This window comes from Peromyscus maniculatus, chromosome 14, assembly GCF_049852395.1.
Source record: "Peromyscus maniculatus bairdii isolate BWxNUB_F1_BW_parent chromosome 14, HU_Pman_BW_mat_3.1, whole genome shotgun sequence".
NCBI lineage: Eukaryota > Metazoa > Chordata > Mammalia > Rodentia > Cricetidae > Peromyscus > Peromyscus maniculatus.
The window spans coordinates 25,873,931-26,450,646 of record NC_134865.1 but is presented as its reverse complement, the minus strand read 5'-3'; the positions used below and the strand labels follow the sequence as shown (position 1 = coordinate 26,450,646).

Sequence of the window (576,716 nt, the reverse complement as noted above, 5' to 3'; positions counted from 1 at the left end):
AAGATAAGCTGTGGGTACCATCAAAATTGATAAAGGTTCAATTTGAATAAGAGAGACCTCTTAATTAGAGGAGGTGATAGTTCATCAACCAGCATGAACATCCAATTTAAACTAACTTATACCAGTAATACATGCCTTTTCATTTAATCAGATAATAACTTGCCAAAAAGGGACATTCCCAAAATTAGGGGAAAGGTTTTTGTATTTGTCTTTTAGGAGAATGAAGGTTAAGGAATCTGAAGAACACTGGACAAATGAGACAACTGAAGAAAAGGGACAAATCATCTATCCCAGGAAACAGAGTGAAATGGCGTATGGGCATATCATCTAAAAAATTTTATAAGTCTTCCTAAATGTTTGTTTCTGCTCTTCTCTAAAGAAATTTAACACTATTAGTCTTCTCATAGTCCCAATTCAATAAGAATTTAAAGCTGACTTTGGAGTTGGAGAATCTCTCTCTCCTTCTTTAAACTCAAGCATGTTTTAAAAAAAAAAAATGCTAACTCCCTGTATCATGCCAGAAGAAAAGAGCCATCTTCTGCTATGGGACAGGAGCAAAACCAAATTAATTAAGGTACTATTCTATTACTAATCTCAACTCTTTGATTCTATTCTGATTCTTTAAACTTTTCTTAAAGTATGGATATTATATCAAAATTTACAAGATCAAGATAGATAGATAGATAGATAGATAGATAGATAGATAGATAGATAGATAGATAGATAGATATACACTTTAAACATTGTTAAGATATGAATGGTCATAACTAGAGTACATAGTTAGAGTACTAACTAATTCTAGGGGAAAAAAAGGCTTCAATTGGCTGCATATTCTTTGTGTTCGAGGCTCTTATCAGTTTTCTGCAGGAAATCACAGCCAGGCCCAACATCAACTGAAGTCTCCAGGAAGAAGATGGGGCCCCACAATAACAACAATTCCATGTGGACAATAATAACATCACTAAGCTGACAAACATCATCTACAGATCAGCTTTGAACTACAAAGTGCTCAGAGCAATTTTGAGAGGGCTAGCAGAGATGATCCAGTCTCAAAGACTACTTGAATAAGGACTTGAGATAAACCCTGAACTTTGGCATTATACACAGACTGGATAACAAAGGTTATAGTTACCTTTCCTAGAATTTGACAATTAACCTAAAATTTTTCTTTCAGGATAAAAATAACTTCGCCCATACCCAGCAGGAAGCAATTTTAAGAATACGACTCCCACGTTCCCAAAGAGGTAGTATGGGGCAGGTGGTTTTTTGGTCTTTTTAATGGGTTTTGGGTCTAGTATAATTTTCATTGTTTAGGGAGGTTGATTACAAGTTGTTGTCAAGGGTTAGGAAAAGGGCTAAGCAAAGGAGATTAGATTTAAAGTTCTTGTTTTAAAAAAAAGAAAGAAAGAAAAAGACAATTACTAGTTTTAAATACTTTACATTGGATTGGATTGTTTTATATTGTATACAAATTATATATATTGAAATTGATATTGTTAGAAAATGCTATATGTATATTTCTAATTGTATTTATACTGTTCATTTAACAATGTAATGCAATTTTCCCATCCTTGAATGTTATTATTACCAACTATTAGGATATAAAGAAATGAAAGTTAGTAGTTAGACATTATAATAGAACTTGTAGTCATATTAGGTATGTTTTCAAGATTGAGCAGATATATTTTAGATAGACAGATCATCTTCAAACCCTTCAGAGATCTACAGAATATGGCATTTAAAATGTTTTAATAACAGAATTTTTTTCTTTTTTGTTATGACTATGAGACATGTAGGCTCCTGGCAGTACCAATCTACTTAAGAGAAAATATGGGCATTGAAGAAACTGTATATGGAATTAACTTTCATTGTGGCAAAAGTTAGCCACTGGACAACAAAGTATCCTCGAATCAACTGCTGACAGACAGGACACGAAACAAAGGACTACGGATTCTTGCCAAAAACAAGTGTGGTTATGGCTTTATCAAAAGGCATCTTCTGAGGTCAGGACAATATGGCACCATCCCTGAAGTGGCCTTCGCAATCCAGAAAAGGTACAGTGCCCTTTTCTTCAAAGGCAGCTGAACAGGCAGTGGGCCGATGGCTTCTGATGTGTAGTGGAACAGCAGCTGAAACAGTTGTTCTTTAAGAGTAATTAAGCTCACGCCTCTCAATAGTAGACTGGCATTTAATAGAGGGATGTAAAGAAGAATGGAATGCTGAGATGAAGCCACATATACACAGCCAAGAACAATGGACAGCTGAATTTAAAAAAAAATCAACAATTTCCAGAATTTAAAATCCTGAATCATGACAGGACACTAGTGGAATTCAGGTGTTTCTGGTACATGGACTGCTCTCACCCAATGTGAGGTCGAACTATTGACCTTGTGCACATCCTACTTCACAAATCAGTCTGTCAGATACACTAAGCCTATAGGCTGAAGATGATGCTCCAACACTGTAGAGAAACCTCAGGTGACTGCGTAGGCAGCTGGTTGTTTCTGTCAACTCACAATTTTTTTTTTTTGGAAGCTGCTTATATGCACTTCCTATTTTTATTTTTTATTAGGTAATATTATTTTCCTTCTTGGATCTCTGAGGGAGTTGAAGATTAGTTAGTTATAGTTGAAGATTAATTAGGATAGAAAGTGAATTAGATACATTTTGGACTTACCAAAATAGGATAGATAATGGAATTATTTTCTCTGAATTTGTCAAATACAAATGGACTAGACATTGTTTAGGTATTTATTACTTGTATATATTGTATATAGTTATTGTTCTTTTGTATAGTTTTTCTTATGTTAGTTATAACCTTTTTTCTTTTTTCTTTTCATTAAAATAGAAAAGGGGAAAAATAGTGATATTTTATTTGTACTAAAATGTGATTAGTATCTTAATAAATAAAGTTGCCCAGGGGTCAGAGCTATTAGAGCCATAGCAAAAGCTGGGCAGTGGTGGTGCATGCCTTTAATCCCAGTACTTGGTAGGCAGAGCTAGGCAGATCTCTGTGTGTTCAAGGATACAGCCAGCTTTGGAGATGCACGCCTTTAATCTCAATATCACCCATAAAAGACCTGGAGGTCTGTACACACAGGCAATGACGAGGCAGTCATGTGTTTGGGTTTACAACCAATGAGAAGGCAGAACAGAAAGTCTATATAAAGACAAAAACACAGGAAGTATCTCTCTTGGCTGAAGAGGCTAGCTGCAGCAGATGGGTAAGGCTCTTAGCTCTGATCTCTTGGCTTTCTTCTTTGCATTTGTTCTGTGTTTATTATTTAATAAGACGGTTGGTTACATCTACAAATTATATATTATATTGTGGAAATTTATGGTATGTGAGATCTCTCACTAAAATTGTTTTAAAGGCAGAAAGAGGAGGAGGAAGAAGAAGAGGAGGGGGAGAAGGCAGAGGAAGAAGGGAGGAGGAAGGGGAGGATTTGAAAAAGGAAGAGGGGGAGGAGAGGAAGAAAAAAAGGAGGAGATAGACATGAGTATCAAGAAGACCCATGTCCAGAGTCAAGTTTCATGGTACATTCCTGCAATCCAAGCACTTAGGAGAAGATGGCAGGAGGATCAGGAATTCATTAACAGTCTCGGCTATTTAAAATATGGTCATTCGATATTTCCTTCAAAATGCAAAATATTAAATAATAAATTCAAATTTATAGACCAGGTGATTTCTGTCAACCTACACAATAAAGAACCAGACAATAGACCAGACTGGGCCAAACATCCATACTCTGAAACTGCTGGTATAAAATAGTATTGATTAATTGATAGCAGATAGAGAATATTCATTGTAACTAGATGATCATTAATACTCCATGTCATACTCATCAAGACCCAAATATCACCATATGGATCTTCACATTTACTGTGGAAGAGGAAAAGATATGTGTGAATGAATTCTCACTGGCTCTTAATGCAGTGTTCGAATGTGTAAAATATTTCATTGTATAAACAAAATTGCATGAATCCGCTTAACCTCAAAAGAAGTGAAAGAATAGAATTCTATTATGTGCCTGAAATATGGAGAATTTAAAATTGCCCCAAATTATGTTTCCTGACAATTAAAATTTTCTACTCTTAGGCTAGTATCCTATTGAATATCTCACATAAATGACATTATAAATTTATAAGGATTCTCACTGCATAATGAGAAAATATCTATTAATTATTGTCTTAGTTGGGATTTTTATTGCTGTGAAGAGATACCATGAACACAGAAACTCTTATAAATAAAAATATTTAATTGGGATGGCTTGCTATAGTTTTAGAGGTTCAGTTCATTATCATCATGGCTGGGAGCATAGCAGCATGCAGGCAGACATGTTACTGGAGTAGCTGAGAGTAGTACATCTTGCAGGCAACAGAAAGCTGACTGAGACACAGTATCATGAGAATAGGAAAACTTCAAAGCCTGACACCATAGTGACACACTTCCTCCAACAAGGCCATAACCACTCCAACAAAGCCACAACTTCTAATAGTGCCACTCCATATGAGATTATGGGGGCCAATTACATTCAAACTACCACAATTATGAAAGCTAAATCATCATACTTTATTTAAATCATTTCATATACATAGCAGCCCAAATGAACATGGATCAATGAAAGTAAATTATCATATCAGTACACATGACCTAAAAATAAATTAATTATAAATACAAAAAAAGAAATTGAAAAAGAGTATATATCCTGTAAAGCATTTCTATATGTTACAAGAAACAAGTGGGAACATAAAGAAATGAACACATATGTAACTGGAAGTTTTCCTGTGTCCCACCTATCCCGTAGCAGCTTATAAAATAATCACTCAGAGGCTTAATATTAATTACAAACTGTTCAGTCTATGGATCAGGCTTCTTGCTAGCTAGCTCTTTCATCTTAAATTAACCCATTTCTATCACTTTATGTTTTGCCACAGGGTTGTGGCGTTATCAGTCTGTTGACATGTTGCTCCTTGGTTGGCAGGCTGGCATCTGCTCTGACTCTGCCCTTCTCTCTCTATCTCTTCCCACTTGGTCCTTAACCTGCCTTACCATTTGCCAAAGCAGCTTTATTTATTAACTAATGGGAGCAATACATATTCACAACATGAAGAAAAACCATCCCACAGCACACATATTAACTTTAAGACAAGAATTATTGGTAAGGATATTTGAAAACTGAGGAACTTTCTTAATAGTTCTAAGGATATTTTGTTTTATTAAAATACCAGAAATGCCTGTGAGATGGATCAGGAAGTTAATGCTCTGGCCACTGAATCTGATGACGTGAGTTCAGTCCCTGGGATCCATGTGATGGGAAGCCAGAATTGACTCCTATCTGTGCTTAATACCCAAGGTCATTTTAGCAGCTATCTGTTCTCGCCCTATATTGTGTCCTTCTTTCTCTCCTCCCCACTCTCTTCCTATTCTTTCCCTTGTATTTTCCTCTCCTACAGAAGTCTGGCCCAGTTTGCAGGGTCCCTGTGCCTCAGCTTCCTGAAAGACAAGATTGCTGATGACATATTTACCTCTCTCTCTCTTCAGTCTACCTTTTGCCCCAAATCTCTAATTTCCCCAACTATTTATGCCTACTGCACCCCTTCTGTGTTGCCCTTCTCTACTTTATCATACTGCTACTAATCAGCAGTCTCACTGCTATTTCTTCTTTCTTTTTTCTCTTTTATTTCCATTTATATGTACAATAACTACTATATAAATACACACAGTGCTACCAGCATCCACTTAATGAGGTATCTGGTGTATAATCCACTATTACTCTATTTCACAATGAGTCTACCTCTGGATAGTTGCTATTGTTGATGATTATAGCTAGAGATAGAGCCTGGACCTTATACAGCAGCCTTACCAAGAAGACACTTCAACCCTACTATACCTAGCCCCTCCTAAACACTGAAAACACTTCCAACTAAAAGAAGAATGATTTAAATTTTTGTTTGTTTGTTTGTTTGTTTGTTTCAATCAGCTGGGCATAGTGGCAGATGTCTTTAATCCCAGTACTCAGGAAGCAGTGGCAGGCAGATCTCTGTGGATTTGAGGTCAACTTCATCTACATAGCAAGTTCCAGGTCCGCCAAGCTATATAGGGAGACTCTATTTTTTTAAAGAAGTCAAAAAATTAATTTCTGATTTTCAAACCCCAATGCAAAACACAAGTAACATAAGCCAAGACAATATGCCTCCTCCAAAATGGCAGAGTAAGTGAAACTCAATGACTTAGATGGAATTCTAGACCAAAAATTCAAAAGAATGATGATAACTATGTTTGAAAGGATGAAACAGGATATGAACAAATCCCAGAATTCCAAGCGAACACAAACAGCTAAATAAAGAGGCCATTGCAAAACATAAAAATAAAATTCAATAAAGAGGTAGAAATATTGAAGAAAGTCCAAACTGAAATGATCCTGGAAATGAAAAAATAAAATAAAATCAAAAAAAAAAATCAAATAAAAAGCTCAGTGGAAAACCTCCCCAAATGAATGGACCATGAGCTTGAAAAAAAAATATAGAAGAATCAGTACATTCAGTCAAGGGCAACAATAAATTTTAAAAAAAGAAACAAGTTGTGTAGCTGGGTCTGTTTGAGGGGCCTCTGGCAGTGTGATCAGGATCTATCCCTGGTGCATGCGCCAGCTTTCTGGAGCCCATTACCTATGGTCAGACACCTTGCTCACCCCTGATAAAGTGGGGAGAGGCTTGGCCCTGCCTCAGCTGAATGTGCCAAGCTTAGCTGTCACCCCATGGGAGAACTTACCCTGTCATAGAAGGGGATGTGGGGGTGGGGGAGGAGCAGGAAGAGGCATGAGACAGGGATCTGTGGTTGGTATGTAAAATAAATGGAAAAAAAGAAACAAAAAAGTCCCAGGACCTATAAGCTGGCCTAGGGCATCAAAACAGTTACTGCCAAACTTGAAAATTTCAGTTCAAACCCCCAAACCCACATGGCATAAGGAAATATTTTAAATATAATCAAAACAGAAAATTTCCTAGCTCTATGGAAAGAGGGAACCATTACCCAGAAAGAAAATAACCACCATATAGGCAGGACTAGAAAAAAATTGTGATGGTATATATTACACTTAAATACTTATAAAGAACAACAACCCAAAAAAAGTACATTTGAGAGATGCAATAGAGAAACACCAAGTCATAGGATGGCGGGCCCATCAGACTAACAACTGATCTCCCAACAGAAACACTGAAAGCCAGAAGGGCATGGGAAAGTGTAGCTCAAATTCTAAAAGATGACAGCTGCTAAGCCAGGCCACTATAGCTGGGAGAAAAAAAAGGTTTTATCAAAACTAATGAAATAAAAACATTTCTCAATAAGATCACACTAAATGAGTTTATGACCATTAAGCCAATGCAAAGAAGACACTGAAAGAAATTCATTGTACTAAAGAGAAAAACACATTTAAGGGGCTACAAAGCAATATTTTAAATATAGTAAACAAATAAGGATTACAAAACTAAAAACCACCACAAAATCACAAAATGGCAAGACTTAGTATACACCTTCAACAATAACTCTGAATTTTAGGAATCTCAATTCTCCAATCAAAAAAACACAGACTAGAAGATTGGACTAAAACTATGATTCATTAATTTTCTGCCTCCAAGAAACACTTTGCCTTCAAAGATAGACACTATCTTAAGACACAAGGCTGGGAAAAAAAATATTCCAAATAAATGGAACTAGGAAACAAGTTAATGTCTCTATATTCTGATATGAGGCAAAATAAACATCAAACTAAATGTAGTCAGAAAGGATAAATAAGGTCACTTCGTATTGATTAAGGGAATAATCCATCATGAGGCCATTAAAATTCTAAACAATATTCACCAAACATAGATGTACTCAATTTCATAAAATAAGTACAATTAAATATAAAACCACAGATTAACCCCAACATAATAATTGTGGATGATTTCAATACCTTACTCTCACAAATTGATGAGTCATCCTGATTTTTAAAAAGTAACAGATAAACATAGAAATTAAATGACATTATTGATTAAAGGGATATCCACACAACATTTCATCCAAACAGTGCAGAATAGATCTTCTTCTCAACAAACCATGGGACTTTCTATAAATAGATCATATATTAACACACAAAAGAAGTTTCAACAAATACAGAAAAATTGAAATAACTTCTTGTGTTCTATATGACCACAGTAGAATAAAACTAGAAATTAACAATATGAGGAACCACAAAAGATTTACAAACTCATGAAAATTGAAAAGTATACTATTAAACAAGGAAGAAGGAAATAAAAAAATGGGTGAAAATGAAAATACAATATAACAAAATGTATGAGATGCAATTGAAGTAGTCTGCTGCTAAAATACTTATATTTAACAAATTTAAAATGTCTCAAATAAATAACTTCATTGAGTTCCTTCAGGTTGTAGAGAAAAGAACCAAGCCAAGCCAAAGAGTGCCGGAAATAGATAGATAGATATATATATAGGTAGATAGATAGATAGATGATAGATAGATAGATAGATAGATAGATAGATAGATAGATAGATGATAGATAGATAGATAGATAGATAATCAGAGCAGAAATTAAGAAAATAGAAACAAACATAAAGCAACAAAAAGAAACAATGAAACTAAGAATTGGCCCTTTGAAAAGAGAAACAAGATCGACAAACCCTTAACCAAACCATAAAGAGAGAAGATACAAATTAATAACCTTAGAGATGAAAAGGGAGATTCAAGAAGGCCTTGCAACTGAGTTCAGTCCCTGTCTTAGGGTTTCTATTGCTGTGAAAAGATACCATGACAACAGCAACTCTTATAAAGGAAACCATTTAATTGGGGCTTATAGTTCAGAGGTTCAGTCCACTATCATTAGGGTGGGACATGGCAGTGTGCAGGCAGACATGGTGCTAGAGGTGTAGCTGAGAGTTCTGCATCTTGTGCAGGCAACAGGAAGTGGTCTGAGACACTGGGTGTAGCTTGATATTATATGAGACCTCAAAGCCTGCCTCCACAGTGACACACTTCCTCCAACAAGACTACACCTCCTCCAGCAAGTTGCACCTCCTAATAGTGCCACTCCCTTTGGGGGCCATCTTATTTCCAACCACCACAGTCCCCCACATGGTTAAAGCAGAGAACCAACTCTTGGATGTTGTCCTCTGATCTCCACATGTACACTGTGACAAGTGTATGACATGCACATAAGCATAGGACCTTCTGAATAAGACTCTTATTACTCAGAAAATAAACAATTGACAAATAAAACATCATGAAATTAAAAAGTTTTTATACCACAAAGACAACTATCAATCAAATGAATAGACAGACCAAAGAAAATCTCTACAAGCTATGCTTCTGAAGATTAATATCTACAATATACAAAGAAATCAAAGAAATAAACATCAAGAAACAAATAACCTAATAAAAATGACAATGGAAATCAACAAAGAATTCTCAAAAGAAAAAATGCAAATAGCTAATAAATATTTTTGCAAGTCTTCAACATCAGGGAAATGCAAATTAAAACTAATTTGAGACTCTATCTCACTCTAACAAGAATGGCTGTCATCAAGAAAAAAAAAGCAAACACTGTTAAGGATGTGGAGGATGGGAACCCATATTTACAGTGGGGTATAAATTGGCACAGCTACTATGGACATAAGTATGGAAGGTTTCTCAAAAGCTAAAAATAAAACTATTATGCCATCCAATTATACCATTCTTTGGTGCATTCACAAAGAACTCCATATCCTCCCAGAGAAACCTTTACACATCCATCTTCATGGCTGCTCTTTTCACAAACACTAGGAAATGAAATCAGCCTAGACAGGCCCAGAAAAACAAATGCCACATGTTGATGCCCATATGCAGATCTTAGCTTCAGATTCTTTGGTTGTATATTTAATTTGTAGTGTTTATAGAAAGGCCAGAAGCCTAGAAACAGACTGGGCATGGGTAAGAGAGGGAGGCTGGTAGAATACATGTGATAGGAAAGCATAAAGGAAGAATACAGGAGTATAGAGGAATATGTGGGGATCAAATCAGAATATGAGGCAACAAAACAAAAGTTATATTACAAAGCTATATGGAAAACCTCCTGTTTTGTAAGCTAATTTTTAAAAAACATTTTCAAGTGAGTTTGAAGAGAGGTATTCTGCATGGGTGGATAATGCTGCCCAAGAAACTATAGGTTATTAAATAAAAATTCAGCATCAAGTGTGGGGTACCTCCTTATGAGTTATTGGTCGGAGAGACCCTAGAGGCCACCAAAACAATATAGAAGATTGTCATGGTTCATGGTTACCCACCAAAACCTGATGAGAACCAAGAAATCCTACACTTTGGTTGCAGGACATATTAAAATCAAACTGGAACTGAACTGTAAGTTTCCTCCCAGCTGGCTAGTTTTCATGGTGCCAGATGGAACGGTGTAAGACTAGGAGAGAGAAGTCATCAATAGTCGAATCCAGATAGGAACCTTGCAAGATGCAGTGCCAGCCTGCCAGTCAGGATGTGCCCACTGAAGCAATAATGGCATGACTATGATGAGGATAACCACATTCTGATTGGATTTTAGGCCCATTCCTCAGGAGAGATCCATATCTGGTACTGTAAACTAGTTAAAACCCATGGCTGGGGAGATCATAGATTTTAGGAGGAGCTTATTACTGTTATTTTGCTAAGTAGTCACCATGTCTAACTGCCTTCTAGATATTTATGTTTGTACCTATAAATTAGTTTTGGTGTCTGCCTTAAAGAAAGATGTTTTTGTTTACAGGGGCAATGGTCAATACAGATACTAGTTAAATTACTAAAAGTAAGTGAGTGTTGAGTGCTCTGCCCTAAGCAGAGCATCCATGTTACTGCCTTCAAGGCTCAGGGCTAATTGTAGAAAAGGTGGGGAGAAGAATGTAAGAGACAGAGGATGAGAAAGATCACTGTGAAATCCTATATTCTGGACATGACTATTTTATCTATGAACTCACAACAGCAGTGACCATGCATGAAAAATGTGCACAAGATTTTGCCCATCAACATTCCATCAAGGATGAAGGGTTCCCCAGACACTATCACTCACTGATGAGCAGTCACCAAATAATAGTTGTGGGGGAGGCAAGCCATATTTGCTAGTGGTATAATTGATGGTAAGTTTTTCTTGCTCAAGTAAATAACCCCAGCTAAAACTTGTGGAAGAAAACCTTATTAAATACAGTGGACAACAGAGAGAGAGAGAGAGAGGGAGAGAGAGAGAGAGAGAGAGAGAGAGAGAGAGAGAGAGAGAGAGAGAGAGACAGAGAGACAGAGAGACAGAGAGAGAGAGAGAGAGAGAGAGAGAGAGAGAGAGAGAGAGAGGGAGGGAGGGAGGGAGGGAGGGAGGGAGGGAGGAAGAGGAAGAGGAAGAGGAAGAGACATGGAAGCTGGGACGACATGCATGTTCAGAAGGAGGAGGAAGAAGAAGGGGTTCACTGGGATGTAACAGTAGATAAGAGAAGATAATGGGATGAGGATATGATCGTAGCTCATTATGTACATACCTGTACATGAAATTATGAAAGGTTTTTAATTTTTAAAATGGCTGTGTCTCCTGCATTGTTAAAACTCCCATAAAATAGAAAGTAGAAAGATGGAGAGAGGGTGGAGAAAAAACATGGGAATTTTACAATGGAAAAAGAGTCCATGTGACCCATCCTACTCCTGAAACTAAATTTGCCTTGAGTGAATAATTTCAGTACTGAGATTCAGCTTCCTCCTCCCTAACAGATTCAGTCGAATACCATATGATCCCAGGGAGATCCATTGCACTTTACACTTAGAGAAACAGTATCATTCAGGAATTAAAATATTCAATTTCTGTCTAATACAGTGAATAAATTAGAAGAATAAAAATCCAGGACCCCAATTCAGCATGAAGGTCAAAGGCATGCATCATTCATCAGGATGGCTTCTGTGCTCAAGGCAGATGTGGTGGGAGGGGAATAAGGATTAGCTAGGAAGATGCTGGCCTTCAGATTTCCACTTGTAACAAGCAAGATCCAGCATCCAAACCTTCTTTCATGAAAACCTGAAAAATGGTGAGAGAAAAATCAAAGAACTTTTTACGATTCCAGAACTACATAAGAACGCCTAGGAGAGGGACTGGGAGGTGGTTCGCCTAGCAAAGCATTTGCTGCACAAACATGAGAACCTGCGTTCCAATTCCCAACACCCACATAAAAGCAGACACAGTGTCACACAGCGATAATCTCTGCACTGGGGAGATAGAGACAGGCTCTCGAGGACTTGCTGGCCAGACGGTCTAGCCAAACAGATAACCTCCAGGTTCAGCGACTCTGCCACAAAAAGTGCAGTGGAAAATGATTGAAGAAGACATTCTATGCCAAGCTCTAGCCTCCTCTTACACATGTACATACATGGATGTGTACACACACACACACACACACACACACACACACACACACACACACTCAAACTGCAGTTATTTCTATCACCTGTTCCTTCTTATCATCATTCCCTAAAGCACTTCAGCTGCTGCTCTGTACATGTATGTGTGACTGTGTGTCTCTGTCTCTATGTGATTGGTGTGTGTGTGTGTGTGTGTGTGTGTGTGTGTGTGTGTGTGTGTGTGTGCAGGTGCATGCACACATATGTATGCATGCGGAGGCCAGGGGAGGACATTAGGTGCCCTTTTGGTTCTCCACTGACTCCGAAGTTCCCTTTCATTTTCTGGCTAGACTTATTAGGCAGTTAGCTCTGGAAAGCGGCCGACGTCTGCTCCCCAAAGCGGAAGTAACCTGCATGCCCAGCCATGCCAGGCTTCTACATGAGGGCTGAGAGTTCAAACTCAGGTCCTCTTGCTTGCAAAGCAAGCACTCACCCCCTTAGCCATCTCTCCAGCCCCACCTCAGCAACATCCTGCAGACAACAAACATAACGACTTCCGAACTCAGTCTGGCCCTTCAGCTATTAAGTGGAATTGGGATTCTTCAATCTAATTCCCTCGAGCTATCCATAACATACCATTCAAGAGCTGTGGCAGAGGGATGAAGGTAGCATCCGGGCCTTCAGCATAAAGAGGCTTCCTTGTCAGGCAGATTGTCACTGCTTTGAGTAAAACTTTCTTTGGAATTACAGATGAACATTATCAGACGAAAGTTTTCTAAGCAATCCAGCCACCTCTACTTTTCACATTTGATATGATGTCATTACAAACTAAGATCTTTCCATTAAAGTGTCAAGAGTCAGATTTATATAACAGATATAAAAATAAAAGCTGCACGCTGAGGCAAGGAACGCTAATGGAGGTTATGTGCATGCATTAAGGAGAAAATGCACCTCTGAGTGTTGTTTGTATAAAAGGCGATGTGTAAGTTTGAGCTTGCATTTCCTCAGACATTATTTAAAAGTGTCTACATTACTGCTGTGCTAGAAACATTTCTCACATTTTAATTATGTTGTGAAACATGCTGATTTCAATCAACATGTTGGGGATGATTTTATAGTCTGTGTGCCAGAGAGAACTCCCATTCACCAGCGTCCAGACCTTTATTCATATGATAGTAAGTATATTTAGTTCCTACTATGTGCGAGGATGTGAATTAAACCAAAGGGATTTACACACTAATCTATCTCAGTTTCACATGCATTGAGGATGTCCCTTTATGCTGTCAGTCTGACACAGGATGAAATTTTCTGAGTGGCAGAGAGAAGCAGTGAACTAGTAAAGGGAGAAAATCAGAGACCAGATCGTTAAAGACCCATGTTTCAACCACACAGAACCTTGAAAGGTGTGCCATATTTTCAATCTTAAGACATATGGGGATCAGATTTTCATTTGTGAAAGATATGTGGGTCATGATTGGGAAGAAAATAACACCGGACAAGTAGAGGCAAGAAAAGAAGCACTCTGTCTGTGGACTTATTGAAATCTAAGTATGGGGAAAGTTTACAAGGTACATGGCCATAATCTGATAACCAGAGGAACTGGAGGTGAGAGACTAATAGCAAGGACACATCACCCCCCTTGGCTTTGCCTCCTAGACAAGAAATGGTACTGCTCGCCGGGCGGTGGTGGCGCACGCCTTTAATCCCAGCACTCGGGAGGCAGAGCCAGGCGGATCTCTGTGAGTTCGAGGCCAGCCTGGGCTACCAAGTGAGCTCCAGGAAAGGCGCAAAGCTACGCAGAGAAACCCTGTCTCGAAAAACCAAAAAAAAAAAAAAAAAAAAAAAGAAATGGTACTGCTCACTACAAGAAAGAGCAGGAAAGAAAAATGGAAGTAGGCTTGCAAGAACAAGCTAAGGCTGAAGTGCCTGTGAGCAAACTGTGTGCGTGTGTCTAGAACACCTCAGGAAATGTGTCCACAACTCAGAAACTATATAAAGGGGGAAGAGGAGGCCCTCAGTGTAGATGAGCTTCTACCAAAAGTGACTATAATTGAAGAGATTAATGATAACAACAACCCTCCGTAGCATGAATCTTAAAGAGTCTTTATTAATAAAAGAAAACCTGAGGCCAGTTATTGGGGTGAACTCTGGAAGATCAGAGAACCGGGACAAGCCACAGCTACCTCACCTTGCCGGATCCTCATCTGGTCTTGTTTCCTCAGACAGGAGGCCTCTGAGTCCTCATCCAGAATGGGTCTCAGCTGAACTGCTGCTCAAAAGCTTAACCAGGCCAAATGCTTCTAGTTTCTGGTCTCTACACCTTATATACCTTTCTGCTTTCTACCACCACTCCCTGGGATTAAAAGCTCGTTTTCTTGGATTAAAGGCATGTGTCACCATGCTCACCATGCTTGGCTGTATCCTTGAACACATGGATTTCTGCCTCTGAAATGCTAGGATTAAAGGCGTGTGCTACCACTGCCTATCCTCTATGTTTAATATTGTGGCTGTTCTGTCTCTGACCCCAGATAAGTTTATTAGCATGCACAATATTTCGGGGAACACAATACCACAACCCTCCCTTGGTCTAGGATCTTCAGAGATTCTAACATCAGCAAATGTCCAAATCCTATATGCAAAATGCCACAGTATATTTTACTGCCAAATGACCCATGCACATCCTCCCACATAGGTTAAATCATCTTTGGATAACTTACAGCTCCTCATACCATGTAAGAGCTGCACAAGTCATGGTTGTACTGTCTAAGGAATCCAGACAAGAGGGAAAGTAAAACTGTACATGTTCAGTACACGTTCACAACAAACCATTTTTAAAAGCCTTTCACCTCAGTCAGCTGAATCAGTGTGGGGACCGTGGACACATAAGGCTAATACTTGAAAGAATTTCCTATGCAGACCCTGTTCCCAGGCCTTCACATACGCGAACACTTCTCTTCTTTACAGACACCCAATGACATGGGCAGCATCACTCTCCTCGTTTATCAGCCTGTAAGACTAAAGCGCTGGAGGGTTAAGCCATGTTCCTGAGGTCACATGCAGCCAGTCAGTGTCGGGGCTGGGTTGTGAAGGCAATGAAAGGACTCTGGTCTGAACTCTTATACCTCCCAAGTACACACAAGGGAGGACGGCGGTGAAGCACACAGTTGGCAACAACAGAGAGCAGAATCAAAAAAAACAAATCTGCTGAAGAACATTGAGAAGGGGAACATCAAGGGAAGAACCAACTTTGGGAATGAGAGAATGTCAGGGGTGTAAAACAGAAAAGATGGCCTTAGATAATATCATCCAAGCACACAGGAACAGAAATGAACAAAAGAAAACCAAATAAAACATGTTTGTGAATGAGTAAAAAATACTGAAAATGGTTCGGTTGAAATTATGAAAGGCGTCTGTCCACACTCACTACCTAGAGAAGAGAAAGCCAGGTAATGAGTAGCAATTTCAAAGCACAAGTTCCGCATGTTCTTTTTTGAACTGTTACCAGCACTGTGGGCCAGAAAACTTGTTCTGCGGGTTCACCTGGCCCATGAGCCACAGAGAGACTTCTGGGGGCCCTAGTAGCCAGGATCCTCCCCCTGACTAGGTCAGCACTAACTGTGCAGCAGCTGCCGAGACAGCGAGACAGCGGAGAGCGAACAGAACTAAGCAAGTGTTACCACCCATCCAAGAGAAAGCCACAAGCCAATCAAAACTAACCACACAAAAACCCTTGAGTCCTTTGGATACGTCCACTGATGCTGTTAAATAGCTGTAAACGTAGGCGCATAGTGCATATTCCGGAAGTAAGTTACCAAGCATCCCTAAATCTAATCTCCCATCTCAAAAGAAAAAACCATGAGGCCAAGCTTTACAATTCCTGCCCTTTTCTCATTTTCCACTGGGGAAACACATTAAAACATCATACTCAGAAAAGTTAGGAGTTGCTATCTCATCTCTTTGGCTCCACTTCCATTTTGATGGCAACATGTCTCCCTCTTGTGGATTTGCAGGATAATTCTACCCGGAAGAGTTCTCTCCGATTCCACACCCTCACTTCATCACTAGGCTGCCTTTCAAAACTGTGAGTCTCAATAATCGGTAGCATATTCTACTGTATCCACTGACTAACCAAATACCATACTACATACCCTGGTAACATGTGGGTCCCTCTCCCAGAAGGAAATAGCTCCTAGCAAACTATAATTGTACAACCAATACTTGTTAAAGCTATTATGAAGAACATGGAGACCAGGCACTGAATATGCAGACCTAGTTCCTGTAAAACATTGTGACTCAAAAGAGAAGTTCAGGCCGGGCGGTGGTGGCGCACGCCTTTAATCCCAGCACTCGGGAGGCAGAGCCAGGCGGATCTCTGTGAGTTAGGGGCCAGCCTGGGCTACCAAGTGAGTTCCAGAAAAGGCGCAAAGCTACACAGAGAAACCCTGTCTCGAAAAACCAGAGAGAGAGAGAGAGAGAGAGAGAGAGAGAGAGAGAGAGAGAGAGAGAGAGAGAGAGAGAAGTTCAAATAGCCTGGTTACCACTGTGTGTCAGTTGTTCTGGGGAGAGAGATCACCCCAGACAAAGACAGTTGCACAGGCAGACCTGAGCAACAGTGACAATGAACTCCAAATGCCTACCTCCAGAAGGCTGTTGTCCCTGTGAAGTATGTCCCAGTCCTGTGATATGAAAAGGATATTTTCTCCTCCTTGCACAACAGTCCACTCAGTATAGGCATCCAGTTCTTTCACTCTTCACAGAGAAACCCCTCCAGATAGATACACTCCTGGCTCCTTGTGCTTTGGCCTCAGTATATTACAATGTCTATGCTTAACTTTCATTTGTTTCTCTTGCTAAAGAAAAGATTCATTGCCTCACAGTCTTGGCCAGTTCACCATTTTTCTTAGCTCTATTCTCCCCTGCCTCTTTTCCCTTCACCTTCAGTTCTGCTCAGTCCAGTACTTCTTTGATCCAATAACACCTATTTATATCAAGATAGAGCCTACAAAAAAAATCTGATGAAGGGTAAAAGGAAACCACACATCAGGGAGGATCCAATAGGCATACAGGAAGGAGACCATACCATGTACATTACAAGTCACATCATAGACTCATTCAGCTGAGAAGCCTTCCTGAAGGCCAACCTCAGTAGCCTTAAATAGCATTCAACTTCCTTGACCTTGCTGTAATGTTTGACATTATTGGCCATGTCTTTGCCCAGAAATAATAACATACTTACATCTTACACTAAACATGGATTCTCTCCTGGCAGCTCTCTTTTCCTATGAAAATATATGTCCCTTCATATCACTTTTCTTTGCTCTTCCTGACTCTGCTGTTCTCAACCTACAGCTCTTCCAGTTCTTGACCAGCTCCAGTCTTGACAGTCTCTTTGACACCTACCTGTCTCTCCAGCACTCAAGCTTCACCTATGACTCCCTTTGCCTCTCTCCTAAAGAAAACAAAAGGAAGCATGACTTCCTGGTTGGCACTGACAATCTATTGTGGGTCCAATGGCACAGCCTGGATATATAGCCAACAGACAGAAGAATTCTGTGATTTAGGCACTCTTCTCTCACCTACATTGTTCAGCTTCTAGCTACCTAAATCCTACATTGAGCACCATGATATCCATCCCTTCCCTCCTCAGTTCCACTAACATCCTTCCTAGACTACCATCAACCTTCCCAGTAGGCTTGTCAGCTTGTGTATACTGCCATTCCCCTGGTTCTTGTCCTTAACCTTCCCTCTGTGGAGGCCCATAAAGGTTTCCTAGAGAGATCTGAACTTGCTTTACCCAGCAGAGCTGCATTAGAGGATTGTTTGGCCATGTGCGTGGTTACCAGGTGTTTGGAAGGGTCTGCACTTGGATATGCAGTATGCTTTGTTCTAGCAAGGAGAGGTCTTTTTGCCCTGCCCCTTGGCATTCCTTTAAAAAGCCCTTTAGAGGTGACAGAAGGGACCGATGGATAACATTAATTTTTAAAGGATAAACCAAATCCATCACATTACAAGCATCTTGAAGTTTGTATTACTCTTTTACCTTCAGATATATTTGAATATTTTTATGATCTTAGTATGCCCTGGAAAACTTGAGTGAAGGTGTCATAATTAGGGGAATTTTTCTGTCTTCTTTCCAGAAGTTTCCACTCCTTCTGTTTCTGTTTAGAAAGGAGTAAGCCTCCCACAAAGGGATAAGCTTTCCATAATCAAGTTAGTTTGTAAAAGTGTCTTTATAATTAGCATGTGTTTTTTGTTTACTTGAGTATATACTTTGAAATGACTATTTTCTTCTGGAAATCAAAATAGTCTCTTGAAAGTTTTATTATTAAACATCTGTTAGGAGAGAGTTTTGATCCAGGAAAAGGGCTTGGTGCAGTTGAGATTGCTGTGATCACCTTAGAGTCATTTCAAAAATAATATTCCATTTTTATTATCCTCTACTACTTTACGGGGAGGCGTGGCAGCTCTGGAGATTACTGTGTATGTTTCCAAGCTCAGTAGGGACCTGGGCCAGAGCTGAGTTAAGCTCTGTGCCCCCTTCTGCCAGAGACTAGTAGTCAAATACAGGCAACTTTCTTCTTGGTAGCTTCCAACCTAAGTCAGAATGTGCTTGATGGAAAGTATGTCTCCATGATGGGTAAGGAAGATCAATCAAGGAAGATGACCTAAGATAGGCACAGTATATATTAGGGGACGGGGGAAGAGCTTTTTTATAACAAGAAGGGGGAATTGTGGAGGCCCACAAACGTTTCCTAGTGAAATCTGAGCTTGCTTTACCCAGCAGAGCTGCATTAGAGGATTGCTTGAACATGTGAGTGGTTACCAGGTATTTGGAAGAGTCTGCACTTGGATGTGCAGTATGCTTTGATCTAGCAAGGGGAGGTCATTTACCCTGCCTCCTTGGCATTCCTTTAAAAAGCCCTTTAGAAGAGACAGAAGGGGCTGGTGAATAAGGATCCAGGCCCTCCTGTGCTATCCTATGTTTTTATCTGTCTCTCTCCCCTCTATGCTTCTATCTAAATATTTCTCACTTCTGCCTCCTCAGGAGTACCCTGGGGTAAAAGTGGGGATGGGTCTCTTACACTCCTCACACACTTTTTCCTCTTCCCTGTACTTATGCTTGACACTGAATCTGGAGAAAGTTTTTGTAATCTCTATCTTGATCCTTTATGCTTCATATTCTTTGCTAAGGGATTTATTTTAAGAACCTTAGATGGGATAGGACTCCTGCAAAGAAAGTGTTTTCCAGGCATGGCAGCACCTTATACACATGAACTCACAAAAGCATGAGTCTATAAGGTCTATGACTGCATGAGACCATCACAAAGTCAAAGGAGTCAAAATTCCAGCATGGATGTAGGATGGGCTCATGAAGCCCTGCCCCTAGGAGAGAAACTATTGGCAGTTGATGGCTGCTAGGGGAGGGAGAATAAGTTTTCTCCAGGAATGTGACACTTGATAGCTTACTTATGCTCAGAGAGTGGATAACCCTAAACTCATGTGCATACTGGAAGCACTAATGAGACTCAGTTAAAAATAAAAAGGCATGAAATTTGGAACATGATGTGGTGGGTTGGGTCTGGGAAGAGTTGGAGAAAAAAATAGGAGATAAATATAATCAAAATACATTTATACATGTATGAAATTCTCAAAGAATAAACTCTACAATATAATATTTAAAAAGTGTTTGCTTTTGTAAAGCTCTCAGCAAAATTGAGAGAATACAGAGAAAGATATCCCATGTCTCCTCACCATACATATTCACAGCTAACCACTATCAACATCCCCCATCAGAGAAGGACATTTAGTGCAATGAATAAACTCATAATTGACATAACATTATCACCCAAAGTCCATAGTTTTCGTGAGAGTTTATTCCTAATGCCCTATAGTCTGATAAGGTTTTTGAACAAATTTATAATGAAACATTTATCATATTTCAGCTGTTTCATTTTTCCCATTCCATCCATATTTTAAGAGATTAAGTTTTGGAAGTGAGTGAATAAATAAATATTAGTATACAAACACGGAAATAATCATTAAGTTGGTTGTGAAAGAATAAAATATTCATAACAATTATTAAGCTGAAAGCTGTATTTTCCAGGTGTGAAACAAGAACTATTTAGAAACTCCTTGGTTTCCATCTGTATCTTTAGATTTTTCCAGACCCATCATCAATCCACAGATCTCCCTTGGCTCTGAAAAGATGGCCAAGTGCTAACTTCCAGAACTTGTAAATAAGTTGGGTTACATTACAAGAATTAGGATGTAACGCTAATAAGGTAGCCTTAGAAGATTGTTCTCATGAGCCATGAGAAGTTTCAAAGTGGAACAGGGAGATAAAAAGCTGGTTCACCCCAAAGTTGCTGATACCAGTGAAGCCCAAGCTGGCCCTCTGACCTCCAGAACTGTGAGTTGTGCTGTTTTACCCCACCAAGTCTGTGACAATTTGTGACCGCAGCAAGAAAAAACTAATACAGCCACTTTTACTTATTTGATATGATTTTTTTTAATAGTGGCAGTCTTCTTGGCAATTTGAAATGATATATTAGAAGTAATTTAAAAACCAAATGACTGTAATCTATGAATACCACAAATGTGATTAATATCATGAGTGTGAGTAATGAATATCATGAGTGTAATTTTAAAAAAATAAAAAACAAATGACTGATAAATTTCTGACATTGGTTTATCTTATATTGACTAAAATTTTCTACATAGCTTTAGCTAAAATGGAAATCATTATATACCAGACCCTATGCATTGACTCCCCTGTATCATTTAACTATATGGCTCTTTTGGCTGACATCACACTGCAAACTACTAAGTTAGAAAGTCAAATTTTGTGATTTTTAAAACTCTGTTCATTTAGTCAAATATAAAAAAATGTAAATTACTACATGTGATATATTTTAATTTGTTAACAATTTTTAATGTGTAAGTTCTCTGTGATAAGTTACAAATATGTGAACCAAAGTTATATTAAGTAATTGCAATTGAAAGGCTTACTGGTGCAAAAATCCCTTAATCTTAGCCTGGTCTACAAAGTGAGTTCCAGGACACCCATGGCTGTTACACAAAGAAACCCTGCCTTGAAAGCTAATAATTATAATTATAATTATAATAAACAATAATCCTGCAATCTACTTTCTCCAGCTAATAAAAACTACATTGTACACTTCAATCAACTATGACTTCCACCTGAAAGATGAAATGACACATTACCAATGTATGTCCATCCTTGCATGCAGATTGCTCTGTTTTGTTTTGTCTCTAGTTGATATTTACAAGAAATAAAAAGGTAAGTAAGCAGCCAAGGTATCTATAGTTCTCTTTCAAAATATAGGATGTTATTGATTAACTAAAACGCATCCCACTTTTAAATGCAGCACAGTGGAGCCTCAGACTCTTCATAGTTCAATCGCTTTGATATCCCATCTCAGAGGACCACAAGCACCAAGAAACCACATGGCTTGTTATCGTTCCACAGATTGACTTTCCTAGAATTGGGATTCACAAGGGTGTTTATACTATTTCCTGGCAGCCCCTAAGCATAATATTATCACAGAAGGTTAGAGAAAATTTCTATGGAGATTCAGAGCTGACTGCATAGCCATGCCTGTCAGTCACTCTCTAGAAGCCAATTAGGGAAAGTACTCAAATGTAACACTTTAACAACATAAATTAAAATGGACAAAAAGTTAAATTCTGTCATGAAATTCACCATAGTAAGTGAAGTCGCTGTGAAAATGTACCTTATAAAAATAAGTTATATTTCTGTCCCAACTGTCATACAAAATTTTCTAATTGAAACCGCCAGTGACCTCACTCGATATTTCTAGGCTTCAGTTTGAGAGAAGGGGGTCTTTGTACTAAGAGGTATGTAAATTAATCTGCTCCAAGGGTTCTAGTCTTCAGAGTCTTGCAAAAACTTGAGGCAAAGTTTCTTAAGTACAAGGATGGACAACTTTCTTGAAAATGTTTCCCCTGTGAAATTGACCCATTTACAACAAAATCCATTGCTGCAGTAGGATCAGAGCAGAGAGAAGCAGGTACACAGCCCTGATTTATTCTTTTCATATTTAATAGTGTGGGCATTTTTTAAATCATGTCTAAAAGTTCTTTGAGGCCAGGGACAGTGCTCTGCTCAAAGTAATACTTATAAAATAAAGAAATAAAAAATGATGACAGGTAAATTGTGCTGGTTCTGCAGCTGTCATACATTCATGTTCTCACCATGTGCTTTTTAATTTCTTGCTTTTAATGTGATTACTAAATACTTAGCTACTCACTCATGGCTTTAATGATATATTCAGAAAAGTCACTATGATGACAAAAGTCTCATGTTCTAAAACTAAAGGCCTTGAAATCAAGTTGCCATGGTCACCTGCTCATGCTGGTTGATTCTGACATTAGGTACCACCTCCTCAGCATCTTTATGCCCTGGCCAAAAGACTTTCAAGCACAGAGATCGTGTCCATCCTGTCTTTGACATGAATAAGGTGGTTCCCAAATTTATGTGCTATAAATAGAATCCCATCCTCAACCTTCACTCTGCCAACTCTCGTGATTTACCCGTCTTGACCTTTGGACATACTTTTTTTTCTTAATTCAGATTTGCTGATTGTCTCAAGAAGCTCAGCTGCCCTCACAGTCCCATCTATGCTTTCTTCCCCAGATTCTCACTGTGTAACTCTGTTTCATTTGAAATCCTGAAACACCTCCAATGGGCCATGGAATCAGCAACATCCCCTTCACTTCAGTTTGATCTTCATCTCCAAAAGGACGGGTTTTCTTTCATGTCCTCGGGCTGTCTACCCTGCACAGTTGGGCCACTCTTCCTCCCATGCCTTTACTTCTCATCAGACTTCAGGATTTCATTCATTTTCCACTTGAACATTCCCTCCAACACACTGGAGCTCATCTGTTCTAATGTTAAGTCCACCCAATTCAGACACCCTCAGTGGCAGTTTCTACACATGCAGAATATCAAGAATCTCATTCCACCTCAGCTCCTCTTTTCCTCCCAGCACTTCCATCATCCAACTTCTGACCAGTATCTTTAGCTAATTCTCACATCAGATTCATATGTCACCTTCTTACATCAAAATCTAAATCTCATCATCTCCATTCCACATAAATGTCAGTTCCCTTTATTTCTGTCCTCTGGCACAATCCTGGCAAAGCCCTGTAACAGCTAAGTCAAACTCTCCACCTTCTCTGTCCTGTCATCCATGAAGTCAAACATATATAAATGTTTTTGTATATACTGTTGTCTTGCCCTATCTCGATATTATTATTCTTAATCTCAGAGTTTTAGTGGCTCCCAGAGAATGGGCTGTATAACTCTGTATAATTTTCTCACTACCCTGAAAACACTTTTAATCTCTTCTTTTACCTCAAAATTCAAGTTCCTCATCTTCACTCCCAGTGAATGACTTTGCTTCCTGTGTCTCTGAGAAAATAGTTCTAGAAACTGCAGTCACCACCACTCTACACACGGTGCCTCAAGGTTCCCCTGCTCTGCAGAGGCAGGGAGCTGATGCCTTCACCTGGAGCCACCTCCTTCGCTTGAGCACAGGGCTCCTTAATCTCTCCTCAGGTAAGTTGTATTGCTTAAGAACATCTCCTCTTTCTCTTTCTTCATTTGCTTTCTTTACTATCTTCTGTTAGGCTCAGAGTCATCAGTTAGTCAAAATATCTATTGCCACAGTCACCTTCTGGTTGCTAAATGGCATCTCAATCCTTCCCTGCATGACAAGCGGTTATTTTCTTTGGCTGATCTCCTGTGGTGGTGGTATTGTGTTTCCCAAAATATTGTGCACCCTAATAAACTGATCTGGGGTCAGAGAATAGAACAGCCACTAGATAGACATAGAGGCCAGAAAATGGTGGCACTCACACCTTTAATCCTAGCATTCTGAAGGCAGAGATCCAGATGGATCTCTGTGAGTTCAAAGCCACACTAGAAACAGCCAAGCATGGTGACTTACGCCTTTAATCCCAGGAAGTAATGGAAGGAGGCAGAAAGGTATTTAAGGCATGAAGACGAGGAACTATAGCCTGGTTAAGCTTTCAGGCTTTCGAGAAGCAGTTCAGCTGAGATCCATTTGGATAAGGACACAGAGGCTTCCAGTCTGAGGAAACAGGATCAGCTGAGGAATTGCGTGGTTAGGAAGCTGTAGCTTGTTCTGCTTCTCTGATCTTCCAGCACTCACCCCAATACCCAGCTTCAGGTTTGATTTTATTAATAAGACCTTTTGAGATTCCTGCTACAATCTCCTGCTCCATGAAAGACTTTCCTCCAGGACCCCCTAACCTTCTGGTTTTTCTCTTGGTCATAAGCCACTGTCCAGTTTCCCTTGGTAGCTAAGATCACTCTTTCTCGCCGTCAGGATACCCTCACAGTCAAGGCCCTGGACTGTCCCTGGATCTCTCTTCTGTCTCCACCCTCTTCCTTGATGATGTATCCGTTTAAGGCTTTTGGCTCCAGTCTATATTTTCATCCCTGATCTCTTCCATAAACTGCTCTCAAATCAGCAACTGCATTAGTCATGCTTCTGCTTTTATAAAACAGTGGAGCAAGCAAATCACAGGCTTGCTGGGTTATAACAACAAACAGTTACTGCTCCTTGTTTATCTTCGAATTTGCAGTGGCATCTTTGCCTCAGGCTCCAGGTACCTGCTCAGGTCTGCTCCGAGTCTCCCTCGTTCCTGCATTTCTTCAAGGGAAGGCTCTTCTCATGGCAGAGACTAAAGTCTTCAAAGGGGCTGCTTTAATTCTTGCTAAACCAGCTCCAGGCTCAGTAGAGTTGGCACGCTATGGCTTCTACCCACATTTAACTAATTTATGCTAGTATTATGGCCCAGTCGTGAGTGAGAAATAGAAGCAGATTCCATCTAAGAAAAACCACAGCAAGGATGAAAGAGGAGGGGTATTATGAATAAACCATGCAATCTGTCACACCAGCTCTCAGTTTACAACCTCATTAGACATCCAGTAAAAATCTCTAATTTTGCCTGAACTGACTTAAATTCAAAATCGGCTTCTTTATCAATTTTTCTCACATCTGCAAAGCATAATTTCATCATTGAAGCCATCACTGACTCTTTCTTTTCTACATTCAAGATATCATGGACTGCTCCTTCTAAATGTGTCCAAAATGGCCCCATTTCCATCACCCCCATTGGTGCCACTTGGTTCAGATCACCACCATCTCTTTTTCAGAGTATAATAATGTTCTCCTCCTAACCAGTCCCCATGCTGCTACCCTCAACACTCGAAATGTAGACTCCAGATGACAACCAGAACGGCACATTAAAACAGATGAGGTCGAATCACTCCTCCGCTTAATTCCCATCTGTGCCTTCATCACTCTGGCCTCCTCTCCATGTTTCATTCAAATGTCACTCTCTGAGTGAGGCCTATTTGATGTTCTAAATAAACACGGTGGTGGGAACCCACACATGCACTGATCCCACACTATGTGTGTATTGATAGAGTAAATTTCTGGTATAATATGAAGGTACTAATGAAAATTGCCTCACAGGTATAACCTTGAAATTTATTAGCAGGATTATGAAGTTCATCTCCTGACTTTGGAAGAGGTAGACACTTCTCTGACCCATGATATTGGACTAATCCTTGTAATTCTTTCTTGTGTGAGGAGTATCATGAATGAAGATGATTTGAATGTGCTGTCATGGCTTTGCTTGACCACCTGTAGTTCTGTCATCCCCCTTGTAAAGAGTATCACTGAAGATTGACTCTCCTGAAAGAGTCATGTGACTCAAATTTGCATCAACCTGTGCAGAGGGAGTATACAAGCCCAGCCAGGCCCCGCCTGAGCTGAACTACATACAAGCTCATTGAGGTAAAAAATGCTTGTTACCTAAAGACAATAGATGTTTGAGGTTGCTCTTGTGCGGCATTATCATGGTAAAAAACTGGAAATGCCCTCATATGTCTAACAAACACTATCTAATATGATTGCTACACTTATTCATTATGTCACCAGATCACTACAGACTTTCAGCATTTATTACCCAGACATTTATCTCCTTTTTTCATTCACACCTCCCTCTAACCCTTCCAACAAATGTACATCTTGACCATATTTACATCTTAGCAGGGTGTTGCTAAATGTCACTTATAAGCCAGGCATGGTGGCTTACAACTCTAATCTTGGAACTCAGGAGGCTGAAACAGGAGCTACAAAGTAAGACCCTGCCTCAAAAACAGTTGAGGGGACATGGGAGGAGTTACAGAGGAGAGAGGGAACAGTGAAAATGATGTAAGTCTAGTACTCATAGATGCAATTTTCAATTCCTTTTACTTTAATTAAAACAAACAAACCAAAAATCAGTCATCCATTCCTTTATTAAGTAGTAAACTTTACCAGTAATTAGGATGACAGCTGAGTCCCTTCAATAAGTGACAAGTAAATCAAGTTGGTGTCACAGATCTGTTCTTTCAGCTTCCTGGAAGAATAAAAGCAAGATGATCACTTGAGCGCTCTAGTTCAAGGCTATCTGGACAACATAGAAAGACTCCCATTTCGAAACTAGATTAGTGCATTCAGGGGCAAGGAAAGAGCTGGGCTGAGTTGGAGTAGAAAATGTGAAACCTTTTGAGGAGCACTTTTGGCTCACTCTGTTGAGACTTCTTCCTTCCTGTCCCTTCCGACTACATATCAAAATAATTTACCCTATGGATGAATTTATGAGTTTATGTCAGTTCTCTCAGAAATTAACAGTGCCAAATGTGGTGGAACAAGCTTGTAATCTCTTCTTTCCAAAGGCTGAAGTACAAAGACCCAAAATTTGAGGCAGGACTACACAGTAAGTTCCAGGCCAGCTGGAGATACATCAAAGAACTCTGTCTTGACAAAACAACAGCAAAAACAATTTGGTACTGGCTATTATGAATAATGCTGCTATGAACACAATTGAGCATGTGTTCCTGTGGTATGATTACCTGGAAACAACCTAAATGCCCCTCAACTGAAGAATGGATTAAGAAAATATGGTACATATACACAATAGAGTACTACCTGGCAGAGAAAAACAATGACATAATGAAATTTGCAGGCTAATGGATGGAACTAGAAGATATCATCCTGAGTGAGGTAACCCAGACTCAGAAAGACAAACATGATATGTACCCACTCATAAGTGGATACTAGATGTAAAGCAAAGGATAACCAGACAACAACCCACAACTCCAGAGAAGCTAGCTAACAAGGAAGACCCAAAGAGGGACACATGGATCTCCCTGGGAAGGGGAAATAGATGAAATCTCCATGAGATGAGGGGAGGGCAATGGAGGGTAGGGGATGGGGAATGAGAACATAAGGGAATGGGATGGTTGAACTGGAACAGGGATGGAGAAATGAATGAAGGAGATACCATGATAGAGAGAGATATCATGGGGATAGAGTGAAATCCAATGCTAGGGAAGTTGCCAGGAGTTCCCAAGGATGACCCCAGCTTGGACTACTAGAAATAGTGGAGAGGGTACCTGAACTCAACAGGCTTACCTTAGTGACCAGATTGGTGAATATCCTAACTGTCATCACAGAGCTTTTCTCCAATGACTGATGGAAGCAGATGCAGAGATCCACAGTCAAACACCAGGCAGAGCTCCAGGAGTCCAGTCAAAGAGAAAGAAAAAGACTGTATGAGCAAGTGTATCAGGATCACAATGGGAAAACCTGCAGAGACGACCAAACCAAACTAGTGGGGACTCATGAAAGTTGGATCAATGACTGTAGAGCCTACATGGAACTGGACTAGGCCCTCTGCATGGCAAGACAATTGTGTAGATTGATCAGCTTGGGGGGCCCCCTGGTGGTAGGATCAAATCCATCCCTGGTGCATGAGAGGACATTTTGGAGCCCACTACCTATGATGGGACACCTTGTGCAGCCTTGAGGCAGGGGGAAGGGCTTAGACTTGCCTCTACTGGATGTGCCTCCCCATGGTAGGCCTTGCCTTCTTGTGGGGAGGAGTAGGGGTGGGGTGGGAGGGGATGCTAGGGGGCAGGAGGAGGGAAGTGGTGTGCAAAATGAAAAAGGTTTCTTAATTTAAAAAAAAAAAACAATTTGGTAATTTTCTGTAGCACACTTAACTGTTACAAACCTGGTAGTTTCATTCACAAATTTTGAAAGTGAAACTTCCTAGCAGAACATGTTAATTGAAATCCCAGTACTCAGGAGGCTGAGGCAGGAAGATTGGAAATTTGAGGTAAATATGGGTTATTTAATAAGAGTGTCTCAAAACACAAAATCCTAAAACACCGCCTAGATGTTTAGCAGGAACTCTCAAGAATTTTTCAGAATTCCTATAACCATGCCCCTCTAACCAATGAACTCCCACTTCTTCCAATCCTATGCCATCCCTTCAGGACAGGCTGAGTTGTACTAGTACAAAACAGAGAAACCAACCATCTATCTCAGCTCTCCTTGCACATCTGCCACATGTGCCTGGTAGCTAGTGGGCATCGCCGAGGTACATGGTCTTCGGCCTCCCCTTCATGCTTAGCATGTACATTTACCTTATGGATTCTAGTTTAAACTCATTCACTGATCTGTCTGTGTTGACTAACGAATATAAGCTTTCCTTCTGTTCATTGCATAATCTCCATCAATGCAATAGATGTCAATTTTTCATATTAATTTACTTCCCCATATCCCCAAAATACCATGTATGCAAGAACTCCAAAACTAAGACAGCAACTCACCAATGACACATGTTAATTTCTTTACATGGCCCATACCATAGAGTCCAAGAAAAAAGTTTAAAACCAGTGTGAATTTGGCATATGAAATTTTCCCACCTTATAAACATTGGAAGAATTATAATATTTAGCTCTTCTCTTTATTATATCCCTATTTGAAACAAAAGTACGACATTTTATTTATTAACTTTTTAGGATACAAATCCATGGCCTTTCTCTCTGCTAATTGGAACAATTTCAATATGGCATCACATATGCAAGTTAGCATGCAACTTCTAACATTCCAATGCTCCTGCTGCACCAACAGACATCAAGTAGTTTCCAAAAGAATATTGCTTCGAGACAATGATCCTAATAAGAAGACCTGTCTGAGGACAAAAGTCCCTTCCCTTCACTGTCATTTAGAAGCACTAAATTAGAGCAGCTCCTCCTGAAATAAAAAGAATAACCCCACAGTTAACCATCCCAGAGTTATCAGGGAATTTCCTGCTTTAAAGCAGAATTATTCTTCAGGGTAGAAATACTAGTCTGGACCATTAGCTCTGACAATGAAAAGCTTCTAATTCTTCCACAGTTGAAAAGTTACTTGAGATGTCAAGAGATCCACAAATCACAGTGATCTTAAACTTAGAGAACTAGACTGTGTAGTTGAGTAGGCCCTATGGCAAAATGATGTTCATATCCTCTGTACAGGTGGTCAGAAGAACCCAAAAGTAGAATGAGTAAAGGAATGGTCCTTACCTAGTAGCAGTCAGAGAGAACAGTAATGACTCTCAAGTTGCTTATCTTTAGTACTTTTCTCATTAAAACCAGAAAAAATTAGAAAAGCACTCAGAAGTTAAAATCAACTATACCACAGCTGGAGACTAGATTCAGTAATTAAGAACATTTGCTACTCTTCCAGAGGCCCCTGAGTGTGGTTCCCAGCACCCATAGTGACTCACAACCACTTGTAATTCCAGTTTCAGACATCCAACACCCTTTTCTGGCTTCTGTGGGCACTTACATACACTTGGTGCTCTCTCTCTCTCTCTCTCTCTCTCTCTCTCTCTCTCTCTCTCTCTCTCTCTCTCTCTCACACACACACACACACACACACACACACACACACACACACACACAAGGTTTTAAAACAGATCTTTAAAAATCAATGAGTTTCCTGATTAATATCTGGGAGCCTGGTTCTAAGCTTACACTGTGACTTTATATTTACTTTTTTGAGAAGCAAGTAAAGTCTCTGTATTGCAAAAATGGAAGTTTTTATAGAACACTTTGCTGTAAATATTTTCTTTCCATTTCTGCACATTCTAATAAAGATTTTTCATGACTACAGTGAATTTCAACTCACCACACTAGAACTTACTCAACAAATGCCCATTTTGAAGCATCTAGGTTGCTTTCTTTATACAAGTAATAGGTACTAGCCATGCTGCTAAATATATCTTTCTGCACATCTCTGATCATTTCCACCAAACAGGTTCCTCAAAGATGAGTTGCTGAGTCATAAGATAAGTGCGTTAAGATTTTCTTCTATACTTATTCAAAACATTGCCCAGAAAGATAAAACCAAATAAAAATCCACTGTCCATGGATAAGATGGACACTGGAAATAGAATCCTAATTCCCACTCATTAATTCTGTACACAGCACAAGAGCTATTACCTCTTACAAGGCCAGAGGTTGAGAAATCTTAATTCACACTAAAAAGTGAAAACCAATGTTTTCAAATGGTGTCTACTTATAAATGCTTCTAACATCAGTAGATAATTCACACAGAGATTCTGGTAGCAAATGCCACTTTGCCCTCAAGAATGAGAATTTTAATCCAGGTATGATGCCACACACCTTTAGCCCCAGCTCTGGGAGGCAGAGTTGGGTTGATCTCTGTGAATTCTAAGCCAGTCTGGTCTACATGGAAAGGTTCCAGGCCAGCCACAGCTATATATAGTAAGACCCCCAACTCATCAGTAAGGAATGAGAATTCTGAGCAACAGCCAAAGGACAGCCCCTCTAGCTTGGTCTAGATACTTCCTGGCTGGACAGTGCTTGTCCTTCGCACCCAGTATCACTGAGGTCCTATGCATGTCTGGGATGTGGGGAGATGACTGCTCATACCATACATGGTTAACAGAGTGTAGACCCAATCAGCTACAAAGGTCAGAAAGATACAAGGAGGTAACGGTGACAACTTCATACAATTTAGAAGGCATGGAGTCCATAGCAAACTGAAGGGTGCCTGTGCTGCTCAAGGAATCCCACATTTCACTTTATCAAACCATTTCTGAGAATCCAACAAAACACATTAAAGGTAAATTTTCATTCCCAGACCTCAGGGTTGCAAACCTGTGCTTGTTTTTCCCCCATTTGTACATTATGCTCAGTTTCAATTAATAAAATTGTTAGAGAGTGCCTTGAGGAACCGCCACTAGAGGATTTCTGTGGATGCTTGCCAATTGCACACATTTATGGGGAGTATTCAGACCATACTTGTGACTCTCCCTTTCCATACTGAAATGAGGTATCTGAGAGGGAGTCCCTGTGTTGTCTGCTCTGCTTCTCTGCAGCAATCAGTGCTATCCCCCCCGGGCATGAGAAAAGTTGTAGATTGCATTTCTTAAATAGAAGAAAAAATTAGTTATCTACTGAATCTTTACCAAACTCAGGTCAACTGCCACCATCTTAGCAGCCCTGGGGATATTTAACTGTTTTGCCCACAGACATGTACAAAGAGGGTCTGCCCTTATGGATGAAGCCACTCACCCTCCAAGAAATTAAGCAAATTAACCAAAGTAACATGGTGCTCTTTACTTTGGGATAATACAAAAACCCTCTAGTCACCAACTACAGATTTTAGGTTGGTACAAATTCATAGATACAGAACTGAATCATAGGTCCCCCCAAATCTATAGTCAGGGAAGAGAAGGGGGGTGGAAAGAAAATGCAACTGAAAGCCCTTATAAGCTGGATTCCAAGTTGGCAAGGCCAAACTCTCAAGAGAGTAGAACTCTATTTAAGCCTAATGTTTGGGGGGCGGTGAATTTATTGAACTCCTGTGCTGAAGCAGTCTCTAGAGAGCTGTTTGTTCAGAGGAGGCATATTAATCCATTAAGTCAATGCTTTAACATTAGCAATCACACTGCCTACATTAGCTTCAGTGACCGAAGTGACTTGACCCATTTGAATAAAATAACCTTCGGCATGAGCAATATAAAAATAAATACCTGAACATGAAATTCCACTTGCTGCGTGTGTTACACCTGCTAAGTTATGTTCCTAGCCTAAGCTTTTCCATGACTCTGAAACATTACAAAACCTCCCATACATCTGATCTAAGAAAGACTGCAACAAAAGGCCAGCACCCACCTGGATAAAAGAAAAGTTTTATGAGTATATTTAAAGGGAAATTTTTTTAAAGATGACTTGTGACTGTATAGCTCTCCAAAACAATAATTAAATGAAATAATGTCTTAATTATAATTAGAAAATATTGGCGAGCACTAAAATGTGACTAAACCACTTACAGTTTCAACCAAGTTTATATCCTAAATATATTTATATCCAATATTCACTAAATCTCAATAAATGATTTATGGCAGATGTTAAGTGTATCAGAGTAACAGGATCATGCAAAGAAGCTAGCAAATTGCATCATACTAATAGCATAAGGCAAAACAAATGTGTGTGATTAACAGTGACAGTCTGCAAGAACAGCTTGAAGCAATTTAATGACAGAGCACCCAAAAGGAGCAGAAAAAAAGAAGTGACTTTCACCAGGTGAATAGAAGGAACTTTAAAATTGGAACTGTTACAAGATGCTACTTAAAATGAGCTACAGGATAAGAATGAAAGAAGACCTATTTTATTCTCAAAAAGCCTATTCTGTCAAGGTTGTTGAAGAACCAATTATTCTTAGGAGTTCGTCAAATAAATGCCTCAGAGCCTGTCTGAAACTAAAAAATTACATACAAGCATTTAGCATGTATTAGTTTGACCCTGTGAGCTGACCTCATTCATGAGATTTCAACAAAGTTGTTGAAAAATGCTTCAACATACCAGCACACCTTAATTGAACATGGCACATATTATAGCAGAGGGTATAATGTGTGAGATTGCATGGAAACAAGAGTGAAAAAGAAATTAATTTAATACTGTTCTCTATTCCCATGACATTCCAGAATTTAACAAGGATTCACAAGCCACAAAACCACCCAATTCCAGTTGCACTCACCCAAATCCTCCCCAAGTCACACAACTACATGCCCACTTGTTTTGCTTTAATTATTTATGAGCATGGCTTTTATCTGGAATAGTTGTCACCTGTTAATTGTTATATTAATAATAGGAAATTAAAATGCAACGCTGAAGCAGATGGCTTCTTTTCTACTCTACCTCAGTCTCTTCATCTTTTTGAAAATTCTCCTAAAAGCCAAAACCATTCATCAGTTGGATGTGTTTTACAATATGTTAGTTATTACTCAAACGGGGGTTGTTGATGAACGCGTCTCTTACTCAGACACAATTGTTCTGATCTGGAAAGAGTTCACAACATGTTTGAAAAATCAGCATTTGCCTAAATATAAATATTTTCCTTGTTCCATTAGAATGAAAGTTTGTGCCTTACAACATTGCATTTTTTGGCATCATCTTAATTGTAAATATGGTGAATAATTATTTGATGTTCGGTGAAAATGAAGATCACACTTTTACATCAATTTACATAAAGGGAAAGCATCTCTCTAGTGTGAATTCTCTGAGCTTTGTAACTACATGACCATTATTTTTTATCTCCATTCAGTGGTTCCATCTGACCTTCCATGCCTCCTTGACATAATAGACTCTATGATTTTATTTAGGGCTCCAAACACTTTGTTAATTCAGCCATCCTCATTCATGTGCATACTGAAGACTAAAAGCTGATAAAGCCCTAAATATTTTTCATATGTTTATTGTGCATTTGTGCTTTTTCTCCAGAGAACTAGCTGTTGAATCTCTTTACCCACTTGCTGATTGATTTGGGGGATGAGGAATTTCAGCTTTTGAGCTCTTTATACAGTCTAGATGTCAACCTCCCATCAAATGTATAGCTGTGAAACGTTTCCTCTTTTGTGAAATCTGTCCCTTCACCACTCTATTCATTATTTCCTTTACTTTGCTGAAGCTTCTCAATTTCATACAACTCTGTTTTACAATTCTAGGTATTATTTCCTAGGATGTCGGAGTCCTTTTCAGAAAGTCCTCACCTATGTCTATACATTGAAGTATTTTACTTGTATTGTTCTCTACCAGCTTTCAGAATTTGAGATCATACCTGAATGTCACAGATCCATTTTGAGATGATTTTTGTGCAGGGTGAGAGATAAGGATCTAGTTTCATTCATTCATCCATACCCACTTTCCCCAGCACAGTTCATTGAAAGGGCTGTATGCTTTTTAATGTGTGTTTATGAAACCATTATCAAAAATTAAATGACTGTAGCTATATTGATTTATTTGTGCCCTATATTCTACTCCATTTGTCTATGGGGCTGGTTTTGTTGTGGTACTATGGTGTTTTTGTTAGTATGAGTCTCCAGTACAGCTGGAAATAGGGAGTGACTATACCTCCAATATTGCTTTTTGCTCATATATGCCATGGCTAAAGGAGGTCCTTTTTTAATGAAACTCAGAATTGTTTTTCTTTTTTTTTTTTTTTTTTTTTTTTTTTGGTTTTTCGAGACAGGGTTTCTCTGCGTAGCTTTGCGCCTTTCCTGGAGCTCACTTGGTAGCCCAGGCTGGCCTCGAACTCACAGAGATCCGCCTGGCTCTGCCTCCCGAGTGCTGGGATTAAAGGCGTGCGCCACCACCGCCCGGCTCAGAATTGTTTTTCTACTTCTAAAAAGCATCAGTGGAATTTTATAGGAATGTCATTGAATTACTCACTCTTGGTATAATAACCATTTTCACAGTATTAACTGTGAAATCACAATTTCACAATCCATGGGTCTTCCTTAATTTCTTTCTTCGTTATTTTAACATTTTAATTATAGAAGTTTCTTTATCTCTAAAAGATTAAAATTGTGATAGTTTACTTTATTTCACATATTATTTACTTACTAATAGACCAAGATATATAAAGAAAGAAATTATTACATCCTGGTTCCTCAAACCCTAAAATATTTCTCAACTGCAAATAATTTAGAAAATAGAAAAATTCTTTATAAATTTGTGGAAGGAAAAATAATAGTAAGAATAACCTTTAAAAAGATAAATGCTCTGGAAGCTGTGCACAGTTGTGCATGCCTATTCTTCATCACTTGGTTGGAGAGAGCGACATAGGCAGGAGAACACATGAAACTTTGAGACTATTCTTGCCTATATAGCAAGCTCCAGACAAGGTAAAGCTACATAGACAGATCCTGTCTCAAAAAAATGAAATAAAATAAATCCCTTCGATTGATCTTTTCACAATGTATAAATGTGTCCCAGCACCACACTTCACCCCATAAAGACACACAGGCGCTGGGGCCAGACAGATGGCTCCGGAGTTGGGTGTTTGCTGTTTGCACATAACTCCATTTCACTTCTGAGCACCCATATCAGGTGACTCACAATCAACTATAATTCCAGATCCAGGGATGTCCTCAGCACACAGTTGGCATACACACAGACAAACATATGCACATGCACATAAATACAAATAAAATAAATTTGAAAGTTCCAGAGCTACTGGACTGGTGAGATGGATCAGCAGTCAGTGGTGCTGCTTGCCAAGCCTGATGACCTGAATTTGATCCACAGAACCTACCTGGAGAAAGAGAACAGAGAATCAACTCCTGCAAGTTGTCCCCTGACCTCTGCGTTCTAGACACGGTGTGTATGTGCATATGTTCACATACACAGCATACACACACACACACACACACACACACACAAATGTAAAAACATTTACATAAGCAATAATTTCATCAATTAAAATGAGTAACTGTAATAACTGAGGATTTTTTTTTATTAATGTTAGTCCCTATGACATTCCTAAAATAGCTTACTAAGAAAAACTGAATAAAGTGAAACTTTCAGAGAGAAATTGTCCCCTAAGACTATGATTGGCTGGGTTCTGGTCCTGCAATCCTCAGTCCTGACACTCAAGTCACTGGCCCCCTTCTGGCAAGTCCAGTCTGTACTCAGACTTTGACCCAGCTCTGACTCTGTGAAAGTGAACTAAGAAATACCACATAAAGTAGGACATGGTAACACATCTGTAGTCCCACTACCACTTGGAAGGCTGAGAAGGGAGGAGGGAGAATTTGAGACCAGCCTGTCTATAGTGAGACTGTCTCAAAATAGGTATCAAGCCATTATTATTTTTCACAGTAAGGTCCTGATTCTAATAGAATTCTTGATGTCTTTTCCACATTAGGTGGTAGCAAGAAGGACAATAGGAAACTCCCAATCACAGGACAGGATGAAAGTCAGAGACACAGTGGTGAGCACATATAAGAAGTTTAAAGAAAGTATGCCTATGAAGGTGACTCGAAAACCAAGAGTATAAAGACTAGCCAGCATACAATGAAAGACAAGTCATCATGGTGTAAGGGTGTTTGGCAATGCCAGCTGTGTGACATGTGTGCTGGGATCCAAACTTCAGTCCTGCACAAAAGCACCAAATACTTTTAGCCAGAGAGCATCCCACAAGCCCCAATAACTGTGTATCTTTAAGGGGTAAAGTGTTATACTGTAGTTTATACCCCATCAATTCAAGATATATATTTATAATTTTTACTTGTTTTTTTTTTGAAACAGCGTCTTTCTATGTGGCTCTAGATGTTCAAGGACTACATCAGGATGGTTGAAATTTTCATTGATCATATGATGATGTGAAGCAGAAGATGAGGCTATTCTGTGGTAATGGTAACCTGACATGATCTGTACATATTTTTAAAATTCCACTCTAGGGGGCTGAAGAGATGGTGCAGTGGTTAAGAGCACTTGACTGCTCTTCCAGAGGTCCTGAGTTCAATTCCCAGCAACTACAAGGTGGCTCACAACCATCTGTAATGAGATCAGATTCCTCCTTCTGGTGTACATGAAGACAGAGCACTCATATACATAAAATAAATGAATAAATAAATAAATCTTTAAAAAACAGTTCCACTCTATAGTCAGTCTGAAAGGTTGGAAATGAATAAGGCTGAAGGTAGTAAAAACACATACACACACACACACACAAAAAAAAAAAAACAATGACGTGGTATAGTGACTAGGGCATTGGAACTGAAAACTATTTGAAAGATAGTCAGAATACAGAAGTGATAAGATAGGAGAACAATAGGCCATTGAGTCTAGGTAGAAGATTCCAGGTGGTATTCTTAGATATCCCTGGGCCTGACTTGGCTGAGGACATGGATACTGGTTCCATTTACAAATATGAGAAAACTCAGAAGAAATATCAGACCTTCAAATTAAGACACTATTTTAAGACTCCATTAAACCAGACAGAAACACCCAGACTAAATCAAAGAAAATAAATCCATTTAGTTACACTGGCTTATAATTCTTTTCCCCTCCCGCTCCACCAAGCCCAGCATAGTCCAGTCCTCACAAACTGCAAACTTCTGGCCTCAAACTCATGACCATCCTGCCTCTGCCTCCAGACCACTAGGATTGTTAGCATAAGCTGTCAGGCCTGGCTCTATTCCCAGATTTGAGAAATAACTAGAAGCACACTGCCAAATCTCACTGAGGGGAAATCACAGGTGCTAAGAAGTTTTTAGAAGTTAGCATCACTAGTAAATGTTCCTCTACTTTTTTCCCTTTTTTGTAAAAATTGAAGATTTCTCAATATCTGGCCTATAAAGAGGTAGAAGAATCTCTCTTGTCACTACCATGTACAGATTAAACTGACAAGAGCCTATGGTGCCATTTCTAGTGAATATTTTCATACCCTGATGGTGGATTGTCTCTTGTTACTACCTTTCTGTGCAATGCTTTAGCAGAGTACATTGGAAGATGTAAAATATTATTTTCTGTGGCTCAGCAATTCTTCTAGGAATTTGTTCCATGGAAACGATCAGATGTGCGTGTAGATTTATGCACAAGGTTACCTAGCATCCTACTATTCTAACAGTGAAAAATCCAAGGGTGACCCAACGGGATTGGTTAGCAAGGAACCAAAGTAGCTGTTGTCGCACTAACACAGATTTCCCATTCTAGTGGATTGATGTGATCTGTAGGTTCCCACTTTCTCTTTATCTCTCCTATACTACTCCCCTAACAGATTCTAATCTTGTCTTCAGGATTCCTTGTCTATTTCATGTTTAGTCTGGGCCTGCCTGCTCCAGCACAACTCTACACTCTATCCCTTGCCTCTCCACTCTTCATCCGGTCTCCACAACTCTGTTCCAAGTCAAGTACATATAAAAGTAGAGAAGTCAAACTTATTGTGTGTTCTGTACTCTTCAAGATGGAGAAGTTGACCTTAGCACTAATCACCCGTATCTCATTTCTTATGCTCATAAAGATGGGATTCTAAATATGGGCATTTCCAAGAAAGAAAAGAAGAATGACATAGCAATAAGTCAGATAAATAAACTGGAAAGAGTTTGTTTGTGTTCCTTGTTTATCTGGCCCATCATTCCATGCTACAGCTGGGTCTTTAAAGAAAATACTAATTTACAAGCAAGTGCCTAGCAATTCAGTGCCAAAGAATTTGTTTCTATTGAAATGTTTCTTTGGCACGTTTTCACTGATATATAAATAGAGTAAGAAAGCTTCGACCACATTGGAATAAGAAAAACACCTGAAGCTTTATCAATCAAGCCAAAATCTTTTTACAAATTGCAGCTGAGTGTTTTGATTGTGACAGTTAATCTTGGGTGTCAATTTATGAAGAAAGAATCTCAAGTGAGAAACTGCTTTTATCAGATTGGCCTATGGGCATGTCTGTGGGGCATTATCTTGATTGCTAATTGATGAAAGGGTGCCCAGCTCACTGTAGGCAATGCCATCCCAGAGCAGGTAGGGCTGTGCTACATAAGAATGGTAGCTGAATGGGAGCCTGGGAGCAAGCCAGTAATACGTAGAGTACTTCTATCCCTCTGTAGTTTCTGCTTCCAGCTCCTGCCTTAATTTTCTGTTTTGGGCTCCCCAAGTAATGTACTGTAACCTGTACACCAAATAAGCCAATGTCTCCCCAAGTTGCTTTTGGTCCTGGTGTTCATCACAGCAACAGAAAAGCAAACTAGTACAGTATCCAAAGTAGCACCAATTATTCAAATCTGTTTATGTTATTTAAATTAGCCACTTCCCAAACAAAAAAATCCTTAACCTGGGGAATTATTGAGTGAAATGGGTTTAAAGTGAAATGCATTTTACCTCAACTAGTGTCTGCACCAAGAGAGAAACAGACACAGTGAGCTGTCCTGGCATCACTTTGGTGCCCTGGGATCTCCCTTGTTTACTGGTGAGCCCTTCTCTGGTAAGAACAGTGAACAGGCTGGAATGGCTTTCATGGCTCATTCTTACAGGTCTAATTTGACCCTGAATTTTAAGGAGAGGCAAAACTTGGCAGAGCCATTTTGTCATTGCTAGTCTAGTTCACACTACAGAAAGGAAACATCAATTTTGCCATTTCAAAAGAGGAGTATTTAAGGATATCTGTGTTCCTCTGCTCAGAAAATACACTACACCGATTTTCCAACTGCCTGTCTCAAATCAGAATCAAAGCCATTTTCACTAGAAAATAAATCCTACTATATACGAATGTCCATATAAACACACAAACATACCTAACAGTGATTTACAGTCTTTGGACATGAATATACTTACTGTACCAAACTGAAGTTAATTAACCAAGATATAAAGGAGAGTCTCCTTTTTAATGATGTCCTTTTAAAAAACAAAAACTCTGAATTTCAATTCATATAATAAAAAAAATTAGCCTAGGACAGAACCTCTATGGACTCTGGAATAAGTCCAGTTGTTAATAAAGGGCTCCCATTCTTTTGCTTGTGTTCAGACACTGCTCTGGTTAATTTAACGCCAGCAGTGTTTGCCACCTGGAAGAGTGAGAAAATGAGTTCTTCTCAGAGTGTCCCTTGGAAAGTAGTAGTTCACATCCCATACTCAATAGGAAGTGACACTTAATTTGGCAGACACTAGTGTGGGGACTGAGGAGAATGAAACTGTCCAGGTAACGTAAGATGCACCATTGAGCTAAGTCAGAGTGAAATTCGATGGGTCACAGTGTCATAAGCAACCTAAGCCAGGGGCAGAGGTGGGGTTGGGACAAGGGGGATTTTGAGGAAACTAAGGAGATTTGTGTTTTGATGGGTTGCAATTTTTCTTTCTCTAACGCTGCTTTTCTGTGAAGTGACTTTGACATATCTGACATCTTCATTTCAGACACTAAGTAAAAAACAAACTTTAAACACACACACATTGTCACATATATCTGCCAGATGCCTGTCATCTTCCCTGAATCAGGTAAATCCGGGTAAAGCAATGGTAGGATAATGTTTTTATGTCTCTCTCTTTTCATCAGTGTGTGCTAAAATCTGAAGCCTGAGTAAGTCAACAAAATTGAGAACAAAATTAAAAGAGTCATCCTTTGAGAGATTCAAGTTTATGTTAATTAACAAAGCTGATGTACTTAGCCTTCAGTTGAGTTACCCAGGAAGAGTTCTTTGAAATGAGCTGTTCTGGTATAGAAGATACAGTTCTTAAGACAAACAGAATTGTGTGTGTGTGTGTGTGTGTGTGTGTGTGTGTGTGTGTGTGTGTGTGTGTGTTTGTCTGTGTGTGTGTGTGTGTGTGTGTGTGTGTGTGTGTGTGTGTGTGTGTGTTTATGGAATTACTAAATAGACTTGCACAGTAAGAGATATGTGGTCCAGAAAACCAGTAGCTGTTCTGTCTGGAAAGCTGTATGCCTCAGCAGTCCCAATCAGATACTGAAAGCTCAGACATTCTCTGTAGAGTCACTGAAATTTAGTCCACAGTGGAAAGCCAAAGGACCCAGAGTGGGAGGACGGTGGAGGATGACAGTACCAAGGACAGAGACACTTTCTCTGAAGAAGTTAAAGCAGCCACATCCATGCTGCTTTTTCATTGGATAGCTTTATGTCAGAGCTACGCACTGGAAAATGTCACCCACTTTGAAGATTGTCAGGGCCCAGTGTTAGGGTTCAGCCTCAACCTATCAAAGGGCCCCTTGAAGGGGGAAGTGAGGAATTGAGAAATACTAGACAGGAAATATAGAAGTAGATGAAGAAAAAAGATAGACACAGGATAACTTCAGAAGGGCCCTGGGTCAATACCCAATAGCCTTGAGTTTATTTCTAATGGGCTTTTTATATAATAGCAAGGAGAGAGGCAAAAGATCTTCCTCTTTCAAGATCAAAGTACAAGGTACAACCAAGTGTAGACCCTTCAAAACACCTGGTAACCATGCCCCACGACAAAGCATCTTGTGATTAGGCCTTGAAGTATAAAGACACTCGGTAACCATGCCTTTGCACCCTATTATACAGCCTTGGAGAGCATCATAAACCCTGACTCTCTGACCTTGAGTCAAACCACAAGTTGGAATCTTTGTGGGCTCCCACAGAAGATAGATCTTATCCTCTCAGTTAATTATCTCTGGAAATGTCCTCAAAGATATATACATGCCCAGAATGATGTGTCTGTAAGGTGATTCTAAATTTTGTCCAGTTGTCCCTAAATCTTCTCAAGAAGCTAAATCACTACAGCCTTGGCCTCATCTTCAGATAATCTGGTGACATGGAGCAGGACTGGTAATTCTCCAGTGACAGTCCTAAGAGGGAGGTGCCAGAAGATGAGAAAGATAAAGAAAGAAGCTGGAGAAGATAAAAGCTGGACATCTAACACAGATGTTTTCTTATGCCAATCGGGTTTATTAAGAAGTACAGCATCGTATATTCTATTTGCAGGGTGCAGGGGGACAGCCAAGGTCTACAGAGAGATAAGTCATACATTGCTGACAAAGAGAAGATGAGATACTTCAGACACAGATTCTTAACATTGATAACCACAATCCAAAGGGAAGAACAGGTCCCCAAAAACCACAACCTTTACTCCTTCAAGGCACTGGCTCCAGCCCTAGACTAGCCTTTTCAAGACCACTCTTGAACAAGGATACAGAACTAAAGTTCCCTTTGTCCTTTCATCGGGGCCTCTGAGAAAGTCTTGGATCAGTCTGGTTCCTCACAACCCAGATGCTACATGTTGCTATAAATGCAAGCAAAATAAGGGGATGATCTGCATAAAGCTCAGAAAATGGGAGTTGCAGAATAATTGTTTCTTAGAACTTATGTGGAGAGCTGGAATATAGATGACATGAGTCACTAGACACATGTATCTGGTGGCAGGTGTGATTCTCTACATTCTGTTATAACCCATAAGAAAGCTCCTTCAAAGGCACTCAAGGTCCCCATATGTTCACATTGCCTCACAGTTTCTTAGTTAACAACTGGGATGCCAAGGAAGTTTAATAATGGAAAGGCTTACCTTAGATGTGGTTTTCTAGTGATGAAAAATGCAAGTCTCCAAGAAATGCGAATGCTAGAATTTGCTGATTGTATAAACCATAAGGAAGTCAATCCTCAGAAGCACATCATTCTTTTGTGAACTCATAACCTCCAGTCTCTTAAAGCTTTAACCAAATATTTCACAGAGAACTATAGAAAGGAAGGATGGCTGGGCTTATGGTTTCAGAGGACTGCAGTACTCCCCTACCCCCCACCTCTGCCTATGGTGACAGAAGCAAGAAGAATATGTTTGCATAATGGTGAACCAGGAAGCATAGAGTGACCAGAGTCGGTATCAATGGCATAAACTACAAAGACCCACCCTTACTGACCTACTTCTGCCAACTAGACCCCGCCTCATAAAGGCTTCGCAGCTCTCCCAAACAGGCTGGCAGCTGGATAATAAGCACTCACAGCGTGAGGCTGCCGGAGATATTTCAGGTTTAAGCCATAACAGTGTGGCATTAAGAATGCTAATATGAACTCTGGGCTTTCAGTGATAATGATGTGTCACTGTAGGTTCATCCATCGTAACAAATGTTATTATCTCTGGTGGCGAATGCTGATACCAGAGGAGCTGCACATGTCACTAGGCAGGAGCTACACAGCAACTCTCCTTCCTGTTTATTCATGCCTTGAACACAAACTTCTCAGAAACCTAAAAAAATCATTTTAAAAAGAAGAGCAATGGAGAATTCAAAGCATACCATTATAGCTAGAGTTTTCCTGCCTTGCCCACAGTCAGGACAAATCTTTGTCACCCACCAGTCCCACAGCCACTCAGACCCAACCAAGTAAACACAGAGACTTATATTGCTTACAAACTGTATAGCTGTAGTAGGCTTCTTGCTAACTGTTCTTACATCTTAAATTAACCCATTTCTATAAATCTATACCTTGTCACATGGCTCGTGGCTTACCGGCATCTTCACATGTGGCTTGTCATGGTGGCGGCTGGCAGTGTCTCTGACTCAGCCTTCTACTTCCAGAGTTCTTTTCCTCCTTGTCCTGCCTATACTTCCTCCTGCCTGACACTGCCAATCAGTGTTTTATTTACTAACCAATCAGAGCAACACATTTGCCATACAGAACATCCCACAGCATACCGTTGAGATTAAAAGAGACCACGGTTTAAATCCTGATAGTACCCATCATAGGCAGCTCGTTTATCCTCCTCTCTACACATCAGCATCTTTATGTATAAAACGGGGATCCTAGTATGTTACCATTGTGAGTAGAAATGAAACAATTGGGGTAAACCATGTAGCATAGTGCCCAGTATACAGTAACTCTGCCCAAAGTGAACCCTATGGGGTTAGACCCTAAATTAGGCAGTGTTCTCTAGAGAAACAAAACCAGGGAATACACATGATACACTCATAAAAGTAGATTTACTAGAATAGTTTACACAATAGGAGATGCAGAGTCTAGCAACAGTCACATACACACAAGAGAAGCTGAGACAGGGGCAGATTACTGGCTTTCAGTCCCCCCTGGAGTCTTTCATCAGCAAAGGATTGCAGCAGCAACAGCAGCAGTAGCAGCAGCAGCCACAAAGATTGATGCACTGACCAATAAGAAGTGAAGGCGAGCAGGGAAGCAAAATGGCTTTTCTTTCTCAGACCTCTTTATACATGGACCAGAATGTGCCACCCTCCCTGGGAGTGGGTCTTCTCCACAGGTAATTCTTATTAGAAATGCCCCTATAGACTCATCTAGAGGTATGTCTCTTAGTTGATTCCAGGTTGCATCAAGTTGATAATCAAGATTAACCATCACAGACCAGTTTCAGACATTACTTTTCATGCCAAAAAGTAAAAATTTTAGTCTGAGTACTCAAACTCAGTGAGGTACATAGAGATAAGCCCAAGAGATAGATGGCCACAAGAACAAGGTATTGGAAAGACACAGCATTCCCAGGCAGTAACTTGTTATGGTTAAAAAAAAAATTGTAAAGCACATTGGCTCAATCAAGTTTTCTTAATGATACAATTGATACAAACTTAATTATTTTGAATCTGAACTTAAGTCATTGTCATCTCCTTGACTAAAATTCTGAGACTTCTCTGCCATTAAAAAAAAATTACAGATGGTTATGGTTATTAGCCACCATGTGGTGCTCTGAATTGAACCCAGGTCCTCTACAAAAGTGATACATGCTCTTCAACACCCTTAATCATGGAGCCATCTCTGCAGTGCTGGGACTTGACTTTTGTTGTTGTTGTTTTTTCAAATCCATCAGTTCAATGTCTTTGAATAGAGTGTTTAATCCACTCGCATTCAAGCTAGTTTTTGATGAAGTGTGTGCCTTCTTTCTGAGTTGTGATTGTGATTCCTTTCTCTCTCGTATAGTCTTCTTGTAGGTGATCAGTATGGTATGTTTTGCTTCCTTGCTTAATATTTTTGTTTGTATATTATGTTTTTTTCATTATGGTTACCAAGAGGATTCCAAAATTTACCTTTAGATTAAAACAAGCTATTTTGAAATGATAGCAAATTAGCTTGATCATGAAGATAATAGAACAAGTAAAAAAATGTATGATAAGAAAACTCAACATTCATATTCCATTGCTCACCATATTTTGAATTTGGGAGAATCTCCTTTTATATCTTTCTATACTTGCTGTTTTTGTACATAAAGGTATGTATAGCATGCATGTGTGTCCTTGTTTGTATGAATGTAAGTACCTGTATGTGAGTGCACAGGCATGTGAGGACCTGTTGTCTTCCCCAATCAGTTTCCAGCTTATATTAATGTGGTGATATTGTGTCCCCCAATATATTGTGCACCTTAATAAACTTATCTGGGGTCAGAGAACAGAAAAGATGCTAGATAGACATAGAGGCCAGAAAATGGTGGCACACACACCTTTAATCCTAGCATTCTGGAGGCAGAGATCCATTCGGATCTCTGTGAGTTCAAAGCCACACTGGAAACAGCCAAACATGGTGACACATACCTTTAATCCCAGGAAGTGATGGCAGGAAACAGAAAGGTATATAAGGCATGGAAACCAGGAACTAGAGTCTGTTAAGCTTTCAGGCTTTTGAGCAGCAGTTCAGCTGAGATCCATTTGGATGAGGACACAGAGGCTTCCAATTTGAGGAAAGGAGATCAGCTGAGGAAGTGGTAAGGTGAGGTTAGCTGTGGTTTATTCTGCTTCGCTGACCTTTCAGAATTCACCCCAATACCTGGCTCCAGTTATTTTATTTATGAGACCATTTAGCAATTCGTCTTACATACTAAGTCAGGTTCTCTTGCTGAACAGGAAGCTAGTCTGGCTAGCCAACTCAGAGTATTCCCTGTCTCCACTTCCCAGATATTAGGACTACAGATGTCCTGGCTACAATCATCTAGCTTTTACATGGGCTCTGGGCATTCAAACTCCACTCCTCATGCTTGCAGAAAAGTGATGTGCCCACTGAGCCAGCTCCCCAGCCCCACTGCCTGTTTCATAGCTCATGAATGCAGTACCTTTTTAATGTTTTTGTCCTCATGGTGAAATATTAATGGCTTATGCACCATGCTTAATGTTGTACTCAGAGTCCCCCAAAGACCACCAAGAGACCAAATCCAATGCAAAAGCAAAGAGTCTTTTCACTGTTTTGAGTTGTCGGGCCTCTCCATCCATCTGATGCAGCAACAGAGCAGGAGAGACCCTGAATAGCAATCAAGCAGGGTTTATATAATGGTTAGGGTAAGGGATCTGGGGGATTTCCAACTCTATATAGTTACAGGCTCAGGATTGGTGCTTACTTCAGGTTAGAGATGCTTGGTCGGAACTGATTGGAGAATTGCAGCTGCAAGGAAATTGCCATATCCTCTAGCAATCTATGTTATTGTATCTATTTTGCCAGCAGGTCCATTTCTTCTGATAGTTAGACATCCCATTTTTATCTGCAGGAAACTCATTCCCTCTGGCAGCTGTGGTATACAATCTATAACAGCAGAAAACATGCCACAGGTGCTTTGTTTAATATGCCAGTTACATTATATCATATCCTTTAGGTTATGGCAAGAAATGTCTGATGTTCAGCTTCTAATTGTCTGGGTCTAGGGGCGAAGGGGCAGCATATTCTCTAGTGGGTTTTTTAGCACAGTTTGTCCAAGGGCCTGCTGCCCCCATCTGACCCTTCTCTAAGATGGCTGCAACCCTGGCATCCTCTCACTTACAATAACAGAGCATTCTTAAATTTCTTTGTATAATTATTTTTATCACTGAGTTTTATACCATACCATGCCTTCTTCTTACTTTTAGTTTATAAGTTCCATACTTATTCAGCCAACTGATTTTAACAAAGGTGCTAGGAACAGACAGTGAAGAAAACAGCAACTTTTTGTTAAATGGTGCCAGCAAATTGAGCACAAAATAAAACCACTTGCCATGTGTCTCACAGTACACAAAAACCAAAGCAAAGTGGATGTAAAACCTGAAACTCTGAAATCACTACAAGAAAACATTAAGACATTAGTGTGGGCAATTACATTTCTGATAGAACCCCAAAGGTGCAGTCAATAAATATAAATATACAAGTGGGATTTCTCAAAGGAGCAAAGGAAGTGTCAACAGAATTAAGAGACAGCCTAAAAAATGGGAGAAAGGCATTGCAAACTACTCCTCCAACAAAAAATTACAATCCAGAATATGTAATTATAAAATGGGCTGGCTAGCATAATCTTTATCAGAGAGGCTTCACTCAGCAACTGATGGAAACAGATGCAGAGACCCACAGCCAAACATCAGGCAGAATTTGGGGAATGCTGCAGAAGAGGGAGAGATGGGATTGTAGGAGCCAGACAGGTCAAGGACACCACAAGAAAACAAACAGAATCAACTAACCTGGGCTCATAGGAGCTCACAGAGACCGAACCAACAACCAGGAAGCCTGCATGGATCTAACTTAGATTCTCTACATAGATGTTATGGTTTTGTAGCTTGATCTTGTGAGACTCCCAGCAGTGCGAGTGGGTGGTGTGTGCTTCTCTTTTACCAGCTTCTGGAACCCTTTTCCTCCCACTGGTTGCCTTGTCCAGCTTTAATACAAGGGGAGATGCCTAGTCTTATTGCACCTTGATATGTCATGTTTTGTTGATATACACTGGAAGGCAGGCCCTTTTCTGAAGGGAAAAGGAGGAGGAGTGGATGGGGAGAGGACTGGGAGGAGAGGAAAGATGAGAACCTGTGGTCACATTATAATATATGGGAGAAGAATAAATAAAAGAAATAAAATAAAATGGACAGAAGAACTAGACACTTCTCAAAACAAGACACACAGATGGCCAACAAGTCTATGAAAACAGTCTCAATAATCATCAGAGTAGTATAATCAAAGGCAGAATGAGGTAAGCAAAGATCTTCCTCCTGGTAGAATGCCTATCATCAAAAGGTAAGTTCTAGCCAGATGCAGTGACTTATGCCTATCATTCCAACACTCCACATGCTGAGTTTGAATATCAAAAGTCCAAGGCCATTCTGGGCTATATGGTGAGATCTTGTCTCAAAAATATAGATAGATAGATAGATAGATAGATAGATAGATAGATAGATAGATAGATAGATAGATAGATAGATAGATAGATAGATAGATGGATGGAGAGAATAGATAGATGATAGATGAATAAATAAACAGATAAATAAATAAATAAATTACTGCTATAATTAACAAGGCAATTCCACGTAGTTTATCTGGTAATTAAAAGAGGTTTATTTCAGGGTTAACTTACAACCAACAAGGTGTCAATTACAAGATCCAGGAGAGATGAAGTACAGTCCAGCATAGTTCTCTGGGGAACTCTGGCTTGGTCTGCAAATCCAGCCTCCAGGACCACGAGGAGCTAAGGGAGTGAACACTTATAGCACATACTCATCTCTGGTCTTCTTAAGGGGTCCCTCTTGACCACACCCCAGGGGCAGGATGTAAGCAGGTGTACACTAGGGTCAGTGTTTCGAGGTCAAAGCTGGAACAGCTACCCACTCCACCAAATAGACAAATTCTATTGGTATGAGGGTTAATATCAATTTTCAACCTACCTGGATACCTTGCCTATCTGACAAGCCTCTGGGCACACCTGTCAGAGATAATACCTAGATTAGGTTCACCATTGGTGGTATCAGTCCACAGACTGAAGTCCCAGACTAAACTAAAAGGAGAACATGAGCTGAACACAAATGTTCATCTCCCTTTACTTCCTGGCTGTAGATGAAGTGTGGCTACCACCTCCAGTCCCTGCCACCTTGGCTTCCCTGCTATGGTGGGCTGTGCCCTGGAACTAGGAACCAAAGTCAACCCGCCCCTCCTTGAGTTGTTTAGTCAGGTGTGTCATCACAGACATAAGACAAGTTCGATTCCACAGCAGTCTTGTGCTTGCTGCCCTGTTCCCCATCCTATGCCCAGCAAACAGAGTCAGACACCATGACATGTTACTCAGGGGTGGGGTGTGCATGGTAAAGTGAGCTCCCTTAGCCATGTAGGCTTATCGTAACTAAACTGGGTTGCATCTGGATCTCACAACCAGATTAGCCCACAGTCTCGGGAAGTTTAGTGCGCCCCTGCCTCTTCCCAAGTCTGGGACTGATGAGACAAAATCGTTAAGTCTGTTCTACTGACCCAGGGATCTCCACGCTTGGAGTGAGAGCCAACCTAGAGGCTCCATCTATGAACTTTGGATTGAGAGCAGAGGCTTCAGCTTCTGTGAACTACGGCTCTCACTGGACCAAACACTGGGTTAGTACCACCATGTTAGTACTGCCATGTTTTCCAGGGGCCATGTTCCCCAGCACCAGCAGCACCACCTGAGAGTTTGGCATGGTGGTCGGGGCGGTGGGACATTTCCCAACACTAGGTTTCAACACAGTAAGCCTGGTGTTGGTTTCACTCTGTGGCCTGGACTTAATTCTCTCACCCTCCTACAATGATGAGTAATTGTGTATGTTGAGCTGCTTGGAATTGGAGCAAGGGCAATGTGGATAACTCCCTGTTGTTTTCTTCAACGGGACTGTTTGTTTTCTTACGTTAGAAGCAGACAGCACAATCTCTGCCTGATTTCCTTAGTGCTTGTGACTATGCTTTGGAGCATGAACAGCTTTCCCACATCTTGTGCCTGTACGGAGACCATCACCACGTTATGATACTGTTAACTGTAAGTAATATATACTACAGCACAGTACTTACATTCAGCTCCCTGTCACTTAATCACCCAGCATTACCAACACTTTCCACAAGCTTTCACTAAAGTCCGTCAACAGCTCTGCGCTGCTGTTGACAATGTTTTTAATCTTCCTTTTAGTTGTGTACAAGCACTCTGAAGCAGATGGGGGACATAGGTGTCCTATTATAGAAAACAGTCTAGACTGCCTCTTGCTCTGGATCAAATTTACCACAAAAAGCCTCAAAGCTCCCTAACATTTTAGCATGAGATGACTAAAATATATACATAAAGTGATCATACACCTTGTTAATTTTGTGTGTATGAATTTATATGTTTTTGAAAGAAACAGGAATCAAAGAAAAAGAAAACTGTATCTTTTTTGTTATTGTCTAAATTATTTTTCTTTTGGCAACTAAAAGAGATTTCTGCAGTAAAAATAAGAAGTGATGTTTCCAGACCTCACAATCCAGCAGTCGCCACCACTGACTCACAAAAAAAGAAGCCATTGAATAAGCACTTTGGTGACAGGATGGGGGGTGGGGTACTTTCTTAAACAAGAGCAACTAAGACTGGAACAGCTTTGCAGTTTGAATATGTACTTCCTATAAACCCATATTTAGACCTGTCTAGAACCCAGAGTAAGTGTCTTGTGACTTTTCTTGTTGCTATGATAAAATACCAACTTAAGATTAAAACTTAAGGTTTAATTCAAGGTTAAAGGGTTGATTTTGGCTCAAACTTTGAGGATTAAAAAAAATCTATCATCATGGTGGGAAAATCCTGACTACAGGAGTTTGAAGCAGCTCATCACATTCCATCCATGGTCAGGAACCATAGAAAAATGAATATTGGTGCTCAGATGACTTTCTCCTGTTGGCACAGTCTCTAGCAGCCCATCTAGGGAATGGTGCCACTCATTGTGGGAAGGTCTTCCAACCTCAATTAACCTAATCAGTGTAATCACTCACAGGCATGCCCACAGACTCCTTTTGGTTGATTATATTCCTCCAAATTGACATTTGAGATTAACCAGCACAAAAGGGAGAATTCATCTGCATTTTGTCCCATAGGAACTAGAGATGCAAACAGGTATCTGCAGCAGTTTGCCCAAGCTGGATCCCTTCTCCTACCTGCCTTTATCATACTTTCCTTAATTCCAAAGTATTTTTGGATAGTGTATTAGTCTATTAAGGTCAGCATTGGAAAATATCAGAGCCCAAGTAGCTTAAGCCACAAAAATTTTCTCCCCATTTTGGAGACTAGAGGTTGAAAACCAGGGTGCCATCAGGACTGGTTTCTGCTGAGGCCTCTCTGCCTGATTTACAAGTGGCAGTCATAGCTTCACATGGCTTTACCTCAATTTTGATGTATTTCTCCCTCTTCAAGTAGGGACACTAGCTCTATTAGACTAAGTACCCACACTCTGGTCCCACTTTAGCCTCAGTTAGCTGCTTTCCTGCCCTTAGACACATTGTAGATTGGGGCCTCAACATGGATACAATTCATTATAATACATGAAGCCATTACATGGTAGACTCTGAACTTGGGCTAGAAGTATAGTAACAAACAAAAAACCATGGTTTCTGACTCATGAGACTTACCATGTACCCAGAAGAGAAAGCATGGACTACATTCATACTTCCACTATATATCAAAAGCACTTTAGTAAAAAAAAAATTTATTTTTAATATACTTACAAAGGATAAACTTTAGACTACTTTGTATCTAATTCATTTGTCTTTAAATTTGTAAATAATCGGTAAGTAAAATTTTCTTGGAAGTCCTTTCAAACACAGGACGGGGGTGGGGTCCTCTTGAAGGCAGAAGGACTAGGCCAAGATTCATCCAGGACAGCTATGAAGAGCAAGAAGTGTTGTGAATTTCATAGGGGTGTACTGTTGCCTCCTCCTCTTGTCTATGTGATGCTTAACGAAACTCCATTTTATGCTAGGCATCCATCTTGGTACCCATTAGCTGTTCGTCTCTGATTCCAGTCCCTGGAAGATAAGTTCTCAGTAACCCTGACTCAGTGACCCCCACCCAGAAATGTACAACCATGATCATCTAGTTGTCATGATATGACTAATTGCCTTTTTTGGCTTCTTTAACTTGCTTGTACAGATACCTTAACCACTTAAACTTGGCAGATCAAACCAGTTTTTGCTTGCTTGAATAGATATTGAAGGTCTTCCTGTGGTTTTCCACTTAAAAACCCTTCCCCATGCTCCTCCTCAGCAATATCAAACTTGTCTCAGGGATTATTCATCCTGATAGCAGCTAATCAATAAATCTTTTCATTATAATTTGATTGAGTCTATGGTCTTTTGCCAGGGTAACAAACTTCATGGCATTTGGAGGCCCCAGCAAGATTCCTAGAAAACCCTGGACTCAGGGATCAGGGATAGCCCCAGAGGGAGCAAGTCCAAAGTGAACTTGATAGGTCCCAGGGAACCTGGGCTTCAAACTGCCCCAAATCTGCAAATTAAAAGCAAAATGAAAGTAAGACTTGTAGGACAACATGCTTCTGATACTTGGACCATCATTGAGTTGTTCTGTTCTGTTTCAGAGTCCACACATTTATAGAGGCAAAAGGTGAGATCAGACAGAATCATAGAACCAGTCTCTGGGGCAGAATGGATGATGCCCTATTCTCCTTCTGGTTTTGCAGTATGAATGAAAATGGCTACCACATATCTGAGTTCATCTGGTCTTCCCTGATAGTGTTGTTGTACTGTCTTTCTCCATTGCTCTCTGTTGTCTACTGAATTTGTGGTTTCAAGCTTAGTTGCAGAGATGGGAGTCAGACTCAGCACAGCCAAACTGCACCTGAGCTGCAAGCTACATTTTCAGGATGCTCCTGGCTGCCTCCAAGCTAACTCTTCACTGGAGCCTGCTCCGTCTGTCCCTCTCATTAGCTCACAGAAGCATGCTGTTAAAGTCCCACAAGTACACCAGGTACCTCCTATGTGCAATCCTTTCCCCCTCTTCTGCTTCTGAAGGATGTCACTTTTTTTTTCCTGCTTGTTCTACCTCCCAGTATCTCTGGGATCTCAGCGCCTATCGCTGACTGCCACTACTCCCTGAGCTGCTAGGCAGGGGCAATGTGAGCACTCCCAGGGCCCCCCTCTTTTGCTCCCTATGGCTTGCTGCACTACTGCAGCTGAGCTGCACCCAGAATTTCTTATCTCTATGCCCTTTCATGCTTCGCTCGCGCTGGTATCTCCCTTTGATCACTGAATTCAGTTTTGCAGGAATTCAGATGTCTCTGGAGTGTGGATGATATTGCTATTAAAAAGTTGCCTCTGGAATTGGGGAATGGTCCCCTTCTCCTGACCCAAGCATTTTCATTCAAAAACTTTCTCTCTCCCAAAACTTTGTTCAAGGTCAAAAGGCCTTCTGATTCTAGGACAAGAAAGAAAAAAAAGGTACTATGTGCTTTAAAACTGTTAAAATATAAACTTTCTGTATCTTAAAATTTGTAAGCTTGTTAAATATGGTTAAAAATTTGTAAAGAAAACAAAAACAATCTGATGCCAACATTTTCTGAGTTCCTGTAGACATCTGTTGTATACAATTTTCTGGTTAAGGGCCTCTAGGTTAAAGATACTTAAATTATTCTGCAACTTAATGACTTTATATATAGATATATATCCCTATTAAGCTTTTCAAGTTGTCTGCCCACATCTACAGACACAAACTGGTTATAAAATAAATTCTCTGTCTAAAATCTCTCAGTAATAACTGGAGGTGTTCCTGTTTAAAATTATCAGAGTTGGACTTGTTAAAAGTCCTTCAAAAGAGGAGATAGGCAAGGTCACTAGACCTTCACCTAAGCATTCAGCCACTCTTCCCAGCTGGTTGTATGTGATTAGGTCCTATTTGCATGAGGCCTCAACATTTTCTGGATACACTAGAGAATACAGGCTAAAAACTAAAAATAAAGACAGGGCTCAAATATGCAACAATGGGAAAGCTGCTGTATTTACTGGCTAAAGGCTCCAGATATCATCTAACACTGTAAGAAAAAAATTTTACAACAAATGATAAATTTATTTGTTGCTGTTATGTCTCATGTTTTTTAAATATTTTAATCAAAAAGTATTCATATAAAATTAAGATAGCTAAATGTAATCGCAGATGTCTAGCTCTTTGACTTCTTCTTTCTTCCTTGGTTCTTATTTATAAAAAAATGTTCCCCTAGTCAAGGTCATGAATATTCAAAACTCTTGCTGAAATGTAAATTTCTTTCTCTCAGGATCTGTAGGACCATTGTGGGGGTAGGGAGGCTCTAAAATTAAAAGCAAAAAAAGTTAGTTTAAAACTTACAACAACAAAAAAAGGGCTGGAGAGATGGCTCAGAGGGTAAGAGCACCTGTTGCTCTTCCAGAAGACCTGAGTTCAATTCCCAGCACCCATGTGGCAGCTCACAACTGTCTATGGCTCCAGTTCCAGGGGATCTGGCACCCTCACACAGACGTACATGTAGGTAAAACACCAATGCATATAAAATACAGAAATTATTTTTTTTAAAAAGCTAATATTAAAAAGCTTAATTTGCCACTACATGCTTATATGTAACTTTAAATCAACTCTTGTTATCTCACTTTTAGACTAAGAAGGCAACAATGGGTTTCCAAGGTATTTTGGATCAATTTTAAATCAGGATAGATTTTTATATGATGATTTTTGTCTTAGAACTTTTACATAAAAATACTACATATGTTTAATAAATAAAATATATTTTATAAATAAGGTTCATCAATTCCTAAGGTCTACTCAGATAACAATAACTGACTAAAAGATACATGTATAGCCTCTTTGTCTTTGCTGAATTGATTAAGCTTTAGCTATTTGGGTAAACTGAGTCATACAAGAAACTGTGGAATTCTGTAATGGTGCAAAATAAAAGGATAAAAATCTTAGTAAAATAATGAAAAAATAAGGTTCCAATCACTCTGTGGGCTAATCATGGTAAGTATAAATGTAATTAATTTTCAGGTTTAATTAGCTTTCTGTGTATGTTCTCAAGGTTAACCCTGAAGCAAATCACTAAAAACAAAGTTTGTTTAAAATCAAGTACACTTAATAAATTAAATACTGGCCCTCGTGGGGTTGGGGATTTAGCTCAGTGGTAGAGTGCTTGCCTAGCAAGTGCAAGGCCCTCCCTGGGTTCAGTCCTCAGCTCTGGAAAAAAAAAATATTGGCCCTCAGACTCCTAAGAGTTCTGCCAATGGTGACATTTAAAGTGTTTAATTAAAGAAAGTTTCCCATAATATACAAAACTGTCAGCTCCTAGAAGCAGCCCTAATGTCTCCTCCAAAGGAGAAGGCACAAACAACTCCTCCTGAATTATGGTAACACTAGACACTAGCAGAGAATTGCCACTCTTTTTTTTTCCCCAGATCTGGAAGTTACTAATAGATGTTTTTCAATTCAGGACAAAAGAACACTTGCTTTGAAAAAAAGTTTTCCACTAAGTTCCTTAATTTTATCTTCTATTTCTAGTTCGTATTTGTCCCATCAGATTTCCAAGAAGCTGAAGACTGCAAACTTCTCCAAACATACCAGCCTCAGGTAAACCTTTGAAACTAGCAGATCCTGGCCGTGCTAAAAGCCAACATGAACCAGATGCTTCTGACAAAATTTCCTAACAGCTAGAGCCCCAGCTTCAGATGAGGATTCCTGAAAGCTCCAAAGCTACCTGTACTTCCTTAGCCCCAGGTGGTCCACCAGAACCTAGACATCAAACCAGATGGACCCTGTCTTTCCCCAGGCTTTTTAACAGGCATTCCAGCCTTGGTAAGCTTGACAGCAACATCCTATTTCAGCTGGGAAGCAGTTACAGAAGAGACTACATCAGCACTTATCATTAACAAAAGACTGGAACATTAGGTCCAGAGGAAACTAGTTTCCCTCTGCCAAAAGGAGCTACTTCTCTCTCTGGCAAAAGGACAAACAGCTATTTATGATGCCTATTCCTCGCATAGGAGAGCTTATGCTGGCCTCCAGTTTCCCTCAGTAATACAAGCACCGGTTAAAATCAGAGAGTTACGAAAAGGGTTACTCAAGATGGTGTAGATGTAACCAACCGTCTTATTAAATAAGAAACACAGAAACAATGTAAAAGAGAAAGCCGAGAGGTCAGAGCTCAGAGCTAAAATCTCACCCTTCCTCCTGCTGTCCCAGCTTCGCGAAAAGAGACCTACTTCCTCTCGGTTCGTATTTTTAAAGTATGTTGTTCTGCCTTCTCATTGGTTGTAAACCCAAACACATGACTGCCTCGTCACTGTCTGAATGTACAGCCCCCTAGGTCTTAAAGGCATATGTCTCCAATGCTGGCTGTATCCCTGAACACACAGAGATCTTATGGGATTAAAGGCGTGTGCCACCACCGCCACACTCTTGCTATGGCTCTAATAGCTCTGACCCTGAACACACAGATATCTATGGGATTAAAGGCGTGTGCCACCACCGCCACACTCTTGCTATGGCTCTAATAGCTCTGACCCCCAGACAACTTTATTTATTAACATACAATCAAATTAATATTTCAGTACAAATCAAAATAATATTTCAATACAATTAGATTACCACCACAAGATGGGGGCTGGGATCTGATTAGATGGCTAAATTAAGATATCAACCTTTAGCCCTACATAAATATGACTCAATGATTTGATTCATATGATCCAGAGCCAGTTGAGAACGTGATGGCTAAAGAAACCCCATTTTATGCTAGACATCCATCTTAGTACCCACTAGACAGTTGTGTCTGACTCCAGTCCCTGAAAGGTAAGTTCTTAGTAACCCTGACTCAGTGACCACCTACACACACACACACACACACACACACACACACACACACACACACACCTAGAAACATACAGCTGTAACCATCTACTTGTCATGATAGGACTGTCTTTTTGGCTTCTGTAACTTGCTCATCCAAAGATTGTTTGGAGTAACCTTAACCACTTAGACTTGGCCAATCAGACCAGTTTTTGCTTGCTTGAGTAGATACTGAAGGTCTTCTTGCAGTTTTCCACTTTATAAATCCTTCCCCATACCCCTTCCTTTATGGCAATATCAAATTTGGCTCATAGATTGTTCCTCCTGCTAGCAGCTAATCAATAAATCTTCTCATTATAGTTGGACTGAGTGTATTGTCTTTTCCTAGGGGTCACACACTCCATAACATCTAGACTACTCAAAAGCTGAAAAGCTTGTCCTCTCCCAAGTACCACATATCATGAAGGAACCATGTTTTCATCTCTGCTGTTGAACGACAGCAAAGGGCAAGTGTTTTCAGAAATGTTTCAAAAAGAACAAAAGAGACATAAAGCCAACAGCATCCAGCCCTCGGATCTGTGATGCTGTGTCACCTTCCTACAGTGCAAATGGAGGCTTATAAAATGAAAAATGTGAGAGAAGTGGAAAAAGAAAGCGCCAAGACCTTTTGTTTAATGAAATGCAAATGAAGCAGTTACTAGGTCACCAAGCACCATGTATGCTAATTCTACAGTGTTCCTTGAATCTGTTCTTCTCGTCCCAGATGGAGGAAGCTTTATATTGAGAGAGATTTAATATCAGCTCTGAGTTGGGCAAATCTAGCTTCTGCTCTGACTCCACTCCCTGCTTACTAGTTTTATAAGCTTGAGAAAAATACCTAGTGTCTCTGAGCCCAGGTTATCTCCCCTGCAAAAGTCAGAACAATGCTGGCTGTCTCAGGTTCAAGAGAGCAGGGTTATCTCAGAATCTTATAAATTATTTTATAGGGTGTAATAAAGATAAGTACATGAAAAAGAAGATACAGGAAGAAAAGAGAACCTCCTCAGTTCCCATTCAGTTAGCCAGGACAATGGTGATGATGCTCTGATGTCCATCGACTCAGACTCACCACTCAAAACCAAGCATTCACTAGATTTGTCCTAATGAATCTGTCAACACAGTGACAGGCTCCTTCTTCCTCAGATTCCTGTTTTCTGTCCACTTCAATATGTCCTACACAACTGCCTTCTCCTACTGTCCATGTAGTGACTCCTGCTAACTGCCTGCTTTATCACTCTCTTTCCTTTACCTTTCCTGTGGATGTTTCTCTTCTTTGCTACTCCACTACTCACTGCATCCTGCTTGTTTCTTTCATCATTAAGGTGCCCAAGAGGAAGACTCAGACAGAATTACTGCCTCAGAAGTAATTAGGACAGAACCTGAGGCGCAGTTCTTATAGACCACATACCATCAGCCTGTGGATGGCTGCCTGGGAAACTTGTGATCTTCCTCAATCAGCTCAACTCTAGACAAAGGGGGACACATCTGCAGATGAAACTTTAAAGAAGGAGCGGCTCACAAGCAAGCCTTCAGAGGCTCCTTAGCTAGGATGATGTAACTTACACCATGACCTATCCAATAAAGTTACGTGTGAGGATAAGACAAGATGGATGGCTGCTTGCCCAGTGCCTGACACAAGACAAATGGTCAGAAATCTTAACCCTGCCCTTTTTTTGTACCCATTCTTACTACCTTATCACAACCCAGATTCTCTCTAACAACCACATTGGCTTGCCTTGCATCTTCTTATTTCTGGTCTTGTCTACTCAAATCTATCTCTCCTCTACTATCATTATTTGTAGACATATAGTTATTTAACAGAAATGTGGAGGCCCACAAAGGGTTCCTAGAGATCTGAGCTTGCTTTACCCAGCAGAGCTGCATTAGAGGATTGCTGGACCACGTGTGTCGTTACCAGGTGTTTGGAAGGGTCTGCACTTGGATGTGCAGTATGCTTTGATCTAGCAAAGGCAGGTCTTTTGCCCTGCCCCTTGGCATTCCTTTAAAAGGCCCTCTAGAAGAGATGGAAGGGGCTGGTGAATAAGGATCCATGCCCGTGTTTCTATCTGTTCCTCTCCCCTCCATCTTTCTATCTAAATATTTCTCACTTCTCCGCAAGAGTACCCTGGGGTAAAAGTGGGAGTGGTCTCCCATACATAAATTAAGTTGTTGCTGTGTGCTAGACACTTTGCTTAGATGACAGAAAAACAGAAATTAGTGAAGTATTTATTCTATTCTTAAGGGACTCAAAGAACAGTGGAAATCCAACCACCATAAATATAATACTATAAAGGGATCATTTTATAGAAAAGACAAACAGATTAACTAATTCTTCCCTGATCTGTGAAAAAGGAGGAATCTGGTAAGTCTAAAGGAATGTAAATGATCAGAAAATGCTGAGAAAGTTTATTTTACAGACAAGACCAGGTCAGGAAGAATTTATAGTTCTCATACAAGGAATTGGGGCACTGTAAATGGGAAAATCAAAACACTACTTTTAGGTTAGTTTAAATTATTCTTTTTTAAAAAAAAAAAAAAGTGCTCCATAGATCACTGTTGAAAACTTGCTGTGTTAAGTAATCAATGACCCAGATTTTTTACAATAGAACTTTTTAGAGTTTCTAAAATGCAAACATGCATTGTAAGTCTCTAAGAATTGGGTGCTACAGCATTTGGTATAAGACTTACCATTCAGCTTTTTATCACTACAGCAATGTTCCTGACATGGAGTACAAACAGGGAGAAAAAGTTTGCTTGAGCTCATAGTTTGGAGAGAATAGGGATGCTCAGTTCTGACAAGGGCTCTATGGCAAATGGCAGATTATGGAAGAATAAGCCACCCAAAATCTAAAGACCTCTCACTAGGCCTCATCTTATAAAGGCTGCACTACCTCCCAAATAGCAGCACCCTGAGTATCAAGCCTTTAATCACAGCAGACCCTGGCAGCAGACTCAGACCAGATCCAACCTGTCTCGATTACTTTCCTATTTCTGTGAAGAAACACCATGGCCAAGACAACTTACAAAACATTCAAAGTGGGGCTTGCTTACAGTATCAAAGGGTGAGTATATGACCATCATGGAAGGGAGTATGGCGGCAGGCAAATAGGCATGGTGCTAGAGCAGTAGCTGAGAGATTGTATGTTGAAACAACAAACACAAAACAGAGGGAGGGAGGAAGGGAAGGAGGGAGGGAGGGAGGGAGGGAGGGAGGGAGAGAGAGAGAGAGAGAGAGAGAGAGAGAGAGAGAGAGAGAGAGAGAGATGGTGTGGGCTTTTGAAACTTCACAGTGATACTGCCAGGGTCACATCTCCAACAGGGTGACAAGACTATACCTCTTCCAACCTCACCAAACACTGCTTCCACCAACTGGGAACCAAGCATTCAAACATAGGAGCCTATGGCAGCCATTCTCATACAAACCATCACACAACCGACAGCACAGGACGTTTTCCAAACTTACGTGACCTGGGACTTCCTTTTCCACAGTACATCTGAGATTGTTATTTGACATCTAAAGCACGAAGCTATTGTCCAGAGAAGTCATTGAGGGGTGTCAGCAGAAGTGTAATGGGAACAACATGCACATGTAGGTCCCTATGTCCTCTGGAACACAATGTAACTCTGCGCCACACTTCCAGCTTGGCCCCCTCTTTACCTTTATTAGCCTACCCCTGACTCCTTCTCTTCACACTTATGCACTACAGACAGTCTGGATGTGTGTGTGTGCTTGTGTCTCTTGCTTCTGAGCTCTTCAACAATCTCTTTGGGAATCTTTGTCACTCATTCATATTTTATGGCACATCCAAAAATACGGAAGCAGATTAGGATTGAGATCACTGGCCACTGTTTGCCAGAACCACCCAAACGTATGCTCCATGTTTTCCCTTTCCTGACAATACTTTCTCTACATTTTCAGATAAAACTTTTCCTTACCTATCTTTCCTATTCTCTCTCATGCTCTCCCCCTGCTCGTGCTCTCTCTCTCTCTCTCTCTCTCTCTCTCTCTCTCTCTCTCTCTCTCTCTCTCTCTCTCTCACACACACACACACACACACACACACACACACACACACACACACACACACGCATGCAGCAGAAGTTTCCAAAGCTTTTCTCACCCTACACAAATGTGCAGGGAAAAAAATTAGCTTCTTTATTTTGTCTGTAACAATTTAATTTTCCTCATTAGCACCCACCTGCTGAGGGTAATAAGAACTGAGTTCACTCCTCTCGTGTAAATGAATCTAATTCTCTTTGGAGACTGCTGTCTTTTTTTTTTTTTTTTAATAAATGTCTACTCTCTCTCCTTTTCTTCCCCAAAAGGACAGCTAGATCTAATCATGTTTTCTGTGTCCTCCCAAGCAGGAAAAAGAGGCCTCGGATTTACAATCTTAATCTATGCTTTTCTCTGGGCTGGCAATCATAGCTGTAACTAAGTCAACTGGCTGAGCGTCTTTCTGCTTCACCTGGATAGAAATCATGAAGAGACTAGACATTCTTCAAATGTTGCTCTTCAGGAACTTCCATTGTTCTCAGTGTCTGACAGTGAGCTGCCATTGAGCAGCAGGTGGAAGCATATTTAATGTCACAGATTTTGTGCCAGCCTCACAACCATTGATCCTATAAGTGCCACAGTTCCCCATGTAGCCTTTGGATATCAAGACCCTTAGCCTTACAAGTGTTATAGCCCCCTGTGCAGGCCTAAGGTATCAGGATCCTTAGCTTGACAAGTGTCACAGTCCCCTGTAGAAGCCTTGAATATCAATATCCTATGTCCTTGGCAGTGACCACAGTTAAGGCTTACTTGGGCACTAAGAACCTTGACTTTGGAAGTTTGAAGCTCTCTGGAAATTTCCTGGTTAACCAGAAATTTCAGTTTTTCTTCTCTGGCTCCTTATAGCCTTCTCTGATCCAAGTACTAACCTGATTAGTTTCCAGGATTAGATGAGGCCTGGTGTGTTCAGGGTGGTATGGCTGTAGACTCTTTATAGCCTTCTAGCAGCTCCCCCTGCCTCTCTCTCTCTCCTCTTCCATTTCTCTTCTCCCTGCCCTGTCTAGAACTGTTCTGTTCTTCCTTCCATTGTTAGTGGCCAGTCCAGGACGATTCTATGTACCTGCCTCTGTTAGGACAGCATTCAGGATCTAGAACACCATGAAGGATGTTCAGGATTTGGGCACCTGGGAGCAAAGGGTATCAATGCAGATATTTCCTCCCACTGGAGGGATCTCTTGGGTGAATGCCATCATTTTCCCCCGGCCAAACATACCCCACAACCTCAGCAGCTCCTACAGGCACAAGCACCACCTGAACCAATTGGAAGAACAGCAGCCTCCCCATGAACAGCCCCCTCCAACAACATCAGCAGACCCTATAGGCACAAGTGCCACCATACCAGCTGGAAGAACAGGCACATGCAAAACCTACACCAGTTGGAAGAACAGACTCCAAACCACAGGCACAACCCACACCAGTTGGAAGAACAGACACCATAGGCACAAGTAAAGCCCATACTAGCCAGAAGAACTGGACAATACACCAAACCCCCATAAACCTCAGCTGAGACAACCCTACTTGACCTGACAACTAGCCAATCACCAGAACCCTTGACCATTCAGGCCAAAAAATGATAAAGGAAACAAGCAATAAAGGAACAAAAGAGACAGGCCTGGCAGCAGCCAGCAGAGACAGACAGGCCTGGTGGCAGCCCACAAAGATACACAGGCACAGCGGCAGTGACAGGCAGAGGCAGGTAGGCCTGGCGGCAGTGGCGGCTGGCAGAGACATACACAAAAATAGAAAACCAAGAAGAAATGGACAATTTTCTGGATAAATACCACATACCAAAATTAAATCAAGACCAGATAAACCATTTAAATAGACCAATAACCCCTAAAGAAATAGAAACAGTCATCAAAAGTCTCCCAACCAAAAAAAAGCCCAGGACCAGATGGTTTCAGTGCAGAATTCTACCAGACTTTCAAAGAAGAACTAATACCAATATTCTTCAAAGTGTTCCACACAATAGAAACAGAAGGAAAACTACCAAACTCTTTTTATGAGGCTACAATTACCCTGATACCCAAACCACACAAAGATGCAACAAAGAAAAGGAACTACAGACCAATCTCCCTCATGAACATTGATGCAAAAATACTCAACAAAATATTGGCAAACCGAATCCAAGAATACATCAAAACAATTATCCATCAAGACAAGTAGGATTCATGCCAGGGATGCAAGGATGGTTCAACATACGAAAATCAGTCAATGTAATGCACCATATAAACAAACTGAAAGAAAAAAAAACACATGATCATCTCATTAGATGCTGAAAAAGCCTTTGACAAAATCCAACACCCCTTCATGATAAAGGTCTTAGAAAGATCAGGAATACAAGGAACATTTCTAAACATAATAAAGGCAATTTATAGCAAGCCAACAGCAGACATCAAATTAAATAGAGAGAAACTCAAAGCAATACCACTAAATTCAGGAAGACAAGGCTGTCCACTCTCCCCATATTTATTCAATATAGTACTAGAAGTTCTAGCTAGAGCAATAAGACAACAAAAGGAGATCAAAGGGATACAAATTGACAAGGAAGAAGTCAAAGTTTCACTATTTGCATATGATATGATAATATATATATATATATCCCCAAGAACTCCACCAGGGAACTCCTAAGGTGATAAACTCCTTCAGTAAAGTGGCAGGATACAAGATCAATCAGAAAAATCAGTAGTCCTCCTATACACAAATGATAAAAGGGCTAAGAAAGAAGTCAAAGAAACATCACCCTTTACAACAGCCACAAATAATATAAAATACCTTGGGATAACACTAACTAAACAAGTGAAGGACTTTTTTGATAAGAACTTTAAATCTCTAAAGAAAGAAATTGAAGAAGATATCAGAAAATGGAAGGATCTCCCATGCTCATGGATAGGTAGGATTAACATAGTAAAAATGGCAATCTTACCAAAAGCAATCTACAGATTCAATGCAATCCCCATCAAAATCCCAACACAATTCTTCACAGACTTGGAAAGAAAAATACTCAACTTCATATGGAAAAACAAAAGACCCGGGGAAAAAAGCTAAAAGAATCCTATACAATAAAGCAACCTTTGGAGGCATCACCATCCCTGACCTCAAACTCTACTATAGAGCTATCGTAATAAAAACAGGTTGGTACTGGTACAAAAACCGACACATGGACCAATGGAATCGAATTGAAGACCCTGACATTAATCCATGCACGTAGGAACACCTGGTTTTTGACAAAGAAGCCAAAACTATACAATGGAAAAAAAGTATCTTCAACAAATGGTGCTGGCATAACTGGATGTCAATAAGTAAAAGATTACAAAGAGATCCATATCTGTCACCATGCAATAAACTCAAGTCCAAGTGGGTCAAAGACTCAAACATAAATCCAGTCACACTAAACTTAATAGAAAAGAAAGTAGGAAGCACTCTTGAATGCATTGGCACTGGAGACCATTTCCTAAATAAAACACCAACAGCACAGACCCTGAGCACAACAATTAATAAATGGAACCTCTCGAAATTGAGAAGCTTCTGCAGGGCAAAAGGCACAGTCAATAAGACAAAAAGACAGCCAACAGAATGGGAAAAGATCTTCACCAACCCCACATCTGACAGAGGATTGATTTCCATAGTATATAAAGAGCTCAAGAAACTAGACATCAAAATACTAAACACTCCAATTAAAAAATGGGCTAAAGAGCTAAACAGAGAATTCACCAAACAAATGGATGAAAGACATTTAAAGAAATGCTCAACATCCTTAATCATCAGAGAAATGCAAATCAAAATGACTCTGAGATACCACCTTACACCTGTCAGAATGGCTACGATCAAAAACACCAATGACAGTCAATGCTGGAGAGGATGTGGAGCAAAGGAACACTCCTCCACTGTTGGTGGAAATGTAAGCTTGTACAACCACTGTGGAAATCAGTATGGTGGTTTCTCAGAAAATTGGGAATCGAACTACCTCAAGACCCAGCCATCCCACTCTTGGGCATATACCCAAGGAATGCTGATTCATACCATAAAGATACATGCTCAGCTATGTTCATAGCAGCACTATTTGTAATAGCCAGAACCTGGAAACAACCTAGATGCCCATCAACGGAAGAATGGATGAAAAAAATGTGGTACATATACACAATGGAGTACTACTCAGCAGAGAAAAACAACAAAAGCATGAAATTTGCAGGCAAATGGATGGAACTAGAAAAAATCATCCTGAGTGAGGTAACCCAAACCCAGAAAGACAGTCATGGTTTGTACTCACTCATAAGTGGATTCTAGATATAAAATAAAGAACAATCAGACTACAACCCATAGAACCATGGAGGCTATAAATATAGCATGGAGGTTCCTAGGACGACTGTGGCTTATAATAAATTTGGGTTTTGGGTTTTACTCAATTACTGAGCAAGCCTCAATGAAACATCTCACTATTAAGATAAGAATACATACTCTATCAAGATGATAATAGAAAAATAAATTAATTATTTTTAAACAATAAAAAAGTGGGAATATATCGGGGGGTGGGGTGGGGTGGGAAGGGAGAGAACAATGGAATCTGTGGCTGATATGTAAAATTAAATTTAATAAATAAATTTAAAAATGAAAAAAAAGAATAAGTTCAGCAGTTTCATATGTAAAACAGCTCTTTCTGCATATTAAGAGTAAGTAACCATATTAAGAAGTTCTGGCCGGGCAGTGGTGGCACACGCCTTTAATACCAGCACTCAGGAGGCAGAGGCAGGTGGATCTCTGTGAGTTCGAGGCCATCCTGGGCTACAGAGTGAGTTCCAGGAAAGGAGCAAAGCTACATAGAGAAACCCTGTCTCCAAAAACCAAAAATAAACAAATAAAAGAAGTTCTGAAAAACCTAATAATACCATAAGAATAGCATATAATTATGACCTTTGAACAGAATCATAAGGACTTTAAGCCACTTTATTCAAATTTCCTGATTTATAACCTGCCTTTCCTGATTTATTTGCATCAGTATAGAATGTAGGGGCTCCACATATTGGTGTCCCCTGTACAATATGAGGAAGGACCCGATCGGTTCTTTTTATGAATTCAAGTCTCTTGCTTTTGGGATATTAGTTGTTGATCTCTCCCAAAAAGTTACTACAAGCTCTTAGCCAATGTTCATTTTCTGTCAATAAAGAGGAAATTTCAGCATTAGTAAAAGGTACTATAATTTCTGTTGGGCCCATCCCTGTCAACTGACAAAAATCTCAATTTTCCTTTTAGAATCAGTTCAGAAAACTTTTCTACATTAAGTCTTTAATTTTTTGTTCTGTTTATGTGGCAAAAAATATCCATTCCAGATCATTATCTTCTCTCTGCACAAGAATTCCAGTAGGAGAATGGGTAGAAGGTAGAATACCTAGGATATAATCAAGTTCTGATCCAAGCGATCCACATGTGCATCTTGGAATTTTTTTCTCTACTAGAGCCAAATTTTTTTCAGATTCAGCTGATAATTTTCTTGGACAATTTAAGTCCTGGTCACTTTGTAAGGTTTGAAATAAATTACGTAGTTCTTGAGTTATTAATTCAATTGTGGGCCATAGCCAATTAATGTCTACCAGTAATTTTTGAAGGTCATTAAGAGTCCACAATTAATATCTCCTGATTTGTACCTTGTGTAGTTGAATTTTTTATAAACCAATTTTTTATCATAGGTAATTAATAGAATCTCCTCTTTGTCTTATTTTCAGGAGCAATTTGTAATCCTCAGTAAGGCAACATTTTCTTTACTTCCTCAAACATTTCTCCTAAGTTATCTAGGTTCGAATCAGCAAGTAAGGTATCATCCATATAGTGATAAATTATGGAATGAGGAAATTGTTCATGAATTATTTCTAAGAGCTGTTGTACAAAATACTGGCATACAATAGGGCTGTTTAACATCCCTTGTGGGAGAATTTTTTAATGAGACATTTTAATGGGCTGAAAATTATTATAAGTAGGCACCATGAAGGTAAATTTTTCTTGTCCTGTTCTTGTAAAGGAATAGTAAAGAAACAGTCCTTTAAATCAATAACTATAATAGACCATCTTTTAGGTTAGAGAAGGCAGGGGAGTTCCAAGTTGTAGAGAGCACATCAGCTGAATTACTTTATTTATGGCTCTCAAATCTGTTAGCAATCTCCATTTCCAGATTTTTTTAATGACAAATATAGGAGAATTCTAAGGACTTGTCATTTCTTCAATATGTTGAGCATTTAGCTGTTCCTGTTCCAGCTATTCCAATGCCTGTAATTTTCTGATGTCAGAGGCCATTGTTCTAACCAGACAGCTTTATTAGTTAGCCATTTTAAAGATAGGACTGTTGGCACCTTTGAGAGGGCACCAGCTACTGAGTCCTGTTTATGTACAACTTGAACAGTATGTGACTGCTCTAGAGAATACCTTTTAATATTTCTCTCAGAAGCATTCTCTACTTTATGGTTTGTTTCTGTCATTGGAAGAATTATTGGTGCTTTCCTCTGTTGTAATAAATCACGTGCCCATAAGTTCATAGCTATTTTGGCCACATATGGTTTTAATTTTCCTCTCTATCCTTCAGGTCATATGCATTTGATCCATCCTCTGCTTTTTTTTAACCTGAGGTGAAGTTCTGATCCCTCGAAGCCAAGTGTTTACCTCCTGAAATGGCTAATTTGGATGACAAGAGCTTGGTGCAATTAGGTTTACATCTGCCCCTATGTCTACAAGACCTTCAGATTTAATGTTATTTATCAGTGTTGTTAACTTTAGTCCTTGATCACTTATTGAAGTTTACCAAAGTATTTGTTTTATCATCTAAAGTTGTCCTGTCATTCAGAGCAGTATGGTTTTTTACAATAGGCATTAGGTCCTTTAATTTCTCTGTGGAGGAGTTTCCCCCATGGTGACAAGGAATGATTGAACCAAATTTAACATAGGGGCCTGAAAGAGCCTCCCAAATGTGTTTCCTGATGGTAAATGGTTGCCTTGCCAGTCCCTTGTTGATCTGAACTCAGTGGTCCAATGTCAGCCTTTGCTGTATCATCTGTATACTCCAGAATGTTGGGGCCTTCTGTTCATGTTATCTCTAGAAAATACATTTTTGTAGGAATTCCCTGCCTACAATTCCTTTTTATAAGACCTTGTTTACCACAATTAAAACATTTGACATTTTTATTTTTCTTCAGCCTTTGGAAATCACCTCTCCTATCTAAGAATCATTATGGTTATGAGATTCAATATTGACTATGTATTGGATCCATTCCTCTATGGATAAGATATGTAATGACCTTATCTTTAAAGGCCCAATTACCCTTTTGCATTGTGAATTAGCATTTTCAAAAGCCAAAATTTCAATTAATATTGGTCTAACTTCTGGATCTGATATAATTCTATTTACAGCTAAAGTCAGTCTTTGCAAAAATTCTGTGAAGGCTTCTCTTAGGCCTTGTATAACTTTAGTAAATGGCTCAGTCCTCTTTCCTGATTCTTGAATTTTGTCACAGGGATTTAAAGCTGCTGTATGACACAGGAAGAAGATGTGCTCATCAAATGTAATGTCTTTCCACCTCAGCATAACAGCCCTTACCAAGGATTTGATCTTGAGAAATTTCATAACCTCTAACCCTACCTTGCTATTAGATTGCCTTAGCTTCATCTCTTCACTAACTCTTCCACTGTAACTGAGGACTATGTTTCAATACTGCTGTAACTAAATCTTTCCAGGCTTGTGGAATAACTATTCCAAATGGACTGTGAATTCAACACCTGCCTCACAATGGTGAATGCATAACATATGAAACTATTGCTTCCTTAAATCTCTTTAAATGTAACATTTCTATAGACTCCCATTTAACTTCTGTATAGCCTTGGGGATATCTGTAATCTGGTAGTCTTTCTTGAATGGTAATTGGACAAATTAAGGTTTGTTTTTTTTAAATCTTGGGCCACTCCTCTCTAATTTCATAGTGTAACGGTGAGGTTGTTTCTCCTCTAAATTCTTCTGTCTGTGGCTGAGTGTTTTTATTATCTGTTTTAATAAAATTTTCTAAGGCTTGTAATTTATCAGTAAAAATGGTATTCTCTTCTTTAGTAATTATTTCTAGGGTTTGTATATTATCATATCATATTCTTTTGAATAGTAAGTTTTTCTAAGATTTGCATATTACCAGTCACCTTCTTGTTCTCTTCATCAGTAAATATTTCTAAAGCTTTTATCTTGTCAGTCAAGTTTGTATTATTCTTAGTAATTATTTGTAAGGCTTGTATAATATCAGTAGTAGCCTTTTTTGAGACTTGTATCTTATCAGTCAATTTTTCATATTTGGCACAGTTATTAAACCATTTTTAAAGATAAAATTACCAGACTGACAATAACTATGACTGAGATTGAATTGATCCCAGCTAAGTGGTTTATCTCCTCAGTTAGCTTTTCTAGCATCCCATCCATAGTAGCAGTGAGCAGGATCATAATTCCCTGCATCATATTCTCAACCATTGGTCTGAGAAATGTTTTAAGATTATCCTTTCCCTTTATTCTTTTACCTTCTTTTTTTATTTTGGCCTGGTTTACCATTTAAAAGTTCCCAAGTGACTTACCATAGTTCTGATCCTCAGGGAATTGAGTTGTGTAGATGTAGTGATGATGTTTGACCAGCAGGTGGAGCTGATGCTCAGATGGCTGGGGCTTGGGAAGGTATTCAGATGTAATGACATTGTTTGACCAGCAGGTGGAGGAAGCGCAGCACCAAGGCAGCAGTTGGGAGGTCCAGGAGCAGGAAAGCTATACTGACCCAGTGCTCTAGGAGCTGACTGCCCTTTGGCTGGTGTCTACCCATGGTGACCTCATTGGGGAGGTCCCACCAGGGCTAGCCTCCAACCTGGTGCCTGTGAGTGCCAGGCAGAATTGGCTCGGGAGGCACAGTGATGAAAGGCATAACTTTCTTGCCTGCCATCAGTGACTTGGCAACAGTGGCTGTGAAGTTCCGAATCCTGAGCAGAAGCAGAGTTCAAGGCCAGCTGAGCTGCAGGGACTAGCAGCCAGAGAGGGTTTGGAAAATCCCGAAACACAGGGAAGCAGGCCAAAGAGGTGGAAAGATGTGTACTCTCCACCAGACCATAGAACAGTGTGGCAGGTGGACACACTTGGACCACAGAACGGTCACTGTGCCTGAACACACTTTTGCGTTTTTAGCAATGCCTGATGTTGAGTGCCAGATGATAAAGAATGATAAAAGATTACTTTACCATTCATTATCAAGCAAAATCCATGCACAAATATCACAAGACAAATGGGGAATCAGAAATGAATCACCAGCTGCCACCTGCACTTTGCAGAGGCAGCTGCAGCTCATTCCTTGTTCAAAGGGGTCCATGCACCCACCCACTCTACCATTTCTTTCAATCACATTCATCACCAATGAAAGCTCTACCTCTTGGACCAAAATGCTTCTCTCAATTGTCTAGCAGACTGGGTAACAGAATTCCTGTAACATAGTCATTAGGGAAGTGCAAATCAAATTGACTATGAGATACCATCTTGCACCTGTCAGAATGGCTAAGATCAAAAACACTGATGGCAGCTTATATGGGAGAGGATGTGGAGTAAGGGGAACACTCCTCCATTGCTAGTGGGAGTGCAAACTCATATAGCCACTTTGGAAATCAGTATGGCAGTTTCCCAGAAAATTAGGAATCAATTTACCTCATGACCCAGCAGTACCACTCTTGGGCATATACCCAAAGTTTGATCAATCATACCACAGGGGCACATGATCAACTATGTTCATAGCAGCATTATTCGTAATAACCAGAACCTGGAAACAATCTAGAAGCCCCTCAACCAAAGAATGGATAAAGAAAATGTAGTACAGTTACAAAATGGAGTATTACTCAGTGGTTTAAAAAAAAGTGACATCATGAAATTTGCAGTCAAATGGATGGAACTAAATCATCCTGAGTGAGGAAACCCAGACCCAGAACAACAAACATGTTATTTACTCAATCACAAATGGATACTAGATGTAAAGCAAAGTATAACCAGGCTACAATCCACAACCCCAGAGAAGCTAGGTAACAAGGAGGACCCTAAGAGGGACATGCATGGATCATCCTGGGAAAGGGAAATAGATGAGATCTCCTGGGTAAACTGGGGGGAGGGGTAGAGGGGAGGGGGTGGGGGATTAGAAGAGATCAGGATGGCTGAGTTAGGGGAGGGATGGAGAGGGAGAGCAATGAAAGAGATATCTTGATAGAAGGGTCCATGACAGGGTTAGGGAGAAACCTAGTGCCAGGGAAACTCCCAGGAATTCACAAGGATGACCCCAGCTAATACTCCTAGCAATAGTAGAGAGGTTGCCTGAACTAGCCTTCTCCTGTAATCAGATTGGTGACTACCCTAATTGTTATCATAAAACCTTTATCCAGTAACTGATGGAAGCAAATGCAGAGATCCACAGCCAAGCACTGGGCTGAGCTCTGGGAGTTCAGTTGAAGAGAGGGAGGAAGGATTATATGAGCGAGGGAGGTTAAGATCATGATGGGGAAACCCACAGAGACAGCTGACCTGAACTTGTGGGAGCTCACGGACTCTAGACCAACAGCTAGAGAGCCTGCTTGGGACCAACCTAGGCTCTCTGCATGTGGATGACAGTTGAGTAGCTTGGTCTGTTTGTGGGACTCCTAGCAATGGGACCGGGATCTGTTCCTGGTGCATGAGCTGGCTTTTTGGAACCTATTCCCTATGGTGGGATGCCTCACTCAGCCTTGATGCAGAGGAGAGGGACTTGGTTCTGTGTCAACTTGATTGCTATGCTTTGTTGACTCCCATGGGAGGCCTGCCCCTTTCTGAGGACTGGATGTGGGGTTAGAAAAAAGTTGAAGGGAGCAAATAGGAGGAGGAAGTATAGGCAGGATTTCTGGGGAGAGAAAGGAAGAGGAGGAGGAATCTAGGCACACAGGAAACTCCGAGAGACACAAAGAGGAAACAGGAAGTGTAAGATGCAAGTGAGATAATGCCATGTGATAGAATGTAGATTAACAAAACTGGTTAATTTAAGTTATAAGAGCTAATGAGGAACAAGCCTAAGCTGTAGGCCAAGCTTTCATAATTAATAAGTCTCCATGTCATTATCTGAAAGCTGGCTGGTGGGACAAAGAAAGACTTGTTACAAGAGTTAGCCAGTGAGATGGTGGAGCACAGGTGTATGAGAACAGGAGAATGTAGACAGTGCAGGATTAGAAAATTTCTCTTAGGACTTATCCTCCATAAAGGGAACAGGACTATACTGTGCAAATAAAGTAAGTATTTCTAAGGATCACATTAAACTCGTTTGTAAGTACAAAGCTATCCAAATGGTTTCCCATTGATAGACTCTTTTTTTTTTTTTTTTTTTTTTTTTTTTTTTTTTTTTTTTTTTTTTTTTTTTTGGTTTTTCGAGACAGGGTTTCTCTGTGTAGCTTTGTGCCTTTCCTAGAACTCACTTGGTAGCCCAGGCTGGCCTCGAACTCACAGAGATCCGCCTGGCTCTGCCTCCCGAGTGCTGGGATTAAAGGCGTGCGCCACCACCGCCCGGCTTAATGATAGACTCTTTTAAATAGGTTGAGAACAAAGAAAATTAAAGACCAGCATTGGTAGGCCGATCACATGTGTTGCTTCCTCTGTGTCGTCTTTATTGCTCCCTGGGCGGAAGTTGGACGCCAGCTTCCTGATCATTTCCCATTAGCAGAATGTATTGTTTGCTGTTGGAGAGAAGAAAGAGAATGCAGACAGTGGTTAGTGTGTAGCCAGCGCTTGGATGGAGAGGTGTTGTTGCCTGTGGGAGAAGTGGATTAGGTTTCACTCAGCCGTATGTCAAGGGAAGATGGAAGCTTTATCATTTTCCTTCTTAGAAGTAAACACTCTGAAAATCTTGCTCCTTAAAAAGAACACTTTACATCTAACACAGAGTCAGGAGTTCATTGGTTTATTTCTTTTATTTCTCTTAAGTAAAGCTTCCCCCTGAAGGATGCTGTGCCATGTAAGTAGGTAGTCAAGCATGAACTACTCCATCACACCAAATACTTTCGCCTTTCCTCTGCAAGGTATTGAAAGGCTCATTTAATCCAATGACTCAATTGGAACCTTTATAATGCATTTTATATGACACACAATTTGTCTAGGTTTTAAAATGCGTTGGAAGAATACCTTTGTACATTTCAATGACCCTGAGAGCATCCCAGTTACTTTAGATTATATGGATATTGTGCTACAACTTGCCTGCTTAACTATAAACTTTTATCTCCAATTAACTTATGCTTATGATCTATTTAAAGCCTCAGAGAAGGTGGCAGGAAGTGGGGAGGAGCCACAGTGAGACAATGGCTCCTTCCTACAGTAAGGCTGCTCTCAATCAGTTTATAGGTCTCAAAGGGCAAGGAGACCCACAAAAGCTGCACAAAGCAAAGGGTCCTGCTTTTATTTGGCCTCCACTGAGCCTGGGTGGGTACAATCTAGCAAATCAAACTAAAAAATAGAAATATTCCAGGTAAGCAAGGCAACAAAGTGAAGAGAGTAGACAATGCTTCCCACATGCAGCAAACACTAGCTCCATGGTCTCACCGAAACAAGATCAAAAACTCCCAACCACAGAGGGTCATTCATTAGCACAGATGTAGACAGATGCAGAAATACAGTCCTAGAGCATGTACCAGTATGTGTATGGCATGGGTGTGAAAAGACAAGAAATAGCCAATATATCCAATACTCAGATAGCTGAGGTCAGCTTCATGTGAGGCCGCAGAAACAGAAGGAGATAAGGTGCAACTTCCCAAAGTAAGCTGTGTGCACAGCCTATTCAGGAACGAGGTGCCTTTCCCTTAGTGTTGCTACCATGTGAGCCTCTCTTTCTTAAGAAAAACATATCCTCTTGATGAGGTAGACATTCGTAATATGCTAAGTTATACAGTAATCTAATTAGCACCTGGTGCCGTGAATTGGCCTTCCAAATAGATGTTAGCCTCCACTGAGGGCTTATTTTGGACAGTCTGAATAATACCACTTGGAAGTACAATGGTTCACTACCTTTCTTGTAAGACACATCATGGATTCCCCTTTGTGGTCAAGTGGCACTTTGAATCCTAGACTATTTCTTAAGATTTCCGTAAAGAGGATATCCAGGAAGTTTTGTGCCATCAGCAAGTTCCCAGGAAATGAATGATTACTCAAGCTGGAACCTCAGATAAAACATCAGCATTACCAGGGACTACATAAAACCAACCAGGGTCTAGGCTCCTTCCTACATAAACATGCTTTTCAGATGTTTTCTAGGAGGATCTAAGGTATAGCCAGGATTGTCCAGCTGAAGACATCACATTAAAAACACCAAACAGAAGCAGCACAAAGTAGAACACAATCCCAGTACGTTACAGAGCGGCACTGTTGCGACTGCAACTGGATCCTGACAAAACATGCTCGGTTACTTCTGCTAACGCTGAAACCTAGCTGTGAGGCAAACATAAACAAAGATAGAATAAACGGATCGTTGCTGTGTTGAATCAATTGAGTTTGTCCTGACTATACATGTGCATGACTGGCACAATTCAGGAACTGTCTGTAACTTCTTTGATCTACAGACAGGTTTATGCTATGGCAAGAAATCAGAATCCACAACAGCTTAAGGCTTAAGAGTCTTAGTTTCCACTCACATGTGTCACAGGTAGACTTTGTTCTTAGATCAGTACCCATTTGCAAGCAACATCCCAAATAAGAGGCATGGCTGGGAAAGAGCATGACTCACCATGTGCTAGCTTCTGAGTCTCCCACAGTCCTTAACAAACCTGCTGGAACTGGCTAGGTCATGTGCATACTCCATAGCTGAGCTTAATTTTTTAAAGATTTTTTTTTTAAATATTGGTTTATGTCTGTTAGTTTGTTTGGTTTGCCATGGTGATTACTCCATACAATCTACCATGGGCATGCCTCAGAATCTCCCACCAAGAAATACTTCTCATACTACATATTCATCGAAATTGCCATGGGCCACATGGGCTTGCAGACCACCACTACCATGACCTGGGAATAATCACAGTACAACTGATGCCACCCTGGCTTCTCATTCCCTGGAAGTCCTCCACAACAATCATTTTTGCTTTAATGTAGACCTTGTCATTGTTTTCAACTCTCCTATAAATGTCCAGCATTCTAACAAGCTTCTCTCAATTGACAAACTCCTGCACATCAAGAAAGAGGTAGATCCCATGGAAGATTGTCTCATGCTGACTATAACCTTGCAGGTTGGGCCAATTACCCATTCAATCCATAAACAACTAACTCTACTCACTTTCTGGCCAGAGTTGTTTGTTGTTTCTTCTTCTTCTTCTTCTTCTTCTTCTTCTTCTTCTTCTTCTTCTTCTTCTTCTTCTTCTTCTTCTTCTTCTTCTTCTTCAGAACTGGTGATAGTTCTCTTGACTATCTACTTTGTGAATGCACCATGAGAGTAAGATTAGTCTCCAGCCATCCTTTTACTCTGTATGACCCCCTATCTCCCTTCTTAGAGATCAGGACACATGAAGAGATACCACATGTGGAGACAATGTCTCAGGAAGCACTGTAATACTGCACCCTACAATCTGATCTCAAACCTTGACTCTCTCACCTTCTAGTGGGGGAACCTTGGGCAGGTCTTTCAATCTCTATATCCAAGCCTTTCCTTTCTGTAAAAAGAGGATAATAATAGTACCATTCTCACAGAATTGTGGTGGATATTATACATTTTTCTGTGTGTAAAGTCTTAGAAGATACCCTTGTATCAAAGAACAATCAGCCTGGTTTTCCCGAGCCTTAAGGGCTCTGAGAAGGCACATATTATATTCTAAACCTAGAAAAATCCCAGGCAAAGTATCCACCCCTAAAGGAATGGGTGGCACACTCAAGCTCTACCAAAATAACACTCCCTTCCTTAAGTTGCTTTTGTGTGGCATTTTGTTACAGTATGATGATAAGTAACTGATAAATTATGCTTCCAATTCATCTTACTTTCCAAACCTAAACCAAGTCAGTAAGCAGAGTGCCTTCTAAACCAAAATTTAGTATGTTTCTGGGGTCCCTTGTTTTTCCAAAGACACCCACCAAAAATAGAGACCCAAGTCATCTGTAACCCTTTGTCCTCCCTGTTTGGACACTGGAATCAGAGACTCACATCTCCTTGCTATTTACTCCTTTTATTCCTAAGTTCTGGTTGCTAGAAATGGGGCTCTCCTCTCATTAGTGAATTATAATCAAGACTAAGTTTGCATGTGCTAAACGTACAGCTCCCTCACAGATGGCCACTTGGACGGTAGATTTCCACAGCCACATGAAGATTAAGATACACATTTCTCATTCTGACATTAGGATAAAACACCCACATAAGTTAGCTTTTAAAAAATCCTTTGGTGGGCTGGAAAGATTGCTCAGGGTTAAGAGCACTGACTGCTCTTCCAGAGGACCCAGGTTCAATTCTCAGCAGACACATAACAGCTCACAACTGTCTGTAACTCCAGTTCCAGGGGACTCTACCCTCATGGCAAAAACGCCAAGAGACATAAAATAAAAAATAAATTAAGAAAAGAATATTTTTTTAAAAGCCCTTTGGTTTTAGCATTATTAAATGTGTTCACATTATATCTGTTCACTTTGCTGTGAACTCTTGGCACCAAGTGCATTATCAGAAACAGTAGACATGATTCTCAGTCCTCTTTTATCTCAGAGCAGTTTCCCATGAGTACCAACCACTCAACTGTCTTGAAGGGAAAAAGGGGGGGTGGGGGTCTCAGCCAGAAAGTTAAATTATGAAAGAATTTTTTTTTAGAGAAGAAAAAAAAAGTTAGGTTTGCTGATTTAAGAGGCACTTGGTGAGCTTTCAGACCTCAATTAAGGCTGTGATTTGAGAAAAAGAAAATGAATTTTCCAAGCAATTAGGTGGTAATAGATCTAATGGCTTTGGAGGGAAAGGAATGGGTATATTTAACTTTGACAAGTGGCTGCCATGCATGTGTTATATAACCTCTTTTGATAAGTATTTTTGCTCCACAGACCAAAATACCTTTTTTAATTATCTGAAAATGTCTTTTTCAGGGCATTAGAAAGAGTAACAACCACAAAGGAGAAAGGCATTCTGCCCTACTGAGTCAACAGCATCCGTTTCCCTGAAAACATCTCATGCTAATTTCATAATACTCATTTTTTAAAGGTCCAAAAATATGTGCCTAACAATAAAGCATATCATCTCAGAAGGATATTTTACAAGAAAATGTGTCAGCTTTCATAAACTTCCACAGGGGACCCTTTTCCTTTTGAAAGAGAAAAAAAAACTGACATTGGAAACACAGTGGAATTTGGACATGAAAAGACTTTTTAGCAGCCTGAGGATGCGACACAATCCACAATATTCATGTATTTCATATGAAAGTCATGCCCTGTCTATAGCTCATTCATGGGACAAAAGAGCAAAGCCTAGTTACAGTAATACAGCACAGGTATTCCAAATTCATGGAGACTTATGTTCTTCATTTACATCTTTAAAGGACAGGCTAAGATTGGTTCATCTAAAAATAGACTTGATTTCCATAGGGGGAAACAATTTTTAAGTGTTGTCTGTGCACAGTGTACAATTTGCATGATTATTTAACTCTATCTCCCTAGTAGCCCCAGTTCTTCACATTGCCCCAACGTGTGCTTCAAACCTTGCAAGGGAAGAAATCCTCTATTTACCTGTTCCGTATGAGTGAGAAATCAATTCTCTGACTTCTGTTGCCTTTGGCCCTGGTCTCCCAGAAGCCAGCCTTCTACCCACAGGATGAGAAAACTAATTAGCTTTGAGAGCTGAGGGTGTAGCTAGGGTCCTTACCTCATATATATGAAGCCTTTTCCTTTGGGGTGACTAAGTATCCCAACCTACTTAACTGAGTGAGGATTACCTGCAAAAGGGAATCAAAACTTGAACAAGTGGTGATTCGACTGGAAACTTAGCTATAAAATTTAAAAAATAAAATAAAAACAGAAGCTGGATGACCATATTTCTAGAATTTAACTGCCCGTGGAGTAAGGATTGAAGAAACATCTTCAACTAATCAATGAATAAAGAGTAGAACAAGCTGTGTGATACATCACTCTCAACTGTTCCAATGAGAAATATTGATTTCTGAAGCCAGATCATTCCCGAAGTCGTCTACAGAGTATACTCAGAGGACACAAACAACAGGTCACTTTTCTTGCCCATCCAGCTAAGGAGTTTGTTGTTGTCTGTCATTTGGGGTAACAATGTTAGTACTCAAGAAGTAGAAACTCTCTCAGCCTCCACCAACAGAGGATGCCAGAGGCTATAACGATGAAGAGCTTGCACCAGCTCAGGAACCCTGGAACAAGAGAGCACCTCAGAATCAGACAGGAGAAAGCCATCTCAGGCCATATAACGCTGAGCTAAAAGCTAATTACTAGCAACAGCTGACATGTGCTAAACATAAACATTTGTCAAGAATTGCTCTCAATGAATCTTGACAACAGTCTTTGAGGTGGGCTCTCTTCTTGTTTCCAGTAATCCCCATTCTGAGAGCCAGGGAGGAGGAAACAGACTCAGAGAGGAAGTGGTAGGACAGCAATTAATATCTGCCATCTGACCTCGGGGTCTGTGCTTTCTCCAGAACCCATAGAGGGCACTGGCTAGAAGTAAGGGTACCACCAAAAGAGAAAGCAAAAAGGAAAGCTGCAAGAGGGAGCAAATGGAGAAGTACTCAGAGGTAGAGTACTACAGCCTCGGTAAGCGGGTGGGTGGGTGAGGACATCTTTAATAGCCTGTGCTCGGCAGCTACCACCCGTTTGTCTTTCTGCATCTGGAGTTATACACAGTACCAGGCAGGTAACTAGAGATGTAGAAACAGCTGTCTCAAACAGTGTGGATGATCACAAGCAAATTCTGCAAGGTAAATAGGCTTTTGTTTTTCACTTTCTCACTTAAAAATCATTTGGAAATCTGGTTTTTTTTTAAGTCTCTTGAGAAGAGTTTATCAATACATGTAATATTGGGTTATTTATCTGAGGGCCTCCAAACATTTCATAAACATTCTCATCATGGCCTTTCTGAAGGAAGTCTTGTTATTAGTGTCCTGGAGCTGGGTGTTAGAGTACTACAGAAAAATCTAGAATCTTCCTCTAGTCCAGTAGGTTTTGTGAAAGTCCACATAGGTAGGGAGAAAACAACGACCATTTAGAAACTGGAATTGTACAGACTATATTTTAGAGATTTCATACACTCCGGAACATCTGTTGCATGAGTGAGTTGCTTGTGAAGTAGGGAACTAGGGTCCACCATATTGCTGTGCCTGCGTTGATTTGTTAAGTAACTAGACCATGTGTCATATAAAGTCTTATATTCATTATGCCATTGGTAAATAGCCAACTTTAATATTCAGTATCTTTAAACAGTTGTCATTTTATATTGTCCCCAATGAATCTATGCCTTTAAGCTTATACTTGCTGTATTTCTAAAAGAGTGGTTTATAAAGAACGCCATATAAGCCGGGCGGTGGTGGCGCACGCCTTTAATCCCAGCACTCGGGAGGCAGAGGCAGGCGGATCTCTGTCAGTTCGAGGCCAGCCTGGGCTACCAAGTGAGTTCCAGGAAAGGCGCAAAGCTACACAGAGAAACCCTGTCTCGAAAAACCCAAAAAAAAAAAAAAAAAAAAAAAAGAACGCCATATGACCAGTTAAACTGATACTGTGGAAATGATTATCCTTAATAATTGCCCCTAAAGCACTGCATATTTACAATAGCTTGTGTGTGTGTGTGTGTGTGTGTGTGTGTGTGTGTGTGTGTGTGTGTTTGTATTGATGATGATGATGTTTACTGGTTGTCTTTCTCAGTGAATTTTAGGTGAATGTGAATTTTCAGCTTACTCCAGGGGGCAAAAGGAAATCACATCACACTGCTACTGTTTAACCTCTCAACTCAGGACCAAAATAGAAGTCAGATGCTTACACTGAGAACAGTGATAGCCAATCGTTCTCTCATTGAGGTAGATGCCAAAGAAATGTAAACAATGAACCAATTTCCATTTAACGGATGCTGATATGTACATAGTTTGATGGTTATCAACTTGGTTGGGCCTTAGTGTGCATTAGTGTGCCCAGATATTTTGAGTAAATGTTTATTCTGGTGACAACTATAGGGATGGATTTGGGATTAAATTACCATATAAATAAGTGGACTGAGTAAAACCAGTTGCCCTCCCTATTACATGTAGGTAGCTCTCATCCAATGAGTTGAAGTTAGCAATTTTTAAATTTTATTTTTATTTTATGTGCATTGGTGTTTTGCCTGCATGTGTGTCTGTTTGAGAGTGTCAGATCTTACAGACAATTGTTAGCTGCCATGTGGGTGCTGGGAATTGAACTTGAGTCTTCTGGAAGAGCAGTCAGTGCTTTTAACCACTGAACCATCTCTCTAGGCCCCTATGAGTTGATTTTTAATGGAATCAAAGACTGATCTCCCTTCTATGCATAAGAGGGAACACCTGCTTGAAGCCTGGGCTGAGGTGTCCACTTTTTCTTGCCCTTACACTTAATATTAAACATCGCTTCTTTGTTTTTGTTTTGAAGATGGAACTTCAATTGGCTTTCTTGGATCTGACCCAAATGATGTTGGTTCTATCTCTCTGAAGAACCATGAGTTATATGCATGGCTTGAGTAATTTAGAACAGTGCCTTCCCTGATCTTCATTTTTCAACATTTCTTGGAAGAATTACTCCCAGTAGCACAGGATTTGAAAGATCTTGGTGTATCTGCCTTTGGTTGTTGACCATTGAGTTCTTATGGGTTGTACACTCTACACTGCTCCAGCTCAATGGGGAAGTAGAGTCCAGCACAGGAGCCACATCCCACGATGTACCTGTGACAGTGAGCTTGCAAAGCTACAGTGCACACACATAAACCAACATGAAAAACTAGTGTGCTCTAAGCTGTAAGACAATAGTCAGGTCAAATTCTAATAAATCCAATTGCAAAGCTATGAAAAGAAGTCATTCTTCTTTTCAAACAAGAGCCACCTAGTTTCAAACAACATTTTCCCAGCCCAAGCTCCACCTTAACAAATAAGGAACACTCATCATAATTTTCTGGGTGTTGCCACCATGAGCTGCATAAACTCGAAGAAAACAGTGGTTCTCAAGAGGTGTACCCGTCCGTAGCATCAAGGTCACCGTTGGACTTACTTGAAATCTGTATCTCAGCTCTTCCTCCAAACCTACAGAATCAGAAAGTCTAACACTAGGGCCCACCTGTCTGTGTTTACACAACTTCTTCAGAAGGATTTTGATGCTCATAAAAGAAGCTGCTGCCTCGGGTCGATGTGATAGGAAATGTCTCCTAAGAGAATCTTGGGTTAGACGTGATAAAAAGTAGATTTTCTCTCCTGATAAAAGGCTCAGGAAGCAAGACTAGTGCTTTGGGTTAAACATTTCCCTCTTGAAATAAGTCTGCTATACACATAGCCAAGCATAAGCAAGATTTTGAACCGATCTCTTTTCTACTTATTACAACCTCTGAAATAATTACTTCCCTGCCAGCCAGCCAGTCAATCTGACAAAACATAACCAACCCTAAATGCTTAAGATTCCATGTTATCATTCAAAATAAAATACAGCGTTATTTCCCTTCACTAACAGTTATTATTCCTTGAGTTTGTCTGCTTTATAAACTACATATTTAGTTTGAAGTCAAAATTTACAAGAAATTTGCCAACTATAAAGCAGTGAAAATTAGTGTGATGCAGAGTCACAAGGATTACTGGATTTTAGTTGACTCTTTCTATAATTTTCTTATTGCTTGCTTCAAAATATGTTTTTCTTTTCATAAATACGTTTTACCTACGCCTTTTCATTAGGATCTATTTCAAACTCCTTTGGTGCTTTACTGCCACCTTGTGGTGAAAATAGAACTCACGCCTTCAAACAACCAAAGTTTCACATCCAATGAAGAGTTTGAACAGAAATCGACAGTTGCTTGATAGTCTACCAAGTCATTCCAACACAGGGATTTTTGAAATAACCAGTGGATGATAGAATTTCTTCCTTTTTATACAAATATGTCACACTCTCTAGATCCAGGCAAGAATAGCCGATGAGAGTAGCCGTTTTTGTTTGTTTGTTTGTTTTCAACATTCAACTATTCATTATTTTCCTTAGGATGCCTGACAATAGAAATTAAATACAGCAAAAAAATGCAACTGCTACTATTAAATATAGGGTTGGTGATAGTTACACAGAAGAATTTGTGGTTACATTTCCACCATTTATTTTCTAACTACTGTGATAGTTCACAAAATAAATGGCACTAGGGAAAAGGCCCAGTTTAATCAAATTTTCATTATAAAATCTAAAACTTATAGCTCTAAATTGACTTCTCACTGGACCCAAATTAAGTGTCACCATGGTGATAAATTTTAGTCATTCATCAGAACGTACTTTGGGTTGTATTACTAGGTTATAAATGTGATGTCAAGGCCCGAAGCCTAAAAATATAAAACCCTCGTAAAGAAAAAAAATATAGGAGAGATGACAATTTCAACAACCAATTTGGCATTTTCAATATGTCAAGTTTTCCTCCTATCTATCATCTGTATAATAATTTCAGGAATATTGGTTATTCGTGTGGGTCCAATGATACCATGTTAGAACCATGTCTGATCAATCCAGACACCTGGGGGCAATAATTGACTTGGTCTTCAAGAAATCCTATTTTCCTTTATCTGAGATTATTAAGCAGTAGCATTTATCCAATGTTTGCTATATGGACCATGACAAACTAATAGGGACTGAGAATCTGTCTTGTCCTTCAAGATCAACCTCAAATGCCCGTGTCTCGAAAGCCAAATACAATGGATTCCTCTTCCTCATTGATAGCATGGTGCTTGATTCCTAGAACAAGGAATCTTTGTGTATCTTTGGAGCCTCTCTTGGAACTCACTCTGTAGCCCAGGCTGGCCTCAAACTCACAGACATCCGCCTGCCTCTGCCTCCCGAGTGCTGGGATTAAAGGCGTGTGCCACCACCACCTGTCAAGAAACCATATCTTAATAATTTATGATCTCCAACTTCTAACATAGTACCTATCCCATAGGTCCCCCAAGAAATGTTTGCCAAATAAATTGAATAAATTAAGGAGAGTGGTAGTATGTAAAAAGTTGAACACATAAAAATCACTTCCAATCAGTTTATACTTTATCTAAAACTGCTCCTGAGTGAATTTGTTTTCTCATCTTAAACTCTCCGTGTATAGTGCTTGATTTGCCTCTTTGTAGCGTTACAAAAAGGAAAGACCACGCTTACACAGCTCCTGTGGTAAAGGAGTGCTGGGTGATCTGTGAGCTCAATGCCCTTTGAATCAGCTTTCCAGTGGATCCGTCCCAAACCCTTCCCAGAAGGCACAGAACATGCTGTGCAGCCAAATGAAGCTTGGCCCCTTTTTTGACATTATTTTCCCTTCTCTGTGATAACTTGGAAATGCTCAAAGCAAGGCTGGATGTGGGCAGAATCAGGAAGTAGTTGATGTATGGGGTTCCTTTAGGATAATAAAGAAAACCTCCATGGTCCCAGGATATTTTTCTTACCCGGTAGTAATAAAAAAAATTCCAACTTCAACATTAGGGAAACATAATTCAGCACATAAAAGGGGAAAACATGGTTTGGCAAGTAAGAATAAGATGGTGAGGGGTTGCAGGGTAGTGGCACAATAACACCAAGTCAGATCCCTTGAGTCTCCAAGCTGCCAGTGCTGGTAGAGGGACTCATGGTATTCTTGGAATTGGATGAGGAACTTCAGATGCTGTGTGCTTTTGTTGTGTGATAGAAGTAGCAGTTCTAATGGAGAGCATCTCAGGCCAGAAAAAATAAATCACAAAACCACAGCAGCAGAGTCAGAAATCTTGGTATCGGCATGAACTTAGGGATTCAACCAAGACACAGTCATGGGGACACCTATCAGTAAGATTCTGAAAAGGCAAAGAAACCAGTATTTTTAATACAAAATTTTAACAATTATTTGAGCATTTCATACATGCATACAAATGTATTTTGATCATATTCACTTCTCCTAGATCCAGGTCCCCACTTTCCAACCCCTCCCAACTTCATATCCTCTTTTTTATTAAACAAATTTGTTTCACCTTTTTATTCATGCATACAGGATTTTACTGCGTATATGTATGTGCACCACATGCATACCTAAGGCCCTAAGAATTCAGAAGAAGACATCAGATCCCCTGATATTGGAACTGTGAATGGTTATGAGGCATCAAATGAATGCTGGGAACTGAACCTGGGTCTTCTACAAGACCAACAAGTGCTCTTAACTGCTGGACCATCTCTCCAGCCCATCTGCCCTTTAATAACCCAATCAGTCCAATTTGTGCTGCCTATATGTTCATGGGCATGTGACCATCTACTGGAGTGTGGTTGGCCTGCCAGGGACCATACATACTTTTAAAGAAAACTGAGTCTCCCTTTCAGAGAAACCATCAACTGTCAATAACTCCTCAGTTAGGGTTTGGGGCTCATAAGCTCCTCCCTTCCACCATGCTAGAATGTTGATTGGCTTGATCTTTCACAGGCCTTCAATAAGCAACCATAGCTGCTTTGAGTTCATGAACATAGTAGTCCAGAAGACACTGAGGAACCAACATTTTATAGTAACATATATTTGCATGGAGTAATTTTCAAAATTACTGACTGTAGTTATTTTAAGCAATCTCCTAAAATTAACTATAGCTCTACTTCTCAACTATAATGCCACAGGGATCCTTAGATTTCTGCAGGCTCTACGTGGTTTCATCTGATCACATTTTTCAAAGGCCATTGAGGTGCAATAGACCAAAGCCTACAAATGTCCAGGGGCAGGAGCCACAAGAAATAACCTAGATCCCTTGTCCAACAGGCCTCAGTTTACCCTCGGAAGGAAACTAGCTCTTTGAAGCTGAGGTAACAGCAGCACATTCTAGGAAAACCATAGTGGCTGGGTATGTGTCATGGGTTCTTCTGACCTCATTCATAGATGAAGTTTATCTGCTAAATTGTACAGATCTATCGAGTCGGCCTCCTTCTCTTCCTACATGGGGAAGTTAAGGCAGCTCTGAAGGGGCACAAAGTAAGGAAAGCATATGTGTGGGTTTGAATCCCAAAACCACCTTTTATTCAGTGCATTGCCTTGGGGAGGATATTAAGCTCTCTGCAGCTTAGTTTCCTCATCTGTTCATGTAGACGAGAGTTTGTTATAAATATTTAATGGCTTAAATAGGTAAAGTGCTTTATAACACTGTCAGGTACATGGTACATCCTACCATTAAATGGTTCCTCAAGATCTGGAAATGAGTTTGCTAATGACAAGTTCCTGTCAGTTTGCTCAATTAGAAATGATAGAGGAGTCAGAAGTACAGCCATGTGTGCACATTCACCTACTTCAGAACGCGTCCTCTGGTGCAGAGGAGACTCGTTTACACAGATATGTAATGAGAACCTTATTCTATCTGTAAAGAGGGGCATGAATGCCTTTGTCAGTGTCTCATAATGAGGCAGCTCGGAGTTTGAAACCCCAAAAGGGAATTCTTGCCTTCCAGAGCTGCTGTAATACCTTGCAATCCCGATAGAATTGGCTCTCTGCTTTCACTCAGATTGAGGCTTTACATGTTGTTTCTCCAGTCAGGTATCTTTATTCAGAATTATTTGCCCTGGACGTGTGCGAGTTTGCTCCTCTCGGCTGAATCATGTTTTGTTAGAATTTTTTCTCCCTGACAGATCTCCAAGTTCCCTTAAGCCTTTGTAAACCATCTCAGTTGGTAGGTGCTACATTGTGATCCTCACGGGCATGCTGGTACATCTTTCCCTTTCAGGGAGCTTTTAACACTTACAGCCAAGCTTTTCTGGGTCTCTTCCTTCAATCCTACATTCCTTTCACTGGACCATGCCATTGGCTTGTTCTCCCCACCCTCTCTCCTTCCCTCCCTCCCCACCTCCCCCTTTCCTTCTTTCTCCCTCCCTCTCCTCCCTTCTCTTCCTCTTTCCCCCTTTCTCTCTTTCTCTCTCTCACCCTCTTGCCCCGCCCCACATCCTCCCCCTAAATCTGTTATTCCAAGAGTACTTCCTTTCTTGGTGTATTCATTGAAGTAGATATTGAGATGAGAGCACTAGTTTTATAAACTGCACCTACAGGCTCATCTGCTCTTGTTGTGTGCTTTTTCTTCTTTTGCTTAGTGTCTCAGGTAACCAGATTTACCCTGCTGCTTATGTTGACTCCCTGTTGTTCTTGCGATATGTGACATCTGTTAGTGTACAGTACTTAAGTCATATGCACTGCAGCCAGACAGCTACCAGATACAACAATTAAAGGCATAAATAACACACACCTGCATGAGTTCTTGCCCACATAGTAACACAACTTGCCACCTTATAGATACACTCTCTGGCATTGCAAATAGCCATCTTCATTCTGAGGAGTTTAATTTCCCTTCCTGTGGTGATTTTGGGGGGGGAAACTTTTTTATGTAATTGTCTGTATTTGGGGGGACATGTGAGTGATGATGTTTTGTACTCTTCTAGAATTGAACATTCAGGAAAGGGAGGCATTCCCCCTGCTATTTCCTTATTGCAGCAATAGCCTTCCTACTTGAATAGTTTTTACAGCATCAGGTATGACTCATTGGCAAACCTTGCTGATATAAAATTCATATGGCTGTGTGCTTCCTCCTGAAGGTAGTGATTTGCATTTCTGTGGAGGTTTGAAAGAACAGGAGAGGTTTAATATCTGTTATTATTATTTCCTGACTACCTAGAGCACTCACAATGAGGTATAAGAGAGAAAGGTCAGCTCTTTAAAACGAGTGTGTAACTAGGTCCGAGTCACTAGATGCATCTAGGTGGCACTTTAATTAGCACCTTCTAGGGTCCAAGGACTCTAGAAAGCTTTCCAATGTCTACTCCCAGCTGTGGAAGCTGTCACTTCACAGACTCACGAGATGAGAAGGCTGCCAGAAAACAGCTGTGGATTCTTTCTGTTTCACTGTGAAACACACTGGCTAATTCCATCTCAGCCTTGTTTGTGGTGCAGCTTGAGATGAGAAGACTTCATGGATCCCACAGACATCTGCTGGTTCCATGCAAATGTTTTACATGCTGATTTCCCCTCAGGACAACAGTAAAGAAGGATGGGATGATCCGAATTCAGGGATGAAGGAATGGTGCCTCTGTGAATCATACAATAAAGGATGGATTCAACGGATCACTGAGGGAGAACCCTGCAGGGTTCCTGTAATGGTGAAGTCAGGCTGGAGCCCTCGAGGCATAGATAATAAAACTAATCATCAAAAAGAGAACAAAGCAACTGTTTTCCTTTTGCCAAAACAAAAACATAACTTCACTACTAACAGTATTATGTTTATTTAGGACATTTTACATTTTTCTCTGAAAATCTTTCAAATATTTCTAAACAGCGGAAGATGAGGTCACTGTGTTGTCTATTTATTTACTTTGAGAGATGAATATTCAAGTTAAATAGACCATGTATAAACTACACTTTCTAAATAACACCCTGGATTTTAATATGAGATACAAAAAAAAAAAGAACAAACTTTTCTAACTAAGCTATGTCACCACAGGAAAAGTGGAGCAAAGAAAACGCAGATATCTAAATGTTCAATGGCAGAAAAGTGGTTCGGTTCTGGACTATCAATATGGTAAAATTAGTAGATGACCATGCGAGTATGCTTTTAAGTCAATTTCATAATCTGGAAAAACAGTCGCTATATAATATTAACTGAAGGAATTATAACACTAAGTAATATCTCAACGTGATTTTTTTAATAGTGAATATGTGCCACTGTCTGTACACTTTGTAAAATTCAAAGAAACACATCAGCTATCTATAACTTATCTCCTAATGTCAGCTCTAAAGAAACTGTGGACACATGGCTACCTGTGGTGCCTTATTGGCATACAAACATATGCTGGTCTCCAGGCTCTCTCAATATCACAACTATGTGTGGCTCTTCTCAGCTCTTCTTACCCCGCCCCCTACCCTAAATTTCTCCCGCTCGTGGGCTTCCTTCCCTTCACCCAGCTTCTCATTCCTGTATAACCCTACTGTTTCAGCTATTTCTCTTCATCTCTCTGTCTCTTTTTGTCTCTGTTTCTCTCTCTATCTCTCTGTGTCTCTGTCTCTGTCTAGTCCAGTCTGCTGGCCATGTTCAGTTTGCTACTTTCTCTGCTCTACACACTTCCAGATCCCTCTGCCTGTACTTTTTCTCATATCTACAACAAAAACTTTCCCCACAACCACACCTTGGAGCTGTCATATCTTCAGTTTATACACTAATAGGAGGGTTAGTGAGGATTTTAGTTTCTATATTTTTCTTTTTCAAACATTGTTTATTTTTCTATGTATGAGTGTTTGCCTGTATGTATGTACATGCACCACATGAATGTCTGCTGACTGCCAAAGCCAGAAAAGGACATCAGATTTGTTGGAACTTGAGTTACAGATGGTTGTGAGTCACCATATGGATGCTGGAAATTGAACCAAGGTCCTCTGCAAGAGTAATACATGCTGTTACCTGCTGAAACATCTTTCCAGTCTCCCTTTTTTAATTCAACCATTCCAAGCTGAATGTGTTTTAATGCTGAAATTAGAAAAAAAAAATTCAAGTACCTAAGCTATGAAGAGATAATGCAACAAAACAATTGTTAATTTGTGTAATATAAATTTGCAATTTGGTAGTATTTCATCATTCTGAAAAGTATTTTCCACGAGGATCTTGAAAGCACTCAAAGCTACCATAATAGAAATATACCTCACAATATATTTTGGACAAGGGATATAGATTATATAACCCTTTTTAGTTGTTTCTATAAATTAATGTATTTTAAAATATCTCTTTTTTTCCATTTTATAGTTTGTGTTGGAAACCAAAATCAGCTTGTTCACAGAGATTTGTTTTGTTTTGTTTGCAGGATAGTGATAGCCTCTGATGGTTAAAAGCTGGCATTTGGTCTCTTGGCCACAAACTGCCTCACTAGATGTTTGATGAAGACAAATTTCAGATGAAGTTTTTTTTTTTAACTTTGTATTGATTCTTGGTGGATTTCACATCATGCAACCCAATGAATCAGAGACAAACCCTTACCAGCAGGTAGTTACAAACACAGTAATGATCTTTTCTATTTCAAAGAAGTAGAGATTCTCTGTTCCTTTAGGCACTGCAACCAACCTTGAATGAAAAACATCTTCATAGGAGTATGTGACAGGTCACCATAGGATTTGGTGGCCCTACTTGGAAAGGAATGATGAGGTTTTGCTTCATACCACACAGAACACAAAGGAACCCTTGGCCTCCAGTGCAAGGTGCCAGGGACAGTGGCAGACTTACTTAGACACTTGCTTGCTTCCTAGTCCTCAAGGGCAAGAGAGCCTGCGCAGTACTGCAAGACACTTCACTGGCTTTACTAAGGGTAAAAGATTTCCAACATACATTATGGGAACAAAACAAACAATTGGTGTGATTTCAGTAGTTCTAGAGTGTGGTTTTCAAGCCACCTCTGCCATGTTTATCTTCTCTGAGGCTTGTGAAAGGTTAACTGATCAATACTATGCTGCTGATTAAAGGTGGAACATAATTGTTTAAAAATATTTTTAAAAGGTGACGAAGTATTTTGTAAGAAATTATAATCTATATAACAATATGTGATTTTTAGTCTGAAAATAATCAGCAAGTTATTACTAGCATATCTCTAAAAGAAGGAAATTGAAAGGGGGACATTTTTCTTCATACTTCTATGTCACTGGAAGAGTCTACAAAGGCAAATACTCTGTAATGTATACTTACACCAATAAAACTTTAAAGGATAACATAAATAATAAGTAGAAGTCTATTTGAATTAAACATGTGCCTGTACCCACCTCCAGCAGCACAGAACAGTGGCAGAGGGTGGGGGACTGCATGGGGTGCTGGATGAAGGAGGCCTATCCTCCTACGGCAAAGTTTGCTGGATATTTTGGAAATTCTAAGGCATTAAGTAACTTAAATGATAAGCAACTTGAAATAGATTTTGAAAACAGTTTCCCTCAGGCATTCCTTTTGCCTGGCCCAGCTCCCCTGTTTTCCAACCCCCATCTCAATACCTCTTCGATGACATTTCTGCTTTCTCTATTGTTAGAGGATTTTTAATTGGAATTTTCAGTGAGTTGTGTCCTATGTCAATATTGTCTACTAATACTTGTTATGAATTAGGTTATCAAAGCATCAGGAATCATCATCAAACAGTTACCTGTAAGCACAAAAGGATAGTTTTCCACGGGTTGTGCATGGGTGCATTGAAGTAATAATGCATGAAGAAGTACTCTGAAACTCAGAGATAAACCAAAACAGGGGTACCGTGAACCCAGGGGCAGCCAGGCCCTCATCATTCCTCTAGGAGCTCTGAAAAAGACTGTCTTAAATGACTACTAGGGGGCATAGAATGAGAAGTCAGAACATCAACAGCAATTAATTAAAGTTCATAGTTGTATTCCTTCCCAGGAGAGCTAGAGATGTATATTTAACCACAGACAGGGCCATGTCCCTAAGATTTTTCTGCCAATGACATACTGTAGCTAAAAGTTTTCCTGTGTCCCGCCGAGTCAGAACAAATCTCTCTCATCCACCAGTCCCACAGCCACTTGGACCCAAATAAACACACACAAGCTAATACTATTTTTAAACTATGGCCATACCAGGCTTCTTGTTATCTAGTTCTTATATCTTAAATTAACCCATTTCTATAAATCTATACTTTGCCATGTGGCTTGTGGCTTATTGGTATGTTTACATCTTGCTTCTTTTAGCAGCAGCTAGCAGTATCTCTCCTGCTCTGCCTTCTTCCTTCCTCTATCTCTCTTTAGAATGTCCCGCCTAACCTTATTCTGCCTCACCATTGGCCAAACAGCTTGATTTATCAAACCAATCAGAGCAACACATTTTCACAGCATACAGAATGACATCACCCATCAACATACATCTGTTGGCTCATTTGCATAGAGCAAAAAAGCTGAAGCTACAGTTTATGTTTATGATAAATGGAAATTTGGAAGGCATTTGCTATATCCTGCCTTTTGCTTACTTAGGCACTGGCCAAATACAAAAGATGTTCCCGGAATTTGCTTAGACAACATGGAACATAAGGGTAGGAGTGAGAAGGGGGCAGTAAGTGTGAAATATGGCCATTTCCATTGCAATCCTGGAACCATCATCATTTTAAATTGTGAACTGCAGTTGTTGCACACCAAGGAGCAGGAGCCTTTCCCAATCTGAAGGCATTGGCAGGAGGCTTCGTTTGTCAGGGAAGGAAAATGCATAATTCAAAATGAAAGTCACCTGGCCTGAGAATGTAAAACAAATGAAACAAAACTTCACCCTTTGATTTGGGGCCAGGGAACCACTCTTAACCCTCCAGTTAAAGCAAGTTTTCCTCATCACTTCTCACGTGCTCCTCAAGGCATCGCACATCTAATACAGGAAGAGAGTTAGGAGAGGGTGGTCACTGGACATTGTCAGGGGAGGTTTTATGTTTTGATTGCTTCTTGTGTATTCTGTGGTGGGCTTCTAAAATGTATCTCTCTTCCCACTCTCCCTGCCTTGCTTTCTCTGCCAGATCCCAGGCTCTGTAAAAGGACAGATTTCATTCGATACCTTGTGCCTTAGTGAGTACAAAGCACTCCAGCAGGCCAGCTGGCTTCTCTCTCCTGACATTCTCAGCTACTTCTTTTCTGCGATTTCTGCCCTAACCCCACTCCTCACAAACCTCAAGTCTAATCTAGGCAGCTACCACATGATAATGAGTTACCCATTCATCCGTTCTCCCATCTTTTTGACAAATATTCATTTACAGCCTGTGATGCATAAGATATTTGAGAAGGAAGAAAACCCGCTCTACCATGCACCCTTCTATGGTCCATATTTCTAAGAAATTCCAAAAGCTCTGCCCCTAAAGCAACCATACACTGTAGCTATTATCTGGATAGATACATAAAGAGAAAGTATTCCACAGAAATTACAAATCTATTCTAACAATGCTCAGTGATTGCTGGCTGGATGCTACCCTCTTCCCTTAGAGCTAAGTAAAATGAACTAGCAGAGCAAATAGAATCTGGTGCCCATGGCAACCTGCACTACTGCTTTGAACTTGTCAATCTACCACAAGGAAATCACATTAATGGGATGTTTTTCTGCTACAAATAGCTTTTGCTTTCACATTTTAATTACAGAGCTAGATTTTTCTTCATCTCTAAGTTCTTCAAAAACATGAGCAAAAGAAGGGGTACTAATATTGTTTCCAAAGTGTCATTTAAATTCTGTGTAGCTTTTGGGTGGGGGAAAGGGAGTAGGTAGAAAAAGAAAAGGCAATACACTTGTCTGTTTTTCCCACTACATGTGACTCAGACAAGACAAAGTCTTGGGCAAATACCCTTTTAGCATTTTGCTTTTTAATTTTCAAAGATAATTTTCTCATTGGTAAAAACAGAGATGACAACATCTACTTCATGCAAGTGTCAAAGGGTTGATGTCTGCAAAGTGGTAAGAACAACAATACAGGTAGTTAGTATGGACAGTTAATGTTAAGCAGGGGAGCCTCACTTTCAGCTTGGGCCCAAGCTACCTCATTGAGTTAGTATTGGCCAGCAAAAGTTCCCTTTAGCTATCTTTAGTTGCTTGAGGGTGGGCTGGATCTGGAGAGTTTATGAACAAATGAATAAGTTCATATAAAGGGCCAAATTCAAGCTAATTTTCACCATTGAGAAAGCTATGAAAATAGGAGATGGCTTCTATGTACCACTGTGTGCCCAAAAGAAACTCCAGGGAAGAAATACTTATGCAACAAAAGGAAAAGAAATTATGGGAATTTCTTTAAGCTATTCCTTAGTTTTCTTCATTCTAATTGAACTGAAAATTGGGCATATGACACAGAGGGTTTAGAAACCACTCTGTTGGGAGAGTTGGTAATATCTCTGTGCTTCTAAATATTATATTCCCAATTTTTAGAAGAATGAAAAAAACAAATCTATGCAACATTTAAGAACTCACTTTCATGCTCTGAATTTACTCTTTGTAATCTATAGTTAAGTGTGGAGGGTTATAAACATAGACTATAACAGAGCACTAGACCCCTAGCTCTTAATTTTTAGGAAGGAACATTAAGAATCTTAAAAAGTGGTTGCTTTGATTGATGGCTTGCTTCTTGAACCCATTTTACTAAGGTATCATTGATACTCAAAGAACTGCTGAATGTGCTCAATCCGATGAAGTTGAATATATCCCAGCATAACAGGTTGTCATGGTAATTATCCATTACCTCATGGAAGTTTTCCTAGGGCATCAATGACTGGAGACTTAGACTAACCTCAGCAGCTTCCCAATAGGCACTGCCACCTGACTAGGTCTTCTCAGTGGAACAATTCTGTTAAACAAATCAGAGCTCATAGAGTACAGAATACAAGCAGAAGGGAGCTAGCCTTACCCCTCATCAGTTCACACAGCTTGTCCTTGCCTGCCATTTAGAAACATTATGGGCAGGTCCCATCTGCTTTCAAACCAACCTCATGCCACAGAAAGTGCTCTGAGTGCTGTAGGCAATCAAATATCTGACCACATTTAACCCTAAGCTTCAGTTTTTATCCAGTTTTATCCCTGCTTCCTCCCTCAGGCAGAGACCTTCAATAGAAGAAAAAAAAATGAGACATAGTTCCTCCCTTTCTCTTCTTTGTTCTACTTGCTAGGACACCCAGACTGACAGGTGTAGGATGAGATGAGAGGGGAAAGAGGAGCTGGTACACTGTCCCCTTTGCTTGGGTTCCTACAAAACTGAGCAGATGGAAAGAGTTTTTGTGGAAGACGCAGGGTGGCCTGCAGAAAGGCATACCTCAGGCAAAATGCTGACATAAAGGCTGCCCTCTGAAACCCTGAGATGCTGAGGTTGTCGTCCTGCAGAGCTGCTCATCTTTGTGCTCGGTACCCTAATCCCATAGGGCTGTCTACTCACGGGAGGGGCCATCTGACTTTGGTGGATGGAATCTTCCTCAAACAACCTATCCAGCCGCCTTCCACGGTGCCTGTCTCGAACCAAATAGTGTTGTGTCCCTTCTCCAATTCCCTGTGCCATCCTTCTCTTTCCACACAGCCCTGGGAAGCAGGCCTACTGATTCTCACACGTTGGGAGGCACACATCAATCTACTAATACCTAGATGTTTTCCTGAAGCCCATCATGGAAAGGTTGGGTGGTGGGATTCAGGACTGAGGTAAGTAATACTGAAACTCAGGGAAACTGGAAACAGGCATCTGTGCCCTGGGAGAGCCAGCGGAACACTGAAACATAGTTCCAAGGAGAACAGTCTTCAATGTCTAGCCCGTTAGGATTATGGCACTACCTGGCACTTATTATGTGGCTCCCAGTGGCCTGTTTTCCTCTGAGACAAGTGACAGCTGCATTTGACCTCCTGTTACAAAAGGGTTTTCCCTTTGTTTCAGATTCTTGATGATATGCAATAATGGAGAAATGCAGCAAATAATATACACATTGGGGTTGTTGCCAACACAGTAAGATAAACTGGGAAAGGTGGCAGGAGCAAGCCAATGAACTTACAGAGTAGCACAGAAGCCTCCTCCTGGGAAAGAAGGAACAGCTCCAACCCTTTGGCTCAACATTCAAGACTGATATCTGTGGAATGCCTTAGCACTGACCAAAGTCCAGAGGTAGGGAAGGCCAAAGGGCTCTTGACTGAATCACTGAGAGAGGGAAAAAATCCAGTGATCTAGGCCCAGCAGCAGTCAACTATATAAGTGAGTGATGGTACGTCTTGCCTGAGAGAGACTCGTGGTTCTCAAAGCAGCGCTCCACAGAACCTTCCTTTGCAAAATTGGGAGATTCACAGCTTCATTTTCCCCATATCTATCACCCCATAGTACAGTGGGCCATTTGACTGGCTTCTTACTCTTTCATTGTAAGAAAGTATGCACCAATATCCACAATCTGATAACTCCCTTCGATCATGGGTTCTGGGGTTCCAACTTAGATGGTCAGGATTAGCAGTAATCCCTTTTAGTCACTGAGCCAGCTTGCTGACCCAGCCGTTAGCTTGGAAGCAATCTGGAACAACTGAAAGCCATAACCCACAATCCAAGTGGTGCTAGTCATTGAACCAGATAAAGTTCCAGACGGTACCAACCCCTCATTTGTGATGAAAGTCGCGGCCATTGTACTTCCTGCCAGAAAGGCTGCCCGTTCATCTCCTGTCCTGGAGATTTTGTCAGCTCCTGATCTGCCCTGCCCTCTGGTTGCAATAGAGATGCAAGCTAGAGCCAGAGGTGCCTGTTTGGCAACCGGGCCTGACTAGGTAGCCTAGGCTGCCCTGGAACTCACAGCCCTTCTAACTCAGCTTCTCAAGTCTACGATTCCAGGCATGTGCCAGCATTCCCAGCTTAAGTATCATGTTAATGGAAATGATTGGTCTTGTGTAAGAATCTGTCCATTTCAAGAGCCTGTAGATACCATGGGCATATAATGAAGATTTTTGAATACACAGAAGAATTGGTATTAATGCATGTGAACCTTCCACAACTAGAAGCCACTGTTGAAGACTCAAAGAAGGCTTCTAATAAAACACCTTAGTAATAATATCCAAATCTATGTACTCCAAATTTATTTAGAACACAATATTAGAAGTCTTAGCAGATCGCCGTCTCAGCTAGCTGACTGCACACTAGCTGAAAGATGATCCCTCTGCCCTCAGAATTGTTGTGAAGATAAAATGGTTGAAGTAATCCTGCCTGGCTCTCTGACTAATGAACGAAAGCTGTTCCAAAAGGCTGTACTGGATGGTTATAAATACAAATCTGAATCTAAATGAAGAAAAAGGACACTGTAAATATATATTTATGCATATCAGGAATAGCCAAAGAAGAGAAGCCCTGGGCAGCCATGTATAGCTAGGAATACAAAAGCTTGGCAGGGACCACATAGTAAGTGACTGAAGAACTAAAAAGCCTCCACCTCTCTCAGCATGATTTGACTACCTCACCCTTTGGCTCCCCTGGCCTTTGCTGGAGGAAGTTCTGATTTGATCCTCCTTTGTTTTATGGCCCCATCCAAAGGGAAAAGGTGTCCACAAACCAACAACAGAAACAGCAAATGAACGAAAAAACAAAGGGGAAGGTCGGTAGAATCTTATTTCTCTTACGCCACACTGCAGTACCCTGCCTGTGTGTAGTTTTAAAGTACAGCAACGCCTCCACCTAGTGGGGAAGCCGAGATGTCAGGCACTGGGGTTTGCCTCCTCCCATCCCCACATTAAAGCTGGCAGCTGTTCCAAAGCTATACTCCAACTAAATCATGCTTGACACTCATATTTGTTTCTGGCTACTTAATCCATTCATTTAGTCCAGTAATAGATATTAACAACATTATATTCCCTACAGCAATGCAAACAATTACAGACATTTGTAACATTCCAGCTTCTGCCATGTCACAAATGCTAATGCACCAGCAAAACTAAATGAAAAAAATTTCTGTCCCCCAGGCAGTCAGCTAGATAGAATAAGGGGGATGTTATCTTCTCTCTTAGCTGCGGTCGTGGAAATGAAGAATATAGTCATTAAAAAAAAAAAAAAAACACATTAACAGCCTGGAGCGATATGTGTATTACCCTCTCTGATTAAAACAAATGTTAAGCTAAATGTGCAATTCAAACAATATATAGCAAGCGATTTTTAGAAGAGATAAGGACAGCATCCAAGTCTACGAAATCACACTGTCTATTGTGGTTTATTACAGAAGACTCTTCAAGATATAAGAAACATTTCACACTATCACCCAGTCACAATTAAAATGCGGTGTTTGAGAGTTCAGTCTCCAGTTTCTTGTGACCACTGAGAGTAGCTTGGGAAGGAGAAAAGAGATTGTCTGGAAAAAAATATGTGACTAAGTGCGCTTGATATGCTGTCTTATTAGCCCAATCATAGCATGTTTCTATTTGGACTGAAAAAAAAATTTAATGTCTCTGTATTTCTATTACATGCAGAAACTGTATAAGCTGCTGCAAATCAAGTTCTAATTAAAATCTTTGAGCAACTGATAGATAAACAATTGTTTTTAGTAGTGTGATAGTACAGAGGTCTGTTAGAAAAACATCTAAGGAATTGTATATCTGAGAATGGGTTGCAAAATAAGCTGTCAACAAGCTGCCACCAGCAGGGCTCACAGAATGGGGAGCTAGTTAGAGTCTCACTAAAGGATGAATTAGTGATGCTCGATGATGAAATTTGCCCTTAAGGTAGCACAGGATTGCCTCAGAGGGGAAGAAGTAAGGAGAGCCTGATCCTGTGACATTCACTGAAATAGTAAAGGTGGCCAAGGGAGACATGTGCTTCATGGCTGACTGGGTACTGCTCAAAGAAGATGCAAGCTGAAAATGTGATCGTAGATGTTCAGTGACAGTCATCAGCAAAACCCAGTAGTGCTTATATACTGATGAGGACAGTGTCAAAAGAGAGACTCTGGGGAGATGGCCCAGCAGTTAAATGCACTTGCTACAAAATCTTGGGATCTGGAGTTCAGATCCTAGTATCCATATAACAGACCAGGAGTACTGTACATACCTATAATCTTAGCTCCGACCTGGGCAAATACATGAAGTACCTTGGGGCTTGCTGGTTTCCCACTTAGCTAAGAAATGTGAACCCAGGTTCAGGGAAACAACTGCCTCAAAAGAATAAGAGAAGAATAATAGAGGAAGAAACAAGACACCCCTTTCTGACCTCTGTTCATGTATAAATGCATGTGTATTCGCACACACATGGTAATATACCACACGCACAAATACACCACACACACAAATAAATGTATAGATAGATAGATGATAGATAGATAGATAGATAGATAGATAGATAGATAGATAGATAGATAGATAGATAGATAGATAGATAGATGATAGAGATAGAGAAATAGATAGATAATGGTTTTTAAAAATATATTGACTAGCACTAGCATTTTTTAAAAAGAAAGAAGCCATGGGCTTCATTTTAGAAGTCCACAATTGTCAGACATGATAATTCTTTCAAAAGGTGACTTCAAAAGATAAGTGAACAAAATTCAGAAGTGATATTATATAACTGAGAAGGAAAATTATTGGATATAAATTATTCTGTGACATTCTGGGGATTTTTCTGAATCATATTAAACATGGTTTGGGACTAGTTTGGGATTTAGCTCAGTGATACAGCATTTGTCCAGCAACTCTGGTATCATGGATTTAATCCAGAGCCTTGGCAGAAAGTAATTCTGGTTTGGATCCACCTGCCTAGTTATGGGATGATCAGTGTCATCCTTATTGCTATACATGACATGCCTCTGAGAAATGTACCTGAATTTCCATTCTCCTTACAGACATCAGTGCTGTCTTTATTTCTTCTAAAAATCACTGGAATATATCGGTTGAATTGCACATTTAGCTTAGCATTTGTTTCAGCCAGAAAAGGTAATAGACATATTGCTCCAAGCTGTAAATATTTTCTGCAGAATTTTGTATTGTAGCCATGACAAATTGCCAGTCTTGGTGGTCTAAAAGCAACACAAATGTATCACGTTATAACTTTAGACACCAAAAGACTAAAACAGGCCTCACTGGCTTAAAACTGAGTCGCCAGATCATAGGAGAGGATCCATTTCCTCCTTCTGCAAAGCCAGCCAGGAGAGTCACCCTTCTCATGGTGGAATTATCTCTGGGTCTGACTCTTCTGTCCCTCTCTTTCCCACTTTCAGTGTGGCCCCTTGGAGAGTCCAGGATCTTCTCCTGATTCTAAAGTCAGCTGATTAGAATCTCAAATTCCATCTGCAGCTTTAACCCTTTCAAAACTGAGCATCATTTTTCTGGGAAATAAAAAATAAGCTTGGGGGGGACATGATTTGCCTCTAGCTTATGCATCACTCTTTTTTTTTTTTTGGTGCTCCATAACTTCTTTCTGGACAGCAAAGAACATGGTAAAATGAAAGTCTAAAATTTATATATGAGGGCAAGTGAATTATGTTGCTATGCCTCAGTATAGTGCTTGGGAAGTCATGTGGCCAACACTGCCCATGGGATTGCTGATACTAGCTCGTAGCGATGCTCTTAAGGCTGAGGCACCTAGGAACAAAACACAAACCTGCTGGCATTATCTCCAGGAAGCCTCGTAAAGTGGGCAAATGAAAGTGACCAGCCACTCTTACTACCTTCCAATTTCAGGGAAGTATTCTCTACACTAGCCCAGCTCATTTCTGGATTGGGGGGTGGTGCAGGCTATATATATATATATATATATATATATGTATATATATATATATATATGCGTGTGTGTATGTGTGTAAACATAAATAATTTTGTAAACATATATAATTATATATACAGTATATATAATTGTATTTTATTTAATTGTTTGTGTACAAGTGTCCCAGTGTAGCACTGGAGACCCAACAACAACCCACAGGAGTTGGGTTCTCTCCTTTCACCTCGTGAGTCCGTGGGATCAAACTCAAATTGTCAGGCAGGAACCTTTTCCCACTAAATCATCTGGTCACTCATCTTTCTTAAATTTTTATTTCATTTTATGAGTATGGAAGGTTTGCCTGCATGTATGACTATGCGCTATGTGCAATGCCTGATGCATACGGAAGCCAGAAGAGAATATCACACTGTAGCCATAAATTTTCTCAGGTCCAGCCCGGCCCACAGTCCTTCAGCCACTTACAAAACAATCATTCAGAGGCTTAATATTAATTATTAACTGTATAGCCTATGACAGGCCTCTTGTGAGCTGGCTCTCATAGTTTAACTCAACCCATAACTATTGATCTATGTATTGCCACATGTTCCATGGCTTTACCTGCGTCCCATTATGTGTTGCTTCTAGGATAGCAGCCTGGAGTCTCCCTCACTATGCCTTTCTCTTTCTGTCTCTCCCCCTTGGGTTTCCTGCCTGCCTCTAAGCCGCCTTGCCATAGGCCAAAGCAGCTTATTTATTAACCAATGAGAACAACATATACTCACAGTGTACAAAAAGACATCCCCCAGCATTGCATCCCCTGAGACCAGAGTTACAGGTAATTATGAGCAGTCATGTGGGTGCCGGGAATTGAAGCCATGTCCTCTGGAAAAACAGAGCCATCTCGCCAGCCCTGGGGCCCCTTTTTATTTAAAACAAGGTCTTGCTTTGTTGCTAGGTTGGTTCATTTATAATCTTCCTGCCTCGACCTCCTAAATGAGTACAGGTATGTGCCACCACACCTGCTTCCATAACCATATTTAAGCATTAACTTTCCTGTGTTTTTTTTCTTCCTTCTCTGACACAGTTCACTGCAACGTCTCACTGCTCCTGACGGTGAGATAAAGAATTCCCTTAAGTGAAAAGCACTAGAATTCAACTTGGCTTAAGAAAGGTTTTTGTGCTTGTTTCATTTTGTCTCTCATAACTGATGAAAAGTGATTTCAGAGATGCCTGGATCCAGAGATGAATGGATCTAAAAATACCCAGGAGAGATCAGGGCCCAGGGAGTAGCCCTTGGAAACAGCAGATTTGTGGTGTCTCTTCTTTTATTGGGATCAGCAGAAACATTGTGAATGGTCTAAATACAAATTCACAGGTATTTCCCTACATCTACAATATGATCAATTTGCAAATGTCCTAGAAGTGCTAGAAAAAAATTAAATTATTTTGTTTGAAATTAAAAATTGGAGAAATTTTCAATACCACTTATTATGGCTTGAACAGCTTAAAGGAGGTAGGTCAGGGAGAAGTGAATTGTTTCAAATATCTTTAAAGATAAACTCACACATCTTTATTCTATATAATACAGCTAACACCTTAAAAAATTTTTAAGTTCTTCTCTGATTTTCATGTAAATGGGGAACTGTGTCTTAAAAGTCCACCAATGTTGATACAGATGTGATGGATAATCTTGATTGGATCTGGAATCAGGTAAGATATACACCTCTGGGTAGGTTTGGGAGTTATTTCCTGAGAGGATTAGGTGAAGGGGGAAGACCCTTCCCATGTGTGGCAGCACCTGATAGTAGTAGCCCAGACATAAACATGTCTGAGAGGAACAAAGCCCTGCTTCTGCCTCTCTGTCTGTTTTGCTCCCTGCTGGTAAGTTCATCTGCCATATTCTACCCCTACTTCCATCCTCCACTGACCATGGAACCCAGCTTCTTCTTTGGCATTCTAGTGTGGAGCAGAAGCTCTCCAGGAATACTCTAAATGTTCATAATCAACCTGGGACTGTTGAAGGTATCCAGCCTCGGGCACTGAACAGCTAGTGCTCTTAGGCATTATTGGACTAGCTAGTCCACGCTATATAAGCTGATCTAATAAATTCTTTATACAATTGTGGTGGTTTGAATGAAAATGCCCCCCCATAGATTGTCACCCCCATAAGAGATGTGGCCCTGTTAGAGTAGGTGTGGCCTTGTTAGAGGAAGTATGGGGGGGGGATTTGATGTTTCAGAGGCTCAAGCTAGGCCTAGTGTCTGTCTCTTCCTGCTGCCAGCTTATCTAGATGTAGAGCTCTCAGCTACTTCTCCAGCACCATGCCTGCCTGCATGGCACCATACTTCCATGAGGATAATGGATCAAACCTCTGAACTATAAGCCAGCCCCGATTAAATATTTCCTTATAAGTGTTGTTGTGGTCATGGCATCTATTCACAGCAATAGAAACCACAAGGCAGCAGTATATATTCATTCTTTCAATTCTATATCTCCAGAGAAGCCTGACTAATACAATACATAAACTGGTAATGTCTGCTCTCTACCATAATAGCTTCTAAGAAAATGTTTTAGACAATCTGGACAATTGCATTTAAACAGAAAATTGATTTCTCATATTAATATCTATAAGAGGGATATAATAACAGAAAACTTATACAAAAGAAATGTTATTTGAAGTTTTAAGAAAATTTTATAGATAACCAAGTCAGCACACCATTATCTTCAACAAGAAAAAATATTATTTATTTAGTAGAAACACAGCATCTCAATTCAAAGTAACAAAATCTATCATATAGAGTATTTGTCATGTTTCATAAAATCAAATTATGAGATATATGCCTTTATAAGACTACTAATGAATCCATTCACTAAATGGTAATTGAAAATTCAGTCTCTGTGCCAGCCACTGATAGAGACACTTAAGTTACAACACTGAATAAAAACAGGTCCCTATTCCAAAAAGAAAAAATGACAATAGCTTAATAAGTAATAAAATAGGTGTTGTGTACAAATCTAAGAGTAAGAGATATGGATGTAAAATTTGGGAATGTATAAAGTGTGGTCAGGAAGCCCATGTAAATGGTGCAATGTCTAGAGAGTTCTCCAAGTCCCCCAGAAAAATGTAAGCTGTTGACGGTGCTCTTGTTTGCCCCATCAGAACTGAATTATAAGATACTCTTATTAAAGATATCACACACTTTGGTTACAGGTCACAGAAAAACCAAGATGGCACTGAGCTGGAAACTCCATCCTTCCTGGGAAGCATCCATGGTGTCAGAAGGTGCTGGGCAGGCTCCTGGGGGTGCAGGACAACTCATCAATGGTCTTATCCAATTGTAATATAACATGTGTGTTACATGGTTACCCTCCAGACAAGATATGCTCATTGGTACATTTATCTGGATAATTACCAACTGCTTTGTGATTTAATGTGAGGCCTGTCTCTTAGGGAATACTCATCTGATTATATAAGACTGGCCTATGGATGTGGAGGGCATAGACCCAAGGATGGAACATGTGGGAGTCTCTGCAAACACCACATCTGGCAGAGTAATGATCCATTACATTTGCAAGAAGGAAATCTGGTTCAACATTACTCAGTAGCCAGTGCTGGTTCAGATGTCTGACATTAGACAGTTTATTGTAGGCATATTTAAGTACAGTACAATTTGGAAAAAAGTTTTCTGGTATAACCCAATCCCATGCACACAAGGAGGCATGATTACATCAAAACTCTTCTCAAAAGTACATGTCACTTCTTCCATGAAAATGAGTTCTAAAAATAGGCTATACGTGTTATCTTAAGGGCCTAGGGGAAGATCTGGTGTGGTCTCAGTCACACAGGTAGCACAGAGGTCATCTAGACTATTAACTAGACTATCTCTGGTCTTGTATGTGGGAGCCTGGTGGAGACTTTGGCCATACAGATAGCACAAAGGTAAGCTAGGCTATTAACCATCTCCATTCCTGCTTGTGGGAGCCTGGGGAAAACCCTGGCCATGCAGATAGCACAGAGGTCATTTAAACTATTATCCACCTTCAGTCCTGATTGTGGGAGGTTGAGGGGAACCCCATATGGTGTGACCCTACAGATAGCACAGAGGTTACTAGACCTCTGGGTGGAAAATGGGTTATACATCTTTTCCTTTGAAAAGACAATCCAGCATATTTTAAGACTCCTAGTTTCCCTACTGCAATCTGTGAGTATAAGTACCCTTGTGATCCCAATAAGAATACACTAGGGGCTGGAGAGATGGCTCAGAGGTTAAGAGCACTGGTTGCTCTTCCTGAGGTCCTGAGTTCAATTCCCAGCAACCACGTGGTGGCTTACAAGCATCTGTAATTTGATCTGGTGCCCTCTTCTGGTGTGTAGGCAGAATATGTATACATAATAAATAAATCTTAAAAAAAAAAAAAAAAAAAAAAAAAAGAATACACTATTTCTGCTTCCTAAAATGAACATGTTGTTAAACTACTGTCTAAATATTTATGTTTACTAATGGACTAGTAGTGTGGCTTTCAAATCAGGGCACAGAAATTCCTTTTTGTAAAGGATAATGGTTAATATAGAGACTCTCATCTAGCCAAAGTGCTGATAATTAGTGACTGATGACTTAGCTAGAGTTTTCTATTGCTGTGAAAAGACACCATGACCATGGCAATTCTTATAAAGAAAACATTTAATAGAGGGGACTCATTTACAGTTTCAGAGTTTCAGTCCACTATCAGCATGGCATGGTGGGGAGCATGGTGGCATGCAGCCTGATGTGGTGCTGGAGGAAGAGCTGAGAGTGCTACATCTTGCAGACAACAGGAAGTCAACTGACTATCATACTGAGAGAAGCATGAGCAAAAGAGACCTCAAAGCCCGCCCCTACAGTGACACACTTCCTCAGATAAGGCCATACCTCCTAGTAGTGTCACTCCCTTTGGGGGCCATTTTCTTTCAAACCACCACACAGATGAATGCTCATCCTTAAACAGGATGTATCACTACCACCAGCACCACCCCACCAAGATCCAAGGAACATCACAGAAGAAAAGGAGGTTAAAAACTTAAGGGCCGGGGATAGGGGGAAGTGCCCCCCAAAACACTGCCATCCAGATCTGGCATTGCCTCTGCAACTGTGAGCACATACCAACTAGGCTAAAGAAGAATAGGCCTTCCAAGTTCCATCATTGATTGAGGAGGTATCTATGAGGCCCCATCCTTCCTAAAGAGCTAATGGCTGTTATCGGTTGCTGGAGTGAGGGGTATGTGCAATTTCCTCTAATGATAAAGTGTCAATGGGGAAGTAGGGTGGGGAGAAGAAAGGGTTTAGAGCAAAAGAAACAAGGTAGCAGAGGACAAAAAGTACTGGATGTAATCACAATATTATAGGTTGTATATATGTATTAAATGGTCAAAATGGGGGGAGTGCCCTGCAATCTAAGAAGGGAGAATTTGAAGAGCTTGGCCGTATCACAGGAAAATGGCCCAAACAGAGGGAACAGAAAAGGCAAAAGCTCTAGAGAGGAAGCCTACCCAGCATGCTACTGGAAGAACAAAAGCATTTCTATGGCAAGAACAGAGTGAACAAGGGGAATTGGATTAGAAGATAACAAGATTAGGTAAGTGTGTGGGCTGATTCCGTAGATCATTGTTAATTTCTTAGCTCTAATGTGAATGACAATGGAGCAAATGGAAAGCTTTAGCACAGGAAGAAAAACAAGCTCTGATTTACCTCTTAAAAGGGTAATTCTAGTTGCTGGCTGTGGGATAGAATGTAAAGGGTAAAGGATATTTATTTTTATCTAATAACCCATATGAAAGGCCATGGTGGCATTAAGGCTGTAGTAGATAAAAACCAGTGCAATTTTGGAAATATTCTAAATTTATACTCCATAGGATTGTCTACAGAGTATAAGTGCTAGAGGATAAGAGAAATTAAGAAGCAGTCCAAGGCTATAACTTGAACAACTGTAAGGGTGGCTTTGCTGTCAGGACATTAGTTACCTATTAGATATGTTAAGGTGTATTTGGCAATTGGATAGGAGAATCTGGAGTTTTAAGCATATGAATCTTGGCTGAGGATAGAAATTTCTAACTGGCAGATGTATTAATGATATTCAAATCATGAAATTAAGAAAGCTCATCAAGGAAATGAATAAAAATCAGAAATAGAACAGATGCTATAAATGTGAAAGGGAGGGGGAAGAAAAAGAATGAAAAACTGGTGAGAAGAGGAGGAAAAATGAACTAAAAAGAAGATGAGACAGGAAGGACCAGGACTGAGGATGCAGTGATGGGGAGGAAGGACCAAGACTGAGAGGATGCAGTGATGGGGAGGAAGGACTAAGACTGAGAGGATGCAGTGATGGGGAGGAAGGACCAGGACTGAGGGGACCAGGACTGAGAGGATGCAGTGATGGGGAAGGAGGACCAGGACTGAGAGGATGCAGTGATGAGGCAGAAGGACCAGGTCTGAGGGGATGCAGTGATGGGGAGGAAGGACCAGGTCTGAGGGGATGCAGTGATGGGGAGGAAGGACCAGGTCTGAGGGGATGCAGTGATGGGGAGGAAGGACCAGAACTGAGGGGATGCAGTGATGGGGAAGAAAGACCAGGACTGAGAGGACCAGGACTGAGAGGATACAGTGATGGGGAAGGAGGATCAGGACTGAGGGGATGCAGTGATGGGGAGGAAGGACCAGGACTGAGAGGACACAGTGATGGGGAGGAAGGACCAGGACTGAGAGGACACAGTGATGGGGAAGGAGGACCAGGACTAAGAGGATGCAGTGATGGGGAGGAATCAACATGAGTCACTGATAAAACAAAGTTTTGTGTTTGAAGAGTGAAGTAAAGTAAGAATATCAAGGAAAGGGGTGTTGAACTGGGTGGAAATCGGGGTCTGAGAATTCCCCAACTTGTTATTTGACAATTTCATCAAATTGTCAAATTTGATGTGGAGATCATTGATAAACTCAACAGAAGTTTCAGAGGAGTGTTAGGGATGAAAAGTTCCAGAAGTTTTGTTATAAAGCTACAGCTACACAAATAAATTAGGCAGCAGTTAGTGGGAGGAAAAAGAGTCCAAAGAACTCTTTTTTTTATTTTGTGTGCAGTTGTGTTTTGTCTGCAAGTCTGTGGGAGGGTGTCAGACCCCCTGGAACAGGAGTTACAGACAGTTATAAGCTGCCATGTGGGTTCTGGGAATTGAACCCAGGTCCTCTGGCAGAGCAGTTAGTGCTCTTAACCACTGAGCCATCTCTCCAGTTCCAGGAATTTGTTTTAATGTGGGAGAAATGTTAACAGCAACAGACCCGGTTTCTGGTGTCAGTTGTTCAAGGGAAGTCAAGGCTAGTAACAGATGAGGTGGAAAAACTTTGTCTTTGGATCTGACTGATGGGATCCAGTTTACAGCTGGAAGGGCTGGATGTAGATGGGAACAGGAGGGTTTGTTGATGGTAGTGTGTTCACCCAAAGGCAAAGCAAGTGGGCTGTTCTTATACGACGATGGGGAAATCTGAAATTATGTCAGATAACACCATCTCCTGAATTAAGGAAAAATCACAACTATAAATAAATGTGTATCTTATCACTCTCTTTCCAAAGAGGTGGAAAGATATTTCCCCAATACTAGCTTCGATATTCACATTTCTGTCATTTTCCAAGTGTCGGGCAACTACTGAAGTCAATGAGTCCTCTCAGAATAAAAAGCCATTCTGAGAGTTCTTGCACACACACACACACACACACACACACACACACACACACACACACTACATGTTTTTATTGGTGGACATTGTGTGTTTATCCCTCTTTAATCTGGAGCCTCCTAATATTCATAACAAAGAGTAACAAAATAACACTACACGCACTTTGCCTCTTTAAGGTCGTCACCATCTCTTCAAATTAGCCTTCTGGAAAATGTTCTTCAGTGCTCAGCTCTGTGGGGAACATTAAGAAGCACTTGCTCATGACATGATTTTACAGTAGAGTTGAAGTTTGCCTTTCCACGATAGTTTGTTCTTTAATTAGGTCTAAAAGTATGTCTAGTCCAGAGTTTCCAAAGAACCTCACACAGATTTCTTCTTAATTGGTCCATAGAGACACTCCTTGTAAAAGTTTCTTGATCATATATTTTATAAATGCCTCAAACTATATCTGTTTCTTGGCGATGGCCAATGTACATTAACATATTAAATACTTTGAAAAGTCTTTGGATAACAAGGCACCTTCTGAAACCCAGTATTTGCTATCCTTGACTATGAAATTATTACTTTTCATTTAACAAAAACATAACACTGGGAAAAAGTGGTTTGCAGCTATTCCTTTGCAAAAATACAGTATTCCATAATAAAATTATTTGAAATGTTTTGATAGTAGTATTCTCATACTAAAAGAAATTAATGTGAAATACACTTTACTCTGGCATGTTCTAGTGAAGTTTTACTTTATTCATTTTCTGTATGGAGAACACATAGAGTCAATTGGTGAAACCAATCTGCACTCTCACAGGTTCAAACCCCTTGAACCATGAGTGGCCAGGCCCCTCCCCCAAGGACCTCTAACTGCCAGGTCACCCACAGAATACTCTAACTGTCCTAACTGCTGGACACTGCCCCCACATGACAGAGTAAAAAGCCAATCTCTGGACATGAAATTTGACCAATCTCCACCCTAGAAAGCTCCACCCTGAAAAGCTCAGCCCCCTTCCCAAGAAATTCTATATAAGCACTGCATCCTGTTCAGTTTGGGGCTGTTTCTCACTGGAGCAGAGGCAGCATCTCTCCTGTTTTTGTTTTTTTTTTCCTTTTCCCTCCCAATAAATCTCTTTTGTGAGGTTTGTTGTGCAGTGTGACTTTGTGGTATTCCTTAGCTCCCAGCTGCCAGAATACCTTTCGATCTGAGCTGTAATGCTTACAGTGAGGAATAAGTTGAATGCTACACAATTGAAGATTGTCTCCTCCTAAAGAATTGCTTATGATCTACAAAGTGCCTCCCTGAAGTCAATACTGATATTTGCTATTGTAGTGCTCTAATTCACATGGAAGATTAGACTTCTAGATCCTTTATTTTAGACTACATCATAAGACCTCAGCTGACCAGTAAGATGAAGTATCTATGTTACTTTGGGGCCAAAGAATTTGACAATAAGAGATTTTTACGTATTTCTTTAAGTTTTATTTTATTTTTATGTGTGCATGTATATGGATGCAGGTAGAGGCCAAAGGCTATCCAACAACATGGGAGCAGAGAGCGATATGTCTACTTAAGGGCTGAGTCATCTCTGCAACCCAAGAGACTCTTAATTTTTTTTTTCTTATAACCAAAGATGCCTTACATAGAATTGCCAGAGTAATTCCCTTGGGTCAACATGGATACCTCATCATTTGAAAGATACCTGGACATCATTTGAAAGAGAGACTTGAGTCACTAAGATCATGAGTTGTGTTTGCCACATTAACTGCACTGAGAAGAGAGCAGAGACGAATGTGTCATAACTTGCCCTGCATGGCAAAAGAAATGTCTCTCTCCCTATCTTATCTCTAAGATGTACAATGAACCTACATGACTAATCTATGTGTCAGGGAACAAGAATCAGTACTGCCTGTCTTACTTGGGGTTTCTAATGCTCTGAAGAGACCATAGCAAATCTTATAAAGGAAAATATTTCATTGGGATTGGCTTTATGGGTTCAGAGATTTAGTTCAATATCATCACGGCAGGAAGCATAGTGGTAAAAGCAGATATGGTGCTCGAGAAGGAGCAGAGAGTTCTATATCTGGATTGGCAGGGAACAGAGAGACACCAGGGCTGGCTTGAGTATTTGAAACCCCAAAGCCCACCCCCAGTGACAGACTTCATCCAACAAGGCCACAACTACTCCAACAAGCCATATCTCCTAATCACTGTCACATAGCACCACTCTCCAATGACCAAGCATCCAAACATATGAACCTATGGTGGGGTGGGACATTCCTATTCAAACCACCACACTACCAATGATAAGATATTACAAATAACCAAATAATGTTCATTAGCAAACAGTCCTTCCTATTTCTACCTATGAAATGCATAATGTAAGAATGATTCTAGAATAGCCATTGGAAAAACTGCTAACATGAAATTCATTTAAACTTAAATGAGAAAATGATGGAGCATTTTTTAAAATCACTTCAATACTAATAAATTTAAGTTGTAACTAAAAGTAAATTATGAAATGTGAAAAAGAAAATTTCATTTTAATGACTTTTTCCTAATGTATGTAATGAGTCATATAATGCTTCTTTGGGTAATTATTATGTGGAGTTATATTTAAGTAATATGAAGCTAAATTTAAAAATTGAGTAAAGTGTTTGAAATATTGGTTGACACTGCTAATTTCGTGAGTGGTAATTACATGAGGTGCAACTAGCAAAAAGATTCTACAATGAGGCATTCTTGGGACCTAGGGAAGCACAAATAGATGGTGAAAGAATGAAAGCCCGTTTGCAGGGTCAAGGCCAAGGGAAACAATCCAGATGTAGATTTGACTCTCAAGGCCTATGGTTTGAAATTCAAAGTCAATATTCAAATAAATAAAGGGAATTTAGGTTTGACTGTATCAGGGTGAGGCAAAGTGGGGAGGTATTGTCAGCAAAACATTTGATTAGATAAAACAGCCACAGCAGCAACCAGTTCCAGGCAAAACTTAATAACCTTGACTTTGATTAAAAAAAAAAAAAAGAAAGAAAGGAAGGAAGGAAGGAAGGAAGGAAGGAAGGAAGGAAGGAAGGAAGGAAGGAAGAAAATAAATAAATAAATAAATAAATAAATAAATAAATAAATAAATAAATAAATAAATAAAGATCTCCAATTAAGTGACAGTACTCAGTAAGTAAGAATTAGGAGTCTTTTGGGTTTTCCTCTTAAAATGCTGAACTAATTACTGTATTTACAAGCACTCAAAGATATTCTAATACACAGATATGAAATAGGCAACAAGGTTCACTTACTACCCAAATAGATGTTAAACTGCCAAGGTAACAACACGGCAAGGCTTGCAACTACTCTTCAGAATTCATACATTATTAAGATCTGCACAGAATAGCTAAAAATCACCAATGTTAAATCTGCCAAGACACGACAATACTTAAGGTGAGCTTTGTTCCTAACTGAACCCAATCATGGCAATCAATTAGGGATACAAAGAAATACTGGTGCTCTTTTAAAAACACTTAAATAATATAACAATAAAGAAACATGAAAATTAGAAATGCCCAATGCCATTAAGGCTTTTTTAAAGTGTCAATATTCAACTGTTTGGAGCATATAGTTTGTTCCAACCAACCTCCTAGCTACTTGTAACACAGAGCTCTGTTTGTAGGCATCCTCTTTATTCTAAAGAATTGACCAGATCCACCATGCTACTAAAGGGCCTAATCTAGTTAATCATGGCAGTTATTCTCCTCTCTCCTACATAGTGATTGGTTTGAGCATGGACATGTAATGGCAGATAACCTTTCTATCATGTTACTATCGTCAGAGAAGGAATCCTGTACAGAGAGAGGTCAGAATCAAGAGAACTATATAGATAAACTCTTGGCATACTACTTCTGGGAAATACCTGACTTCTGGACTTCCTGTTTGAGAGGAAAATATGCCTTTTATTGTTTGGGTAGACTTAATGGTAGCCTTGTTACTGGAGGCTGCAAGAATCATAACTTAGGTGCTAGATTTGGGGTGCAGGGGGAGTCACTTTGTCTTGTTTCATTTCTTTAAGGGTATAATAGAAAATGCATTCACAAACAAATGAAATCATCACAGACTTTTCTAATGTATATTCTCAATGTCTTTCTGGCTTTCTCTGTTCTTTCAATGGGGATGTATACTCAACTCTTTTTGCCTCATTTTTATCAGGTTATACCTTTATGTTATAATTTAGCGAAAAAAGTTTTTACATAAAAGGTATGTGTTGGTAATTTCTTCATTTTTACATTTTCAAAATGCCCTTAATTTTTATCTCACCCATTAATAATTTGTTTACTTGTAAGTAAAAGCTCACCTTAAGTAATGTCAAAAGCATTTCCCTTCAGACCCTTCAAGTCATTGCTTTTACTTGACTACCTTAGCATTAGTTTTCAGAAATCTATTAAACTAAAACTCGGTGGGGAAATGTCTTTGGATGTTATTGTCCTACCAAATTTTACTCATTACTGTACAACACTTTCCAGCAGGAGGCAAGGAGAAAGAAGAGGAGGAGGGTGCCATAGTCAGAGTTCTATTGCTGTGAAGACACCATGATCATGGCAATTCTTGGGGTGGCTTACAGTTCAGAGGTTTAGTCCATTATCATCATGGCAGGGAGCAGGGTGGCATGCAGGCAGACATGGTGCTGGAGAAGTAGCTGAGAGTTCTACACCTGGATCAGCAGTCAGCAGGAAGAAAAAGCCACTGGGCTTGACTTGAGCATTTGAAACCCCAAAACCCACCCCTCCAGTGATACACTTCCTCCAACAAGGCCACACCTACTCTAACAAGGCCACACCTCCAATAATGCCACTCCCTATGAGCTTATGGGGACCATTCTCATTCACATCACCATATTCCACTCCCTGACCCCACAGGCCTGTAACTACATCATAATGCAAAGAACATTCAGTCCAAATTTGAAAGTCCCCATGGTCTATCAGTGTAGTGGTTTAAATGTTTTCCTTCACGGGGTGGTGGTAGCATACATCTTCAATCTCAGCACTTTGGGAGGCAGAGATAGGTAGATCTCTGTAGGTTCAATGCCAGCCTGGTCTGCACAGCTAGTTCTATGACACCAAGGCTACACAAAGAAACCCTGTCTCAAAAAACCAAACAAGTTTCCTTCACAAGAGTTGTCAGGTTCGTGGTGTCTCATCACAGTGATAAAACCCTAAGACAATTAGTTGTAGAACACAGTCAAAAGAATGATGCATGGTGAACAATGTCTTGAGGAACTGTGAGAGAGGCTCCAGGGGAAAAAAAAGCAGAGGGTCTTTACCTCAGGTGCTCTCTGTTCCCTGGATTGTTCTTGGATGTGACTTCATGCCTCCTGTGACAGACATTTATGTTCAATTTATAAGACAAGTTTGTTCTAGTTAGATGTCAGATCATAGCTATTGAACCCAATTTGGTGAAAGGATATGCTGAATGCTGTCCTCACTGTTCCTTGAATCTGGATATGGCCTCTGCCTTGTTTTTGTGCTTTCCCAGATAGAATCTATAGTACCTGCCAGGCAACTGTGTTTAAATTTTCTGTCCTGGTAAAGTTCTAGGAAAGGGCTGCTCTGTTAATATTTAGTATGTGCTTACTAGCTTTAATTTACATGTTTTTCTGGTCATGTCTTTCTGAACTCAAAAAAAAAAAACACCTTTTTTGAATCATTGCTTTGTTTCATTTGTGTATAAAAATACACTGAAACTGAAATAAAGTTGTTTAAAAGTTTATTTGTTGTAGACAAATAAAATGTCTACCACTGAAATAAAAATGTCTACAGCATTAGTCTGTAGTCTGCACCATTCTTTAAGGTCTTCAAATCCCAGGTCTTGAAGACAGATCTGCATAGACTGGCAAAAGTCAACAATCAGTATCAACCCTGTTTGAAAGTCCAAAATGCAAAGTCTTTTCATAGACTCACAGCAATCTCTTAACTGCAAACCCTGTAAAATCAAAATAGAAATGCAGATCACATTCTTCCAATATACAGTGGCATAAAATACACATTACAATTCCAAAAGGGAGGAAAGGGAGCATACTGAGAAAATACTGGACCAAAACAAGACCAAAAACCCAGTGGGCAAGCCGGGCGTTGGTGGCGCACGCCTTTAATCCCAGCACTCGGGAGGCAGAGCCAGGAGGATCTCTGTGAGTTCGAGGCCAGCCTGGGCTACCAAGTGAGTCCCAGGAAAGGCGCAAAGCTACACAGAGAAACCCTGTCTCGAAAAACCAAAAAAAAAAAAAAAAAAAAAAAAAAAACCCAGTGGGCAAACTCCAAACTCTGCATTTCCATGTCTGATGTCAAAGTGCTCTGTAGATCTCCAACTCCTTTCAGCTTTGTTGGCTGCAACACACTTTTTCTCTTGGTCTGGCTCCACTCCCTGTTAGCTCTCCTTGGCAGTTATCCCATGGCTCTGGCATCTCCAACAACTTGGGATCTCCAGGGCAATCCAGGCTTCTCCTTCAAAGCTTCATACAGTGGTTTCTCTAGGCCTCCATTCAGGGACACCCTTGCCACACACCATGCCTCAGCAGTTTTCCTTAGTTGAGGAGGGAGATTCCCTAATGCCTTTCTTTTATCCTTGACTCTAAAACCAGAACCGCATGATCAAAGCTGCCACATTCTGCTGCTTGCTAGGGCTGGAACATGGCCCTCTTGTTCAAATATATTTTCACTAGCTTTACACTTTTGATGATTTTCTTCACTGCCTAAGCTTGGCTGTCCTGGAACTTGCTCTGTAGAATAGGCTGGCCTTGAACTCAAAGTTTTTTTTTTTTGTTTGTTTGTTCTTTGGGGTTTTGTTTTGTTTTGTTTTTGGTTTGGTTTGGTTTTTTGAGATAGAGTTCTCTGTGAAATAGTCCTAGCTCTCCTGAAACTTACTCTGTAGACCAGGTGGCCTCAAACTCACAGAGATCTGTCCGCCTCTGCTTCCCGAGTGCTTGGATTAAAGACGTGCCACAACCACCCTACCACCACTACCTCCAGTAAACTCAGAGATCTTTCAATTACATCCTCACTAACTTTCTGCTTTCAGTGATTTCCTTCACTGTCTAATCTTGGATGTCCTGGAACTTGCTCAGTAGACCAGCCTGGCCTCAAACTCAGAGATCTACCAGCCTCTGCCTCTATAGTTCTGGGATTAAAGGCATGTGCCACCATGCTTGGCCCTAAGATTTTCTTTATATCCTTTTTGCCTTTCATTAATTTCTTTTCACATGTTGGAAGATTTGGTTTGAAAAAAAAAATGGCCCTCAGAGGGAGTGGCACTATTAGGAGGTATGGACTTGTTGGAGTAGGCATGGTCTTGTTGGAGGAAGTGTGTCACTGTGGTGGTGGACTTAGAGGTCTTCTATGCTCAAGCTATGCCCAATGTCATAGTTCACTTCCTGTTGCCTGCAGATCAAGATGTGGAACTCTCAGCTTCTTCTCCAACACCATGTCTGCCCGAATGCTGCCATGCACCATGATGCTAATGAACTAAACCTCTGAAATTGTAAGCCAGACCCAATTAAATGTTTCCCTTTATAAGAATTGTTGTGTCTGAGATAGTCTCCAGCAGTGCACCAATCATTGGTTCTATCTCAGGATTAAGGCCACGTTATTCCCCAATATTTTTATGGAACCTGATGAAGTGTTTTTAGGAATCGGCTGTCCCGTGAACACCGTCTGGCCAAACGATGTCTATGACTTTACCTACCGTACTTACTCCTGCGGCATTGTCAATAAAGTTCTTTGTGATGTCACTCTGCTTCAGACTAAACTTACATATATCTCAAAAAACTCTACTGCACGAGCTGAGATGCATCTGTCCTGTGTGATGCACAGTCGGTATCCTCTTTTCTGTGAAGCTGAAAGTAAAGGAGATTTCACTGGCAATCCTCCTGAATGGGAAGTAGATATGACAATGCGCAGAAATGAGCAAGCTGCTCCTGCAGTTCCACCAAACTTTTCAACATCAAGTGAAGAGCCCCAGGGCTCTAGAACCAGCAAGCTTCAGCCTGCTGAAGAATCTAGCTTCATGGATCAGAAGTTGTCACTTCTCCATTTCTCCAGAGTGCACACAGTTTGATGTCTTCTCTCATCCATTTTTTTTAAAAGTGACTAATTTGCAATAAAATGATGTGCTATCTTCATATATTATCATTTTTAAAAGATGTTCCTGCTTTTAGCTTATTGAATCTGATTAATGAATAAAAGTTTTCCATTAAAAAAAAAAAAGAATTGTTGTGGTCATGGTGTCTCTTCACAGCAATAGAAGCCCTAAGACAGAAGCTTAGCTGGATGGGGTCTTGCTCTGAGGTCACCACTCCCTTGATTCCACTTAGCATCAGGCTGTTTGTTAGTCTATTTACCCTGGTGCTCCTTTTCTCCTCAAATTGTATGTTTTATTGTTCCTTGCTCAGCTTGCTCCTTTTCATTGTAGATCTGCATAAGCATGGGCACTAAAAACCAAGGAACACAGTTAATACTAGGCTGTCTGGAAATCTCTTCTACCAAAGCTATTAATCATAACTCTTAGCTTCAGGCAGATGTTTTTTGGACAACGGCAGGAAGCAGCCACATTCTTCACAAAAATATTGCAAGTATTATCTCTAGGCCATATACTAATATTCCTCTCCTCTGAAATCTCTTGAGCCAGACCCCTACAGTTCAAATCACCCTCAGTACCACTGTCTTCCATGCTCCTACTAGGATGGCCCACTAAGCCCAGCTTAAAATGTCCAATTTTTTTTTTTAGTCCAAAGTTCCAAAGTGTTCCATATTCCTCCAAACAAAAGCATGGTCCAGCCTATTATAGCAATATCTAGGTCCCTGCTACCAACTTCTGTCTTAGTTAAAGTTTCTATTACTGTGAAGGAACACCATGACCACGGCAACTCTTATAAAGGAAAACATTTAATTGGGGATGTCTTACAGTTCAGAGGTTTAGTCCATTACCAGCATGGCATGAAGCATGGCAGAAAGTAGGCAGATACGGTGCTGGAAATGTAGCTGAGAGCTCTACATCTGGATCTGTGGACAAGAGAGAGAGAGAAAAAGAGAGAGAGAGAGCCAGCCACTGGGCCTGGCTTGAGCATTTGAAACCTCAAAGCCCATCCCCAGTGACATACTTCCTCCAACAAGACCACACCTAATAGTGTCACTCCCAATGTGCCTATGGGGGCCATTTTCACTCAAACCACCACAGGGGGAAGGAAAAGAGGTGAGGAGGAGAAGGAGGAGGAACTTTGTGTATTGATTTTAAGAGTTGGTGACCTTATTTCTCTACTTTCACTTCACCTTTTCTCTATCTTTACCTTTATACCCTTTATGCTGATTTGTTTTTGGATGTAGTTGGGAGCTGAGAGAGAAAAAAATTCTTCACCTTCTCCTACAGCAGGAGACTATTTCCTCTATACTTATAAGAAGTTTTGTTATAAAAGTTTACACCAGGAATAAGACCAGAAATTTTTCACTGATTCATGCAGTGAAAAAGTATGGGAAGTAGAAAAAAAAAAAAAAGTTTGGTAAGCTCTAAGAGATACTTAACGTTAATTTTCTTCTCAGTGCTGAACATTGAACCTAGATCATTATACATGCTGGGCAAGTGCTCTACCACTGAGCTTCACTCCCAGACTTCTTATATTAGTATTTTGAGCTATTACTTTCTACCCATTATTTTGTAGACTTAGCCAAAAGACATTTCACCAAAAGTTTGTGTCCATTTGACTTTTGATTCTCTCACTGAATAGAAATACACATTCTTGCCGGGCGGTGGTGGCGCACGCCTTTAATCCCAGCACTCGGGAGGCAGAGCCAGGCGGATCTCTGTGAGTTCGAGGCCAGCCTGGGCTACCAAGTGAGTCCCAGGAAAGGCACAAAGCTACACAGAGAAACCCTGTCTCGAAAAACCAAAAAAAAAAAAAAAAAAGAAAAAGAAATACACATTCTCCTCTCACAGCATGTTTAGCATCACTTGGTGATAATACTTGTCCAATTAACAAAGGGATTTTCAGAATGATTTGCCTTTTAACCTAACAGCAACAGTTTGATCCTTCTGTCTTCAAACACCATCTTATTTTAAGAATACCATTTAATAAAAGTAATAACATTTTCTCTGAAGATAATGAAGGACTTTTCATCTAAATTATACTTAAATTGTATTGGTGAGCTCATTATATGTGTAAAAATAGCTCTGCAGAAACAATGTTATGTATTCTAAATAGCTAGAGCAGTTATCAAGAAAACCCTGTTGATGATCTGTAGTCTAAAGGAAACCACAATAGATTCTGATGGGACAATCTTTTTCAGTCATTACTAACACACAGCATAAGGATGATGTGCTGTCTACTTTAAGTATTAGCTTGCATATATTTCCCACATATGTTCCACACATTCATTTACACCCTTAGACATAGTTAATGTTACTGGCAAAATTGGTTCCATGGCCAAGAAGATTGACAAATATCACTGCATATTAGCAGGAGTCCTCTAGAGCAGTGGTTCTTAACCTTCCTAATGCTTCAACCCCTTAATAGTCCTCATATTGTGCTGACCCCCAATCACAAAATTATTTCTGTTGCTACTTTGTAACTCTAATTTTGCTAGTTATGAAACATAATGTAAATATCTGATATGTAGGATATCCGATATGCAACCCCTGTAAAAGGGTCATGTGATCCCTAAAGGGTTGTGACCCATAGGTTGAGAACCATTGCTCTAAAGGAACAAAACTGTTAGGATATGTTCAAATTAACACAATATGTGTTTTATATATTTATATTTATTATATATATGTATATTTACATATACATATATATGGGGATTTATTACAGCGGCTTACAGGCTATGGTCCAGCTAGTCCTACAATGGCTGTCTCTGAATGGAAAGTCCAAGAATACAATAATTGTCCAATCCATGAGGTTAGATGTCTCAACTGCTCTTCATTATTCTTCAGAATCCTGAATTAGAGCCTGGATCTCTAGCTCCACTACCAGTGAAGGAATGCCTTAGAAGCTGGATATATGAACTTACAATGCAGGAAAACAGGCAAAAAGCAAGATTCCTTCTTACATGTCCTTTATATAGGCTGCCATGAAAAGGGGTGCTCCAGTCTTAGGGTGGGCCTTCTGACTTCAAATGATCCAGATTTAAAGTGGGACTTCCCACCTCAAGTGATCTGGATATAAGGTGAGTCTTCCTACTTCAAATGATACAATTAACTAAAAATCTCTCACAGGTGTGACCAGTTGTGTGTGTTTTTAATTAATTCCAGATGTAATTAAGCTGGCAACCAATAATGGAAGAACAGCTATCTATTGAGTTTCTCCACGATAAGCACACTGAAAGGACTAAGAAGCTCACTGTCTTAGTCTGTTCAGACTGATATAACAGAATTCCAGACTGGGAGGCCTATGAAAAGATGTATTTCTCACAGTCTTGGCAACTGAGATGTCTAAGAAAACATGGGGAAAACTTCCTGCCCCATGAAGGTGCTCTTTCTAGTTCAGAGACAGGTCCTCTTATGCTGTTCAGACTGGTCACTATAGCCACATATCTAAGACAATGATAGCATAAGGGAGGAAACTTTTATTTTAGGTCAGACTTGATTTTGACTCCATCCCAAAGGTTTTGGTCAATGGTTGTTTGGTTCCATTGTTTCTGAGATTGTTGTGAGGCAAAACTTCATGGCAAAGAGTGCATGGTGGAGCCAAGTTACTCACCATATGGCAGACAAAGCAGATCAAGGGACTGGAAACAAGGTGCCATCTTTCCATGGCATATCCCCACTACATCTCACTCTCAATAATGCCATATTATGCATCCATCAAGAATTTAAATCCATCAAGCAAATAATCCATTAATTAGGTCACATCTGTCATAAGCTAATCACTTCTCAACAGCACCACCAGCTGAGGACCAAGGCTTCACAAACCATAACCCTTTTTCAGAGACACTTCATATGCGAACTATATTACTGTAATCTCACATGAGAATGGTCCAGTGAGTGTGTTTCTCTGTCTCTATGTCTCTGTCTCTGCCTCTCTCTCTCTCTCCCTCCGTCCCTCCTTCTACCCCACCCTGGCATTTTTATAAAGGCACCAAGAAGACTTTCCTCCTATGACCTAATCAAAGCTCACATTCCAAATGCCATCATCTTGAGGGTGAGAATCTCAACACAGGAATTTTGGAGGGACAGAAACCTCCAAGCCACAGTATTCACCTATAGAAAAATATAATAAGGTTTGAATATTGCAAACTTAGATATTTTGTTAAGCATTACTAGTCTCCACAGAATGCTTATTGACATTGGTGACATGGTCACAAGAGCAAGCTGCACTACCCTGATGGATGGAACCACCTAAATATCACAAAATGTCCATGTTAAAATGTGTGTCCTGAGCAGGTTATGTTTATGAATATATATTCATAAATGCATGCAGTAACAGTTAGTGATAAAAGAGGCCATTAACTTGAATAAGAGAAAGAAACGGTATATAAGAGAGTCCAAAGGGGGACAAAGGGAAGAGAGAAATCTTATCATCTCAAAACATTTTTTAAAAGGTTAAAAATTGTTTCAAGAAGGGCTTCACGATAGATGTTTTTTCAAATAGTTCCATTCAGGCCATTCTGTTTTAAACCTGCTCCAATCAAGCACACCCAAACTAGAAAGAGACTAATGTCAATTTGCTATCCATATTACTGGGGGGAAAACGGGGGGGGGGGGGGGGGGTCCATTCTCAAGCCAGTATCTACCTGATCATCAGTAGTATTTTACAAGGCTAATCTACTGTATTTGTACAATTCGGGATGCATTATCTCCAGCTCAACTTCCTACCAAATCCTAAAAACATCTCTACCCATAATCTTCTCTGAAATTTAGTATGTATGCCCACACTGAACGTCTCTCTTTTAGATGCCTTCTTCATTAAGTTTTCACTGTTTTAAGGGTATTAATCTTTACAATTTCAAACTAAGCTAGGCGGCATTGGCGCATGCCTTTAATCCTAGCACTCACAAGGCAGAGGCAGGTGGATCTCTGTGAGTTCCAGGCCAGCCTGGGCTACAGAGTGAGTTCCAGGGAAGGCACAAAGCTACATAGAGAAACCCTGTCTCAAAAAAATTTTTTTTCAAACTAAAGTTACAAGGAAGATATGGTAGGACAGAGTAGAACAGCATGATGAAAAACCTGTATTTGCCTGTCTGCCATCTCCTATGTTGTATGGTTATGGTTGATTACAAAAAAAATAAATAAAATAAAAAAATAGATAAAAAAACTGTGTGGATTCACACTGCCTCATTATTGTCTGATATTATCATATAGAAAGAATCCCATACTAAGCAGGTTATAAATTGGTATACGACTAAACCCAGAGGATCTGGGCTGGTTCTGATCTGAAAGCATCCTCTCTGAAAACTAGCTTTCATAGTACCAGAAGGCACCATGCAAGCTTCCAAGGGAGGGAAGTAACCAGAACTCTTACCTGGCTCTTCTCCCTATGAACTGAAACAATGGAGAGCATAGCATGGCATGATATGTAGGGTAGAGGCCCCATGAGATCCCCACTTCCATGTTAGCATGTCTATTTGTGGAGTGCTTGTTTAGGTCTTGACAGTAGCAAAGACCAGCTCTCTAATTGGACGTAAGACATTCTCTACCAGAGGGAAATGGTGCTCAAAATCTAGGCAATTACCAGAGCTAATGAGGTCATGGATCTTGGAGAACCTACAATCACTTTACTGAACCAACATAATTCCTAACTATATTCTAAATATTTATCCTTATACCCACAGATACCTATAGGTCATCAAATGTCTTCTTGCAACAGATAAGAGTCCATAATTTTAAACTACATCTGATCAAAACACAAAGAACAGTGACCATGTGATTCCCAGCCCCAACAGATATATCTACAACATAACTCCTGCACCTAAAGGTTAAGGAATCATAGCCAAAAAGGGAATGGAGAGACTGTAAGAGGCAGAAGAACTAGAAGTTTGCTGTAAGGTTTTGTTTCCAAGAAATGTCAGAAAAGCTAAACCCATAAAGTTGTGTGAACATTGCCACCTAAGCAACACCTAAACAAGCATTCCACCAATAGATATGCTAACATGGGAGGGGGGAATCTCACCGGGGCTCTTCCCTACACAAACTACAGGGAATTAAGGAATGCTGAAAAGTCTTCCCCAGAAAGGCTCCTCCAAACTGGTTATCCAATACCAAGTAGTCATCCTAGAAATCATATACATCCAAGTTACATTATATAGACCAAGCAGATTGTATTTACATATTTAGGTGTATGTGTGCTCATGTATGTATATTATATATATTTTATACATATTATATATTATACACACATTATATCTATATATTAGAGGCTGTGAATTTGAGAAAGAGCAAGGGGGTGCATGGAAACAGCTGGAGGTAGGAAAGAGAAAATTATGTAATTATAATTTTAAAAAGTTCAAAAATTAAAAAATAAATCTGGTTTACTGATGCAGAATTCAATCAAAATTCTGAAAAAAGTTTTTTATAATCTTATACATTTCTTTGGAGTTAGTTGTTACTGGTAATTCTTACTGGTATCTGACACACCTTGAATGTGCTATGAAAGGGCATCAAGCTGCAGACAGCTGAGAAAAGCACTTTCCTTAGTAGTAATGTATGTTTGCATTAATCTCCTTGGTGAATAGAAGCCAGTTTTGGTGAGTTCAGCAGGCTCAGCCAGCAGACACCCACAGTATGCTTGTCATGTCAAAGCTCTTCCACACAGTTGCTGCCATTTCTCATCTTCACTATTCTATCATACTGCACTATTGCTATTGGGAGTTTCTAGGGATAATTTCTCTCCTCCCAGTGGCTTTTTCCATGGCCTGAAGAAAAGGCTACTTCTGTTAAAGTAGGAAAGAGCAAGAGTTCCCAACACATTCCTTACAAAAATTAACATTAATTTCCACTTTTATTACATTGTGATCTGATAGGACACAGGAAACCTCCATTTTTTGTTTATTGAGACTTGTGTCCTCTGGCATAATTTTGAAGAAAGTTCCACTGCTGCTGAGAAAAAATGAATATTCCTAATCTATTGAGTGGAATACTCTTTATCTGTGAAGTCCAATTCATCTGCACCAGTGGTTCTCAACCTGAGGGTCAAACGACCCTTTTACAGAGGTTGCTTATCAGATACTTACAATTCATTAACAGTGCAAAATCAGTTATGAAGTATCAATGAAATAATTTTACGGTTGGGGGTCACCACAACATTAGGAACTGTCTTAAAAGGTTGCAGCATTGGGAAAGTTGAGCACCACTGATCTGTTCCATATTTTAGCTTTCTCTTAGTTTGGAAGACCTCAAATAGAGTTAAGTTTCCCCACTATTATTATGTCAAAGCCTCTGTAGCCTCATGACTTTGTTTACGAAATTGGGGACTCCAAAACTAGGTGCATAATTACTTTATCTTCTTAATGAGTTTTTATTAATATGTAATGCCCTTTTTATTTTTAATTAGTTTTGAACTTTATCTGATATAAGGAGTTACACTAGCTTGGCTGCTGCCAAGCCTGATGACACGAGTTCGATTCCTGGTAATTCTAGTACTCACAATAAAAAGGCAATTTGTCCTCTGACCTACACACACATATGCTATGGCATGTACTCACATAAATATATGTAATTTAAAAATCCCACATAACCCTGTACACATTTAAAAAATGTTGAGACATACTGAATAGTGACTGTTACCAATGTCTTTAATTCTGCTTAATAAGAATCTCATAATCTCCTAGTGAGTTCTTTTACTCAACAAACATTTCAAAAAACTAAAATTGCCTCAGGAATACACAAATCATTTTGGTGTTTAAGGCAGGGTGCATAGCATGGGCTGGCCTTAAATTTGGGATGCTATTGCCTCAGCTTCTGAAGGGTTGTGATTATAGGTACTACTACCATGCCCAAGAAAGAGCAATAAATTCTTAAGAGATCAAAATATTCAGAATTCACAATGGGAAGAATGAAGATATTCAGGTGTTAGACGCAGATATACATGCTAATAACATGAAAATAATTCATCCTTTATTAATACTTGAAAATGAGATACTTTAGATATTTTTGACTAATTTTTCTTAAAGGCTGTATTATGATTGTTGGCCCAACATTTAAGATATGACTATTTTCTTATTACCAAATAACAGAAGATGTAACTTCTAGGAAATAAGATCCATGAATAAAATAAATCCACTTTCTTAAAAATTCTTAAAGTGGGGCTGGTGAGATGGCAAAGCAGATAAAATGCAAGCTTGGGGATCTAAATTCACATACCCAGTACTAACATAAAAAGCCAGGAACGGTGGCCTATCCCTGTAATCCCAGTACTTTGTGTGTGTGTGGAGGGGGGTGGGGCAGAGGACACTAGGAACCTAGAGATTTGACTAGAGGTCAAACCTTGAGCTAGTCTAGGAAATATTGAAAACTTGACTCAGTGAGAGGGCCGGCCTCAAAAATAAATGAGCAAATAAGGTGAAGAGCAATAGAGGACACACAAACATCAACCTCTGGCCTGCACAGGCAAATGCACCTGCATATTTATGTGCACACATACACACCCACAATTCTCAGAGGGCTAGGAATGTACTTAATGACAGGAGTACCTGACATACCTTGGATCATTCCAAGTACTGCAAGAGAGATAAGACGAGAGATTGTGTTTGTATGTTTGAATGGAGGGGTAGAGAGAGAGTGTGTGTTGAGGGGAGGGGTAATTCCCAAATAAGAGTTACAGTTTTATGCAGTCTCTGCTTTTTCTCAACCAGGCCTAATTAGGAAAAGCCTTGTGACACACTTGCTCTCAAAAAGAAAATAAAAATTAGTTAACAAAACCTTCAAGCTACTGAAATATGAGATGGTAACACAACAGAAGCTACCAAATGGCAATAAAATAAGATCATCTTGGTGATTTCAGGTTAGACAAAACTTCAAAAGAGTATGACCTTTAATCCATATATGCCCCATTTTATACACTGCATAACCCCAAACTGCATAATAAAAATGACAACAGTGAAGACCAGGTTGTAAATATTTATATCTCTCACTCACACACAATATTGCATGAGACATTACTAGTTTTCATATGCATCCATAGGATTAATACTCATATGGAGTATAACATGGAAAAGTGCAGAACTAAAGAAATAACTCTAACAACAAAAAAAAAGCACACATTTCTTAGGATTTAAAAATATTGCACATATAAGGTTGCACAGAAATTACTGGCTGCTTTTACAAAAAGAATGAGGTATTAGTCAATCTCTAGATAAAGATAAGTGCCAGAGAAATTACACATACTGAAGAAAAAAACCACACACACACCCAAAAAAAAAAAAAAAAAAAAAAAAAACCACACACACACAAAAACCTAGAAAGTCAACAGAAAGAAATGAAAAAAAAAAAAGGTGTTTAGGTAGCTATGATTTTGATCATACAAAATCATTAGCCCAGGACCAAACATACAATCTCTTGGCAATATTTCATCATAAGTTTTGAACTTTTTCAGCTTAACTACGTGCAATACAATCATTCCTGTTACACCAATTCTACTGTAGAAGAGGCATCTTTTTGTGATAATTAAACCACCACTTTCTAAAGCATTCAGTGGCAATTAGCCAAAAGCCTGTTGTCTCCTTCACTGACTGACTCAATTACAGTTTCATAGACGTTTAGTAACCCAAGTCACAGGTGCTACAGGGCATGCTATTTTAAATTAGCAGAGGTTCACTGCAAAAATTATTCAAGTTCACACAATTTATATCTATAGTAACTTTTAAAGTTTAAGCTTTAAGTATGTATCAGGCAAATTGAGTTTTGCCTGCAAATTTTTTTTTTTGGAATGTGGCCAAATTAATGAGTCAAAGGATAGGTAAAGGGAAAAAAAAAAAAAGATCTTGCAAATGATCTTTTAAAAGAACCTTTCCTAATCAGGAAAAGTAATAATCAGCGTTGTCTACTAGCTGAATGTGATTGAATCTGTCAAAAAAAATTTAATATATGGAATACCTATAACCAACTGCTTAATGTAAATAAAGTCATGCATTTGTCAAAACAGTTAACAGAAAACTGTTTTTTCATCAGACATAGTGACTGTTTTTTCATCAGACATAATGAGAAAGAATAAACTAAGTGGGCATAGTGGAAACAAAGAGAACCAACTACTGTCCTGAACAATCAGTGTATGTAGTAACCATATTTCCTCTTCGTTGAGTGACAGTCCTGCAGTGCTTACTAGATCCATGAAATCTATTTTCAGTCTGTACTGTGTGTCGATTGGTGGTATCAAAGCCACTAAAAGAAAACATTTTCTCCATATCTTCAAACATGTCATCAAACAATCCACCTCCAAAAGAAAACTCTTGGAAATGATGCCTTTGTCTATTGGAACCATCCTGGCGTGTCTGGAAGTGATTTTCAAAATGCTTCTTAGACCGAGTGTTTTGGTTCTGGCCAAAAAGATTAAAGTCTTTAAATAAGTCATCAAAATTGAAGTTAAAAGATTGCTCAAAAGGACTTCCACTTCCTTGTTGTCCTTTGCCATTAGTAAAAGCACTGTGTCCAACTGTATCATACTCTTTCCGCCTATGAGCATCTGAGAGTGTTTCATATGCTGAAAAAGACATAAAAACCATTTAGCAACTGAAGAGAAAATATTCAAAATTATATATATGTAAACTTCAAATACATGATTTCAACCTATGTATTTCAGGGAAGAATTTCACATCACAAACAAAATATTACAAGTAACAATAATGTAAAATATAAATTGTAAAACAAGGCAGGGACTTGTTTTATCAACTCATATCAGTAGTTAGAACAATCTTTCAATTATTTCTTCAATTAATATGCTATATTCGTTAAATAAAAGCTATTATCACAGATAAACATGCTGGCAAAATTAATCTGTTCATCTTCATAATTTTTGTGCAAAACTGTGATTTGTATTATTGAAGAATTATTATCATATGTACCCAACTAATAGAAAATCAGGTTTTTCACGTTCTTAGTTGAAGTAAATGTTTAATTCCAACTCCTAGTTAGGCCTATTAACTACTTAAGTAATGTACAAGATACAGTTTGTTTTGGAACTAGTGTTAAGACAAAACATGCTTCAGTTTTTTAAAGACACATTGGTTTGAAATAATAGATGAAGTAAAGAAGACACCTTTAAACTATTGTGTTTATATTAAGTCAATACTTAGTAAAATAAGTTTCTTAAGTTACTTAATAAAAATTTTTGCTTCCCAAGACAGTTGTGTAGCTTAGTCTGTTTAAGGGGTCCCTGGCAGTAAAATCAGGACCTATCCCTGGTGCATAAACTAGCTTTTTGGAGTCCATTACCTATGGTGGGATACCTTGCACAGCCTTGATGCAGGGGGAGGGGCTTGGACTTGCCTCTACTGAATGTACCAGGTTTTACTGACTCCCCATGGGAGGCCTTACCTTTGTGGAGGAGGAGGTTGGGGGAGGGGTTGGAGAGGAGTGGGAGGAGAAATGGGAGGGGGAATCTGTGGTTATGTAAAATGAACAATTTAATAAAGAAAAATGCTGAAAAATTGGCTTACTAACATCCATTTTTATATATAAATAAATAAGGAAAATGGTATATTTCCAACATTTTTAGAATTGTAAACTAACAAAATTACCTACTATAATTCATTACTTGCTCAGGAGCCAAGTATCTATTCTAACAAAATAATTACAAAAATCTATATCAAACTCTCTCATCTCAGCTCTATCTTTCAGAACAAAATTTTCAATTACCATTGCCCTTACTATAAATACCCATGAGACTGCAGGAAGAATCATTTACTTACCTTCTGCAATCTCTCTGAATTTTGCTTCAGCATCAGGGCTCTTATTTTTATCAGGGTGGTACTTCATGGCTAATTTGTGAAAGGCCTTCTTGATTTGTCTCTCTGAAGCAGATTTTGGCACACCTAAGATATCATAGTAGCTTTTTGAGGCTAGGATTAATTCTGTTATCATTAAAATGCAAATTGCAAAGACGAAAACTGACTGGGGAGTAGCCATTTCTAATATCCTAAAAAAGAAAGAAAAACAGATTTTTTTTTTACGCAAGGAACACATCTTAAGACTTCTACACAGCAATTGAACTCAACAAACCTTTGGTATAATAGACTTACAGCAGTATCAAAATGTTATGCACACAGTATCATATACTCATGATATTGTACTGTCAGTATCTCTAATATTAAGAGTCTATCAGCAAGTCTTTTGCTTATCTGTTGAAAAGAAAGCTAAATTGATGCTTTCTTAGGAAGGCAAGATTTCTGCGATTTATGTTGGTAATGAACTGTTTGCCTGTGATGTTAAAGATATTCACTCTTCAGAATATTTTTCTCCTGATCTTCCTACTCCAGCTTCCTCAGTGTTATCTTCAACACCACAATATCTAGCTTCAGAATACGACCCGATTATTGAAAAATTCTGTCTCCTCTGTGTTTGCCTAGAATCTTAGCAGAAAGGCAAATGTAGGGAAGGAAAGATGTTCCTCAAGTTGGTTAAATCTATTTGTTCTTAAAAGGGTTCAAACAATCAGTTTTCATAAATGTAAGATCCCAAATACTTAAGAAATATGTGTAAATAACTTCTGCTTAAAGCTAAAAATTAGTGAAATTTAAGACTTCTACCAGAGGAAGGAAATAATTTGCACTTTGGGTAAATTATTAGGCTTTCCAAATTTCTCAGCGAGTAAACTGTTTCTCTTTAAAACACTAAGTTTTACTTAGAATAATTGGTAATACATAATAATCGGGATGGAGTATACCTCTTTGGTTTGCTTTTTTGAATGCTGTACCACATAAGTCCTTAATAACCTATGATGACATAACAAGGCTGACGAAAAAGCACTATGGTTTGTGGAAACTGCCAACCGTCCTCTCCTGTGGCTTATTCTGAGCCTAATTAGCAGGTAGATTACTTTTTTCCTGAGAATTAGTCACAGTCACGCGTACCAACCATAAAGTCCAACCTCTTGATCTAAAGACACAATCAGAAGCCAGGCATAGTGGCACACACGCCTTTAATCCCAGCACTCGGGAGGCAGGGACGCGCGGATAACTTTAGAATTCAAGGCCAACGAGGTCTACACCGTGAGTGCCAGGACAGCCAGGATTACCCTATCTAAAAATAATAATAATAAAAATAAATGTAAGCGGAGCTTGCCCGGCGAGCTCAGAAGCCGCGGTTGGTCAAGAGTCTACAACTGACAGCCAGGCGCCTTCCAAAGGGCTTCAAACCGACCCTGGCGATGTCTGGGTGGCCTAACTCCCGCGTCCAACCGACTGTGTCCAAACAATAGGAGCGCCCGCCTCGTCCCGGCCCGCTCCGCTGGGGCGCCGGGTCCGTCCGTGTTCGGGGCCCCGCCGGCAGGCAAGCGCGCCGCGCCGGCCTGGCCTCGGGGAAGCGGACCCCCAGCCCACGGCAGGCGCGGGCTGTGACGCAGCCACCCCGGGGTCCCTGCGCTGCGCTGCCCGCAGGACGCCCAGGCCGAGCCCGTGCACAAAGCGGGCCCGACCGTCTCCGCGCCGCCCAGCCCGGTGCTCACCCGTGCGCCTCGCAGCCGCTTGTCCACAGCGCGGAGGCCCCGCTCCCGGCTGCTCCCGGCTGCTCCCCGCTGCTCCCGGCTCCCTCACCCGCCGCTCGCGCTCCGACCTCGCCTCCCGCGGCCGACCTGCCTCCGTGCCGCTCGGCCCGCTCCCTACTGGCGGGAGTCCGGGGCTGGCGCGACCGCCCCGAGAGCGAGACCTACACGAAACGCTCGCCCATTGGCTGCCGCCCGCCCACCTGACTTTGGCGCCTTACGCGCACGTGGAAATCTGTTGTTGCCGTTTGGGCCCCGCGTCACTTCCGGCACCAGCCTCCAGGGGGTGGAGCTGGAGCCTGAGGAAGCGGAAGTGAGTCGACGATCTCCTCTCTCCCCCCCCCCCCCCCCCACACACACACACACATCCTTCCCTGGGGCGGAGCGCCGCGCAGGCGCCGTGGGCTGCGCTGCGCGGACGGGCCTGAGGCCCCGCCTTGGAGTGGCGCGCTGGGCCACGCCCCTCGGGGTCAACTTGACCCGGGCGTATTGCTTGGCATTTGCTGCAAGAAATCGCCCCGGTCGTACTAAAGACCTGGAAGTTGAGCTTTTGTCCGTAAGTCGCCGGGTGACCTGAAGACTCAGCCTCACCCGTCGGGGGTGCCTCAGTGGCCCTCGGCGTCCAGGCCTGGGTCTGTCACCTGTTAGTTTATTAGTCCTCAGTTCCCCCAAAGGCTTGAGTCAACCGTACTTGACGCCTCGAGGCAGGGTTTCTCTGTGTAGCTTTGCGCCTTTCCTGGAACTCACTTGGTAACCCAGGCTGGCCTCGAACTCACAGAGATCCGCCTGGCTCTGCCTCCTGAGTGCTGGGATTAAAGGCGTGCGCCACCACCGCCCGGCTTCAGGTTTAACACAGTCAAATTTGCGGGAGCTCAGAGCGCGGAGGTGGGGGAGTGGCTCCAGCCCTTTCCTTGCCTTAACTACATTTAAAGTACATCGGAGACGCTAATTGGGAAGGTGAGGTTTCTGTGAGGTTGGTCACACAGGTGGAATGTAACCCTGTGTTTCTCCTGCGAAAACTGATGCCAAAAATGACGAGCAACCTTGAAAATTCTGCTAGACTGGAATTAAAAACTCGTGTCTTGTTTAAGGATATTTATACTCTTCTGTTAGTGCAGAGATCGTGAGGTAAATTTGCCCTAAATGACAGCATGGAATATTTCAGAAACAATATGTAAGTACTTAGTTCATTCAGAGGCCAAGGCAAGGTTCCAAAGCCAGATTTGCCGAGTTCAAACCCTGGTTCCCTGGCTCTAGTAACTTTTGCAAAGTATTTAAGCTCTCAGCGCCTCAAATTTCTCTTCTGTATGGGTAAAGAGATAAAGCAGTACTTGAAGTATGTGCTTAATTTATATATATGAAAGTCAGTGCAGTTCAAATAATTCCATTTCCTTTTAACCCCCTTGTATTTAAAAGTAATCCAGAGCAGGGGGGTGTTTAATCCCAGCACTCCGGAGGCAGAAACAGAAGGATATCTGTGAGTTCGAGGCCACCTGGTCTACAGAGCGAGCTCCAGGAAAGGCACAAAGCTACACAGAGAAACCCTGTCTGAAAAACCAAAAACAAATAAATGTAAATAAATAAATAAATAAATAAATGCTACACAGAGAAACCTTGTCTCAAAAAAACAAACGAACAAATAAATAAATAAATGTAATCTAGATAGAGCTACCCTGGTTTCTCATTTGCTTCAAAATTATTTTGAAACTAACATTTTTCTTTAGTCCTGATGCTGTTATTCAATAATGGTTCAGACAAATAATGTGAAAAAATTATAAACCCAAGTAATTCACATGACATGGCATTATTTCCATGATTGGTTTCCTTGAATGCCTTCCACAAAATGCAGTGATATTTAGAAAGAGAAAGAAAAATCTAATTCATGGTTAGTTGAGGCCAATGTCATAATAGTGATGGCTCTAGCTCTGAGATTTGAAGTCAAAGATCTTTCAGATACCTTTAGTCCCGACGGAGGGCATAATTTCAGAATTGAATTTTTCTACTATCAATTTTTAAGAATCTAGTACTTCATTTGTATGCATTTAGTGTTCAGCTTATTTTCTAGGCAGGTGCAATTTGTAATCTCAACACTCTGGATGCTGAAGCAAGAGAATCAGAAGTTCAACACCACTGGGCAACATTGGAAAGACCATGTCAGCAAAAAGAAATGTGGCTGTCTTATGAATTTAGAGAAATTACAGAAGATAGTGAAAAATACCAAAAAAAAAAATTAAGCCAATGTGAGAAATTATTCAGGAAACAATCTAAAAGATTTCTTAAAGAGCATGGCTAAGTAGGTCAGAAATGTAGCAATCCAGTTACTAATAAAGATATCCACAAAGTACACTTATAAAGGTTTGTTATACAGTGTTGCATGTAGGTACAGGAAATTATTTGCATGCTGCATACTCCATGAATTTATAAAAAGTATATTCTCATTTTAAATGTAACAAAAGCTTAAACGTGTTCTTTTTGCCTTTAAATGCCTCTTTTGGTTATGCCTATGTGGTTGATATCTTGTGCACTCCAATAAACTTATCTGGGGGTCAGAGAATAGAACAGCCACTATATTAAGCATAGGTTTAGGCAGTGGTAGCACACGCCTTTAATCCTAGCATTCAGGAGACAGAGATTCTTCTGGTCTCTGAGTTCAAAGCCACACTGGAAACAGCCAGGCTTGGTGATACACACCTTTAATTTCAGAAAGTGATGGCAGGAAGCAGAAAGGTATATAAGGTGTGAGGACCAGGAACTAGAGCCTTGTTAAGCGTTTGGCTTTTAGCAGCAGTTCAGCTGAGATCCATTCGGATGAGGATTAAGAGGCTTTTGGTCTGAGGAAACAAGATCGCCTGAGAAATTGACGAGGTGAGGTTGGATGGGGCCTGTTCTGTTTCTCTGATCCTTTCAGTGTTCACCTCAGTACCTGGCTCTGGGTTTGTTTTTATTAATAAGACCTTTTAAGATTCATGTTACATGCCTATCATACTTAAAACTCCAATATATTTATGTGTTCAAGGTTGAAAGATTCTCCAAAGACATATTATTTCATTTGGTGACTACTCCCTAAAGTAGATCATCTGGTTTTTCTACATAAAGGTGTCAGTGTTAAAAGTTATTTCCTACATACAGAGGCTCTTCTTTTAGGATCTTGCAAACTTACCAAAACTTGAGGGAAAAAAAAAATGTGAATTTTACATAGTATAAACTAAATTAATTGAGATTGAGTGTATAAAGCTATGTTTTGAGTAAAAAACTTTGTATTGTAACTATATAAAGGAACATGAAATTATATAGTAAATGCCTTGGTTATGTTTTTGGAATGTCATCTAATGAAATATCAATTATTGGCAACTATTTTTAATGTACTTTAAATTTATTGAACTAATAGAAATTTATTTCTGTCAAATTCTGGCACTGCCATTAATACCTTTATCTATAAAATATATTTCAGTATACTAGAATGAGCCCTAAATTCAGAATGTCAATACAGGAACAAAATGTTTCCTTCTTCAGCCAACCAAGTGCTGGGATTTCAGGATATATATCATCACAGTTGACTGAGGCTGAACATGTAAACATACACAGTTCTTTTTGGCATCAGAGTTCTTCTTTCAGAACTTGAATGTTACAGTTTCTAGTCAATTGGTATCAACATCTAGAAACATTCGACTAAATTGCACATAAGTAGAGCTGTGCAAGTCCCAGTAGTAAAGAGAATGGAATATTAGTAATTTTATTTTCAGGTAAATAATTTGTTTCAACTGACTTCTCACTTAAATATTAACAGGATGAGCATGATGGTACACTTGTAATCCTAGCACTCAGAATGAGGCAGGAGGATCATGAAATTCAGACCAGTCTGGCCTACACAGTGATCTTGTCTCAAAAACATTAAAAATAAGCTAAAACATTAATACTGCCTAAAATTGTCGACAGCAAACCATTTGACATATCCTATATAAAGTAGATTTAAATGAGAACTTGTAATTTATGCATTTATTTGCTACTTCTAGCAAGCCATATAATAGTAATGTATAACCCATAGGAAGTATATATAAATTTTATCCTTTGTAGCAACATATTTTAGTTGAAGGAACACTGAAGTGCTTTATGAGCAATTCTCAGATGAAAGTTTTGGCCACTTACCATATCTTGGTTTTCTTACTGCACAGACCACAGGGTGGTGATAGTTGTAGAGATTCTGTTAATTGATAGGGATGGTTACCTTGCTTTTTTTAACACTCAATGACAGATTATTTAGATGTACAGGCCAGGAATTAGTCAAAGTTTTAAAGAATACATCAAAGTTGTTATTTTCCTTTTTTTTTTTTTTTTTTTAATTTCAGGGTTCCTCTACATTACAAAGACTTGAAAAGTGGTTAAAAAAGCTGGGCAGTGGTGGCACTCACCTTTAATCCCAGCACTCCAGAGGCAGAGGCAGGCGATCTCTGAGTTTGAGGCCAACCTGGTCTACAGAGTGAGTTCCAGGAAAGGCACAAAGCTACACAGAGAAACCCTGTCTCAAACAAACAAACAAAAAAAAAAAAAAAAAAAAACCAGAAAAGTGGTTAAAGAATATGAAGTGAGATTCTTGGTTCCTGTGCAGTGACCATTTTGCTGCTGACTCTTTTGACATCAGATGGTATATCTGTTATTTAAAGCACACTGCAATCCCAACAATATCTTCTTTGCCTGAAGACTGTCAGGTCTTGAAGTAGTAGAGAGGGAGTAATGCTGAGTAGGGTGACACATTGCAGGGACAGTTTTCAAGGTGACTTGAGTAGAGAAAGTAAGAAAGATTACCATTGAGAGAACATGCATGAGTAAAAAGCAACACTAATTTGTACTGCTCCTAAAAGGATGACAGTTTCTTTAAATTTAAACTCATGAAGCGGTTTAAGAAACAACAAAAATAGCATATGCATACTTACATTGTATTAAAATTAACTATTGGATTATGCTTTAATCACTGGTCATTTGAAAGACCTAAACTGTTTGTCATATATTGCAGAGTGTAATGCTTTTTAAAAATTAATTAAAAGATATACTTAAGTAGAACTTTCGTGCTTGAATAAGTTTGTTTGGCCAGTGTACTGCTCAAAGTTAAAGTTACATAGTTATAACTGATGAGAGTCTATAAGTATATCTTTTTCAGAATTTAAAAATATTACCTAGGGAAAAGATACTTCTAAAAAAATCTCAGAAGAGAAAATTGGGAGATGAGAAAGAAGTGTGCTGAAAAGTTAAGTCTGAAGAATCAATTGTATCAAATGAAGCAAAGGAAAATACTGGTAACAAAGATGTACTACCAAGAACATGAACAATTACTTGATTCATCTTCTCTGGTGAAGCCACCAGCTCCAAGAGCAGAAAGCATACAAAATAACGTATTACCTCTTAAACAAGATGCCTTAAAAACATCAATAAATCAAGATTTAGATGTAGTTGGATTTTGTGCATCTTCTGAGAATTGAAATTCTACAACTATTGCTTTGAGAGCTTCAAATTCAGATGACATAATTACTAACCATCTTGTTAATCCAAACTTTATAAATAATTTCATGGAAACTGTCAGGTCAGGAAAATTCATTCCTCTTCAGCACAGTTGAAGAATTAAACATAAATAACAAATCTTTTACTGCCATTTTAATACCCACAGAAAATTTTAAACATGCAGTTAATTCTTTCATACCAGCTTCCAAGGAAACCATGGAAATTGAAGATACAGGCATTGAAGACTCCTTTTATAAGGGTGTTGAAGTCTTACATATTGAACATTCATACTGCAGACAAGATACAAATAAGGAACATCTTTGGCAAAATGTCTCTAACCTATACTCAAAGATCACTCTTCTTTTTTTTTTTTTCTTTTTCTTTTCTTTTTTTTTTTTTTTGGTTTTTTCAAGACAGGGTTTCTTTGTGTAGCTTTGCACCTTTCCTGGAACTCACTTGGTAGACCAGGCTGGCCTCGAACTCACCGAGATCGGCCTGCCTCTGCCTCCCGAGTGCTGGGAATAAAGGCGTGCGCCACCACCACCTGGCTAAGATCACTCTTCTTGAGCTACAAAAACAACAAATTCCAGGGAGATTGATGTCTTTGGAAACTGTTTTAAGCCAACTACAGCAGAAGAACTGGCTATCTGAAGAAAACATCAAGATAACAGAAAACTATTTCCCAATGTATAAAGTCACTGTGAGATAAAAGTTTTTAAAGCTATGATTTTGCATAAGCTTTTTCCAGCTAAATCAAATCATTTGTGAAGTGAACTTTGTCCTGTAGATAAAGTCCTTGGAAGCTATGAAAGTGCTCCAATGTTACAAACAACATCCTGTTCTTACAATGCTCAGTAAAAAAGGGGAATGAAAAGAGTTGTTTGGCTGAAGAAATAGTTTTATTACTTGATAATTTTCCAATTATAGTTAAAATGATAAAATTTATTTATAAAATAATAGGAAAAAGATGCAGTCAAAATTGGCCAGACTATATCAGTTCTGGTTGTGCTGTTGGCACAAGCTAGTATATTGACCCTCAGAGAGCTGGGGATGTAGCTCAGTAATAAAGCACTTGCCTGGTTTGTTCAAGGCCTTGGGAGTCAGTCCCCAGGGCTGGAGTCAATAAAGGAGCCTCAGTCCCTAATCTGTAAAATAAGGGCACTTAATATAAAATACAAATACCATTTCTTTAAAGATACTTTGCTTAGAACAGATTTTCTATATGATAATACATACTTATGTAATAGTAAAAGATGGCTAGAATTTAATATTAATGATTTGATTATTCTCAGTATCTTTTCTGTTGTCTAACCATTTAGCTATAGTTACATGCCTATAATATAAAGGAAAACACTACTACTAGAATCTTATTTCAGTTAAACTCAGCTGTCAAGAGAGATACTTTTAAAGTTGAAAGAATATATATTTTTATATATGTGTATACATATATATATAGTTATATGTATATATGTAGCTCACCATTATAATACATTTAAGTGTCTTAACACCCTGTGTTTATAAACCTATAATTTGTAAACCAAAAATTTCAATGGTGTTAATCTTAAATATTTTAGAAATATTTAAGACATTTATCTAAAATTGATGTTGATATAGGTAAAATATTGTTTGTATCCATTTGTTTGTTTTGTTTTGACTTTTTAATTGATTTTATGCCATTACCCTTGCTGATCCTAACCCCTGCTGCCACCATCTCCTAGATTCTGAGACATGTGGCTTGAATGTGGTGTATCACTCAGGTTCAGGTAGCCCCAGCAAGGGCTCACTGTAAGGCAGTTATCTGCTCAATGGTGTGGAGGGCCTTTCTTCAAGTCTTTTTCCTTGCTGGTGGTCTCCTTTGCAATTTTGTTCTTGGCTTTTTTTTTTCTCTAGTTTCAAAAATTCACTGAGGGTGAGTTTTTCAAACTTCTTGATAATAAGGAAGGCACAACCTGGTAACACTTTTTATGCTCCTCTATGGGGTTGTTGTCTATCTGGTTCCCAACCTTTCAGTTTTTTTGAATCAGAAAAAAAGCCTTTCTGCCATCCACTCTGGAGTGCAGAAGCAGCCCTCCAGGAAGGGCCAGTTCTTGAAGGTGAGCAGACACTATGTAGATGATGTATTTAGACCATAACACTCTTAGTTCAGCATACCTTAGAAGAAAAAAAAAATTCTTCTAATGAATAAATACACTCTAAGAAAAAAAGGAAGTTAGCATCTCCATCACTGGCAGGATGTGCAACTGCTGGCTTTTTTGTTTTTGTTTCCATTCTACTCACCTACAGTACAGAAACATAATTATGGAGTACATAAAGCATTTTAATAAGTATAAAAGGTTATATAATTTGCAATTTGGGACCCTGACAACTGAATTTACATCCTTTAAAAATAAGACTAATGAGTCTTCTCTGGGAAATATGACAAACTCAAGAGAAAAAAATCTGGGCTGGAGAGGTGGCTCAGTGGTTAAGAGCACCGGCTGTTCTTACAGAGGTCCTGAGATCAATTCCCAGAAATCACATGGTGGCTCACAACCATCTGTAATGAAAACTGGCGCCCTCTTCTGGCATGCAGGCAGAACACTGTATACAAGATAAATCTTTAAAAAAAATCTTATTGGGAATTCCAACTGGGCCCTGCTACCTCACTCTACAACAGGAATTCTCAGTCTCTGCTGTACATTTAAACCATGATGGAAATTTTTAATATGTTCATTACTTGGGCTCCACTCCACTCTGATTCAGTTGGTGTGCTATCAGGCCTGGGCATCTCCATTTTTAAAGGTTTCCAAGATTATTTTAATATCTAGCAAAAAATTGAGAATCAGTGTTCCATAATGAAACTTACAAACAAGACTCATTCATGAGTACCAAGCTTCTCATCAGATTTTAAATGTGCTGTCAACTGACTATCAGTTAAGGAGACAATATTAAGGTGCTGGCTGTCTAAGTCCATTTTGTGCTATCATAACAGAATTCTGAAATTGGGTAATTTACAAAAGAACAGAACTTTTCTGACTGTTCAGAGTCAGAAAGTCCAAGATCCTTGGACCAGCATCTAATAAGTGCCTTTTCTTGCTGCCTCTTTTCTTATTCTTCAAAGCCACTTGTTCTGGTGCCATTAATCCATTCATGAGGGCAGGGCCATCCTGACCTAAATACTTCTCAAAAGACCCACACACACACTTCTCTGTAATTTTTAAATAGGGGTTTAAGTTACAAAGTATGAATTGAGGGAATGTATTCAGACTATAGCCGTGGCCAAAATAAATAAATGAAAATTAACAGTTTTGAGGAAACAGAGACTATGTAAGGAGAGTATAACTTAGAGAAAAGAAGCCAACTATAGTTATTTTACTGAGCAGAGACTATACTACATCCCTAAGAACAAAACCAAGGCATATTTTTTCTGAAGAACAAAAGATGGTTACTATGTCCTCCACAGACTCATACACTAAAACTCTAACCCCAGTAGCTCAGATTGTGACTATATTTGGAGACAAGTACTTTAAAGAAGTGACTAAATTAAAATAAAGCCGTTAGTGTGGGACCTACCTGTGCAATCCAACGGGTTTGAAAAGACACCAGGGATGGAAGAACACAGAGGAAAGACTATGAGAGGACACAGTAAACAGCCATCTGCAGACAAGCCTCAAGAGAAAGTAAAATAGCCAACACCTTGATCTTGAACTTCTAGCCTCTAGAACTGTGAGAAATACATTCTTGTTGGTTAAGCCACCCAATTTGTAGTAATTTGTTATAGACACCCTAGAAAACTGATGTAGCCAGGTGTTATTTAATGGCATATACTCTGAAGATTGTATCATTAGGTAATCCCATCATTGTACAGACATGGTAGAGTATACTTACACAAACCAAGATGGCAATTCAATTATTATTGAGGCTTCTCGGTGTTAAAAGAATCTCATGAAATGTTGTAAACATGAATGTATTTAGCTGCTTACAGCAAAGCACAGCATACTGTTTTACAATGAAATGTTTTTAGTAGAGGAATGCACTATGAAAGCACAATTAAAATTATGTGTATGCACATCAGCTAGCAACGGTCACTCATCATTGTGCAGTACTATACACATATACTAACTTCTATCTGCATATGCTGTACTCTCATAGATCTGGCAATTCAGTGAGTTTGTTCACACCAGTGTCACCAAAACCATGCCTATAGTGCAATGTACTATAGTGTTTTTATAGCTTCATCACTAGGCAACAGGACTTTTCAACTTCATTAAAAATTTATAGAGCCATCATAACACTTGTGATCTGATTTGTCAATATGCAATAACCATATATCCAGGAGTCTCAGTATCCAAGTAATGGGCATTATTAGCAAAGTAGAAGAGAAAAAATAGATCAACATAATAAAAGAAATAATACAAGAACATTTTTATAGACCAGAACATGTATTCCAAGTGGAACAGCCCACTGTGTGAGTAGAATAGTGAACTGCAATGGGTACTCACTAAGGCACATTAAAAACAAAACAGTTACAATGTAAAAAGAAGATTTTCAATAAAGAAGCAATAAAGGAACAAGAATCAAGACAGGAACATTTCCCCTGGGCACGGTGATGCACAGCTGCAGTTCCAGCTACTTGAGAGGCTAAAGCAAGAGAATCACTTGCCTAGGCAACAAAGTGAGATCTCAGTTCAAGGAATGGCTTTCCGCTTCTTATGGCTACAGTGTAAGCAAGAAGACAAGAAATCAATGCTCTGAAAACTCTAAGGAAGACTTCAAAGGTAGAATTCCTTGATTCAAGCACTCAAAAAAGTGTCTACGGGGCCCTTGCTAAAGAAGCTGTTGTAAAATTATTACAGAAAAATAAGAACATCAAAGAAAATCGTTAGAATTATTTTCTGGAATGATTTTTAGATGATAATTTATTATGCAACTAATCTAAAAAAAAATAGTAAAAAGATAGTTTAAGACAGAATAGAAGCAAAAGGAATCCTAAGTTGCTAAAGGTAGTCACAGCCCAACAGCACCTCTACCAGACCAGAGGGCAGCCAGGACAGGATGTTCAGAAATAGAGTTCTTCAGGAAGACAAAAAAGGAAAGAATAGCAAATATGTTGAACATCGCCGAAGAAAACTCACATCTACTGGATAGGATCTAGGTATTGTCATTTGAATTAATGATAAGCACAGATAAGCAAATAGTCACACAAAATGTAGAAGGCCAAACCATATTGCAGTACATAATTCCACTTACCTAGTCAAAGCACTGTAAATACAATATAACCATTTAAAAAATATCTTGTTAAGAAGGTGGGGGTTAACATTAAAGATGTATGTGTGGGGGGGGCGGTTGTACTGGTTAATTTTTTATCAACTTGACACAACCTAGAGTCATTTGGGTAGAGAGAAAATTGAGAAAATCCATCCATCAGATAGGCCTGTAGGCAGGACTCAGGGACATTTCTTGGTTGATGATTGATGTGGAAGGTCCCAGTCCGCTGTGAGCAGTGCCACCCAGGTTGTCATTGGTTGTATAAGAAAGCCAGCTGATCAGCTCATGGAGAACAAGCCAGTAAACAGCATTATTACTCCATGGACTCTGTTTCAGTTCCAGCCTCCAGCTTCTTGGCCTACTTGAGGTCCTATCTTTGCTTCCCTCAGTGGACTGTGACTCAGGTTATGTAATCAATATAAATCCTGTCCTTCCCACGTTGCGTTCAGTCATAGTGTTTTATTACAGTAATAGAAAGCAGACTTTTTCTGATGCATATGTGGTTGTGTACACATGTATATGAATGTAAAAGGTGGATGTTAGGTATATTTTTCATTCTTCACTTTACTTTTGGAGAAAGGTTCTTTCACTGAACTTGGAGCTGATGAATGAATTTGACAGTACTAGCTGGAGGGCTAGCTCCAGGGATCCTCCTGTCCTCACTTCCCTAGTGTTAGTACAGATATGCTACTATCCGGGCTTTTTACATGAGTGCTGGGAATCCAAATTCAGACCCTCCTGTCCGCACAGCAAGCACTTTACCTCCTGAGTCGTTTCTGCAGCTCCAGTCTCCTCATTAGTCTTTCGGCTCCCTTTCCTTAATTCTATTACCCATCCTTTCTTTACTGGCTTTCACAGAGCAAAGAATAAGCTTTGGTGGATCTTTTAGCTTCATTGCTGAGCACAACTCCTATTACAGAGCCAGAGTTCCATGAATATCTGTAAATTGAACAGTAATGCCCATTAAACCATAATTCAAAAATATTTTGCTGCACTTAATCCTAGCTCTGCAGTAATACTGCAAGCATATATATTAGTCACTTTGCAGCTTTGTGAGTATAATACTGCCCCTTATTCAGGGAGACTCTGTAAAATATTAACTTGAATGTAGTATAGATAATGCTACTTACATCTCTCTTGACATATTACTACTAATATGTGGTTAAAATAAAGTTGAGTCTTATCCAGTCTAAAGTGTTATAACCTCAGGACTGGACTACGAAAGAAGGGTCATTGGATCCCCAAAATGTAATGAAAAGTTGTATGACAGCCACTTTTCTGGAAAGAGCTCATAATTATTTTGAGACAGAGTCCCATGTTGCCCTTCTGGCTTCAGACTCACTGTGTGCCCCAGAGGATGATCTTGAAGTCCTGGCTCCACCTCTTAAGTGCTGGAAGTGCAGACACATGCCACTGTGTTCAGCAAGAACTTGTAACTTTGATTAGATTAGAAAAGAGATAATGAACCCAAATTTAACCACTGCTGCTTGAGACAGTAATATTTTATTATTTTATCATGTACTGTTCCTTAGAGAAACATACAGTATTGTTGAGGGGTTTTACTCTTTGGGGGACCTGCCCCCCAGCACCCAAATAAACCACACACAGAGGCTTATTCTTAATTATAAGTGCCTGGCCCTAGCTTGGCTTATTTCTTGCCAGCTTTTCTTTTCTTTTTCTCTATTAAGAAATTTTCTACTCACTCCTCATGCTATCCACAGAACCCCTCCTCTCTCCTCCCAACCCCCAGCCCTCTTTCCCAAGCCACCCTGCATCCCCACATCCCCAAAATCGAGGTCTCCCATGGGGAGTCAGCAGAGCCCAGCACACTGAGCCTAGGCAGGTCCAATCCCCTTCCCACTGCACCAAGGCTGTGCAAGGTGTCACACCACAGGTACCGGATTCCCAGAAGCCTGCCCGTGCACCAGGGACAGATCCCAATCCCCCTGCCTGGGTGCCCCCCAAACAGGTCGAGCTAAATAACCGTGTTCCATGTCCAGAGGGCCTAGTCCAGTCCCATGGGGGCTCCACAGCCACCAGTCCACAGTTCATGGTTTTCAACTAGTGTGGTCCATCATCTCTGCACATCCTCCCATCATGATCTCGACGTCCCTCGCCTGCAGTATCTCTCCTCTCTCTCATCAATTGGATTCCTGGAACTCAGCCTGGTGCCTGGCCGTGGATCTCTGTATCTGCCTCCATCTGTCACTAGACAAAGGCTCTTTGATGACAGCTAGGTTATTTGCTAGGCTGGTCACCAGAGTAGACTGGTCCAGGCACCCTCTGGACCACTGCCAGCAGAACAAGGTAAGGTCAACCTTGTGGATTCCTGAGAGCCTCCTCAGCACCCTGCCTCTTCCTATTCCTATGATGTCCTCATCTATCATGGTATCTTCCTCCCTGTCCTCCCACTCTGTCCCTGTTCCAGCTTGACCCTCCCATTTCCCTATGTTCTCATCCCCTACTCCTCGCCCTCTGCCACCCCCCTACACCCAGTCCACTCATGTATATCTCATATATTCCTTCACAGGGTCATCCATATGTCCCTCCTAGGGTCTTTTCCTGTTAGCTAGCCTCTCTGGAGCTGTGGGTTGCAGTATGGCCATCCCTTCCCTCCCATCTAGTATCCACTTATGAGTGAGTACATACTATGTTTGTCCTTCTGAGTCTGGCTTACCTCACTCAAGATGATATTTTCTAGATCCATCCATTTGCCTGCAAATTTCATGATATCATTGTTTTTTTACCACTGAGTAATACTCCATTGTGTATATGTGCCATATTTTCTTTATCCATTCTTCAGTTGAGGGGCATCTAGGTTGTTTCCAATTTTTTGTTATTATGAAAAATGCTGATATGAACATAGTTGAGCATGTGTCCTTGTGGTAAGATTGAGCATTCATTGGGTATATGCCCAAGAGTGGTATAACTGGGTCTTGAGGAAGACTTATTCCCAATTGTCTGAGAAACAACCATACTGATTTCCACAGTGGCTGTACAAGCTTGCATTCCCACCAACAGTGAAGGAGTGTTCCCCTTGCTCCACATCCTCTCCAGTATAAGCTGTCTTCAGTGTTTTTGATCTTAGCCATTCTGACAGGTGTAAGATGGTATCTCAGAGTTGTTTTGATTTGCATTTCCCTGATGACTAAGGATGTTGAGCAATTCCTTAAATGTCTTTCAGCCATTTGAAATTCTTTTCTTGAGAATTCTCTGTTAAGCTCTGTAGCCCATTTTTTAAAATTGGATTGTTCAGTATTTTGATGTCTAGCTTTTTGAGTTCTTTATATATTTTGGAGATCAGCCCTCTGTCAGATGTGGGGTTGGTGAAGATCTTTTCCCATTCTGTAGGCTGTCATTTGATCTTATTGATCATGTCCTTTGCTCTACAAAAGCTTCTCAGTTTCAGGAGGTCCCATTTATTAATTGTCGCTCTCAGTGTCAGTGCTACTGCTGTTATACTCAGAAAGTGATCTCCTGTGCCAATTTGTTTCAGACTACTTCCTACTTTCTCTTCTATCAAGTTCAGTATAACTGGACTTATGTTGAGGTCTTTGATCCACTTGGACTTGAGTTTTGTGCATGGTAACAGATATAAATCTATTTGCAATCTTCTGCATGTTGACATCCAGTTATGCCAGCACCATTTGTTGAAGAAGCTTTCTTTTTTCCATGGTACAGTTTTGGCTTCTTTGTCAAAATCATATGTTCAAAGGTGTGTGGATTAATGTCAGGGTCTTCAATTCGATTCCATTGGTCCACATGTAGGTTTTATGCCAGTACCAAGCTGTTTTTATTACTATAGCTCTATAGTAGAGCTTTAGGTCGGGGATCATGATGCCTCCAGAGGTTGCTTTGTTATACAGGATTCTTTTAGTTATCCTAGGTTTTTTTGTTTTTCCATATAAAGTTAAGTATTGTTCTTTCTAAGTCTGTAAAGAATTGTGTTGGGATTTTGATGGAGATTGCATTGAATCTGTAGATTGCTTTTGGTAAGATTGCCATTTTTACTATGTTGATTGTACCTATCCATGAGCATGGGAGATCTTTCCATTTTCTGATATCTTCTTCAATTTCTTTCTTCAGAGACTTAAAGTTCTTATCATACAGGTCTTTCACTTGCTTAGTTAGAGTTACCCCAAGGTATTTTATGGTATTTGTTTGCCAGCTTTTCTTAACTTTAATTATCCCATAGACCTTTTGCCTCTGGGCTTTTCCCATTCTTTTACTTCTGTAAATCTTACTCTTACTCCATGGCTTGTTGTATAGCTGGGTGTCTGGCCCCTAGAGTCCTTCTCCTTCTCTGGCTACTTCTTTTCTCCCACATTTCTCCTTCTATTTATCCTCTCTGCCTGCCAGCCCTGCTTATCCTTTCTCCTGTCTTGTTATTGACTGTTCAGTTCTTTATTAGACCATCAGGTGTTTTAGATAGGCACAGTAACACAGCTTCACGGAGTTAAACAAATGCAACATAAAAGTAACACATCTTAAAGTAATATTCTACAATAATACAGCTCTTGCATATATTACTCTCTAAAGCCTGGAATAAAGAAATGAGAAAGTTGTTTATTCTAGATGTGAATACACAAAAGACAGTTCAGCTAGGTGTATTAATTAATGGGGTAGATCTATGGCAAAAAGAACAACTGGCCCATAACCAAAGCAGGCTGATAAATTCTGAAAAAAAAAACTTTATGAATCATACTAAAACATGATTTTTTGGAAATAAATTATAATGTTCAAGTTACACTATCAGAAAACAAATGCACAAGTTAAATGTTTTTTGGAGCACTGGAAAGCAATGTGTGAGTTTCATTCTTGTTTTCTCAGCTACTAAAATATAATTCAAAATGAGATGCAATGAATCAGGACTCAATTTTAGAGAGAACTAATCTTTAGTTTTCTTAGTACATGGTCCAGACTTCCTATTATCAAAAGTAGGGTGTGTTTAAATGTGTACAATGGATTAGAATCATAAATGTGAAATGAGGTCATTTTTACTGAGTTTGCATTCTTGGTTAGTCCAGATGGAAATGAATTTACCAAAGCTAGCATGTACCTGAACCACATATGAAAAATAAGTCAATTGACTCAGCAATGTGTGGTTTTAAAATACAAGTCATCTTTGAAGGAATACAGGATGACCAGCCAATCACACTATTCTAGTTGTTCAAATCATCTTCATAAATTTATTCAGCTCCCACACATACCTAGACACCTGTTTCCATGGTGTCTCTAGATCACATCAATTGACAAGATTAACCATCTTTAATTTAGGAAATGACAAAACACAAAGGAAAACAAGGTTGAGCAATACAGAAGGGATATAAATTCTGGGCTCAGAAGACTAAAGCATCTGACATACCGTGGGAATATAATCCCGTTTCCTTTGTGAATATACAGGTGCATGTTACTGGTTGTTTCTATAAAAATACACGTATAAAGAAGAGTGCTGCAAGCAAAACTTTTAGGTACTAAGGATTGAAGCCCAAGCCACTACACTCTTGGCAAGTGCACCACTGCACTACTCTCTGATGTTCTCTGACGCGCTCCCCCACCCCCAGAAAAACTTTTAATGAGATAAGACACCAACAAAATTAGCCCAAGATGAACTGCTAATTACCCAGATAAACTGCTTATTCTCTAGCTAAGTGACAAGTAAAGAGACAACACTATTCTGGATAAACATATGAGCTGTGGAGGCCATTCTCATTCAAACAACCACAGCATAGGAGAAATAGACCCCCAAAGTCCTCCTCTTCCTCTTCCTCTTCCTTCTTTGCTAATCCGAGTAAGACTAAACTTTACAGGGAAACAGGGACAGAGAGTGTATTTAAGGGTCTTATTCAAAAGTCATGTCTCTAGTTCTTTATGCAGACAAAAGTTGTTCATCTATTCCTCTATCCTCACATACTGTTGATAACATTATTACTAAATCATGCTTTTTTGGTAATTCCCCCTTTTCTTACCAATTTCTGTGATTCAGAGTCCCTAAGAAGTGGAAGCCAGAACTTACTCATCTTTGGCACCTAGCAGGGCCTCAATTATTTATGGAAAATCACCATAAAAGTATGCTCTGTTGTGGCCAGATTTGATTGATGGGTAGTCATTAAAGACAAATGCCCAATGCATAGACCATTCAATTTAACTACTTAATTAGTACTAGTTGTAAAGCCTATCCATATATACATATAAACATGAGCCTTATCCAAAAACAGAGAAGAAATTCCATAGGAAATTAGGATCAAAAGAGGTGAAAACTTTTTTTTAATTTTACATAGGATGGGATTGAGGGGTTTAATATGGTTAAAAATACGCATTTACACTTTTCAACTTAAAATTTTCCAAGCAGGAAAATCACAAAATATTTATTCCTGGACCCTAATATTTAATCTCAATATAGGATGAATAAAAACAAGTAAATGAAACTCAAAAAATTTTAAATCCCAGAAATACTAGAAATGATTCCTTGGCTGTTCCCAAACATTCCTTACATGTATGAAGTTTTAAAGTTAAGCCTCTGATATTTTCTAAACATTTTCTCATAATTATCTTCACCTGAGTGATTAGTCTCCTTATTTGGAAGTTATTTAATGAAATTTAAATTTTACCTAAATTTACCTAGTATCTTCATAGATGCTCTATTTCTAATTGTTAGTAAATATTTCAGTTACTCAGAATTTTCATTTATGGAAATGAAATTATGCTCTAAATATCACTTGACAAAACGCAAACTAAGTCTTATGTGAAACACATGAATTTGCCATTTTATCTTTACTGCCATGTATGTTTGCTGCCAGCTCCCTGGAAGTGGGGTGTGTGCCCCGTTTCCGATTGTTCTGGGCGAGGTATTCATGTACCTAGAGTCTGCTGGGAAACTTGAACATGGTACAGACTTTCTGAATGCAGCATCATAGCATTATGATGCTATGCTTTACTTCCTTGTCTTCCTAAGTCTGTATCAACTCGTTTTATAAAGCAATATAATTATCATTCTTCAGAGTGTGGTTGTTTCACAAAATGCAGCCTCAAATTCCACATAAACTGTAGCAATCTGTATTTCACTAGGACAGAGATGAAACTAAAAAAAATATGCAGCGGTTTTTCCAGAATCATGTCTTTAATCACTTAGTTTCCCAGCATTTCAAATGTGGGTTTTAAGGTGGATATGCTGTGGGTTTGCCTCACACCCAGTTTTTACTCCTCGTCTTTTTTAAAATCTCATCTTATAACTCTAGTAGAATGTCCTACTTCAGGAAATTCTTGATACTGTAGAACTTGAATAATCTCATTTTTCTTAAATTCATGGTACATCTCACTCAAAAAGTTACCTGAATCTGGTGTTTTCTTTGTGGCAAGGTTTGTAAAATCATATTGAGTTTTAAATTGAAATAAAACTGTACTGATTTGTTTTTCATCTTACATTAATCTTGTTTTGTGTGTGTGTGTGTGTGCGCGCGTGCGTGCGTGCGTGCGTGTGTGTGTGTGTGTGTGTGTGTGTGTGTGTATGTGTGTGTGTGTGTGTAGTACATATGTATGCATGTGTGCAGGTGCATGCACTTATACAGATAAATGCAAAGAAGGATGTTGGATGTCCTGTTCTACTACTGTCACTTAAAAAAACAACACAAAAACAAAACGTCCCACTATATAACCTTGACTGGCCTGGAACCCTGTAGACCAGGCTGACCTTGAACTTATAGAAACCTGGCTGTGTCTGCCTCCCACGTACTAGGGTTAAAGAAATACACCACTTTACTGGGCTTTGCTTTCCACTTTCTTCCCTTGAGACAGTGGTGGTTTGAGTGATAAGTGGTTCCCATAGGCTTATGTATGTAAACACTTGGTCCCCAGTTCGTGAACTGTTTTGGAAAGTTATAGAACTTTTAGGATGGGAGCCTTGCTAGACTGTGGTGGTATTGTGTTCCCCAAAATATTGTGTACCTTAATAAATTTATCTGGGGTCAGAGAACAGACAGCCACTAGATACAAAGGCTAGAAAATGGTGGCACTCACACCTTTAATCCTAGCATTCCAGAGATAGAAACCCCTCTGGATCTCTGTGAGTTCAAGGCCACATTGGAAACAGCCAAGCATGGTGACACGCCTTTAATCCCAGAAAGCCAGCCTTTAATCCTAGGGAGTGGTGGTAGAAAGTAGAAAGATATATAAGGCGTGAGGACCAGAAACTAGAGGCATTTGGCTGGTTAAGCTTTCAGGCTATGGAGCAACACAGTTCAGCTGAGATACATTCTGGATGAGGACTCAGAGGCCTCCAGTCTGAGGAGACAAGACCAGCTGAGGATCCGGCAAGAACTTTTAAGATTCCTGCTACACTAGACAAAGTCACTGAAGATGGGCTTTTAGAGTTTATAGCCTTGCGTCATTTCCAGTGCACTCTCTGCTTCCTGTGTACAGTCAAGATGTGATCTCTCTGCTTCCTATTCCTGCCTGTATGCCTTTCCCAGTGCTATGGACATCTAGCACTTTGGAAACACAAGCCAAAATAAACTATTGTTTGTTTGTTTGTTTGTTTGAGACAAGGTTTATCTGTATAGTCCTAGCTGTCCCAGAACTTGCTCTGTAGACCAGGCTGGCCTGGACCTCATCAAAACACCTTCTGCCTCCTGAGTGGTGAGATTAACGGTGTGCACCACCATGCCCAGCCTTGAGTTCTTAAAGTCGATAATATGATCTCTACCTGAACCTGGAGCTAGCCTAGCCTAGCAACCCTTTCGTCTCTATCCTGTACAGTGGTGGGGTTACAGCAAATTCAGAGCATGTACTGCTTTTTATGTGGCTCTCATGCTTGCATAGCAAGTGCTCTTACGCACTAAGCTGTTTCTCAATCCTGGAAATTTTTAAAGAGATATTTATTTTATTTTTGTTTATGTATATGTGTGCCTGTCTGTGTGTGTATGTCACCTGTTAAGATTGGAAGGTGGGGGGTGGAGAGATGACTCAGTGGTTAAGAGCACTGACTGCTCTTCCAGAGGACCTGGGTTCAATTCTCAGCACCCACATGGCAGCTAACGACTGTCTGTAACTCCAGGATCTAACACCCTCATACAGACATACACACAGGCAAAATACCAATAAAATAAAAATAAAAATAAATTAAAAAAAAAGATCAGAAGAGGGCTTCAGAATGCTTGGAGATGTAGTTAAAGGATGTTATGAGTTACCTGATGTGGATGCTTGGTCTTCTGAAAGATCAGCAAGTGCTCTTAACCATTGAACTATCTCTCTAGCCTACTACTGTGTTTTGTTTTGTGTTTTTTTTTTTTTTTTTTTTTTCTGGGGTTTTCGAGACAGGGTTTCTCTGTGTAGCTTTGCGCCTTTCCTGGATCTCACTCTGTAGACCAGGCTGGCCTCGAACTCACAGAGATCCGCCTGCCTCTGCCTCCCGAGTGCTGGGAGTAAAGGCATGTGCCACCACCACCCGGCTACTACTGTGTTTTTTAAAGACAATAACTTCTCAAATTCATTAGCATAGTTGTTCATAATTATCCTTGGAATGTCTGTAGTCTGAAATAATGTTTATCCTCCCACTTTATTCCTGATACTGATACTTCTTGAGCTCGAAATGACATATTTAAGCTCCTTTAAAAATAGAAAATAAGCCGGGCGTTGGTGGCGCACGCCTTTAATCCCAGCACTCGGGAGGCAGAGCCAGGCGGATCTCTGTGAGTTCGAGGCCAGCCTGGGCTACCAAGTGAGCTCCAGGAAAGGCACAAAGCTACACAGAGAAACCCTGTCTTGAAAAAACCAAAAAAAAAAAATAGAAAATAATGCCCCAGATGTGACATGTGTAACTTTCTGGCTTAGGATGCTAAGGTTTGCTATGAATTTCATTGAGCATTGCATTGCATTTCTTCCTGCATATCTTTATCTAAAATATCCTGCGACATTTGCACCTCAGCTCATGCATGAAGTTTGAGGATATGGTCCTCAACTCCTGTCTCTAGTGCTTATCTTGGCCAATCACACACAATCCAGCTGTGAGGTTTGAAGATACATGGCTGCCCACTCTACCCCTGGAAGACACTCCTACCACAGTGCACTCCAGCTTTTGCAGTTAGAATATACACGATGATGCCATCTTTGACACACACACTCCCAGCACAGTTAGCATACCCCGGCTCCTGAGGTGAGAGGTTGCACAATCCTTTGCCCTTGGCACACTCTCCCACCATACCCCACAATCTGGTTCATGGTGTCAGAGGACACACAATCCCTGGTTCCACTCCTGATTCACATTCCTTCCCTGTTGTGCCACACACAACCCAACATATGAGGTCAGAGGGTGTAAAGTTACTCTCCCTACAGTTGCATACCACACCATACCACACCAAACCATACCATACCATGTGCACCCAGGAATCTTAGGTCAGAAGATATGAGATCTCCAACCTTTCCAATGGTGCATTTACTGAACATGCTGCATGGACCTTGTCTTGTGAACCCAGTGGCTGTGCTACCCACTACAAAGTTGGGATCATCTGAGCTGCTTTGCCTCCGAATCATCACCAAGTGTCCCCACAACTGAACTTAAAGCAGTACAGAGATGAGTGTAATGGTTAATACTGATTGTCAATTTAACAGGATTTGTAAAAACATAAAGAACAAGCTTCTGGGCACATCTATGAGAGATTATTTAGGTTAGGTTAGTGTCTGGACATGTCTGTGTGAGATTATCTTTATTACTTGAGGTAACTAGAGGAGAACATCACTCTTTCCTGGCTTGAGTTCTCAGCTGTGCCAAAAAGAGGAAGCTAGCTGAGCATGATCACTCACAGCTCTCTGTTTCTTGATACTGGACTCAATATAACCAGCTGCCTCAAGACAATATAACCTGTCTCCTTGGCTGCCTTGCCAAGATGAACTATATGACTACACCTTGTCTTAGCTTTCCTTCTGTTGCTGTGATAAAATATTCTGACAAACACAACTGAATGGAGAAAAGGTTTGTTCTGGATCAGTGTTCGAGAGTACATCTATCACAGTAGGCAAGTAAAGGTGGCAGGCACTTCAAGCAGAGGGTTACATCGCATTCACAATCAGAAAGCAGTGAGCAATGAGTGCATGCTGTTGCTCAGCTCCCTTCCTCCACTTCCATAGATCCTATCAAGGAAAGGTGCCACCCACAGAGGTGGGTCTTTCCATCTCAGTAAATGAAGACTTTCTCCTACAGGGACACTCAAAAGCCCATGTCCCTAATTATTCCAGATTCTGTCAGGTTGACACTAAGCATTAACCTTAAGAACATCAAACTGTGAGGCCAAATAAACCCTTTCTCCCATAAGTTGCTTTTATGAGAGTATTTTACGCAGTGCCAAAAAATGCTTAACTCAGAAAGATGGTACACAAGATGAGGGCATTGCTGTGACAACCTTACTGTGGTTCTTAGGCTGTTAGAACTGTTTTGTGGCTGGAATTTGGAAGAGTTGCTGCTTTGGCTAGAAAAGTCCTTGACTTTTGCAAACTGACCTAATGAGCCATTCTGGTAGGAGAGTGGAAGATAATGCCAAGGACTATGGAGGCCCAGCTCATGAGCATGGTGATATTTTATCTGTGTCTCCCAGTAAAGTTTATCTGAGGATCAGAAGAAAAAGCCAGCCACTGTATTAAACATGGATGGCAGGCAATGGTAGCACACCCCTTTAATACTATCATTCAGGAGGCAGGGATCCCTCTGGATCTCTGTGAGTTCAAGGCTGCACTGGGAACAGAGCCAGGCATGGAGGCACATACCTTAAATTCCAGCACTAGTTAACCATAAAGATCTGGAGGTCTGTACAGACAGACAGGAAATGATGTAGCTGGGTAGAGAGAAAATGAGTTGGCATAACAGAAAGGCATATAGGCATAGGTATACAGGAAGTAGGTCTCTTTGGAAGTTGAGGAGTTGGTGAGGTGAGACGTGGCTGTGCTTTTTCCTATTCATCTAATCTTTCAGGTTTTAACCCCAATATTTGGCTCTGTTTTTTTTTAATATATTAATAAAACTGTTTCGCAATTCATCTACACATGAGACTTTAGAGGGGCAGTGACTTTCAGGAACTGGACCAAGAATCATTTATTGATACTCTGACAAAGAATCTGAGTAAGGTTGAATTTGAAAATAATGGACAAACTTGTTTGACAGAGGAAACTTCAAGACAGCACTCATCCTGGGGCATGACTACATTTTCTGCTCCAGGTCTACACTGAAAGAGAGCAAAAATTGAAGCAGAAAAATAATAAAAATTCCTGGTTTTTTTATTGTGAAGAGTATGAAAAAGTTTAAAATTATCAATGAGGTAAGTTTGAAAGTAACTGTTAGAAGGCTTAGCACCATTAAAACGAAAACTAGAATCTTGTACAGGGACAAGAAAGGTGTCCAGAAGAAAGGTCACAGCCATCAAAGTCTCCATTTCCTGAAATGAAAATTCATTTGAAAGGAGAGAACATAAACTGTCAAAGAGACTTCCACTGAAGGAATCCTCCTCAGAAAACATCTGCACAGGAAGATGTTTCAGCTTTGTGCTGACCCTTTACTTTAGATCTTGAGACTTCCGATAATTGTCATGGGGCCAGGCTCTATCCCTAGATGGCAGCATTGTTCACGTGTTATTGATGTTGCGGTCATAAGAGATGTAAGATTGAAGGGATCAAGGAAGCTTGCTCCACAGTTCCAGAGAGCCACTGAGGCCAGGCAACGTTTGCCAGGGTCATAGTTCCTGCAAAGAGTTCCTAGGAGACCATTGTTTAAAGCTGCAGAGGAAAAGCTTAAATTTCAATGGAGACCTCAGGATTTTGGAGATTCTAAAGCCATAGGACTGTCAGCCGTCAAGGAAAGCTATAGGCATGAAATTGAGCTGGCCCAAGAGAGATGCTGTGTGTATTTCACATGGCAGAGCTGCAACAGGGAAGGTAATTTCTACATTGAGCCAAGACCAGGCTCCTAAAAACCAAACGACACATGAAAGAAATCAAGAAGGAAATTAAAAATTTCCTAAAATTGAAATTTTATCCCTCAAAACCTATGGGATACAACTAAGGCAGTCGTAAGAGGAAACTTACAGCTCTGAGTGCTCAGGTCAAAAACTCACAAAGAACTCAAATAATGGTGTATCTTAATGCCTTGGAAAAAGACGAACAAACCAAAACCAAAACTAGTAGTTGTAAAGAAATAGTAAAGATCAGAACAGACACCAATGAAATAGAAACAAACAGTAACAAAACTCCAGTGAAACAAGGAGTTGGTTCTGTAAGAAGATTGACAAACCTTTAGACAAATTAACCAAAGAAAGAACAGAATCCAGGTCCTCTGCAATGCTCTTCACCACTGAGCAATCTATCCAGCCCCCATGTGACTATTTCTTCATTGGGGGTTCGGTTAAGCTAGGGTTTCTCTGAGTAGTTCTGGCTATCCTGGAACTCTTAGACCGGGCTGGCCTCTAACTAGGAAATTCACCAGCTTCTGCCTCCAGAATGCAGTGTGTGCCACCATGCCTGGTTCCACATGACTATTTCTGATAGTCTAGAAGAATAATCTCAAATGTATGATTCAAGAGACCTTTTTTTTTGTTTTTTTTGTTTGTTTGTTTGTTTGTTTGTTTTTGTTTTTTTGTTTTTTTTAGATTTATTTATTTATTTATTTATTATACAACATGTATGACTGCAGGCCAGAAGAGGGAACCAGATCTCATTACAGATGGTTGTGAGCCACCATGTGGTTGCTGGGAATTGAACTCAGAACCTCTGGGAGAGCAGTCAGTGCTCTTAACCTCTGAGCCATCTCTCCAGCCCCTCAAGAGACCTTTTATAAGGTTAATTTTGTTTTCTTCCAGTTCCTACATTCAAAGTTCTGATGGGGCTGGAACAGGTGGATAAGTACAGACATTCTTATGGTCCTCATGATTGTGAGTTTTATTTAATCTGATAATGTAATGTTTGATGAAGAGTGGGATTACTCAATGTTTCAAATAAATCCTACAAAATATTTCTTAATTACAAGGAGAAAAGGAAGCTCTTCAGAATGGAAAATAAATTGGCATGTAACAACCATAACAACCGAAGTGACCAGAGAAAATATCATTCACCATAGGCCAAGTCAAAATCATGTATCATCAGATAGTAGTGAGCTATGAGAACATAGTGTCACTTCTGTGATGTTACCACTGGCAATACATAATGTTAATCTAATCATGAGGCAAGGGAATTTAAGGACAAACTACAAAATAACCAGTTTGGGTCAAGTTTATCACAAAGACTGAAGAACTATTCCAAAAAGAGGGAGCCTAAAGACCCATGACTATTGTAGGAGGTCTCAGGATTCGAGGATGGTCATGAAACATTGTTAATTACCAGAGTTTGATAGGTATGATTATGATGATTTGCAGGAAAACCACACTAATACAGTAGAAGGTAAAAGGGTATCAGGTCAGCACTTACCCTAAAAGGGCCAGAAAAAAAAAATCTCATTTATAAATTCTATTTGCATTTTTTCTGTAAATGAGATTATTTTCAAATAAAATAGTGATTAAGTTTATCAAAGTAATTACAATTCATCATCCTTATGAATACTTTTCTCTATCCTTCTGGACAGAAAATAAACAGTCTCAGCTTGATTTCTCTCCCCTACTTGTTTTATGTGTTTTGTTTGGTAACAGTATATTTAAGTCATCAAAAATCATTTATCATAGGAAATGGCTCAAGAAATGTTTTGGTCATTATCCAAAGATCAGAATAAAATTAAGGGAGTTAGCAAAAGGCAGAAGACCCAAGTAATGCAACTTACTCTGCTACACCAAGCCTTTTCAGGATTTCAAAGTTAATAAGATTTTATGAATTCATGGCTTACAAGAATTAGGATACAGTATTAATTAGCAAGCACTAAAACAAACTTGGTTACCAAAATCTTAGCTAGCTCTTTGCAAAACAACACCAACAAACAACAAAAAAACTTAGTACTCTAAAGGTTGCTTTGCAAGCATCAACTTAATTCAGGTTTAGAAATTAGTTGCCAGAGGCTAAGATTACTATTCAGTATTATACCACATTACTAGCATGCATGAAACTCTGTCATTTTCTCTAGCCCCAACAGAAAAAAAATTTAGCAGCAAACCATTATTGAAATAAAGTTCTAAAATATTAAAATGAGGCGCTGGGGAAATGGGACAGCAGTTAGGAGCTCTTTCTGCTCTTATGGAGAACTTGGGTTTGGTTCCACATCAGAGGACTCCCAACTGCCTCTTAACTCAAGTTCTAGGGGTTCTAATACTGTCCTCTGCTCTCCATGAGTACCTGCCTGCATGCGGTGCACATAAACTCATACTGGTGCACTAGCGTACACATAGATATTTTTAAATGTTTTAAAATAATCAAAGTGTGAGTTAAATAGCCAAAATATTTGCTTTCATGCTTCTATTTGTATTGCTAGGGAAATATATTTTAACAGGGCCCTAGTCACTTTCCAGAAGGAGAAATAGAAACACAATGGAATGATCCTTTTCATGAAGGTGGAGCAATGAACCCAGAGAATCTAATGCAGAACTCTGAAAGATTACTATTCCAACTTTCCAACTTCATTCTCTTTCTTCTCATTTTTTTCTATTTTCTTTTACTTTTGATAAATTAAAACTTTAAACTCAATAATAACTTGGAAATACCCATACAACTTACCACTTTGATTTTCCATCTAGTGCTAAACAAGGTATTAGTTATTCTCCTCTTTTGCCTCTGTGTTTTGTTGAACATGGAATAGTATTTTCAATTAGAGCAGAAGTTGGAAGATTACTTCTATACCTTAAATATTTAAAGGGTATATTTTTAGAATGTGTGACTTTTCTATATCATCTATATAGCACCATAAGCTACTACCTGGCCTTTTTAAACAGCTCTGTTAATTTTGTTTTTCTTTTTTTGTTTGTTTTTTTTGAGACAGGGTTTCTCTGTGTAGTTTTGGAGCCTGTCCTGGATCTGGTTCTGTAGACCAAGCTGGCCTCAAACTCACAGAGATCCACCTGGCTCTGCCTCCCTAGTGCTGGGATTAAAGGTGTGCGCCACCACCGCCCAGCTGTTAATTTTTTTAACAAAATATTTTTTAGGTGTGTGTGTGTGTGTGTGTGTGTGTGTGTGTGTGTGTGTGTGTGTGTGTTAGGGTGGAGAAGATAGTTGCACAGAACTGCCTGACGAAGCCAGAAGAGGGCATAGAGCATATTAAGGGGGAATTGAAGATGTCTAATGTTTGCATCTATCTGATAACTTACCTAAGCAGGTCCATTTCTCCTCCAATTAGGGCCACAGTACTCAAGGTAGCATTTTCTCATTTTTCTTTTCTTTCTTTCTTTTTTTCTTTTTTTTTCTTTCTTTTTTTTTTTTTTTTTTTTTTTGTTACTTTTAAATTTTTGATCTTGGCTAAGGGGTAAATACTGGATCCTGGGGATCATTGGCTTAATTGAGACAATAATAACTCAGTCAGTCTGATGGTACCCAGATGGGGAGTCCAGTGTAGTTGAAGCACCAAAAGGCATCTGAGGGCTGCAGGAAAGATAATTCTTGAGTCTGGCAAGATCTGCCATTCAGTTGTATCGTGTTTTGCATCTGGGGATCAGGCCTTGGCCTTGTCTTCTTTTTTCTAGGAGTAAGTGGGTTGGGGAGGGAGCTAGGGATCAGGAAAAACAAAGCACAAGACAGAAAGGGGCTCCAAGGGCATCTCTGCTGTTTGTCAGGCCCCCTGATCTGCCCTCTGATTTTCTTGGGCTTCATGTGTGTTGGCTGTTTGATGTCCCTTGCAATGGATATCAGCCATTTCTTGGGGAACCAGACCACTCCAAGGAGAGTAAGAAGTTTTGTTTTGTTTGAACAGTTGTTTTAGCAGTCAGGAGGCCTCTCTTCTTGTAAATTAGGGCATGCACATGAAGGGTAGCAAAGCACACCTGCTGTTTGTATAAATGTTTACTCATTTGTCCTTTTCCCAGTGAAGGGCTTGGGTGAGTGCAATCAGCTCTGTGCTTTGGGTAGATGCGTCCTGTGGCAAGGCTTGTGTCTGTATGGTGGTCCATTGGGTAGTTACTGAAGCTCTCCTGATTCCACTGACAGCCAGGCTGCTCTTTGTTTGTTTGTTTGTTTGTTTGTTTGGGGGTTTTTGTTTTGTTTTGTTTTGCTTTGTTTTTGAGACAGCGTTTCTCTGTGTAGTTTGGTGCCTGTTCTGGATCTCGCTATGTAGACCAGGCTGTCCTTGAACTCACAGAGATCCACCTGGCTCTGCCAGTGCTGGAATTAAAGCCGTGCGCCGCCACCACTGCCCCACATTTTTTTTTTTTTTTGATGGCTCCATTTTTAATCTGGTGTAAGTATGTTATTATTTTTCTTCTTTTATAACCTAATGTTGTTAGCAGTTCTGAATTTGGTTAAAAGGGGACCAGTGAGCTAGCTCAACACGTAGGATTCCTTTTCAAGTACTACTATTTCTTGCCAGTATACCTTGTCAGTGCAGTTCCCAGAGAGAAATATAGTGCTCACGACAACAGATATTCATCTCACTGCTCACGAATAAAAAAGAAATGCCAACTTCCAAGTCTTATTATATAAGAATTACACTTTGTAAAGTTGTAATTGCCATATTGATTCATCAGGTGAATCTTGACAAAGTAAACTGAAAACCTTCTGGAAAGGATTTCCCATTCCAGATGCCTTTAGGAACATTTGTGACCCATGGGAGAAGGTCACAATATCAACATTAACAGAAATTTAGAAGTGGATTCTAATATTCATGGATGACTTGGGAAGTCTCAAGATTTCAGTGACAGAGTAACTTCAGCTCTGGTGGAAATGGTAAGAAAACTAAAATGAGATTATCCCATGATAAAGTCAACAGATGAGGGAGTGCTCTTATGGATGAGGAAGGAAGGTGTTTGAAATGTTATCTGCTTTTGGTGAGGATGCTGTGACTGCTACAGAAATGAAAAGGAAAGATTTGTGAATATTATATAAACATAGTTGATCAAAGAGTAGCAGGATTTGAGAAGGTGAATTCTGATTAAGAAAGATGTTCTAACCAGGCATGGTGGCACATGCCCAGCACTCAGGAGACAGAGATGTGAATCTCCATGAGTAAGAGGCCAGCCTGAATCTCCATGAGTTTGAGGCCAGCCTGATCTACAAAGTAAGTTCCAGGACAGCCGGGGCAGTTACAAAGAAACCCTGTCTAGAAAAGAACAAAAAACAACAACAACCACAAAAAGAGGTTTTACTGTAAATAGAATGCTACAAATGGCATTGTATGACACCTAGAAATCTTTATGCAAAAAAGACTCACTGATGTGGCACTTTTCTCTGCTCTAAATTTAAGGAATTGCCACTAATATCCCAACCTCCAGCTACCATCACCTTGATCAGTTAGCAGCCATCAGTACCAAGCAAGACTTTCCGTCAGCAAAAAGGTTATAACTTGAAAGCTCCGATAATGGTTAGCACTTTTTAGTGAAATGACATTTATTTATTTACTCTAGAGTCAGGCTATCACTGTGTATCTCTACCTGGTCTGAAACTGGTGTACATCAGGATAGTCTCAAAATCACAGATTCTCCCACCTCAGCCCTTCACAGTTCTGGGATGAAAGGCATGTGCCACCTCACCTAACTTTGAAATTGTATTTTTAAAGTTATGTACATGATTTTTATGTGTATATGATTAATAATTTAATAAATACTAGGCATTTTACATGTTTTATTGCTGTGGAATAATACTACTGTACACTGTGTAAATTACACTTTGAGTGGTTTAATAAAGAACCTGACTAGCAGACAGGATAAGGTTAGGCAGGAAAATTAGACTAAGGACATTGGGAAGAAGAAAGGCAGATCAGAGGAGTCGCCAGTGAGACATGGAGAGGAAACAGGAGGTACAAGATGAAAGAGAGGTAATGCCATGTGACAGCATGTGGATTAATGTAAATGGATTAATTTAAGTTGTAAGAGCTAGTTAGTAATAAGCCTGAGCTATCAGCTGAATATTTAAAATTGATATTGAGTCTCTGTGTTGGTTGTTTGGGAACTAGTGGGCAGGAAAGAAAAGTCTGCCTACATGTTATCTCATTTAAGCTTCCACAAAACCTTACAAGATGGGTATCATTGTGCCCTCTATGTTTAGCTAAGTAAGTAAGACTCAGCGGGGTTATAAGCCTTGTTCACTATCATTTAGGCAATGAAGAAAATCTAGTTGATGGGACTCTGAAGATAATACCTTAATAATTTTTATAAAATATAAGCAAGTGTTTGTTGCCTTTTAAAAACAATCTATCCTGTGGTGGTATTGTGTTCCCCAAAATATTGTGTACTCTAATAAATTTATCTGGGGTCAGAGAACAGACAGCCACTAGATACAAAGGCTAGAGAATGGTGGCACTCACACCTTTAATCCTAGCATTCCAGAGATAGAAATCCCTCTGGATCTCTGTGAGTTCAAGGCCACATTGGAAAAAGCCAAGCATGGTGACACACACCTTTAATCCCAGAAAGCCAGCCTTTAACCCCAGGGAGTGGTGGTAGAAAGAGAAAGATACATAAGGCGTGAAGACCAGAAACTAGAAGCTTTTGGCTGGCTAAGCATTTGGCCTGGTTAAGCATTCAGGCTTTGGAGCAACACAGTTCAGCTGAGATTCATTCTGGATGAGGACTCAGGCTTCCAGTCTGAGGAAACAACAGGACCAGCTGAGGAACTGGTGAGGTGAGATAGCTGTGGCTTGTTCTGTCTCTCTGATCTACCAGCATGGACCCCAATAACTCACCTCGGGTTTGATTTTATTAATAAGAACTTTTAAGATTCATGCTACACTATCCCAAACAGGACCCAAAAGTTCTTGAATACATTTTTTTCAGCTGTTGTAAATGAGACTTAAAAGTTGGGTGAATTTCTCAAGTAAATGTCAAAGTTAGAATTCCAGTCTTCAAAGCACATGCTCTCCACAGGCATCACACTTCCCAAAGGCTGCAACTCCATGGAGAATCTCTAAATTCTCAACACTCTCAAACACACTGAAGGAAAAAGGCTACTTGTTCCACTGTAGCATCACATCACTTCATTCATACTTCCAGCCAGAGTTAATCTGTTTGCTCTATTGTCCACACTGTTTTACTGCCCTGCATTTCTCTCATTCTTCTGGTAAAAGCTTTTGTCCCAAGATGAATTCTGTGGTCTGTGTTAGCAGCTGGTTTCTTGGAAGATCCAACATGCTATAGCACTACTGAGGACTTTAGGTAGGCAGCCTGATTACACTGTCCAATCACCAAACCTCATTCCTGTGCCACAGGTCGTGAAGCCTTTGAGTGATTAAACTGGGTTTCTGAGAACTGTCATTGTGAAAAAAAGGAAGTTTGCAGAGGCAATTATATGTAAAGTATTATAGCCAGTAAGCAGGGATAGTAAGACTCCAACCTTTCTATATCTGAAGTTAAGCAATACAAATACTGATACTTGTTTATAAAAAATTAAACATAAAATTGAGTATCAGGAGCACTTTTAGATTATTTTTCTGAAATTTTAACTGGATGAAATATTCTATGAATAAATAAGGCAATGAATATTAGCTAATAGATAAAATACACCTCAGATTCAAAAGCAAGTTAAAGATAACATGCAACATTAAGTTTCAATTTTGTGTTAACTCTTTTGGCAAAATCTAGGATATAATTAGTCTAACAATAAAGCTATTGTTTTTTTTAATCCAGAAAATTACCTTATATAACTGGTTTATTTTTCTATCAGGAAGTTAGATAAACTGGTCTCAAGGCATGCAGAAAAATTCAGAGTGCTTATCTAAAATATAGATAAGCAACTCTCTTTTATTTATTATTATTATTAAGAGATTTTTCTACTCATTTTACATACCAACCACAGATTCCCCTCACCTTCCTCCTCCCACCCTCTAGCCCCTTCCCCCCAATCCCACCCATTCCCACCTCCTCCAAGGCAAGGTCTTCCATTGGGAGTCAGCAGAGCCTGGCACACTCAGCTGAGGCAGGTCCAAGCCCTTCTACCCTGCACCAAGGCTGCACAAAGTGTCTCATCATAGGCACTAGGCTCCAAAAAGCCAGCTCATGCACCGAGTATGGGTCCCTATCCCACTGACTGGGGTCCCCCTGAACAGTTCAAGCTAAACAACTGTCTCACCTATCCAGAGGGCCTAGTCCAGTACCATGGGGGCTCCTCAGCTATTGGTCCACAGTTCATGTGTTTCCACTAGTTTGGCTGGCCATCTCTGTACATTTTCCCATCATGATCTTGATGTCCCTTGCTCATAGAATCCCTCCTCTCTCTCATCAATTGGACTCCTGGAGCTTGGAAGATAAGTAACTCTTGAAGGTAACTTTGGGGGTGATGAAGGAATGACTTTATTCAGAGTCCACAGAGGAACAATATAACAGCGCTCGCTCATTGTCTCGGTCAAGCTTTGCCCTCTCTCACTACTAAAAGTAATCTATTTAAAAAGCTTACATTTTACTGTATTACTCTTTGCCTTAGAATTTGACAGGGACTCAAGCACCTAGAATAGCAAATTCGAGTTCAGCTTCAGTTTTCAGCCAACCCTTTTAATACCCTTCCATTACCAGAAAAAAGACACCAGCAGCCACTTTCAGACATACATCATAATGAGCACTCAGTGCCTAAGTTCTTCCCTCACTGTCTTCGGTCACGAGGTCCCTTCTCCCTGGAAAGCTCTAGCCTTTCACTCTTTACCTTTACCCCATACAATGCCACCTGTCACCTGCCTTCCTTCTCACAATTTGCTGTCTTAAGACTTGGCTTAAGAGTTCTCCTACCCAACCCTCCAAGTAAGGTTCACCTTGAGTTCCACGAAGGTGCCATTCTTCACATCCAGTGAAATGCTGGTGCTAAGCATACAGAAGACACTCAGAAAAGTTTGACTCGATGCTTTTAATTCATTTAATATGTACTCACCAAGTATTTACTGAATGCCTACTAAATACAGCACCCCAGGGCTACAGGTAAAAATAGATATGTTCCCTTTTATGTCTCCAAATTATATGCAGCTAATTAGATGAATTTTCTATTGCTACTGAAACAAAACACTGTAGATTTAGTGATTTAAAACAAGTATATTATGTCACAGTTCTATGAATCAAAAGTCTGATAGAACTACTGGCTGGGTGTTCTGTCAAAGGTCTCAGAAGGATGAAATCAAGGTATCAATAGACCCAGGATTTTATATGAAGGTTTGAAGAAGGAATGTGTTTTCAAATTACTAGATCACAATTAAACCCATTATTTTGTACAATAAATATATATTAATAAAATAAAAAGTGTAAGATTTTAAGGATCTACTAGGTTGATGGAGAAATCAGTTCTGTTCCTGCTGCAATGGACTTAAGGCCTCCATTTCTTTGCAGACTATCAGGCAAGAGCCTCTCTTGCTTCTTCAAAGTCACCTAAAGATGTGAACCGAAGTTCCCAGAAAACAAACAAATAAACAAACAAAAACTGGGCATCTGTGTTAAAGCTTATACAAGGCCAACTAAGTAGAATCTCTTGATTGTAAAGAGCTGGAATGATATAGATCTTAAACCAAATTATCTTGAGCTATCTCTATATGTTAACAGCCATTCATAGTGCACTTCTGTATTAGACTAAATATCTTTGACTATCAGGCAACACAGACCACTACTTTCTACCAACCTAAATGTTAAGAATGATGCCGTATAACATTTGAAACCTATGACAGAGATTTCCCTGATTTGCTATAATCTGCCTGTCTGTTGTTCCCACCGATGCATTTTAAAAGTGCCTCAATTTGTCTTTCTTGTGTTCTGAAACTATAAAACCTTCATGATACTGCCATTACTTTGAAACATGGTATTTGAGATAAATGAATTCATGTTCTGAGGCCCTGGTCACCTTTGTGTGGCTCCATGATAAACTATCTTTTATTTCTTTCTTTTTTTTTTTTTTTTTTTTTTTTGGTTTTTCGAGACAGGGTTTCTCTGTGTAGCTTTGCACCTTTCCTGGAACTCACTTGGTAGCCCAGGCTGGCCTCGAACTCACAGAGATCCGACTGCCTCTGCCTCCCGAGTTCTGGGATTAAAGGCCTGCGCGACCACCGCCCGGCTCCTCCCTACATCTTAAATTTGGCTTTTCTTCTGCCACATCTTTGCTACTGTTATAGACTCTGTGATTAGACTGGGCTTGTAAGAATGTAATGTTAGAGTCTAGTGTTGTATGATATTTTGTTTGTGTTCTGACAAATAAAGCTTGCCTGGAGATCAGAGAGTGGAGCTAGCCACTAGTTAACCATAGAGGCCAGGCAGTGGTGGCACACACCTTTAATCCCAGCACTGGAAGGAGGAAGCAGGAAGATCAGGAGTTCAAGGCCACCTTGGGCTACTAGAGATTGAACCAGTCTAAAAGAGAAACAGAGCCAGGTGGTGGTGACACACACCTTTAATCCCAGAACTTGGGAAGTGGCGACAGGAATATATAAGGTGAGTGTGTGGAAGGGTCCCAAAACAGTTTGACCACACAGCTGCAATGACAGGCTCAGAGGCCCAGGCACAGTTCTGTGACCCGCAACACCTGGACCCAGGAAAAGCCATAAGCTGACCTCATCCAGGGAGGGCCTACATCCAAGGGGAAGTACCTGACATCCCAAATATTCCAACCATTAGATAAGTTGGCCAGATGTCCCTGAGTTTAACACACACCTATTTTTGTTTTGCAGATAGCCCTAGATAAATGTCAGTCAATCAGGGTCCTGGACCCTGGAAATCCCCTCACCTCAACCACTGCTATGATAAAAGCTCCACCTCGCCTGGGCTCAGGGCTCTCTGCTCTCACTGTTCCATCAGACAGAGAGACCAAGCCCCAGAGCTTGAAGGTAATAAAGACCCTTTGCTTTTACAGGCAGGATTTGGTCTCTGTGGTGGTTTTTTGGGGGTCCCCATGATCTGGGCATAACAAGTGGAGACAGGATCTTGGGAGGGCCCCCATTCAGCTTGAGGATTCGTAGAGGTAAGAAGTCTCTAGTGGCTGCTGCTCAGCTTCTCTGATCTTTCAGCTTTCACCCCGTATCAGACTGCAGGTTTTTATTATTAAGACTAATTAGGATCGTGCTGCTGTCTAGTCATTGCCCAGGCCACAATACCTTGCAGCAGCTCTTCCCCCTTCTCAGATACCTACAAGAATCCTGCTGAGAGCAGTATCTGTGAATCTCTAGTTAAGAAATTCACAGGTGCAAAATCTCAAATCAGGGCTCTCTGCTCTCACTGTTCCATCAGACAGCGAGACCAAGCCCCAGAGCTTGGTCAAAATCTCAAAATCTCAAAAATTCACTCTGGGGAATAAATTTACATCAAATGGGGGGACGATGACAAATGGTCATACATCCTGCTCCCCATCCCTTTGACTGCTTCCTGCCTGGGAATCAGAAAGCCTTGGCTATGGACTTGTACTATAAAACCACCCTCACCTCAGAAAAATATGAGACCCCAACTTCTGTCATATAGACCCTGACTTCTTCATATCCTCAATCAAACTGTTGTTTGTGGCTTTAATAACTCCTCTAATAAACTCTTTATCCCCAACAATCTGTCTCAGAGTTCCTCTTGAACTCACGTCTGAGTTTTTTCAGGGCCCCCATGGAAAATTAAGGGTAACTCCCTTTCTTAAAATCTGACTTTAATCACATATTCAAGACTACCTTGCCATGTAGCTTAATATATTCACCGGCTCCAAGGACTGCTTACAACAGGACCCCAGACCTTAGTATGCCCCCATGTTGTGGAATAATCTTTTTGTACGCTGTAAAGAAATGTCACTCTGATTGGTTTAATAAAAAGCTGAATGGTCAACAGTTAGGATTTCCAGGCACAGAGGATGCTGGGAAAAAGAAGGGAGCTACTCCAGGGATGCAGAACAAAGAGTGTGGGCATTACAAAGTAAAGGTAACTGAGCCACATAAAGGAACATAGATAAAAAGAAATGGGTTAATTTAAGTGATAAGAACTAGTTAGAAACAAGCCTAAGCTATCAGTCAAGCTTTCATAATTAATAATAAGTCTCCATGTCATGATTTGGGAGCTGGCTAGCAGAACAGAGAAACTTATTATACTCCCAGGCTCAGAGTTTGGAGGTAAGTACAGGTGTTAAGAAGCCATTGTCAAAGCTTATCATGCCCCTGCCATTTACTGGAGATGCATTGCTCATCCAAGCTTTCTGCTCTGGAAAAACCCGATTGGATCTGCAGTTTTGAAAGACGACTACCTGCGCAAGAAACTGGGTTACAGGCCACTTACAAACTGTAGAACCAGTTTATGTGAGATTGACAAACAGCAAGCTCTAAACTAAAGCAAGGGAGATGAGAACACAGAGCTGAAGTTGAAAGAGATGGTGATGTAAGATCCATCAAGCTTCACTGCTGATTAAAGGTATGGTTACTGAAAAAGAAGGAAAGGGAGGTATAGGAGGAATTGAGAGTTACATGGAAATTTCTGATATAGGAAGACAAATCTAACTTAAGGAATTAATGCCGACAAAAGGAGAGGGTAGGTTGATGAACCTGACCAACATTTGGTTAGGTTTCTTTTAGGCCTTTTCACAGGTAGCTATGATCCTTTGACCTCTCTCTACCTTAGGCCTATCTAGGCCCAGTGTTAGCAAAGAATCATCTAAGTTGGTATAAAATGAATCTCCACCCTTGGTAACTGGTCACTCTCACCTGCCCCCAGCGAGGAAGTATGTCACCTCTTTATAATCTTCTAATCTTCCACCCAGTGACCCCTTTGCCTACTGACTCTAAATTCCACTCTTTGTTGTGTCAGAACTTGGACCTGCTAGCTCAGAACTATGGTAAAAGTTCAGAATTATGGTAATAGTTCAGAATCATGGTAATAGTTCAGAACAATCTTTTCACCATTTCAACAGTGTCAGGATATTTTAACAGTGAAAAAAATCAAGAACTAAAGTTAATTCCTAGCCCTTCTAAATTTTAATTTGTGGAGTACAGACAAAGAGAAGGTGTCACCACTGCAGATCACAGGGTTCAGCCAGGCTGATGTGAAAAGCAGTTCCCAGGAACCGGGGCCACACGGAGCACGCACTGCGCCTTCAGGCAGGCTCAGCTGAAGACGGACGACGACCAGCAAGCAAGCCATCAGGGACTCAGCTCTGAGATGCAGCACTGAGCTTAAAAGCCATGGACCTCCCCACAACCCCGAGAGTGGACCATAAAAGCACAGTCAGCCCTCCCCGCCGCCGAGCCTCTCCCAGCTAAACTGCACCCAGTTGCAACACGGCTCCTGTGCCCTCCCTCCCACAGCCACGCCCTACTGCGCACGCCTAGCAGCAGGCCGACCACCCGACCCAGGGATTGCGTCATTTCCGCTAGGGGGCGTGGCGTGGCGTGGCGGAGGGCGGGGCGCGGCGGGGCCGTGGGTGGCGCTCGCCCGGCGGTCGTCTGTTTGGGTTCCGGGCGCCGCAGCTGCGCGGAGGCTTGGCCAGCTGACGCGGACGTCAGCGTCGGCCGGAGGCGAGTGGCGGCCGCGGCGCCCGTGACCGACTGTGTCCCGGTGAGTGGCCGAGGGCCGGCGGGGTGGCTGGTGGCTTCCGCGGCGCCGACGCCCCGCCGGGCTCTCCCGAGGGCGTTGCTGGCCGGGCGTGCTCCTCCCCCCCTCCCCGGTCCCGGGTGGCGCTGGGCCCGGTCGCCCCGGGGCCGCAGGCGGGGTCGCCGGGGTGTTTGGGTTGGTTGTGTCCCGCCCCCGCCGGTGGTCCCGCCCGGCTACTCGGCCGGGGTTGCGTGCAGGGTCCTGGACAGGGTGCTGCTCTCTGGCAGTTCACTGGAGACTTCTTGACGGTTTCTGTGTTCCAGATCTCTCGTCCTTGACGCGGCAGCGTGCACCTTGTGTTTTGGGGAGCTGAATTATTTTTCACTCCTCGGCGATTTATTTTTCTCTTCGTTTGCTATGGTCGTATCCCAGACCGCTGTTGCTTAAGCAGAATCAGATGTGCGTGCCTTTTAAAAGATTAAGAAACATGTCTGAGTCATCAGGTTGCAGTACCTCCTGTCCTCTTGTCCCTGTCATTTCTGTCATGATGCTGGGGGTGGGGGGACCTGTTTCCACGCCCAGCACAGTAATAATTTTAAAGAAAAGTGGTGACACTTCAAGGAATATCTTAGCGATAGATGTTGACATAAGCGACAGTCATAGAATACGTTTAAAAATACCATTTTTATTTCCAAGAACAGTTGTATTCTGGTGCTGAATTCCTGATTGTAAGAAATATATTTTAGGCAGTCAAGATGGTGCATTACCACAACGAAATATAAACAATGTTAAAATGTGAAGGCTTTTATAAAAGTGTATTAGACTGAACTGAAACTTATGTTTTCGTGATGCAGCTAATTGTATCAAATCCCGTGTTGTTATTTTGTGAAACTGGGTGTGCATATTAGCTGTACCGTCAATATAATGATGTCACTTCAAAGTTTTTGCTAATCCTTCTATTTTTTTTTATTTTTTTTCTATTTCTACATCTCATTTTAAAATCTTGTTAGCAGTGGCCCTCCTCGTTAATGATGTTGGATTAAAGAAAGGGTCGGTTTCACTAATTTATATTAATAGGTATTCATATGCAAAATTGATACAAGAACAGCCTGTACTTGGAGTTGTTTTCCTCAGCCAGCAAAGACGGGATTTGTTGCTTCATTTGGGGAACATACCTTTGTGAAAAGGTCAGAGCTAGACTCTTGTTTCATCTCAGTTCCAACTCTTTACTCCACATTGCATGTATTGTATTCTGTTCAGTACCCATTGCTTTAAGAAGTTACTGCTGAATTTTATAGACATCTTTTCTTCAGTGCTTTCTGATTTGCTTGTGGGCATTTTCTTCCTGTTCCTAACTTTGGATGCCACTCAAAGCACTATCCACATTGTTCTCCCCAAACCAAGAGTTTAACTTTTGAAATTAAAGTTGTACTAATAGGCCCATGGATATCCTGAAATGTCAAAAATATAGGATGTGTTTGTAGCTAAGCATTTTTCAAAAGTAAAGAGCTTGAAGAGCTCATTTTGGTGAGGTCCTGTTCATCCAAATACTGCAGGCCATCCTTTGGTAAACCCTTTTGACCTTATGGTTCAGTTGTCACTGTGCTGATTATTTCCTACATAAATGCAGTCTCTGTGCATTTCTCTTTCAGTGCCCTATCATTACTTAATTCTGAAATCCAAACGTGGCATTTTTTCCTCTGTGTCTGATTTGAAAACGTGGAGGTCTCTTGACAGCTTCTCTTTATCCCACTGATGCCTGTCACCAAGTCTTGTTTTTCTTTCTAAAAAATATTTATTTTTATCTTTAATTATGTGTATATGTATGTGTCTGTTTGTAGTAGTGCAAACTTGAGTGCAAGTTTCTTCAGATAATAAAAGAAAGTGTTGGATCTTTTGGGCTGTGCAGACAGTTGTGAGCTGGAAGCTACTGTAGCAGCCTGATGTGGGTTCTGAGAATGGAAGTCTAGTCCTCTGGAAGAAGAGCACACACTCTTAACCACAGAGCCACCTTTCCAGCCCTAATCTTTACTTTATACATCTTTTCTTTCTCCTCGCTTCAGAATGGCTCGCAGTATACCCCATTTCTGCATTCTTGCTCCATAACTGTGTTCAGACCCTTGTTGCCTTTTTGGCTGCATCATCACAGTTATCAAGTGCCTATTTATATATGTATATCTTTTGGGGTTTTTTGGTGGTGGTGGGGTGTTGAAACAGGATTTCTGTGTAACCACTCTGCTTGTCCTGGAATTCACTCTGTAGACCAGGCTGGCCTCGAACTCAGAGAGATCTGTTTGCCTCCCAGGTGCTGGGATTAAAGGCGTGTGCCACCACCGCCCGGCTATATATGTATATTTATTCCATCCACAATTGGAAGCATTTCCTTAGTCCCTTACTGTCTTTGGTTAAAACTCCACTCCTTTCCCCAATAGAGCTGTCTCCCTTTCTGCTTACACCTTCACTGTGTTGATAACTAGCTCTGTTCTTTCTTGCTCTTGTTCCAGTTTATAGCACTCCTCACTTTTTCTTTCTTCTCTCTACTTCTGCTATGTCTTTCGTTGTGCTTGAATTTCCTCTGGAAACATTTTCTAGTGCAGACATTTGTTCAGTAGTAGTGAAGCTTGTTGCACATTTCTGTGTTAAGTAATTATTGATTGATAGTTGTGGTTTCTGATAGGTATAATTAGTGTCTCATCATCTTTCATTAATACTTTCCATTTTGGAGGCTTTATATTCTATATATTGATGAAAAGTTGATAGGTATATGCATTCTTAATTAGATAATTACATCTCCAAAACTTTTAAAGCACTTTATGGTGTGTGTGTGTGTGTGTGTGTGTGTGTGTGTGTGTGTGTGAATGTGGGTGTGCAGATGTCTCAGAAATTGGATCTTTCTACAATGAGTTGTAGATATTGAACCCAGATCTTCTAGTTTGCATGGCAAATACTTTTACCAGCTGAGAGAGATCGCTGGCCCCAGATGACTGTCTTTTTGGAAAGAAGCAACGCAGGCTGCATGTATAATCATAGTCTAGATCTGCATTGGTCTCTCTTCTGCCTCAGTCTTGGATTGATCATTGTGAATCTTAATAGGCCTTCAACCACCTTCAATATAAAAAGCTCATTCTGTCACCAGAATGTTGCTTGCTTTTCTTCTGTCTAGAATTTTTTTTTTTTTAATCAAGATTTTCACAAGAATTCATTTCCTCACTTCATTCGTAAAGCCACAAAAATGCCAAAGTATCAGTTCTGGCTGTCCCATGTAATTAGTATTCTTTGTGCCCTTCCCTTTCTGCTTTAATTCATGACACTATTGTGAGCACAAACTAATTAATATGTATCTGTTTGTTAGTAGTTTGCGGTGATCTACAAAACTGTCTGAAGGTGAATAAATAAATAGGTCACCTTCTTACTGTTATGTGCCCCCTTTTTATCTTATGCAAGGTGTTTCCCTTAAATTTTCTGTATCAGGCTTTTATTTGTACTTTTTTACTGTAAAGGATATCATCATTCCCAAACTTCTCCCAATCCTTATCAGTAGGTTATAGTTACATTTGAGCGCTAGTATGTAGATAGGAGTATTCATTTACAGCATTTTAGTCTCCTTCTTTATTCTTTATTCCTGGTTGCTCTTTTTTTTTTTTCCTCTAGTATTTTTATTATTCCTGTTGTCTCTGGACATTTAGTCTTACTTAATTTCTAAATTAAGTCCTATTTCTAAAGCTTGCTTGCACATTTTCCTGCTGGCTGTGTGTGCAGATCCTCTCTCTAGGTGATAGTTCATTCCATGGCATGTTTTGTAATCTTTCTGAGTTAATGTTCATTGGTGGTTGCCCCTTGCCCAACATTTGGGAAGTGACTTTACGTGTTGGAGTTTTAGTTGTCTCTGCTGGAATTACATGTAATTAACCATCTCTGACCAGTTTTCATTTGCATAGCACTTCATCAGTCTTGTAGGTTAGCTTGTACTGGTTTTAAGCATGGCTTTTTTTCATGCTAGGTTCATGTAGTAAGTAAGTATTTTGCCAGCTGAACTATCCTCAGCCCCACAGCGTGACTTCTTATCTACATGTGCTTTATCAGGTATTTCTGAGTGGTGGAAGATGCCAACTGAACTTACCACATTCACTGCAAGTCCCCTGAACCTCACAAGAGTGAGCCAGGAAGGCAGACAGGCTTGTGTCCTTTCTATTCTTCCTCAGCACAGTGAGTGTGTTACAATGTGTAGACCTGCAATGTAGAAAGGATTTAGTTCAGACTTTCGTCCCCTCTGCATAGCTTCAGTCAGTCCTTGTTTTGCTTTTCTCAGTATAACTTTGTACTTCTTCCTTATAAGCTACATCCTGAATAAAACTGCATTGCTTGACTCTTGGAAGGTACTCTTTGTGCTTTATTGCATGTTTATTTATTTACTTACTTATTTATTTGTGTGTGAGTGTGTATGTGCGTGTGTGTTTTAACTTAATCTAGAATTCTCTCCTCATCTTTCCATGTGAGTTTCCTTTTATTTGCAATTTTAATTGTGTGTGTGCGCGCGCATGCGCGCGCATTATTCAGCATCTTGCCCTATAACCCTGGCTAGTTTCAGACTTGTGGTTTTCTTCCCCTAACTTCTTGAGTGTTGATATTACAGGCATATGCCACTATGCTTAGCACTTTTATTGTTTTAACCAACCATTTCAGCGTGCATGACGGTCAGAGGACAACTTGGGGAGTCAGTCAAACCCAGGTCATCAGGCTTTGGCAGCAAAGTGCCTTTATCTACTTAGCTATCCCCACTAACCCTCACCCATTCTTAAGAACAAAAAGTAGTGCTTGCTCTTAGAGTTTGTAATATGTAGATGAAACTAATCTAAATGCAGTTTAAAGTAACAGTGTGTACTTCATCGATAATATGAAACTAATCTAAATGCAGTTTAAAGTAACAGTGTGTACTTCATTGATAATATGAGTAGCTTACAATAACATAGTAACCCTCTTGTCTTCCTCCTGTCCCTTGTACTATCATTTCACCAATATATGAACGTTGAACCTCTACAATTAAAATCAAGCCTTTCTTTTTAGTTCATATTAATTGTGTAAAGTGATGATTTTTGTTGTGACATTCTCATGCATGCATATAACCTTTCATCACCCCACTCCATGGCTCTTGTCATATGATCTCCCCACCCTCTCTCCTCCCACCTTGTCCTGGTCCCCTTTCTTTTCCCTAATAGTTTACCTTTTACTTTTATGTCATGTCACTCTCACCCCTCAGATTCCACCGTAAGAGAAAACTTGTGATACTTTTCTGACACTGGATTATTTTGTTTAATATGATATCACCAGTTCCATGTGTTTTCCATCCAGTGACATTGACTCTGTTTTGCTTTCAGGATGAATAATACTCTATTGTGTGTCTGTATACAACATTGTACTTGAGTTGATTTCTATAACTTGGCTGTTGTAAATAATAAGACAGGATAGAAGGGAAGGTTGATGCACATGTGCTATTCAATGGACAATTTGCTGGAGTTTGTTCTTCACATTCACTATGTGAGTCCAGGGGTCATCATGGTTGGTGGCAAGTGCCTTTGCCTACTGAGCCATCTCATTGGCCCACAAACCCAGTTTTCCAAGTACATTTGCTGCAGAGGTTATCTTTATTTTATTTTTTTACATTTTATTAAATCTTTATTGAGGGCTGTAGAGATGGCTCAGAGGTTAAGAGCACTGCTTGCTCTTCCAAAGGTCCTGAATTCACATGGTGGCTCACACAACCATCTATAATGAGATCGTGTGCCTTCTTCTAAAAAATTAAATTTTTTTAAATTTATTTATTTATTATGTATACAGTGTTCTGTCTGCATGTATCCCTGCAGGCCAGAAGAGTGCACCAGATCTCATTACAGATGGTTGTGAGCCACCATGTGGTTGCTGGGAATTGAACTCAGGACCTCTGGAAGAACAGCCAGTGCTCTTAACCTGTGAGCCATCTCTCCAGCCCCCCCAAAAAATCTTTATTGACAAATAATTCACATAGTATACAATTTGCCTGTTCGTACAATTAGATAGACTTTAGTCCAGCATCCTCATAGGCCCATGACACCATCACCACTTTCTATTTTAGAACATCACTGTCTTCAATTTCATACACACATATAATGTATGGTGATTACATTCCACCTTATTTTTTTAAATGAACATAATATTTGCAATTGTAACCATTTTTTAAGTTCATAATTCAGTGGCATGAATTACATTCAAGATATTAATTACATTCATGATATTCATTAATTACACTCATGATATTAATTACATTTGTGGTATTCATTGATTACATTCGCAGTATTCATTCAATAACTATATTTATGATACGATTTATTACATTCATGATACTATGTCCTGATACTACTATCTGTTTGTGGGGCTTTTTCATTACACAAAACAGATACTCTGTACTTAGGAAATAATTGCTCTATATTCCTTTCTTCTCCATCTTGAGATAATGTCTAATCTTTCTGTCTCTATGAATTTGTATATTCTATATATTTCACATAATACAATTCTATAGTATTTGTCCTTTTTCTAATGTAAAAACATTTTGTGTACAACTGCAGGAGAAACAATACACAGTTTAAACATAAAAACAGGTTATATACCCCTTTAATCCCAGCACTTGGGAGGCAGAGGCAGGCAGATCTGAGTTTGAGGCTAGCCTGGTCTACAAAGTGAGTTCCAGGAAAGGTGCAAAGCTACACAGAGAAACCCTGTCTCGAAAAACCAAAACCAAAACCAAACAAACAAAAGTCCAGGGTTATTTGAAAATGGAAAATATTTTCTCTGTAGAAAATAGTAAAAATCATAACATTTCCCAGTAAGCCCTTTTAAGCCAAATAATAGCTGAATTATACATATACATATGATTAGATTTTGGGACACAGAAGAAACTTATCTTCATCTGTTCAGGGAGCTATGTTTTACTTAAGTTATGTAAGTGAGATTCCTACTCATCTTTTTCACTGTTTGATGTATGGCAGATATTTTTCTATAGTTTAATCCATAATCTAAAAAGATTTTAGCCTTCCCTCCTGAGAGTACAGCCAGCATTTCCTTTCATCAGCTTGATAAGGTACAAATTCTTATCCTAATAGTGAAATGTTTCACTAAAGCTTGTCCATTGATTGGGCAAAACCAAAACTTATAAGCCACAGTCATCCTGGGATCCTCCATGCTGGGTAGCCTCCCTGGATCTGTGGGTTGCAGTCAGATTGTCCTTTGCTTTATATCTAGTATCCATTTATGAGTGAGTACATGCCATGTTTGTCCTTCTGAGTCTGGGTTATCTCACTCAGGATGATATTTTCTAGTTCCATCCATTTGTCTGCAAACCTCATGCTGTCATTGTTTTTCAGAGGTTGTCTTTAACATGTATTTTTGGTCTCTTTCTCAAGAATCAGTGCATGGGTTTATTTCTTGACTCTGTTCTGTTCCATCTATTGGCCTGTCTGTTTTTATGTTAATACTATGCTTTTGTTACAGCTCTAGAGTCCATCTGCTTTTGCTCAAGATTACTTTGGCTATTTTGAATTTTAGGATTTTTTTTCTACTTCATAAAGAATATTATTGGTATTTTGGTGGGGATGCATTGAATCTGTATATGTCTTTTAGTAATAAAGGCATTTTAATTATATTGATTATGTTGCTTTATGACTGTGGGAGGTCCTTCTACCTTACAGTGTTTTAATTTCCTTTTTCTTCAATATTTTATTTTTTACTGTAGAGGTCTCTTAGCTGCTTTGGTTTACTTATAGGTATTTTCTTTGGAGTTGGTGGGCTATTGTGAACGGAATTAATTTCCTATTTTTTTTCTTAGCAAGTTCATTGTTGGTACATAGAAAAGCTACTGATTGGGTGGGACTAGTGGTGCAGGTTTATAAACCTACCTGCCAGGGAGCTGAGAGAGTAAGATTACAAGCTCAAGCCTAGCGTGGCTAGAGTGAATTAAAGGACACTCTGTTCAATTTAATGAGACTCTATCCAAATGAATTAAAAAAGAGACTTGGGCATATATCTCAGTGGTACAGAACTGGTACATACATATGGTAGCATACAAGAAACCCTAGGTTCAGTCCCCAGTACTAGGAGAAAGGTAGTAATTTTGAGTTTGACTTTTTGTTTTTCTAAGATCTTGAAGTATATTAGCAAGTTATTTATTTGTTACTACTCTGATTTCTAAATTCGGATATTCATAGCTATGTGCTTCACTCTTTAAACTTATCTATGCTGTATTCTACACGTTATGATAAGTTGAGTTTTCATTTTCATTTGATTCTATGAACTGACTATGAGGACCCATTAATTGAAAAGTGTATTTTCTAATACCCATATTTTTTGTCTCTCTTGCTGTTTATTTCTAGATTTCTTCCATTATGATCTGATAAAATACAAGAATTTTTAAAAATTGGTTAGGATTTGCTTTGTGGCCTAAAATAGGGCATATTTTAAAGGAAGTTTCTTGACTTGCTGAGAAGAATGCATTTTCCACAGCTGTGGGTGAAATATTCTTCAGAGTATGTTAAGCCCTTTTGATCTTTGGTCAAGTTTTCATCTGAAGCTTCTTTGTAAATTTGAGGATCAGTTCTGAAACATTCTGAGTAGGATATGAAAGTCATCTGCACTATTGTTCAGAACCTGTCTGCTTATGACCATTAGTGTCCGTCCATTTTTGTAAAGTCTGGTGCACCAAGACTGATGTGTGTGTCACACTCGTTGCGTGCTGTTAGTGGATTGTCCCTTTTATAGAGTTCCCTTCTCTGTGTTTTCAGACTAACTTGACATCAAGCCTTCTTTGTCAGTTATGAACTAGCTTCCCCTGCTTGCTTTCAGATGCCATTTGCTTAAATATCACTTTCCATCCATGTTTGCCCTTGACAATGAAGAAAGTTTATTGCAGAGAGAAAACAAATGTTTTTTAAATTGGTGAATCTTGTTTTTCATTTTTACTTTGATTTAAAGCAGTGATTTGCAGCCCTCCTAATGCTGTGACCCTTTAATGCAGTTCCTCATGTTGTGGTGACCCCTAGACCAAAAAATTATTTTCGTGGCTACTTCATAACTATAATTTGCAAATGTTATGAATTGTAATATACATATCTTATTTTTACCAATGGATTTGGGAATCATGACCCACAGGTTGAGAACAAATGTTTTATTTGCGACTGTGTCTCCTGGAGCCCTGGCTGTCCTGAACTCCTTGTGTAGCTAAGGATGACTTAAAACTTCTGATCCTCACGCTTCTACCTCCTGAGGACTAGGGTAACAGGTGTGCACTGTCATTCCCAGTGTTTGCAGTGCCAGGGATTGAACCCAGGACTTGATCCATGCTAGGCAAGCATTTGTCATGTGAACTTCAGTTCTGGCTTTTTTTTTTTTTTAGTTGAAAGTTAAGACAATTTACATTCAGGGTATTTTTTTTCTTCTTTTTTTTTGGTTTTTCGAGACAGGGTTTCTCTGTGTAGTTTTGGTGCCTGTCTTGAATCTCGCTCTGTAGACCAGGCTGGCCTCGAACTCACAGATATCTGCCTGCCCCTGCCTCCTGAGTGCTGGGATTAAAGGTGTGCACCACCACCGCCCCCCAGGGGATTTTTTAAATAACATTTATTTTATTTTTGGCAACTTCATTCATGTATAAAGTATATTTTGGTTATTGTAACTACCCACTCTCTCTAAACTTCCTTCCCATTCTTATTTTACCACCCATACACACAAATCCCTTTCTCACATTCCTCTCTTTCTCTGAAGCCCCCTGAGTTCATAGATTTGAACTCTTCTTTGGAACCTGATGGGCTCCTCTGTGGGCGCACAACCGAAGACAAAGACTGCTCCCCTTCAGTCTATCGGCAGCCAGTAGTTCATCAGGGGTAGGTAGAGCCCCCATTATCTTTGATTGATTGTTGATAAATGCAGTCTTGTATAGCGTAGGCATAGTTTCCTCTGTCCCAGCAGCCACTCCCAAATAAACGACAGGGAGACTTCTTATTAAGTATGAAAGTTCAGCCGATAGTTTATGCTTGTTATTAGCTAACTTTTACATTTTAAATTAACCCATTTTTTTTTATTTACTCTCTACCACGTGGAGGTACCTTCTTTCAACACAGCACATTCATCTTGTTTCTCTCCCATGACTCCTTTTACTGTGCCCTGCTTTTTCCCAGCATTCTCTCTGCTGCGAAAACCCTGCCTAGATATTGGCCAATCAGCTTTTTATTAACAACGAGAGCAACAGATTTTCACAGTGTACTCAAGGATTATTCCACAGCTGTCTAGGCCCATTGCAGACAGCCACAGCTGCTGTGAAGTCATGATTCTTGGCTACACTCTGTCCGGAAGACAGCATTTCCCAGTCCTTCTCCCTGTCTTTTGGCTCTTACTCTTTCTGGCTCTTTTTCTGTGATGATCCCTGAGCCTAACAGTAGGTAGTACAAATGTCCTGTTTAGGACTAAGCACTCAGCGTCACTTATTCTCAGCACCTTTGTTATCTGTTCTTGGGCGCTGTTCTCTGCACCATTTTCTGGACTGTTGTTCATTGCAAAGAGAAACTTTTCAGATTAAGGCAGGAAGTCTGTGCATATAAAAATGAATGTTCTCAGGTTTTCTAATGAAGATACTAGTGTTCTGGGCCCGCCCTGCCATCACTGGTCACAGTAGCAAGTCTCCAGTACACACTGCGCCACTCTATTCATTCTGTCCCTCCCAGAGACTAGCCACTTGCTAGGTCCCTCAGTTATTCAAAGGGCCAGATACGTTTGCATGGAACTCTGCAGTGACACGATTAACATTTAAAAAATTTTTGGCTCTTTCTGTGTTTGTCTCCCTTATGTGTCCTCCCACTGGAATGTAACATTCTGTAACTCAAACTGTTCTGAGAACAAGGAAAGAAAATTTGTAAAAGAACTTAAAAAAAAAAATCCAAGTAACAGTGAAGTTTACTTGGGGCCTGCAACAGATAAGAATTTTATAGCTTCACAGTGTGAACATGTGTCCTTAGGTTACATCATAAGTGTAATTTGGAATTAACTTTCCTTTAACAAATTCATAAATTAGTATATTGATTGCTTTGGCTCATAACATTAAGGAAAGATTTTTGTATTGTAAAGTAGGATTTTCATCCTAAAGTATTTCACTTTTACTTGGAGGATTTTTATATTGTAAAATAAGATATTTAATATAAATACAAACCTAAAAGACCAAAAGATGTCACCAAAAAGTTTGTAAAAGCTAAACTGTAAATATATTCTATATTCATTATATTTATTTATATGTTATTTAAAGCTCTCTGGGTGAATATTAAATACACTACATAAAATCAAAAAGTAACTTTTGTGCTAGCAAAATGTCTCAGTGGATAAAAGCATTTGCCCCCTATCTTGATAACCTGAGTTTGAGCTCTAGGAAATATATGATAGAAGGAGAGAATCAACTCCCACGAGTTGTCCTCTGACATACACACATACTTACCCACTGAACTTAATAATAAAATTTAAAACTTTTAACTTTCTGATTTAAAAAAAATGGCATAGAAAAACAAGTATTTCATGGGTTTTTTTTTTTTGTTTGTTTGTTTGTTTGAGACAGGGTTTCTCTGTGTAGCTTTTCACCTTTCCTGGAACTCTCTTTGGAGACCAGGCTGGCCTTGAACTCACAGAGATCTGCCTGCCTCTGCCTCCCCAGTGCTGGGATTAAAGGCATGTGCCACCACCACCTGGCAGAATTCTTGTTTTATCCCTCTAGCAAACAAGCTATTTAAAATTGAACCATTGTATTTTATCCAAATGACTCTGACACAAGGATATAATGATTTGTTAGTGCTAGTCTGTCAGTCTGTTTTCCCAGTGGGTTAAAGCTTTTCCTTGCTGGAAAACCACATCCTGAGCAATAGGAAAAATTCTATTAGAAAGAATTATTCCTAGTGGAGGTATTCCTGTTAAAGTACATAATGATGATTAAACTCACTTTAGTAAACAAATATTTAAATCTGTTTATAAAGTTTGGCCTATTATACTGAATGATAAACATTTATTGTGTTTATCATTCAGTCTTTTGGGTTAGTTCTACCAACAAATGGCTGTACAAAAATTTTAATTCGCCTTTAATCCCAGCACTCGGGAGGCAGAGGCAGGCGGATCTCTGTGAGTTCGAGGCCAGCCTGGGCTACCAAGTGAGTTCCAGGAAAGGCGCAAAGCTACACAGAGAAACCCTGTCTCGAAAAACCAAAAAAAAAAAAAAAAAAAAAAAAAAAAATTAATTGACAAAAGCTTTTGACTTCCTTAGCCAAAGACATTATTTTCAGTCTAAGATCTACACCTTTTTTGAAAATACCAGTTTTCTTCTTATAAAATAAGTAGCCGGGCGGTGGTGGCACATGCCTTTAATCCCAGCACTCGGGAGGAAAAGCCAGGAGGATCTCTGTGAGTTCAAGGCCAGCCTGGGCTACCAAGTGAGTTCCAGGAAAGGCGCAAAACTACACAGAGAAACCCTGTCTTGAAAAACCAAAAAAAAAAAAAAAAAAAAAATGAAAATAAAGACTAGCTGGGTAGTGGTGGTACACACTTTTAATGCCAGCACTCAGGAGGTAGAGACAGGAGGATTTCTGTGAGTTCCAGGCTAGCCTGGTCTACAGAGAAAGTTTCAGGACAGCCAAGGCTACAAAGAGAAACTGTTATGCCCAGATTATGACCCCAAAGAGACCACTGAAGACCTTGGATGTCCAGAATGCAACAGCAAGGTTTATTCTGTAGATACAAGTCTAGACAGGGAACTCAATACAGTGAGGCAGGGAGGAATTGCTCTTTCCTTGTGTGGCTAGCTTTTAAACCACAAGCCCTTCAGGGGGGTTGGGGGGGGGTTTGCACAGGTGCAACTCGGATTGGTTTATTTTTATCTCTGTTCTCTTTTAATTGGGTGAGGGTATGTAACCTTTGAATTTACTGGTTGGTGGTTACACTTATCACTTTGGGGGCAGTTCAGTACAAGTCCCAGGCTTTGTCCTTGAGCCGCCATGGGGGCTGGCTGGCCAAGCACGTACTGAGTGTGGGGGCTGGCTCAGTGGTCCAGGCTCTGTCCTTAACTCATGCACATAACTCTAAGTTGGTGAGGGGTCCCAGACAGTAAACATCTGGCTGAACTTTGAGCAGTCAGAGTACGTGCAGAAAGGGAGCTACTGCAAGGACTATGTGTTTTGTTCACGGCCCTCCCAGAGACTGCTTGCTCAGTCTCAGGAAACTGAAATTGAGGCTTTATCTCTGAGAGAAGACTGAACAGCCTGTTATGGCATCTGCTGGTCCTTTCAAAACCCTGTGTCAAAAAAACCAAAAAAAAAAAAAAAAAAAAAAAAAAAAAAAAAAAAAAAAAGAAAAGAAAAAAGAAGAAAAGAATGACTAAAATCATCTTTGCTAATGGAAGTATAATCTATTACAAAGACTTTTAAATATAAACTTAAAAATTCAAAATTTATTTATCTTTCCACAGTGAGCTACCAAAATACAAAGAACTAAGTGAAAGTAGGCTAAAACTAGCAGGTTTTGTCAATTAAAAAAGATGTAACACAAAAGATTCAAAAGATTCTCTTCAGTCTTTTTGTGGAATAGGGGTTGGAGAGATGGCTCAGCAGTTAAAAGCTGTTTGTATTTACTGCTTTAAGTAAGATTGTCTGAGATACTTCAGATTCTGTTGGTATACTTTTCTGAATGTAAAAACAGTGCTGCTATTCATGGCTCTAGCAAACTACAGATGAAGATCATGCTGTTATGTTCTCTTAGTAGTCATGGTTTTCTGATTACGGTGCTTGGTCACATTTTCTTCCTCCTTAAACCAAGCCTTCATGTTAAGTCACAGTCTTCGTTACTTTCATCAGAGTCCTCTCTTCTATCATGTTTTAGTATATTTTTAAATTGACAAAGTCTTATTTTAGATATCCCTGTTGTGCTCAGATTGTGAGCCTCAGAGAAACCACCAAAGACGAGCATGCTGGAATGCAAAGGCAAGGTTTAATTCTGGATATCCAAAAGCAATACAAGCCTAGGCAGGGACTTCGTCCAATCCATCCAACGCAGTGGAGGCTGGAGGAAGTGCCCACCTAGCTGCAAGCTCAGCTTTTAAAGGGAAAAATCACAAGGTTACATCATTTAGGGGTGCTAGTACAGGTACAATTCTGATTGGCTCGCTTCTAGGGGCTTTCTAGAAATCATGGCTTAATCTTACTTTTAAGGGAGTGGTTGCCCGCCACCATTTCTCATTGGCTGCCCACAGGTGGGGGCATTTTTATGGTCAGTTACCCTAGAAACCAGGGAGAGGACATTCCATAGTCTGGCAGGCATTACCTCGTGACTATCTTGTGACTCTGTACTTTTACACTCCCTGGTTTCTGGAATCTGAACTGACTGTAACTAATGGCCTATTTCCAAAAGGAGAAATCTTAGGCCTTAATTTTAGGGTGAAAGCATATTGGTCTTATTTCTAAGATGGCTCATTTTGGTCTCACAATCCCAAAAGAAACTCCAGAGCTGGAGATACAGCTCAGCAGTTAAGGGCAGTTAAGGACACTTTTGCATTTGCAGAGGACCTGGGATAAGTTGCTAGCACTCACATGGTGGCTCATGATCATCAGTAACTCCATTTCCAGGGGATATGATGCCCTTTACTAAACTCCTCAAGTACCAGGCACTCAGGTACTCAGTGTTGCACATGCATACATGCAGGGAAAACACTCTTATACAGCATATAAAATAAATACAAAAATAAAAATTAAAAAAGAAGCTCTGTTTGGGGGCCACTCCTATTTTAAATCCAAGCTTTCAAAGCCCTGAGCAATGAAACTTCTTCCTGCTAAGAAGGAAAAAAAAAAATATTGAGGCTAACCTGTTGAAACTTGCTATTGATTTTAACAGAATTGTTGTATTACAAATTAAAGGCTCAGGGAAGCCTTTAATAGTTAGGTATAGTTATAGATATAGACACAGTCAAGTGTCGGCCTACCTTACAGTAACTTTGACTATTGACTCCTATTTAAGGCTACTTAAAGATTTTGGGTTGGCTTTTTTTTCTTCTTCTTCTTCTTTTTTCCAAACTGTAAAAGAAAATCAGATATAATGACAATAGCATTTATAATTCTTTATATCTTGAGAACCCATGGTTTTTTGTTGTCGTTTGCTTTCTGTTTTGCTTTTGAGATAGAATTTCCCTCTGTAGCCCTGGCTAGAGACCAGGCTGGTCTTAAACTCACAGAGATCCTTCTGACTCTACCTTCCAAGTATTAGGATTAGAGACTTGGGTCACCTTACCCTACAAGTGAGTATTTCTTGATTAAGAAGGTCTTTAAAGGTGTCCCAATAGAATGCTTAGGATATACATGTACATGTATATATACCCAATATTCATATATTGCTAATGAGAAGAAAATAGACAGTATTGCAGAGTGAGTCTTTTTTCCATTTCTTGAACATAAAATTTAAAAATGAGATTTAGCTATGCTGACAAAATCTAGAAAAGTCTTGATTTCAAGTCAGACCTCATTTCTATCTCTTGTCACTAATAGTGTTATCTGGGGAAAAAGACAATTTTGTTAAAAAGAAATGAAAAGAAACACTGTACTGTTATCTGATTGTTTCTGTAATGTGACTATCCATTTACTTCCCCAAACTGAAATCTGATATACTATTAACATAGTATGACAGATGCAATTAGTAATTACAAATAAAACTTAACAATAATTTGGATATTAAATACAAGTCTAAAATAAGAGCTAGGAATTCCACAGGAGATTATAGCTATGGAATCCATCTTCCCTGCCCCCTTCAAATAAAAGAAAATTGAAAACTAGTTACATGTCTCAGATACTCCAAACATCAAATGAAATATTTCATAGAGTACCAATAACTGTAAACATAGTCAGTCTAGTTAGAGTATGATTTGGGTTGGAAACAAGTTAAAATGCCTGCCTCTCTTATCTGCTACCTTTCTTTCTTTAGACCATATTGTGTCCTTGATTATTTTAACTATATATAATCCCATATTTATGTCTAGGGCTGGAGAGATGGTTCAGTGGTTAAGAGCACTTGTTGCTCTTGTGGAGGACCTGGATTCAGTTCCCAGCATCGACATGGTGACTCACAACTGTTTGTAACTTTGACATTCTCTTCTGGCTCTCATGAGCACTGGATATGCACATGGTTCACAGACACATACATGGTCAACACCCATACACATAAAATAAAAACTACTTATATAATATACACGTCATTTTATTTATTTCAGATACAGAAAATATAAGAAGAAAAAAAAAATCAGACCCAGATCCTGGTGTCTGATAGATTTGATGGTATCCAAGGATTATTCTTCAATGACTTTGCCAACAATTTCATGAAGATTGCCCTTCTGTTTACTCAGCCTCACCTTTATCAGAGGATAGGAGAGAAATGAGCTTGCAAGGGTCACCCTGAACTGAAGTTCCCAGAAGGAAACAACATTGTTTAAAGATGGACAAGGTTGAATGACCGATTACAACTTCAGGAGAGTAAACAGAATATACAGATCCAGGACTGTTTTAGTTAGAGTTTCTGTGGCTGGGCTCAAACACCATGACCAGAGCAACTTGGGGAGGAAAGGGTTTATTTATCTTACATCCCATATCACTGTTCATCATCAAAGGAAGTCAGGACAGGATCTCAGGCGGTGCAGGAACCTGGAGGCAGGAGGGGTGCTGCTTACCAGCTTGCTTATCATGGCTGGCTTGCTGCAGGCGGCAGAAATATATCATAAGAACTCAGCTGGTTATGGCAAAGTCACTACCTGGAGGGATCAGGGAATTTCTCCCGAGGAAGCCAAATCCCAAGGAGTTTTTGGTGTTACTTGGCTTGTTATAGATCAGCTGTATTCTGTTATGAAAATCATGTGTGCCTTCATAACTTTCCCAATTGACTTTTCCCTAAGAAGGGCTAACAGTGTGGACTGATCACTCTCTGGACATACACATTCCAGGTATTTGGAGAACAGCCGCAGGAAAGGCTTTCTCTGGGATCAGATATCTCCCTTAGCCACTTTCAAGGACTACAGGAAACACCATCCAGGTGGGTGCCCAACTTCCAAGGACTAACAATGATAACAGCCCACCTGCAGGTCCCCGACTTAAATTCTACAAGGAGACACTGCCCAGGGGGGTGCCCAACTTCCGAGGACTAACAATGATAGCAGCCCACAGGCCAGTCCTCTGACTTAAGGTAAATTCCACAAGGAGACACCGCCTAGGAGAGGTGGATGTTAAGTAATAGCTTTACACAATTTAGCTCGGACCTCCCTTTATATACCGGGACTTCCAGGGTACAGGACAGAGAAGAGAAAAGAGAATGGAAGAACTAGATGGGTAAGAACTTGAGAGGAACAAACTGAGATGGGGAAGAACTAGATTGAAGGGCTAGAAGAGAGTACTAGAGGAACGAGATGGAAGATGAGGAAGAGCCAGATGGGAGAGAAGGAGATGGGAGAGAAGCTGATAGGGGAAAGAACTAGATAGATGAGAACCTAAAAGGGACAGAACTACATGAAGGAATTAAGATAGGACGTAGAGGGAAAGTAGATAAATATAGAGAAATCAGGCAAGAAAGGAGCTAGACATGAGAGCAGAATAGAAGCTGTGTTGAGAGAGAACTATCACAGAATAATAAAGTGTATGAACTAAGGAGTCTCTTGTACATAGATTCATTTCTTTTCATCAAAGATTAATTATAAGCTGGTTGTAGATTCTTCCCCGACCCTGGGAGGGACTATCGAGGGGCTGGACCCCCATAGTCCCCAATACTGGCTCAGCTTGCTTTCTTAGTAGAACCCAGGACCACCAGCCCAGGGATAGCACTGCCCACCATGGGCTGGGACTTCCCTCTTATTACTAATTAAGAAAATACCCGCCGGGCGGTGGTGGCGCACGCCTTTAATCCCAGCACTCGGGAGGAAAAGCCAGGAGGATCTCTGTGAGTTCGAGGCCAGCCTGGGCTACCAAGTGAGCTCCAGGAAAGGCGCAAAGCTACACAGAGAAACCCTGTCTCGAAAAACAAACAAACAAACAAACAAAAAAAAAAAAAAAAGAAAGAAAGAAAATACCCTAGCTTGCCTACAACACAGTTTTATGGAGGCAGTATCTTAATTGAGGTTCCCCCTCTCAAATAATTTAGCTTGTGTCAAGTTGATATAAAACTGTGTCACAAGCACCAAATTATCTTGAGTTGTTTTTCGTTTCTCTGAAAGCCATTCATTGCTCAACCCCATGTCTGACCTAGTATACTCTGTAACTGCCAAGGCATTTAAAATGGTTTTTAACAGATCACTAATGTGGTTATTTGACTGTCAGTGGTCCCCACTGAGTTATATGTTTGCATCGGTTCCCAGTTGATGGAACTGTTTGAAAGGATTAGGAAGTGTGGTCTTGTTGAAGATAGTCCCTGGGGGTTGGATTTGAGGTTTCTAAACGTATACCATTCCTAGTTAGCTCTGTCTTTTTGTTTGTGGATCAGACACAAATTCGTGCTTTTGTGGTTGTAAGCTCTCAGGTACTGATTTAGCACCATGCCTGTACACCTGTTGGCATGTTCTCTGCCTTGATGGTCATGGATTCTAACCCTCTGAAACTATAAGCCCCAAATTAACTTCTATAAGTTACCTTGGACATAGTGTTTTATCACAGCAATAGAACAGTAACTAAGACAGAAGTTGGTACCAGGGAGTGGGGTATTGTTGGTGGGCCTGTCGATACTGGTTTTTTAGGAGGAATGGGGAAGACTTGAGGAGTTTGGATTAGGGATACAATTGAACACTGTGAGCGGGGCTTAACAGACCATCCTGGTGGAACCTTGCAGTACAGTAGTGCCAAAAGCAAGTAGATCATGGTGGCTTGGCTCAAGAGGTTTCGGAGAAAAACAGTTTTAGCAACTGGCCTCGAGAGCATTCTTGTGATGTTCTGGCAAAAAATATGGTTGCATTCTGCCCTTGTCCTAAAAACTTTCCTGAAGCAAAATTTAAAAGCAGTGGATTAATTTCCTTGGTGAAGATACCAAGACTGCACTGTCATAAGGTTACTTGTAATCACTCCTATGAGGGTCTATAATGAAGAAGAGCAAGCAGGACAAAAAGAAATAGAAAATGTATATTTTGAAGCAAAAATGAGCACCAGGAAATTTAACAGTGGAGCCAAGGCTTGTGCCGAAACAGATGAAAAGTTAAAAGCCTGTTCCAAAATGGAATAAAGGGAGGGATGCCCTCAGGGCAGGCACCTAGCTATGCTTCCCACTTGTAGAAAGGAAGTGCTTGAGGAATATTCTGCCTCTAAAAAGCAACTACAAAGGGAATCTTATGCAAATGTGATTCAGTAGGACCAGGCTTCCTCCCATATGGACAGTCAAACTTCATAGTGTCATCTAAGTAGTTCAGGCTTTAGAGTCATGAAGGACACATGAGTGTAACATGAATGGTCTAAATAAAAAACCCGGTACCTGATACTGGGGTAAAGGCTGAAAGATCAGAGAGACAGGAACAAGCAACTGCCATGTCTCACCTTCCAGTTCCTCAGCTTGAAAAGGCCTCAACTGATAGGCCTCTAGCGGAATGACCTTACTCATGCCTTTCTCTGCCCAGCTTTCAGTTCCTTGGATTAAAAGCATGTGTGCTTCCCAGTACTGGGATTAAAGGTGTGTGCCACCACTGCCTGGCCCTGTTTTCTCTCCTAGACTGAGTCAATCTCCTGTAGTCCAGGTGGCTTTGAACTCACAGAGATCAAGTAGGATCTCTGCCTCCTGCGTGTTAGAATTAAACGTGTGTCACCACTGCCTGAACTCTGTGTTTAATCTAGTGGCTTGTTTTGTTTTCTGATCTTCAGGCAAAATTTATTAGGGTACACTATATATCACCACACATGAGTAAAGGGGTTGTATAATCTTCTTCTGTGGTTAAGGAGAGCTGTTGAGGCCAAGCAACATGTGACAGGGTAGGGGGCTGAATGAAGGCCCCAAGAGGGCAAGAGTCTCTGAAGCCATTGTGTGAAGCTATGAAAGTGAAAGCAAGATCCTCTTCAAGATGTTGGAGACACCAGAGTCATGAGACATATGCCAATGAGATTTACAGACAGGGAGTAGGACCAGCCCAAGGAAGAGAAGTGTGTTGCAGTCAGCAAAGATGGAAGGGAAGAGCCATCTATAAGTCCTTTGACATCAGACATGGAGCTATAGGATTTGGAGTTTGCCCTGCTGGGTTTTGATCTTGCTTTGATCTACTCTTTCCTCACTATTGGAATGGTAATGTATAGTCTGTGCTATTTTATGTTGGAAGTATATATAATTTGGTTTTTGCTTTTGCTTTTACATGGGTTTACAATTAAGAGGTTGCCTTGAGTTTAACAAGAGACTTTGGACTTTTAAACTGTGTTGAGACTGAAAGATTATGGGGACCTTTGAAGTTGGACTAAATGGGTTTTGCATTATGATATGGCCACAAGCCTTTGGTGGGGGAATTGAATGTGGTGGTTTGAGAATGACTTCCTAGATTTTTGAATATTTGAATACTTGATTCCTAGTTTGTGGAACTGTTTGGGAATGATTAAGAGGTGTGGCCTTGTTGGAGGAAGTATGTTAGTGGAGACAGCCTTTGAAGTTTCAAATGCCCTTCCTACTCCCAGTTAGCGCTCTCTGCCGCCTACTTGTGATTCAAGATGTAAGCTTGTGCTTGTGATTTGAATGAAAATGGCCTCCATAGGCTTATATGTTTGAGTGTTTGATCCCCAGTCAGTGAATTGTTAGGAGGTATGGTCTTGTTAAAGGAAGTATGTTACTGGGGATGGGCATGTTGCCTTTTCCTTGGTCATAGTGTTTAATCACATCAGTAGTAACCCTAACAAAGCTCTTAACTATTGCTGCCACCATGCTTTTGCTTTCTCTTGGACTCCTAACTAACCCTCTGAAACTGTAATCCCCAAATTAAGTGCTTTTTTTTTTATAAGTTGCTAGGGTCATAGTGTCTTACCACAGCAATAGATGAGTTCAAAAACTATGAATGTTCTCAGATAGGAACACTGAAACCTCTATTATAGTTTTACCTGCTCTGCTGTATCCTATCTTCCTGTGCTTCTCCATAGGGATCCAGGTCTCAATACCATAATTTATGACTTTCTTTGCTCCATAACTACTAATATCATATATAGCTACATCTACAGTGATCAACCTGAATCTTACGTGCTCAGACCATACTCACTCATATTTGGCTCGAGAATATACTGTTTTATTCTCTTTAAGGTTAAAGCTGTGTTTTGTTTTGACCCACTTCTTCATTTCTCAAAATTATATCTTTTCACAGGAAATAGCATCTCCTTTGTTGCTCTGACTTTTCTCCATAGTTAAAAAAATAATTAAAATTTAACAGTGATTTAAAATGTATTCAGATCTCTGGGTGGTTGTGGCATACCCTTGCCTATAATCCCTGCACTATGTGGAGGCAGAGGTCAGCAGGCCTCTGAGTTCAAAGCCATTCTGGTCTACAGAGCCAGTTCCAGGACAGCCAGGGCTTTTGTCTTGAAAAACCATAAACAAACAAACAAATAAATAATAAATAAATAAATAAATAAATAAATAAATAAATAAATAAATAAATAAATAAATAAATGAAAGATAAAATTTCATCAGATTTTGTCAAGTAGCTTCTGGATCCTATTTTCCTAACCCATTATCAACAATGGATAGCACTTGTATTTTTCTCAGTTGCTACCTGCCCACCCATGGCTAGTACTAGAAATTGATTGTGTGACCTTTCATATACTAGGTGAGGTCTGTCTCAGGTATTTCTGAGGTTTGTCTGCAGCCCACATTTTTACTAGTTAAAAGGATAGGGCTTTTGTTGTTTGTTTTTTCAGTTAAAAGGATGGGGCTTTTGTTTGTTTTTTCGTTCAGTATCTCACCCTGTAACCCAAGCCACTTATCACCATGAAGCTCATACTAGTCTTGAATTTATTATCTTCCTTGTAAGCCTAGGCATATGCCACCAAACCTGGCCAAAATATGTTTTATTTGGTGCTTTTTTATTTTCTAAATAGTTTTTGTAAAGATTTATTTATTATTTATCTAGTGTTCTGCTTGCATGTATGCTTGCAAGCCAGAAGAGGGCGCCAGATCTCATCACAGATGGTTGTGAGCCACCATGTGGTTGCTGGGAATTGAACTCAGGACCCTGGGAAGAACAGCCAGTGCTCTTAACCGCTGAGCCATCTCTCCAGCTTTTATTATTTTTATGATTTTTACTGTTTTGTTTTTCTGTGGATGGCCTATTTATGTCTCTTGTCCATTTTAGGCTACCCCAATTTATGTTTTTCTATATTGCAGTTATGACCACTTGCAAGCTTCTGCACATAATTTCTGATGTGGTGTGTAAGTGTGTATAGACTAGAAGTCAACATCTGGGGTCATTTTACAAGTGTAACTTGGGTCTTTATGCTTGCACAGCAAACACCTTACCCACTGAGCCATCACCCATCTCCCTTAATTTAATGAGAAATTACTGGATAAGGGAAATTAGGGAGCCTCTTTAATGAGCAGTTATTACTAGATAAGGGAGATAGTCTTGACATGGCCATTTCTTTTTTCTTTTCTTTTTCTTTTTTTTTGGTGTTTCGAGACAGGGTTTCTCTGTGTAGTTTTGCACCTTTCGTGGAACTCTCTCTGTAGCCTAGGCTGGCCTCGAACTCACAGAGTTCTTTAATCCTCTGCCTCCCGAGTGCTGGGATTAAAGGCGTGCGCCACCACCGCCCAGCTGACATGGCCATTTCTTGCTCTAAGCTGGAAGTTCTTTAGTAACCTGTGTATGGCCTCAGCATTTAATACCATATCCACTGTGGTTTTGAGCATTCTATAAATGATTCACAACAGATGAGATAAAGGTCTGACTCTTGTATTCAGAGTGCTTAAAGTCTAATGTCTCAAGCTAGTAAAGAATTTAATAATAATAAAAAAAGAAAATAGTATAATTAAAAAAACTTAGTAGGAAATGTCTCTGATTTCTTCTTTTAAATGTCCTACTCCCCAACTTCTCACATCTGCACCAAGCCTTTAATTATTTTCTCTTATTTTTAAAATTAAATCTCACCAGCCATATTGGAAATATAGTATTTCATCTTTTAAAATTTTGTGTATTGTTTTTGTTATGTGTTTGGGTGTTTGGCCTTCATGTATATCTGCGTACCACATTTGTGCAGTGTCCTCAGAGTCCAGAAGGGTAGGTATCTATCCTCTGAAACTGGGGGTTGTAGACAGCTGTGCTGTGAACCTTGGAATTGAACCTTGGGTCTTCTGTGAGAACACCAAGTGCACTTTACTGCTAAGCTGTCTCTCCAGCCTTATTTCATCTTGTTTTGAAATTTTTTGTTGCTGTGATACAAAGTCATGAGTATAAACTCAACTTTGATTTTTTTTTTTTTTTTTTTTTTTTTGGTTTTTCGAGACAGGGTTTCTCTGTGTAGCTTTGCACCTTTCCTGGAGCTCACTTGGTAGCCCAGGCTGGCCTCAAACTCACAGAGATCCGCCTGTCTCTGCCTCCCAAGAGTGCTGGGATTAAAGGCGTGCGCCACCACCGCCCGGCCTTCAACTTTGATTTTTAACTTGAATACTAATTAATCTTTTTTTTTTTTTAACCATTTCAGGTAAGAACATGAATTATGGAATTTCTTAAGTGAAGCATTCAGGAATGAAATGAGAGAATGTCACATAGAAAATAAGTGATTTTTAAGTTATGTCTATTAATTTGACTCTAGATATATATATTTACCTCCTTAGTAATTCAAGAAGTCTTTGTGGGATTTGGAGAAGCAAACAGCTGCATTTTGTATGTTCTAAACATGATTGGCGAATGACCCATATCAGTGTGCACAGAGATTTTCACACAAGTAGGAGAAGCTGTCAATGGAGCCGAGGCGAAGCCGGCTGCAGTAAGCGCTGGCACTCTCCAGGCAGCCATGGCTTACATACTGGAACTTTGAAACTTAGCACCTCTGCTCCCAAGGGACTTACAAAAGTGAGCATTCGTATGTCCCGGATTAAAAGCACCTGGAATTCTGTTTCAAAGGCTATTTTTGGCAGTCAAAATGAAATGTTTTCACGGTTAGCTCAATTTAAGCCAAATTCTCGAATATTAAGGAAAGTGTCAGATAGGGGCTGGTTAAAACAAAACAATGTTAAACAAGCCGTTGAATCTCTGAAAAACTACAGTGATAAGTCAGCAGAAAAGAATGCTTTTGCCGAACAGAAAAGTTACATTGCAGATAAAGAAGAAGACACAGATAAACGGAGCCTTTTCCATTACACATACGGTATAACCACCAGATTTGGAGAGTCATTCTACTTTCTAGCGAACCATATTAATTCATACTTCAATCGCAAGGAAAATATGTCTGAAACAAAGGAAGACAAACGTCTTCAGGACAAGCCAGACCTTGAAGAAGAGAAATCCAGTTCTCCTGCCCCTGACATCCTGACAGATGGGCCAGACTCAGGATCTCCCCTAGATGCTGGGGACAAACCTTCCAGCCCTAGCCGCTTGCCTGAGGTTCTTCCAGTGTCTGCAAAACAAAGTATTGCTAACTTCCTTTCTCGTCCCACCGAAGGCGTACAAGCCTTAGTCGGTGGTTACATTGGTGGACTTGTACCCAAATTAAAGCCTGACTCAAAGAGTCAGCCAGAAGGAGAGGAAGAGCCTTTGAAAACTGAGCAAGCTGTCAGCAAAGACAAGAAGGCAGAGGAGAAAAAGCGTGTGTCTCTTCAGAGAGAAAAGGCAAGTTGTTTCTCAGGGTGGGCCTAAGAAACATTAACCATTTATAGAATAACTTTATCTCCTAATCACGTGTTTCCTGTGACCTTGTAGATTATTGCAAGAGTGAGTATTGATAACAGAACTCGAGCCTTAGTTCAGGCCTTAAGAAGAACAGCTGACCCAAAGCTCTGTATTACTAGGGTTGAAGAACTGACTTTTCATCTTCTAGAATTTCCCGAAGGAAAAGGAGTGGCTGTCAAGGTAATTTCTGCCTAACTTATTTAATATTTGTCATGAAATAAAAATTTTAATAAACCTTTTAAAGTGGGGAATGCAAAGCCTTTCTCACTTGAAAATTGTTGTTTCAAATCACACAATATATTTGGTAATTGTCCCATTATTTTATGTACACATTAGGCTAATGAATTACTTTTGTTCTGTGACATAAATTCTGCTATAATTGTGAATATCTATACTTTGAGTTGAGCATATATAAAAAATGGAACATAAGTTTAAATATGTTAGTTGCATTGCCTAATAATTGTCAGATTCTTAATTGCAGTGCAGTACGTTTTTACCATGTAATCCTTTTTTCAAAATGTGAAATAGCCAGGTATGTAATACACCTTCAATTCCAGTATTTGGGAGACTGAGGCAAGAGGATCATTAGTGTAAGACCAGCCTAGGCTATATAGCAGGACTCTGTCTAAAAAGAAGACAGGAAACATAATATAGAAAGCCATTGCTGGTTTTTATTCACTGTCCCATGGTGCTTTTACATTTGAAGTTCAAACATTTTAACTAATAATTGAATTGGTAAGCAATTAGCTTTCCTCGCTTCAGCAGTCTGCATATAGAGTAGTGAACAAAGTTTAGACTTCATTAAATAGACCATTTGAAGAGAAGCTAAGTGACCAAGGAAGATGAGTCTCTGTGTCTGTACTAAGTTTACTTGTATGTTTAATGATTTGGAAATACCATAATGATATTGTTACAATTTCATTAAAAACTTATTAGTGCTTTTTTTTTAAAGTCTACCATACAGACAGTTGTTAGTTCATACTTTTTCTACCTTCTGTCTTGCTGAAAAGTTTTTCTTTGAAATGTACCCTTCAATAGTTTTATATTGTCTGACACATACATAACAGAGCTTCAATATTTCATATTTCTAAAATTTGAGATTTATATTTCATATATAGATGTATCTTTTAGAGGTACGATTTTAAAATATATGTGTTCTTTTAAAGATAGTGTTCATGTCAGGTATAGCCAGAAAGGAGAGATCTAAATAGAATTACTGTTTTAGTTCACTGAGCTGTTGTAACAAGTACCTTATACTGGGTGGGTTACATCCAATAGAAATCTGTTTCTCATAATCTGCATACTGAGAGGCCCAGAGAAAATTGCTGGCAGATCTGGGGTCTGGTGAAGGTTTGTTGGCTATATGATGCAGCTTGTGACTAGTTATAAGGCATTATCTCCTTTCAGCCCCCTTCTCAAGGTCTCTAATCTCATACTTGAGACAGGTCTCATGACCTAAGCACTTCCTGAAAGATACTACCTTGTAATATTAATGCACCAGGAACTAAGTTCTGATATGAATTTTACAAGAGACCTAGCATTCAGATACAGCATATATTTTAAAGAATGACTTAACAGCATCTTATTCAAGATATACGTGTGGGTCAAGTGAAGTTCACAGGCTCAGCATAGAAGCGAACAGAACATAGCCTGTGCCCTAGAAGTCTTCCTCACCTCCTGTATTCTGCAGAAAAGGTTAGTTTGGGCTCCATGTGTGTTTGCTTTCTTTCCCATGGCACATAGATAGGATTTATTCAAAGTGTGGTAGGTAGTTATAAATGGTCCATCCTTGTTGTTTGTATCTATTCTGGTAGGTCACAATTTATTCTTTGTGCTGTAATGGATTTCTGGGTAATTTTCAGCCTAAGTCTGTTAGGACTTGTCTTAATAGTTGAACTGTCGAGGATTCTCTTATATTTGAGAACTGATCCCAGATCAAAGAAACTTTCAGAACTGAGAAGAAATGTGGTATAGAAATTCAATTCAAATCAGTCAGGAATGAAAATATAGGTAGTTGGAAGAAAGTTGCCACATTTCCCCTAAATACTAATCTAATAACAATGAACGGAAGAAATTGCATTATGTGTTGCTTGGCTGTGTACTTTGCCAACTCAGCTTGTTTTTGCCAATTTCGCCCAATGTTTTAAGCAGCTTTTTTTTTTTTAATCTTCTTTGTATTCTTCAGATAGATTCATTATGAAGTTTAGCCAGACCTTAAACTTGCTATGTAGCTCTTGCTGGCCTGATCTTCTCCCACCTTCTGCTTCTGCCTTTCAAGTGCTGGGTTTGTAGATTTGCACCACCATGTGGGGGTTAACCAGTTTTTCTTCTGGTTGATGCAGTTCTGTTGTATGTTAAGGTTACAAGTTCTCTAGGAGAACATGTAAGTGTACAGTGTCTTAACCACCTGTGCTTATCTTTCAGTCTTTTTAAAAAAATGAACAGATACTAGTTTTAATTTAGCCCAGTTTATATGCGTTATGTGTTGTATTTAAGTAATATTTCAATCTTCACATTTTTCCTGATAAGTGTAGCGCTCACCCACTCATCCGAGAAGCTTTTTTTTTTTTTTTTCAGGGAAAATTATAGCAGTGGTAGTTAAAAGATTATGACACCCAGAGACTCAGGATAGTTGCTTCTAGATTGTATCCCCTGGATAGGACAGGGACATTGTACCAACGAAATCACAGCTGCCTGAACAAGACAGGCATAAGATAATAGCAGTTGAAATGTTATGTGGGTGGGGGAAATTCCACAATGAAGAACTACAGGCAGTCAGTGGCTGCTGAGAGAGGGAGAACCAGTTTCCTCCAGGGAAGAGCTCCCATATGGGTTGTTCAAACCCAAGCAATCAGCCCCTGGACACATGCACATTCAGGCAAAGCTTAATAGGACTCAGTAGGTTCTATATTCTCTCTCTCTCTCTGTCTCTCTCTGTCTCTCTCTCTATCTCTATCTCTATCTATCTCTATCTCTATCTCTCCTTCCCCATCCCTTCCCCTCCGCCCCCCCCTCTCTCTCTCTCTCTCTCTCACACACACACACACACACACACACACACACACACACACACACACACACACCACTGCCACCAACAGCAAAGAAGAGGTCATGAATTTGGGAGGGAGGGGAACATAAGAGGAGAGGAGGAAATGATGTAGGTGTAGAACTTATATATGAAGTTCTCAAAAAAATGAAATTAAATTTTAAAAAGAAAAAATTTTTTCCTACCCTAAGTGTTTTTCTGTGTTTTCTTTAAAAATTTTGTTTTACCTTTCACACTTGTATGTATTGTTTATCTAGAGTACATTTGATTTTATAGTGTAAGATAAAAGTTCTGATAGGTAATATACATGTCCAGTTGAACAAGCAACCATTTATTGAAAAAAAAACTTGTCATAAATGAGGCAATTATTTATGGGTCCATTTTTTGTAATGGTCTATTTCTGGACACAGTATTTCGTTCTGCTAGTATATTTATCTATTTTTGCTCCAGCACTGTACTTCTAGATTACTTAACTTTATGATAAACTTAATGTCCAGTTTTGTAAGTCTTTTACCTTTGCTCTTCCTCATAATTTTTAACTCAGCTTTTCTTTTTAAAAAGATTGATTTAAATTTTTTAAAGCTATGTATATGCATGTGTGTCTATGTAGGTACATGTGCATGCAAGTGAAAGTTGCCTGTGGAGGCCAGAGGAGGGCACTGGACCACTAGGAGCTAGTTACACGTAGTTGGAAATTACCAAATGTGGATGCGGGCAACCAAGCTCAGGATCTCAGCAAGAGCAGCATGTTTCTAACCACTAAACCATCTGTCTACCTTCCTAGCTTTGCTATTATTTTTCTTCCTTTTCTTTTTTATTTATTTTTATATGTCAGTCTGTGGTAACAGGTGAATCTGGTGCCCTGTGGAGGCCAGAAGAGGGCCTCAGATCCCCGGACTGGAGTTACAGTAGTGTACTTCCATGTGGGTGCTGAGAATTGAAACCCAGTGGGAAGTTCAGCCAGTGCTCTTAGTTACTTACCAAGCCCTACAGCCCCTACTTTGGCTATTCTTAATCTGCCATGTTTCCATATGAATTTTAACATTAAACAAAAAGAAGAAAATTATGCTAAGATTGCCTTGAGTCAGTAAAACATTTAATGGTAAATTAAGTATCAGTTTGATCTTTGTTTTCCGTCAGTATTTAAAAATTCTAAAGTGTGAATGCCTTATACATTTTTCGTTAGGCTTATTTTGTTAGTTTATAACTCTGGTGTTTTGAAGTATAATTTTATTAATGTTACTATGATTTAAGCATCTTTTATTGGTAATCTTAATAGGAGAATCACCGCTGATTTTTGACTGTGTGATACTAATTTGACATATATCATGACTTCTGTATGCTGGGCATTGTGAGTTTCAAAAATTACTTAAGCCCTAGATTTCTTTTTCTAGAGAGTTACTTCGCTCCTCTGCTGACATACAAAATAGAACACTATCACTAAGTTAGGACAGAGCTGAGTTAAAGATGATTAGAATTTGGGGAACACCTCTAATTTTCCCTGTTTTTAAGGTATATTCCTGGCCTACTACCATGCCTTAGGTCATACAAACTCAGGAATACAAAACATTATCTTGTGTTTCAGAAGCCTTAAGTTTAGCATTTTCCTCCTCCTGTGCATCCTACTGAATTAAGTTGAAATCAGCTGCAATATAAGCTCTCCAGGCCTTCAGTTTTGTCACACTAACCTCGTGAGAATACATGCTTAGCTGGGTTCTCTGTTCCTTGGTGGCCCTCTCTAAACCAAGCGCAGCTTTTCTATCCTTTGTGTCTTCCCAGAGCCAGCAAATGCCTTAAGGGAAGAAAGCAAGTTTCTCAGCTCCAGGCAGCAGCTACCGTCTTCAGATGGAAAGCTGCTCGCCATACTACATTATCAGCTCAGTAGTACGTTTGAAAGGCGGTCTTCTTGAGGCTGCTCTTGGTATGGACGTGGACCTTTAACAAATTGTTCCATCCTAACCAGAAATGGAAATTTGCCTATGTAGCCTCCACCATGGTTCAGATTCCTATAGGGGTCCTTTGGAGCTCAGTACTAGCTAGGGCAAAAAGCCAAACACCAAAACTAGTATTTCAGATTTGTTTGGTCAGAAAAAGAAGCAAGTGAGTAATGCACTGGAAAATTATTTAATATACAGCTCAGTTTTTACCTTAAATTTATGCCAGCTTTTTGTCGAAATTACTAATTATATTAAGAGTTTATATTTTCTCTATTGAGTATTGGATGTTTTCTTTTTTTTTAAAGGCAGTCTTGCTATGTATTTCAGACTGGCCTGAATTTATTCTGTAGCCCAGGCTGGCCTCAAACTCACAATCCTCCTGCCTTAGACTCCTGAGTGCTGGGATTTTAGGGGTGTATTATACCACTTGGCAAACATTGTACATTTCAAGAACATATTCAGGCAGAGGCTGAGTTTTTTGTTGTTGTTTTTTTTAACCTCAAATTAGGACAAATATATGCTAAATTGTTACTGATATTAGCATGTCATAAAGTAATCATTTGTAATTACAGAGAAAGTAATAAATACAATTGATTTTATGATCTACTCATGTCAGCTAAAGATACTTGTTTTCTTTTTGTTACAGCGTGTCACTGTTTAGCACAGGCTGGTCTTGAACTCCAGATTACCCTGCCTCTATCTCTCTAATGTTGGGATTCCACATTTGTGCTACCATACCAGCTACATTTTCCTTCTTGATTTGATATAAGTAACAAAGTTTTTTTTTCTTAATGTAGGAAAAAATTATTCCATATTTATTACGACTTAGACAAATTAAGGATGAAACTCTTCAGGCTGCAGTTAGAGAGATGTTGGCCTTAATTGGTTATGTGGATCCAGTGAAAGGCAGAGGAATCCGCATCCTCACCATTGACGGTGGAGGAACAAGGTAAGGCTAGAGAAGTGGTGTTTACAACTACGGCTTGGTGCTTGAATCCTAATGGTCTTATAATAAAAAACCCGGAGCCAGATACTGGGGTAAATGCTGAAAGATCAGAGAGACAAAGGATCAAGCCACTGCCATGTCTCACCTCGCCAATCACAAATCATCTGTTTGAAAGCCTTTGAGTCCTCAGCCGAAAAAGCTCTCTAGCCAAAAGGGGTTCAGTTCCCCTGTCCTCATGCCTCATATACCTTTCTCTGCCCAGCCTTATTACTTCCTTCCTAGTGCTGGGATTAAAGACACGTGTGCTTCCCAAATACTGGTAGCAGAGGCATAAGATCTCAAGTGCTGGGAATAAAGGCGTGTGACTCCCAAGTATTGGGATTAAAGGTGTGTGCCACCACTGCCTGTCTCTGTTTATCTCCTAGACTGAATCAATCTCATGTAGTCCAGGTTGGATCTCTGTCTCCCAGTGCTAGGATTAAAGGTGTGTACCACCACTTCCTGGTATCTTTGTTTAATCTAGTGGCTTGTTCTGTTCTCTGATCTTCAGGCAAATTTTATTAGGGTACACAAAATATCACCACAACAGATTTAATTCAGTTTTTGAGATTTTACTATAGTTATCATAAAACCAATTTTTTTAAATTTTTATTTTTTGAAACAGGATTTCTTTGTAGCCTTGGCTGTCCTGGAACTCCCTCTGTAGATCAGGCTGACCTTAAACTCACAGAGATCCTCCTGCCCCTGACTTCCAAGTGCTGGAATTAAAGGCATTTGCCACTACCACCCCTGGACTGCTTCATTTCACATTCTCTTGTGAAGAAGATATTTACTACCTTTAGTAAAGATCCAGAAAAGAACAAAGTATAAGTAATATTAACTAATAGACTCTTAATGTAAAGGATGGTTCTAAGGTTATTGTTTTTTTTTAATAAGTAAAAGGTAGCTTGAAATTCTGACTAGTGAAAAATAACTAAAAATATATAGGATTATAGTTGACCAACTATATTAATAAAAGAAGAAAATAGTTTACAGTACCTCAGAACCATTGAGGATGATTTTTTCAAGTGTTTTACAGAATTGAGGTTTTTAAAAATATGGCATATCTTTATATTACTTAAAAACAATACTACACATGTGTAAGTATGCTGCCATTGCACAGGCTTGGTATTTGTATTTTGAAGTGATCCTAAAATTTGGTCAGATGATTATTTTTATTTTATTAGCATTTACTAATTGTACAAAATTATGGGATTCATTATGATATGTTATACCTGTGTATAATATACTTTGATCATCTTCAACTTCCTGTTATGTGGTACCCTCTTCCTCTACCTCATTCATTAACTCTATTGTTTTCTCTTCTTTTTCTTATTAGGTCAGATTATTTTTATTTGTACTAGTTTGTATTATGTTTTCATGTTAGCATATAAACTGTAAAAGCAGTTTTATAGAATTGTTTTATTCTATAACTTGAATTTCCCTTGAAACAAATTATCAATTTGTGTTTTCTTTTTCACAGAGGTGTGGTTGCTCTTCAGACTCTGCGGAAGTTGGTTGAACTTACTCAGAAGCCAATTCATCAGCTCTTTGATTACATCTGCGGTGTAAGCACAGGTAGTTATCATGTGCATGGGTGTGTTCCACCCGTGGATGGATTACAGCGAGAGCGTGAGGCACAGGCTGGAGATCATGGGCCTTCTCTGAAATGATGGCATTGATTTCACAACTTTAATGAGGAATAACCCTTTATGTCATGAACTTTTAAAACTGCTTATTGTTTAAACATGTAACCTTTTATTTTTTTTTTTTTTTTTTTTTTTTTTTTTTTTTTTTTTTTTTCCGCTTATAAGAGTTTATTAGAGATACAGGGATAGAGAGTGCAGGCCTGTGGGAGAGACACGTGCGTGGAGAAGAGGAGAGGAGAGAAGAGAGCTTAAACATGTAACCTTTTAATTCAAGCATTTAAGAATGACTTGTTTTTATTATATTTTCAACAAGTCACATTGACAAGGAATAATTCCTAATTCCTGCTCTTTGGCACAGTCACCATAAGGAGTTGATGGCAGAAGGAGAAGGGGTAGGTAGTCAGACGGTCCTTGAGCTAGTGTGAAATTAAGGTGGTAAAAGCTTTGTTTGTTTGTAGGATGTCAATGAGTAACTTGATCCCTGTATTATTTATATGGTGGTTTGAAATAGAACTTAAAGTGACAAATGTGTCTTTGGTTTTGAAAAGCTACTTGTAAATGTTGTCAATTGGTAGATGTATGAAATGGAGGTTTTATGTTTGTGTAGAAGAATTTTCCTTGAAGTAATTGTTAACTTACTTTACTCCTTGCCTCAGTTTCTCACTTTAATGTGCTCTTCACAAGGTTTATATCTATCAATGCTTCATTCTTCTGAATTATGGTAACTGTAAAGATCACTGCAAACAGCCAGAGATTTCCCTGCATGATTAGTCTTAAGAAGGTGCATTTCCAGAGTGCATGCTAATTGTTGCCCAGCTGCAAAGACTGAATGATTAGAACTGTGGCAAGAATGACCCATGGCATGACACTCTGGAGTAAGGAAGCACAGGGTTTCAGGTGTTAGCAAGCATGGAGAGTGAAGGCTAGAAGGAAGAAAAGAACATGGCTCTGCAGAGGTCTCTTAGGATGTTACATTAAACATGGTTTTTTTCTTGTAGATTTCTTTTAATATGTTAGCATGTACTGTGACGTAAAACAAGAAAATAAAGTACATATCCACAGGTAATTGATTTGACTGAAAGCTTCTCAAAGGACATTTCCTCAGACTAGCGTTGCTTGTGGGTTTGTTTGTTTTGAAGTATTCCCCATTTTTCTTAAATTTGGGATGGCCCTGGCGATTAAATATCTAAAGGTGGCTACAAACTCACTTCTTGCTTTGGCTCTTGCTGGAATACTGCCGGAGTTGAGCCCCTCAGCTCAGTGACCGTTGTGATGCAGCATTGTGTAACTGGTTTCTGTATCTGTAGCATTTTTCTGCACACACTTTCTAACTTGTAAGTGCTTCATAATTTATCTTCTTTTTCCATTTTGTTTATTCCTGAATTGGTTTTATCTCTGATTTTTAAGAAGTTAACAAATACATATTTAGTTTAAGGGTGGTGTCCTTACTAGCTTAATAAAATTAGTTCATTTTAAAAATCTCTCCTAGTCTTTATAGTAATTCTTTTTAAAAAGGAAAGCACTTTTCTAGCACTACTGAGGCAGAGGCAGGAGGGATGTCTATGAGCTTGAGGCCAGCATGGTATACATAGCAAGCTCCAGGACAGTCAGGACTATAGAGAGAGACCCTGACTTTAAAAACAATTATTTCAAATTTTTTTTTAACAAATTACTTCTTATGTTTATTAAGGATATCCTCCAAATTAAAGATATTTTATATAGTTTGAGCCATAACATTGTATTTTCAAGTTATCAGTTATCTAATCTTTTACTAGAATGATACCAATTAAAATCAAATGAATAAACTTTTCAGGGCTGGAGAGATGGCTTAGGGATTAAGAGAGCACTGTCTAAATTCCTGCAGGACCAGGGTTCGATTCACAGCCATCTCTAACTCCAGTTCCAGAAGATCCAGTGCCCGTTTCTGAACTTCATGGGCACCAGGTGCACATGTAGTGTGCTGACATAAGTGCATTCAGAACACTGATACATATCAAACACAAAAACTTTAAAACTAGGAAACATTTAGACTGTATTGTTGTTTATTTCTTGATAGGTTAAGTAGTTAAGCAGGTCTTTGCCTGCTTTACTCCTCATACCTCAACACTCCCATGTTCCTCTTTAGTTCATTTAGGCAAAGTAGAACCACTAGGTGGCAGCGTGTCCTATTAATTACACCTGGTACATAAAATGGTCTATTTAAAAGAACATCCTAGAATATTTCGTTTCTTTCATCACGTTGATTCTAGGATCTAACTCAAGGAGAAGTTGCTTAATTAATTTATGAATTCTCAAATACAGATTCTTTTACTTGCCATTTCATCTATATATGATCTAATCTAGTATAAAACAACATTTTGATATATTTTTAAATTACTGTCGTCATCATCTTGAAGTCAATGATACCTTTCATTGTCATCTTTTGGGACCTGAAAAGGCCTTTTACGTGTATTAGTCAAATATAAGGGACTTATAAATTATAGTTCTTATTTATACCCATTTCACAGATGAAAAACTTAGGACTCTGAGAAGTGATTTTAGAAAGCATCAGATCTAGAATTTCAGGAGCTTGGTGTCTTAGAGTCATGTGTGATTGTAAGAGCAGTTGCATCACTACTGATAAAGACTAAGAATGTTCTTTCCAGGGGCTATATTAGCGTTCATGCTGGGATTGTTTCACATGCCGCTGGATGAATGTGAGGAACTCTATCGAAAGCTGGGCTCAGATGTGTTCTCACAGAATGTCATTGTCGGGACCGTCAAAATGAGTTGGAGCCATGCATTTTATGACAGTCACACGTGGGAAAAGATCCTTAAGTGAGTTTCAATTCTTTTGAGAATATTTTGGTTATATAGTTTATGCATACTAAAATTTGAAAACTACAGGAAATACAAAGAGTAATATTATTCCCACTAATTGGAAATAACTACTATTACTGTTTTGGTGAGCCATGTTCTAGGCACAGATTCTTAAGTTTGTGTGTGTAAGATCTGCATGTAGAAATTATAATTACCATTTTTGCAATGTGTAAGAAAGTGTGTATTTTCATCTATATGCATGTTTATGTGTGGGGGGGTTCATGCACATGTGTATGTACATGCAAGTGGAAGCCAGAGGTTGATGGTAGGTATCCTTCTTGGCCACTTCACTTTATCATTTATTTATCTTTCATTGTGTGTATGTGTGTGGGCATGCATGTGCTATGGCACACACGTGGAGGCCAGAGGACTACTCTGTGGAGTCAGTTCTCTTCTTCTACCTTTTCATGGAGTCGAGGCATTGAAGTCAGGTGGCCAGGCTTGGGAAGCATGTGCCTTTACCCACTGAGCCATCTTCCCAGCCTACTTTAGTTTTGGAGACAGGGTTTTTGACTAAACCTGGAGGTCATCAATTTGGCTAAAGTGATAGGTCAGCAAGCCCCAGGGATCCACCTGTCTCCATCTCCCATCGCTAGAATTATAGGTCCACCCCTGGCTTATGGATTCTGGGACCTGAACTCAGGTCTTCATGCTTGAGGGCAGGCATTTTATAGGTGGAGTCCTCTCCTTAGCCCTTAATAAGCGCCTTCTTTAAAGCTATGAGGCCATATTGTGCCTAGATTGTATATGTATACTGCTGTTTTTCTTTAATGACTTACAGTTTTTTCTTAAGTCATTACTCTGAAACAGACAGTAATATTCAAATTCCTTCCAGATGCAATAAAATCAAAACTAGAAATGCAAAGTAGAAATTTAAATCACCTCAAACTTATTATCGAAAGCTGTGGAACTTGTAATACATTTAGTGTTTTCTTGATTAGATTTGTGTGTGGCCTGTGGGTGAATGTTTGTGTGTATGGTGTACATGTGTGGGTTCATGCATACACATGTGTGCAAGTGCAGGTGGAGGCAAGAGGTCAACCTCCATTGTCATTCCTCAGGCACCTTCCACCCTTTGCTTGAGACAGAATCCTCTCATGGGTTGGAATTTGGCAAGTAGGTTAGGCAGGTTGGTCCTGAAGCTCCAGGGATCCACCTGTCTCCACCTCTCATCTCACCATTCCTGGAATTACAAGCAAATGCCCAGCTTTCTCATTTGAGTTCTGAGGATCCAAACTCAAGTCCTGATGCTTCACCCACTGAGACATCTCCTTAGCTCATTATGTTTTTTCCATATATTTTGTATAGCTGAAGTTATTTTATACTTGTAGATTTGTATCCTTCCCCTTGTTTTCAATTTTATTAAAACTAGTAGCACCTTTGAAAGACTACACTGTACTTCAGAGTGTGGTAGTATATTTTCTTAACCATCTAGATATTTATGAACATTTACAAAATTTATATTTTTCTTTGTATGGTAGAAAACTAAATTTAAACTTCTGCCAATATTTCAGAATGTATCAGTCTTGTTAAATTATAGAAAACATACTCATATCTCATTTGTTCAAATGCTGTTTTTTTTTTTTTTTTAAATAATGAAACATTAAAGAAAACAACGGGGGTCAGGGATTTAGCTCAGTGGTAGAGCACTTGCCTAGCAAGTGCAAGGCCCTGGATTCGGTCCTCAGCTCTGGAAAAAAAAAAAAGAGAAAACAACAAAAATAACCTATAATCCCATGAAGAACAAAAACTTTAAACATTCCTATTTAGAACTTACAGCCAAACGAGTGTGTGCTTGTGTTCATTTGAGTGTGTATTCCTCCTCCCCACAATAGAGATGATCATGCATGTATCCTGTACTTGCACTTAGCTTCTGTCACAAGTAATCTGTCATTAATATATTTTGAAAGCATTTTGAATAGTTACTCATTATCCATTTTATGACTGTATTATTTTGGGCTTAACATATTTCCTTTTAGAAAAGGACACTTAAGGTGTCTTATTTTTGTAGTTCACAAATGGACATGGACATGTTACATATCAACTTAAGGTTTCTGATATCTTTAAGGAAAATCCTAGACATAAAACTCTGTGTCAGAAATGTTATACATGTTTTAAAAGTCTTGAGAAAAAAAAGAGCACACGAATTTGGGAGGGAAAAGTCATGGTAGGGAGAGGGAAGGCATTGGAGGGCAGGCAATGGGGGTAGATTTGATCAAAACACATGATCATAATGCATGAATGAATGAACTTGTCAAACAATAAGTCTTGAGATATATGTGTGTATATGGCTGAATTGTTCTTTAAAAAATAGACTCCTGGCTTATTCATCAATCCCCATCAATTTTCTATTTTATGAAATATTTTAAAATACCATATAATTTAAGTTGTAAGATATATGAGTTTGAGATTTTTTTTAGTGACCATGAACCTTCTTTATAATTTTTATTACATTCTTTTTGTGAATTTTATGGATATGATATTTTGCTCATTTTCCTATCGGGCAGTGCCCATTGTGAATTTATTAACCATATATTGAAAAAATGTGTTAATTGTTGTTTACATTTATTTATTGTGTATATCTGTGTTTGGGTTTTCATGCCACACTGTTTTCTCTACCTGTGGGTTCCTGCAGGTGAACTTAGATCATGATGCTTGACAATAAGCATGCTTATCTGCTGAACCATCTAATGGGTCCAGAATACTTTTTTTTTCTTTTAAGAACATACTTTATTTATTCCTATTTTTTTTAAATTGTGTGGTGTGGTTTTTGTTGTTGTTTGGTTGGGTTTTTTTGCAGGAGAGGACTATGTCTAAGTTTACTTTCTGTTGCTATGATAAAGCACCATTAACAAAAGCATCTTGGGGAGGAAAGGGTTAATTTGACTTGCCCATCTCAATCACATGAATGAAAGTCAGGACAGGAACTCCAGGCTGGAACTGAAGCAGAGGCCCTTGTGGAATGCTGCTTACTGGCTTGCTTGCTCACTCAGCCTGCTTTTTTATACAATCCTGGACCACTTGCTCAGAGTGGTCTGGGCCCTCCCACAGCTATCATTAACCAATAAAATGCCCCACAGACTTACCTACAGGCTAATCTGTTAAAGGCATCTTTTTAAATTAAAGTTCCCCCTTCCCAGATGATCCTAGCTTGTATCAAGTTAGTATTAATCACTTATGTATAAACAGGTACCCTTTTGTGCACATACAGAGATCAGAAGACATTGGCTACCCCCCTTTGTGATCTGGTGTCTTATATAATAATATAATTATATAGTAATATAATTACTCTCCACCTTATTTTTTTTAAACAGGGCACATCACTGAACCTAAAGGTTGCCATTTTGGCTAGACTAGTTGGCCAGTGAGCTCCTGGGACCCACCTGTCTGTCTCCGATGCAGGATGACAGGCATGTGTGACCATGTCTCACTTTTATGTAGATGCCCAGGACTTGAGCTCATATCCTCTTGACTTAACAGCATATGCCCTGTCCTTCCCCACTGAGATGTTTCCCCAGCCTCAAGAAATATTTTTAGTGAGTGATATTTTTAATATAGTAGATTTACAAATGTTCATTTAACCATGTTTTTCTTGATGATTTTTACTTTGTTTGATGCCCATGAAATTACTTTCTATCCAGAAATCAAGTAAATAATTGTTATTTTTAGTCTAGTGGTAAGCTTTTAAGTAAATTGCCTATCTGAAAATGATCTTGATGTGTATTTGAAATGGTAGTCAAGCTTTGTTTTTTACTCCTTTCAACCATCCAAGTTTCCTTTTTTGTTTCCTTTTTTATTTATTAAAGTACCACATTACATGACAGTCTATGTTCAAGTTTTTTCCTGTTTTTTTTGTTCAACATCTATAGATTTTTAATTTTTAATGAAATAAATAATTTCTCCTCTTTCTCAGAAATGCATTAACTTCTTACTCAATCTTCAAAATGAGTCTTAAGCTCCTTTTGCCACACTAAAAAGATTCCATGGGAAATTATGTAGGAATTATCAGTTATAGCATGACATGTATTTACAACCTTCAACTTATGAAGTCACCCTACCCATTATTGCAGGTTAAATGTTATTTCCTGGTCTTCTGATACTTCTAGGAAGGAATAATTCATATCATTTCTCATGAAGTCATAATACTATTTTAAGATGTTTCAATAAATGTTTAAAATTATAAAGCCAACTGATGAACCATGAAATGTTCTTTTATTTTGTAACTCCTGAGCATGTCTTCATGAATTCACATAATATGTCATTGCTGTGTGGTATGTATTAATTGCATTTAAGCCTCTTGGAGGTTTAAAGTTCTTTTTTGTCTATTGTAGCACTACAGGCAAGTGTATAGTCCTTGATTGTTAAGAGATAAAATAGTTTTGATATAACTCACTTATTCTTGTTTAATAAAGGGATAGAATGGGATCTGCACTAATGATTGAAACAGCGAGAGACCCAAAATGTCCTAAGGTGAGTCTGAGATCTCTTTGGTAGACTGTACAGAAAATATGTATTGTGAGTAATCACAAGGAGAAGCATTTTGGGGAACTTCCTTTAATAGGTGTTCTTGATTCCTTATCTGTAGGTCATTCTATTAAGATACAGGATGTAATCATTACATTGTATCTGTATGTAGTAAAAGTATAATAAAGGTTTATAAATATGAATTGTGACTGAAAATACAGAATATTTTATCATAATTAATTTAACAAAGTCTGATGATTTAAGGAAAATTAAAGTATTTTCTACCTTAGGTTTTTAAAGAGAAGTTGTATGTAATACATAAAATCAACAGGACTATATTAACATACAAATGGAATTCCAGTTTTTAAAAATTGAGTCATTTAGGTATATTTCTATGTAGCTCTTCATTTATTGATTTGTTTGAAACCCCACAATCTTAAATTGCTTTAGCTTGCTTTTAACAGTAGTTGTTTGATTGAGAATTATAATTGATGTGCCTAGGAATCCCGTATGGCTTGTATTTATTTATTCTTGAGTGGCAAGCTGTAAGGATGCAAAATTAAGACACCACTTTCTCTCTTGTTCTTTTAATGTCATCACTCTCATACTTTCATTTTGTGAATAATGTGTGCCTTTGTGGCGACACTGAATTTGTGCAGGATAATGCTGTGGCTTTACTAAAATCATAATGCTTTCAAAGCACATAGAAATAAAGACTATTTGTAAATATACTGTATTAATCTTTAGTGGTTTTTACTGATGATAATATTGTATTAGTTATTACTATAGAATAATAAAGTAAGCTAGACACTTAAGTAGAATGATAGGGCTTCGAATTTTTTACTTAATGTGACTATTAAGTAAATAATCTCACAAATGAAGTAGTTTCCTGAAATGGGGGCTGTGGAACACACTAACAGTTCTCTGAAAGCATACATTTCAAGGGATGTAAAGAAGGCTACTTTGTGAGACCTCATTGTGAAGGCTAATAAGTAGGAGCATTCCTGGCAAAAGGACAAAGAGAATGGTCTATGCAGGGCTCAAAGAGAATTCCAGGAACTGCAAGCCTTCCTGAAGACTAGGGCCCAAGGATCTGAGGGCAGCATGTGGGATGAGACTGGAACAGTAGGCAGATGAGATCACACACTGGCCTTGAAAGCCATGACAAAGAGATGACTCCATTCCTTGGGAGAGGACCCTAGGGTTGTTTTGTTTGAATATTTGCTTCCAAATTGTGGAAATTGTCAACTTTTGGTAAAGGAATAGATGTGAACATGGGGAAACTCAAGCCCTATCCAAAGGTTCTTTGTTGTAATAAATAGAGCAGTTACCTATAGGATTTTTTGTCCTCTTTTCTCTGTACCTAAGTTATAGAAAGACTCTCTGGATTTTAGTAGCTGGCCAGCTGGTACCCATAGATGCCAAGAGTCATGAATTACTTACAGAAATTTAGGATAGGGTCTTTCTTCATTAAATGAGAAAGCAAACAGGCTCCTGGATGGGCTTGGCACAGGATAGAAAAACTTTGGCCTGTAATTTGAAAGCTTTGAGAATTTGTGTAGAGCTATGCTCTGGCTTTACTGAAATGACATTTTTCTTTTTCTCCATTTTTCTTTCCTTGATTCTTTTTCCTGCAATATATCCTGATTACAATTTCCCCTCCCTCTACTCCTCCCAGTTCCTCCAAACCTCCCTTCCCTTCTGGATCTACTTCCTTTCTGTCTCTCATTAGAGAATAACAGGCTTTTAAGAGTTAACAACCAAATATAACAAAATAAAATATAATAAGGCGCCGAGCAGTGGTGGTGCACACCTTTAATCTCAGTACTTGGGAGGCAGAGCCAGGCGAATCTTTGTGAGTTCAAGTCCAGCCTGGTCTATAAAGTGAGATCCAGGACAGGCTCCAAAGCTATACAGAGAAACCCTGTCTCGAAAAAACAAAAACAAACTATATATATGCAAATTCCATTACATCAAGGTTGAATAAGGCATCCCAACAGAAGGAAAAGAGCCCCAAGAGCAGGCACAAGAATCAGAGACCCACTCATTCAAGTACGCAGTAGTCCCATAAAAAATACTAAATTGAACACTATAATATCTACAGAGCATCTGGTATAGACCATGTAGACCTTGCTGTAACTTTATATGAGCTTTGCTAAATTGACTCAAAGAGCCTTATTCTCCTAGTTTCCTCCATTCCCCTCTGGCTCTTATACTCTTTCTCCTCTCTTTATTACTCTAGTTGGTGGTGGAACCTGGGAGAATGAACCTTGGAAATGAGGCAGACTAAAGTCTCATGCAAAAGCCAACTTTATTCAGAGCATCAGACAGCTTATAACCTGAGGTTTAAGAAAGGTCTCCTGAATAAAGTTCTCATGAGTTCAAGCTATATATAATCACAAGGACAAGCTGCACGTGACAAAAATATGATTTTCCATAGAGACATATAAACAAATAATAACCAATTGTAATGAATAATCCCAAGTAAACTCACTCCTATCCACTACACTGGGAGGGGCACATAAGCACATCCAAGAACAACCCATGTTATGGAGGAACAGAGATTGCAAGACTCTTGTCTTGTTTACTTGGAGTTTTCTCACAAGGTCTCAGAAATCTCCTCACTCAGCTTCATTCATGGACCATGTTTCTTTCTTTCTTTTTTTTAAAGATTTATTTATTTATTTATTTATTTATTTATTTATTTATTTATTTATTATGTATGCAGCATGTATGACTGCAGGCCAGAAGAGGGCGCCAGATCTCATTACAGATGGTTGTGAGCCACCATGTGGTTGCTGGGAATTGAACTCAGGACCTCTGGAAGAGCAGCCAGTGCTCTTAACCCCTGAGCCATCTCTGCAGCCCCCATGGACCATGTTTCAATACCTCCTCTTCTGATGGATTCCTGAGCTCTGAGATTTGATGGAGACATCCCATTTAGAGATGTGTGTTCCAAGAACTCACTCTCTGTCTAATGTCTGGCAAGGGTCTGCATCTTTTCCTGTCTGCTTCAGGAGGAAGTTTCTCTGATAATGACTGAATAAGGCATTGATTTATGAGTATAGCAAAATATGATTAGGTGTCATTTTTTGATACTTTTTTCTTTTAGACCATTAGTCTTTGGTTTTGCTCTAGGTCTGTGGACTATCTAGTGTCTGGTACTTGATCAACCAAGCAGTGAAGGATGTGGCTTCTGTCTTGTGGAGCGAACTTGAAGTCAAATCAGACATTGGTTGGCTACTCCCAAAAGTTCTGGGACACCATTGCCCTAGCATATCTTGCAGGCAGGACAGATTGTAGTTCAAATGTCTTTATAGGCTTGGTTAGTGTTTACCTTTCTCTTTTGATAGCCTACAGAGTATCTTCCCACACCAAAGACACCAGAACATAGGGGTCAAGGCTCCATATAGGCATCAGTTCAGCTGCTCCATGTTCAATGAGTTATATGGGTGTTGTCCTTGGCAGTGTCCGCTGCTGTCAGTTTGGGGAGAGCAACCCACTGTCTTAGCAACAACCTGGATTGCTTGGGGATTTCCATGGGACCCCTTTGGCCAACAATTCAACTGAATGCAACCCAGTCCCAGTACTGGAGTCCTCATTTGGTGACTTGAAATGGCCAGTTGGGACTTCATATTCCCCATTATTAGGAGACCTCATTAGGATCGCCTTCATATATTTTAGGAAGTTTCCATTGCACTGTTTCCATGTCATCCCTTAAATGTCCCATCTGTTTCTTCCCACATTCCTTCCCTTAACCCTTTCTCCCCTCCCTCTCACTTACTTGATCTCCCCATTCCCATCCTCACCTGCCCCCACCATACCCATAAAATCTATTGCCCTCCCAGGGAGATCCATGCGTCTCCCCAGTCCTTTCCTCTATAACTAACCTCTCTGGGTCTATGGACTGTAGGTAGGGTGATTACCATTAATTTAATGGCTAATATCCACTTATAAATGAATACATGCCATTTATCTTTCTGGGTCTGGGTTAACTAGCTTGGTGTGTTTTCTTCTAGTTCAATCCATTTGCCTGCACATGTCCTGGTGTCATTTTTTTAACAGCTGAGTAATACTCCATTGTATAAATGTACCATATTTTCTTTATCCAATCTCCTGTTGAGGGACATCCAGATTGTTTCTAGTTTCTGGCTGTTATGAATAGATCAGCAATGAACATGGCTGAGCAAGTGTCCTTGTGGTAGAATGGAGCATCCTTTGGGTATATGCCCAAGAGTGGTGTAGCTGGGTCTTGAGGTAGATCCATTTCCAACTTTCTGAGGAGCCAAAATACTGATTTCCATACCGACTGTGATAGACTCTCAATGTATTTTTGTGAAATTGTAATATTTTCAAAACACACAAAAACAGAGTAATTTGTAATTGACATTGAAATATTACTTTTGTTGATCTTTAAGTATTTGCTAATTGTTGACAATATTGCATTAGTTGTTACTTTAGAAATGTGTACCATTCTAAATCCTTTTAAGTAAAGTCATACACTCAAATGCATCTTTTATTATTGTTCTCATCTAATATATCTCAAAATTGTATCATAGCTTATATCTTTTTTACCTTTGTTTCTCTCATAACAAACGTGTAGTTTCTTTGAGTATTTTGTGTTACACACTGATCTTGTTGGTCTTGTGGATATATATAATTAATAGTATTCAGCTGGCCATGGCAGTTCAGACGTGTAATTGCAGCACTCAAGAAGTTGAGGCAGGAAAATTGCCACAAATTCAAGGCTAGCCTAAGTTTCATGGTAAGTTTTGGGCCAAGCAAGGCTGCAGAATGAGGTTCCCTGCCTTTAAAAAAATTAATGAATAATGATAAATAGTATTTAGTTTTTAGAGATTCTAGACACTGTGTTTAATAGTCATATTGTTTACTTTTTAACTCTCTAGGTAGCTGCTGTAAGTACCGTAGTAAACAGAGGACAAACACCCAAAGCCTTTGTGTTCAGGAACTACGGTCATTTTCCTGGTGTCAACTCTCACTATTTAGGAGGCTGTCAGTATAAAATGTGGCAAGCCATTAGAGCCTCCTCAGCTGCTCCAGGCTACTTTGCAGAATACGCGCTGGGCAATGATCTTCATCAAGTAAGTTGATGTGTGGCTGTCTTTAAAACTTGTAAGTACTTGAGTCCGCACTAGAACAGGGAGGGGGTGTGTGGGAGGGTTTTGAGGGAGGAAAGAGAAAGAGGAATGATATTATAGTCTCAAAAAACAAAAAAAAATTTTAAGTCACCAGTTATTAAATATCACTGAACTTCACAAGGATCAACAAAGAATTCTTTCGTGTTTTCACATATGTCAAAAGATGTGTAATTCAAGACACTTTTATTGTTTTGTTTTGTTTTTTAATTAATAAGCCTTCTGATTTGAGAATTTGGAAACTTGAAAGTTAGGAAAACTTTTTCTATTCTATATTGTGTGGTTGATAAACACAGTACCTGTGTTGATGGAAAATGAGATTGTGTGCATAAACTGTATGCCAACATGATAAAAACTGATAGATTTCCTGCAGGTGCAAGTCATCTATGTGACAGTTTTGAAGAGAGAACTCTGAAGGCAAGGAGGTTGTCACATAATAGTAGCACTCACTAAGCTAGTTCTGAGCTAGACAGTGCTTCATATGTAATGTCTCATTTATTACTTGTTGCTACATAGGAGACAGAGCTGTTTGCATTTTACAAATAAGAAATTAGTGTCTTCAGAATTGTTGAGAGATAGACCAGAGACAAAGCCACAAGTTACAGGATGCTGTCTCTAACTATATGGTTTCAAGTTTATGGTTGAATTATCTGGAAAGTTGAATATTGCTGATAATTCTTTATCTCTATAGGTTCATTTACTTAACTTATTCCTATGTCCAGTTTTTCACACTATATAAAAATCTGAATTCATAGCTTATACTAAATAGTAAAATTAAAGCAGATTAAAGCTTTTGAGCTAACACTTCCATCATATGTATTTTTATAAAGGCTAAATTTTCTTGTGGCTTCCCATTTACAATCAGTCTTAGTTGAAGGAATCATGAATTCTGACTTTCCTCTCTAATCATTGAAATGTATGCATACTCTTTATGATAATCAGTTGTGAGAAAAAGTTTAATATTACTGCAAGAACCTTCAGATAGCATTCAAAGCCCATGCATAGATCTTCTGTATGTCTGTTGGCTATATAAACATGAAAACTTTCTTATAGAGTATTATAGTTTACATCTATCAAAGTTACAAAATTTAAACTATTTTTCTCGGTTTTATTTTACATTTTGATAAAATAACATTCTAAAATGTTAGTCAATTGTCCTACATTCTTTTAGTTTTTAGAAGTAATATAATCTTTGTAGTTAAATCACAGTTCTTTTATCTTTATAATTATTCCTAACTATTTATTTTGAATTATATAAAGCACTTCCCCTTCTGTTTTTTTTTTTCTTCTACTCCCTCAGGGCTAGTCTTGAGGGTATTTTTGTTTCTGATATTGATTCAAGATTTACTAACCAGATACAATTTTTATCTTAATATGTATTTTTTTGTCCATATCAATAACTTCCTCCTTTCTTATATTATTCTTACTATATCCTAAGTAAAAAATAATTTAATATTTAAAAATATTATAATGTTTATAAATTGTAACTTTTAATATAATCATCATATTTCATGTCTTTAATAAAAAGTCACGTATACACAGAAATGTTCTCATTATCATCTCTTCCTCCCTCACCCCATCTTACTATGTAGCCAGGACTTAGGACTCACTGGTCATTCCAGGCTGGCCCTGATACCACATTCCTCCCACCTCAGCTTTTACTTTTATATAAGGGGAAGCAGGTCTAAATGTTCCACTAACTAAAGTGCTTTAGTCGTTTCTTTTCTATTTTACATAGACTAGTGATACTCTTTTTATGTTTGACCATTTTTATACTGACGACTATATTCTCTCAGTTTATTTTGAGCTACTGATAATATAACTAACCAGTGAACTCCAGAAACAATGACATATTTATCTTCGGAAGAATATTCAAATGGAATCTAATATAAGACCTTACTTAAGTAAATATTTTATTTTAGTTTCCTTTTGTAAATCTTGAGGAAGAAATAGGATAGTTATCTCCTCAAAAGATAAAAATATTTTATTCTAATATATGAATGATCTTGTCTGCCTAAACAAAAGAAAACTTGGAAATAAGTAATGTTAGTCTCTCTTTCTTAACCTTTAGAAGCTGCCAAAGACAACATTAAAATATAGTACCTCTATAAATTTCTCATAATAAAGTCTTTAAATTTATATTGTTATTTATAATCTCATTTAAAAATAGCCATTAACTGTCATGTCTACAGGTATCTCATTTTGGTTCCTTCATATCTTTTTGGAGGCAGGTAGAATATAAATTATGGAGTGGGATGTGGTGTTGCCAGACTTCAATCTCAGTAGTTGGAAGGCAAAGGCAGGTGGATCTCTGTTAGTTCAATACCAGCCTGCTATACATAGCAAGTTCCAGGACAGCCAGAGCTGCACAGTAAGACCCTGGGGGGGGTGGTGTGTTGATGGAGGGCGTGAAGGAAGAGAGGGGAAGATGGGAGTTGAGAAAGAGGGGAGAGGGAAGAGAGAGAGAGAACAAGTATAAATTATGGATTAGTATTCTATTTGAACAATTGCTAGAAATATTGCTGTGCTTACGAGCATTAAATAGATGACTAAATTTTGCCTTTGACTCCAAAAAGAATAATTATGGCACTTAAAATTTGTATTACTTGCTCTGGAAAACTGTGCTTTAGTTTTATGTCAACACAGGCTACAGTCATTTATGAAGAAGACATCTTAATAAAGAAAATGCCCATATAGGAGTGGTCTGTAGGAAAGTCTATAGGGCATTTTCTTGATTGCTGATTCATCATTCATCATCTTATAGAATATTATTTTAAGCTGTGTTACTTTTGTTTATATTGCATTTGTTTAACTCCATGAAGCTGTGTTACTGTGCCTTTCTAAAATACCCGATGGTCTAATAAAGAACTGAATGGCCAATAGCAAGGCAGAAGAAAGAGGTGGGGCTGGCAGGCAGAGAAAATATATAGAAGGAGAAATCTGGATGGAGGAGAAAAAGGAAGTAGCCACAGAGAAGGATGAGGACTCCAGGGGCCAGCTACCCAGCTACACATAAAGCCACAGAGTAAGAGTAAGATTTACAGACGTACGAGAACGGGAAAAGCCCAGAGGCAAAAAAGGTAAATACGGTAAGTTAAGAAATGGCTAGAAACTAAGCCAAGCTAAGGCCAGGTATTCATAATTAAGAATAAGCCTCCATGTGGATTTATTTGGAAGCTGGGTGGCAGGCTACCAAAAAAGAGCAAAAACAAACAACATTATCAAGCTGGTAAGAGTAAACCATTCCCTGGCTCAGTTGTGTTTAGCCTACTGGCTATGGGTGAGATAGGACCTCTGTTGGTCTTTTCTGTATGGAACACACAGATTGCAAGCCCAGTGCCACTTTGAGATCTTTGGCAGCAATTAACCATGAAGCTCACACACGATTGAGTCGGTATGATAATGAGTATTCAGAGATGGGTAATACCTGGGGGGCACTCACCAACCTAAGACAGAGCACCTGTGTGGCCTGGGCAGGCGTCTCCATGACGGGTAAGGTGACCTGCTGACGTCCCACGCAAACCGTCAGAAGCTCATTTTTTAATAAAAGGGGGACCTGCAGGGCCCTGGCCCCCATTTTGGGTAACTGTTGCCTTGCTTGTGGACCTTGACCTTGATATCCTCCCAGTGCTAATTCCCTGCCAGGTTCCACCCTCCTGAATGCTTAAGGGAAGTTCCTTGTTTGTGTATCCTGAATAATGGGCATTAACAGCTTAGATGCAAGATTGTAAAACATCAGTAGCAAACTTCTGCCCTCCGGAGTCCTCCCATTGTGCTGTAAGCCTGTATTTAAGACCTCCTGCCCCCTTCAAGAAATGACATTCGACATTTAAAATTATATATATATATGTGTGTGTGTGTGTGTGTGTGTATATAATTGTATATATGCATATATATGTATATGTACATATATGTATATATAATTGTATTTATGCATATATATGTATATATATGTATATAAAATTGAATGAATACTTTGAATGTAATCTATGAATACCACAAATGTGATTAATATCATGAGCGTAATATAATAAATAAATAAATAAGAGTAAATCATTCCCTCCCCAAGTTACTTTCAGTAATGGTGTTTTATCACAGCAGTAGAAACCCCAAGCCAAAATTAAAACAGGCAGTGTTCCTTCTGACTAGCTTAAGTCACTTCTCCTTTGTCAGAAAGTAACATAGTATTTACCTTTTTTTCATAGTATTTATCTTAAAGTAGTACTTTTCACACAAAATTACTCTATCTCCTCTTTTTTCAGCCCTACTTACAAAATTAAATTGTTAACTTCCCATCTTTGGTAAAAGCAATCTTGATACATCATTATTTTAGTCAGGGTTCTCTAGAGTAAAAGAACTTATAAGATAGATAGATAGATAGATAGATAGATAGATAGATAGATAGATAGATAGATAGATAGATGAAGAAGAAAGGGAGATTTATTAGACTTAACGTACAGACTGTGGTTCAGCTAATCCAACAATGGCTACCTATGAATAGAAGGTCCAAGATCCAGTAGACTATGCTCAGTCTATGAGGCTGAATGTCTCAGCTCATCTTCAATATACATCAGAATCCCAAAGAAGTAATCTGTAATGCCAGTGAAGGAATGGACTTGCTAGCAAGGCAAAAGCAAGCAGGCAAAGAGCAAAAACTTTCTTCTACCATGTTCTTATATAGGCTTTCAGCAGGCAGCATGGCCTAGATTAGAGACTGGTCTTTCCACTTCAAAAGATCCAGATTAGAAGTGGATCTTCCCACTTCAAATGAAGCAAAAAAAAAAAAAAAAAAAAAAAAATCCCTCGTAAGTGTGCCCCACTTTGGGGTTTTAGTTAATTCCAGATGTATGTAGTCAGATTGACAACCAAGAATAGCCATAATAATCATCTTAAACTAATTTGGGGTTTGCAGTTGCTGAACCTTATGCTTGCTAAATGCCTGTTGTAGCACCCCAGCTTCTGCATTTTGATGACACAATATTCTAATATATTACTCCTCTTGGGCTTTATTTACATTTTTAAAAGGTTGGGTTCAGAGCCTATATTAATAAAAATGTGGTGAAATTTTATCTTTATCTTAAAGTCTTGAGCAGAAAGAACATAACTTCATATCAACCATATTATGCTTGTGTCAGGCCATAGCAATAACTGTCACTAAACTAGACAGAATGTAATGCTGATTCAGTCCCAGGCACTGTGCTAGCTAGGAAGACTATGTACGTTTTTAGCAGTAACTGGCATACTGTTGGAGCTTCATGGATCCTGCTAAAAGGCATAGCTGAATGCAGCCAAATAACTGAGACTAGAAGATAAGTATCTATAGACTGAGGTGATAAAGTCACTAGTAAGGTAGAGAGTTAAGTGGCATAGATGTGATTTATTCTTTACAAAGAAGTGTGTAGTTGATTAGGTAAAGAAAATGGGGAATAATCACACAGTTTGGCTAAAAATGTTTTTGGGAACATTAAAAATAAAAATTTCAAGACAATGTAAAGGTAACTAGTGCCACTGAATGTGTTATACCCTTAAAATGAGTTATACCCTTTAAATTTTGCTTATCTTTAATTTATTACATTGCCAGCACCATGTCAGGAGGTTCACAGCCACCTTTAACTCCAGTTCCGGGGTGGGGGTGGGGGGGTCCTGATGCCTCTGGTCTCCATGGATACCTGAGTGCACATACACATAATTAAAGCCAATAAAATTAGGGCATTAAAAAAAAAAAAAACTAAGAGAAAAGTAGCCATGCCAGCTCAGAAGGTATGCAGGAAGATTATAAGTTCAAAGGTAGCCTAGGCTCTTCATACTGAGATTCAGTTTTAAAATAAGTAAAAAACATTTTTGTTTTTTAAGAATAAGACAAAAATGGAAAGCTGACATAGATGTGAGGCATTGGTGTCCATTGATAAGGGGAAAGCCACATTTGTTTTTTGTTGTTGTTGTTTTGTTTTTTGTGTTTCTTTTTCAGTCATGTTTTTATTGACTTCTCATAAGAAGGGGCCATGCTAGTTCTCTGAGGTCTGTGACATTCACACCCATTGTATCTTCAGTTCCCATTTATTTTATGTGACTGTGAGATGTGTCTCAAGTAGAAATGTATACCATTTCATGTATAGCAGGAAATATATTCTGGTGACACTTTTGTATATTTTGCAATTTATGCTGAATAATTTGTGTCACCAAAACAAATCTCCTTTCTCCATTTTTAATTACCATTTACATTTCCTGTTAAGATTTTTATACTAGTCTTACCATCTAATGAATTAAATTTGCATTTATTTCACTTCAGTAAGGGCGAATTTCCTGCTATAAGCAATTTAACTGAAAAAAAATTTGCCAAAATGAATTCTGGCTTCATTCATTTTAATGGTACTGGCCATGCAAAGCACACATCCACCCAACTTGGTGTTTTTTACTTGTCATTAAAATGACTTTAAAGTATTGTAAAATTTCTAAAAGGTAATAGTATAAGTATTGTTTCTGTGAGGAATTATAGCTTTTGAATATTACTATATGTACCATAAATACTTTTAGAAAATCTTAGTGTGATTTATGTGTATATATTTTATATTATATATATATATATATATATACAGAGCTCTACACACACACACACACACACACAAAGCCTTAAAATATAGAAAGTCACATTTGTGAAATCCGAGAAAACAGCATTTTCAGAAGGTGAGATTACACTGGGAATTTAAACCATGAATATTTTTCTTAGAGCATAATGGAAACATCTTTAGATGTGTAGAGGAAGAGGACTGTTATTAGTAGCAAGAAAGAACAGAGAACTTGGTGCCTTTATGGCACGGATGGTGCACTGAGGTTTAGCTACATGCAAGGAACCTACAGATTCTTTGAGGAAAATTCTTTTCTTAATAGCCAAAGTAATTATTCCAACTATAGTGATCCATTACTCCAGGTAAAGGCTCAGTTCATTCCCAGAACTATCATCACCGTAAGCTTTTTGATCTGGTATGGAATATATAGATGGTTATTTAGGCTTTTCACAATTGAACTGAAATAATATCCTTGGTAATATAGAACCCCCCCACACACATACACACACTCGCACACACATACACTTTCTCTTGTGCGGAGGTTCAAACCAAAGGGTTAATCATGCTAGTCAAGTGCTCTCACATCTTTAATTTATACTTTGATTTAGTTTAGGATTTTGCTGTTTGTTTATTCTCTGCTACTGCTACTTTGAGTTTAGAAATAATAAGCATTTAACTGTATTACTAAGAAACACACTGAAAATTCAGACTGTTGACTCCATAAACAAAGTGAGCATGATACCCAGAGTGGGCACCAGCTGTCCTTTCCTAGTTCTGTTCTCAATACAAATGCCTTTTCCTGGACTCAGCTGAGAAGAGAGATGTCAGTGATCTTAGGACAGCTGCAGTCATCCAAGTGTCTAACAGGGTAAAGTGTTTTCTCTTTTATCCCAGATCTGGACCTTTCATACACCATTGTTCTTTAGTTTCAGTATTCAGCACCATGGAAAGAGCCATGGTGTGAAATGGACACACCTATTGATAAGAAATATATCCTGTTGTTATTTTGTTTAATAGAGGGGCTTGCTATGTAGCTCTGCTGTCCTGGTATTACCTGTGTGGCTGAGATTGCATTTAAACTCACAGCAATCCCTCTTCCTTAGTCTCCAGAGAGCTGGGCTAACAGATGTATACCACCATGCCCAACAAGAGATGTCTTTTAAAAGAATATTGTCTAATGAAAGTCACAGCATAGAAACATACACCATAGTCTTTCAAAGACATGTAGTGAAGACAGTGGTGGTCAGCAATTCAGAGATGGAAATTAGACCATAAAGTGACAACTAACAGCCCATACTAAAAGGTAGAATGGAATAAGCAATGAAAAGATATAACCAGACTGCTTTTCTCAGAATGTGATGGCCTTATGTTTCCCTGTAGTCTCAAAAATATTATAAAACTTCATATGAGTGATCATTAATATTTTATGTATCTGCCTTCTAGTGTGAGTACGTGCTAAATATTATTTGAGGAAGTTAGGCCAGAGAGAGACAGACAGACGGACAGAATGAATGAATAAAATAGAACGGTCCAGAAATAGACCTATATACATATGGCCTTTAGCTCTGATAAAGACACAAAGCAGTTCAAAGAAAGGATAGTCCTTTTGTGGGACAGGCTATGCATGTGTGTATAGTGCATGTGAGCTGTTTGTGTGAATACCAGAGGTTGACATCAGGTGTCTTTGCTCTCCACCTTGTTTGTTGAGACAGGGTCTCTCACTGAACCCAGAGCTTACCAGTTGACTGGACTGACTGGTCAGTAGGCTCTATGGATCTGCCTGTCTCTACCCTCCAGTGCTGAGGTTACAGACACAACATTTGCCACCAAAGCTGGCTTTTACTAAGTGCTTGGTATCTGAACTCAGGTCTTCTTGCTTGTATAGCAGGCACTTTACCCAGGGAAGCATCTCTGCAGCCCAAGGCTACTCTTCTCAACAAATTGCTTTGAAGTAGTCACTATAGTTGCCCCCACCGTCTTTCTCTCCCACAGACACACACCAAAAACCTTAACATAAACCAAAAGCCACTGTCCATCCACAAAAAAATCACTGGTACACTGGATTTCATCAAAATTAGAAACTTTTGCTTTATAGAACTAATCTCAGAAACTCAAAAGATAGTGACTAACAGGAAAAAAGTAGAGCACTGAAATACAAATCATACATCTACAATGGAATACATATGAAAACCATATAGGAAAAAGCCTACACAGTTACTTAAAATATCTGTAGTGAGATGTATGTCCCTAGATTTTAATATCAATATCAATATAGTAATGAAATGTGTTTAAATATTAATATGTTATTCATTCTATTATAGTTGGTCATAGTTTTAAATACTTCTTTATTTTTATATTATTTTATCAACATATTTTACATTACTTCAAAATCATGTTGATACTGAAAAACACCTAGAAGAATGGTTCTCAACTTTGCTAATAATATGACCCTTTAATATAGTTCCTCATGTTGTGATAATCCCCAACCATAAAATTATTTTCATTGCTGTTTCATAACTGTAATTTTGCTACTGTTATGAATCATCATGTAAATATTTGTGTTTTCCAGTGATCTTAGGTGACTCCCGTGAAAGGATAGTTCTACCCCCAAAGAGGTCACAGCCCATGGTTGAGAACCACTGACTTAAAAGTTCAAACTTTTTCCTACTTTCTTCAATTTATAGATGTACTGTGGATATGATACTTTAAAATTATTTTGTTTAAATTTCAATTAATTTTATTATATTGAACTTGTGGGAGATTATTTTGTTATTATTAACTACTAACTATTCTAATGTGTCTTTAAAAATTGTATAGTTCAGGGGCCAGCAAGATGGTTCAGTGGGTAAAGGTGTTTGCTACAAAGTCTGGTGACCTGTGTTAAGTCTCCAGGACCCATATGGTAGAAGTTTTTCTCTGACCTCCATGTGTGTGAACACACAATCAATCAATAAATACACATGAAAATGTTTTTAGGTTTTTCAGTTCATCTCAGTATTTTTAAGCAGCATATACAAAGCAATTAAAAAATGTTGTTGAAAATAGGAAACAAAAATTTATCATCTTAGATGATGGATTTTGCAGTTGTAGTATATGAATAAATCATTTGAAGGGACTCTTGTAAATTGCTCATTACACGGTTAGCTTTTCCCTGTAGTAAGTACTGAACTGACTGATCTTGTGACTTTTGTTTTACAGGATGGAGGTTTGCTTCTGAATAACCCTTCAGCCCTGGCCATGCATGAGTGTAAATGTATCTGGCCCGATGCACCATTAGAGTGTATAGTATCCCTGGGCACCGGACGGTATGAGAGTGATGTAAGAAATACATCAACGTACACAAGCCTGAAGACCAAGCTCTCTAATGTTATCAGCAGTGCTACAGATACAGAGGGTTAGTGTCTTAGGGTTTCTATTGCTGTGAAGAGACACCATGACCACGGCAACTCTTACAGAGGAAAGCATTTAATTGGGATGGCTTACAGTTTCAGAGATTTAGTCCGTTATCATCATGGCAGCATGAAGGCACGCATGGTGCTGGAGAAGGAGCTGGGAGTTCTATATCTTGATCTGTAAGCAACAGGAAGTGAATTGTGTGACATGCTGGGCATAGCTTGAGCATAGGAGACCCCAAAGCCAGCCCCCACAGTGACACACTTCCTCCAGCATGGCCATACCTACTCCCAACAAAGTTATACCTCCTAATAGTGCCACTCCCTGTGAGCTTATGGGATTCAATTACATTCAAACTACTACAGTTAGTTTTTCTGTGCTACCTTGAGACACTTCAGTTTACAGTGTTTGATTTGGGCACATGTGATCTGAACTGTGAAAGAGTGGTTTAGGTCTGTCTTTGTGCCTAGAAAGCACACAGGAGCTCCTTACCCTCCCCTTGTTTAGTGACCCTAACGAGACCACACTTCTGGAAGTTAGTGCCATCTTCTCTTAGAGTTAGAGAACTACCTAATGCTGACCTGGACAGAAGCTCAGGTGGAGACTTGCTGGTTAAAAAAAAGGAAAGCAACCAAGGTCAGGTGGGTTTTAAATGTTCGTATAATAACCATGAGACAATTGGAGGACTAAGACAATTGGATTCTGAAAAATGTGGAAGTCACCTGATATTAGAATACATTCTTGTTTCTGCTTTTGGTGCCCTTCTAGAATAGTCTTCTTAAAGTGGCCGATTTAAAGTCTATTTAAAATATCAGCCATCTTTCCTCTTCTTAAAGCTTTCTAGGCTTCCTGTCTGTGGAACAAAATCCAAAAGCTGTCTTCCACTAAAACTTACCAGACCGTGTAAGACTGAACTCCTGAATGTGCCTCTTCTTCCCCAAATATATCTAGCCACATTAATTCTTATACTCTCCATACACTCTTAAGATTCATGGGCCTCTTGGCTTCTGCTATTGCTGTACTGTCCCTGTAAGGCCCTCTGCCCAGATACATGTGTGGCCTTTGCTTCATTCAGGCCATCTGCTCTCAGGAGACCTTTCCAGATCACTTCTCCAGTTCTTCATCATCTTATTCCAGCCACTTACTTACCTATCTGCTTCTCTTCCTTTCTCCCTCTCAAAGTACTTGTCTTCTTACGGCTATATATTACATATTTATTTATTGCACATCTCTCTGTGCCATTAGAATATAAGGCAAAAGGTGAAGGTATAGCTCAGTATTAAGAGTCCTTGTCTGACATTTGTGAGGCCCCAAGATTCATCCTCAACACCTTAAAATGCAAAAATGCTTATCTTGCCTTATCAAGTTTATTACTGATTCCAGTTCCTAGCATATATTGAGCCTTTGGCATGTGTCTATCTCTTAACCTTACTGCTTTATTTTTAGATACTAAAATGTGTTATTAATTTCTTACAGTAGTAGTTAACAGCTTCGTGTTTAAGCCAGTCTCTCTGTATCAGGATGCTTTTAGTTAAATCATGAACTTGGTGAGGTTCTTCAGCTCTCTCTTAAGGACTTGTATCTTTTAAAAGGTAACCTACAAAAACATGACAAACTGCATTTTTTCACTCTCTGAAATTTTGCTGAATTCATAAGGTATCTTTTTCACTTTGTTCAGTTAAAATTGACAAAAACTGTATATATAAGTTGTACAACTTTCTTAAATTCAAGTACATTCTATAACAGTTGCTCCAAGATAAATGTTTCCATCTCCTGGTGTGATTAACTCTGATTACCATACTGTTTATTCAAACACTAGCATTTATTCAGCTGCAGTAATTGAAAGTTTATACCCTTTAGCCAATATCTTCCCCATTCTTAAACTCCAGAACAGCTAGCATTCAATATTCTTTTTTCCTAAGCTCGACTACTTTAGATTCTACATACAAATATCATGCATTATTTGTCTATATATCTGGCTTGTTTCAATAAGTTCATTGTCCTTCATATTCATCCATGATGTTGCAGCTAAAATCCTACTGCATGTAAAATACATACTGAAATGCATATCCTGACTGTTGTTAATACTGCAGTGAACATGGAATGACAAATACCTCTTCAAGATTCTGATTTCATTTCCTTCAAATATATACCCAGAGGAATGGGATTTCTGGTTCATATAGTAGTTATATTTCTATTTCTGTGTAGCACCTCCACCTTGTTTGGATAGCTGTTGTACGAGTTTGCTTTCCTACTCTTTTTCCACATCTTCAGCAACACTTCTCTCTTACTTTTTGATAAGAGCCATCCTTATAGTGTAACTTTGTGCTTTTAATTTGCATTTATGATGATTCAATAAAATTTTCTTATGGTAGGTCATCTGCTCAGACAGTTTTCTTTATTATTCTTTTTTGGGGGGCCTGCCACCCAGCTCCCAAGTCACACACGGAGGCTTACTCTTACTTATGAATGCCTGGCCTTAGCTTGGCTTAGTTTCTAGCCAGCTTTTCTTAACTTTAGATTATCCCATCTACCCTTTGCCTCTGGGCTTTTCCCATTCTCTTACTTCTGTATCTTACTCTTATCTTACTCCATGGCTTGCTGTGTAGCTAGGTGGCTGGCCCCTCAAGTCCTTCTCCTTCTCTGACTGCTAGCTTGATCCTTTTCTCCCAGATTTCTCCTTCTGTATATTCTCTCTGCCTGCCAGTCCCACTGTCCTTTCTCCTGTCTTGCCTTTTCTTTACATCAGGTGTTTTACATAGGCACAGTAACACAGCTTCACAGAGCTAACCAAATGCAATGTAAACAAAGTAACACACCTTAAAATAATAATCTACTACAGACAGTCTTTAATGAGCCAATCTCATACTGCCTAAGTCTATATTTCAGATAGTAGTGAGTTCTTTTGGAAATTTTAGAAGATGTGAAATGTCACCTCATTGTACTTATGCTCTATTTAATGATACAGATATAGAGGTTTAATTGTGATAATTAACTTTGAAAACAGATGCAAGAATTACATTGAAACATAAATAATAATTTATTATAAATTGTTATTGAAATACAAAAAACAACAGTTTTATATGGGCCACTCTAAGCAATTACTGATTAAGTGGTATATATATATATATATATATATATATATATATATATATATATATATATATATATATATGACTGATTAATAGGAACACAAGACAACCAACATGATTCTGTTGTCTGACATTCTTTAAAAAGGAGGAGGGTAAGAGATGGCTCGCTGGAGACTCAGAAACCTTTGGAGGTAATAAGAATGTTCATGACTTGTGGTAGTAAAATGTTTATCCATTACCAAACTTTTTCAGATTACACAGTTAAAACTGATGAATTTTAATACGCATAAATATATAGCTCAGTGAAGATGGTCTCCAAAAAAAAAATGAAAAACAAAAGGAAAGTAAGGCATCTTATCAGGGAAAGAGAGTCTTCACGTAAGATCATTAATTGAGCAGAATATGTAAAGTATTTGGAAAGTGATTTGCAACTTGTAGATTTGTTCTTATCATGGATTCCTTGAACCTATTGTGAGTTGGGGTATTAAAAGCGTGTTCATAATGTGCCTAAAATGAAGATAACTTTAAATGAAGAAAAAAATTAATGGAGCATTCCAAAATAACTTACCACACACCTTCTTTTCTTATCCACCCTCTCTCCTTCATTTTTGTTTTAACAGAAGTCCATATAATGCTGGATGGTCTGTTACCTCCTGATACATATTTTAGATTCAATCCTGTCATGTGTGAAAACATACCCTTAGATGAAAGTCGAAATGAAAAGCTGGACCAGCTGCAGCTGGAAGGGATGAAGTATATAGAAAGAAATGAACAAAAGATGAAAAAAGTTGCAAAAATATTAAGTCAAGAGAAAACAACTCTTCAAAAGATCAATGATTGGATAAAATTAAAAACTGACATGTACGAAGGCCTTCCATTCTTTTCAAAATTGTGAGAAGGGTATATACATATATTCTCATAAGTGAAGCCCATCAGAAGACCCACCAAATTTAGTGAGGAACTGTGTGCTTCAACATGAGTTTTCTGTGGGATACTGAATGAATTGTGGGAAATCCTGAAACAGATGATGGTTTGAACAGGTTGCACCTCACAGAAGATATGTTTGGTTACAGAAGTCATATGGGAATTAAGTACTTAAGATGTTCATAACCTTTAGGTATTTTATTACTGTGCTAGTTGGTTTTAGTATCTATTGGTCTTAAATTGTTTGATGTTTGAAAATTTATTAATATATGTGCCAAACAAGAAGTGGGAAGTCTTGTACTTTGTACTTTGCTCTTAGTTGTCTAAATCATGTGAACATTGTGTGACCATTGATTTTCTTGGTGTCAAAAGCTGATTTCTCTTGACATTTACACTACTCAGCATTTCACTAGGTGCACCTGCAATCTGTGTATTACCTTTCACTGTAATATCCTTCAAAGAGATGTGAAAATGGGATTTTCTGTATGTTAAAGTACCTGGATACAGTTTTTTATTTAAAAAGATCAGTGAATTTCCAGTGAACTAACTTTCCTCTTCAGATTTCAAGATAATGTTCACTTTTCTAGAACGAATGCTGTCTTATCATTCACCCTTACAGAATCAATTGTTTGATTTTACTGAGAAAATATTCTTATCATTAACAAAAATAAACTATTGAAGTGATCAGCTGTGCAAGGCTAATACCATTTTAAGGTTTTATATTGCTCATAATGATTGCCCAATTCCTTGTAGCATTTATGAAGAAATGTTAGTCTACTTAGATTTATTTCAGTAATCCCTTTAACTATTTGGGTTTTACCAAAGTCAAAATGTGGTTCTGTAGGCCAAATAAATTCTTCTTTGCTGTATTATTTCCTTTGTAAATCTTTACATTGTGTTGAAATTTCCTATAAAAAATGAAACCAAGGTGTGCACTTATCCACATAACCTAGCACTGACCCTGCTGCCCACACGTGTTGCCATGCTGTTTGCAGTGCTGGCTCACTGAAATGATGAGATGGGTGAGAGCTGGGGAGCGATGGAGGACGGGGTGTTCATCTGCTCTCCGCCGCATGCAGCCTCTGTCGTGACTGTGGGGACAGTGGACAGTTGGTGAGAAGAGGAAAGCCAATTGTCAAGTTTTGTGACTTATCATTCATATTTTAGGAATAAGATAAATAAGCATCCCGTGATCTCAGAAGATAATTAAAACAATCCTTTTTAGACTGTAAATACAAATAAGCTCTTACACAGCTAGACTGACTAGTGTAAGAAAAATAGAAACTGCTGGAAATCTGCATATTCTGGGAATTCCTTGCAATAGGTTTCAAGCACAAGCTGCTGACTGTATGGCCCACACAGGTGTGCCTTGTGAGCTTCTCTTGTACTAGCCTGGTGCAGTTCGTGCTGTGCAGCTTCAGACCACTTTGCCTTGGTTGTGCTTTGCTGGTCATTGCCAGGGGTAATCAATGCCCAGTTTCTTTCTTCAGCCACATACTTTGAGTACTACCTTTGCTCTTTGATCCTGACAAAGTCTAGCCATTTGTGGAGTATACAAGTTTTTGTTTGCTCTTATCCCCACTGGTACTGATTATCCAAAGAACTGAGTAATTCCCCGAGAGAACATTCATTCTGTAATGAAAGCAGCCCCCGTTGTGTCCAAGCAAGGTACCAGGGCTCAGAAAGGTAGAGCTAGGACCATTGCACACTCTTAGAAAAATACCATCATCTTAACTAGAATGTGCTGTGCTGGAATGTTATAGAATGACTTCAGATCCAGCTTGCTGAACTGAATCTGTGATGTTGGATTCAGTTGGTGAGGAAATGTGCTTATTATCCCAGTACATATCACCTTAGTCTTCACATATGACCTTAGAGCTTTTTGCAAAAGTAGATTATCTCAGTATTCAATTTTGTAGACATATCTCATGTCTTTCTTTAGCCATCCTAGGTACCGTGGTACCATATAGTGGTGCTGTCCTCATGAAGACACCTCCAAAAGGACTCACCGATCTGCGGAGAAGGGGCTAGAGGAGATGATGCCTGAGCTTTCCTACCCAGTATGCCAACATTGCAGCCTTTCGGAAGGAGCTGTCTGTTTACAGAATGGCCACAAATGCCTACAATGAATTTCTTCTACAGGAAATTGAAGATGTCCTCTGTGTAGTTAGATGCATAAACCATTTGCATGGAAAATTCCACTTTGGTTCTATCCCAACAAATTCTTTTCACATTCATTGCACTGTGTTCTTTTTTTGTTGTTGTTTCTTGCCAAGTTTAAATACAACAGAACTGTTCACTTAATTTGACTTTTTGAAGTAAATCTATGGCAATTACTCTTTCATGACTAGGAAATAGGAAGCGCATTAAAAAACAGTTTGTTCTGTTTCTGGCAGGAGCTATCTACCATTCAAAAAGGCTTCACAGGCGACAGATGCCCCTGGACTAGACTGTTTGCATGTGTTGGTCCACCAGTTTCATAAATGTGCCTCTCAGAAGTTATACTGATTGCTTTGTTCCTTATAACTTGTATTCAACTGATGTGAATAGGTCCAAACTCATCACACCCCACAGATACACATTACTAGTTTGGTTAATTAGTTCATTAAAAATAAAATATTGGACCAATGAGGTGACCCAATGGATAAAGGCACCTGCCCCCAAGCCTGATAATCTAAGTTGAATACTCAGAATACAGTTTGACCCCTGATCACCAGACAGAATGCATGTGTGCATACACACAGACAGAATGCAAATATGCCTGTGCATACACAGTAAAAAATAGAAGAGTAAGCTAGGTGTGATGGTGCAGACTTGTAACCACAACAGTTGGAAAGCAGAGGCAGGATAATCGGGAATTCTCAAGGCCAGCTTGGGCTACATGGTGAGTCCAAAACCAATCTGGGCTTTGTGAGACTCCGCCTCAGGGGAGCAGGGGATGTAAAATATTGACTGATGTTGATTTTCTTTATATATATATATATATATATATATATATATATATATATATATATATATATGAGAAACTATCATATCTTATTCTTTGCTTTTAGGCACTACATACTGTGAGGTGTGACAGTTAATACTGTCAAATTGACAGAATCTAGAGTCACATAGAGAATTCTGTGAGCATGCCTGTGAGAGATTATCTAGACTAGGTTACTCGAGATGGTAAAACCCACAACTGTGATAGCACCATCTTGTAGTCTGGCATCCTGGACTGAAGAAGAAGAAAAGAAGCTGAACACTAGCTTTCATCACTCTGCTTTCTGGCTGCAGATGCAATGTGAGCAGCTGCCTCATGCCCCTGTCCCAGTGCCTTCCTGGGTCATCCATAATAGAAAACATTCAAGATGTGAGCCTAAATAAACTCTTCCTTAAGTTACCTTTCTCAGATAATTTTGTTGCAGCAACAAGACAGGACAGTAATATGGATACATTTTAAAGATTATATTCTGATTTAATGTGAACAGGTTAAGTTGTCAAAAATGGATCATAGTCTAATAACTGACATTTAAAAGTCTTCATAAGAACCTTATAAGTATTATCACTGTTCTTAATTTGTAATATCACTGAGATGAAGATAGGACAAATTGGGTTTTGACTTTCTCAATGTCATTGGGAAGTTAAAACCGTAGTATGATTATGTCTATAATCCTTTCAAATTTAAATACTGTATCTAGGATTAAAAGTATTGTCATATCCTTTCAGATACTATAATATCTACACACTTAAATACTTGATTTAATGTACTTTTCAGTGATCAAAGTAAAAATATCTATTTCATAGAAGAATAAAACAGTTAACAAAGGCTGAAGTGATGACTTAGCAGTTAAGAACACATACTGCTCTTCCAGAGGACCTGAGTTCAATTCTTAGCACCCACATTAGGACGCTTACAACCACCAGTAACTCCAGCTCCAGGGAGATCTCATACCTCTGGCCTCTTCAGCAATCTGTACTCATAAGCACACACACAAGCATGCATATACAAAATAAATATAAATAAATAAAATCTTTGCTAGAAATGATGGCAAATACCTTTAATCTGAGCACCAGGAGGCAGAGACAGGCAGATATGAGTTCTAGGTCATTCTGGTCTACAGAGTGAGTTCTAGGACAGCCAGGGCTACATAATAGAGCCTATTTCAAAGCAAGACAACACAATAATATCTTTAAAAAATAACAGTCACCAAGTACTCTTTCTTGTAGCACATATTACTGCTATGTTTGTGAAAGACAAAGTGATTGACAGTAATCCAAAAGTCTATCCAGTTATCTAGAAGAAAGGACAAGCAAATCCTCTTATATTAATCATATCACATTGAATGCTTATTTGGAGGTAGGCCTAGCTATGGAAGGAAGCGAGGGAGGGAGAGAGGGAAAGCCGTATCTTGACAAACTAGAGAAACTAAGAAAAAGGTGAAAGTGATCAAATAGTCTTGGTTTCCGATTATAATACGTTGTTAGGCAAAGGTGTTACTTTTCTCTTTTGTACTATTGAGTCATCTCAATCCTGGAAGAGTGTATTCTAGGGTAACAACCATTTTGCTTTTCTGTTGGTGGTAGCATATGACCACTCAAAGGAATTCTTAATAATCTCTCAAGTTGACAAAGTAAAAACCAGTGAAGTTTACATCTCTCTCTCTGCCTTTCAGATTAGTCTTACTGTGCTTTTTCTTCTATAATACTTGTAGAACTAAGTCATTTAGAACTAACTTGTACTCTCAGTCATTGAAACTACATTCTGGTACATCACAGTTGCTGTTACTTTGCTGGTTTTGAATGACCATGTTTGATAAAAGGATACAGACATCCCACACACATCTAAACATGCCATATGTATCCCTTGCCATGCTTGATTATGTGGAAAATGCTCAGTGTTTAACACTCAAAGCTAGAAGCAAAGGAACATTAGACCACATTAGTTTGGTTTATCTGTAGATAGACTATAATGAAGAATTACATGCTTCAAATGTTCTGGTGAAGTTTAGATAGTATAGATTGACAGTAGTATTCTCATTTTTTCTTTTGTTTTTTCGAGACAGGGTTTTTCTGTGTAGTTTTGGTGCCTGTCCTGTATTTCGCTCTGTAGACCAGGCTGGCCTTGAACTCACAGAGATCCACCTGGCTCTGCCTCCTGAGTGCTGGGATTAAAGGCGTACGCCACCACTGCCCAGCAAGATTCTCATTTTTTAGCACATAAAATTTTGACACCCTGATCTTCAGAATAGCATTCCATGTGCCTGTGATAGCACATGGAAAATTGCTGTATCCAACTCCACATGAGCATTATCTCAATAAGAAGAGTGTTCAGTGTAACCTTCTTTTGAGTAATTTTTACAACCAGAAGATTGCTTGGGGAAAAAAAATCTGAATACCCAAAACTACAAAAACAAATGTTATGAAAAAATATGAAATTGATTATTTTGATTTTAAAACATGATACTAAAACTTTTATTTACTTACCTGTGGCTCACTAGGTTACTTTCTACTACACAAAACCGCTCGAGAATATTTTGCCCTTCTCCTGGACTCTATTCTCGTGTCTAGAGTCTATCATACACTCTTCTCCTACATAAATACACATACATAAAATTTGGAAGTGAGGATCTGCTAATGAGAGAGAATGTGTTTACCTTTCTGAGCCTGGATCACCCAAAGTGGAATCCTTACTAAGCAGTAAATAACTAAAACAGTTATTTTTATTATCTTATTACATGTTTCCAATTCAGTTTGCCACAGGCCTTTTGGAAGTACCTCACACTTAGCACTGCTGCGTGTGTTCTGGCCTTTCATCTTTTCCTTAAACTGGACTGAACCAAAGCATCTGCCTTGCATCATTATGGAAAGCTGAACCAATCAAAATGCTTTTAAAAGTACCTTCTGAAAGTGAAACTTGTCCCCTGTGCTGGGATCCCTTCCCTCTCAGTGTCACAGATTACAGGACTGTCATGTCCTTTCACTTGGTGCCTGAAGAAAATCTCCTTCACACATATGCTTGTCTTGTATGTCAACAGGGACTCTGGTAGAGCCCCTTGGGCACAGAACAAAAGCTTCCTTTCATCTGAAGGCTGGGCTTTGTTCTCTTTCTGAGCATATCTACTCATTAAAAAATATCTACAGGCATGCTTCCTCATGTTGTTCTAACTATTGTTTGGCCTTGAGAAGGCCAGCAGTTATTCCACAAAGAACTTATGCAATATACAGCACTAAAAAAGGCCAAAGTCATTGGCCTCCCAGCTCAGGGCCTCTCCACTGCTTTCCAAATAATAAGGATGGGTGGAAGCTGGCGGGAAGAGTGGATGCAATTAGTAAGTATTGATCACAGTGGAAATTTGCACTTTTTGTATTTCTTTTACATTGAACACATTTACTGTGTGTGTGTGTGTGTGTGTGTGTGTGTGTGTGTGTGTGTGTACAGCTCGCTGAAGTTGGTTCTTTCCACCATGTGGGTCCCTGAGACGGAACTCAGTATATCAAGCTTAGCAATAGGCACCTTTACCAACCGAGTCATCCCACCGATCCAAAAGGTGTATTTCTGTGGGACTTGCTTTTATTTTTGTAAATTGGAAATTCTTGGTCATCTAAATGATATTTTTTGTCATCTCTATTATGAACTTGTCTGTATGTTGTTTCAGTATGTCAATGAACATACTGAAAAATAATGCAGTGAGCAAGGTATTTTACATTGTAAAAATATGCATATACAGCCAGGTGTGGTGGCGCACGCCTTTAATCCCAGTACTGGGGAGGCAGAGGCAGGCGGATCTCTTGAGTTCAAAGCTAACCTGGTCTACAGAGTGAGTTCCAGGACAGCCAGTGCTACATAGAGAAACCCTGTCTTGAAAAAACAACAAACAAAAACAAAAAAAAAAAACAAAAACAAAAAACAAACAAAAAAAAAAACCCCACACAAACAAGGGTAGAATAAAGCAGATTTTATAACTATATAGTTTTTCAGTTTTGTATCTATTTTTTATTTGTATATATTTTTTATTTGTATCTGGTCATAGCACACAGAAAGTTATTAGTTTTATATTCACATGAAGGGCTTCCGCATATTGATAGATGGAATGCAGTGCATAAGTTAGCAACAGACATCAGAAGACTCTTAAGAGATGTGGAAAAATAAGTCCTTTGATGAAGTTCAGTGTCCTTTCATGATTAAATCCATAAAAAAAAAAAGGCATAGGAGAAACATTAACCTTAACACAATAAACACAATAAAGGCTATATGGCAACCCTTTAGGTTTTGTTAAATGGGAAAGGTAGAAAGCATTTCCTCTTAACTTCAGGAAAAATACACATGCATACTCTTTTCACACTCAGTGAATTTTCAGAGCAGTAAATCAAGTGAGAGAGAGAAAATGAGTAAAAACAGGGAAGAGAGAATTCAAATTATTTTCATTCGAAGATGATGTAATTTCATACTTTAAAGACCCTAAGGACTTAGCTAGAAAACTTGTTTGATACACATTTGTAGAAAAATAGCAAAATTAAAAAAAATCCACATATAAAAATCAATAGTTTTCCAATAATCCAATAATGAAGTTGCCAAGAAAAAAACTCAGAAAAAAAATCTATTAACAATAGATTTAAAATTTTTTGAGACATTTGGATACTATGATAAAAAATTCAGTATTCTTAGCCAAAATTAAGATAGCATTAGTCATTTTTTAAGAACATTTTATTGTTTTAATTAATCTTGCCTCCCATCCTGTTGCCTACTCATGAAAAAAAAATTAGGGCTAGATACATCTATGTATAAATCATTTCTAAACTCAAATTACTCATACCCAGAAGTAACCTTAATATCTGTATAGTGAGTTTTGCTATCTCAGTGTACCTGTAACATTTGGAAAGAGATTCAATTCTATTATAAATGGGAGCTTGAAGAAAGAAGACAACTAGAGACCCCTATGTTCAGAAATTTAAAGTTGAAGACCTGGACTCGAGATCAACGTTAAAGTTTAGAATTCTTAGACACTTTGGAGTTCTGTGATAGAATGTGTCTGTGTCTGGAGAGGTAGAATCAGCCCATGACCCCAGCCCTGACTTGGTTCTTGAACCTTCAGGGTTCTCGAGTATATAAAATGAAACACCTGAACCTATATGCCCAAGTACAGCCCCCACCTTTGCAGACATTGCCACACTCCTGCACCAGGCTCCAGGTGTGAACGCCAGCAGAACTGTCATTGCTGGAAGCAAGCCAAATGAGATTTGAAGATCCTGGTGGAATTCTTCAATCCTAGGACTCAGGTGTGGGCTTGAAAGAGGTGTGGAATTAGCTCAAAAGGAACCAGAACAGGGCCTTCAAAAGCATGGTACTTGCTTGATCCTCTGGACATTATAACTCTAAAATACTGAAAGACTATACCCATTAAGAGAGCTATAAAATACTGAAAGACAGTACACTCATTAAGATGGCTATGCTCTAAAAATATAAATAAGTGAATAAATAAAGGAGTTTAAATGGAGGTACTCTCCAGCATCAGATAATGCTGCTCCCAGAAGCCATAATTCTTAAACAAAAAAAATCTCCAGAGGCATGTATAAGATATTTCCTTATGACGCAAGGCTATATAGTCCCAGAGATCCTCAAAACAACACAGGGCATTGCCATTTCTCTTGGTTGCCCACTAGAACTAAGTGATAAGACCTTATCGATAAAGATACCTCATAGTTCAGCTGCAGTACACAAATCTCACTGGAACTGAATTGTAAACCTCCTTACTGGCTAACATTTATAGTATCAGGAGGTGCTATACAAACTACTGGAGGAGAAAAGTCACCAATGGTCATACCCAGCTGTGGACCTACCCGGCAATAAATGCCCACTTGTGCATTAGTAGCATGATTGTTATGGGGACAACCAACTGCTTTCTGATTAGAGTTGAGGCTTGTTCCTTAGAAGGAATTCATGCCTGGTACTATAAATCTGGTCAAAGCCCCATGGATGAGAAGGTTACAGGCCATAGTGAGTAGTTTACTACAGTTATTTTGATAAATGGACATGCTCTCAAATACCTTCTAAGTACTTATACTTATATCCATAAAATAATGCTGCTTTTTTGCAGTGTGCAGGGATTAATGCAGAGACTCATAACTGGTCAAAGACTAAATGATTGTTGAGTGCTTAGTACTGACAAGAACATCTATCTCACCACTTCCAAGGGTCAGGGAACATCTTGGAAAAGAAGGCAGAAAGAATGTAAGAGCTGGAGAATGGGGAGGAATGCTCTGAAATGCTGCTGTCCTTTGGACAGGTCATGGCCATTGCAATAAGCTCACAGCAGCTGTCATTACCTGCACAAGATCTGGCACGTGACCATTCCATCACAGACAGGGAAGGTGCTCATGTGGCCCCACCCTTGTTTAAGGAGAGTGATTTTCCCCAGTGGTTGCCCACACTCCAATAAATGACCCCCACACCCATGCTTATCCAAGCATTACTAATTAAACACACAGTAGGTCACAAAAAGGACATGGAAGCAGAGGGAGACTAGTTGGAAAGAAGGGGTTGAGCAAGAGATGGGGGAGAGAAGCGAAAGTAATGTGGAAATCTGTTCAAAATGTGCCCTGCAGTTGTATTAAACTGACAACAACCCTCATATTGTATACGTGTATAAAATTGTCAAAAAAAATGTAAAGACATACTGGTAAAGATGTGGAGAATGTATCATCGTTGGGCAAAGCTGGGAGAAATACAAAGCATTGTATCCACTGTGGAAAACAATACAATTACTCAGAAATTTTTAAATATTGTATGACTAGCAAATGTCACTCCGTGTATGCAACTAAAAGTATTTAAAATAGGATCTCAAAGTATTCATATGCCCATGTTCATAGGATTATGAATGCCAAGAGGTAGACACAACAAAGTGTCTGTCAACAGATGAACAAGTAAGCAAAGTGTGATTTATGTATATAATAGAGTATTCTGCCTTAAGGAAGGAAAGCCTGACAATGCTACACTCTGTATAAACCTTTAGTACAGTAGACTAGTCATGAAAATACTGTATTGCTTTATTTATATGAAATATTTACAGCAGTCAGATTCATAGACACAGCAAGGGCAGCAGTGGTTATCAGAGCCTGGAGGGAGAGGACGCTGGTGAAGATGTCTAGTGGATATAAAGACAGATGGGAGCAATGGTCACACAACATGATACTGCTGAATGGCACACTGAAAATGGTTAAGATGCTAAGTTTTATGTTGTATATTAAAACAGATAGAGCTGAAGTTTACATCGAGGTTTAAAAGGAAGTTACAAACAGAAGCATGAATGTCAATGTATACTAATCTAGGACCCCTTTTCTTCTTAAAATGAAGCAAAACAGCCAAAGATTAGAAATCTGGTGAATCAACCATTCATTTAGACCTCATTGTTGTACACAGGAGTACTTTCTTTCCTCTAGGGTGAATTCACCTTCATTGTACCTGCCACCTGTGCCCCTGAAGCCAGCAGTGGAAGGTGCACAATGAGAGATTTTCAGCTTGTCTGTTCTCCCTGAAAGGCAGTTTCCTGTTCTTGATGACCCTAACTGCGATGGCTGGTTGCACATTGACCTTGACTAGTCTTAAATCCATTCTGCTGAACTGCCGTACATTCCTGTAGATAGCCTTGGGAACTTGGGAACAGATGGAGGCACTGGCTATAGGAGCATGGTTATTGCTGTTGAAAATGTCCTTCTTTCCAACTCGGTTCCTTGGTCCTGGGGGGCATGGGGACATTGAGCCAACATGAAGATAATAGTGACTCACAGGTTCCCAGAAAAGAAATTCACATATGGCAGCCACTATGGGTCACACTTTCCTCCACTTGCTTGCATATCACCTCCTTCAGATGGGTATCGGGGCACTGTGTTGCTAAGCAGCAGGCAAGAAATGGGTTTCAAATTTCTGGCTTCATCTGACATGTGCCCAAACGGCATCGGGCTAGCACACAGAAATCTGTGGTTGGGCAGCAGATGGCAAGGAGAAACGTGAGGGAGCAGCTGGTGTTGTGCATCTGTGGAAACTTTCCACTGCTCACTGGTCATGTGATGTGGTCAGCACCTCTGATATTACTTACATATTATGGACATGCAAATGTACGTCCCACTATTAGCTACAGTGAGGAATCATCACCCACTAGGAATCTCTAAGAGCTGGGCCAGCTGAGACCATGGCTGTCAGCCAAAAGGAGAAAGATGCAGCTCTTGGTGGAACACTGAGGATGGCCTACATTGTCTGTGGGAGCTAAGTGTGACTGGGTGTGGAAGTGGGCACTGCTGAGGTCAACTTCAGACAAGACACACAGGTGGCTTCCTCATCTGGTGCTATTTTGTATCTTGTGACAATGGCAGTTGATCATTCTGCAAAAACAGCAACACTGCAATGCTCTGAAACATCTGTCTGTGATGATTTAGCAGCTTGCGGTTTAGCAACATTTCTTCTCAGCTGGTGTCTGTGGATCCAGAACCAAGCATTGCTTCGTTGAAGCCCCTGGTTCAGGACCTTCTATGAGACCACAACCAAGGATCAGGCATGGACTAGAGTCAACTCAAGGTTTGACTGGGACAACTGGATTCACTGGGCTGACTGAAACGGAATTAAGCTGCCATCTGGCTTTTGGACCAATAACCCCAGTTCTTCATTTTGTTGGCCTCCTTAGGAAGGGTATCTATCTTCATAGGGCATCTCTTATGTGACAACTGGTGACTCTTAGCTCAAGAGAAGAAAAGAATAAGAAACCAGGTCACCTTTGTAACCTAAAGTCAGGAGTGACAACCCACTGCTCTGGCAAACTCTGTTCATTAGAAGCACCTCACTGGGACTAGGCTGAAGCTGCACTTGCTACTTTGAGCTGAACTGCTCCCAAACGCCTGTGTTAAAACTTAGCTGGGAGGTGGCAGAACCTTTCTGAGTGGAGCCTAGGAGGAGGGCTTCAGGTCATTGGGAGTGTGTCCTTGAAGGAAATTGTGTCCTCGTCGTCTTTGTTTTGCTTCCTGGCTTACGGTGAGCAGGCTTGCCAGCACACTCTCCTGCCACCATGTGTGTCCACACCAAGTGCAATGGGACTGACTGGCCATAGGCTCTAGTCTCTGAAACGGCGAGCAATCTCAACGCTCTGTATGTCGACTATCCTAGGCATTTGTTTTGGTCACCATTGGAGTTCTTAGTATTTATTACAGTGATCGACAGCTCTCAGTAGCTGGGAGGGACTGCACACACCAGAGCACAGCAGGCAGTCAGTAGAAATCACCTTAGAAGCTGAGCTGTCCAGCAGAACAACCGTAATTTTTAACAATATTGGATTATAATGTCCTTTCAAATAGATGGCCTTTAAAAATAACTATTATTAACATATCTGTCAGAATCTGAAGATAATGATGATGCCGGTAAATGTCATCTGTGTAGCAGATTACTATGTGATATTAACGTAACTTTTTGAAGTGCTCTTATTTTTCAGACCTGGAATTCACCAACCGTTTTTTTTGAGTTTTGTTAGGGTGTGGAAGGTGGTATAAGAAATATTCTGCATTACCACAAAAGGACACAGCTAAAACCAAATTTCTGTGTTCGCCTAGTCCAAAATGCACATTTCACAGGGTTGGAGCAGGTGGAGATGGGAAGTGAGCTGCCGGTGGGCACACTGATCATGACTAGGGCAGCTGGACACATGCTTGATTTCAGAAAACCTGAGGCCAGATTGTAGGGCAGGGCCTCCCTGGGAGGCTTGCAGCATGGATATAGACTAAGCAAACTTGGATAAGAAAAGAAGGCAAAGGAAGCCAAAGGGGGGAAGTGGGGAGCGGGGAGAATTCTAGGAAGACAGAACTGAAAAAGAGGGAAGGAGAGTCTAAAGCTTGTTCACTCCAGGTACCACTGGAGGGCTCCACGGCTCTCTGTGGAGGTGCTTTAAAGCAGTGACACTCTGCTTCTCCCGTGGGAAGAAACACACTTGTGGGCTGTCATTGACAGGCAGCATGGCACAGTGCCGAGTCTGGATCCCGTCTCTTCTGCTGGCTGTGTAACCTTTCAATGGACACTTCACCTCAAGGTCCGGGGACATAACCAGTCCACGGGAACCCCCACCCATCTCTGCCCCAGCTGCCGGCCAGCAGGGAACTTCACCTCAGTAGCTTCATTTTCTGAATGGAGGATGATACTAATACGCACTGTACAGACTTTCCCTCAGATGAAACACTTTAATAAATGTAAAGTACCTCTAACAGCAGTGAGCTCCTGCAAAGCTCTATTGTTCATGAGGGATCAGGTCAAGAGACTTACCTTATTCCCAGTCCTCATCTGTTAGAAGGTGGAGGGAAGCTTGGATAGAGGATGGCCAGAGGACAGGCTTAGAGAGAGGAAGGATAACTGGGTGATATATCCCTAGCAATACGCAGTCACATCACACTGTGTGGTGTGCCACCCAGCAAGCCACAGAGACTGCTTTAGAAAGTCCTTTTGCCCACTCAGCCAGCTTCCTAATCCCTTTTCAAAGCATTCTTAGGCTGCATCTGTCAGATTCTGCCTGCAGTTCGCTAATCTTCCAGGAGGAGAAGCCCTAGTAATGCAGGGTTGCCATGTAGTTGAAACAATAAACAGGAAGTTAAAACTGCATAATTTCATGTGAGTATAACTACTATATAATATAAAATCATTTCCTTTTAATTGCAGGCTGTCAGTGTGGTTCCCGTCCCCTCCAAATAATTTTTCTTCGCTGGCTTTTTAACTGAAACATGTATTTATTCCACAAATATCAAATATTGCTATTCAAACTAGAATTTCCAGAGCATTTAGGAAGTCCTTATTGTGAGAGTTTATGTCTCCCCATTCCTCAAAAGGCCCCAGTGACAAACCAAAAGTTCAACTCCATGAAAGTTCACCCTGGGGAGCCCAGGTGTTTGTTGGTCTTCCTTCCAGAGCATAGGTAGGGGGAGTTTACAGGAGCATGGTGACCTCAGAACAACCACAGTGAAAAATCTTCACCCAGCATGGGTAGTGACTTCCCCATAGTCACAGAGATGGAACTCCCGATTCAATTAGTGTCCCCCAGCCAATGTATTCTAGCACCTCCTGAGGCCACATGCAATTAGGGCAGAATTGCATACAAATGGCAAGGACAGATGGATGATCAGTGAGGGTCTAATACACACACACACACACACACACACACACACACACACACACACACACACACTCCCTCCTTCTATGGCGGAATGTGAACCGTCAATGTGAGCAAGCCTGATGGTCTCTTGCAAGCAGACATGGCTGATGTAACGAAGATAGATGCCATTTTTCTCTGAGGACTACATTTCCACAACAGTCTTACATACTCTCCATTGTTTAAATTGAACCACATAGTAACCCTGGGTGTTACTGTTCTACAAGTAGATGAGGAGAACCGTGCCCAAAGAACCTGTCACTTGCCTGAGGTTCAATTATGACACTTGAGTAGCTCTTATCCTAACTGGTCTCAGAGGAACCCGGACTGGCCTGGACCTCACTAGAAAACCTCATTCTGTCTGTCACATGTTGGCTTCCTCGGCCAGCACCGAGGCCTAAAAAGGGGAGCCATTCTAAGCAGAAGTTGAAGGACTTCTTCAAGGGGCATGAGATTGTGACACAAGGGATGCACATGTCATGTTGCTTCAGTACCCAGAGGACAGACTGCTGTGTGGAGACAGACCAAGCACTGAAGAGAGGTAGCCATGAAGTTTTTACCTCACAGGTTTGTCCTACAGGATTCAATGAACGTGTCAGGAAAATTACTGAGGCCCAACCTCAGGAGCTGAAGTGAAGGGACAGCTCCAGAGCACAGAACTGGGCATGAGAAAGACAGGCAGGAACGCTCCATGACTCTCAGCAGTCATGTATAAGGCAGGGAACTCAGATCTATCACCATGTAGCTGGGAATGGGGAAGGGTGGTGTCAGTTAGTATGGCTATTTTGCAGCTTCGTATCATCTGTTGATGGAAAATTAAGTCCAACAAAAACAAAAACATATTGCTCTTGAAGACCTGGGATTACTTTTGGAGCCAAATATGCAAACAGATCATTAACATGTGGCCAAGCACTATTACATTAGGTCACACAGGGACCCAGGAAGGAATTCACATAAAGGTAACAAACAAGTCAGGACTCTGAAGCCTGAACTGGAGTTTGTCAAATGAAAAAAAAGAGATGAAAGAATATTCTAGATAGAAAGATTCTCACATATAAGCCTCTGTGTAGGAAAATTGCCGAAAAGGTGAGTCATGTGCAGATTGCTAGGCATACCAGAGATCTTTGGCTTATTTTTAGGAAACAAAACAAGACAAAGTCAGACTGTATCTTTTTTTTGGTATCATGTCATCATTCATCTTTCTTTCTTTCTTTCTTTCTTTCTTTCTTTCTTTCTTTCTTTCTTTCTTTCTTTCTTTGTTTCTCTTGGAAAATATTCTAGAAAAAAATTTAGAGAGTGAACAGAGAGGGGTGAAGTAAACAGGTTGCGGTGGAGTGAGACCCAAAGTCTAGAAGAGTGACAGAACTGAGGAAACTGTGGGCAATGGCAGCACAGCAAGAGAGATCTTAGTACTGTTGGAGGATGTGAGGGGGTCCTGCGTGTTTGGCAGTTCAGAGAAAGAAGACAACACTGTGCATGTGAGTGCATGCGTGCTTAAGTTCAAATTACAGTTACAGAAGGGCAGAGGAGCTGCCAGGACTCACAGTCAGGATCCGTTTTTATTCACGAATCCCCTTCTAATACCTTTTCTGGAGGCTGGAGGCTGATGAGAGGCTCTAAAAGTAAATGGTCAACCTGGGCAGTACCTGCGCCTTGTAACTGGGCTTGCAATGGGGAGTGGGCCAGTTAAGTGTCCGGCTACGTGTCCTGGACATCATTGCACTGAATGGTGCTGCAAGGGGCCCCAGAACCTGAATCGTGTAGTAAACAGTGTATACTCAAATTCTACACGTCTAAGGTGGGGGGGGGAAACCTGTATAATAATATTCTGCAATTTGAAACGCTAATTTCAACCAGTCCAGAAACCCCAATTCCTACTACAAATAGCATCTACTTAAACGCTAAAGGTACCCTTCCTCAAGAGTATTTGGAAAAGACAGTTGTAAAACAGTATTCACCCCATCTCAACTAGTGTTTCAAAGGCACGAAATGCTTAAGAGATGGGAGAGGTGGGGATTGGAGGTGAGAAAAGAAGGGAGGGTAGAGATGTGGTGATCCAAATCCACCCATCACACCGAGGAGAGAGGCATTTAAAACACTCATTTTCTGGAGTATCTTCTGTAGACACATCCCAGTCACCCGGTCCCTCTGAACACTCACGTCCTGCGTTCCTGGCACCCCCACAGCCACCACCTCACCGCGCAGGCTGAGGTCCGCAGTGGCGCGACCGCTCAGGTGTGGGGCCACCCAGTCCCCAGGGCGCACGACGCTGGAGCCCATTCGCTGGAGCCGCAGCTGCGGGAGGGAGGGAGGGGGTTGGTCCGGAGGGGAAGGGGCGGGCGACGCCCGGAGAGTGCGGGGGAGGGGGACGCGGGGACGCTACGAGAGTCGGGAGGGGCCTGAGCGCGACGCTGGGAAAGGGGAACGGAGGGCGGGAGCGGCGGGGACGCGCGCTTCGCCTGGGTCGCCGGCGGACGCGCGCAGCAGTCCGAGCCTCAGACGCGCGGGAGCGAGGGACCGCGCAGGGACAGCCGGACTGGGGCAGCTGGAGGCGACAGCTTCTGAAACACGCACGACAGCTGCGTTCCGGGGTCTTGGGTAGTAAGCGCCCCGGCGGGACGGTGGGAGCGGCGCGAAAACGTGAGTAGCCCTGGGTGTGTCTGGCGGTGGCACTGGTGACACTTAGTCCTGGTGGGTGGACGCGACTGGAGCGGAGCGAGGAGCCGGAGGCTGCCGCGTTGTCACTCGGACACTGGCTCCCCGGCTCAGCACAGGCTCTTGTAGGAGTCTGGCAGCGTCTGCAGCATGGGCGAAAGAGGTCGGCGACTTGGTTTTCCCTTGCAAGCCCTTGACACAGCGGCGGGCGCCCGCTGGAGAAAGGAGACGCGCGCTGGGGGAGAGCGCGGCTCAGACCCCGCAGCTCCGGTGTCGCCGGCGGGCGTCCACCAGCTCCTTAGGTCCCGGGTCAACTTCTGTCTGGGAACCGGCGCCCCACGCCTTCCCGGAAGCCCTGCCTAGTGGTCGGCTTGTGGATAGATGGGCAGCACACAGCTTTCCGGGCTGGGACGCCGAGGACCCGGAGTGTCACAAGACAGGGTCGCCGGGCGAGGAGCGCCTGAGTCCCGCGGGGCGCGCAGCAGCGTGCGCGCGTTCGTGTCCCCGCGGACACATCTGGGCGTGGGCTTTGTTCAGATGTGCTCACACCTGCGCGAATCGCCGTGCTCAGGGGGCGACACTGACTGCCCTCCTCGGCTCTCTCAGCCCTGGCGAGGACTCGGGGAATCAGAGAACAGGCAGACATTGGAGTAGGCGCGCAAGGGACAGTTGCAGGAAGGAGGCTTTGTTGGCCTCCAGGTAAGGGCCCTGGCAGTCCCCTCACCACACCTAGCCTCTGAGGACAGGGGCTTGTCAAGGCTGGCGTGCCGGGTTTGAGACAGACTGGAAAGAACCTCTTCCCTGGCCCGGCTCGCAGTGGTGGGATCTGACAACAGCTTCGCCCAGGGATGCTGTGCTGAGCCTGGAGTAACTGCAGGCGCTGGAGCATCATCTAGCTGAGAGCGCCATCTGCGCCCGGCACCGCCCCGGGCCCTCCAGGCAGCGCGGGTGGGCGCCGCTGCACGCTGGTTCCCGCGGTGTGCGGGCCGGGACATTCTCGGCCCGCATCTGCCACAGCACAGAGGGGGGACGGGATGTCGCAGTAGGCAGAGCCGTGGAGCCATTCTCTGAGAAGTGTTCTCTGGGTAGCAGGTGCAGCAGGAGAGTTCCCAGAGTCCATAGGGCTGGTGGACAGGTTATTTCTTTCCCTTTGCTCCGGGCTACCTTTTCATAACCTGAAGCTGGCTGGCGGTCCCTGAGCTCCGGCCAACACAGAGGGAGGTCGCCATGAGCAAGAGTTTCTCCCCTACTTCACCCCTTCCCTCTCTCCCCCTCCGCCCCCAGCACCCACGGCTCCAGCACCGGCCTACATCAGTAGGGAAGATGTCCTGAGAGGGAAATGTAATTTTCCCTCCCTGGTCTTGGGTGGTTAATAGTCAGAAGTGTGGTTCTGAAGAGCAGGGCCCTTCCTTTCCGAGGCTCTAGCAGGAAGCTGTGGAGCAGAGTGTACTGAGGCCGGAAGCCTTGGTTCAGCGCGCACCAGGAGCTCCCCCTGGGGTTGTTCTGAGAAGGAACACAGTGGTCACTGAAGACAAACCTGCTGAAGTTGGGCTGCTTCTGAAACTGTCTTATGCTAACAGTTCTCCACTGTGAGACCCTTCAGAGGTGCTGAAACAATTTAAATAAGCAAATACTTTCTGCATTAATGATACGGTAGCCAATGTTTTGGGAGAGCTTCAGGTGTACCGGAACTATGCACATACCACATTTCCCCTCAATTCCCCTAACAACCCTATTTTAAAATAGGAGACAGTGGCTTAGATAGGTCAAGTAACTTTCACAAGACCACTTAGTCAGGGAGTGGTGGAGCTCCTGGGATTGGCTTTTTATCTTCATGGTTTCCTATCCAAGACTTTGAAAGTGTGGCCTTACCAAGGCTTCTCATGAATTTAGAGGAAGCCTAAAGCCTGAGTATTCAACATCAAGAATGCTATGCATTACAAAGCCATTTAATTCTGACTTCTTCATACTTTTTTTTGGTAATAGGCAATACTATAATTCAGAAGACAGTATTATGGACAAACTTTTGCTCCTATAATTCCTTTTTGTGCTCCCCCCCCCCCCCCCAGACAGGGTTTCCCTGTGTAGCTTTGCGCCTTTTCCTGGAACTCACTTGGTAGCCCAGGTTGGCCTTGAACTCACAGAGATCCGCCTGGCTCTGCCTCCCAAGTGCTGGGATTAAAGGTGTGCGCCACCACCGCCCGGCCTTTATGTGCTCTTTTTTATTCCTATTGACTTTTAAGAGTGTAGGTTTACACTATGGCCCACATGCACAGCTCAGGGGACAATTTTTCGGATGAGGTCTTCTCTTCCCACATGTTTTGAGGCAGGGTCTCTCATTATGTCAGCTTTGTTGTGTACTTGGCCTCCCAGCTCACTGCAGAAATACTGGGCACTGCGTTAGGATTTTTACCCGAGTTCTAGGGATCACAGGCTTGCATTGAAAGAGCCTGTACTGGCTTAGCCATCTCCAACCCCAAGTCAAACATTTACGTTCAGCTAAAAGTCCCAGTCCTAATTGTCCTTTGTAGATGGTTTGGACTATGGGAGAGTTATTCCTCAAATTCTATGCTGAGTTAAAATAGAGTCTTAGCACAGAAACTTAAGGAGACCTTCAGTATATGTGACAATGTGTGGTACTTTTATCAAGCCACTCCACATTACCAGTAGAAAAGAAGAATTAGAAGGAAAATAATATTGAGCATCCCTGTCATAGCTGTTAGAATTATTACAATTGACCAGCCAATTGAAAAAAAAAATCGATTAATTTTGCTTTTACAACCCTGACCCATGAAAATTCCTAAGTGTTTCATATTATTGGGGCTATAATGCTATAGTGACATTAAAACTTTGTGCTTGACAGTTTGAATTTCAAGAGTAGTGCAACAGGTCCTAGAGAACTGCCCTGGTCATGTACTGCAGGGGAGTGATGTGGCCATGGACTGAGGGCAAATATCCTTATATCACAGTGTTGTTGCAGCGGTGACCACACATGAAAAGGAAGCCAAGCCGTCTTTGGGAATACTGCTTTCGTGCGGCCCATGTGGTGATAATGGCCAGGTGGAGTGCTCCAAAAGTGTGTGGCAGAGGGTGCTGAGAATGTATAGACCTGACTGTAGACAAATTTCTTAGGGAGCTCTTCAGTTATCGATTTTATTAGTATCATTTTCCTCATGTGATGGATAGAATGGAATCTGTACGTACTATGTCATGTACCTACAAAGGTACTATTTAGTACCTTTAGGAATTCTACAGGTTTTCTGTAAAAAGATTTTTGTAAAGAGTTTGTTCATTCATTCATTAATCCATTATTCACACGTATTTACTGAGTGAGTGGCCTCTTGTTCTGGGCAGTGGAGTGAGAGTGATGAGCATAACATTTCTATCATCAATGACCACAGATTTACTTTTACAAATCATAAATGTTCAGCTTGTAAACTTGCACAAACTAACACGCCGGCACTCAAGTCCTGGAACATAGCATAACACCATCTGTAAAAGCCCCCTGTGACCTCTCCCTGTCACCATTCTCCTGAAAGGTAACCATTAAATATCATCATGCTGACGCTCTCATCATGACAGCTTTAAGTCCCAACATGAAGCCTATGTCAGCTGCTACTGGAGTCTCATCTTAAGGAACAGCTTCTGACTGAGAAGGGGGACAAATAGGGCTGGAACAAGGCAGCTCTGCTGTGCTTGCCTGAGCTGGGAAGCTTCCTGTGTGTGGCTCTAAGGAGTGTTTAGGTCAGCTTTCAACTGCTGGGATGGTAGATGAATAGGGCGTGATTTGCAAGTGACGGACATTTGCAAATGTGCCTGGATTGAGAGAGCACACACACAGCTTTTTCAGAGGACCTGAGTATGGTTTCCAGCACCAGTATCAGGGGACTCACAACTGCATGTAACTTCAGCTCCAGGGGATCCAAAGCTTTTGGCCTCCACAGGCACCGGCATTCACACACTGTACATACCCAACACAGAGAAACATACATTCACATCATTAAAAATAATAAAACCAAATCTTTAAAAAAATCACTTAAATGTTCTTTCTATTTTAAATTTTATGTTTTTCCATCCAAAGAAGCCCTTAACCTTCTTGGCAGATAAACAAACCTTCCTTGGCAGATGAGAATGAAGAAGAAACCTGGGTGCTAAGGGCAGGAATCTAGAGTCTTTTTTTTTTTTAAAAACTCATTGTCTGCTCACGCAAATGAAAAGATTATTTTGCCTTCCCTCCCCTCTCCCCTCAAAAAGCCTCTGTTGGCATCAAAGGGAAAAGTCCTTTTTTTCCCCCCAGATCTATTATGCTATAATTGACAAAAAGAAGTTACTTATATTTAAAGGCATGCAGTTTGATGTTTTTATGTAGGCATTCGTTATGAGATGATCACCCAATATAATTGACATATTCATCACCTTACCTCCTACATTACCATTTTCTTTCTCATTTTGAAGTGAGAACATTTAAGATCTACTGTCATAGCAAGCTTCAGGAAAACTTCAATAATACTAGAATATCATTGACCATAATCAATTCATTAGATAGTCATTAGATATCCAGAATTTATTGTTCTAACCTAACAAACTTTGTACCCTTTGACCAATGTCTCCATTCCTGAGTCACATTCCCATCCCCATCCCCAATCCACGGAAACAACATTCAACTGTGTGCTTCTGAGTTTGACTGACATCTTTTTCTTGATCTTTCCTCCTCTTCCTCTGTCTCTTCCTCCTCTTTCCCAAACCCCTTCCTCTCCTCCTTTTTAATTATTTATTTTATATGTATGGATCTTTTGTCTGCATGTATGTTTGCATCATATGCATGCAGTTCTCAAAGAGGCTAGAAGAAGGTACTGCATCCCCTGGAACTAGAGTTAGCTGGTTGTGAGAGGCCATGTAGGTACTATGACTTAAACCCAGGTCCCCTGGAAGAGCAGCTGATGTTCTTCTGTTTTGATACAGGGTCTTGCAATATAGCCTAGGCTAGCTTTGAATTCTCAGTATTCCTACATCTACTTCTCAAGTGCTAGGATTGCCAGTGTAGGCCACCATACCTAGCTACTAAAGTTCCTAGGAATGAGAAAGAATGTGTTATATCAACATATAGTTGTTGGTTTTCCTCCTCACTTTGAGAAGGAGATGGCTGCACAAAGGAGGAATGTGCTAGATTCGGTTTGCCTCCATTTTTAGCAACTTGTTCATAACCAGTTATCTTTCAAAGGAGAGACTAATTCAATACATTTATGTAAAATGTAACATTTTTTCTGGATTGCATTTTACTGTAATAAAGTATAAAGTCTGTCATTGTAACCATCTAAAAATAAATAGATCAGTGAACTCACACTGTGAGAAATGCTCACCACTGTCCAGCTCCAGCATCTTCATCTTCTCAAACTGAAGCTTTGTGCCTATTAAACAATTATTCATCTTCTCTTCTAATCTCTGACAACTACCATTCTACCCTGTCTCTGTGAATTTGACCAAGTGTCTCACACGAGTGGGGTCATCCCGCCTTTTATCACTGGCCTACCTTACTTTGCACAGTGTCAGGCTGTTCTTCCATCGCACTCCTAATTTCGTTCTCTGTGCCATTTTGTCATTCATCTGTCAGTGGACACCTGAGTTACTTTACCTTTTGGCTACTTGTGTGATGCCACTATAAATATGGATGCATAATTGTCTGTTTGAGTCATTGTTTTCAATTGTTTGGGGTATATACCCAGAAATCAGGCTGCTGAATCACATGACAACTCTTTTAAATTTTATTTTAGGATCACCATACTTTTTACTGTAACGGTTGCATCATTTTGCACTCCCACCAATTGTGCAGTGGTTCCAGTCTCTCCACATCTCAATCAACACTGGTACTTTCTGAATTCTTGATAAGAGCTGTCATAGTGGGTACAAAACTCAATCACTTCTACTTTTAAAGCTACAGAGTAAGAACTGGGGAGATGTCTCCATGACACTTACCATGGAGTCATGAGGACCTGAATTCAGATTCCCCAAACCCATGAAACGCCAGATGTGGCATGCTTTTGAAATCGCAGTGCTCCTACAGAGAGATAGGAGCATAGATAGGAGGATCTCTGGAAGTTCATGGTGCTGCCTCCCTGTAAGGCAGTACAGTAGTGAGAAACAATGGACCCTGCCTCAAACAAGGTGGAAGGCAAGGACTGACACAGGGTGTTCTCTACACAGGTCATGGCACACAGTGGCCCCACACACTCAAACACACGTTTACCATGCAACCACAAACACAAAATAAAGCTCTAAATTAGTATGTCCTATTTTATAAACCAGTCACTCAAAAGTTTTTCAATTTTTTGATTTAATACTTATTAACTAGGAGTTGCACAAGCTTCAACAACTATAGTTGTACAAAGCCTGAAACAGATTCTGTGATGTGTGTGTCACAGCTCCAGTGTGATACAGCATGGTTATGTCTGTCCTGTTGATATTTTAATGTACTGAATCAGAATATATATGTATATATATATACACACATATACATATATATACACACATATATGTCTGTGGTGTATTTGTGCCAAATGATCTTGTTACAAAAGTAGATTAAATTATTACACCTTTTTTATTACCCCAAAGTGAAATCATTATTTTAATTTACATTAAGAGCACATGTGCCCCAGGTCTGGAACAGACAGGAACATCTTCATGCTGAACGTTTGGGGATGTGCTGGAATTGTAAATTACTTCTCTGCACCGGGCATTTCTCCCTACCATTGACTCTTCAAAGATGACATAATAACCCTCACCACCCAATTATAATTGCTTAGCTGAGCTAATAAAAAAAAGATGTGGTGTCAACTTAATTGACCTATTTTATTGGCCTACAAGATTGGAATTACAAATTAGAAAAAAAAAATAACAGCCTAATGGAGGATTTCCCTCAAATAATTAAAAAGCTGGTGGATGTAAGAATTTTCCAGTGTTGATCAACACAGACTCCTGCACTGCTCACACTAGCGAAGGTCTTACTTGGTCTCTAAACACCACTAGCAAGTCCTATCTAGTATTGTGTGTTCCCTTGTTATCTTCTCTACTGCCCTTCTTTATTTAATTCGCAGGAGAATGATGATGACAGTTACTGTTATACCAAAGATCTAAAATTCTCCTTATCAAATGATAACAGGAAATATTGGAGATAGTATTTTACATATTATGTGTGCTTATAATATATTCCACATTTTATGATATGCGTGGTGTGTTGGTTCAAAACCCACTCCAACTAGAAAAGCCTATTCCCAGGGCAATCAGAGGGAATCCTGTAGGAGGTCTTCCACGGGGCACTATGCAATGAATTTGATTTATCATTTTCAAGTGGGTTGAGAGCATTCAAAAAATCCAGTGTGTGTATTCAGCATATAGTGATCTTTTCTCCAAATTTCAACCTTAAAGCCAATTCCATGCCACTTTTAGATGCATTTGGATGGTGTGATTTAAGCGTGCATTTTTGATAAACATAGCAACATTACAAATGTAGCTTACACACTATGAACATATTCCCTCAAGGGAAGAGGAGGAGAGGAGAGGAAGAGTGCTAATTTCCCACTAATTATGCCTTAAGGTAAGAATGGACTGTGAAAGAGCTTCGTCCTGGAGGTTGTTTTTTTTTTTTTTTTTTTTTGGTTCTTCTTTGAGGGAGGATGGCTTGCAAGCAAGCAGCCTTCCAAAGCCTGGTGCGCCTTTTCAGTCCCTCACCTCAATAGAGCTGAAAGGACAAGAGCGAACAAAGGAAGCCTGTTTTGCTTGCCCCACTTGCTGGGCTGTTGTCTTGGCCCTTTTCAGGGAAGGAGGGGGGAGCTGGGTCAAAGTTGAAGAACACTGAAAAGGAATTCAAGCTTCATGTCGAAATTTGAATTATAGCTTCAGTTTGAGTGCGGTGTAAATTAGTTTGAATTGAAATTTTGAATCTCTGGGAGCTTAAGTGACAGATGGTGCTGGAGCTCTCTCCGTAGCCCTGCATGGCATACCCATAATGTTGGGTGCCCAGGCCAGGCACTCCGTAAACATCTAGTTAACTGACAAAAGTTTGAACACTGTAGGAAGTGCAGTGTGATGCCGTACAGTGCATTAAGACATTGGACTGTGTGAATTAAGGGGAGGCCCCTTGTGTCTGGCACACACTCAGATGCACTTGTCCCCTCTAATTGCATTGCAAATATTCTTTTGATTATTCTGTGGCTTTCCCCTCTCTTATCTGGTTGAATAAAAACAGAAATGCCCAACCAGCTCCCATGTAAAACTACATCGCAGTATTTTGATATCGTCTGCAGAATATTTTTATGTATAGTAAAGTGAATTTGTCATAAATATTGACTAATCAATGGGTTTTTCTTCCCTATATAGTATGTTTATGAAGAATGATTTGGGCTTTCTGGTTCTGGTGGGTGATGATGATTTATATTTGTTATTATATATGTTTTTAATATGACACATAGTTCTATTCAGTTTGGTAGGTAGTATCCAATTAAAATGTTTCAATAGATTTGAGCTACAAAAATAAAACAGTTAGTAGGAAGTAGAGTATAAATAAAATAAAAAAAATAATTTTGGCTAATTTAAAACTTCCTTAGTTTTCCATAAAAATAGTACTTGAAACCAAAAAAAAAAAAAATCTCAGTTCTTGGAAATAGAAAAATTGAGAATTGAAAACTTAGTAAGTTTTGTTTTGTTAATTGATTCTTTAAATTATTTGATGAACTTGTCTTTGGTTCTAAACACTCACTCACATGTATATGCACGCACACACATACATATACATGAAGAGAGATTTCTGCTTCCCGAGGAATAACATGGAAATAACTCGAATAAGCAGTGAAGGGGAAATTTAGCCAAAAGCTAATTTGCTTCATATTAATTCTTTTAGCTCCTATGATAGAATTCATGCTTCTTACATTTATAGCTGAACGACATTTACATTGCTGGGACAGGGCTTTTAAACTCCATGGCTAGAAGTATGTGTTTCTAGTAGCAGTTACCATGATGCAAAATTATAATAGATGGAAGGATACGCGAAAGGTTGACTGCTCCCCTGGAGCCCTGAGGGGATGTTTGAAGTAGCAGATAGTGAGAAAGTTCATGGTCTGACTCATTTTCTGGAGCTGAGAATGAGAAATTAGAGATGAGGGCCTAGAGAGGGTTTCACTGGCGAAAAAGCTCAATTGTGCCCTAAGAATTGTGATATCCCAGAGAAGTGACCTGTGGCAGAAGGCATAAGACTTATGTAAGTAATGGGCAGAGTGAGAGCAGAGCAATGTAAGTCTAATGATACAGAATCTCAAGGAATAAAATAATAAAACTGTATGGTGAACACCTGGCTAATAGAGAATAACCTTTATTTCATATTATCCAGTATTGGATATATTTTATTTTATTATGAAACTTCAGGTCATTGAAGAAACTTGAACATCCTAAGACAAAAATAGTTCATAAAATAATCTATAAAACAAAATATGACAACATGTTTTCATTGAAAAGAAATTGAGAGTTTCCTGAGAAGTGACACCTAAAGTTATCTCAGTATTTATACTTTATGATATGCTTTAGCGGTTAAATTCTTGGCCAGGTCTGCTCTTTCTTCTAGCCATTTTGTTTCTTTATGTCCTAGTGGTCACCTTGAGGAAGTTAGACAAATGTACTGTGAATTTAGCCAACCTACTTGGGATTATTATTCATTTCTAATAGAGTTCTTTCCTTTGCGCAGAATTATATGACTCAGCTTCTAAAATACATCGAAGTTCAATTCAGGGCATTTTTTATAGGTGTGTGTAAGGAGAGAATGTATTCATTCAGTCTACTGAAGAGGGGTAGCACACAGATACACAGGGAAACTTCATCAAATGAGGTCAAGTCAATGAAGAGGAAGACAAGTGGAAATGAAGAAAAATATCTCAATTGCATGAAAATACTGGTTCTTTGCTCTAAATAATATTGAGAGGCCGGGTTCCACATGTCAAAGAGAAAAGGATAACTAAGTAGTTATCCAGGTTCACTGGGCCTTGCTCAGAATAGCATCGTGCCAGCATTCCCTCGGTGTCTGACTGAGGAAACTCAGTCCTCCCTCTGGTCTGTTAGGAGCCTGAGCTGCTTTTAAGGTCCTTTCATGCAGAGATGTGTATGTGAGAGTCCCATATTCGGTGGTGAACAACTGAGTGCATGAATATGGCAAAATGTCAGACTGTCGAAGGAGCCTTTGTTAGAGAGCATGGGGTGGGATTTCATGCTTCGCCCTGGTCTGAAGACAGGTGAAGTCTAGACCATGGGAAATCAAACATTCACGATTGGATACTTGCAAACTCTTCAGAATGTGATTTGCTTTAGGCTTCTAAATCAGGCACTTGAGCTGGCAGGTGAAATGCTTCAATGAAGAGTGGTACTATTTTTTAAATCACTGTAAGTCCATCTTAAATGCTCTCTTGGTGACCCCAAGGACCTCCACTGTAATTTTCTACCTTGTGCACCGACGATAATTCTGGATCGACACAAGGTTTTCCTTTCCCTCACTTGGCATGTTATGTGTCCTTTCCCTCTGGGGGTTGTGTGGGTGGCAGCATGCTCATTGAGTTAAGCATTTTCTGAGATTGATTTCTACCACACGAATTTGCAGACACTAGAATCAAGGCACACAGGGCAAAAAGGAAAACTAAGAAAGCCTGCTGCAGCTTTAAAACCAGGACTCTGTTCCCACTTTGGTGGCCCCTCCATCCTTCTACATATTATTTGCTTCATATTTGGAGATGTGAGTTGAGTTATTGCAGGGCCTTTTCCATCTAGTTAGTGAGTTATAGGGGTTGGGTTCAAGGCATGGCTGCTGCATTGAGAGATTACTCTAGGGTTGACAGTTATATATATTGCATCCTTAGTTTATAAAAGTTTGAAAAGTGTTAGTTCACTCTATGTTGATCAAAAAAACCTCTTTTGGCTGCATGACTTGGAAAAAAATACCTATGTATTTTTCTTCCTCAAAGAATATTATTGAAATACTAGGACGTTTTTATCCCCCACCCCTGCTTCAAGAGGGCATGTAACTATCACAAATGACCATTGAAAACAAATGTGCAGAGAGAACAGCGATGTAGATGTATGCTGTGAGGTGGAACAATTTGATTCACCATTGTATTCTGGCCAGTTTGACTCAGGTGTATGCACTTATCTTACATCTTCAGTGAGATTTGTGTGTGGTAGCTTGAATGTATTTGGCCCTCCTAGTCTCATAAGTAGCGGCATTATTAAGAGGTGTGGCTTTGTTGGAGTGGGTATGACCTTGTTAGAGGAAGTGTGTCACTGTGAGGGTGGGCTTTGAGGTTTTTTATGCTCAGGATGCTGCCCAGTGAGTCAGTTGGTTTCCTGTTGCCTGCAAGATGTAGCAGTCTCAGCTCCAGCACCTTCTCTGACTGCACACTGCCATGCTCCCTACCATGATGATAATTGACTGAACCTCTTAAACTGTAAGCAAGCCCCCTCAATTAAATGTTGTCTTTATAAGAGTTGCTATGATTGCCGGTGGTGGTGGCACACACCTTTAATCTCAGCACTTGAGAGGCAGAGGCTGGCTTGGTCTACAGAGCGAGTTCCAGGACAGACTCCAAAGCTACACAGAGAGACCCTGTCTCAAAAAACAAACAAACAACCCCTCACCCCCTCTACAAAAAAGAGTGCCCTGATCATGATGTCTCTTCATAGCAATAAAAACTCAAACTAAGACACCGTGTCCACCTGATTTTGAACCAACGAAGTGGTCCCATACTACAGTTTGATAGACTGAAACTTTTATCAAGGCTGTATAATTAGAACTGTTGAAAATACATTATATTCAGTGTTTCCAACAAATGGAGGTGGTGTGTGTGTGTGTGTGTGTGTGTGTGTGTGTGTGTGTGTGTGTGTAGGACTAAATTAGTGTGATAAAATAAGGTGTGCACTCAACAAATACTTTTCATCAGTTGGATTCAATGTCAGTGATAGATTAGATGAACTCTAATTGAGTTTGTTTCAAACCATAATCACATTCATATTTTTAAAGGAGACAATCAGTCATTTCTGTGTGTGTGTGAGTCATGGATATCTAGTGACCTTACAAACCAGTAAAGTATAAAACCCATTAAATTTACTTGTCTTACAAATGGCATGTGCTTAGAAAAAATTTGATACAAATTTGCAGTGAGGCTTGTGAGGAGATAAATTCATATCATTGTGATGCTTTGTGTTTAACCTGTTCTCTGTTCCTTAAATGTGATGAGTACTGTAAAATAGTAGTTGGCCACCTGACGTAGACACTGAGCTTGAGAAATGGGAATGTAGGCTGGGTTGAACTGTATCCCCTCCAATTGATGGTTTCTATTTTATTCTTTTGTGTGTGTGGTACTGGGGATTGAACCCAGGGGCCTCATTCACACTAGGTAAATGCTCTGCTATTTGGTTAAGTTTCCAGTCTCCTATTTGAAGTCCTATCCCCCAGCACCTTAGAATATGACCCTTTTGAATATATGATTTCTATTTTTTTTAAATAGGGCAACTGGGCTTGGTCTCAAATACAATATGACAAGTAGCCTGACTTAAATGGAGGAATTTAGAGAAAGGCAAATGAAAGAAAGCCATGTCAAAATGAAGGCAGAGGCCCAAAAGCCAAAGACCAAAGATTGCCAGCAAACCACCCATAGCTAGACTAAACACATGGAGCAGCCTCCTCCAAGTCCTCATGAGGAACTAGTCCACCAGCCCCTAATCCTGAACGATAGGTTATATTTCTTAAGTCTTTCAGTATGAGGTACCGTGATACAGAAGCCCTAGGGAGTGAGCAAATACAGAATTAAATAACGAGTCCTTCTGTTTCTAAACAAAGAGGAGGAATGTCCCTCTATGTTCCTTTATCTAAGCATACATCTTTATCGGGCAAGTGTGGGTATCAAATGGGTATGTTGATATATATCTGATATTTAGATATGTAGGTATAAACCTGATGTTTAGAGAAGCCAGTACACTTTGAATTCAGGTACATTTGTAATAGGGTTTGTGTGGGGAGTGTTATTTTTATGAACCAGATAAATGAATGAGGTTGGAAGTTGGACTCCTGAAGACTCTTCTTGGTAATCAAGTTGGCCCTAACGTGGCTGCCTTTCTCAAGTGTAAATTGTTGCCACCTGGAACCCTTTGGTTGCAGTCTCTGCAGGTGTCTTGCTGCTCATCAGCAGGCTCCTTTTGATGTGTGGAATGCTGAGCTGTGGATAGTGACTCACACTGAGGAAGTCAGGCCTGGGATGGGCTCTCAGACGACCTCAGGGTGAATGCCGCTTTGAGTTTCGCAGCTAACAGTCAGCAAGCGCCACCGCTGACTGTTCCCAGGAGCCCGATGGCTGAGAGCTTGGAATCAACTTGACTACTAGTTAGATGATAAAGTCAATTCTGAAGCTAACTTGGCTGGTCCTTTGTGAAGTCTGCTCAGCTGGTGTGAATGGGTGCTCTGTATTTCCTCTAGAAACAGCCTTACCTATCCTAGACGCTAGGACCCTCTAGAGCAATAACCCTGGCTATGGTCCTTTGCATGGTGTTTAATGAACAGCTCCATTCTAAAAAAAAAAGGGTCGAAGTGCTTTAAATAATACAAATGAAATACTTGGGAGGGAGATTCTTGGAAAGAATGCCCAAGGACTGTATGGCTTTGTAAGATTTGGTGATTTCATTTTAACATATCAAGCTTAATAACCATTCAGTAATTGGAGATTTTTTTCTGGTAATATTATTTTGTCCTTGCTATGGGTTGAGTTTATTTATGTTCCTGTTGAATTCAACTAATGTGAGTTCACCAGCATCCATCAAGAATAATTTTTTAAAAGAAAATTAATTTTTTAAAAGAAAAAATAATTTTTTAAAAAGAAAAAATATTTCCTGATGGCTGCTGGTGAAATATAATCTTATCATTTCTCCCTTTCCTTTCCTCCCTTCTAACCCTCCCATGTACCCCTTCTTACTCTCTTTCAAATTCATAGCCTTTTTTCTTCATTAATTGTTGTTACATATATTCCTAGATATTGACCTGCACAGTCTGTATGATGTTACTTGTGTGTGTTTTCAGGGCTGTCCATAGGGTAACTAATTGGTGTGCTCTTTCCTGGTAAGGCTGTTTCTCCCACTCTCAGCATCCCTAGTTCCCTGTAGTTCTTTGTGTAGGGTTGATGACTCCTGGTCTTCCACAGACCACATTAGCATGTGTGTCTGCTATTGTTACCCTTGCTGTGTCTCCTAGTAATATCAGAAGCTACATCCACAGAGTCTCACCGCCATGACTGCTTGCACAGGAGCTGAACCAGGAACTAATTTTGAATCTTGGCTGTCTTAATTTCTCACCTGTTTTCAGTCTTCCTTTAATATGCAAAACAGCATATTGAAAAGTACAGACTAGACAGGGGCAGAGTACAGGTGGAAATTTGTGTCTGAAAACAATGGTCCTACTGTAAACTCTTCAGCATTTACATACCTGGTTTGGAAGAAGTTTGTGAGGATTGCTTCCAGGGTTTACAGATTTAAGGATTGATCCAACTTTATTTGCAAATATATAAATATGGGCCAGTTGGTGTACTCTGTGCTACTTACTAGTTTTTGCATATGTTATATTCTTTGGAATTATTGATCCATAATTGTTGTATTAAACTCATATTTTAAAGTTTTATAAACTAGACCACTTTGTTTATTTTCAGTTTCAAACAAATAGAATTACCTTGGGCAACCAGTTACTGTTGAGGAGAGTAGAAATGAGCTCTATCATGGCTACATCTGCCTGCTCTGGCCATATTCTAAGGATAGTTTGAATCCCTCTCACGCTCTTGTCTCCACTGTTCAGTTAGGAGTAGGGCCAGTCATGAATATGCATGTGTCCCACACCTGTGACCATCAGACCTCCCATCAAGGAATAACACAGTATCAGTTACTTTTGAAACACGTGACTCGTAGCAGCTGTTGTCTGTGGCCCACAGGACTCCCTGCCCTGCCTGACAGCTGCATATCATATCCTGTGGGCTCACTACTTCAGCCACTTCCAAGGCCAGGATATCAAAGGGGCGGGGAGCGCATGCAAGCCTACCAATCCCAAGGTATTATTAGTTCATTGGCAATCTGATTCAGAAGTGTGTGTGAATGAGTGAGTGAGTGAGTGAGTGAGTGTGTGTGTGTGTGTATGATGTCTCAGAATTTTAGATAAAGAGTTCCTGTGGTTTTTGACAACTTATTACTATGAACACATAGTAATAACACCAGACATATTTGTTTCTTTGCCATAGGAGCACCTTCTATGAAGTCTCATTTAATTTTCACCAAACCAACTTGTGAAGGATGCTGTCATTTTTTTTTTTTTTCTGTAAAGGGACAGATACTTAATGTAGTAGGCTTTATAAGCCATGGGATCTCTCCAGAAATAGTCATAGATGGTATGCAATTGAACGAGCATGGGCATGTTCACATAAAACCTTCTTTTCACAACTGGTACTGGGTCAGGTTTGGCCCGTGGGTCATGGTTGACCTACTCTTACTTATGCTGTTATACCCATTTTATAGATGAGGAAACAGTCTTAGAGAGTCTTAAACTGGCTATACTGGCATAGCTGCTGGGTGATTAGCTATGCATTTAATCTTTGCTTTAGCCTCAGTTCCTGCACACTACTAAGGTCTATAACAGGGCAGCACACGTATGTCGTGACTTATGGAGAATGAGTCAAACTCTGAAGGGAAATATGTAATAAACAGTGTCAGCCAGTGTCCGCAAGATGCTAAGTAAGTAAATGTAGGTAGTCTGTTTTAGCACATTAGGGTGAAGTGTCTGCATTCTTGACTATTTGAGTGGTGATTTTAGAATTCCCTATTTTGATACAGCTGCTATTTCAGTCAATAGGCTTGCTAGAAGCAAATGACATATAGTTTTAAAAAACACGTGAATGTTTGCCTTTTCAAGTGTACTTATATGTAGGTAGTCTGTGTCTTCTGTAGTGTGATATCTTGCATAGTGAAAGGAAGATGTTTATTTTCACTAAAGAACATCCCATAGAAGAGTTCCTATCCCATTTAACATAAAACCCTTGAAAGAATTCCAAATTACTCCCATCATCCCAGGATGGACATGTCCTTTTGTGTTTATTTCCATGGTAACAGGTGAGTTTCGGCTACAGAATAGCAGACCTTACATGATAACCATCCAGCTGACCTTGTTGAGCACTCTCCAAGGGAATTAATAGTGCTTCCTTGTGTCAAAACAGCACCTGAGACAAAATTGCAATGGCCTGCGGTGTTCTTTTCATTTTATTTTAAATTAAATTATTCTTGTATAGCAAGTTCTTTAAAGACTGAAAGTCCTCAGAAAGTGCCAAAATTTTGAAATACTTACTTTAAGACAGCTGTTCAGAATACCATGAACAAGCAAGCCTCAGAGATGTTCCTGGAACACCACAAAGAGCTCCAGAACTCAGCATTCATTGCTGTGGGTGAAGAGAGCTAGAGGGTGATGTGCGGCCGGCAAATGGGGGCTTCATGTTGCTGCCGCGCCTTTCATCCTGTGAGACGAGCTCAAAATGGAGCCACTCCCTGATAGAGAAACCAGAAAGTGAAAACTCTTGTGCAAAGGTAACTCTATTCTCCTTGGAGAGCTGAAGTCTTTGAGTGCAACTAAACCTCTATTCATTACCTTGAAAGCTCACAGCGGAATAAAAACCCAGCCAGTGGGAGAGTTGGCTACTTTGCTCATGGGACATTGATTTCTGTAAATTAATTGCTAACAAATTATTAAGAGTATGGATGATGAATTTAGTGACATTTTTTTTTCCTGTTGGGTAAATTTATAGAAAATATAGTTCTAGGTTATAGTATGTTGAATTCAAATGTATTCTAAAAGGGAATTATAACACAATCACATTTTTTCATAGTATATTTTATAGCTTTATATGATATAAAATCCAGCTATGGCAAATATAAAATTAGTGTTTTTTTTGTTTTGTTTTGTTTTTTTTTAAATAAGGCTATATTTTTCCAGGTGTGCGAAGCAGGGTTTTAGGACACCCTCTAAGGTTTTGACCTTCCATGTTTTCCTGCTCAGTGTTGGTGAAACCTGTGAAAAGGATGGGATATTAATTAATACATAATTAGGTTACATTATGTGACAGACTTGAAGGGGGACTGGAGGAGTAATAAAGATTCCAAGACAATTATGAGCTAATAGATTGGGAGATTAGATTATTTTAGGTATGCCTGACTTAATCGGGTATACGCCTAATTAAAATGTTACTACAGGAGACCCTTTCTTACCAGCTTTGAGGAAGACAACATTTTTATTGTGAATTCCTCTGAAGAAGCAAGGTCTTCCTCCTTAACTTGCAAGAAGCTGGTTGCTGTGGGCAGCCTAGAGGAGCTGGAAGAAGACCCTGAGCTGTAGGTGAGGAAGCCACCTGGCCGCCATCTTGATAGTAGCCTTCTGGAGCCCAGGCCTCACTCAGCGTCTGGCCTGAAAAACTATGAAAAATGAATGTGTGTTATTTTAAACCTCTAAAAACGGTACAGTGTGTTATAACAGCAATGGAAAACTAACAAAGCTACTATCCCCACAATCCAGATTTGAAAATTTTCATTATCTCCTCAAAATTTCCCCAGGGCCATTTGCAATTACATTTACCCAAGGCAATTGCTTTTTTTCTATATATATTTACTTTTTTGCTGGATATGTTATATGAATGGAACAATGCAATATATCTTTTGTATCTGCCTTTTTGTTAGACTTAAAGATATTTTATTATTATTATTATTGTGTGCATATATGTCTGAATGATGGGGCGGGGGTGCCATAGTGTATGAATGGAGGTCAGAGACAACTTTGTGGAGTTGGTTCTCTCCTTCTACCTTTATGTGGGTTCTGAGGATGAAACTTAGGCCACCCACGCTTGCAAGGCCAGTGGCTGTCTGCTGGGCCATCTCTCTGGCCCAAGTTAGCATGTTTTTGAGGCATCTCAATGAATCAGTAGTTCACCATATAAAGATACCGTACTGTGCTTGCATGTTCATCATTGAATCAACATTTGGATGGTTTCAAATTCAGATTCTGATGAATAATGTTGCAAATGTAACATTCAAATTTTTGTGTGTACCTATGTTTTAGTTCTCTTTGGTAGATATTTAATAGCAGAGTTGATAGGGAGATTATAATTAACTTTCAAGATGTTGCCAAATTGTTTTCTAAAGTAGCTATAGTATTTGCTTCTCTTACCAGCAATGAGTGAGGTTTCCAATTTCCCAACATTCTTGTCAACACTTATTACTGCCTGCCTTTTTATTGTGACCATTTTTATAGAGTACATAGTAATATTTCATTGTGGTTTTGCCTGCATTTTACTATTGGCTAATATTGTAAAGTATATTCTCATACTTTTGTTAGCTATTGATAAAGCTTCTTTGCTGAAATGTCTGTGAAATTCTTTGCATTTTTTTCAATTAAGATAATTTATTTTTATATTATTGAGTGATTTAAAAAATATATTTGTAGCAGGCTTCCTGGGATTGTCAGCTCCCAAATCATGACACAGAAACTTATTAATTATGAATGCTTGGCCTTAGCTGAGGCTTGTTTCCAGCTAGCTTTTTTATTTTTAACTTAAATGAACCCATTTCTGTTAATTTATCTGCTGCCGTGAGGCTCATTTACCTCACCTACTTATTGTTTAACCTGCTTTCCTGCTTCTTCTCTGTGTGAGTGGCTGGCACCTGTATGACTGTCCACTGGCTAGTTGGGCTGTCTGGCTCCTCCTCTTTTCTCTGCCTGCCAGACCCACCTATCCCTCCTCTGCCTAGCTATTGGCTGTGCAGCTTTTGATTAGACCAATCAGGTGTCTTAGGCAGGCAAGGTAAAACAGCAACACATCTTTACATAGTTGAACAAATTATTCTAGGCCACAACATATATTCTAGACACAAGTTCTTTATTAAAGATATGAATATTTTATAAATATAGGTACATATTTTTCTACTTTGTAGGTTATCTTTTAACTTTATTTTTCATTTAAAATTTCTTTTCCATTTATTCCTCTTTTCTCTTCCTACTTCTCTCCCTTTCCCCAGTCTTACTAGACATTGAATCTAGAACTTTGTACACACTAGGCAAGTCCTTTGCTAAGGAGATACATCTCCACCTCTCTTTTAACTTTTTTATTTAGATACAGGGTCTCACTCAGTTGCCCAGTCCAACCTCAAACTTGAGGTCCCCTGTATTAGTCTTTTGTAGTTGAATTAAAGGCTTGTAGATGTCTCTTTCATCTTCTTGGTAGCATCCTCTGAAGCACAGAAGGTAGTAATTTTGGTACATAGTCATGTTTATACATAGTTTTCTTTTTTTCTGTACTTGTTTTTCACACCTGCATACATATCTTTGTTTGCAAAGTTCAACATCTAGTACCATGCAAGGGCATTTTCTGTTGAGAGTTTTCCCCCTCAGTATGTAAAACACATTTCATTTTCCTTTGTTCGTTTCATAATTCTGCTCTATACAAATGTTTTCGATAAGCAGTTGCTCCTGTAAATTTAGTGTAACTTCCTTCACAAGGGACTTGTAGCTGTTATTTTTGTTTAACAAGGTGTTTGTATGAAATTTGTGACATGCTTCTTGCACAAAGTACAATTGAAGTTTCTTTCTTTTTGTTTTACTTTCTATTTATTTTTTTCTTTACAACATTTTCATCCTGTTTCCCTTTCAGTTCTGTATTTGCATTGTCTAGTAATCAGTCTAGTAAACTTCTAGAAGTTGGGTTTAAATGCTTCATAAAGCTTTCATTCTCTGCTGAGGGTAGAGGATGAATTCGTAGTGAAAGCCATTTTCAAAATTCACCCCAGCTCTTGTATCTACTGTATGTATATTTTTGTACACTGGCACACATGCACATACACGTGTGTACACACACACACACACACACACACACACACACACACACACACACACACACACACACACACACGTACACACACACACCAACCACTCTTGATTGGCTCTGAGTGTATATGGATGGCTTGGGATCCTTCAGTCTCTGCTATGTGTTTATGTAGTGTTTGTTAACTCAGTAAACATGAAGAATTTTTTCTGGCCTACTAACATCTGGTTTACCTACTAGATCTCTGTTAATTGTTGACTCATCAGTATTTTGTGTGTCCCAAACTGAATTCCACCAACAGAGTGTACAAAATGCTATCATTTCCTTTCACTTTCCAGTGAAAACATCCATGTTATCTGTGAGTGCTCTAACCAAGTATCCCCCAAACCCATACCCAGTGCAGCAAAGTACCTGTTTTTACAGTGTGTTTTGACTCAGTCGAGTGACATACCATTGTGGCAGAATAGGGATGGGTAGGGAATAGACGCAGATGTAGTCAAGAACATCTCACAGACTATTTCTGGTTATAAGTTTTCAGGTTGTTGAATGCATTGGGTTAATTGCAGAGCTGAAATGGTTTTGCATGCAGGTTTGTCCTGGTTTATAGTTGACTTTTAGGAATTTAAAACCTCCTCACTACTTCACCTGAAATCCTTTTCATTGTGTCCCCCTCTCCTCTCCCCGCTTTCCCTGTGTGTGTGTGTTCATTAAGACTCATGTACAAGAATAAGTGGGCCCCCCAATAAATATGAAGTACATTGTGTGAAGGATGCATTTGTTTCTCAGACCTGCTTTGGTAGGTGTGACAAATGCAGAATGGAGAGAAGGGGATTTTGAAAGTAGTATTCAACCCAATTGCTACAGCTTGCAATGACTTGTGTTTCCTCATGTGAGTTGTTTAACTTCTAGAAGCCCCAGTTTCTCCAGAAGTAAATAGGGATTATAGGGATTAAATATGATAATAAAAATATGTAGTGCAGGGCTAATGTATAAGCAAAGACTCCAAAATATCAGTTCTCCTGATGTAGGCGTATCAAGTAATCAATCTCCATTGACTTCTATAGATTTTTTTTTTTTCAGTTCATGGGTGAGGCAGAGACTCTAGGATTTTTTTCTAACAATTAAAGTAACAAAAACTACTAGGACAGAGGTTAAATATATCAGGACTAAGTCATCAGAAGTGAAGGTTAGGAGAGACATTAGAGGGTGCTGAACAAAGCACTATAGCCATACTAATGAGGGGGCATTAGATTGCGAAGGAAAAAAAACAATTGTAGCAGGAATCTTAAAAGTTCTTATTGATAAAATCAAACCAGAGGCGAGTTATTGGGGTCCATGCTGGTAGATCAGAGAGATAGAACAAGCCACAGCTATCTCACCTTGCCAGTTCCTCAGCTGGTCCTGTTTCCTCAGACTGGAAGCTTCTGTGTCCTCATCCCAATGGCTCTCAGCTGAACTGCTGCTTAAAAGCCTGAATGCTTATCCAGCCAAATCTTAACCAGCCAAATGCTTAACCAGCCAAATTCTCTAGTTTCTGGTCCTCACGCCTTATATATCTTTTTGCTACCACCACTCCCTGCGATGAAAGGCTGGCTTTCTGGGATTAAAGGCGTGTCACCATGCTTGGCTGTTTCCAATGTGGCCTTGAACTTACAAGATCCAGAGGGATTTCTATCTCTGGAATGCTAGGATTAAAGGCGTGTGCTATCACTGACTAACTAGTGGCTTGTCTGTTCTCTGACCCCAGGTAAGTTTATTAAGGTACACAATATTTTGGGGAACACAATACCCCCACATCTCCTCTCTTTTTGTCTAAAATTAAAAAAGCTTATAACTAATACAAGAAAAACTATCTTCAATAAGTATATGCAATATACAGTCAAGATTACATTAACAATGTCTAGTCCATTAACATTTGACAGATCCAGACAAAAAACTCCATTATATATATTAACAATGTCCAGTCCAGTAACATCTGATAAACTCAGACCAAAAAATTTTCATTACTTATCTTATTTAAAACAAGTAGTTCCTTTTTAAAAGTAGATTCCATAATCTCCCTTTTTATCTTATCATATCCATATTCTCTCTTTTTTCTTTTCATAATACATTCAGTAGTCTACCTTTTGTCATTTTTATATCTTCCCCTTTTTCTTCAGTGTAGATTCAGCGATCTACCTATTTATCCTATTATTTCTTTATCTTTTTTCTCAGAGTAGATTCGATGATCTATCTCATATCTATATTCTCTTTTTCTTTTTGCTTTCTAGGGGTGAAGATATCTTTAGGGAATCTTGAAAAGAAAATTTTGGGGTTAATCATCAAGTCCTGTATCGTTTGTCCATTCTCTGCATAATAGGAAAGTTCAGGGCTTCTTTCAAGTCCTTGTTTGAGTAGTCTGTCAGGCTGGATCATCTCAACTAGTCCTCTCGAAATTGTTCTGACCAGTTTGTAGTCCAAAGTCGATTTTTCCATGGTGTTAATTGGCTTAATGGCTTTATCATAGTCCATGTGGAATCATCGTTGTAGGATCCTGTCATCTTTTTGAAGATTTCAAAGTCACTGTTAGGCATGGTCATGGTTTCCTGCAGCCCCCCCCCCCTTTTTTTTTTTTGCCTCCTCTGTGGTTTGGAGCAATCACAGTCTGATAAATGTCTCTCTCTCGGAACCATGAACATTCTTCCCTAGTACAGGAAATCTTCACAGCAATTTCTCCCCACCATTTTTCTTGCCAAACTTTTCCAAACTGACCTTTGCCGATGCTTTCTTGTAACACGATGGTCCTGGCAATTCTTCTCTGAAACAGCAGCAGTAAACCCTTCGTCCCAGGTAGCAGCATTACCGCAGTCACCAACATGATGAGAAGGAGCTGGCAACGTGGCTTCCATGGTCCCACCAGTTTTTGTGACTCAGTCTGGGCCAAAGCTTCTCCCAAGCCCCCTAGGCCGGCTCAAACTCGGGATCCTCCTGCCTCTGTCTCCTTCAGCAAATCCTACCGGCGTGCGCCACCACCACCGGCCGAGTGTAGCTTGGGCCTGAGCTAGGGCTCACAGGGCCACAGGCAAACAGCTTTTTCATGAATTCGTAACACGAACGTTGGGCGCCAAACAATATTTTTGTTTGTTTGTTTGTTTGTTTTTGGAGACAGGGCTTCTTTGTGTAGTTTTGGTTCCTGTCCTGGAACTCACTCTGTAGACCAGGCTGGCCTTGAACTCACAGAGATCCACCTGGCTCTGCCTCCTGAGTGCTGAGATTAAAGGCATGCCCCACCACCACCTGGTGGAAAAAACAATCTTGACAAGAGATGCAATAACAAATTGATGGATTCTTAGCCCCACCTAGAATGGAGGGATGGTGGTGACAAGAGCTATCTATTATGTCTTTGCCACTTCAGAACAGCCCTTCCCAGTTTTCTTCTGTGAATGGCAGTTGCTCTAGACTTAGCACTGGAAGGTGGCTTTTGCTCTGAACTATCAGAGCCCAGAATGGATCCCCAGGGGCAGGCTGTCAACATAGTTCTTGCCTATGCTGATACTCACAAGAGACCCAGGAATGTGGATGTCATTGTATTCCCAGATCATTTCTGTTAGTCTGTGCTTCTTCTGCTAATTCTGCACTCCTTCCCCAAATATTTTTATCACGAAAGTACTGACATGTAAATCCTAAGCAGCAATTCTCAATTATGCAATGACACCTAAGGTCCTGAGAGACTGACTTCCCTAAGATCACAGAGCAATTATGCCGAGGAGCCATCATTCATGTCAGAAAGATTTGCCCCAGGATCAGCTTAGCTGCTTGGGTGTTCATGGGGTTTTTTAGCAGACCCAAATATGGATTATAAATATGCAGAGTGACAACTTTCAGATTCTGTAAGATCGTTCCTCTCATAGTGTGCCTACTGACGGGCTAACAAATTCAAGAATAACTTTCAACCAACATCAGAAGAGAGATTTCAGAAAAAGTACAACTAAATAGACTGTCTAGTTTCAGGGACAGTGTAATTTAGAAAATGCTTATAGCCGGGCGGTGGTGGCGCACAGCCTTTGATCCCAGCACTTGGGAGGCAGAGCCAGGTGGATCTCTGTGAGTTTGAGGCCAGCCTGGGCTACCAAGTGAGTTCCAGGAAAGGTGCAAAGCTACACAGAGAAACCCTGTCTCGAAAAACCAAAAAAAAAAAAAAAAAAAAAAAAAGAAAGTGCTTATAGTATCTCTTGATATATGGACTAGGAAATCAACACTGAGGTCTGTCTGAGAGCAGCACTGTGAAACCTCCTAGGGTTTGAGTGTAGATTAGAGCAGCAGGTCAATGATTAAGTGCTGAAACAAAGTCACTATGTAACCTCCTCCAAGTAATAAATGGCATCTAACATAGCAGGCACCCATTTCCCAAACAGCCTCCTCTGTCTTACACACGAGAAGCAGCACTGAAGATCATCAGCAGACACATGCATCATTTAAAGACAGGATGTGTTCCATCAGGTGCACCGTGTGGTGATTTTGTGCAAATATCATAGACTGAATGATACAAACCTTGATGGTGTAGATGGGTCACTCCATGTGGCCTCTTGATGCAATCAGTAGACACAGTGAACATAAGATGCATGAGGCTATTGCCTGTGTAGCAGTGTGCTGTTTTCCAACAAATTTTACCTTTAGAAAGTAAGTGTACACTCTGAAATAAAGATAAAATTTATACAACTCATAGGCCAGTGGCATAATTATTCATCATCAAGTATTACATATCACTCACAACTCTGTGTGTCATACTGTCAGTGCAGTGGGTTTGCTTACATGCATTCGCACAATCTCATGAGTAAAGCATTGTGCTGACAGGGTTGTGATGGTCACCTTGTCACCATGCAATAGGGATTTTTCAGCACTGTTCTAATCTCACAGGGCCATCACCATATCTGCCGCCCACTGGCTGAAACATTGTTTTTCAGGAAGGGGTGTATATTTTCCAGACAAATCTTTCCTGATTATTACAGACCCTGGGCTAGGCAGCCTTGGGCTTGTGCTTAGAGGATTCTGCTGTGCTTATCCTTGGGTCTGCCTCTTGAGTAAAATTCAAAGAGTGAAGATCAAGTAAACGTGAAGTCTGATTCTCAAACTTGACCATGTACCTGAGTCACTTGGTTATTTTATCAACATTCTGAAGGTTCAACTTTAGTACATATGTCAATGGTGTGACCTGATTTTCTACATTTCTAGTAAATAAACTCCTAAGTTATGACAATACTGCTGGTCCTCAGATCACACTTAGAGTGTAAGATTCTAGACCTCACTGCAAGAACTATTACATCTGGGGTTCTCCAAGAGCCGATATGTACATGCAGGACCTGTGTAGGTTATCTGAAGACTGACAGCTGCTCATATGTATACCTATATGCTAAAGGGGGAAGCTGGGAGGTAGCTGGGGGCAGGGTCCAGTGGGGTGTCATAGAGACTGGGGAATGTGACTAACACAGACTGGAAAACTTCCACTTTTAGCTGGAATTCTGTACTCAGAAGCATAATAGCCATGGGGGTGCAGAGCTGAGCTGGAGCTGGAAGAAAAGGCAGCCCCCACTGGTAATCTTGCTTTAAGCTTGTGAGCACCTCAGGGAAGGCTTGGGGAGTTGTTCTATATTGGGACTCACACACAATATAAACAGACCCTGGCTTTCCCTTTTCTGCTCTTTTAAGTCTATGTTGCCTAAGAGAACACGTCTAATACATTTTTTTTAAGTGTGAATACTGAATATTTGCAAAGTATGTGGACATATTTTCAATAGTTGTTCAGATGGCTTGGATAACTAAGAGTCCTTTTTCTAACTGTTAGTGCAAAGATGTGTCTTACCTAGTACTCATTGTTGGTAGAAATGGATACTCTTGTTATGTCAATTCTTAAAACAAGAAGAGGAGGCCAGGCATAGTGCTGAATATCTGTATTCCCAGCATTGGGAGGCTGAAGCAGAAGTGCCAAGTTTCAGCCCAACACAGGCTACTTGGGAAGGTCCTGTCTCACAAACAAACAAACAAACAAACAAACAAACAAACAAACAAGTTCATTGGTATTGTTCATCATATGGCTTCTAAGGTCCCTGAAGATCCAGTGGAAGTAGCCAGTGCTTGCCATTAGCTGCATTTTTTGTCATCAAAATTGAAAGAGCAACACCATTGACCATTTTTCTATATTATTTTTAAATTCTTGTAGTAAACTAGAGATAGTATACAGAGGAAAAAGACCCAAAGCTGAGATGGTAATTGCTCCATCAGGACAGCCCATGCAAAACAGTGGCCAGAGAAATTTAGCAAACAACATTTGTCTGTTTGCTGTGTCTGTCCATTACAATTCTGCGAACATTTTCTTGCCATTCTCCTTCTCTTTCTAGTTACAAAACTAAAGTTCTTCTGCAAAACTAACCTTCCCCCTTATCTGTCATTTCAGATAAAGAAGTGCCAGGCACTTAAACCAGTGTACTCTTGAAAGCCTAGTCACCTTGGCCTCTACCTCTTGGTTTGGCTAACGTGACTTAAGTGAACCTTTTAAACTAACTTTTGGCAGCTTTGTCTTGCCTTGCCCTGCTTTGGTTTATGCTGTTTCTTTGTCTAATTCTGTGAGTTTAATGCTGCTCTTGTCTTCTGCACTTTTGACAGGAATCATGAGTCATGATCAACACTAAAGACAGTAGTTAATTGTTGAAAAGTTGCTGCAGCCTTTGACCACAGTGTCACATGGGGCCTGAATTGCCCAAATGCAACATGTATGCAGCAAGAGGGTGCTGATGTTGGCATCCTAGTCAGAGCCAGTGGCAGAGGAAGTAGCATAATTGTGTGGAGAGAGCACTGGGTGAAGAGTCAGCAGGCATTGCCTGGAATTGAGTCTGCCATGAAACAACATGACCTCAGGCGAGTCAAGCTGAGCCTTCTTAGGATTGTTATCAAGAGAAAATGAGATAAAACGTCAGGGCCCCTTGAAATATGAAAGATTGGAGCAAATATTAATAGTTTCTTTATTCACTCAGCAAGCGTGTACATTCCAGAAACGAGTGATTCTTATCAGCATACTAGGAGACATTGAGGTGACCCATGAGCTGAATCTCATGAGTTCTTAATGCAGAGAAGGGATGAATCTATGAGCAAATCTTTACAGTGCACGGAGGGTGAATTAAAATTTCAACAGCTACAAAGTACTTTGAGAGCAGAAATGACTATGTCAAGGGAAATCATTAAAACCATCACAGCATCATCTTTGATGCAGTGTTTTGAAAAGGGTAGCTGACCAGACTGAAATATACTCAAAGGCATAGAGCCGTAGATATGCTTGATGTTTTTGGTTGGAACAATGCCTGTGTCTCCTTTTGTGTAGACATTGCATGAGTTAAAAGCTCATTGTTCTCTATCCTACACAAGCAAAACTGACCCACTCTTCTCCACAGTCCAGCTTTGCTTCAGTTTAGTTCATGACAACCTATCTTTTAGGTCAGAATCCTTTACGGAATGCCCAACGCCTTCCCTTTTTCCCATGATTCACGTCTAATTTGTCTGCTTCCAACATACCCAGAGCCTCTCAGCGCTGTCAACCCATGCTTTCTGCATCAAGTCATTTTCACCCCACAACTTTCTACTAGTGCTGCCTCCTGATCTCCCATCCTTGCTACTTCATCTTATTCTTAATCTAGCAAACGAGCCTTCAGATGTGAAATCCAGATCTTGTAACTATTAATTGCTTAGCACAGCAAGCACTTCCTCCCAAACTGTTGTAAAATTTTTACTAACAAAGAAGAACAGTGTTGCCATAGGACGCTGCACTATGGGACCCTACTTACCTGTCTAGTCTTGTCTTTCCCATGGTGCTCAGCCTTGGCCACACTAGGTCTTGCTCTTCCCACAGGCCTTTGTGTTGGCTATGTGCTGACTGGAACTCTCTTTCCAGTTCTATATATCTGTTTGGTCATCCCCCCCCCCTTTCTTTCTTCAGATGCCACTTCTCAATGAGACTTAGCCTGGTCACCTTACTTAAATCACAACTCTTTACCTCTTTTTCCTGGTTCCATTTGATTTACTATAGATTTTTATTTTTATTTTTTCAGTTTTCCATACTACTTACTACTTTTTGAATGCTTCATAATTTTATTTAGTTTGGCCCCTCCCAGGTAAAAAATATAAGCTTCACCTGGGACAGAGATGTTTATGTCCCAAGCATGTAAAGCATGGCTCAATACACATTAAGTACCGAATAAATGCGTGCTGAGTGAATAAATGAAACAGGTGTTGGCACAGAATTAAAGAATTTACTCATGTGAGGAAATATTAAGGGCATCTATGAAACAATTTGGCTGAAAAGAATCATGAAAGGTCTACAATAAGGAGAAGAACGAACCCAATCTTTCTTTGATGTGGGAAGAATACATTTAAAAAATTATCATCTGTGTTAAAGAGGAGTGCCAAATATTATTAATTGAATACTTAGCACTTGATATAATGTATATTTTGCAAGACCCTCTGATTTAAAAAAAAAAAAAAAGCTTTCATGGTGCCACAGTTTCCTCTTTATAGACTACAGAGCTGGATTGCTGAGTAATCCTCGGAAGCTTTTTCAAAAAGAAGGAAGAAGGAAGGAAGGAAAAAGTTAAGTCCACAAGTCAAATTCAAATTTTTCTTATTTTTGTCTTTTGCTTCTGTTCTTGCTTCTAGCATCCACATAGGAACTGAAAACAAAGTGTAAACGAAAGCAGTGGGTGGAGGTCTATGAGAAATGCCCAGAGGGGAGAGAAAAGGAGCTCCTCCATCCTATCTGAAACATGCTTACTGAACTCCATGAAATTACTCACTGGTGTCAAGGAGAATGTTTGAGGGAGCTATTGTCTCTATGTATTGCAGACCCACACACAGAGGGGAAGCTTCTCCGTAGGGCTGCCCTGGTGCTTAGCGACCACGTTGCTCAATTCTGTTTGATTTTCAACTTCTGTTGCCCTCTTTTCCTACGCCTTCTCTCCTTTTCTTTTGTGCTAGGACCTCAGGATCCTTTTGCTTTGCAGCCTTTGTGAGTTTATTCACAAGAACGTGTAGTCTTTTGACTAGCCAAAGGGTCACATGTGCAAGGCCCCGGTTGCCCGCCCTTCTGGGTTGGATCACATGTTTCCTTAAAACATGACTTACAGGGAAACAATGCCCAAAAGGGCAAGCATCTGTAGACTTTCATTTATAAAATATAAATGTATTTAGGCACAAATGATGAGGCTATTTAATCAATGTTTTTTTTTAACTACTGTAGATGTATTAGCCAAAGATATATTTGAAAAGTGTCTTTTCTTTTCTCAAATGCACCTAGAAAAACTGTTGGTGACTCTCCTTGTGATCCTCTGACTAAGGTGAAGTGAAGACACCTGAAGGTTTATGTCTTTTGTATTTCTAGGGGGGTTTAAATGTTTCTCTTTGTGCTCCATGGTGTCTTTTCTCTGGCTTCGGTCATCCATCACAAAGCCCATTTGTCATCAATGACCCATGACCCCTTTTTATTATACAGACTTAAGAAGGTCATGGATCTTGAATCCATGGTAAAGGAGACATTTCATTTCCCTAATTTGTATGTTGTGAGACCACAGGGGAATCTTAAAATTTGATGGATGATTAATCATTCACATAAAGAGAGATATGGCAGGAAAATAGTTAACAATAAATTGGGAGCAAGATTGAATTAAGTCTGGTGGGGTTTTCTCAGAGTTTTATTTGTTAAGTGATCACAGTCATTTTAATTTTCAGACAGTATTTCTTTCTACACATAGAATTGAAAATATTATTTTTTAAATTGGTGGCTTAAAAAAATGATCTTGAAGTCTTTATTTCTTCCCCCTCTCTTAATGTGTGTGTGTATATACATACATATATATGTATATACATACATATATATGTATATATACATACATACATACATACACATACATATATATGTATATGAGTTCAAATATTTTGAATGAAATAGGCATAAAAAGAAATAAATTTATTTCTTTTTCCCAAAGGTAAGTTGGTGGTACTTGTGATTAGCAATTGTCATGAAAGTATTTTTTTGACAGTGAAATTGTAATGAAAACAAACAGTCCATATTTCATATGTCCATATGTCAAAAAGTTTGTCTTAGAATCTTGGAAATCTTAGGCTTAACAATTCATAATCACATTTATTAAATATTTATCCAACACTTGGTTATTTGTAACTTCCTTTGCAAGTTGGCTTTGTATGTATAAGCTCCTTGCTATTCTTTGATTGTGTTTGATTTTTAAAATAATATTTACCAGTGGGGTAGACAACTTATCCCAACTTAACAGAAGAGTGACTAAACTACAAACATGTCTTGCCAAAGCCAGGTCATGGCTACTAAGAGACACTGCCAAGACGCCATATTTCCTCTTTTCCACTCTCTGCTTTTCCCAGAATTTTGTGCCATATTCTTCTTGCTAGTCAGTCTTCTGCTCAGATGAGTGAACTATGCCTGCAGTTCTCACAGAGGCCGTCCCTCCAGTTATGACCAGCAGTATCACGTGGGACTTGTTAGCTGGGCTAGTCTCTGTTACTTTTCACTCCATCCCAGACTAACCAATGAGAAATTAGGGGAAGGGGCTCAGCTATCCATTTGAAACTAGTCTTACAGGTGATTCAGATGCAAACATAAGATTGAGAACTGAAGAACTTAAGGAGGAAGGGTTTCCTTGTCAGTTAAGACACTTGATTTCCCAGTGAGCTAATTAGAGTTGCTGCGGACATCAGGGGGACTGTTTGCCTTCTAGGAGCTCATTTAATAGAGGACAGAGGACTAGTGGACCAGAAATAGCTGCATGTCTAACTCACTCGTTAAGCCAGGGGCTATACAGTTGGGTCTTTGGGGGAAAGGAGTGTGCCCTGGAGCTGGCTATAGCTGGAGAGGGCTTCCTGGAAGAAGAGGAAATGGAAATGGATTTTGAGGTGCCTTGAGATTTGAGGTGAGTAGGTAAGAGTGGGAATCCCAGAAGAAAGATGTATTTGTGAAACACTAGAGACTACTGGTGTGAGTGCAGCAGGGTTTTGTGCTAGGAACAGAGAGAAACAGACAGATGAGTGAAGAAAACAAGTGAGTATGCACTTTCCTCGTCAGAGATGAGTGCAGGCAGCATCAAGCAAAGGCAGCAGATTTTGATTAGATAATGGAGACTGAAAGCCCTGTGGAGGGAAGGTGGAGCTTCCAGGTGTGTGATTTGAACATCTGACATCTTTTAACCTTTGTTGCCCTCCCCAGATATTTATGGGCTTTGAAGTCAGGTCTGAGATATTTAGAAAACAACAAATAATGCAAAAGTATCTATTTTGGGCTTTGTGTCTAGGGCATACCAAATATGAACATGTGTCCTCTTGTCTCCACGGTAACACCTAGAGTTTGGGAGCAAAATTGTGTACAGTCATGAGAGACTATCAGATGGGAAGCAGTGCTGTAGCTTCTGCTCATAAGTGAGCACATCATTAGAAGAAAAATCATGTAATGATCAATGTGGATCACAGAGACAGACCTGTCTGTCTTCTTAGCCACACAGGCGTAATTAGCCCTTCTTCAAAGATGTCATATCCCCTTAAACATTCAAAGCCATTCTTTGAAATAATCGATGTGTTAATGCCATCCTTCTGTGGTTTAGAATTTTAAAGTGTCAGCTGCTGTAGACCCTAAAGCGAAGCAGCATCGAGAGAAGCCGGAGCTCGGCTTTCCTAGGTCTGTGGAGGGAATGTCTGAGCTTTCTTGAACCAAGGCACCTCTCCCTAGGGTAGACAGCTCCCCGCTCACTTACGTTTGCCACACACCAGTGTACAGAGTTAACACTTTATTCAAATCTCTGTTGTAATGAGAATGACACATGGCTTGCCAATATAATTAGTTGAACCAGACACCAGTAGGACAGTGCTGTTATCTGGATGATTCCAATTTTGTATTTTATCCTCTACGCTTGAATTTGTATCTATTAGATGGATAGTTAGTATCTTAATTACGTGTTAGAATCATAAAATCAAAGACAATTACTTAGGTAACCACCTTGCAGAGGTCATGTCTGAACCTTGCCTGACTTACATATTAGAGTAAAGGAGAGTGCAGGGGAAAGGCAGACTGTTAAGTTCAAGCCCCTAGACATTTGCAAGGCCACATACAAAGCACACCAATTAAACACACTGCACTGATGGGGGAATGTCTTTCTGTACGGTGTGAATATGTGTTGCTCTGATTGGTTGATAAATAAAGCCATTTGCCCTATGGCAAGGCAGCTTAGAGGCAGGTAGGAAATTCAAAGAGAGATACAGGAAGAAGGTGAAGAGAGACACCAGCCAGCCACCCAAGAAGCAACATGTAATGGGATGCAGGTAAAGTCTCAGAACATGTGGTGATACATAGATTAATAGTTATGGGCTAATTTAAGATATAAGAGCTAGCTAGCAAAAGGCTTGAGCCATGTTCATGCAGTTTTAATGAATATAAGACTTGGTGTGTGTTTACTTGGGTCTCAGCAGCTGCAGGACCAGGCAGGACACAGGAAAACTTCAGCTACACTGCATATGACCACTTTCCCCAGGCTCAGATTCATTTAAAATCAATCTCTCTCTCTCTCTCTCTCTCTCTCTCTCTCTCTCTCTCTCTCTCTCTCTCTCTCTCTCTCTCTTTCCTTCTTCCCTCTTTCCTTCCTTCCCCCTCCCTCTCTGGGTGATGGAAGAGAAATTTGGAAGTTTAGAATTATACAGGAGCTTCATTCTCTGTTTACAGAGAAAAAAATCATTAGCGGTGGATTTAGAATATATATGAAATAAGTATTGGTAAAAAGGAACTTATCATTATGCATGTAGGTGCCGCCCACCTGTTTTTTGATATAGGCTTTCTTGTTGGGACTTAGGCTCAGTGATTAAGCTAGACTGGCTGGTCCAGGAGACCCAGGATCTACCTGTCTCAGCCTTCCCAGCTCTGGGATTACAAGAGCATGTACCCCCACATGCAACTTTTTATATGGATGCTGGTTACTACAATAAAGCACTTTACCAGCCCAACCTCAGTTAAAAGAAACTATCCCAATGGATCCACTTCCTTGAGTTACTCTATTCCATAAATGTCCTATTTCCTTAAAAGTTTACTGATGTTCTGTTGCAGTAGCTCTTACCCTTTTGGATCATTATTATTTTTAGAACCTAATGAAAGTGATGACACCTCACCCCAGAAATTTGCTCAGAAGCCCATGTGTGTAAAAAAAGTGCCATGACATTGGGAAGGCTCACTTCATCAGGCTGTACCATCCTACAGCAGTCATTGAATATAATGGAGTATTGGGCCACCTAGGCACTAGCTCTACGTTGTCCTTAGGAGAACTGAGAAAATAGTCATGCTCAGCATTTCTCAGTACCTCTTTTCTCCTGGAAGTGTGTAGCCCAAATTGAGAAAGGCAGGAGATGAAACAGAAGTAATATACTTGTGTATTATATATGCTGAATTTAGCAACATATTGCTGTTCAGCAATAATATATAATTTGAGGATTAACATTTATATTTGGAAAAAGAACCATTTTCCAGAATGTCCTTCTCTCCCTGATATTTTCACGTAGGAATAAGTCATTTCTCAACTACAATTGAAATGACTATTTACTCAGGCAACTTGATGAACCATGTATGCTAGGAAAAGATAATATTACCCTCATTCAATTTTTAATAGCGATAGCAACAGTGCAAGCCCAGCTGAATAAGCTATGAGGCTTGAAGGTGATTTGCTTAAATCTACTATATAAATGGCCCCTTTCTGCTTCCACGTCTTAGTTTTTTTCCTGACAGGTGACATACTCCTTTATTCAAGGCATTAGGTGACACTGTAATTTCTATTTGAAATGTTCCCTGAGGTCTGACTGGCTGCTTTCTTTCAAGGACTTCTCAGAATCCATAGCACAATCTCCCCCGCCCCCCCCCCCCCCCCCCCGTACCCTTCCTTAGTGTTCAGAATGGCTAACATAGCGGTCATTTTGCAGGGAGGGCCATGTGAGGTTTGAGAAATGGTTTGGGATTCACTCTTCACCAGTTCCCTTTGATGGTCCATTTCTGGTTGGAAACCTGGTGGAATCCTTAACCAGTCAGCCAACACAGGGCTGAATCTGGGACTGGAGATTGGGATGTGGTTTCTTTCCTTTTGTATGAGTGTGTGAATCCTAGGGTGATGATCTAACAGCAGCCTGGGTGACTGACAATCACAACTTCCCTGGGCACCTGTAGGGTTTATAATTCAGGACTGTTAGAGGGGAGGAAGAAGCATGCAGACATGAGGTAGCGACAAGAGTGGATTTAGATACGGGATCTGTCACCATATCCAGTGGGGCAAAGCTTTAAGATAATTTCTCAAAGAAGGGATGTCCACTCGGTGATATGATCTTCCTTCAATTCTTCAGCTTCCCTATGACTGTTTCACTCTCAGGTTTTATATGGTGAGGGAAAATGGCTGCATTTCTCCCTCAGCTGAGTGTCCCACTTCTGTTCTTGTGAGGACTGTGAGTGGGAGAAAAGTCAGATTCTGCTCATGTAGCCCACGGAGGGGAACGATGTCTAGCAAGGTTTTGGCACAAAAATAAGGTCCTGATCTCTTTGTGCTGACTCTGTTACCTGGAATATATATGTGGTCATTTCCTTTTGTTTAGGAGTTCTGTCAATCAAACTGCTTTGCTGGCATGCCAGAATTCACATGTAAAACAAGCTTCCAGTCACACTTGAAATCACCTTTATTTTTGTTCCATCATTCACTCATAATCCCTTCCCCTGACATTCTGAGATGGGCTCTTGCTATGTAGTCCAGGCTGATGTTGAACTCATTGTGTAGCTCAGGCTGACCTTGAACTTACACCAATCCTTTTGCCTCAGCCTCCTAAGTGCTGCTACAATAAACAGGGGCATCACTCCCAGCTTTCTAATTTTGTCTGCAGATCCTCCTTCTGACTGGCCTGATTCAGTGTCTGTATTAAGAGATCTCATCTGAGAGCTGTTCTGTGGCTTAAGCCTCCTTCATTCCACATTCAACCCTACCCTGAATTTCTTGCCCATCATTTTTCTCTTCCTTCTTGCCTGCCATCTTTCCTAAGGTTTTCATTTATGTACTTCCCTGAATCACAAGAAATCCCCCCCCCCTTAGCTAACTGTCCTTCTGTTGGGGAATATTATTTTAAGGTGTGTTACTTTTATTTATGTTGAATTTGTTTAACTCTGTTACTGTGCCTATCTAAAACCGGATGGTCTAATAAAGAGCTGAATGACCAATATCGAGGCAGGAGAAAGGATAGGCGGGGCTGGCAGGCAGAGAGAATATCTAGAGGGGAAAAAGAGGGAGAAAGAAGTAGCCAGAGAAGGAGGATCCCGGGGCCAGCCACTCAGCTACACAGCAAGCCCTAGGGTAAGAGTAAGATTTACACAAGTAAAAGAGTGGGAAAAGCCCAGAGGCACAAGGTAGATGGGATAATTTAAAGTTAAGAAAATCTGGCAAGAAAAAGCAAGTTAAGGCCAGGTATTCATAAGTAAAAATAAGCCTCTGTATGTGTTTACTTGGGAGCTAGATGGTGGGCCCCCAAAGAGCAAAAACAACAAACAACATCTTTCATGTTATGTATTTAATCATTTCATCCACTACCTCACCATCCTTTTTACACAGCCTGAGAGACAGAATATTGGTGATACAGTTACAGTTGATGCAGTGATACAGTTACAGTTGATGCCTTCTGTCCCTCTATATCCCACTCCTACTCCCCAAAGATAACCCCGTCTCCTACTCTACATTGCCATCTTGTCTTGTCTTGTGCTGAAAGAAGGATACTTTCGTTTCCTGAATCAGACTGCCAAGTCATATTTTCTGGGCCATGGGGACCTGGTTGGGAATGAGGCGCAGGGTGCTGAAATGGAAGGATCACTCCACTGTAGCTAAAGTAACAGGAGTTGGGGCCAGGTGGGAAGGGGAGCTCTTTCACCACGGAGCATGGCTGCCTGAATTGCTCCTTATTTGAAGGCCTCATTTTGGTTCAGACGATCCTTTCTGGCTTCTTTTAGACTTCTGGATAAGAGAATAGTGAGTTCCTTGAGCTTTTGTTAAAAACCTTCTCAATGACAGTAGTGTCCTTGATACTGCTTTCTTTGTGGTAATGTAGAGTCTCCTCTTTCTTCACATCCCTATTGCCTTTTTCATTTGGACTGAAAAACTTCATTTCTCTTTATAATGTATTCTTAGGTCAAGGATGATCTATATCTTTTAAGTGAAGAGAATTGTGTATCAAAACTAGGTGATATAGCTTATACACTCTGCTTTTCAGTGTATTTGAAAGATCTCCTACTCACAGAAGTGTTTGAAATAGAGGAATACAGACCTTGGTGATATCTTATAAGGTTCAGATACTTGGTTAGTGCTCTTGCACAGGTTAATTTCTGAGCCTTGACTTTTTTTTTAATGTCTAAAGGTGAGGATCCTAACTCTCCAATATATTTAGGAAATGATATAAGTGCTTACTAACATTTATAACTAAATAAATGCTAGCCACGTGCTACTGTTTGACTGTGCAGTATCTCTCATAGGTTCATGTACTTGAATACCAGATTGCCAGAAAATATTTAGAGAGGTCTTGGAACCTTTAAAAATTTGAGGAAGTGGGTCACTAGTTGTGGGCCTTGAAATGTACAGCCCATCCCCACTTCCAGCCCTGTCTTGGTGCCATGGCTTATTGAGATCTGAGACGGTGGCTGCTACATACTTCTACTGCCACATACCATGTCTGGCACCATGTCTTCCTCACCACAGCAGATTGTGCTCTCTCAAACCATGAGCCAATATAAATCCCTCCTCCCTTAAGTGGCTCCTTGTCAGTTGTTTATTCGCAGTGATGAGAAACGTTAACGATGATGCCTTGGTGACATAGCATTTCACTCTGCATCATGATATTGTATTAGGGACGTTTCTTTGGGAGCAGATTTGGAATTTCAAGGCTCATGGCTTGTGTTCTGCAGTTCAGGGAGACTTTCAGAGAAAGGAGAAAGATTCTGATCTTAGCACTGGGATGAAGCTGGTGGAGGAAGTGAGATCCAGAAAAATGTCATGTGGAAAGCTCCAGTGCTCATGGTCTTCCTACTGGTCCATCCTTTGTGACATGTTGTAAGCATACCTCTGTCTCTACAGAAGGAGCTGTCATCATTCTGTTAGTCAAATCTTTGCTTGCTGCTCAATCAGATATGATTAAATACAGCATTATTCTCCTCAGGGATGGCCAGAAGACTCTGAAAAAAATGTCTGAGATTTCAGTAGTAGATAAAACCACAGGGTTCTTGGAATGAGCTGTGTCAATTGCTCAGAAAAGCAAGATAATTGAAGAGCAAAGCAGTTTCCTGTCAGTGGTTACCACTCTATTGATTTTCTTTGAGTCCTGGATTGGAACTTTGGTTCCCTGTGTGGAGTAAAAGCAATGCCCACCTCTAGTTAACAAACAAGACAGAGGGCATACTGTGTCTGTACTTGGGTTCTGATTTTTTTCCCAAGGTGATTTATTAGTAAGATGATAACAGCAGTGATGATTGTTACTCTGACTTCCTGAACAAATGCTTTCATACTCTTTATTTTACTTAATATCTACAGAACCATTAAAAAGATAGGTTCCCTAATGGATGGATTCTTTTCATGACTGTAAACAAGTGCTTTCTCTAATAATTATGATGAGTCAGTGTAGAATTTGAAACTTCTCTGGGGAAGATGATGACTTGCTTACTTCTGGTGTCTTTTCTTGTGTCCATAGCACAATGATGTAGACAGACGTTCTCACTGAAACCTTTCAGCAGAGTTTTTGTTGTTGGTTACTCAAGATTTGCTTACAACATTCAAAAGTCTATCAGGAAGCTTAGCAACAATTTCTTTTCAACCTTATAAATTCAACTTATATATTTTAAATAAAATTATAGCAGTCTATGCTGTAGAATAATTATACATATTTAAAAATAGAATTATAGGAAACACAAATATTCATAAATAATATATGACATCATAGGCAATACTTGTATAAAACAGCGATGTTAAGTTTGAAAATTGAATAAGAGCTTGCAAATACCTACCTCAAGTAATTTTTCTTATAATATTTTCAGCCTATTCCATTTCATTAACATGAGATTATTACTATGTTATATTGCTTATGAATACATTAAACACATATCATCTGTTTTCTCAAACTCCTATCATAATTTTGAACTTGTATACAAACATAACAAATCCTTCCTAACTGGCCATGTCAAGTGCTTTTCCGTGTTGGGGCATGATGGAGAATAGAGTTCTCCATCTCTATATGGGTCTTTTACTTTCTTAGAGTTATAGTTTTTATTTTTAGTTGATAAGAATTTCTTAATTCTAGCAATGTGTTTTTACATTGTCATAGAGATGCTAACCATGAGGATTTTTCTTTCTCTGGGTCCAATCATTAGTGCCACAAAAGAGAAAAACAGGCACTTTACTGATTACATGATTTAAAAATTGGCCAACTATTGATGTTCAGATTTTGCATTTATTCATAATAGATAGATTATTATATTTCACCAAGATTCTAGCTCACTATTTTGGAGTAGAAATCTCAGAAGCATAAGTGCTTAAAGGGTGTGTTCTCTAGTCTTTAGTATCTACAAATATTTACTTTATATGTGTATGTCCAGCCAACAGCATCTCCGGAGAAAGATCTCCCAAAGGAGGTGTATGCTCCCCATCAAAGGAGGAAGTGAATATCAAGAAAGGCACAACAAAGAAAAGGATGGTTGATTTAAGCCACTTCTTCCACATCCTTCTATGTGGCAGAGGCATTTTAAGAACGACATTATTCTATAGATTCAACTACTTGTCAATTGAGCATACCCATAAATGCATCCAAGACACTAAAGCATTATATGAATCTTTAAATTATAGTCTCTTGGTTTATTAATGATTAGCTAAAATCTGGCTTTGTCTTAAAAACAGGAAACACAGTGCAATGTGATCAGTAGTGTCTGTTCCCATTTGTAACACACCACCTTCTGTCTTCTGAGGTACTACAGGTTGGATTCAGTACCCACTAGATACCTCTCCAATATCAAAACCCATTCTCAAGAAAGAGTCCCTTTTAATTCATGATCTCAAACTTAAATCATGATTTACCTACCCTGTTTTAAGATTGGCTCTAGTTTTGAAATGAAAACTCTTTTTTTTTTTTTTTAAATCTTAGCTAGGTCAATGCTACCTGTTGGTATCTCTTGAAGAAAAAGGGGTATACTTGATATGAGAGAACTCTGGTGAGCTTTCTCTCCTCTGTATCTTATGAGTGACTTATTTGTCAGGATCATACTTTATACATATCTGAAAATATTCTGTCAAAATCATTCCAGAAGGATTAAAACTGGATATGGTGGCATGCCTACATTCCAAGCACTAGGGAAGCTGAGACATAGGAATCTAGAATTTGAGGACAGTCTGGGCTATATAACTAAACCCTGCCTCATGTCATACACTTCAGACATGGAGCCCAGAGGTCCCTGCACTAGAACTGATCTGAATGCCTCCTCTCTGTGGACAAGCCTTCCTGGTACCAGAAGGCACCATGCAAGCTTCCCAGTGAGGGAAGAAACCAATAGTCCTACCCAACTATGACATCTATAAACCACAATGATCAGCATGGCACAATAACCCTAAGGGTGTAGTGGTGGTACACATACTTTGGTGATAACCAACAACTCCCTAACTGGACCCAAGATCTGTTCAATAAGAGGAAAATTATGCCTGGCACTGTAAACCTAGCCAGGGCTAGTGAAGTCATGGATTTTGGAGGAAAACCTACAACCACTGCTTTAACTAAACTAGTGTAATCCCTGACAACAATCTAAATGTTTGTTTGCCCTTATACTCACAGATATGTAGAGTCCTTACCCCCCCATCAAGGAAACTTCTCTTTGCAACATACAAGACCATTCCAGAAGACCACAACCAATCAAAATGGAATGGAGTCCAGTACCAATGGATACATCTACAAAAGAAATCCCACACCTCAGGCTCAAGGATCGTTGGAGAAGATGGGGTATAAAGATTTTAAGAACCAGAGATCAGAGAGTTTGCTGGTGAGATTGTGTCTCCTAGTAATGTCAGAAGCTACACCCGTAAAGTCTCCTGAACATGCCTGCCTAAACATGACCAGAACAAAGATGAAAACAATGGGCATGTTAAAGTGGACATGGACAGAGGAAAGCTCAGGCGGCCTCATCCCTACACAAAGAAGTACAACTAATGAAGGAATGCTGAGAACAGTAGAAATATCTTCCCTGGGGAAGAGCACACTTTAATTGGTTATTCAATACCAAATGGTCAGCCCTGAAAACATACACTACACAGACTGAGCAGATTGTTTTTGTGTATTTTGGAGTGTATGTATGTATTATGTAGTATGTATATAACAACAACTAATGAAAGAAGAGGCCATGAATTCATGAACTTGAAAGAGAGCAAGAAGGGGTATAATGGAGGGTTTGAGGGGAGGAGAGGAAGGGAGAAATAAAGGAGCAACGATATGATTTCAAAAATAGTTTCTAAAACTTGAAAAAAGAATCAATTAAAAAAAGAATCCCTTCCTCAGAGCAAAAGAACAATAAAAAGAAGAAGACAAAACAGATTGACTGCTCAGCAAGCTCAGACGGGAAGATGCAATTTTATTTTGTCTTGGGGCATTCAAAGGTGTTATGTCTAGCATGTAGGTAAACAAGAAAACAGTAAGCAGAAGGACAGACCGATTAGATCATGGATCTTCCTGGAGATGTGAGAAGTATGTTAGGAGGAGGAGGAGGATTCGCAAGAAGAAGTTGTGAAAGTGAGCCTGGCAGGAGAATGAAGGGAAGACACTAATTGGCGATTATCTGAAGATAAACTGTCTGAGGCTCCCTGGTTCCCTGGGGAAAGAATTGGCAGAGGAGAAGTGTGTTGCGGGGGCACAATGACTAACAGTTTTGGAAGGAGACCTGAGGGTTGAGGGCAGTCCTTACAAGAAAGGATGAAGCAAGAACTCAGGAAGGGATGGAGAGACACCCATCGGATAAACACTACGAGGGCAGACGGCGCCAATTTGAGGGCGAAGCTAATTAAGTCTGCATGTACCGTGTTAGCATCTTTAACCAAAGAGGCTGTCAGATGTCTTACGGGGTTCTGGAAAGGGAAGAATCGCCTCTGGAAAAACTCAAGTTTTCAAATTTGAGTAGAATTTCCCCCCATGATCTGTGTTTGCCATGAATTTATTGGACTTACTGCTGGTGGAATAATCAAAGCTTTCTTTACTGATGCTGAAATAAATTTCTACACTGGAAAAGAAGCCATAGAAAAGTCTTATATGGTTATACCACAGTGTTGAAATTATGTTAGACACTTTTTAATCAGTTACATTAAATACGAGTCTTCATAGCAATTAGAGAATAGAATGGTTGTGTAACTGTGTGTGTGTGTGTGTGTGTGTGTGTGTGTGTGTGTGTGTGTGTATGTATACATGCACCTGTGTGTGTGGATACACACACCTGTTTATAGACAGAGAGAGGCCAGAAGACAATATTAGATATCTTCCTCTATGGCTGTCCCCATTGCCTTGAGAACAAGTCTCTCACTGAACCTAACCTCACTGATTTTGATTGGGCATTCCCCCTAGCAAATTTCCAGAATCCACCTTTCTCTGATTCCTCCCTCCTCCCTCAGGCCAGGTCAGGCCCAAATGGCCACACCCTGCTTTCTCCTGCCGGTGCTAGAGTTTCAATCTCAAGTCCTAGTGCTCACATACCAAGTTCTCTTATCCTACTGAGCCATCTGCTGAGCCCCGATACATTTTCTAAATGCTTAGGTGGTCACCAGTGTTGCACATGGCTGAACATACACTAAATACACGAAGGGGAAAGAAGGTTAAAAGTTAAGTCTTCTGTTGGAAGGGCATGCTACTCAAGGTTGCAGTCCACTGTGTCCGGACAGCTCTCTGAGCTTGGCAAAAAATGGAAGTCTCCCTTTTCCCATCAGGGGCTTCCTCCTCTCTGCCTGACCTTATCTGGAAGCTGTCCCCGAGCTTGGATGCCTGACTTAAGTGTGACCTTTGACATAATTCCCTGCGGATGCTCTCCCTGCTGCCACCGTATGATAATTAGACATTGTTCTCACATCTGTATGATGGGACCTTGCTACCAAATGCAAAGAAAGCACACACTGAGTACCCATGAGGTGATGCCCCAGCTGCTGTCCCTGTCCTGTATATTTCACTGGCTCTGGAATAAAGTTGAACCATCTCACTGAAGCTTATGTCCAAATGTTATTTCCATCATACTCACAGCTGGTCAAGCTCTGCTTGCCACCTCTGTTCCCTTTGTCCTCATAGCCTTGACAGACCCCAAGACAAAGATAGACCAACAGTCTTCCTTTCTAGCCAGTGTGTGTGGTGAGGCTGTGGTGCTGAGGACCTCAGAAGGTAGTGCCACCACTTGCCCCATGTGTTAAGTTCTTTGCCAACAAACTCACCAGTCGCTAGTTTCCATAGAGACACTCATCTGTAGGTTTTCTGTAAGTTGGCTCATCTTTCTTTGATATCTTTTGCTTCATAGAAGCATAGAGATCTTTTGTCTAGGGAGGGAATCTCTGGTTCAGAAGCATGTCCGCATGTTCTGTGCACATGGCCTTGAGCTCGGGGGAGGGCTGAGGGTATATCTGTGGCAGCCACAACTCTGAAGAATTTAGGTGATCTCAAGCCCAGGCACTTAGAGGCCATACCACATGCTGTGCCACAGGTATAGCTCTGGCAAGCTGGAAGAGCAGAGTGATTTTTGAAGTACCAGGCTTTTACTCCTCGGGTGAAATGACTGTGGAACTCACTGGGGCAGCGTTAGCTAAAGAAACCATTTGCCAAGGCTAAAAGCTGCAGTTTGGAGTGTGACAGTATTGCCACTAGGCTGGAAAGTCACCGCAGCTTAAAGGCTGCCACAGCGTCAGCTAGATGCCCGTGAGTGTCAGCTCTTGCTGTTGAGGAAGCCAGGCACACCAGCATGCCTTCTGACTTGTAGAAGAAGGAAGGGCCACCTGTGTAGTGCCCAGAGGTCTGAGGATTGAGTTCTGACATGAGTTAAAAAAAATTATAGGTGATGAGGACATGAAATCTCAGTTGAATTCTAGAATGTTTATTTTAGTTACTGGAAAATCCTTTTTGACACAGGAATTATAGAGCTGTTGTTGGGTAAAATACCAAGGAACACCAGTATTATTAAAGAAGTTTCAGAATGCAAATGTTAACTACAAAAATTATGAATTCATTCAATTACTATTTAGTGGGAAGTGGGGAGTTTTGAAATGAAGTAAATAACCAACAATAGCAATATCTCAACCATCTCAAAAGTGATTCCTGCATCTACAAATTTCTCTGGAAAAAATAGAAAGTGTGTGTATCATGTTTTCAGTTCACTTCAAGGGGGCATGAACAGCATGGAGCTACTGGGTGGCAGGGTGGTGGGCTGGGGAGGGCATAAAACACTGCTTCTTTCAATGGCTCATAAAGATAGAGCCAGAAAGAGCCTAAGAAGCTCTGTTAGTTGTGAATGGCAATGGTGGTTGATGGGATGCGGGCACTGTTCTGCAGTGATTGAGATTTCATTCAAGTTTCCTTTCCTTTTTACTGCCTTCAGTCTGCTTTGTTGGAGGAAGTCCTATGCCTTCAAAGACATGGACAATGAAATTCACATCTCGAAAACAATATTAAAAATTCAGCATCTTCCTTGTGGGTGCTAATGTGCCTACTTAAGGAAGAATTTTGTTATTCTTACTTCTTTCTCAAAGGGGTAAGCAATTAGACATAAAGTGAAAGAAAAAGGAAAGTCCCCCAGTGACTGCCTTCTGCTAGCACATGTGGCCTGCTGCCATAGAAACATCTCTCTCATTTCAGAAATGATGACAAGGCAGAGTTCCAGTAAAGCAGGTTCTTTGCTGAATGCCTAGGATTTAGTGTTTGCTTCCCATAAGGCAGTTCCGTCTAGCATTGTCGACCATGACAACATTATGAGAATGTCTCAAAACATCTGTGAAGTACTGATTAAAACAGGCACTGGCACCATGAAAGAAATGTGTTGGCTTTCTGCTACCTCCACCCGCTTCCAGAATGGAATCACATTTGCAGTCTTATCTCAAGCAAGGGTGGCATTCAAATCTCCTGTAGTGATATTCTTGCTGGATAGAGATGAATTATCTTGGTCCTGTTGATAGCAAGAGATGGGCAGCTGGCCCCATGGTGTCGCAGAGGGGTCATTTCGCTGGAGTGGAGAAACAAAAAAAAATGTTTCTGAAATGTTTGTGGCATCTCTCAGAAGAAAATGAAACTTGGTGCAGAAACATAGCTGGAGAAAGTCACTGTAGAAAGCAACCTAGGTAAATAAAAAGAAACCACACAGGAGGAACTGAGGCCAACACACAGAGCCTTCTAATCTCCACTTTATGGGAACAAATTAGGACGCGGGGCAACCACTTGACTAAGAAGCACTTATTATTTCTTTTTATTGTGCTTCTTTCCTGCCTTACCCATTTCCCAGCGCAGCAGGCGCAGGCCTGACGGTTCTGTGTTTGATGTTTTATGGGGTCATTTAATAATATTTCTGCCCCCGATTTGCAACAATAAGAAATAGCACAGAAAAATGAGATCAATGGAGAACTCAAAGTCCTTAAGCCTGATTGCTAAGCACTTTACCCAATGAGCCGTCTTCCCCGCCCCTTCTACTGGGTCCTAAGTTGTGTTTCTAAGCTGTTGTTCCCAGGCTTATGGCTGGCCAGGGAATCCAGATCTTACACTCCGCAGAGGGTGTTTCTCTAGGCTGCAGAAGTGTCTCAAGGAGCCAGTTTCCACAGTAATGGCTCTTGCTGTGGTGGACATGACAGCTGGAGTCATGTGGTAGAGGCAGCTGGCAGTGTTGGAAGACACCGTGCCAGTGATGAAGTGATTTTACATCAAGTAAACAGCTAGGGAGACTGTATGGGAGCAGAGACAAGCTGGAGAAGGCAGGAAGATTGGGTCTATGCAGCACCAGGGGAAAATGTGTATGAGCTGGATAGCTTGGTGTCAGAAATGTCTGGGCTGGGACTGGGGGCTCAGTGACCTAGCTTGGTGCCTGGCCATAGGTTCAATTCCCAGCACCACAAAAAAATAAGAAACAAAGATAGCCTAAGTGGTTAATAAGTACTTTTCGACTTCTGGTTGGTCATGTGTTTCCTATGTTTCAATCTTACTGGTATCAATGAGAGATACAAATGGTGTTTTAAAATTCAGTTCAGGCTAAATCCATAAGCACTGGCGGTGAGAGTAAAGGAAGAATAAAAGTCCAAAGTATTAGTCGGGAAACGCATTCTGGAGGAGGAGAGCTTTAAGCTGTGGTTTGAGGCAAGCCTGGGCTAATAGTGAGACCCTTCCCACCCCCACAAAGAAATCTTAAAAGATATCATTTAGATAGGTCAAAAATTCATCATCCAGAACAAGGATATTTTCATGTTAGTGCTTAAGACAAAGAAGAAATAAAAACTAATAGTTGGCAAGGAAGTCATAGGTAATGCTGTGCTGGTGACATTCACACAACATTATTTAAGAATTTTATGAATTGGAGAAAATACCAACTAATTTCAAGCGACTTTTTTTAGATGATATAGTGGACAATTGTGGTTATAAAAATTTAGATATATTAATTCACTTAGTTATAGAAGAAGGGCTGTTGATAAAAACAGAGTAATGCTAAACATGAAACGAAAATTGATTGTATGTGCTGATGAACAAGGCTTCTTCCTTTGCTTTACTTTATGTCACAGGCTGATCTCAGGCAGAACTGGTATAGAAAGAACTCAGTTTCAGAGATCTGTACCAGCTGCTGTGGGACCCCACTCTCCACCATCACGGGCAGGGGTTCAGTCCTGTGAGAGGACTCTGCCCCTCAGACATGGCCTGGCCTGTTCCTGGGTTGCTCTGATTATTGCAGAGTTCTTAGTACTCTGTCGAAAGAAAGTTTAGCTCAGGGAGGGCTTAGCTGTAATACATCAGAGTGAGCCTGAAAAACTGACCAAGGCCTAGTCCCCACCTAAACCAATTACGTCGTTAGGTATAATGCCCAAGCCCCAGGGAGTTTCATGAACTGCAAGGACTGCCAACTCCAGCACACTCCTCCAGAAGCCCATTAAACCTTAAAAGAGTGGACCCACATTTCCCCTTCTCTTCCTCAAGACAATTACCCTCTGGTCTCTGTCAGAAGAGGCTCAAACGTTTGAAGATTCTGGAGACAAGCATCGGTTTGTACTGACATCACTGCAAGAGGATGTATCCATTAAGAAATTTGATCAGATATAGTCAGAGTGACTAGAATTGCATAACAAGGAAAAAATAAGAAAACCTTCTTCAAGGGCAATTTGCTTTATTTGTAACTTTCAGTCTGTATTTGAATGAAGTTTATTAGGCATGGCAAGTCTGTGCGGATAGAGTGTGAGCCTGTGAATTTGAGAGCGTCCTACACCAGGACTAGAGGGCGCAGGGGTTCTTTGTGGGTCTATCAAGTTGGTTTTCTGTTTGTTTGTTTTTTAGGATTTTGTAATGATTTTCAAACAAACTGAAGACAGTGGATAGGAATACCTCAAAAATGAAGCACACCCTTGTCTTGACTGAAAGGGAAAACAATTGTTCAACTATAGCCTTCAAAAACTGTTACAAAATGCAGGGTATCATTTTTGCTTAAAGTTTAGTAGAGAGAAGTAGAAATTATGACATGAATAGTACTGGAATATAGGTTTCTTTTAAGATTTATGTATATTATATTGTCTGACAACTTAAGGCAAACATGGCCTGGTGTTCACAAGTCCTTTAAGGTTTGAGGGTTTTATCTTGCCTGAGAAATTTTGTTAAAATTGAATTTTTCACTATCAAAGCATTTTTCATACTACTAAAACAAAGTGCATGAATGAGGACATGTTGTGTTTCTCCCTCTCTCCAAACAAGCCCCACCCCAAAAGACAGTAGGGGTCCTAGATTTCTAATCTGGGCACTGGGATGAGGATGGACCAGTCTGCCCACAGACCTGGAACTTGGTGACAGGGATAACCTGAGGAATGGTATCAGCAGTGACTTGGGCATGAATCTAAAGAAACGGGAGTGGGTAGGTAACTGAGCAGATGGGGAGGTTTGGGGAGGAAGTGTCATTCCTGAGCTCTGGTTTTAATGGCTGTCACAGTCTTAGGTAGGAGAGAACTGTACAATGCATTGGGCATAGGGAGCCAGATGGCTTTATTTCTTTTCCTGTAAGGGATATGAAATAGTTCATTGCAATTTCTGTTCTGTTCATCATTTCAGGCAGCTCTGCCTCATTTTTGCTGAGGCAGTGATGGTGGTGGGCAGTCAGGAAATCATGCCTTTTGCAATTGACATTTCTCTTAATTCTCTGCACACATCAACCCTAACTTGCCTGGTCTCCATCTTCAAAGAGAAGGCCTTAGTGTGTGTGTGGTCTGTGGCTCCATGACAGCGTCTTCCTCCTTGGTGTGTTTGATGTCTTGTCTCATTGCCAGCAGCACTCTGATCAGGTCACACCTCTTGTCCCCCAACTCTGAAGTGCTACATCATAAAATTTCATTTTGAAGTTCCTTGTGGAGGTGAGGGGACCAGGAATTAAGGAGGATCACGCCAGTGGCAGCCACACACCCATTTCAGAACTCAGGAAGAGCAATTCTCCCTGAGGGGGGTTGGCTTCTTTTCTGTTTCTTCTAATCCCTTTCAGAGAGTGTGTGGAAAGAAGCCCTGTGCTCCATTACCCCTTTCCAGCTGAGCGAAGCTCCGAAACTGCACTCTTTGCCAATACCAATTATAGTCAGGGTTTCTTACTAATAACAGAGTAAATACATGTAAGCTGATACAGAATATTAATTTTCTCTAATAAGAAGGCCTGGCTGTTTTATTGTGGATGCGACGCTATTTTCCATCTGCAGATGAGGACACTGGCCCTGAGCTGCACCTGTCAGGAGGCTGAGATGGTGCCCCTGGCAGGAAGCTTCAATTTTCTGGGACAGTGTTTCCCACATTCTCGCTTAAAAGTCTGGGCCCAGCTCATCGACTTGGCAAACAGAGCAACGGCTCTTGGATTTAAATGGTGCTCTGTGACAATCAGAGATGATCCAGTGTGGCCATTGCAGGCTCATTTTTGTGATTCCTATGTTTAGTTTTTCCTACATATGTCAGTATTTAAACTATGATGGTTTTAAGTTTAAATCCACTAAGGAGAGTGCCAAGATCTTAAGAAGCGCCACTCACATTTGTATGCATGATCTATGCATTGCCTCGCCACATCTAGCACACAGTAGGCTTCTGCAACTTAGAATAACGAATTGTTAGAAATTATTAAAATCAAGCCTCTAAGTTGTTTTCCTTAATAGCATTTTAAAAGGATAGTCAATATCTTTGAAAACAGTAAAAAAATAACCTGTTTAAAAATATCTCTTCAATTTTATGTCAGTTCCATCAATCCATCAGTTCAAATTTGGAACCCTTTATAGCAGGTCTGTGGGTTTCAGCTTCCCATTAAAACCATCTGGGAGCCCATCCAAGATGGGTGAAATCAGAATTTCTCTACATTTTCAGCAGCCTTATTGAAGTATAATTAATACACAACCAGCATCACCTATGTAAAATGGACAGTTTGATAGTTTTCAACCTGGGTAGTCACTCATGCACTGTGACCACAGTCATGGTGAGCAGCCTGCTTTGAACCCTGCTCTGCAGACTAAGTCCAACCCACTGAACTTTGACTAAGGAGTCTCAAATCGCAAGCTGCGGACATGTAGCACTTGTCTGCACCACCCACTCGGGCAGATGACTTGTAACTACAGATTCGGAGCAAATGGTAAGGGCAGGGCTGTGCTAGAAGCTGTGCTGGCTCTGCTGTGTGCGGACCAGGTCTCAGATCCTTTTAGTCTAATTGGCTACCAATCAAGATGAAGGAAATGGACTTTATAGTCAAATAATCCTCCCCATTATCAATTGTATAACAGCTTTGGGGACTGTTTTTTAGCCAGGACTGGATCCTTAGAAAATACATTTAAAGATCATTCAATTGGAATCACATTAGTGTTCAATATTAGGACATCGATTGAATATAATTTCTTTATATGGTAGACGAGTAAACAGACACTGAAACTCATTTTATAGGCTTGATGAATTAGGGGAGTTGATTAAGTATTGTTATGGGAAAAGGTTACTAGATCAGTGTGTGTTAAAGGATATCACTTCTTTTTTTGATTGTTGAGACAGGGTTTTTCTGTGTAGCTTAGACTAACTGTACACGCAAGAGGATATCTCTAAATCTGAAGTGCAGGGATTATTAGCATATACTGCTACAACCAGTCAGGAGAATACTATTCAGTTGTGCAGAGAAAAAGATATCTAGAGAACATTAGAGAAATCTAGTTTTTAAAAAATAAAATATTCAAGTATACATGAATGCTTATTCACACAAGCAAAATAAAAGACTTGGGAAGCACACTGAAACATTAACAATTACTATTTGCAGTGGAAGAAGAAATATTTTATTTTAAAATTTCCTGAACTTTTCATATTTCATGACATGATGATTTTTTTTTTTTAAATCAGAGGTAGAAGTTTTTCAAACGTAGCTGTGGAATCCTCCCCAACCCCATATAAAAGTAAAACCCTTTCTAAACCCATGAAGTCAAAACACAGAAGAGTATGCAAATCCTCAGTGTTCCAGTTCAGAACCCCTGTGCATTACCCAGTACTCACTGCTTCTTGGGCATTTGCATAAATAACTGGAGCTAAGCAAAACAAACAAATCCTGCTCAAGTTGGAGCTAGTTCACTTGCTCTTTTTTTTTTTTTTTTTTTGAGTCATCAAAGCAAATTTGTTTTGTTTATTCTAATAGACTCAAGTTCAAGATTGCAAGGCATTCTCTGTTCCCGTTGAACTGTGTTGGCATGTCCTTTCACATTGGCTGATTCCAAATGTTTCTCAGAAAGAGGACGGGGCATTGTGCAAATCAGCCATTGTCTATGTGTGGGCTCATCATAGGAAGCTTCACTCAGAAAAGTGTTCTCTCCAATATGGGAGAAGATGCACGAAGAGCCCATACAGCTTATAGCATGTTGAAGGGGTTCATGTGTTTATGGTGTGTGTGGCAGTATACTGGAGAGTCATTGATTCTCCGTGTGCCCCTTTTCCCAGCCCTCTCCATTGGGCCTAACCTGTTTGCCAACTTGCATCCTCACTTCTGTCTGCTTTTTCTTGTTGTCTCTGCCTTCTCAGCCTACAAATGTGCTCTCATCTCCTGTGGCCTAAAACCACTTTTCATCTCTTCTGCTCCCTGGAGTTTCCATTCTATCACAGTTCTTTCTTCCATTGCCAACATCTCCATGAAGTTGTTAGTGTTTGCTGCTCGATTCTGGTTTGGAGTATTCTTGCCCCACCCTCCATCCCCAAAGCACTGTATCTGTCTTTCATGGGGTTTCTGCCAGTCATACTCATGCCTCACTTTCCTGTTTAGGCAAAGACACATTCTTCCTTCTACTTTTGAATTCCTAGGAACACATTCCTAGCCTTGTGAGGACTGATTTGTGACACCCAAGGACATCCCTTAGTTAAAGGCTTAAGCCCTACCTGGTGGTGAAGGCTTGTAATCTCAGCTTCTAGGGAGGATGAGACAGGAAGATTAAAAGTTCAAGACCCATCTGGGCTGGAAAGTGAGTTTCAAGGCCAACTTTGGCAAGTTCATAAGACAGTATCCACAACAGCAAAAAGTAAAGAGAGGGCTGGAGACAAAATTCAGGGGTAGAATGTTTGCCTACCATGCATGAAGCCCTAGGTTCATTACACATACAGAGGGGAGAGGGAAGAGGAGAAGGAAGGGGGAAGGAGAGAGAGGGAGAGAGAGAGGGAGAGAGGGAGAGGAGAGAGAGATACAGAAACAGAGAAAGACACAGAGAGAGTGAGTTATGGAAGCTCTTGGCTCTTTCCTGGAACACATTTCTATCTGGTATCCAGTGTTTGGGATATATAATTCAGACCTAAAGTTAATAGCTTTGGGAATGGGAAGAAAGCTCAGTTGGTAAAGTACTTTCTTTGCAAGCATAAAGACCTAAATTTGACCCCTAGAAACCATGTTTGAAAAGCCAAGCATTCCTGTCGTCTAGTACCCTAAACAAGACCTACAAAATAATAATACCAGTTGATGTGCTAACTGGGATAGGGGAAATTTTATAAGGCTCCACTCATAGATGAAGAGCTACAAGAAGTGGATGGCTACTGAAAGACAGAGAACTGGTCTTCTGTATTCCTCTTTTAAGTTATCTAATCCAAAGCGGTTGGTCTTAAACACATGTACATAAGGGCCACACTAAATGGACTCTAGGTTTTACTCACACACACACACACACACACACACACACACACACACACACACGTGTGTGTGAAACAGTTTTTGAAAAGAGTGGACATGGCAGGAGTTGGGTGAGGAGAACAGAAGATACAAATGATGTGAATATGAAATGTGTGAAATTCTCAAAAAAAACTACAAGTCTTAAATGCTGAGTAGGGAAAAGGCCCAGCCTGATGATGTGTGCTTGTAATCCCAGTTTCAGGGAGGTGGAGGCAGAAGGACCCTTCAGCTTGCGGGCCAGTCAGCTAGCCTAGCCAACTTATCAAGTTCCTGCTCAGTAAAGACCCTGTCTCAAAAACAAGGTGAATAGCACCCGAAGAGCAACGGCTGAGACTGTCCAGTTTCCACGTACACACATATGTGTACTGTCATCCACCCGAACACTCACACATGCACACCTAAAAACAAAGTTAACGGCCTTTTCAAATTTAACCTCTTAGCCTAAAGTTTTCTCTCCCATTTGGTGGCTTTTGCTCCTTACATTGTCTTTGTGCATTTGCTTGTTGAATTACTTTAGTTAGAAACATATGAGCCCATGCCTTAATACATCTATACATAGCACCCTTGTAATAATCCAGCTAAAGGATTATTGTGAGGACTAAAACAGGTACTGTTTTGTAAGCTTTTAGTCATGGAGGTTAGTCACTGAACACTGGACCACTTCTCCCTAACTCTTTTCTTTTCTTTTTTTAAACCTGTAGGCATGCTCAGAACAAGGAACACTGCACTGAGTAGTGAGTGCAAATGCAGCCAGTGTCTATGCACAATACAAACTGCTGTCCTACCCAATTGTCCCCTGAACGTCATGAGTCCCCCAGGTATCCCCTCCCAAATCACAAACCATGAACCTAATGCTGTGCATGCCAAAGGCCTCTACTTTCCACTTTACCCCACAAATATGATCTGTCCAATGATTTTTAAATAACCAAGAGTATACATAGCCAGTTTTAAAGCGGCAGATGGTACTCATGCTGAAAGCATTTTGTGCTGCCAAGTCACGTCCCTCACCCACACATCCCTCACCACAGCTGAGAGGGGAAGGGAAGAACTACATTTCCTTCTTTTCTTGGAATTGCCATCATTTCTCATCTCCAATGCCAATGTCTCTTGCAGGATTTACAAGAGAAGAAAAGTCTCACTGTTCTGGAAATGCCAGAGAACGTTCCACAACTTGCTTAGGCTTCTTCCTAGCAACAGATCCAACAGCTTCCTCCACATTCTTCTGGGTGGTAGAGCTCTTGTGGGTCTCTCACTTTCTGCCACTTAACTAACCATGAATCCTTGGCTCATGAGTTCAGGTTCTGTGCCTTAGTGTTCTCATCTAGCAGATGTGACAGTGACGATGCCTATGTCATAAGGTTGTTAGAAGGATCAAACACATACAGCGGAATCCAGTAGCACCCAGACAGGAATAAGCACCCACATACTTCTATGGGCTTGTTTTATTTACACAATCAATGGAAGAACCTTTGGGTCAGGGAAGGGATGACTAGGAATAAGCACAAGACACTCTGGGTTCTGACTTTGTCACTTTCTGTCTGTATCACTGAGAAGTTATTGAAAATTTAAAAAAATATTAGTTATCTATTTGTATGAGTATGAACATAGTTATCTATTGGTATGAGTTTATATACACCATGAGCATGCAGGAACACTTGGAAGCTCAGAAGAGGTGATTTGATATCCTGGAACTGGAATCATTTGTTGTGAGCTGCCATGTAGGTTCTGGAAACTCAATGCAGGTCCTCCAGAAGAACAGTAAGCACTCTTAACCACTGGGACATCTCTCCAATCCTGAAGCAGGTGTTATTGTTGTTGTTTGCTTTTGTTTTGTTTTGTAGTTCTTGTTTTTTATTCCTTTTATTGAAAAATGATTCTTTTCTCATACAATATATCCTGATTACAATTTCCCCTCCCTCTACTCCTCCCAGATATTCCCACCTCCCTCCCCCTTGGGATCCATTCTCTTTCTGTCTCTCTTTAGAAAAGAACAGGATTCTAAGAGATAACAACCAAACATGACAAAATAAAATATAATAAGATAAAGCAAAACCATCACATTAAGGTTGGACAAGGCATCCCAACAGAAGAAAAAGTGCCCCAAGAGCAGGCACAAGAACAAGAGACCCACTTGTTCACACACTCAGGTGTTTCATAAAAATACTAAACTGAAAGCTATAATATATACACAGAGAACCTGGTGAACATCCATGTCAATCCTGCTTGCTGCTTCAGTCTCTGAGTTCATAGGAGCTTTGCTCCATTTATTTAGAGGGCCTTGTTCTATTGGTATCCTCCATCACCTCTGACTCTCACATTCTTTCTTCCTTTTCTGTGAGATTCCCTGAGCACTGATGGGACAAATTTGATGGAGGCATCCAATTTAGAGCTGTGTTTTCCAAGGACTCTCTCTCCACGTAATGTCTGGCTGTGGGTCTCTGAATCTGTTCCTGTCTGCTGCAAGAGGAAAATTCTCTGATGATGACTGAAAAAGGCACTGATCTATGAGTAAAGCAGAATTACACACACACACACACACACACACACACACACACACACACACACACACGACCAGTAGTGTTTGGTTATACCCTAGGTCTTTGGGCTATCTAATCTTTGGTACTTGGTCACCCAAGCAATTTCAGGTATGGGTTCTGTCTCATGGAATGGGCCTTGAGTCAAATCAGATATTGGTTGTCCACTCCCACAAGTTCTACGCCACCATTGTTCTAGCATATCTTACAGGGAGTACAGATTGTAGGTCAAAGGTTCTGTGGCTGGGTTGATGTTTACAGTTCTCTGTTGGGAGCCTCTAGAGTATCTTACCACACCAAAGACACTAGAATGTAGGGGTGAAGGCTCCATGTAGGTACCAGCTCTACTGCTCCATGGTCAATGAGTTGTGTGGGTGTTGTCTGTAGCAGGAATCTTAAAAGTTCTTATTAATAAAATCAAACCTGAGGCGAGTTATTGGGGTCCATGCTGGTAAATCAGAGAGACAGAACAAGCCACAGCTATCTCACCTCGCCAGTTCCTCAGCTGGTCCTGTTTCCTCAGACTGGAAGCCTCTGAGTCCTCATCCAGAATGAATCTCAGCTGAACTGCTGCTGGAAAGCCTGAAGCTTAACCAGCCACATGCTTAACCAGCCAAATGCCTCTAGTTTCTGGTCCTCATGCCTTATATATCTTTCTCCTTTCTACCACCACTCCCTGGGATTAAAGGCTGGCTTTCTGGGATTAAAGGCGTGTGTCACCATGCTTGGCTATTTCCAATGTGGCCTTGAACTCACAGAGATCCAGAGGGATTTCTATCTCTGGAATGCTAGGATTAAAGGTGTGAGTGCCACCATTTTCTAGCCTTTGTATCTAGTGGCTGTCTGTTCTCTGACCCCAGATAAATTTATTAGAGTACACAATATTTTGGGGAACACAATACTACCACAGTTGTCCTCAGCAATGTCAGCTGCTATCAGTTTGTGGAGAGCAACCCACTGCCTTAGCAACAATCTGGATTGTTTGGGGATTTCCATGGGACCCCCTTGGCCAAAAACTCAATTGACTATAACTCAGTCCTGGTACTGGAAGTTGAGTGACAAGAGATGGCTAGTTGGGACTATGTATTCCCTGTTTTTAGGAGACCTCAATTAGGATCATCTTCACATATTTTAGGAAGTTTCCACTTCATAAGGTTTGCCTATTATCCTTCAAATTCCAACGGTCTCTTCCCACATTTCTTCCCTAACCCCATCTTCCTTCTCCCCGCTTGGATCTTCATGTTGCTTTCTCCTCCCTGTAGCTATAAAATCTATTCTATTTTCCCCTCCCAGGGAGATCCATGTGTCTTCTCCTACTCCTTTCCTCTACACCCAACCTGTCTGGGTTGTTTATTATTTATATAATGCTTAATATCCAAATACAAGTGAATAATACCATATTTATATCTAAGTGTGGGTTACCTCACTTAGGATGATTTTTCCTAGTTCTATCCATTTGCCTACAAATTTCATGATGTCATATTTTTTAAGAGCTGAATAATACTTCACTGTGTAAATGAACCACATTTTCTTTATCCATTCTCCTGTTGAGAGGCATCTAGGTTGTTTCTAGTTTCTGGATATTATTAATAGGGCAGCAACGAATGTGGTTGAACATGTGTCCTTGTGGTAGGATGAAATGTCCTTTGGGTATATGTCCAAGAGGGGTATATCTGAATCTTGAGATACATTGATTCCTAACCATCTGAGTAACTGCTATATTGGTTTGCATAGTGGCTGTTGTACAAGTTTCCACTCCCACCAGCAATGGAGGGATATTTCCCTTGTTCCTCATCTTTGCCAGCATGAGCTGTCACTTGTGTTATCTTAGTCATTCTGACAAGTGTAAGATGGAATCTCAAAGTCATTTTGATTTGTAGTTCCCTGATGGCTAAAGATGTTGAACATTTCTTTAAGTGTTTCTCGGCCATTTGCATTTCCTTTATTGAAAATTCTGTTTAGATCCCCCATTTTTAAATTGGATTTTTTTGTTTTTATGATATCTATTTCCTTGAGTTCTTTATATATTTTGGATAATAGTAGACTATCAGAAGTTGAGTTGGTAAAAAATTTTCCCATTCTGTAGGTTGCTGATATGTCCAAATGACTGTGTCCTTTGCCAAGCAGAAGGTTTTCTTTTAATGAGGTCCCATTTATTAATTGTTGATCTTAGTACCTGCACTATCAGTGATCTGTTCATGAAGTGTTCTCCTGTGCCAATGAGTTCAAGGCTATTCATCACATTCCCTTTATCAGGTTCAGTGTATCTAGTTTTATGTGGAGGTCTTTGATCCATTTGGACTTGTGTGCAGAATGATAACTTTGGATCTATTTGCATTCTTCTACATGCAGACATTCAGCTTTACCAGCAACTATTTGTTGAAATGTTGTCTTTTTCCATAATGTATTTCTAACTTATTTATCAAAAATCAGGTTTCTATAGGTATGTGAATTTGTCTGAGTCTTCAATTGATTCCATTGGTCAACATGTCTGTCTTAATGCCAATACCATGTGATTTTTATCACTACAGCTTGAAGTCAGGGATGGTGAGAGCTCCAGAAATTCTTTATTGTTCAGGATTGTTTTAGCTATTCTGGGTTTTTGTTTTTGAAGTTGAGAATTGTCCTTTCAAGTTTTGTGAAGAATTGTGTTGGAATTTTGATGGGGATTTAGTTGAATCTGTAGATTGCTTTTGGTAGTATGGCCATTTTTACTATGTTAATCCTACAGATCCATGACCATGGGAGATCTTTTTATCTCCTGGTACCTGCAATTTCTTTCTTCAAAGATCTCTTTTTTTTTTTTTTTTTTTTTTTTTTAATCATACAAACCTTTCAATTGCTTGCTTAGAGTTGCACCAAGATATTTTATATTGTTTCTGGCTATTGTAAATGGTGTTGTTTCTGTGATTACTTTCTCAGTACATTAGTCATATAGGAAGGCTACTATTTTTAAAGTTAATTTTGTTTCTATCTACTTTGATGAATGTGTTTATCAGCTGTAGGAGATCCCTGGTAAAACTTTTAGGCCATTACCGTATCATTTGCAAATAGCAATACTTTGATGTCTTCCTTTCCAATTTGTATCCCCTTGATCTTTTTCAGTTGTCTTATTGCTCTAGCTAAGACTTCAAGTACTATATTGCAATAGGTTTGGAGAGAGTGGACAGCTTTGTCTTGTTCCTGACTTTAGTGGAATTGCTTTGAGTTTCTCTCCACTTAGTTTGTTAGCTATAGGCTTGCTGTAAACTGTCTTTCTTATGTTTTGGTGTGTCCCTTGTTATCCCTAATCTCTCCAGGACTTTATCATGAAGGGTGTTAAATTTTTGTCAAAGGCCTTTTCTGTATCTGAGATGATCATTTGTTTTTTTCTTTTAGTTGGTTTATATGGTAGATTACATTTATTGATTTTTATATATTGAACCATTCCAGCATCTCTGGAATGAAGCATACTTGATCATAGTGGATGATCTTTCTGATGTATTGTTGGATTTTGTTTGAAAATATTTTATTGAGTATTTTTGCATCTATGTCCATAATGGAAATTGGTCTGTAATTCTCTTTCTTTGTTGGTTCTTTATGTGGTTTGGGTATCAGGGTAACTGTGGTCTCATAAAAAGAATTTGGCAATGTTTCTTCTGTTTCTATTTTGTGAAACAATTTGAGGTGTGTTGGCATTCACTCTTCCTTGAAAGTCTAATAGAATTATGAGCTAAAACCATCTGGCCCTTGGGCTTTGTTTGGATGGGAGACTTTTAATCACTGCTTCTATTTCACTAGAGGTTATAGGTTTAAATTGCTTATCTGATCTTGATTTAACTTTGGTAAGTTGTACCTATCAAAAAAATTATCCATTTCTTTAGATTTTCCAATATGGTGAAGTAAAGATTTTTAAAGTATATCCTTATGATTCTCTCGATTAGCTCAGTGTCTGTTGTTGTGTCTCCCTTTTCAATTATGATTTTATTAATCTGGATATCCTCTCTTTGTCTTTAAGATAGTTTGGATAAGGGTTTGTCTATCTTGGTGTTTTTTTTTTTTTTTTCAAAGAATCAACCATTTATTTCACTGATTCTTTGTATTGTTCAGTTTTACTAATTTCAGTCTGGAGTGTAGTTATTCCTTTCTGTCTATTCCTCTTTAGTGTAAAGTAACTACTTCATTTTATTCTAGAGCTTTCAGGTGTGCTATTAAGTTGCTAGTATGAGATCTCTCCATTTTTTTTTAAAAAAATATAAGCACTTAGTGCTATGAACTTGCCTCTTAGAACTATTTTCATCATGTCCAGTAAGTTTGGGTATGCTGTGTGTTCATTTTCATTGAATTCTAGAAAGTCTTTAATTTCTTTATTTCTGGCTTGACCCATTTTTCAGTCAGTAGAGGGTTGTTCAGTTTCCATGAGTTTGTAAGCTTTCTATTGTCAATATCCAGATTTAATCCATGGTGATCTGATAGGATGCAGGGAGCTATTTCTATTTTCTTATATCTGTTGAGACTTACTTTGTGACTGAGTATACATTCAATCTTGGACAAAGTTCCATGAGGTGCAGAGAAGAAGGTATATTGTTTTATGTTTGAGTGAAATGTTCTGAAAATATCTGTTAGGTCCATTTGGTTTATCATGTCTGTTAGGTCCAGTATTTTTCATTTAGTTTTTGTCTGGTTGACTTGTCCATTGGTTAGAGTGGGGTATTGAGGTTTCCCACTACCAGTGTGTGAAAGGTCAATATGTGATTTAAGGTGTAGTAGTGTTGTGCTGTTTCCTTTTACAAATTTGAGTGCCCTTGTGTTTGGGGCATAGATATTAAGGATTGAAATGCCACCTTGGTGGGCTTTTCCTTTGATGAGTGTGTTGTTTCCTTCTCTATCTCTCTTGATTAGTTTTATTTTCAATTCTATTTTGTTAGATGTTAAAATGGCTATACCAGCTTGGTTCTCAGGTCCATTTGCTTGAAATATCTTTTTCTAGCCCTTTACCCTGAGGTAATATCTATCCTTGATTCTGAGGTGTGTTTCTTTGATACTATAGAAGGATGGATCCTGTTTTTTTAATCCATTCTGTTAGTCTGTGTCTTTTTATTGGGGAATTGAGACCATCGATAATGAGAGATATCAATGGCCAATGATTATTGATTCCCATTGTTTTGTTGTTGGTAGAGTGTGTGTGTGTGTCTATGTGCTTTCCTTGTTTTTGCTTTGCTGGTATGAGATTATTTATTCCCTGTGTTTACATGGGTCTAGTTAACCTCATTAGGTTGGAGGGGTTGTTTTTTTCTTAATTGCTTTTTCCCCCTAGCACCTTCTGTAGTCTTGGGTTTGTAGATAGATATTATTTAAATTTGGCTTTATCATGGAATATCTTACTTTTATCAGTCTCTGGTGATTGAACATTTTGCTGGGTATAAAACTCTGGGCTGGCATCTGTGGTCTCTTAGCGTCTGCAGCACATCTATCTAGGCCCTTCTGACTTTTAGAGTTGAGTGCAATTCTAATAGGTCTGCCTTTATATGTTACTTGGTCTTTTTCCCTCGTAGATTTTAATATTCTTTCTTTGTTCTGTTTGTTTAGTGTTTTGATTATTATGTGCCAAAGGGACTTTGTTTTCTGATCCAATCTATATGGTGTTCTGTATGCTTCTTGTACTTTTATAGGTATCTTCTTCTTTAGGTTAGGAAAATTTTCTCCTATGATTTTGCTGAATATATTTCCCAGGTCTTTGATCTGGGATTCTTCTCCTTCCTCTATTCCTGTTCTTCTTATGTTTGGTCTTTTCATACTATCCCAGATTTCCTGGATATTTTGTGTCAGGAGTATTTTAGATTTAACATTTTCTTTGACTGATGTATCATATCTCTTCTCTCATATCTTCAATGCCTGAGAATCTCTCTTTCATCTCTTGTATTCAATTGGTGAAGCCCTTGCAGTTCCTGTTCAAATTCCTGGGTTTTTCATTTCCAGGGGCTGGAGAGATGTCTCAGAGTTTAAGAGCACTGGCTTCTCTTCCAGAGGACCTGAGTTCAATTCTCAGCAACTACATGGTGCCTTGCAACCATCTATAATGAGATCTAGTGCCCTCTTCTTGCATGTAGGCATACATGAAGGCAGAACACTGTATACATAGTAAATAAATAAATCTAAAAATTTTTTTCATTTCCAGAATTCCCTGAATTTGGGTTTTCTTTATTGAGTCCATTTCCATTTTCAGGCCTTGAACAGTTTTATTTGTTTCCTTCTACTCTTTGTGTTTCCTGCATTTCTTAAAGGGATTTATTAATGTCCTCTTTAAGGACTTCTATCATCTTCATACAGATGGTTTTGATGTCTTTTCCTTGTGCTTCAGCTATGTGGGAATATGCAGGACCTACTGTGGTAAGATAGCTGGGCTCTAGTGAAGACATATTACCCTGTTATTGATTGGGTTTTTAATGCTGACATCTAGGCATCTGGAATTGAGATGATTATATATCTAGGTGCTGATTTCTGGGTTTTTCTTTGTTGGGTGGGTGTTTTGTTCCTTGGTTTCTGTTTCCTCTTCAGATTTTTGGAGAGTATGATGTCCATGTGTTGCCCGGAAGGACATTTTCTTCGGATCTGATAGCTGTGGCCACTTAGGTTTCTAGTTAAAATTGTGTTTCTGGGTATCGGGAGCTGACAATTAGGAACAGGGATAGGCTAGGAGTCCGAAGAAATTCACAGGAGGAAGGAGAGCAGAGTGTTCCACCAGGATCTGTTTATTTCGTTTTCTTAGAATCGGGGAGACAATGAAGAGAGGTCAGCCCAGAGAGTCTGCTAGGGTGCTACAGTAGATGAGACTGGGATATTGGATCTAGAGGACTATCAGGAGAGAGGAAGATCTATAGACAGCATACCTACTTCCTTGGCAGGCGTGGTCTGTGTGTTAGCAGGGAGTTGTGGCTAGGATAAAGCAACAAGTGGAGAGGGGGCTGTTAGGAGGGGAAGCTCTGTGGATCCACAGGAGATGTGGGCAGAGGAGGAAGGAAGGCTGCAGCAGGTGTTCTGTTGCAAAGATAGGGATGGGACTGGGGGATTGGTTTTGGAGGAGAGGAGGGAAGGGTGAATGTCTTACAATTAGCTTACCTGTTTCTCTGGCCTGCTCAGCTGGTGTGCTCACAGGGAATGCCTGCTAGTGTTACAGTCTGGGATACTGGGATGAGTTGGGGGAAGGAAGATTGGAGGAGAAGATCTTTGTGATCTGTTGGGGATGGAATCAAAGAGGAAAGAGAGACTGCATCAGGTTTTCTGCTACAGAGCTAGGGGTGAGACTGGGGAGGATTTGGATCTGGAGGTGCAGAAGACATGTGGATCTGCCTTCAGCTTTCTTGTTGCCCTCGCAGGAGAGGATTTGGGTTATCAGGGGATGGCTGCTAGGGTTGGGGGCTGGGATGAAGCAAGGAGTGAGAGGAGGGATGCTTGCTAGTTTTTAATCTGAAGAGCAAGGCAGTTGTTTTACAGTATTAAGTGAGAATCACTGTAGAAAAAAGGAACCCAAAGTGCCTGTAAACATAAAATGGTATTTTACCTGATTTTAGCAGAAGCTGCTGGGTCTTATTTCCAGCACAAGCATGTTTTGTAGCTTGTAGCAGGGCCTAACCCTTATGAATCTAAAGGAAGCATTGTAGTGTAAATGATTGAATAATCACCACATCTGAGAAAAAAGAGGCATGCCAAGAAGGCCTTTGCCTGATCAACACTGATGGTGTGAAATCCATCACACAAACACTGTGTGCTTTTCTGTGTGTGGATGTTTATGGGTGTTGGGTGTACATGTGCACGCAGGTACATGGGAAGGTCAGAGGGCAACCTCAGGTGTCATGCCTCGGACACCAGACATTACTTTTGTTTTTGTTTTAGCTTTCATTGAGACCAGCAACTCTCCAAATAGGCCAGTCCGGCTGGCCGGCAAATCCCAGTGATCTGCCTGTCTCTGTCTCCCCAGAACTGAGACTGCACACATGTGTCACCACACCCAGCCTCTTTCAACATGAGTTCTGGGGATTGAACTCACACCCTAGTGCTTTTAATGTAAGCACTTTACCACCTGAGTTATACCCTTACCTCCTCATATGCTTTCATTATAGGCTGGCCCAGCAGGCCCTTCAAAGCGCTGAGAACCAGCCCAGGGAGGACTAGAGGTTTCCAGTCTGACTAGAAAAAAAGGGACTGGGTTTCTCTGGGAACTGTCCAGCTTGACAGTGAGGCTGAAGACAAAACTGGGAAAACCAGACATGGAACTTAAAATGACCATGGGGCCTTCTACTCTCATGGGAGATCCCACAAGGCTTACTGAAAGCTAAATTAGACAACGCAGTTGTTATCTTAGGAAAACAATTGCACTTTGGCAGGGTATACCAGAGGATCTAAAATGACAGATTTTTCTAATTTCCATGATCGCCTCAGGGAAGGCTGAAACTAACCTGGCTCTGTTTCTGCAATATGTTTCTCAAACATGACTCCTTGGGTCCACTGCACAGTTGGTTGCTATAACTGTGAAGTTTATGCTGATGGTTTTCTCAGCTACACCCTTATTTTCCTGACTGTTTCTCAGACATAATTCTGGGTTTTCCAGTCTTTAACTAGTTGAGGGCTGAAACCTTTATCTATCAGCTGAAGTAGCATTTTATATCATTAGGATGATTTGCGGTATTGGAAATTATTCACTTTTAGTAACAACCAAGACAGAAGAGCATATTTGTCTTTGTTGATTATCCAGTTGGTATTTATTCATTTTATACTGCTATAGTATGAATCCATTCTTGACAGTGTACTTCTCTCATTTGTGGATGATGTGAAGGTGAAGGACATAACACCCATTCTGTAAGACCAGAATTGGGATGTCAAATGCTTTGAACATAATGGATACAAAGTCTAAGAACTTATTTCTAACAAAAAGACCCTTGAAGAGAGATATTAATCACCAGGGCACCCTAAGCAAGAGGGACTCATTCCATAGTTCCTGCTTAGATCTGGAAGGTAGGAAGTTGACAGGTTGAGATAACTACAGGCACTGTCTGCTTCCCATTTTCCTTCTGTGTCTTTTCTGCTTTGCCCTTCATTGGTTCTCCTGTATCTTCAGTATACTACCCAAACTCCAGAGTAACCCAACTTGATTGACTTAGTCCATTGTCACCTTTTAGAACACAGACCTCTGTGTGAAGCTCTTTAGTGGGCCACCCACCCACTTCAGAGTTGCTCCTGAGTCCCGTCGTTGGATGACTCTGCAAAGAAACAGCTCGTCCTTCTTTTTCTGGACAGTGGGCTACTATTGGGATGTTCACATTAGAATGTGATTCTGAGTCTGGCTCCTGGGGGAAGGCTTGGAACCGGTGAGGTACTAATATAAGATGAGAGATTCAGCTCTATGTGGCGCTTCATAAACATGGAATGAACCACAGACAGAGAGATGGTTAGACTCAGTGACATTCCAGCCTCCCATCACCTGTGTTTTTATTTTTCTTGCCATTTTTTTTTGTTTCTTTCCAGCACTGTCTAATGAAAATCCCCCTTTTATGTTACTATTATAAAGAGCCCTGGATATGATTGTAATACAATGGAATTAAAATATGCCCATATTTCGGAGACAGTAATGTTCTTGCATTAGCTTCTTAACCAAAGTCAATTTAATGTGTGAAATATTTATAAATTAGATTTTGTTATAGTCAGTAGCAATGCTGTTCAAGAAAGGGAATGATTTATGTAGTTTACATGAGGTATATTAGCAAACTGCAGTACAGATCCTTCTTTCAGATGAAGGAAGATATGTATAAGACTTTATCATCTGAAGTTATTACAGAGGACATTCCAGAGACTCCAGTGCCACATTTAAATTCAGACATCAGATGGACTGAGTCATGTAGGGCGGATTTTGGTAATGACTCTTCTGGTAATTGTCTGAGCTGAAACAGAACTGAGTATTCAGTATTCAGCCTTTACTAATCACTCCGTAAAACATTAACCCTCTGACAAACAAATACAGATAAAATCCAAGAGTACCGGGATGCTTCTGTTTCTCCTTTCAGTGTAAGAACAAGTTGACACAGAAAAGACAAATAGATGACAAAGTCAGAGGACAGTCTGAAAATTAGACTTATTTGAGACAGGGGCTTTTGTGTGGCCACACATACCAGTTTTGGATTGAGAGGTTATGGGGGGAGGATTTCTGTCTCTACTTCCCATGTCACTGGAGGAATTCTGGGATTACAGGCATGAGCTACTATGGGCAGCCTAACATGGTTCTGGGTATTCAAACTCAGGCCTTCACCGTGCCTGCTGTTCCACTGAGCCATCTTCCCAGTCTGCCCACCTAGAGTGCAGCTGGGCTCGAGGAGCACTTAGAAAGCCCAAGTTCATGCTCTTCATGGAAATGGGTCTGAATTCCCACTTCAGCTCTTCTCTCTGTGGTCTGCAGTTCTGGGAACAGTGGCTTTCTAAACAATCCTGTCTGTGGTTTTTACTCTTTCTGATAAAAGAGAGGTATTAAATAAACACACTATTCAAGCACTCCTGCTTGGTGGATTCCATTTAATTAAGGTTTTGTTCTGTTTAGTTCCGTATTACCTTACCTGTTTTTTTCTTACTACAGTGTAGTCAGCAACCCCTTTATTTCTGGTTGCCATCTTTTCTCACCACCTTCAAAACCACCTCTAAAATGGAATTGCGTTGCCAAAATCCCTGGCATTGTCAACTTTGATCAAATGCTGAGTTCTTCATTGTTGGTTCTTTTCAGCCTGTATTAGATTCTTGCCAGAGGAATATAATGTGTTGATGTATTACCATGAAGTAACAGAGAAGAATAAAATCCAGTCCTATTCTTTTCTTTTTTGATTAGTGTGCACAGTTGTTTGCTTCCATTTAGAAGTAATTCAGATTCCTCTGCCACACTGAAATGTAATTGGAATTAAGTTACCTTTTTTTCATTACCCTTGTCCCTTAAATTGTTTCAAGTTCTTAGAATTACTAATGCCTACAAATGCAATAATGTTTGGTTGAAACCAATCATAGAATTTCATATGTATTAAGTTCCCTTGTTTATTTTGGGTTAATAATAAAAAGGAAATCTCAGCTTAATAGAATTGACTGACCACCAATAGTTTACATTCCTTTGTGGGTTTTTTTCTTCTCAGGGATTTCTGTGATATTCTCCAGTGACATCCAGTACCTCTGCTTGCTGAAGGCTTTGACCAAGGCTACTGCCAGCTGTTAACGTCATCCTGAGAAAAGGAGGACATAGAAATCAGGGACACCTTGGGAGGTTTCTGACCAGTGGATCTTCTGAAGGTGAGAGCAGATGACTTCTTTTTATCCTTAGTAGTTAGATTAATGAGTCTGTCTGCCTCAATTGACTTCTTCAAAGAACGAATAGGGAACTGATTCTGAGACTTCTCTGTATGAAATGAAGAGATTTTCGTTGGGGGAGAAATTTTATTTGTAAATAAATTGGTTATTTTAGCAAAATTGGAAGTTATTTTAAGTAAAACTTTGATCTATGAACACACATTTGAGCATATATATGCATACTCTCATGCACATTCGTAAAGCAACAGCAACAAAAGACCATTGTATAGCTGGGTGTCATGGCATACCTTTAATACTGTCACTCAAGGCAGAGGCAACCAGAATTCTGCGTGTTAAATGTCAGTCTGGTCTGCATAGTTCCTGGCCAGCCAGAGCTACACAGTGAGACTCTGTCTAAAATGAAACAGCCCCACCCCCCAAAAAACAAAACAAAACAAGACAAGCAAACAAAGCACAGTAATATTGCTTTATTTCTGAGAATTCTTATGTAGCTAGGGGCTGTCAGCCTTTATACATGCCATACCTGGCCTGCCAAGGCTCAAATGGCTTAGATTATATGAAAGCATACTGTAAGGCTAAATATTTTTAGATAATAAGAAAACTAATCAGTATTATTTATAACTATTTATAACCTTCCAAAATATTCTCAAACCTTTTAATGTGTTTTCCCTCGAGTTTTTTTAGTAAACCTTGCTATGTTCTCATAAAGCAATGACAGTGAGTATCAACAAGTATCTCTCAAATATTAGTGATAGATCTATAAAAAAAAAGTATGACCCGCTCCAGTAGGATACAAGCGTATTGATGGTGCATTGAGGACTGCAACAAGCATCTAATGTACCCCAAATCTGGAGGATGGTGTTTGGTGAATCAGGCCCCTGGAGATGAGCCCTGAAATGGCTTTTGAAAGATGAACAGAAATGAGCCATATAAAGAGCAGAGATAGAGAGTGGTGTAGGCAGGAACAGTGGAGTGGGGCTGTGAACCCCAAAAGGGAAAGCAGTGAGCTGTACAGCAATGTGGAACCTTACATTCCAGTGCATGTGTGCATGGTGAGGGCAACCCACCAAGACCCTGAGGTGCTTCAAGCTAGAAGTTGTGGGCATTTTAGGTGTGTTGCTCTAGAGTGAGTAAAGAGAATCCAAGAGATTTAGCAAGACTGAAAGAAGGGAAGATTGATTTTGGAATAAGGTAGGGAATATTTTGGAAAAATAGAATTTTAATAGGAGCGGTAAGGAACAGAACAAGAGAGTTATTTGAAGAAGTGAGAATATGCTAGATTTGGAGATTGATTGTGCGTGGGAGGGAAAAGATCAGGACTTAAGACTTTTGGATTTCTGACCAGGAAGACAAAGAACATGATGGAAACATACAAGAGGCACAAGGGGCAAGTAGAACATTTTTGATGACACCAGGGCTTCAGAGAAGGTGAGGATATTGAGGCAGAAATACTCATCAGGTAGCTGGAAGGATAAGGTGGAGATAAAAAGGGAAACTCGGTCTAGAAATGTTGAAATTATCAATCATCTTTAGTCAGTTTTCTGTTGCTACAATAAGAAAACCCCCGAGGAAACCAATTTACACAGAGGAAGATTTGGTTGGGTCAAAGTTTCAGAGGTTCCAGTCTGCGGTCACCTGGCCTTGTTGCTGTTGGGTCTGTGGTGAGGCAGAAAGCATGATGGGAAGTATGTGGTGGAGTAAAGTTGCTTCCTCAGGGTGACTGGTAAGCCAAGAGATGGAGGAAGGGTCTAGGATAACAATATCATGTTCTAGGGCATGCCCCTACTGGCCTGATGTCCTCCTGTTACACCTTACCTCCTAAAGGTCCCATCTCTCTCAGGCCCACAAACTAGCAACCACACCTTTAGCCATGAACTCTGTAGAGACACATACAATCCAAAGCGCCATCCAGGGACACAACTCAGAATTGGAGTGCCAACCTTGCATCTATGCGACCCTGGCTTCAATCTCAAGTACCACAAAATATGAAAACTGAAAAGAAATAACAAGATCCAAAGAAGGCAATAACTACAAATCTTTTTTAAAATGTAATTTAAATTAGTACTTAAGTGTTCAATGTTATTTCTTCATACTCTTGACACAGCTCACGATCTTACCTATTGATGTAACCAACCATCTTATTAAATAAGAAACACAGAAACAATGTAAAAGAGAAAGCCGAGAGGTCAGAGCTCAAAGCTAAAATCTCACCCTTCCTCCTGCTGTCCCAGCTTCGCGAAAGAGACCTACTTCCTGTCTGTTCGTTTTTTTAATAGTATGTTGTTCTGCCTTCTCATTGGTTGTAAACCCAAACACGTGACTGCCTCGTCACTGTCTGAATGTACAGCCTTCCAGGTCTTAAAGGCATATGTCTCCAATGCTGGCTATATCCCTGAACACACAGATATCTATGGGATTAAAGGCGTGTGCCACCACCACCACACTCTTGCTATGGCTCTAATAGCTCTGACCCCCAGACAACTTTATTTATTAACATACAATCAAAATAATATTTCAGTACAATTAGATTACCACCACACTTACCGATTTCCATTTTAACATTATTAGTTGTTTCATTTGTATATGTAGTTATTGGTGTTGTTTTCTTAGCACAGTAGAATAGGATGTTTTCTAGGGACCAACTTGGAAGCCTTTTTAGTTTGAGAAAAAGAACTTTAAAACATCGTTTACGAATGACGCAAACCCTTATATTTTAGGAGCACTACAACTCAGTATCATTCTCCATTTCAATTAGTGCCAGTTGCCAAGTATAACTCCTTTTCAGTATTAATCATGATGGTCTCTTGTCAATTCCTGATTTTCATTGCCTAGCACAGTATTTGGGCATTGTTTATAGGAGACCCAGGGCCTTTCTTGAATTCTTCAGGAGGGTGGTACTAATTCCACCCCTTGGTATTCCTAGCATCCACCCTGAACATGGTAGAAGGATCTGTCATAACAGAGGCCTCAGTGTTTGAGAGTAAGTCCACCCCTGTTACACTTTAGGCATTCATTACTCAGAGCCTTCTTTGAGGGAATGCCATGGGTAAAAATTTTAAATTCAAATAATACTTACAATTGTGCTATTTTGAGTGACTTTTATTGAATTATTGTGGTCTTAATTAGCTTAATGACTTATTTTCTTAAGATGTACTGGAAAATTACAAAACCCCACCATTTTAGTCTTTGTGGTTCACTTCATCATCATCCTTCCAGGATTGGCTCATCTGTCACTCTCATTTTTAAACACAGAAAATTAAATTAAAGCAGAATTTGGTAACTGCCTTAGTACTGGCAGATGGCACTAGAGTCTTGGTCTCTGGAAACACACTGGCCTTCCTACAGTGTCCTGTTTTTCTCCCTCCTTCATTCCAAACCTCTTTGAATTGCATAAAGTGAATTATCTGGACATATTAAACTAAGGAATTACACTGAGGGCAATTACTTTGGCTACTTGTAGATTCACCAAACGGATTTTACTTTAATATTCGAGGCTGTGCTTAATGCTTTATAATCTTACTTTTATGACTCCTTTTAGTTCTACCACGGACTTTCTTTTTGTTACCCTCTATTTTTCTATACTGCTTCCATCACTAAAACACTGGGTCACAACCAAACCACCTATATTTAAATTCTAGCAGAGAAAGAAGGCCCTAGTGTTTTCAGAACTAATGTCTGTAAGCAGAAGATGTTTCTGATTTGTTCAATTACACTGAAGTCCACTGTGGGTTTTATGTATAGAAAATGAATCTGTGGAAAAGCTGAGTTCTGTAACTCAGAATGACGGCATATGCATGCAAGCAGTAGGTGGTCGTGAAGACAATGAGTTATTCTGTGCCCTTCATGGGATGGCCGTTCTTGACTGTGCAAACAGTAGGCTCTAAGTCATCAGGATGTGTGTGAAACACATGATTCACTCACCCCCAAAGCTGCCAGGAGGAAAAGGAGTTTCCATACATACGTGCAAAGCATGGGGCTATTTCTCTGTTTTGCCCTCTTTGTCTTTGCTCTCTCTCTTTTTATTCTGTCTCCTCTCTCTTTTTCTGTCTCACTCATACTTTCCATGTCACAGACACACCAATTTGATCCCTCTGAGACACAAGGTCCTTTATGGGTTTTGTCTATATAACTAAATGGAAACAGCGTATGTTGTGGAAAAGGAAATGGAGCTATGGGGAAACAGTGGCTTATGCTGAAGGTTTGCTTGGCTACATTGCATGGAGCAGCATGAACTGGGGTGAGCAGATGTGGAAGTTATTGTAGACTGGGCTATAGCTAGAGTTTTCCTGCCTGGCCCATAGTCAGGACAAATCTCTCTCACCCGCCAGTCCCACAGCCGCTCAGACCCAACCAAGTAAACACAGAGACTTATATTGTTTACAAACTGTATGGCCGGGTCAGGCTTCTTGCTAACTGTTCTTATATCTTAAATTAATCCATTTCCATAAATGTATACCTTGCCACATGGCTTGTGGCTTACCGGCATCTTCACATGATGCTTGTCCTGGCAGCGGCTGGCAGTGACTCCTGCCTTCCTGTTCTTTCTTTTCTCCTCTCTGTTAGTCCCGCCTATACTTCCTGCCTAGCCACGGGCCAATCAGTGTTTTATTTACTAACCAATCAGAGCAACACATTTGCCATACAGACCATCCCACAGCACAGCCAAGTGCAGACCATCTCAGACACCTGCACTCAGGCCTGTGGTCCTAATTATCCTCTATGCGGACCTGCTGGGTAAAGCCACAAGGAACCCAAGAACGGGCTCCCACAGGACATACAGAACATCCCACAGCACTGGGCACAAGATGGCATGGCATTATCAATGGGGAAGCTAGCTCTTACCACTGTTTATTTGGCTTGGTGGTGGTTGTGTCTTAGATGGGGGAAGCACAGAATGTAACAGGACGGGGTGACTGCTGTCTGCCTAGATTCCAGGTGAGTGCTGCAAATACCAGTGTGTGTGTGTGTGTGTGTGTGTGTGTGTGTGTAACAACAACAAAAGCGATGTATACAATTTATGTTAATTTTGAAGTTGGCACTTAAAAGTGCCTAGAGTCTGAAGTAGGCTTCGAGATTGTTCTCCTAACATAGGACTCTTAAGACAAAGATTTTGAGAAGGGAACTGTTGGAAAATAGTAGTCATGGGTGAGTTGACAGGCTGACATTTCTGACTGGGCAGTATTTCAACGGGCTCAAGTAACTTTTAGCAGGAAAATTTGTTATCCTCTGCCCTCTGTTGTGTGCAGTTTTATAAAGAAGAAAGGAAATGCTGAGCCACTGACTTTTGGTGCAAACTCAATCCCACCACAGAGGTCATAGACCTCACATCAGCAATTCATGCACCGTGTTGCTAGCGGACAATGGCAATGGATGTCTAATCAGATAACATCCTGCAACCTTTGAGTTTTCACTCTCCGCTGCCTTTTGTCATTTGGGTACTCTCAAAATTATTCCTCATTCAGGTTTATTATTAACTTTTGAGCCCCAGCTACCATGTTAGTATCTTGCTGGCCATGCTGAAATGAGAGCGGTGCTTAGAGAATTTGTTTTTCCAGTAATTGATAGAAGAGCAAAGCAGCATAATATGAATTAATGACTCTTCACATTTTCCCATCATATAAGCTAGACTCATTATCCCCGAGGGATATATTTTGGATTCATGCCCCAATAAACCATCCCTGCTAGCTGTTGATTTTCTACCCCTTTAAGAGCTGCTGCCTAATGGATAAACAGACAACAGTGAAGAATATACATTTTTATCTTAAACTTTGGAACATTTTTGATTGTTTTTATTAAAAATTTTCTGTTTACAATCAACACTATAATTATTAACGCTGTTTGTCTGAGGCAAGAGTCATCTTGAAGAAACTATATCTTTTAATATGGTTTGGAAAATGAAATCCAGAAGGAAAGATTGGGGATTTAAACAATGATTGAGGATGCAGAACCACAGACCAGGTCTTATTCAGAGTGTAACACCGTGCATCTAGAGGACAGGGCCATTGTTACTTTCATATACATCATATAGGATGATTTGGACATGGAGTTAATCATTCTGTTTCCATATTTCAAGTTTTCTCCCTCTCTGTCCCCCTCTTGGCCATCTAAGTTTTCATGTTTTACCTAGAGTCATCATGTTCATGTTGCATGCCATGTAAATATGTGAGAGAGAAAAAAATGCAAAGAGAAACAGTCCAGGAGAGGAAATTGACAAAGGACAGAGAAACTATTCCTGCCTATCCATAAATCAAAGCAGTATCTGAATTTCTTTCCTCAATCTTATGTCTGGTACCTTTGACATTAAATGATATGATGTGTAACTTATAAGCCCCTAAACAGGTGTTCAGAACTCAAGCTGAGTCACTGTGTGTGGTACCACCCACATCCATCTCCTTCCCTGGACTCTGGCATCTTTTCCCAGCTTCTGGGGGTGTTGAGCAGCTGATGGCTCATAGCTGGGTCTTTCCTTTCGGAGACTGTCTGTAGCCTTGAGCTAAAGAAAGCTACCTCATCCATGCTATGCCATCAGGATGCATTCAAGCACTAGGCAACTTGGAGATACAAAAGCCTTTACCCTGTTTCAATATAGTGTATGAGACCTGAAGGATCTACTAGGGCCTTTGCTGTGAATACCTCAGACCAACCTCTTCTACTGCACTTTCCCATGGGGGGTGAGTCCCATAGCACTCACTATTAAAATTCACATATGCAAAACATCATCTGAAAGTCCGGCTCCAGGGAAATCTAACCTACAACAGTCACCACACCTAGACCATGCAGTGTACTTATAAGAGAATGTGGCTATATAGCCATATAATTTTAGACTCGTAAGTCCTGTGAGAATAAAGCCCAGACCCTTCTCATGAAAAATGGGAACAATAATCCTGACTCACAGAGTTTATAGCAGAGTATCCAGTGCCTCATATATATGCAGTATTCATTACATAATAGTATAGTTTTCTAGTGACTATCAATGGATATCCCATAAACTATATACTAGTTATGATCAATCAGTTACCACAGAAAGCAAAATAAAAAAATTTTTTTCAAGACAGGTTTCTCTGTGCAGCCTTGACTGTCCTGGAACTCACTGTGTAGACCAGGCTGGCCTCGAACTCAGAGATTCACCTGCCTCTGCCTCCTGAGTGCTGGGATTAAAGGCATGCACAATCATCATCTGACACAAAAGAAAATCTTAATATCATCTTTACTACACTTAACTTAATAGAATATAGAATATTTTGCATTTGTTTGGTTTTGGTTTTTGAGACTGACCTCACTATGTAGCTCAGGCCTACCCAGAGCTTATTGTTTAACCCAGGCTGTCTGTTCCTGCCTTATCTCTCATGTGCTGGAACTAAATGCACAACACCATGATCAGTAAGTATAGAAGTTAGTAAAAGATGCATCACCTGAAATTTTAAATAATTCTTCCACAGTACTTGTCACCTTTAATAGAGTATATGGAGAAATTAACTAGGTTCCAAAGGAAAACTAAAGAGATCAAAGAAATAAAGGTTGTAGTATAAGCATTTCAGAGGCTGAGGCAGAAGGATCAAGATCAAGACCAGCCTGGGCTACACAATGAGTCAGACTCTCTCTGTTCTCTCTCTCTCTCTCACACACACACACACTCACACACACACACACACACACACAAAATCTTCAAAAAGAAAAGAGTAGATGATTTTCAACCCTGAGTCACTGAGCTGGGAGTCTAAGAACTCAGAATTTTGCCATTCTAGAAGTTATGCTTTGTTTTGCAGATGGAAGACATTAACTACTATTATTCATATTTATTTTCTCTATAATTGAACTTACTTATATTTGTGACTAATTATAACTTTGTATGCTCTCCTGATAACCTTACAAATCTCTGGTCATTAAATATGCAATTATGTGCATTTAAAAATGTACTAGATATTATTATTATAGTTTTCAATCTTATGTGCTATCTCTTTGATTTACATTAGAATAAGTTAACCATTTATTTGTTATCCAAGGTAAGCTTTTTTTCTGGTCCATATGGTGTGATGATAATATTTAAATTCTGATTAGTAATATCAATATGAAGGGCTTTGAAATAACAGCAGTAAGTTTGGACCCCTGGAGAATAAATTATTTTTCAATCAATTAATTTCTCAGATATTAAATAATGGATTGAGATTATAGGTTTTTAAACTAAAATTTTTAAGGATTTAGGAGTCAGGGGTCTGGGGAGATAGCTCAGTCAGAAAAGAGCTTTCTGTGCAAGTATGAGGACCTGAGTTCAATCCCTGTCTCCTACTTATAAAACCAAGTGTAGTTATGCACCTCTCTAATTCCATTGAGAAGGAGGCAGAGACAGGAGGGTCCCTAAGAGCTCATTGGCCGGTCAGCCTAGACAAATCAGTGATCTCTGGGTTCAGTGAGAGACGCTGTCTCAAACACTCAGGTGGAATTGATTGAGGAAGGTACCTAACACCAATCTCTGACCTCCACATACACATGCACACATACACAGACACAGACACAGACACACACACACACACACACACACACACACACACACACACACACACACACAGACACACACACACACACACACACACATGCACATATATGTTTACATGAATCTCTTCCACACACAAAGATATTTATTTCAGAAGGTAATTAGAAGCCATTGGGAAGTTTGTAAACAGCCATGTGTGTTGGATTTTGCTCTCTTTGGAGTGCCTTCTCAGATGGTGTCAGAAGACACGATGAGAGAATCTGAGGCAGGAAGCAGTGTCTGGCTCTGGTCCTGTTGTTACAGCTACAGATGATCTCTTCTTCATAAAAACAAAATCACCTCTACACATGTTCCCTCTGTACTTCTGGCTCCTGCTTTCTAACTTGTATGGGAATCATTAGTACAGTAACCCTCTTTCAAAGACACCTAGGAAACCCAAGTGATCATTTGCACCAGAGCAGCCCAAGGACTTGGTCACTTCTTCCCACAAAGTGGCCTTGCTTTCCTAATCTCTCTCTTTTGACATAGATATAATCACTGGCTTGTTTTGTTCATTATTTAAATTGGCAAAACAGGTCTAGTGCTGTAAAAATAAGTGTCAAAGATATCCTTGGTCTATCCTTCACAGGACATTCCACACAAATACCTTATTTCTTTCTGTTGCTAAAAAGCTACGATTCTTAAAGGATTTTCTGTCCCCAGAGGAGTAAAGTGTGTAATCATTACTATTGCAGGATCCCCTCTTTACCATGAAGCTAGGGGAGTACAGCAATGGACGAGGCTTCAGTATCTCAACATTACCTTGATGTGGGTGTGTAGCCTGTGTCTGATAGCATACATGTTCTCACAAGTAACAGATGCATTGCTATGTCCTCACTGGGGTTTTGTTCAGTATTGTCTTTGCCCTTTTCTAAGCCACTTTCAGTCTCCCTGAACTACCCTCTTTCGATTACATTCTGAAGCACATTACTCCTCTACAAAGCCTTCCTTGGTTATCCTAAGCACAGTGTGTGGCCTGTCTCTGCATCTCCCCTGATCCACTTGACCAGTTGACAGTGGTGTTATGTAGGCTGAGGGTGCATTGAGTGGAGTGTTAGGATTACCTCCCAGGCAGCATCAGAGAGCATTATTGATCTCACAGTGACATTTGCCCTCTCCAGTAATATAAGTGCTTGAATCATCCCCAGATGTACATTTTCAGTGTGATAAATGCATCGAGACAAGAAGGTAAAGGTACTTTGGGAAAAGAAAATCAGTGAAAGGACTGAAAATCCTGTCCTCTCATATCCTGAGTGATAACACATTAGTCAAAGCATCAGTTCACAGCCAAATGACAGGATTCAGGTATAAGCCTAGCTGTACCTCTCACTCAGGACCATTCAGACTCATCTATTCCATACAATCTTTTTAAAATAATGTCTTAGTTTCTTTTAAAAATTTTTATTATTGTGCTACACACACACACACACACACACACACACACACACATATATATATATATATATATATGAATGACATAGGGGACACACATGTGGAGATTAAAGGGCAACTTTGTAGGGTCAGTTCCCTCTTTCCATCATGTAGTATCTAGGGTTCTTTGCCCCTCATGAAACACTATAGCTGTGGGAGACCAGCTCCAACCTGTCAAAGGGTTCTTGAGGGGAGGAGAGAAGAAAGAGGAAGTATTAGATAGAAAAGAAAGACAGAGACACAGGATAGCTTCGGGAGGGCCCTTGGTCAATACCCAGCCACCTCAAGTTTTATTCTAATGGGATTTTTATACAATACCAAGGGAAGAGGCAAAAGACCTCCTCCTTTCAAGATCAAAGCACAATGTACAGCTAAGTGCAGACCCTTCAAAACACCTGGTAAGCACACCCCTGGCCAAATCATCCTATTATGCAGCCCTGATGAGTAAAGCAAGCTCAGATTCTCTGACCTTGAGTAAGGCCTTACTAGGGAGCCTCTGTAGGCCCCCACAGATTTTCCCATCTATATAATATAAAACTGTGGCTTGAATAATTGTAAGAATACATATGCTCCCATGGCTGTAATATCTCCTAATAAAGGAGTAGAGGATGATCAAGATGGAATGGCCTTTTTAAGTGGATCTAAGATGTCTATAGCAGTTTTAGCTTCATTAAATCTTTCTTAAATTAATAAACTCTTGTTGCAACCACATTAAATAAATCAGTAAATTCCTGATACAACTACATCAAATCTAAGGACTCCTTAGCATCACCATAACATGGTTCATTAACAAGGTTAACATCATAATTCTAGTATGAATATTACTACACACAATTCATTTCTCACAAACTTACATCCAAAAGCAAACTCTTGATAGAACTATTTACACTTCATAAACTTTACCAAACATCTAAAAGCAATTTCTTAATAGAAACTTTTGCAATTCTTGCTAACAAAACATAGGATACGTTAACACAGGCTAACATTATCCGTACAAAGAACAAGAAAATGTTTTAGCATCTAAGCTGTTCCAGTCCAGCAGCAAAAACTTTATCTCAACTCCTACTCATCAGTACATGTTTTTAATTAAATAGACTGATGAATATAACAACTCCTCCTTACTTTATATTTTTGAAGCTTCATCTTGAACCTGGGTAGAAAAAACAAACTTCTTCATTCCTACACAAAACAGTTACATTTTTACAAAAAACAGTTCATAAGTCATCACAGTTTATAATGTGTATATAGGCATAGGTGAAATAAAAATTGTCCCATTTCTGAGGTCTGAAAAGTTCAAAAAGCCAGTTCTGACACCAGTCTTAATGTTCCACTGAAAGCTCAAGATCAGGGCCTGGCTCTCCAGTTGCCCTGAAAGTCCTTGTATAGCTGTCCAACTCATAATGAATCTGAAGCAAAAAGCTCTAAATACAAAGAGACCCACAACCAAAAATTTATTGCAATTCCCTTGAATGCAACAACCCAGTTCAAATAAGAGTCTCTGAAACTTCGCTCTTAGCTATAGAGGCACCTTATGGCTGGTAGCCTTCCCCTAGGCAATCTGCTCCAGGGTGAAGGTGGCATCATCATAGCTGAGCTGCTGCAGACCTCTTCGAAAAAGCCCTCCTTACAGCCAGCATGAACCAGGAAGCCATCTCTTAAAAGAACCATGCATTTGTTCACTGCCAGCAAACAGAAGTTGCACAGCTTTGGTTGCTGTCTGTGACCCATTCGACTTTTTTTTACAGTCCTGGTCTGTCTGTGCCTCTCATCTGGCCCTCTAGCCCTGGGACCCCTGTATCTTGGGGCCTGAGGCTCTCAATCACCTCTTGTCAGAAGAGCTCAAGGTGCCGCCCTGCTGCTATGAACTGTGGCTCTCATTCAGCACCACTGGTCCAGAGGAAACCCAGTTGCTGCTAGTTGCAGCTGTTGCACCCCAGCTCCATTGCCTGCTCTGCTGGTGGCCTTGCATCCTCTATGCTCTGCCTTACCCAGTCACCAGGAGCCCAGGTTGGCCTGGCTTCTATTGCATCTCTGTTGTTCAGCCTGGAGTGTGGCTCTGCCTCACTCAGCATTTCCCATGCAGTAGCTGCCTGTGCTTTCTATTGCAGGAAGGATTTCAAAACCTCTGCTGCACTCTCCACCCAGGTGTCCTGTCAACCAGCAGTTTCCCCTGGGTCCATAGCACCGCCTCTGTCTCAGTTCCACTCTTGGGGATGCTTCCTCATCTCTGTAGGGACCACGGTATCCCCCAAATGCATGGCCAGCTGGGTGCACTCAGACTCAGAGGTGCCTGTTCCCTGGACCACTGGGCATCTTTCTTTGGAAGCTTTGTCTCTTGAGCAGCGGCCAAGGCACCCTGTACACTCACCCTCCAGCTGCCCACTTGGCTTTCTGTCCACATTTTCCCAAGGTATCCCGTGCTCGGCTCTGGGCACCAAGGACTCTGGCTCTGTGTGTTAGGCCTGCTCCAGGCGCTGTGGTCCAAAGCCTCTGCCACTACTTGTACGCCCTCTCTCGCCTGGCTCATCAAGGTCTAGGAGCACAACCACCAGCTGGTCTGTTCTGGCTCCCACAAACACCCTGGCTGATTGAGCTCTCCTTACAGAGGCTCTACCATGGCAGAAAGCTCGTAGACCCCTGTTACGCACGCTGGCTCTTTCAGCGTCTGCTGCCTGTGATGATGAGACCCAAGGGTCTCAGCGATGCCAATGCCAGGTCAGCTGCTGCCTGCTGTGGGAGTTTCTGAAGCCGCTGCTCATTCTCAGACTGCTAGGTCCGCAGTGCCTGCTCAGTTCTGGATGCCGCTTTCTGTGTCCTAGGTCCCGTGCTCGGAAAAAATCTCTTGAACTCTATGTTACTTACTATTATACCTAAGCCTACATTTCCCAAACTTCACAAAAACTTTTATGACTTACTTATATTACAACTTTCCTTTAGTGGATAGAGAGAGAGAGAGAGAGAGAAAGAGAGAAAGAGAGAAAGAGAGATGCTTGCTGTAGCCTAACCTTAGTTCCTTCTGGCTTTTAAAATATATTTAAAGAGCTATTACTACTCTGCCCCATATTTACAATTTTACTCCCCAAAAATAAAAACACTGCACCCCAATTAATTATCCAAGCGTGTTTAGCCTTTGGTGTTCCTTCACTTTTTCCTAGATACCCAAGCCCCACGCTGGGTGCCATATGTAGGATACAAGCTCCAACCTGTTGAAGGTTTTTGGAGGAAGGAGTGAGGAATGAGGAAGTACTATATAGAAATATAAACCTAGATGAAAAGAAAGAGAGAGACACATGATAGATAGCTTCAGGGAGGCCCTGGGTCAAATACCCAGCCACCTTGAATTTTATTATAAGGGGATTTTAATATACTACCAAGAGGAGAGGCAAAAGACCTCCCCCTTTCAGGATCAAAGCACTACAGCCAAGTGTAGACCCTTCAAAACACCTGACCAAATCATCCTATTATGTAGCCCTGCTGGGTAAAGCAAGCTCAGCTTCTCTGACCTTACTAGGGAGCCTCTGTGGGCCCCTACATGTAGCATATTGTATATGTCCAGCCTCATGATGCCCCGAGGACAAAGTGGTGTGGTAGTTAGAGTTTCTATTGTTGTGATAAAACACCATTATCAAACACAACTTGGGGAGGAAAGTATTTATTTGGCTTAACACTTCTACATCACAGTCTATCTCTAAGGGAACTCAGGGCAGGAACTCAAGCAGGAACCTGGAGGTAGGAACTGAAACAGAAGCTGAGGAAGAATCCAGCGTACTGGCTTGCTCCTAATGGCTTGCTTAGCTCACTTTTATATAATGCCAGGACCACCTGCCCAGGGATACCAGTGCCCACAGTGGGCTGGGCCCTACCACATCCGTCGCTAGTCAAGAAAATGCCTCACAGACTTGCCTACAGGCCATCTAATGAAGGTATTTTCTAAATTGAGGTCCCTCTTCCCAGATAACTCTAACTTGTGCTGAGTCAATGGAAACTAAGCAGAATAACTTGTATCTGGTAAATAGGAAAGCCGAGCATGGAGAGTGTTCCCTCTACAACAGACACCAGACTCACAACTTCTGGCTTCTGTTTTAGTTTCAACAGTCATGTTTCTAGAAGTGTGGTCTACATACCAGCTGCCTGGATGTCACCGGTAGCATGTTAAAAACTACAATTTCCGGATCCGCCCTTGAACTCCTAGATCAGAATATTCATGTTAACAAGAACCCTGGGGTTCACATGTACTTTCAAGTTGGGGAAATACTGTAATCTTGGGACAGTGGAAGCCTCTGAGGTAAAAGGATGAAAGAATATTTTTGACTTCTGTCACTGCTTCAGATCTCATCTGTCAAATCTCTTCGCCTCTGAAGAGGTTTCACATAAATGTGATAGTTGCTTTCAAGCTTTTAAAAGTTTAAATGCTGTCATTTTCTAAGCTTCCAACGTACAAGAATATAAGTTTCTTTCCCTCCAGCCCAGCCTGTGCCCTGAAATCTTCTTCTTCTTTTTAAACTATTAATCAGCTTTTACTTAAAAAAATCACATTTATTTGTTTATGTACACATGGGGGAGATGAGCACCTGCTCAGCATGTGTGTGGAGATCAGAGGGACAGCTTGCCACTGTTGGTAATGTCCTTCTGTCATGTGTGTTCTGGGGATCAAATTCAAGTCATCAGGCTTGGGCTCAGGTGTCTTTATCCACTGAGCCATCTCACTATGTCCTTTGTGTGTGTGCGTGGTGTGTGTGTGTGTATCATATATATATATATATATATATATATATATATATATATATGTATATGATATATTATATTGGGGGTGAGTGCATATCGTGGCATCAGTATGGAGATGACAACTTTCAAGACTTGGTCCTACTTTCCCACCTCGTTTCTGAGGCAAGGTCTCTCTTGTTTTTTGCAGGTGCAGAGGATAGGCTAGATAGCCCGGGAACTTCCATGTAATTTTCCTTTCTCTGCCTCCCGTTTCCCAGAGGAGTGCTAGATTACAGATGTGGCTACAGCATTCAGCTTTTAATGTGTGTTCCAGGAATCAAATCTAGGCTGCCAGGCTTGCATGACGAGTGTTTTTACTCCCTGTGCTGTCCATCTGCTTCACCCCTTATCAACTTTATCATGAACCAAACCCATCACTTCCAAGCCTTGACTAAGTAGCTGCATTATGATGATACTCATTCTTCAGGAGTTCGATGGCTGCATTAAACCTTCAGTGAAACCCAGAAGTAAAATCCTAGTGCACACAGCAAACATAAAACAGTGAAGAAAATTTCCAAGTTCATTTGTCTTAATTCATCAAATTATTGACCCATGGGTGATGCACAGACATTTTTGTCATGAACCAAACTTGAAACCTAAGGCTGTACATACTTCATTGCCTCGTAGTGGTGGTTGCAAGACTAATCCTAGCACTTGGGAGGCAGAGGCAGACTTACCTCTCAGTCTGAGGCCAGCCTGGTCTATAGAGTGAGTTTCAGGACAGCCAGAGCTATATAGAGAAACCCTGTCTCGGAGGGAAAAAAAAGAGACTGTACTTCATTATTTGTTTTTCTATTCAGTGAGGGAATCTAGCACATGCTGCTTAAGTGCTCTACCTCTAAATTACTTCCCCCTCTCTGAACTTCATTAAAAAGACATACATTCTAAAGCTCTTGTTCTTGAATTTTGTCTTTGGGTAGGGAACCGAGAATTAGATCTATGCCCTAGGAGCCAAACAGCTGCCCTGGAATGTTAAAGATGGAAACTACTCAAGTCCTTAGCATTCCCAGGCTTGTGTCTCCAGTGGCCTCTGCTATACATTATATCCAATGTCTGACTTCTTGTCGTCACCCTGAAAGTTTCATTTTAGCTCCCCTGCCGCTTCCTCTATGTCTTGTTTGTTTTCACTTTAATGAGGCAAGAAAAGACAGCTTTGTCTTTACTTCTGGTTAGCAGCTTTCATGAATATTCATTGACTACTTCCCTTTCCAGCGACTGTTTTTTAATTGGTTGTTTTTTGTTTTTTTCTTTCTCTTTAATTGTTTGTTTCCGAGACAAGGTTTCTCGGTGCAGCTCTTGCTGTCCTCGAACTCACTCTGTAGACCAGACTGGCTTCAAACTCAGAGATTTGTCTGCCTCTGTCTCCCAAGTGCTGGGATTAAAGTCTTGCTCCACCATCACTGGCCTTTTTTTTTTTTTTTCAATTGCTTGTTTTTAAGTGAAATCTGAAGTGAAAAATAACTCCCGGTTTTCACTTTAATCTATGTGGTCTGTTAATCTCTACTGAGTAGGTTCTGAGTCGGGAAAGGCGGTTTCCCTGGGTTGCTTCACTCTGAGAAGGCACAGGCTGTGTGTGTGTGTGTGTGTGTGTGTGTGTGTGTGTGTGTGTGTGTGTGACAGAGATGGAGGGAAGGAGAAAGAGAGCGGAGGAGGGAGGAAGGAAGGAGGGGGAGAGAGAGAGAGGCAACTAACTGTCGATCTTAAAAGCTGTGAGTCAAAGCTTGGAGACAGTGATTTAGTGATTTGCCTTAATTCACAAGATAGTGAATGGAGGAGAGTGAGGTGATTTCAGATGTTAGAGCTCTGGGTCCCTTACATAAGTGGAATTATGTGGCATTTTGTGCCTGGCTTCCTATAATTAACATAATGATAGCACACTGCTTTTCTAGTTGTTCCATAGAAACCCATAGTGGGTGGTTTGGAAGAAATTCCTTCTAAAGAACTGATACAGTTTTCATTTTGCTATATCAAGTTCTTAAGAAAAATGTGGCTAACCCTGAAGCCTGCCGGCCCTGTTTGCTTAAGCCTGAGTGCTGACCAGTGTCTCTGTGGGCAGCCCTTTCAGTGGGCATTTCCCAGACTGGATGATACTGGGTAAATCTGTCATATCAGCTTCCACATAGTGTTTTCCCATTGCTTTCGAGAAGTGCATTCCTTTCCACCTGCTCTGGAAGTCAAGAGATGCAGCCCTGCCTGGAAGGTCCTGCCCATTCAGCACTGCACAATTAGCAGTTTCTCTGTTCTCTTCATGGGGTCCTGTTCTTCACAGGCAGTCTTGCACTCCCTTCTAAGGCCCACTTTCTAAACTTGCTTGTTAGGCAGCTGATCTCTTCGTATTGAGACTGTTTTCTGAGTGCTGGGTATAGTTCCCTGTGTGTCTCCTTCCTCGTCTTGGCTGTGGTGACAAAGGAGCCTAGGCCACCTTCCCACCTTCCCGCCTTGAGTATGGGTGCCATTGCCCTGAAGCAAAGCCAGAGGGGATCAAGTATTTCCCATCTTTCCTCTGGAAACAAAGTGATCTTTTGGAACTGGGTGACACTTAGAGTTGTCTTTTATCTTTCAGGCAAGATGTAATTAGACATCCTCCGCAATTTACCAAGTGATGCAGGACATGCTATAGAAATGTTCAAGAGGGGGGTGTTTTAAACAGGGCTGATTTTCCTCCCTGTGTGTCAAAGTAGAACCTGCTCGTTACAAACAAGGTGGAAAACAGAGAAAATAGAACAAAAATAAACAGCACATGCAAAATATTTCTCATTAAACCAAAGTACATGTACATATGCCTGTATATTTACTTTTTTTTTTTTTTTTTTTTTTTTTTTGGTTTTTTGAAACAGGGTTTCTGTAGCTTTGTGCCTTTCCTGGATCTCGCTCTGTAGACCAGGCTGGCCTCAAACTCACAGAGATCCTCCTGCTTCTGCCTCCCTAGTGCTGGGATTAAAGGCGTGCACCACCTTTTTGCAGACGGTTTGATGGTATGGGTCCTTGGGATATTAATGCTGAACACCTTTCTTCATTTTAAGTCTCTGTTTTTACAATGAAACATTGCACACACGTGCAAGGAGGATGAGCATGTGCTTGTGTTCGGGAGCACCATAAGGGAGACAGCCCAGACTCTGGCCATGGATGTGCCATTTGCTATCTTGGAACTTTGGAAAAGTTACTTGATTTCTTTGCTGAAGTTCTCTTTACAGAGTATTATTAGAATTAAATGGTAAAGTGTTAACTACTTTTTTTGAAAATAAACATAACATATATATATATATTTAATATATAATGTACATATATTAAAAAGGAGTTTTAAAAACATAGGCAAGGTGACATTATTATTTTGATTGCATTTTATTCCATGGCCTTATCCACTTTCCTTTCTGTAACCCCCTTTAACCTTACACAAACTTGAACCTCATATGATTAATATTACACGGATATTTATTTAACCTTATGTTTGTGAGATTTATTCAAGGTGATTTTAATCCATGATAACAGTGTTCTATTTCAAGTATATGCCAAAGACTATACCCTTCCAAGTTAGTCATTAACTGTGATTATAGGAGGTGCTTCTGTGAACGTCCTCATGCCTCTTAGTGCACACGTCAAAGCTTGTTTGTATTGTATTCCTTCTAATGGAATTTGATTGCTGGTTATGTGCATGCTCTATTAAGTGGCTATTCTTTCAGACGGATTTGGCTGGTGCGCATGTCCTCACACCAGAAGTTTTGTCAGAGATGACTTCAGAGGGGGGATGATGTCTTGGGGGCGAGAGATGACTTCAGGGGGGATGACGTCTTGGGGGCGTTTATCTCCCACTCCCTACAGTTGCACCTTTACTTTCTATTTGCTTTAAGGCTCTTTCCTTTAGAGGTCTTTCCCCATCAGACCCTTTTACACCTCCCCCCCTCCCTCCCTCCCCCTCCCTCCCTCCCTCCTTCCTTCCCTCCCTCCCTTTCTTTCCTTTTTTTTTTCTGAATTTTTGAAGACTAAAACATTTTAATCCCAAATTGTATAGTTAATTGTATTGCATCTAGAACCTTCTAGTTACAGTATATCACTAACCCACTGTTTACCTCTCTAAAGGCATGGGACCTGGGAGAATGGAGCGTTAAAATGAGGCAGACTAAAGTCTCATACAATAAGCCAACTTTGGACGAACTGCGCACACATGACAAAGACATGCTTTTCCACAGAGGCATATAAACAAATAAAAGTAGCCAGTTGTGATAATCTAAAGGAAACAGCCCTATCTGCTACACCTGGGAGGGGCAAAAACACATTCCAAGAACAATTCGAGGTTCTGAAGAAACTGAAGTCACAAAACTCGTGTTTTCTTGGAATTTTCTCACGAGCACTTAGAATTCTCCTCACAAGACTCGGTCGCCCCACCCTAGGTCAGATCTTAGCTTTCCAATCTTGCCTTTATCCTTCTAAAAAATGCTAATTGTTCATTTTTTTTTGTGATATATATTTTTTATTTTACAATACCATTCAGTTCTACATATCAGCCATGGGTTCCCCTATTCTCCCCCCTCCCACGTCCTCCCCTTACCCCCAGCCCACCCTCCATTCCCACCTCCTCCAGGACAAGTCCTCCCCTGAGGACTGGGATCAACTTGGTAGACTCAGTCCAGGGAGGTCCAGTCCCTTCCTCCCAGACTAAGCCAAGTGTCCCTGCATAAGTTCCAGGTTTCAAACAGCCAACTCATGCAATGAGCACAGGACTTGGTCCCACTGCCTAGGTGCCTCCCAAACTGATCAAGCCAATCAACTGTCTCACCTATTCAGAGGGCCTGATCCAGCTGGGAGCCCCTCAGCCTTTGGTTCATAGTTCATGTGTTTCCATTCATTTGGCTATTTTTTTTTTAATAATTGAGTAAAACTGAAATTTATTATATGCCACAGTCGTCCTAGGGACCTCCATGCTCTATATATAGCCTCTATGGTTCTATGGGTTGTGGTCTGATTGTTCTTTATTTTATATCTAGAATCCACCAATGAGTGAGTACATACCATAACTGTCTTTCTGGGTTTGGGTTACCTCACTCAGGATGATTTTTTCTAGTTCCATCCATTTGCCTGCAAATTTCATGCTTTCATTGTTTTTCTCTGCTGAGTAGTACTCCATTGTGTATATGTACCACATTTTTTTCATCCATTCTTCCGTTGATGGGCATCTAGGTTGTTTCCAGGTTTTGGCTATTACAAATAGTGCTGCTATGAACATAGCTGAGCATGTATCTTTATGGTATGAATCAGCATTCCTTGGGTATATGCCCAAGAGTGGGATGGCTGGGTCTTGAGGTAGTTCGATTCCTAATTTTCTGAGAAACCGCCATACTGATTTCCATAGTGGCTGTACAAGTTTACATTCCCACCAACAATGGAGGAGTGTTCTCTTTGCTCCACATCCTCTCCAACATTGGTTGTCATTGGTGTTTTTGATCGTAGCCATTCTAACAGGTGTAACCTTTCTTTCCTTTTGTAAATACATGCACATGTCTTTCTCATTCTACACCCCTCTTGGTGTGCACTGATTCGCATGTCAACCTGTTTGTATCTTTTGTCAGTTCTTGTCAAATCTCAGCCAGTGCTCCTTTGAACATCCTCTCATTCTGTTCTTTGCTCACCTCAATTCTTGCAGTTCCTTTGTTTGTTTGTTTTTGTTTTTGTTTTTGAAGATAGGGTTTCTACATGTAGCCCTGGCTGTCTTGTAACTCACTCTGCAGATCAGGCTGGCCTCCAACTCACAGAGATCCACCTGCCTCTGCCTCCCCAGTGCTGAAATAAAAGGTGTGCGCCAACGCTTTCTTCTTTTTATTTCTTTGATAGCTCTTCTTGTATTTCCCTTTTGTTTGGTGTTGTAATGAGTAATCCCTTCTGCTCTGCTTTTAAAAATAGACTGTATTTAATAAGAAGCTTATCTCATTTGTTGACTTTTAGCATTTTTTATGAAGTTAAATAACTTTAATTTTTTGTTTTCATAAATTCCTTTTGTTATCCTTTGGAGCTGCTTAGTCTTATTTATAGTGCCTTTTTATTTGTGATTTAATTTTTTTATATTGTGATAAAAGATAATATTGACCATCTTAAAATCACTTCAAGTTTATAGCACTGTTGTATTAAGTGCATTTCTATTATTGTATAGCCAATTTCTAAAACTCTTCATTTTATAAAAATGAAATGTGTGGCCATTAGCCACTGCCCTCCTTGCTTCCACACTATGCCTTCTACTCTCTATCTCCATGGATCTGCTTGCTCTGGGTCCCTTATAGAAATGGAATTATGTGGTATTTTTGTGCCTGGCTTACTATGATTACCATAATCAAGGCTTACTCTTGATGTTGCATATTTTAGAATTTTCTACTTTTTGTTAAGCCACACACTATTCCATTGCAGTTTCTTTGTAATTTTTAACTACCATATTTATATTAATAAGTTCAGAGGTGATAATTTAACTTAAGTATCTGGTGCCAATTAACATCTGAAGTCCATGGACATCCAGGTCTGCTGTGTTCTGCTGGGTTTTCTTCACGCTAGCTTGTTCCCTGAGGTGTTTGTAAATGTTATTTATGAGGTTTGAATGGATTGAATTTAATGCTCAGGAGTCCTGAAACCTCTATCAAAGAGGATTTTCATTTGCCTGGTTAGATAGAAGCCAAAGGCCCTACCAATGTGAGAACTCTTAGTCTTTCAGCTTTGATGTCGGCATCAGGTCTGGCTGCACCTCAGGAACATCCTTTCCCAGTGTTATTCCCCATCAGAGTCCACTTAGCTGTTCCTCCTCTGCCTCTTCTGTCTTCTCACATTTCTGTTTCCAATGCCTCCCTCCACGCCCATCCTTCCTCTCTCATGGTCTTTCCTCTTTATTCATCAAAGTGCTTTGTCTGGCTACTGGAAATCTTCTCTTTGTTTTTCAGATTTTCAAATTGTAGTGTATTGTATGTCTAGTGATCTCTCTCTCTCTCTCTCTCTCTCTCTCTCTCTCTCTCTCTCTCTCTCTCTCTCTCTCCCTCCCTCCCTCTCTCCCCACCGTGTGTGTGTGTGTGTGTGTGTGTGTGTGTGTGTGTGTGTGTGTGTGTGTGTGTGTGTATTCCTGCTTGTTTCCCTGTCTGAAACTTGAGTGTCATTTGTATTAGTTACATTTATGTCACTGTGATAATGATACCTGACAGAATTTGAGGAAATAAAAGTCTTGTTTGGCTCACAGTCTTAGAGTGACATACTTCTCCCAGTAAGACCACTAGCTGCCCCATAGCTTGGGAACACCACCTGGAGATCCAGCATTCAAAGCACAAGCCTGTGGGTAATGGTTCAGAAAATCATCTTTTCTGACAAACTCCTAGGCATTGTTTCTTCATATATTATTTCTTCCCCATCTTCACTCTTTGCTTTTTATAGAATTTGTTATTTTCCTTGGTGTTTTATTTTTATGCTTAATAATTTTACCTCTTATTATATACTATACTATATATAATATGTATATAATTATACACACACACACACACACACACACACACACACACACACACATTCTACTTTGGAGATGTCTTTTGCAATTTGGCAATTGCTACAACTTTGAATTCTAGTTCCCCAGGTCATCCCTCCTCTTGTCTTATTATATATGCAATTTTTGCATGCAGTCACAGAACTAGTTTTGTTCCAGTTCAAGTCTTTTTCATTCTTCATGGCGTCATGCTCTTGACCTAGATATTCAATTCCCTTGACAACATTTTTTTTTTTTTGTGATGACCTCAAACTTGCCATGTAGCCAAGGACAGCTTTGAATTCTTGACTTTCTTCCCTCTACCTCCCAAATGGTGGGATTACAGGCCTGTACCACCACTTCCAGTTTTATGTGATGCTGTTAATCAAATCAAGGACTGTGTGCATGCTAGACCAGCACCCTACTTAACCGAGCTATATTTCCATATTTCCCACTCAGTAGTATGTATGTGGTATGTGTGTGTATGTGTGTGTTATATGTGTATATATGTGGTATGTGTGTGTGTATGTGGTGTGTGTGTGTTTGTGTTTGTGTGTGTATGTATGTGGTGTGTGTGTGTGTGTTGGGGGCAGGGTGTAAGCTAGTATGTTGTCCAGAGGTTTTCTTTCATGAACCCAGAGCTCTCTAATTCACTGTGCTGACTAACCAACAACTCTCCCTCAACCCCACCCTGAGGTCTTCTTGAATCCTCCTCCTTGCTAGGATTTCAGGTTGTTTAAATATGCTTGGAATTTTGACTCTATTAATTTCAACGTCTGATGTTTTGATATCTGTGTAGTGTGCTCTGTTGATTCTTATTCATGGTATCTTGCTTTTTCAAATAATTTAATTTTTAATTTTGAAGGCATTTTCCTAGGACTTAGTCTGTGAGAACGTATAGTTTGAGGACCCATTCCTGATTCGAGGATTTAGGTTTGTTTCTAAGACAAATGGTATTGCTTTCATTTATTGCCTTTGGAATATATACATACACACACACACACACACACACACACACACACACACACATATTTGGTATATGGTGGGGGATCTTGGAGAAAGTGTAAGTCTAGCTAAGGGGGAGTTCTGGTTACAGATTGTTGGGGAGAAGTTTCACTCTTCTCTCCATATCAAAGTCAAGAGGAAGTTGCTTTGCTCTGCCTTGTAGGGTGAACTCTTTTCTACTTCATCAAGGACACAGCCTTTAAGCATCCAGGACTGACACTGTCATTTCCATTCTGACTGATGCATATTTCTTCACCCACTTCCACCTTTCCTGAGACCATTAACCAACTCCAAATTCTAATTATTAGCAATTAAAAAAAGTCACTTTTGACTTGAATTTTTTAATTTTTACTTTCCTTCATTTTTACTCTCTGTCATTTCCTTTTTAATTTTTGTTTGTTTGTTTGTTTCTTTCGACAGGATTTCTCTGTGTAGTTTTGGCGCCTGTCCTGGAACTCACTCTGTAGATCAGGCTGGCCTTGAACTCACAGAGATCCGCCTGCCTCTGCCTCCAGAGTGCTAGGATTAAAGGCGTGCGCCACCACCGCCTGGTGTCATTTCCTTTTTAATTTCGTGTACCTCTGCTGTCCTTTGTGCTTGTGTTCAGAATGCTTAGGTGTTTCCTCTGGCTTCAGAGTATGGAATCTGCTTTGTTGCTGGGGATGGCAGTTGTGAGCATGTAAAATGCTATCGATTCTCAGCAGTGTTGGAGACAGTACTGCACCTGAGAGTGCAGGGCGTGCTTGCCCTGTGGGAACTGAAGGGCATTAGTATTCTCATTTACCCAGGGCCGGCCTCTCTGACTTACTCTAGGAACAGCGGCAAGGCCATAGTAACACTGCGGGACTCCTGGGATTGCTTTCCTCCCTGAAATGTGGCCTCCATTTTCTTAATTTGATCTTTCCCATTCTTAAGTGGCACTGCCCAGCCCCCATTTAATAATTTCCCAAAGGAAATGCAGTGTTCTCATTGAAGATATTTATAGTGAGGTTTGCTGACACTTGTGCTGACATCTTTTAATTATTCTTTTCATATGTCTTTTTACTCCCAAGACTTTAAACCAGGTTCCCAAGTGTGAAGGTTGTACAGCTGTCTAGGACTCATTCTGTTTGCTAAGTGGCTTCCCTCCCCACCCCCACCCCCCGGCTGTGAATATCCTGAAGCTTAAGTTATGAGTGGAGAATACAATATGCAGATAAATTCCATTCATTGTGTTGAAGGTCTGTTTTCAGTGCCACTGGGAGTGCTGGTGAGAAAATCACAGGCTTTCGTTTGTAGGACTCTGCAGCTGTGCCATTTTATAAGCTGCTCAAAAGTACCTCAGTCTGACTATGGACTTCTACGAGTGTTTAAGACATAATGCAAGCCGGGCCAAGGGGTGCACACCCCTGTAATCCCCACAAGATGATTGTGAGATCTAAGCCAGCCTGGGCTACCCAGGATGATCCTGTCTTCAAGAAGGAAGGAAGGAAGGACAGAAGGAAGGAAGGACAGGACAGAAACAAATTTTGATAGCTTCCCAATACTGCCTCGCCTAGTATTTCTCTTCGGTTAGGGATCACCTGAAACACAAGTAAAGAGACACTAGAACAGGTAACCCCAGCATGGTTTACACATGCTGCTTGGCTGGTTTTAAAGCGATAGAGCAGTTGTCTGCCCTCTCCAGCTGGAGCTGCTATTCTCCCCTTGTTAGGACACCAGCCCATCCGCATCCTGCACATAGTGAAACCAGCCTTACCAACTTCAAAGAAAGACAATGCTGCATTACAAGGCTATAAGGAGGCCACAGTGCTTAACTGATAACTGGGGGACAGATTTGTACATAGGCAGGAACAAGTCACCTTAAGAAGGCGGAAGGAAGCAAAGACAATGTTGTCATGCATTGGGAGCAATCTGGTTAGGGTGACAGTGGTCACATGTGTGAGCCCAACCTTTTCATTGTCTTAGGTAGGCTGCTCAGATTCTGCGTGTATACCTGCAGGCCAGAAGAGGGCATCAGATCCTATTGTAGATGGTTGGGAGCCACCATGTGATTTCTGGGAATTGAACTCAGGACTTTTGGAAGAGCAGCAGTGATCTTAACTGCTGAGCTGTCTCTCCAGCCCGCTGCTCAGATTCTTAATTCCAGTCAGATATTTACTCGATTAAGTCAGTGTCACATGCTGCCTCTTGGAAAGGTTCAGAGAACTACATTAAAAGCCCATCCACATTATATCCAAGGGTGAAATAACTCCCAGGGGAAATGGTGCTGTGTGTCTAGGAGTAAGACATGGACCTCAGACAACCGAACACAGGCAGATAGCTGTCCACCTCAGACTGTGACGACAGGAGGGTTGGGGCAAGGGAGGTTCACCATTAAAACAACAACAGCCATCTGCTATTTATTTGCTTAATATCAGCAGTATAAATATTCCTGGGCTTTCCTAGTAATTTCAAGTGCAGCTTCTTCTCCTATTGTCTCTTTCAACAATCAGATCATGCAATTTCCTCCACGGAAGTTTGGATGAGTAATATTCCCTAAACACTACTTGCCTACCAAAAGCGATAGAAAACCGTGTCTAGAGGACAGTGGAACAGAGACTCTGTTATGCGTGACTTCTGTGGTTAGCTGGTTTGTGTATTCTGTATAACAGACAGCAGATCCACAAAGGCCTCAATCAGGCTGTAGTTTGATTAGCAAGTGTGAAATGTCTGCAGAGAGAGCTGTGGCAGCTGCCCCTTGGTTTATCTCTCCCACCTTTTTCTTTAAAGGATGAGCTAAGGCTGGAACAAAGGGAAATGGTGACTTAATAAGTATATTCAAAAGTAGGATTTTTTTAATCCAGCCTTGTTTTGAATCATTGTAAAGCCATACCACGAGTGAATGTGCTAACATTAACAGTAAGCCCTCACTTGTATCTGTCTCATAGAGGGATGCCTTCATTACTCAGAGACATTGTAACAAGTCTGTTCTTAAAAAGCATTGCTAATGATTTGAGTGGGGCGAAGATGGTTGCTTGACATATACAACTGCTCATTCTTTCATTTAATACTCAGATACTGGGCATCTTCAATGTGCCACGCACTGTGTTGGAGATCGTATTCAGCCCTCTCACATAGCTCATGGTGCGTGAGGAAGTGGCCCAAGAAGATGTGTACTGACAAATAATTCATTACTCCTTAGTCACAATCAAGAACTGGTTTGATCTATCCTGAAAATGAGCTAAACTTTACCAAAACAGGGAGCCTGGGCAATGGGCAGTATTTGCCCAGGCTCCCTGCCGTTTAGTTTTGTTTTGTTTTTTTCTGTAGCCTTTTAGTTTTTTTTAATAGTTTTGTATTATAAAGAATATAATTAATTCCTAACATCTATAACCCTCTAAGCTGAGATTTTCAATAAATATTCTATATTCAGAGCTGAAGAATTTTTACTCTTGATAGGAACAAACAAGACAGTATTGTCTGCCTAAGAGGACTGCTGAGCAGAAACCTGAGCGCACTGTCTTTGGAGGCCACAGACACCTTCTTAGCTTCTCCCTAATTGATGGCCAGGGGATTATGCCAATCTGATTTATGCTTCTGTCATGGCACAGTTTACCACGTGCTCTCTTTGCATGTGGGTTTATTTTGCATTTGGAGCAAGGAACTTGTTTCATCCACTTAACGCCTGCAACTTGGCAAAGCAACCCACAATAAATTCTAACATTCATTGAACTGAATTTTCCCTTGAACTTGCCGGTACATGGTTATAGTCCCAGACACTTGGAGATCTGAGACAAAAGGATTGTTTGAAGCCAGCAGTTCAAGGTTGACTTGGGCAATATGGAAAAAAGTATCTCTCTCACTCATTTGCTCTCTCTCTCATGGTTTGACATGTAGATTCATTGTCTTCCTACAAATCTTTAATATCTACTCTAATCTGAGCAAATTCAGAAGGAAGGTTTTTTTTTAAATAATTATTTCTTTTAGGTATGTGTTTTGCATGCATATATGTATGTGATACACATACACACATATGTATACACACATACACACACACACACACACACACACACACACACACACACACACGCTTGATACCCATAGCCCATGGAGGCAGGAAGAGGGCATTGGATATCCTAGCACTTGAGTCACAGGCAGTTTTAAACTCCTATGTGGGTGTTGGGAACCAAACCTGGGTCCTCTGCTAGAGCAGCAAGTACTCTTAACCACTGAGCCATCTCTGCAACCCTAGGTCCAAGCTTTCTTGAGTGAGAACAGGATAATATATTCAGACAGCTCATTGTCCCCTCTGATGGAATGACCACAGATTCAGGCAATGCCAGCCTCTTGCTGCAGGTGTCACTGCAATGGACACCAAGGTACCTTGCTCTAGATCTTACACAATAATTTGGTCACTGGAATGATACCCTGTAACAAATTGTGTACAGCAAAGTATGCATTGCGGGGGTTTTGATTAACTTACTTACTTCCCACAAAGGTTTGATGATAACTTTAGTGACTGTGACTCAAGTGTCATTGAGTGTCATATATTCCCTTTAAAAGGTGACATTGAACATTTTTTTGTGTGCTGCTTAGCCATTTGTATGTATTTGAAGAAATGTTCACTGTCCTCTATAGGCCTATTCCAACAGTAAGTTTTCTTCTATCTTCAGAGCCCCAGTGTCTAGTCATTGGAATTTTTTAACCTATGCTTTTGTTTTTGTTTTGTTTTAAATAGCCTTTAAGTAGTATTAGCTTCTGTTAAGAGGAGATTTTCCTTTTTGCTAACATTCCTAACAAAACACTAGAGGCCTGCTTTACTTGAAAAAGGCTGTGTGGCAGTTATCTGCTTTTCTGGTTTGGATGTTTTGCTTCTCAGCTGTGTTAGGCAGCCATGTTTCTGCTTCTCACTATCCTGCCATACTTTTCATTGATAAGAAAAGCATTTTAAAATATATCTGATTCTGAGGGATATAGCTCAGCAGTATAGAAGTTGCCTAGCATGTATGAGATCCTTGGTTCAATCACAACATACACACACACACACACACACACACACTTGCCAAACAGACTTCTATTTTACTATATTAAAATTCATACTAGCACATCCTTGGCAGAGGGTTCACATCTGACATCACCATGTTATTGGGGTCTCCAATGCAACCAAGGCTTCACTTTTAGAGCCTCTTGGGGCTTCCATGCAGAGACTACCCCATCTCCTTACCCCCCCTCCCCCTCAACACATGCCTGGCAATAGCAGTTCTCAGTCACTGTGGAGGAAGATTCCGTAGCACATTTACTGGTGTATCTTTAAGACTCTAACTCTAACACCACATGTACCCACTTGGGGTGAACCCCATCCCTCTTGAATCACAGGTACAGTTGCTTTGATTTGTTGTTGCTTTTTAGGAGCAGAAAATTCCTTAGGCCTTTTTCCTTTCTCAAGTTAGACGCTTAGTCCAGTGAGGCCTTGCCCTTGGGGCACCCCTCCCTCTATTCCAAAGCAGAGGAGCCCTGTCCTTGATCTCTTTGTCTCTTTCAGCACAAGCTTTGACTCCAACATTAAATTTCCTGGTGTTCCTTTTCTCTTTAAAATGTACATTTGTATTTCTTTTGGCCATATCTTGGTATTTTTAAGGTTTAAAATTACTTCGTTCACTAATAATATGCTTCTGTCTATATTCTGAAATGTATAGAGTTTGGACTAATGTGTCATTAAAAATAAAAGAAGGGAGGGAGAGGCCAAGACCTTTTGACACCCCTCTCCCCTGCTGAATGAATGAAGGAGCAGATTGCTGATGAAGAGCTGAACCCACGAACAGCTGAATTCTCCCAAGAAATATCCAAGGGAATGGAGTTCTAGTTCAAGTTTTCCTTGCTCCATTATCTTCTCGCTGTCACACTCAGCACTTTTATCATCCATCTTCCTGGCCTTCAATACCTGCTAGTTTAAATAGTTCTCATTTAGGCTGCATACAGCCTGACTGAGATTCACTGGCAAAAGAATTAAAGGAAGTTACTCTGGCTTTTCCTTTTTTTTTTTAATCTGAAAATGCAAAGTTTTTAAGGGACACGGAAAGTCATTTTCCTGTTCTGTCTCACTCATGTCTATCATCTGCAATAGTCCTCCTCCCACGCCCGTCTCTCTCCGAGGAAATTCAGTTCCAAGGGGTAACATCAGTGCACAGAAACGAGGAAATTTTTGGTGGCAGATGTACGACGTATGCAGAACCTGGCTGGAGAAATATCATTAGCATGACTGTGTGCATCTATGAATTCCGTAAGGTGTGAAGAAGCAGCTATGAACGATGTGATATTTTAAGCCTGGAGTGTGGGTGTGCTGCCATCTTGGCTGAGCTTAAAATGAACCACAGTCTCAAAGCTGTAGCTTATGTGTTCACTGTGGGAAGATGCAGTGCAGAAATAGAGTGGGTGCTGGATTAGACCCATTCTGCCTTTGCTGTTACTTTGGAGCATGTGAAGACGCTTACTTATTATACTATGAAGAAAATATGCATTGATGAGGGAGACATTGGCCTATTGGGAAAATGCTTATTGCTTGTAAAAATAGTACAGTCTTAACTAATTTGTTCTCCCAGAAAGTCTTATATTTATTTAGTCACTCTCAGCAAAATATTTCATCCTTGACATCCATGCTAATTGTTTTGGAAAATAGCGCTTTTATACAGTGGTAGTCTTGAAGCCATACATAAAACCATTTTCTATTGCGTGACTTAGTCTCCTCGGGGGGTTAGTTGGCAACTCGGTGTCTGGTTTTACAGCATTCCTAAACAGCTCATGATCACTGTACTGTTGAGAAGTTTATGTGTTAAGTTGCTCTTGTGAAAGTATGACCTGGAACCAAGTTCCTTCTATTTTATCCACAACTATGTATCTTTTTGAGAGTACATGAAACCTTTGGTTTCTCGAGCTATTTGTTCTGTTTCTCACTTGTTTAGCTTTTTTTTTTTTTTTTTTTTTTTTTCTGGTTTGAAGAATCTGTTCAGTAGCGTGTCTGTTAGATCAGCTGGCCCTTGGCATGGCAATGAATACAAAGTCACTAAAACAGATGGAGAAATTTGATTTTCAGAGAGAAAAGAATTCCATAGCAACATTGGAGTGAAATATACATCTGGTCACATTTACTGTGCCCCTGCTGTTACAAACCAAACATACACATACACGTACGTGTGATCTGGAGAGGAACATTTAAAATATGCGTTATTCATCTGTTCCTTCAAACTGTTTTTGCTTTTTGAATGGAGAATATTTGTAAATTTTATTTCAGAGAGGAATGAGAGAGAGAGAGAGAGAGAGAGAGAGAGAGAGAGAGAGAGAGATTGTGTGTACTGTGTACTTAGCAAGTCAGATGGCTTTTGACAAGGTTTAAAAGTCTTCCTTTTATGTTAGATCACATTTTAAAATATTTGCCCATACTTCTGTGATTAGACACTAATCTTCCAGAAACTATGTTTTCAGGCTTACATTCTATGTCCAGCAGTTGTGCGAGACGTGTGACAGTGTAGTCCTTCAAGGCCCTGGCACTGGCAGGAAGCATCAGTGCTAAATATACCTCTGTGGGATCTAGGCAGAACATCAAAAACCTGGTGAGGCTCAAGATAAAAATAATCACCCCGTTAGACCCTCTATCGGGAAAAGAGGCCCGCTGGAACAATGAGTGTGCTTTTGTCAAGCAGTATAAGAGGGTTAATCCAAACATCAGAAACCAGAAATGCTTCAAAAGTCCAAAACTTTATGAACACAGACACAACAGCAGTGGGAAATACCAGAATTTCGTGCACAAAACGGTTGAAAAGAAAAAAAAAACAAAAACAAAAACAAAAAACCCCAAAAATCCTGAAAAATTACCTTCAGGTTAAGCATGTAAAGTGGTGTCCTTTAGTTTCCTCCAAACTGAAACACTTCTTCCCAGGTGGGTGGGGGTGGGAGGTGGGGGAGGTTTGAAAGATCAGGAGGCTAAGGAAATTTACAAGGATGGGGAAGCTCAGAAGGCTGCAACACTCACCAAGAGTCCCTCCCTGAGTTTAAAGATGCAGGGTGAATAATTTCTCAGGAAGAAAAGGCTCTCAGGGGGAGCTGTCTGCACATGTTCAGGGAGTCCCAGGGATGCACCTTTCACTAGTTGTCAGCAAGGCTGAGGTGGAGTCTCCATGAGCTTGTAAGCAACCCTTCAGCCATGCTTATCTGTGCAACTTCAATAAAATCATTGGTTCACCCACCAGACTTGGGTGGAATCATTTGGCCTGTTGGTGCGCTGTCTTGGATCAAGAGGTGTTCATGTCTCCCTGGGAAAGGTCAGGCAACAGGTGTGTATGAAGCAACAGTTTTTTGTTTTGAATTGAATTTCATTGCTCAAGATAGCTCATTATCTATATGCAGTTCTCCAAGAGTCCGAAAACAAGTCTGAAATTTGAATTACCTCTGGCATTTCATAGAAGGTACACTTAACCTATACAGGACTTTGAAGACACGGTAGTGATACCAAGGCCTGAGAAGATCTTCAACTACTACCTTAAGTGTGCAGTACTTACATCATTTTGTACAATGGCTGACATTGATAGATTGGAACCATATGGTTTTTATGGTAATTTCCTCTTTTTTTTAGTAATATTTTATCAATTCTGTGAAAATTCCATACAATGTATTTTTATCATATTCATTCTCTCCCCCAAATCTTCCCAGATCCACCCCTTTCTCCCTACCCAACTTCTCTCTCTCTCTCTCTCTCTCTCTCTCTCTCTCTCTCCCCTCGCTCACTCACTCTCGCTCTCTTGCTGTCTCTCTCACTCTCCCCCTCCCTCTCTCCTCATCTATCAAGCCCAGTTTGTACCACCCAAATGCTCTTGGATGTGGTGCCATTCTCTGGAGCACGGGCAACATCCTAGAGATCACACTGACTTTCTCTCTCAGCAGCTATCAATTGCCAATGGCTCCTCAGCTAGAGGTGGGACTTCATGCCCAAGACCCCTGTCCATCTTGAGATTAAACAGGGGAGATATTTAGAAATAATTAACTGCATTTCTCTCTTTTCAAACAGTTTTTGGACAGGTGAGTAGCTGACACCGTGTATATGCATAGACACTTCTATAACTCTTCAACAAAGTTCCACTTAGAAATCACTAATCATTCTTTCAAGTGATTTCTGTGGTAGGTAAAGGGTAAAAATTTCCTTTAGTTAAAGAAGAAAGTAAGCTGGAACTTGAAGATAAGACCGTTTGGTAAGAATGTTAAGCATGAAAAATCCCAACAAATCCCTCAAATCCAGCTTCACTTTGCTTGTGAAGTAGAGTTCCTATATGAGGCTATAGCGGGATAATGCTATTACGTGCAGTCAATGAATTCATTAAAAAACAGCCTGGTTGGTTGTTTTAGAAGTGATTGCCTTAGGGCAAACACCTAACCATCACTGCATATGTCCAGTATCCTATTTTATTAACATGTTATATTTGTCAGATACATTTATTGCAACGAATGAACCAATAGAGACACTATGACTAGTAAACTTCATCCTTATTCAGATTTTATTGTATTTTGCCTTCTGTCGCTGTTCTAGGATCCAATCATGGTCTGTTTAATTGCCATGTCTCCTTAGGCTCCTCTTGTCTTTGATCTTTTCTCAGTGTTCTTGCTTGTGATGATCACCTTGACATTTCTGAGGCACAGAGTTAGATGTTTTGTACAGGATCTCTCTATTGTGATTTGCCAGTTGTCTTTTTCTTGGTTAGATTTAGGGTTGTGGTTTGGGGGAGGAAGTCCATGGAGGTACAATGTTATTTTCATCACGTATCAAAAATACAGAGGTTAGAGAGATGGATGGCTCAGGTTCTGCGATTACAGCCCTTAGATGGCTCACAACTGCCTGGAACTCCAGCTCGAGGGTATCTAATACCATCTGCTGTCCTCAATGGGTACTTTTACTTAAACACACAACACACACACACACACACACACACACACACGCACACACACACACACACACACTTAAAAAATAAAATGAACCTTTTTTAAATATAAAGAATACCTACACATGGCATAATGGCCACTTGTTCAGTTTGCCTTCTATTGCAGTGATAAGCAACATGACCAAAAACAACTTGGGGAAGGAAGGGTTGATTTTGTCTTACACTTCCCCATCACTGTCCTTAGCTGCAGGAAGTCAGAGCAGAAACTCAAGACAGGAACCTGGAAGCAGAAACTGCAAGCAGAGACCATGGAAACATGCAGCTCACTGGGTTGCTCCTCCTGGCTTCTTTATTCTGCTTTCTTATACATCCCCGGGACCACCTGCTGAGGGAGAGCACCACCTACCTTGGTCTGAGATCTTGTACATGAATCATCAACCAAGAAAATTCACTGTAGACTTGCTCATAGGCAATCCAACAGAGACATTTTTTTTTTCAACTGGATTTGCTCTTTGACTTTTTCCAGATAACTAGCTTATGCCAAGTTGACCAATGATAACTGACCAACACATTACTGCTAATACAGATCTTAGTTACCTGGCTAAGAAATCTGTATTGGTTCCTGCATTGTAAAGAGGCTTCACCTGCCCTTTCCCAGTACTTTTGGAAGGAAATTGCTACACAAGCTTACATTTGAGAAGGAGGGAATTGTGTTCCACCTCCTAAAGGGTACGGCGTCTACATAAATTATCTTAAATTCTGCCTAGAATTACATTTAGGATTTTAATCTAATTATTCTTCATTTTTACTTCTTAAATTGTTTTACTTTGGATCATTGAGAGTTATTTTACTTGACTCTTTACATACCTTTGTCATATTCTCATTATGTTTTAGGGGTTGCTTGTTTGTTCAGTGTGTCCATACTTTCTGGAACTACAAGGTGCTCCAGGCTCACCTTGTATATTTTCTGCTCTGGTGATAAAATCAGTTACATTTTCAAGAGACATGGGTTCATTTTGTTGGAGAATGGTATTAGAAACTAAAATCTGTTCACCATTCTTAGGATTTTCCCCCCATCAAGCAGAACTCAAATAACAACAACAAAAGTCTAAGTATATAGTTTACTGTAGATTTACATGATCTATAAGTAGTCCTATCTGTAAGTGTTATGATTTGAATTTTAAATATTCACACACACACACACACACACACACACACACACACACACACACACGCCAAAAGTTCTCATATTAAGACCTTGCTCCTGAGTGGATGGTGCTCTGGGAAGCTGATGGAAAATTTAGAAGGTGGGGTCAGCTTGGAGGAAGTAGGTCATTGGAGACATGCTCTTGAAGGGGACCCTATCCTGTTCTGTTTCTCTCTTTGCTTCCTGGCCACACTGAGATGAGCAGCCTTGCTCTGATGCATACTTCATTTGGGAGGGATGGACTGCCTCGCTTTGGGGCTAAAAGCAACCAGGCCAAGGGACCATGAACTGAAACCATAAGCCAAAGTAAGCCACCTTCCTCTAAGTTAATTTTTCAAGAATTTCATTGCAGTAGTGGAAAGCCAACAAGGTAACTGTGACAGTACAATACTAAATGTAAATTCATATTAAAGTCTTCAATTCTAATCTGTTAGCATATAGATTACTCCAGCTCTTTCCCCATCCTTACCTGTAAACACAGTTTTCTCACTGTTTTTCTCACTGGGGAGAAACCTGGCTCCATCTGCCCATTATCCATTTTCTTAATTGTCCAGTTCTGTGACATAGAAAAGAACCAGTACAAATCCACTGACCAAATACAACCTGGAAGTGAATTGGGTTTATTTGGTTTACAGTGGCAAATTATAGTCCATCATTTGGGAAGTCAAGGCAGGAACTCAGCTAGCTACATCGCATTACACTCCAAAGGGGAGAAAGAATATACACATCCGTACTTGGTCCCAGCTAACTTTCTCTTCTCTTGTACTGTTCAGGAATCCTTGCCTAGGGAATTATACCACCCATAATAGGCTGGGTCTTCCTGCATCAATTGTGTCAATTAGCAATCAAGGAAATCCCTTACAGACATACCCACAAACCAACCTAGTATGGATACTTCATCATTAATACTCATTTCCCTAGTGACTCTAGGTTTTATTAGGTTGACAATTAAAACCAGCTAGCATAGTACCATTAGCCTACATCTCTGTGGTATGTTGAAATGCTTATATACTGTTTGTTTTGACTTCATTCATATCCAGTGTTGCATAAGGACAACACCTGTTTCTTCCCCCACGTCACTGAGATTGCTTCCACATCTGAAATACAAGTAGACTATTTTTTTTCTCTATAATTTTACATTTTGAGAATGTCATGTTATATAGATATCCTCTTCCATCTGGTTTCTTTAACATAGCAATATGTATTTAAGATGTTTCTACATCTGAGGATTAAAAGTCCAAGGCTAGATGGGGACACCGAGTGGGATCCTGTCTAAAAAAAAGAAAAAGAAAAAAAAACCCGACAAATCAAAACAACAAAAAAAGAAGAGAAAAAAGAAAAACAAAAGAAAAGAATATTAATGTTTTCTCATGGCTTGATAGCTGTTTTTTTTAAATCAGTAGAATAATATCCCATGAATGTGACATGATCTGTTCAATTTCCCTATTGTTATTTTCTGAATGTTTATGTCCTCAAAAATTTGTATGTTCAAATCCTAAACCATAGGGTGATGATATGGGGAGGTGGTACCTTTGAGAAATCATGAAGAGAGAGCCCTCATGAATGAAATCAATGCCCTTATAAAAGAGATTCCCAGAATATCCCTCCTCTCTTTGGTCATATTAAGTTATTGAAAAGGCTATTGGATATGAACAAGAAGGCTGCCTCTCATAGGATACCTTGGATATCAACACTTTGGGATATGGGATTGCCCAGCTTCTAGGATTGTAAGTTTTTGTGTTTTTCAGCCACCCATTTTCTGTTATTTTTTTTTAACAGCTATATAAGATGTTATAAGACAATGTGCTGGCTAGTTTTATATCAACTTGACACAAGCTAAAGTCATCTGAGAGGAAGGAACCTCAATTTTTAAAATGCCTAAATAAGATCAGGCTGTAGGCAAGCTTGCAGGGCATTTTTCTTAATTAGTGATTGATGGGGGAGGGCCCAACCCTTTGTGAGTGGTGCCATCCCTGGGCTTGTGGTCCTTGGTGGTGTAAGAAAACAGACTGTGCAAGCCTTGAGGAGTAGTCCAGTAAGCAGCATTTCCCCTCAGCCTCTGCATCAGCTCCTGCCTTCAGGTTCTTGCCCAATTTGAATTCCTGCCTTGGCCTCCCTCAGTGAACTGTGATTTGGGATGTGTAAGCCAAACAAACCTTTTCCTCTCCAAGTTGCTTGCTTTGGTCATGGTGTTTTATCATAGCACTAGAAAATCTAAGTAAAACAGACATTTACTGAAGGGTATCTAGGTTCCTTCCACTTGGGGATAATTGTGAGTAAAGCCTCTACAAACATTTGTGTGTAAATTTTAAGGATGACATGTTTTCAATTCAAATGGATAAATGCCTGGCCGTCTGTTTATTTGCATAATATATTAGTTAAGGTTTTTCAGAAAAAAAAAACCAGGACCATATATTAAAAAAAATATTGTGAAGTGTTGGCTTATGAAGGCTGGCAACTCTGAAGACCTGTAGGACAAGCCTTTGAGCTGGACCCAGGGAAACTGATTTGTTTTCACTATTAATGTGGATGCCTGAAAACCAGGAGAGCTGACGATATACCTTCCTTCTAAAAGCTGACAGTCTTAAAATCCAGAAAGAGCCTTTGTCCAAAAGTGTGCATGAGTGTGTGGGTGCACACACAAACATACACACACATACATACACACACCAAAAAACAAACACAAATACAAAAGCAAGCAAGCAAACAAACAAAAGCCCATGTCCCAATTCAAAGGCTTTCAGGAAGAAAAATTCTCTCTTACCTGAAGGTATTAGAGGGGTCAGTATGATCATCTTTGTTCATTTCTGGGTTCCACCTGCTCAGTGAAGTCCACCTCATTGCAGTGGACAATCTTTAAATAACATTTGACCAAATACCCTAGAATGCCATGGTTTGTTCAAGTAAATACACGAATGGCTATCACACACAACAAGAGTATGCTTAAGTTTGTAAGAGGCGGCCGTCTGATGGCATCTCCATCAGCATTTGGTATTGCCAGTGTTTTGGAGTCAGACATTCTAATAGGTATATACAGTCTCTTACTGTTGTTTTTACCTGGAAATTTCTTATTAACAAGCGATACTGTCTTTCACAAGCTTGATTTCCACTTGCAGATCTTTTATGAGGTCAGAACTTTTGCTAAATGTAATACTCACATTTTTCTTATTCTGTAGGCTGCCTTTTCCACCTCCCCCCCCCCCCACTTATTTATTTATTGTTGAAGCCAAGCCAGTCAGCTCAGATAAATGACCTTGCGGCCCATCAGCTAGCTTGGAACTCACTGTATCATCTCATCACACTTAGGTTTTAGTTCCTGCAGGGCCTCTCATTCTCTGTTCAGTTGTTCTGATTTGTAACCTTCCACGGATTAAGGAATTCTTTTAATCTAATCCTTTTACATATTTGCACAGATCTCTCATCCCTGACATATACTTCTGAAGTTAGTTTTACATTTCCAGAACCTTCTATATATTATATATTAGTCTTTCAAAGAACAGTTGTAATCATACTATTTTTTTTCCTTTTTAAAATACTTTATAACATGGAAGAAACCCAAAAACATGTTGAGTGAAGGAAGCCAGACGCATGACATATTGTGTGATTGCATTTTTATAAAGTTCAAGAATAGAAACCAGTGGAGGAGAGTAAAATTCAAAGTGCTTGTCTCTGCTGGAGGACGGAAGTGCAAATGTAAATGAACACATGGGAACACAGTAAAGGAATGGAAATAGTCCTCATTTCAGTAACAGTTACCTGGGTGCAGGCAACAGCCACAACCCATCCCACTGGACACAGAATACCTCTGCATTTCCCTGTTTAGAATTATAATTTTTTAAAATTATTTTATCATTTTGTGTGTCTGAGTGTTTTGCTTGCATGTATGTCTGTGTACCACATGCATGCCAGTACCCTAGGAGGTGGCGAGCCTCCATGTGAATGCTGGGAATTGAACCTAGGTCTTTTCCAAGAACAACAAGTACTCTTAACCACTGAGCTAACTCTCCAGCCCCATAGAGCTATAAGTTTTTAAAAGTGAAAAATAAAACAAAAGTTTCGGCTTCTATTTTTCTCATGCATGCAAACTTCTTGTCACTGCAGACTTTGAAAACCTGACTTTTCTCAATAGAAATGGACCAGGAGTGTATTGGGGCATGAGGCAGAGGGAGGTGGGTGGGAGGAGAGGAGGGAGGGGAAACTGAGGTTGGAATATAGAATAAATAAATAATTTTAAAAAAAGATAGGAAAAAGAAAAAGGATAGAAAACTTGACATCTTTCCAAAGTTCTCTTGTTCCGCTTCTTGCCCTGTGCTCCAGCAAAATGAATCTCTCCCTCTTCCTCTCCAGCCCCTCCTCCACCCCTTCCCCACATCCATACATCTCTTAGGAAGGCCAAGGTCTTCCCATCCATCATTTCCAGTCACCATGTGCCAGGATCCTTCCTTAAGTTCTGTATCAGAAACACCATCTTTCAGTTTGTCTAATATAATCTACAGTCTGCATCTACTTAGAATGCTGGAATAAAGATGTAATGAGTTAGGCCAAATACAACAGCAGACAGGGTGACTTTCAGCAAAGTCCCCAGCTTATAAATAAACCTATGCAAATCTCAACAACATAACTGACTCTAATAATTTCAAAGAATTTTTTTTTTTTTCATCATAGCCCTCCAACTACTCGGGGAGGTGGTGTGATGTCCTCATCTGACAGTGGTGCCTCAGGCTTTGTCCTCAGGAAGAATTCCCTACCCTGACTTCTGGCACATTGATGTACCTAGAGGCAGTACTAGGTTTGTTTAGCAGGAACTCTCCCTGACAAGAGGGAAGGACTTGCAGTGTTCAGAGAGTCAGCTGAAGTTGAAGCAAGCCAAACATCAGCAGTCAGGCAGCTGTGGAACAAGAAAGTCTGGCTTAGCTTGAGAGAGGAAAGGGCCCAGGTGCATCATGGATCATGACATCTGTGGACAATGCCAACCAGAAGTCACCAGCATTGGAAAACTATGAAATTTACCAGTTGAACACTTATATCTCTTTACTCTTCTTTTTAAAAGAGGAAATCCTTTGTATAAGGAACCCTGGGACTGTGTAGGCAGCTTTTAAACCCCTAGAAAATGTTGCCAAAGACTGTTGGAGGAGATGTTTGTGATTTTTAGCATTAGCTTGTCGAACTTTTATTTATTTATAAGGTTTGGTTTTTGTTTTCTGGGAGTTTACAATCTGTTTGTATGGATGACAGGATTTCCCTGCGTTCTCACTTTGTATACCCTTTTCAGGAGAGTGGGAAACCCAGACAGTCTTTGCAGTAAAGCTTAATTTTTTTCCCCTCCTCAAATAGGCCACCATAGCAGGGAAGGGAGCCTAACCAGGGAAACTGGAATGTTCCATTCAAAATTTCAGATAATTGCTGTGGTGGATTGAATAAAAATGGTCCCCATAGGCCCATGGGGAGCAGCATTATTAGTTGCTGTGGCCTTGTTAGAGTATGTGTGGCTTTGTTGGAGGAAATATGTCACTGGGAGTAGGTTTTGAGGTCTCAGATGCTCAAGCCAGGCCCAGTGCCTCTCTTTTCCTGTTGCTGACAGATCTGGATATAGAACTCTCAGCTACCTCTTCAGCACCATGTCTGCCTGTGTGCTGCCATGCTTCCCACTGTGATGATAATGGACTAAACCTCTTAACTAAGTGTTTAAGCCAGCCTCAACTAAGTGTTTCTTTGTAAGAGTTGCCATGGTCATGGTGTCTCTTTACCGCAATAGAAACCCTAACTAAGACAACTGCTTGGGTCAGAATCTGTAGGCGCATTTATTCAATAGAGGAAGTGAACTTACTGAAGGGCGAAGGCAGAAGAGGTCTGAGTCCCTGAGTCCTTTCCAACCCCACAATGGTATCTAAGGTAAACAAAGATTTCTAAGTCCAAATGAAGGGAGGTGAGAACTTCCATTTTGACCAAGTGTGAATCCCACTGAATGAAAGTCAAGAAACGCAATTCCAACAGAGTTGTGACTGGATTCATTTTGTGGCTCTAGATTCAGGCAATACTTCATTCCATAAAAGGAGGTGTGTATTCCAATAGGCTGTGGAGAAGAGAGAGAAAGAGGTGGAAAATAAGACAACAAAGTTACTTTCCTTTTAGAGTGGAGAAAGAGAAATAGATGAATGAAAAAAATAACAGATTTACTTAACATTGCTATGCATCTGGAGTCATTCAGAGATTTATCAGTCTGACTGAGAGTAAATTTTAACAAAAAGGAGGTTTTGTTTAGCAGATACTGGCACCAGAGCTACACCCAAGACTCAAGATTCCCTAGGTATATCCCCGGGCCGCATTAGTCCAGGGTTTATAAAGGAAAAAAAATCATAAGGCTTCTTGCAGATATATATCTCACCCAGGTGCAATCATGCCTAAGTGCAGTCATGAGCTCTCAGCAAACATTTGTCTTGCGGGTAGGTGTGTTGGTTATCTAGAGTAAGCAAGTTTTCTTTCTAGAAGCAGAAGCAGCAGTTAGTATTGTGACCATTACCTTGCATAAACAACAGTTTTGTTCAAGTTGTACACACCAGGCATTTAGGAGAACAACCCCCAGCATTCTAGGAAATTATCTATCCTTGGACAAGTAGGGTTTACAAGTTAAGAGGCAATTTTGTTTTATAGATCTCTTACATATAGTAACATAAGCTTAAAGCATAATGTTAGGCACCATAACATCAAGTTATTTTATTTTCCTGCAAGGATTGAAGCAGAAGGAATATGATTGTGAGGTCAGTTGGAACTGGCCCATTCACGAAATTTATCTATTGCCTCTGATTGAGAACTTTAGCCTTTAAGTCTCTGTTTTGTGTACCCACTGCATCTGTTGGGGCCTAGTGCAAGAGTTCAGTCTAACACAATGGCTTGCTATAGTGTTTACTTAACAGAAAGAATGCCCTTTAATGCTACTGTTTCTATGAAGTGACTTATGAAAGATGAGAACCTGAGGAGAGACCTTGAAAAAATGCAACCCCCCCCCATAAAGTGTAAACTATGTGAGAAAGTGTAAACTATGCTTAAAGTATTTACAAGGTGAAAATTTGAATTAAGAACTTTTGCCTCTCAGCAGGGTGGTGGTGGCCCATGCCTTTAATCCCAGCACTTGGGAGGCAGAGGCAGGCGGATCTCTGAGTTTCAGGCCAGCCTGGGCTGCCAATGAGTTCTAGGACAGCAAGGGCTACACAGAGAAAGCCTATTTCAAAAAACCAAACAAAACAACAAGACCTTTTGCCTCTCATTTTTCTTCCATGATACCTTAGTCTTTCTTGGCTTTCTAACAGAATATCATGTACTGGGTAGTTCATACAACAAGTATTTTATTTACAAGATCCAAGTGTCATCAGCTTTAGTGTCTACGGAAGGCCCCCTTTCTGGTTGCAGATGGCTGCCTTCAAGATGTGTCCTTACAGGGCAGAGAGAGTAGAGAGAACAACGGGAATCACTTTTCCTGCATTTCTATACAGGCCCTATTCCCAGATGTGGGCCACACCCTCCTGACATGATTCCTTCCCAGAAGGACAGTCTCTAAGATCCATGGATAATTAGGGTTTCAACATAGGAATTTGGAAGGACACAAGGTTTCCATCCACAGAGACCATATCAGGTGAGTGGTAGGAGTTTCAGGGTCCCTTTCGATCACTTCCTGTCCGGGAACATTCGGTTTCTAAGGAGTTCTGATTCATGGTTGTGCATGTAAATCATATCGTAATCTAAGTCAAGCCCTGTGATTCCTATTTGGCCTATAGAGCTTTATTTTAAACTATATTTTTGTGGTTGCCAGTTAAACATATTTTTAAACCATAGTCAAATCTATTTTGTTTGGGGCCATGTGAACAAAAGAAACGTATCATTTTTCTTCTCACAGTTGGGCCCCTAGCTGATTAGTTATAAGTCACATACACAGTTCTCGCTACCCTTTTCTTGGTACAGTGATAAGTATGTTCTCTAAAATTATCAAGATTTAGGTAGGATTGCCCTCTTGGCCTCTGTGGCCCTCTTTCTTCCCAGAGGCTGCAGGCTCTGCTTTGCATCTCCCCTTCCCAATCGCTTTTTATCTTCATCACATTTGCATCATTAAAGATTTATTATCTCTTTGTTTCTTAATAAGCATTATAGAATCAGGCAAGTATTTTGTATATTGTTATGTCATTTGAATGTGCATTTTAAAATTATTTGTTATTGGCGTGCAGAAATCGAATCACTTTTTAAAATGCACTTAGAGCCAAGAAAATTTCTGGAATCTCGATGAATCCTGTCAATACGTCTGTAGATGCTTCATTTATTTATTTTTTTTTTGTAGCAAATGTTATTGTGTATAAATATTGCTGCTTTGAGCTCTTAATTTTATTACTTCTGCTTTGAACCCCTTTTCTTAAAACTGATTTCCCTGACAAGAATTTCTAGTAGTCTATTGAGTAGGAATGATAATTAAGGACACCTTTGTCCTTAATTAATTAGAGACAGGGCCCCTTTATATTGTCCTTAATTAATTAGAGACAGGGCCCCCTTATAGCCCAAGCTTGCTTCATTGCTGAGGTTGGCCTTGAACTCCAGACACTACTGTCTCACTCTCCTGTGCTGGTATTACAGGTATCGGCCACCACAGGTGACATGATCTTGATTTTTGAAATGCAACAATTCTAAACCGTCGCTATAAACTGTAGTATTTTCTGTAGATATTTGATAAACTCTCTTAGGTTAAAGAGGTTTTCTATTTCTAGTTTTCTAAAGGCATGATCTGGAGAAAATGTTGAACTTTATTGAATATTTTCTGTGCTTAATGAGATGAACATACAGTTTTCCTCATTTAATTGTTTGGTATGGTGTATTACTTTAATACACTTTCTAATACTGAAACATTTATATATTGCTTGGTAGCCTCACTTGATATTTATATATTTTAATGCATTGTTTTAGATTTCACTCAATAATACATAGTGAAAATCAATGAAAACATTGATTTTCAATAAAAATTTAATCAAAATGTATAAAATTTTGTAAAGTATATAAAATATTTCTACATGTAGATTTTTATAGCTAGATTTGAAGTTAATATCAGTAATTTAAGCTTAATAATTGTGATTCATTTTCAGGATTCTCTAATATAAATGGCTATGGGAAGAAAATGTACATTTTCTTTGTATTTTTCTGAACGAGAGGAAACCCAAACCTAAATATATCATGTGACCAGCACACTATCATACATTAAAATGGAGTTATGAGACAGGCACAGTAGCAAATATCTGCAATTTCATCACTCAGGACATAGACGCAGATAATTGGTGGGTTCAAGGCTGGCCTGGACTAGATAATAAAATTTTATCTTAAAGTGGAGGTGGGGTGGGGAGAAATGGATTTAGGTAAAGTACTTGTACTTGCTGTTTTTTGCAAGCCTGCCCCTTACTTGTGTGTGAACTGGCATTTCTTTGTACAGTGGAAATAACATCCCTAATTTACATCCTATGTGATTACTGGAGGTCAAAAGCAGCATTGTAAATAAAGTGCTTTATGTGGTACCTAGACACAGTAAGGATCTCATTCATTCACTCGTTCATTCATTCCTTTGCTCTTTTCATAAAGAAATGTTGCAAACCTGCCATGTGTTTGTTCTAAGAGGTTGGGGTAAGTCTGAAGAGCCTCCTGTTTTTACAAAAAGTTTATAGCCTCAAATCAAGCATCAGATAATAAATCATACACTGGAAAATGGAAAACCAGTAGCAGGTTTCCAGACTGAGTTTATATCTTTTTTTAATTAAGAAAATTTTTATTCATTTTAGATACCAACCACAGATTCCCCCTCTCTTCTCTCCTCCTGCCCCCAGCCTTCCCCCACAACCCACCCCCATTCCCTCTTCCAACAAGGTAATTCCTCTCAAGGGGAGTCAGCAGAGCCTGGTATATTTAGTTGACACAGATCCAGGCCCCTCCCCCTGTGTCAAGGCTGTGCAAGGTGTCCCACCATAGGTAATGGGCTCCAAAAGCCAGCTCCTGCACCAGGGATGGATCCTGATCCTACTCCAGGGGGCCCCTTAAATAGACCAAGCTACACAACTGTCTCACTTGTGCAGAGGGTCTAGTCCAGTCCCATGCAGGCTCCACAGCTGTTGGTCTAAAGTTCCTGAGTTCACACTAGTTTGGTTCAGTTGTCTCTGTAGGTTTCTCCATCATGATCTTAATGCCCCTTGCTCATAAAATCCTTCTTCTCTCTCTTCGACTGGACTCCTGGAGCTTGACCTGGTGCTTGGTTGTGGATCTCTGCTTCTGCTTCCATCAGTTACTGGATGAAGGCTCTATGATGACAGTTACTGTAGGAGGCCAGAGGGGAAACCATGGCGGTAGAGGGTATTGTTTCAGACTCCAAGGTGAGAGACAATAGTGGCTTATGTAGAAGGCTAGGAGAGAAATCGATGGGCTTGGGGGAAGTCTAGAAGCATAACCGTGGGATTTGCTGATGTTAGGGTGAACAGTAAGGTGTTTAAAAATTTACACAGTACAGATGTTTGTAGCTACTGTGAAAAAAATGGGTGTGGAGAAAAGAACAGCCCAGGGTGACTCCCAATTTTATAATTTGATCAATTGGATCATGCTATTTTCTAAAGTTAGAATGTTAGGAAAGGAACAGTCTTTTCACCACTAGGGAGCAAAAGTTAATTTTCAATGAAAACTAATTGCCATGATACTATTGTAAAACATTATCATAAAAAATTATAAAAACTTAAAAATGTGTCCATATGTAGTTTTTAATGGCAACCATCAGAAATGCCATATGCCAAATCATTTTCTTCTTAGCACTGTAAATATAAAAAAATTATATCACAGATAGAGGAACCTGTCTGACTCTAGGAAAACCTGGTAATTTTATATATTTACTTTCATTAATAGTTCTAACATTGGGCCACCAACTGCCACATTTGAAGGGAAATTCTCATTGACTTTGAAACAGAAGTCTGCTCAGTTGTTCTTGGGTTGGACTGTACATAGAATTTATACACATGCCACTCACTGGAGACTAGGTAATTAAGATGCTCTTAATATTGCAGAAGAAACACTGCAGTTTTCATTATCTTAACAGACAGGTGGTCTCCAGAGATTTGACAATAAGATGTCATCTTTGCTTCTAGGTTAGCAAAATTTATAACTTTGACTTACGGGCAAAGCAAATTTGTAAACCTTTGATGACTTGTGCAGAAATAGTCTGAAGTCAATTCCTAGAAAGCAGAACATTCTTCAAAATAATGGCACTAATCCATACTTAGGGTGGCTTTGTTATTAGTGCCACTCAAGCACTAACGATGCCACAGCCAGGAGTGAGTGGTCTTTTAATCTCTGCTTCAAGGGTCCCTCGGGTAGTGGCGGGATGAGGACACAGCTGTTTGTGCTTTCTGTAAGTGTGGTTTGGGAACCTCACTCTGGGTGATTAATGAGTCTGTGCAGTCTACGTAATTGCATCACAGTGTTTGTGCTGGAAACACAAAGAGACAAATATTTTCTTTTGTTAAACATATATTTCATTTTGCTCTATAAAAATACCCTTCACTGGCTTATTAAAAGCCAAAGGGATTCAGTATGACTTATGACTTACTCTACAATCTACAATCATAATTACTGTTTTACCTTAATAAATCTTCAGTTAATTATTTAAGTCTGCCACAGTATTGGAAAGTTCACTATGCCCCGCTCTGATGGTTACTCGTCATTGTCAGCTTGACTGGGTTTAGAATTATCTAGGATATTGATGAGGCACATCTCTGGGTATGTCTGTGAGGATGTATCCAGAAAGGGTTATTAACCTTGATGGCAGAGGAAATTGCCAGTCTGAGTGTGGACAGAATGATTCTGGGGCTGAGGGCCCAATAGAAAAAAAGGGGGAAGAGGCAAAAGCCAATGGAGTTCTAGATCCCCTTTTCTCATTGTCTGGTCTGCCATGAAACAAACTTCTTTCTTCTACCATACTCTGCAGGTACTATGTGTTCTATCCAGGCACATGGACCCCAAACTCATGGGTCAATCACTTTGAAACCATGAGACAAATAAATCTTTCCTGCCTTAAGTAGTCGTTTTGTTCAAGTCTCAGTAACAACAAAACAGTAACTAATACACCCTCCCTAGGTTTAGCCCTTTTTCTGAGTTGTCAGAAATGGAAATAAAACACATAAGAGGTTGTAACTTATTTCAATTCAAAAAAAAAAAAAATTGCATGCTCAGCAGAGAAAGCTCCGATCCAGTCTGTCCAACATGGCTGCTGCTCCTTGGGTCTACTAGTGTTGCCTTGTGTCCCTCCCCATTTCAGTGATGGGCTTAGTCTCTCCTGTAAGAGTCCTCAAAATCTCCTTTACCTGGAGAGGAGATTGTGGCTCCTGAAAGCGGAGAGGATGGTACTTAGTCCCACAATCCCACACGTGATCAAGTGTTTTTATAAAGCATCTGCAGTGTGCCAGGGACTGTTCAGAATGCCAGGGGAGTCTTGGAGCATGAGCAAAATGGATGAGCTCCTGAATTCAGCACATGTCCTACTTGGCGGGAAGAGGGTGTTCCTTATTCGGTAAGTAACCCAGTTTGTGTAACACTGTGGAAAGAGGAATGCTGCAACCTGGAGTATGACAGGCCATTTGCTGGAAGGTGATGCAATTTCAGAGTTGTTAAACTGTAGAGGAAGCGAAGGAGAAATAGAGGAAGGGAGGAAAAGGAAGAGGCGAGAGGGTGGCTGGAGAAAGGTAGAAAGAAAGAATGGAGGGACAGAGGACATACCCTCCTACATAGCAAAATTTTCCTAAATCTTATGTGGCCGATGTACATCTTTATAGCTCATGTACCCCCTGGCTGCCCATATTTACCTTCCCAGTTCTAAGTCTACAAACTTCCCTAAAAAACAAGCTCAAGGTGACTCTCTTGTTCATTACCCCAAAGCCCTTTAAAGTGCTATTTTTGCCTTTGATTCTCTTAAGCCAGAGAATGCTCTTCCCTCATGTACTTCTCTTATCCTATCAGTCCCCTAGATTAAATCTTTATAAAGTTTGTGTTCCCAGCCTAAGCATTACACATTCTCCTTGATGGCTGGATAAGGCTAATTTCCCATTGCTTCCTTGGGATCCTAACTCTAGTCTAACAGAGCTCACCTCTCTCAGCATGTCATACTGCTCCCCTGCTCGCTCTTCCCCTCTGGAATTTTCCTACACACATATTCATGTACTCATCACACACACACACACACACACACACACACACACACACACACACACACACACACACACACGACTCCTTCTGCCTATGAAGTGTTATTTCTCAAGTCTGTCTTTCTCTGATCCTCCTTTATTCTTGGCACCTTCCAGCAGGGACATATACCAGATCCTGAGAGGCACCGTTATAGCCATTCTCTCATAGTTTTTATTCTTTTATTGGGTGCAGACTCTATACTGACTGGTGTTCCAGGAGCACAAAAACGAATACAAAGTGCTTCCCCCAACCTTACAGAGCACATTCCTGGTGAGATGGGATTGGGGTATGCACAAAGTATCGAGGTGGGTTTTTCCACAGGGCAGAGTGGGGATCCAGAGGACTGGGTCAGCTCAGCCAAACTGAGAGCTCTCAGGACCAAGGGGAAGGTCCTACGCTGTGTGCTTTGCTAGGTTTTGAAGAAGCTCAGAACACCCTGTCAGGTCCCATGCTGACAAAATGGTTCTGGCTTAAAGAAACCCCTTTTGGAAACACAAGTTTGGATCTCTTTTAACCATGAAGATGTTTCTGGAGCTCATAATCTGCCAGGGCTTGAGATCAGATGGTTAGTTAAGAAATATTAGTCATCAGCAGGTGTTTTGGGCTCAAATTCTCAGGAGATAGTTCTCTTTCTATACTTTGAGATAGAAACCGGCGTTTTATTTTCTCAGGACGTAGGGAATTGGAGAGGATGGGTTTTGAACTACTTGCCCGGCAGTTGTGATGTTTTCTAAAAGTTTTTTCACTCCAAAACATGTTGTGAATTTTCTAGAGTTGCACAATCCAATAGAAATATAATTTGAGCCCTGTCTGAAGTTTTAAAATTTCTGATAGTCACATTAATTTTAAAAGCAAAGGGAAATGAATTAAATCAGTTTTCTCTAGTAAACCTAAAGCATTATCATTTTATCATGCAATGGTGAATCTTAAAAAATGAGATGCATCACTTCTTTTCCCTCACTAAATTTTTAAAAATTCAGCCAATATATACTCATACAGTACATAGCCCTGTGGACTGGCCGTGTTGTTATGTGCTTGGTGGCCATATGTAGTTATAGGCTGCTGGGTTGGGAAGCTCTTGACATTAAAGGGCCTGTCTGGCCTCTCCCTTTAGTCATGTGTCTTTCCAAACGTGGACAGCTGGACGGAAGAACACCATCACTGTATGAGAAGATGACAAGCCACTACATTTGGTCTTCTATTTACCACCAAGCAAGGGGAGAAAAAAAGACTATTTGTCTCAAAATAAGTTTCTATATTATTATTTTTAAAGTTAACCTAGGAGAACTAACCAGCTAATTAACTATATCGTGAGTACAGTTGTGGGTTAATATGTTATGACAAAATCATCTCTACAGTGTTGTTTAATAGTACTTCTTCACAGGAAAATCACCTAAAGTTCATGACCATGTCTTCTTGTTACTTTTCTGGCTTTTCTCCTCTGGAATTTTCCTATACACATATTCACACGAGATACTGTGGTGAAATATAAACTACTTTATAGCTAGAGAGATGGCCCAATAATAAAGTACTGCCACAAAAGCATGAGGAGCTGGGTTTAATCTTCAGCACCCTTGTTAAAGCCACATACCATTGTGAATGCCTGCAATCTCAGTCCTGGGGAGGCAGAAAAGTGGAGCCTCATGTCCTTAGGGCTTCCTGAGCAGCTAGTCTAGCTAAATCCACAAGCTCCAAATTTGTTGGCTCAAAAAGTGAGGGGAGAGTGATTAGAAGACACAGACAGCACTTTGACCTCTGACCTGCACATGCATGTACAGACATATGCACATGCCTCCACACACCACACAGACTTCTGAACATCACACACACACACACACATACACACACACACACACACACACACACACACACACACACACACACACACACGAGGACTGCAGGAAGTGGATTCAAATACTTGTCTTCTTTCTGCCATTTGTTAAATTTAGCTTGCTTGCTTGCATGCTTGCTTGCTGACTCTCTGCCCCCCACCTCTCTTTCAGCCGTTCTTTCTTTCTTTGAGACAGAGTCTCACTCTATAGCCCAGGCTATTGTGGAATTTATTATGTAGCCCAGGCTGACCTCAAAGTCCTAGTGATCTTCCTTGGTCTCCTGAGTCCTGGGAGTATAGGTGGGAGACACCATGCCCAGCACAAATTTAGGTTCTTAAGTAAGTTCATCTGTGAAGCCTTCAGTTTTCTTATCCGCAAAATGAAGAGATTGGATCTGAGAGTTCTAGATCTCCCCCATTCCGCCTAAATTGTGTTAACATTGCCTCTTAAATAACTCTTACATTATCTCTTACCCATCCCCCTTCAAGGCTTTGTAAGTTTGCCTTGACTACCACAGCTAGCATCCTTAGCAACTTCACAAATGTATCCTGTTCATATGCTTCAAAGAAACATTTCTAAATAGAACTCAGATCACCCGTGTTTAATGTCCATGGCGACTCTAACAGCCCACTGTAGTTGACATGTCTTATTTTTATGCTTAAATCTTGGGCTCCATCATTTATACTCCACCATTACACCCCTTTTTATGGCTTTATAACTGTTCCTTTTCTCAGGCATAGCTTGACTTTTAAGATTGCCTTAATTTGGCCATTGGTAACCCAGAGCCCAAGTAAAAAGCAGAGTGTGTGGGTGTACACCTGCAATCTCAATGCTGGAGAGTCAGATTTGAGGATATTGGGGGATTGATGGCCATCTAGTCTAGCTGAAACAGAAAACTTCAAGTTAATGAGAAACTTTATCTAAAAAAAAAAAAAAAAGTAGGTGGAAGTGATAAAGAGTCCCGCATGAGCAAGCAAGGCAAACAGGCGAATGTACCCACATATACACATGCACGTACCACACGCACACACATTATCTTCAGATTCTTATGTGAGGCATATCAGAGACATAAATGAATCTCCTGTTTAGACTTGGTTCTACCTCTAAGTATCTCATATTTAAAATCTGAAAATGCCTAAAATTTGGAAGACTTCTTTTCCTAAATATTTTAGATAAAGAATACTTAACCTATACTATAAAGTATAAAAAAATCAGTTTTCTTATTTGAATTCAATCTTTTCTCCATTTTTTGCTTTATAGGGATTAAATATGTCAGGGGTTCACATTTTTCGCCCCCTATTCAACAAGCCCTGCTACGTTGTTTCATTAAAAGTCCCATAGACTGAGAGATAACATAATCTATAGGACTAGTGATAAGTCATTAGAAGTTGGCTTAATACTAAATCAACTTAGCAGAATGATAGTAGTAGGTTCTTCTCTAGGGCCTATGACCTGACTAGCCACAGGTTCTTGACCCAAATAGTGATGCCACGTGTGGGTTCCAACTTGTGGAGCAGGTCTCTATTATTGCATTTCTCAACCCACATTAGAGAGGTTGCCTTTGTAGTAGATAGTAATTAGCACAGAGACCCACAGCCCGTCAAAATGTGGAGAATAAGAGACTATGGGATCCTTAGCCCTCCTCCCAAGGCTCAGAGATTATTGCAGAAGAGGGATAGAACGATTGTAAGAGCCGGGGGTTTGTGGAGGCCTACAGTAAAAGTGTTTTCTGGACGCACTAAAGTGGTTGCACATATGAAATCACAGTACTTGTGACAACACAGGCAAGATCTTCACACACTCCCATCACACAAATGCCAGCATGGAGAGGGGAAGAGGACACGAAGTCCAGCCCCTAAGTCAGGAACTGTTGGCAATTGAGAGCTGCTGTAGAGAAAGAACCAGTTTTCTTTAAGTGTGTGACCCCTGGTAGGCCAATCACATTCAATGGGAGGGCACACATTAAAAGGCAAATGGGCAGCACAAATTGTATGTGATGGTTTTAAAGGATTTTTTTTTTTAAAGCAAGTTTGGCTAGAGAGATAGGTCAACAGTAAAGAGCACCTGCTACTCTTATAGAGGACTCAGCTGTGGTTCCCAGAAACCACATTGTGACTCATTACAATCTGCAACTCCAGTAGCAGGTGGGTCTGACACCCTCTTCTGACCTCCTTAGGCATCAGCCTTACAAGTGGTACATAGACATACGTATTGGAGAAATTATTTTGGCCACTCCACGTAGTTAAAAGGATATTTATTTAATGGCGTAACTCACAAATTAAGTAATGGGTAGGTCGCAGGGTCTGGGGAAGGTGTAATGCAGTCCAGCGGTGTTCTCCGGAGTTCTTCACAGTCAATCTGCACTGGTCAGCATTCCGGCACCGAGAGAGCGCCCAGAGCGAGCGCTGGCCCATCCAGCTCTCGGGTCCCCAGGCGCCTCCCCTCGCCCCGCCTCGTAGGCGTGACAGTTGCCAGAGTCTCAATGGGGGTTGGAACTTCCAGAACCAAGCTGGAATGGCTACCCACTACACATACGTGCAAGCAAAACACCCATACACATAACAATTAAAAGAAATAGGAGAGAACACAAAGTTGGGTGGGTAGGAAAGATGGAATAGATTTGGGAGGAGTTTGAGGAGAAGAGTGAGTGTGTCTATGAAGTCAGCAAGCCTTCCATATTGGCTTCTCCCTCAGCTTTATTCTTGATTTCATATAATTATAGACAGTAAAAATTATGTCCTAATTTCTAAATTGTAGTTTTGTTTAAATGTGAGCTTAAAGTCTTTGCCATAAGTGTCCATACAAAATGAGGCATGTGGCGATGATGTACAACTATAGCCTCATCCCTAAGGACGCTGAAACAGCCGAAGCTATGGAGCATTTTTTGAGACAAGGTTTCTCTGTGTAGCTTTGTGCCTTTTCCCCGGAACTCATTCTCTAGCCCAGGCTGGCCTTGAACTCACAGGGATCTGCTTGCCTCTGCTTGCAGAGTGCTGGAATTTAAAGGTGTGTGCCACCACTGCCCAGTAGCTATGGAGCATTTTAAAAGATTTTTATCGTCACATTTACTGATTGTGTGTGTGTGTGTGTGTGTGTGTGTGTGTGTGTGAGAGAGAGAGAGAGAGAGAGAGAGAGAGACCTGTTTTTGTTTGAGTGCCCCTAGAAGCCAGAAGAGGGCAATGAATTCCCCAGAGCTAGCATTACAGGAAGTTCTGAGCCATCCAGTGTGGGTGCTGGGATTTGAACTTGGGCCCTCTGGAAGAGCAACGGGGGCTACTGACTGTTTAGTCACCTCTCCAGCCTTAAAATTATCTCTTAATCAACTGAAAATGTATTTCTCACTATTTATTTGTAAGTAACTTATTTGAACTTTTAAAGAAAAATATGAAAGTTGCCCTTTTTTGAGCTAAAATTGACCCTGCATTCTGAATTTTACTTTGTATCTAGAAAGTGTTAAAGGGAACTGAGAGGCACTGATTCCATAGATCTACCTAGAATTAGGTAGGGTTTCCTCATAGAAAATTATTTAGACTCAGTTACATTTCTAGGCGAATCTGGCAGGATAGGAAGTGTGATTGGCGAGTACAGCACCAAGGGGGGGTCCAGCAAACTGGGAGAGGCTTCTAGCATTTCATATCCTTGCAATCAACAGCCAGCATTTAAAAAGCTCTTCTGGATGATAACTGTTTGAAAGACAAATTGTTTTAGCTGTTAGTTCCTACAGTTCCTTTTAAATCTGCTCATCTTTCTGACTTGCATCCTTTAAAAATACCTCTACACTTTCCATTGTCATATTTTTGTAAACACTGCATCCATTCTTCCCAGTATGTACAAATGGCTGCAAGCATGCCAAATAACAGACGCTCCATCACGAAAAGCATCAAATTGGATTAGACAGCCGAGAACGGGCCTTTGGCGGGTGGAAGAAGCTTAAGGTCCTGTCATGGATTTGCCTGCCTCAGTTATGCAAATGAGTATGATGGGTAATAGACAACCTTTTAAATATGAGTAATTAACTACAGAAAATAAGGTCAGCAAAACCTTTAACTAGCAAGAGCAGGTTTGAATGGAGCAGAGGTCATTGCCCACTGGCACCTCACCTAGACCGATACATACACCTAACAAGCCTGGGGTTGCATTCGTGTGTAAGGTCACTTCAAATCAGAGATGGATGGAGAAGACTTCTCAGAAATAGTGTCTGGAATTGAGATAGGTCATTGAAAATGTGCTTTTGTTCTTGTTATTAATCCCCATGAAAGGTAGGGGCCTTCTGTTCCTTGTGGAAAATAAAAAGGAGAAACAAAGAATTCGGACGAACAAGGGCAGCTGTGGGCATTTATTGGAGAGATGCAGGTCATGTATCTTCCTATGTGTGAGTCGAGGTGTCCCCCAGGAATGTAATTTGAGATAAATGGAAGATACTGTGCAGTCAGTTTATAGTGACAGTCAGGGTCTGTGCATCAGCCGGAGGAAAGCAGTAAATCTGAAAACATTGAAAAGCATTTTCCATTTCCCTCCTCTGGGCCTGGCTCAGAAGAGACAAAAGAAGTTGCTGCACCTTTGAAGACTTCCTTGTGAGATAAGCAGCTAGGCCCCGTCCTCCTCCAAACGATGGAAGAGAGATCAAAATAGCCAAAGCTGCATTCTCCTGAGCATTTTCAAAGATCCTCTCCCTCCTGGGCAGCCAGCCAGCCCCTTGCCTCTGCAGGGAAATTGCAAAGCACAGAAGCTGGCGGAACAGATGCACAGGACGTGAACCAGCCAGGTGATGAATTGAAGACGAACTCAATTTTCAATTGTTATGAAGGGGAAAAATAGAAAATCTCCTATCTGTTCTGTGAAGTAAAACACACCACTACAGAAGACTCTTGCTTGGTAGAGCTTGTGATCATGACTTGTATGATGTGGTCAAGATGAAGTTGAATACAGTGTTGTACTGATGTGGTAAAATCTGTGGTTTGAAAGTGTGCCCACCAACAATAATATTAAGATTATAAACTAACAGATTCTAGCTCCACAATATTCATGCCCATCAGTAGGTGAAAAGGTGAAGACAGTTCGATTTGAATTTAATGAGTTTGTATTCGGTAATTATATGTAAGATCATACACAGAATCATATTCAGGAAAACAGAGCCACTAACCAAGTCTAATACTTGCAGGTGGGTCTTACAGACAATAGGTACCCACTAAATGCGAAGTACAAGAATTGATGTAAGAATTTACAGAAATAGTTTACAAGTTAGGAATAACTTTTTTCCCTTCTGTTGTGAGGGTTGAACCCAAGGCCTCACACATGCTAGGCAAGTACTCTATCACATGACCATATCCCCAGTTCCTTGTGCTGCTGTCCTTTAATTTACTCAGTAGCTAAGGCTACCCTGAACTTTCACTTCTTCTGCCTCAGCTTCCCAAGTGTTGCGATTATAGATGTGTGCCACCACACTTGGCTGAGAATTGTACAACAACAACAACAACAACAAAACATGATATGATAAGACAAGGCAATGTATGGAAGATGACGTGTAAGTGCTAGAAAATGAGCTTTTAGGTCAGAGGGACAGCCCCTGATAGCTGGAATCTTCAGTTAAATCTATTCATATGGTGAATGGACTTGATCCAGATGTAGATGGAAGACAGAGATTGAAGCAAATGAGGAAGAGTAAGGACATGTCTAGAAACTGTAACTGTAGGTGGAATAGGGAAGCTGTGTTTGGGGCCAGCGTGATAGACCTGTTCAGCTGGACTAGTTTAAGATTCATGGGTCAATTGATTCTCAACAAGATTCGCAGATCAACCGAGACTCACAGATAGGGTCAATAGAGTGAGGATTGGGAAGAGCAGACCAGGGAGGGAATAGATTCCATGGACAGCAGAAGGGTGTCCTTCTTAGCTGTGGGGCATTTACTCTTGTGCACATATATGCATATGTTTAGACAACAGTTGTAAGGTAACCTGATAAAATGGAGATGAGTCATTGTGAAGAAATTTCTTTCCTATAGTATTGTCTAAGGGATGGGTGAAGAGTGTGATAATCTTATTTAGTGTGGGTTCTTGAACCCCTGAAACCCCTGTTGAACGCCAATAGGTATGTAGGGGCACCTAAATTTTCTTTTGTTGTTGTTTTGTTTTGTTTTTCCAGGCAAAGTTTCTCTCTGTAACAGCCCTAGCTGTCTTGAAACTTGCTTTGTAGACCAGGCTGGCCTCAAACTACAGAGATCATCCTGCCTCTGCCTCCTGAGTGCTGGGATTAAAGGCCTGCACCACCACCACCACCACCACCACCACCACCACCACCAGGCTTCAGAGTTCCTTTTTTTAAAGCAGTGCTTTGTAAGTACTCTAAAGAAGGTAGGGAGGATGTGATAGGGAGCCAGGAATGGAGACAAAGCTAATGGAGGAGTCAGTGAATGTGAGGATTTGCTTCTCGGCCTGCATCAAGCAGCTGGTTACAGGTCTGATATTTTGGTGGTGTAGATGTTCACACAGATCCAATCTCTGTTCTCTAAAATACCTACAAATGTACCTATTCATTCCTCAAAAACCTGTTTCTTTTCAGTCTCTCCTTAGCTTGCTTTCTAGAACTTTGGCATTTTGCCTATTAGTAACTCATGAAAAGGCAATGGAATGGCAGGGTGCTGTGTCCCTAGACCCTGTGGATGCCGGGATCTCCATCCCTGTTTACAGAAGCAGATGGTTCTTGTGGCTTTTTACCAAGTGACACAACATTGGACTTGCCTCCCTCCACTATGCAGATCCACAGCGCCGAGAAGCAAACTTTTTAATTCCACCAGTATCTGAGTGTAGCCAAGCCTGTCAGAGTGTAAGAGAGAGACTTAGTTTCACTCATTCTCATGAACTAGCTTATGGATATTTTAGCCAAAACTTAGTCGCAGCCAATCAGCTATTGCTATATTTCAGAAATTCAGATGAAAAGCAGTCACCATTTTGCAGTATGAACAGTTATAAAACACTGCACAGAAAGGCAGTAGATGTAACCTGGAACAACTTAAAAAAAAAAAAACCAAACAAAACAAAAAAACAACCCTTAAATAAAGACTGGGAATGAATCTTCAATGGGGACCTGAAGGGAGGGCTGGCGAATGAGAAGGACAAGAGACACAAAGAATGAGAGCAAGATAGGATGTCTGATCAAGCTCCAAAATTATATTTTTCTCTTAAGGAATATATAGGTGGGGGCAAAGGGGGGGTACAAGCAGGGAGGGGACTTTAATCATGGGTTGTTCAGCCAGCAGGGAATGTTGCTATGAGGATTATCTATTCTTGCCTAACTGCCTAACTGCAGCGCGGTCACCTGATTCCTGAGAAGAGGTTCTGGTATTTGTGAGAAGAGGTTCTGGTGCTATGGAGACTTAAGCAAGGCCTAGATCTAGGAAAAGAGGAGAGAAGCCCAAATATGGTGGCATGTGTGTCAAGGGGCACTTAGGCTTATAGATCCCATCATTTGCCTATCATGCGTAGGGCCATTGGTTCAGCAATGCATAAACTCAACGTGGAATCACAGGCTAGGACTCCAGGTAGAGAAAGGAGGGTCAAAAAGACTTTCAAGATCATCCTGGGCTACATAGTGAGTTTGAGGGCATCCTGGCATAATGGCACCTGTCTCAAAAGCCAAACCAAACCGAACCTAATAATGATGTCAAAATAAAGATTGTGAAGGTGGATGAGCTCAGAGTGGATCTGTTCTGTTCCGGAGGAGTGTCTGAAAGCACACTGACTCACCTTTCCACCCAGAGAATCTGGTTTATTTTTCTCTATTAAACACTAGCCTAACATATCTACTACATGAAGGAACAGGTTTGGGTGGTTTGTGAATATTCTCTCATTTATGTTGGAACAACTTTGTGAAGAAGAAAATCGAACTAGCCCTGTTTTACAGACGAGGCCATGGAAATACTGAGTATAAGTAAGTGCTCTACACAGGTATTATGCAACTTAGAGTTATGACATTTGGGGAGAAGTTACCTTTAAATTTCCTGATCTCTCTTGAAAAGTGTTTCCTCTCTCTTGAAAAATGTTTCACTGTGTATTTAATATTTAAGTGAAGGGTATGTGTAAGAAAGAACATCTAACGTTACACTTTATGGATGTCGTCATCTCATGTGAAAGTCAGTTGCACACCAGACAGACAGATGAAGACATGGGAGATGAATCTGAAAAGCAGAAAGCACAGTTTGTGATTTGGGGTCCTAAGGTGCCACTCTTCTTGTCCCCAAATTTGAGCTACCTAATTAAGAATATAGTAAGTAGGATAAGAAAAGTTAATAATCTAGTAGTTGAAAATGAGATACCCCAAACCACGGTCTTAAAGAAGGGATGGCTTTTTTTGGTGGGGGTAGGGTGGTAGTGATTCAATTTTTCTTAATAAGCTAAAACTTTTATTCAAAGAGCCCCTTCTGCGTGGTGGGATAACAGGCCTGCATTAGTGGGATGTTATCCATCCTTGTCATAAATAACAGATCCGATGACGGATTTTGAAGAGCCTGTTTAACCCACTCCCTTTATTTACACCCCCTCCCCAAACAACAACAACAACAACCAAAACAAAACTGTTTTGAACAGCTTGCTGTGTCACACAGTTGCAAAGGCTGGGGCACAGCGGGAGCCAGAGCTGGAACTGGGCTGGCAAAAGCATTTAGCATTCAATGGGTCGGAAGCTGTAGTGAAGCAGTGTGCCGAAATAATTCTGATTAGGCTCGGTCAGTCAAGCTGCATAATGGGGCTCCTCTCTCCTCCATTCAGCCCTCACTGTGCAGAGCACAGCCACAGCTTCAAGCACTATTCTAAGCAGTCCACACAGCGCTCTTTACAACCTTTCAAGTTGGCATGTGAGTCTATTTTTACCTGTGGGAATAGCTAACTAGGCAAGGAAAAGGCTGTGTTCCCATGTTCGTAGAAAAACATGAGCGAATTCTATTTTCCAATGGAAATGCTCATTTAAAGCTTTTCATTCACTATGACGGCACGATTGGAAAATACCAGTGTGGATAATGACTATAAACAATACTCTCCCGCGTATTTTTGTTGTCAGCGGTGTGAGCTACACCAGCAACCAGGCAGCTCGTTATTTTCTGTTCTCTCAGTTGATGCTGCTAATAATACATGCAGAGAGCTGCAGATGCATAATCAAGAGGAAATAACTTGAAAGCTTTCTTCCTCAATTCATTTTTATCTTTTTAGAAGAATTAAGAGTGAGAAGTTATTTTCTATTTGCAAATTTCTGTAAGCATAATTACAAGCTAATTAGGACATAGAAAGCACAGAACCAGATGTGCAGACGGGGAGCAGTTTGACTTCTCTACTTGGTTGGCTTTGGAGGAGCTGTGGCCCTCGCTGGGCTTGTCTCTGACAATATGCTTCCAAGGAGGCTGGGTTACAGGTTGATTGTGCTTTTGTGAACTAGGGCATTATTCTAAGCAGATCTCAAGGAACATTGAAAAGAGTTTCAAAGAAAGCATATCCACCCATTGCTCACAGCAGCCACTGAGAATATAGAACAGGTTTTTAGATTTGATCTTAGGAACCGAATAACCAGTTTAAAACACAGTAAAGGGATACTTTAAGTTGGAACTGGGGATGCTGAGTGACTTCTAATGCTACAGCGAACCCCAAAGCTTAAAAAGTGCCATTAAAAATGCAAGCAGAAGCAGGCCACTCTGGGATTGGGCAGCTCCAATAATGGGCCTCCCTACACTCTTAACACAAAATATTTTAGAACACTCCCATCACTACGTCTTCTGAACATGATAGAAAAGAGCTGTCCACTAAACAGCAGCTCTTATTTGCTATTTTTAGTCCTCTATTTCTATGCCAGTATTATCTGACTTGCAAAATAATAATATACATGATTTCAAAATTCTTATGCTTTGTTGGGTATGTATTAATGACAGTGGGTAGATACTTAGATACTGAAGGAGGTCAGAAAAGAAGTGAAATTGAGGAATACATAGGTTGGGGAAAGAAACTAAAAAGATAGTTTTGATGCTTAATTTTACCAAGATCTTACATTGAATTAAAGAGAGGCTCTAGCTTCCTACAGATGCTGTTAAAAAAAAAAAAAAAAAAAAAAAAAAAAAAAAAAAAAAAAGAAGGAAGGAAGGAAGGAAGGAAGGAAGGAAGGAAGGAAGGAAGGAAGGAAAATGACTGTTGTGAGTCACTCAGATACAGGCAGTTTGTGAGTGCTGGCCTCCAGCTGCTGCTAGGGCCTGTAAGAAATACCATCTAAATAGCCACACAGGGCTTCTAAAAATGTTTGTTTGAATTCAAGTTTGAGAAAAGCAAAACTCTGCTTATATTTCTCCTCCGTGGGGGAAACACGGCAGTTTTTGAAACAATACTTCCGAAAATCATCCATTGTTTCTTTTGCCAAATGATTTTGAGCAACTAAGCAGATCTTGTTTCTAAATAGATAAGAGGAGATGGTTAACCCCATTGTACTGCCACAAAGCCGGCTGATCGCCCTGGCAGGCCTGAGCCGCTTTGGATTGGCTGACAGGGAAGGACTTTAACATTTTACTGCACAGGGTCTGTGTACCACAGGGTTCCATCGCCAGGGCTTTTATATGCAGAAATGTGCTGGGATGGGCACTCTGCTTAAGGTTTTCTTTTTGCCACTGGAAGGAATGGAAAGCAATAGAATAACTTCATTTTTAAGGTACTCTCTGGGTTTGTGTGTCTGCAGAGGAAAGCAATATTCGACAGCCTTGCTGAGTGGGACGGATCGATTTTTCGTCCCACTCTCAGATGTCAATGTAATGATTTGTTTAAAGCTTAAGCTGAAATTCGAATTGTGTTCTAACCAAAAAGACTTGTCTGAGGCTTCATATTCTTGTTTATTGACTTTGGTTTTATTTCATGTGTTGATCTGGTTATTGGAGCTTTTTTTTTTTTTTTAAATCAGCTTGTTGTTTTAGCTTGTTCAACACTTGGAAGGAGCTCTTTGATAGGGCAATGACAGGTGGATTTGATTTGAGTATTTGAGGCAGCAAAATGTGACACACTGTAAAGAAAATTAGATGTAAGTAGGTTTGTGCTGGCTGCTAGAGCACATCAGCAGGGTGGCCTGCCATAGTCTTTACAATGTATTTTGTCATTGCTCAGGTATTTGCTTTCAGTAGTCTCGTGGATCATTTTTATATCACCACAAAGCCACCCCAATCAAGCTTTATTCTTCCCCCTCCCTTTTTCTGTGTTCCTGATATTTTAAAGAATATTTTTATATAGTACCTTCTGTGTACAAGGTATAAATGCTGTGTGTGTGCTTCCGGGATGAGAAGAAGAGATCCTGGTTTCACTGTCTCTATACTAATCTGAGTCCCTGGGAAGTTTCCTGTTTGTTGTGCAGCATTTCAGATTGTCCATTGAACAAGAAGTTGAAAGGGCTGGATCAGGGGCACATTTTAAAGAATGTCATCATTAGATTCAGTAACTTAAGTCTAGAAATACTCTGGAAGACTATGCATCAGTTCCTATGGAATGTGTCTCAGATTTTGAACATTTTGAAAAGGAACATGGGAGTTGATCACTTGTCTGCAGTGTTTGAGGTCCTGGGTTTGATCCCCACTAGGGCCCAAAATAATTTTTAAAATATGAAATGAAAGATTAGGTATGTTTATACAAAGGAAGCCAAGCTATTTAAAACAACAACAACAATAACGACAATAAAACAACTACCACAGCAGCAGCAACAACAACAAAGTTTTGTACCCTAAAAACATTCATGAAAAATACTCATTTATTACAATTGGACATGAAGCAAATATATCCAAATATTGCTGTTTTCCAAGCCCAATTTTTCTATTGTCAGAGTTTCTATAGGCAATAACAAATTGCATAAAAGTCATATAAATTTTACTCCCCCCCCCCCAAGCTTTCCACTTTGTGGGATTCAGTTTGATCTTCTTAGTAAGCTCTGCAGGAGAGGAGGTCTTAGCCACATTTAAGATAAGACTTAAAGAGCCTTAGCAGCATGCCCTAAGTCTTCCATGCAGAGCTGAATTCCCCCCAGCATTCCAGCCGGAGCCTGTACCCAGCCTTGTGCTGCTGCTTCCATGTGCTCTGTGTTTGCTCTAATGATCAGACTGCTTGGACTAAGCCTTTAATAGGAAGGCTCCGGCAACAGCTGGTGTTAGGTAGATTAAAGATAAAACCAAAGCCTGTTTAGTTGGAAAGTGGAAATTTATGAGCGAGAGAGGGAATCAGAGGCAAGTTCCCCAAATACCAGAGTGTGGGTAAAGGAAGTGTAAGATGAGGGCAGGATGGTGCAGGATGGTTCTTGCTCCCCTCCTTCCCTAAGTCCCCATACCTTCAGTGCAGCTCCCTCCTGTCTCTGGATTCTTCTAGGGAATTTCTAAACTGTCAGTCAGAATCTAGAGCACTTTTCACAAACTTCATATTTCTGTTTCATCTCCAGAAGATTAATGATCACATATATAAATTCTCCCTTAGCACTATGTATGGTCCAGGACTCTGGTTCATTTGAATTATACCCAGACTATTACTTGCTTCTGATACTGGGCTCTCATCACTTACCAGGCTTCTTTTTGTCCTGAGCTTTCTTCTTCAAATAACTTTGCCCAGAGTTTAACTCCACCGCTTTGTCAGCCTGGTTCCCTGACTCTCTACTGGGCTTCAGTTTTCAATATGTCCTCTCACATTTCCTCAAGAAATCTCTGTACAAATAGCATATTGTATCATACTTAACTCCAGACTGCTCCAAAACTGAAGTACTGAAATGCTTTGCAAGACCTGGCTGTATGAATACTTTCTTGCTTGGTTTGCAATTCATTATTTAACACTCTCTGCTTAGTGAGAAGCCCCAATCACTGTTGTCTCTGGCACTGGTCTAACCTATTCAAGTCAGTTCTGTTAGTCCTACTATGTAGGACATTGTCTGAGCATCCTCAAGATAGAGTAGCTACTTTTTCTATTTATTTCGTGTGTTTCAGTAGATATAATTTTCTCTATGAGTAGATTTTTACACATCCATGGGTTATTTTAAATGACCTATAACCCATGGTACTCAGATATCTGAATGATGGATGAGAGGTAGGTGTAGTGGTGCATGCCTATAATCTCCACATTTGGTGGTCTGGGGCATACATACATGACTATAGTCATAGCACTTGGAGACTGAGGTGTTGTTGTTTATATTTGCTCTTTTGGGGGGGCCTGTTACTCAGCTCACAAATAGATCATACAGAGGCTTATTCTTAATTATGAACCCATAGCCTTAGCTTGGCTTATTTCTTGCCAGCTTTACTTAACTTAAATTATCCCATCTACCTTTTGTCTCTGGGCTTTTCCTGTTCTCTTACTTCTGTAAATCTTACTCTTACTCTGGTTTGCTGTGTAGCTAGATGGCTGGCCCCTGGAGTCCTCCTCCCTCTCTGGCTCTTTCTTTTTCTCCTCCCAGATTTCTCCTTCTATATATTCTGTCTGCCTGCAAGCCCTGCCTATTCTTTCTCCTGCCCTGCCATTGGCTGTTCAGCTCTTTACTAGACCATCAGCTGTTTTAGACAGGCACAGTAACACAGCTTAACAGAATTAAACAGATGATACATAAACAAAAAATAACACACCTTAAAGTAATATTCTACAACACTGAGGCAGGAGAGTTACTTTGAATTTAAGGCTAGCCTACCTTACCTTAACCCTACATTACTATGGAATAATCCTCTTGTACACTGTGAATATTTGTCACTCAAATTGCTTTAATAAAACACTGGTTGGCCAGTATCCAGGCAGGAAATATAGGTGGGGCAACCAAACTAAGACTGATGGGAAGAGGAAGAACAGAATCAGAGAGTCGCCCGCAAATACAGAGAAGCAAGATGAGAAGGTCGTACTGAGACAAGGTACCAAGCCATGTGGCTAAGCATAGATAAGAATTATGGGTAAATTTAAGTGTAAGAGCTAGTCAGTAATAAGCCTGAGCTATCAGTTGAGCATTTATAATTAATATAAACGTCAGAGTGACTATTTGGGAACTGGAGGGTGGGAGAAAGCCATCTATTTACACTACATAGCATAGTGAGTTCTAGTCCAGCCTGGACTAAAGAGAGACTCTATCTAAAAAAAAAAATAACTAGGAAATTGTTTATGAATAACTCACCAAATATTTCCCTCCAAGCTAATGCTATCATGATTCTTTTGTGTCTTGTTCCAGAAGTGCTGGATAAACCTGGCCTCTTAAGTATAGCATTTAAAGCTCACACATAATGTTACTACCTTGTGGAGTAATTCACTAGTTCAACAAACATTTGTTAATGTTCTACACTAGGTGTAGTTCTTGACACTAGGGATAAAGCATGGACAAAATAGAAAACATTCTGGCTCTCTTAAAGCTGATGTCCTGATGTATGTGCCAAGAAACAAGCCAAGTCAATAAAATGGGCAATATGACAAGCACTAAAGAGAAAAATAAGCAGAAAAAGGAAGCAGAGAATTATATATTGCCCCTTTTCTGAGAGCAGCAAAAGAAAGCTTCCTAAAGAACATGTCCTGTGAGGATAATGCTGCAAGAGAGGAACCAGTCAGGGGAAGCCCCTAGGGTCAATCACCAGAACCACCATTAAAGAGAAAGGGGAAGAGGGAGATGGGGTGGGGAGCGGAGCAGGAAAAGGAGGAGCCAGAAGTATGCAGGCTGGAAGGAAGCCCCAACACCAGGGGAAAAAAATGAATATGAAGGGATAGGATTTCTTATGGTAAGTCATCCATGATAAAGAAAATAAAGATAATTAATTGACAGAATAATTCATTAGTAAAGGTTACTTACAGAGTGGGAGTCAATCATTCCACAGAGGCTGAGAACAGATCAAAAGTGAGAGCTGTCCCACTCGTCTGAAAGGTGTCATGTCTCTCAATTCTCTGGTTACACGTTTTATCTACTCTGATGGCTCTGATGTGGCCAGAGGGTTTTCTTCTAGGCTAGCTGGAAAGAAGTGGTTCTCAACCTTCCTCATGCTGTGACCCTTTCATACAGTTCCTCATCTTGTGGTGACCTTCAACCAGAAAATTATTTTTGTTGCTGCTTCATTTGTAATTTTCCTACTGTTATGGATCATTATGGAGATACTTGTGTTTTCTGATGGTCTTAAGTGACCCCATGTGAAAGGGTCATTCGACTCCCCAAGAGGACACAATCCACAGGTTGAGAACCACTGCTCTGAAGACTAAGGTATTTCTTTTCTTTTCTCACAAGGGCCATTTCCAGAATCTGCCCTTAGAGGAGTAGTGCTTTCTATCAGCTTCCTGGAAAGCATGGAATTCTGTGTGGCTGTAGCCTCCTCCTTCTGCATAGGGAAAGGAATCTGTCTGCTCCTGTTCTTCTGGTGCTGGGGCTGATAAGCAAGCAATAGATCTTAATTCCAGGAGCTAAAAGTCAACATCTTTGCATCATAATGGTCATAGAGCATATGAAAACTGGTCAACAATCTGCAGTGCTCTAAGTTTGATCCTCAGCAACACACACACGTACACTCACACACCCACAGATACACACACACACACACACACACACACACACACACACACACACACACGCACACACATGTGGGGGCCAGAGACAGACAGACAGACAGACAGAGATGGGGAAGTGCTCAGATTCAGGTGGATTCTAGAAGTTGTTGACAGCTGAGGCTGTTGGCTTACTCCTTGACTTCTGGAACCCATCCAATTCCTGCTAGTTGCCCTGCTGGCTAAGGATGGTGCCTCAGTTTTACTTCATCTGTACTGTAATGCAGAGCCTGTGGGAGGGATGCAAATGATTTTATTTACTGATAGCTGCCACAGATTCCTGTCAAGTCATTTATATTTGGAGTAATGGGTTATAGGTTAACTTGAATATATTCAAAGTTGACCTCTTTTGACTCTTTCTAAAATTACTTGATTTGAGGAAAAACATTATTACTTACTGGAAGGAAGAGAGAAAGAAAAGACTTTAAGAACAGAAATTTCATTGAAGACTAAAGTACTAATTCAAATAATCAGCCACAACTAGATAAAGGACATGTTTGATGACTGAACACTGAATCTCTGCCTGAATGACACAAGTTCTGGAATACTGCAGTGGTCTCTCAAGGGGGCTGCTTTTCTCATCATGGCTCCCTGTCAGCCTCTTCTCAGAACAGTCTGTTCAAGTCTTCCAAAGGGGTCTCAGAATTTTCATTTCACTCAGAGTGAAAGCTAAAGACCATGCAAGTAGGTGCTACCTTTAAGTCACCTGGTGACACTCAGTGCCATATCTACCTTTGCCTCTTCCTCTTTCTTTGTCCACCTTGGGCCTCCTTGCTGTTAATGACTGTCTTAGTGTTTTACTCCTATGAAGAGACAACATGACCATGGCAACTCTTATCAAACATTTAATTGGAACCAGTTTAGAGTTCAGAGGTTTAGTCTATTATCCTCATGAAGGCATGCAGGCAGACATGGTGCTGGAGAGGTAGCTGAGAGTTCTACATCTGGATCTGCAGGCAGCAGGAAGAAAGAGTGACACTGGTCCTGGCTTGTGTTTTTGAAGCCTCAAAGCCAACTCTCAGTGACACTTCCTTCAACAAGGCCACACCTACTCCAACAAAGCTACACCTCCTAATAGTGCCATTCCCTGAGGACCATTTTCATTTAAACTAACATATTCTACTCCCTTACCCCATAGGCTTGTAGCCATATCATAATGCAAAAAGCATTCAGTCCAATTTCAAAAGTCCTCATCCATAGTCTATCATAGTCTCAGCTCTGTTTAAGTGTTAAAAGTTCAGTCTCTTCTGAGAATCATGGCAGTCTCTTAACTGTAATGCCCTGTAAAATCAAAATCAAAAGGCAGATCACATACTCCCAATATATAACAGCACAGGATATACATTACTGTTCCAAAACGTAGGGAACGGAGCATAGTGAGGAAATATTGGACCAAAGCAAGATTGAAAACCAGATGGGTAAACTCTAAATTCTGTATTATCATGTCTGATGTCAAAACGCTCTTCAGATCTCCAACTCTTTTCAGCTTCGTTGACTGCAACACGCTTCTTTTTTTTGGGGGGGGGTGTTGGTTCCACTCCCTGTTAACAGCTTTCCTCAGCAGGTATCCCACAACTCTGGCTTCTCTAACATCTTGGGGTCTCCAAGGCAACCCAGGCTTCACCTTCACATCTTCATGAAGTGGTCTCTGTGGACCTCCATGCAGGGACACCTCTGACACACCCCTGGCCTCCACAGCTTTCTGTAGTCACAGAGGTAGATTCCATTAACCCCTTTCCTCTATCCTTGACTCTAAAACCAGAACCACATGGCCAAAGCTGCCAAGTTCTATTGCTTGCTGGGATGGGAACATGACTCCCTGTTCAAATGCATTTTCATCAGCTTTCTGGTTTTGATAGTTTACTTCACTGCCTAAACATGGCTTTCCTGAAACTAGATCTGTAGATTAGGCTGACCTCAAACTCAGAGACCTGCCTGCCTCTACCTCCCAAGTGCTGGGATTAAAAGCTTGTACCACCACACCAGGCCCTAAGCTTTTCTTTAGTTCCTTTTTACAAGTTGGAATCTTAGCTAGATGGGCTATTGCCCTGAGGTCACCACTCCCTTTATTCCATTTAGCATCAGGTTTTTCTTTAAACTTTTTCCTGGTGCTCCTTTTCTCCTCAAACTATAAATTTTGTATTTTTCCTTGCTCAGCTTGATCCTTTTCATTATAGGTCTGCCTTAGTGTGGCCACTAATAACCAAGCATCACAATCAATACTAGATTGTTTTGAAACATCCTCTGCCAAAGCTGTTAATCTGTAACTTTTAAATTTAGTCTTAGGCAGATTTTTTGGACAAAGGTAGAAAGTAGCCATGTTCTTTGCCAAATATAGTAAGAATGGTTGCTAGGCTACATACTAATATTCTTCTCCTCTGGAACCTCTTGAGCTGGACCCTCACACAATTCAAATCACCCTCAGCACCCACATTCTGTTACTAGTATGGCTCATTAAGCCCCTCTTAAAGTGGCCAATCACTTTTCTAGTCCAAAGTCCCAAATTGTTCTATATTCCTCTAAACAAGAGCATGGTCCAGCCTATTTTCAGCAATACCCCAGAGCCTGGTACCAACTTTTGTCTTAGTTAGGGTTTCTATTGCTATGAAGAGACACCATGATCACAGCAACTCTTATAAAGGAAAATATTTAATTGGGGCAGGATTGCAGCTCAGAGGTTTAGTCCATTATCATCATGGCAGGAAGCATGGCAGCACACAGGCAGACATGGTGCTAGAGAGGTAGCTGAGAGTTCTACATTTGGATCTGCAGGCAGCAGGAAGAGAGAGTGACACTGGGCCTGGCTTGAGCTTTTAAAACCTCAAAGCCCATGCCCAGTGATACTTCCTCTAACAAGGCCACACCCCCCAATAGTGCCACTCCCTGTGAACCTATGGGGACCATTTTCATTCAAGCCACCACTACTACCTCAGGGCCTTCACATTTGCCAGATCCCCTTGCTCAGCCTACAAAGTGCTTCTCTAATGGCCCCTCTGCTCAGGGTGTGTGTGTGTGTGTGTGTGTGTGTGTGTGTGTGTGTGTGTGTGTGTCCAGAGAGCAACACTGAGTGTTTTCCTCTGTCATTTTTTGAGACATTTCCTCCACCTCAGATTTTGAGACAAGATCTCTTCTCTGAGCCCATAGCTCATCAATTTATTAGATTTGCTGGCCAGGAAGTCATGATGATCTGTCTTTCTCTGACACAAGATAAATGCCACCACATTTGGATTTCCATAAGTGTTTGGGATTTGAACTCAGGTCCTCATGTTTTCACAGTAGTCATCTTACCAACTGAGCCGTCTCCCTAGCACCTAATATTTCTTTTCAAGAGGTAGTGTTTTCTAATTAAAACTGTAGTCCCTCTTCATCTTCACACTCCCATTTTTTTCACCATACTTATTTTTTCTGCTAACATACTATATAGTGTTTATGTCCTTGTTCTGATATCTATATGCTTTTACCTTATGTGATTGTAAGCCATGTGAGAATAGGGATTTCTGAATGTTTTAATTATCTCCCAAAATACAGGATGGTGCCCAGTTTATGATAATACTGTTTGTCAGATGAGGTAATGATTTGTGGAAATTAAATAAGAATATTTACTTTCTGTAAGAACAATGAAAACCTAAGGATTATACAATTAAAAAAATCACATTAAAATAAAAGAAATATGTTGAATACATAGCTCAATTCAGAATTTTTCTGGATAGTTGATTCAAAAGGAAAGGCCTTGGGTACTTCCCAGGTGGTGTTTAAATGGAAGTGGTTCAGGGGATAGCCAAGAGAGAATGCCAAGGAAGGATGTAGGTGGAGATAGAACTTGTGTGTTTCACAGCAGTGATTTTCAAAGTAGAGGAATTAAATGAGAAATACAAGAACTAAAGCTCTGTGTCTCTGGAAATGTAAACCTCATTCACATTCCAACCTGCAATTTTCAAGCCCAGTGGTCCAAAGGTCAGAGGGCACTTGTATTAGTGTAGACCCTGCTTTGTTAATTCACCTCTCCCTAAACCTCTGAATTCTTTATGATGATGGTGGCTTTCCAGCGACAATAAAGCCAAGCTCTCATAACACTCCCAACATACATACAGCACTTAGACAACTCCTATATGAATTGTTTCCCAGAGACCTGAAGAGATAGGTCAGGATGGCTAACACATTGTGTACACAGAGAGGAAGCAGTTTTCCCAATGCCACCCAGTCAGCTATTGAATTCATAATTTGATTGCTTTATTTGTCAATGATGGTGTATTTAATAGAGGCCATATTACATTACTGATGGCCTCCTTTAAATTGATGACTTCGTATATGGACTTAACTAGAGTTAGTGGCCCAGAACTAATGGTATTCCAGATTTCCCTAAGACTGGTTTTATTACCTTAAATTTGGAAACTGAACAAGAGAACTGAGTGACTTGAGACTCCCAAGGCAATTTTGATATTGACCCGGATTAGAATAGACTGCTGTGATATTACTATTGTAAGCGCCTGTAAGAGGAGCTTTCTTGTGATTGGTTATAACCCCTGCCACCAAGCCATAATTTAAATCCTGATAGAACTTACTTTGTAATGGTTGGAAAATCCATCTGGTTGAAAAAAATCAATATAACTAAAATTAAAAAATCAATACATAGATAATTGCATGTGTGATTAAGAAATAAAAAAAATCCCTGGTGAGATGATCCTGGGTCCAATCAATATCATGGGATCAAACTCATGTTCTTCCATTTCTGTGGGATGCCTTTCCTTTTTCCTTCTAGCATGGCCTATGGAAGACTTCAAGTTCAGTTCAAGGAACATGTCAAGTAGGAAGTTGTGAGGAAATACCAAGGGGAAGGGACCACTTGTAAGTTCTCATCTGAGTCTAAAGGGGACTGGAGAAGTGGAGTATCTCAAAAGAATTCTGAGCCCCAAGGAATTTGCCAGCTTTGAAGAGGACATATGCTGGAAATATTTTCACAGCTTTTTCTCATTCCTTCTGTAAAATGAGGTTTGTTCACTCCCAGTGACAACACGAATGGGTAGCCAAATCATACTTTCAGTGACATTTTTCTCTCCCTTCCTTTTAAGGGGAATGCATTCAGTCTTCTTTACAGTCACAGTCAATGCTGATTCACTACATTGTTATCTGTCTTTACTGCCAACCTTATAATCATAACAGTACAAGCAACAATACAAATAAACACACTACAACAGAAGTTGCAATTTTGATACAAACTGATAACTTAATCGAGCATTTAAATGTTCATTTTCAAGAAGAATGATGCACACAAAAAGTTTAAAAGTTTTAAAATCCAATTATGTTAAGAATATAATTTGATAGAGTAATAACATCCCCAGGCTTTGAATTAAATTTTCTTAAACTGAACCATATACTCACAAGGCCCAGTCTCAGAAAGGGATGATGGTGGAATCTTCTCAGGGAGGAGGCAGTAGGTCTGAGGACCCATAAAACCAAAAGAGTTGGGAGTTCTTTATAATAAAATGTGGCTGAAGCATTTTCAAATAGTTCTCTGAAGATGTATATTTAATTCTTATGGCAGTGGTTCTCAACCTGTGGGTGGTGATCCCTTTGGCAAACCTCTGTCTCCAAAAATATTTACAATATAATTCATAACAGTAGCAAAATAACGGTTATGAAGGAGTAATGAAATAATTTTATGGTTGAGGGAAAGTACAACATGAGGGACCATATTAAAGGGTCAAAGCACTAGGAAGGTGGAGAACCACTGCCTCAAGGTAATTAAGACAGATTGGCAGATCTGAATAAATGAAAATTGATAAAAAAGATGAATTATGTAAATTACATAGGTCAAGTCTGAGCAATGCTGCTGAGCTTTGTGGTCTGGAGTTGTGTTGTGCTGTTTAGGGGTCAGGTCATCTCAGTGTATGCTCAAAGCTTTGTATTTTCTGTTCCTGTTGTATCCTGAGTTTGAAATACAGAGATCCTCTGTCACTTGCTTACAGAAAGTTTGCATAAATTACGATCATGTAGTCATCCTAATTTAAATGCTCCACCTGATCTGTGGTTTCACTTTCCAAGATTTTATCTCTCCAAAGTCAATTGAAAATATTAAAAGGAGATTTTCAGAAATAAGCAGTTTATGCATTTGAAATCATTTTTATTGTAGTATATTGCTACAACATTCTTACTTTACAATTAGTTACTATTATTATTATCATCATCACTTTATTTTATTTTCTGTGTATGAATGTTTTGCCTGCATGTATGGCTGTGTATCATGTGCATGCTTGGTACTTGCAAAGACCAGAAGAGGGTGTTGGGTCCTTTGGAACTGGAGTTACAAATGATGATAAGCTGCCATGTGAGTGCTGGTAATTGAACTCAGGTCCTCTGGAAGAGCAGCCAGTGCTCTAAACCACCAAGCCGTCTCTCCCACCTGACAACTAGTCATTATTGAAAATCTTTTACTGTGCCTGATTTCTAAATTAAACTTTATCAGAGATACGTGTTAGGCAAATATCTAGTGCAGTTAGTTCTCCATATCCATGGACTCTGAACCCTTGAATTCAACCAAATATGGATGGAAATGTTCTTTTAAAAAGCTATTTGTGTTGAGCATGTACAACTGTCCTTCATGTGAGTCTTTCCTAGCCAGTACAATGCAGCCCATGTTTACATAGCTTTACATCGAGTATTCTAAGTTATCTAGAAGTGATTTAAAGAGTTCAGAAGGATGTGGTAGACTATGTCCAAATGCTATCGTATTTTGTATAAAGAACTGTGTATCCTTGAATTTTGAAGTTTGCACAGAGAACTAGAACAAATCCCACTCAAATAGTGAGGGAAACACTGTGTACATGGGGTTATTATTAGACTATGCAACAGGCATCCACTGGGGGTCTCAGAATTTATTTCCTGTACAGAAAGAGTATACATATGAGAAGTAGAGTAGTTTTTTTTTTAAATCATATCTGTCTTCTCTTGGCATGTGATATTGTAAGTCAGTGTTTTCCCCATTTGATAGTATTTAACTGATAACCATATTTTGAAGGAAGAAATCTTACTAATATGTGCTCATTGATTCAAGTTCTTAAATACCAATCAAATTCGTTCAATAATTAAATTTGTTTGTCACCGTCTGTGTCAGCATAAGATGACTTTATATTCATGTTTTCTGAAGTTTAGTATACTTTATTTGCTCAAACATTTCCACCGTGCTTCCCCCGCCCCCCACCCAAATATCTGCAAATTAATTTACTAGGTTCCCAAGTCCAGGTAACTTACTTTTAATAAAATCAGCTTTCAGTAGATTATATAATAGGATCTTAAAGATTTTGATGAAAATAAAAAAAATTAACAATTAGAAGTCTGCTTAAATTTCTTACCTGATCCGGATAATTCTTTGTTATCCTGAGTTCTGCCTTTCACCTGAAAGCTTCCAAGTGCTTCCTCTGTGTTTTAACTGCACAGGAACCTACTTGGAGTTCTTGGCTTCATTCTTCAGTTGTTAGCTTTTAAAATGAACATGCTTTCTGACCAGATCATCTTTTCTAGTTTCAGCATCCACAAAGAGCTGCCGGGCTTGTGTGTGTGTGTGTGTGTGTGTGTGTGTGTGTGTGTGTGTGTGTGTGTGTGTGTGTGTGTGTTAGGCCTCTGTCTGCCCCTCCAGCTCTCATTTGACCAGGTCCCCAGCTCCCCAACTCTTTCCACACTGTCCCACTGTCCCATCTCCATCCCTGGAGGTCTCAGTACAGCCGTCCTCAGGAAAGCTGCCCTGCACTAGGCCAGTCCTGGTCTTCAGACACCTAAGGAGAAGCACAAGTATGCCTCTCGGTACTGGTTCTTCAGTTCCAGTGTTGGGATTGCTTCACCAGTGCCTATCTCCTGCACTGAGCCAGAAGCTTCATGATACAGAAATGGTCTGTTCAAAGTGATGCATTTTCACCACTCTACACCCATGGCCACATCTTACCTGGGATCTCAGTATTACAGCAGAGTGCAGTGCTGGGTAAGGCCAATAATGCCTTTTCTCTCCCAGCAGTGTGCATAGCAACTTCAAGCACCGTGAAAGCCAGCCTGCAGGAAGAGAGAGTTTCCTGGACAGTTCAAATTGATTTCTCTGTCCTGCAAACAAAGTGTATGGTACCTTCAGAAATGGAATCTTACCATCTAGTTGTGGTGGGTAACCAGAACCAGAACCAGAACCAAAACAAACAAACAAACAACCCCCCCCCCCAAAAAAAAAACCCTAACAATAGCCTGTATTATTTTGAGCAACTCTAGGTCATCACTGACCTGTTCCTGGCACTGAGATTTTAGTTTTAATAACTCATATCTTCTGGGAACATCATTATTCACTGGGGTACTTCTGTTCAAACTTCTTTAAAAGTACATTTTATTTTGTCCTGTTTGGTTGTTCTCTCTTAGAAGCCTGTTCTTTTCTCCTGAGTGACAGAGAGGAAGTGGATCTGGATGGGAGGGGAGGCAGGGAGGGACTGAGAGGAGTAGAGGGAGGGGAAACTGAAATCAGGATATATGAGAAAAGAATCTGTTTTTTAATAAGAGGAAAGATTGAAAAAAATCATATCATTAATTAGCTTACAAACTAGTGGAATTTCAACAGGCTTCATACACCATTAGCTTAGGTTAGCCCCCTCCATCCTCCCCTTCTTCTCATACCTGTTCCCATTCCCACTTAAACTTGTAGCACTTAGGGCTCTCTCCCTGTTATTTCATGTCACACATACTCGACTATCCTTCTTATCATACTTTTTTAGTTGGATCACAAAGATTATTTCCCAAGCAGCTTCTTCATACCTACTTCATTTTTCTGAGACCTTCCCCTGTCTCCTCATTTACCTAGCCCACCACTCCTCTACCTGCTTGGGTTCTTCTGCCGTCAGGAATAACCCCATCAGTATTTTCATTCCACCTGTATTCTACCATCCTCCAATCAAATTCACCCCACTGCTCCAATGGCCTATGATCTATGGAACGACCCTCCGAGCCAAACAGTGGTTATCTTTGTTGGTTCATCTGTGTCTGGGCTTGCTGAAATTTTACATCCCCTCGTGAAGGATGCAGAGGGTCACAGGACTTTGACCTGAATATCCAGCCACTTCCTACTATCAGTTGCATGCCACCAGCGTGGACCACCATGTTAATTACACAGGGCCTCTGGGAAGAACCGGAGCATATAGGCTCAAGTGAGAATAGGGGAGGAGGCCTTCATCTGTAGGGCCATGAAAAAGCATCATCCCTGCTGGTCAAAGACTTTCTAGTGTGGCTTTGCTAGTTTATTGTGGGGGCCACCCGCACTCCAGTAAGTAACCTTCTGCTTATGCTCTGTAATTAAGCCCAATAATCTCACTGGTTCTCCAGAGTGACCTTCGGTGACTTTGTACCTCCTTTTGTCTTGGGACGTTAGGAGGAGGGGTAGATGTTGCTTACATCTCTGCTCAAGAAGGAATTTTAACAGCCACCTGCTTCTGGTTTCCTGGCTTCCACATCAAGTTGTTTCACAGAGTGTGTTTTTTTCTCCTTTGGATGAGAAGCTTCCTTATTTTACTTTCTTCTAGGAAGAAAAATTGACAAACTCACAAAGTACCATATTCATTACTGAGTCACTGTCCCAAAGACATCTTTCCAGTGTGGCTATGGTCCCTTGTACCAGACCCATCTGAGGCTGCTTATTTAGTGAGATTCCAGGTCCCTGTACATCTGCTGAACCGTACTTTCTCCAAAGCTCCATTCAGCCATCCCCATTTCCTCAGACACAGGGTTATATTGCATGTCAGCATAAAAAAAAAAAATAAATAAATAAAAATACCCTCTTTGTTTGCTGTGTATTTAGTGAACTTGAAAATTCATTCCTTGCTGTTATGCTAGGAAAATTTTAGGACCCTCATATATTCATTGACATTTAACCAGTTTCCTTTAAGCTTTGTCTTCCGTAGGCAAAATAATGGTACTTTGTTTCTATTAGCACGTATATGAGTTGCTCAATCTTTGTTGCTTTGTTGTTCTAAATATGCCAATATATTTTTTTAAATGAAATCAGTTTCCATTGATTGTAGACATAGACACAGGATCCATGAGGTTTACCTTAAGGGTTTATTGTGCTCACCATGTGCTGGCTTTATAGGTAGATACTATGCATACTATGACAAACGCCTGATGGGTTAAGATGTCTTTGATGATTCTCCACCTTATTCTTTTTTTTCCTTAATTTTATGTATATACGTGCTTTATCTGCATGTATGCCTGCACAACAGAAGAGGGCATCCAATCTCACTATAGATGGTTGTGAGCTACCTTGCGGTTGCTGGGAATTGAACTCAGGGCCTCTGGAAGAGCAGCTGGTGCTCTTAACCGCTGAGCTATCCCTCTCAACCCCTGTATCTTATTCCTTTTGAGGTCTTTTGGGTCTTTGAATCAAAATCAGAGCTTGCTGATCTGGATAGTGCCACTTCCTGCTTGTTTGGGGGTTCCCTCTCTGCTTCTGAGGCTAGCATTACAGGTGAACCGCTTGTGTTTTTCAGAGTAGATCCAGCCTTTGCATTCGTTCTGGGGAGCCGCTCCAGTTCCTCTTGCTTGCATAGTGAACACTTTAACTGTAAAAGCGGTCACCTTCCCATCCTCCCTAGACTCTTTTCATTCTGTTTTAAGATAGAGGCTCACTAAGTTGCCCGAGGTGGGCTGGAAACTGCTGTCCTATTTCTTTACCTTCCTGTGTAGCTGGGGTCATAAGTGAGTACCACCACATCTGGCCCACTCCTGTTTTCCATAAGTCATGTAGCTTGTCCTAAGCCCCAACAAGTTTACTAATCTTACAAAAGTAAAAATGAACTTAATGGTAAACTTGGGGCCCAAAACTCAGGACCCAGTGTCTCCAGAACCCCAGCTCAGCTAGGTTGTAGTTGAAGAGGGTTCCTCCAGGGGACATACAATAATTGTGATATTATTTGTGAAAACTTTGATTTCAAACCATACTATATGCAGTTTGAAATGTGTTTTTCATAGGTGCCGAAATGGGGAGAACTAGTCTTCAAGATTAGTTTGATTTTCCGCAGTGCTAAAATTGGCTATTGTACGGAAGGCATACGCTGGAGAAACATTAGATAGCTATCCATTTTAACAGGAATGCTTGTATTTTTCTCCCCAGTTAATATGTATGAACTGACCCCAAGTTCAATCTGAAATGTCAAAAGCAGGAAATTTTAAAAGAAACATTTAGGGACTAGTATAAGATTATGTACTGAACTTTTGGGAAGGTCAAAGACATATTTTTTTAAAATTATAAGTTACTGTCATTTTGTAGTCAGAAAGGAGCCAAATGGGGGCTGGAAAGATGTCTCAGTGGTTAGGAACACTTGTTGTCCTGACAGAGGACATGAGTTTGATTTCCAGTACCAACGTGGAACCAACCAACCATAGCTCTAGTTCCAGGGAATCCAATCCCCTCTTCTGTTCTTCATGGTCACCAGCCACATACTTGATGCATGTACATTCAGGTGAAATACACATAAAATTAAATTTAAAAAGCTAAAAAAATTCTATAAGAAGAGCAAGATAATTTTATGCTGCGTATATACATGATATGGGTGTATACACATATAAAATGTTACATGAGACAATTTTCAAAGTTGATGTTCTAAGAAGCATTTCTCAACTCTATTTTTCTTAATTATAAACAAAAAAAACATTGTCTCAACAGAAGAATAAACTTGGTGTGAGTGGTCTAAAGCTCAATGTTTCATTGTGCTGTCAGTAAGGAGACCAATGTTCATAACTCAGCCTCTAAACACTCTATGCCTTCATAATTACACCACAAACTATGAACCAGATGAGACCATGAGTGTCTACACTTGCTGATATTTCTTGCCTAATAGTATATACAAATAGATTTTAGTTACATTGAATACTATGGATTCTCATTTTAAAACAAAGAAATGCTGCAAAAAATGTCCATCAATAGCAGTTCACTTTAGGGCAAAGTGGCCACGACAGGTATATGCTTTTCTAAATTATTGCAATTTTGCTAAATACCTTTGACTCCCTCTTACTGTAATTGGTTTATTATGCGTGCAATGGCCTTTGCATTTGATTTTCACCTAGATGCCATTCATCTTCTCTGAAGGCTACCTCTAAAATGCATGAAATTTCTTCTTGACCTTTTGACTTAGGATTAGTTTTATTTCATACGATAAATTGATTGCATTTTGGAAAAGGAAATTAAATTGTTACTTGGTTATTGGTAAAACAATCCATAGAGATGATGAATTACCCTATACTGCTGACCTCAATGTATTTCCGAGTGATGAAAGCCACGGGTACAGTTGTCACTGCAAGAGCATTGAATGCAACACAAATTTACTTCCTAGGAATGTTTGGCATAGTTGTTGACATGGGAGTACAATTGATGTGTACTACTTTGGTGGTTGTTGCTTAGGGCTTGAAATTGCCACAGGAGACTCAAGGTGTGGCAATTCCTTGTTGATAATACACAAACAGGAGGATGAAATAATTTCCCTACGATGCTTTGGAACCAAACCTACGCAAGATCAAATGTATGCTTTTGTCAGAGTGTCTTGCCTCGACTGAATTATGTTTAAATAACAATTGACATGTTATCAAAATTATCTCAATCCTTTCTCATTTCACCTAAAATCTCTACTCAAAGATATTTTCTTCCCTACCCTATTCTGCAGTATTTTCATAATTTTGTGAAATGTCTGTCATAAAGTCAACTTGTCAGGAAAGCCAAGAAAGACTTTGTGATAGGATCTGTGGAGATTCAACCCTAGTCCACAGTGGTGGCATGAATCCACGAAGAGCTCCCAGACAGGGCTGTGTCCTTCTCCCTGACAGCCAGAGCATAGACATATATTAATCCTTCCTGAAGATTTTGACCTAGTTTACCCCTCTTCCTTGACTGCCTCTAATACTATCTTGGTTTTACCATGCTCTGAAAACTCCTACCTCAACCTTCCAAATGTTGGGATTATAATCCTGCATCAACTAACTCCTCTGATGTTCTCTTCCAAAATTGTGGTCACACTTCCTAAGTTTAACCTTGTCTTGTCTCAAATACTACAGGTGAAACAGAAAAAAAAAACCCACAAGTTTGGGGATCAGGGAGAAGGTATTTTATATTCTAGTTGTATTGCTGATCAGCTATGAGATTAGTGCTCTTACTTAGTCTCTCTGTTCCTGAATTTTTGCCTCTGTATCAAAGAGATATGATTATCAGATAGAATTTATTTATAGCTTGTTATATGGCCTGAGTCTGGGCCATAATAACATCTCATTAGATGTTGAGTGGCACATCTAAAATAAAAATTACCATAATTTCATTGACATGTTTTTCATTGCTAATGCCCCAATTTTTAGCTACATCCCATAGCTGTCTAAGTTTGGGTTTTAAGGAATGCTTTCAAGGCAATGTGGTATAGGTGCTTTAAACACAATGGGGGAAGCAAAAAGTTGGGGTAAAGATCTTCAGAAAGAGACATCAGCCAACTGCAAACTTTCTGTTTCTATTGATTGTTATCATATGCATGAATTTGTTTCTGAGATTTTAAAGAAAGAACTATGTAGGCAGAAGTTTCTGTCCCATTAGCAGCTCCCAAATAAACATACAGAGGCTTAATATTAATTATAAATGCTCAGACAAAAGCTCAGGCTTGTTACTAGCTAATTCTTACATTTATGTTAACTCACATTTCTTATTTGTGCTTTGCCACATGGCTTGGTACCTTTTCTCAGTACAACATGGCCATCTTGCTTTCTCTTTGAGTCTGCTGGCAACTTCAGACTCTGCCCTTCTTTCTCCCAGCATCCTCCTAGTTTTGTTGTCCCACCTATACTTCCTGTCTGGCTACTGGCCCGTCAGCTTTTTATTAAACCAATTCAAGTGACAAATCTTTATAGTGCACAAAAGGGTTATTCCACAGCAGAATGACCTCATGACCACTACCCACCAAGTTTCATAATTTCCTACTCAGACATGATAACTTGGGAATGAAGAATTATTGTGTTTTTTACCCTAAATACCCAAGAATTCTTATATTATGCTCAGCCCATGAGATCCCCCCAAAGTATATTTATAGTGAGGTTACTGGTAAAGCATGACAAAGTAAAATGTATTATTAGCCAAGGCTTTGGTATCTCATCCCAGAGCCGAGTGCCGTCACTCTAATCTGGAAAAGATGATGAACCCCTTTCCTGTGAATGAGATTTGTTTGAATGACATGGAAGCAAAGTGCTCCGTCTGGCAGGTATGATTCTGTTAAGCTTACACCAAGGTCACACATCAACACTCCCATGTAGAGGGGAAGACTGGTCTAGACCACGTATCAATTAAAAGAAAAGGACCCAAGTCCCTAGTGCCAAGTACTACCCTGGGTGGACCTACTCATCTGAAGTCCTGGGCAGGGCAGAAGCACAGAGCTGAGATGCTCTAGGGAGAAGGGTGATAGAAAGAAGGAATGAGAGCAGAGGTAGAAAAGAGGGAAAGGAGACTGCATCTAGATACTGACCTAACAAAACTACACCTGGAAAGGGGCACTCACAGAGTTGGACAAATTAACAATAACAAATTATTTCATTGATAAATTAAAATGTGTGAAATAGTAGCACATGTTCTTCATGTTAAACTATTTCCACCTGCATATCTCATATCATCTCAAGAAGTATTCAGTTGTGCGCTAGCTGGGGGTACTTGGGAAGAAGGCTGACATCTTGGATGCTGGTTACTATAACACCTCTTAGTTGACTTCCTTTTCTGCTTCCTACCATGCTTCAGTTCCCCACGCAAATAACACAATTTCTTTCCTCTCATCTAAAACCTTCAGGGACACAACATGTTCTCAGGGTACACAGTCACCGTTCAGACTCCCGGGCTGGCAGTGCTCACGGTGTTCTGTGTTTTGGCTTTAATAGTATATATAGCAACCCCCTCACTGTCCCCTCTACGGTGCCTGAGCTTTCACTGCTCTGTTGGTGGACTCTCCACACTTTGTCCTTTCTATTTACTTTATACCTGATGGTCTCTCTACCCAGAATGCTTTTCTGACCCTTCTTTAAGGTTCTAGTCAGTGATCCTCTTGCGGGAAGCCATCTTAGAGCTTCCTTGTAGAATTAAATATGCTTTTTTCTGAAGGCTCACAATGGTCTATAATACTGTATTTTATAGTGGCTTCTGATATTTCACGCTATAGCCCCATCGGCTTGTAAACTGAAATTCCTAGTAGGAGTGTCTTATTTATGTTTTATTTTTATTTAGTTTATTATTTGATATATATTTATTGCAACATATACATATTAACTCCTCAACCACATCTGTTGAACTGTTACTGTAGATATAGCTTCCAATTTTTTTTTTGTTAAAGCATGTGCTTACTGTTCATGCTTTTTTTTTTTTAAAGGTTTATTTATTTATTATGTATACAGAAGAGGGTGCCAGATTTCATTACAGATGGTTGTGAGCCACCATGTGGGTGCTGGGAATTGAACTCAGGACCTCTGGAAGAGCAGTCGGTGCTCTTAACCTCTGAGCCATCTCTCCAGCCCCATAGCTTCCAATTTTTATAAACACATTTAGAGGTTTTTTCTTTCTAAAGTAGTAATCAAATGTTAAGAAAAGAAAACCTTTATTACTTTAAAACTGATTTTAATTTCGAGAATCACTGATTTTGAGAACACTAAGGTCTAAGGTTTTTGTTCTGATAAGATAATAATTCATTAGATGCAAGGAGGATCAAGATAGCTTTACATGTAATTGAGATAACAAATTTTTTTATTTAAGGCATAAAATTTCACAACCCATGCATAAACTGAAGCAGTTGAACTCACTACATGCTTTTTTACTTGATTTCTGGAGTAATTTTTTTGTGGTTCATAGTGTCCTAACATTTGAATGCAGCCCAGGGTAGCTGAATTGATTCTTGTGTTTCTTCTCTGAAAGATGTTTTCAGTGGTTGATAGTGTGAGTTCTGTTTTCAAAAATACCAAGTCCAAAAAGATACAAATGCTCCCTTAGAAAACCTTGGGTGGCATTGAATTGCTTGACTGAAGGATGAGTTGTGATGTGTTCAGTGTGATTGCTGTGCGTCTCACCCAGGGTGTCTTTTCTTGGGTAACTCTTCTTGGGAATATTTGCTTAGGGAATGCTGAAGTTTGCAGAGGAGAGGAGTTGTGGATTGGAGAGTCGGGGGCTGCCTGTGACTGAGCTTTGGCATTGGTGCAGGTGGGATTTTCTCCTTAGATTCTAAGTGTTCTCATCAGCTCTTGATGATCTTCATTGAGAAGTAGGGCCTACAAATATAGGTAAAAGAATTCCTAGGTTCCTAAATAGAAAGCCTAAGTACCAAGCATAAGCTCACAGTCAAAAAGTGTTTGCCCATCCCATATGTATGTTCGTGTGTGTATGTATGCCTGTCTCTATTTCTGCCTATCTGTCCAAACAACCCTCTTTCTCCAAACTGGAAATAGGTCAGACTGAATCTCAGGTTAGAATTCTTTAATGGGAGGCATAATCACCCTAGTCACCTCTCTGGTGTCACTTTTGGTGGAAACCAGCAGAGAGATGTTTTGGCAAATGTATTCATAACTTGTGATTCTTGCAGGGATCTCTGCAATTGTGTGTCTCATCAGGGACTCTGTTAACTTATTGACAATTTACTATGATTGATGGCAACCAATGTCCTGTTAACATTTTCCTCCACTCTTCACTTCACAGAGCAATGCTAAGACAACCTTTGACTTAAAAGAATTAAAAAGAATACCACTTCTTCAAGTAAGAAGACTTGCTTCAAAGGTAGGATCTGCATTTTTATACTATTTAAATTTTTAAAGGGAATTATACTGTAAAATATGTGATTTGCAGCATTAGTGTCATGTTTAATACTTTTCATCCGAGAGCATGATAAAAGACAGGAAGGAAGACTACAAATGCAGAGACATTTATCATCTTGCTTGCCAAAGAAGATGGATCAAATACACACAGAAGAAAGCCAGCCTTGCTGTCTATTCATTGTACGGGAGTAATGGTTGGCTTTACTCAATCATGACTCATTAAGCACAGAAAATAGCACTGTTGATTAAAAAAAAAAATCCCCAAAGGAACTAAAGGTTAAAAATTATAGGGTGCTATTAATAAGAAAATCATTTCTATTGGATCTGATCATATATCAAAAACCTGAAAATATGGCATCCTGTTTTTCTGGTATCTCCGAACAATAAAAATATTAGTCCCAAAAACTTAAATATGACTTTGAAACGTGTTTCCTGTCTTGTAAATCCTTTCCCAAACCCTTGTTTCCCACTCTTCCCACTGCCCATCCCACTCCACTTGAGTCATGTAGGATTATTCACTCCAGGACAGACCCTGCTGGGTCTGTGATGCCTTCTGAAAGGCCATCTATTGTAGTACTGCACTGGGTGAAAAATATCTTAAACAGAAATCTGGAACATAGTTCAGAGAGCTAGATCTCAACCAACAAGAGCTCTCTTCAAGAACTGTAAGGGCCCATTGTTCAGATGCCTGGTTCTGTACTTCATAGGTTTCATTAAACAAATGAATTCTCATGGATTTTAATTAAGAAAAGAAGATGGCCTGCAAGATTTTGAGGTAGTAAAATCCTTCCATCATGTTTTGTCCATTGTTCTTGAGAAAAGTTGATCTGCTGAGATGTCATTTTTGTAATTAAGAGGAAATGATTCATGCCTCTGGCTGTATTTGCTATCACTGTGCTGTCTAGAAACTGATTTCATATGATGGATTCTTATGGTATTCTAAAACCCTGTCAGAAACCCTCCATTTCAGTAGGCTAGAAATGCATACTGCTTGTGATAACAGCAAGACTTCTGTAGACAGTTTGTGGCATGTTTGCTATGAGGGGCATAAGGTAGCAAGTCAAGTGCTTACTTTTAGGTTGTAGTTTCTAGTGCGGGGGGGGGGGGGGGCGGTATACCAGAAGGCAAGGTAAGCCAAGTGACCCCGAGGATCACTTGAAGTTGTACTTGAAGGAGGCAGTGATAGGACACAACCTGAGTGCTTTCCCATTTAGTAAGGCATTGTGGGGTGGCTCTAAGGGAATTTTCCTGGCAGGCAGGATATGGTACTTTCTCATTGATGTTGTTCAAAAAGATGGTTGGCTTTCAGAATCTCTTGTCTTTTAGAGAAGGAAGTGAAAAGACTGCATTGCACCTTTCTTAGTACATACTTGCTGATCTGTTTGGCTAGCCTTTTAAGTGACTAATGAGAACTTTCACTTGGCAGGCTGTTAGAGCTTCTGAAATATCTCATTTTGTCTTTGTGAATAGACTCATCTGGCCAAAACTGAACACTGAGAATCTTCCTAATTTTTGTCCCTTGCTTCACAAAGACGCACTGAAACGTCTCAAAATTCTAAAGCATGCTTGTATTCCGAATGTCCCCAGGCTATTCAGCCATTGGCCTCTGACATTAGACTAAGAAAGTTGTGGGGGTGAGGAGGGTGAGCAGTAGAAAACTAACTATAGCAACTTAGTTTTCAGTTGAATTTCCCACAGTTGTTAGTGCATTGTGGCGCCTAAAAGATTTGAGGTGCCAGGGCTGTGTGCTGTTTGGGAAGCCAACATCCATCCCAGATCCTTCTCAGAGAAGTGGTACTTGTCTCTTCCTGTCCCATGTTGGATATGATAAACAGCATTTATCATTTACCATGATGTGTAAGTGTTCTCGTGGAAAGTCTACATTCCTGTCTTATTTGAAAGTGACGCCCAAGTTTCCTTAATTTGGAGTGTCTTTAATGTGCCAATGTGAGGAGTAGGGGCATATCTGCCATCACATCATTAAACTGGTTTCCACCATGGCTATATTACTGCATCTGAAGCATGTCCACACTTGGCAGATTGTGAAAAAGGGAAAAATTCTAGCAGTCTGAAAGGCTATTGGACCTGTTTGATTGTTAATGACTTGAATGCTGTTATTTTGCCTGGACTTGTGGGATTGGGTTGTTCATTTATCTTAGAATGGTAATCATAGTTTCAATAGGTAATAGAACTGACAGGAATATATGATTTTATAATTCAGTTGATTTGTAAATAGAAACAAGTATTTCACTGGAAAACCTAAACAGGAACATACGTTTCATACTATCTAACAGAGAAGGGATCTTTCTAAGGCTCAGAAGTTCATCTCATGTTATTAGATACTAGTCAAAACCAGGAGACACAAAGTGTCTACAGAAAGACTATATGCCTGCCCCTCCCCTCAACCTGGAAATGGAAAGCTTATGAATAATTCAGTTATCCTGGGAGTCCTAGAATTTGCAAAAGCCAAGACAAGGATATAAATTTATTATTTTATTCAGTTGAGTTTATTTGATGTTTAGACATGGAGAAAATAAGAATACCCTTTTGTTGTAGTTGCTAACTCTAACTCTCTCTTTACCCAGATGTATCGGGAAGACAATATCCAGATACCAACTAAGTGACAGCATCTCTTAGGCATTGCTACATGCACTGACCCTCTATGGTGGTCACAGCAAGCTTTTCCCAGATGAATTACTCACCCACAGGCAGCGTTCCTTGGAAGTCCAATAATACATTGAGTAATGTTCTGTTCTTACATCCCGTGTATTGCCCAGCTTTTGTTACACACACACACACACACACACACACACACACACACACACACACACTGCACTGAGAAACTTCTCTGGGTATGGTTTGAGAACTGCACTGCTGTATAGCTATAGAAATATGAATTTAGCAGGTAGTTTGATACTATGTCTATTTAGCAAACTAATAGTAGTAGGCTCACCTCTAGGACCTATAAGCTCCATTATTGTTGTTATTTTATTATTATTATTATCTTGGCAGCAGATTTTACAGTACTGGTGAGATACTTTCATCCTGTGAAATAGCCCTTAAATACAATAAAAAGTTATTGATTACTTCTATAACATTTATGCTACTATTATGCTAAGTGGTCATATGTTGCCACACAGGTTGTTACTTTAGCTCATAGAGTTTCAGGCTGGGTAAGAATGATAGTTTTTCTCCATAGCAGCCATATAGTACCTTCTAGTACTATGAAAGCTAGCCACAGGGGAGGAATTCCTTGCTTAGTCCAACTGATTTTTCATGCCCTGGGACCAAAGGTTTGCTGTCTTCAGCAATAGTGTCAACTATCCAGTTCTATAGGCCACCAAGCAATGTCAACCATCTGTGTTGTGTTAGAGGGTCTTGGGACAATTGTGACCAACAACTAGAGGGGAGATATCTAACACCTGGCACTGAGCTTTCTAGTTGACAACCTATGGCTTCTAGGAGGAGCTTTATTTCAACTAAACTTTATTTATTGTATGTGCATGAGTGTTTTTCCTGTACACACATGCATGTCTGGTGACCATGGAGGTCAGAAGGTCCCTGGCATTGGAGTTACTGACGGTTGTGAGTGCTGGAAAGTGGGCCCAGGTCCTCTGCAAGAACAAGTGCACTTATCCATTGTGCCATCTTTCTAGCCCCATCCAATTAAAGCCTTTTATAAGATGCTTTTTAGGAATCTTAGAAAATGGTACTTTCCATGCGGCTTTTACAAATGCCCTCACTATTTTTTATTCATGTCCCAAATCTCTCCTTGCCCTACCCTACCATCTCCCTCCCCACTTAAACCTCCCTCCCCATTATCCCCTTTGTTCATTTATGTGTGAAGTCTAAGCAATGCCGTGTGTCTTGAAGTTATATGGAATTATATTAAATTCCACATGCAGTGCATCTATAGGGAGGCTGAATTCTACATTTCCTGAGACTTATCTCTGGAGTGGTATCAGTAACTGAGATGCCTTTATTAATTGCATTACTTCTGCCCCCTTCCTTCTGTCTTCATGTTTCTTGAGGGACTCACGATTTTTCCTATGGACAGCTTTTCCTCCTCCTCCTCCATTACTTCTGCCTGATCCATCTTGTAACTATTTCTGAAAGCTCAGAAAGTCCATTTGGGTGGTGTCTCAAGAAAGAAACCAACATTTGCCTTGGGAGCTAGCTGGGCACATGGTGACAGAAGGAGGAGAAAGATGGAATTACGGTTTTGTAGCAATAACAATCACTGTTAGTATTCGGTAAGAAATCCTGCAACTTGCATGCATCCCTAGCTCTCTTCCCACTGTAGTCCAATAGGGAGCAATACCTGCTTTGACACTGGAAGGAGATGCTTGCCTGACTCACTCCAGTGCTGGAAATGTCCAACAGCTTAGCATTTAAGCACCACACGGCTGATGCAGTGACCTTTGCAAAGAACTCATGGAGGACACCAACTGGATCAGATTGTTTATCCTGCTGCACTTCTGACTTACAGCTTTTCAGTGTTTCATAGGGTCGCCAGAATTAGAGCTGGTGATGGGATATGGCTACCTCAGTGGGCCATGCTTTGCAGGATGCTTTAGTGACCTGAAAGACATTTTAATGACCACAGAAGTATACCATACTGAGGGAAGCCACCCTCCTGTGGCCCTCATTCTCAGCAAATGTGAGCTCTATTAAAATAATTTAACCTATACAAGGCATTTTATTCCAAATTATAATAACAAATGGTACCCCTTATTCACACATCACAAACCGCCCTTTAGTGAACTTTAAGAATTGTGAGGTATGAGATGCCTGGCAGGGATGCTTCAAACCTCCTGTGTTCAGGACTGTGTGTACTCAAGGCACAAAGACATGTGTGCCTAGGTGCTGGGAGGGTGTTATCATGCCCCTCCATTTCAGCATCTGGACATTTCATCCCTGGCTGCTTTTGCGGGGAGTTGAATCCTGACAGGAGGGTTATCTAGGGAACTACCCAGGAGGAAAATGAAGCCCAGTGTGGAGCAGGAGACCAGGTCTAGGCCCCTGCTGGTAATACAGTATGTTGCTGTCACAACTGACTGCATACACAAATAGATGCTTTCCCCACCCCCATTCATTTTGTTTTCCTTTGCTTGGCTTTCCTTTATTTTGCCTTTCGTGACAGCATTCATTTTGTAAGGCAAAGAAAAAACATCCTTTGGATGGATTCAAGTTTTCATATCTGCAGAAGACTGTTCTACAGCTTTTGTCAAACTAAGCCGTTCTATAAAGAGTCTTTGTTTCTGGTCGACTGTTGTGGCAAGCAAGTCCATAAACTCCTAGAAACACAGGAGAGAATGCTTTCTATTCAGAGAGAGGAGTAGGATATGGTGCATAGAGCCAATGTTGAGAAGGGTTTTGTTTGCTGCAGCAGGGTGGAAATTCACATTCAGATTGATGCTCTCTGCTATTTAACACGGTGCAGTTAAACAAAGGGGCATGGCAGCCTTCATAGCCGCGTTGATTAATGCATTCCTTGAATGTGTTGATTAATGTGTTCCTAGGAAGCCTCCTTAAGCTGCCCCTGCAGCTGAGGTGTGTCCATGAGCCTCCTCACCTGCTGCTGCCTCACTTACACGGGCTCATTTGCACATGGGTCTTCTGTGTGTTTATATCACACCAGGGCCTTTGCAAATTAAACTGCGGATCTAGCATGTTTTGTCTTTTGTTTCTGCAGGAACATTTTCCTCTTATGAGGGTGCTCTTCCCTATAATCTAGTAGGTAGTCCATACACCTTGAAGTTCATCAAGCACCTGGTGGCGTTTACCTGTCCTCTGGTACCACTGCCCTGAGTTTCATTTTTGTTCCTTTCAAACTTTTTATATAGAGAAATATTGGAAATAGTTATTGGGAGATATTTGTACTGGAATGGTAAGAAAGATGTGTAAATAGGCCTGTGTCTTCATTGGAAACTCACTCTTCCTTGGGCAGGGCTCCATGGGCCCAGCCAGGGCAATTCTATTGCCAATCTATTCCCTTAGGATTGAGAAATTTTTTTTTACTGTATTCTGAATCCTCATTAAATCACATCTTTCCTCACGGTGTTTCCAAAATTACTGGTCCTGCCCAGTTAATAGCTTGTAAAAAGATAAATCAGAATTTATTTCATTTGTTTGGAATGATTCCCTTATTCATTAAGACATGAGGATGCTATTGCTACTTCAAGTACTTTCTGGCCATTTAGCAAAGGTGATAAGAGGATCAAAGCACCACGTTTGAACATGAGTGAAAGAGGAACAGGGCATGTAAGAAATGGTTCTCTGGGATAATAGTCTCCAACTGGATGATATTTTAACAGAGGGATTATCCACACTACGCAGAAAGACTGCTTTAGCACTGCGGAGAGCAAAGCAAAGAAATTCACCCTGAGCAAGAGTGAATTTGTGTACAATATTACTGTGTGAAACCTTTATAGAGAGTGACAGTCATCAAAATGTACCTCACTTAGGTCTTGGTATGAAATTAATGGTGAAGAATGGTATTTTGATTTTGAAGTTTAAGAGAAGACTTTATTCCACCTGGAAACATCAGTGTAAGCCTATCTAAAATTTTACTTTGGAAGTTCATAGACCACACAACTTGTGTTATTTGATAACATGAATCTAAAGTTCACTATTTTAAAAGACTTCACTGTGTCCATTTTCTGTCTCACAAGAACTCGTGTGGACATGGAAAGGAACATAAGGTGTTGACTTATTCCTGTGGTGTTTACTTGCTGTGCTGGCTAATTTTATGTCAACTTGACACAAGCTAGAGTCATCTGAGAGGCAGGAGCCACAATTGAGAAAATGCCTCCATACGACTGGGCTGTGGTCAAGCCTGGAGGGCATTTTTCTTAATTTGTGATTGATGTGAGAGGGCCCAGCCCATTATGAGTGGTGCCGGCCCTGGGCTGGTGGTCCTGGGATTTATAAGAAACCAAGCTGAGCAAACCAGTAAGCAGCACTCCTCCATGGCCTCAGCATTAGCTCCTAACTCCAGGTTCCCACCATGTTTGAATTCCTATCCTGACTTCCTTCAGTGATGGACTAAGATACGGAAGTGTAAGCTGAATGAACCTTTTCCTCCCAAAATTCCTCTTGGTCATGTTGTTTCATGACAGCAAAAGAAACCCCATGACACTTGCATAAGTCTCTCTCTGGAACTCAGGGTACGAGGAATATGCTTCTATCATAGCAACACAGTTAACAGGGGGTACATCTGGTAAAAGTAACCATAGGTTTTCAGAGAGCCTTTTCTAGGTGAAATGCTTGAAACAGAATGTACCAATGTAACTGCACATGTGGAGTTCTTATTGAGAACAGACAGGCATCTTCATGGTTTACATAAATTCCGTAGGAACTGATGGGCCACACAAGGGGAAGCAGTGAACATGATTAATCAATTTTTCTGCAAAGCTTTTGATACTGTACTGAACAAAAAGCCTGCTGACAGAGCTGTTAGCCTAGGGAAAGGAAGGCCACAGGAACATGTTCTAAAAGGACAGAATAAAAAGCAGAAGATTGTCTAACCTAAAGAAGCATGGGGAAAAGATTTTGAGAAATTTCTATTTTTATTTATTTATTTAGTCAGAAAGCACAGATAGTATGTAGTAAGAGCAAATGGATGTTCCTAAACAGCTTTGTTCCCCAAGGCAAAAAAAAAAAAAAAAAAAAAAAAAAAAAAAAAAAAAAAAAAAAAAAGAAGAAGAAGAAAATTGACAAATGTAACCAGACAAAACTACCACATTTAAATGATTCCAATGACCTGGAAAATAAATCTAAGTTCCAAGTATCCTGTAAAACATTTCTTCACTATGTAATATTTCATTTCCCTTTTTTAAAAAAGAAAATACAGCTACAACCATGCATTAACAGAAAACAGAATTCATGTTGATTTGGCATGTGAAATGGTAAATTATTCAACTGTTACACATGCTATAAGATATGAGAATTTTGCCATAAAGTAGGAAATGTAAATACACCCTAGCCCTTTGATCTACTCTGATTACTACCTAGTTCATGCTTGACTATTCTAGTAATAGACACCAAACTTACATGAAAAGTTGCTGTCTACCTCGACCAGAAGTATTTCCTGTGCAGAACTTGCCCCCCATCTCTTCTCTCTGAGTTTTCTCGTTTGCTCTTGATGGATACAAAGAGCAGCTTTATGATAAATTGATAGACGTTTTCATTTTCCTAAGAACAAACCCTTGGATGCTGTAATTTTCCTTCCTTGGATCAATCCCCAGATTCTGTCAGAGAGTAGATTTCAAGTTATTATATTATAATGTACCTGTTTATTCTATTCAACTGTTTTTGGTTTTGGTTTTTTTTTTTGTTTTTCGAGACAGGGTTTCTCCGTGAAGCTTTGCGCCTTTCCTGGAACTCACTTTGTAGACCAGGCTGGCCTTGAACTCACAGAGATCCGCCTGCCTCTGCCTCCTGAGTGCTGGGATTAAAGGCCTTGGGACAGCAGTGCCATTGCACATAGAGCAACACTTAAATAATTTTTGAGAGAAAAATCAAAATTTATTGTGAAGTTATGTGCACTTCACCAATAAAATCCTCAAATGTGAACCCTATATCTAATGCTTATCACAAGGCCATCTTTATTAATGGACATTATTGATTGCTTTTCATATACTACAGAGGAAACAAGGAGAGGTTTGGGTATGCAAACAGCCAGATGTGGCACTTGCCCTTAAGCTCCTTGCATTGCTTAGTTATATATGCACAGTTCCACTGTTCACCTGTGTAAGTGTGTGCTGAACATTGACATGACATGAAAGCATAGAGTAGTATTGAAGTAGTGTGTTATAGAAGCTAAATGCTCTGAGAGTTCAAAGGATGGTGATATTTAGGTTGCAGGAAACTATTCAGGCTTTATGACTTTGGATGAACTGAGGAAGGAAGAATAGTTCTCAATGTAGTCCAGAAAACAAACAAACAAACCCAAATTAGAAACAGCAGATGATCTCCAGCACCATTCATAAATAAATATATAAGTAAATCTAGGAGTAAATTTAGGAATAAGGAAATGCTAGTTGAGAAATCTCTGCCTTCTGAAATTCATGGGACTGTGATAGCAGTGCTAATAACTGGCTCTGTTGTCCTGAAAGCTGTTATGTATTTTAAAAGGAAAAAAATGGCTTTCCAGGGACCCCATGTGAAGAGAATGGATGCCATCAATCATCCCCAAGAGAAGAACTGGTTGTAGAAATGAGAAAAGGCCATTTTTTTTTTATTAATCAAAGAACCTAGAATGTATGTAATTCAGGCCAAAATGATTTTTTTAATGAAGAGTCATATGAATTAAAAAAATGTATTTACCAAGGACAAGAATGATGGGAACTAGAGCATAGTATTGCCACTGTCTCCGGGAGCATTTCTTGAATCAAGAATGAGACAATATCATTAGAACTGAGCCAGATAAGTTAGAGTTGAACACACAGTGAAGGAGCTGCACTCTCTCTCCTATTTTTGTGGCATATTTTTTTGTTGTTGTTGTTTTGGTTTGTGATCACTGTTTGAACAGGGTGATTAGTCAGACAAATGCCAAATTATTGAGGTAATATTTCTGTGAAACATTTCTAGCTTAATAATTCTCTCAGATTTATTAAGATGAAAGGCAGTTTGACCCCAGGGCACGCATGAAGATGAATCATAAGTCTCAAAAATACTACCCTAAAGCAACAGAGTGCAGAGGAGATTCATATGCACTCCTGGACAAATTCTGGCCTAATGAATGCACCCAGCCATAAATTTAAGTGCCCAAATAATATATTAGACTCATCAATTTTTCATTTTGAGCTCCTGAGTATTTCTTAATCACATTTATGCTATTGTCCATTCATTTTCTATTTAACCACCCAAGTGAAAAAGAGTCAAAATTTCCCCCAAACAGAAAACTCTCTGTTTTCTCTTCTACTTCTTATATACATGGAATAAGGAAAATATAAAAATAAAGTGAAATAAACACCTAAATCTGACTTGATCTGCCTTTTATTTCTCCTGTACATAGTCCATCCCATGGGGACACCCTTCCTGCTTTTCATCCAGATCGGTCCAGTCACATGCTGTTGACACTGATGGCGCTGCGTGTCCCTAATGCCAAGTTTTCTTTATTCTATACTTTATCCTGTCCTAAATGTCACTGTAGTGATCTGCCTAGGTGAATCTCTTTAATACTTTATTTAGTTCCTGTAGATGCTTTCTGTTGGAGGGAAGGACCTTGTCCTTTGTTTTCTACACGTTACTTGGCATTGTTCTGCATCTGGCTAACACAGGAAACACTGTGACATCTGTAACAAATTGCTCTTATAACTTGTCATTAACCAGCTGCTTGATGAAAAGAATGGGCAGTGTTTGTTAGTACATGCAGTACTTTAATTTTTTATTTATTGTCCTTCTCTCTGTGTGTGACGTGTGATATGTAGGTGGCTTCAAGTGTGTCGTGGCACAGGTGTGGAAGTCAGAGGACAACTTAGAGGAGTCAGTTCTCTCCTTCCACCTTTCTGTGGGTTCTAGGAATCAACCTCAGCTTGTGGGGCTTTTACCTGCTGAGCCACATCTTACCCACACCAGTAACTTACTTTTCAGTTCCTAAGATTCCATAGAGAGCTCACAGCAGTTTACTTCATTTTTATCAAAAATCACACTTTCTTCTTTTGTTGTTTTATATATGTCATTGCAGTTGGATGTTTCACCTCTCTTTATAGAATATAGAGAATCGTGTACACTTTCTCTTTTATTCTTTAAATAATTTAATGAGAAGCCAAACTTCAATAACATCTAACTCTATATAGTCCAATAAGAAAGAATATTTGAGAAAAATATAAAATAAAATCAATTTTCTTTTTTTCAAAGGCAGGCTTTTTGTTACTGAGTTGATTGTATTTTGATTGAAAATATGAGCTTAAAATCATTTTTTTCTAAGCTTGAGCTCTCTTGACACAGAAAATATTTATTGCTCCTAAATCAGCACTCTAATTTAAATTCAACCAAATTAGAAAAAGTGGGGAAATTCTAGATCGTAAAGCTGGATGTGACATAAATTTTCCCGTCTTTTTATTATTCTTAAATTTCTTCTTGACCAGTGTGCCCCACAAGACTCAGCATTTACCATTCTTTTCAGGTATGCTCAATAGAGTTAGGCATTTCAGTGTCTCCGTTTAGCACCACATGAAGGAGAAGTGTTTTCTTTAAGGTCTCAATCCATCCAGGATGCGTTTGTCTTATTCTCTGTTTTGTTGACATATGCGTGATGTACAGATCCTTTTAAGAAAATAGATGTTTATTATAAAGATACCACCTGGGATCATCTAACTCTATATTCTATAAAGACAAATTAGTTTAATTTCATATAATGTATTTTAATTTCTTCCCAGTGGTGATGGCCCTTCTTTAATATTTAATAAGGGAAAAATTAGCATAGTGTTACAATAGCAGTCGGAAATAATAAACATATTCCCCAAGCAGTAGTTTTTATATATCGCTTCTTTCTTCTTACCTTTAGTCTATTCCTAAAACTATGTTAACAGAAGTTTAGGGAAGATTTAAATTTGTGTATAGGAAACAATATGTTGACAGTGGAATTAGATATTCCTAGGGATGGCTTTTTTAATTGACTTTACTATTGTAATAATAGTCACTGTTCAAGGCTTATCAGATACTACATGTTCTAAGTACTCCATAAACTTTATCTAATGTTAGCCTCAAAATGGCCTAATATTTATTAATTTCATTGTATAGATTAAAAATTAGGTGCAAAATTATGTACATTGCCTTGTATACCGTTTGTAAACACTGAAGCAGAGATTCAACCCCTACAATCCAAGTTCCAGAGTACATCTGCTTCACCATGAATATGCTTCAGCAAGAAATAAATTAGTTCATAAGAGCAGCACTTGGCCTCGGGAGTACTGGTCAATGTGCCACATGTACTTGACAAATAATGTCTCATATAAAACTCAAAGCTATTATCCTCCTGCTCATTCATACTGAATAATAAATCCAAAGGCTGTCAAAGTGGTTCCACCACAGCCATGGTTCTAAATATCTGTCTTATGCTCATGGGCATCATGGATAATAAATAGTACTACAGAAAAGGGGAATAAATTCTAAGCCAAACAATGCCATGTGGTTAGGACTATTTGCCCACTTATATGGTGATTAGCAGTGGTGTTGGACATTCTTATATCTTTTACAGCTAGTTCTGTCTAAGAAAAATGGTATCATTGGAATTTAGTGTTGGTGTGGTTTACAACAGGTTATTTTTTTTTTCTTTAGTAACAGAAAGCTTGCTAGTCTTGTTGTGTGTTGAGACAGGATTAGTTATCCTCTTGCCTCAGTTAACCGGAACTATAGGTGTATGCCTTAGCATCGAGCAAAACCTTTTGCCCACCTTCTTCATCCTGCCTCCTCCTCTTTCCTGAAACCCAAATCATGTTATGTCACTCCAGATTTTATTTTCTTTTGTGGATTTATTACCTATCTATGTGTGTGAGTGAACAAGCACATGTGTGTACAATATCTGGTTTGTTTCATGGGTGCTGGGATCTAAACACCAGTCCTTATAACTACGTAGCAATTGCCCTTAACTGCTGAGCCATCTTTCCAGCCCCTCCAGAGTCAAAGGCAGCTGGCTTTTCACTGTTTCTTGAGAAATTAACTGCTTGAATGAGAAAACCTGTTGGTCTATGTGACAAAGATTCAATAACATAAGAGAGAACCCTAGAAACCCATAGCCACAGAGAATATCCTAGGATAAGAAATTTCAGGAAAGTTGTAAAATACATGATAAACACACAAAAACCTATCCCATCTATATGCTAAACGTGAATATGCAAGAAAACAAAATTAAACTAAATACTCAAAATTATTGACAGATTCTGGCCTTGTCCAAACTTAGACTGCTCTGAGCCCACTTCCCAAGTAAGCTGCAACCCTGCCTGTCCTGTCCTATCTTCAGTAACACATTTTGACAATTATGCTTAACAACAATAACAACAAACAAACAAAAAAACCCTTTAATATCTACCCCTTTCATAGCTGATAATGTTCCTCATTTTCCCTCATTAGTGTCTAGTCCAGACTGCCTTCGGCAAGCATCACCCAGCCCTCAGTGACTCTCAGTGATCCCACATCCACTTCCCCCTCTTATCTTGTTGCCTTTGGGGTGGTACTCAATCCATTCGGGTAACTCATCTTGTAACAGTCTTAAATAAGGTTTTTCTAAATACTCATCAGTCAGCTGTTACCTGCTGTAGCTATGACTTCCTGTCCTCCTTCTGTCCTCTACCCATGCTGAGTCAGGGTTTGTGTTTTAACATAAGAATCCGGCCTTGAAATCTGATGGAAAGGAAATAAAATCCGATTGCCATATTCAGTTAGTAGAGCTTCATGAAAATGCTTTGGTTTTTTCGGTGGGGGTGGGGTCCTGTTCCATCAGTACCTTACACCACCACACAATGAAGATACCCCCCCCCCCCCCCACACACACACACAAATCCCCTGCCTACTTAGGATGTAATCCTTTAAGCCATGACTTGGGGGCAATGATCATGATAAAGAAGTACCTTTTTCTCAGTGATCTCCTACCTACTATTTTATTTTAGATATTGTTTACTTTTTCTTGTCCTTTTGCAGAGAGAAAGCCTGTGCCCTGACCTTAGCTGTTACTCCCTGCCCCATTCCCTTTCTCTGACTGCTCCAGGTTCACTGTCTACCCTGATGTCCTCCCTTACACATATTCAAACACATTGGGATTCACTTCAGGGCCTTTGCTAGTTTCTTTCTCTGGAACATGCTTTCTGCATATGTCCCTATAGCCCACAGCCTTTCCTCAGACACCTCTTCCTGGTGAGCTATTTATTTCCTGATCCTGGGCAATCTGGTGTATAGTGCATGCATACACACCTTGAGACATACTATCCCTCCTTGGTTTTAATCTTTTCTTCAAAGTTCCATCTAACAAATGATATAATTCAAAGTTTATTTTGATATCTGATTTGTCCCAACTAGAATATAAAGCTTCTAAGGGTAAGAACTTTGGTCTCTTTTTTCATTAATCTGTCCCAGCACCAAGAATACTGTTTGGTCTGTAGTACAAGCTTAATTTGCTTAATGGAGAATGAATGAATGAATGATGAATTAGGAGACTTGAAAATTTTAGCTCTTTATTAAATAATATCATTATCTAATAAACTCACCTTAGTTTTATGCTAACACCCTTGACTGGTCTGAAAGCAACACAGTTTGGAATTCAACTTACTCCCCAACTCTGCTGGCGGGAGGATGGTCTTATGGCTTTCCATTGTTGAAATGCAGAGGTGGAGTTGGAAAATCATCAGAAGAAATGTCCCTTTCATTTTTGAAGCAATTGAACAAATCTAGCATTTGTTTTTCAGAGAACAAATGCTCTTCAAAAAGAACAGGAACTGTTCCCAAATCTTTGAAGTATTATGTCACTGACTCTTTAACAAGTGACTGGGGAAGCAAGGATCCAAGTGACAAACATAGGCTTTGTCAGGCTGCAGGCTAATCGTGACTTTACAAGGGATGCTTGGGCATTTGGCTTATGATACCATCAATGCTCTTAATGGGTACAGCCACATAGTTTTTATTTAAAAGCCTTATCCTCAAAGAAATGTAATATTTTTCCCAATGCTTTATTGTATAAAAGTAAGATGTTCTTGATATGTAAATAATGTTAAGATGTTAGCCAAAGCCATGATAGTTTCTATGATGAGAATGGGAAATGTGTGTGTGTGTGTGTGTATATATATATATATATATTTGGAGAAGGAAATTATCGCTTTTCTTAGAGTTTCCCCAATGATTTGTTTACCTCTATAGTCTCAACAGCACAAAAAGTCAGGGGTCACTGAACTGGCTTAGCAGGTGAAGCTGCTTGCTGTGTAAGCCTGTCAACCTGAGTTCAATCCCCAGAACCCACACAAAGGTGGAAGGAGAGGACTTTCTCCACAAGGTTGTCCTCTGACCCCCGTGAATGCACCATTGCACGTGTGCCTACACATACATATCATACACACACAGGGCAATAAACAATTTCAAACAATATTTTTTAAAAGTACAAGAGTCAGCTATGTCCATGATGGCACTTGCCTGTAATTTAAGCACGCAAAAATCAGAGGCAGAAAAATAGAATTGAAGAGGCTAGAGACTCAGTGGTTACTGCTCTTCCAGAGAACCCCAGGTGGATTCCCTGTACCTGCACTGGGTGGCTTGCAACTACCTGTAGTTCTATCTGCAAGGGATCCAACACTCTCTTCTGGACCACAAAAGCACCTGTACTCACATATTCACACTTCGTCCCAACACATACAAATGCACATAACTAAAAATACATCATTAAAAAAGACAACGAGTTGAAGGCCACTGTGAGCTACATAGTGAGTTTCAGGCCCGCCTGGTGTGTGTGTGTGTGTGTGTGTGTGTGTGTGTGTGTGTGTGTGTGTGTGTGTGTGATGAACAATAACAACAAAGAAGAAGAAGATTGAAAAGTAAGAGTCACTATATATCAGAGCAATGTTTCTAAAAGTCTCCAAATTACAGGTTCTGAGTTCTGTGTATTAACATTGCTGAATACCATTTGCTTTCTATGATCATAATAAAAATCTTTCTCGACCCTCAAATTCTGCCCTGCTGCCTTCACACATGTGATACTGGGCAGTTAGGAGCTCTTTCCTCCAAATCAATCAATCAGCCAAGCAAGCAAGCAAACCTGACCTACTGGCTGATGCTTCACTGTCGCCACAACTTGATTTCCCAATTTGATTCCATATCTGTTCAGCTGGTACTGCTTCAGTCACATACACGTCATACTACACTGGCACCTTTAGCCACCTTTTATTTCCCCATATACTTAGGATGGTGTCAAGATGAAATGCCAGAGGTCTCATCCCTGTGCATTGCTATAGTGACTCTACATTTCAGTCAAAGATACCAGGATGCTTTATACATAAAGGGAGAAAGAAAGCCCAGCACCCTTTGAAGAGACTGAACTGGAAAGAAACAGAAATGGCCCTGGGTACATAATGGTCCAGAAGCCCAGCTTTGGCTGCTGTGGGGATAAAAGGATGCTACATGTGTAAATATCTGTGGCCGTGGAGCTGCAACCATGCCTTCTTTATCCTAAAGTGTTGTGAATAACCTTGGAAACAGAAGTGCTGATTTCCACCACGTGGAAGGAGTGTGAACTTAGCTTCCTCCAGACTCCTTGTAGATGCTGGGGTGGTGGAAAGTATTCATGGTGAATCTTGTAATATAAAAGAGAGAAGCTGAGCTGCTCCAAAGTCTCCATCTTTTACTTCCCCTCTTTATCCTGCAAAGGCTCTGCTCTCTGGTGCTGCGTGCTAGACTCTGACTTACAAGAGGTGCTACAGTAGGTGTCCCCAGTGCTGCACTCTAGAGACAGACAGACAGACAGACAGACACCCCCCACAGAGAGAGAGACAGACAGACACACACACACAGAGACAGAGAGAGAGGGGGGGAGGGAGAGACAGAGACAGAGAGAGAGAGAGAGAGAGAGAGAGAGAGAGAGAGAGAGAGAGAGAGAGAGAGAGAGGAGACAGGAGACACAGAGAGAGAGACAGACACACACACAGAGAGAGAGAGAGAGAGAGAGAGAGAGAGAGAGAGAGAGAGAGAGAGACAATTTGGTCAGTTTGGTATGGTTTAAGTGTACACATTCGAGGCAGACGATCAGATGAAATGACAGAATCCTGGCTATCTCAACAAGTAAGGGACAAGAACAAAGTAGTCAGATGTTTGTGTCCCCCTGATGGCTATGTCAGAACTCAATCACTAATGTGATGGAGTAGGAGATGGCACCTTTGGAAGCTGACCCGGTCATGAGGACAGGGTCCACTTAGATGGAACTAGTGCCCTTATAAAAGAGATGCCAGGCAGCTGCCTTGCCCTCTCCATCACACAAAGACATGGTAAGAAGAACATATACTTTGTGGACCAAAAACCAGATCCTTACCAGGCACCAAACTGCAGGTACTCTGATCTTGGAATTCAGTGTTCAGAACTGTGAGAAGTAAATTTCTGTTGTTTATGAGCGACCTAGTTTATGGTATTTTGTTGCACTACTGCAAACAGATTAAGAGAGTGGAGAAATTGTTACTCTGGGCCTTACTTCTCCTATCTGTAATATGTTAACAATTGCTTTTGGAGGGTTGAGAAAAAGTTATCCTATGCAAGTATGGTTGACTGATTACACACAAAGCTTTCAAGAAACTGTAGTTGTTGTTTCAATAAATAGTCTGGCACAGTGGCGCAATCCTGTAATCCTGTTTGGTGGGGTGTGGGGGTGGGGAATCATGAGTTTGAGGCTAGCATGGGTGACATTGTGAAATCATATCCCATAGAAAGGAATAAAGAAATTACTGACAAAAATTAATCCCAAAATGGTATAGAATCCTTCACTTTTAATGAAGAGAAAGATAAAATCAATAAATTCAATCACAGCTGAGAAAAGCATTGACAGTATAGCAAGCAATTATTTAATCACCTTTTCTCCCACTGTTAACCCCTGTTGTAATTAGCAGCTTCTGTTCCAAATTATATATGTCGTAATTGTGCCCCTTTTGCTATAGACAAAGTGCTTTTTATGCATGGATATGCAAATGTAGATGTTAGGCAAATGGTATAATGAGCCAGAAGTTAATGAACAGGAAACTGCACAAGAATGAGGCAGACAAGTTGGCACCAGAGATGACTATGGGGGCAGGAAGTATGAACCAAGCATGCCCAAGAAAAGGGAAGTGTTCTGAAGGCCTGCCTCTGGACTGAGAACAGATTTGATTACAAGCCCACAGAGAAAATCTTGAGTGCAATTCTCTCTCCTCAAACCAGGCCAGTAGGGTTTGGGATGAACTGCCCATTGCAGGAGCATTCTGGGTGTCATTTATTTCAGCCCTTCTTGGTTCGAATGCACTGCTCTGCCATCCAAATGGATTACAAATTTCTTCATCCCGTTTCCAGTGGATTGTTACCAAACAGGCATATGTGTATAAGGCAAAATGCAGCAGAAAACCGGAAACTGCTTTATGCATTTTATTTTATTTTATTTTTTGTCAGAACTTGACAATTTATTTAAACATACAATAAATCAGTTTGATTACAGTCATTACTTTTCAAATAGCAAAATTTCTCCTCTAAACCAGCATTCTGTAATAGATCATATTCAGCATCACTTTTTTTTTTATTTTACAATACTATTCAGTTCTACATAACAGCCACAGATTCCCTTGTTCTCTCCCTTCCTGCCCCCTCCCCTTCCCCCCAGCCCACCCCTCATTCCCACCTCCTCCAGATCAAGGTCTCCCCCGAGGACTGAGATTGACCTGATAGACTAAGTCCAGGCAGGTCCAGTCCCCTCCTCCCAGATTGAGCCAAGCGTCCCTGCATAAGTCCCAGCATCTAGGCAGTGGTACCAGGTCCTGGGCTCGTTGCATGAGTTAGCTGTTTGAAACCTGGGGCTTTATGCATTTTAAATAAGGGTGTATATTGGCAGGGCTGGCAATACCAAAAAGAGTGTAAGAAGGGGTGCTGGCAGAAACAAACAGAAGAGGCCATCCCCAAATGGGAAGCAACAAGCACCACCAAGCCGAGCTTGAGGTCATGAGCTTGCAGCAGCTTTTGCAAGTGGGTTAGAGAGACTCACATTTGATTCTTTTGTCACCAAGAGAAAAACACTGGCACTTCTTGGGCTTCTAAAACCCAGAGTCACAGCCATCCCTCAGTTCCAATAGCAAATGTCACCAATTGCTTCATTTTGAGTGCCAAACCAATAGTCTTGCATATTAGCATGGAAAACCATTTCCCTTTACCGCTTCTGATTGGGTCTTTACTGTGCCCCAGAGGCATAATAAGAGTTTGATCTCCAGCATGAAGTGGTGGAACCATTATTAGGAGGTGGTGGAACCATCAAGAAGTTAAGTCGAAGGAGATACTAGAATCCAAACCCCTCCTTGTCTCTTTCTATGCTTCCTGGCTGCCATAAGGTGACAATCTCTCCCTTCCCCTGTGTGCTCCCTGACATGATGCCCTGTCTCATCTCAGACCCCCAAACTGTGAATCTGGGTGACTATGGACTAAAACTTCTGAAACAATAAGCTGGAATAAAACTCTTAAGTTGGTGATCTCGGATATTTTTCACAGCCATAGAAAGATAACTAAAACAACCTCCAATGAGCAGAACCAAACGAATAGGTGACTGCCTGGAAAAGAAACATGGGACATTTGGTTGCAGATTTCCTACCTTGGTATTAGTCCAAAGCACAGAGAGGCAGGTATGGGGCCAAAAGACAGCATGAAAAGCGGGCACACTAGTTCCTATAGAAAGAGCATTGGATTTAAAATCAGAAAACCCAAGATCAAGTTCCCAGACCTGACACTCAGTGTCCTGTAATTTTTATGAATACAACCTTCTCCCTTGTAATGAGAATAACCATAGTTCTGCTTCACAGGGCTGCTGGAGTAAATGGGACAAAGCATATGCCAATCATCTCATAGAGCTAAAGATTGTGTGCATTATTAGTTATTCTGCACTGGCCTGTGGGAAATTATCTAATTCACTGTTTATGTGACAATCATAAAGATTTTACTTTGTAACAAACTAGTAAAGATATCTGCCAGTTACATCATTAATTTGTTTGCACTTAGACTCCCGTGACATAGGGCACCATTGCTAAATTAGAGATGCGAGTTCAGCAGATTATATATATATTCTCTTTTGATGGGCCACATCCAAAAATAAGCAGCTGAGCTCTCTTAGCAGCAGGAAGGAAGGGCAGCTAGCCTTGGGTTACACAAATTAACTTATTAAGAGGATTTATAAAGCCATCTAGTTAATCAGAAAGGAGGGGAGTGAAAAAGCTTTTCTTAGCCAACCCCTGGCTGCCTGCTGGACAATTAGAAGCACAGTTTTCATTATACTGTTGTAGTCCTCTGTTGGGGTCAGGCATCTGAGCAAGGATACAGCTGGTGGGTGGATGCTGTAAGGTTGTTAATTAATCACAAGGGGGTGTAAACTGAGGGTGAGGCGTTCCTTCTCTCTGTTGGTTTTCCATGGCCTCTGTTCCACTGCATTGACCTGCATTTCCTGGCTGACCTCTTGTTAGACTTCTAGGAATTGTGGCATGTTGAGTCATCCTTTGTAAGTTATCACTGTAGCTGTTTTTAGCAGACCATTGATTTGGGTCTTTATTTGGGTGAAGATTGCTTTTAATCTGTATTTATTGCATTTAATTGTATTTAAGAGAAAAGCACTAGTTCTTCTGGTGTAGGACACTTAGTGGATTTAATGTTTGAACTGTTTGATAGTCAGCAACAATGGCTGATTCTTTGTTGACATTGCTGCTTTGGACACTGTTCTACATACATACCTTATGTTAACTCCCTTAGCCTTCATAGTCACCCTCTGAGGAGATGCTGTGCTCCCCACTTATACAGATGAGGAAATTAAGGAACATGACATTAAGTAATTTGCATGATGTTGGAGTTTGTTAAGTGGGGAGCTTTTAGCTAAGGTTAGGCTGATCCCAGCCAGCGTGCCTGACCATTAGGAAGTGTTCTCTCTCAAATCAAAACCCCTGTCTATCTCTGCTTAGCATATGAACAAACTCTCCACACCCTATTAAATTTTATTTATTCATTTACTTATTTTTCATGTGCTGGGATTTATTCAAGGGGCCTTATACACGCTAAGAAATTGTCCTACTATGGGTCTGTTTCTCCAGCCCTTTGTAGCAAGCATATCATCAACAAACTTCTGTGATAAGTCGCCCTTTGTGTTCATGGTCAGTCCCTTAGATAGTCTATATTAGCATTTTGGGGTTATCTTTTGTGGTGTTGATGTTACTTTAACACTCTCACTTACTGAGAATTAAAATCTCGAAGTAGTTTCTTCACAAACTTATTACATCAAAGGGTCAGGAGAGGTGTCTGGTGCCCTCAGAGAGTTGGACACGTGCTTTATAGAAACAGTTCCAGAATACCCTTGGCTATGGAGCGTCAGTGCAAAGTCTAGACAGCATCTGGCCCTGATGTGTTTCTTCTATCCCCAGAGTCCTGGAATCATGAAGCACTTTTAAATCGGTTGGCAGCATGCTAAAAATAACTTATTTCATGAAAATATTTGAATCCCTGGTGTTAGAGAAATAGTCTTCAGCACTAGGTAAGCACGCTCCCAACCACAGTTCACTGAAGATTAGCAGCAACCCCTTACTCTCATTACAAAGGCCCTGAGCCTCTATTTTTCCACCTGGCACATTTCGTCTTTAGCATTGACTGCTTAGTCATTGAAGGCATTTAAATGAGAGTCCGCCAGTTGAGGGCAAACACTTTGATTCCTATCATATCTTCTCTTTGCAACACTGCATGGTTTCTTCAGAAAATTATCATCATTAGATGCAGATTAAAAAAAGTATTTAGTTAGATTGTAGCTACTCTTAATGGGGTAATAAATTGTGTCTTTTCTTCAATGCCCCAACCAATAGAGAATTAATGGAAATATTAGTTTTAGGCAAGGTCGAAAGGGACATTGATAATTTTCTTTACTTACATGAAACAAATATCTCTGAAAGCCATGTGGGGATACTGTCATTGGCCATTCCTCATGCTTCATTATCATTTCACTATTACTTCAAAATTTACTATTGGAATTGACTTATCATTCTTTATGTTATTATGCCAATCATTACACTGTATCAGCTTCTGGCTTTCTAATTGTGTATAATCAAGATTATGACTTCTGGACATTCTTCTTGCTATCTGGGGATTTTTAATTCAAAAATAAATTACATAATGAAACTGATTCTATTTCCTAATGAGATAATACATTTTAATTACTCCAAAGGGAGTGAAATTAAGTAGGATTGACCCAAAGTAAATTTAGGTGATACTAAAACATTTTCATGGCACATTCAAAATACTCTTTTTAGACCAGATGATTAGGTATTGACCTGGAAGATGGAATAAGAGGTTGGCAGAAACATAGAGTACTTCTTTTGACTTTGCATTTATCTAACAGCAAAGCAGCCGGATTCTGGATTTTCCAGGTTTCACTGTGGTGTCATTGGAAATGTGACCAGTTCCAGGCAGTTTTATTCATGCTCACATATAGCTTGTTCTCTGAAAGTGTCCAGATGTGAGCACTGTAACTCCAGCTTTGTTGTGCCATTTGTCTGGCAACGGAAACCCCATTTGCAGTAGTTAACCATCTTTTTACATTTGCTACGGCCCAGCAGCCCTGCAGAGCTTTGTGGCTTTAGTAGCTAGCTGATGACAATCAGCAGATTCTAAAGCCTTTTCAAAAGCCCCCAAAGAATAGATAATGACAGTACACAATGCTGAAATGCAGAAAGAAATAATAGATATTCAGATGTTGATGCAGTTTAGCTTCCAATAAAATGATTACACTTGTTTTTCTTTGATTAGCTTTTTCAAGTTTGACTTTAGTTCTTCATTGTTTAAGTTCTGTGAGATGACATTCGGAGAAATATTACCACAGGAAATCTGTCACAAACATTTAGACAGTTGTACTCACAATGAGTTGAAACACTTACTTTGTTCTGTACCGATGACCCTGCTCTGTCCTACACAGAAAAAAAAAAATTTAAACAGCTCCTGCTTAAGTATTTGATGGAACTGGTTGGGAATTTTTGTGTATTTAGAGATAGTGTGCAGCTGACAGAAACATGAAAAGGAAGGAATTCATTAAAACAGAAATTTTGTTTAGGACAAAGAAGTCTGGCGATCAGCAACTAGAAGCAGCTTGGGGCCTCAGATCTCAATTTCAGGGCATAGGTTGTTAGTTTTCTGGCTGCGTTGTGTTCTTACCCCTGTAAGGAAACGTCACGAAACACGACAGAATCCGCTTATAGAGTTTATTAGAAAACAAAGGACAGAGAGTGTGCAGGCCTGTGGGAGAGACACGTGCGTGGAGAAGAGAATGGGGAATATCGCGCTGGACTTTTAAAACCGGCTGGGGGCGTGACCAGGTCACGTCACTACTCTATGCGTGTGCGTAGATCACATGGTCACGTTGCGCGCTTACATGACCATGCAATGCCACGGACTCTGATCACTCGAGAACCCTTGGCCCGGAACTTGCTTGGCGGAGATATCTGGGCCCATCGGGTATCCTAGCTACGGGACGCTTTTGATGCGGAAATGGCTAGGCGGAAGTGTCCGCCTGGTGAATGCAACCGTGTTGTGAACCCTTCATAGGTCCTTCTTATTTCCTTTGCTGCCTTCCTTAAGTTGTGTCTCTAGCCATTCTTCAGTTTACAGCATGGTCTTTCACTTGTTTTATGCAGTAAAATGGAGAGGGTAAAAAGATGGGGCCCTCCTCACACCAATTTTATTTTTCCAACAGGGTAAGTATACTGGCTTCAGTTAACATGTTGATATTTGACACTTTCGGAGTATATGTAGTCTTTCAAATCTGATGAGATTAATGTATGACTTTCTGTCATTTAATCTACCAAAGTTATGTTTAGTAATACCACAAGTTTGCCACAAATATGGAGGGAAAAGAACTCTCTTCCTTCTTGTGGGCTTTCTTCTAGGAAGAGGTGAAATCCACAGTGCAAATTTTGGTTTCTAATTAAAATCACCTGGAAGGATTGATGTAGAACAGATTCTAGCCTCTATAGCCAATGTTTGAGTAGGTTGTGGTAGGGCCAAAGACTTCACCTTTCTAATAAATTCTAGCAAAATGATGGTGCCAGTGATCTGGAGCCCGCATACTGGAACCTAATGGGTTGGAAGACTTTTGTTTGTTAAGGGTCAAGATTCTTGCTTGTTAGGGATTTTCAGATAAGGCTCAAGATCAGCAATTTTGACTTGGGAGTTGAATGACCCTTTCACAGGGGGCACATATCAGATATCCTGGATATAAGATATTTATATTACAATTCATAACAGTATCAAAATTACAGTTATGAAGTAGCAACAAAAGTAATTTTATCGTTTGGGGGTCAACACGACATGAGGACCTGTATTAAAGGTTTATAGCATTAGGAAGGTTGAGAACCACTGCTCTAAATGAAGCTTTATTTTCTTTATTAGTTGAGACGTAATTTTATTTTATAATTTGTCTAATACAGGTATTCAATCCTGTAAAAATTGATAAACATCACATTTTTTTGCTACTTACATATTGTTTATAAGCAAAGTTGGCAAAAATCCTAAGAATTGAATTTATAAAAATTTTAAAGTATAATCATTATCTTTTTTGAAAAACATGTTATTATTTCAACAATTCAAAATTCTTGATTTCTCTCCACAGGTCTGAAATAAGTCCAAAGCACTTATACTTCTCAACTATATATATTATCTGCTTGTGCAATGAAGCATGTTCATCTCTTTTCTTACTTTATTCATCGTTTGGTTCCAGACTGTGTGTGCACCTGTGGAGGCAGAAGTCAAAATCATGTCTTCATCTATCATTCCCCACCTTATTTCTCAAAGGGGTATTTTTCACTGAACTTCGAGTTCACTGGGTTACTAATTGGATGGTCATCAAGCCCCAGGGACCCTCCCCCACCACCAGTGCCAAGGTTACAAATGCTTCCTCTTGATGCCTGGTTCCTTATGTGAGTGCTGGGTATCAAGGTTACAAATGCTTCCTCCTGATGCCTGGTTCCTTATGTGGGTGTTGGGTATCAAGGTTACAAATGCTTCCTCCTGATGCCTGGTTCCTTATGTGAGTGCTGGGTATCAAGGTTACAAATGCTTCCTCCTGATGCCTGGTTCCTTATGTGGGTGCTGGGTATCAAGGTTACAAATGCTTCCTCCTGATGCTTGCCTGGTTCTTTATGTGGGTGCTGGATATCACAACTCAGAACTTCATGCTTGTGTAGTACTTTACCTACTGAATTTTCTCCCCATCCCCCAGAGTTTCTTTTTTTATTTTTTTATTCTTTGAGAATTTCTTATGTGTATACAATGAAGTATGATCATATCTATGCCACATTTTCCCTTACAACTTTCTCCAGATCTCACCCTCTCCCACCTCCATGCCATGCCCACCTTCCAGCTCATATCTTCATCTCTTTTTCTAAATAATCCATGAAGTCCATTTATGGTGGAGCCATGCACTGGAGAATGGACAATCTACCAATGGCCATACTCCCAAAGAAGAATGGTTCTCCTTTCCCCAGATGCTGTCAACTGCCAATAGCTTCTTGGCTAGGATAGGGCCTCTTGAGTTCCTCCTCCATTTGTGCTGCAATTTCAACCAGCTTAATCTTACACACGTCTTGTACACGTAACCATAGCTTCTCTGAGTTCATGAGTATTCAGCCATGTTATGTCCAGAAGACCGAATTTCCCAGCACAACGCCCCATCCTTTGGCTCTCACCTCCTTTTCTCAATGTGGGCAAAGATGGGATGGGGTGGCTGGGAAACTGATACAGATTTCCCATTATCCCATATCAATATGTTACTATTACGCCAATGGATAGGTCATTACTGTAGCATGGAGGACACAGTGCTGAGTGAGACCATTAGTGTTTCTCCTCTAACAACTGTAACTGCACCTTCTGGCACTATAAAAGCTAACCATCCAAGAGGTTTCCAGTCAGTTTGAGTTTGATTTGTCTATGTCCTGTAGCTAAAGTGAGTAGTGTCTTCAGCAACTGGGTCTGATCATGCCATCACGGTGAGCAACCAAGAGCACTGGCTGTATACTGTGTTGTTTTAGAGATCCTTGAGGCTTGACCAATAACTCATAGGAAGATGTCCCATACCCAGTACTGCAATCTATGTTGAGCAACCCGTGTGTTCTGGGAAGAGCATTTCCCACTCATGCAGAGTTCTGTTGGAACAGAGTTTCCTTTTTATTTCTTCCTAATAATATTTTCACTTTCTGATGGGTTTTATCAAATAACAAATGATCATTATCTCTGATGTCACATTCATTTGATTCCTTCAATGTACTATAAGATAGTATTTTGCCTCTCTTGTTAGGTATTCTCTTGAAGTGTTCACTGCTATCAGTTCAAAATCATGACCAAAGTTGCAATGACGGTTCTTTCCATCAGATCTTTTGTGGAAAGTGTGCAGTATCTGATGTTAATTTTGGTTGAGATGGACTATTATCTATACTAAATAAGAAACTTGTACACCCGACTGTAGCATACTTAGAGAGTGATCTCCTGCAGCCATTTTCACTTACAATTGGAAAAAGCAAACGTAACCCGAAGGCATTTCTGTTGACTTTTATGTAGAGACAGTGTGGAAACTGTTTTATGTCATTTTAGCTGAGTTTATCATAGAACTTTCATTGTTACTTGCTTATCAACTCAAAAAGATGAGTTTTGAGGTAAGCACAACTTTTGTTAGCCTCCTGGGTTGCTTCCCACAGGAAGATCTGTTTGATCTCCTTCCTGCCCATTATTTTTCTGTCCTCTTTCTAGGAAATAAGTTAATTCCAGCTTTTCTTTTGGTTCTGTCTCTTTAAGGACATTGGCATATATAGGAGGAAGGGCTTCAGCTCTTTTTATTCTTTTCTTCTAGGGGCATCTCTGTCATAGATGCAGGAGTAACTTCTTGATACCAGATGTCCTCTGCAAAGTTTCTGTTTTGCTTACTTAGAAAATGAGTTTGGAGATCTCCATATTTCTATAAGCAATATTGTTAATACTCCCTTTTCTTTAGGCTGGAGTTGAGTTGGGGATTCTGCTCTGTTTGTTGCCATCCACGTGAATTCTTGGTCAATCTGAGTTTGAAATGCTGTGGTAGTTTGAATGTAATTGGCCCGCATAATCTCATAGGGAGTGGTACTATTAGGAGGTATGGTTTTGATGGAGTGGGTATGGCCTTGTTGAAGGAAGTGTGTCACTGTGGGGTGGGCTTTGAGGTTTCCTGTGCTCAGGATACCATCCAGTCTTAGTCAACTTCCTGTTGCCTGCAAGATATAGGACTCTTAGCTACTCCTCCAGCACTAGGTCTACCTGCATGCTGCCATGCTTGCCATCATGATGATAATGGATTGAACCTCTGAAACTATAAGTGAGGCTTATAGTTTCACTTATATATTCACACACACACACACACACACACACACACACACACACATTCACTTAAATATTTTTCTTTATATGAGTTGCTGTGGTCATTGTGTCTCTTCACAGCAATAGAAACCCTAACTAAGACAGGTGCTAAATAGCTTATCTACATCAAATGGACTACAGGGCATCTGATACGATCATTTATAAAAAGCATAATAGTAGGCTGAAAATAAAGGAATCTGTCTCTTTGTTCTTGTACCATCACAGAGGATTCAGAAAGATGCAAAGATAAATCCACGTACTTAGGCACTCATCCAATACACCCATAATGTCTGGAGTCTGTACCTCTATCTAGTATGTCCACCCTTGTCTGTGTCATCCTTTACCTACCACCTGATTGTTGACCTTAAATGTCCCCTTGCCTACATTCACCTAGAATTTTCTGAGCTAGAAGTTGTTCAGACAGCTAAAGATACTGTGATTGATCTCATGACAGCCTTATGTCTGCCTTTACCCAACAAGCCTTTGTGAAAGCCTCTTTGAATCACTGAATTAATTTTGTGTGTTTCAGTACCAACTCCCTCCTACCATACACACACTTCTCTTAAAGAAGTACTTGATTTATTGAGTAAATACTTTTCTTCTTTTGTTTAATGTAATATCTAATGTATGATCTTTGACTGCTTGTTCAAATAAGGATTTTCCTTTGTAGGGCTAGAGAGATGGCTCAATGATAAAGAGCATTAGTTACTCTTCCAAAGGACCTGGATTCAATTCCCAGCACCTACATAGAGGCCCATAAACCACCTGCAACTCCAGTTCCAGGGGATCCTGATGTCTTCTTTTGGCCTCCATGGTACACATAAAGTAATAATAATAAAAACATTTAAAGAAAAGAATTTTCCTTTCCCAAATATGCTGTGTCTGTAGTCATAAATGAACTTTCATCATGTCTATGATGATAAGATAGTCATGAGGGCAATATGTCAGAAACATAGACAAACATGTCAAGTATATTATTTAATAAGTTCACAATTTTAATTGTTGATGTTAACTCCCAGATTGCACATTACATACCACCCAATAAATATATCTATATCTGTATCTATATCTGTATCTATCTCTATATCTATCTATCTATCTATCTATCTATCTATCTATCTATCTATCTATCTATCTATATGTAGGTTATAGGGTGACTACAAAGGGATAAAAATGTTGTCAGGTATTCACTAGAGAAGACTGCTAGGACATGGGTTTAAGTCAATAGAAAGGCTTTATTAGCCAGCTGTTAACTACACTGGGTGTTTGTGATCCTAGTTTAGTACCATGCTTTCTCAGGGTGAGCATTTGAGCATAAAAACCATGTTCTGGGTTGACATACTTTAGTTAACAGCAACAATTAGCCAGAAGCGGAACGACAGTAGCTAAAAAGCAAGGTTAGTACATTTTGAGACTTCCCAGAACTATATGGAATTTGATGAACTAGGCCTTTGTTTTCATTTTGGCTAGTGGTACTGTCTACATGCTAAGTCTTACAATCTGAATGACACTTCCATCATGGAGTCAGTTGTCCTAAGATCTGGGGGCCTACTAAGGTCTGGGGCCCTGTTACAAAAAAGGCAAAGAAGCCTGAGAGGCTAAAGCAGGGAGAAATGATAAAGTGTCTATGGTAGTGATTGCTATGAAGATATTCCATGATCACAACAACTCTTATAAAGGAAAGCATTTAATTCAGTGGCTTACAGTTCAGAGATTTAATACATTATCATTATTCCAGGACATGGCAGCGAGCGTGCAAGCAGGCATGGTGCTGGAAAGGTAGCTGAGATTTCTATATTTTGTGCAGGCAACAGGAAATGGTCTGAGACACTGGGCTTGGCTTGAGCATATATGAGACCTCCAACTCCACCCCTAGAATGACATACTTCTTCCAAAAAGGCCAGTCATACCTACTCCAACAAAGCCATACTTCCTAATATTGCCACTCCCTTTGGGAGCCATTTTCTTTCAAACCACCACACCCACCAACCATGAAATTATTTTTGTTGCTACTTCATAATAGTAAGTTTGCTACTGATATAAACTGTAGTGATATAACTATCTGATATGCAGGATATCTGATGTGTGACCCCTGTGAAAGGGTCATGACAGGTTGAGAACCATTGGTTTATGGAGTAGAGGTCTCTCTCTGGAGAGGTGTCATCCATTGTTGATGATGATAATGGTGGTTGAAATGGATCTGCCTAGTTGAGTCGAGCTGTTAAACCAACAGGACAGGACCAGGCAGACTAAGTAGGTGCTTCACAGATGAACACCAGGTCCAGATGAGTGAACAGGTAGACGGGCAGATGACAGTTCAAATATACCACATCAACAGCAGGGGCCAAGCTTAGCTAAAGCCTCATGGATACTCAAGATTACTTTGCCTGTTGCTCCTTGATGCACCCAGTGAGTGAATAGTCAGATCATCAGGTTGGTGGACACATCATCATCACAGTGCTAGGTGTTCACCACATTATGGAGTCCAGGAGAGGGAGTTACATGCTTTCCTTGGTCAAATGTGTCCAGTATGTTCTTGGGCCTGATTTCCTTGATACAGTTTTAATTCAGCCATGAGCCCCTGTAACCCCAGTTTGTTTTGATACATTTATAGAATACCTTTCTATTTGCAGACATAACTAATTTATCAGTGTGTGCTGAGAGGTGGTGCTGGGCAGATGATGCTGTTCATAAGTCCACCTGGGTGCAGAGTCAAACTCCATCCTCAAAACTGAGTAAAAACTGCTTATAAAATGGAGACTCTCAGGGCAAGGCATAGTTTGGAAAGACACTGCTTTGTACAGTATTAAGTAACTTAGGGCAGGGCAAAGCCTGGTCCCAACAGCAGTGGTTTCTGCAATATATGCAGATTCTCAACTTGGTGCAAGAGAAATGTAAGTCACTACTTGTACAAAGTTTGCTTCCTTTCTATCTGTAAGGAGATAACTGCTATCTTTGCCAAGAAATTCTTCAACTTGCCCCCCCCACCCCTGCCCCCATTCAATTCTTCATGTGTCTTTGTAGTTTTTCAGATATGGTGATAGAAGGTAAGCCCAGGTAAATTTTTTTCCCCCAAAATGGCTTGTATTTGGATTCTCTGGTGTTAAGAAATTTTAGAGAGATGATCTATAAATATCAAAGCTGAACATAGCATCTGGTATCATCCATTTGTAATCCCAAAACTTCTATGGTGAGTAGGGAAGTAGAAACAGGGGAACCCCAGGAAACTTGTAGGCCAGCTAGCCTTGCATATACAGGGATGAACAAAAAGAGACCATGTCTCAAGTGAGGTGGAAGGTGAGGGCGGACAGCCAAGGTTGTCTTCTGATGTTACACAACATGCACCATAGCATACATACACCCTCAGATACAGAAACATATGCACATGTGCACTCCCAATTCATGCTATATCTAATAAATATAACATTTTATCTATTTAAAATGTTTTTAAAATTTATTTATTTTTGTTTCATGTGCATTGACATTTTGCCTGCATTTATGTCTGTGTGAGGGCCCCAGGTTTCCCCCACCTGGAGTTACAAATAGTTGTGAGCTGCCATGTGGGTCCTCTGGAAGAGCAGCCAGTGCTCTTAACTGCGGAGCCCATACATTTTATCTATTAACCTGAAAAAAGACAGAATTTTAAAAATTGTTACATAGAATCTCTATGATATTTACCTGTATGGATAAATTTGAGTTTTGAAATGGTCATTTAGAACCAACACCAAATTAATGACTAAAGCTGATGATCATGGCTCTAATGTAGTGGACTGCAAGCCACCGCTGTTGGTCAAGTCTAGTGCCCTCCTTTCCTTGGGAAACTATGCTCTAAGATGGTTTTCATATTTTAAAAGGTTGAAAAGATCAAAAGAATATTTAATAATGTGAAAATTACATGAAATTTAGATTTCAGTGGATAAGTAAAGTTTTCCTGAAATGTAGCCATGTATGTCTTCTTAGTGTTGCCTGTTGTTGATGTCACACAGCTGAGACAATTGAAGAGTTTCCACAAAGCCTATACTGTGGCTGCCAAGCGCTAAAGTGTTTGCCATGCAGTGATCTTTTGCAGACAGCATTCTCTGACCCTGTCTGCATTGAACAAGAGGCACATTCCATTTTGATTCTAAATGGAGCTATAAAGAAGAGTTTCAGTAGCTGGGTGAGAATAAGCACTGAGCTTGCAAAATTGAGTATGTGGAAGGGAGCTTTCAAAGAGGAATGATGGAGATTTTGATAATTCATTCCACACAGAGAGATGAAACTCCATCTTCTTTTTCCATCATGCCATTAACTCCTGACAGGCTTTAGTGAGTGATAACTGCATCCAAAGGGGCTTTGTTAGGTAGCTTCCCAATGCCATGGACAGTTTTATCTATGAAGCAATCAAGACACTGGTCTGGGAAGATTGATAGAGAGAGACCCCAGTGAAACCATCACTATGAGAAGTTGGCGTCTACATTACAGAAGGTATCTAACTCTTTTGCCCCATACCCTCCTTGTTAGTTTGTTATCCTTGGAAACTCCACCCTCTCCTTTGAGCAGGCTTGGGATTGTATTGTTCCTTTAGAGTGAAAGAACTGACCAGATCAAATATCCATTTTGAAACCCATTGTAAAGCTTTTAAAAGAAACATCGAAACTCATCACATATACCTTGATAGCACCTCCCGATGCCAATCAGCATGTGTGAGTAAGTACATGTTGTCCTTCAATTAGAGAGGCACAGCTATTCCTATGAGGATTAATGGGATAGTATTCTCATCTAAAATAATGGCACTGGATACATAAGTAAGGGTAGAAGGTTGGGGGTTTTGTGTTTGTTTTTCAGCACTCATGTGGAAGATACGGTGCTGATGCAGACTGGTATCCAGTGACTGATACTGAGAGAAAGCCAGAGCAATGAAGCCAATTAGGTGGACTTAATGCTCAGATGGCCCAACTAGACAAGCCAATGAATTTAACATTAAAGAGCACTGTCTGCCAGTTGCATTGGCACTCCTGACTTTTCATGCTGGTATCTAATTCCTTTCCTTTCTCTCACAGCTTCACCCAGTCCACTGCAGCCATTGCCCCTTCCTTTATTCAGTGAATCGATGAATGAACCTTTTTCCCACACAACTCCGATTAGTCATTCATTCATTCTGTGGAGTGCTAATTATGGGCCAGGCGCCATGCTAAGTGTGTTAGGCACAAAGCAGAACAAGAAATTTGCCCTGCCCTCCCCAGTGAGGTACATACAGGCTCCCAGTGGAGACAGACTTGTAAACAAGTATATTGAGGGATGGTGGGCTTCTGGAATATGTCTGTCTTTGCCAATGAAAATCACATCCTGGAGACAGACACGTAAACTAACAGCTGCCACTCTGTGTAAGCCATGAGCTGGGTCAGAGAAAGAACATTTGACTGAGACCACAGTGTCTTGAAAGGCTTCCAGGGGAGCCATTGAGCCTTGATGAATGCAAAGAAGAGGAAAGTGAGCCAGACAGAAGTAATATTTAGAAGGCATGAAAACCCAGGGGGAAAAAGAAAGGCTAGACTCATCGGGATAGGTGGGAAGGAGTCCAGTTAGAAGTGAGCAATGGTCAAATTGTAAGGTGCTAAGTAGAAGGTGTGAGCACTGATCTAGGGATTCCAGGAGCCTGAGCAGGGGAGGCAACAAGAGCAGGGTTTTGGAAGGATGTTCTAGAAGCTATGGAGGGAAGAGATTATAGGGTATTGATACTGGAGGTAGGAGTCTCTTTAGCACTTGGAGGCTATGCGCATGTGGCTGACAGCACCCACAGGAGGGGACAGTTAAGAGAAGTAAAGGAAGCATGCCTAGCTGGACTTGAGGAGGGGAGAAAGGGAAAGAGGCTTATAGATGGCATGAGTGGCAGCCTGGAGACCCAGCCTGTGGGTAGTTCAAGACACTGATGTTCATAACTGGAAAAAAAGGATATGGTAGAACTCTAAAGCTAGACTTTTAAGAAATGTGCAAAAATATTGAAAAGGTGAAATCTGTGGGTTGGCTAGAGGGAGAGGGTCCTGGAAAAGGATGTCAGAGGGCTTGAAGGTGAAGAGGATATGGGAACAGAGGGAGGGAGTGTGAATCATGGGCAGAAGTGATCAGGGTTATCGGTACTGCATACTGCAGAGATCAGTTGCAGACATGGGTAGAAAATCTCCACCCCATTCTGAGAACCTCAAACTTTTGTATGAAGACTTTCGGAAGTGATTCCCATCTCCCTTTCCCAAACCTAACCCCTGACCCCTCTTTGCTTCTGCTGAATTACAATATTCTCTTTTTGTGTGCATCTCTAATATGTCTCTTATACTCATTTTTCTTTACTGGAGTGGATGCTTCAGATATAGTGTCCTTCCATTTAGATTAATCTGGCATTAATTAGCCTTTTCTCTCACTGAGTACCATACAACTTTCTCTATACATCTCTGTCTCTAGTCATACTGTACTAGTGGTAACTTACAAAGTTATACTTTATCTACTCAATTGCAGAGCACATAGGTAATAATTGCAAAATATTTGTAATGTAACTCATAGATCATACGGAAGACTTAATTGTCTTTTAATAATGACTGACGTTCCTAGAACCAATACCACTATAAATCCATACCGAACATGAAATCAGTAAAGTCCATGCTCTTACAATGTTCTTACAGTATGCATTTTCATGCACAATTTTGAATTTGGATTTTTAAAAGGCCTTTATGCATAGAAGAGCCTGAGAAGGTTTTGTTTTCTCAAGCACAGGTTTTCAAGGGATTGCACATTGAAACCCTCTGAGGAAGTGTGGGAATGTTGGTGCTCAAGTCCCAGCTCCAGAGCTTTGGGTTTTTGATGGGGTTGGGCCTGGTCTCTGGGAGTCAGGGTGGGGGACCCTTCTCAGGTGGCTCTAATGTGTAGATGAGGTTGCGAAACTGTTTTACAAATTCATTTGCAGCTGAATATGACATTTCATCTAATGATGGCTATGTCTATCTCTATGGAAATGTGGATGTTTCTATAAAGCAGACGGCTTGTCCTAAACTGGAAATGTATTCTCTTTATTTCCCCCTGTGTTCCAAATCCATGAAAAAAAGGTTCTCAAAGGATGACTGACAGAGCTCTCATCCCAGCCTGGAGGAACATTTCAATTTCCTTTATAAATGTGTTGCTTTGGCTAGCTTCCAGCAAATGACAAAAACCTTTAATATATACAAATTTTCATGTCTAACTTGATAGAAAATGAATTTGATTTTATACCAAAATTCTCAGTTACATTCACATTGTTCAAAGACTCTATATGAACTTTGTTCTTGGTAAGTTCCAGCTGAGTGAAACTTTCTCTTTCAGAGACTGAGGAATGCTTCTGCCCAAGTGTTATCAAGTGTGATGCATTTCTAGTAATCATATCTTCAAAAGTATATAAAAGTTTCTTTCCCTGAGAAGAAATGAACAGGTAGAAATAGCATTGAGACAACCTTTCAGCCCAGGTTTATAAGAGTTCTCTGGCTGGCATCCAGGATAAATCATAGTGATATATTCCTATTTATCTTTTCTAACAAAAATATAGGGATTTTTTTGTTCCTTTGAGATCATGTGATGTGATATAGTAACTGTTGTATTTTAAAAACGGCGGGAAGGAGTCACACCATACAACAGGGTTCATGTGGGAGGTTTATTGAGGGGAGGCCAGAGAAAGGAGCAGAGAAGGGGGCAGAGATGGGTCCCTAGGGATTAGAGCAAAGGAAGAGAGAGAAAAAGAGACAGGAGGTGGGCAAGGCCTGCCTTTTATAAGGAAATGTAGCAAATGAGCACAGAGGGTGCTCTTAATGCTGCAGCTGAGGATCTATCCCATCAGGACCCTAAGGGCAGGCCAGTACAGATGCCTAAAGGCTAACAGTAACCATCTTTTGTTCCTTATGCTATAATTTGTTATACTAGTAAGTGTGTACATATATGTATTAAAAGCTGGGTATATTTTAAAATCCTAAATAAGCCAGCATCAGCATAGTACTTTATTTAACATATTTTTCTTCTTATTTAATTGTTAAGTCAGAGGAGCAGGACTCATAGAGCAAGATGACATATCAATTGTCATTTTCCCATGGTAGCCTTGCCCTCCTGTTCTGTGGGGCCCATTCAAGTCCCCAGAAGTCTCAGATATTTGTCTCACTTGCATCTATTTAATTATAAGTTTGTAGACATTTGAACTCCTCCAGAACTTCCTGTACAATTATTATATGCAGTCTAGTGTGCTCATCAGGACAGCCAGCTCTATTCAAAGTCAGGAACTGCTTCTCTCAGATTAAGCATAAGTGGCCAGAGCAGCCCAGCTCACAGTCATTTATTTGTACTGACATCTCCCACATTCCCTGGAGACTCTGTACTCGAGCCATCAACTGTCATCACAGAGGCTCCTTAGCCTGGTGAGTAGATTATGACACATCCCTCAGCCCCTGGGCAGCCAGCTGGACACTTTTAGCATCCTTTCAAATCCTTTGCCAAGATGCAACTCAAATACTTCTACTCATGAAGTCTGTTCAGTATATTATCCCCAATAATGTATTGTTCTCTGAATTCTCGTAGCCCATCCTGTCATTTGCATATCCCTTTATTCTTTGTTGTACAGTCATTTATAGTGCAGCTTCCTGCCTTATCTCCTCTACTATATTCACAGGTCCTTTCAAGCTCTCATCACTCTGTTTTCTTATTGCCTACAGTGACTGGGGTGAACTGCAAAATATCAAGGTAAAAATAAAGGCCTTGGAGCTACAGAGATGGCTCAGCAGTTAAAAGTGATTCCTGTTCTTCCAGGGGAACCTAAATTTGGTCCCCACCCCATGTCAGGCAGCTCACAACCATTTGTAACTAGTTCCAGGCCATCTGATGCCCTCTTCTGACCTCAACAGACACCTGCACACAGGTGGCATGTATTCATTTACACATGTGCTCACACAACAATAAAAATAAAATCTTTTAAAGATGGTTCATATGTATTGTATATTTAGATTATTATCATATAATTTAAGCAGACATGTAACTATAAATCAGTACATGAATGAAGACACAAGGTAGTTGTTCAAGCCTTTAATTTTGTTCATTTCACTGGACTAAGGGAAAAATCAGTTTGTGCTTTCATAATTTTGAATATATTGTAAAATGAAAACAAATGCTATCATTTATCTGAATGATCAAAACTGCTCCGTTTAACCTAATATTTATCATACATAATGTGTTGCACCAAAGAATAGGCAACAAATTACTTATTTCCTTTACTCTGGTACCAGTACCTAAGTACAGTTTGAACATTAGAGGACAGGTTTTCAGCATTTAAATGTATTTAATTCACTTTAAGAGATTTTAGCACAATGGGCCTATCTCTTCTGCCTGCCTTTCCTGCCTGCACGCAGAAGATAATCCATTGTGTTCTTATCTTTTTAACCTAATATTCATGAACATACATACCCAGGCTAAAATCTAGCTTATTAAATATTTAAGAAATGGAATTAAGAAGGCAGTTGCATCTTTTTTTATAACAGCTGCTAGCTGTATTGGCAGATCCTTTACCTCGTTAAGTAAAATACAACGACATTGTTATTGCCCCCAATCCAGTTAAAATGGACAAAGGTTCAAGCAGTTTCCAACAGCACCAAAGAAACTGACTGTAGGTGTTCCAGGTTAACTTCATCTTGACTTTGGAAACATAATAAAGTGAAAAACAATGAAGTTGGGATAGAGTTTGTGTTGTGTGCATTTATTATTGTTCCTAGGAGACTAGTTTCAACTCTTAACACTCTGTGATTTTAGTAGTTCTTTTTGATTGGTTGTTGGTTTGGTGTTTGTTTGTTTGTTTTGAGATGAGGTCTCATGGAGCCCAGGCTGATCTCAAACTGGCTATGTAGTTAAGGCTTTTTGATCATTCTCCATGCAACAATGGATCACAGTTACAATCACTATACCCTGCATTTTCTGTGCATGTGTGTGTGTGTGTGTGTGTGTGTGTGTGTGTGTGTGTGTGTGTGTGTATGTGTGCACATGTAAACACATGTCTTAGTTACTTTTCTACTGTCATGACAAAACAACCAAGGCAACATATTTTTCAAAATCATTAATTGAGTCTTGCTTTCAGTACTGAGAGCTTCCATGTTGAGACCACAATGAGGCAGAGAGAACGCTACCTGGGAGTAGTGTGGACTTTTGAAACCTCAAAGCCTACCCAAGTGACACACCTCCTCCAACAAGGCCACCTTCCAAAGACTATACCTCCTAATTCTTCTGAAACAGTTCCACCAACTACACACCAAGCATTCAAATAGATGAGTATATGGGGCCAGTCTCATTCATACCACCACAACACATGTATGTGTGTGTACAGGTACACATGTATACATGTGCCTATTGAGGGCTGAGTACAAACTCGGCATTGATCTTCAGGCACCTTACACCTCCTTTTTTAAGGTGTCTGATCTTTCCCTGGCTTGGAACTTGTTGAGTAGGCCAGCTGCTCAGATCCACTTGTTCTACCTCTCCAATTCTTGGATTGATACCACCATGCCCAAATTTTCTTTGTATTTGGGTTCTGGGAATTGAATCCAGGTCTTCTTGCTTTCGAGGCAAGCACATTACAGACTGAGATATCACACACACACACACACACACACACACACACACACACACACACACCAACTCTATTGTTTGGGTTGGGTTTTGTTGGTTTGGGTTTTTTGTTGTTGTTTTTGTTGTTGTTTTTTGGCTTCTGGTTCTCTGACACAGAGCTTTGCTTTGCAGCCCATGCTGGTCTCAAACTTACTGTGGTCCTTCTGACTGTGCCTCCTGAGTGTCGGGATTATAGGCTGCCCCACCATGCCTGGCTTCAGTGCTGCCTTTAAAAGGCTGCAAAAGCAATAGGATAGACTGACGTCTCGCTGGCTGTGCTCAGAGTGGTGGATCTTAGGCAGCCCACTAATTCTCCTTGGCAAAAAACAAAGAGAGAAGGAAAAACAAGAAGGGGTTGGGGGTTCAGCCATATAAGGAATGCTACATTTCTTCCTCACATCCGAAACTATGGCCAATCCCTGTTGTTATGCATTGCCTTTTCTTTTTTTCTTATTTTAATCTTGGTTATGTGAATGGGTGTTTTGCTTGCAAGTAAGCCTGAGTACCACATGCATACCTGGTGCTGGTGGAACTGAACTCAGAGATGATTGTGAACTACCAAGCAGGTACTAAGCATTGAAACTGGGTCCCCTGGAAGAGAAGTCAGTGCTTTTAACCACTGAGGCACCTCTCCAGTCCCCAGACTGCTTTTCATTTCAGTAAACAAAAGCCAAACTGTTTGGAGTCTTGAGGGTCATTAGCTAGATGGGGAAATGATTTTATTGTGTGTTACTTTGAGAATATATCAGCTCTTAAGCCCAGAGATTTACACTGTTCTTCCTTTCATGACACTCAATATTTTGGTACAAAAATTGCCCTGGGAGACATAAGAATATTGTCCTTGATGGTAAATGTTGTAGCTATAGCTAAATATGCAGGTGAAAATACAAGAAGCCCATGCTCCGTGCTGAAACCAGGCTTTGATCGTTTCACTGTGGAGACCCTCTCTGCCCACAGTTACCCTGCTGGTCAGTTGCAAATAGCACTTTGTGTCTTTAACAAATGCAGGTAGAGTGGTGGGGTAAGCATCCCCATGCGTGAAAGTCTCCTCCTCTAAATTCCAGACATAAAAATATATAGTTTTCATATATCTATGGTCACATATGTACACACTTTTATTTTAAGAACAAAGATGTTCAAAGGCCTATGAAACAATCTGTAGCAATTATAAAACATAACCCATAATTTTATTTTATTTATTTGTAAAAATATCAGTTTTTTCATCAAGCTAAGAAATAAAAACAAAATAAAATTGCTAAAACTGAATAATTGCAAGGAAAATCCTGCCGTTACCACTGTCATCAAAATAATCACTGTCCTTCTAATGATTTTAGTCATTCTGCACTTAAACCAGAAAGTCAATTCAGGTTAGAACCAGGTATCTAGCTTCTCACCCTATAGTGTAGTACTTAGGCAGATATGTGTCTCTCCATTGCCTGGCGCAGTGAAAGAGTTCGGGGCTCTGAGCAGACAGCCCTCACTCAATGCCCGGGCCTCTCACTTGCTGTATGACCTGAACAGACCCCTGCTTCTCTCAGCCTCTGTAGGTGGCAGTGAGAGGTCATGACTCCTTAGCTGGGATCTTGATATAGTTTCTAATTCTGGATTGGTTTTAGAATTTTCATTTTTTTTAAGTTACAGGGTATATGTATAAATGTTACATGACAGCCCCTGTAGGTTCTAGAACAATATCTTATCATCAAATTTAGCAATATTCGATAAATTACACATTCATTTTTGTTTAGTTCAAGATCTCCTAAAGGCTATCCAGGTCAGGATTGTGGGCAAAGTTGTATTTTTCAGGACTTTTGCATATGTATTCATCAATGTCTACTGAGTCCTACTTGGAGAGGATGTGTTTGACAAATTCCACCAATGATATTTGTCACTTTCCTTATATTAATGGAAGACAATATAGATTTCATCCATACAACTTGGATTGTGAGTAAAGAAATTACCCAGTAGATACCTCTGATTCTTATTAAAACAAAACAAAACAAAACAAAACAAAACAAAACAAAACAAAACAAAACAAAAAACCCCCAAAAAACTGACAGTGAAGTTCACTTTTCAAGCAAATGTTCCTAGGAGAACATAAATGCCTTCCTGTGTAATTTTAGAGCAGAGATGTTGCTCTCCTCAGGGATGACTGATAAGATCAGAATTATTATAGATTTAGAACTGGAAATGAGATTTCCATTACATACAGTTAAAATTAGTACCATGATATTTTTAGTCTTTTCTCTTTTTCACCATAATTCTTCCCTGAAGGGATAAAAATCAATCACTTCACAAGTTCAGCTAGTGTCAGAACGATTCTCCGAGACCTATATCTTGGCTAAATTTCTCCTCCTAGTCTTTGTTGTGGAGGTGCTTTGCCCAGTTCTATGAGGGTACCAGGGTACCTGGGTGAGCAACAGGTGGCACACAAGAAGTTTGACCAGTAATAAGTATCAGAGTTTGTAAGTTATTTAATTGAAAAACAAATGGGCAAAAAGTTGTTACCCTCTGTGGTGTCTTTCAGTATGGTGGGTTGTAGTCTACTTTCTTAAGTGGAAGAGAAAGGGGCAGCATGGTGCAGGAGTGCACATTAGATAAATGTCTTCCCTGTGTCCTGGAAGGAAAATCTTTTGTTTTACGACCCTATTTTCCAGAATTATTTTTCCTATTGAATTGAAGTACATGGATTTCGGTCTTTTCCTTTCAAGAATATATTTTATTTTACATTTAGAAAACAAGATTCTTAAAAGTTTAACTCTTTTAGGCAATCTCTTGACTTTTTATAGCTGTAAAATTTCATAACACAAATTCACCATCTTACTCATTTATAAGAATGCAGGTCAGAAATGTAAAGTCCATTTTTATTTGTTGCTGGAGGGCTTCTCTCCAGGTTCCCCAAGCCCCGCAGTCCCACAATCCACTTATAAAATAATCATTTAGATGTTTATATCACTTATAAACTGTATGGCCGTGGCAGGCTTCTTGTTAACTGTTCTTTTATCTTAAATTAACCCATTTTTATAAATCTATACCTTGTCACGTGGCTGGTGGCTTCTCAGCGTCTTTACATGCTGCTTGTCCTGGCGGTGGCTGCAGTGTCTCTCCCCTCAGCCTTCCGCTTCCCAGAATTCTCCTCTCTCCTTGTCCCACCTACTTCCAGCCTGGCCACCTACTTCCTGCCTGGTCACTTGCCATCAGTGTTTTATTTATATATAGAGCAATATCCACAGCATTTATTGTTGTGTGAACATCACCAGAACTTTAATTTTTCCTCAAATGAAACTCCATCCCCATTAAACACTTTATTAATTCTTTATTCCCCCAGGCCCTGGAAAACACCATTTGATGAGTACCTAATATAATTACACTCACATGATATTTGTTTTGCTATGGCTTAGTTCACTGGGCATAATGTTTCCAATACATAGCACATGTTAGAATTCCCTTCTTTTGAAGGTCTATGGTTTTCCATTGTATGTATACACTCCTGGTAGAGACCATTTTACTAATGCATTCATCTTTGAATGGATGTAGGTTATTTCTGCCTTTTGGCTGTGATGAATGATGCTGCCATGAACCTGGGTCCACAACTTCTTGAGTTAGTGGTTATTGTTTGTGATGCTCATTGAATCTTTAGCAGAAATTCATCACAGCAACTTAGAATTCAACCATGGAACCTCAACACTTAATATCACCTGCCTTTGAATTAGGTTGCTAGTTTCCACTTGCAGGGAGCCTGGAAAGGACAAGGGGACACTGGGTCTCTTTTCTGGTTAAAGGACTACCAGGGATACCACAAGAGAGTTTCTTATGGCAGGTCCTGAAGGCAAGTTCAAACTCAGAATCCAAGACAGACCTGAAAGAGAAATGATTGGCTTTCCTATTGAGTTAATTTTGAATCTCAAACTTGCTTTTTTTTTTTTTTTTTTTTTTTGCCATTTCCCATTTGACCAACCACATAGCTTCTTAGACGATAGTAAAAATAAAGACCTGGGAACTTAAGAAAGTTGTAATTGCTCATGATGAACTAGTGACTCTGAAAAACAAAACAAGATGCTTCTGAAGCTATTGCTACTGGTTAAGGAAATATTTTCTATTTAAAACCCTTTTCTTAGCTCTTCCTTTCCATTCCTGTGGTGATGAAGGCTGCATCTTATAGCTATGAAGGGAACATTATCTAGGTCACAATTAATAATTAAGATTTGCTTTAAAGCCAATTTTTTTTTCAAGTTTGTACATTTAGGCCTTCGGTTATTTATCTAACTGGTTGATGAAGCATGTCATTCAAACACATAACTCACTATGATTTGGCTCACATTTGTATTCGTTACCTTTAACATTTCCCTTCTTGTGAACATATCTAGTTGTATTTGAGTGTGACTTACAAGAGCTTTGTCCCTCACCCTCTAGGAGATGTGAGCCTCCTCTCCATTACCCATCACTTCCTCCCAACTCTGTTCTTCTTTTTGTCTATCTTAGATTAAAGACAACTCAAAACATGCAGACCTCCTTCCTCCTGAAGATGACAGTATTTTAGACAGATAGGAAACACCCACAAATTTACTATGTTGTTTCAATTGCAATCTAGAATCAGAGATATGAAGAAGAGAAACTTTGAAAAGGGGGTTGTGTACCATGGGAGTTAAAAACATGGATTCCAAATCCTTTCCGTTCTAAACCATATTGACTCTGAGGGGGGAAAGGAAAAATTAATACTTGTCTTTTTTATTTAAACTTGATTATTATGTTCAATGCTTGCCTTGAATGATTTGTATCCATTTTTTGAGCACTGCATTAAGATATTGGATATCTTTCTCTCTAACTTTTAGGTACCCCTCCTTAACTGTTGCCCCTGGAGTAAATTTATCACTTGCCTGGTACTACTAGTCCTAGGGCTGTCCTAGAGCCCAACTTCCTGAGTTCAAGTTCTGGGTTGGCTTCTTACTAACTGTGAGCCTTGAGTGAGCCCCTCATAGGACTAGGCTTTGGTTTTCTCTCCTGTGAGGTGGGAAAGTAACAGTTCTTTAAAAGGTTATTACAATTAAAATAATCCAACATTGTAAAGTAGCAGGGCAGTTCTCAGCACCATGTGTCACTTTTGTATTTAAGGAGGGTGGTGAGAGAGGATTTCTCCAGCCAGTTCCAAGTTCTGAATTCCATGTGTGTGAATTCGGTGGACTGCCCTCAGTGTGTTCCCGACCATCCCACTTTTACTGCATTACACTTTAGGACAGTTCTATAGCTAGTTTACCTATACAGCGGTATATGAAAGCTCTGTTAACTGTTTGGCCCCCTTGTCCCCATCTCCCCCTCTGCCCACTTTTTGTGTGGCAGGTCCACAGTCCTCCACACACAACTGCACCTTTTGCACTTGTTCAGAAACTTCATGTTTCTTTTAGTTCTTTTTTTTTTTTTTTTTTTTTTTTGGTTTTTCGAGACAAGGTTTCTCTGTGTAGTTTTGTGCCTTTCCTAGAACTTGCTTTAGAGACCAGGCTGGCCTTGAACTCACAGAGATCTACCTGCCTCTGCCTTCTGAGTGCTGGGATTAAAGGCATGCACCACCACCGCCCGGCTTCATGTTTCTTTTAGATGGCACCTGTGCCAGCCATCTCTCTATATTTATATGCCGGAGATGTACACAGCCTTTGGGTTTTTATCTGCAGTTACTAAGGAATTCCTAAAGCAGCCTTCAGTGGACAATTAGGGAGCCCCATCCACAGTCAGGGATCCCCACTTCTGAACGCCACTAAAGCAATTAGTTCTCATGTGATAATAACTTCTCCTCATGGTGATGCTACAAAATCTGTGTATCTATTTGTGTGTGTGTACATGTGCACATACTGAGCAGTAAGCATAGGACCTTGAACATGCTATATACACACTACTACTAAACTACATTGAAAAAAATGCACTGTAAATGAACTCTACTTATTCAAAATATTAATCCGAAAATAGCTAAAAGCAAGTTTCACATTTTAAATGCCCATATGTACACTAATTTATTCTATAAGACCGGGGGCAGCTGTATGAGATAGAAAGAATTTAATTATCTGTATAGATTCCTGGATAATCAGCTAATATTTTCAATGAAATAGATTCTGTGTTTGATTATAATAACTGCCTCAGGGAACACAGTGTTATACCATGGAAGAAACTAGCTTTATCTCATTATGAATAACTATTTTTTCCTATTTTATCCTCAAGCTTTCAATTAACAATGTGTAGAAAGAAGGCCACTTGACTAGAATTAGCATTTTCCTTTGATGAGCTTTTCTTTTTAAAATATTCCATCTGAGATCATATGTAAATATAGTTATCTTTCTTTCTCTTGTCCAAAGCTCAAATATACCAGATTAAACGCAGTATTGCAGTTCAAATAAATCATGAGAAATGAAAGCATTTTTCTTTTGAAATGTGTTTTACTGGTCATTCTAGTAAAATTTGGAGCATTTGTTGTGAAGCTCTAGGTTGCTTTAGAAAGCAGAATTCTTGTATGAGGACAAATGCAGTCAGTCATTATTTACATTAACATTCCTTTTGGAAACCATGGGATTCTCTGGGCCAAAAGTCAAGAGCCACCAATGAGGGTGTGAGATTAGCAGTGGAAGGAGTATTGTCAGGTTGCATAGCCACAGTGTGCCTTTCCACAGCCCCCAGCAGCAGCAAAATTAAGGAACTGTGGGAGAAAATTCTCCATGGTTTTCTTGTACATCTTGCTGGCAGAGTCGTTAATGACCCTTTGTTCTTGATATTTTTGCTTTTGAGGATTTAATGGTCTCTTTGATGTTTGTCTAACAAATAGACTTGGGAGGTAGAGGAAAATGTTTGCCTCTGTAGAAAAGTGCAGGCACACTTATTACCCACTCTAAAGGATTCTGATTCTTATTGCTGAAGACAACCTCATACATTGGTCACAGGACATAAAAAACCAAGTTGTTACTGACCAGGAAGCTTCTGTCCTACTGGCTGGCTTTCATCGTACTGATAGGGGATGGGATCAGCAGTCTTATCCAGCCATGTGATTCCTGTGAACTACAATAATAATCACAATGGCAAAATATGCTCATATGTATAATAGTGGCATGGATATTATGGGGTAACCAAGCATATTCTGATTGGATTTAAGACTCATTCCATAATTGGAAATACATTTTTGGCAGTATAAATATGACCAAAAGCCTATTGTTGGATAAGTCACTGTAGTTCTGCTAAATGGGCATAGAACCAAATAACCTTCTGAACTCATATCTCTGTACCAATATCTTACTTAGTACAGCTCTTCAACTACATCAGAGACATTTCTTTGTGCTGTGAATGCTTCAAACTAACAATGGTTCAAAGTGCAGAGAATACATTTCAGTGGAGTGTCCAGTCAAAAATAGAACATCTGTATCATACTCCTTCCCCAAGGCTCAGAGACCATTGTGGAAGAGGAGTGCAGAAATTTTGATAAAGCCACAAGTCTGGAAGGAATAAAACCAATGCCTTTTGGACATTACAGGGCAACTATACTCATGAACACACAGTGGACTTGGCTCTTCTACATCATGGACCATTAATCAAGAAAATTCTTTGACAGACATGCCCATAGGCCAGTCTGATTCAGGCAATTATTTAATTGAAGTTCCTTCTTCCTAGTTGTGTTAAATTTACATCAAGACTAACCAGGATACAAAGGAACTGGAGAATTAGGAACCAGTGCAAGAAAAGATGATAGTTAAATACTAGTGCTGCTGTATGGAATAAAGTCTTTGACCCAAGGCCCTATGTTCTCTGGCATCAGGCTAACTTGTTAGTTTATAAGATGGATAAAACAATAGACCCTTAGAATCTATTGATAGTAATGCCTTTTAAAAGTTGAGAAAAGATGAGTGCTCTTCCTTGTTTTCTGTACTTGAGCCCAAAAGGATAGTGGTGGGCTTAGAAATTACATGACTTGAGGTATAGTGTATGGATAGGATGCTGTTTCAGATAGCAGGAGACCTAATTCTTAATATTCTAGGAGGTGTATAAGTAACAGATAACAATAAATATTTCTCATAAAATATAACAGTTTATCCATTCATGAAGATTTTGTGCATGTAGGTGAAGAGGACATTGGATATCACTTGAACTTTGTTCAAAGGTTTGTTTTTTTTTTTTAAACAAAATCCCTTCCAAAATACCATCTAGATTTAGAAAATACATGACCTTTAGTAAATTCATGGGAAATGACTGCTTCTTCTTGGAAATGGCAGATGTTCATCATCCTTGTTCAGGTAATAAGAACGCCATGCTATAACTATGCCCAGACCTCAACATGCCTTCATCTCAGAGTTCACATCATTTGGGGTTATACTGTAGTAGCTCTGCCCTTCACAACCATACATCTCTAGGAAACAGTTCCATGTGGAAACTATTGAGTGGAGGTTTTATCAGCCTGGATTAGGAGAGCCAGCACATGACTTCTGTGGCCTGCTATCCCATCAGAGTAAAAATTATGATGTTGGACTGAAAATAATGTGGGGAACTTTACAAAGAGCACTATAAGATGACACTTTCCTATGTAAATATTTGAATATGTGTATGCAATGTGTTAAGACTTTAAAAACATGGAAGGGTATATAAAAAAAAAACAATAAAAACCAGAATAGGTAGATAGGGACACAATAATCTAAATAATTTAAACAATTGACAGCTTGCTGAAATGCCAAATATCTTTATCACATTTACAATGACTGGCATTTTGTTTTGTTTTGTAACCCCTACCCTACATTTCCCTCTTTAACTTCCTTCATTGGCTAACCATCAATGCTGTATTTTACTGCTCCAAATACTACAAGCAAGAATGGCCTGGCTCAAAGAAAATTCTCATCAGAGTATAAATGTGGCAGTTAATACTAGAGTATGGTGTGCATAGTAGTTTGTTGTGGGACTCTGCTAAGTTCCTGAGAATCTTTGCATTAATAAGTCAATTACTCACAGTGTCTAATCCAAAGAAGTGCTGAAAAGACAAAACAGGTAATGTTTGTAAATTTCTTAGTATAGATGAAACCTGATTTGAAGTTAAGTCAGTGACTAATACAGGGACAGAACAGTTCTTAAAATCCTTGCATTTTGGACACTAGAGATTTTCAGAAGGATATCAAATTCCTCTGTGTGATCCTGGAAGTATAATATGAAGGTTAGGTAAGAAACTGTTTACTAGGAGATGATAGGAATAGACACAGAGGACTCTGTCTACCTGTTAAATTGGATCTGATTCAGGACTTCGATAAAGCTGTGCTGTGAATCATATGTCTCATAGAAGGACATCAGGGACCATGTACAAAGTGTCCATCAATCATTGTGAAATCAAGGGCAAGACTTCTGCTAGGAGCAGGAAATCCATTAGCTTGTCCCCAAAGCTCTAATGTTTATTAAAGAATCTGGAGAAACATGCTAAGCACCCAGATTCTGCAGATGGTAAAGGAAGAGACCATTAGAAACATGCCATGTGTATGGTCACACATATTTACTTTAGAAAGGTAGCTCTTTCTTCAAACACTGGTATGATCTATGATGGCTGCACTCTCAGCTCTGAACACAAGATGGGGTGGAGATGAACCACAAACTACTAGAAGGTACATGGGTGTCACCTTTATCCCTGAAAGCATCTGATAGAGCTTCAAATCCAGATGTCTCAGTTCCTCTTGAGAGACTATAAGGTCAGTGTTCAATAACCTGTGAGGCAGGAGACCTTCATTGTTCACCTGCTATTGAAGGAAGAAGTAGTGTTGAGATTATTATATGTATGTTGTCCTGAAATAGATAAGATTTTTTATTCTCCTCAAGTCCCACATAATTAGAAACCTAGAAATCCAGCGAGGAGTTGAGTCAACTAGTAATGATGGAAGCCAGTTAGATGATTTCTGGGTACATCACAACTAAAGGAAAGAAAATTGTAACATTTTCATCATAGGAACAAAGAAAAGAACTTTGGTTTTAACTCTAACTACCAAGAAAACTGTAAGAAGCAATAAATTTCCATTAACATAAATACTCAATGCCAGCTTTAGTTAAAAACCTTATCAGTCAACGTGAAAATGATTATGTTCCTGAAATCCAGTTTGTTAGTATGGTGGAGCAATATTATAAAAATATCTGTGACATTCTAAGACCTGGAACTTTTGCTAGACCTCAACAACCCAGGTTAATGAACACTTTGAGGTCACTTAAGACTGCTCTCCTACTTTGTACTCAGTCTGTTTGTTCAACCTGTCTACTTTAAGAAAAAAGTATAACAACCAACCTTATTTGCCTTGGATAGAATCAGTTTTACAACCTAATCTAACACATACTTTTAAGTTACCTACTCTTCCATACCTCTGATCCAGAGAGAAATGCATGTGTGTTTGTATGTGTGTTATGATAAATATTTACCATAAATGTTAGAAGCTTTGTGGATATATATTTGAAAGTTTGTTTGCAGTGATGTTTATAGTAGTGTTTGCTATCAGTTGGAAGCAGTGGTCCAATCCCTTGTGAAACTCTTTTGAAGATTTTTATAAAGTGTCCCCATTCTTTCCTCCATGTGGTACTTTCTGTACTATCTACTAAGGATGGAGCAAAGCCCTTTGTTAAAGACATGTAAAGAGGCAAAAGCAAGACAAGATATGTAGACATCAGTAAGACATAAGGACACAGATTCTGACTCATACAACCAACAGGTAACAGGCCAGAAACCATAAAGTACACAGAGGTGGGAGATGCATAGAGGAAAGTAAGGAATTCAGACTCAGGCTCCCTCTTGGTTAAACTACTCTAAGAGAAATGCTTTGATTTCATTCCTTAATGTGATACCAGTGCATATTGGTGACTCCGTGTTTTTCACTAAGTCCATGTAGCTACAAGGTTGTCATTTTATTAGGACATTCATTTCAAGTAAATGTAGAATGATCCTGATTGTTGATTAGACCCAATACCATTAAGGTCCTTGTGTGTTTCTTATGAGTCCTAAATAAGCCAAGAAAAAGTGTAACTTAACTTGTAAAGAATCTAACCATAATTATCAATGGAATAATCTAACACTATATAAGAAACAAAAAAGAAGGTTGTAAGTCATAAATTTTCATATGCACTGCAATTAGTGTAGTAGCAATATGATAGCATGCCTTAAGAATAGTCAACAGTACAAAGTGGGAAGGCTAAGTAAATACCGGAAGACCTGGCATATCCTAAGGTAAATAAAATTCAGGAGCTCTTCAGACTGCTGGGATAGCATGACCCAGGTCACCTTCAGCTGTTTGACATATGTCTCTTACTGATGGCATCTACCCAGCATGGAAACGAGCTTTGCTGATTTAGTCATTCAGTAGGTCTGTGAGCCAAGCTCTGTGGAGTGGGTGAGATAGATGACATCTAGTTTCCTAAGTGTGTTTTTGTGTGACAGTTGTGCTGGAGACAGGAGTAAGAGCTGCAGAGAAGCACCCCATGATTGGATGCAATTACACAGCCTAGTTCATGGCTGGCTGGGAGAAGCCAGCACCTGCCAGATGGTGTTGGCAGGAAGTAGATGCGCCCCATTTCCACACCGCCTGATGAAGAAGCTCAGAGTGGAACAGTGCACTACAACAGGCTCTTCTGTCTCTTGGCACCTGCTAGTGAAGAGGCCAATTTGTGTAGTCAGTAGGCAAAGGATTTCTTTCATTCTAACCTTTGGAGTTAGTGTTATTTTTATCCTCATGCTGGGGGAGAAAGGATATGCAAGGCTGTAGTAATCAGGGCTTGTTGACTCTTCACAAAAGATCAAGGGCTTTGAACCCACAGTACTGGGTTCATATCTGGTTTAATTCTTGCTTTGTGATCTTGGATGAATTATCTGACTTCTATAAATTGACATCCTCAAACTTATCCTGGTTTTGACCTCGCTGGATCCCTCTGACCTCTTTGAAACTACTTCTTCTTATATATTTCTCTATAGTCCTGTTTTAGAAAACTCTAGAAAGGCTAGGGATATAAGACATGTTCAGGGGGCCTCTGCTTCTTTCCTATTCTTTATTTTAATCTGGGAAAGAAGAGAAGAATTGCTGCAGTTGAGGAGGCTTTGAGTAGGGATGACAAGTTCAGTCATGGGTAGAACATAATTATGGGTTAGGACATAATAACAGGATAAGCTTTGCTAATCTAATCCAATACTACCACCCATTTATCTCAGCATAGAGACCTCTAAGGGGTAAGCCAGAGACCAAGCTTCATTTGCCTGCGGTTTAGAAATAAGAGTTCAGGAAAAGAAATGGGGAGCAGAGAAGTGAAACAGGGGAAAAACGAAAATCAACAGAAGGATGCATTACCACCTTCCCTCTTTGAGTCCATATGGACCTGGGAGAGGTTCACAATGCTCTTAGAACTATCTGCCATGGGATGAAATAGGGATGTAGCTATCTACTAGCTCCAGTGACATTCAAAGCACTAACTCATCTGCAGTACTGGGTTATGCCAATTTAAGTGCTGGCTGTATTGAAGGGCAGAGGATATAGTTCAGTTGATAGACTTGACACATACAAGGCCTTAGGGTCAATATCTAGAACCAGAATCAAATCACACCAGCCAGATTGGATTCTAGTACTGTGATGCTGAATGCAAAGAGTTCCTTATGAGGGATGCGGTGAGGCTATTGTCCAGGCTCTTGAACATCTATGTAAAGATATCCAAACTTCTGAGTAGATAAGACCTTTCTGCTATGACTAAGATAAGAGGAGTAATAAGAGAATTTTGAAGTGGTGGACTGAAAGTTATTAAGACTCAAAAGAGAACATGTGGGGAATCATTGAGAACTGGTTTGGCAGCAGACAAAACTATGTAGTAGATGAAATTATTTCCAGTTCTTTTTCACACACAGGTTCTCCTTAACATCTTCACACTCACTTCTTTATCACAGTCACCCTTGGGGAACCTGACACCATATTGGGCAGGTCATATGTCTCTATTATATCAACCAGTTGGTTTTCATTAATACCTACTGTATATCTAGAATCTTGCCAGGATTTAAGCATGAAAGGATTACAAAATCCTGTTCTCAGGTATCCACACCCTACCTATGTTGGATAGACAATTTACAAAGTTATTTTATATATCTTGTGTCGCTGCTGTAGAGGCTGTAGGACCCGGAAGAATGTAGATGATAAAAGAGGCAAACTACAGCCGTGTCTAACAATCAACTTTATTCAGGGCATCAGCCAATTTATACCCCGAGGGTTAAGAGAAATCACATGAGAAAAGTTCTCATGAGTGCAAGTTGCATACAATCACAAAGACAAGCTGCAGCTGCCAAAACACTCTTTTCCACAGAGGCATATAAAAGATAGTTTAAACACTTAATTGAATAACATCAACAAGCAATGAGTAAGCTAAAGCAGACTCACTTTTACCTGCCATACCTGGAAGAAGCATGAAAACACATTCCAGGAACAATTCTGTGTTTTTGAATAAACTGGGGTCACAAAATTCCTGTCTTGTTTTCTTGGAGTGTTCTCACAAGCACTCAGAATTCTCATCATATGACTCCGTTTCTGGATGCTGTTCCAACAGTCTTGAGCTAGGCTTTTATGTACCGCTTCACCGTCTTGGCCTTCCCGCATCTTGCTCAAAGCTGTGTGGGCTCCACCAAACTTTACACAAGTATAACTTGCTTCTCCCACCCGGGAAAGGCTTTGTATTGACACTTCTGAAGAATCCACTGGCGGCCTGAAATGCACAATCCAGAGGGGCAGGGGAGTGAACATGTGATCATGAGGAGCCAGGGATAAAATTTGGACTCCATACCAATATAGGCAAGAGTATTCTTAATGAGGATTTTCCTAAAGGAGAATATAATGTTAAAACAAGGGGACTTAATGGAAAGGACTAATAAAAAATAATAAAGGGTATTTTACCTGACCTAAGCTAGAAAGAGAAGGATGGGCAGATGAGAGATGCCAGGAGGTTGCAGAGCAGTGCAGAGTTGCTGAGGGTAGAGGGGTATGATGCATGCCTGTGACAGGAGTAAAGCGGATAATTGAGAGAAGGTGCAGAAGGCAAGGTTATTATCTGTGTTGCCATCTCATTTTGGACTTCTCTGAACATTTTGCCGTCTGCCTGCCAATTTTATACTTTGTTTTCCTAACCTCTACTTCTAAGGGCTTTCTTTTTCCTTAATGAGACCGAAGAAAGCAGAGCCTGCCTTTGGAAGTATTTGTAGTCCTCAGCCCACGAAATGAACTGAAGACAAGGGGAAGACATGACATACAAAGAAGAAAAGGATAAATGTGCTCATCTGAGACACTGATGAAACAGGCCATTTCGGCCTGACTTCTGCTTAATACGCACAGGCCTCTGATGAACTGCAAGGAAATGTGAAACCAAACCAAACCACGTTATGTAGTGGTGAAGCCTAATATATCATAAAAATCATTTTGAGAAAAGTTGAAAATAGTCATGGGCTCTTATTAAGGAGACTATTTGCAGATGGCACTAGAAACTCTTTCATAAACATGACAAATGTAACTTCTTTTCAGGGGAGTTATTTATTTTCATCAGAATAGCTGCTTATCTCTATTCCTCCTCTTCAAATCTCTGCCAGTGATCTTTGTAGACTCTCACATTAATTTAGTACCTGCTTTTTTCCTTCAGTGGGGCCTAGTTTTCTTTGTTTAGACTTATGTTGACTTATACTGGTACAAAGCTGAGTGTTTGGCATGAAGCCATTTGCTAAGGGACATAGGCATAGACAAGTGTCCTCTGAAGAGTGTCTCTGTTGAAACACTCAGGGTGTTGGAATCCCCTCTTTAGCCATCACAGCTTTATGGAGGTATAGTTGACATACACAGATGTTGTTTGTGTAAAGTGTAGTTTGGTGGGTTTTCATACCATTTGGATACAGAGTGCAGCTGTTGGCTGAGAAATTCCCTCCTGACTGATCATGGGGAGTCCTCCTTCCTATTCCTGCACCAGGCAGCCATTAAACTGTTTCATTCTGTGTAGTCATTATTCTCAGAGCCTCATATAAGAGAGTCACGGGTCCTTTGTATTGCACTTCTGTTAGGATAGCTTTGTGGGCTTTGCCCATGGTGGGTGCCATGCATGTATCAGCATGTCGTTCTTCCTTATGCTGAGTGGCATTCCATTATAGAAACATCCTTCATTTTGCTTACTCTTTGACCAGTTGGTTGAATTCTTTTTAAATTTTTGATTGCTACCAATAATTTGATGTACATGTGCCTACAAGTTTTTGTGCGGCTATGTTTTTATGTCTTAAAAAATTACTTATTTGTATTTTATGTATGAGTGTTTTGCCTGCACATATGTATATACACCACAGACACACCAGGTATCTGTGGAGGCCAGAAGAAGGTGTCAGATTTCCTGGAACTAAGTTACAAAGGGTTGTGAGCTCTACCATGTAGGTGCAGGAAACCGAATCCAGGTCCTCTGCAAAAGCAACCAGCGAGCCGTATCTCCAGATCCTGTTTTTACAACTCCTGGGTAATATTCCTGGGAGTGGAATTGCTAGGTTAAATGGAAAATAAATCTTTAACTTTGTAAAAATTTCTAGGCTTTTCCCAAAGTAGCTATCTTTTTATAATCCAGTAAGAATGTGTGAGGATTCGAGTTTCTCAATATTTTCACCAAACCTGAATATCATCAGTTGTTTCTTCATATGGCTGTTCATATGTACTGTTATCACATTATGTTATTAATTTACATTTTCTTAATGATAAGTGATGCTGAATATCTCTTCATGTGCTAATAGGCACATACATATCTTTTATGGAGAAATGTCAAAACTACTAAGACATTCTTTGCCCTGTTTTTCCTACATTTTAGTTGTAAAAGTCTTTCCATGGGTCATAGGTATGCTATTAGTACATATGTGATTTGTACATATTCTCCTTCCTTGATTGTGATATGTCTTTACATTTTCTTATTGATGTCTTTTGAGGATTTAATTTTTTATTTTAATGACACTCAAATTATAATTTTTTCAAAAGGTATCATAACTAAGAAATCCACCTTATCAGGGTGGCAGAGCTGTTTCTTATATTTTATGTCAAGGATTAAAAAAAAGTATGGTGCTTTATTCTTTAAAGTAATGCCACAACAGCGGAATTGGCAATCTCTGTTAGCTTATGGGTACATCAGTACAGTAAAGATTGACAGCATGAGGCTGGGCATAATACTGTAATTTTAAATGACTATGACTGGGCCCCAGCAGCCTATGTCAGCTCTGCTGCTGAGCACCTAAAAATCATTCCTTCCTCTCCATTTGCCATCAGTTCCCTGTCAACTACCCCTAGCCTAGGACAGCCATTGATCTGTGCAGAATTGATTCCCAGATGAGTGAGCTCAATTGCACTGAGCCCTCTAAAAATCCCTGCCCAGCCCACCCTGCATGTTCCTTTTAAAAGCAAAGTTCTTACCTCACCATGCTCAGCTTTGTGCTTTGAAATTCATCTAATACCATAATTAAATCAAAACTCATTAATACAGCAATTCAGTTCCTCACAGCAAGGCACCATTCAACATCACTGCTAATTTCTCCACCTTCTTGTGTCATTTGTGTCTGAATACTTGTCAGAGACAAACCTTGGGCTTCTGTGGAAACTGTGGCTACTCATAGTGACCCACTCCCTTGGCAGGATAGTTTTGTTACTGTTCCAGACTCTCCATGTCCCCTTTTCTTAAGTAAAACTGGACACCTGCTTCATGCTCCTGTAATACTGAGCTCCTTCTGCAAGGGGGGGGGGGGCACTCGGCACACCATTTCACACTATACTACCTTCTCAAACAGGTGGATTCCTCCTGCCAAGCCTAGAACAGAATATTTTGGAGGTATAGATTATGGTAATGAATGTGGGAATCCTGCCATATGAAACTTGATGGGTATGTAATGCATGTTGTTAATAAAATGTTTCACAAAGAACTCTGACTATACTTGGATGTTTTTCTAATGCTGCAGTGTTAAAGCTTCTAAGTATTACCAAGAACTCCCCTGTATGCACAGTCATCTTAGAAATGTCCCAGCCCCACCTGCAACTCTGCTCCTCTGCCTCTGTATGTAGCATGCACTTATCCCCCAGTTTTAGACACTTTCCCTCCAGTTAAAATTTTTATCAACTATTGTAGAGGTTAATACCATTTATGATGTTCCATTTAACTCAAGACACGAAAATATGTAGAGAGTAGCTTGTCTCTATCCAAAGCCAGGTTCTTAATTCAATACAAAACTTCATCTTTCAAATATGATTGTTTGTTTTGCTTCTTGCTTGTCTGCCTGATGTCTTAAATCCAATTTATAAATTTTCTCTATAAGAAGTAGGGTCTCTTGAATTAGTTAAATATATAGATAAACTGGGAATTTATATAGCCTGTTCATATAACCAACTTTGATAAAATCAGAAATTACCACTGAAATCCTGTATAGTATTAACAGAACTCTGGGACTGTTCCTAGAGTGTATTATGCTTTCTAATAGGACAAAAAAATGTTTCTCTGAAGGCTTATGAGGAGAGTTAGAGACCAGCAATTTTTGCCTAAATCTAGCATTGGTTGAGAATGCTTTTTTAAAGTTCTCAATGGAGACGGGAACCTAACTTCGCAAGCCTTCCTCAGCCGGACAGACTAATTGGATGAGTTAAGATTCTACTTCATCCTAGAGGGGTGTGGCCAGGGGTACTTACTCTTCATCCTGAGCCCACTGATGGGCAAGGGCAGGGTTGAAGTTCATTTCCTCTGCCTTTCCTGAGAAGCCACTAGACCAGACATCTTGTGAAAACTGCATGCAGTTTCCTGCAGTTTTAGGGATGTCTCTGGCTTCTGTTTGCTGTTTCTTGGTTTCAGACCTCATTCTTGGTCTTGATACCCCCTATCAGAATTTTCCTTTTTATGCAGCCTTCAGATTTTTCAAATTCAGTAGAATGCTTTTCCGAGAGTTGGGGTTGCTTTCACTTCCAGATGTGACCCCTCCATCCGCCTCCACTGAACACAAATCCAATGTACAATGAGCCGACCCAGAAACTAGTGCCTTTGCTGAGAGCCCCAGACCCACTTCTCTGTTTCAGAACTTGGCCTGGACTGGTACATCCTAGTCTCAGCATTTCTCCCTTTTGTGGAGGTGCTGACATCTGCCTGATACCGGTTTCTCCATCTCTTCTGCTCTGAGATGCAGGAAGCAGCCATCTCAAGGAACATGGTCCTTGACTCTTTTCTCAGTTTCTCGTCTTGTGGAGTTTTGGGTTGTTTGTTTTGCTTTTGCTTTTGTGTTTGTTGTCTCCATCTCCTATGGCATCTCAATAGCTGCCACTCTGTTAGCTGGTTTCTTTGGCTGTCCTTACACTGCAGCCACTTAGACTCCCATCGTTAGGAACTTGAGAACATGGGGAGACCTTCACACTGCCCCATCCTGAAGCCCTTCTCAAAGGGCTTTGAAGTAGATCTTTCCATTGAAACCTTTGTGATACCACCTTGAGTATGCCTAAAGAAAATATTTTTGTAATTTTGGATTTTCAATATAGTTTTTTTGTGTGTATATTGCCACAATTTCTAAGTGAAAAGAGTAAAAATCATAATATAACTTGACATGTATTGTATCTAAAATGTTAGCTTTGTCTTTATCTTCCTATCTGCTCTTTCTTCTCATTCTCCCTTCTCCCCCACCTTTAGAAGGATAAATATACCCAATTTTAGGATACAAGTGCTCACTTCACCCACAAATTTATTCCATAAAAATTCAAATTGGAGGCACCCAAGGAGACAGAAGGCTTAATGTTGTCTATCAGCTTTGATGCAGCTCTTAAGCTCTTGTGCCCCAAGTCTTCCACTGGAGAGTGGGACAAGGATCATTTTCTTCCAGGTGCCGTTCCTGTACTGCTCTGTGAATGCTGTTTCACACTTTTCCAGTGGAATACATTTTCTATGGAGCCTGTGTAGATGGTCTCAGGAAAACGGGTTCCTGGGTGGTCAGCCTTTCAGCACAGACAGCAGATATTCCAAAGCTTAGTCAAATGTTGGATTGATTAACTCTCATATTACAGAAAATGTAGTTTCCAACATGTATTCTTTTATATGCTTATGTTCTACAGAGAACGTGGCCTCCTAATATTGAACTTCCTGGAAACTGAATTGTATCTAAATGTTCAGGGTACAAATTCTCTTTGGGGATAAATTTGATAAATTTCCTTGCAAGCAAATGGCTGCTCCTTGATTTGCTTATATATATTCTGATTTTCACATGGCCTGTTTGAAGAAAATGAAATGTACCAAGAGTTAAATCTTTCATGTATTGCTTCCCTGTCCGACTGATAAATCCTTTGTAGTACTCAATACACATCAGCTAGAAACTGAGTTTTGTCCTTGCTGTGGAATAGCCTGTGGCTGCAGTGAGCAGCCCCCAGCTCTGGGGTTTATGTTAATGCAAATTTCCCAACACTGATAACAAGTGGAAAATGCAATTCTTCATGTCTTGTCAGTCTCCATTCCTCACTTTCATGGTTCTGTTGTGATTATGCATGGCTTCGATATCTTAGTACTATTTATTTTGAAATGTTGCTGCAAGAATTGCAAAAGCCTGTGGCATGGTAGGAATGATGTCTGCTGGCTTTTGGTAAATCTGGGGCTTTGCCTCCATGTCCAGCCCCCATGTTTAAGGAAAGGTCAAAGCATAGGGAAAAAGAATTCAGAAACGCAGCTTGGAAGGAGACAGAGGAGGTATCTTGAGTCAGTCAGCCTGGCTCACCCAAGCTTTCTGCTCCCTGACTCAACACTGAGACAGAGCAACCAGATGACAGTCCTGCAGAATATCACTTCTAAGATTCTTTCTTAAAGCAATTCTGGTTGGCAGGAGATAGAGCCTACTCTCTGTGACAGGAACATTAGCGCCTACTAAATACTCCTCATGGACCCCGATGTTTTCTTGACTCTACAGAGTGGAGTCACTGACTCTATCTGGTCAATCAAAGGCAACCAAGAAACTACACACACACACACACACACACACACACACACACACACACACACACACACGAGGCATGCCCGTGTGCACGTGCCTGTTGCTTCTGAGTAGAGGAAGGTAGGACACTGGCACTCTGGAGGCCATTTGTTGAGATGGTAGCATCACAAAGTGGGAGCCTCAGTGAGGCTGTATAAAAGGACACCACACATCCACTGAACTTTATTACAAAATAGGTATAAATTATATTGTGTTATGCACCAAGATACCAAGATGCCGGTTAATTCCTCATGGCAGTGCAGGTTACTTCTCTTGTTGCCCATTCTCCTCCCTACTCTGCCCCATCTGGAAAAACACGCATTTTTCAGATGCTGAACTGGGTACCACATCCTTGTCTTAAACAGTTTGTTTTATTCCAGCCAGAGTCACAAGGATTATCTTAGAAATGTGACATGGGTTTATTTTTTATTTTTTTCAAAGAGACCAACCTGGCAAGCACTCCAAAATGCTTTTTGTATTATTAAACAGATGCCATTTTGCCACATGTTATTTGCTTGACTAAAAGATAAGGTATCATTCAATAATAATATTGATGTCAGCATTTTTGCTAAGTTTTTAATAACCTACATCTGATCCTTACACCTTTTCAGTGGCATACATAGAAATTGCAATGGACAGGAAGGTAAGCAGGGCCACAGCTTGTTCCAGTCACTACAAATGTTTCTAAATGCCTCACTCTCAACACTGGTATTCGGAAGTAAATTGCCATTTTTTCAGACTTCCCTATTAGAGCACGTTCCTAATTTCCATTAAAAAACAAAAACAAAAACGGAACGTTGCCTCTTTTGTGTTATAGAAAGGAAATCAGTTGGCAAATGGACTCCATGATGAAGGAATAGGCCTCCTTTAATGGACTGGCCATTCTTCTTTCCTCCACACCCCCTTCTTCTGGCTGCCACTGGTGAGAAAGTGAGAGGGATAGGGCCAGGCTGAGCACCATCAGAGGGCTGCTGTGCTTTCTGGAGACAGGACAGTAGGAAGAGGGGTCAACAGCACTGAAGCCCTCACCCTGTTTTCTAGTCTTGGTTTTGTTTTGCTGCATTAGGAATAGATTGATGTAATACCCAAGACAACAAATTTGGCATAATCTACAATCACTTTAGTATAAAGAAACTTATAGTAAACTGTCATTGTTAACTGTCTTTGCCTATGGGGGGGCATGTAGATGCGTGTGTACCTTTTGGATGCACTAAAATATGTACATAGAACAATCACTTCTAAAAACCCAAATGATAGGTCATGTTCATGGGAAAATCTGTCACAAGACAGTTTGTTCCCTTTGAATTCCTGTGTTTCCAGCCATGGTCTTGGAAAGACACCAGTGCATGTGGCTTGTCAGTCAGTCCTCTTACGGTGCTTGGTTGGTACCTTTCTGGTTGCAAGAAATCTCAATTTGTCTCTATCCATTGTGGAAGATATCTGTGGTTGTATAACAGACCACTTCACAATCCCAGGGCTTAAACCAATAGTTTGCCACTTCCTGTGATTCTCAGGGTTGGCAGGGGTTATATGTGGTTTAACAGATCACTGACGCTTTGCTTTCAGCTGAACCAGAAAGCCTCAAATGATACTTTTATCCTCCCAAGATCTCTTTCCATGGGCTATCTATCATCATTAGTTTAGTTCATACTTCCCTAGGGCACAGGTTCACCACACTCACGCTTGTAGGATACTTGGCAGAATCTCAGTGCCAATGCATATGATATGGTCAAACCCCTAGTAGGCATGGGTGGGAGGGGTACTTCCCGGGGGCCATCACTATAGCCTATATACTTCTCTTGTTTGTTTAAAATACAGGGATGAGAGAAAGAGAAGACATCTTAACCACAGTCCATTTCTGCCAAGCCTCACAGAGAATAGAACATCGTATGGGGTACCAGAACATCAAAGCCACAAAGGGTGGCAGGTGCTTATCATCTACCAAATGTTCTGTCGATGCCATACTCACAACCATCTGCTTCTGCTCCTACAGCTCTTGGCTGACCTCACCTTCACTCCTCTTACTGCTTACTCACGGCTGCTCAACGTGCTATGTTTGACCTTTGGCCTTTGTTCTTGCTCCAAACTGCTGCCTCACTTTCTCTTCCTGTCTCATTGTCACCCTTCCCCCAGGAAGGAATTTGTTAGCATTTAACTGGTCACTCTTAATTCCCTTTCAAGTCACCAAGTCATCTCACAGCCTTTATACAGCCTGCCTGCCTGCCTGCCTTTGTTCAGACACCCACTCTGATTCTTTCAGCCTTGGTCAGGCTTGGGTGGCAGTCGGGGGTGGGGTGGGGTGGGGGGAGGTAGTTATTGGAGACTAAGTGTCAGACTTTGAGAATGGAGCAGTCTCCTCCCTTCTGTTTCACTGCTGTGACTGGATTAGAGGTGGGACAAGAAGGGTGTGCCTTTCCTTTTTCCAAGAACAACTCCTTTTTTTCTCCTACTCCGACCACCTTTGCTTTTGCCGTCAGCTTTTTCACCCGGAAGAAACCCGAACAGTGCCTGTGGGTACCTGGCTAGACAAGTGTGGAACAGGTGCGCTCCTGGCTCCCATTGCTATTGGCCTGGCGCGTGTGGGCTTTGTATTAACCCTGTTTTATGCTCTCTCCTAAATCTCTCATTCATATCATGGTCTCATGTTATTTCTTTTCCTGTCATTGCTACACTAATTAAAATAGTTGATGTATATATGATATCATGTATGAGAAATAACTGGATTTTACCAAAAGACTGGTGTTTTTGATGATCTAACTTCATGTCTTAAAAGTGTTATCTAGTTTTCTAAATCTAAAGCATTTTAAGATATTGGGGTTTTTTCCTACTGAGATATGAAATATATTTTAAAGTATTAGTGAAACTTGGTAATAGTAACTACTTACTGATGGTAAGCTGGACTGCTGGCTCCTTATTTTGCCTTAGTTGATGTTTTTTACCTTATGACTGCTATGTAGAATGAACTGTGTTATTGTTATTGTTTCTGTTTTGGAGTCAGGGTCTTGCTTTGTAATGCGTGGTGGCCTTGAACTCTCAACCTCCCTGCCTTTACCTACTCATGGGTAAAATCAACCTTTTAAAGAATGCCTCATCTCTATTATCTTAACTTGTTATTCTTTTAAAAGGCCAGGGCTGTCATGTGATAGAATTTTAGGGATCCCTATTCATGCGGGAAGCAGTGTGGAGAGACCCTTGACAGAGCGCGGTGAGCAGCGTTGTGAAAATCCTCTGTTCGGAGTCAGACTCCATCTGCCCTTTAAACAAAATGATCAAGGACTAGACTTGGTAGTTGTGATTGCTTATGGACTAATTGCAGTGTAATGGGATGAGGAAGGAGGAGAGATGCTGGATTCTTTCAGAATATAGCAGAGGGAAGTGAAGAGAAGCAGCAGAAGTTTTCAGAAGAACCAGCTATCGGGGTCTGGTGTGTGTGTGTGTGTGTGTGTGTGTGTGTGTGTATGTGTGTGTGTGTGTGCCCGTCCCCAGCAGGTGACCACCAGCCTGCATTGTGGAGTCCTCATCACTGAGTAGGTTGCTAGAATTTGTTTTACATTTTTTGGTCACATTTATTGTGCTGGGGAGCAGGGCTGCATATGCGGTTGGCACATGTAGAGAAGTCAAGAGGTCGACTTGTGGGAGGCTGTTATTTCCTTCTACCACATAGGCTTTGGGAGCTAAACCCCGGTTGTCAGGCTCAGCAACAAGCATTTCTGCCCACTGAGCCATCTTGTCATTAGCCCTAGATCTTACTTTGGCGATTGCTGGGCAGACAGGATCTCTTCATGTAGGGAGGAGCCTAAGTGGGATTCCTGTTCAGGAGAGCACTTAATAATATAGCTTCAGCTGTCAACTGACACAGCCTCAAGTCATCTCCGGCAGTCTCTCTTTCGGATTCTGATAGGCCCATTGCCATGTTTGTAAGGGATTATTTTGATTGCCAATTAGTGTGTGGGAGGGTCTAACCCACAGTGGATGGTACCATCCCTAGGCAGGTGGGCCTGGACTATGTAAGAAAGCTAATTGAGCATGAACCAGGAGTGAAGGAGAGAATAGGCCACCAAGCAGTTTTCATCTCTGGTTCCAGTTTCTAGACTCCTACATGGAGTTGCTGCCCTGATATCCCCAGTGATTGATTGGGATTTGGAAGTATAAGCCAAATAACTCCTTTACTTCTGTAGTGTGATTTTGGCCAGAGGGTTTTGTTACTGCAACAGACCGCAAACTAGAACAGTAGCCAGTGTGATTGGGATCTTTCTTCCCTCATCTGTTAAATGGGTGTAATTTTATTGCTTTTCTGGTTTCTGTTGTTTTAAAATGTATCAAATGAGATGCTCTGTTACAGTACATGGAGGAATAAAGGTTTTGAGTTTTATTTGATACACTACCACCTGTTGTGCTGGCTAGTCTTATGTCAACTGTCATACAAACTAGAGTTATCTGGATGGACAGAACCTTGAGAAAGTGTCTCCGTAAGATCCAGCTGTAAGGCATTTTCTTAATTAGTGATTGATGGAGGAGGACCCTTTATGGGTGGTGCCATCCCTGGGCTGGTGGTCCTGGGTTCTATAAGAAAGCAAGCTGAGCAAGCCATGAGGAGCAAGCCAGTAAGCAGCACCCTTCCATGGCCTCTGCATCAGCTCCTGCCTCCAGGTTCCTGCCCTGCTTGAGTTCCTGCCCTGCCTTCTTTCAGTGATGAAGAGCAATGCTGAAGTGTAGGCGAAATAAACCCTTTCCTCCCCAACTTGCTTTTTGGTCATGGTGTTTTGTCACAGAAATAGAGACCCTGACTGAGACACCTGTTATTGTTTATCTTTCCTTAGATGCTGTTTCATCTTCTACTGATTCTTTGTAGAAGCCCTCCTGTAAGATTCCTTTGACTGAGGGGAACAAGAAACATGCCCTTTACAGCCTCACACAGCTTGCCTTGCTGTTTGTCGAGATCCTTCAAGTCTCTGTGGTCCATACCTCAGATAGGCTTTTCCTTAGCTCAGTGTGACCTCTGCTTGTACTGATGTAACTGTGACTTAGTGGAGGATTTATGTTCAATCTTCTCTCCATGGCCTCAGATACAAATCTGTGACTGAAAAGCACGGGAATGGCTAGGGGGTAGCATTCATGTGCTTATTCCTTACAGTAAAAATATTTACAACATAAAAGGTGACCATCCCTGAGCTGGACACTGGAAAACAGTCAGGATAGTGCCACATCCTGAGGTTGGGCAGCCAGAAAGGCCAGCTGCTAAGGAGCCATCTGTGGCAGCAGTTAGTGTGTCCTGGGAGTCCAGGTGTATCACTATTTTGTTCCCTGGCTTGGAGAGTGTAGATCAGCCTTGTGCAGTCAGCACTGACATCTCCCCCCCGCCCCCCATGCTGGATAAAGAAAAGCACAAACAGCACAGAAGAAAATGGCAAATGATGCTCAGCCTTCCTGTCCTGCTAGAGAGTGACTTCTAAAACTTAAAATAACTTCAGTTCTCATTTGAGAAAAAACAAGGTTTTATTTTCCTCCTGAAAACAAAGACTTCTTACGTAAGTCACAGGACAGCTACTTGTCATGGGTTTTACATGAATCTTTTGTCAAAACTTTAGATTTTTTTCTTTGAAACTATATAGTAGATCATACTTTATGATTTAATGTGAATTTGGTGCAAAAATTAAAGGAACTCTGAATTACATTTCTTCTATAGTGGAGAAAAGAGTACTCAAGATGTTTCTGTTGTTTTGCATGTCACAGATGCTATACATAATGTGAAAATATGCTTTTAATGGAATTAAAAGAAATATATACTACAGGCCTTCACTGCTTATCTTACTGTTGATCATTTTGACAGCATAGAGGATTTTAAACATCAAGGTGACTTATTTGAGTTGACAATAATCTTTTTCAATACTTTACATTTCAAAAAGTAAATACTTTTTGAAAATTTCAAGCTAACACACTCCTTAGCCTGGCTGAGGTGCTATTTAACATTAAGATCTTATTCCTTTTCATCTAATTATGAAGAATTTAGATTTGGTCTGTGATTCTTACTTACTGTTGAATAGCAGTCACCTCTCAAGGCGAATACAAGGCAGGTAGCTCCTGGTGGGGTTCTGACAGGCATCCCGAGGATGCGAAGCAGGAGTTTTTCTTTGTACATTCTTTTCACTGAGAGAAAGCTCAGTTTTCTGTAGCTGTATTTGATTTTCAATTTGATTAAATGCTGGAGACTTAATGCTGTCCTTGAGTGCTTGGCATGCCACCTTTGAGGGCATACGAAGAAGGAGTGGGTGATTTTTTTCCTGGTAGGAGTCAGGGATGGGCTGAACCAATGCTTTGTCCTGCCCCGAGAGAATATGCATTGGAGATGATCATGTGGCTAATGGTTCAGTTAACTTCCAACCTTTGAGGAGGGAGAGACCATGTTTTCCGGTATAATGGTTCCTAATCTCCCGACAGTGTGAAGATTTATTTGCTCATGCCTCTTGCAGTAAGTACTCTCTCAGTTTTTCTAAAACTTGAGTTTTTTCTTTATCGCACACACTGTGATTTTATATGTAATTTATTAATTTCATGCATACTTTGAAAGGATAGAAATAGTTGAGCAATGCTTTATCTTATATGAAGCTTGTCTCATTGTTTTCCCTTAGGAGGAGGAGAATGAACACTTAAGACATCAGGCAAAATATGTAATAAGTGAGGAACTTAGAAACTGTGTGTAGCTGCCCAAGATCCTACAGGCATTGTAATATATATAGTACAGAGTTGAGGAAGTGTTTGGGCTTTCTAGTATCTGTTTAGAGGGCTGAGTGCTTAAATCTCATAAACTTAATTTACACGGTTCATAAATCAGGCAGGCAATAGTGTGTGTTCCAGAATTTAGTTTTGCTGTTTTACCCTAGCGTACGTTGTATGTAAGGCATACTAGCTTCAGTGCCCTTTGTGCCCTTTGTTGCTATTTTCTCTGAAGCTTTTTTAGAATTAGAATTAGCAGTAAAACAGACAGATCTCAGGTGACCTAAGAAAATGACTGTGTGGTGGCGATGTGCTGTGTGTACACAGAAAGGTGGGTTGCTTTACATCCCAGTGAGAGACCCTTGAACAAGCCTTTCTTCCTGCTTCTCAATGCTACCTAGAGATGATCATTCATAATGAAATAAAAGACACACTTCCTGGATCTTAAACCACATAGAATGAATGTTTGAGTCATGAAATAATGTTTATATCAGCAGAATGCCTAAGGTCAACTGGGTTTTTCATTGTATCTGTTCTGTAAGAAGTCCATCATCTAAACCGAATTTAAATTAGAATTCCGTTGCTAGTCAAACACACATTATCCACATTGTTTCATTTTTTTTTCATATGTCTGTGCCTTATCCCAGGTGCTGAGCTGATATAATAGTACAACTGATTTATCTATGATGATTAGATTCTGGTCTGCAAACTGCATGTTATAGGATAAATATAGCTCTGGTTATAACATGGCCAAGTTATTTGAAAACAATCAATTCAAGGATCTCAGGGCTCCATTTTATTCATTTTTTTCTTTCATCTCTTTATTTTTTTCACTACAAATACTTATTTGCTTCCTTCCATGCTCCAAGCAGGCTACTAAGATGCAGTGGGGAGTAGAAGAGATTCAGTCTCTAGCCTGCAGAAGCACAGTCTGGTAGAAAAGATGGATATTATGAAAATACATGACTACTTAAAAATAAAAGTTATACGTATCATTCACTAATGAATCCTGTAGATGCTATCTTAGATTATAATAGTTTTGTTCCCCTTTGCCCACCCAAGAGCTATTGCTCACGGCTGCCTTTCCTCCCTGAGAAGACACATTCAACCTCTCTTTCCAGGTGGGATAGTCATCTCTCTGTATGGCTGGGCCCAGGCTTTCAGTGTGGCCCTTCTCTATGCAGGGTGACAAGCCAGTGAGATGAGGGAAGTACATCCCACAGAGATTATTTATTTATTCATTTATTTAGGGTTTCATTTGCTTGTTTTGAGACAAAGTCTCAAGGATGGCCTTGAACTCCCAGAAATGCTCCTGTGTCAGCCTCCTAGGTGCTGAGCTCTTGTAACATACAAGCATTGCATGCATGCATACATACAGGAATAGTATGTATACAATGAGAAATTTCAGGAATTCAGAGGTGATGCTAGAATGTTTTCTAGTCTGGATGATCAGCTGATGTTTCTTAAAAAGGACCTCCTAAGTGATTTATGAAAAACAAAAGGGACTTTGATAAGCAAATAGGGTAGATAAGGCTTTCCAAGTAAGGGGATGGGATAAAATAAGACAAGAAGATGTGGGATGTCAAGTCACCTTTAAGGACTAACACAAGAAAAATAGAAAGAAATCATCCAGGAAATAGTTATAAGGAAGTGGAAGGAAGCTGGTGGAATCAGTCATCGATTGACAGATTCAATTCAATTGATAGAATCAATCATTGATAGATCATTAAGGCATTTTAAACACCTCTTAAAGGATATAGTGAACTAATATGGTGACTCCCAATATTTCACCAAAGACCTTTGAGGAAATAATTGATCATCACTGTTGAGGATAGCGGGGAACCCAGAGCTCAGCTGGGTCTGAAACTGTAGTGGGTAAGAAGTGGAGATGACCTGAAGGGTCAGTGTTCATCCATTCCCTCAGTGTTTAGGGTTCGAAGCAAACTTGTGACCCTGCCCAGAACTCTCCCAATGAGCATCTTCAGAGTGAATAGCCCACTAGGCCTTCCCTCTGAAGTCTCAGGGAGCTCACTTTTTGGCTGGCCTCACAGCCAGAAAAGACATGGTTGCCTTCAGAGAGCTTGAACACAAGTATTTAAAAATGGAAAAAAAAATCATAATAATGGGAAAGGGTGCAGATTTTGCTTGACATCACCGCAAATATTTCTGAACTGATATTAGATTTATGAATAAATGATATTCCAGTCTCTGAGTTAAATATTTAAAAATTCCTTTTTAGAATTCATGCATAATGGAGAGCTGATTTTTCTCAGCTGCACATTTTTCACTCTTCATTTCCGACTTTTAATACATTGTAATTATTGTTCTTATCCCATCCTTTTTCAGTTCCCTGCATGAAAAATTATTTGAACATTGCACACAAACCTTCTGTGGAAGAGGAAAAGGAAAATCGGTGTGTGGGTCTCATCAGGAGTAGAGCTGATGCAGCTTAAAATAATGCCGAAAAAGAAGCACTTCTCTGCAGGCAGAGTGCCCTTGATCCTCTTCCTGTGCCAGATGATTAGTGCTCTGGATGTACCTCTTGATTGTGAGTATTGACAGTTGAAATCTCAGAGGCCAGCAGGCAAACTCTCCCAGTAGTTACCATCACCCTGAACCGCGATGCTGAGCAAAGTGTCCACATGACACTGAAAAGCTAATCAAAGTGAATTTGGCTTTTCCCTTCAGCACCTGGTGTTTATGAAGACGCTGCAGGAAAGGCCATGGGAATGGCTGGGCATGCTGTCCTCTCTGTTCTGTTATCTCTCTTTGCCTCAGGTGTCTTCTGTGTCCAGTGGTGGGAGTGGTCTGAGGAGGGACTGGTGCAGCTGCCCTGATCCTCCCTGGGGGCCACCCTTTGTGGAGGACCATGAGAACCATTTTACAAGGATGATGCAAATCCCCACTTATTGTCCTCCTGGTGTCACTTTCTCCCTTCATTGCTGAGGCATCTCTGAAAAACAAAAAAACCCTAAAGGATGGTCTAGCCAGCCCTCTGGCCCTTTATGTCCTCACATCACCCATATTTCATACGTTGTTTCCTCTCATTCAGACAGACAACCTCATTTCACTCTCTCATTTTACATCCTCAATGTGAATTCAATTATAAGAACAGCATGTCACCCACAAGCCTAGTGAATAGTCTTTTTTCTTTTCTTTTTTCTTTTTTTTTTTTTTTTTTTTTTTTGGCTTAAACTATATGATCAAAGACCCAGGTGTAAAATCTTGGTACTAAGGCAAGACCTGTAAAATCACTGACAGGAAGCAGCTACTGCGTTTCTCTCCCTTATTTTCCCCAAAGTAAAATGTACACCACTGCCTGGCCTGAGTGCTTTGTTTGTAGACAATAAAGACAACGTTGGGTTCCAGCTGGATATGTTCCTGCAGCGTGAAGCAGAATTTCATATCTGCACAATTACTGTACTTCACAATTGATTTACCCTCTATTCCCAATCTGCATGACCTCTTTAAAGCCATTAGCTTCCTGAGTAGAACATCTGTTTGGCAAGCTTTCTAAGGTGCAAGAAAGATAGCTGTTTCCTGGGGCTATGCCATTGCTGGGGTGTCCTTTTCTGCCATAGAAGTTGCAACTGCCAGTGGGGAGACAAGACAGGGTTTCCTGCACACTCTGCTCACTGCCTGGACCATGTGTCTTTACACTAAAGCCCAACAAAATGCAACATTTTCATTTTAAGAGTTTTTCATCCAAAGACCTTAATTTAAAATCTGTACATATATATTTAATTGAAATGTGCATTTGCCTGAGTCTATTGGAGCAGGAATATTTAAGTAAGCATTTGCTCTAATAGATGGAAAAGCAGTGAGGGAAATGCTTTTGTTCTCTCTTGTGTTAAATATATTCCTTGTTAATCTGACTGCTCAATCTAACTATCAGGGGAAACAGGCACCTAGGGCTAACTCAATTATGGCAGCTAATGGAGAAGAGGCACAAACCATGATGAAAATAAAGTCACGAGTAACCTAGGCTCTCCTGCATTAACCTTTGCGAGTAGTAGTGACAGGCAGCCTGTCAGAATGATTGGAACTGCGTGTAAACACTTCCCTGTTCCATACACCCTTTCTTCAGCACACACAATGATTCTACATCCTCAATCTGGGAGACTGAGGATTGCGAAGCAGAAATATACTAACGGCGTAAAACCGTCTTGGAGAATAACCATAGAAATGTGCAAATCTAAAATCAGTGTTGGATTTGACTTGGATGGAGAGTTGTAGCAATATTCCATTGTTAGGTATCATTATCATGAGCATTGTGGTGTCTGGGATAATAAGATCAGACAGTACACAGAAAGTGAGAGCTCAAATGAATTGTGGATTTCATCTGTTTTTCAAATTGACCATAATTATCAGTGCAGCACAATGTGTATAGGATGGAATTAGCTATTCCTGTTCCTGCAAGTGTCCCCCTCCCCCTTTTTTCCTACAGCATGGCCTTTGTTCTTCCATATGCTGATGTAAGAAGCTGCTGCAGGGGCAGACAGAATTATGAGTGCCAGTTTCTTTCTCTTGTAATGTCACAACTTCAGCTTTTACAGTATGGTTTTTATTCTAGGCCAAACCAAGTAGACAGGATGCCCCCCTTTTATCTTTAGGGTGCTAACATTCTCATTACTAACATCTGATTTTCTTGAATCTTCTTTGCCCACTCACCTGCTGATACTGATGGGAAAAAAGCAAAGCTTCTTGGCGACTGTAAGTGTATTTCTACAAATTACTAGGCAGTGTGAAGATGTGACTGTGCCCTTGCTTCTTGAATTAACAGTGTGAATCAAGCAAACACCATCACGCTTTGTGATTAGTGTCTTTATAAGCATGTTGCTTACTATAGCCAAACACCTCATTTGAATGCTAAGGTACAAGTGTAATAATATATAACCTGCATGAATAATGGAGACTCAGATATTACTTTTGCCAACTTGCTATTCTACTAATATACAAGCTGTATTCACATCTGATGTAACTCAATGAGAAAATTCAGAAGAACTTTGTAGGGAGAATGATCTTTTTTTTCAAATGTCATCAACTGGAACTGACACACATTTTTTTGCAGAATTTTGGAAGTTGGGTGTATGCAGAAGCTCAGTCAAGTCCTTCTATGGCTTCAGCTTTCAGAACTGGGTAGAACAGTGGTCCTGGGTGTTATAAGTAGAAAAGCTCTGCAAATTAGAAGACTGTCTTGAAATACCCAGAAGGTAGAACACTTCAGCTAATTGTTCCTGGCAGGCTTCCTATAAGTAAAAATTTCTGCTGCTTCTGACAGCTAGGTAGCATTTATCATCCAGTGAATAGATGTCCATTTTCAGACATTTTCCTTTGATGTTGAATTAAACAGAGAAATCTTGGTAAGTCACTTATTACTACAAAGCATTTATTAATTGCCATATGACCTAAGCAGTGTTCAAAAAGATACCTCCAGATGGCAAACTCCTGGCACAGCTGCAGACACAGGAGGGGAAGGCCTGCATTTGAAACCAAATTTGCATGTCTGGCACTTTCTTACCCCACCCACCACATTCCCCCCAAGAAGAACTGAACTGAATGACTCCTAAGAATCCCTTCTATCAATGTCTTTGTTCACCATTTTGACGGTGTAGAACCTGAAAAATTCATTTCATTATCCCAAATGCTGTATTCCCAGAATCTGAGGTTGATCACTCCAAAATGAAGCTGGCCCAAATTAGAATCCTGAGGCACAACTGGACAGTCCCAGTGCTGGCATCTCCTAAAAATTTTACGTAACATGTGTTGCTAATCCTCCCAGTTACAGCTGGAAGCCAAGTCAACTTTTAAACCTCCCATCCCGTCGGAGGGCTTACAGGGGTAGAGCCTCAAGTCTCCCAGCTAATGAAAAGCAGAGAGCCACTAACCCTCAGACAGAACTGCTGACTAACATTGGAAATTGACAAGATAGAAGCAGGAGTGTCCAAAGTGCCTGATGCAGGGGAAAGCAAGATGGAGCAGGATGCTTCACTGCACAGTCCCAAAGATGCCGCTCACTCCCTAGCATGTTGGCATTGGGGCCCCAGCAAGCCTTTGTCATGGGAAACTGCCCTACACCTTGTGAGATTTATAAGGACACCCTTGGCCTCTACCTGCTACAGGTGATCATTCTCTCCCAACCCAACTTGTGGCAAAGGAAACTTTCTCCAGATGACCAAAGGTCCCTGGAAGAGCAAGGGCAAATTGCTCCTGTTGCAAACAGCCACTCTGTGAATAGCTTCCCTGAACCTGTGTTTAACAGTAGCCATGCAGAAAGAAGGGGAGAATTAGTCTCTGCTTGGGGCCTTCCTGGTCAAGTCATTAGCCTCTCTGAATTACTAACAGAGGTTGAAATCATGGTCTCTCTAGTGCTTTCCCATTCTAACAAGAATCCTGGTATCATAGGAGGAAAGAGCCCAGAGTGGTCTCCGTTCTAACAAGAATCCTGATCTCATAGGAGGAAAGACCCTAGAGTGGTCTTAGAACAACTTGGAGAATGCTCTAGGTCTCTAGATTGAATTGCTCTGGGTCAAAACAGTTATCTTTGCAGTTTCACAGTAAAGGAGTGGGTAATAATTTGAAGAGCACAATAGAAACATGGTCCCTTAGAAAGGAGAATTTCAATCCCATTAATAGCCCAAATAATAGTGTTTTCTCTTCATCCCTAATTCATCTACCCGCTGGCTTAGATAAGGCAGGTCAAGGCTCCAGTTTAACAATCTTTTAAATATGAGCATGTCAAAAGTATGTTTCTCTGGGATATATTAATTTACATAATTAGCATACTAATGAGCTCTATGTCAGTAAATCTATCCTAAGAAAGAGTCAAATCTACCTTATAACTTACATTAAAAGATATCACTTGAAACAAAAGAACCATGAATTTCTCATTGTTACATCAGAAAAACAGTGTTTGATATTAGGTTTGTATTAGTAATCATTTTCCCAGACTTTTAGTCTGGAAAATGGATTTTGCAAGTGTGTGTGATGTGGCCAAAGGGAAGTTGTGTCCTGACTTCCCAACTTTAGGTGAATTTTAGTTGAAAATCTAATGGGGATTTATAGCTACAACAGAAGTTACTAGGAATATTTGTGGCATATTTAGTCTGAGGCAAGTGATTTTAATATAGAAAACACGGTTGCTATCATTGATAGTAAATCATTTACTTCTTTACATTATTCTCCCCTTTTACAATTAAGTGGTACAGCCTCCAACCATCACCCAACAGTCACCAAAGGACTACATTATTGACCCTCGGGAGAACATTGTAATCCAGTGTGAAGCTAAAGGGAAGCCTCCTCCAAGGTAAGCATGCCTTCTGCCTTGAGAGCGTTTAAAATAGTAAGCAATCTCTGCAAATGTAGAAATGTTTTGAATTGTTGATAGAATAAGGAAGATCGTGTGGAGCAACTTCTTTTTTAGTTGGGTATTTCTCAGTATGAGTGGCAGCATGGTCTTTTGTTTATCTCACTCTTTTGTTTATCAACTCCTTGGCTCATTGCAGCCCTTTAAAGGTGTTTAATGTGTCTTCTTAGGTCCTGCATATCTCTAAAGTATCAGTTACAGGTTCACTGTCTCATCCCTCAGATTAATTACAGCTTGTTTGCTGAAGCCTAGATTTTTGCATTTTTCTATTCATGCTTTTCTATAAAATGCTCATAATTTGTGAAGAGATAGAGAAAGACCTTCTAATCTTAGTTCTGAGACCAATGGTTTATGACAAGGGAAAACTCCTTTTATCTGGGCTTGTTTTTTCATAGGTTGAAAAGACAAAGGGTAATTTGAAATGATGGCTTCTCCGAACTCTCCCACCTCTGAACTGGCCACAGAGTGGTCCTACACTGTTCTCTGTACTTAACAGGGCTCTCCATGTAGATCTCAGCATGAGTACTTCATAATCCAGTCTAAACAACACATGATAAGGATGGGAAACTGAGGGTCATCTGCTGGACTATCATCCGAAGCCCTGCAGAGAGTAACACAACAGCTAGTCCAGTAGTATGGAGAATTCTATAGAGCTTGATTGTTAAAAATGAGACTTTAAATGACTATTACATTGTAACTCTTCATTCTCATGTCTTAAATTATAACTAGGCATAATAATTTAAAGTAACAAAAGAATGAATGTTTTAGATATTTTATTTGCACGTTTATATATTATAAGCCTTATTAAATTAGAATCTGAGAAAAAAAACTGCTTGATTCTAGATACCTGTGTATGTCAACACTTCCATCAAAGCTTTACTCCCAAACAGTAGCCCCACCATATTTCCAAAACCAGTTTTCAAACAGGCCTCAACGTGCCCTTCACCTTCATTCTTAGTTAAGGCCACACAAGTACGGCAAACCTTTTTGTCACTAGTTAATGGTGGTGATGTCTTGCTGTGAGAATGAAGCTGTCCTGTACTCTGTGGGATGTTTACCACGGTCTCTGCCCTCTGCCCACGAAATGCCTGTAGCCTGCACCATCGCTACCACCTGCCCTAGCTTAGGCAAGAACTCCAAGTTGGAAAACACAGGGAAGTTTGACATGTGTGCCTCCCCGTTGTCCTACGATCACCAGGGTGTAACTAATTAGGACGTATTTAATCGCATGAGCATTGCGACATTTATAAAAGGGCATCTTTTATATAAATAAACCAAGAAAAATGAATCTTGGTTGACAATTTGGCATATCTCCTAAAAATTTATATGATTATTTCTAGAATTAAAAATTATAAAAATGCACCCCAATGTAGAAATACCACTTTTAATAACTAAGTCTTAACTCTCCTTCCTGTCTCCAGTTTATACTTTGGTACCTCGAAACAGACCTGATCACTTTCCCACCCAAAGATCACACAATGCTTATGGAGGCCTTTCCTGTCACCTTTCAGCCCAGAACACATTTTTCCTGACAGCTTAACTGAGTGTGAACAATGGTGTTCCAATAAAAATGTTAATAAAGTTCAGAGACTGTGCCTTGAAGACTTGTTTCTATATTTTCTTAGAAAAATGGCATGCAATTTGTATTGGATTTGAGCTGATTTTAAAAGAAGTATGTACCTCAAAATGTAAAAACAACACTTTTTTCTGAGTCACGATTTGGCACAGTATTTTAAAAAAGGGGACATTTTGCTAAATATTGAAATCTAACAATTATTCCTGGAACCCAATAAAACCCAAGGTTTTTTAAAGGGGTACATAATCCCATTTTTCTAGACTATTAACAAACTTAACCCTTGATGTGTTGGGCAGCTTTTCCTGGACCCGTAATGGAACTCACTTTGACATAGACAAAGACCCTCTGGTCACCATGAAGCCTGGCTCAGGAACACTCGTCATCAACATCATGAGTGAAGGCAAAGCAGAGACCTATGAAGGAGTCTATCAGTGCACAGCGAGGAATGAGCGCGGAGCTGCGATCTCTAATAACATTGTTGTCCGCCCATCCAGTAAGTGAGATTTGCCAACCAAACATGACCTTTAAAGATAGACAGTTGTGGTTATTTTGTAAACATTTAAAATTATGTATTTAAATTATATATAAAGAAATTTAAATTGATCATGAGTCTTTCCATTCACAGAAATAACTTCTAGTCAGTATTTTTCTTTCCATGTGTATATGTGTATAAAACCAGCTTAGTCTGAAATGCTATTTTCCAAACTTTTTGATGTTAAAATATGATATATATTCTCCTACAAATTTATAAGTGAGTATACATATATAATGCTGTATGAAATACAAATGTGTATATAGTTACTTATTTAGAAAATATGCTGACATTTAAGTTTTTTCCACTCTCTATGGAGAACATGGCTTGTATCAAAGACCTTGTCTTATTGGTGTATTAGTGTGAATTATTAGACAGTGGATTAGTGGCTTGAGTCACGCTACCAATGGCAATAATTATATATTGATATAATATGTAGTAGTATTATTACACATATTAATAATAAATATAATGATAAAGGAGATTTTTCTTTTTCTTTTATTATAGTTTGTTTCTTTTTAAAAACTAACACCGTATTTAAAAGTAGTTCTTATTATTTAATGTATATAAATTCTAAGTTACCATTTTCCAAAAACCTTGGCTCCCTTTCTTTGTATTGCTATCTTCTTTTTATTTTTGCATGAAGACATAATTCAGAAGGTTTTGGGGTTTTACTTAACAGGGTCGCCCTTGTGGACCAAAGAAAGACTTGAGTCAATAATACTTCATAACGGTCAGTCATTGGTTCTTCCCTGTAGACCTCCAATTGGATTACCACCAGCCATAATATTTTGGATGGATAATTGTAAGTCTTAACACTAGTAATTTTCTTCAACCATCTTGTAGTTATTTGTTGTCTTAACAATTTACCTTCTCTTATGAACCATAAAGTGCTTATAAAATGATGTGTAGATGCTCAGAAAAAACAGCTGCTTACTGAAATAAGTACCATGCCACTTCATTCATTAACTGTGCTGTGCACTGCTGTAGATCAACAACAACAGAAAATACAACAGGGGTAAGCTGAGGAGGAAAAAGAGGCAGACAGTAAATGCATTTTGAAAATCTGTATTAGTCAATGATAAATTTTATGGAAGAAATTTCTGGGGCCAGAGAGCACACAAGTGACCTGCATATCTATGTGGGAAGGGAGCACCAGTGCAAGCCCTGAGGAGAAGCATCCCTAGGGTGAAAAACAAAACAAAAGGAGACAGAAAAAGTGACCTTATTAAAAGAGCCAAGGGGAAGGAGGATGAGAGCAGTGTCAGGGAATCACAGGAACTCAATGGAAAGGGCTTGTCTCTCTGAATGAAATAGGAAAATGTTGAAGGAGCACATTTATCTGAAATAAAATAGCTAGTAAGAGGATCATTTCCATTCATGTTGGAGCACATGGAGGGTGAAAGAGAAGTGGGGAGGGGCCAGGATGTGGCTCAGCATGTAGCTTAGTGGTCGACCACTTGTCTAGAATCTATAAGGGCCTAGGTTCAATCCCCAGCACTTGAAAAAGAGAGGGGGTGGAGACCAGTTAGGAGTGCATTGCTGCAATCCAGGACATGGTTAATGATGACTTGAACTTGGGAGGTAGCAGAAGAATGGGTCAGACTCTGGATGTAATCTGAGTGTAGAGCCTCACAGAGGGAGAGAGAGGAACTCGAGGAGAGGAGCCAGGGATGAATATGAAGTTTAGAGACAGAAAACTGATTGAAAAATAGGAGTATCCTGTCCTGAAACTATAAACTAATAAATGTGCAAATATATGCTCCCTTTATTTATGTGGCAGCTGTTATGGATTTTGAGGGAATAAGCAACAAATCCAATATAAAGGAATGATTTATGGCTTTGAGAATAACACTCTTCAAATATCACCATCAAAATTAGATGCATTAATCGTTCTTACTCAGAAATGATTTCTTGTTTGCTTAATAAAGAAATAAGTCACATGGAAACTCTCCAAATAATCTGAATACAGAGCTAATGCTTTCTGTGTGGCACAGCTGGCAATATGTATGATTTCATAAATTTTAAAATGTAGCAAACCATCCGCCTTTCAAATCGACTTGCATCTGAAATATGAGGAAAAGCCGAATCTATCAGCACTCTTGCTTTATGCATCATAAAAATATCCCTATATGCACACCTTCTTTCCAAGTGTAATACAAAGAAACTCAAAGGGACGTCTCACGCCCTCCATTGATGTCCTTTTGCCTTACATTTGAGCTACCAGCATCCATCCATTAGTCATGCAATTCAGGAGGAGAAAAAAAAAAGATAATAAATATCTATCTGTCTTTGGTGCCTTGGATTCATTAAATAAATGTACGTTTTCTGAGACAGGGTCTCACTGAGTAGCCCAGGCTGATGTTGAACTTGTTATGTATTACAGATTTGCCTCAACTTGTCGTCTTTCCCCTTCAGCCTTCCAAATAGCTTGGATTTCAGGCATGCACCACCTGCCTGACTCTCAGTGTACATTCCTTTCCTCAATATTTTAAAATCTGCCCAAGTGGATTAATGTTTTAAGACTATAAATTGCTAAGACTCCACCTTGATGGAAACTTGGTAACACAATTCTCCAGGCTCTGACTGCCAAAGTTCCTGCTGGGTTTTAACTACATCTTTGCATTTTGTGAAACGTTAGGTCAGGTACTTGCTCCTGGAAGAACACATATCCTTGCCCCAGGCTGAAGAAATCCCATCAGCAGATATGACACTGAGCCTGATGTTGCAGGGATGTGTGACTTGTCCAAGTCCTTCTCACCTAGGAGCTGAAGATACCACAGTTCAGGCTCTGGCAACTGAGTCTGGAGCTCCGGGATCCTTTTTGATGATCAGATGTAATCTCATACATAGATCAGTGGTTTCCACCTCTTCCCATCCCTCAGCCATGTAGGAAATCCTCTTCCCATGCCCAAGGCTAGCTCCTTACCTGGTCCTGAAGGAGGACAATATTCTGGAAACTGGATTGTCAGTGTGCTGATGACTGATATTTAGCCCTTCCAAGAACGTTTGAAGGAGACCTTACCAAAGGCTGGTCACTTGTCCACAGTATCAACTTTAAACAAAAAATGCCCTCTCTCCTGGAGCTTTAATTTTAGTACAAGGAGATGGCTGTTATGCATCCATATAATAGTAAAAGGTGGACTATGTCACAAGATGAGCCGTACATGAAGTGAGGGAAACCAGGTCTGGTTTCCTAGTGGCAGATCATAGCATCAAATAGTGGTATCATCATTGTCTGTTGTGTTTAACCAGGTGTTGGCTGCTTGGTTCATCGATTAGACTGTAGGCTCACACCGGGCTGGGGGACTGTTGTGCTTGTCCCCTTGCTCAGAGCCTAATTTATGATAACATGTAACCCATGTTAATATCCTTACAAACTTTCCTGATGTGTTTTCTAAGATGTGTGTAATTAGAGACCATTTGGATACTAGGAACTATGCAAACTCGTTATGGAGCATTTTTTTTTGTTCCTACTTTCTTAATGAAATATTTCACTTCATGGCTCTAGTCTATTACTGCTTCAAGCTCCAAGAAATTAGGATTGGCCAAGTCTAATAGAACATCTGTATCCCACATCTTAAAAACACAAAACAAAGCAAAAAACAAAAATAAAACAACAACAAAACCAAAAACAGTTTTATTTTACTAAAAGAGCTATGAGTAATATATATATATATATATATATATATATATATATATATATATATATATATATATATTTTTTTTTCCCGTGGGATGTACAGAGATATTAATAGATGGTTGCCCTGCTGATATGGAGAATGGTAACTGTATGACAGAATGATCTAAGTATCTATCTCTCTGTCTTCCTCCAGCCTTTCAAAGACTTCCACAGAGTGAGCGGGTTTCCCAAGGCCTGAATGGAGACCTTTATTTCTCCAATGTCCTCCCAGAGGATACCCGGGAAGACTATATCTGCTATGCCAGATTTAATCACACTCAAACCATACAACAGAAGCAACCTATTTCTTTGAAGGTGATTTCAGGTAAGAGCTCAGCCTTCTGGGTCTCTTTCAATGGTGTTTACATATGTGAATCAAATTATTAATGATTAAATACAGTTCTTACTCTGAGGTAAACCAGTTCAATGATGAGGAAAATTCCTGTGAAGAATCACAAAAGCATTCGCTTATGTGCTAGAAAAAAGCATGCTTACTCTAAAATATTGTCTTTTACATTTTTCACTGATTGCCATTCCTGTTTCTATGGCAACCTCCCGACTCTGTGGTGTTCTGAGCATTGGTGTATGCATTATGCCTCACAGCCTTTTACTGGCATTTTTCCTGCAGTTAAACTTGTAGTTGGGGGTGGCTGAGTGAATTAATGAGTTAGCCAGTATGATGTCAAGCCCTGTATTTACCAGGAAGGAATGGCCCTTAGCATAGGTGTATGCATTTGTTTTTGTTGCCCGGTGGTTTTTTGACTCTTCTCCTCTACTTCTGTGCCCTCTTCATGATATTCTGTTTATTTCAGTGGATGAATTGAATGACACTATAGCTGCTAATTTGAGTGACACTGAGTTTTATGGTGGTGAGTGACGGTGGTTGTAACTGATATTCTCTCCTTCATTGTAGACATTAGTTCACTAACTTCACCTCCATGGCTCTTTGACTTCGTTTCTTTATGAAATTTCTAATTACATGTTTAATGTCACTGTATCAATGTGTGTTTCTTATGAGACTTAGCTATAAAATTTCAAGCATGTCACTAAAACATTTTCCATGATGTATGTGTAATTAAAATTGTTATAATTTTTCATGTAAACCATTTCATATGCTCTAGAAAAAAATCTTTCATATGTGTCCAGAATTGTATTTTCCATATTTTGTGCTGTCTAAAAACTTTTTGCATGGCCTATACATGAACTGACTTGGTTGTATTAACCCCTAGAATCTCATCAGCACCTACTGTAACTAACATAGAGTACATTCCATAGTAGTCATCTAACCTTAAGTTTTATATGACATCATTCAGTAGAATTAGCAACTGTATTGTTCTTAGCTTTGTTAGAAACCCACTCACTATCTTCTGTGGGGGAGTAAACATTTAAAAATAGACCATTCAGCTTCATTGTTTTAAATTGAAAAGAATTTGATTTCCTTAAGGAAAACATGGTTGTCAAGCGTAAAATCTATCACTAAAAGTAAGGGCCTCTGGACATAAGAGCTTCTTAATTTCCATAGGTAGAGTTTCTGCTGCATTAATTTTTTATCCTCTGAGATATAAACATTAGAGAATATGGCAGGATATAACTCTCACCTTTATTCATTTAATATAGTCCCTCAAATATGAGCTCAAGAGTATTCCCAAGGTGATTTTTAGAGGAGTAAAGTCCCTCAACAAGTTCTCAATCCTTAAGAAAACCAATTTTTCTTCAGCAATGCCTTTTTGGTACTCAGTTTTTTTCTTCTGAGAAATGAGAAATTTACATACTACTTCTTCATTGGGTTTAAGAAGCATCAAGTAGATCATTTGTGGTCCCAACAATGAAAATCTACAGTCTTAAGACATTTCCACTTGAAAATTTCCCAAGGGCTTCAGTAGATAAGGCCATATTTTTTAAAAATTCCACCAGACAGGAGGTCTTCTGTGTGAATATTTCTAAGTTCTCTGACTTAGACCCTTTATTTTGTCGTTGAAAAGCTGATTTCAATGTGTTTAGCTCTGCTAATATTCTTTTTCTCTTTTTCCAAAGCGGGGGACTGAACCCAGGGCCTTACCCACTAAACAAACACTCTGCCAGGCAGTCCCTCCTTCAGCTCCTCTGCTTTTAATCTTCATTCCTGGCATGGAATTTGCCAGAACTCTGCCAGTAATTGTCTAGTTTTGTTTTATTTTTCACAAATCTTGCAGTGGAGGAATCTTGAGATAAGTCAGTGGAATTGGCTATAATGTTATCTCCAGAATAAATCTAGACACTTTGTCCACAGCGATTTGCTGCTAAAAAAAAAAAAAATCGAACCTTTTTCAAAAGACACACTCTTTTCTTTGACCTGAGCACCAGTCTTAAGGGATGTGTAGTTCGATGAGCTGATTTTCCTTTGTTGACATTTTGAAAACTTACCAGGCCACAGAAAATCGAAAAGACCTAACCCAAGTTAAAGACACGTACAAGAGGGGCCCTGTCACCAGTTTGCTTGTGCGACCAAAATTGTTCCCTTTCCTGCACACTGCATAAGTGTGAGGAGAGCATGTGGATGCATCACTTAACAAATTTCAAAATAAGCAATGAACGGATTTGAAATTAGAGATTAGAATTTGGGGCAGCGTTTGACAATGGCCATGTTCCTAGAAACACACGTCCATAATGTTAATGTGCGTTGCATTTTCTTGTTTGCAGCTAAACCTGGTAAAGAGAGGCCACCAACATTCCTCACTCCGCAGGGCACTGAAAGCCGCAAAGAGGAACTAAGAGGAAATGTGCTTTCGCTAGAGTGCATTGCAGAAGGCCTGTGAGTTAACACATTCTGTCCTGTTGCTTACTTCTTACCAAAATGTAAAAGACCGATAGGCAGTAATATCCCGGGAAGAACCACTCATGGCCTTATGCTTCTAATTTGACCAAAATTAAGAAAAATTTAACAAACATTTCCTGAGTAAACTTTGGATTCCATGCTATTGCTAAAATATTTTGATATAATAGTGTTGAATTGCGTTATCTATGTCTGCAATCACCTTATGATCACTGTGCTTTAGTAAGGGGGTAGAATTTTGCTGCTGTTGAACAGACAACCTCAGGACTTGGTAGCTTAAAAAATTAACAGCCACTTAGCCTTGGTCATTTGTCTAGCACTCTGGTGGGGGGCGTGGCATCTGAAGGTGGATTCACTGGGGTCATTACTCTCAAGGTCTGCCACATGGAGCACCTGACAGGGTGGCGATGGATTTTTAGCAGTGGTACCCTCTCCTAGTGTCTGTCATCAAAAGCACATGTCACAGCCTAAGAACTGTGGCATCGTCTCTTCTCTTGCTTCCTGAGGGCAGACTGTAAAGCCCATGTGCCTTTGACTGGCATTTCAGGGAGTCCTTGGACAGATACAAGAGCAACTGTGAAGTTAGGTCCCTCTGACAGGCAGGCCCTGGATCGTCCTCCCATGGTGCCTGGCATCAAGCAAGTGCCTTTACATGAGCGGAGTTGCTGCAGCTGTGAGTGGGATCCCAGGAGCACGCTGCCTTCACGTTTTGTGATTTGTGTCGTCTCTGACCTGGCAATCCAGTGATCACATAATCTTTCCTTAATCCAGGAATAATTACTTCAGGAGGCACATGGAGGCCTCTGCTGGCCAAATCAGGAAATCACACTCAATATGACAGTTCTTCAGCTTAAAAACTAACAACATTCTTAAAGATATAACAACAACAACAAAATCAATCTTTCCAATGCTTTGTTGATACCCATAGGAGGCCTGCCCCTTTCTGAACAAAAGCAGAAGAGGAGTGGGTGGGGAGGGGAGGAAGAGATATAGGGGGAGGAAAGAGGAGGAGAGGAGGGAGGGCAAACTGTAGCCAGTATGTAGAATATATAAATATATATAAAAAAAATTAATTTAAAAATCAGTCTTTCCTAACAGAATTTTTTCCAACTTTTTTTTTAGTCAAGCATCAATACAACATTTAACAAGTTTCATATCTTGGAACATTTTACATTTTTAGATTAGGAACACTAAATGTTTTCTGTAAAGTATGCTTGAATTTGAACATATAAAAAAACTGAACGAACTTTTAAAACATTGATCTCTTGTGAAACCCTGGTGGGACGGTACTGATTACAAACCAGGGACTGTTAGGCTCGGCATTGAAACATTCCTAAATCTTAAAGATTGGTCAGCAGGGTAGGAGCCTTCTATAACGACCAACGGCTTTGCTCAGTGTAACATCAGTGTCCAGCCCCACCCCCTCTCACCTCATCTGAAACACAAGGCTAACTGTAAGGAAACATGTGCTGTAGGAGTTCACACATGACTAGTACTTCCAAACTAATCTCAGGTCTTCTGCAGCTTTACATGTTCACAGCATGTTTTAATTTTAGAAATTTTTCATCAAGTTTAAAGGCTGTCATTTTGTTCACCCAAACAAATCAAAGCCATTGTTACAAAGTGTCATTACAAGCATGTCTCTTGCATCTCTGATGACGAATATAATGATGTCTTGAAGGTCTAGATCAGTCTTTCTTCTTTACTATCTCTCGAATACATGGCTTAGTGCACACACACACACACACACATACACACATATAATGTGTTGGACAATTTTTTAAATTTTACCTCATGAAAACTTTCTAAAGACATTATATGAGCAAACCATTCTTCTCACTAAGACAACTGGAGATGCTAAGGCCCCAGGATGTCGGGGAATCAAGGCCAGAGAAGAATTTAAGCAAAGATCTAAGACTTTGAGAAAGATCTAACTCCATGCAATATTCTGACTTTTCATCGTCAAACCATTTGTTTGGATTTTCCTGATTTAAAAGGATAAAATTGAGTGAGAAGTGGCATAACATTAATCTGGTCTATTATTATCAATTAGCACAACGGTATTTTAAGTTTTCACGAATAATAAAGTGAAGGAAATCATTTTAATTCATTAATCATTTTATTTACATCATCAGTGTGTCATAAAACAGGAAGTTTCATCAGTTTGACTGATAAATGTATATAAAAGTCCAGGGACACTGATGTGCATGTGAGTTCATTCACTATATATCTTTAACTCTAGCTGATGGAGAATTATAATACATATGATTAATTTAAAAATAATTCTTTCAATTGACATGGTAAAAGTCTCTAGAGCATCCTCACTGACCAGAATTTGAAGAAAAGATTAGGTTCCTTTAGTGATGCCACCCATCCTACAGTACAGCACCACTGAAGTCAGACTTACAGTATGCCAAAAATTAGTATAGTTCTAATTACCTGAAAATTGGAATGGTTCCAACTGCAGGTTTTGAGCATTACTTATAAAAATGTGGTGTTAATTGAAAGGTCTATATGTTTGTTGTCATCTTTAAGCAAGTCATTGATTACAAATGTGCATGAGAATTCACTCTCCAAAACAGTCACAGTGAACTCATCCTTTGTAATGTCATTACTTATTTATCCCCACAGACCTACTCCAATCATTTACTGGATCAAAGAAGATGGAACACTTCCTGTCAACCGGACGTTTTACCAGAACTTTAAGAAAACCTTGCAGATCACTCAGGTTTCAGAAGCAGACTCTGGAAATTATCAGTGCATAGCAAAGAACACACTAGGAGCTGTCCATCATACCATTTCTGTCACAGTTAAAGGTATAACTCCACCTCAGATGCATCCCCCTTGCCCTTGTGGAGACTCAGAAACTTCATTTTAATACACCTTTGATCATGTTCTTCAGTAATGAGAAGTTTCAATTTATATCCACGTTCATGGATCTTTTCTCATTTCTATTGTAATTGTATCCAGGCCAGATTAAAAAATCTTCAAGCCCTTCAAATCCTCTCACAGAACTACAATTAGTAAATGCAGAAGGAGCGGTAAAAATAGAAAATCACCACGATAGTCTTACAGTGATAACTGCTTCAGGCAAGATCCAGGGAGGAATTCTAAAACTGGGGGGGGGGGGGTGAAAACAACTTTAAAGAGAAGTAGAACATCAAAGTGTTCCTCTCTCCATAAAGCAACAAACAAACAAGCAGAAAAACAAAACCAGAAAAACCTAATGGCTAGGACAGTTTAATTTAATGTATGTCTGCTAATTCTTTAATACTCCTTCGTGGAGGAAATGGCGATTATGTTCTCTCTTGAGAATGGGCTGTCCTAGTGACCAGTTGCCAATGAACAGAACACAGAACAATGGACAGCAGTAACTTTGTAGTGAGAGCACCTGCCAGATACTGCCTTAACCAAGTGATGAAGCTGAACATCACTAATGATAAGTCATTGTGCTCTCATGCCTTCCTTGGAGTGGTGTGATCAGAAAGGACCCACCACCACTGTGATATTCTTACAGCCCCAAATCTGGAGTTTACTCATGAGAAAACATCAGACAGACTCACTGAAGATATTCTATCAAATCCCACTAGCATTCTTCTATGTGTCAGAATGATGAAAGAAAAGAAGAGACCAAGAAACTCCCTGGCTAAAGAGACTCAACCAGTGGAGATAGTGTGGTATCCAGGACAGGACAATGGTCACCTCCTGTCTCATATATATCTAAAATCCAGCTATATAAAATCTAGATATTAGAGGAACCTGAGCAAAGGAGAATAGAACACACTGTATTCTATCTTTGCAACTTTTCAAAAATGAACAGTTTTAAAATTGTTTTTTTCATAGTTCAGAGTTCAAGTTCATGTGATTTTTCTTTGCTCTTTATAAAGTTTAAAGAATTATTATTTTTTCATTCTAAAAAGTGAGACCAATTGGTCTTTTACAAAACCTTCATAATATACTACAACAGTCCAATGTATTCTTTTACTACATATAAGATCTTTTTCTACAATACTTTTTGAGTCAGACTTTCTAAATCTGTTTTTCTTCTCTTAATAAAGCGGCTCCATACTGGATTTCGGCACCTCAAAACCTTGTGCTATCCCCAGGAGAGAATGGGACCCTTATCTGCAGAGCTAATGGCAACCCCAAACCCAGAATTGGCTGGTTAACAAATGGAGTCCCAGTAGAAAGTAAGTGTCCTTCTTTATCTTTAATGGGACATTATTTTCAAAGTGCATCTGTATCTCAGCAATAAATGCACAGTGATGAAATAATTCATTTAGGATGAAAGCTGAATATAAAGTTAACAGGGGCACTAAATCACCTTCAAAGTTTTTTAAATTGCCTTTGGATAGTTATTTAGACATTAAAGAGTTGATTAAAATACTTTTTTTTTTTTTTTTTTTTTTTTTTTGGTTTTTCGAGACAGGGTTTCTCTGTGTAGCTTTGCGCCTTTCCTGGAACTCACTTGGTAGCCCAGGCTGGCCTCGAACTCACAGAGATCTGCCTGGCTCTGCCTCCCGAGTGCTGGGATTAAAGGCGTGCGCCACCACCGCCCGGCAATTAAAATAAATTTTAAAAAGAACTTATGATGATTGTATGTGTATTAATGGAAACAAGAATATTTCTCATTTTTAACCCAGGTTATGGGGAGAATGGCAGGGTCAAAAGTAAACACCACCGACAGCTCAGATTAGCTTTCTTTGGAAACATCACAGAGTCGGTGCAGGTTGACAGGGAGACTGGGACTTAGTAGATGACAGAAGTAAGAAGCATCGGTCTGGCCTTAGTTTTCAGTCTTGGGAAAAGCCCAGGTATCCCCCAAGTTTTCTAATCTTCAGGGGCCAATGTCCCACTGGACTCCCAAAGGACAGGGTCTTGGTCTTATCCAGGATACTCAGTCTTCTCCCACGTTCCTTCCCTGAGTACTGTGAGGTCTTCCTCCAGGGATCCTTGAGGAAGACATTAAGATATTGGTTGTGTTTGTTACTATCAACCCCGTTCTGCAGGTCACCTCCTTGCTCATTTTCACTAGCCATCTTCCCAAGCTACCACTATGCAGCCCACCGTGGCCCATTTAAGTGTAGCCAAGGGCTTTTCATGAACCCTCTAAGTCATAGTAAAGGCTCATTTTATAAAACTTGTTTAAAGGATTAGGGATATTAGAAGGGAATTACAGCACAGCAAAAAAACAAAAACAAAACAAAACCCAAAACAACAGAATTGGAATCCCATCTCACTGCGTCTGAACTAAGGCATGATCATACAGAGAGCAGCCAGCTACCCTTTTCCTCTGCCTCCTGTCCTCCTACAGTGGGGGGCCTTTGAACATTTCACACTTCTTGGAATTCAGACTTCCTCTTAGATGGAGAGAGGGAGAGAAGGAGGGTGGGGGGAGGGAGGGAGAGAGAGAGAGAGAGAGAGAGAGAGAGAGAGAGAGAGAGAGAGAGAGAGAGAGAGAGAGAGAGTGTTTCTGCTTCAAACCCAGCCTCAGCTGCAGGCTCACCTCCCAGTCATTAAGATCAGATGCAAAGATGCTCTTTCCTTAATAAAGATACTGTCATCCTTAGAGAACAACCTGGCTCCTGACAGTCTCCAGCTGAAAATCAAATATCACTTCTACTTCCACATAACCAAAAGGTCCTTTGAACTGACTTTCCTAAAATTGAGTCTTTCTCTGAGACAGAAGGCTCATCCCAGAGATGAAGATGGCTAGAAGATTTACTATTACTATGAGGAGCGACAACATGTTCCTCTTCACCAGGCACAGCAGCCCCAGGTTTATTCTGAGTAATTTCACCCTGTGCCATGAGTGTTTGCTGGAGTATTTATTGGGAATTTGCTTATGTCACAAAGCACAGTAGTTATCAGATACTTGGACAGAAACAGCTTGTGTTTACTGAAAAAGAAAATATGTTCTTGGAAGAAAACTAAGTCTAATGAGGCCAGTAATTGGTACTGATATTTATGCTCCAATTTTAATTATGATCAGAGCAGGAAACGCCACAAATCTTACCTCATGGCCATATATCAAGGAGCTACTGTCACTCCCAGGGGGTTATGGTGACAACTGAGAGAGTGAAAGAAACTGAAAGATGTTTTACAGTACGATTATGGTCTTCTTAGGAATGCATATAGAATAATAAGAGCCATATTGAATATTCAGCATTTCTGCACCAAAAGGTTTGCTTTTTCCCAGCTCAGTGGTTCTTGGCGATTTATAGAAGGTTAAGTGTGCTCCTGAGATTTAGACTCAGCAAAAACAGACAAGTAGGAGGGAACATCCACCTAGCTGCTCAGCAGGAAAACTGGGAGAGCCAGGGGCTGTCCAAGAGAAAACCTCCCAGGCTTGGCAGTCAGGATACAGCCCTAAGCAGGGAAAATTGAGAAATTAAGTGATGAGGTTGATCTTTCCTCCTGATCAGTTTATCATCCTTCCAAATTGGCTCTCTTACTCTGCTTTGCTGCCATAACAAAGTACCTTGGGCTTGATAATTTATAAACAACAGAAAATTATTACTCCCTGTACTGGGGGCTGGAAAATCCAAGTTGAAGGCACCTAGTGGCTTCTAATGCTGGTTCTTCCTCTGTGAGTGTGTGGGGACAGCAGGGACAGTCCCCCTCAAGTCTTTTGTCAAGGGGCACTGATCCTATTTGTGAGAGAATAGCCCTTAGGACCTAGTCACCTGCCAAAGGCCTGAGCCTTTGGCCTAGGACCATCTTGAGTATTGGGGTACAACATAAAACTTGTGGGGGTTATCCAACCTTTTCAACACCAGCATAGTAGCACCTGGGGGAACCCCAAATTCTATTAATAGTTGTATTATGAGTTTTGAAAATGTCATCACATGCACTCCTCTTTACAGTTAAAACTAGAGAAAAGGGTGTTTGGAGAGGGCAGTTATCTCAGGGTAACAAGTTAGACTCTTCTACAATTAACCCCAACCCATCCAATTAGGTCCCAAATAGAAAGAGTTAGGATAAAATCTGTCAAATCAGATTCTAAGTCAGTTCATTTTTTTTCCATCCCCTAAGTATGTTCCCTTGGAAAAGAAGCAAAGAGTCCACATAGATCTGGTAGGAACAGCACAGCTCTTCCAGATCCAGGGTGCCCCATCTCAGGTGTGTGCAGCTCAGAACAGCCTCCCTGGTGGGCATTCAGGGAGGGGAACTATGTACAGCAGGGCAGCATAGCAAGTGTTCTTGCCTACCCTTGCTCTGGGGAGCTACAAGCAGCTGTTGTCTCTGTCAGAAAGACATGATGCTTCTTTGAGAGTGGTCAAGCTGGAAGTGCAAGATCTGTTTCATGGACATCTCATAACTGAGGGTGATGAGCTGGAGGGGACCCTGCATGGTTCTTTCACCATGTCCAGGACCTGGTCTCTGGACAGCCTCTGTTGAGTGTCTTCTTTGAATGGAAAATAAATCATAGACAGCTAAGTACAAAGAGCTATGTGCCCCGATGTGTACTGGATTCCTGTAATCCAAAATAAAGTGTTAGTGAGAAAACAAAGCACCAAAACAAAGCGAAAAGTCAGTGGAGGCTTGAAGCAATATGTGCCATCTCCTTTCCACTTAGCAGCTGCCTTTGAGACTTGTGAACTGTTCTGGAAACAGGCCTGGTGCTCACCTCTCACCTGTAGTTTGTTGAGTTTTGCATCCAGGCCATGGAAGATAACAGAAAGATACAAAGGTAGAAACCATTGAGAAAACCATACAGTGTAGTGGCCCTGAATGAACCCTGAGGATCTCACCTTCAGCAGAGCCCAACAGAGGCTCCAGAGGTTGGCCTGAGGCCCATGCTGCCCAGTTGTCGCCACCTTTCACCCAAGAGACTGCTGAAACTGTAGATGGACCAGCTGCTGGGGTGAAGGGTTGGGGCACAGCTGTGCTTCTGCAGTGGCATCATTCAGGGAATCAGGCAGCATCCCTGCCACGTGCCTCAGGTCTGCTTCTTATGCCAACCAGCAGACACGCAGTCAGAGACCCATGTGACCAGACACATAGCCTGCTTCTTCTGATTTGTTGGCAATCATCCAAGGACTCTGACTACTTCATGGGCTTCAAACTGCAAAATTAGGACTATCAGGGTGAGGTGGAGGTAAGACTGGGTTCTGCTGGCAAAATGTGGTGTTGATTTTGAGCTTGCCTTCAGACCTGGCACCTACTGTTTTATATAATTTGTAGGATTAGCTCCAAAGCACCTGGGTGCACCTCTCACTGGCTTATAAAACTATGCCTCATTTAGATCACCCAGGTTCTTAAAATTCCTTGTCACAAACAAGATTATTAGATACAGAATTTGTGCCTGAAACACCCAAAATATTTTTAAACAGTCTATAGTGGTCAGAAATTATGTAGCTATAAGAGACCCACAAGAGACCTCATATATGATCTGGAGTGCTTGAGAGAGTGTGAAGTTGAACTTGGGAATCAGAAAGAGAAACTCTTTATAACCAGCAGCAAGAGTATTTCCCTGCTCTCCTAGAGAGCCAGTGTCCCTCCATTTCTCCTTTTTCTCTTTACCTTCCCCACCAGGGCCTGTGCCTTCCTCGTTAGTGGTCCCCAAGGCCAAGAACCTGAGCACCACAATCCCTGCTTCTGTCCTGGGAGGCAGTGAGAGGGACTATTACTTGCTTTTCCCATGGAACACATAAAATCTCTCCCTTTGTTAAAAGGTCCACTCAGCTCAGATCTGAGGAGGGATAAGAACCAACTTGGTAAGAAAGAGTGGATCTCTTCTGACACAATTACACATTGTGCTTGAGTAACACATGAAAACAGCCGGGGAATGGAGACTTAACTCAGAATATTTTCAAGATCCTGTCAAAGCTTCTTCCTTCCCCCTTTTCTTGAAGATAAAGGGCTCTGTTGGCAGGACTTTTTAGGATAGAATAGCCAGGAGAAGGGAAATTCAGCTCTTTGCCAAAGCTGGGCTTTACGTCATATCCAATTGTTTATACTCCAAGAAATATTTCTAAAATTGACTAAAATCAGAAATCTGGAACATTAATTTCAAACTATTAAATTAGTTTGAATTTATTATAAATTTAACAAACTATTAAGTACTCCCATCTACAATTTTCATGTCTAAAATTTATTTAATATTTCATGAAATTCTAAAAAGAAATTATGCAATTACTCTAAAAGTAAAATTATGCAATTGATATAAAACATTTTAGAGATTGACAGTACTTAGTACTTATAAGACATTATATTTATTATTATTATAATTATTATTTTTATATTCCAAATATTGGAAATATTATCAGTCTTTGCCATTCCTTTCAAAAGAATCATATTTTTTAAAAGTTTTCTGAAGGCTGTCACCCCACTGTTAGACCTTACCCTTGGGGCTTAAAGTTATAGAGGTGGGATGTGGTTGTACACTCTTATGTTTCTTTCTTTGGTGTTTATTTGCAGCAAATGAAGTCGCTTGTTCCTGGAAATTAATTATTATTCCTTTAGATGATTTGAGTTTGCAAGTTGGCGAGTTATTCCCATCTGGTAGCCAGTGCACAGCATCCCAAGGTTCCCAACGGCTCTGCAGCAGTGACTCGATGTTGTGCCCAGCTACCCACTGAGCCACCATATGTCACTGCAGTTCCTAGATTCGCTTGCTTCTCTTGAATGAATGTTTTCCTGCACAAGGAAAACATAATGCAGACCCTCATGGAGAGAGAGAGAGAGTTGCTTACTCATCACCTATACCTCAAGTCCAAGTTTGTTTTATTCCTAAATATTATGCCAGAAATAAGTATCTGAAAACTGCTCCATTGAGAGCAAATGAGGTAGATGTAGTCAGATGCCTCTGATACTGAAGCAAAGTGAAGCATGGGGCCGCAGGGTGCTTTGTTTGTGGTTGATGCATCTCCACTTGGGGAAACTGTTCTTATAGCTTTGCCAGTTGAGTTTGGTATTCATGGTAGTATCAGTTTTATTGTTATTATGGTAGTATAATACACACACAGCATAAAATTACTATCTTAGGGTTAAGAATATAGCTTAGTGTTGAGCATTTGCCTAGTATATTAAAGGCCCTGGGTTCACTACTGCTAACTTAACCTGGGAATGCACAGTAGAATGGTATTGTATACGTTCACATTCATGTGCAACAATCCTCCAGATGATTTTCATCCCATAAAAATTGAACTCTATCCTATCAACCAGAACATGGTGGTATGACTTTAAGGTTTCAGATGTTCAGGGATGTGAGGAGGTCTCATTTTATGGTCTGTTACCCATGCTAAGAGTTCAGGCACCATGCTCTGCTAGCGTGTCATACTCATTACTGTTCTTCATTGCTGGGTACACCCTTGGAGGTGCAGTCAGGGTGGGTACCAAAAGCCCCCCAGACAGCCCTAACACTGAATGTTCTAGTACTAGGTCCATCTGCTTAGAATAATCCATAGAGCAAGAGTGGCCAGGGGTGCTATTCTGTGTCCCACCATGCCTTGTTAAAGCAATAAATGGGCATCCCTTCGAGTGTGTCCATCAGAAAGCCCCGATGATAGAAGGTTTGGTAACCAGGATAAGGAACAAGGGCTCCCCTGAGGTGTGCCACATTCTCAGATCTATGACTGTCTGCTATAGCTGTAGGTCACTTTCTGGGACAATGTAAGATATGTCCTCTGCTGTTATTTATTGATACATTCTATACCCTGTTGAAGGAATTATGACTCCTATTTGTATTCTGTTTGGAAGAATGTTTTCCTTTTGAAAAATTTTAATCAGAAATTGAAGATGTGAGTTAAGTAGTCATTTCAAAAAATCTTGGCATACCCTGTCACTAGCAGAATAAAAATGTACATACAATGATTCTACACCTTAGCCATTGATTGTGCCAGACTTTTGGATACTAATTTTCTAAGACTATCTATTATGCTTCTTTAGAAATAAGGGCATTAGTTATTCTCTGAGAGCTAGTTGAAGTTTTAAAAATCCTTGGAAGGTAAGAACTTGTCCTCTAGTTCAACTTATGGTACATTGTTAGATTATTCTCATCTGGAACATCTAAAAGACAGTTAGGCTATAGGTACAGTAGTCAGAATGTACAATAATTAAAATACGAGCTCACACAGATGTCTGTATGCCAATCCTTGGAACCTGTGAACATGTCACCTTACAGAACAAAGGGGGGACTTTGCACATGTAGTTAGAAGCTTTCTGTTTTGGAGATTCTGATGAATCTGCTTGGGGCCCAGTTTCGTTACATAAAACCTCAAAGGTGCTACGCCTCTCCTGGCTATAGCCAGGCAGGAACGTGATTACGGAAGGATGAACAGAAAAAATTGACACTGATGGCTTTGGTGGTGCTGAAAAAAAAAAAAAAAAAAAAAAAAAAAAAAAAAAAAAAAAAGAATATACGGGCTAAGAAATTAGGAATCCTCCAGAAAGTTGAAGGAGCAAAGATGTGGATTCCCCTACAACCCAAAGAAGGAGCAAGGGGTTCCTGGGACCCTGACTTCAGCTCAGTGGGATCCTCACCAGGCATCTGACCTGGGGAACCAAGAGGTAGTGGATTTTGTCTTGTTTCAAAATCCCAGATTTGTGGTAAATAGTAGCAGTAAAAAAACCATTACAGAATGAATGAACACAATGCTTGGGCATGTACAACAGAGGAGGATAACTATAGCTGGATTTATTTTCATTAAAGTGAGTTAATAATCCAGAGGTGAGACAGACACTTGTATTTCAGAGTGATAATGAAGTCTCAACACAGTGATACACAACCTTTTCTGGTCACCGTAGAAAAAGAAGTGTGTTTAGAATGGATGCAAAGCCCCCTTCTGGTTGCCATGTGCAGTTTCAGGGGAAAGGGTGCTGTTACTGACTTTGCTTTTGATCAGCATGCTAAAACCAAGTATTCTTCAAATAATGTGGGGGACATGGTCTAGGGTTTAGCATTCAGAATATGAAATTTCCATGCCACAGCACAGCACTTGCACATTGTCTGCCTTGCTTTGGACTAAATCCTCTCACATACTGTATTACCCAGCCAGCTTCATCCAATTTCAGCATGGATCAATCTTGGTCTTAACATGTTTTAAGTACTTGAGGGATTTAGCTGGAAAAGGTCTTTAAGAGAAATTTTATACAACTGATTTCTCCTTCAGCCACAGATGTGTGTACAACAGGAAAATGGATATCCCCATGTTCCCGACTAGCATGTTCTCTACGCATGCCTTTATTCAGCTATTTGTTTCAAGAATAGGTCCTCAAAGGGGACAGGTTTGAACAAGCCAGCACATTTCTGCATTTGTTGATAAGCTGTTATTCCCTCCTTTGGATGATTAACTTGATCCCTTGTAAATAGCTGGATTCTTTATGAACAGGAAAATGTTTTCTCCTGAATTTGCAATTTTTGCCCAGCTTGGGCTTGATTTTCTGCATCTCTCCAAGCAGTCTTCACTGTTAAAGATCAATCCATCAAGGCTGAATGAACACTGTGCATATTTGCATGCATGTGCTTGATCACTAAACCCTGCTTGGATTCTTTTCCCTGTATTTCCTTCCCATTCGTGTAATAGATCTCAAGATTCCTACATTGAATATATATCTTTTAAGCAGCAAGAAACTTACACTTTCTATTTTTGCATCCAAACAGTTGCTCCCGATGACCCCAGCAGAAAAATAGATGGTGATACCATTATCTTTTCCAATGTTCAAGAAAGATCAAGTGCAGTTTATCAGTGCAATGCCTCTAACGAATATGGGTATTTACTAGCAAATGCATTTGTGAATGTGCTCGGTAAGTTCTCCCTTTATTAAAGATGTGGAAAGTTACATTAATGATTGCTGTTGTTTTCTACTCGTTCATCAGAAATGCATTATGTCTTTGCTACCTGCAATGCATAGTGTTTTAAGCTACAAAGAATATACAAGGGTAGATAAGACACAATCTTGCCTTAAGGGCCACTTTGGTTTGTGCTTGCAGTTCCTTTATACAGTTTTCATATGGCAAATGCTTTGCTGCAGGAACAAGCTGTTCACTAGTGGGGAGACTGTTAAACCATTCAAAATGAAAGTAGTGTTTGTTTGCATGAGCAACGAGTGTGCCCACTCTTCCTTTCTTAGATAGTTGTCAGTCACTGTTCTATTGCAGTGACAAAGCACTGTGATCCAGGCAACTTATAAGAGAGAGCATTTATTTAATTTGAGGCTCACTGTTCCAGAGGGTAGTAAAGGCCATGACCATCATGGTGGGGATCGTGGCAGCAGGTAGGCAGGCATGGTGCAAGAACAGTAGCTGGTAGCTTACGTGCTGAGAGATAACTGGAATGGTGTGGGCTTTTGAAACCTCAAAGACTACCCCCAGTGACACCCCCCCTCCAACAAGGACACACCTCCTCATCCTTCCCAAAGAGTTCTACCAACTGCAGACCAAGCATTCAAACATGTGAGCCTATGGAGCCGTTCTCATTTAGCACCACAGAAACTGACAAGTTCAAAAATATCACAATTCCAACATAAACTAAATGGTTAATCATACGGCTTAGCTCTTATTCAAGTCACAGATATGCATTGTTTCATGTGTAAAAATATGCTCAAAGAACCTTAAGGAACTATGATGTACTCAAGCGTATTCTGAAATGGTTGGCTTATGTGAACACTGTATCTCTCATATTGGGTAAAATTACCAAAAATTACATTTTTAAATTTTATGTAGGAATTGTTCTTGTGGTAGTAGAAATTATACTTGAATTCTTTCAGATAGTGTGTTCCCTTTCCAAACAAAGCTAACAAAAGGAATCCAACTAATAGTTGGCATTTTTCTTATGTATGAAGCAAAGGCTATAAGTCTCCCAGAAGCTCAGCAGTTGAGGTATTGGTGGATGTTGAGGAAGCAACTTTGACTCCTGGGTTTCTTTTCATGTTTTACTTCTATTAATTCAACATCCTCAGGTTTCATCTTTCAGGAAGATCAATACAGTGTGTGTTACTTTGAGTCTGGCTTGTTTTGTTTCATACAATGTCTTTCAGATTCATCAGTATCACAAATATGAGATTCTTTTCTTTTTCTCTTTTTTTGAGACAGGGTTTCTCTGTGTAGCTTTGCGCATTTCCTGGAGCTCACTTTGTAGACCAGGCTGGTCTCTAACTCACAAAGATCCACCTGCCTCTGGCTCCCGAGTGCTGGGATTAAAGGTGTGTGCCACCACCACCCGGCTCCTTTTCTTTTCTTTTTTTTTTTTTTAAGACTTTTTATTTATATTTATGTCTGTGTATCTATGTGGATGCCTTCCATATGTGTGTGGGAGTCTGAAGATGTCAGAAAGGGGCATCTGATCCCCTGGATCTGGAGTTACAACAGATGTGAGCCCCTTGACATTGCTGCTGGGAACTGAACTTGGGTCCTCTGAAAGAGCAGCAGTGCCCTTAACTGCTGAGTCACCTCTCAAGCTTCAGCTCTCTTCTTTTTTTAAGGCTGAAAAAAAAAAAAAAAACCATTTATATGTCTTTTTGAAGACAGGCATTCCAGCAGGTATTAAGTGATACATTCCTGTGGTCGAAGTTTGTGTTCCTCTTGATAATTAGTGATAGCGATCATTTTTTTTAAATATCTCTTTTGGCCATTTTTGTGTCTTCTTTTGAGAAATGTGTATTTGGATCCTTTGTCCAGTTTAGAAAACAGTTTGTTTTCTGGGACTATTGAGTTATTTGAGTTTCTTATACATTTTGTGTATCTCTTTTATATCTGGCATATATGAGCGAGTATCTTCTCCTAGTCTATGTTTTTTTCTCTGCATTCTGTTGCTTCCTTAGCTGTAAAAGGCTTTTTAGTCCCCCCCCCTGTTTTTCAGAAACCACACTTCCTACTCTGCTTTTCTCTGCCCTCTTCATGTGTCCCCAACATTCCCACCCACTAGAGTGACGATGGGTCAGTCATTCAGCAATGACATAATTTCCTGCCAGACACTGCCATGGATAAAATGATTATATAAATGCATTCTTTCACTACAAGATACCTAGTATTATAACAGATGCAAAGAAGTGAATCCATAATGAAACAGCATAAGGAACACAGATTAGTTAATCAGTAATTGACTAACACCTGAGTAACATAATGAGCATGAAGTAGGAGGTGTTTCTTCTATCTTGAGTGACTACTGATGCCACGGATACAGAACATATGGGAAAAATCGTGTTGGTTGTACTTTATCACAAACTTTAAGGACCTTAAAACAAAGTATGATAAGTATACTGTAAGCCTAAGATGCATCTAGTATTTATTATACCTTTCTAAAATGTTTTAGCTGAACCACCTCGAATTCTCACATCTGCGAACATACTGTACCAGGTCATCGCAAACAGACCTGCTTTGTTAGACTGTGCCTTCTTTGGGTCTCCTCTGCCTACCATTGAGTGGTAAGTAGTAGCTCTATTTCTTTTTTCATATTTAATTCTAACTCTGTCTGGTTTTAGTCAAAAAGCAAACAGGAAAAATGCAATACACAATCCACCAAATTACTAGTTACTAAATTCATTTACTCTTTCTCAAATCTTTATTAACTACCCACTCTGTGGGTATAATAAATGTTTTCACCTGTGTAATAAGTATACTACCAGAATGCTCTATTTACTACAAAGCTATATAGAAATGATTTTTAATATGTAAGACTGCTGTATTTCACAATGCCATGGACATTGCCTAGAACTTTGTGAATCGCGTCTGAAGGACTGGTTACGAAACCTGTTCTTGATAACAAAATAGCGTGGGGTTGGGGATGGAGAGTTAAGGATACTTGTTGCTCTCACAGAGGACCGAGGTTTGGTTCCCAGTACACACCGGGTGGCTCTCATCTCTCTGTAACTCTAGTCCCAGGGGATTCTATACCCACTTCTGACCTCCCTGGGCACCAGGCATGCATGTGGCACACATTCATATAACTGGGCAAAATGCTCATTTCCATAAAATAACAAATCTGAAAATGGCATAGAACTGGAGGAGAGGTTGTGTGGGCACAGAGAGGACTTGTGGCTTGGTGCTTCATTAGCCCAGCAGAGCTCCTGTGTCCTCCTCCCTCTGCTCTGACCATCCAAGTTCACACACCAGTCCTGGGAGGAGTCCTTCAGCTGCAGCCGGTTTGCTTGCTTTAGAAGAGCTAGACAGGACAGGGGAGATGGGCAGCTGCTGAGAATGTTTGCAGAAGAGTTAGAGCAGCTCTGTATTGATCAGCAGCTACTGACATGAGAGGGACAGCAGGGCTAGGATTAAAGAGAAGTCTCCCCAGACCCAACCTGAACTCCAGAGAAGAGAAACAGGGACACATAGACCACCCAGTGAAGGCGGTGAGATTAACAAGTCAGACTGACTCTGGCCCTTTACGTCTGTCTTTGCTTCTCCCACATCACATACATGCTTTCTTTTCATTGCTAGTCATACTTTTAGAGTTTAATTCCCAGCCTTGAAATCAAAATGTCTTTAAAATTTAATCTTACCAATGGGAGAAAAATATAATAAAAAGGTCATCTCACTTTTGCCTATTTTAATCATCTAAGGTGAAAGTAGGCAATGTCTTTATTCAATTATGTATCTCATAAAAGTTACAACCCATTATACTTTGTTGTTCTAATTCTGCAAACTCCACTTACTCTTGCGTTCTCCTGTTTTATGTGCTTTCTTTTCACTTTCCCCTGACATGTCAGAAGCAGTGTGCTTGTGGAATACCTTTCAGGTTTTGGACAACGTTTTTTGGTTTTATAACTTAAAACGTGAAATATCAGCATATGTTTTCATCCCCACTGTACAAATAAGCAGAAGTCCAATCTCTGCAGTCATTCTGAATGCCTTTGACCTGGACACTTGCTGCAGACCACACTCTGTTGTGTTTTATTCTCACTCTCACTTTTGTAATGAAGGTTTAAAGGAACTAAAGGAAGCGCTCTTCATGAAGACATTTATGTTTTACATGATAACGGAACATTAGAAATTCCTGTGGCCCAAAAGGATAGTACAGGGACATATACATGTGTTGCAAGAAATAAATTAGGGATGGCAAAGAATGAAGTTCACTTGGAAATCAAAGGTAAGACATAGTTGATGAGCGTTTTTCAAGTATTATATGATGTAGAGCAAATTCTCCAGCTTGGCCACAATGGATAACAATAACTTTGAATTTTAGATCCAACCAGGATCATTAAACAACCTGAATATGCAGTCGTGCAGAGGGGGAGCAAAGTGTCCTTTGAATGCAAAGTGAAACACGACGATACCTTAATCCCCACCATCATGTGGTTGAAGGACAACGGAGAGCTGCCCAATGACGAAAGGTATTTCAAGATGCTTTCTTCCCTCTTCTTTCTCTCTGTAGACTGCTCTTGTGACAAAGGGTTACTGATACCATGTTTTCAGTGTCTGAAGTCAGCTGTCTGAAAAATTATGAGATGAGCATTTTCTTCGTACCGTAAAATGCTTAGAACTTAAAGGGTATTGAGTGTTTGAAACAAGAGCCCGAGAATGTCGGTCTTTGTCTGTTGATCTCCCGTGAAATTCGGGATGGAAAAAGCCCTCCAGATTTTGGACAGCATCCATGGTTGTATAATTTGAATGGTGAAGTCTCAGCAGATGTTTTCATCTGCACACTACAAATAAGCAGATATCCGATCTCCATAATCAGGGACACACCTGATTCTGCCAGTGTTTTAAAGAGTATGAGTTTTGAATTTGGATACTGAATTGATTTTTTTTTTAAATTTTAACCTAACACCTGAAGAAGGAAAATAAAATCAAAATCAACTAAACCATTTAACAGGGCACATTCGGTCCTATAGCTTGGAACAGAAGGAAGATCATGGTGTTTTCTACCTGGGGCCCTCAGTTTGGCCTAGCAAAAACAGCTGTGTGCATGATTTTAGCCATTCAAGTGGACACAAGTGATACCTACTGCTAGGAATGCTGTGTTCTGATGGAGATGGTTTTTGTTGTTTGCTTGCAGCTGACCTAAACCTGGGATGACTAAATGGTACACTATTGCTTACTAATGATCCCACAATAACTTTCTGGCCTTTCTCTCCATGTGCCCAAAGTACAAGTTTCCATCTAGTCAATTTTCTATGTGAAATCTGAGGTGGTAAAGAGAAGAGAACACAAAGAAATGACCACCAGTTAGACCAGCTGAGGGTAGACTGTAAGTTACTTTGAAGACAGATGGCAATTTATGCAACCTCCTTGGAACCATATATGAATCCTGCGTGCATGATGCAAGTAACTTCTACAACCTCTTAGTGGAGATTCCTGATCTAGCGACAAGAGAGATCCCAGTGCTTTCATTTCGTTTCTGCAGTGGGCCTTTATACATGTGGAGAAAACAATAACAGCACAAAATGTCTGCAGCGAATAGTAACTTAAAAAAAAATGCACTCTGATGGAAATTGAGTGGAACAAAATAACCACAAAAGCCTAACTGAAGCACTCTAGTGGGGGTACATCTGGAGCCACTCATCTCACCTCAGGATTCAAGCAGTAACTTTTATCAATTAAAAAAACAATTGGCATATAGTAATTGTACATAGTCATGACATACCGTGTGATTTTTGTCCCTACCCCAGGAGGGTTGCTGCAGAGTCTCCTAAGACTCCAGAAGCCTGGCAGAAAGCTTGTTAGAGTTAATATCCCTCCTAGGCTGAATGTTTTCCAGGTTTATTAATTACTCAAGTGATATATGGGAGCTCACTCTAATTGCTGAGGTGTTTACCTTTCTCTTTTATCAAGTCCACCAAGATGCTTGCCTGCTGGGAAGGCAGTCTTCAGTCAGCTGTGTCTTTATGTCATTTCGACTGCTCTCCGTGTGTTCTGTTTACAGATTCTCCGTTGACAAGGATCATCTGGTGGTAACTGATGTAAGTGATGATGATGGAGGGATGTATACGTGTGCGGCCAACACAACGCTGGACAGCGTTTCCGCCAGCGCTGTGCTCCGGGTTGTCGGTAAGAGCGAGAATGAATACAGCACAGCCAGGCTCTCTGTATTAGGAGGGGAAGAAAAATTGCAGAGGCTGAATATGTGTTTGTTATAGTTTCCTAGCTACAAGGGTGGGTGCTTTTCTCCTTCCAGAGATGCTTTTCAGGAGACAGTTTCCATATAAATTTGGTCTGTGTAGACATACAGACTGTGACAAAATGGTGATGCTCATATAAGTGACATTTATAAGAAAATTAAGGGAAGTAACCTAATATAGAGTCAGCGGGGTTTTGTATTCCTGAATTGTCACTGCCTACCTGTCAGCGCCACAGCTCACAGCTAAGTAGAGAGCTTTAAAAAATAATATTGTGTTGCTTCTGTCTTCTTCTATGTCTCCATTGCTAATTTTGATTAAAATCCTTTCTATTAATGTCCTTTCTAGCTCCTACTCCAACTCCAGCCCCCATTTACGGTAAACTAATGAGTCTTCTTTTTCTGTCTTCTGTTGAGTAACTTCACACTTGCAGACATCGCTTTCTCTTCTCTGTCACATCACTGCATTTCTTTACGGAAAATGACTGTCAGTTATCATAGGCTTCGTTTGCCATAGTCAATTATTTCTTAAAACCTTATAGTGTAATGTAAGGTTGGACTATTTTGTTCATTGTATTTCCAGTTGTTTCTAAAATTTTTATTTGATATTATAAAATTATTCCATCATATAAAATCCCTCTTTGATAGTTTCCTTGTATGGAAGCATATTCGTTTATCAAAACCTATCATCCATATTTTACAGAATGAAAAAGCCATTTCTTAGACTCTTTCTGCCAATTGGGTTTTACTTGTCTCCTAAGGTTTGTTTTGGAACTGGGGAGATGACTTAGTGGATAAAAGTACTTGCTGTGAAAGCAGGAGAACGTAAGTCCAAATCTCCAGTAGCCATACATAAACAGAACATGCCAGTAACTCTAGTGTTGGGGGACAGAGACAGGCAGATCCTGGGAGATCACTAACTAGCCACCTAGCAGACATCATCTTCTGTATTTTATGTGCTCAGACATGAGTGTGTGCATACCCACACAAATACACAATATACAAATATAACACACCAATGATAATAATAAACATAAGAGAATACTATTTTGTTGTGAGATTCCATTTCTGAGCAACATACTCCCAGGGAAAACATGGGTATTTAGAACATTTGACTTTTATGTCTGAGAAAACCTACTCATTTTGTGTTAAAAGAAAAGTCACTAGGGAATGAACAAAAGAAGGGATCTACCAATGTTTTGTTTTTTTTTTTTTTTCTTTTGAGTCTGGAAAATAATCAGAAATTATCTCTAGAAATTTTTTTTTTGTTTAGGAAACTCATCTTTATTCAACACACAAACACAAAGCATAATTTTGTGGCATAATCTTGCCTGATTTTCACATAGAAGAACTAATCAGTTGTAAAACCTGCCCTCTGTGAACATTTAACACTGCCTTACTGATGAGAAAAAAAAGAGCCCATATATTTATATGTCCTCTGGTCTCCTAGAAGTCAGACACACTTCCAGGAGCAAAATTTAAAAAAAAAAAAAAAAAAAAAAGCCTCAAGAAGAGAGTTAACTCTCAAGAGCATCATTCTAGCAGGCAGCCCTGCTTCTCGGTAGCCTTGGTTCCAGCAGTTGCCTGAGAGGAAGCGAGCCTGTGCATTTGGAGAGCTCCCTACCCTTAAAAACCATCCTCAGGAGCCTCCAGATTGAGTTTCCACCGAGCCTTGGGACACTGACAATCCTCTGAACAGCGCATGTCACTCACCTGCATTTGTCTCTCAGCCTCGACTGTTCTGCTTCCCTTGTGTTCTGCTGATGCTCCTTTCTGCATTTCTGCTCACGAGAGGACACACACTGAGCGTACCGAGGACCCTTGCTCTGCCTCAGTGGATTTGGCAAGCAGTGATTTTGTGTGTCTTGAAAAGCAAGTAAACAGAACTCCTTGATGGGTTGGCTTGGGTGTGCAGTGTTCTCAGCAACCTCAGTTGTGTCTCTTTCATTTCCATCGCATGCTCACAGACCAACAAGAGTGATGTGTCTCTAAAGTTCCCTCTGTGCATAGCATCACAGATAAAGAATGAAACTGCCTTTTAAAATGACAGTTAACCACTTGTGTATGTGTGTGTGTTTGCTCCACAGATGTCCCGAATCCTCCCTTTGATTTAGAACTGACCAATCAACTTGACAAAGGTGTTCAGCTCTCATGGACCCCAGGCGATGACAACAATAGCCCCATTACAAGTACGTGGTGTGTTTGCTTTATGGTTGGTAAACTTAATGGCTATTCCTGAAGCAATATCTCTAACAGTTTTATGATATACTGCTGTAATTCCTTTCAAATGCATTTACTGGCATTCTCTTCATCACTGCTGTTAGAACCACAGTATGGTGCTCTTCAGAGACGGAGCTGCTCCTGGACATAGCTTCTGGCACAACTAATTAATTCCTAAGAATGTTAATTAAGCAAACAGACTATCATTTGAGTTTAAGATCGTGAAGAATCACCTTACATGTCTGCCACTGTCCTAGTTGGGGTTTCTATTGCTGCAATGAAACACCGTGATCTAAAGCAACTTGGGGAGGAAAGCATATTTGGCTTGCACTTCCACATCACTATTCATCATTAGAGGAAGCCAGGACAGGAACTCAAGAGAAGCAGAACCTGGAGGCACGAGCTGACTCAAAGGCAATGGAGGGGGTACGGCTTGCTGGCTTGCTCCTCATGGCTTACTCAGCCTGCTTTCTTATAGAACACACGACCACCAGCCCAGGGATGGCATCACCCACAATGTGCTGAGCCCTCCCCTATCAATGATTAATTCAGAAAATGCCCTACAGGCTTGCCTACAGCCTGATCTCATAGAGGCATTATCTCAATGAGGCTCCCTCCTCTCTGATGACTCTGGCTTGTGTCAAGTTGACATAAAACTACCCAGCACAGACACAGTAGAGAAATGCATCTTGTTAGTCAGTCACTTAATCCACTGCTTCTTGGAGGTGCTGAAAGGCTAGTCTAAACACTGGGAAACTGAACTTGGTGCTCTACTACAGACCTACAGTTTGTGATAGAATTGCTCATACACAACAGGTCTTCAACTTCTAACATGGGTAGGTTTTTCCCATTGTCCTTTGCTACAAAATGACATGCTGAACAGTGTCAGCACCTCTCTTTGATGACATTGGCAGAGGGAATAAAATAGGATGAGAGACCAAGACATATGAATACAAAAACATTTAATAAATCAGAATATGATAGGCTTCAAGGCTCGATTGTAAAGCTAAAGAGATACCCAAGAGAGCAGACATAGTCAGTTGTGAACTTGAAATACATTGTTACCTCCAAGTGTGGGCTTCAGGAAGACCAAATGCTCTCCCAGATCATTCCAAAATCATAGCAATGTTGACTTACTGCACCTTCCAGCAGAGCGGAATATTCTGTTGTGATTGGTGCATCTGTTAACTGAAAGTATCTCTTTTAGTTTCACATAGGGGATTATGTTATTGAACAGCCACTACCATTCAGAGAGGAGAAAACAGACTACTACAGTGGTAACATCACAATGTCTAGGAAATAACTTCAAATGATTAAAACCTACTGCAAAGAGGAAACACAGCAGAACCAATGTGCACGGCTTTGTGAAGTTCAGAGTTATTCAGGGTAAAAGTGGAAGTGGCAAATGAGTGGGATGTAGGAAGGAAGACTGGAAAGGAGAAAAATAAGGCTGGGTTAAAAGAAAGGAAACAGGGAGAAATGGAAAGAACAGTATAAAAGGAACAAACAGTGAGAGATTGGAAAAAAATATTTCCCAATAAAGAGAAAGTTTCAAAGTAAAAAGTAGCTAATTGGAAGGGGGCATAAATACAATTTAATACAGTGAAATGAAAAGCAGTAAGAAGGAAGAAGAAGAGGCATCAAGGATGAAAAAGGAGACTAGAAAAGATGCAGCTCTGTGTCAGCTCCCTGCTGGGTCATCTGATGCAGGAGACAGCTAGTCACAAGCACACAGTGGGAGGGTAAGGAACTTGTGGACAGTTGTCACTTGCTCCTTAGGTTTATGTTGCCCTGAGCCTCAGTAGATAAGAAGTGCTGATTGTCAGCCCCAGTGGTCTTCACTTTAGCAGCATCTTTTCATTTCCTAGCCACACTTAGCTTTGCAGTCTGTGGACTGGACATGTTCTTCCCACCCACCCAAGACCTCTTGTAGCCCCAGGATGGCTAATATTTTAGTGGGGCAGGGAGTGCCTCCCAAGTGCATTTTGAGTTGTGGAAGAAACCGCAGCACATAGATACATACAGAAATGCTTTGCAGAGGCATGGTATTATCACAATAAGACACAGCAACATCAGGTAGAAAATGTTAAGTCCCTCAAGCCAATTTCATGCAGGGTATGATATACCTAAATACTGAATTTTTCGCAGAGGTAAAACCTGGCTCACCACAACATTCTAGCAGTATAGACTGTACTGCCTGGAAAGTGTGTCTTCCTCCCACTCACATCTGCAAGCTCCTCAGGCCACACCTCTCTTAATGAGTGTGCACCTTCTGACAGGAAATCCATGTACCTCCAAGTGTGTATATATATATATATATATATATATATATATATATATATATATATGTTTGGTTTTTCGAGACAGGGTTTCTCTGTGTAGCTTTGCGCCTTTCCTGGAGCTCACTTGGTAGCCCAGGCTGGCCTTGAACTCACAGCGATCCGCCTGGCTCTGCCTCCCGAGTGCTGGGATTAAAGGCGTGCGCCACCATCGCCCGGCTCCAAGTGTATATTATCTAGCAGGTCTTTTTGCTGTTAGACAAGCATACCACCTAGCATGCACTATTGTAGACCCTGCTCAGCTCCATGTAACAGTACACTTGGAAACATCCCATTTCTGTCCGTACAGAGCATCCTCATTTATAACAGGTGCAGAGCATCCCAGGTGTATGTATGGACCATATTTGGCTACATATGCCCTGCTGGCAGGCATTTAGCTTGTTTGTAACTAGGTTGGTTCAACTGCAAATCGTGCAGCAATATGGATTCTTTTGTATGTGTCTTTACCCCACATGGGTGAGAACATTTGTTCAAAATCAATTGCTCAAAGACTGTGTATGTTTAAAGTTGTTAGATATTCTCAATCGTCCTGGATAGAGGTGTATCAATTTATACTTCCCAGGAGGTCTGAGAGTATGTCACACAAAATATTAGACATTTGGTTGTTGTCGATCTTCCCAGTGAGAAACAGCTCCTTAGCTGTGTTTCCTGTAGCTACTTCTTCCTAGGACAATAACTGAGCACCTTTTCATATATTTAAACCTCCCATTAGAATATATGGATCAGGACTAAACAGTTATAACTAAGCTGAGCTCCCCATGATAAGGGGGAAATGCCAAATATTGCATGTTCTTAAGTATTGAACTCACAGTATCCTGATAGGATTTTCTTGAAAAAAAAAAATGACTTGTGTCTGGCTACTCTTGCTTGCCACAAATTATCTCTGGCAACCTGTCCTTAAGATGACTGAATTCACTGACTTGGGTTTGTGGTATGTGTCGTGTCATGGCCAGAATTCATCATTGAATATGAAGATGCAATGCATGAGGCAGGGATATGGCACCACCAGACTGAAGTTTCTGGAACACAGACCACAGCGCAGCTGACGCTGTCTCCCTATGTGAATTACTCCTTCCGAGTCATGGCGGAGAACAGCATTGGGCGGAGTGTGCCCAGCGAGGCATCGGAGCAATACCTGACGAAAGCCGCAGGTAAGGCTGGAACACAGGGACCTGACATCAAAGAGAAGGGGTTTTCACTCCTGCCGGAGAGCCAGTGCTTACTCATGTGTGGTGGGTTCATTTCTAGAACCAGATCAAAACCCCACGGCTGTGGAAGGACTAGGCACAGAACCCGACAACTTGGTGATTACATGGAAGGTGAGCCACGAAGCCTCTGTTTGCCTCAATCTTTTATAGACTGAGCAGAAAAGGTTGTTTTAGAATAATATCTGCCTTTATATTCCTTTTTGGCTATTGTAGAGAAAACATTTTGTCTTTATTTAGAGGCAGTGTTGTATAGAGTTCCATCTCTGGGGCCAAAATGGACAGTTGAAAATTCCAGCTTTGGTAAATGTAGTCAATTACCAAGTATCTGTCAGTCGTCCGTATGGTGAGAATAATAATACAGCTGCATAAGACTGAAGGCACTAATGTATGTGCAGCACTTAGCATAATGCTGCACACAAATGTGTGCTCAAAACATGCTAGCTACTGTTATCATCAGAGAGACCATTTGGAAGATATGTATCAAGCTATTTCTAGTAGTCAAATTATTACTATAATCATTCTTATTTACCTTATCTGTGTATTCTGGATCTGAAAAATGAACAATTAGAATAAAAATATTTATTTGTATAGTTTCAAAACTTGTCTTGGATCTAAGCTTGTGTATATGCATATATGATCGAACAGACAGACTCAAATTTTTAATAGAGAAACAGTCCATAAGTTTCCATCTCCAAGTGAACAATGATGTGCAATGACACAAACCGGAATATGTAAAGTAAATCTTGATGATTAAAGTGTTGTAAGATTCACCCACACTCACCTCTGGAGCCAGTCTTTGGAAGCTTTATGTGTGTTATTTACTACTTTGGAATTACAATTTACAACCTTTGAAAGTTTAGTTCCAAACAGACTTTGGATTTCATCACAGATGAAAAAAGAGAAGAGATCCCTGGAGAAGTGGGTATTTAATAGCTTGCATTTAGTGTTTCAGCATTCATTTTCTTTGGTCTAGGAATTGGATTTGCTATTCCTGTAAAAGGTTGTACAGTCATTCTATCTGACTTTCTCCCTAGCCCTTGAACGGGTTTGAATCGAATGGGCCTGGCCTCCAGTACAAAGTGAGCTGGCGCCAGAAAGATGGTGATGATGAGTGGACATCTGTGGTTGTGGCCAATGTGTCCAAATACATTGTCTCTGGCACACCAACCTTTGTCCCATACCTCATAAAAGTTCAAGCCCTGAATGATGTGGGGTTTGCTCCAGAACCAGCTGCAGTCATGGGGCATTCTGGAGAAGACCGTAAGTGTCCTCTGCTCTTTCCATTCTACCCTTGCCCAGATGGACAGACCTACCAAGGTGCACACTGAAGCTATTCCAGAGGATCGTAGGCTAGCAAGGGAAGAGAAGTAGTAGTCGTTTTGCTTATTTCTCTGCATTTATATGACATACTCTGTGATAAATAGTGATTCAGTGCCAGGGATATGGCTTGCTGGTAGAGCGCCTTCCTAATGTGTATAAAGCTCTGGATTCCAAACCTAGAACCTCCGTGTGTGTGTGTGTGTGTGTGTGTGTGTGTGTGTGTGTGTGTGTGTGTGTGTGTGTGGTGGGGGATGGGGAATAGAAGTTTACAATGTTAAAGAAAAAGTTGCTGCCATGGCGTATGATGAATGAATTAATAAAAATGTCTACTTTTAGTCATCATCAATCCATAGTACAGGACTCTATTGTATAGTGTGGAGTGTGTTTCAAGTCAAAATTATCGAATATTGTGACATTTTTGCATGAAATAAAAAATAACAGCTATTTGCCCTACCACCACCACTTCTTGTCTTGTTCCTAGTTCCGATGGTGGCTCCTGGGAATGTGCGTGTCAATGTGGTAAACAGTACTTTGGCAGAGGTGCACTGGGACCCAGTACCTCTGAAGAGTGTCCGGGGACACTTACAAGGCTACCGGGTAGGTGAAGGGAGAATACTTCGTGTTCTTTACTTAGTAGCAGGGCCATGGAGGGCCACTTGTCACTCACATCACTCTAGGTTGAAATTACGTGGCTCATCTGTTGATGGACTTGTGAATTCATGAGTTTCTTTGCTCACTGCCTCCAGCCATACCAAAAGAACCCAGCTACCGTTGACAAGAAATCTCATATATCCAGGGTGAGAAAATGATGTTTTATCTACCTTTCACAGGTTTCTCACCTTTTCTGGAACATTCTACCAACTGAATAGTCCTTGTGACTAATTTTTAAAGAATTAGACTAGAACAATTTGCACCTAGCTTTACAGTTATATAGACAGCAGTAATAAATATGTGCTCTGATCTGGTTCTTAAGAGGTTAGAGGACAAATTTATTAGTGCGGCCTATTACAATAGGACAAATTATACTTTAAGACTCTGTAGTCCATAACCAAGTTATCCTTATGAACATTAACTATCTTTATTTTCAAAAAAACACAGAAAGACTGATTCCTAGAGATTTTTTTCATGCACAGTCCCAGAACCCACATATATTTCTCTCACTACTTTGATATGACAGTGGCTCCTGGAGCATATTTTTTGTACTGCACTGGATTCTTTTGTTTTTCTAATATTAACCAGATTTGGCATATGTTGGCTTACCTTGATAAGATGACTTTAAATTCCTAAGAAGCCTTCAAGAACATGTAATATACAAAAGTTCTTGCCTTTTGATCAAAGTTAGGCAACACTTTGTTTACCTTTCCAAAACCCATGCCTGCAGTTCAAAAGAACTTTTATTAGATGGTAGTGTGGCCTAATGGCCTAATGGGCTAACCCAAGACTTGCAGTATAAGGTCATTGTGGCTTTGGAAGAATCTGTCAGGAACCCATAAGCTCAACAGTACCACAAAAAAATAAAATAAAAATAAAAGCTTCACTAGGGTGAGGATTAAATTAAGTGATATGCTAAATGTGTATAACTAAACAATATAGTAAAACCTATATAGCTAAAATACTTAAACATTCATTATGATCATTTTCTCATTTTTGAAAAAAATCAAGTGAGTCCCATTCTGTTTCCTTTATATTCCTCCAACAAAATAAAAAAGCAGAGCTTCACTGTGTAGACTTGGTTCCTCATTGTCTATGGGCTTCTGTCCCTCTTGTCTAAAAAGCACTGTCCATCAGTTTTACTAATACTCATGTAAAATGAACCAAGATATTTTTCTGAGAAAACAGCAGTTTCCCTTTTTTAAAAAAAATGTGTGTGTGCCTGTACACATGCACGTGCACTCCTCTAAGTACATAGGATGAGTGAGAAGTGCATGTGTGGAGATCAGAGGACAACTTTGTGGAGTTGGTTAGCTCCTCCTACCTGTATGTGGGTCCCAGGGATTTAACTCAGGTTGACAGGCTTTCACATAGCAAGGACCTTTACCAGCTGGGCCACCTTGCCAGCCCCAGGGCTTCGGTTTTATAAGCATGGGGAATCATATTGTCTTTCTGTGAGCCCCTGACTTCGGTTCTTTCCACTTCAGATTTACTACTGGAAGGCTCAGAGCTCATCCAAAAGGAACAGACGCCACATTGAGAAGAAGATTCTCACCTTCCAGGGCAACAAGACTCATGGCATGCTGCCCGGACTGCAGCCATACAGTCACTACGTTCTCAATGTCCGAGTGGTCAACGGGAAAGGGGAGGGCCCAGCCAGCACCGACAGAGGCTTCCATACTCCAGAGGGAGGTAAGCACTGGGTGTGTCTCTGGGATCAAGGAGCATGGGGCATATCCGGAAAGGTTTTGTACTACAGAAGGCCCACCATTGAGAGGATACTCCGGGAGCTACATGTATGATTATAACCACAGCACATATAAAGCTGGCAGAATGTCACCCACATATGACTAATGGCCGCACACAGAGCTTCAGAACCGAATGCTGTCCCCAGATGCCTTCTTCTTTCCCTTAAATTCTTCCTCCTCGCGTAGGCTATCTGAAACATCGTTAAGGCGTTTTGAGTCACCAGCTTTCTCAGCTGAGTCACATTCTGTAACTTCTCTAAGCTCCAGTAGCCCCCTCTGGAAAGTGTGAGTGCTGAGAGAAAGATGTAAGAAAAGACGCCCAAAGGGAAGATATTTCTGTGCATTGGAGCTGACTCACACGCTTTCCTGATTTCTTGTTAAGTTGTACTGAGTGAGAAGGGTAGAGGTCTTGCACCAGGCATGGTGGTGCCTGCTGTCCCAGAACTCAAGTTGCTGAGGCGGAGGGGCTGTTGGCACTGAAACCTCTCATCAGTGAGGCCCCATGTTGGTCCTTTGGATCACTCAAGGGGTCACAGAAAAGACAAATGCTATCGAAGACTAAAGGGGAGGGGGAAAGAATGGTTTGTCTGAAGTCACAAAGGTATTAAAAAGCACAGCTCTTACCGAATGCAAGATGTACAGCCAGGGTGAGGAAAGCGATATGGCAATGGGAGAGGACCCACATCATGCATGATTCCGGATGCCATGGATGCTAACTTGTAGGCCAGAAGCTCTTAGCCTGCAGACTGTGGTAGTCCCTTCAGGGTCTGCTGAGACATTTGAGAAATACCACAAACCTCCTGAAACAACACAGTGCAGCCTGTTGACATATTTTTCTAGAGAGAAGAGACCTATGGCCTCCAAAAGTTAAGAACCAATTAGGTTGAAGCTTAGAAGCCTGTGGCAGGTATGATGGCAGGCCCAGGGAAAGCCCGGGAAGAGGAGAGAAGCAGAGAGGATGAAGGAATGGATGTGGCTGAGCAAACAGAGTTGCCAAGATTTAGCATCTCAGGAGATGGTGAAAACAAGAACTCCAAATTGACTCACCAGTTTCCGGCTGGAGTAAAGGAGGGATACTGGTGTCATTAAAGGGTTTCTAGGGAATATGGCAGGAAGGTAACATCCTAGTGGAAATCAGCCCTGAGCCTCTTGAAGATGGGAGTGGAAGACTAGGCTTGTTTCCATTGGTAATTTTCCAGCCTCTGCCCAGGAGACAGGAAGCCCTTGAGCCTTCTCCACGCTGGGCTAGGGGGTCAGCTGACATATGGGGCTCTTATTTTTTATTTTCCAATCCTGGGAAGCTGTGAGCACTTGGGATAAACACAGCTCAGCACTTGGGCAACCTGGCCTGGGCCCAAAACCTACCAGGCAGGGTGCTGGGACTATGTGGAGACACCTGGTTTGTTGGGGGAAGTAGTCTTTAATGGGCCAGAACACAGCTGCTTCCTCTCAAAGGCCTGCATGGATGGTCTCCCTTAGCAACAGCTCACTTTTACAAACTGAGTTAAGCGCTGTCTGCTTTAAAATAGATTGTCTGAGTCCCTATAAAGATAGTCATTATGTATTTTGAGAAGATGATTTTAATGAATTTAAATGGAAGTAGTTAAAAAAAAAAAGATAGGAGAAGAAAAGAAATATATCCCTACCACAGATTTGTATCCATGTATTTTCAGCTGAGTCAAAAACTAACCTGAAAACCCAAACTCAGATCAATTGTGTAAATAGGGCAAGTGTGTTCACCACTTTGGAATGTTTTTTAAAAATTATGTTGACTTTTGGTTCTCATTAAAAGTCCCCAGTGCTCCCTCATCTTTGAAAATTGTCAATCCTACACTGGACTCTCTCACTTTGGAATGGGACCCGCCAAGCCACCCAAATGGCGTCCTGACTGAGTACACCTTAAGATATCAGCCAAGTAAGTCATTCCTGTTGTAAAATGCAAACTGCTCATTTCCTTCAATGAAATGGAAGGAACTGTTCCAGAAAGAGCTTCAGACATACTTGTATAGAAAAATAATGTCTATGCCATCGAAAGTTACGGTCTCTTTAGAATAATACAGATTGCTAAGCATAGGGCTGAGGGGAGGGGCCTCTCATTAGGTCAGGAGACCATTATCTGGCAATGGAAAATGAAAAGGAAGTTCCTTGGCCACAAGATGCCAAGAGAAGTGTTTGGAGTTATTAGCAGTATTGAACTCCATCGGCAAAGACAGAATAAAAACTGCTATTTTAACCCAACTGTAAAAGCCCCCTAGTTTTTAAGTCAACAGGGGAACACATTTCCACTTGTTTACATTATACTATAAGTTATGTTTTACAATTTGAATAGTTATGAGTATGTTAGGCAAAGCATGAACAGGATTGTAAAAGGCTTGTAAACTGGAAATGACTTTTTTTCCCCTGAAACAATGATTTACAGTATTATTCCTCTGACAACTAACGGGCACTGCACTTGTGTGTCACTTTTCATCGGCAGTTAACAGCACACATGAACTAGGCCCTCTGGTGGATTTGAAAATTCCTGCCAACAAGACACGCTGGACTTTAAACCACTTAAATTTCAGTACTCGGTACAAGTTTTATTTCTATGCACAAACATCGGTGGGATCAGGCAGCCAGATCACAGAGGAAGCCATAACGACTGTGGACGAAGGTAAGCTGGGTATGTATAAAATCCATATCATTACACATATCAGGAGATTCAGAAGCAGTGAGAAGTTATTCCTTCTCTTTTTTCGTACCATGGAATATCCATCTTACCCAATCACATACTTATTTGTAATTTCTCATCCCAATGGGGAAATCAGTTATTTTGTTCAGCTGTTTGGTTATTTATTTTTCAAGACTATATGAAACTTCTAACTTATATTAAAATATTGGTGTAGGGGGCTAAAGAAATGGTTCAGCGGTTAAGAGCACTTGCAGTTCTTTTAGAGGACCCAGGTTCAGTTCCTAGTGTCCACAGGGTGGCTGTCTGTAACACCAGTTCCAGGTCTGATGTTCTCTTCTAGCCTCCACTGGTTCTTGGCATGCATATGGTGCACATAAACTTAAACAAATAGACACATGTACAAATAAATATGTGTTTCAAAATATTGAAGCAGGAATAAGAAATAACAATATTCAGGACACTTGAGTTCAAAGTTCAATGTAACTTTTTTGCATATAAGTACATACACTTATGTGCAGAGATATAATTTTGGTTCTAGTCCTGATTCACTGGAAACAATTTGCTCCTCTACATATTGATTAAGACTTTCTAGCAAGAAATTAAAAACAACTAATTAGTGCACTTATTTTATACTTAACCAAGAAATGTATTCTGGTATGTCATCTGCGGAGAAAGAAAAAAAAAATCCCATTAATTTGACTATTTTCAAAAGTGATTCAGAAATTTGTTGATTCAATGAAAAGGAACAGGAATTGTAAAAAATGAGGCTAAAGAGACAGCTTAGTGGTTAAGAGCACTTTTTGTCTTACAGAGGACCCAGGTTCAGTTCCCAGCACTCACATGATGGCTCACAACCATCAGTAAAGCCAGTTCCAGGATATCTGATGCCCTCTTCTGACCTTGGTGGGAGCCAGGCATGCATGCAGTGCACATACATGTGTGCAGGCAAAGCAATCACACATATAAAATAAAAGAAATCCTAAAAGCATTTAAGTATTGTCAAATATTTTCTGGTTTTGCATGTCTCTAAGTTATAAAATTACTTAAGGACTGAATCATCTGCTTGTTGGGTATCTTCTGTAGCTTCTATATAGCATACAAAATTAAAATTTCTATCCAAAAATGAGTCAAAACATCCTAAACTTTCTTAGAATAATGCACCTTAAGTAATGTTTATATTTGAATATTGGGTAAGTGTGGGGACAGCAATACATTTTTGTCCCTGTGCCTGATATGACAGGCTTCATTCTTCTTGCATGCCTTAGAATTTTAATAAGTTCTTTTGATATGGCTGTACATGCTCATGGGTGTGTTACATCTAACTATATAGTGTCCTGTTTCTGTTTCCCTTCATTAAGCTGGTATTCTTCCACCTGATGTAGGTGCAGGCAAAGGTAAAATAATTCATCTGCATGACTTTATACCTGTGTGAACTTTGCAATGTTAAAATGTGGGGAAGTGCAGCATGGGTAAAAATGAGAAAATAAAATATGCTCAGAACCACCAAAAGGAGAACATCTGGGCTGATCATGGCTTTGAAATTAATTTCTGCATAGTTTTATAATAGAAAGTCATATGTGTGATACTCTCAAATTTTTTTCTCAAGACTTATCCCTGGTGCAAATCCTGATCTTAGATTGTAAGAATATGATTTTGGTTAGATCGGATGGGATGGAAGCAGCGGATTTATCACAGGTCTTCCGTAGGGCCATGCCACATATCAGTAATTCTAATGCTAGATGAAATCAGCCTACTAGAAATAGTTCAGCTGAGCTTCCTGTTGCCACCTGACCTGGCTGCACTCCTGAACAACACTGTGTACACACACTCAGTAGCATTACACACTCAATAGCATTACAACACACTATCCTCTTGAGCTTTGATTTAGCAGTGTCCTACAACTGATCTGGGACCGAGTCTCTACAAGTGAGTGTTCCAGTCAGCCTGCATGTTCTGCTCAGCCATCTCACGCCACCCTGTTTTCACCACTGCTCAAGTCCCTCTTCCAGTGGTCTTCCGTGGGTGGCGTCTGTTCTCCTCTAGTTCTGACAGCCATCTGTGACCGAAATACTTGCTGGGAGAATGGTGTTTGATAACCTGTAGAGTATCGTCCACCTGTGGCAATACCGCGGAGCCCCTTCCTCATCGTTGACCCTTGGCTATTGGTCCACCAGAGTCTGCTTTTAGAAAGTGGCTGCGTTCCTGACTCCCCAAGCTGTTTCCAAGTGAAGTAGTGAAGTAGCCACTGTCAGGGATTGCCCTGGGCTGTAATAGACCAAATGGGTATGCATAGAAGTGAAAGAAAAGAACAAGAGGGCTGGGAATCTTGTCTTAAGTGTGTCCACTATTGTGAGCTTAGACAATGTATATTTTCCACTTTCCTAGAAAATCTGATTATATCCAGAGCCTTGGTGAATTACAAGATATATATGTGTGTGTATATACACATGTACACACACACATATATATGTGTATATATATGATGAATTTTAGAGTCTCTCTGTTCTATATGCATATCTCTTTCCTGGGATAATTATCAACTAAAATGATGGGTAGTTTTATGACAAATTATGCTATGTAACTTTAACTCAAGAATTCCACTGAAAGTCTGGCTGCCTCTCCTATAGGGCAACATGTCCCTGTGGTCATGGCCAGTGGCAGCCAAGAACTTGTACTTTCCTGGGGTTACCAGTGAAGCCAGTCTGAGCTCCCCACTGGCTGGTCATATTTAGAAGACAATATGAATTCTGTTTTTAATAAACTCAAACTAAATTACATCTTTATTAAAAGTTTTGTTTTTCATTTGATGTTACTAAATTCAACTGTGGACAAGTCATGAATATAAAAAACAAAGGTAGAATTAACAATTAAACAATTAGCAATTACAAGAAAGTAAATTAAATCCTCAATGTAAAATCTAATGGGTCTTGGATAATAAAAGGAATAATATTTAAATAAGAAAAATGGTGAATCTGACCTTATTTTCAATATTTTAATAGTGCAACAATTAAATGCTGCTTATATAAAATGATGATATTGTGCCACAGTGATGTGGGTTTTGCCCTCTACTCCCTTCTGCTGGCAGATCTGTATTCCTGACACTGTGACACTGTGACACTGATGCTCTTGACATCAGCCATCAGAACAGATTTGTAGAGTCATTAGTTGATACAGGAATGTGGAGAAACTAGTAAGGAACAAGTCTACACTCTGCCTAACTTGCAGCCTCCATGGTCACCCCAGGACTGATAGAGAAGCTCCATTGGGCAAGAGCCAGTCCTGGGTCCTTCCTGGGATCTGACTCTTACTAGATGATTTTTGCCTTTATTGGGCCTGAAAAACAGTAACAACAAACAAAAATAAAAGCAACCACAAATGCACTTGAACACTCGATGTAAGCGGTAATGATGTCTGTCACCTTGGCACAGACAGCACAACTTTTTACACGACTGTGCCTCAAGAAGGAAAACAAGACTCCGCCTTTCACATGCTTAAAATGTGGCAGGGAGGTGACAAGCCAGTAGTGTGAACAAAATGCTACATGAGCACAGAGGTGGGGGGAGGGTCAGGGAAGGCCTCACGAAGAACATACCATAGAACTGGGTCTCGAAGGCCTGTTTTCTCTGGCCAGTAAGTCAGGGTTGAATTCTCGGTCCAAAGCATGAGAAAAGGCCAGGACTGGGAAGCACACGAGATGTTGTGTTACAGCTAGCAATGCACTGTGTGGAAAAGAGATGCCCTTGAGTTGTGACTGGAGCAGCTGGAGGCCAAAGCTGAATAGCTCATAGCAGCCCCCAAATCCTGTAGTCAGAGGTGAGTCCTTGCGTTCTAACAGGAAAGTTTTCTAGTGTAGGAGGCTACATGTTGGTAAATGTTTGCATCAGTCGATGTCCACAGAGAAAGGTTGATTGTGGTAAGAGGTAGGCAGGAAGCACCTTCGGGAAGCTGAGATCAGAGATTGCACTGAGAGCCCTGTGTGGCTACATCCCAGGTGCTCAGTGAGTGCCCACTCAGTGAGCAGGAAAGTGGAACAAGAGGCAGCTAAAGGGAAGGAAGGTTCCAATTCCCCATTTCAAGACTGGCCAAGCAATATAATCTGAAGAAACTGCAATCTTAAATGGGTACATTGAAGAGAAAACTAAATACAAGTACAGACGCTTTAACTGCAGTTAACAGTACATTAGGTATCTAAAATATATCTATTTTTTTCAGCATTTTTCTTAATTAAAATTTTTATTTATTTTACATCCCAACTACAGTTTCCCCTCCCTCCTCTCCTCCTGTTCCCCCCCTTCCTTTCTCCACCCCCCCCCCATCCACTCCTCCTCTGTTTCTGTTCAGAAAGGGGCAAGTCTCCTATGGTGTCAACAAAGCACTGCCTATCAAGTTGAGGTAGGACTAAGCTCCTCCCTTCGTATTAAGGCTGAGCAAGGCAAGTCAGTATAAGGAATAGGTTCCCAAAAGCCAGCTCAAGAGCTAGGGACAGGCTCTGATCCCACAAATGACCAAGCTACAGAGCTGTCACAACATAGAGCCTAGGTCAGTTCCATGCAGGCTCCCTAGCTGTTGTCCATAGTCTATAAACTTGTATAAGCCCAGGTTAGTTTTTTCCTGTGGGTTCCTGTGTGAAGACCTTGAGCCCCCTGGCTGGTATAATCTTTCCTCCCACTCTTAAACAGGATTCCCAGAGCTCGCCCAGTGCTTGGCTGTGGATCTCTGCATCTGCTTCCATCCGTTACTGGATGAAGGTTCTATAATGACAATTAGGGTAGTCACCAATCTGATTAGGGGAGATGGCCAGTTCAGGCACCCTCTCCACTATTGCTAGGAGCCTTAATTGGGGTCGTCCTTGTGGATTCCCGGGAGTTTCCATGGCACTAGGTTTCTCTCTAACCCCTAAATGCGCCCCACTCCCCATCAAGATATCTCTTTCATTACTCTCCCTCTCAGTCCCTCCAACCTGCCCAACTGGATCCCTCAAGTTCATATCCTCCCACCCCCACCCCATCCTCCCTGCCCCCAGTTAACCCGGGTGATCTCTTCTAGTTGCCCTTCCCAGGGCCATCAATGTGTCCCACTTTGGGCCCTCCTTCTCGTTACCTGGTCTCTCTGGGACTCGACTGTAGCCCACCGGCAGGTCTCTCATATATTTGCTGGGCACTGCCAAAATATATCTGTCTTAAAACTGGAAGTTTGTACCGTTTGACCAACATCCAATTTTCCCGTCCCACCCCTGCTTCTAGCAGTCACCGTTCTGGCCTGTTTTTCTGTTTGACTGTTTTAGATTCCATTTATAATTAGAGACTTTTCTTTCTGCACCTGGTTTATTTCACATAGCATAATGACCTTTGGATTTGCCACGTTGCAGAAAGGACTTTCTTCTTTTATAAGGCTGAGTAATATCCCTTCTTTATATGCCAGTCATCATTATCTGTTCATCTGTCATTACTTCCCGTTTGATTCACAAAGAATGCTTCAGTGAACACAGGGGAACGGACACATTTTCTCTCTCTTTCTTCCTTTCTCTTTTTTTCTTTCTTTCTTTCTTTTCTTTCTTTCTTTCTTTCTTTCTTTCTTTCTTTCTTTCTTTCTTTCTTTCTTTCTTTCTTTCTTCCTCTCTTTCTTTCTTTCTTTCTTTCTTTCTTTCTTTCTTTTTTTTTTTTTAGCTGAGATTCGAACCCAGGGCCTTGTGCTTGCTAGGCAAGCACTCTACCACTGAGCTAAATCCCCAACCCCAATGATGGACACATTTTCAAGACACTAATTTACTTCCAGGAAAGCTGGAAATAAAAATTTAAGTGTCAAAACAATTCAGAGAAGAAACACTAGGAAGTAAACAGAAATGAATCTTCATTTTTGGAGACAGTCACATGCATCCCAGCCAATTCTAATTGGCTATATAGATGAGCTTGACCTTGAACCTCTGATCCTCCAGCCTCCCCTTCTCTAGTGCTGGGGCTATAGTTCTGTGCTTCTAAAATTCTGAATGCTGTGAATGAGCATTCATAGACACCACTGTTTTAGAGCTGGCTAGATCACTCATCAGGTAAAGGTGCTTGCCACCAAGCTAATGACCTGAGCTCAATTCCCAGAGCCCACATGGTGGAAAGAACCAATTTCCACAACTTGTATTCTGACCTCCACACATGTGCCAAATTGTGTGCACACTTGTACACATATACATACACACATACAAACATACACATACATGTAAATACATTTTTAAAAAATTTTAAGATTTAAAAAGCTAAGTGCCTTTTGTTTAAAATTATTTTGCTATGGTTCTGGAAACTTTTATGGTTATTTCAGGACTAAATTCTTCAATTCTTTTTTAAAATTAATTAATTTATTAATTATGTATACAGTGTTCCGCCTGCAGGCCAGAAGGGGGCGCCAGATCTCATTACCGATGGCTGTGAGCCACCATGTGGTTGCTGGGAATTGAACTCAGGACCTCTAAGAAGAGCAGCCAGGACTCCTAACTGCTGAGCCATCTCTCCAGCCTCCTGAATTCTTCAATTCTGTGATATCATAATAATTTGTTGAGACATGATCTCATCCATCCTAAGCTAGCCTTGTGTCCTAGAGTGGCCTCGAACTTGCTGTGTAACTGAGGAAGACCTTGGGCTCCTGACCCTCCTGCTTCTACCTCTGAGCTTTGAGATTGCAGGAGTGTGCCACCACCCTGCTTTTATGCTAAGCTGGGGTCATACCTAGAGCTTTGTGTACATTAGACAAGCACTCTACCAGCTGATTTCCAGCCTCAGATTCCAGATTTTTTTTAAAAGAAATGCATTGGTGTATAGCAGGGTTTTGCAGGTGATAGTTCACACACATCCCCATGTAACTCTTTCAGTTGATTATATTCTTGTTGTTGCCTACTTAAGAAGAAATCTGGGAATACTAAAATTGTTTCTGTGTAATTTAGTAATTGCTTTACCCTCTGCTATTCCTTTTGCTTACCACAAAATATTCATGTTATCTAGTTATATTTCATAAACCAAGTACATTATTTAACTTCTTCAATATGCCTTTCAAGTTTTATTTATCCTTATTAATTAAATTTGTTCTTAGACAATACCATACACATGTGCAGTACACACCTCTTTCCCATCCCTCTATAGCTCAATTTCTCCCCACACACCGCATTTTATCCTAGGAAATGCCATTTGTTTACACAGCATTCTACACAGACCTTCCAAATTATACCACATTTTAGAATTTAATTTCAGAGTCTGAGGAAGCCTCTCAGTGCTTTCTGACTTCATATCCCATATAATTTCTCTGGGGTGGCAAAAGGGTCTGGACATTTTAGCTTATGTAGTTCTAACTTTTACCTGAAGCTCTTGGGATGGGCTGATAGAATTAGCCTCAAGATACTCAAATAATACTTCTAATTACTTCACACATATTTTTTACTAAGTTGTAAGCATATGGAGAACATCAGGTAGCCTCTATAATCTGGAATTTTAGAAGCCAGGTATACTGTTACACACTCTTTAGGAAATGCTGTATAACCAACACCAGGCAAGACAGTCACTCTCTGGGATGTAGCAGGTCAGCTTATTACCGCTCCTAATTTCTTCTCGACCTCCAGTAGAAACAGCTGGCCACCCCATTTGTCCCTGTTCCTCCAGCATGCCCTAACTATTCAACATCCTCTAACAGGCAAGTTTCTCAGCTCCTCAGATTCTCAGCCTGTGACTCAAGACAGGCCAGAAGTCACCACTCTAGAGAATATTCATTCTCCTCCCAATATAAATTATTTGAAGATCTTCACTGAGATGTAAAATAAAATGTAAAAGTAGCCCACGGTACCTAGAAATTTCTGATACACTCTAATGGCTTCTGTTCTCAGGACTCCATTAATCCCCATTGTCCATCAGTAAATGAAGACAGGTTTTATGTTTACTGGGACTGGATCTAATGAGAAGCAGTTTACGTTACTCAGAAACCATGTACTAGAACTCATAACTTTAATATCATATACCATTACTTCTGGTTATTATAATATTTTAGTAACTGGGGGAATCTTTCCATATCAAAAGTGAAGATGCATGGACTAAATTTTTTTACAATAAATTCTAATATTTTATTTGAACAATTTCATATTATTTTGTCTTTCAGTCAGTGTGTATGGTGCTGCAATATGATGGTTTGTGTGTTTTGTTTGTTTTGTTTTTCTGTTGTGTATTTAGTTCGAGCAGTGAATCCCAGGATCAGCAATCTCACTGCCGCAGCTGCTGAGACGTATGCCAATATCAGTTGGGAATATGAGGGACCAGAGCATGTGAAGTTTTATGTTGAATATGGTGTAGCAGGCAGTAAGACATGATTTATTACCCTGATTTCAATTTGGGGGACACATTTTAGGAAACTAAAAATAATGTTTAGGGTTTGCCATGGACCGCATTGAAAAATAACTTAATCCCACCAAGAGAATCAGAGTCATTTTAATAAAATCATGATGAACTGCAAGCCCACATATTTCATATATAAATACAAATAGTCTGTTATTAATAGTCAGGGGCATAAGCTCACTGCTATTGTTATTTTTCATATTGGAGCACTTTAAATTGGTTCTGTAAATGCAACATGTAAACAAAACTAATAACTTTTAAGTACACATAAGACAGCTTTTCTTTTTCAGTCTGGAACTTCTAGTAGTAGAAATAAAACTGATAGGTAAGAATTCATTTTACCCAAATTAACCCAGCAAAATTTTACACAAAATTGAAGAAAATTAAAACTGTGGAAGCATCCATGTTGTCTTGGTGTTTTATGGTGCCTAAGTCAGCTCTCTGTTCACATACAGCTATGTCTCCTGGGAGATGTAGGCAGCTTAGGTTTTCAGTAACTCATGAAAACCCATCCCTTCCTCAATGCAGTGGGCTCTGCATATCACAGACTGAATGGCCAGGGAATGTTTGCACAAACATCTGACAAAATGTTGGACATCATTCAACTTCCTATTCAGGCCTTTATCAGGCAAATGCATGTTTTTACAAACAATTGTCCCTTTAGAAAAATCAATAATTAAGAAATATTGGATCCATAACTTGGATACATATAAAGACATTTAAATGTATCAAAGATTCATTTTATGAATCTTGACGAACCATTCTCATAGTTCACTGAAGCTATGTAATGTATAGCAGTTCTTGATGCAAACATCTTGGCAGGAGCTCAGACATTTCATGAGGCAAGGAGCAGACAAGGCAGTATCCTTTGTATTAAAAAGAATAATGACCATGATGGGCTATGTGCATTTGTGTGCATGCTAAGTGCCCAATAGGTTTCTCTTTGAGGATAGTCTCACTTAGCTCCTCATTTTAACTGACTTATTTGACACAATTAGATCTGTAATAATTTAAAATGCTATATTTAATCATCCTAGATTTTTAATCTTTACCTCAAAGACAATTTTCCTTTCTTGAAACATCATATAACTTCTGGTCCCTTGAAATGTTCAAATTTGTTTTTGTTTGTCTGTTTGTTTGTTTTTGTTTTTTGTTTTTTTCACAAAATTTCCATAGGCAAAGAAGAATGGAGGAAAGAAATTGTAAATGATTCTCGAAGCTTCTTTGGGTTAAAGGGTCTAATGCCAGGAACAGCATACAAAGTTCGAGTTGGTGCTGAGGGGGACTCTGGTTTTGTGAGTTCAGAGGATGTGTTTGAGACAGGCCCAGGTGAGGCACACATGTGCTCAGAAGGAGAAGCCAGCAGACACTCTAGTCAGAGGCTGGCATGGGTGGAGCTTGCGAGGCTGTGGATGTCTATCTGTAGGGCCCTGTTGGGTTGGGTGTTTGCATTTTAATTATGCTTGATTCCTTTTATTAAATGAATTACAAAATTGGGCAAATCTTCTTTCAACTACATTATTGACCAAAACAAATTTTAAAAGACCAAAATGTAATTTCAACTTAAATTGTTTAGATAATTCAACTTTTAATAATTTCCATATTTAAAATTTCTCTGAATTAAATTGACATTAATGTCTGAAATTCTCTTTAGGTTGGAATAATATCTAAGAGAGTCAGAATTCTTTATGTCAAAATGGACTATAACCCAGCAGAACCCTGCAATTTGATTAGATGATCAATACAATGTTACTAAGTTTGTACAAAAATTTTCTATAGATCCGATATTTCATTTTATTGCAGAAAAAATGCCTGTTTGCATATGTTTTAGTTTTGGGATGTTATTCAGAGTTCCCTAGTATGAAAAGTAAAGTTTTAAAAAGAAATGTTCATGTAAAATGTAGATAATAATAACAATAACAGATATTTGCTGCCCCTATAGAAAATAATCTCTGCTTACTCAGATTGACACAGCAACTGTGTGGTGTGTGTTCATCCTATGGTTCATACATTCATTTCTGCTCAGTCATGTCATACATTCTTGAGGTGATATTATGCACTTACCCCTGTAGAAACCAAAGGCAAGATGGAATGTTGTAGTTTCATTAACAAAACATGATTTTTGAAGTCATTTCTTATCATTTAAAAATGCTTGCCCAGGAATAGTTTTAAAATGAGAAAGAAACCAAAATTAATACTAAATAACTGACTAAATAAGGCTTTCTAAATATACATCTGCTAAAAATCAGTACATTTTAAGAAAAATCCTATTATTCTGTTCTTTCTATTTCACATCCTTCTTCATACATAGTCTAGGAAAGGAATTAATTCTAAAAGGGGACTTCCAAACAGCTCACCTCTGTAAGACTTGACAGACCAGAATGCAGACAGATAGAATTGGCAGACCAGGCAATAAAACTTCAAGACCCATCTTCACTGACCCACTTCCTTCAGCAAGGCTTCACTTGCCAAAGGTTTGACAGCCTGTCAAAAGAGCAACACCAGCTGGGGATCTCGTGTTCAAACACATGTGCCTACAGGAATCACTTTACAGTCAAACCTTTTGAAGCTCAGTTACAAGAAGGCAAAAACCCATAGCTTTCATCTGTGTTTATCTGTTTCTGTCTATGTATGAATGTACGTGTGTATGTATGTATATACCTACCCACTTGTGATTTGTTAGTCTTAAGTAATGGATTGGAGAGATACCAAATAATTTTTTCTTTGCTATAAAGCAAAAATTCAAAGTTAACATTAAAATCTTTAGTCAGTTATCCAGGGAGCAGCCAGTTTTGCATAGCTACTCGGTAGTAGCTATGAGAAGCAATTCAGTTCTGAAAGTCTCCATTTGTGGAAGACAGTGTCAGCACTAATACTTGAGCATCTTGCATTTTTATCTCCTCCATCTTATTTCATTTGATGATAGATATACATACTGAAACTATTCATAACAATGCCATACTTCATTAAGAATTTCAAAATCAAGGACTCTTGTGATTAAAATAACTTTGCCATGTGGTTTGGGGCTCAGTTTTGAATAAAAGCATGCAAAGGCCATGTACAAATTGGCAAGACTATTTTGCCAATGAGAATGTAATGAATTTTTTAAACCCTTTATCTATTTTTAAATGGAATGTCCCTAAAGCAGTTTATTATATATTCAGACATTTGTGGATTTGGTGTCTGGACTTGTTTTTAGTAATGCATTGTATCAGGACAGTTAAATAGCTTAGTAGAATGCTCACTGCCTGAAACTAGACAGGGCAGACAGACAGACAGATAGACACAGGTCCCTTTCAACTCTTGGGAAATCTCTCGTTCTCAACCTCCCTGGCTTTGGGATTATCATAATGCTTACCTCAGAGGACTTTTGTGAGGATTGAAAGAGATCCTCCCTTCAGTACAGTTCCTAGCATACATGAATAGTCCAACTTGTTAGCTGCTGTCATCATCACCACCACCACCACTAACATCATCACCACAACCACTGACATCATCATCACCGCCACCACCACCACTGACATCATCATCATCACCACCACTGACATCATCATCATCATCACCACCACCACTGACATCATCATCATCACCACCACTGACATCATCATCACCACCACCACCACTGTGACATGTGTATGAAAGCCAGAGCTGTTTATACTCAAGTTCTTCATGTGCCTGGTTACAATACAGCTCAAAAATCCTCTAACTAATGATACACAGAGGAGCTGTTTGGAAAAGGCTATTGGCTTCCAGTTTATGTTCCAAATAATATATTTCCACTTTCATTTTATTTCTTAAACATATCACCGGACATTTTTTACATTCCATTTCACATTTGATTTTAACCATTTTATTTTCTGTGGCAAAAAGGACACAATGAAATGCTACTTTCAATGCATATAGGAAACCTGAGATGTGCTTATATCTGCATCCAAAGATCATGCACATCTAACCCAATGGTGAAACTTTTTCAGAAGAAACTCAGATTAAAGGCACAGTGTAGGCATATGTAGGAATGCAGAAGAAGAAAATCTTTGATGTTGTTTATGGTTAAAAAATGAAAAAACAAAGGCCTTTAATAAAACATTTGTGCAAACTTATTTAAACATATCTTCGTGTGTCTGAATAGCCACTGATGCTGCACTTTGTCCCATGTGGTTGACACTTTTTCATAATACCTGAACTGTTCTTATGAGCTTTGCATACTATAAGTAGCTGAATAAAGAGTTTCAAATCATTTATTCATACAGAACAGATGGAGATGTAAAAGAACTGTATACATGCAAATGAGTATTTTCTCTTCAAACGGTTCATTTATTCCAATAATGGTTCTATTGATCAAAATATATTTTAAATTTCTTTGAATAAAAGAGCCCAAACAATAGCAAATACTGGTCCTTTGAGAACAGGTTTAATATTCTCAGGATTTCCATTCAGAATTGAGGTGTTTTGTACAATAACAATTCTGGTGTACATTAGTGGCTAGGTTTCTTACATGGGCCATTTCTCTCTCTCTCTCTTTCTCTCTCTCGATTTCCAAAACACTGAAAAAAATAGCTTCATCCTTCCACTGACATTTTAGTTTTCCAAGGTAGTTTCTTTTGAAGAGAAAATACTTGTTAAATGTATACATTCTGTTCTGTTTAAAATTCAGTTTTATATTCTTAGCATACCTCATATCCATTTTATCCCCAAAATAATAGATTTTAATTGGTTTGAGAATGCATTTCTATTGAGAATGTCTAGTTGAAGTAAGTGTGAATCCAGTGTTTATCAGGCTGTGACAGCACTTCATCAAGATTTCTCTATTTCAATTTTTTACATAATGAAGATTTTTCAAAGTTAAGTATGTAATTTCTTATTAATGATTGGCACATTCCAATATGAAGTCCTGTTCATGAAAAGTTCATGAAAGCTCCTATACTGTGGCAATTGTTTTTAATAAAGAGACCAGCATGGCTCTCACCTTGCTGTTAACCTGTTCCTATCGATGCCCTTGATTTGTTTTGTAGCAATGGCAAGCCGGCAAGTGGATATTGCGACCCAGGGCTGGTTCATAGGTCTGATGTGTGCTGTCGCCCTCCTCATTTTAATCTTGCTCATCGTCTGCTTCATTAGAAGAAACAAGGGTGGTAAATATCCAGGTGAGAGGGGTTTGGAGTGCTTCCTAATGCTGCAGATAAATCTGCTAAACCGGAAAGAGTGATAGGGGCAGGGGTAAGAGCAACATAGCCTCCTTGAGCCGTACATTTGAATTCCTTAATCAGATTACTTTGACCCCTCTTTATATTATGCATACTGTCGTGGATCATTGGGTACGTGGAGAAATACACCAGCCAGGTCTCCAAGGAAGCCTGCTTCCTTAGGACCCAAAGGGTTATGAACACTGAAGTAGGACCCAAAGCCACTCTACAGGAGAAGAAGGGGGCAGCATGTACATTTTCCCAGATGGAACACAAGAACTGGTGTGACATTACATTACCGTCCCTGTAAGGTGGATGGATTTCTGTCTTCTTTGCTTGACCATTTATCCTTTGATTAAAAACATTTATTTTTCAAAACACTGCAAAATAGCACAGTTACAAAAGTGTTTGTTGTCATCAATACACCAATAAATAGACTGGAAAATATAGAAGAACTATGAGAAACTTAAAAATCATTTCCTCACGGGGTGGGGGGACTGAAGTAGCCTGATGTGTTAATCAACACTGATCTAGTAAATATCAAAGCATACTCACGGCCATATTAGGTGCATGGTTGCATGGTATCTACTTATGTAGAGATTATCTTTCCTCTTTGTCTCAGCTCACTCCTGCAAACATTGAACAAGGAAGTTTAGTGTCAATGGATAATAATGTTACTTCAAACTTTTCAGTTAAAGAAAAGGAAGATGCTCATGCGGACCCTGAAATCCAGCCCATGAAGGAAGATGATGGAACATTTGGAGAATACAGGTGAGCCCTGGTTCCTTCTGGCTCTGCCTTCCCTGCCCCACTAAACACTACCCTCAGACACTCGCTGAGTTCTGAGAGCAGAACCCAGTGAGCAGTGGGCCCTGCCTGGCAGTTACTACTTTAGAGGCAAGTCCATGTCAAAATATATCCACCCTTCTTGATTAAAATATTATAACTAAAACATTCCATTAAAAAATAAGAATCCTCATAAAAGTTTTCCATTGTAGTCATATGTTTAGAGTCAGAATATATTCCATCCATTATTATTTTTTTTTTTTTAGAGACACAAGCCATGCCTTCAGCCCAGCAATTTCATTGTGTTGCAGTAAGAGCTAGAGGGACCCTGCACAGCCTACAGTGTGAGGCAAACATGCACTGATAAAGCCAGTGTTAGCAGGACTGCTCTGCACCTTTGTTTCATTTTATTTTTGAGATTGAATCTCACTATGTAGTTTGCGCTGGCCTGGGATTCACTACATAGGCCAAGCTGACTCCAAATTCATGACCCCACTCCCTCAGTCTTACAAGTGCTGCAAGAGAGAGAGAATGGGTGTGTGTGTGTGTGTGTGTGTGTGTGTGTGTGTGTGTGTGTGTGTGTGTACGTGTGAGTGTGAGTGTGCGTGCGTGCGTGCGTGCGTGCGTGTGTGTGTGTGTGTGTGTGTGTGCTGGACCAAACCCAGAGCTTTGCACAAACTAGGCAAGCACTCTCCTACTGAGCTACATGCTCAGCCCCAAGATGTTTTAATCTCAGATTTATAAAATACTTTAATAATACCCATCTCCCCGACTTTTAGTCAATCAGGAGTAGGTTGTTTTAGAAGCTGTTAATTATTAAGAACCACCATAGCCATTCAGGCAGTACATTAACTCACAGAATGTCAATACCACATTCTTGATTTAACTTCATATTAAGAAAAACATTTAGTATAATCTATCTACCTTCTTTTAAGTCTCTTTACATGAAACTATTCTTACCTAGATACTATAGGTCTTTCACAGAGAGAAATGATTATTTTAGACATCATTAAAAACAGAGTAAGTTTCATCATGTATTTAATGCTCTGAAATAACTCTATTTATGAAATACCTTTTATAACATAGGGAAGTTTTGTGTGTGTTGGCATAAAATATAATCTTCCAAATATGCATGAAGCTCATATTGTGGCTTTTTTCGACAGAAGAAAATGCTTTTGGGTGAAATAAAAGATTCACTATTGTGATTTCCAAGTCACCTTTGTAGATAGATATTTGCATCAGGTACTACCTTCCTCTGTAGCTCATTTTTGGTATTTCCATGTCAGTATCACTCATAAAGGACAACCAGAGCCAACACAGGAAATGTAAAATGGATTCAGGAAAACTGTATATTTCAGTATGAGTTTTCATAGCAGTGTCCATGCAGATGTGAGCATGTCTGGCCTCCAGTGTCTCAGTACCTATGCTGTTCCCCTCCTCAACAGAAAGGGCCAATGCTTTCTAAAAGCTCTCAGAATTTCCATAGCTCACAATACCAGAACAATGTCTTGCAAGGGTTATGTTGATGCCAGACATTGGATCTGGAGCTGAAAGTGTTTGAAAACCTTAGACAGCACCCACCTACCATGACCAGTTTTCCATAGCGCATAGGGCAGCCCACAGTGTGCACAGTTCAGGGCAGCTGTGTCTCACTCTGGAGGAGTGGAAATCTTCGCTGGTATAACTCACTTTTCTACCTGTTTCTCCTGCACACAGGTGAGCTGACACTAATTAAAGGACATCCTTGTAAAGTTCATGTGGCTATGACCTCATACAGGATATGCACACCACTCCCTTGTGTATTGATATGAAGCTACATCTTCAATATAGAAAAATATATATTTGCATGAATTGGAAATAAGCCATTGCATTTCATACATTCTTCACATTGTGATGGATTCATATTCTTATCATGCTTAAGCAAATATGGCAATGTACTGCTCATCTCAAATCCCTTAAAATATCAGTTTGCTATTATATTGATGTGAAGCCAAGACGCGGGACAATGTGACTTTGGGTGACTATGCTAACACCACTAAACCTTAATTCAAGTCAAGGTTGTGTTTTATGAATTAGCTTGGAATTGAGAGGCTATTAATTTTTCTTTTAACTTAGCCATTACCTCTGATTCCTTTATGATGCCTAATTTGTATCTGTCTCAATTTTCATCATCCAGACAAATTTTCAAGCATCTAAACATCTTCGGAGATTTCTTTTCTAGTTTTGTGCTTTCTATGGGTGACTGACAACTTCCAGCATGGTTCTGTTTTCAGAGCAGTACATAGCAAGCATCTGGCTTTTACCTTCATAGTCACAATTTGATTTACATCTACTGGCTCACATTTCTTTGTCTCAGCATTAATTCATGTGTGTGCTGTGTCAGTGAAGCGTTTTCAAATGGCTGTCTTTGGCTTTTGCCAAAGTTTCTCAGGATAGAGAGACTTTCCATTTGGGCCCATTGAATACAAGCCCAATTGGCATGAGGACAAAAATACTTGTCACTCATGGAATGACATTAATCCTGGAGGGTCCTAAGGAAATAAAGTTCTGATGAGTGTCTTCAACTCAATCCACAACTTGGTGGTGTGGTTTTGAGTGAATTTCCAAGTTAGTGAGAACAATCCTTCATGAGAAATCGCATCTCCCAAATTCCAGGACATTGCTGTTGTCGATGTGACCTTGTGCTTAGACATTCAGATACTTCCTCAGCTTTATTCCCTTTGGTTCTTTCCATTTAAGCCTTTTGAATCTGATAGTCATAATGAATGAAAACGGTTCCAACTATTTATGGAGAATTATTTGTTTTAATGGTACATTTGAGTGTTATTCTCTTCCCTAAATCACCGGGGTCCTTTCTCTACTTTGCACCTTCTAGAAGTTTTGGGCTCTGTATTTCTTATTGATTCTTAGTCTCCTGCATTCTGAAAATGAACTATAATGCTGGTCTCATGCTGACACACAATTAGGACTATTGTTGAAATATAAATTAATTCCATTTGTGTTTCACACTTTCTTCAGCCTGAGGATGGAACAATTCTGCATGGTTGGCTCCAAGCCAGACAAAATGTTATAGTGCAAAGAGGGATGGAACTCCCATAGTGGCCAAATCTGATTTTTTTTCCCATATGCTATATGCCCATACCCTGACTCCAAGACCCACCCCTAAGCAGCTACGCTCTCTCAGAAGCCTGCAGCTTTCTTTGTTTGTCTCTTTAATTATACAGACAGTAGGATCTGCATCCTTACTAGCATATAGAAAAATCAAAGAAACAGTGCAGCCAACTATGTAAGTATTTCCTTATTCTTTAGACGCATTCTCTTTAAAAACAAGAGTGAGCCTAGGTTGTAAACCATATACCTGTGCTATGTGAACCATGATTTACTGCCCAAATGGAGGATTGTGCTATGGTAATCTTGTCATTCATGTGACCACAGCCTGCTGCCAGCTTGCTAACTCTTGCTCAAAGCTTGGCTGATACAAGCCTGTGGTATTGCATTTGTTACATACTTCAGGCTTATTGTGCTCATAAATATGAACTGGTTGTAAGCATATAATAATGAACTCTTATAGTATGCCAGCATAAGGTTTGGGTGCATGGATGTCAATAACACTGTTGTATCATTTGATCATGGTACGATGGTTGCTGCTGGAAAATCAAATGTAATTATAGATTTATTTACTTGTTTTTATTTTAGTAAACATTTCATGGGTATGAACCAGGAACTACTGGGAAAGACATGAATGAACTCCCTAAAATGTATTCTTAGTATGAAAGAAAGAAAAATACAAGCCAATGCTTTATCTGCTGTTCTAATATTAAGAAGGGATGAAAAATTTAATGTTAGAATTCTAAAGCATTTCTGAAATATTCTTGGTCTCTTCTATTGTAGTTTTTATTATGAATTTACCAAAGGATATTTACTGAGTGCCTAGTATATGCGTGACCTTAGGAAAATTGAACATAATAGAATTTGGTCCCTCACTGGGAGATTATAATCTAGTGAGGAATACAAAGAACTACCAACTTGGTGGGTTGTGTGAAAAGTGTCACTTCTTTTTCCCATCATATTGCTCGATACTCCTGGGTAGCTTTCATTAGCAGTGCTGAAAGCAGCCAAGTATGGCAGCCCATGTCTATACTCCTAGCACTTGGGTGGCAAAGGCAGGAAGATGAGAAGTTCAAGGTCATCTTCAGCTACATAGCAAGGTTGGAAGTATTAGGCCAGCCTGGGCTACGTAGACCCTGTCTTCAAAACCATAGAGAAGGAGGAGGAAGGAGAGGATGAAAACAAGGAAGAGGGAGAGAAGGAGGAAGAGACAACGGCCATCCTTACCATTATTTCTAATTCTAGACAGAACACTTCAGCATTGGCCATCAAGGATTCTGTTCACTGTAGTTTTCATGTAGGCATGCTTAGCCAGATTTCCCCTTTCTAGTGTATTTAAGTTATCTTCATCTGAGTGGGTGTTGAACTCTATCATATACTTTTTTCTATATCTACTGTGATGATCACAGGTTTTTTTTCTTTCTACAAAATACAAGTGGTAAATTTCATACATTATATTTTCATACTAAATCAAATTTGCATTCCTAAATTTGACCCAACTTGGATATTGTATTTTATCTCTTCAGTGGTTGGCTACATTTGGCTTGTTATGAGTTCAGGTCTCCTTGTCCATGTTTGTGAGTTGCATCAGCTCCATAGCTTGACTTTCTTGTGGTATTTTTGTTGATTTTACTTATCATGGTCATAAAAGTCTCATAACATTATTACAGAAGTGGTGGTTCTGACATGTACAAACTCGGATCTTCACCCGAGCATGTTCTGCTGCACAGTGAAAAGGGGTAATGCCAAGCTTCTTATTTAGGCCAGACATTCTGGTGCCATCATCCTCCCTCTGGCTCCCTAACCAATCCATCAGGAAGTCCTCCTTACTCTTCTTTCCAAAATATGACCACAATCTGAGCATTTTGTTTAAACTTCTTCAACATTCCACCCAGGTCCAAACCACCGCCATCTCTCTCCTGGATAACGGAAGTAATCCTGCCCCTTGCCCCCACCCTGACTCTATGGCAAAGCTTTGCAGACTCACACTTATAAAGAGCCCTGGGTAAATGGTTTAGATTTTGCAGCCCACATAGTCTTAGCTGGAACTCTGCAATTCTGCCGATGTAGCAGAAAAGGAGCCAGGGGCAATACATAAATCACAAATAAATAAAATGGCTCAAGTTTGCCAGAATTTACCAACCCCTCCTCTCAAGGCCAGGCTACTACTGTCAGCACTTGATGGCAGGGTTTGTGCCTTTAGAGTAATGTAGGTCAGACCGCAGTGCTCACCTGTGGAAATACCCCCAGGGCTGTTGCGGTAACACCCCTGCTACCACCACCCATTCACCATGACCAAGCCAGGAGCTGTGGATCAAAAAACAGAGACGAGACAGCAGGTCATTCGCCTCAGCAGAATGCAGAATGCTGTTTATTGAAGGAGGGAGGAGTCCTTAAATACAGGCTTACAGCACAATGGGAGAACCCAGGAGGGCAGAAGTTTGCTACAGATGTTCTACATTCTTGCATCTAAGCTGTTTATGCCCAATATGCATGATACACAAACAAAGAACTTCCCTTAAGCATTCAGGAGGGTAGAAACTAGCAGGGAATCAGCATAGGGAGGTCAAGGTCAGCAAGCAAGGCAACAGCTACACAAAACCGGGGCCAGGGCCCTACACAGGGCCTCCATCTCTTTTTTTTTTTTTTTTTTTTTTTTTTTTTTTTTTTTTTTTTTTTTTTTTTTTTTTGGTTTTTCGAGACAGGGTTTCTCTGCGTAGCTTTGCGCCTTACCTGGAGCTCACTTGGTAGCCCAGGCTGGCCTCGAACTCACGGAGATCCGCCTGGCTCTGCCTCCCGAGTGCTGGGATTAAAGGCGTGCGCCACCACCGCTCTGTGGCGCAATGGATAGCGCATTGGACTTCTAGGGCCTCCATCTCTTAAACAGAGGCTCATCAGTGTCCAGGGAACCTGGGCCTCCAACTACTCTCTTTCTCACTCACCCATTAAATTCCAGCCACAGCCAGCACCTTGTTGTTTCTAGAACATGCCAGGCCTGCCCTGCCGCAGATCGTGTGTGCTGCTTGGTGCTTTTGCCATAACTGCTCTCACTCTCATCATCCACACGGCTAACTTAGCTCTTAGATCCTCGATCTAAGAAGGTGCTTTCAAAGAAGACCTTCCCTGGATATCTTCTGTCAGCCCTCCCTCCTCTTCCCTAGCTCCTTCTGTCATCTTGAATCAACTCTAGAGTCTCTGAAGTGCTCATCACCTGACATAAGTAGTTTTCTTTACTGTTAACTGCATTTTACCCCACTGGATGTGAGGTCAGCATTTCAGTCTGTGTGGCTTGTTTCTATGTGCCCAGTGCCTAGAATGACATCTACCTTAGGGGAGGAGGTATTTCTAGTAGATGGAAGGAAGACTGGATCAAAGAAATGGCATAATGAACATGTCTTATAATGTATTCCTTGGCTCATTAGTTCTTCTAAGCAGAATAACAGGTGAAACTCAGGTGGCAAAATCCTGTTTATCATTGGACTCTTCAGGGGCATGATCATCAGAAGTATTTAAGCAAAGTTATAAGTTCATAGCTAAATCTCAAAGATGCCGTGTAAGCTGTTTTTATAAGTTGGGTTGTATGGGTGTTATGCCCTCTGAAATGCCCCCCTCAACAGGCCACCCCAATGAGCTCTGATGTCACCAAGTTGTATTGATAGTTCAGATGGCAGTGTGTACTTGTGTATTACCTGAACAGGTTGTTTTTTTATTTTGTTTTGTTGTTTTCTTTTTTTTGAAAGCACATGAAAGTTTCAACTCATTCTTCTTGGAAAGAAAAGTAAGAGATTGCTAGCAGAAAGTATTACCAAAGGAGACATATTTATTTGTTTATCTTTAAATCTTTGTAGCTTGACTAGAAAAAAAATCAGTTTTACTAACGATGATCTTAACATCAGTTGTTAAGGTAACACTGAAGTTACAGTGACCCCTTGTCACATCAAGTACATCAGGACTTTTATTTAGTTCAAGTATTGTGCATCATTTTTATTTCACATGGGGTTGTTGCTGATAAATTTTCTTTTTTGCTATTTTTCCCAAATGTTACCTGTTAAGGAGTCAGTCACTGAACCTATGCATATGACCATGTCAGTGGATGATCTGAAATTCAGTGACATATGTGGCCATGTTAGTGGACATTCCTAAACATAGTGAATACTCTTTTGCTTTCAGAAGTTGTGCTTAAGGGTTCAACAAAGAAATAAGCAAAATAATAATAGACTCTCATGATACTTTGCCTAAGTGCAAGCCTTGGACATCCTCAGTGTATATATAGCACCTGTTAAGCAGACGACAGAACATACTTAATTGTGAGTTTGGAAGCACTCACCCCCTTAAGGTCTTGGGAGCATGCTGTTTATGGTTCAAATATAGTGCTTTTAAGTTAAAGTGTTTGTCTTTCCAAATTAATAAACCTTTACCCAATTGACCAAAAAATCTTCAGAAAAAAGATACTGTGACCTATATCAGTATAAGGACTGTGCTTTTCTTCTTAGGCTGTTCTCATTTGTTTCCTCTGCCTCCTTTTAATGGATTTCTAGGTCTTTTGAAAGGTAAGGCGGAAGTTCACAAATCTGGCCTGCACTCAGTAACAAAATTATTTACTGCAGGATTTTGCTTCTCCTTCTGGCTCAGGAAAAACAATCCATATTTCACATGTAACCAAAATCATGCTCCATTCACATCCAAGGAATCAGAGATGTTCTACAGTTTAACACACTAACTCGCCCCTGTCCTGAGCTCTGTCCTGCTCCCTTGAATTGCAACAGGGATGGTTTTCAGCTATCCTCAACCCTCCTTCTAAAGCTTGTGATTGTTCCTGGATTGCCTTCTAATCAGGCGTCAGAACCTCTCATTTAAATTAGCACGCACACTCGGAAAGCCATCCGCTCTGCCGCAGACCATGATTCAACATTTCTGTGCCTGATTTCCATTCCAGCACCACCCTAGCCCCTGGAATCCACCTGGCAGCTAGATTTGGCTGCAGCAGCTCAGGACTCCATATGCTTTTTCATAATTTGCATGCACGGTCTGTAAAAACAAGGCACTTTACCTAAATGCCAGTCTTACCGAAATAGTTTCTTTTTTTTTTTCCTTTTTTTTTTTTTTCCAGCGATGCAGAAGACCACAAGCCTTTGAAAAAAGGAAGCCGAACACCTTCAGACAGGACTGTGAAAAAAGAAGATAGTGATGATAGCCTGGTTGACTATGGAGAGGGGGTGAATGGCCAATTCAATGAGGACGGCTCCTTTATTGGACAATACAGTGGTAAGAAAGAGAAAGAACCAGCCGAGGGAAACGAGAGCTCAGAGGCCCCTTCACCTGTCAACGCCATGAACTCCTTTGTTTAAGTCTTTAAGCTCTGCGTCAGTGTCCCACTTCTCTGGAATGTTTTTCCTGAGCACTTCTCATCCCTCTCATCCTGTGGACATATGGGTAGAAAGGATGTTTTCTGCTGTATGTGAGTATTATGAGAACAAAGCAAGAACATAACTCGGTCAAATGATACGTTAACATGAACTGGGGTACAAAGTGAGTACTTTTTTTGTTCAGAGTGGGTTTTCTCAATTTCCTTGGAACCGATTAAAAACAAAATTCAACATCCTCAATAGATCACATTATTCCCTGTGTGGGATACAGTTCAATAAGATGCATGAAACCTGCGGCACAGAGGACACACCTGTGTATGTGATTGCGATGTGGTCGGGTACTTTGTTGACACTATGCGCTGCCGAACCCTGAATATAAATTCCGTTGTTATTGTGGAGAGTGTTACTGTAGTGTTCTCTAGAGCTCCAATGTCTCTGCGGACATTGTTGTGGAACTCGTGACTATGTCTAGTTGTCGTTAGTCTTTTCGGGAGACTGTTAGGAACGGTATGTACAGTATCTACTTGCTACATGAGTTAATTATGCCAGGTGCATCTGCTAATGCTCACTGAGACTCTGTTACCTATCCTTTACTCCTGTTACTTCCTAGGCTTCTTAACCTTCCAGGTTACGGTGGCAGTATTCCTCTTCTTACACTCTCTGTGTTCAATCATCTGGGGGCATAAACATTGCATTTTGTGACACCTTCTAGCATTTGTGCCATCCTGAAAGAATTGAAGACAAAACCCTCAAGTTAGATTTCAAGTTTTAATCCAGAAAATGCAGGGCAAGACACATGCAGCGCCTTCAGACACTGAGCATCCCCTGGCTCCTGCACTCTGCCTGGGCCAGTCTGGGCAACTCTATCCTGTGTTACTGCGGCTGTTAGAAATGAACCTTTAAAAGGCAGAGATAATGAGAGCCAACAGACATGCTGGAAAATTGTGAAAATAAAAACAAGTTTATTTGAAGGGGCTTTCCCCCATAAATGTCAAAAACAAAGAAAGCTTTGTCATTGACTGGATCACGTGGTGGTTTTGTGGTCTTTTCTGGTTTCTAGCCAAACAAGTCACATTGAAAAAGAAAAATGGCGTGGTTGGAAATGGATGGAAAAACCAATGATTGTAGAACTAAAAACATACAACAGCATGCAAACAGTGATACACTACCCACTATACCTGTACGAGCTTTCAAACTCGGCAGCCTTCAGCAATGTGTGTGCAAGTTGCCACAGGCACACTCCAGAATCTGCAAAATCTGGCAAGCGCTTAATTAGGCCAGCGGTCAAAGGTATTACAGCTGCAGTCTAAAGAATAAACACACATAGCCTATCACAGTCATAAACAATGTGTGTGAAATGGCTTACCTCCAATATAAAAGTCTATGACAGCCTATGGTTGAAAGAATGCTCACTTTCATTTGCCAATAAATTGGTTTCTCATAACTTGCATCAAGTTTAATTTTAAGTAAAGCTTTTTATATGTAGATATTCTGTTGAATTTGTAAATATACGTAAAGGGTAGAAGCTATATGCTTATAGGTGTTACGTGCAAATAAACACGCAAGCAATGTTTATGTTCTGCTGTGTGAGAAGTAAGCTCATTAATTAATTCAGTGTATGGGACTGAAAAACATCCAAATGCCTTTTGTGGGTCTTTCCCTCTCCTTTTTGCTGTGAAACTGAAATAGTGAACTTTTTTACCCACTGTTTCAGCCAGTTTCTGGCTGAAATCCTCAGCATTTTGCCAATGGAGTACAGTAGGATTTGTCACTTGGCATCTTTGCTGCATACAGGGAAAGCTTGTTTTAAAGTGATCCCCAAAGGAGGTGGCCCTAAATATTCTCATGTCTTCATGTTTACTTTCCACAACCCAGCCTGCCTATTGGAAATACAAATAATAAGACAGCCTTGCCTAGACATCAGAAAACACAAAGACAAAAGTTACTTCAATGTTTTCAGAGAAAAACAAATAAATGCAGTTTCTGCTCTTCCGTAACTATAGACGCTAAACGTCTCTGTGCACGAAGAAGTCACCTTCATCTGTAGATTACTGCAGATTTTGTATTAAAAATTAAGTGTGGTTTTCATGTCCTTCCCTGTTTTGCATCTACCATGTTCCTAGTGGAGTGGGAATGCCCCAGTGTATGTGACTGGTATAATGATCCGATAATCTGTATACAGAGCAGGAAAATGGGACCAGGTTGCCATCAGAAAGTGACTATTAAACAGTCTGGATAGCACGAGTTTTAGCTTCTTCAAACCTGTATTTCTGAAGATTTTGAATAAATTTTGACTTTTTTTGTTTTATTTTTTAAAGGCCTAGGACATTATCACAAAACTAAACACGAGAATTAATAAGAAGCATAATCCAGACATTTTAATAGAAGGTTAGGGGCTAAACAAAAAGAGATAGTGGTACCAGGCTTTTGAGAAAAGGAGAAGAAATCAATCATGTTGTGTCCTTTCTTTAAAAAGGCCAATTGCTGGTGCCCAGTCAGTGATCAACAGTCCATTTCTCCAGCTCGGACCTCCTCTTTCCTGGACCACAGTCAGGCTGTATTTCTGAACATGGCTGCTTGATGAGAGAATTTGAACACTCATATGTATTACAAACACACCATCTGCTTCCTTCTCTCCACCTTCATTCTGTCTCCAAGCTGTATAGGCGTCCAAACAGCCCAAGCTCAGCAATTACCCACATTCCATCACCTGCCCCTTAGTCACTGGCCCCTGGTCCCTGCACTACACCCAGGAGATCCGCCTTGCCCTCTCAGTTTTTTAGATAACACCTTATAAAGAGACCTGGAGATGTCAAATAGAGCTCCGTATTCTTCCCACAGAGGGCACATTGGCGGCTCTCTCTCAGACCCCCTTTCTCCCTCGCCACTGTGAGCCAGATTAACAAACCACAGCCGCATTCTGTGGCAGAAGGGGCTGTAAAACCATAAGTATGACCTCAGAAAGATCTGGTAGTTGTAAAGCGGTACAAACCATCTTGTTCAGGTGGTTTTAACGACTTTAGAGATAAGGAGAGTCCAGGAACTCAGGGATTCTCACCCACGGAATGAATCGCTCCCACTTGAGACGTTGCTACAGCTGACCACCAGAGGGCGCCCCGTGCTTTATTCTGTGCAAAAGAAACCCACTTAGAGAAAGCCGCCTAGGGACACACATCCTAATCATTTTGGATAATCAAAGGATGGCCTGATGGTGCAGAAAATGATCGCCTGCTGCAACGAAGGAGACGGGACTGCAGCTCTCCCTAGTGAGTTCACAGTTCCCAGAGAGGAAGCATGAGGTGTGTGAGCCCTTTGCATAGTTTTTTTTTCCTTATTGGGCTGCAGCCTGGGTGGGTCAGGAGAGGAGTTGCCCCGGAGTCCACTGGCCCCCTTTGTCAGGTTGATGTGTGTGACGATAAGGAAAGGGTGTCCTTAAAATGGCCTCAACCCCTTTCTTCAAGAATACTGTTTTTGTCTGGCATTAATGGTTTGATGTTTGTTATTGAATAGATCACACACAGAAGTGGTTTAAACACCACCCACAGCTCTTATGACTCACGGAGGAGAAGACGGGGGAAGAGCAGAGAATATTACTGCAGGATCTGTACTAAATAGTGGCTCGGTGGGGTGGAAAGAACAGTGGCCCAAAGAGAAGGATTCATTTTCCAACTCCGCCATCTGCCAGCTTTGTGCAGGAACCCTTCCTCTAAGCGTTCCATGCCCGTTTTCTCAGTGAGATAATGATGGGGCAGATGATGTCCAATCTGATCTGCCTTTCCTCTTTAATCCTGTGGGTCCTAGTAACAAATAATCTGAGCACTTGCTAAAGCCGGGAAGAAACACAAGCAAAACCAGGTGGGAGCCCTGCTGCCCCGGGGCCTGGAGCCCAGTGTGTGAAGACAAGTATGACCAGATAACCAACCGCCTGGGTGGGTGCAAGTCCACAGTTGGGAAAGAGCTCAGAAGGGAAACATGAGCAAGTGGTAGTGCCATCCAGGCTGGACATGGTGGTCAGGAGAGAGGCCCCGAGGAACGAAATGTGAGCTGAAAGGTGAAAGGCAAGGAAAAGCCATAGAAAAGCAAGGGGACAAAGCTGGCCAGGGCCATGCCAGCATGCCTGCCTAGGTGTGGAGGCCAGTCTATGCTGGGCTGAGGACCGCATGGCAAGCTTCTGTATTTAGTCAAGAAGCAAAGGAAAGTGTGGAGCAATGGAAAGGGTCAAGGAACTCCTAAGATTAAGGGCAGCAGTTTAAGCCGTGGGGGCTCAGAGCAATCTGCTAAGGGAGAGGAGCGTGAACAAGAGGGTTGAGGATGGGATGTCCTCCAGAATAGATCTGATGTAGTGAACAGGAGTGGGAGAATGGGCTTCCCTGGAAGACTAGTGACCAGGGTCTGCAAAGCAGGGGGCTGTGTTGAGCTGGAAGTGAGGGAAAGACCGGGGCAAGAATGAAAGTAGAATGTTTCTACCTGGGTCTGGACACCTCCTCCCTGACAGGTGCCACCCATCGATCGCCCCTGCCCCTACTTTTCTCGGTGTCTACTGACTTTCTAACAGCTCAAGTGTCTCAGAAACAAACACACTTTCACACCGGTCTCCATCTCACACCCCTTCTGTTACCAGTTGTCCTCCACCTCATGGCCAAATGCTTGAAGTAATAGCAGAAAAGGTATATGAGGGTAATTGTAGAAGCCCCTGTTGGCTGGACAGTACCTCCTTTGTTCTTTCTGTGGCTGTAAAACGTCCCCAGTCCCACCCAGCATGTTCTGTAGACCATGCCTTTCTTCAGTTCTAAGTGTGTGGTTCATTATCTCAGTGGGTGACTCAACAACAAAAGATAAATTTTTTTTTTTGTCATAGCTGACTCATTGAAATCACCTGACAGTTTTCAAAGCCTGGTGCCTGTTCACCCAGGCCCACAAAGTCACTGTTTTCATTATCTGAACTGTAGCTTGACCGTCACTAGGAAAGGTCCCCAGACGATTCTAATGTGCAGCCAATGTGGAAACTGATGTTGACCAGCTTATCCTTTGCTACTGTTCAAGTAGTCATGGAACAGTATTTTAAACAGACTCCTCAAACACAGCCCAAGGGTGGATCTCAAATTCTCTTCTGTGCCCCACATAAAATGAATCTAGAGATTCATGTAGAATGCTCATACATTGGTGGTGGAAATATAAGATGGTGCAGCCACTTTGGAAAAGAGTTTAGCAGTTTCTTTAAATATTGAATATAAATTTACCATGTGACCACAATTCAACTCTTAAGTCTAGACCCAAGAGAAGTGAAAGCCTACATCTAGCCATAGGCTTGCATATGTATGTTTACAAAATACCAATCATAACTGCTAGAAAACAACCCCAGTGGGTATGAGCAGGTGAAAGCTGAACAAAATGAGTGTATCATATGAATAGATGATGTAGCTCCACAGTCAGATTAAATACTACTTGGCAAGTTATGTGAAGGATTGATGAAAACAGCAATGTGAGAAGTCTCCAAAAAACTTCAGATTTTAAAAGTTAAGCACAAAGCTCACTATTCTAATTTACTTGAAATGTCCATAAGGGCAAAACTGTGAGGACAGGAGGTAGATTTCTGTCTGGGGCTGAGGGAGGTGGAGGCAAGGGTTCATGTGAAATTGGTGATTGCCTGAAGTACTAAAGGTCTTGAGTCTTATAGTTAAAACAAGTGAATTATGGTATCAAGTGACATCTCAGGAAAGCTTATATTTGTCTGAAGGGTGAATGGAGTTGTGCATAAATGAGGTTTGAGATGAGTAGAGCCTCACACCATGGACATATAAGCTCCTGTTCCTCAAGGATGCTGCAAGGCCATCCACTCCAGGTATTCCCCAGAATGACAGCATTGCTTGTTAGAATCACATTCTTGACCTGTCCCAGATCAAATGGTTCAGGAACTCTGCAGGTATAGACCAGCACTTGTCTATCAAAAAATCCCTCTGATTTTGAACACACTAGCTTGTGTGGAGTAAGACACTCAGCCTGTGAGCTAGCCTCTCTCCTATCCCATCATGAGGAATGGGAATGGCTTAGCTTTGAAATTAAAGGAAGAGACCAGGTATTCTTCATAACCAGAAAAAAACAACAAAAAACACAAATAAAAACAAAACACACACACACAAAACCCTTCAAAGACTAGTTTAAATGCCCATAATAGGTAAGTGGTTAAACAAAGTTTTTAAATGTGCACCATGTCCAGACCACCACTAAACAGTAAGTACAACCCCTGGTACAAGGATCTCATGCCACCAAGTGAAAGGGGCCAAACCAAAGGTTTTGTTCATATGAAACATTGGAGCAGCTGAAACTTTCCTACAAGGACAGGAAGCAGACTGTGTTGGCCAGGGATTGGTGTTTGCAGAGGGATTTCCCTCTGGGAGGCAGAGAGAACTCTTCTAGAGGATGGGAGCAGTCCATATTTGATTGTGAGGATAGTTATATGGGTATTCATTCATCAGGACTCAAAAATTATATGCTTAGACTGAGTGTACTTTGTTATATATGTTGTATCTCAATAAAGTTGATTTTGAAAGGAAAATAAACTGGACACAAGTGACTCCTCCCCTTACAGGCTCTTTCTTTCTTTGGACTGCTCACCCCAAGATGGGGCAGAGGGGGGGGGGCCTGGTTCTGCCTTGTCTTCATGTGGGGGACCACACCTGCCTTTTCAGAAGTCTGTGGTGGCCTTCTCCCCACCTGCTTAGGTGTGCATGGTGTTGTAGGTCAGGACAAGGTTACAGAGCACACCCAGACTGTGTTGGTTGGGTGACCTCAAGGACCCACATAAGGTAGAATATGAGCACCCAAATATGGGTGGCCATCAAATCCAAGATCTACAGTTAACCATGGAAATGAAGTAACATTTGATTTCCATTCATGCACTTGTTACATTTGTGTTCTCTAGTCAGCTCGACTTAGTCCCCAAGAGCCCTGCTGACCAGAGTCACCCTGAGTTTGTTCTTCGCACTGTGGGTATGGACAGCTGGTCCCGACATAGAGGAGCCTCCTCAGTACTGGCTCGGTGATGGGCCACCTTTGGAGCCTTCCTGAGGTTGGACTTTTACCATCTTCCTGCTCCATCCCTCACCCTTTGCCATACGAAGTCATGGAGTGAATGAGGCCATTCGCATAGCAACAGCCAGCCCACCCCTTGATCGATACTTCCAGCCTTCACATTTATAAATTGCACTGAGATAATAGACTGGTAACCAGTGTTTTATTATGGCTGCCCAAGAACACCAAGAAGTAATCTTTAGCTAATTACAATCTTTCGAATTTTGTTGCCAAATGCAAATAGCCTTGCAATGTTTGCCTGGTTTATATTTCCAGCATTCCATCCTTTTTTATTTAGCATGCAATTGCTGTGGTAGAATTGAAAGGAAGAGGAAAAGAGCAAGCTTGCCTTCAGTGCCTGTTAAATGCCAAGCACCATGCTAGGCACCACATACACCAACTGCATTTCATGTTCTTACCAACCGGTGAGACAACATTCTTTTTCTTCCCAAAGGTCACACAGCTGGAGAAGAGATCTATCATGAACTCAGCTGTGTTTGACTCCATAGTACAAGCTCTTTCTGTTTGTCATGAAATCTAAGCTATACAAAGTATAAGCATGATGTTCAAAACTGAAAGACAATAGGCCAACATGTCTGTCTAGTTGTGAAAGAATAGTATTTCAGGATGGAAAGCTGCTATTTCTGAAGGCCAAGAGCCCCTCAGTCCAAAGGCTACCCATGCCAAGACAGGAACATGTCTATGTAAGTAGGTGTGGAAGGAGCCCTGTTTTGGAGGGACCTGTGCCCAAGCCCGGGATGATGGAAGCGTAGAGCCTCCCATCTCTCTCTTTCGATTACGGTGTGTAACAAACAATGTAAGCTCTCAAGATCCTCCCAGTACTGAAGGCCATGAGGCCAGCAGATGTTACAGAAGCAAAGCCAAGATTTCCTTTCCTTCCCTCGGAGTTGCTAGAGGTTGTCAGGGGTGTGTCTGGATGATGGCTTTCCCTCTCGATGGAAGGACACATAAGAATGTGGAGGTCATGCCTCCAGCTGGCAGATGAGGGCTTCAGATCTCGGTCTCAACTCACTCAGCTAAGCACAGCCTTACCCAGTCTGCCCTATAGGGGCAATGAAGGGAAGATGAGTGAGCACATCTGGAGTGTGGGCTTAGCTGCTCAGCATCTAACTACCCCACGAGAGAACTGGTACTTCCATGGAGCAATTTTTACTCCTTTAGGCCCATTACAGATCCAGTGTCAGGAGAGCAGCAAGAGCAGAAGGCGCTGTCTCTGACCTACAGCACCTCCACTCTGGAGAAATTAGAGAACTGGCTGGCTTCATGCTCACAATTTTGAGTCTAGGCCCAAGTGCTATGATAGTATAGTACATAGACTATGGTTTCAAAGACAGGTACCACTGTGGGCTTAAGTAGAGGAGTCCTAGGAGAGGTGGGAAAAGAAATGGATAGAACTTGAAAAGGAAGAGGACAGAAAGAAGAAATGATAGACAGGACAATGCCCCACCCCAAAGACGGTCATGTTGTGAGGTGCTAGAGGTCTAGGACTTCAGGGTCTCAAGTTGGAATAAAAGGCAAGTGATATAACTCAACACAGTCCACCTGGGTAAGTGAGAATTTAACCTTGGTTATGCTGACTCCTCCTTTTGCTTCCACAATATTACTCTGCAGGCCACAGAGTAAGGGTGTCTGCTTTTGAGGGACAGAAATCTGTGACCAGGACGATGGTAGGTAGAGGTTGTGTCAAGTTGCTTGTGTTCCCCAGTGTGAAAACACAATTCCTGAGTCATCTCAGTGATGACAGACCACACAGCAGGAAGAGGCTAGAGAGTCATGCCCGAAGACCATGGAAGAGAGCCCACAGGTACAGAAAGGAGCTCATGCACCAACGGGACACTCGAACCACGCAGTAGTGTTTAAAGCTGGGCCTGGGAGTGGCTCAGTCACCAAAGTGTTTGCTGTGCATGCTGGAGTACCTGGGGTCAGCCTCATAGCCCACAGACAAAGGCTGGGCACGGAGGCACACACCATGACCCAGTGCTGGAGAGGTGAAGACTGGTGGGTCTCAGGCACTGGCTGGCTAGCCAGTTTGCCTAAGCAGCAAGCCCCAAGCCAGAGGAAGAACTGCCTCAAAAAACCAAGTGAACAGTGCCTGAGGAAGAATGACACCCAAAGTGTCCTGTGACCTCCACATACTGCACGCGCGCGCGCGCGCACACACACACACACACACACACACACACACACACACACACACGTGTGTAGAGAATTCTGAAAATCTTGTTCCTTGCCCTATTTGCTTCTCTCAGCTATTCCCATACTGATTACTGAGTATGACCGTTGGCTTTTCTAACAGTGCCTTCTGGGAGTGAACGTTCAGAGTCACCAGAAACAACAAAATTGTGCTCTGAAGAGGTTGTAACCCCAACAGTGGCTGACACAGGAGACCACGGAAGAGAAGCCAAGGTTCCTCACCAGAAGGACAAAGCAGAACAACCTGAGGATTAGTGAGGATGGAAAGGCAGGCTGGAAGGGCCTGGAACCCTGAGAGGAATGGACTCGTGGAAAAGAATGTGAAGGGCACTTCTGGAAGCTGTGTGACCTGCCTGTCCCTGTTCAGTTTCGGACATCGGTGGCAGCTGGCCAGGCCTCCTAAGACGTTATACCTGTGGTCTCAGGAATGTACGTTCGTTCCACCTTCTCTGAGCAGTCCCTCTTGTCAATCCCAGCAGGCTGATCATTGCTTCCACCCCACTGAGTCCTTGCTGTGCCATTTCACTGCTGGGTAATTAAAAGAAATGTTGCTTTTTGTCATTGTATCGTATAAGTCAGTGGGTAGTTAAATACTGGTGTGGAACGCTCTGATGTGCAGATACTCCTGTGACCCAGCATGAGAGAACAGTCATTCAGCTAACACTGAGGTCTGAGGATACAGTGTAGCCAAGACACAGTCCAGCTAGAGGATTTACCACCAGGTGTGGAGGAATTAGGAAGGCACAGCTCAGCTGGTGCTGCCTTTGCAAATACATGCAGGGCAGTGTGTGCACCCAGAAGAACCTCGCCAGACTGGACAGCCAGGGAATGTGCCTGCAGGTAATGCTGAGAGCCTAGAGTCATCAAATAAACCACAGATGAACCAACTTCTAGAAAAGCCTAAGAAGTATTGAGGTTTTCTGGGCAGGAAGGCATCTTCACAAAAAAATGAACCCTGCCTTTTCTGTAGAGACCAGTGGTTCTCAACATGTGGGTCATGACTCCTCAGGTTCCAATGACCCCCTTCACAGGGGTCACCTAAGACCATCAGAAAACAAAGACTTTTACATTATGATTTATAAGAGTAGTAAAATTGCCCTTATGAAGTAGCAACAGAAATAATGTTATGGTTGGGGGTCAGCACAGCACAAGGAGCTGTATTAAAGGGTTGCAGCATCAGGAAGGCTGAGAACCACTGATCTAGAGAATGAAGATTGAGCCAATCCTTCCTTTGTGGTGCAGACAATGCAGTGACCGGAAGGATCAGTTAAATACTTACAGATGTTCAAATTTGTTTCTTTGCTTTGCTTTCTATCAAAAATGCTATTATTATTCTTATTTTTTAAAACCACTGAAAAAATACAAAACCCTTGCTTAGCATGTAGGCCATAAACATTCGGAGAGTGGGCCAGACAGTCCCTGTGAGTTGTGGATTTGTGCCCCTGACCTACATGAAGTGGGCAAAACCTGACATGCAGTGCCAGGATGTGAAAGATGAGTGTTTTTAAAAGATAAAAATCACAACACCCTTACAAATAGAAAGAAAACATTCATCAAAGATTTGATGTATTTCATTAATTGAGGACCCAGGAAAATGTTATAACTAATTCAAAGGAAAACATTTTTGGGAGTGGGTGGGCAGTGCTAAGAATTGAATCTAAAGCAACACTCTGCCACTAAACTATAGCCGCAGCTCTAAAGGAAAGTATCTCTCCCTCTCTTTCTGTCTCTGTGTCTCTCTTTGTCTCTGCCCCTTCTGTGTGTATGTGTGTGTGTGTGTGTGTGTGTGTGTGTGTGTGTGTGTGTGATGTACACATGTGTGCTCACCTCTGAACATGCAGTTAGAGGCAAGAGAAAGATGTCAGGTGCCTTGCTCTAGCAGTCTCCACCTTATTTCCTTGAGTCAGGGTCTCTCAATGACCCCAATGCCCACACTTTGGCTAGGCTGGTTGGCCAGTGAACTCCCAAGATCTGCTTTTCTTCAGCCCATAATTCTGAGTTATAGGCAACATAAGAAATGCTGGAATCCATTGCTGAGATCTATATGACAATGATCAATTGCATTTCTAAAGGACACAGTCTTCATTTCCATGGACAAGACTCATCTTCATTAATGGCAGTATCCTGGGACTTCAGAATTGTAAAATAAATCCATGAGAGACTGATACAAATAGCAAGTGTATGCTATAGGAAAGGTACCCAAGAACCTCCCTGTTATCTCCAAGATTTTTTCACCATTTCTTTGGCAAAGTCCAGCATGATTAAAGGGAAGGGCCAGAGGACTGATTTTTGTTTTTTTGTTTGTTTGTTTGTTTTTTCATTGCTGGTGATGGCCCCAACCTCCTGGTCTTCTCTACCCCTCTCTACTTTCTTTCTGTATCAGCTCATCTTGGGAGAATCAAAGTCAATGCCTATTGATCATGGGCTAGTTATTCAACCCCTTTGTGCCATAGTGTCTTTCTTCATCCATAAAATGAGAAAAATTTAGTACCAACCTCAGGATCTATATAGGGATTATATTATATGCCAAGTCTACTTCTTTTACTGAAAACTTTGAATGTTCTAGAATGACCTGTACAAAAACCCAACATTCATAAAAACCAGAATTGAAGAAACCTGAGCAGCCACCATGGGCCATGAGAGTTGGGAAGGTGGGGTGGATGTTGACTGGCATGTGGCTTTAACTGTTATTTAACTCCATAGATTTTTATTTTCCTTATGTTAGAATGAAGTGTTAGGACTTCTCTCTCAAAAGTCTCTGCTGGGGCCTCTGCTCTTTGGATATTTTAAGAATTTTTGCACAGAAATCACAGGTTGGCTTGGGAAAGGAACGTAGTTGGTAGAGCCCAGCAAGAACAAAGCTCTGGGTTAGAACCTTAGTACCACGTAGACTGGGCATGTTGGCACAGCTGAAATCCCAGGAGGGATTACACTCAGGATGCAGATGAAGGAAAAATTCAAGATCATCCTCCTTCATAAGTAGTTGTAGGCCAGCTTGAATTTTGTATTTATGTAGAATAAGAAAAGTGAGATAGAAGAGAGGGGGATGGGGGAACAGTAGAAAAGAAAAGGAAAGAAAAGAAAGAAAGGAGTGATGACAGAGCTTTGCCATGTATTAACGACATTAAACTTTAGTACATTTTAGCACTTCCTATAAATATTGTGGTTTATTTTTAAATATAAGAAGGTATATTTAAAAGAGCTATAAAAATAATTATAAAAAATTTATAAAAATAAATGAGTGGACCTGAATCCCCTGCTTTCCCTTAAATGCTCTGCTATAAGTGAGTTTTTTCTTTGGGCCACCTGCAAACAAAAAATGAAATGGAGACTTATTATTAATTATAAAAGCTCAGCCTTAGCTTAGGCTTGTTCCTAACTATTTCTTAAAACTTAAATTAGCCCATATCTTTTAATCTACATTCTTTTATGTGGCTTGGTTACTTTTACTCTGTACTGCCCGTCCTGCTTCCTCTGCATCTGGCTGGCAATCACCATTTCTTCCTGCTAGCACTCTCTCTGGCTAGCAGTCCTGCCTATACCTCCTACCTAGCGACAGGCCATTTAGCTTTTTATTAAACCTATCACAAGATCACATTTTCACACAGTGTAAAGGAATATTCCACAACATTTCCTCCTTTTTGTCTAAATAAAAAGGAAAGGTTTTTAACTCTAACATCATAAAACTATAAACAATAAGAACAACTAACAGGTAAGAATTACATTCACAATGTCCAGTCCATTTATATTCAGCATATTTGAAGAAAATACCCTGCTACCCTGCTATCCATCTTATCCTGGTGAATTCAAAGTTTTGTACCTAATTTACTTTAGGGCATAACTAAGAAAAACTGTAACTTAGCTATCTAGTTTTCAACTTCATCAAAGACCTGAGAAGGATAAAATATTACTTGACTCAACAGGAAGTACAGAGCAAACAACTTTCAAAACTGAAAAATGATAGAAATATTAGACTGACTGGACAGTCACCTGAAGGTTCCTCTGTAACAATGGGGCATCCATTTTGGCCTACAGGCCTAGGGTATCTGACAGTTTTTTCTGTGAAGCAAAAATTTTTGAATCATTGTCCTACCCTGTCTTGGCAAAGTTTAGCAGTTGCTTTCTTTTGTGTCTTGCTGGTCCAGTTTGGAGAGGATGCTGTCAGCATTTGAGGAAAGGGCAGTTTCTTGCTCAAATGGCTAGCTTTGCCACAATAAAAGCAAACTCCATGTGGAGGTTCTTCGATGCTCATCATCATTTTTTGAAGTAAATTAGTGATGCCAGGAGCAGAAGTGTCTCACTATCATAAAAAGCCATATGTTATTAAAACATTTTAAATGCCATATTCAGGATGTCTTTGAAGTGTTTAAAGATCACTTATCTATCTAAGATATATTTCTGTATGACCTTGAAAACATGTCTAACCTGACTATAAGTTTTATTGTTATAGATGACTAACTATTAACCTGTCTTTCTTATTATCCTAAATAACTTTCAAGGACTAAAACTTTACATTACATTTTTAAATGAGTTGCATAGGTATAATACTTTAAACAAGAGTAGAAACCTATATACAGTATAACAAAAATAACCTTAAATTTGTATCAATATACGGAAATCCATGCCAAAGTAAAATATTTGAGACAAATATTTTACAAAACAACTAGTGGTTGTTCAAAAGTAGATTCAACAATTATTGAATTGTTCCATCATTTCTATAATGTATCCTCCCTTTTCCCTTCAGAAAGAAATCCCTGAATCTAATCTCTTTTGTTTAGTTCTTTTTTCTTGCTGACCATTACCAATAACAACTTGTAACAAACCCCCTAAATGATGAGCTCATCCATAACCCAGAGAATGTTCAAAAACCATCCATCCCACCTACTGGGAATGTGGGTGTCATTTTCTCTAGACTGCTTCCTGTTGTCTGGGTGCTATGGCATCTTTGGGGGATCCTGAGAAAAACTGAGATAGTGCTCAAGTCCTGGGAAAACTAACCATAACATTTGTTTTCCAGTTTCTGTGAAATGGGAAAGTACAAGGCTTACCTGTGCTGGCCAGAATAGTCTGTGAGGCTGGACCATCTCAGCCAGCAGCCTTGAAACTGTTCTCAATGTAGACCTCTGAGGAAACTTCAGTAGAGGCATTCTGAGAGGCTGGATCACCTGGGCCACCTGTTTTCATTGGTGTCTGGTCCCCTTGCTCTGAAAAGACACAAACTTTCAAAGATAACATACATATCTGCATTAACACAAGTATGGATTGTGTGTTGTACACAAGCCAGCCAAAGATGATTTTTTTTTGTTTTATGTTTGAGCAGGTAGAATATACATCACATGTCTTGTAGTTTTTCTAGGTTTATTTCTTTATGTCTGGAGCCAGGACTTCCAAGGGGTCTCCCCTGATCAAACCTGATCCTCTTTAATCTTGAAGGAATCCATAGTCTTTTGTTTTCTGTGAAAACAAAAGCATAATCTGTTCCCCTAAGCAATAAATTTTTTTACTTCCATTTTAAAGTTGAGGCATTCCTAAAGTATCTAGGCTGGTTAGATTCAGTAATCCCTTCCATAATCCAATATTTCTCAGCAGCTGTTATTCTTTGTTCATTAGCATTAAAAAATTTAAAATTAACAAAGTACCATATAAAGTTCAAAATCCTTGTATTGTAATATTTTCTACCCTTATGTGGCTTACTTTTTTATATTACTTTACTTTTTAAAAAATACTTTATTTTATTATTTTTAAACTATTCTTTTTTTATGGGACTGGACATTGTGAATATAATTCTTACCTGATAATTGTTCTTATTGTTTATAGTTTGTGTTAGAGTTAAAACCTTTTTTTTTTTTTAGACAAAAATGGAGAAATGCTGAGGAATATGCCTTTACACTATGTGAAGATGCGTTACTATGACGGGTTTAATAAAAAGCTAAATGGCCAGTAGCTAGGCAGGAGATGTAGGCAGGGCTGCTGGACAGAGAGAGAGTGCTGGGAGGAAGAAAGTGTGATTGCCAGCTAGACGCAGAGGAAGCAGGATGGGCAGTGCAGAGTAAAAGTAACCAAGCCACGTAACAGAATGTGGACTAAAAGATATGGGCTAATTTAAGTTAAAAGAACTAGTTAGAAAGAAGTCTAAGCTAAGGCTGAGCTTTCATAATTAATAATAAATCTCCATGTCATTTTTTGTGAGCTGATGGACTAAAGAAAAATCCATTTACATTCTGCAATCTCCACCTACTTCTGTCACTGTAACTGGGTCATTCTGAGGCAGACTCTGAGGTGTGTGGAACAAGACAACCTCAGGCCTGGGCTGCACAGACCTTCTCCTCATCCTCTGCTACAGGGAGGAATTGGGGAAGCTGTTCACTGAGGAACCCCAACAGTGAATCCACTCTGGTTCTTCGCATCAGTTGACATCAATGCCATCAGAGAGGGTCTTCCACATTCTCACTGTTTGAGGAATCTATTCAGGCAGGCTCCACTCACTGGTCCTTGCTCCTATAATCCCTCCTCCCTCTCTTCAACTGAACTCCAGGAGCTTGGCCAAGTGCTTGACTGTGGGTCTCTGCATCTGCTTCCATCAGTCGCTGGATGTAGGTTCTATGATGGCAATTAGGGTATATATAAATCCGAGTACAGGGGAAGGCTAGTTCAAGCACCCTCTCCACCATTGCTATGAGTTTTAGCTGGGGACATCCTTGTGAGTTCCTGGGGTTTTCCCTAGCTGCAGATTTCTCCCCATCCCCTTAATGGTACACTCTGTCAAGATATCTCTTTCATTGCTCTCCCTCCTCATCTCTCACCTGACTTGGACAGCTTAAGCCCTCAGATTCCACCTCCCCTCCCCTCCCCTCTACTCCCCCACTCCCAGTTTATGCAGGAGATCTATGGAGACCCACAGAGGTTTCCTAGTGAGAACTTACTCAGCATTCAAGAATCTGAGCTTGCTTTACCCAGCAGGGCTGCATAAGGGGATGATTTCACCACGGTTGTGGTTACCAGGTGTTTGGAAGGGGCTACACTGATTAAGAAGAGTGGTATAGGTCAGCATAAGAAGCCGTATCTCAAAAAGCATACAGTTGCATATTTGGAAAACACAAGTACTTGTGAGTAAAACACCACACGATGTATATTTGCAAAAAACAAAACAAAACAAAACAAAAAAACTGTACGTCTACTGTACCGAAATTCTGTTTTCAATGAAGCATACAAGTTTATTCTTACACTCTGAAGTTGCTTGCATCAGAACAGCATTGCTTATGGTCCTAGGAAAAGCAGGTTCATCAAAAATAGTGAAAACAGTAGTACTTTATAACAGGAAGGACTATGTCACACAGATGATGCATGACACAAAGAGGTACTGGAAGATAAGCTGTGATTGGTTTATACAAAAGGAAGGCATATGAGTTTCCTATTGTAATGTGCACCAAGGCACTGACTAAAAAAGAATAGAATGAGAGAGCTCAGCTTAATCTATAACAGAAACAAGGCACAACAGTATCATGGAAATCAAATGCACAAGTGACTAAAGCACCTCATAATGCTGTATTTGCAAAATGCACTATTGTTCTTCAGCAATATTTAAATCCTCTTTACAACTAAGCATGTAGGCTTACTGTTAGAATTCTGAAGTTGCTTGCAGCAGAGCAGTGACACATATGTGTTGTGGAATATTAGCACTCTAAAGATATGTCCCTGCCTAAGGCACCTTCTGATTGGTTTCATAAAGAGCTAATGGCCAATATATAGATAGGCAGGAGAGAACAGACAGGACTCCCAGGGAGAGAGAGGACTCTGGGAGGAAGAGAGGCAGGGACACCAGCAAGATACCGAGAAAGTCAGACATACAGAGTAGAAGAAAGGTAAAAGTGTGGTGATATTTTATTTGTGCTCTAATCAATAAAGCTTGCCTGGAGAACCAAGCCATTATAAGTAAACACAAAGTCATGCAATGTTAGCACATGCCTTTAATCGTATCACTTGGGAGGCAGGTATCTGTCTGGATCTATGTGAGTTCTAGGCCACACTGGGAACAGAGCCAAGCATGGTGGCACACACCTTAAATTTCAACACTAGTTAACCATAGAGGTCTAGAGGTCTGTACAAATAGACAGGAAGTGACAGAACTGGGCAGGAAGAGGAAATGATATAGCTGAACAGAGAGAGCAAATCAGATGGCAGAACAGCAAGGCATATAGGCGTGGGTAGACAGGAAGTAACTTGCATTTGGAAGCTGTGGAGTTGGTGAGGTGAAGTTAGCTGTGGCTTTCCCTATTTCCCTGATCTCTCAGGTTTTCATCCCTATATCTGGCTCCATGTTCTTTTATTTAATAAGACTGTTTAGAAATTCATCTACATAAAAGCCATGTGGCAGAATGTAGAAAAATGGAAGCAGGTTAATTTGAGTTATAAAACTATTTGGGAAAAAAACCTAAGCTACAGGCCAAGCTTTCATAATTAGTAAGTCTCCATGTCATTAATTACTGGCTGGTGGTCCAGGAAAGTTTACTCCATTTGGTGCTCCAACGCATGGCCAGACCACAGAACCGGTGAAGTCACGCCAGCCATGTGCACCACAGTTGCCATCTGGGCCTCATTCAGAGCAGTCAGCTGCCACTCATGGGGACTCTGGAAAATGGGCTCAGCAACTTCCCAGAGCTGAGGTGGTAAATGCAGATCCTTCTGGTACCCCCCAGCATGAGGCTAGGCTCTCAGGGAACCAAGAGAGAGTGGAGCCAGCCAACAGAGCTGTGTGCTGAAGAGTCTAGATACCTCCTAGCAGGCTCACAATCTCAGAGAATGCTGCAGTTGTTTAGTAAAGTGATGTCCAGGCCAAAAAAGAAAAAAGAGAAAAAGAAAAAAAAAGAAACTAAATAGATACAAAATGCTTTGTTTTAAAATGTGCTTAAATGCTGAAGAAAAAAATGCATATAGACAGTCATAGAAAAATAAATAGTTTAAATAATAAAGTCTTCAAAGAAAAAGTAAAGTAATATAAAAAATAAGCAATGTAGGGATGAAAAAATACAGGGCACCTGGATCATATTTGTTTCTTTGTTGACTTTAAATTTTTATAATGCTGATGAGCAAAAGGTGAATGCTGCTGAGACACATCGGATTGTTTTAAAAACTGCTAAATTAAATCAACCTATGTATTTTAAGAATGTCTTAACTTCAGATTTGAAGTCAGGAAATATGTTACATTGGGGAAGAGGTTATGCCTTTGTTTCCACAGGAAACAAAAAGCTATGGATTTCTTCAAAATTAATTAAGACCAGCTTTGATTGGAGGAGGCCTCCTAAAGATCTTGGCTACAGACACAAAGGGAAAAAAAAAAAACAAGAAAAACTACAAGACAAGTGACATATTAGCTGATCCCTTGGCATGAGAACAACTCTGAGACTAGATGAGACATGCATTCTTTTATATGACATGGGTAGAAATTTATATTACAGTTTGATTATACAGTTCAAATGAACTTATAAAGATGTTAGATGATTAAAATTTTCAGTCTTCAAAGAAAGACATTGAAGAAGATATAATGTTGTGGAATATTATTTTCAAGATGTGTTACATTTGTTTTAATGATGCAAGCATATGTTGCATTATTTTCTGTTGCATTTTGTTTAACTATGTAAAGCTGTGTTACTGTGCCTGTCTAAAACACTTGATGATCTAATAAAGAGCTGAATGGCCAATATTGAGACAGGAAAAAGGAAAGGCAGAGATGGCAGGCAGAGAGAATAAATAGATGGAGAAATCCAGGAACAAAAGGAGGAGGAGCAAGAGAACAAGGAGAGGAGGACTTCAGGGGCCAGCCACCTAGCCACTCAGCTACACAGCCAGTCATGGAGTAAGAAGGAAAGAAAAACTATATAGGAATAGAGAAAAATAAACACCCCCAGGCCAAAGATAGACAAGATAATTTAAGTCAAGAAAAGCTGGCTAGCAACAAGCCAAGCTAAGGTGGGCATTTATAAGTAAGAATAAGCCTCCATGTGTGATTTATTTGGGAGCTGAGGGTGAGCCCCCCAACAGAGTCAAAGAGTAAAAAAAACAAACAACAACAATATAAGAAGATGGAAATATCTCCTGTGCTCATGGATAGGTAGGATTAACATAATGAAAATGGCTATCCTACCAAAAGCAATCTACAGATTCAATATAATCTTCACCAAAATTCCAACACAATTCTTTACAGGCCTTGAAAGGATAATTCTCTGTAGCGGTAACGCCCGCGTTACCGATAACTGTTCACCATGTCCGAGCGAAGGGCTGCGGATTAAAAAATAGAGACAAGAGACAGCGGGTCATCCGTACGATTGGATGTCGAATGCCGTTTATTGAAAGAGGGAAGAAAGCTTAAATACATACAGGCTTACAGCACAAATGGAGGAACCCCCGGAGGGCAGAAGTTCGCTACCAATGGTCTACATTCCAGACTCAATGTTCTACATTCTTGCATCTAAGTTGTTAACGCCCAAAATGCAGGATACACAAACAAGGAACTTCCCTAAGCATTCAGAAGGGTGGATACCGGCAGGGAATCTGAATAGGGAGGACATCTGATCAAGGTCAAGCAAGCAAGGCTGTAGCCACTCCCAGTCGGGGGCCAGGGCCCATGGCGCCCACAATTCTCAGCTTCATTATGGAAAAACAAAAAATCCAGGGTGGGTAAAGTAATTCTGAACAATGAAAGAACTACTGGATGTCCCACCATTCCCACTTTCAATTGTACTACAGAGCTATAGTAATAAAAATCTCATGGTATTGTCATAAAAACAGATATATTTATTAATGGAATCAAACTGAAGACCCAGATGTAAATCAATACACATATGAACATCTGATTTTTTTAAATAAAGAAGCAAGAAATACACTTTGGGAAAAGACAGCATCTTCAACAAATGGTGCTGGTCAAACTGGATGTCTGCATGTAGAAGAATACAAATATGCCCTGCAAAAAACCCAAGTCCAAGTGAATCAAAGATCTGAACATAACACCTGATACACAGAGCATGAAAGAAGAGACAGTGGGGAATAGTTTTGAATACATTTGCACAGAGATGACTTCCTAAACAGAACACTGATACTGCAGGCACTAAAATCAACAGTTAATAAATTGGACCTCATGAAACTGAGAAGCTTCTTTAAGGCAAAGAACACAGTCAATGGGACAAAATGGTAGCCCACAGAATAGGAAAAGATTTTCGCCAACTCCTCATCTGATACAGGGCTAATATCTAAAGTATATAAAGAACTCAAGAAACTAGACATCAACAAACCAAATAATCTCGTTAAAAATGGGGTACAGATCTAAACAGATAATTCTCAATAGAGGAATTTCAAATGACTGAGAAACAAAGAAATGTTCAACATCTTTAGTCATCAGGGAAATGTAAATCAAAACTACTTTGATATTTCATTCTTCATATGTCAGAATGGCTAAGATCAATAACATAAGTGACAGCTCATGCTGGCAAGGATGTGGCATAAAAGGGGAACATTCATCCATTGCTGCTGAGAGTGTGAACTTGTACAACCAGTTTCCTGACTAGTTTTATGTCCATTTGACACAAGCTATAAGCATCTGAAAGAGGGAGCCTCAGTTGAGAAAATGCCTCCATAAGACTGGGTGTAAGGCATTTCCATAATCTGTGATTGTAGGTGGGGCCATCCCTGGGATGGTGGTCCTGGGTTCTATAAGAAAGCAGGCTGAGCAATGCCATGGAAGCAAGCTAGTAAGCACCATCCCTCCTTGGCTTCTGCGTTAGCCCCTGCCTCCATGTTCCTGTCCTGTTTTGAGTTACTGTCCTAACTTCCTTCAATGATGAACCATACTGTGGAAGTGTAAGCCAAATAAACCCTTTCTTTCCTATATTTCTTTGGTAATGGTGTTCCATCATAGTAATAGTAACCCCAACTATGACAGCCACAATAGAAATCAGTATGGTGATTGCTCAGAAAGTTGGAAATCGATCTACTTCAAGATCTAGAGTGGTGATTTGAAAGAAAATGCCTCCCAAAGGAAGTGGCACTATTAGGAGGTATGGCCTTATTGGAGTAGGTGTGGTCTTGTTGGAAGAAGTGTGTCACCGTGGGGGTAGGCTTTGATGTCTCTTTTTTCAAGCTTCACTCAGTATGACAGTTGTTTGGTTTCCTGTTTTCTACTGGTCAAGATGTAGCCAACACCACATCTGCCTGCATGCTACCATATTCCCAGTCATGATGACAATTGATTGAACCTCTGAAACTGCAAGCCACCACCTCAATTAGATGTTTTCTCTTTAAGAGTTGCCATGGTCATGGTGTCTCTTCACAGCAATAAAAAGCCCTAACTAAGACATCGACCTATCCCAGTTTGGGGCATATATCCAAAGGACACTTCATCCTACCATGTTCATTGCTGCTCTATTCATAATAGCCAGAAACTAGACAAAAACCTAGATGTCCCTTAACAGAAGAATGGATAAAGAAAATATGGTACATTTATTTACACAATGGAGTATTATTACTCAGCTGTTTAAAAAATGATATCATAGCCGGGCGTTGGTGGCGCACGCCTTTAATCCCAGCACTCGGGAGGCAGAGGCAGGCGGATCTCTGTGAGTTCGAGGCCAGCCTGGGCTACCAAGTGAGCTCCAGGAAAGGCGCAAAGCTACACAGAGAAACCCTGTCTCGAAAAAACCAAAAAAAAAAAAAAAAAAAAAAAAAAAAAAAAAAAAAAAAAAAAAAAAATGATATCATGAAATTTGTAGACAAAAGAATGGAACTAGGAAAACAATCATCCTAAGTGAAGTAAAGCCAACACAGAAAGATAAATATGGTTTATTTATGGCCTTATTCAGCCATCATCAGAGAGGCTTATTCCTGCAGCAGATGGGAACAAATACAGAGAGCCACAGCCAGACATTTTGCAGAGAGAGAGAGAGAGAGAAACACATTGGAATGCACCACTCTAAAAAATGTCTCCATTCAATCCCCCCACCCAATCCCCCAGAGCTCAAGAGACCCCAAGGAAGAGGAGGCAAAAGTATGAACTCACAGAGATGGAAGCAGCAATCACAGGGCCTACAGGGGTCTGCCTTAGGTCCTGTGCATATAAAGTATAACTTTCAGTTCAGTACTTTTATAGGACTCCTAGACGTATGAACAAGTGAGTCTCTGATTCTTGTTGGCTTGTTATGTCTGACTTAGATATGATTTTTATCTTATTATATTTTATTGTGTTATGTTGTGTTATCTCTGAAGCCCCTTATTTTCTTATGAGAGATGGAAAGGGAGTGGATCTCAGTGTGGGAGGAAGTGAAAGGAACTGGGAGGAAGAGACTGGGAAGAAACTGTATTCAGATTATATTGTATGAGAAAAAATCCATGGTTAGTAAAAAGGGAAGAAAAGACTGTTAAGAACACTGAAAATTGTAGTTATAGATGGAGGTATCATTGTATAAGACAGCAGAGAGCACATGAGATTATTGTTGTAGCACTGCACCAGGACATTGATTGAACAAGAATAGAATTGATTTTCTCAGCACAATCATCTGTTCCTGAAGAGGTACACAAAAGCATCTTTAGAAAACAAACACACATGTGAATAAAATACACCACATTGGTGGATTTGTAAAATTCTCTGTTCTCCTGCAGTGAAATCCAAATCCTATTTCCAATGAAGCATTTGGGTTTTTCTCATACAACACTGAAGTTGTTTGCATCAGAACATCAGCGATGTGTCCCTAGGTAAAGCTCATTTGTTAAGAATACAGCAAAATATGTTACATCAACCTACCACAGAGGTGTACTGGATGAATGAATGATTGATTGACAAAAAGCAAAGCACATGGGATCATCACATCACTGCACTAGGACACTGAAGTAGTACACAGTGTCATCTTTGGAAAACACACACAAGTTAATACTGCACAATAGCAATACCATACAACATCATATTTGCAAAACAAACAAACAAAAAGCCTGGCTTCTACTTGTTGCTTTAGTCCACTCTACTGATTGCACTCATTCCTGATTGGTGCCTCCCTTCTAGTCACAGATTCTGTTCGAATTCTAGTCCTAGGAATCTCTAATGCAGTAATGCAAATTAGAAAAAAAACAGATACAGAAATGGAAGCCAATTGCCAACCACCTCTTGATATAAATCTGTGCCTGGGTTCTTTAATAAGCTTTTGCAAAGATTGATGGCTCTAACTAATAGGGATGAGTGAATTCATTCATTCAGCTAGTTGTGAGATGCTTAAAGATCTGTGCAAGCCTGAATTTTCCCAGAGCTGGCACTGTGATGGGCTAAGTAGTTCAGGAACTCTGTTCAGGATATGCCTGTGAGGGAGTCATCAGGTTGAGGTGCAGATCTAGCCACTATGAAGAAAGGAAGGCAAAGTTAGGTAGAGACACTCAAGGTGGCTACACAATCCCAGGCAGGTTAACACAGTTGCTGGAACTCCTCAAACCATAGTTGGCCATTGAAGGAGACCATTGTCTCCCAGGACCCAGCAGGCTTCAGTGTCCTGGTCTTTCTTGGTCTTATGCTGGAAGCAGATGAGAGGAGTGGCTTTAGTACAAGCACAGGGGACTTTTAACAGTCCTCTAGAGTAGTCACACATTTTGAATTTACTATTCCAGCTAGTATGGTAATTCCTGGTCTTCCAAAGTGCAGAGGCACAAGGGCATCTGTGGGACAGAGAGTTGTAAGTCCACATACTGTAACAAAGCATCATTGTTCCCTAGCCCACTGGATGACTATGAGAGTCCTCTGATAACTATGAACTTACTCCATTTTGAGCCATCCCCTAAAAGCTTGCTCACTTGGTAAGGTCAAAACTGAAAACAAAGGTTCTTGGATCCTAATTCAGCATACCACACAGCATCTTTAGATGATAGCTCATTTCTCCTTGAGGTTCTTATTCTGATGGTTCTCATTGAGATTGGTTGCTCTCTCTAAGACTTTGGTTTGTGATTTCACCTACAGCCTCTGGGAACCCAAGAGGACCAGGCCCGGCACAGTCTCACCTGTGCCTTGCTCTCTCTCTTTAACATTCTCTTATCTCGCTCTGTTTCCCAGTAATCACCCCTACTTCTAATAACAATTCTGGCTGTGTTCTCAATAGTCTGGATCTTCTCCCTTGACCAAGAGTCTCATCAGGTAGGACAAATAGGAGCAGTCTCCCCACTAGACACAGCTTCGGTCTCCTCTGCTAAGACACCCCACACAGGAATGCTGGGACCCATGACTTGGTCACCCAGAAGAGGTGACTGATGTGCACACAATAGGCTTTGGGGTTTAATGGCCTTAAAATGCCTTCCAGTGAAACCCTAGAACTTTAGTCATGGCAGGAACATATTCTCCCCTGCGGCATGGAACTAAATTAGAGAAATGCCATAAAACTGCGAGGTGAAGAGTAGTTTGATTAATTAGGAGTGCATCACAGCATACTTTCAGCGCACCTGCTGCGTACCAGCTATGTGCTAGCTTTAAATAGCCCCTGTTCCCCAAGGAACACTTGAGGCTCCATTCATTTACTAAAGGTCCCAATTTTTCCAAGGGGCTCCAGTGGCAGCTGGTCACCCCCAGGCCCTGGAGGCTATCCTTGTACAGGATGAGAGTCCAGATATTTCTCTTTCTTGTTTTCTCTACATGCACCGGGATGTAGTCTGTGCTTCCTATTCTGTTTCTGCTGGGGGGATCATAGGTGATACAGAGTTTCCTGCATGGGGGAACTGTTTTTTACATAAGATGACTTTTGTTTTTTTTTTTTAAAGGCTATTGAAATTTTTTTATCAAACAAGGTAACTCCTAAGGCTGAGAAGCACAAATAACAGTGGCACCTCCCCATCTTTGAAGAGCTTGGGAGCAAGTTACCGCCGTTTCCCATGTAGTAGTAAATTCAATCTCAAGCTCATCTTGAACAGTGTTGATATGCTATATGAGAACACCCACTTTGTCCACAATCAAGTATGCTGTACCTAATAAGATTTCCCTGCTAATATTTATAGAGTACTTACTATGTCATGCAGGGGGTTCATGAAATCTAACACAGCACATCCTATGAAATAAATGCTATTATTAACCCACTCTGGCATGTGAAGATAGTGAAGCACACATATCAGTGGGTGGTAGAGTTTTGATTGGGAGTCTGGACAGTCCAAATCCCAAACTCTCACTCTGGACTATTCTGTGGGACTGACAGGTGTTCTAATAAGCACACAAAGGAATACTTACTCAGTTAAATGTGATAATTGTTATGAAGCTAAATTACGAGGTGCCATGCAACAATGTAATGGGAGTTTTGAGAGCCCGGGGAGTGGGAAAAACTTAAATTGAGGTCTGAAGAAAGAGTTGGAGGAAGAGAGGTGCTGGGAGAAAGTGAGAAGAGGATGCTGGACAAAGGGCATAAGGCAAAGTAGGAAGGGAGGGGAAAGAGCTGCACTTTGAAGACCTGGAAGATTCTGGTTTCACTGCTGAGTGAAGAGCATGGGCAGCATGGAGAGAGGTTTGGGAGAGAGGCATAGGTGGGACTTGTCAGTCAATATTAGGAATTGTTTTACCATAAGAGTATTGTGAAGCCACAGAAGGGAAGGTCTGGGAATGTAAAAATTCGCTGCACCTCCTATGAGCTGAAATGTAGGGATTGAAAGCAGAAGTGGGAGATTGGGAAGGAGATCTCTTCAGGAGATATATTTAAAGAAAAATGATAAAGCTTAGAAAGAACAGTAAACACAGGGATTGATGGGAATGGAAGGAAGGAAATGTGGATGATACCCAGGTCAGTGGCAAAATTCTTGATGATGGTCAGTCCCATTTCCTTAGAGTAAACATGAAAGTTAAACAAGAACTGGGTGTGGTGGGGAATGCCTCTAATTCTAGCATTTGAGAGCTTAAGGCAGGATGTTCATGAATTCAGACTTGCCGTGGTTACATAATGAGTTTATGGAGAGCTGTGACTATATGGTAAGACACTATTTCAAAATAAAATAATAAAATAAAATGGTTGATGATGTGGAAAATAAGCTATAAGTTCAATAGTTAAAATTTGGATAGGTTGACTTTCAGAGATCAAGGAGATAAACAAAGAAATGAGCAAATATGTAACTGAGAGGGAATTCTGTGCTAGATGTACACACTCATGGTTCATTGGGATGATGGTTGAAGCTCTAAGAGAGAGCCAAGAAAAGATGAGGAAAGGCCTAAATTATTACCCACAGTCCTACAATATGTAAATCCCGCATAAAGAAAGAAGATTAATTAAAGATGAGTGAGCAGAAATATCCCATGGGAAAAGAAAAATAAAGCAAGAAATTAAAGAAAGTTAAAAAAAAAAAAAGCTTGTAACTACCGTGGGAATAGATACCAGGTAAAGTGAGGATTGGACAGTGTGGGATGGTTTAGGTATGTTCAGGTTATGGGGACCCTTACAGAAACCATTTTTTTTTTGACACAGTAGATGAAGACAAGATGTTAGAGTGAGTGGAGGCTTCCGTGAGTGGAAGGGGAGTGGGGAAGGAACCAGGTCCTTGGTTTGACTAATGTTTCTCTAGTCACCAGAAGGCTGGATTCCCTCCCCTGGTCCTGCACCTACTTCATGAAAGATGGCTTTGATCTTGAATCTAATTCTGGAGTTGTAAAGAACGCACCAATAAAGCATTATTGATAGCTAAAGTAGTATTCTGGATCAGATTTCAGAATTTTTACCTCAAGTTGACATAGTACTTCTCACGTACTGGTGATTTGGGCTCTAATAATGAAAGATATGTTTGTGTCCATTTCTGTTCTATTCAAGTCTTTGATCCATAAACAAAATCGGGTGTATTAGATCAAAGAAATGAAGACTCCACTTCAGTCACCTTCATGCTTTGAATGTGTAGCATCTTGTTTTGTGGCATGCTAGAGTCAGAGAACTTCTTGAGATGATAGGATCCCTAATCACCAAAGCTGGTTTACCCATGCCCTGTGCTTTGGTAGCCTTCATCTGTACTGGAAGTTAAGCTCAGGTTACAGTGAGAAGTAAGCAGAATCTTTTTTGGTGTCAGCCTCAAAGTCAAGGAGCCACGACAGACAGGAGCCTCAGCAAAAGGCAGGGAAGGAATCTACAGTACAAAAAAAAAGTGATGAAAAGTATGGAAGAATCGTCCTTTGAAGACACAACTGCACTAAAGGGATAGTCTGACTTGGGTGATAAGATATCTTAGCCTGTGTTTAATTTTTGTCATAGTCTAATATAGTCAGATGAGTAAGAAATGAATGAATTTGGGACGAGACTTATCAGGAGTCCATGGGTCCTTTGGTGGCAACATGAGCCTTGGACTTGAACACAGATCCCAGATGTGGTAAGGCCATGAACACAGACATGGTCCTTGGCTGTAGCCAGGCCTGGATGTCACCATTGCCCCAGGTGGCAGTGCAGGCCACTCAGGTCAGCATGGTCCCAGCAGCAGTGTGGCCCTCGGACTCCAACATAGTCCCAGGTGGTGGCCCAGACCTCAGGCATCTGCAGGGCCTTTGAGAGTAACAGCAGCCATAGACATCAACACAGACCCTGGCTACAGTAGGGCTAGGGAGCCAGACATGGTCCTCAGATTCAGCTTTGGCCTGGATATCACCATTGTAGGGAAAAGGGGCCAGCCAAAGAAACCAACCCTGGCCCTGAAACCAGAGCCAGTGAAAGAAACACACCCTGGATCTGGGACCTGAACCAGTGAAAGAAACACTTTAGCCCTGAACCCAGAACCAAAGAGACACATTTTGTCCCTAGAATCCGAGACAGTGAAAGAAATATGCCCTGGCCCTAAAATTAGAGCCAAAAGGCTAAAAAGGACCAGTGAAAGAAATACAACTTGGCCCTGAAATCAGAGCCATCTCTGCCCCTGACCAACAAATTAACCAATCCCTGAGCAGAAAATCTTCTCCCGGGAGAAACTCCACCCTTAAGAATCCCTATATAAGGCCCTCTGCCTGTTAGGTGTTGGCTGTTTTTTCCCACCCTGGCAGAGGCAGCCATTCTCCTGGACTCCTTCTTCCCAAATAAATCTTTCTCCTCCTCCTCCTCCTCCTCCTCCTCCCCTTCCTCCTCCTCCTCCTCCTCCTCCTCCTCCTCCTCCTCCCCTTCCTCCTCCTCCTCCTCCTCCTCCTCCTCCTCCTCCTCCTCCTCCTCCTCCTCCTTCTTTTCTCAAGACAGGGTGTCTCTGTGTAGCTTTGCGTCTTTCCTAGCACTCGCTTTGAAGACCAGGCTGGCCTCAAACTCACAGAGATCCACCTGCCTCTGCCTCCTGAGTGCTGGGACTAAAGGTGTGCGCTACCACCGCGCCGCTAAATCTCTTTTGGCTCAGCTGTTAAAGGCTAGGCTCACATCGGAAAATAAATCTCTTTTTTAAAGGAGTCTTGGGTGAAGACCTTCATTCGCCAGCTCATAATAACCTTGCTGAGCCGATCCCTTAGGAGGGCGCTGAGCAGGGTGTAGCAGAAAAAGTAACCTTTCACAGGAGTTGGAGGAGATTGCTACATTTCTGCAGGGATTTCCCCTTTACATTGCTGCCTCGGTTTCCCCTTTAGCAGAGTGAAGGGGAAGAAGCAACATCTTAGGCCAGAGAGAAGCGGAGCTCTGCTGGGAAGCCCCCTTAAGGGGGGAGGGGGAGCAAAGCTAGCAGTAATGGCTCTCTAGGAGAGGAGCAAGATTGCTATATCCTTCAGGGAGACCATCCCCCACCGCACCCCAGCTTCAGGTATCCTGTGACTTCCCAACAAGTCAGGTTACCTCTCCCTACAGGGCTGAACTGTGCCTCTCTGTGCCTGCTTGTCATTTTATCTCCTCACCCTAGTCCTTGTAAAGTATGCATTGAAATAAGAGGTGGCACCTTGTTGAGATTGCAGTACAGTTTAGTAGCAGTGAGATCGAGGAAGGAGATGAGAAGTCATCAGATACTTTATGTGCTGCCTAGTTTTCTGTCAACTTGAAACATCTCAATTTAGAAAATGCCTCCATAGATGGCGCTGCAGAAATACTGTAAGGCATTTTCTTAATTAGTGATTGACGAGGGAGGGCCCAGCCCATGTGGGTGGTGCCACCCCTTGACTGGTAGTCCTGGGTTCTGTAAGAAAGTTGGATGAGCAAGCTATGAAGAGTGAGCCAGAAAGCAGCACTCTTCCATGGCCTCTATAATTGCTCCTGACTCCAGGTTCCTGCCTTGATTTAGTTCCTGGCCTTACACCCTTAGCAGATAACCTATTGGTGTGGGAATTGGGCCATTCGATCCAATGACCAAATGAATGGAGCGGTGTTTTTTTTTTTTTTTTTTTTTGTTTGTTTGTTTGTTTTGTTTTGTTTGTTTATTTGTTTTGCCTGATGGGCATGGTCCAATCTGAAGATAGGTGACTCCTGAAAAATTGTGGAGCAGGGGTCATGCTCTCTCCTGGGCTTGTTGGAGCAGGCAGCTAGCAGCAAGTGTGACTTACAGTTTGCTTTCATCACCCTTGAGCAGAACGGTAGCACAGCAGCAGCCGAGTCAGCCGTGGCGTCGTCTCAGCTCTGTTCTGTGTTGTGCGTGTACCTTACAGATTTCATTCCTTAATAAACCTTTCCTGGTGCTATACTTCGGTGTCCTGTTTTATCTGGCATCCAACGTGGGTGGGCCATCCCACAGCCCCAGTGGCCACCCAAGCCCACCTGGCCACTCTGGCTAGTCATTACCCTGCCTCCCTCCCTAGCGCCACCAGGCCTGGCTATGGGCCCACCATGCCATCCTGCCAGTGCTTAAAGCCTCCCGCCTCCTGCCCCAGCATTCGAGTCTCGGTTCGGTGTGCGCTCCCTGAGCCAGAGTTGGGCCAGCATTTGGGTTTTAGTCTAGTGGGCAGTCCCTGGTCCCCCAGCAGGGCTCAGCTCGCTCTGCTGTCGCTAACGCAGCCCAGCTGAAACGCGTGGGTGTGTGCCTGTGCCCTGAGCCTCCTAGTCTCGCTGCTGATTTGCGTACAGCTGCTCTCTCTCTCTAGCCAATTTTGTTCAGTGTGAACACTGGCTAAAGCAGAGTCTGCTGTGGCTTGGGCATGAATAGCCTGAGCTGTTTTGGCTCCACTGGCTGGTCACACACGGTTACGACATGACATGATACAACCACCTTCCTTAGGCCCAGCCATCAGACTATCGGCTCCACCTACTGGTCAAACAGGATAATTACAACAACAAACCGAGGACCTGACTTTGACCAAGTCGTCAATAGACAACTCTTAAAAGGTAAATGAATAAAGAGAAAGGATAATCTTAAAACCCTTCCCAGGTCAATGGCTGCGAATACCACATTGCAGAGAATTAGAACCCTGCTCACTGCTACTATGGATGGGATGATGGAAAAATTTACTGAAGAGATAAGCAATCTAGTTGGGACCAATACAATTTCAGTCATAATTGTTATCAGCCTGACAATCTATATCTTATCCTTAAAAATGGCTTGATAACAGTGACAAAACCGAGACATTGACTGAAAAAATTCAGACTTTGGAATATGGTAATGAGAAATTGATTAAAAGGCTACAGGCCTTTGAGGATAATATGTAAGCCTTACAGATAGTCACTAAAGAAGATAAGACAGCTTTAGGGGTATTTATAATTGAGAACAGAAAGGTGACTGAAAACTTGTGAGCTCTAGAACAGGCCTTGGAGGATAATACGTAAGCCTTACAGATAGTCACTAAAGAGGATAAGACAGCTTTGACTGATAAGCTAAAAACTTTAGCGATATTTACTATTGTGGAGAACAAAAAGGTGTCGGATCATGCGAGTTCTAGAACAGCTTGGTACTCAGGAGACACAAGCCCTGCAAAAGACAATTACTGGTAAATGCCAAGCCTTAGAAAAATTTATTAGAACTGATAATAAGAGTGTTCAGACACAGACAGAAGAATTCAGAGGAGAACCAACCTCACCAATACCTTATAGAGTAGGGAAGAGAGGCCTAAGGTTGTTACTACACCAACCATGATTTATCCTTTTACCATTTATGAAAGGCAGCCATGTGACAAGTACCCCCAAGGATTTACAGAATGCAAATGGGATCCTATGCAAATGTTAGACTTAAAGGAAACAGTAAGTTCCTATGGTATGCATTCAGCACATGTGAGGCAGATGTTGAATATATGGCCCACTCAGAGCAAAATCACTCCAAAGGACAGAAACAATCAGTCACAGCAGTACTGGAATATTGTCCTCAGCTAGAATGGAGCAGCTGGTTGAGAGGAGAAGCTATGGACATGGTGTTTTTTATGAAATTCTGAGGCCTCCAGCACATTTCCTACTGACAACTAGTTTTTCTATCACTTGGCAACAAGCCAAGGAAATTATAAGAAAATGTCCTACTTGTTCCTTGTATAACAAACTCCATTACTTGCAGGAAGTAATCCTAAAGGTACTCAAAGAAATGAAATGTGACAAATGGATGTGTTTCATTTTGCAGAATTTGGAAAATTAAAATAAGTACACCATACCATAGATACATATTCAGGATTTCAATGGCCAACTGCTCTCTCCTTCTCTAAACCCAAGCATGTTGTTAAAAGAAAATTCAGAGTCTCTGTCTCATAACAGAAGAGCCACCTGATATTGTTCAGAATAAAACCAAAATCTAGGGACTGTTGTTGTCACAAATCTCTTTCCCCTCAAATTTAATCTGTCTTTTTGAAACTTTTCTTTAGATATACTGCTATCTTAAAAATTAAACTTTCTATTTTGATATTAATGATGTTTGAGTTTTCCACAGTGAACATTAACAGTGATTTCTAAAGTCTCCAAAAGGATCTCTGAAGTCTCCAAGAGGATGATGGGGACTCACAACAGCAATTCTACTTGAAGCATTATAATACCATTAAGCTGATAAACACTACTTACAGATTGGTTTTGGACTACAAACCTCTCAAGACAATTCTAAGGTGGCTGGCTGAGATGGTCCACCCTCTTGCACCACTCCAGCTGGAACACCAGATAAGCTTTACCCATCACTCAGAGACTGGCTACAAATGTTGCAGCTAGTTCTACTTAGACTTAACCATTGTTTCAGTCCTTACAATGTCCCATAGAGACACCATTGCCCCCTCTCCCAGACAGCAGGAAGTAATTCTAAGAATAGAATGCCCACTTTCCCTATAGGTGGGGTGGGTGGTTTTTGGGTTTTCCTCAGGGTTATGGATACTTGTCATCTGTAGAGGATCAGTAATAAATTGTTATAGGGTTGGTGGTGGAACAATAGAGATTAAACTCAGGGATCTCATTTGAAAGAAAAAAGGAGAGGATAGACATGATAGGATTAAAAGGTAGACTATCAGTTTTAAATAATTTACACTGGTATGGTCTTGTATAATATTAGCGGGACCAGCCTTAATATTATACATCCCAGGGGCTCAGGAAAGAGAACTGCTAATGGCGAGGACTATTTTCAGGAAATAGAATCTCAGCACACTGTGCTCTATAGTCCACTTGCTTTAATTCCTCTGGCATAACAACCTTTATACACAGCTTCAGTTCTGTTCTGGTGCCTAACTCCTTTCTTGCTTGATTTCTCTCTATTTATCTACTGTTCCCTCTAGGTTCTATCTTAATTCCTTCATCTAGTTCTGTCCCTTCTAGGTTCTTATCTATTTAGTTCTTTTCCCTATCAGCTCCTCTCCCGTCTCCTTCTCTCTCATCTGGCTCTTCCTCATCTTGTTCTTCTCCATCTGGCTCTTCCTCATCTTCCATCTCGTTCCTCTAGTCCTCTCTTTTAGCCCTTCAATCTAGTTCTTCCCCATCTCAGTTTGTTCCTCAAGTTCTTAGCCATCTAGTTCTTCCATTCTCTTTTCTCTGTGTCTGCGTGCCCTGGAAGTCCCGGTATAAAAAGGGAGGGGCCAAGCTAAATTGTGTAAAGCTATTTACTTAACGTCCACCTCACCTAGGTGGTGTCTCTTTGTGGAATTTAAATCAGGAGACTTGTAGGTGGGCTGTTATCATTGTTAGTCCTCAGAAGTTGGGCGTCCCCCTGGGTGGTGTTTCCTGCAGTCCTTGAAAGTGGCTAAGGGAGATAATCTGATTCCAGAGAAAGCCTTTCCCCGAGGCTGTTCTCCAAACACCTGGAATGTATATGTCCAGAGAGTGATCAGTCCACACTGTTAGCCCTTCCTAGGGAAAAGTCAATTGGGAAAGCTATGAAGGCACACATGATTTTCATAACAGAATACAGCTGATATATAACAAGCCAAGTAACACCAAAAACTCCTTGGGATTTGGCTTCCTCTGGAGGAATTCCCTGATTCCTCCAGGTAGTGACTTTGCCATAACCAGCAGAGTTCTTATGATATATTCCTATGGCCCGCAGCAGTATGGATTCTTATATGTGTGAGACCAAAATGAGCCATTTTAGAAATGCTTTCATCCAAAAACTAAGGCCTAAGATTTCTCCTTTTGGGAATAGGCCATTAGTTACTGAAACCAGTCAGTTCAGATTTCAGAAACCAGGAAGTGTAAAAGTACAGAATCACAAGATAGTCACGAGGTAATGCCTGCCAGACTATGGAATGTCCTCTCCCTGGTTTCCAGGGTAACTGACCACAGAAATGCCCCCACCTGAGGGCAGCCAATGAGAAATGGTGGCGGGCAACCACTCCCTTAGAAGTAATTTCTAGAAGTCCCTAGAAGCGAGCCAATCAGAATTGTATCCATACTACCACCCCTAAATGATGTAACCTCGTGACTTTTCCCTTTAAAAACTGAGCTTGCAGACAGGTGGACACTTCCTCCAGCCTCCACTGCATTGGGTGTATTGGACGAAGTCCCTGCCTAGGTTTGTATTGCTTTTGGATATCCAGAATTAAATCTTGCTTTTGCATTCCTGCATGCTCGTCTTTGGTGGTCTCTCTGGGGGTCACGATCTGGGCACAACAATATGTTCATACAAATTGAAAGTCACTTTTGTTATAATGTATATATGTTTCTATTTCTGTCTAAGATACTTTTGTATATTTATAGAAATTCAAAATTATTTTTGTTATGTTGTACATATGTTTCTTCTTCTGATTAGAATATTTTTTGTATATTGATACAAATGAAATATTATGTTTGTCATACTGTGTATATGTTTCTACTTCTGTTTAGGATATTTTTATATATTGATGCAAATTAAAGTTATTTTTGTCATATTGCATTTTACATTTCTACCTCTGGCTAAGATATTTTTGCATATTGTCACAATTGCAGGGTTATTGTCCTTGTACTGTGTATCTGTTTCTATTTTTACATAAGGTATTACCTCTACAGCTTGTTTATTTTTATAATTTTATGCTTTATTCCTTAAGCTACATAGGTTAATAAGAATTACAGGTGAATAGTCACCTATGTTTGTCAAACTTATAGTCATGTTAGTTAGATTTTCAAGGTCATACAGAGATATAGTTCAGACAAATAGGCCATCTTCAAATACTTCAAAGACCTACAGAATATGACATTTAAAATGTTTTAATAACCTAGAATTCTTTTGATGTGAGACATGTCTGCTCCTGGCAGTACTGATCTACTCCCAAAAAGATGATGGGAACTGAAGACACTCCATATGGGGTTTGTTTTCTTTTTGGCAAAACTGGCCTATTGGGCAAGAGACTGCCTTTTTCTCAACTGCTGACAGTAAGTACACTGTCTGATCTGGACAAGCAGGACACAAAGAAAAGTGACTACCAAACTTTGCCAAGACAGAGTAAGATGGTCGTTCATAATTTCCTGCTTCTGAAAAATGTCTGTCAGATATTCTAGGCCTATAAACAAAATTGGGATGCCCTGATGTTGCAGAGAAACCTTGGGTGACTGTCCAGGCAGCTAGCTGTTTCTGTTATTCTTAGCATTTTTTATAAGTCACTGGCTTGTACTTCCTGCTTACTCAGGTAATATTACTTTTCTTCTCAGGTCTTTGATGGGGTTGAAGACTAGGTAGTTACAATTATAATCGTCCCAAATCTTAGCCTAGGACTGTAGTGGTATTTGCTCTGCCCATGACCTTGGGCTACAGGGCCTAAAGGAGGCAGTGCTTCCTGCTGTTGCACATGATCTCTTAAAAGGAGGGGGAGAAGGGCCACATGCCCCTTCTCCCTGATCCTGCCTGCAAGGTGGATTCATTCTGGTCAGATCAGAGGATGACTTCCGCTATCTACTTTGTTCTGTATTCATGAGTGTATTTCCTCAATTTACCTTAATAAATTTCCCTAATACTTCTTAAACAGACTCTCATGGATTTATCACTTTTTAGGACATGTTAGGTACAAAACTCAGATTCTTCAGGAAAGGACAACTATTGGAGTAATCTCTATAAAAATTGCCAACTACCTATAGTCTGGACATCTAGGATGCATTCCTTCCTTGATAATTGTTCTTGTATGTTATTTCATTTTTTGTTAAGATTATTACTTTTCTTTCTTTCTGGACAATACATGTTAATAGTTTTTATTTTATAGAGTTTTTACTAGGTTTGGATTAGAACCTTCCTTTTCATTTTAGACAAAAGGGAGGAAATGTGGGAATTCTACCATTTGGTTCAATGACCAATTAAATGGAGGGTTTGGGGTTTTGTTTTTTTTTGTTGTTGTTCTCTTTTTTTAATTTTTGCCTGATGGGCATGGCCTTCTCTGAAGATACGTGTCTCCTTAAGAACTGTGGAGGAGGGGTTGTCCTCTCTCTCTCTCTCTCTCTCTCTCTCTCTCTCTCTCTCTCTCTCTCTGACTGGTCAGAGCAGGCAGCAAGCAGTGGAGAAGCATGGCTTGCACTTTGGTTCCATCACCCTTGGGCAGGTCAGCAGCTGAGTCAGCAGCGGTGTCTCAGCTCTGGTCTGTGTTTTGTGTCGTGAGTGTTGAAAAGTTGAAGCCTCTCCGCCAATGCAGCAGTCCAAATCAAACCGAATTAGAAAGAGTCCTGGTTTAATGGGTCAAGTCTTCCCCAGGTGATTCTCTGGCCCCCGGCAGAGAGGAGACAGAAAAGAGAGACTGAAAAGCCATCTGTCTGTTTTCTGGGGTGCTGTTTAAATACCCTGTGGGAGTGGTCTTGAGCATCTCTCAGGGAGGAGCCGTGTTTGGTGGGACTTTGTGAAGGGCAGGGTCTAGGCAGAGAGGTGGAGATTCCACCAGGACACTTCAGACTCTTTGGGTATATGGATGCCAGGGTGCCAGGGGCTAAGGTGGAGCTTCCACCAGAGCAAGTGTACCATATAGATTTCATTTCTTAATAAACCTTACCTGGCACCACGCTTCCATGTCCCACTTTAGACTATGATGTGGAAATGTAACCAGAATGAACACATTCCTCCCCAACTTGCTTTTGGTCATAGTGTTTCATCAATAGAAACCCTAAGTGTGGTGATCTAAAAGAAAATGGCCCCCAAAAGGAGTGGTGCTCTCAGGAGGTGTGGCCTTGTTGGAGGACGTGTGTCACTGGGGTGTGGGTTTTGAGGTCTCCTGTGCTCAAACTATGCCCAGTGTGAAATCAGTTCACTTCCTCTTACCTTTGGATCAAGATAGAGCACTCGCAGCTCCTTCTCCAGCACCATGTCTGCCTGCAGGCTGCCATGTCCCGCCATGATGATGATCCACTAAACCTCTGAACTGTCAGCCAGCCCCAATTAGATGTTTTCACTTATGAGAGTTGCCATGATCATGGTGTCTCTTCACAGCAATGGAAACACTAAGACACTAAGGAAGGCACCTTTGTACCATTCCTTAATGCTTTACTCTTCAAAACTCAATTTTATATACCTTTGGCAATATCTCCTAATTTGGTTACAAAAAATCTCAGAAATATAATCTAAAATGGCATTGAGGTTAGAGACAGAAGATCTGAATTTTCTTTCCCACCTCTGTTGTGAACTTAAGAAACATCATTTTATGTGAATAGGTATTTTACCTGCATGGATGTCTGTGCACCATATGTGTGCAGTGTCCACAGGAGCCGGAAGAGGGTGGTGGGTACCCTAGAATCAGATTTTCAGAGTTATGAGCTGCCATGTAGGTGCTGGAATTTGAACTCTACTCCTCTTACAGTGTTTCTAACCATTGGGCCATCACTCCAGTTTAGTCCTTCTCCTTTAAGAAAAGATGGTATAATTTTCAACAAGGTGCTTGTCTGTAAAGAATGGAAGATATGTAAGTCCCTATATTTCGAGAAGAGAAACATCATTTGCATAAACTCTATATTTTGGCCAATTAAAATTGAAAGGTTTGAAAACCTGAATTCTACTTGATCTTCCTCAATGGTGAATAAAGCTAAGAGTCTTTTGGAAAACATTGGTTCAACATCCTTCTCCTTTTAACCCAACTCCACTGTCAGTGAGAGAAGCACACAGCCAAAGCTAGCTGCAGCCACATCTCCTACAGCACCAGCCCTTCACCTTCAGGATGGGAGTCTATAGACCCTCTCTTGGGATTTACACTGCTCTTGTGTCTCCTTCTACTAGCAATGGGATGGAAGAATTTGGGGATTTCTAAATCCAGGAACAGAGAAAATCTGGCAGCTTCCACTTTTGTACTTTGGTAGACTCCAGCTTCTGGGAAAGAAGTCTAACTATCTGGAAAAGGCTTCCCACCAGAAGCCCAAGTTCACCATTTGGAGAAGCTTGTGAAAGAGAAAGTAGGTTCCTACCAATAGCCTCACTGGGGTCCATCTGCCAGCCAGCACCATTGATGACAATCTTCTCAGTGGATTCTCCAACTCCAGCCAAGCTGTTCTCGTCTGATGACACAGGAAAGAGATGGAATACATGTGAGACTTGCCTACATTTCAGAATAATAAATAAGTGGTATTGCCATAGACCAGGAAGTGGCTTGTTGGAAGAGCTACAAGGCTTGGCTTGTGAATGAGGAGCAATGGAGTTCTGAAAGTCAGTTCTGTGACAGAAGCTTGAGACCTGTGTTAGGGTTTCTATTGCTGTGATGAAACAGCATGACCAAAGAGCAAGTTGAGGAGGAAAGGGTTTATTTAACTCATACTTCCAGAGGAAGTCAAGATTGGAATTATAACAGGGCAGGATTATTGAAGCAGGAGCTGATGCAGAGGCCATGAAGGAGTGCTGCTTACTAGCTTGTTTGTCCTGGCTTCTCAGCCTTCTTTTTTATAGAACCCAGGACCATGAGCCTAGGTATAGTACCATCCATCATGGAGTAGACCCTTTCCCACTGATCACTAATTGAGAAAATGCCTTATAGCGGATCTCATGGAGCCACTTCCTCAACATTTTCCTCTCTGATGACTCTAGCTTGGGTCGAGTTGACACACAAAACTAGCTAGTCCAAGACCTAAGGGACAGGTGACAGTGTTGGACTCAAAAGGGATGGCTGAGCGTCATAAAACAGGTACCAACTGGAGAGCCCAAGCCCAGCCTGAGGAAGTGAAAGAATGAGATACAAAGCCAAGGAGTGGGTTCCTGTCTTGTGTTTTCACCTTGGCTTCCCTTGATGATGCTGAAATTAGTCCCCTGCCCCCGACAAGTTGCTTTTGGTCATGGTATTTATTACAGCAACAGGGAAGCAAACCAGAACACTCCCCATGCCAGATGTCTGTTGTTATCCTCAACACTATAACCATGATTTTCACACAGTGCCTTTCTTTGGCAAAGATAGCTGCAGTGAGGTCACATGTGCCCCCCACACCTTTTAGAAAATACTTGAAATTATATTTGTTATGTGTGTGCATATACATGTGCCACAGCATGCAGATGGAGGTCAGAGGACAATGTTGGCCTGATAGTTTTTTAAAAGTGTTAGGATTAGCCCACTTCAAGGCCATCTTAACATTTACATTACTGCAGGAACTCAGAATGCCTTTGCTGGAGGATTTGTTGACAACAAATCACAGCCAGTCATTCAGTGATATGCATCATATTTTTGAAAGCTTTTCAGCTTTTTGTGATTACCAATGAATATTGAAATTGCCCAACAGTTTTTCCTTATCTCCTGTGCTATCCTAGATTTGTTTAAAGTAGATACTGAGTAAATCTTTTAAATGGGGTTAAACAGTGATCTGTTGTTGCTCTCCATTTATTTCTTAACTCAGCCTAGGCTTAGAAATGATTAGAGTTGATGGTAACAACTGTTTCTACATAATCTCCCAAACTCACTTCCCCAGCGTTGTGTAAATGGGGAACCCACAGTCGCTGTGAGTGCTCAAGACAACGTAGCTCATTAGCGGAGGCACTGGAACGTGGCTTTTCAGTTCAGTGCTTTCTCCAGCACAAAGTGCTTCCTTCAGTCATCTAATGGGGTCAGGAGGAAATGGGACATAAAATAGGTAAGTTCCACTTGGAGCAAGTACCAAAAATGTTGAGAATGTGAGATGGGATGTGGTGCTGGGGAAGCTTCCAGAGCTTGTGGTGGAATTTCAGCGGTGTGGCCACTGAAGCAGAGGTGGAGAGGCAAATTTGTCTATCTTGATTCCTGCTAGGGTCAGAGCCACTGTGACAGAGAGCATGTTCCAAAGACAGGTACAACAAAGTCACATTCCCGTGGACTTGTCTTTTAGAAAAATACTTAAAATTACATTCATTTGTGTGTGTGTGTGTGTGTGTGTGTATGTGTGTGTGTGTGTGTGTGTGTGTGTGCAAGCATGTGCCACAGCATACATATGGAGGTCAGAGAAAATCTGGCAGCTTCCACTTTTGTACTTTTGTAGACTCCAGCTTCTGGGAAAGAAGTCTAACTATCTGGAAAAGGCTTCCCACCAGAAGCCCAAGTTCACCAGTTGGAGAAGCTTGTGAAAGGGAAAGTAGGTTCCTACCAATAGCCTCACTGGGGTCCAGCTGCCAGCCAGCACCATTGATGACAAAGAATCTTCTCAGTGGATTCTCCAACTGCAGCCAAGCTGTTCTGGTCTGATGACACAGGAAAGAGATGAAATACATGTGAGACTTGCATACATTTTAGAATAATAAATAAGTGGTATTGCCATAGACCAGGAAGTGGCTTGTTGGAAGAGCTACAAGGCTGGCCTTTGGCTTGTGAATGTGGAGCAATGGAGTTCTGAAAGTCAGTTCTGTGACAGAGGGTTTCTATTGCTGTGATGAAACAGCATGACCAAAGAGCAAGTTGAGGAGAAAAGGGTTTATTTGACTCATACTTCCAGAGGAAGTCAGGCTAAGAATTCTAACAGGGCAGGATTATTGAGGCAAGACCTGATTCAGAGACCATGGAGAGGTGTTGCTTATTGGCTTGCTCTTCATGGCTTCCTCAGCCTTATTTCTTATAGAACCCAGAACCACCAGCCCAGGGATGGTACCGCCCACCATGGTCTAGACCTCTTTCCCACTGATCACTAATTGAGAAAATGCCTTATAGCTGGGTCTCTTGGAGACATTCCCTTAATAGAGGCTCCTTCCTCTCTCATGACTCTAGCTTGTGTCAAGTTGACACACAAAACCAGCCAGTACAAAGCCTAAGGGACAGGTGACAGTGTTGGATTCAAAAGGGATGGCTGAGAGTCATAAAGCAGGCACCAAGTGGAGAGCCTGAATCAGAAACCTGAGGACATGGAAGAATGAGACACAAAGCAAGGAGTGGGTACTGAGACAACAGGAGGGTTGTGTGTGCATTGGTGTGGGGAGGGGGCTGATAGTAGTTTATATGGCTCTTTCATAGAAATTATTTGATGTGATTCCCGACCTTTTGACACTGTGAGATGTCACAGCTATTCTGGGAGGCATGTGACCTGCAGGCCATGCGGTGGATGCTCCTGGAAAGCATATAACCAAAACCATGCATATTCATATACATATACATGTTCTCCAAAATATTTCCACTTTATAAGGCCTTGAAGCAAGTGTACATCACAGCCCTGTAGGGTGGGACAAGGACAGAATGAGATGCAGCACAGAAATGCCAAACACTGCCAAGCTCCCGGGCAGGGCTCTCATGTAGGGGTGAGGCATGGGAGATGATCAGGATACACTTTAATGTGTTGCTGTATGTATAGTAAATTAGATATAGGTTTAACCTTTACAGGGGCCCCAGCTTTAGTATCTAATCTTTTTGTCCCTCTAGGTACTATTGTATAAATACCTATTGGGGGCTTCTACTAAGGTGAAGGATTCTGAGTCTCACAACCTGTAGGCAGCCATGTAAGCATTCCCTTTTGTGGAGTTCTATTTACTTGTGTCCATTTCCAGTTGGGTGTACTGTGTGGTGCTGTGTGGCACAGATCACAACTGATATGTTATCACTTTAAAGAGTGGAATTTATTATTCCACCTATCTCTTACTTTAGTGACATTCCAGAATCTTATAAATTACTGGCAATTTTTGCTTCACCCCTAAGCAGAGGTAAACCTAAGATAATTCTGGAATTGTCAAAGGGGTTTTCCTGTCTTTGTATCTGTCTTTATAACATTGGTCCCTTCCCCTGTGGGCCAGGGGCATCATATCCCCTAAAAACTACACTCATTCCTCATGTGCCTACTTCCATGTCCTTCATCTTCCTGAGCCAAATTTTTCTAAAAGACTCATTGTAATAATAAGATATCACACGACATTAAATATTTAGTATATTTAGTTCATAATATGATATATTTTTTTAAAGAGTACAAATTTGCCTCTCCCTAGTATTAAAATGCAATAGAACTGGGAAATTGGAAATATTGAAAGGACTGTTCCTCTAAGGGGAACTATTTTTGCTTTAGAAACTGGTGATAGTAAGCTCTGGAGTTAGAAAAGGTAGCCTCTATGCTAATATACCCCCGGAACAAGGGCAGTGGAAACTGCCTACGCTGCTCTGCATAAGCCAGGAGCAGAGAGGACCCAGCAGTGTTCCCGTGCTAAACACAGGTGCGCATAATAGGTGTGGGGATCTTGTCACAGTGAGGGTGCACGTCTCTGTGTTAAACACGGGTATACAAATTGGGCTCTGGTACCCCCATTTTAACCTTTCATGTTAGAAGGGTGTTTTCACTGTGTGTTCAGCATGTTAGGTATGAGCTGTTTCCCATAGAGGTTGCTCCTATCCTGAAACACAAGGGGGCAGTGTTTCAACAGGCCTGGGATTTTGAACACATCATAAAGAATGCTCCCACTGTTTTCTAAGGGGGAAAATCTTGTTGGACTGATTATTTCAGCTCAAGAATTTTAGAGTCCAGGGAAGGATGCATTTTAATGACTCCAGGGAATGAATCAAATTAAACGCATTATCCAGGATTTTCTTTCCTAGTCTCCTCTCACCTGCCTCTGCAGAGCTGCGTGTCTGCACGAGTTGTGTCCCGTGCCCTAAATAACCCTCTTTGCTGGAGAACCAAGGGCCAGAAGAGGCCACCACTTGTCTTGGTGCAGATTCTCCAAGGTCACCTTCCGTCAGGATACGCTTAGGAGAGAGATGCTGGAAACTGTGTGTCCAGCCAGCTCATTTGCTGCTGGACAGAAGCACCACTGAAGAAAAAAACCCAGATCTGGGGACTGCCACATCACGGTGGCCTAACACAGGTGACACATTCATCTAGGCACTTGACCTGTGTGACATCTGATCTTTCCCAAAACCTTATATAAAATAGTATTACTATTTTTGCAGATGCAGACAGAAACACACACTGGTTAAAAATGTGTTCAAGGTCATTGGACACAGACCTTTCATGTGCACCTATGTTTTCCCACACCTATCATGTGCACCTATAATTAGCACACGGAACCAGAAGAGTAAAGTTGGGACACCAGAGTGTACAGTCCGAGTTTGGAATGTAAATGGCATCTCCATAAAGCCAAACTCTATGGCCCTTATGCCAGCGTGTGGCTCAAGACACTTGTCCAGAATATTTGATTAACAATTTATTTTTATTTTTTTATTTTATTTTATTTTATTTTATTTTATTTTATTTTATTTTATTTTATTTTATTTTATTTTTAGTGGAAGAATGGGTTGCAAGCTGGGAGCAGGCTTCTTTGTGTTTCTTGGTGGAAACTGAAATTCTACCCACTCTCTAATCCTTGATGTTCCTGGGATGAGCTGGTCTTGGCACTGCAGAGATCAACTTAAAGTTACCTAATGAATCTGTGACTCCTAGAGTTATCTGATGTATTCTGGAGACTCACTGTAAAAACAAGTCTGCTTCTGCTCACTTTTACACAGGAGTGGTTTCTGCCCAGTTTCATGTTAAAACACTTAGAGAAACTTACAAATGAGTGCTTTAATTATTTCCTCAGCTTTATTCTCCCAGATAAGAGACAGAAGTGATTGTTACAGGCAGAATGAACCAATCCATCAGAGCAAGCAGCTCTAATCTGACTTCAGAGCAATCTGCATGATAAGAGCTGACTAAGGAAACATAATTTCCTATCACAGTGGGATAACATGCAAATAAATTTAAACTCCAGGTTCTTTCACCTCACAAAGTGTCATAGAAGTGCCCAGGAGAATGTGATTATGAGTGGGAAAGCCAATGGTGCTATGGTTTTTTTCATAAGGGGAAAAATAAATATTTTACTTCGTATGATCCAAATCTCAAACTTAAAAACATTTACCAACTGCCCACCGAGAATGGTTTTAAAGAGAAAAGATCAATTTTATTGCAATATAATCTTCAGAAATGTTTTTATTTTCCATTGAGTAAAATACTGTTACCTACCCTTCAGTATGGTTCAGACTACTCGAACAAAGGCTGGACAATTGTTTGTTAACTATATATGTGTCAGGTGAAGTGTTCTTGGAGGAAGGTTGAGCTAAGTGACCTGGAAGGTTCAATCAACTCTAAAGTTCATGTCAATGAAACACATGATTGGTGGTTGCCTTTGCTATTAATAAAGCCCACCACATGGCTTTGTAAAGAAGCAGTGATTTCTTTATGGGTGTAGCCCTGGTAGGTCTTCTGTGCTCCTGTGGGTGACTCCACATCCATGAATATATGGGCAGCACAAATCGAACTTCATATTATTAAAGAAAGAGGGGCATGAAGTTGGGTTTGTGGTTAGAGAAATGGGGGTGCTGAGTCTGGGAGGAGTTAGAAGGAGAAGTGGGGAGGGTGAACCTAATCAAAACACACTGTATACATTTTCTGAAGTACTGATGAAATATTTTTAAAAGACAAAATTCACTGTTGAAATTTATAGGTTACAGACTGACTGCTAGTTGTCATATGGTTGTCTTCTTTAAAGATCTATTTTTTTGTTATTTTAAAAATTCTGTGTAAATGTGTGTGTCTGTGTGTGAGTATGTGTGCATATGTGTGCATGTACCTGTGGAGGGCAGAAGGCATTGGATACCACTGGAGCTGTTGTGAACTACCCAATGTGGGTGCTAGGAACTAAACTCAGGTGACCACTGAGTCATCTCCTCAGACCCTATTGCCTTCTTTAAGAACTACAAAAGTTGTGAGAGAACTCAGTGAATAAACAATCACTCTTGCTGCCAAGCCTGAGGACATAAATCCAACCCCCCGGTGCTCACATGGTAGAAGGAATATACTGACTCCCACAAGCTCTCTTTGATGTCCACACTTGCGCTGTCATGCATGCCTCATGTGCATGTTTGTGGGTGCACACCCACAGAAGTACATATGCGTGGTGCTATTTTATCTGTGATGAAATGTGATATTTTATTTGTATGTTAATGAATAAAGTTGCCTGGAAATCAGAGGTCATAGTCATTAAGCAGAAGTCTGGCAGTGGTAGCATACACCCTTAATCCAATCACATGGCAGGCAGAGTCTCTGTGTGGTCAAGGACACAGCCAAGCATGGTTACTCGAGCCGTTAATCCCAGTACTAACCATAGAGACCTGGAGGTCTGTATAGACAGGCAGTCATGAGGAAGTGATGTGGCTGGGCTTAGAGCCAATGAGAAAACAGAACAGAAAGGCAATAAAAAGACAAGTCAGACAGGAAGTAGCTCTCTCTGGGGAAACTACTGCTGGTGGTAAGCTAAAGCTAGTCGTGGCTATTGTTCTGATCTCTTTGGCTATTTCCTCTGTATTTGGCTCTGTGTTTCTTATTTACTAAGACTGTTTAGAAATTCATCTACACATATATATGCACATACATAAAATGAAAACTGCTAAAAATGAAAAGATTCATTGGTATAATCTCTCCGTAGACCAGGCTGGCCTGGAACTCAGAGATCCACCATCCTTTTCTGGGATTAAAGATGTGTGCCACCACCACCCATCTAATCTTTTAATCATAGAGCTCACCTTTTCCAGGCCTATCTTCTCACTTCTGAAAAGAAGACAGGCCACAGGCTTGAAATGACACTTTCATTTAAAGGAAGGAGACTGCAGTTATTAAAAATGGGTCATCCCTGAGAGAAAAGAGTTAGAAGACTGTGTGTGTGTGTGTGTGTGTGTGTGTGTGTGTGTGTGTAATTATATATATGAATTTATTGGAATGACTTGTAGCCTGCAGTCCAACAATGGCTAGCTGTGAATAGAAAACCTAAGAATCCAGTAGTTGCTCAGTCCCACGAGGTTGGGTGTGTCAGCTGGTCTTCTGTATTTGCTGGAATCCTGAAGACATGGGCTCCAATGCCAATGAATGAATGGATGTGCTGTCAAGGCAAGGGTAAGCAGGTAAGTAACAAAGAAAACCTTCTTCCATGTCCTTATATAGTTTTCCAGCAAGAAGACATGGCCCTGATTAAAGGTGTGCCTTCTCATCTCAAGATCTGGACTAAAGGCATATGTCATCCTGCCTCAAGATCCAGATCTAAAGTGTGTGTCTTTCAGCCTCAAGGTCCCGATCAAAGACATGTTGTCTTCCTGCTTCAAGATCTGGATCACAAGTGTGCCTTCCCTTTCTGGACTATAGTCAAGTTGACAACCAAGAATAGCTGTTACAGAGACAGTTATTGTATCTAAAATGAGAGAGCCCTATGGTCCTCCTCACTATCTTGAAAACCTGCTGGCACACAACACACAACTATTAGCCCAGTCCTGTGATTCTTCCTTTCAACTGGAGGCCGAATGCTGTAGCTCTAGCAGAGTGACTGGGTGTGCTGATGCTAAGATGTGGCACTCATACATTTGTGCTTCTTGTTAGACAAGCAAAGACGCTGTCCCTCTTCACAGAGCAGTGCTGGACATTTCACCCATCATCTCTTTCCTTCACCGGTGGACCTAACAAGACTTGGGTATTTACTATGTCGGAACACAGCATTGGACAAAGAAGCTAAAGGTTCTGTTTTCATAGGATACACATTTCACCAGGGGAGAGAGAGTAAAAAGTACTTGCTATGAAGAAAGTAAAACATGGAATAGAAAAGGAAAGGGCCTAGCACACCATTTGGTGCCATGGAGGCCTCTGAGCATTGGCGAATGTGATGGGAAAAACAGCAGCTATGCACAAATCTGAACAAGGGCACCCTGGGCAGAAAAAACCTGAAGATCCAAGGCTCCAAGTTGAGAACAACTTTGGAATGCTTGAGTAACACCGAGAAGCCCAGTGTGAGGCTAGGGGTGTAGCTCAACATTGCATGTGTGAGTTCAGCTCCAGTACCACACAGCAGAGGATTGGTGGCCAGGTGTCATGAATGCAAAGTCTGTGGACTGAGGTGAGGCTGTGCTACAAAAAGAGAGTGGCAAGATCTCATCCGCACTTTTACCTGTTTGGCCCCTAACTCAGCTGTTAGGTAAAGGACATTTTTAGGACAGCTATGGTTGCTGAAGCTGATATTATATTTGAACCTTATTCAGGGTACAAGTTAGAAAACCAACTGTAATTATAGTTGTCAAGAATGGTCAAACTTACTTTGTTTAAAAAAAATCAGCTAGGAAAAGGGAACAAAACAAACAAAAATAAAAATAGCCTTTGTCAGCTTTGAAAACCCCACCAAGCATCCATTTTCTCTGGAGTTGTAAGCGCAATGGCAATGTTTCAGATCTTCCAGGCACCAGTGATTCCCTCCTCCACTGAATCTGGGACTCATCCATGGAAGAATTTACCAGAGTCCTCTCAGAACAGCACCCTGCCTGCAGATCTGAACAATTTTGTAAACATTCTATTACCACAGCAAAGCAAACAAGGGCCTGAAAAGGCCCTAATGTTGATGGCTGATATTTTAGTATATACTGCAGTCTTAAGCTTGGTCTTCTCAAGGTTTTAATATTACATTTATATCTGTTGTATGAACGTAGTGAAAAATTTGTCACCTTGGAAAATGTCTTGAATGAGAAGCAGTCCCCAAAGTCCTTTCAAAGGTGTCCTACTAATGATGCAAGGGCTTCCCATTAAGAGAGTCTCATAGGGAGTGGTTTCTTTGGGAGAAGGGTGTCACCAACACAGAATGAAAAACTCACTTTAATCATGGTCTTTGTCTCATCTTTCTTCACATAGGTTCATTTTAGAAGCAACCATCCTACATCCACTAGCCTCCATCCTGTGTCCTAATTTTGCTCTGGGACAACTTACAACCATTCCTATCATGTCACCCCAGGTAATAATTCTAGCAAGTTGTGTCTTTACATGTGGCTTAACCTCTTCAAATAAAATGTCTTCTAGCATCCTGAAATATTGATTCTCTGTTCTTTATATGTTCCTATATGTCTGGACAGTCAATCAGAATATATGAATGGAAAAGGAAGGAAACATTCAGTATTTAGTTTTTTCTCCTGAGTTTGATACCTAAAGAATTGAAAGGGATGACCTTAAAGATTGTAGAACCTAATGTATACCACAGTAAAGATTAATATAAGAGAGTTTGGTAGTTATGCCTTCCTCTCCAGGGCACAGTGCAAGCATCACTTAGAATGAAGGTCAGGAAGCGGATGGGGACGGGGGGGGGGGGGCTTAATTAAAGTGACTACTTCAGAGAAAGAAGGGTACAATGCAGCCTGCTGCTTCTGCTTATGACCTGATCCATGCCAACAGAAAGACAGCCACATGATTCCCGACCAAAGGTGTCCAGTGTGGGACATTTCCCAACTGTGTCTCCATCTCAGGGTATTGGTAGTCTATTTTGTGCTAATCTCTTCCACTATGCACAAAGCAGGCAATTGACTCAGAGAAGGGTCAGAAATGTAAACTTTCTTCTCCCAAACAAGAGACCAGTGTGGGGGCTGAGTACTAGGCAAATAAGCCGTATTACACATTTGTTTGGCATGAGTACAGGAGGGGGATGAAATTTTAGGGCATTCATAAACAGCACTATGCCATATGCCATAAGCTCCATATGCCAGCATTTTGAGCACTACCCAGGAACCTTGAGAGAACCAACCAAGCAGATACATTTTGGAAAATTTAAAGGCTTTGGTTGAGTACTTTTAAGCATAAGAGGGGTAAGCAGGACGGACGGACACACACACACACACACACACACACACACACACACACACACACACACACACTACTTTGAGGATTCCTAGTGACTTAGTTGCTACACGGCCAGTCTTAACAGGTGTGTGATTAGATTTTGGCTGGTGGGACCCGCGCTGGCAGCACTGACTTTGGGTGTTTATAAGCAGAGTCCAAAGAGATTTTTTACCATGGTAGCTTTATCCAAGGGGAACTAACTGTTCTCAGACAGAAGAAAGGTCAGCAACTGCCAGCCTTATAAGTAGGCAAGAACTGTCTCATTATACAGAGAGAGAAAGAGAGAAAGAGAGAAAGAAGAGAGAGAGAGAGAGAGAGAGAGAGAGAGAGAGAGAGAGAGAGAGAGAGAGAGAGATGAAGTAAGGTTTCAAGTAGAGGGAAAAGCAAATTTTAAAATTATTATTTATTATTATCATTATCATTATTATTATTTGTGTGTGTGTGTGTGTGTGTGTGTGTGTGTGTGTGTGTGTGTGTGTGTGTATGATGTTTCTGTGTCAAGTATATATATGCCTTGGTTCTCATGTAAAGGCAGAGGAGAACTTGAACAATTCAGTTCTCTCCCTCCACATTTGTGCAAATTGCAGTATTAAAACTAAGGTCATGGTGCTTGCACAAGTCAGTAGGAACAACTGTATTTAGTGTTACCTAGAGAATGTTTTAAAGATAGTTTTTTAAGTATAAGAGATAGAACAATTTTCTCATTGCTTGACTGAAACCATAGTCCAGGAGTATATAGGGTTATCATATGATTTCTATAGTTTGAAGATGGTTGAGCATTCATGAAAAACTCAGTCCACAGTGTGGTAATGTTGAAAGGCAGTGGAAACTGTAAAAGCCATAAGGAAGTCTACTTTTTTTTTTAAAAAAATAATACACATTTAATTGGAGTTACTCTACACAGAGGATCAATACTTACCCTAGCACCCATAGGTTATCAAACATCAACAAAAAAAACCTAGTGCCAGATGGTAGATAGCCTCTGTTAACTTATTGGGTGTGTGTGTGTGTATCCCAGTGAAACAAGAACTTATATTGTTCTATTATGAAATAAAACCCAGGAGTCAGATATCGGGGTAAAAACATGATTGATCAGGGAAGTGGTGAAGCAACCAGTAACCTCATCTCTCTCTCCTTCCTTGATCCAAAAAGGTCCCATAAAATCTTTGTAAGACCCTCCCTACTACTTCCTCTGCCTATGTGCCCTGGATCCTCCAAAACCTTTATGGCTAATTCTAGTCAGTAAGTAGCTAGTTCTGCCTCTGATTCAAGGTAAAATTTATTGGCAGTCTTGGGAGTTTCAGAGTATGATCAAAATATCACACAAAATTTCCCCCTTTTTATCTAAATAAAAAGGGAAGGTTTTAACTTTAACACAGTAAAATGATTATAAAATAAGGACAATTATCAGGTAAGAATTACATTCATAAAGTCCAGTCTATTTGCATTTGGCAAATCCAGAAAAAATACCTCATTATCTACCCTATCATTATGAGTACAAAGTTTTGTACTAAATTCATTTTCTATCCTAACTTGTATTACCAACCTAAAACCATCTTTTTAGACCTCAAACACTTTTGTAGTTAACCAAGCTTTTATGTCTCTCAACCTTATACAATTTATACCTCCTTTTGAGTATCTTTTTTTAAATTTGCTAACAAGGAAAACTGTATACTATCTAGTTTCAATCCCCATCAGAGACTTGAGGATATATTACTTGAGTAAACAGGAAGTGCAGAGCAAACAACTTCCAAAACTATAGAAACAACAGAGACATCTGGATGCCTAGATAGTCACTCAAGGTTCCTCTGCAATGTTGGGGCATCCATCTTCAACCTACAGGCCTAGAATATCTGACAGATGTTTCTGCAAAGCAGGAATTTTGAAGGACTCTCTTACACTGTCTTGGCAAAGTTTGGCAGTTGCCTTCTTTTGTGTCTTGTTTGTCCAGTTTGGACAACATACTGTCCGCAGCTGAGGCAAGGGCAAATTCTTGCCCAGTGGAAAACTTTGCAACAATGAAAGCAAACTCCATGTAGAGTTCTTTAATGCCCATCATCCTTTTTTTTTTGAAGTGAATTGGTGCTTCCAGGTACTCTGCCATTCCTCACCATCATGAAAACCCTTCTGATATTAAAATATCTTAAAAGCCATATTCTGTAGGTCACTGACGTGTTTAAAGACCATCTGTTTATCTAAAATATTTGACCTTGAAAACATAACTAACATGGCCACAGATTTGATTGTTAGATGACTAATATTTCTTAGTTATCCTAAACAGCTTGTAATAATAACTTTCAAGGACTAGAAATTTGCATTATGCTGTTAAATGAGCTTCATAGGTACAATACCTTAAACAAGAGTAGAAACATACATATGTTATGACAAAAATAACCTTAAATTTTTATCAATATACAAAAATCCATACTAATATAAAGTATTTAAGACTAGTACTTGCTCTTTTTTAGTTTAAAAGTAGATTCAATAAATCTACCCTTTCATCCTATCATTCATATATGCCCCCTTTTCTTTTCAGAATGAGATCCGTGAATCTAATCTTCTTTGCTTCATTTCCTCTTGGACCATGAGCAATAAATGATAAACACACATAATACATCAAAGGACCAAAAACCACACACCCCACATCTTGGGAATGTGGGTGTCATGTTCATAAAATTACCTCATGCTGTCTGGGATGACAGCATTTTTAGAAGACCCTGAGAAAATTGAGATAATGGTCAAGTCCTGGAGAGTCAGCTGTTGTCTAGTCTCACTGTGATGAGAAAGTGCAGGGCTTACGTGAAGTCCTGACTGGAGTAGCCTGTGATGTTGAATCATCTTAGCTAACTGCTTTGACATTGTCCTGAGCAGTCTGTAATCCAAAGCTGTTCTTTTCTGGTGTTTGCTGGCTTAGTGGCATAACCAGAATTCAGGTGGATTCATTATTATGGGGCCCCATTATCTTCTTAGAGGCCTCAAAGATCACTGCCAGGAATGGCCATAGTCACTGTAGAAAACTTAAACATTTTAAATGTCATATGCAGCAGATATCAGAGAGGTTAAAGGACCACAATTTCTTAAGTACATCTGAGATACACAAAAATAATTCCTAGTTATCTTCTTCAGAGTAAAGCCTAAAATCTCATACAGGAAACTAGATGAAGCCTATTTCTAGAATTAGTTAGTGCTCTATATGACAATCAATAAGATGACAGAAGATTTACACACATACACACACACACACACACACAAACACACACATGTTAATCATATAAATTTTGAGATAATGTTTATACCTTAAGGAACATGTTAAAGAGTCAAAATAAAACCACAGGATTATGAGATTGGTAACAATACATAGTCCTTAACTTTGGTTTTCTTCTGTCCCATACCAGGTGGCTTTTATGACATGAAGCAAGACAGAGATTTTGGACTTCTTTTAACAAGCATGCTTGGGTTTAGAGAAGGAGAGAACCACACCCCAACTCCAAAGCCAGGTTTAATTTTTAATTGAATTGGGACCACATAAATCCATTTGCCTTATATGTCTGTAGAGATGAGCAGAAACAAGCATTTGGGATTTATGAAATTGTATCCTGTTGGAAATGTGCTATTCATTTAGGCCAATCTACTCATTTTCTTGGACATTTTCTCTTGATGATTCATCCTGTCTTCTTATTTGTCCAGTGGTCTTCAGATTTCTTATTTAGATGCTTTTATTCTCCTGGAAAGACAAAAACAAAAAAACAAAAATCTCTTGGCTGATAGCTTAAGTTTGTTTTTAGCTAGCTCTTATAACAAATTAACCCATTTCTATTAATCTATGTGTGGCGCCAAGGCTTGTTTACCTCATGTATGTGCTTCCCACCTACTAATTCTGTGACTCATGGTATCTCATCTGACTCTGAACTTCTTCTCCTCAGAAATCACTCTGCCCCCAAAATTCTGCCTAGCCATCAGCCAATCAGCTTTTAATTAACAATGAGAACAACATGTCTTCACAGTGTACAGGATTATTCCACAGCATTTCCTCTTTTGTCTAATTTAAAAGTGAGGTTTTAACTTTAACATAGTAAAATTATATATAATAAAGACAGCTATCAAGTAAGAATTACAGTTACAATATTCAATCCATTTTTATTTGGAAAACTTAGAGAAAATATTCTATTACTTGTCTTTGTTGTTTAAAGTTTTATATCTAACTTACCTTTTATAAAAACTAAGGAAAACTTTGTTTAATTATTTGGTTTTTAGCCCCATTAAAGACTCCAGAAGGGTGTAATGTTACCTAATGACAGAGACATCTGGCTGCTTGAACAGTCACCCAAAGTTCTTCTGTAATGTTGGGGCATCCAACTTTGGCCTACAGGCCTAGTATATCTGACAGACATTTTTGAGAAATGGAATTTTGAAGGACTGTCTTACCTTGTCTTGGCAAAGTTTGGCAATTGCTTCCTTTTGTGTCCTGTTGGTCCAGTTTGGACGTATACTGTCAGCAATTAAGGAAAGGTCAGTTTTTCCCTCCAAATCACTAGCTTTTGCTATAAAGAAAACAAATTCTATACAAGGGTTCTTCAATGCTCATTATCTTCTTTTGAAACAAATTGGTGCTGTCAGGATTAGACATGTCTTACTGTCATGAAAAGCCTTAGATTTGTAAATGTATTAAATGCTATATTCTGTAGGTGTTTGAAGCATTTGAAGACCATCTATCTAAATATATCTGTTTAACCTTATAAACATACCTAATGTGACTACAAGTTCCATTTTTATCAAAAACTACTAACCTGTATTTTTAATTAAATTACATTTAATTTTTAATTATAATTAATTACATTTTTAAATGAGTTGTATAAACACAATACCCCAAACAAGAGTAGAAGCATACATATAGTATAGCAAAAATAACTTTAAATTTGTATCAATAAACTAAAGTCCATACCAATGTATAATATTTTGACATTAATGGTTACTCTTTAAAGTAGATTCAATAATCTACCCTTTCCCCTATCATTCCTATATCATATCCTCCTTTTTTCTTTTATAAAGAGATCTTTGAATTTAACTCTTTTGTTTAGCTTTTTTTTTTTTTTTACAAATACCAAGAGCAACTTGTAACCAACACCCCTAAACAATGACAAACATCCATAATCCATTGAATAATCAAAACTCACTCATACCCCACCTCTTGGGAATGTCTTGTTATTTATTACCTCCACCATGTTGAAAAGTTGAGTTGGGCAGAGCCAGCAGCCAAGGCTTCTGCTTCAGTACTAACCACTGTAGTTTAAAGCAATAGATTCACAATAAGACAGATTCAGATAAAATAAGACTTTAAATGGTTTACAATGTATGTAAAAATGTATGTAGGCTTGGAAGAGAGAGGAAAAGGTGTAGTGGCATTCCTGCTGAGCTCCTGGCCTGGCTCCAGAGAGCAGACCCTAGCCTTTCACCTTCCCTTGTTTAACCACACCTTTTGTTTC

General features: G+C 40.2%; 3 protein-coding genes and 1 pseudogene across 47 annotated transcripts; 3 read left to right on the top strand and 1 right to left on the bottom strand.

The window, feature by feature from the left end:
- The first annotated feature begins 61,786 nt into the window (after positions 1–61,786).
- Positions 61,787–114,837, top strand: LOC102907764 (oocyte-secreted protein 1 pseudogene; annotated as a pseudogene).
- An 8,924-nt stretch (positions 114,838–123,761) lies between these two features.
- On the bottom strand, positions 123,762–128,449 carry Dnajb9 (DnaJ heat shock protein family (Hsp40) member B9). 3 transcript variants are annotated; one of them, XM_076550735.1, is made up of 3 exons: positions 128,317–128,449; positions 126,563–126,789; positions 123,762–125,355 (listed from the first exon to the last, which is right to left on the bottom strand). In XM_076550735.1, the coding sequence occupies exons 2-3, from the start codon at positions 126,777–126,779 to the stop codon at positions 124,904–124,906; spliced, it is 669 nt and encodes a 222-aa protein (XP_076406850.1). In that variant the 5' UTR covers positions 126,780–126,789; positions 128,317–128,449; the 3' UTR covers positions 123,762–124,903. The 3 variants fall into 3 exon arrangements, with proteins under 3 accessions (XP_076406850.1, XP_006989538.3, XP_076406849.1); XM_006989476.4 differs by lacking the exon at positions 128,317–128,449 and adding an exon at positions 128,013–128,160; XM_076550734.1 differs by lacking the exon at positions 128,317–128,449 and adding an exon at positions 127,537–128,157.
- Positions 128,450–165,475: 37,026 nt separating this feature from the next.
- Positions 165,476–226,899, top strand: Pnpla8 (patatin like domain 8, phospholipase A2). 7 transcript variants are annotated; one of them, XM_076550732.1, is made up of 11 exons: positions 165,476–165,659; positions 189,471–190,464; positions 190,555–190,704; positions 196,305–196,456; positions 197,976–198,070; positions 200,787–200,958; positions 205,413–205,470; positions 210,372–210,566; positions 220,385–220,580; positions 224,292–224,532; positions 226,538–226,899. In XM_076550732.1, exons 2-11 carry the CDS (start codon positions 189,544–189,546, stop codon positions 226,563–226,565), a joined length of 2,208 nt encoding a protein of 735 aa, XP_076406847.1. In that variant the 5' UTR covers positions 165,476–165,659; positions 189,471–189,543; the 3' UTR covers positions 226,566–226,899. The 7 variants fall into 7 exon arrangements, with proteins under 7 accessions (XP_076406847.1, XP_015863306.1, XP_006989539.1 ...); XM_016007820.3 differs by having other exon boundaries at positions 189,338–190,464; XM_076550730.1 differs by lacking the exon at positions 226,538–226,899 and adding an exon at positions 169,719–169,841 and having other exon boundaries at positions 165,532–165,659; positions 189,338–190,464; positions 224,292–225,467.
- Positions 226,900–241,136: 14,237 nt separating this feature from the next.
- On the top strand, positions 241,137–529,265 carry Nrcam (neuronal cell adhesion molecule). 37 transcript variants are annotated; one of them, XM_006989482.4, is made up of 33 exons: positions 241,137–241,391; positions 306,439–306,592; positions 388,224–388,301; positions 455,112–455,313; positions 457,461–457,478; positions 459,966–460,071; positions 462,004–462,200; positions 462,922–463,044; positions 466,076–466,246; positions 466,734–466,790; positions 468,601–468,712; positions 471,365–471,549; positions 472,792–472,923; positions 481,341–481,484; positions 483,991–484,102; positions 485,597–485,763; positions 485,860–486,007; positions 487,540–487,664; positions 488,081–488,110; positions 489,819–489,920; positions 493,244–493,441; positions 493,539–493,609; positions 494,533–494,758; positions 495,300–495,415; positions 496,957–497,161; positions 499,010–499,132; positions 499,694–499,870; positions 501,247–501,282; positions 508,087–508,212; positions 509,425–509,577; positions 513,261–513,392; positions 514,124–514,202; positions 522,436–529,265. In XM_006989482.4, the coding sequence occupies exons 4-33, from the start codon at positions 455,208–455,210 to the stop codon at positions 522,671–522,673; spliced, it is 3,915 nt and encodes a 1,304-aa protein (XP_006989544.1). In that variant the 5' UTR covers positions 241,137–241,391; positions 306,439–306,592; positions 388,224–388,301; positions 455,112–455,207; the 3' UTR covers positions 522,674–529,265. The 37 variants fall into 37 exon arrangements, with proteins under 37 accessions (XP_006989544.1, XP_015863315.1, XP_076406834.1 ...); XM_016007829.3 differs by having other exon boundaries at positions 499,694–499,879; XM_076550719.1 differs by lacking the exon at positions 522,436–529,265 and adding an exon at positions 517,442–517,507.
- The last annotated feature ends 47,451 nt before the right edge of the window (positions 529,266–576,716 follow it).

What these genes read in the sequence shown, in the direction of transcription:
- Dnajb9 (XM_076550734.1), bottom strand. Translation starts at nt 127,571, where the DNA reads ATGTGGTACAGCATTCAAAAAAGCAAACCAAAGAG. An exon ending in CAAAAAAGCAAACCAAAGAG is followed by an intron (nt 126,790 to 127,536) that starts GTATACTCCATC and finishes TTTCTTTTTTAG; the next exon opens with GATATTAGAAATGGCTACTC. An exon ending in ATTCAGAGAGATTGCAGAAG is followed by an intron (nt 125,356 to 126,562) that starts GTAAGTAAATGA and finishes TGTCTTTTTCAG; the next exon opens with CATATGAAACACTCTCAGAT.
- Pnpla8 (XM_006989477.4), top strand. Translation starts at nt 189,427, where the DNA reads ATGTCTATTAATTTGACTCTAGATATATATATTTACCTCCTTAGTAAT. An exon ending in GAAAAGGAGTGGCTGTCAAG is followed by an intron (nt 190,705 to 196,304) that starts GTAATTTCTGCC and finishes TTCTTAATGTAG; the next exon opens with GAAAAAATTATTCCATATTT. An exon ending in CAGTGCTACAGATACAGAGG is followed by an intron (nt 220,581 to 224,291) that starts GTTAGTGTCTTA and finishes TTGTTTTAACAG; the next exon opens with AAGTCCATATAATGCTGGAT.
- Nrcam (XM_016007829.3), top strand. Translation starts at nt 455,208, where the DNA reads ATGCAGCTTAAAATAATGCCGAAAAAGAAGCACTTCTCTGCAGGCAGA. An exon ending in AAAGGGAAGCCTCCTCCAAG is followed by an intron (nt 460,072 to 462,003) that starts GTAAGCATGCCT and finishes TGTGTTGGGCAG; the next exon opens with CTTTTCCTGGACCCGTAATG. An exon ending in AATATTTTGGATGGATAATT is followed by an intron (nt 463,045 to 466,075) that starts GTAAGTCTTAAC and finishes GTCTTCCTCCAG; the next exon opens with CCTTTCAAAGACTTCCACAG.